Source organism: Malaclemys terrapin, chromosome 2 (assembly GCF_027887155.1).
Source record: "Malaclemys terrapin pileata isolate rMalTer1 chromosome 2, rMalTer1.hap1, whole genome shotgun sequence".
Taxonomy (NCBI): domain Eukaryota; kingdom Metazoa; phylum Chordata; order Testudines; family Emydidae; genus Malaclemys; species Malaclemys terrapin.
The window spans coordinates 232,941,481-233,481,155 of NC_071506.1; the positions used below are offsets into that span (position 1 = coordinate 232,941,481).

Sequence of the window (539,675 nt, forward strand, 5' to 3'; positions counted from 1 at the left end):
GTCTTCAATTTGTCTTATTTGTAGGATCTGCTTTGTCTCTAAGTTCTTAGTCAAGGAGGACTGGGAAGTTACCTAAACAGAGATTTTATGTGAACAAAATGATGGCAGAGATCCATGTATTCTGGAATAGGTCAAACTCTTAGAGGATCGGAGGAGTTTAGTACTTGACGTCCTGTATATTTTAAGAGTATACCATATTGCTTTCTTTGAAGTAATTTGCCTTGCATGGAGAAGTAAATGCACTGTTTATATCTGTATAATGCAGGCAATCAGTATTTTGCTTTCCAACAAGCAGGGAATGTTTGATTAATGCTTTGATTGTTTTCTTTTCCCATTTGTTGTTGTGCTGTCACTGTAATGGCTTTCCACTTGGTAAACTAGGATAGATTTCTCTCATTGCATGACTTCTATAAGATACCTGGGGGAACAACATTAAAACAAGGTGAAAACAATGTATTTTGGTTGAAACTTCATCAAGAAAGCTAATGTAAATGTAAATTAAATGTTTAATTTACATTATTGAAACCCAACCCATTTGTATGAAATATGTTTCTTATTGAAAGGAAATGTTTATGATATCTGATCCGACTTATACAACTGAGGATAAGTGTGCATCAGTGAATATTTGGCATGTTTCCACTATCTGTATAATCTATGGTACACAGGATTTTTATAGCGACATCATCTATATATAACGGAAGACTCCACTGTAAAAAAATTAACAATGAAAACAGAGTAACAGAGCAGCAGGAATGCTACCTTTCCTTATATAGGGCTGGATTGCGCCTTCTGCAGTGAAACCCATGTGAGAGGACTGAGAGAGGAAATCTCCATGAGGTTCCTCCATGTTATTCTGCTGCACAATGTGATAATCTGTAAGACCTGACCCCCAGTTAGGAATCAGCAGGAGGGCAGGGCCACCCTTATAAGGACCTTGCACCTCTGTATTGTCTCCCCAGCATCGCTCAACCCATGCAAATTGGTTTCATTGGTCCTAGCTGCCTCAGGGACCCTCTCCTTAAAACAGACCAGAGAGGGCTTTGTAGAAAAGATATAGCCCCAAAGTCTAAAAGCTTTTCCTTGAAAATTCTGCTGGCCCCAGGACAGGCACCAAGTGCATTCCCCCCAGGCCACACGCCTGGTCTACCCACTGCTTCCCCTGCTTGCTAAGTTCTTGTCCTCTTCTCTCTTGTTAGTCTCCAGATCAGTGGAGAGCCTTTCAAGGGGTTTGGGGAGAATGGCATACTGTCTCAGAGATGGTAGATCCCCCTCTTGCACATGTGAGGTGGGATATGTATGTATGTGAAGGGTACCCCCCCATACATGGACTGGGCACACGATGATTCCCCCTTCATAGAATGTTCAACTACAAAGTCATTCCAGTTGCACAGGGACAGAGCAATTAGTTAAGATCCCTGATTAGTCACTGTCTTGTCATGGGCACTAATGCTAATGCCAGATTTTTCAAATTAAGTATCTTTATTAAATAGCTGAACTAAGCTACAACTATACAGCATACACTAATGTTAATTTGTACAGATGGAGAATTTCATATCATTCAGAATACCAGCAGTAATGTAAAAGATTGTGATAGCAGCATAGTAAATTAATTGAATCAGCCATTTAAAAATAACTGTCTTCAGTAAAACTTAATCAATCAAAACCAGTCTGTAATTTAATGAAAAATTCCCTGATGACCTTAGTTATTTTTTGACATAAATAAAACAATGACTGAAGTTCCCAAGTTAGAATCGTAGCTATCTGATAAAATGTCAGTTCCGCCTAATGTAGTTCTTCCCCTTTTCTTTGCTATTGAAGTTGACTTATTAATGTCTAGCACTGGCTTCTCTTCTCCCTTTTCCCCCTTCCTCATGCTGCATGGTGTGGGAGTATGTGTGGGAGTGTCACATGCTGCATCTGAGCCTAGACTTTGGAATCTCTCACACCAATCACTGCTACCATTAAGTGGTGAAAGTGTTTGGCTAATGTCTGGAGTGGCTGGAAAGGGAGGGTGCTGCTGCTTAGATGAAGTAGCCATTGTGGGCTCCCTGTTTCATCCCCACCCTTCCAATCCTTAATCTAGTTGCTGGATCTGATCTCCTGTGATGCTGAGAGCTAGACTGATTGTCAGTTTTGGGGTCTGGAAGAGATTTTCATATATGGCAAAATTGCCAAACTGCAGCTGCCAAACCATCCATCTGGCATCCAGGAGGGCTGGGATTTTTTGGGGGTTAAGTTACAATTGTTACAACTTTGGAGGGTTCCAGTGCAGTTGGTGGGTTAGAAAGGGTCCAGTCTGAGGTCCTGTAACTCAGTAGTCTGTTTGGTTAATAGTCCTGAGAATGGCATTGCTTCTATGTCTCACGCAGTGTTTGGCTCCACTTATCTTTCCTAGCTCCAGCGTGGAGGAGGGGAATGGGCTGGGACTCTGGCTTTTAGTCAGGATCCCTTGGTAGATTGGAAGGCGACATGGGGACCTGGTCTTCACATGTGCCCTCAGATTGGTAGTACCACAGACATTGGTGCCCACTGAGAACCACACTGGAACAATTGTGCCATGTAGTTTGGGGTGGCTAACCAAGTTAGGTAAAAGGTTTAAATAAAGTTGCCACCTCCACGTTTAACCATACTATGAGCTTTGTATCTCATTGTTTCCATGTCCACATCGAGTCTATATTTCGTAGATTTATCGATTTATAAAGCCGGAAGGGACCATTGTGATCATAACAAAGGGCATAGGACTTTCCTAAATTAATTCCTGTTTGAACTAAAGTATATCTTTCAGAAAAACAGACAACCTTGATTTTAAAAATTTCCAGTGATCAAGAATTCACCACAACTCTTTCTAAGTTGTTCCACTAGTTAATTATCCCTTATTATTAGCAATGTATGCCTTATTTCTAATCTGAATCTTTCTAGCTTCTACTTCCAGTGACTGGACCTTGTTTTGCCTTTAGTCTGCTAGTTCAGTGGTCTCCAAACTTTTTTGATCATGCACCCCATCAGTAAAAATTTTTTGAGCACGCAGCCCCTGCCGTTCCGCAGGGCCGGCTCTACCATTTTTGTTGCCCGAAGAAAAAAAAAAAAAGCTGCTTTGGAGACCACTGCGCTAGATTGAAGAGTTTTGTTCCCTATTGTCTATTTTCATGTAAGTAGTTAGAGACTGATGAAGCCACCTCTTCACCTTTTCTTGGTTAAGCTAAATAGATTGAGCTCTTTGAGTCAATGGGTACGTCTTCCCTGCCCGCCGGGTAGCAATCGGCAGGTAGCAATCGATCTATCGGGGATCGATTTATTGCGTCTCATCTAGACACGATAAATTGATCCCTGAACGTGCTCCCCATCGACTCCGGAACTCCACCAGAGCGAGCGGCGGAAGCGGAGTCGACGGGGGAGCTGCGGCCATCTATCCCGCGCCGTGAGGACATGAGGTAAGTCGATCTAAGATACGTCCACTTCAGCTATGCTATTCTCGTAGCTGAAGTTGCGTATCTTAGATCGATCCTTCCCCAGTGTAGACCAGCCCTTTCACTATAAAGCATGTTTTCCTGTCCTTTTAATGATTCTCGTGGCTCTTGCTGAATCCTCTTCCTCTCCAATTTTTCAACATCATTCTTTAATTGTGGACACCAGAACTATACAATGTATTTCTGTAGTGGTTGCACCAGTGCAAAATATAGAGGTGTTGCATATAAAAATTGATGATTAATATAGATTAATATAGATTTTATTTATTTATTTTATTTTTACAGTTGCAGGGGACTGGGGTTAGGGCAGCACTGACAGTGTTGCTGCAGGGGGTTCCCTGTGTGGCTGAGGAGCCCAAGACATCTGAGCATAAGTGTGGGAGTGTGTTTGTTGCATGGAGCCAGCTACTGCCCAGCTGAGCATGCCATGTGAGCTCTTCACACTGAGCAAACACAAAGAGCAATTTAAAACTTCCTGGGGCTTTAAAAGAGAGGGGTGCCTACCTGTGTAGCTGGCTGCAGGACAGTGGAGTTCAAAACGGTGATCAGAGCAGTCTCAGTGGGCATTGTGGGATACCTCCTGAAGGCCACTTAAGGTGACATAAGCAATGCAGTGTCTACACTGACACTGTGTCGCTCTAACTATGTCACCCTAAGCTCTACACCTCTCATTGAGATGGTTTTATTAGGTCAGTGTATCAGGCAAGTTAAAGTGGTGGGAGGAACATTGTAGTGTGCACAGCTCCATAGTTAGGTCGAGGTAAGCTGCCTTATGTCGAATTAACTTTGTAGTGTAGACAAGCCCTAAGTGTGATCAGACATTCTGCAGTGTAATTCAGGATTCAGAATTTTTCAAGGTGATATGGCGTTGCACCAATGCCTAAAAATAACATAATTTGGGAATGACCCTTACTTTTAAAAAATTATCTTGCATTAGGTGAATTAGACCTACTCTATTGTTCATTTCTCTTCTTGATTTCTGAATTGGTTTATCCAGATACAGTAATCAAATCTGAGACTGAAAAGAGGTGCTGTCTGTTGTTAGACAGGTATTTTTGTCTTTCTTTTCTAGTGCACCAACCTCTCCTGTTGTCCTTCCTTTCATTTTCCTCTTCCTCCTCTGTAGCCTCTGACCTCTTCTTCTTTGACATGATGACAGGGAAAGAGTGGTAATCTCCTGTCTGAATTCCATCTTCATCATTACCTTAGCCCGACTCTTCCAAGTAATACTACTGTTACCCATCTAGTGTAAAGAGTAGTACTGTTAGTGATCCCCCCCATTAGTAAGCATGACATCCTGACTGATGGGGATAAAAACTGCATAAAGTTGGATTGAGACTGGGCACTAGTTTTATCCTGTTGCCTGAATTGAACCATGGTAGTGTAACTATGTTTATGCTAACAATTGTTTTTTAGAGACGGCATAAAAAGATTAAAACACCAATTATAATAATAATGTTTAAAATTAATTATCATTTACATAGCTGGTGAAAAATGAGATTTGGAAATACAAATAGAACTAGTAATAATTTTAGAATAGTAGTATATTTGAACAATTAATCTCATCATTATTAGTAAAAGTTGTACCAATTTTGTACTTGGTATGTATATTTTAATTATTTTCCCCTCTTCTTTTAACAGTGCTGTAATTCGTCGTTGAAGCCACATATTCGAAACAGTTTATACCATCAAACATTTTATATAGACTGATTCTATGTCTCATAAACTCTCTAAGCACTGTGAATTGAAACTACCAAACTACGTGGAGTTTGCAAGCGACTAACACGTGGGTCAAATGGCATATTTTTCTGGTATTTAATAAGGAGCCTTATCAACATTATGATGAACCGGGAGAAGTGGGTTAACCTCAGTCCTTCAGAATTTTCTCAGCTTCAGAAATATGCAGAATGTAAGTACTTATTGTTTGAAATAGTCTATGTAATTTCACTATATTAATTCAACATTAAGTCTACTTCAAATTGAAATGTAATACAAAAGATTGTCCTGAGGCTCTATGTTGGCATGTTACATTTGTATTCTATGGTGATTAAATTGTATTTATTTTTTAGCTTGAATTAGACTTTGTCCCAAAGATTTGGTTTCTAAGTAAATTATATTTTTAGCATAGATGGCTTAAAAAGTTTTTTATGAACATATAGGGTTTTCAGTTTGGGAAGATCTACCTATACTAAGTATTCATGGACGGGATATGAAACACCTCTGCCAAAAGGATTGTAGACTATCTGGAAGCCAATTTGCCTGCCATGTGGTGTTAAGCTTACTGTTTCACTTCACAGGCATGTAGGATTTGCATGGTGTAACGAGAGCATGCTCAGCCATCAGTGACACAAGCATCTTGGCTTGTACTATTGCATTTGCCGCTGGTGGATGCAGAGAAATATTGATGGATTTTAAGGAGCATATCCAGCTTTTTACCAGGAGGACGGTTTCCAGTGTTGAGACACATGAAGATACAGTAGGGATTTGAAAGTGTTGAAAATAGGAATGTGTGCGACTCCTGTTGTTTTCAGTGGGATCTGTTTGCATGCATTAGTGGGAGGACTAGGATTTTATAAAGTAAATTATTTTACCCAGTGTAAGGTTGTTTGGAACAAAAGGATGTTATGTCTTCCCGACTGCTTTGTATCCATAATATAAGTTCTCACATAGTAAAGATAGTTTATTCAAGAGAGTATTGGGTCTGCCAGATATAATCCTTGGTTTGAAACTCTAACCAGTTGGAAGTGTTCTCACTGGATGATGACACTGGTAAGAACATTTTTCAAAGTGTGCTCAAGACTTCTTAATTTAAAATGTATAGCTTTATAAGAAACACTACTTAGACATCAGGTGCAACTTTTTTCACAGTATCTCACAACTTTGGCTGGGTTTGAACCATTTCACTCAGAATCCAACTATTGAGAATAGTAAAACTAATGTTGAGAAAAGAGAAGGAGATATAAATATTTATGGCAGAACTGGATTACAGGATATGTTGCCAGTGTACCCTAAATCTGAGTCTTATACCAAATACCACTCTCAGAAGGATAAAAATTGTAAAAGAATAGAGCTTTAAACAAGGTGTATGTTTGGGCTTATGGATTTAGCAGTTACTGAAGGAATAAGAATAGGAACACACAAACATTTTGACAGTCTAGATGAGCTGGCAGATGTAATATTGTAACAGTAATAAGGAATGATACAATATGTATATTAAATGCTTTTATTTGCATATTATATGCTTTTATTTCCATGATATATAGTTAGAACTATGCTGACTGACACAGTGAGACTGTTAGGAAATCAGTCAAACAAGTGTCAAATTAATAGTGCCAGAGCTACACACTTTTAGATAGGGTGACCAGATGTCCCGTTTTTAAAGGGACAGTCCCGTTTTTGGGGACTTTTTCTTATATAGGTGCCTATTGCCCCCCACCCCCTGTCCCATTTTTTCACAGTTGCTATCTGGTCACCCTACTTTTAGATCCACAAAAATAATATTTGTAATATGAAATGAAAACACATATTGGATACTGTAATATCTCCACAGGAACCGAGAAAGGGTTAAACAAGCTCCAATTGTTTTTTTTCAAACAGCATGTTAAACATTTTTATGAATAACATATTTTTATGAGATGCTATGTATGAAAATTATAAAATATATCAGTGATTCATTTGCCAGCCACAGACTATCACATTGGATTAGCATTTGCTGTTTCTTGCATTTAATTTGATATATAAGCTTAATTTTCTAAAATCTTAACTACATTATGGTATGTGTAATTTTAACTTTTCAGAAAACTCTTAACAGTTATAGTAGTTTATAATTGAGAAAGATAACATTTACAGTTTTTATTTCAGTTAGTGCTGATGTGTATAATTCTCATTTTGGGCCTGAGTCAAAGCCCATTGAGGTCAATGGATTTTGGATCAAGCCCTTAGTGATTGTTAGGACAGTCAGACCCTTTTACCAATTCTCACTGAGATCAGGCTAATGCTTCTACAGCAAAACAGTGTGAACAGGATTTTTTTTTTTTTTTGGACGGGGAACAATACTATAAAATCATGCTTTAGATTATTTTAACTGCAGTGTGTTGGTGTGACTGGCATGGCACACCAAACCCTTTGAGATATTTGGTAGTGTATTACCTGCACCAGGAGATTGAAAGAAACCTTTTTAAGCACTTCAACCTTTCATTTCAATATCAATTTTTTAAAATATAATTGAAAGAAATTTTGACAAATTGAAAAAATCAAAACATTTCATTTCAAAACTGTTGAAACAAAACATTTTGATTTTTTTTTAAACCTAAACAATTTGGTGAAATTGACACGAATTTGCAGACTATTTCAGTTGACCTGAACAGCCTTTCTCACTGAGAAAAAATTTTGAATGAAAAATTTCACCCAGATCTAGTTTATAGCTTGATCCTAGCTTTGTTAGAGGTGAGGACTGATAGCCCAGTGAATGTATTCCCTAAATCAAAGGCCCTGCTTCCTCAAGGACTGAGTCTTAGGGACTTTCCCAGTTTCTGATTAGTGTGGATTGAGGGTAAAGGAGAGTATTCACCCAGATTCCTCCTCATTTGCTCACAGTCACAAGAAATGTCACTTAAAGTGCTACCCAGAAGTTGGCAATAAGTGTACATCTCCCAACTACTATGTTTAAATATGATTATAGCGGTCATGTCCTTGGAATCCAACTGTGGATAGGACCTACTTAAGTAGTACATTGGGGCTTGCTGTCATTGCAGTATAGAGGTGGGAATGTGGTATGAGATTTAAAAAATGCTTTCTGTGCTATCTATTGAAACATTTTTATTGGATGATGTAATGCAGGGCCAGAGACTTTCACAGTTTTGAGCTCATCCTTTCCTCACTACAAAAAGAAATAGACTAAGAGTAGCTACAGAAATTCCCAATATGGAGACAACACTTTATTTCCAGTTTAAGATCTTTCCTCCTCCTGGTCTATGTAGAGAGATGTTTGTAGAAGATTATAATTTAGAGATGCTCCCTCATAAGGGACAGTATAATGAACATAGGAATTTGGAGATGCTCCCAACCGCCATCTTCAGGCGGGGCTGGATTTACACCTTACATGCCACTAGGCACAGCATCTTTAGCATCTCCCCTGCCTACAGTTGACCTTTGTGTTTTCCGTGAAAAATTAAACTCTTAACCAACTTGTAACTTTTAGGTGCCCTAGATTGTTGGTGCCCCTAGACATGTGCCTACTGTGCCTAATTGGAAATCTGGCCCTGCCTTCAGGGCACACCGCATGGCTGTGTATAGCAGTTTGCCAGAGATGCTCTCCAGTTTGTTTTGATAAAGTTTTATTCCTTTCTCATTCACTGGTTCCTTATTTAATGAACCCCAAGATTATTACATGGTGTCAGAAGTGCTGAATGAGAAGGAAACTGCAGTCATTTTGAAATTAGCACCTGTGTTTGCAACGGAAAGCAGAGACAAAAAGGCACCAGAGAATCATATGGAGTGCTAGGCACAGAGGCTTTTGCATGTATTTGGTGAGCGCAATAGTAGCTTGATTAGCTTAAGAAGGTGGAAAAAAGCCATAAATGGATTTGTTGCAACCTCTATCCAGTCTGCAATTGTCAGGCAATGTTGCAGAAAACTGGAAAAAATTCAGACAGAGATCTGAATTGTATTTAGCAGCCACAGGGGCAGAGGAGAAAAATGATTAAGTGAAATCATTAGTCTTTTTGCATGTTGTTGTGGGGGAAGCATTGGATGTTTATAACAAGTTTCAGTTTGAAGAAGGTGAAAGCATGAAGTTAAGTAAAATACTGACTACATTTGAGGAATATTGCATGCCAAAAAGGAATGAAACTTTTGAGAGACACATTTTTTACATGCATGCAAAAAACTAATGACACCATAGAGCAATATGTCGCAGAATTAAGGAAACTCAGTAAAACCTGGGACTTTGGTGAGCTGATTGAGTCTCTGGTCAAAGACAGAATCATTTGTGGTTTTAAAGGAAATGTGTTAAGAGAGAGACTATTTCATGAAGGAGACTTAATTTTAGAAAAAGCTCTCCAAATATGCAGGGTAGCAGAAACTGTGAAAGCACAAGCCAATGAGCTGAATTCACTGAGAACAAAATAATATAGTCAGAATAGGTCAAATCAAAGAGTGGAACCACTTGCTATGAAAAGCACTGCTGGGGGAAGACAGGGTACAGGTGGTCATGTGGAAGGTGTGGATCACAGTATGGCCCCAGACAGTGTGTTGCCTTTGGGACACTCTGGCATAAATGTGGGGGAAATAATCATTTTGCTAAATGCTGCAGATCCCAAATGCAGAAAAGTCAAGTCTATTCAGGTAAAGACAATCTGGTTGAGGAGTTTTTCATAGACATACTGGGATCTAGCAAGACTGATGGGAGGGACTGGATACTGCCTATGACTGTGACTGGAACAATTATTCCCCTGAAACTGGACACAGGAACTCAGCTTAATATTCTGTCTGAACAAGATTATGAGAGCCTGAAAAGACCGAACCTACAAAAATAAAAGAACTGGTTATTTTGGAACAAATATACCAGTGAAGGGGAGGTATAAAAAAGAACATTTCAAACTACCAACCAGAGAAGAGATTATGGCTCAATTTGCAAATGCTCAATATTTCAGTAATTTGGATGCATCCTCAGGTTTTCAGCAGCTAAAATTAACTGACGAAAGCTCAAAGCTATGTACATTTAATATCCCATTTGGAAGATGCAGATTCTTACACTTATCCTTTGGCATAGCTTTAGTACCAAAAGTGTACCACAAAACCATACATATGATCTATGAACGTATTAATGGTGTTGACAACTCAAGGGATGACATCATTATCTGGGGCTCAACGAAAAAGGAGCATGATCGTAGACTTTGGGAAGTCCAGGATATAACTAGAGCTACAAACCTCAAACTAAATAGGGAGAAATGTGTTTTAGGGATTACAGAACTGACTTTTGTTGGGGACATTATTTCCAGTGAAGGTGTAAAACCTGACAAGAGGAAGATTTTAGCCATTGAAATGATGCCATGTCCCCAGTCAAAGAAAAATGTCCAGCAGTTCCTGGGAATGGTTAATTTATCTTGGAAAACTCATACCTAAGGCTATGTTTTAGTCATGGGGATTTTTAGTAAAAGTCATGGACAGGTCATGGGCAGTAAACAAAAATTCACGGCATGTGACCAGTCCATGACTTATACTATATACCCCACACTAAATCTTGGGGGGGGGGGAACAGCCCAGGGGACACCATGGATGTTCTGGGGGTTGGTGTGGCCCAGGGGGTGCTGCAGGTGCTCTGGGGAGGGTGTTGGCGGGACTGGCAGGCCCCCTACCTGGCTCCTCGTGGCTCCCCCCGGCGAAGACGCAGACCCCCCTAGGTGGAGGCGCGGCCAGATGGCTCTGTGCGCTGTCTCTGCCCCAAGCACTAGCTCCGCAGCTTACACTGACAGGGAACCATGGCTAATGGGAGCTGAAGAGGCGGTGCCTGAGGGCAGAGGCAGCGTGTGGAGCTGAGGGAGGGACAGATGGAGTGGGATCTGAGTTACTACAGAGAATTCTTTCCTGGGTGTCTGGCTGGTGAGTCTTGCCCACATGCTCAGCGTTCACATCTCCAGGTGAGATTCTGTGGCCTGCGTTTTGCAGGAGGTCAGACTAGAAGATCACAATGGTCCCTTCTGACCTTACAGTCTGAGTCTATGAGATGCAAGCCTATGCAGGTGTAATTGTAAAGTCACTTCTCTTAGCTAACAGGAAACTGCAACAAATAAGAGATGAAACAGAGAAAGATGAATCGTTGGGAATCCTTAAAGAAGTGATAATTAAACTGAAGAAATAAGTAGTTGCTGTCCAAGTATAAGAGACTATTGGAACTGCAGACATGAACTTACTGTGATAGATTGAGTGATTTTTCAAGGGCAGTAAGGTTGTAATTCCAATGAGCCTCCGAAAATAAATGCTACAGAAGATCCATGAGGGTCATTTACAAATAGAGAAGTGCAAACAACAAGCACGATATATGCTGTATTGGCCGTGGATTGATCACAGCATTGCTAATGTGGTAGGAAACTGCTTTTCCTGCTTGAAATACAAACCATGCCAACAGGCAGAGTCACTGAGACCTCATCCAGTTCCACAACGGCTGTATGAGGCACTGATTTATTTACCTGGCCATCAAAGGATTATTTAATAATCCTAGATTATTATTATTCTTTGTATCCAGAAATTTGCACACTGCACAATATTAATAGTAAGTCAGTGATCGCCAGCATGAAGGCAATCTTCTCCAGACATGGAATTTCAGATCAAGTCTTTAGCGATAATGGGCTGCAATTTTCCAGTGCAGATTTTAGGCAATTTGCCATAGATTGAGATTTTTTATCACAAAAGATCAAGTCCAAATTACTCCCAATCAAAAGGAATTGTGGAAAGGTCTATACGGACAATAAAGAATCTTATGAAAAAGACTTTTGACGATGGGAGTGATCTGTATAAAGCATAACTTGTTTACCGAAGTACACCCTAGGAGAATGGATTTTTTCCAGCTCTGCTGTTAATGGGGAAATAGGATCAGATCTTATTTAAAAAGCACTGATATCTTGCTGAAATCTCATAACAATGAAAACATACAGAAGATGAAAATCAGAAGTGGAAGCAGAAATATTATTTTGACAAAAGGGCCCGTGATCTCCCATCTCTTAACCCAAGTGATGGAGTGTGTCTGAGGAATCACACCTCTAATACTTTGGGCCAAAGAGGTACCATTAAAGAACAGCTGCCTCCAAGATCTAATGTACTCTAGACAGACCAGGGAGACACATTTCAATATAATCAAAGGGATTTACCACTAATCCCAGAAAATTCCAACACTTTGACTCTGGCATTTCCCATCTGACTGATCCTTTATCATTGAGGCACAAAGGAGAAACTATCAAGGAACAAGAGAGCCACTCAGATGCCAGTGAAAGGCTAATACTGAGAAGATCAGAGTGGGAGATTGAGTCTTTTAGGATGTTTAGAGACTTGCTAACCTGCCTGGAGAAGGGGTATTTGAGGAAAGTGAGTGGTAAAGACTCACTCGAGAGTGATTTGCTGGTAACCTCTCCTCTCTAGGTAGTTGACAGATTGGGTTTATGGAAATGTACTACATGGGTTGAGAATTGTTATTAAATAGTTGTTAGCTGTTTATATATATATAGATAGATCGATAGATAAGTTAATTTGTTTTTCTTTAAGAGGGAGGATGTAGAAATATGTTTGTAGAAGATTATAATTTAGAGATGTTCCCTCATAAGGACAGTATTATGAATGTAGGAATTTGGAGATGTGCCCTGAAGGCAGGCGCTGGGGACACCCCATGGCTGAGTTCACTAGAGACGCTCTCCAGTTTGTTTTATTAAAGTTTTATTCTTTCTCATTCAGTAGTTTGTTATTTAATGAACCCCGAGATCATTACAGTCTCCATTTTTAATTAATTTTCTGCTTAAAGGCCAATTTCTGGAGCAACACAAATGTTCATTTAAAGAGAAGAAAAGTGAATTTGTGGAAATGAAAGTACATTTTAGTTCAGATTTGGCTCTTCAGTATCTAATGACTTTTAAAAAATAATAATTGTTCCAGATTATAGTTATTCTTTTGTCTCCTCTAAAGAGAGGAGTTAAGTGATCAAGTTAAATTCTCATAGCTGCTACTCTTATGAAGAAGAGGTAGTGCAAGTTTGGGGGGGCTTGTCCTTTAGTGGTTTTAGAACACTGAAGATGATAAAATAAAAATAAAATAAACTACTCTTTGAATACATTATGATTATGAAAATAAAGTAGATGCCAAATCCTGAAGAGCAAAGCATAGAGAAATGCATACAAGTTATAACTCATGGAGTAGAAGAGAAAGATATACCTCTTCCTATTGGACCTCCACCAGTGATCACCTCTTTGCCCCTGTCTTTGTTCTCTCTGTTCCTGAACCTTTTACTGTTTGTTTGTTAGTCCAACTGAGTGACTGATGCAATTCCTGTTAAAATCAAGGGCAGTGTTTCCATTGACTAAAAGAGGAGTTTGGATCAGGTCTGTATTCTTGAAACTGCAAGGTCTGCACATGAAAAGCTCTTATTGAAGTCGGTGGGTAGTCTGTGTGCAGGATCAGGCCCCTAGTCCAAAAGGAGAGACCTTGCCTCCTTGAGTGTTTGTAAAGTGCCAGGTACATGCGTGATGCTATATTATTAATAACAATAGCAGCCTGGATGGTTAGGGTAGTGAGAAATGTGGGTGAAGCTGGGTGATGTAACTCTCTCCACTGTGATCACATCACTATGTGCAGGACTAGTTTGGGGAGGGTCAATGCTCAATGGGACATCTCATTTTCAGATGGGGAAACTAGGGCTCCCATTGACATCAATGGGAGATTTGACATTGATTTAATCATCCTAAAATATGGCCCTTTGTTTAATTCCAGAAGCAGGATTAGAAAACAGTGCCTGGCTCTTAGGCTGATCTTGCTCTCCTGAATCATGCAGCATGCCATGCTCCTGAGCTGCTTTCTTTGTGACCAAAGGGCATTGTGGTTGCTCCAGCTGGGAGGGAGCTTGCTACCACCTAGTGCCATCAGTGGCAGCTGAGTCAGTGCTGCAAATTGATCTAGCAGTACTAAAAATAGCAAAGCCACAGGTCCTCAAATCCCAGCCCTGAATGGCTGTAGTGGGGGAGTATGAATAACCTATCATCTTTAGGGAAAATCACAGTGACAAACTTTTAGTCCTGGAAATTGGTTTTCATAAATTTATATTTTCAAGGATATCTTTGCCAGGAACACTTTTAGAAACTTCCTTTAAAAAAAAAAAAAAGAGAGAGAGAGAGAGGAAACGAGCGCTGATATTTCTAGCTCTTCCGGATCAGGGGTTCTCTGGTTGTGAGATTCACAGGCCTTAAATGCTGGCATTGTTTCTTACTGTGTCTCAGGGTATGTCTACACTGTGATAACACACTCGGGCTCTCAGAGCTCAGGCTGTGGGGCTATCAAATTTACAGTCTAGATGTTCGTGCTCAGGCTGGAGCCTGTGTGCTGGGACCCTCCTTCCTGAGGCCAAGCTATAGCCCAAGCCCATATGCGTACACTGCAATTTTATAGCCCCAACAGCCAAAACCCCGCGAGCCTGATCCAGCTAAGCCGGGCCAGCCGCAAGTGTTTTATTGCAGCATAGACATATCTTCAGAATCCTGAAGGACAAAAGGTGTTTCCTCTCCTCGTTGAGGCTTGATCCATTAGAGCAATGGACTCTTCCCATATTCTAGACTGAGAGGGAATTCTGTCTGAACAGATGTGCTAAGAGAAAACCCAGAGAGACCTCTAGGACTTTGCCTAATACTGCAGCCAGGGTGTTGCAGCATCAAGTGATACTACCTTTGAAGATAAATTACTTTGGCTAGTTAAAAAAACAAAACCTAACCAACAGCTTATTAAAATTCTAGAAAACATTATTTGAGAACTAATTATGCCTCTGACATGTTTTTTGCATTTATTTTCTCATTATCTACTTTTTTCCTATGGACATTTGCATGAAAGCAGACAAAATCTTTCATTTCTTTCGAGTTCATCTGTTCCTGTTGCTCATTCCCTACATGGAGGATACAGGGGGATAAATATAACTGATTTCTGTGGAATTGATTATGCTGACACAAACAAAGAATTATAACTTCAGTTCAACAAGTTGAGAGGAAATAAACAAAAAATCCTGGAATTGTGTAATTATGGCAGAATATCAGCTTTAATTTTTTTTTAAAGTTGTGAGCCCTCTTGGTTTTGAAAAAATGCTTGAAAATGTATCCCACCCAAGTGTAACCAATACAGTCCTGTCTTCCTGAGTCAGCACACAATCTGAAACAATAGCTCTGAGAAGCAGGAACTGCCTTATTTGGCTCTATCAGATGTTCACTCCAGGATCCACTGGCTGGAGGGCCCATCAAAATCACCCTAGTAGAAGAATGTGTGTGGCAGGAGGAGAGGAGTGCAGAGATCTTGGCCAACCCACTCAACAGATATATCCTGCTGCTGAGTGGGCCCTTCCGCAGCTACTCCTGCCTCTCAAGAAGCGGCCAAAGCTCCCATCCCTGTTGCTCCTGAGAGGAATTGTTGCTGTTTTGTGTGGGGAGAAGGAGGCCTATGCTGTTTCTGTGTCTCTGCGATGGGGCGTGGGTGCAGCAGGGCTGCATGGTGGAGCCCGTATATCAAGGTGGTCCAAGGGCCCTGGATTGCCTTATTCTGGCTATGCTTTCTTCTAATAAAGATACCATTGTTCACATTCAATTTATGACTTATTCATTTAAATAACAGTTTGAGTCATATTTTTAATATGTTCATGGTTATATGCATTTTCATTGTTTTTGAAATACTGAAAATATATTTCTCATTGCGTTGCTTTGGAAGAGTTTTATTGGGACATTAAGGAGTACCACTATGTAGTTCTTTTGGGAGCATTGCAAATTTTATTGGCTGTTTTGGGAGATTATTGATTGTCTGAAGAAAGACACTGCACAGTGGTATACAATGTATTGCTTAGTAAAGCAATTTGGAATATACTGGAAGAATATACTGCCATTAAATGACAATATTATATGATATAGTACTGTTTTATACAGTTAACAAAATAATACGTTTAGTTTTTGCTTAAAGGTCAGATCACTTCATATGAAACCTTGAATATATTGAAACCGAATGTTTCAAAACTATTTGTTGCTTGATAAAGGTGCCATATCTTGGGATTGAATGTAATTGTGATGGTAGCTGTTGATAATGGATTTACTTTGAAAAATGCAATACGTCAGGATGCACTAACTGGCCTATTCAGAGATAATGTGATTTCACCCAGAAAGACATATTGAATAGCCTTGGAATTCTGAGACTTTGCTTGTCTGTTGAAATTAAAAATATTCTTTTTTATTAATTGAATACTATATGAACTTGATAGAGTGGACAACTCCTGCCTTTAGTTTCTCTTTTATATCAATGGGTCTTCACAGTGGTAAGGGCAGAATTTAGCTTCCTTGCTTTTATCAGAATATTAGTTAATAGCTAATATTTTTGGCATATCAGTGTTGTCATCGTTGCTTGGAAGGAAGCACCATGTATCCTTAAGTAAAGGAAACTCAAATGAATGAAGGGAAAACAGTAGTTATAGTTTGGAGTGTGACCAGAGGAGGATAGGGACTTTAGTATATGATTTAAGTTAACCATGTGCTTAAGTGCTTCCCTGTATAGAGGCCAGTATTTGAAAAATGAGAGGACTGGGAAGCATCCAAATTGCTGGTAAATTATTTAAATGACACTAATGAGGATGAGAGAGGATTGAATAGGTAAAGAAAGGGGTCAGTGCATTATGGATCAGGATGTAGGTCAGAGCGGGAGTCTGGTCCAGTGGGTGGAGCAGGTATGTACTTGAGGAATAAAGCCAAAGGTCAGTACCAGATGACCTGGTATCTACCGATTTACCAGAGCCAGGAATCAAAGCTGGGTTAGATACCAAATGCCAGAGCCAAGGGTCAAGCCAGAGTCGGAAGTCAGAGCCAGGACTATTAACTGATGACTGAAGCAAGATGTAAGGGCAGGAACTGGAGGAGAGGCAAGGAGCAAGCACAGAGCAGGAGCATGGTGAGATCAGGAGTGAAGGCCGGGTTGAGACAGGAGCAGAGCAGGAACAGTGTTGGGTGTAGGAAACAGGCAGAAGCAGAGTCCAATGCAAGAGGAAATCACCTGGCTGCTCAGACAAGTTCCTGTCTCTCCTTCTGGCTTAAATAGTGAGGTTGGGCCAATTGGTGGAGCCAGTTCCTGTGGGTGTTGCCTTGGCTCAGGTTGTTGTCCTACTAGTTTCTTGGTCCACCAGGTTTTACCAGACATTAGATGGAGGCCAGGATGTGATGGCTGTCTAGGAACTTTCAGGCCTGGGTTCAAGACCTGGGACATCACAGGAAACAAAGACCAGAGCAGTTAAGGGAGTTAAAATATCTGTGCTTGATTCACCACTGCATTAGTCCAGTTTTATGCCAGTGGTTGCAAATAGATATTGGAGGTGCAATCATGAGCCTCAATGAGGGAAGAAAAACGTTGCTGTTTTGTAAGAAAAATGGAAGAGCTGGAGGAGGAAAGGGGAAGTGTGTACTGGAGCAGTGGTGCCCAACCTTACTACACAGGAGGGCCATGTAAACCTAAGCACAACCTTGTGTGGAACAAACAGGTTCTACATATTTTAATAAGATTTAAAGTCATCTGTATCGATTTATATTTTAAGTTCAGCTTGCTTTGTGTGTTTTTAGATAGAAACAACCTATGTACAGTATTATCTATTTAAAAACAAATAAAGAATTCAGTGCATAAAACGTGTATCAGAATGATAGAAAACGGGAAAAAACATATATGAATCTGCTGTTAGTATATTGTGTTGAAGCAGCCTGAGGGCCTTTGAAATGCTCTGGTGGACTGTGTACCGGCCATAGATTGGGCTTCCCTGTACTGGAGGAAGTCACTATGGTCCTGGGAGTTTCTCCAAAGATCTTTAACAGTAAGGGAGCAGAGGCCAAGGAAGTGGGTTGAAGTATGAGCCATGATTCATGGGATGAATTGAGTGGTAAGAAAGCAAATAAAAAAATACATACTAAATTAAATAAGAAAAAACAAAGGGAAAAAAGACCAAAAGGAAGGATATATATATTCAGAAAATATGAAAATGTCTTCATATTGAATTTCAGAACATGTTTTTAAAAGGGTTTGCAGACCAAGACCCATGGGTGCCTGGTAAACTTACAGCTCCCATATTAAATTAGTTACTGGAGAGGACAGGAAGCTGAGAGAAATCAGACCTCAGAATGGAATGAATTTAGAAAAAAATCAGAATAGTGTTAGAATAGGTTTATAGAGAAAAGAGCAGTGGAGGCGATCCAGAAAGGTAGCTTAGCTAACCTCATAACACTTAATTCAGAAATTTTTGCTTTTAATGAACATTTGTATACAATGAATAGTAAACATTTTGTATGAAACAGAATGACTGTAACAAAGAGGGGGATCAGATGAAAGGAATCCAAGTGACCTCTACTGAACAGAAGAGAACTGTAGAGATAGAGTAAACTTTCTCTTCCACTGATGATGAAGCTGCTCTACAAGAGCTATTGCATTTTCTGTGGAAGTCTCCTGTAAAGATTCTGCAAGTGTATAAAAGAAATTTCATACTGAAAAGCTGTTAACTAAGTAAGGCAATCAACATTATTTTAATTAGCAATTAGCTAGTAGTTGTGATAAAAGAATGATGACTTGCTTTTAACTTCATTGGTTTATCATAAATTTAAAGCCATGGTGCCTACCCTATGAATTTTGCATGAAGCTAGACTTGCTAAATCGTGTCATGTTGCTGCTTAAATCCAAGCTCAATACTTCATCTTCTAATCTGCAGAAATGATCAAGCAGATGCTTTTTCACACAATAAAACATGGTATTACCAAACAGGATTGCAATCACATTGCTATGCCTTTTTAAATAATAAATGCTTTAAAATAATGTTGCAGTTTTGATATAGACCCTTAAAAGAATGGCATTTGTAATAAGTTGTCACTTCTTCCCTAATGCACTCAAATACTTTCCAACCAATTCATATAGGCCCTAATTAAGCAAAACAGTTAAGCACATGATTAAAATTAAGCACTTTTTGAAGTGTTTTGTTGAATATGGATGGTTGTAAATATGTGCTTTAAAGTTAAACATGCACTTATGTTCTTTTCTGAATTGGTATCAAAGTCTCTATCAGGGACTTTCAGAGTAGTAGTTGATTTTATGGTACTTCCACAAGACCTGTATTAGTTCGGTACAATGAGTAATTTACAGGAGGGATGCTGACCTTTCTTTTAGATTGTAAGCTCCTCGGAGCAGGTGCTGTCTTTTTACTGTATACTTTGCAGCACTGAACATTTAGTGGGTGCTAACCATGCATGTGGTGCAATTAATAAGCAGCTCCAATTGACTTTGCAACGAATAACCCAAGTCATCCTGCTTCTCATCTAGCTCAACTCTCCTGCTATCCCTTTACTTAGGAGCCCAACAAGACCCTGGGTTGCTTTAATTTTCCTTCTTCTCCCTCCACACTACATTAATTGTCTCATCTACCCACAAAACCTGTGATACCTGTATCAACTATGTGTAACTTACAAAAACAACAAAAAACAACACTCCAACTGTCAAAACAAGTTAGCAGACAGAACCTTTCCTTTCCTTCTGGACACACATCTAAATTGCTTTCCAAATATTCCAGGCATGAAAATGTAAACTGTTGCTCAGGATATGCCTTAACATCAAAAAGCTACACGTAATTCTGCATAATTAGGCACGACCCAATGTAATCACATGCCTCAATTTTTTTTTCCTGGAAACTTGTAATATGCTTTTTGTATTACAGAAAGTCTTTATTTTGGGGCTGAGTCAGACCTCTTCGAGTTGTACGTCACCTCTAGTAGATTAAAGCTGGAGAAATTACTCAAAATGACTGTGTTGAATTAAACTAATGAGCCTAATAAACATCTATGTTTCTTCAGTAGATAACACACTGTGTGCATTTTGGTTTTCCAGCATGAAAGGAAAATCACATATTGCACCAAAGCCCTTGACTTTAACCTGAAAATACCTAACTGTTATCTATAAAACCAGGCTAGTTGTGAATTTTGTTGTCTGTAGACAACTTAAATCTCCAGTTTGACTGTCCCCATTTTTAATTGTATTGATTTAATTTATTGTCATTGGAACAGGTTATACTGCAACTCCTTGCTTAACATTGTAGTTATGTTCCTGAAAAATGCCACGTTAAGCGAAATGATGTTAAGTGAATCAAATTTCCCCATAAGAATTAATGTAAATGGGGGAGGAAGGGTTAGGTTCCAGGGAAATTTTTTTTTGCCAGACAAAAGTCTCTCTCTCTCTCTCTCTACATATACACAGTATAAGTTTTAAACAAACAATGTAATACTGTACACAGCAATGATGATTGTGAAGCTTGATTGAAGTTGTGGAGTCAGAGGGTGGAAGAGGGTGGGATATTTCCCAAGGAATGCCTTACTGCGAAATGATGAACTAGCAGTTGGCTGAGCCCTCAAGGGTTAACAAATCCATAACTTACACTCATTATCCTGTTTCCTCTTAGCCTTCCCTCTCTGCCTCTCCTTCCTCCTGCCTCTTGTCAACTGCTCAATCCCAATTGCAAATCCCAACTGCCACTGCCTTTTCTCAACTATCCTTTCTAGCTACACATCTCCTACTCCTAAACTTCTATTCCAACATGCCATGGAATCTTCCATAGGGTTACCATATTTTAATTTAAAAAAAAGGAGGGTACTCCACAGGGCCCCGGCCCTGCCCCAACTCCGCCCCTTCCCCGCCCCCTTCCCCGCCCCCAGCCCCTTCCCCGAACGCTCCACCCCCCTGCTCCTCCACCTCCCCTGGTTCCCGCGAATCAAATGTTCACAGGAAGCCTGAAACAGGGAGGCAGCAGGTAAGCTGGGGCTGGGGCTGGGGCTGGGGCGGGGCGCGGCAGGGCGCGGCCCAGTCCGGCCCCCTGGGCCGAGCGGCTCCCTCTGGTGCCGGCCGGCCCAGGCCAAGAGGCTCTGGTCCTGGCGTCTCCTGCCCAGCTAGGCTTGGGCCCTGGGGCGCCAGCCCTGGTTCTGGCTGAGCGGCTCCGGCCCGCCCTGGCCCCGGCCCCCGGCTGAGCACCGCAGGCCCCAGCGGCCCCGGCCGAGCACTGCTGGCCCCCGGCTGAGCACCACCGGCCCCAGCGGCTCCGGCCCCCGGCCGAGCACCGCCGGCTTCAGTGGCTCCGGCCCCCGGCCGAGCACCACCGGCCCCAGTGGCTCCGGCCCCCGGCCGAGCACCACCGGCCCCAGCGGCTCTGGCCCCCGGCCGAGCACCGCCGGCCTCAGCGGCTCCGGCCCCCGGCCGAGCACCGCCGGCCCCAACGGCTCCGGCCCCCGGCCGAGCACCACCAGCCCCCAGCTGAGCACCGCCGGTCCCAGTGGCTCCGGCCCCCGGCCGAGCACCGCTGGCCCCAGTGGCTCCGGCCGGGACCCAAGCCCCACGACCCCTCCCTCCCTATTTTCCCAGATGTGTCCGGCTTTTTGGGATTTCCTCCCGGACGGGGATTTGAGGCCCAAAAAGCCGGACATGTCCGGGAAAATCTGGACATATGGTAACCCTATCTTCCAGAACCTTTTAATTCAAAAACTCCATTCATTCTCATTGTCCAAAATATTCTGCTTTGAGTCTGAATAGTTATACAGAGAGAGAGAGAGAGAGAGAGAGACTCAGTTACACTCAGATTGATCAGTATATAAACCTAAGGCTGAAAATGAAAATTAGACACCCATCTTAGCTGCCTGGTGAAATCTACTGAATGGGACAAGAAATAAATTAAATAGATTATTTGCTTTCCCAGACCACTACTTTGCTACATGCTCTCCCTGCCTTGCTTAACTAATGGCGCCCCATACTATAATTCACGCCCAATGGAAAGTAAATACTGGCCTCCCACTTTAGTTTCTTTGTTAATGCCTCCAAACGGCAATTATGCTTAGCCTCAAGGAACACATATTATTATTGCTCTCTCCAATGCTCAGTGTTGGCCATAACTGCCACTAGGGACATTAACTATTACATAAGGTATTCACTTTCAGCCTTCCATTGGGCATACCAGTGAGGTGATGCAAATCAGACCTGATCAGCATCTTGTTTTTCAGGAAGGGGGATACAACACAATCTCATTTCAAAATTCAAAATTCAGTAACTCTTCACTTAACATCATCCCGATTAACGTTGTTTTGTTGTTACATAGCTGATCAATTAGAGAACATGCTCGTTTAAAGTTGCACAATGCTCCCTGATAACATTGTTTGGCAGCCGCCTGCTTTGTTCACTGCTTGCAGAAAGAACAGCCTGTGAGAGCAAGCTGGTGGGGACTTGGAACCAGCGTGGACCAGCAGCCCCCCATCAGCTCCCCTAAATTCCCTGTGTGGCAGCCACCCAGCAGGTTATCAATTGCCGGGCAGTTCAGTTATCCCTCCCCCCCACTGCCGTGTGCTGCTCCTGCCCTCTGCCTTGGAGCTGCTCCTGGGAGCCTCCTGCTTGCCGTGCAGGGGAGGATGGGAAGAGGGGTGCTGACGTTAGGGCATCCCCATCCTCCCGCTCCTGTATCCCACCTCCACAGAGCAGGGAGGGGACACGACAGGGCTCAGGATGGAGGGAGCCTGCTGGCAGCAGCTGCTGTCTCAACTTGATGATCTATTTAAAAAGGCAGTGTAATTAGAGTGGGGTCAGCGTACTTCAAGGGGAAATGCACATCTCTCTCTCTCTCTCTCTCTCTCACACACAGCATTTGGAAAGTGGAAGGAGTGGTGCACTCCAATGGGATAGTGTGGGTTCATCATCACGTTCAGTGAGTTGAAAGAAGGAAGAGACCAAAAGGAGGAGGCAGCAGAACCAGGGAGGAAGCGAGAGCAGAGATAGGGCAGAAAGAGACAAACAGCTTGAGAAATGCAGCTGGTTGCTTCCTTGCTGAGGCCACGTTGTTGTCCAATTAATGTATTTGTTTTGCTGCATGTAAATTAGCCACACAATCATCTGCAAGCTTCTAAAAGACTTGACTGGCGTTGAATTCTAAAGAGATTAATAGTAATCCAGTTCTTAATTCTTACGAAGGGATCACTCCCCCACAAGACACAACTGGCTGAATCAGAATTCTTCCTCTTATTTTTCCAGCTTTTACATGACTAAGAACAGCACATATGGTGCATGATGAGTCATCTTTGTGATTAAGGCATGCACATGACAGCATCTGTATTATACTAACCAGGTGAGCCAGTCTTTTATCTAAGCAAAAGGGGCCAGAAAACTGCCAATAAAAGGATCATCACATACTTGTAAGTTGTATAGTATGGTGCAATAAGGGATAAAAATAGAGGACTTCAGTAATACAGTCTTATTCTAGATATAGGTACTGAAATAGTAAGGCCAAACTTAAGTGCCAATCTTTAGGCACCCCTAAAAATGCCCTAATTGTAAGAAATGTGGAACACTCAGGGAGCGCTTGCTGATTTAAGTGGGAACATTAGGCACCCAAGTTGAGAATCTTGGCCTCAGAGTTTAGTTGTGAGATTGATTTTGCTGGGATAAACATAGGTGAACCCCTGCACCAACCTGGAGCCCCATTAATTCCAGTGGAATTCCACTTGGGTACTGGGTTACATGTGTTCACATCTTCATTGCAGGATCTGGGATTGATTTGCAGATAATAGTTACACATTGTAAAATAAATATATTTTATATATTTATATGTAAAAGAAATATATCCTCCATTGTGATATCTTAATTGTTTATTGACTCTTAGATGTAACATAAAAGATAGCTAAAACATTTAGGCAGAGATTTCCAAAGCTGCCTTAGGGAATTTGGGTGCCCAAGGGAATTTGAATGAGATTTCAGTGTTCAGATTCATTAAGCAGCTTTGAATTTCTCAGCCTTTAAACCTATATTTAAAATGGAAGTTACCTTCCTCACTATGCCATTTATGTATTTACTTTGACCTTTTGGATGATCATTTTATTTCTTTTAAAATTAGAGTTCTCAGAAGAAATAGGGTTGTGGGTTTTTTGTTTTTTGTTTTGGTGAAGTAATGTATGAACATAGACAAATTCAGCTGTTTGCCATTTGTGAATGACCACAGACTTGAGATATTTTGACAAGGTTCTGGCATATCTCTTAACAATACAGCTAAAAGGTAGGGGATGACATTACGTTCAGCAGAGTGGATCTGCATGACATATGATATGCCAAAGCCTTGACAACATGAACATTGCGAGCAAGTAAATGATTTACTCTGTCAGTTCTAATGCACATATTCTCAAATGTACCTTATGTCTGAGTGCAATCAACATATAAAAAATGCATTACTCTAGTGCCAGAATGAGGTATGGATGTGGCTATGGGTTTACTCCTGGGGGAATTCTGTGCCACTGCGCGTGAGCAGAATTCATATTCCCCACAGATTTCTTTGCTTCCTCACAGAAAAAATGGCTTTCTGACAGGGAACTAAAGGGAAGCTGCAAGAGCAGTCATGCACCACTCCCTAGCGGAGCAGGTACATTGTTTCAGGCACCCAGAACAGCTGGCAGAGAGGTAAATCACCACGGGGCTCGGGACATCTCAGCCAGTGGCTCCTACCCTGAGCCAGGATCAGCTGCTAGTCCTGGCTGGGCTGGAGACAGGAGAGGATAGGACTGCCTCTTCCCCTGCAAAGAGTGGCTGGGGATATGTCAGACCCACCCCCAGAAACCTCCCGCAGCTGCAGGAAGCTCAGCGTCCTCCCATGCTTCCTGCCCCCATCGCTCCTCAACTGTGGAGGGAGGGGTCACTGTACGGGTAGCTGCTTCCTCAGCCATTCAACCCGTGTGCATCCAGACCTCCCATACCCAGACACCACTGTCAAGCCTCCCCTGGTACATCCAGAACCCCCCTAGCCCTCCATACCTGAACCCCACCCCACGAACCTTGACCCCTGCATCTGGAGCTGCCCTGCACCCAGACCCCCTGCCTCTGGACCCTCACCTCTGTACCCCCACTGAGCTCCCTGTACTCAAACCCCACCTGATGCCCCACTCTCTGCACCACACTGAGCCCGCATATCCAGACCCCCATGCCACTGACCCCAACTAGCTGCACCCAGACCCCCATCTCACCAACTCCCATTCCCCCGCTGACATCCCCCACATCCAGACCCCTCCGCTGAGCCCCAACCATCTTCACCTGGAAGTCCCTGCAGAGTCCCATTGCCTCTGCCCCTGGAACCCCCCCAACGAGCCTCAGTGCATCCAGATCCCCCCCATGCCTAGACTCCCCACTGAGCTGCCTGCACCCTGATTGTCCCACACAGAATCCTCTCACCCCACTGAGCCTCTCCACACTTGGATCCTGCCTGGCTGAGCCTGCCTGCCCCACACCTGGTGTGCCTGGTACAGAGGTGCAGGGCCCAAGGGTGTTTCTGTAGCAGGCCCAGGCCTTGTGCTGTGTCAGGGTCAGGTGCAGCCTCGCCGCTGAGTCCATGTCCCAGGGGTGGAGGGAGCTGCAGGGTGATCTCCCACCTTTGTGCAGCCAGTGGCCTGTGCTGCCCACTGCCATGCTGGAGCCTCTGCATTTATTTATTGACAAGTAAAACTTGCAGAATTTTAAAATATTGTGTGCAGAATTTTTAATTTTTTGGTGCAGACTGCCCTCAGGCGTATGGATTGTATACATGCCATACAACATGAAGAATTATAGAGGGCACAGTAGTGAACACCATAAAGCCGTGTAAGAGTTTTCATTCTATCCCCCTCTATTATAAATATTCAAAAACTCTTCCACCTTTTTGCCTGAAATTTATCAGGCTTAGTCTCTGTCCAAAAGTGAATGTATTTGGGGAAGGTTTTAACAAAAATGGTTCAACTCTTTTGGCGTACAAGATGCATGGGGAAAAAACATTTTCCCCACAAAAAACATTGAGCTGAAATGTCGTTGTGGAAAGTTGAAAGTTAGCATCTTACAGCAGTGCTGAACAGATTGCATGATTAAGCTCACGTAGGCCATTTACATTAACCGCTAAAACCTCATCTGATAAATAGCACCTAATGAATGCTGTTTTATTGGTTGAACCTGTACAACATATTGCCACTGGCTAAATTATTAAAGTTCTATCTAAATAAAGATGTGTATTGGACCATTATTGAAATAAAAATTTATTTGAGCAATAGTATGTAATCACACAAGTCAGGACTATATCATAACACATGCTATCATGATTACAGGGCAAGTTGACTCTGATCCCTTGCTGATTTCTCTTGCACCCTAGAGGTGTTAGGCCTTGTGCCCTGACCTTTTCTTGAGGTAGAATCATGCAATTCTCCCACTCTTAGACTGGATCCCAGTCTACTGCATTGACCATGAATTGATGTGGATTACTCCAGCAGGTCCGATCGGGTTCAGGATCTGCAATCTTTCTCTTTTGGAGCTTGTAACCCCTGAATTGCATTGACCCAAAATAGCCTTCTTGAAACCAAAATGTTCCTACGCTAAACAAACAATAAAGCATAGCATAAGAGAAAATGGATTTTAAAAACAACAAAAGGTCTACAATTCATTTCTGTCTGACCTAAAGGCTTGGTATTACACCCTGGGCATATTTAACTTTCCTGACACTCCAGCCTTAACTTAGGTCTCTCTCTATGTTCTTGAGGGCCTTTCCTTAAATCTAGACAAAGCTTTTTGTTCTCAGTTGTCCCTGGGCTTGGACCTTCTGTCCAAAACCCAATTTTGCTGAGCTCCACAGGAGGTTGAATCATCTCCACCAGGTGAGTTGCTCTCCCGTAGTCTTGTAACACTCCTCCTGCACACACATACAGACCCCAAGTGGTTGTTGAGGGAAATCGTATCCCAAGTCATTGTCCTGCCTTCCTGTTTTTTTGTCCAACAGCTGCTGTTAAACTGAACAAATATATTCATACAGTAAATATCCCTTACAATTAGGCAAACATATAGAACATATAATCAATAATTATTACACAGCAGCTTCAAAGCCACCAAGATGCCAGTACTGGTGCGGAGTTGAGGTTCTTCTTACAATCATAATTTCCTAAATGTTGAATGCTTACACATGAAACCTTAATGTTTTCCATGCATAGTAGGGCATTTTTTGTTATAGTATTATTTTCATTCCAAGAAGGGAGTCTGTTTCAATTTCATAAAGCATAACCCTTTAGAACATCGGAAAGATAGGTGATACAGAGACAAACGGGGCCTCCAGAAACATTAGGGGGCTGGATGCAGGGCCGGCTCCAGGCACCAGCCCAGCAAGCAGGTGCTTGGGGCCACCAAGGGGAAGGGGTGGCATGTTGGGCTCTTTGGGGGCGGGTCCCTTGGTCCCTCTCGGAGGGAAGGACCTGCCGCCGAATTGCCGCCGAAGAAGAAAGTGGTGTGGTGCAGCTACCGCCAATCGCGATCGTGGCTTTTTTTTTTTTTTTCCGCCACTTGGGGCGGCAAAAACCCTGGAGCCAGCCCTGGCTGGATGGTCTAAAATGTGATGATATATTTTCCTGGCCTCCTTTTTGGTCTTTATAAATGACTTAGCATTACTGAAGAGCTGCCTCTCATATGACTTCTTAGTGATAACCCTCTTTTAGAGAGAGAGAGAGAGAGAGAGAGGGAAAGATGAGCTTGAAAAACAAGGGGGAGAATAATCCCCTTTTCTTCCCAGAAATGGACACAGTATTCCAGCAGTGGGTGCACCAATGCCAAATACAGAGATAAAATAACCTCTCTACACCTACTCAAGATTCCCCTGCATCCCAGGATCTGATTAGCTGTTCTGGCCACAGCATCACTCTGGGAGCTCATATTTAGCTGATTATCCATCACAACCCCAAGTCTTTTCCAGAGTCACTGCTTCCAAGGATAGAGATCCCCATTATGCAAGTATGGCCTACATTCTTTGTTCCTAGATTCATACATTTATATTTAATCATATTAGAATGCATATTGTTGGCTTGCACCCAGTTTACCAAGTGATCCATAAACCCATGTGCGTTTGCATTAATTGCATTGTCCTCCTTTAATTCTTTATTAATCTAGTCCCATATCAGCTGTTCCATAATCTTGCTTGGGTTCAATGCCAAATTGACAGACCTATAATTACCCAGTTCATCACATTTACCCTTTCTAAATATTGGCACATTAGCTTTCTTCCAGTCTCCTGGAACTTCCCCACTGTCCCAAGGCTTATTGAAAATCAACATTAATGATCCAGCAAGTTCTTAGCCAGCTCTTTTAAAATCCTTTGGTGCAAGTTTGTCTGGACCTGCTGATTTTAAAAATGTCTAACTTTAATTGCTTCCATTTAACATCCTCCAGAGATATTAGTGGAATGAAAAGGGTATTATCACTATATGATGAGACTGTATCATCTGTTTTTCTCCAAGACAGAAATATGTATTGAACACTTCTGCCTTTTTTGCATTATTATCGATAATTCTACCATTTCCATATAATAATGGACCAATATCATTGTCAAGATTCTTTTTCTTCTTAATATGTTTTAAAAACTACTTATTGTCCTTAACTCTGCTGGTGGTAGATTTCTCTTGTCCGTCTTGTCTTTTTATTCTTTTTTCACTTTTCTGCAATTCCTAACTTCTGATTTACGTTCAATACTATCAACTTGCCCTTTCTTCCACTTATATGGAGTAGACCTCAGAGTTACATACACCTCAGGAATGGAGGTTGTTCGTAACTCTGAAATGGTCGTAACTGAAAAAAAATGTTATGGTTCTTTCAAACGTTTACAGCTGAATGTTGACTAAATACACCTTTGAAACTTTACTATGCAGAAGAAAAATGCTGCTTTTAACCATTTTAATTGAAATGAAACAAGCACAGAGACAGTTTCCTTACCTTGTCAAATCTTCTTTTTAAACTTTCCTTTTATTTTTTTTAGTAGTTTACATTTAACACAGTACTGTTCTGTATTTGGTTTTTGCTTTTTTTTTTTTTTTTTTTTTTGTCTCTGCTGCTGCCTGATTGCTTACTTCAGGTTCCAGATGAGATGTGTGGTTGACCGGTCAGTTTGTAACTCTGGTGCTCATAACTCTTGAGGTTATACTGTGTATATATAGAATAACTGCTTTCAGTTCTCCTCTAAACCAGGTCGGTTTTTAAACCAGCACAGCCTTCTTCCTCGATTGTGGCTTTTTTGGGTATCTAGTAAGGTGGTGGTAAACAATTCCCAATGATCGTGCACATTTTGATGATTAAATTTTTCCTCCCAGTTCATTTGGCTCATAATTGTTTTCAGCATTGTGAAATTGGCCCTATTAAAGCACTTATTGAAATGTATATATTATTGATCTGAACTTTATTCTGCTTGCACAGTATAAATGTGATCATGATGTCAGAAGTGGGTTTGTTTCCAAATTAATCAACTTATGACTAATTGGTCATGCAAATTTCTTGCCAGCAAAGCAATTCATTTGCTCATTTTCCTCCAGTGAGAATTGTCTTAACAGAGCCATACATGGCAAGCAAGTGGTTTCTAGAAAGTAGATAGTGTTGTTTTTTTCTCATTCCCTTCTTTTGCTAGACATGGTTGGAATTTGATTTCCTTGCTGTCTCTATGAACAGAAAATAACAATGCTTAAATCTCAGGGGAGACAGAACAGTTAAAACAGCAAAAACATACAAATACTTAGTAACAGCCTGAAATGTTGGATTATAACTTTATGTACAAATGGCACAGGATTTATCAATTGCTTCCTTTCATAAACAAGCCTTCAGCTATTTTAAGGATAATATATAGCATATAAGACTTAAAAGCTTTTGTTGATATCATAAGCAACAAGAGTGATCTGTGTGTCTGTTTAATGCAAGTCCAGCTTCCGCTATGTACTTTTGGGGTATTTCAGTACTATAATAGAATGTCTGATATACTACTGTGTTACTTCAACTTTACCAATTCCATAAAAGTGGAAAAATTCAGTGGTTGATCAGGTTCAGAATATACAGTTTGGTAAATTTGGGAATTACACTGCATTTGTCAATCTAGCTATTGTCACAAGGTCATGTTCTTTGAGTTCCTTGGTACCATGAAAGGAAAGGAACTCTAACCTGTACCAGCATTGCCAACTCTTGTGATTTTATCATCTTGTGATATTAGATATTTTATTTACAGCCTCAGCTCCAGGAGGACTGATGGGATGGAAACCTATAAGAATCCACTGAGCCAAGAGCTGTCTTCCCATCAGACCACCTGGTGGGCTGAAGGGGACCTGTGAGCCTTGGTTCTGTCACAACTTCATCAAAATAGAACTGTCTTCATGAAACATTCTCAGATGGGACAAACCTTCCACGGGAGTGTTTCCAACCAGCTCTACTTTACATAACAGGAGCAGTGGCATATGAGAAGGTTGGGTATCTGGTCTGTAAAACATCAATCGGTAGATCCTTAGCTGATGTAAATTTTCATAGTTCTGTTGAAGCCAGTGACTTCAATGGAGCTATGACAATTTACACAACCTGAGAATTTGCCCCAAGATCTTAAAATCTCCTGGCCATATTGCCAAATGGAAAATTGTTGGATTGCAGGCCATTATGTGGTGGGTAGTTGTTCATAGATCAATATTTACTTTGGGAGGGAGCACTAGGTCTGTAACTCATACTAGAAATGGAGGTGGGGTAGGATGGGTGGAAGTATAAAGAGTGATGACCAATAGGCAGAGGCAGGGCAGAGTTATAGTTGTTTTTGAAACTTTAATTACAAATATCTTGACTTTCAATATCTGTTTGACAATTTTCTAGTAGTTTTTTTTAAATTAATATTTATTTACATCCTTAATTTTATCTCATCAAGCTTATTTTAATCTCTGGGGAGTTTGGCAAATTTTATAAATATTAATATTGATATATCTGCTATGATTTAGAAGACATTATAATTTATTATTTACTATCTAGTGTGAAGAATTTTTATTCCTTTTCTAGAACTGAGAGAATATTTTTTGGTGAGAAAATATTCTGATACTTCATTAAGATTCTGAAATGTACTTGATTTAAAGATGAACAACCATAGCTCATTAAAATCAAGGTAACATGGTCATTTAAAACAATAACATTTTATTGGAGAAATTTATTTCTGATGGTTTAATTCATAAAAATAAATCCCAAAGGAGGGATAAAACAGGTCAGCTTGTGAAAACTCAGAATTACCTGGGGAAAAATGAAGAGTTTGGGAACACTTCTTGTGATTTCTGTTTGGCAGCTGAGAAGGATTCAAACTACTATAATGAAAATACCATTATATAGGAAATGCATTTTTGAATGTGCAGTTTTTAGTATCAACACAATTATTTATTTTTACTGTTACAAACACAATAAATAACACTTGCTGAGAAATACAGAGTGAAAGTCTGGCCCCACTGAAGTCAATGGCAAAACTCCTATTGACTTCACTAGGGTCAGGATTTCACCCCCACACGTTTACACACATGATTAATCTCCATGGTTATTTTGGTGAAACTTAAATATGCAGTGAAATTCACCTGGATATGGTGTGCCAGTGCAAAGCTTATTCTGCAAATGCTCACACACATACTTAACTGAAAGCAGGTGAATAGTTCCATGTGATCCTTCATTTCATCCCAGGGGTCAAAAATCTGAATTTTAATTCCTACACGTTTTTTTTAACTCATCCTCACAGTGTGTGTGTATATCTGTCTCTATAATATATTTATATATAATTGAAAATACTATTCACTAATTCTTCATAAGTCACACTTAAATATTAGTCAGTCAGTTTTGGAGTTCTGAAAGTAGGGGTCAGAGTGAGAGAGGGCACTGAAACAGCAAAGAAAACTTTTGAAAAAATCAGACACAAACAAAACAGTTTTTTCTAAGTCCCATATCTTAAGTATAATCAGTGCAATGAACCTCCCACTCTTTAAAAAGAGAAGAAAAAAAAAAAAACCTTATTTTTTGACCAGAAATCATAAATGACAAATTTCAGGAAAACTGGCTTTTTCCCCTTAAAAAAATAAGTAGGATGTGTGTAAAAATATGTATTTGGGCTTTTATAATGGAAACTGTCTCACAGCCTTATTTATGCGGTCAATAGCATGGCTCCATGATGTAATGGTGGTATGATTGTCTCATTCTGCCTTTTTATACAGCTTTATCTTACAGATACAGACAGGTACTGTGAAACATGGACACAAATGAACAGAGAATGAGAGAAAAGTGACTTAGGGAGAACACCACAGAGTCACTGACCTTTCATAGTAAATTTCAGGTGTAGGTGCACAAACATGCACGAATCCCCTACCCTAGCAATTAATAAATCTGAAGTACAAGTACTTGAACTGCTTTTCATATTACATACATATTACATATTATTACATATGAATAATAATATTGTATCCTTTCTGGATGATGGGGGATGTGTAATCTTTGGTCCTAAGGACTGCATTATCAAATGTCAGCTACTTTTGGCCTCCAAGGGACCATTGCTGCTGGAGGTATCTGTGTCTGTTCCTGCCCTAACCTACCTAGAAATTTCCGCCATGCCAGGGAATTCACAAGAAGCTGGGCAAGGCTACCTTAAACTGCCAAAACAATCTTAGTGGAGCCTCAAATTGTTAATTAACAAAATATGAATATGTTCCATCCGACTCCTTGTTAAATATGCAGAGATAGCCTGAGGTTTCCCAGAACTCTGGAATACTTATGCCTCTAAAACAATTTAATTTAAAATTCTCCTTTTCTCTGTTCATCCTATTAGCAGTATAAAAGAGCTTCTTCTAATTGTTTTGAGTACATATAATGAAAACACAGTTTGCTGGGCCTGATGCAGTAAGATTTGGAACCCTTTTCCTATATATGAAATATGGTGGCCAGTGCCATGTTTGGAAAATCTTTCTGAAAATTCTTTGGAGGCTTTCTCACCTCCACATATTCGGGATTTTGGAAGGTTGCTGACATTTTTCATGTCACTGCTGTATTAGGCTTACAGAATGGAGATGCAGGGGTAGAAAATGACTTTTAATTTCCTATTTATTGTAGGTGTCAAATTCAGTTACAGTCCAATAAGGAACTTGATTATGAACACATCTGGATTTTTAATTGACATTACTTGTACTCTAGCTGTTGTTCAGTAGCAACTACTGCAGTTCAGGTTGAAAGATAGTTTCTATTATATAGCCCTTTGTTTTCACATTGGTTTCCAAATTATTCTCTTTTGGGGCTTAAATCTTTCTTGCTTGCTCTCTTTCCAAAGGATTATTTTATTATTCTTTTGTGGTAGTAAGGAAATTTGACCATATTTGAGTTACCTGGAAATGGAAAACACTTTTTTTCTTGGTGTAAGTGGGGAATGGTCCTGCTATTGTGGGGAACTTTCCTGGCTTCTACACTACCCCGGTGAAGTGGGCTAGCGAAAGGATCTGAGTCCTCCCACTTCCTTTACCCAGAAGCCTCCCTGCCCTTGAGGACTCCCCTTCCACTCTCCTGTCTGGCAGAGTCCTCGTAAACCCCGACAAGGCTGGGCCCAGGATTCCTGGGGGGCTCGACCCCCAACCCTGCTGTGGTCACCCAGGACAGGGGCTAGGGTGTCCCCACTCCGGGGTACTCTTTGCACTGGGCACCTCCCTGACTCACTGATCATTTCATACAATTTAAAGCAAATACAAGTTGTTTAATTAACAATTAATTTTTAAAAAGAATAAGGAAAAATTGGAAAGGTTAAAGGAAAACACATCACCCCGCTCTGTGGCAGGGAACATTACAAACAGTGTCTCTGGAATGTCAGGGCAGTTCACAGTCTGTTCCTTGTAGGTCCCAGGCTCCTTCTCAGGCCCTGGCTGTGCTGCAGAGACGCTGCGGGTTGGACACTTGCTCTGGCGGTGGCCACACGCTCTCAGGCTCTAGGTGGCAGGACCCTTTTTCCCAGCATCGCCCCTGCACGGTCGGGGTTATGATCCCCCTCCAAGTCTGGCCTGCAAGGCCTCTTGGCTGAGGCGTCTCCCTGTGCTGGGCCCATTACCCAGGGTCCCCCTCACTCTCCCCAGCTGCTCACCGCACCCGGCTCCGGACTGCTCCAGCCCCAGCTCCAGCTCCACTCTGCCTCAGCACGGCGGCTGCTGCTGCTCTGCCTTCAGCTCCCTGGGCTGCTTCTCTGGCCTCTCTGGCTCTGGTTGCTACAGCTCTGCCCCCTGGACAGGTCTGCTCTGCAGGCTGCTTCTGTGACTCTGCTCCCAGCTCTGACCTGCTTCCTGGCTGCTTGTCTGGCCCCTCTGGCTCCGGTTGCTGCAGCTCTGCTCCCAGGGCAGGTCTGCTCTCTCTGGGCTGTGCTCTGGCTTTGGGGCTGCAGCTCTGCTTCCAGCAGCTTAGCTCGGGCCCCTGCTCTCTCCTTAGCTCGGCCCCACTCTGTCTGACTCAGGCCATTCCAGTTCACACGGAGGATGGGACCCCCCGGCCTTCTGATTAGCCTGCCCGCCCTGGCAATCAGGCTGATATGGAGCATTGGCCTCTCCCCATTGTTCCTGGGGACTGTCAGTCTCAGGCTCCTGATTTGCCATCGACCCTTCCCCTTTTAGTTCTGGGAGCTAGCCAACCAAAACACCCCACTGAGTGTTAGTAAGGGGGCAACAGTCCCCTTACATTGGCATCAAAACTATGCTTCACTGGAGAGAGAGAATTAAAACAAAACAGAAACCGTACTTTTTTAATGTGGATTATAGCAAAAATGGTTTGGAATGAGCATGCAATTAGTCTTCAGTGAGAGCTAACATCTTTGTTAAGTCTGAAAAAGCTGGTTTTAACAAGGTTCCGAGACTGAAAATTGAACTGTAGCATATGCAATATTACTATTTCTATTGTTGTAGATTTATTTATTCTGTCTTTAGACTATTCTGAAACAATATTGCTTTGCCCAACCCTCACTGTATACCCTTTTCTTTGAACCCTTGTTTTTTGTTCTAAAGTAACATTTCTGCATTTCCATCCCCCATTCTACCTACAACATCCTTCCTGGCAGTGACACTATAGCAGTGTTCTTCCCAAACTACCCTCATGGCAATCATCCTGTGACGTTCCACTCTGGTGTTATCCGGACTGGTGATCTGCTAGGTCACCCCAATCATTGACTCTGGGAGCCAGCCTTACCCTGCTCTGCTGTGAGAACCCCCATTCCTGGGCTGTTCACGTGGCTGGCATGTAAGCTGCTCCTTGGATTATGCAACCGAATGACACTAGCCAATATCTCGGGTCCCAGACACAATCTTAGGAACCTCCATCTTGCATTGCCCAGTTATGTCCGCTCGATGCTGCAAGCTTATATGAGTTCATCAATTTAACAAAGAAATTGATTTGTACCAGGCTTGTTATCCCAAGGGGAGCCTATGACACACTTCAAACCAAATGCACTGCTTCATGGAGAATAAACAAATTTATTAACTATAAAGATAGATTTTAAGTGATTAGAAGTCAAAACATAAGTCAGATTTGGTCAAACGAAATAAAAGCAAAACACATTCTAAGCTGATCCTAACACTTTCAATGTCCTTACTGGTTGCTGAGCTTTGTGACTTTATCCTCACACAAAACTATTTCAAATTTGATGACAATATATACCTCCAGACCAGTGGCACCGCTATGTGCACCCGCATGGCCCCACAATATGCCAACATTTTTATGGCTGATCTGGAACAACGCTTCCTCAGCTCTCGTCCACTCATGCCCCTTCTCTACCTATGCTACATTGATGACATCTTCATCATCTGGACCCATGGGAAGGAGACTCTCTGGAAAAATTTCATCATGATTTCAACAGCTTCCACCCCACCATCAACCTCAGCCTGGACCAATCTACACGGGAGGTCCACTTTCTAGACACTGTGGTGCAAATAAGTGACGGTCACGTTAACACCACCCTATACTGAAAACCCACTGACCGCTACGCCTACCTTCATGCCTCCAGCTTCCATCCCGGACAAACCATTGATCCATTGTCTATAGCCAAGCACTGAGATACAACCGTATCTGCTCCAACCCCTCAGACAGAGACCAACACCTACAAAATCTTCACCAAGCATTCTCAAAACTATGAAAGCCACATGAGGAAATAAGGAAACAGATCAACAGAGCCAGATGTGTACCCAGAAGCCTCCTACTGCAAGACAAGCCCAAGAAAGAAACCAACAGAACTCCACGGGCTGTCACATACAGTCCCCAGCTAAAACCTCTCCAACATATCATCAGTGATCTATAACCCATCCTGGACAACGATCCCTCACTTTCACAGGCCTTGGGTGGCAGGCCAGTCCTCTCCCACAGACAACCCACCAACCTGAAGCATATTCTCACCAGTAACTACACACCGCACCATAGTAACTCTAACTCAGGAACCAATCCATGCAACAAACCTCGATGCCAACTCTGCCCACATATCTACACCAGTGACACCATCACAGGACCTAACCAGATCAGCCATGCCATCACTGGTTCATTCACCTGCATGTCTACCCATGTAATATACGCCATCATATGCCAGCAATGCCCCTCTGCTATGTACATCAGCCAAACTGGACGGTCCCTACGTAAAAGGATAAATGGACACAAATCAGATATTAGGAATGGCAATATACAAAAACCTGTAGGAGAACACTTCAACCTCCCTGGACACACAATAGCAGATTTAAAGGTAGCCATCCTGCAGCAAAAAAACTTCAGGACCAGACTTCAAAGAGAAACTGCTGAGCTTCAGTTCATCTGCAAATTTGACACCATCAGCTCAGGATTAAACAAAGACTGTGAATGGCTAGCAAACTACAAAAGCAGTTTCTCCTCCCTTGGTGTTCACATCTCAACTGCTAGAAGAGGGCCTCATCCTCCCTGATTGAAATAACCTCGTTATCTCTAGCCTGACTCGCCCTTGCTTGCATATTTATACCTGCCTCTGGAAATTTCCACTACATGCATCCGAAGAAGTGGGTATTCACCCATGAAAGCTCATGCTCCTATATGCCTGTTAGTCTATAAGGTGCCACAGGACTCTTTGCTGCTTTTACAGATCCAGACTAACACGGCTACCCCTTTGATACTTACAAACTTAGATGCTTCTCACCACAGGCTGGCTGGTTGCTCTTCAGCCAGGCTCTCCCCTTGGATCAGCACTTCAGTCACTTGGTGTGGTGTCTGTAGATGTAGGTGGAAGAGAGAGGAAGAGCATGGCAAAGTCTCTCCCTTTTATCATGTTCTTTCTTCCCTCTTCGCTCCTCCCCTTCAGAGTCAGGTGAGCATTACCTCATCGCAGTTCTAAACTGACAAAAGGAAGAAGGGTGACTCACTCGAGAGTCCAACAGATCCTTTTGTTGCTGTCTAGGCTGGGCTGGGTTTGTCCCATACATGTTCTGATGAGGTGTGAACTGCCTCTCTGCTCTTGGAGAGTTTTTTGCCTGGGCTTATTTTAAGCCATGAGGACACATTTTCAGCCTCATAACTATATACATGAAATTATAACCTATAACATTACTATAACAACGATTACTATAACATTGCTATAACATCACTATAACAATTACTATAATGTTACGATAACAACAATGCTTAGTGCATCATGATCCTTCTGAAGACACCTGTCATGACAAACTTTGCATTGAATATCATACCATCATTTTACAAGGATGAACATGGGGGTGCTGGGTGTTCCCCCAATCTAAAGAGCATCACACATCCCTTTCTATTGCCCAAACCTTGTCCTGTACACAATTGAGCAGTTTGTGCACATTGTTCAGAGGGATGTAGGAAGGCAAGTGTGTCTGTGAAGGCCTGTTGCTACTCCTCCTGGGGAGTCTGTTGGTCCTGGAGGGACTGGAGTGATCCAGGAGGATGGTGGTTGAGGCTTCAGACACATGCTGTGCTATTGGGAAGTTCAGTGGGGCCTAATACCCAAACAGCTCCTTTTCCTGTCTAGGATCAAGATGTTGGGAGCCGGGAACTGGCCGGTTACTCTTCTTTGTCCCCTAGTGGACTTTCTTCCAGTGGCACCACTGCTGCTTTAAGCATCTCAGATTGGTACATAGACACTTTTAGTTTTTATTGCTCAGAGTGCACCTATTTCTATGTAACTCCTGTGCCTGAAATATTTCCTTATTGCACTGTACTTCTGCAACTTCTGGATTCCTAGTTTTGTTCATGTTGTTATTAACAAACGTCTTTGTCAGAACTGAGTAATCCTCAGCACTTGTTGGCTTTCCCCTGATTCACAGTTTAAATAATTCCCCAGCTTTTCAACCTCAGGTCTCTTTGACAGCAATGTGATTTGCTTTGGTTTTCATTAAGCCCACTTATTTTGCATAGTCACCTTTCCAGCAAAAGGTTCTCCAATGTCAAATAAATCTAAACCATCCTTTCTATATCTTTCACACTTTTGGGTCCCACGGTTTCCCCTGTGTAACTGGCTCTGTGTATGGAATTAGCAGCATTTCCAGGAAAGTTACAATGGAGGTCCTAGATATAAGCTTTTTTTCCATTTATCTTCCAGCACCTCTTACAATTCCCTTCATCATTCGTACTGACTTGTACCACAAACAGAGGGTCTTTTTCATCTTCGTAGAATCTTGTGTAGATGCTTTTTAAAATCTGCCACTCTCACATTAGTGAAGTTGCACACAGGTTCTAATTGACATCACATATACAGCTATCAATATTATTAATGGCAATCCCTTGCCATCACAGCATGTTTTTCTCACAACAGTGTCTGTCTTATTGAGGAATCTCCTCCATTCATGGGGAATGATCAGTCTCCTATATTTCTGTTGGATCACTTTGTATAAGTGACTTGTCCCTCTCTCTATTTGCTACTCCCTCAAATCTTTGTCATCTGCAATCTTTATCAGTAATGATATTAAGTTTTCTTCCAAGTCATTGATAAAACTAATAAATGGCATAGGGCCAAGAACAGATCCTTGCAGAACCCCTCTATAAACGCATCCATTTCATGATGGTTTCCTGTTAACAGTTTTTGAGACCTATATATTAGCCAGTTTAAAATGCACTTAATGTATTACATATTGATTTTTGTATCATTCTTGTTTCAAGATGCCATGTGGTACACAACCAAATGCCTTACAAAAGTCTAAAAATATCTTTATCAACTAAACTTTCTTCACCTCTGCCCCCCAAAAAGAGATCATTAGTTTGACAGGATCTAGTTTCCATAAACCCCATGTTTATTGGCATTGGGGGGGCGGATAGCTCAGTGGTTTGAGCATTGGCCTGCTAAACCCAGGGTTGTGAGTTCAATCCTTGAGGGGGCCACTTAGGGATCTGGGGCAAAATCAATACTTGATCCTGCTAGTGAAGGCAGGGGGCTGGACTCAATGACCTTTCAAGGTCCCTTCCAGTTCTAGGAGATGGGATATCTCCATTATTTATTTATTATATTATCTTCCTTTTCATTCTTTATTAACTGAATTCCATATCAGCTGTTCTGTTATTTTGCCCAGAATTGATACTAAACTGACAATCCTATAATTATCTGGGTCATCACATTTGCCGTTTTAAAATATTGGCACAACGTTAACTTTCTTCCAGTCTTGTGGAACTTCCCCAATGTTTCAAGACTTATTGAATATCAGCACTAACAGTCGAGAGAGCTCCTTGAGCACCTTTTTAATATTCTTGGGTGTAAGTTATGTGGACCCACTGATCTAAAAATTCTTAACTTTAGTAGCTGATGTTTTAACATCATCCTGTGTTAATGTTGGAATGTAAATTATTTCATCACCATCATATGATATGGATACATCATTTGGCTTTTTTCCAAATATAGAACAGAAATATTTATTGAACCCTTCTGCTTTTTCTGATTTATTTTTTGGGCTTAGAATTGAAAGACTGTACCTTGTATTATTTAGACCTCACCAATTATTTTTGTTGAGTATTGTATTGAAACATGTCTTGTCAGAAGCTAACAAACAAGCTAAGTGGCGATCAGTCGGTACTTATTTTGTACTGTTTTGAAAATATACCCATGCTTACTCAGGAGATTTCTGAATAAATTATTAAATTGAACTAAATATTCATGCTTACAAAATTATCAGTTGGGTGGCAGATTCTGAATTCAGATGTATGGTTCCATCTCTAATCTTTGGCAATTAGTAGATGCCCTGTCTCAGAGTGCACAAGCGATGCAGCCATCCATGGCACATATATGAGATTAGCATCTATTTATTATTGTTTATACTGTCCTAAGGCCTTGAAGTCCTTATCCTGGATCAGGATCAGTGCTAGGCATTGTATAAACACAGAAAAAGACAGTCTCTGTCCCAAAGAACTTACATTGAAGTATAAAGCAAGCAACAACAGATGGATATAGATGGATGGGAGTACAAGGAAACAACGGGACAATTTGGTCAATATGATAGTGTGTTGTCAGTACTTTTTGTAGACATCATGGAAAAGGGGAGTTTAAGGAGGATTTTGAAGGAGGATAGTGAGAGCACTGCAGATGTTTACAGGGAGCATATCCCAAGCATGAGGGGAAACATGGGAGAAAGCACAAAGGTGCTTGTTTGATAATTTAATAAGTGGGTGATGGAGACTGACATCATGGGCCAATCGGAGGCAGGAACTGACATTGATAATGAGTGAGAGATGATGTCTAGGGTGGGGATAGGCCATGGAGGGCTATGAAAGTGAAGACAATTTAATTTGTTTTATGCGATAGAGAAAGAAGAGCCAGTGAAGGAATGCAAAGAGAGGTGATGGTGAAAATGAGGGGCTAGGAAAATTATCTTTGTAGTAGCATTCTGAATGGATCTGAGTGGGGCAAGAGTGCATTTGTCAAGATCAGAGAAGAATGTTGTAATAGTCGAGAAGAGTTTTTTAAATGTGTGGATGAACAGAAAGGACCAAATTTTAAAGATTTTATACAGAAATAATCTGCAAGATTTAGACATAACCTGGATGTTTTAGTACCAAGAGAGGGGTAGGTCTGAGTTGAAGATGACATGGGTCACTTTATGCACTTGCGTGACAGGCAGGATGGTGGTGGTGTCCACAGTGATCAGCAAAAGAAGGTAGCAGAGAGGGCTTGAAGGGTAAGATTAAGGGCTGTATGTTAGCAACATTGAGCTTCAGCTAGACATCTGCAAGGAGGTGTCGAAGAGACTGGTGCTTTATTTTAAGTTGTGGCAGTACAGTGGTTTAGAATTATAAATATTATTTAGAGTTGTTACTTGAGAATGATTTGTGATTGAGAGCTTTAAGCAGAGGACTGGGAATCGGGAAGCCCTGAGTTCTAATCCCAGCTCTCAAACTGATTTCCTGTGTGGTCTTGGGCAAGTTATATGACCTTTTGATTAAAATGTAGTGTCAATCATTTCACTACACTTGTGATTTGCTATTAACGATGTTCAAGAGACCAAATAACCAAGGTAGCCAATATATTGCCTAAAGGCAAAACAGTACAGTACAAAAATGAGACATACATACCTCATGTTTTGGGAAGCAATTCTTACCTCGCAGCATGTTTACTTTCCACGGTAGGTGTGCTTCAAAGAAACACCCACAAAACTACCTCTATTTATATCATAGCTGTTTTGCAAGTTAAAGAGCACTGTCATCCGGGACTAAAATGTGCCAATCAGCTTTTAAACTTATTTTTAGGTACCAAGGTGTGCCTTCTTTATTTTTTGCTTTAGAAATCTCATTCCAAACCATTTGGATGTAAAGGTACATCCCAACCTGTGTTAGGACACACTATTAATGTTTCTTGTCTTTGACAGGATTCCTGTGTACTAATGCTACAGCTTTATAAAAATGTTGTGGGATACTTGACATGGGTGAGAAGAATTGTGGGAAGAGCATAATACTTTCAATTAATATAACCTCCCAATGCACATACATACATTGAATATCATATTAATAATGTGCACATAAATACTAAGTCTAACATATATGTGTTGGCTAACAGACCCATTGGCGTTAATATTAACATTTTATAGATGAGGATAATACTTACCTCCCTCAAAGAGCTGTCATGAGGATTAATTAAATAAATTTGGAAAAGTGTTTGAAATGTTGTTCATAATACCACTTTTTTATTAATAGAGACAAGGACTGTTTGTCAAGCAAATTGGACCAAGGTTCTGATTGGAGTCTTTAGGCACTATGATAATACAAATAATTATTAATAATACATTCTGCTTTTAGTTACACAGGTGAAACAACAATTGAAGTTAGTGGGAGAGGCACTTCTGTAACAGAGCAGAATTCAGCTCCAAGTTTGTTATGTGATTGCCATCGCTAATCATACCTGCAGTGAGAGGTCATGTGCAGTGTTTACTGAATACTAATTTGAAAATCATCCCACTGCTTACATATATGATAACCTGAGTAGACCTTTTTTATAGCTACTTTGTTTTTCTAAACAAATGATGCATTTTTTCTAATGTCCACAGTAAAGAATGCCAGGAAGGATTATTAATGATGACTGACATTTTCCTTTCAGTATAAGGAGTAAAGCTGTCTCAAAGTACAAAATATACACTTTGTTCAGCATTATCCCATGCATTTCTGACATTCATGTGATGTTCTTAGAGTACTTCCCTGGGCTAGTGTGCCATACCTTCCTGTTCAGTGTGTGTGTATGGGGGTGCCATAGAGCTGCTAGATCCCTTGTTTGAGCAGTTGGGTGAAAAAATATAGGGATTGGACAGAATTTTGTTTCCTTCTGCACATTATCCCATTTGATTTTAATTTATTTAGGTTGTTCAACATAAATAATACTGAATGTTTCCTGCTTAGTGTTCTCTTGACTATTAGTATATGTGTCATCAATCTTTCTGTGTATATGCTTCCATAGAAGGAACATTATCAGAAGCGTGGTGTCCAAAAGGTCTGATTTTGGACCCTGAATATGCAATTGTGATATTCTTTTACTTAAAAGTTATAAGATAATGATACAATGAAATAGTTCACACTTGAATTATAAATTCTTCAATCCAAACCTAACCAAGGCAGAAAGTTGAGCCAAAAGACTTTTTTGAACAATTCTGTTATTGTATATTTTAATTAATAATGCAAAGAAGAAATTAAGAAGTTCCAAGGAGAGGATGGAAATCCTTGGAAAAATGGACTTTTTTGAAGTTTGAATGCCATCTCCTGTTTGGGCAGGAAACTTATCATGACACTTGGACTTGTTCAGTTGATGGTTATCTGCAATAAAAAGAAATAACTCCCTAACATTTAAAAGGACCAATGGAAAATTGCCAAATTTCTACATTTAGGGTACACCAAGCCCTTCAATACAACTAAATGGGTAAATAACTATATAAAAATGGTTCAAAATCCCAGTTTGTTGTTTCTCTCTCCATTGCAGAAGAATTCTCTCTTCATCTAAGAAATCCTCTATCTACAGGTACAGAGGTTCCAAACACTAAGACATTCTGATCCTGACTCAGGAAGAGATCCCCTATTCTTGTCAGCAGTGTTCAGTGATTTTGTTCTCCCAAGAAAGAGTTCCTTATAACTAAAGTCCTTTACTGGCTAGAACACAGGTTTTGGAATCTTACACTATGGCCTGGTCCACACTAACCCCCCACTTCGGACTAAGGTACGCAAATTCAGCTACGTTAATAACGTAGCTGAATTCGAAGTACCTTAGTCCGAACTTACCGCGGGTCCAGACGCGGCAGGCAGGTTCCCCCGTCGATGCTGCGTACTCCTCTCGCTGAGCTGGAGTACCGGTGTCGACGGCAAGCACTTCCGGGATCGATCCCAGAAGATCGATCGCCTACATCCGGACCAGGAAGTAAGTATAGACGTACCCGAAGTCTAACTGAAATTAAAAACCAGAGGCTGGCCCATACCAGCTGATTCAGGCTTGTGGGTCTTGGGCTAAGGGGCTGTTTTAACTGCAGTGAAGATGTTCAGGCTTGGTCTTGGGTCTGGGCTCTAGGACCCTGTGAGGTGGGAGGGTTTCTACACCATAATTAAGCAGCTCCTTTAGCCCAAGCTCCACTAGCCCAAGTCAGCTGGCATGGGCCAGCTGCGGATGTGTAATTGTTTTGTAGACATTCCCTTAGAGGTCCAAAATCCCCAAAATAAGCAGCCTTAGGAAAGCAAGTGCTTTCTTGAAAATCAAAGACATCAAGGAAGAGATCCTCACCACACCTGAAGACTCCCCAGACAACAGAAGGAAGCATGAAATAAATCCCACTTTGATCTAAAGCATACAAAGATTTAAGTCAATACTTACTGATATGATTCCATAGGGAATTTCTGTGCTTTGAAGGAAAGCAGAATTTGGCCTGCGAAAGTGTAAATACTGCCTTTCTAGAATCCTGCATTCCCTTGTAGTTCAGATTCTTGTTCCTAAATTCAGACCGTTCTTCTGAATCTTTGAATTAATAAACTTAATATCATCCATAGATACTGTAAAGATATCCTGATCCCAAATAGACACCAAGAAAAATTATACTAGAAGTAGGAAAGAAATAGAGCCTTAAAATTGTTTTAAATTGGGGGAAATTCTCCTAAAAATGTAACTGGACTAAGTTTTTTATAGCATTTGAATCTGACAACATTGTAACTAAAACCAGGGGCAAAAGTAAAATTTCTCTCTTACCAGTACGGGGGAGGGGGCAGCTTTGCTTTCCCCCCCCCTCCCCTGAAGGGGCTAGGCCTCAGGCGGAAGGGGCAGGGCTGTGGGGGTCAGTGTCCCCTAGCCAGCCTGCCCGCACCGCCAACGGTGATTTAAATCACCGGCCCCGGGGTAGCTGCTCCTTTTGCCCCCTCCCCCACCGCCATCAGCAGCCCGGGGGGTGAGGTGGGTCAAAAGGGGTAGGGACGTTAAAGCGCTGCTGCAGGGTCCTTTAAAGTCAGCAGTACAGGCCAGGACAGGCGGCCACTTTTTACCAGTACACCATACTGGCCCATATCGCCTTACTTTCACCCCTACTAAAATTGACTTAATACTGATTTAAACTACAGGTTTTCACTTGTATCTGTCAGAACTCCTTTCACTTGACTTACTAAATTATTTGGCTTACTGCTTAAAAGAGCTATCCTTAAAATCCTTGATTTGTTAAGTACATAACTAAATCTAAACTAATTGTGTTCAGACTGGGAAAAATCATTGATTATTTTTTGTTTTGATTTGCTTTAACTAAATTCCTAACTTTAACTTCATTAAATTACTGTTTTGCTGTGCCCTGTATCTTACACACTTACCCTCTGCAGCTATGCTGTTTTTGCATGTGTGAATTACCTGCCATGTGAGCAGCATTTCTAGATCTTGCCCCATTTTAATATTACAGTGGGTGAGTGAGAAAAGTTATCTTTTAACTTCAGAATCTCACTTCAATCATATTTGGGATGTGTGTTATACATTTTAGAATACTTTTATGCTAACTTTATTTATCATATTTTTCTAACTACAAAGGGCAAGTCTACACTAGAGCACTACGTTGGCGCAGCTGCAGTGCACCTGGTGAAGACACACTATGCAGACAGGAGAACGTTCTCCCGTTGACATAATTACTCCACCTCCGTGAGAGGCGGAAGCTATGTCAGTGGGAAAGCGTCTCCTGATGACAAGCGTCAGTGTGGACAGTGCTTACGTCAATGTAACTTACATTGCTCAGAGGGGTGTCTTTTTTACACCCCTGAGTGACATAAGTTACATCGACTTAAGTGGTAGTGTAGACCAGCCCAGAGTTGCCTAATGCTTTAATCGAGGCGTGGCTGAACCGCGGCTCATGAGCTGCATGTGGCTCTTTTACAGTTAAAGTGTGGCTTGTGAATCCCTCCCTGCCCCCGTTCCCCCCACACGCTGCCCAATCTGGTAGATGGATGTTCTGCTCTGTGGCAGGATGGTGGGGGGTAGGGGCTTCTGCCCTGTGATGAAGGGGGTCTCAGGGCTTTAGCCCCATGGGGGGACGCCGGGGCTCAGGGCACGTGTGCTGAGGCTTGGGGCTTCAGCAGAAGTGGGGCTGAAGCCCCAGCAGGCACGCCCCACGGGGCAGAAGCCCCGAGCCCTAGCAGGCGCGCCCTGTGGCTCTCAAACTTCTGAAGATTATCCTATGCGGCTCAGAGGGTCAGTAAGTTTGGCCACCCCTGCTTTAATTCTTTACACTCCAAACTAGCCTCATTTCCATTTTTGTGTGTGAATGGTAACTGCTACTGGTTTACCTTTGTCTATTCTAATTACTAAGTATTGTGCTCCTTTCATTACTTTTCTGCATATCATACTTTTCCTGATAGTGTTTATACATTATATGTATGTGTGCTTTGTCTGTGACCATCTGTACCTAAAACAGGGGTGGGCAAACTTTTTGGAACGAGGGCCAAATGTGGGAATAGAAATTGTATGGCGGGCCATGAATGCTCACAAAATTGGGGTTGGGCTGCCGGGGGGAAAAGGGGGAGCTGTGAGGGCTCTGGCTGCGGGGTGTGGGGTCTGGGATGGGGCTGGAGATGAGGTATTTGGGGTGCAGGAGGTGCTCTGGGCTGGGATTGATGGGTTTGGAGGGAGGGAGGGGAATCAGGGCTGGGGCAGGAGTGTGGGGTGTGGGGAGAGGTTCAGGGGTGCAGGCTCCGGGCAGCGCTTACCTCAAGTGGCTCTCAGAAGCAGCGGCATGTCCCTTCTCCAGCTCCTATGTGGTGGCACGACCAGGCAGCTCTCCACGCTGCCCCACCCGCAGGCACCACCCCTGCAGCTCCCATTGGAGCGCCACAGGGGTCTATTGGAGCGGGGCCATTGGAGCGCATAGGAGCCGGAGCCAGGCCATGCCGCATCTTCCAGGGGCCGCGTGGAGCAGCCCCCAACCCTGCTCCCCAGCTGGAGCACCGGAGGGGAACTGTGCCATGGCTTCTGAGAGCTGCGTGATGCGGCCCCCGACTCTGTGCCCTGGTTGGAGCACCGGACCGGGGCCATGCAGCTGCTTCCGGGAGCTGTGTGGTGCGGTCCTTGGCCCTGTGCCCCAGCTAGAATGCCGGAGTGGGGCAAGCCTCAGACCCCATTCCCCAGCGGGAGTTTTTGGGCCAGTTTAAAATGGCTCGCAGGCCATAGTTTGCCCACCTCAGATCTAAAAAGTCTCTCGCTTCTCCACATTAACTGAAAGACAAGAGTAGCTCCCTCACATCTAACTCAACTTTTCTAAACTGTTTACCATGCCCAAAATTCAGATTACAACCTTATGTACTAGCTGTATTATGATCTTTTTGTCATTTCCAACCTTTAGCCTACTAAATCCACCAAATCAAAGCTAATCCTATCTGCTCTGCACTGTTGTATAATAATCACATTGGATGATTCTTGTACCCCAGCTTTTGTTATGTGTTGTAACCATTTCAACTAGGGTATGTGTATCTAAATACTGATTAATTTTGAGCAATAATGATCATATGACTGTGAATTTGCCTAAAACTCATACTTAGCTCTCAGAATATTTTTTTCTTAAGACAGAAGTAAAGAAATAGAAAAGGTTTAGCTAGCTTTTGTTTTAAATTGATTACTTTAAATTATATTGTCCTATTTAGTTTTGTCCTAAACTGTTCTTTAATTAAGTGTTGCTATCAAGTTGAATTATAGTTGTTATAATTTAGTTACTTCATTTAAAAGTATACTTCGTTATCTGATACTATATATTTAAATTTAGCCATTTAATTATATTAAAAATTCTCAGCTACTAGTTAACCTTAATTAGGGTAAACAAACTGTTGATGCTGTTAATATCTTAAATAACCAAGTGAATACCATGGTGGTTGATGCTCCTAGTTTTTTGAATTTTATATTCAATTTAAACTATTAGTCTGCTCAATATAGTTAACCAACCTTGTTTTAATTTATTTTATATTTTAGAATTTCATGTTTACTTAAGAGGGTGCTTTAAAAGTTGCTATATTGTATCAGTCAGTATTTTTCTTTTTATTTGAAGTAGGTCATTTGTATAATTCTTGATTGAATTGTTTGGTTTCTTTTATCATTTTTGATTACTTGAATAAACATTTGATTTCAAAGTCAAGCTAATTTATTTATTTTGTGGCATTCCATAATGTATAGGAAAAAGAATCCTTGGTAACTTTTATGTGATGCAGTGTCATTAGTAACCATAATAATTAATTCTATCTCTTGATTTATTTTCCTGAACTAGTTGTAGGAGAAGCAATTAATTCTAATTATTTGTTTTCTGCCAATTATCAATTTTAATAATTGTTTGTTTTCTTTTTGTGATTTTATTTTTAACATTACCTGGCACCCATCCCCTTTCTGCCCCACAAAAGTACAAGGCCAAATCCTGCTTGCTCTACTTATTTGGATATCATCAATAATAATATTTTAATAATTGTATTACCATAGCACCTGGGAGCCCTCGTCATAAACTAGGATCTTATTGTGGTACTGTGAAAGTCCCATAGACATCAGTAAGACTTCTCATGTGAGTAAAACGAGCAGGATTTGGCTCATAACGAGGTCACTGTTGTGTCTGACGGGAAGGAAATGTTGAAGCTTGGGTAAATTGTTTCTTGGGATCTTTAAACTGTATTTCCATTATTTCTTTTAACAAGCTCAATAGGGAAGCGATACATCCATAAAGAGAAAAAACAAAGTCCAAAGAAGCACAAGAGAACATATTTTCAGGGATATAAAACAGTGTGCAACCAAGGTCTCAAAACACACGGAAAACAATAAATAATAAAGTGATTACTGCATACTAATTGTAATGATAAAAACAGAAAAACAAAAACAGAAAAACAAAACTGGCCATAAAAAGCCACAAGCTAACTAAAAACCTAAACACACTCATTTTATTTCAACAGATAAAGTCTGATGTGCAAATGTTTAAACTCCAAAGGGGCTTCCCATGGCCATAATAGTATGTACTGGAACCACACAGTGGTTCGATTGGCATTCACTTTGGATGATTATTGTGTTTTTCCCCTCTCCTGAGTAATGCCATTGTACCACAATCTCTTCACCTCTACATACTAGAATTTTCATGCATAAACGTATGTATTTAAGGAAAATGGTGGTCTTGTGTTTAAGGTCATGTATTAGGACTGAGGAAACCTGGATTCAGTTTGCTGCTGTGCTACAGACTGACAGTGTGGCCTTGGGCAAGTCATTTAGGCTTCATTCCTGAAGACTTGTTTATGTGCTTAACAAAGTAGTCCCATTAAAGTCACTCAGGCCCCTTAGTTTGTACAATTAAATGTGCAGAATAAGATCCTTAATCTCTGAGTCTCAGTTCCCCATCTGTAAATTATGAATAAGATGACTTCTTTGTCTGACAAATGAGATTGTAAGGTTTTTGGGGTAGGGATTGTCTCTCAATATGTATAGGCAGCAGGTAGCTAGGGCTAGAGGGAACTCAGTCCCCCCAAATCAGAGCCACCCTGCTGCCCATGCACACAGCCCAGCTCATCAGGCGAAGCTCTGCGTTTGGCAGCACCAGGACCAGCTTGGCATTGAGCCGCCTGGGTGCCCATCAGCATGACAAGCAGGGAGAGTCCCAGAGACCAGCAGTAATTGGTGAGACAAGTCTATGGGGCCATGGCATAGTGCTGCAGGCAGAATTCATCCCCAGTCTGGCCAGCGAGCCTGCCCCATCCTTGGTGTGGTGGTGGCAAGTCTGTCCCACATCTCTGGTCTCTGCAAGAAGAGCTGGGGTTGAAGGCAGGGAGTCAGAGGGAGGAGAGGAGAGGTGAAGAGGCTGCACAGGAGGAAGCCAGACACAACTACAGCCAGCTGGGGCCACCAGCATCTCCACACCATTCCCTGCATTCCCAGCCCCCTTCTGCCATAGACCCCCACATAAACGCCTCCCACAGTCACCCCATTCTCCTCGCCATGACCCCCAAACCTGTCTGTCCCATAGCCCCCAAATAACACCCAGAGCCTGCTTAAATCCATCTAACCCCCTGCTAACCTATCAAAGGGAAAATGGGACACCGTGTAGGTCTGGCCCAAGCCGCTCGCCCATGTCGTGTCCCTCTCGCCACCCACTCGCACATGGAGCTGGCCTGTATCCTGCTCCCCGCTCTCCCCATGCAGGGCTCTCATCTGAGCCCAGCTTGCCCCCTGCATGGGCCTGGAATTGCTCAGAGCCCTGCCTGCCCCCCCCCCATGGCTGTTGCTGCTCCCTGGAGGCCTGATTTCCCCGTTTTCCCCCGCAGAGCTGGCATAATCATTTGTCCCTCCTGCACATTCCTCTGTGCCCTGCTAAGTAAGGGTGTGTGCCCCGCTTTTTGGCCAAAAGTGGGCATTTGTCCCATTTGTTCTTGCCAACTGATCATCACTTTTGCGCCCCCCCCCCAAAAAAAAAGATCAGGACAGAGCTTAAAAAAAGGGACTGTCCCAGTCAAAATGGGATGTATGTTCATCTACCTATCCCCAAAGAAACACACACAAGTTGAAATTGCCTACTTTTGATCAATACTTAGTCCTGCTTGCAGAAGCAGTGTTTCCACATCAATTACTTGTTAGAAAGGTTTCCTCACAAAGAAGGATAATAATTATTCATTGGATGATTAATCGCTTTGTTTCCTTTTTGAATTATGTCTGATCTACATCATATTTTGCAATTTGTTTAGTTTTCCCAGGAAGCATTTACTCATTAGCTATTTTAATTATCAGTATGGTTGAGAAGGTGTTTCGTTGGATCTTCCTGTTTTCACTGGCTTATAACTTTCCAAACCAATATTTCTTATTTTATTTGATGTGGTCTTCATGTAGTAATGATGATTGGAAATGATCTTACAAGTCCTTTTATGGAAACCTATTAAAGCGAGCTGGGCTGAACATGCTCCCAGTATTGGTTTATGTTACCGAAACTGTGAAAGGAGAACTTCATTTCTTTTCTGATAGACCTAGTGAATGAAGGGCAGGCAGTAGATATAATATATTTGGATTTTTTAAAAAAACTGATATATTGTCTCATGACATTTTAAAAAATTCATTCAAGTTGGATTGGATATTAATACTGTCCTATGGATTGAAAACTGCTTGAAAGACTATAAACAAAGGGAAATGATAAAGGACCATGCCTCAGTTGTTGGGAGATACATCACATTGTGCCTATGATGAATATACTGCCTGTCCAGAATTTAAAAGACTCCTGGGGAGCTGGGGCAACCCAGGCAGAACTTAGACCAGGGATTGGCAACCTTTGGCACGCGGCTCGCCAGGGTAAGCACCCTGGCGGGCCGGGCCGGTTTGTTTACCTGCCGCATCCGCAGGTTCGGCCGATCACGGCTCCCCCTGGCCACAGTTCGCTACTCCAGGCTAATGGGGGAGGCGGGAAGCGGTGGCCAGCACATCCCTTGGCCTGCTCCACTTCCTGCAGCTCCCATTGGCCTGGGAAGGTGAACCATGGCCAGTGGGAGCCATGATCGGCTGAACCTGCGGATGCGGCAGGTAAACAAACCGGCCCGGCCCGCCAGGGGCTTTCCCTGGCGAGCCACGTGCCAAAGGTTGTTGACCCCTGACTTAGACCCTCATCCCTCCTTTTCAATGACAGGTATGCAGAGTATGGGAGAAGTATGTCATTAGACCACAGGGTCCAGCTGGCATGCATAAAGGGAAGGGGTAGAGATGGTATTGCTGAAACTTTCCGCATCTTTGTTCTACTTGAGATTTTTTTTTTTTTAAGCACTACTGCTGGGAGCAGAATTAAAAATTTTCTGAAGCTATAAGAAACGTATCCAACTTGTTGGTAACACTGTATTAATTACAGTTACATGTGTATATAATGTTTGTTTAAAGATGAATAAAAATACAGATGGGAAAACAAAAGAAGGAAGAGGTACGGCCATTTCTGATAGAAAGCCTTGCCTCAACCTTATAACACTTCAGAAAGGGGAGGCTTTTATTTGGGGGTAGCCTCTGCCCCACAAAGGGCGAATTTTTATATTTGTCTATTCTTCCTACTTGTCTTCCCACCAACATCAGCTTTGTGTTCCTCGGATTTAGTTTCAGCCATCCACCTTTCATACACTTCTGATCTCAGTCCAGGCTCTCAGATAGTTGGATGACTTCGCTATCAGCATGGGAAATGATTAGGATATAGTACAGGTGTGTTCATATGGTTATTCAGCAGGATGGTTAGTAGAATAGATCCTTGAGAGACTCCAAGTGTGAGGGGTCCAGTAAAAGAGGAGAAGTTGTCCAACAGCAAGCTCTGAATGCGGCCCAAAAGGAAGGATCTCATCCAACTGAGTGCTTTCTCCATGCAATTCCTCAGATGACTAAATGTTTGTAGGATCAGGGCATTAGAGCCTGAAGTGCTTCTGTGCATGGAATATGAGTTTATGCAGCACTTAGCACAGCGGGGCCCTAATACTGTATTGATTCAGGCCTCCTCTGGGCACTGCAATCACATTAATGTTTAATAATACAAATAGGGCTAATTTTGCCCTGTATCTGCGTTCTTAACATAGTGTATAATTCACATTATACAGTGCTGTTTTCCTTATTACAAAGATTTTTTTTTTTTTGGTCTAGAAAATGAAGTGAACTTGTTTGGTGCATTTCAGATTGTAGGGCATCCACATACCTTAGATCAGTGGTCCCCAAACTTTTTCGTCTGGCGAGTGCCAGATGACGAGCCACGGAGGACCGTGGCGGCGGACGAGCATCCGCCGAAATAATGCCGACAAGCAGCAGTGTCAATAGGCGTCGCCGCCAAAATGCCGCCGACAAGCAGCGTCGTCCAGAGGCTTCGCTGCCGAAAATCGGCGGCATTTCAGCAGCGACGCTTCTGGATGCTGCTGCTTGTCAGCGGCATTTCAGCAGATGCTCGTCTGCCAGCCAGTATGCGGGCGCACTTAGACGCCCCAGAGGGTGCCATGGCGCCCGCGGGCACCGTGTTGGGGACCCCTGCCTTAGATCATGGAACAAGACAGCAATTAGCAACAGTCTCTCTCATTATAGTGTCTTATTTGGCTATCCCTCAATACAAAGATTATATCTGCCAAGGGGGTTCATTGGTAGGCTCTTAGGGGGCTGAGGAGTCTTCTCTGATGGATCACAATATTGTCATGCTGGAGAGGCTTGTGTGGGCTAAAGACCATCAGAGCTATATTGTCCGGAACTTTCATTATAATGTAACTGAAAGCATTAATTCTTACAGTGCTTGAACTGCTCTGAAATTGTTTCCCCTCAGTTTGTAATGTGTTACAACCAAGGCTTTTTTTTTATTACATACATTCCTCCTTGGTGCCATATTTCCCTTTTCAGGTCTATTTATTGATTTAAAGATGCATTTTCTTTTTTTAAGTCAATTTGCAGATGGTAAATTTCTTTTAACTCTCAAAAGCTACCACAGTATTGTATTTTGCTGATGTAACTTAAAAAACCCCACAGAGCTAGGCCTGCTATTTGTAACTTAAGGTGCCTACTGAAAGCTATTTTAAGACATGACCGAGTTGTTAGTTTCTGTTAGCTGAACTAACATGAGATGGTCATGTGTAAGTGAACGGCATGTTTTGAAAGAATCCGAGTCCAGGGATTTGCACAGTGAATAGTTATTGAAATTTTTGTATTAATAGTGAGCAATCAGAATGTCAGTTGAAAATTATTTACCAGTTGCAAGTCAATACCCGCAGAGCATTCCTGCACGTGGAGTGCTTAAAATCATTCTATTTCAGTTTAACATTTATAACGGCGGGGAAAAATAAAATAGACAAGTTAAAGAGCCATACCTCTTCTGCAGTAGTGTTGCTTTGCATCACTCTGCTGGGGTAAAATAACTCTAACACTTGCATAGCTGGCCCTGATAAGAGAATACGCCTCTACTCCGATATAACGCGACCCGATATAACACGAATTTGGATATAACGCAGTAAAGAAGTGCTCCAGGGGGGCGGGGCTGCGCACTCCGGCAGATCAAAGCAAGTTCGATATAACGCGGTTTCACTTATAACACAGTAAGTTTTTTTTGGCTCCCGAGGACAGCGTTATATCGAGGTAGAGGTGTACTTGAGTTGTGTAGAGTTGGTGCAATGGCATCTATGCCCTTCCCTGTGGCTGGTATAGAAGGCATGGTTGTGGAGAATGGGCATTGCTCTGGTCTTCCCTGCATTCTGGTGTGTCCTGGCTGCTTTCATGACCCTTGTGTCCATTGGGACCTATGCCTGAAAACATCTAACCTACACGGGGGAGGACTAGCCTGATCCGCAGCTGGCACAGGATCAAGGGAGTGCAAAAGTGACTTAAAGACATGATGCGAACAGCCTTTTCTGAAATGTGTCATTCAACCACAGTCCAAGATTAAGTCACAGAGTATACAATTTTTCAAATGGTTTTTGTCTTTGTTTTTATTAAATTGGAGGGTACAATATGTTCTCTTCTTACTGCGCTGGTAATTCCCATACTCCTAGAGGAGATTACGCATGCACTTTGAAAAGAGATTATATTCTCAACAGCACAAACCCAATCTGAAACAAATAATGCTTTTCTTGACTACAGTTCATACCGTATAAATCAATTTCCTGTTATTTTTTTCTATTTTGTTCTAGACTCCACCAAGAAAATTAAGGATGTTCTGGAAGAATTCCATGGTAATGGTGTGCTAGCAAAATATAATCCTGAAGGGGTAATTCTTCTTTTTTATTCAGTGGTTTAAAAATGTGATTAATGTAAAAAAATGTTTTAAAAAATGGCATGGCAGAATAAGCATTTATAAATAGATAATTATATACAAATTTGCTGCTTGGAATGATGCTCTATTCTTTTGAAAGTAAAACATATACTGAAGAACTAAAAAAAGGATTTATTTAACTAAAAGGATTTATTAATATGATTATTTCATAGAATCATAGAAATGTAGGGCTGGAAGGGACCTCAAGAAGTGATCTAGTTCATCATTCAAAAGCCAGAGAACACTCATGTTTATTCTGATGAGTAATTTATTTGTGTAAACAAAGTTATAGTTGCTCTTTTATTACAAAAAAAAATCACTTACAAAAATCTTTGAGGTGAAGTTAAGATGCTGCCACAGAACAATGCCTTGTGCTCCATATATCCTTCTGGGATGTGGGACTTCATAACGCCAAATTCAAAACAAACTTAGGAAAATCAGGCAATGCTTATTTGTGGTGCTGCTTCACATGCCACCTTAATCCTAGCTACATAAGGACGCAAATACCTTGTTGTATCATTATTTTGGGAGTGAGGAATATTTGCCTGAATTGCAAATTGCCTGAGAGTAATATTAGGAAATTCTCCAATGCATTGTTAGGTTCTGTAATTGTGGTAGTAAGGAGAGGTAGCTCAGTGTGTCCAGCGTGATGGTTGTCAACCAGCAGCAATCATTTCCTGTATCAGTGCTGCTACAAAAGCTACATACAGGGCCTTGAATATGAATTCTGATTTGGAGTTATAGCAGACACAGATATAATGCCCATTATTGTTAAGGAGGAGTAGGGGCACTAGATGATCACATTGGTCCATTCAGGCCTTAAAATGTAGGCCTTAAAAAGTAGGACCTTGACTGGTTTTCATAAACTTTTTTTTAAATATTAACTTTTTTTAGTGATATGTAGGGAATCCTTAGCTGAACAGGGAGCTGCAAAATTTATGCTGCTTTTGGTGTTGTCCTCAATCTTTGTAGGAAGTTCTCATGTATGGATATGGGTTCTTAATCAGTATTTTATATATATATATAAGAAAAAGCATTTCTGTTTATCTTTGAGTATTTTTCTATTTAAACCTATGGAATAAAGCCAGATAATGCTCTTTAGAACATGCATATAGTGTATATCAAAATAGCTAAATAGCCCAATATTTATTTTCCTTGTTGGCATATTTTTCTGAGACTTATATGGAATTCATAATATGAGAGCACTTGTGCTAAGTAAACTTTATGTTGTGAATAAGTTCCCATATATTACTTTGTATTGTATATATTAAACATTGGCAAGTAAACCAGCTAAAGCCCCTTGAACTTTGAGATCTTGTGTGATACTTTAAATTGTGGCGGTAAAATACAATAATAAGTAATTTTACCTGACCTCTGGATCTGTACACATTTTTATATGTACCTCTGGATCTGTAAAGCAGTGGTTCTCAAATTATTTATCATTATGGGCCACATGCACACAATATATATACTACCCAATCAGCTGTGTGCTGATTGGGCCACAAACGGCCCGTGGGTTGAGAACCACTGCCGTAGAGCAATGAATTGTCCTTGACTGATTATCTTGAATCTGCCTTATTTTTATGCCTGGAGCTATGCTATGAAACTTTGTAGTGTGCTATATTTATGGAGATAAAAGTGCCTAAACAATCTCATGTTCCAGACTTCCCTTTGCCCTGTGGGTTCAATGCTGTATTCCACTCTAGTGCTGTTGTACTGCAATTCTTCATTATATGCCACTTTAATAATCAGATTGCTCCAGTACAATTATTATCTTTTTGACATTCAAAAATGAGTTTTGAAATCATGGGGTCTTGTTTCTTCATTGTCTTTCACCTTGTAGAGTCACATAAACCTGTGCAGAGTGGTCAGATTGGGAAGTTAGTGCAGCATTGGAGATGATGAACTTGGCCATCAGAGGCTTATCCAATGTAGGGAGGGACCCTCCAGTGCCATGGACCTGATTGTAGCAGCTCCTATGCCATTCCCTCTTCCTGCTTTTGGTGTAGGGAATGTGATTGAGGCTTCTGTAAAGACCACTGATTCGCAGATGTCATTTCAGTCTCACTGTAGTCATTGTCAGCCGGCATAGTTTGGAGCAGCCTTTTAGACTCGTTAGGGGATGAGCCCCTAAAACTCATCTCAGTTATTCAGGATTTACCTCAGCTAGTGCATGGCACCCACTGGCCCTTTAGAAGAGCTCTATTGAAGAAATAGTCAAGGTTAAGTTAAGAAAGTAGATGGAGCCAAAGACAATGAAATGTTTAGGTATAGCAAGACCAGGGCTCTTGTTGTAACAAGACTGTTTCAAGGTAGGCTGTTTCAGCAACTGTGTGGCTCAGGGGGACATGCTGTGGCCATTGAACCTAAGCTGCCTTATGAACTGTGAGTTTGAGGTCCTGCCTTTGTCAGAAATGTGAGAGCAATAGGGGGTGTGTTGCTACTATCCACCTATGTCAAGGGGATTTTATACTTTTGGGGACATTTACTCTTAGTAAAGCTACTTTACAAAGGTATCTATTTCCCGCGGGGCCCATCTCTACGCCCCCCATGTAAGCTGGGGTCTGGAGGAGCCTCTGTGTGGGAAGCTGAGAACAGGCATTCTTGGAACTTGCACCCAGTGCTAAGACTAAGGTGAGGGGCTGCGAATGGGCACGCTTGGTGCACAGCACAGGCTCACAAGTGCAGTCACTGGGGAGAGGAATAAGAACACCCACTGAGATTAATAGAGCAGTTCACGTGTCTCAGAGCCATTGTTTAAAGCTGTATTGATCACCCTGGGGTGTTCTCATTTAGCTGAGATCATGTCATTAACATGAAATGGGCCACTTCATCTCTCTGAGGTTATGTTTACTCTGCAATAAAAGACCCGTGGCTGGCCCAGGTCAGCTAACTCAGCTCAGGCTGCATATAAAATTGTAATGTACTGTGACCCTCCCCCCTCGCGGGTTCCTAGAGCCCAGGCTCCAGCTCAAGCCCGAACGTCTACTCTGCAATTTTATAGCCACACGAGCCTGAGTCAGCTAACCTGGGCCAGCTGCAGTTCTTTTATTTATATGTATATACACCGTAAGCCTTCTATGCTGCAGATGAATGTGTAGAGTCTCTTCCCATAAGCTTGTCCCCAATTTTTGGGGTAGTGACTCTGCAACTCCATTCTCCTGACCCTTTCTGCCTCCAGCTGGTACATGCACTCCTCACAGGTTCACCACTTTCCCACCTCTCTATGGCCACTCCTGGTAGCATGAAGTGGCAAGGTGGAGTTGGTGTGTGTGTATGTGTGTATGTATTGGGTACTCAAAGCAGCGTGTGTGTGTGTGTGTGTGTGTAGGGTTTTGGCATAGTAGGTGTGCATGAGGGTGGCTTGGAATAAGGGGCATGTTGGAGGGACTGGGGCAGTAGTAGTGATCTCAGCAGTTAGTGGGAATATATGAGTCAGAGCAGGTGAGGGGTGATGTGGAAATTGTGCAGAAGAGGGTGAGGTGGAAAGAAGGGGTCAGAGTGGTGCATGGAGGATGCTGTGGGGTCTTCAGCTTTGTCTCCCTCATCCCCCAGACCCATCAATCAAACAATGATAGGTACTAATAGCATCTGAGTGTCTCATAATCTTTAGTATTTACCCTCACAAGACCCACATGAGGTAGGAAGGTGCTGTCATCCCCATTTTTACAGATAGGAAACTGAGATACAGAATGTCTAATTGACTTGACTGAGGTCACACAGGGAGTCTGTCACAGAGCAAAGAATTAAACCTGGGTCTCCTAAGTCCCACGTCCTTATCCTGGACCATCCTTCCTCTCACATCATCCACAATGTCTGTTCCCCCTTCAAAAAATATCCCCACTGACTCCATACTTGTTCCCACATCCTCTGCTCAGCCTACGGGTCTCATGTTGATGCCTGCCTCTTCTTGTGGAGGACAGTTCAGAAGAGAGAACCAGGCTGTACTAGACAGGCAGAGAGATCTGAGATATAATGATGCGGAGGCAGCCGGTGCATTCTCTGGCCAGGGTAATTGTTGCTAAGGAGTCAGTGGCAGGGGAGAAAGAGAGCTGATCTGTGGTACATGGGGGTGTTGATAAATTACTTACTTAAAAGCCACGGAAATTAAATTCCCCAAATCTTTGTTAATACAGAGTTAAGGTTGCCCAATGCTGTCCTGTGTTCTTCCAGAATGTTGAATTCAGTTCAACTTAAATCTCTGAAAAGCAGGAAATAAAAAAAGGAAAGGTAATCACTGGCGCTGGAACTGGGGCAGTCAGGGGGCTCCCTCCACTTTTAAAAATGGGAGGGCCATTCCCCCTGCTTTCTAACAAAAGAAACATATGCACTTTCTGTAGGATATTTAAGTATAACTCCTCCGGCACTTTGGCCTTGGCCCTTCCCAGTTATATTAAAGTTCCAGTGCCTGAAGGGCCATTGCTTCCGCCCCCCCCACCCCCTTTAAAACCTGGCTGGGAGGGAGCGCATCATGATATGATCCAGTTGGCCAGCATCCGGGTCCCGATTAGGGTTGCCAGGCGTCTTGTTTTTGACTGCAACGCCCAGTTGAAAAGGGACCCTGGCAGCTCCGGTCAGCACTGCTGACCAGGCTGTTAAAATTCTGGTCAGCAGCATAGCGGGGCTAAGGCAGGCTCCTGGCTTGCCCTGGCTCTGCGCGGCTCACAGAAGTGGGAGCCTGTCTGGCTCCTATGTGCAGAGGCCAGGGGACTCTGCGTGCTGCCCCCCACCCCGAGCACCGACTCTGCAGCTTCCATTGGCTGGGAACCATGGCAAATGGGAGCTGTGGGGGCGGTGGCTGTGGGCAGAGCCCCCTGGCTGCGTCTCCACCTAGGAGCCAGACATGCTGGCCGCTTCCAGGAGCTACACGGAGTCAGAGCAGGCAAGGAGTCTGCCTTAGCCCTGCTGCACCACCAACTGGGAGCCGCCTGAGGAGTGCCGCCCAGCTGGAGCCCACACGCCAAACCCCCTCCCGCACCCCAACGCCCTGCCCCAGATCAGAAACCCCTCCCACACCCTAACTCCCTCCCAGAGCCTACGCCCTGACCCCCAGCCCTGATCCCCCTCCTGCACCCCAAACCCCCCATCCATGGCCCCAGCCAGAGCCCACACCCCAACCCCCTACCCCAACCCTGAGCCCCCTCCCACATGCCAAACTCCTCGGCCTCAGTCCAGAACCTCCTCCTGCACCTCAAACCCCTCATCCCTTGCCCCACCCCAGAGTCCACACCCCCAGCTAGAGCCCTCACCCCTTCCCGCATCCCAACCCCCTACCCCAGTCCTGAGCACCCTCCTGAACTCCAAACCCCTCCGTCCCAGCCTGAAGCTCCCTCCTGCATCCCAAACCCCTCATCCCTGGCCCCACCTCAGAGCCCACACCCCTAGCCGGAGCTCTCACCCCCTCCCACACTGCTGTCCCAGCCCGGAATCCCCTTCTACATCCTGAACCTCTCATTTTTGGCCCCACCCCCTTCTGCACACCAACCATCTGCCACAGCCTGGTGAAAGTGAGTGAGGGTGGGAGAGAGCAAGTGATGGAGGGAAGAGGGATGGAGTGAGCTGGGGTGGGGCCTCAGAGAAGGGGCTGGGCGGGGCAAGGGTGTTTGGCTTTGTGAAATTAGAAAGTTGGCAACCCTAGTACCGGTCTGCACTGAGCCACATGCTGGCAGTCGGGACCTCATCTGTTGGCTAATAAAACAGCTCCTCTTGGTGTCGGGGACCTGCTGGGTCTGGGAAGCAGGAAGGGCCTATTCCCCAAGGGTTTCAGGCTGGTCATCAGGGAGAGTAAGGTAAGGAGTGTGTGTGTGTGGGAGGGGCGGGGGGAAGCAGGGACTCTGGGAAGATGAGGCTGGTGGGAGGGAGCAGGGGCTCCAGTAGGATGAAGCTGATGGGAAGGGCAGGTGCTCTGGTAGGGGATGCTGGTGGGAGGGGGGAGGGGCTCCAGGAGGGTGAAGCTGGCGGGAGGGGCTGGGGCTCTGGGAGGGTGGGATGGGGGGGCTGGGGCTCTGGGAGGGTCAGGCCATTGGGAGGTAGGGGCTTGGCCCCCCATTCTTTCAGGCCTTTCAGCACCCATGAAGGTAATGTAAACAAACTTCTGAAAACTAGGAAATACAAAGCTAAGGTACATAACAAATGTGTCCTTACCTCCCTTTGAGCACTGGCCCAGCATGGCCATAAAACACATACAAAACCTCTGCCCCTGTAGTTAGTGCAGCACACTCAGGGAATAGGGCACATGATCACGGTAAGACAGATCTAACAACTTCTCTTTGGTGAATCAAACTTATGTTTAGGTGAGGTGCATTGAACAGGAGCTATCTACACCTGCTGTGTACTCAAATACTGAGCCTACATCAGAGGAACACCCCCAATATTAGAAAAATCCCTTTGTACAACCCTTTTGTCCTTATCCCCAGGATTCTGTCTAGCACTGTATTTTTACTGACCCATCATTAAACCCACAGACTACTCTCCTATCCTGCCTCACTGCTGGCAATCCTCAGGGCAAGAAACCCCTTACTTAATGCTACTGACACAACCAACAGAACTCAGCGCGGCAATAAGGCATACTGGATCTCTGATTGGTACAAAAGCATGTCTTTCCTTTATCATAAACACATAGGAAAGGGTGCTCCAGATCTCCTTCTATCACAATTACAGCTCTTCGAAGCTTCTCCAGCTAATCCCTCCACTATTCATTACAGCAACACTTAACACAGTACTACAGTGTATGCAGATATTTTTCGTTGGAAATTACCAGCTGCAGGGGGCAAAGTTAAGGTTTCAATGGCATGTACCTTAATTCTATATTTTCTGGTTTTTAAAGATTTGAGCTTAGCTGAACTCAACATTCTGGAAGAGCATGAGTCACCAGTAATCTTAACTTGGTGTTAACTAGGTTTTGGGGCATTTGATATAATTCATACCCAGAACACATCTTCTATAAATAAATCTAGAGTGGTATTTTTTACTCTGAAGTAGTTTTGAGCATTTGTGAATAAATGGAAAAAGTGACTACAATCCCTCCATCCAAAGCACTGTTTTGATTTACTTATTGTACAAATGATTGGAAACACAGCATTTCATCACGTTTTTTTAAAAGGTGCTGACCAGAGTCTATTCTTCTTTGTGCTTGCAGTTAAACTCCTCAGAACTGGTTCAGCAACACCTGGTGCTGACATTCATTGTTGACAACAGATAACTTACACAGAGTACACTGGGCTGATGATGAAAGTTTCAAGACATTGTTTTCATTGTTATTTTTCCTTGGATATCTATCATTGCATGGTTAAAAATCAAATGCTTGCACTGTCTAACTAATCAAGACTAGTATCAGAGAGGTAGTCGTGTTAGTCTGAATCTGTAAAAAGCAACAGAGGGTCCTGTGGCACCTTTAAGACTAACAGAAGTATTGGAGCATAAGCTTTTGTGGGTGAATCCCCACTTCATCAGATGCAAGTCTAATCAAGACTAGACACATTTCTAACAACTATGCTAACATAAAATAATGGAATGTGTTTGTTCTCTTTCAAACCTGTTTATCTACAAAATGAAAGTTTCAACTAAAATAGTCCTATTATAAAAACAGAGTCTGAGTGTTACTTTATATACTGCATTAATATAAAGTATGTGTTCTCTCTTTCTTTGCATGCACTACAGAAACAAGACATTCTTAATCAAGTAAGTAATCTTTCTTCATTAGATTTTTTTGTTATTACTAATATGAACAGTGATTGTTTATTTGCAGGGTTCCACTGAAACATTCATATATTGATAAATATTTCATGTGGCCACTCTCTCAGGTAATGCATTACAATTTGAAGCTGAGAACAAGGTGTATTCATACTAAGACAGCATGTTGTTTTTCATTAGGCGAATTTAACTTGTGTCTTTGTGACTGTCCAAAATTTTGCTAATAGTGTAATTAAGAGCAGCCTGGAAAATTGAGGTAGGATAATCAGCCACAAGATAAGTTTCAGAGTAACAGCCGTGTTAGTCTGTATCTGCAAAAAGAAGAACAGGAGTACTTGTGGCACCTTAGAGACTAACAAATTTATTAGAGCATAAGCTTTCGTGGACTACAGCCCACTTCTTCGGATGCATATAGAATGGAACATATAATGAGGAGATATATATACACACATACAGAGAGCATAAACAGGTGGGAGTTGTCTTACCAACTCTGAGAGGCCAATTAATTAAGAGAAAAAAAAAAAAAAAAAAAAAAAAAACTTTTGAAGTGATAATCAAGCTAGCCGAGTACAGACAGTGTGATAAGAAGTGTGAGAGTACTTACAAGGGGAGATAGTCAACGTTTGTAATGGCTCAGCCATTCCCAGTCCTTATTCAAACCGGAGTTGATTGTGTCTAGTTTGCATATCAATTCTAGCTCTGCAGTCTCTCTTTGGAGTCTGTTTTTGAAGTTTGTACATTGGCCAAACCGGACAGTCTCTACGCAAAAGAATTAATGGACACAAATCTGACATCAGGAATCAAAATACTCAAAAACCAGTGGGAGAACACTTTAACCTGTCTGGTCATTCAGTGACAGACCTGCGGGTGGCTATATTACAACAGAAAAACTTCAAAAACAGACTCCAAAGAGAGACTGCAGAGCTAGAATTGATATGCAAACTAGACACAATCAACTCCGGTTTGAATAAGGACTGGGAATGGCTGAGCCATTACAAACGTTGACTATCTCCCCTTGTAAGTACTCTCACACTTCTTATCATACTGTCTGTACTCGGCTAGCTTGATTATCACTTCAAAAGTTTTTTTTTTTTTTTTTTTTTTTTTTTCTCTTAATTAATTGGCCTCTCAGAGTTGGTAAGACAACTCCCACCTGTTTATGCTCTCTGTATGTGTGTATATATATCTCCTCATTATATGTTCCATTCTATATGCATCCGAAGAAGTGGGCTGTAGTCCACGAAAGCTTATGCTCTAATAAATTTGTTAGTCTCTAAGGTGCCACAAGTACTCCTGTTCTTCTTTTAGCCACAAGATAATGTGTAATTTCTAGTGAGCTCTTGGAAATGTTTTCTGTTCCTGTGAGCTATTATTTTTTGAGAAGCATTAATATGATCACATAATTTTTCAATGATCATACTGTGTCATTGACATGTACACTGGTGTGATACAAAGCCAATTAGTCCCATAAACTATCCAACTTTCAGAATTTGATTAGAATATAAACTTTAGTGTAATTAGCTATATAATAACATTACCCTGTTGTGCTCAGAGCCTAAAACAACAAAATATATCCACACTACAGTAGATAGCTAACTAGATGAATCTAGAGGTTGACAGCTGCCTGTGTCTTCCCTCTGTACATCTGCGCGAGGGCCAGAGACAATGTGATTCTAAGGTTTGTAAATCCTGCTTAGTTCACAATTGAAAATGAATTTTGTAATCTCACCTGATATCCAAAGAGCATTTATTTTCCACATAGCAAAACCATATCCAGTGCAACACAGTTAGTAGCCACTGCTCTAGAGAGGCTCAGTGCTCGGTATAGGAATGTTAAAAATCAGGATTTATATTCAGGAACAAAGTGTCTGTGAGGAAGATTGAGTAGTGCAGTCAAACACTGTTCCTGACCTCTAAAACTCCAGTGCAGCTCTTCCTTAGCTTTCATTTATACCAAGTTTATCCATGTCCCAGACCCCAAAACAGTAAATGAAAGATATTTATCTGGGATATGAAACCATGAGAAGAGGGAGTGAATGCTCCATGTAATTGGTTTATTACACAATAACAGCTCAAGCAGCAATATGTTTGAAGAGCCTATGCCAACAGTGGCAACAAGGGATTCCAGAAAATTATGTTCCTCAACTTTCCAACTACTAGAGAACGGGTCAGCCAGCAAATATTACATACTAACTCAGGGTTGAGCAAACTTTTTGGCCCAAGGGCCACATCTGGGCATGGAAATTGTATGGGGGGTGGCATGAATGCTCACGAAACTGAGGGTTGGAGTGTGGGACGGGGTGAGTGCTCTGGGTGGGAGTGCGGGCTCTGGGGTGGGGCCAGAAATGAGGTGTTCAGGGTGTGGGAAGAGGCTCCGGGCAGGGGTAGGAGTTGTGGGGGTTGTCAGGGAGGTGGGGGGGGTTCTGGCTGGGGGTGCGAATGAGGGATTGGGGGTGCAAGAGGGTGCTCTGGGCTGGGACCGAGGGATTCAGAGGGCAGTAGGGGGATCAGGGCTGGGGCAAGGGGTTGGGGTCAGGGGTGCAGGCTCTGGGTGGCGCTTACCTCAAGCAGCTCCCGGAAGCAGTGTCACGTCCCCCTTCCATCTCCTATGTGGAGGCCCGGCCCGGCGGCTCTGTGTGCTGTCCTGTCTGCAAACTCCACCCCTGCAGCTCCCATTGGCCGTGGTTCCCGGCCAGTGGGAGCTGTGGGGGCGGTGCATGGGTTGCGATCAGTGTGCGGAGCCCACTGGCTGCCCCTATGTGTAGGAGCCGGAGGGCAGATGTGCCGCTGCTTCTGGGAGCTGTGCGGAGCCAGGCAAACCCCCAATCCTGCTCCTCGGCTGGAGCACGGGTGCAGGGCAAACCCCTAACCCCACTCCCTGGCGGGAGATTGAGGGCAAGATTAAAACGTCTGAAGGTCTGGATGCGGCCCCCAGGCCATAGTTTGCCCACCCTTGTAGTAACTAGTTGGTATCTGTCACATTCTGGGGTGCAATCTAGACCAGTGGGAGGTTGTCACTGCCTGCCCCTCTAACCCAGGGTGCCTTACAATGCTTTGCTGTTGTAGCTCCCACCCTCAGTTGGGCTACTCTCAGTTTACCAGAATGCAGGTCACACTAAGTGTCTGTATGTAGTTGAAACCCTGATCTGGCAGCTCGGACCCCAGCAGCCTGTCATCAACACACCAGTCACATTGGCTTCCACCAGCCTTGTTTACAAACTGACTTGTGACTGACATATGACTTATTTTTAAATGATTTTATGTGCACACAAGATTCAGCTTTTATAAGCGAGAAGCTGAAATTATTGAAATGATAAGCCTCTCCAAAATCAGGATCATAATGGAAACAATATATGAATATAGTAGCAATTATGGATGGTGATATAGTAGCAATTATGGATGGTTAAGAGGCAGGATAAGCATTATCCCTTTTTATGTGACAGTATTTCAAAGTACTGTTTAGTGATTCACTTTAAAATAAAAGTGAGATAAACACTTTGTTGGAAGCAAGATTCATTCAGATAGCTATTGATTTTTTTATATGGCTATTGATGAATTTTTAAAGGTGAAGCATTTCTGAGCTCACAAGTATAATGAGAAGAAGCACAGTCTTTATGTTTTGGACTTGATTATGGGTTACAGCAAGTCAGTTTGTATCAGTCTTCTCTGATGGATAATGTGGGACAGTTGTTAAACTGATATGCTGAAACATCAATTGAAAAGCGGTTTTTCTGTGAAATTACTTGCTGCAAGAAACCTTGAGAAACAAGGTGTTCTTCAGGGCAGATATTGTTCTCTTTTTATTGTGTATCCAAGAATATTGATATAAAATATATTTTGTTACAAGCTGTAACTTTTTAATTATTATAAGAAGATTCTATAGTGATATCTAATATCCCATAACTCCAGTTCCAAGATGGTGTAATGTAAAACACATCAGAGGTTTGTGGTCATGTTCATCACAAGACACTTTTGTGAGTCCTAGTGTTTATATTGTATAATTAACAAAATAATAGAGAGACAAGATTGGTGAGGTGATGTCTTCTATTTGGACCAATTTCTGTTGGTGAGACAAGCTTTCTGGCTTACACAGAGCTCTTCTTCAAGTCCTGGGGCCAAGATGGTTACAACAACACAGCTACAACACTGCATATAACAAAATAATGACATTCACAGTATAAAAATCTCTATAGAGGAAGGAGTGAGCAGTAGCTCCAAAGCTAATTACTTTGTTTATTAGACCCAGTGGTATGCAGCACAGTGCTGCTGATAAGAAAGCCTGGTGTGAAAGAGCCTTCTAAGTAGCACAAAAGAAAGTAGAAATAACATTTGATTCCATACTGTATAGCTCTTCATACTGTATAGCTAGAAATTATTTTACTAATACATTAGAGCCTTAGGGCTTGTCTACACTTACATTTTATAGCGCTCTAACTTGCTGGTTCGGCAAGTCTGAGCGCTTTAAAGCGCTAGTGTAAGCAGGCTCTGAGCGCTGGGAGCTAATCCCCTCGTGGTGGTGGATTACCAGGAGCGCTGGGAGAGCTCTCTCCCAGCGCTCGCGCACGACCACACTCACACTTCTCCCACGGCAGTGCTTTGAAGTTTCCAGCGTAGCCAGGCCCTTAGAGTTACAAAGACCTTGGGAATAGACGTTGTTCGTAACTCTGAAATGTTTGTAATGCTGAACAAAACGTCATGGTTGTTTTTTCAAAAGTTTATCACTGAACATTGACTTAATACAGCTTTGAAACTTTACTATGCAGAAGTAAAATGCTGCTTTCCCTTAATTTTCTTAGTAGTTTATGTTTAACACAGTACTGTACCGTATTTGCCTTTGTGTGTGTGTGTGTGTGTGTGTGTGTGTCTCTGCTGCTGCCTGATTGCATACTTCCAGTTCCAAATGAGGGTGTGGTTGACTGGTCAGTTCATAACTCTGAGGTTCTACTGTAACAAAATCCTTTATAGGCTAAAGCATATCTGCCCTGAATAGATACACTTTAGATTTCTCTTGTCCTTCCCCCACCTTCCCCAGATACCAGCACAGGAAGTAGTCATAAGGGAGTACAGGGAGGAAAAAGAATGGTACTGTCCCAGCAGGACAAGCACCTGAATGATGTTTGCATGTGGTGTCTGTTGGATTAAATCTATTTACATTTGAGCATACAGAAAAGAATGTATCAAACATCCAAAGGCTGGAGTGTCATGACACTATCTTCAATTGCCCATACATTTACTTCAGACAGACCTTTTGTACTGATCAAATCTTTACCATCTCAGGGGTGATACAGCTGAAGAGTGGCCAGTTACATTAAATAAAAGAAATGACAATTAACTTTTAAACAATACACAGAATAATTTGTGGCAGAATGCACTAGAAAGACATTATATGGTCACCATGGCATAAAGGGGTATAGGGGTATTGTTGTTATTATTGTTATAATAGTATTATTGTTTAAAAATACTTAACTGATGACTGCAGCAGTTTAATTGGAGTTATTGATGTTTGCAAAATGCCATTGCTTTCACTCCAAGATACAGGATAATCCAAATTTTAGGTGAATAGATTTAACAGTACAGTTTAGATATTACAGTCCGAATACTTGATTACATCACACATGAAAAGTTGTATGGAGATTTGATTGTGGAAAGCAAAATATATCAATGAGTGGAGATTGTCCCTCAGTAATTGAGAATTAGGTTGGTTAGAAAATACAATCCATGAGGAAAGTATTTGTTACTTTCCTGATTGCACTTCTCATTGGCACTCCAGCTCATCCCTCCTGGTATTGCCGATGGACATTTTGTCATACATACATAACAAGAGTTAGGGGGTTAGACAAGAATGATACTGTGATAATTATGGTAATTTTGACAATTTGATAATTATGACAAAAATGATACTGTGAGAGATACTGGACAAACTTTATTTAATTCAGTCAAACCTTATTGAATTGAGTTTAAATATTTTAGTAGTTGATTGTATTAAAAATGTAAATGTGTTATTGTGAAATTCTATGAGAGATAATGGGTCAGGTAATACCTTTTATTAGACCAACTTCTGTTCATGAGAGAGACAAGATTTTGAGCTTACACAGAGCTCTTCTTTGGGGCTGGGAAATGTACACAGAGGGTATGTCTACGCAGCAACAAGACATCGCAGCTGGCTGAGGCCAGGTGACTCAGGCTTGTGGGGTTTGGGCTTCGGGGCTGTTTCAATCCTGGGTAGGGTTTATTTTATTTATTATTTCTGGGCTTGGGCTGCAGCCTGAGCTCTGAGACCCGCCCACCTCGCAGGGTTCTAGAGCCCAGGTTCCAGGCCAAGCCCAAAAGTCAGTGCAGTGAAACAGCCCCTCAGCCTGAGTCCTGCGAGCCCAAGTCAGCTGGCATGGGCCAGCTGTGGGTTTTTCTTTGCTATGTAGACATACCCAGAGTGTCCCAGCTAAATACAAAGTGGAGCAGATTGTTGAGCATAAGCAGTTAACACATATTCAAGGGATATTCAAAGTGAAGTGGCCTGTTAATACCTCCCCAATCACAGAGGAAAGGAATTGGAGGAAGAAGGCAGCTGGGGGCGGGGGGTGTTGTTGTTAGTGGGTTATAGATTGTTGTAATAAACCATAAATCTGGTGTCTCTATTCAGTTCATGATTTTTTAGTGTCTAGCAAAGTTATGAATTTAAGCTCCCAGGCTCGTCTTTTGAAAGTGTTCTGCTGGTTTCCTTTGAATATGAGGATTGATGGTCAGTTATAGAGCTTTGTGAAAAGTGTTCACTGACAGGTGATGTGGTGTGTTTTTGTCTTTTATCATTTTCCTGTGTGAAATTTGAGAGTGTAGTAATTATCTGGTTTCATCCAAGTAGTTGTTACTGGGGCATTTAGTGCACAGGATGAGATACACCACAGGTTATGACCATAGGCACCAACTTTTCCTGATGCTGGTGGGTGCTCCACCCCCGGCCAGACTTCGCCCCCTGCCCCACCACCATTCCAATCCCTTCGCCAAAGTCTCCGTCCCCTCCCCGCCCCTATCTGACCCCTTCCCCAAATCCCCGCCCTGGCTCCGCCTCTTCCCTGAGAGTCCCGCATTCCCCCTTATCCCTCCTCCTTCCCAGTGCTTGCTGCCGCGAAACAGCTGTTTTGTGGTGGGAAGTGCTGGGAGCTAGGGGGAGAAGCAGGATGCAGCGCGCTCAGGGGAGGAGGCGGAGGTGAGCTGGGGCATGGGGGTGGAGAGCTGCCGGTGGGTACAGAGCACCCACCAATTTTTCCCCATGGGTGCTTCAGCCCCAGAGCACCCACAGAGTCGGCACCTATGGTTATGACAGGCACTTGTAAGACCCATGGCTTTTGAAAATTGTGTTGTGGGAGGTTTTTTTTTAATCATAGTATCAGTGGAGATATATCTACAGGTTTTGCATTTGTTGCTCTGGCAGGTCTGGTGCCGCTTTGAATCAATGTGTCTTCATCTGTAGGGAGCTTGTTTGTGATGATGAGCTTGGAAAGTTTGGGGGGATTGTTTGAAGGCCAGAAGAGGGGGTTCTGGAAAGATTTCTTTCAGAAAGGGGTCCCTATTGTGTATGGGTTGTAGCTGTTTGATACCCTATATGGGTTTCGGTGTGGGGTGATAGGTGACAAGTAGGGGTGTGCAGTCGGAGTGGGGAAGGGTTATTTCTGTATTGAAGAAAGTTCTCTTGGCGTAATCGGGGGGGCCTGTTCCATGATGCGATCTACTTCTCTGGTGGAGTATATGTAATTTATCTAAAATACTTGGCTGATGTAAATGTTGGGAAGTGTTCTGAGCTTCAGAGGAATCTCTTGAACAATGGGCTTGAACAGTGGCCTAAACCAAGAGTGAACTCTTAAAATTAAATCGGTTTCCCAGAAAACCTCTAGGGGACGTGAATGCAAATGAATCTCCCCTGGTTATGCAAGAACTGAGCTTTTTGAAGCTTCACCCTGAAGGTGGAGGACCTTTGTTTGGCTGATTACCTATTCATGGTGGTTTCAAAGACCCAAACAGGATAAAAGAGTGACTCACAGGGTACATCTACACTACAGCGGGGAGTCGATTTAAGATACGCAAATTCAGCTACGTGAATAGCATAGCTGAATTCGACATATTGCAGCCGACTTACCCCGTTGTGAGGACGGCGGCAAAATCGACTTCTGCCGCTTTTTGTCGGCGGCGCTTACTACCACCTCCGCTGGTGGAGTTAGAGCGCCGATTTGGGGATCGATTGTCGCGTCCCGACGGGACGCGATAAATCGATCCCCGAGAGGTCGATTTCTACCCGCCGATTCAGGCGGGTAGTATAGACCAGACCTCAGAGTCATAAGGGTGCCTGTTCTGAGCTGAAGCTGTGATGAATATGTGGCCACAGGAAAAAACCCTTGTGCGGGGTTTGAAGGATTAATCAACCTTGTTGGAGTGAGGGGGTGATCCCTGACAGGCTTTTAAGTATGTATGTAGGTTCTCTTATTGTTTTTAATGTGTGTTCTTTGTAATGCCTCACCTTAAGAATAAATGTGTTTGCTTATAAAGGGCTGTATGGTAACTTAACTGCTGGCAAATACACTGTTGTTAATCTCTGAAGAAAAAGAACAGTGCAGATGGTGGCCATTTAGGCATTTTGCCTTGCTAGAGGTTATCACCATGTAGACAAGGAACTGTTCATCCTGGAAATACCCCAGTCAGAAGGGGGAGAGATGAGGGTCTCTGCGCAAAAGAGGTGACGTCTGAGGTCAGAGCTGGGAGCCTAGAGTGGGTGCTCTTCTGGACCATAGAAGAGGAATACAGGTGCAGTTGCCCTGAACAGTGACAGATAATACGTGTCAAATACTGTCACATTATATGTGTTTGTAAGGAGCCTCTGACATACCCTTTCGTACTTGTAAGATATTATTGATATTTTTCTCCCATCCTGCAGCACTGTTTGTTTATTACTAGTAATAAATTAAGAAAACTTTAGGATTTTTAGAGAACATGAACATCTTGCAAGATTATGATACAATTATTATTATTTTTTTTTTAGAATGCTTTTGGGAATGGTTGGAAGATGTCAGCAGGGGAATTTTTTTCCTCATTCTGCCTCATAGTTTCATAAATTTGCATTCTTTAGAAAACTCCATCCCTAATTTTGAAACATTTCTTCTATAAAATGAGAAAGCTGGAGACACTAAACAGATGCTTCTCTGGTACTGTATTATGATGTCTGGTTTATATCCATTTATATATGTTGGCTGAAAAAGCACTGTTCAGTGCTTGTAGGCAGTTCTACAACGCGTTGTATTTTCTGTTCAGATACATGGTAGGCCTACTGTATTTTCCTCTAATGGATATTATCTGTGAAATTACAGGTAGTGACCAGACTTTGGTAGAATCTCTAAATTAATTTAATTGAATTAAGGTTTATTCAGGTTGCATTAGGAAATACTGGTTAAAATATTTTCTCAATATATATTTGTTGCTTTTCTATTTTTCATTCTATTGTACAATATATTCCATCCCTTTCTGTTTTCACGATGATGGCTTTGTGCTACAGTTCTGCACTTGTGCAATGATATGTGGGTGATATTTAAGTATTTCCCCGATAAAACAACATACGAAAAACACTCCCTCCAATCATAATACTTACAGTCATTGGCCAACCATTGGATGTGACCTGGGGCCCTTTTTAGTAACACAAACCAGAAACCATCTTTTCTGGCATCACCCCGGAACATCACTATTGGGCAGATGCCATCACTCATATCTTTCACACTGACCTTATAAGCCACCCCTTTTACTATCTATTTCAAATACAATAATTTGTCTTAGAAAATATCATAAAAAGCACAACCCTAGTTGGATCAGATTAACATAGCTCCACTGGTTTGAAGTGGATATATTTCTGAATGTGAAGGGAACCAAAGCAAGGGGGTAAAGGGCCAGATTCATCACTGCCCTACACCTTGTACATTGTTTTACACTAGTGCAAAGTGGATGTAAATTACTGCCAAATCAAAGTGGTAACATTTTACGCTCACTTTGCACTGGTATAAATTACCATATAAGGTGCAGGACAATGGTAATTTGGGCCCACCGTACTTAAAGCTCCCAGAAAATCAGTCACTCACAAGATGAAATACTGAGGGTGATTTGCCAACTTGTAAGTCTTAGCAATTTTCAAGACATGAGTAAGAAATATAAGTATTCACATACCTTATTTGTATATTTATTTTTCATTAAAAATCAGAGGTAGCAAATCTGTCACTGAAAAAGGCTGAAAAATTTGGATCATCTATGCAGGTTTCACTGTAAAGGAAATTTCATTACAGTTAGTTTGCAAGGTAATATGGCTGTAATAACATACTTTTATAATATGAAATTTTTCAAGAATTTTATCAAAATGAAATGAAATTAAAAATTATCCAAACTCAAGCTATCACTGGATTTTGGCACTGTCTTCACAGGCAGGGGAATGGTTTGAAACAGTCTGAGCTTCCGCAGTTATCAGCTTAATCCCTTTCATTCATACAGTTATTCTAAAACCGTATATATCCCCCTTTCCCAATCCTCCATGGTAATTGTAATTTCCAGCTGTCTCCATGGCAAACAGTCTGTTCTCCCCTTTATGTATGCACATGATCATTATATTTGTGTTAACACTTAGGCTATGTCTACACTACCACTTACGTCGGTATAACTTATGTCACTCAGGCTAGGTCTACACTACCCGCCTGAATCGGCGGGTAGAAATCGACCTCTCGGGGATCGATTTATCGCGTCCCGTTGGGACGCGACAATCGATCCCCAAATCGGCGCTCTTACTCCACCAGCGGAGGTGGGAGTAAGCGCCGCCGACAGAAAGCCGCAGAAGTCGATTTTGCCGCCATCCTCACAGCGGGGTAAGTCGGCTGCGATACGTCGAATTCAGCTACGCTATTCACATAGCTGAATTTGCGTATCTTAAATCGACTCCCCCCTGTAGTGTAGATGTACCCTCAGGGGTGTGAATAAGGTTCTCCCACTGACATAGCTACCGCTGTTCGTTGGGGATGGATTAATTAAGTTGTGAATTAGTGTAGCAACACTAACTTTCCTACTGAAAACTATAAATAATAATTACTAATGGCCAGATTCTTCTCTGAATTAAGCAGATCATGTTGTAAATCCACAGAGGTTGATTAGGTAACTCCAGATTTAAACCAGTACCACTTATATCAGATCTTATAATCTATATCATTTGTTACTTTCTCATTTCTCATGTTATTATAATGCATGATTTCATGCAATGACACTTTTTTGCATAAACATAATTCAGGCATAGGGTTGCGGTGTGACTAGTCCTCAGAACCCTGCATCACTGGAACTATGAAGATTTTTCCATCCTACTCTAGTGTATCCTGTTGAATTGACTTCTCTGAGGAGACAAACCATTTCCGTTAAACGTTATGAAGCTTTGTTCTTCTTCGAGTGTTTGCTCATGTCAAATCCATTCTAGGTGTGTTTGCGCCCATGTGCACAGTTGTCAGAGACTTTCTTTAGCGTTATCCATAGGGTCAGCTGCGGAGCCCCCTTGAGTGCCGCGCTCATGCATCGGTATATTAGGTGCTGCCAACCCTACGCCCTCTCAGTTCCTTCTTACCACCCGTGATGGTTTGTTGGCGCTCTAGTCTTCCATCGCAAGAGCATTAGTGGTTTTTTACAGCCATTGTCTATCTCCTTTGTATATAGTTTGTAGGTACTTAGTTAGCGATTAAGTTAAGCGTTAGGTTAGTTTTGCAGTTAGAGTCCCGGCTGGAACTTTGCCCCGGAGCAGGGCATATCCCACTCTCCCGCTTCAAACCATGCTTGTCATGCAGCAGGCTGATGCCTAATAGTGATCCCCCATGACAGCTATTTGAAGTGCCTGGGGAAGTCCCATAGAAAGGACAAGTGTAGAATCTGTAAAACCTTTCACCCTAGAACGTAAAAGGAGCAGGATATCTGCTTGAGGGCCCTCCTCCTGTCGAACGCCTTTCTGCTTCCATGGTCAGGGGCTCTGTTGTAAGCCTTCTTCCCCAATACCATTGATCCACAGGGTCCTCATGAAGATCAAGCAGGATAATGTGTAAGTGATCCTCATAGCACCGGCTTGGCCGCTCCAGCACTGGTTCAGCACAGTTCTGAACCTCTTGGTGGCTGCTCCATTGCAGCTATCACTCAGGCTGGACCTGCTGTCCCAGAACCACAGCAGTCCAAACCTGGCAGCACTTCACCTCACGGGCTTGGCTACTGCATGGTTAAATGCGGAGGAGCAGCAGTGCTCGGCCGGTGTCCAACAAGTTCTGTTGGGCAGCAGAAAGCCCTCCACCAGAGCAACCTACCTGGCCAAATGGAAGCGGTTTGCCTGCTGGACCTCAGATAAAGGCATTCGGCCAGAGTGAGCCTCGCTGCAGTTAATCCTGGACTACCTTCTACAGCTCAGACTCCAAGGCCTATCCCTTTCATCTATCCAGGTCCACTTAGCTGCTATCTAGACCTTCCATCCGCCGTTTGAGGGTAGGTCGATTTTTCGCTCAGGATATGACTGCTAGGTTTCTTAAGGGCCTCGAGCGCCTTTACCCACACATCAGGGATCCCATTTCTCCGTGGGACCTGAATCTCATGCTGTCACAGCTAACAGGACCCCCCCCTTCGAGCCTCTGGCTTCCTGCTCTCTCCTTCTCCTGTCCTGAAAGGTTGCATTCCTGGTTGCAGTAACATCTACCCACCAGGTCTCTGAGATTAGGGCGTTCACCTTGGAACCATCCTATATGGTCTTTTACAAAGACAAGGTCCAGCTGTGGCCACACCTGGTGTTCCTGCCCAAGGTGGTTTCACAGTTTCATATGGGCCAGGACATTTACTAACCTGTCTTTTTTCCAAAGCCACATAAGTTGGTGGAGGAGCGTTGGCTGCATTCCCTAGATGTCAGGAGGGCTTTAGCCTTCTACATTGAAAGAACAAAGCCATTCCGCAAGTTGAGGCAATTGTTCATCACGGTGGCCAACAGAATAAAAGTTCTTCCAGTGTCCACTCAAAGAATTTCTTCTTGGATTACTGCCTGCATTCACTGCTGCTATGATCAGGCAAAGGTACTACCTCCGGCAAGTGTAACCACCCACTTGACCAGGACCCAGGTCTCTTCGGCAGCTTTCCTGGCCCAAGTGCCCATCCAGGACATCTGTAGGGTGGCCACCTGGTCGTCCGTCCATACATTCACGTCCCATTATGCTCTTACTCAGCAGGCTCGGGACAATGCTGGCTTCGGTAGAGCAGTACTGCAAGCCGTTAGACTTTGGACTCCAAGCCCACCTCCGAGGATACTGGTTGTGAGTCACCTAGAATAGAATTGATATGAGCAAGAACTCGAAGAAGAAACAGTTGCCTACCTTTTGTAACTGTTGTTCTTCAAGATTTGTTGCTCATGTCCATTCCATTACCTGCCCTCCTACCTCTCTGTTGGAGTTGCCGGCAAGAAGGAGGTTGGTGGCACCTAATATACCGATACGTGAGCACAGCACTCAAAGGAGCACCATAGCCGACCCTACGGATACTGCTGAGGCAAAAGTCTCCAACAACTGTGCATGTGGGTGCGCACACATCTAGAATGGAATCGACATGATCAACACATCTCGAAGAACAACAGTTACAAAAGGCAGGTAACCAGTATTTACTTTTTTTATTTGGAAACATACAGGCCAAAATTCTGGCAGCTATATTCGCATGGGCATGTAATAGAAAACACCTCTGCAGAGGAAACTTATGAGCCAGAGTTTCTAATACATTATCTGACACCAGCAAAACCAGCAGACATGTCACTCTGTGTGTGCTCCTAGAGTGACGACATTGGTGTGTGTGTGGTCTGTGCATTGGTGTGGTAATGGCAATTATACATCTTATTCTGTATATGTGATTTATGTTCCCAGTAGGAATATATTAAAAATATTTTTAGTTACAAATGCCAATGTCATCATCTGCCACATAATAGGAGTCCAATTCTAGCTCATTTTGGTGCATATTAACTCAGCAAAATCACAATTATTGTGTGGCCATACATAGACTGTTCCCAAGAAGCAGTGCTCAAATATGCAAGGAGCAGTCTATGTATGGGCATACACTAACTCTGATTTTGCTGTGCTAACACCTGCACCACAATGGCCAGAATTTGGTTTCTACTTATGTGGTAAATAATGACATTTATATTTGTAGCTAAAACCTTTAAAATATATTCCATAATTTTATTAAAAAAAACCAACACCCTAAATATTTAATTCAGGAAATGCTAGGAGAACACATTCATCCCAATACTCAAATGCAACGCTCAGTAAGGGCAATTTCCATAATAAATTTCCACTTTCTACCCCTATCCATTTCCATACTAGTACAGTTTAAAAAAACAAAAACAAACAATAATACTTTCAACTTCTTATTTAATGGGTAATGTCTATTTTATTAGCTCCCTTCATACTTCAAAACCATAGAATAACGTTTGCATCTTTTCCAGATCCAGGCTCTGCCCAAAGTGGAAATTTAAGAATGATTTAAAAATTGGGCTTATATTGGAAATGCTTAGGCATTCTTAGCTACAGCTGTGACTAGTGCTCCAGCTTTACTAACGTGTACTTCTGAGAGTACTAAGTCTGTGCATAGTAGTGCACATAGACCCTGCAAAGTCTTGGTCTGTGACATCACAATATTTTTCAAGTATTGGACCCATATACTGTTTAAAAAAAAAATGCTATCACCATCACTAGGTTAATACCAATTATACTTTATGTGCTTGGCACCAACTGGAGAACAGGCAGGTTAATGTATAATTAAACAAGCACTTAACTGAAAATTGTATTTTAACATCGTTGTCCTAATTATACAGTACTTGGAATTATCTTATTTACTGAAATAAACGTATATTTCATGAAAATAGGATGGAATGTGTAATGACTTCCATTTTCCATTTACATGACAATGGATACAAAGGGGCTTATGTTGAAATACTACATACAGTTTTGAAAAAAGAAACAACCAAGGGAGTATGATGATATTTTAAAAATTATTTGTGTTAAAGATGAATTCTGAAGCACTAGATTGTACCTAATCCCCTTTACAAGGACAATGAGTTGGTGAAGAGTGAGGGACCTTATTGTCCAGCCTTTTCTGCAGCCCACCCACAATAGTAGCTTTTGTGCTCGGGTGAGCAAAAGACAACTAACAAGTTTCTCCTCTGCCCTCTCCCTCATAGGGTATGTTTGGAGAGGGCAATGTTTCTAAACATACCTAAGTTAGTCCTAAAGGACATATAGAGCTTGCGCTTTACAACACCTTTTATTACTTTTTGGAACCTAAAACTGCAATTCACTCGTTAGTGTGTATGCTTACCCGCTTGAACCTTGTGAATAACTCTCATTTCTTTTTCCAGTTAATAAACCTTTAGTTAGTTTAATATTGGATTGGCTACAAGTGTTGCCTTTGATGAGAGATCTAGGGTGACCTGGGGTAAATGACTGGTCCTTTAGGAATGGGAGCAACCTGAATATTATTGTGATTTTTGGTGTAAGGGATCATTTATCACAAAGGCAGGCTTGCCTGGGTGGCAAGATAGGAGAGTCCATATGACTCCATGTTAAGGCTGTTGTGGTGGCTGAGGAGTTCACACCTGAGGTTAGTGCTCACAGTCTTCAGACAATTTGACACAGAACACAACTTTTTCTTTCAGTGTAGACATGCCATTACATGTCCCTACACCAAATGCTACAACCAGCAAACGGGAGAACTCCAGGAGTTATTTTACCTGGGAGTGAAGAACCTCCCCCCGAATTGCCGCCACAGATCGCGATCGCGGCTTTTTGTTTGTTTGTTTGTTTTGGCTTCTTGGGGCGGCCAAACCCCTGGAGCCGGCCCTGCCATTTAGCCCCAATAAAATTACCTATTGTGTACAAATGTGTAACTGTCAGATATTAAATGTTATATGCCATGATCAAAAACTCTTATTATCTATCATTAAAGAAAAAAATTCCACAGGGGAGCAAAATTTTGTCTAATGGCCATATCTTGTTCTGCATATAGAAATCCCATTTAAATCAGCAGGAGTTATGTATGCTTAATATCCGGATATAGCTAAAGCTATATGAATATTAGAGCCTTGTGGCATCTGTTCAGTGCAGGAGTCTATGTCAGGCTAACTCTTGTTAATACTAGTTGGAGTCACTTGCATAAATCCTCATATAATGGAACAATAAATTTCTCTGAGCTCTACACTTCCGTGTGCTGTGAGACATGGAGAGGAGCAAAAGTAAAATGGAACAAACTAGCCACGCTCCCATCACTGGTAGCTATTTCCCTAGTGGGGGTGGTTTTTTTAGAGTGCTGGGAGAGCTATGCCACGATTACACAAGCCATGTTAAAGCGCTGCTCCAACAGCACTTTAACATTACCAGTGAAGCTGTGCCCTTAGAGACCCACTCATATTCAGGCAGGTACCAGTGATGAAGTTAATGGGCGAAGATGTGTTAATTTCTCTGTCTTCACTGTCGGAGAAGGATATACTACAGAAATGTGGAAGTAGGAGCCAATGATTGTATGGATCCTAAAGGAGCTGCTCCTTATAAACTTGTGGTTTTTAAGAAGGATGTTTTTCTTGGACTAATTTTTATAATGAAGAAACATCCTATTATTTTCTATAACCATGCTACCTCTCCATATTTATTTATATAACCTCTCGTGTTATGAAAGCACTAAAATAAAGTAAAAATAAAATGACGCATCAGATTTAAAAAGAGGGAGGGGAAAATCATATTTTATCAATAATTTATATAGTGTTCAGAGAGAACTGGAAAATGGAATTGTTTACCACATCAGTAACTTGAGAATGTGATTGAAAATGGCTAGGAATTTTTAATACCTATGAAATCGAACATCCCTTTTAATTTTATAGTTCTGTATTATACAAAGTTGGCTTTCTTAACAAATATATATTCAAAATGAGCAAGCAACTCAGAACACATGGTTACAACCACCAGAGGCCTGTCCAGCTTCAAGCAAGTTGGTAAGGATGAGAGTACCACCTTTCTCATGGGTAGCCTTTTCTGCACATATTAGGCTTTCTGTCAGGATCCCTGTGGAGGGACTTCCTTCAAGATCTGATCTCAGCCTTCATAGTAAACTCAAGGTAGCCCTTATGTAGTTCCCCCAAAAAGTTATCTGACAGCTGCAATAGATGCTCTGATAGCTCCTGCTTGACCCTTTCACCTGGCTAGACAGCTTCATAGGGAATTTGGGGGCACAATACCTAATACAAGTTCTGGTGCCCTTCTGGTGTGTGGAACCAGAATACATGTAACCATGGACGTTTCCATTCCTGCATGTTTGTATATAATGTTGTTTGTGCATGTATGTGTGTGACTACATGGTGCTTTGTATTTTCAATTCCCTGTCATCTCTTCACAAGTCAACATTTTCAAAGAGGTCTACATTGTCAAGTCCCTGTGATTTTTTTGAAATTGTAAAATGGTGAAACTATGAAATTATGAGCTTGACGTGAATATGAGAAGCCAGTATCTGAACAATGAATTGAGCCCTTGAAATGTTCAGTACTTTAAATCACAGGAAAGGAAATGATGGAAATGTTAGTGCAAAGGTTTGTGGAAAATCTTCCACTAGTGTTTCACAGACCTATCAGATAATAAGTTGTCTGCAAATATTAGTTTTGTAAGCACAGCAGCTGCATACTGACTTTTGGGTGCACTGTTTACTTTTCCATTTGAAAATTTTGTCCCATAATATTTCAGTACGGAATATTTTTTTTATCAGTTGTTTTTTTACATACCAGTAGTTCAGTTGATGAGCTAGAAGAAAAGAGAAAGAAGTAACATTAGAGAAAAAGAACAAATGGAAAATTGCGCCTATGTATGTCTGACACTCCTACTTTATCAATTCACTTGTCTGTTGGGGTGGCACGCAGTGGGAGGAGGATCCCTAGAGTTTGGTGAGGGAGAAAAAAGAGTGCAGGTGACATTTGTCAGCCCACTAGTCCTCAAATAAAAATAGACTTTGCAGAAAATAGCATCTGACATCTTAGGAACAGAACTCTCAATTGACCGTAGGAATGTACAAGATTGCAAGACAAGCACAAATCTGTATTTAAAGTTTGGATGCTGGTCTTAAATCACCTGTAGTAATGATAAATGTCTTTGGAAGATGCTGGTATGAAGATGTGTAAAGCTTATATGTTTGCATTGAGGATAAATTGGCTTACAACTGCATATGTCTTAAGTATCTGACAAATTAGCTTAAATGTGGGCAATATATAATGTAATTTTTAATTTATTTTCGTACATGTGGCATGGATCAAGGTGGAGCTTTGTGTATGTTTCTTGTCCAGTGTAATTTAGTTTTCTGGTAATGATTTTCTTATTGCCTTATTGCAACTGTAAATAATATGGGCCAGATTCTTGGCCTCATTAAATCTGATTTGCACTGCTTCCATGCATAAATCCCTACCTGAGGATTCCTCTAGCATACGGTTGTCCTTCAGTGCTGTAGAGCTGGCATAGCTGTCCCTACACTATTCTTCTTTGTTGCACTGGAGGCTGCTGGAAGCTCCTGGGACAAGTTGAGCTCAGCTGGAACTGAGGTGCTAGCCTAATGTATGTATACTTATTTATTGTATCTTTTATACTGCACTATTTTCATGTAACCTGGAAATAGGTTTGACCTGGCATTGGCCACTTGGAAGACAGGATACTGGGCTAGATAGACCATTGGTCTGACCCAGTATGGCCGTTCTTATATTCTAGGGCTTTGTGGCTTTGGACATGTGCTAATAACATCATGCATCCGGTATGATGTTGTTATAGTGCCTAGGAGCCCTTGTCATGGGCCCCATTATGCAGGGGGGCCCATTATGCAGGGCATTTGAGGAGGGATTTCAAGGAGGATGGTGAAGCTGCTTTGTTGATATTTACAGGGAGCGCCTGTGTCCCATTCCGGAGCAGAGTCCAGGTCTGTGAGGGGTTGTGGCACTGCCTGCCCCACAACTGTGGGTGCCTAACAATGCTTTACTGTTGTAGCTCTCAACCTGGGCCATGCACAAACAGCCTACCAGCATGCAGGTCTCACCCTGAATGTCTGTGTATAGTTGCAGACCTGGTCCAGCAGCCAGCCAGCAACACACCAGTCACATGACAGCTTGCACAAGCCTTGGTTACTATTTGCAGGATGACCCCAACATACTCCCAGTCCCAAATTTTCCCAAAATTGTGTGTTCTTCACTGTCCATTCCTCTTCTGGACAGTTCAGATATTAAAGGTTTCTTGCTCCTGTAAAGAGTCAATATTCAACAGTTTGCTACTTTAACTGGAGTAACCAAACAATTTAGCTTAAACACAGCACTGGATTGCCTTAGATTAAAAAAATAAAACAGTTTAACACAAGAAGATAGGATTTTAAGTGAATTCAAGTATGAGATAAAGTTAGAAATGGTTACCAGCAAATAAAAGTGAAAACACGCATCTAAAAGTCTAAAATTTAATCTAGCAAGCTTTGGTTCAAGGCTTTGATTAAGATGACCTTTCTCTCCCCCAGAATCCCAAAGGTGCTGGTGCCTTTCTCTTCTTAGAGATAGAGAGAGATACCTCTGGGTTCTCTGCCCCTCTTGCTTATTGTCCAGTCAAACTTTGAAGTAAATTCTTCTGAAGCTTCTCTCTCAAAGCAAAAGTCAAGTGGTAAAGGAGGCGTCATGCTCTTTCTTCCCACCTGTGTTTGATGAGATGCAAATTTTGCTTTGTTTCCTGCCATTTCCTCTCCCTACTGTCTCATGGACCCTGTTTACTACTCATATGTAAATTGGGATGAATACACATTTCTTTGTTTAGAATAGACCTGTTTAACAACTTCTGCCTGGGCAAAAGTGTCCCTAGCATCTGTTTTGCCAGAAGCTGGGAGTGGGTGACTGGGGAAGATAGTTCACTTGATGATTATCTGTTCTGTTCATTCCCTCTGAAACACCTGGCAGTGGCCACAGTCGGATACCGGGCTAGATGGACCATTGGTCTGACCCACTATGGCCGGTTTTATGTTCTAGGGCTTTGTGGTTTTGGACGTGTGCTAATAACATCATATAGGGGGATTTCATAATTTTACATATAATGTTGCTACATACATTTCACCATGGTATTATTGACCAGCAAGTTACTAGCTTTCAAATGATACCTCACAAGGCATATTTTATACAAAGATTATTACAACATTGTGCAGGGTGAGAATATAGGCGTGCTTGTGATCACAGCCTCCCAAGCATGAGGGGCAACATGGGAAAAAGCACAAAGATGCTTATATGAAAATTTAACGGTTGGCAATGGAGGCTGGCATCTTGGGCCAGTCGGAGGTGGGAGTTGACATCTCAACAATGAATGATCCTTTATAGCCACATCTCAGCAGTACATTTTAGTCCTCAGGCTCACCATAATTCGTTCATAGTAAATCTAGAACCTTGCTGCTTAAAATATTTATACAGAGTGGTTTATTTTAAACAACAGAGTCTGCCTATACCTTTATTATTTCAGAAATGAGAGACAGGATGTCTTACTGGCAGATGTATAGCAATATAGTATGTGATAAAGGGACTTACTTGGGGGCTAGTAGATTTGCAAACCACAGATGCTACATTATTTACATATGACTTCTGTAGCACTAAAGTAACATTATATAACATAAGTACAACACAAACATATAGCTTGATTCTTCAATACTTTAGTGAAAAGTCCTTAGGTTATTTGTCCTGTTGACTTCAGTCATATTAGAGGTGTGAATAAGTTGTTTGCAGTTAGTGTAGCTGTGTTGTTCCCAGGCTATATGAGATACAACGTGGGTGAGCTAATAATTTTTTTTTTTGGACCAACTTCTGTTGAAGAAAGCAAGATTTCAAGCTTCATAGATCTCTTCATCTCTGGAAAAGGTAATCAGACTTGAAATATGTGCACAACAAAAACTTACTGAAGAGGACAAAAGTTGGTGTTGGTGCTGGGAGAGTGGGTGGCAGCACGTGACCCGGGACCCCTGCTGCTGCTGCTGGGGGGTGTTGGTGGGACTGGCAGGCTCCCTACCCAGCTCTGTGTGGGTCCCCGGAATTGGCAACATGTCCCTCCCTCAGCTTCTAGACAGAGGTACAGCCAGGGGCTCCGTGCGCTGCTCCTGTCCCAAGCCCTGGCTCCGCAGCTCCCATTGTCTGGGAATCACGGCCAATGGGAATTGCAGGGGCGGTGCCTATGGGCAGAGGCAGTGCGTAGAGCTGCCTGGCCACACCTCTGCCTAGGAGCTGAGGGAGGGACATGTTGCCGCTTCCGGGAAACCCCCTGAAGTAAGTGCTGCCCAGAGCCCTCACCCTGTCCCGTGCCTCTGCCCCATCCCCGAGCCCCCTCCCACACCCAAACTCCTCCTACTGCTGGTGAGGGAGGGTGTAGTGGCCTGAGAATGCCCTTGCAGCAGTTGATGTGGCTGGTCCAGGGGCTGTCCGAGCTGCTCAGTTGGCCCCCGGCTCAGCCACATCAGCTGCTGTAGAAGTCATGGAGGTCCTGGAAAGTCACGGAATCAGTGATGTCCGTGACAGACTCGCAGCCTTATTTATGATATAGAAACAAAGGTAGGCAACATCATCTATCCTTTATATTAATTTAAGAAATAATGATACGCTGCTTTTTTGATATTATCACTGACCTAACACTGTAACTCCAGTGATAAGTATACAGTTATGACACAGTAATTGTAATATCTCAAAATCTTTTGATCTGTTCCATGCCATCTTTAATCTCAGGGTCACTCTATATTACTTAGTAGGATAAAATGTAATTGTGAGCTTTTACTGTTCATTTAATAACTGATAGTACTGTATCACCAAAATGAAAGCAACAATATGGGCTGATTAGTCTCTCCATTTTACTTTGCTGTAGAATACAAGAACAAATTAAATTAAATGGCAAAAATCACAAGGAAACTTTTGTTTATATAATGCTATATAGTCAACATGTGAAAATTTTTGCTATTGGAAGTCCTCAAGACAAAGGGGTTGGTTCTCACTTACGCTGAGGCCCCTTTACAGCATTCTGGTAGTGTAAGGGGGCCATAAAGTGGGAGTGAATGTAATTTACCAGATTTGTAGAAATGAGCCTTAAAGTAAATAAGAATCAGGGCCAAATACTGTAGGTGGAGTTTTAAGGGCTGTGAATTTTTGAAACATTAATAAAAAATTGTAGTTATGTGAGTTAAAACTGTGTGATTGTCATATTTTATAAATGTATATTATTAAAGTTTTTCTACTATTTCAACCAATAACCAAAATTCATTTAATATTAGATTTATCCTGAAATGCCTGAAGTTAAAGGTGTTTTTATTTTTATTTTTTTTAAACTTTAGACAATTGATTTAGAAGGTTTCAGGCTGTTCATGAAGACCTTTCTGGAAGCCGAGCTGCCCGATGATTTCAGTGAACATCTCTTTACGTCATTCAGCAACAAAATCTCCCATTGTATTCCCTTAGTTAAAAGCAAGCCCCAACTCCTACCAGGAGGTAAGTAATCAAAATAATACCGATTTAACGAAGACTGATCTATTTTAAAGGAAAATATCTACATGGGAAATTGAAAGTACAGCAGTAACATTTGTTTCTAAGAGCCATACAAGCATAGAGTTCTAGGCAGTGTATAGAACTTGTGCTTTTATCCTGGACTCATGTTGTGATCAGGTGTTTGCAGAATTGGGGGAAGTATTCCAGTAAACCTCTTTTTCAATGCTGTGCTGTGCTGTGCTGGAGGAATGAAATTAAATAGTTGCACTTTATTAATCCACAGTCACCATCCAGCCAAGGCACCAAGTGGACTAACTTTGTCAAATTAAAACCTATTCAATTTCTAATCTGAGGTGGCACTGATGCCTATTTTCTGTGCTACTTAAACACCACTTAGGAAACCACTGTTCCTGTAGCAGGTTCCCACAACTCCTGCTTGATGCTTTGAAGCTTCCTTGCAATTACTCCCTCCCCTGTAATTGACTAGTTGTGCTGCTGCTCCTACCCATCCTTTGCATTGGATATTTAAAATAGCTATAGTTACTGTTTATCTGCCACATTTCCTCAAGCAACATAAGGCCCTTGTCCTCATTGAGTAGTTTGAAGTTTTTCTACCAGTTTTCAGAATTTTGTTAACTATGATTGAGTTCTCAGAGAGGATAGAGCAGCTCAAAAATATATAACAACAAAAAAGTATAATAAATAAAACAAAACACCAAACATCCACTCCCACCCCCAATAAAAACAGAGTTGTACTAAACTTTGCAAGAAAAATTAGGTTGAGTGTAAAAATAAGCCTGAGATATTTCAGTACACTTGGTAATTATTTTGAGAACTTATAACTGTTTGGAGAAAAGAAAGAAGTGCCCCAATCCTGAAACTACTTATTCACATTCTTATTGAAATCAATAGGATTACTCATGGGAATAAAGTTACATGTGTGTAAGAGTATGCAAGATTGGGGCCTGTTTATATAATTTTAACCATTAGCATAATGCTATCTTAAGTGCCTTTTAGTCTCATCATTGATACTTATCAGAATGCTTGTGTAAGCAGTTTTCTACTGTGTAATTAGCCTTTTGCTCCTGCCTGATTTTTACAGTGGTGTTATAATCTGAGGTTTCTAACATCACAAATTCCCCAGTGTGGAAGCAATTGAGATTCAATGGCTGGAAGGAGTATATGGCATTAGTGAGACCATTACTGGAATGCTGTGTCCAGTTCCGGTGTCTATATTTTAAAATGGACGATGACAAATTGGAAAAGGTTCAGGAAGGAGTTACAAGAATGATATGAGGTCTTTACAATCTGCCTTACAGAGATTAAAGAAGCTCAAACTTTTGTTTATCCAATGGAAGATAAAGAGGTGACTTGGTCATGGTCTCTAAATATCTCTAGGGGAAAAGACTTTTTGATACAGGGCTTTGTAATCTCGCAGACAAAGACATAATAAATCCAATGGTTGGAAGCTGAAGCTAGATAAATTTAGACTAGAAATTATGTGAGGGTAATTAACCATTGGAACTCCTTACCTAGGGATGTGGTGGAATCTTTATCACTTTGGAGTCTTTGGTCCCTTCTGGCACTGAAATCTATAAAATGTGGTGATTCTTTGGGTGTCAGGAAAAGAGGACAGGACACCTTTAAGGCTTCCTACTGCTCTTGGATTACAAGGGAGTGGGAAAGGGGGATAGACTTACCTGAGTGGAGCCAAGGGGGGAACAGGAAGTGGCTGGACTAGGGAGAGGCACTGACCCATCCCCACGTTGGGAAAGGGGTTAGTATTTATACCCCTGCATTCTGGAACTCTCTCAATCACTGACCAGAATCACCCTTTCCCCACCCAGGGATCAGAGTAGAACCAGATTTTATGATCTTCCCTGTGCTTGCGTTAGTTGCCTTTTTGGGGAGGACTGAGAAGGAATTTTTACCTGACCACCAGATTGACTGAACCAGAGTGGGTTTTTTTGTCTTTCCCACAATAGGTCGGTGACCTAGTGAGTTAGGTAAGGAGGTGAGGTCAAGATGTTGCAACTTAGTAGGTAACAGGTGTGGCAGGTGCCCAGTGCAGGTAGTCATTACAGAGGGGATACAGTTCCCTGATAAATAGGAGTTGGAAGTGGATTTCGGGGGAGGCACCCCCTAAAAAAGCCTAAAAAAGTTGGGTTGGGGCTCCTAATCCCTCATACAAGGGCTGGGTGGTTGGGTCCCAGAAACAGGCTGGCTGGGTCCAGGTTGTGAAGCAGGAGGGCTGACAGCAACTTCCCAAATAGATAGAAACAATTAAGGGGTACAAAATATATCGGAAGGACAGAACAGGTCGTGCGGGGGTGGGGGGAGTGGCACTATATGTGAAAGAAAATGTACAATCAAATGAAGTAAAAATCTTGAGCAAATCCACATGTTCCATAGAATCTCTATGGATAGAAATTTCATGCTCTAATAAGAATATAACATTAGGGATCTATTATCGACCACCTGACCAGGACAGTGATAGTGATGATGAAATGCTAAGGGAAATTAGAGAGGCTATCAAAATTAAGAACTCAATAATAGTGGGGGACTTCAATTATCCCCATATTGACTGGGAACATTTCACTTCAGGACGAAATGCAGAGATACAATTTCTCGATACTTTAAATGACTGCTTCATGGAGCAGCTGGTATGGGAACCCACAAGGGGAGAGGCAACTCTAGATTTAGTCCTGAGTGGAGCGCAGGAGCTGGTCCAAGAGGTAACTATAGCAGGACCGCTTGGAAATAGTGACCATAATACAATAGCATTCAACATTCCTGTGGTGGGAAGAACATCTCATCAGCTCAACACTGTGGCATTTAATTTCAAAAGGGGGAACTATGCAAAAATGAGGGGGTTAGTTAAACAGAAGTTAAAAGGTACAGTGACTAAAGTGAAATCCCTGCAAGCTGCGTGGGCGCTTTTTAAAGACACCATAATAGAGGTCCAACTTCAATGTATACCCCAAATTAAGAAACACAGTAAAAGAACTAAAAAAGAGCCACCGTGGCTTAACAACCATGTAAAAGAAGCAGTGAGAGATAAAAAGACTTCCTTTAAAAAGTGGAAGTCAAATCCTAGTGAGGCAAATAGAAAGGAGCATAAATGCTGCCAAATTAAGTGCAAGAAAATAATAAGAAAAGCCAAAGAGGAGTTTGAAGAATGGCTAGCCAAAAACTCCAAAGGTAATAACAAAATGTTTTTTAAATACATCAGAAGCAGGAAGCCTGCTAAGCAACCAGTGGGACCCCTTGATGATCGAGATACCATAGGAGCGCTTAAAGACGATAAAGTCATTGCGGAGAAAATAAATTGATTCTTTGCTTCAGTCTTCACAGCTGAGGATGTTAGGGAGATTCCCAAACGTGAGCTGGCTTTTGTAGGTGACAAATCTGAGGAACTGTCACGGATTGAAGTGTCACGAGAGGAGGTTTTGGAATTAATTGATAAACTTAACATTAACAAGTCACCGGGACCAGATGGCATTCACCCAAGAGTTCTGAAAGAACTCAAATGTGAAGTTGCGGAACTGTTAACTAAGGTTTGTAACCTGTCCTTTAAATCGGCTTCTGTACTCAATGACTGGAAGTTAGCTAATGTAACGCCAATATTTAAAAAGGGCTCTAGAGGTGATCCTGGCAATTACAGACTGGTAAGTCTAACGTCTGTACCGGGCAAATTAGTTGAAACAATAGTTAAGAATAAAATTGTCCGACACATAGAAAAACATAAACTGTTGAGCAATAGTCAACATGGTTTCTGTAAAGGGAAATCGTGTCTTACTAATCTATTAGAATTCTTTGAAGGGGTCAACAAACATGTGGACAAGGGGGAACCAGTGGACATAGTGTACTTAGATTTCCAGAAAGGTCCCTCACCAAAGGCTCTTATGTAAAATTAAGCTGCCATGGGATAAAAAGGAAGGTCCTTTCATGGATTGAGAACTGGTTAAAAGACAGGGAACAAAGGGTAGGAATTAATGGTAAATTCTCAGAATGGAGAGGGGTAACTAGTGGTGTTCCCCAAGGGTCAGTCCTCGGACCGATCCTATTCAACTTATTCATAAATGATCTGGAGAAAGGGGTAAACAGTGAGGTGGCAAAGTTTACAGATGATACTAAACTGCTAAAGATAGTTAAGTCCAAAGCAGACTGTGAAGAACTTCAGAAAGATCTCACAAAACTAAGTGATTGGGCAACAAAATGGCAAATGAAATAAATGTAAAGTAATGCACATTGGAAAAAATAACCCCAACTATACATAAAATATGATGGGGGCTAATTTAGCTACAACAAGTCAGGAAAAAGATCTTGGAGTCATCATGTCTAGTTCTCTGAAAATGTCCACGCAATGTGCAGAGGTGGTCAAAAAAGCAAACTGGATGTTAGGAATCATTAAAAAGGGGATAGAGAATAAGACTGAGAATATATTATTGCCCTTATATAAATCGATGGTACGCCCTCATCTCGAATACTGCGTACAGATGTGGTCTCCTCATCTCAAAAAAGATATACTGGCACTAGAAAAGGTTCAGAAAAGGGCAACTAAAATGATTAAGGGTTTGGAATGGGTCCCATATGAGGAGAGATTAAAGAGGCTAGGACTCTTCAGCTTGGAAAAGAGGAGACTAAGGGGGGATATGATAGAGGTATATAAAATCATGAGTGATGTGGAGAAAGTGGATAAGGAAAAGTTATTTACTTATTCCCATAATACAAGAACTAGGGGTCATCAAATGAAATTAATAGGCAGCAGGTTTAAAACAAATAAAAGGAAGTTCTTCTTCACGCAGCGCACAGTCAACTTGTGGAACTCCTTACCTGAGGAGGTTGTGAAGGCTAGAACTATAACAGAGTTTAAAAGAGAACTGGATAAATTCATGGTGGTTAAGTCCATCAATGGCTATTAGCCAGGATGGGTAAGGAATGGTGTCCCTAGCCTCTGTCTGTCAGAGGGTGGAGATGGATGGCAGGAGAGAGATCACTTGATCATTGCCTGTTAGGTTCACTCCCTCTGGGGCACCTGGCATTGGCCACTGTCGGTAGACAGGATACTGGACTAGACGGACTTTTGGTCTGACCTGGTACGGCCTTTCTTATGTTCTTATGTTAAGGAAATGATGATCTGCATTGTACAATTTATTGCCACATATTCCCAAGTATGTTAAATGAATACAGTTGCAACCTAATTAGACCACATCCATTGCCTCTGGTCTTTCTTCCTGTGTGGTTGGGACAATGCCGGTTTCTAGCATCAGGGAATGAATCAGAAAACAAACATGCTGATTACCAAGGAAACAACTTCCGCTTACCCACAGTTATCTTGGTAAGCAGCAGCAATTATTGAGTTTTGAAAGGAATTTTTATATCTTGCCTACAGAGATTGACTTGTTTTTTGTTAAATCTACCTATTTGGTAGTTCCTAAAGCAGGTAAAGTACTTTGTACACTACTGTACATACACTGAATAAAATATTTTTCACCTTTTTTTTTAATCTCCAGTGGTTGTTTTTGCCTCTTTGCTTTATGATCTCTGGCTTTAAAGATATAATTGCTTAGTTAATATCCATTCATGTCTATTACTCTGTACAAACATGTTACTATTCTATTTTCCTAGGTTGTACAGAATATTTTTATACTACCATCTCCAGCTTATTTTAAACACAGTATTTTATACATATACTTTCATAGGCATTGAATACGCTGAGATACCTTCCCTTATTGCTATCTTTTCATAAAGCTCCACCAGTAGCAGCGCTAGTGTAGACAAGTAGCTGAAAACAGTTAGTATTTTAATCACCTTGTCAACTAGACCTGCTCAACATGCCAAGCAATAGGAAGCATGATCTAGTGGATTGTGCAAAAGAGTAAGAATGTCTTTATTCTAATCTCAGCTCCGACACTGACTTGGACCATAATTTTCAGTCATTGTGAGCTGCTGATGAACATCCGTCTAAAATCAGGTCATTGGTCTCCCAAGCAGGGCACCCAGAAATTGAAACACCCAAATTTAATGGACGGTTTTTAAAAAATTGACTTTAACAACCTAGGTTTTTCAAGTTGTAAAATTGAAATAATACGTACCTTGAAAGGGTAGGGTGTGAGAATTAAAAATATGTAGCATAATTTGAAAATAAGGCCTATAATAGAGGCACTGTGATCTAGGGACAGGGCATCACATCTAGGTTCTATTCCCAATTCTGCCACTGGCATTCTATGTAGTCTTGTGAAGTGACTTGCCCTTCTCTCTACTGCTATTTCCCCTCCTTCCCTTCGTCTTGTCTACTTAAATTGTAAGCTCTTTGATGATGGGTTTTTTTTAATTGTGTTTATACAGTGCATAGTACAATAGGGCCCTAATCTTGATTGGGGCCTCTAGTTGCTGCTGTATTACAAGTAAATAAGAATAATTATTAAACAATTTAAAATTATATTTTTTTCAATTTCAAAATATGCTTTCAGGCTATTATTATTTATACAATTATTTTGTGTTTATTTACCAAGTTCTCTAAAGCTTTAGAGGCATAATTCTTTACATGCTGATTTTTGCCTTACACTTTACAATGATAATTGTGCATAATATGACAGTGCTCACTGTTTTACTACTATGCTTTTCTAAATCTGTCCTTTATAAATGATTTTCTTTAATAGTCATTTTGGATGCTATACATATTAGGCTGAATAGGTTTTCTTCTGCTGCCCTGTTAGTTTCTATTGCCAATAATGTGTCTGAAGCACAGTTTCATTGCTTTTTCTATTAAGCTTATTTTTTGTTGTTGATGTTTTCACAGTGGCTAGTGTGAGCTGCAAATACACCTTTGGTAGTAGCCACTAAAAATCAACAGTTACCAAATAAAAGAACAGGAGTACTTGTGGCACCTTAGAGACTGAAACCTGTCAAAGTTACCAAATAGTTATCACTATGTGGTATCATAGATGCTACAGAGATGGCGTGCCTGCCGATGGGGGGGGGGGGAGAACGAGGGCAGCCAGCTTCAGCAGTGTTACTGAGCATGCTCAGTCCAAGCCAAGCAGTAAATCTGGGTGAGAGGGGCACATAGCACCACATGTATCGCCTCTCCCATCCTTGTTCCTGTTCAGTCTTAGCAATTTAGTAGGGGCTGACTTTTTAATAGGCGTCATCTGTGTATTCATTTGCTTGTTTTCTTTTGTTTTGTTGGGTGGGAGGGGAGTTGCACATCTTTAGATAGCAACATTTGTTCATTTCACAATAATTTATTTAAAAATATTTTAATCACATTTGGTGTTGTCTATGGTTATGTATCTCAGACCACTACACGCTGTGCTTAAAGTGGTCTGTGAAAGGTGGCGGTGGTGGGGTATTTATCATAGTCTAGGATTAGCAGGTTTGGTAAAACAGTGTTTGAGGTCAGCCCCTTAGTAACTCAGCTCTATTTATGTATATATTTATTTTTCCTTGAGTCTGTTATCCCATGAAACATGCATCTTCCCAGTTTAAGCACTGAATGAATGAATAAATGGAAAGGATATAGACCCTTTTAGGTCAATTTTAGATTTGACTAACTTCTGCCTTGGAATGGTGCATATGGAATTTCCTTTACTTTGCAACACTCCCTCCCTCCTCTCCCCTGTTAAAACACACAGCCTCTTTTAAAACAATGTTATCTGATGTAAGAAGAAATGAATTTCAGTATTATTTCTGTCAGTGTATCCTTAGCTTGTTTTTATTGTATGTGTGTGGTTTTTATTGTAACAGTACTATATAAAATATTTCCCCTTTCACTCTGCCATTCAGGTCTTTAGCATCATGAGACCATTTTCTCTCAATAAAATCCTTATTATCCACTCATTATGAGACAATTTCATTCTCACTCTATTGAGTTAAGTTTTTTGGATTCAATATGATGCCAAGGGGACTGCTATAATACTGTTCAAACTCACAGTGAAGTCAATGATATTATGCCTAATACAAATGCTGTGGTGAAAAAAACATTCATAGAATCATAGAATATCAGAGTTGGAAGGGACCTCAAGAGGTCATCTAGTCCAACCCCCTGCTCAAAGCAGGACCAATTCCCAGCTAAATCATCCCAGCCAGGGCTTTGTCAAGCCGGGCCTTAAAAACCTCCAAGGAAGGAGACTCCACCACCTCCCTAGGTAACGCATTCCAGTGTTTCACCACCCTCCTAGTGAAATAGTTTTTCCTGATATCCAACCTGGACCTCCCCCACTGCAACTTGAGACCATTGCTCCTTGTTCTGTCATCTGCCACCACTGAGAACAGCCGAGCTCCATCCTCTTTGGAACCCCCCTTCAGGTAGTTGAAGGCTGCTATCAAATCCCCCCTCATTCTTCTCTTCTGGAGACTAAACAATCCCAGTTCTCTCAGCCTCTCCTCATAAGTCATGTGCTCCAGACCCCTAATCATTTTTGTTGCCCTCCGCTGGACTCTTTCCAATTTTTCCACATCCTTCTTGTAGTGTGGGGACCAAAACTGGACACAGTATTCCAGATGAGGCCTCACCAATGTCGAATAAAGGGGAACGATCACGTTCCTCGATCTGCTGGCAATGCCCCTACTTATACAGCCCAAAATGCCGTTAGCCTTCTTGGCAACAAGAGCACACTGTTGACTCATATCCAGCTTCATATCCACTGTGACCCCTAGGTCCTTTTCAGCAGAACTGCTACCTAGCCATTCGGTCCCTAGTCTGTAGCAGTGCATGGGATTCTTCCGTCCTAAGTGCAGGACTCTGCACTTGTCCTTGTTGAACCTCATCAGGTTTTTTTCTGCCCAATCCTCTAATTTGTCTAGGTCCCTCTGTATCCGATCCCTACCCTCTAGTGTATCTACCACGCCTCCTAGTTTAGTGTCATCTGCAAACTTGCTGAGAGTGCAGTCCACACCATCCTCCAGATCATTAATAAAGATATTAAACAAAACCGGCCCCAGGACCGACCCTTGGGGCACTCCACTTGAAACCGGCTGCCAACTAGACATGGAGCCATTGATCACTACCCGTTGAGCCCGATGATCTAGCCAGCTTTCTATCCACCTTACAGTCCATTCATCCAGCCCATACTTCTTTAACTTGGTGGCAAGAATACTGTGGGAGACAGTATCAAAAGCTTTGCTAAAGTCAAGAAATAACACATCCACTGCTTTCCCCTCATCCACAGAGCCAGTTATCTCATCATAGAAGGCAATTAGGTTAGTCAGGCACGACTTCCCCTTCGTGAATCCATGCTGACTGTTCCTGATCACTTTCCTCTCCTCTAAATGTTTCATAATTGATTCCTTGAGGACCTGCTCCATGATTTTTCCAGGGACTGAGGTGAGGCTGACTGGCCTGTAGTTCCCCGGATCCTCCTTCTTCCCTTTTTTAAAGATGGGCACTACATTAGCCTTTTTCCAGTCATCTGGGACCTCCCCCGATCGCCATGAGTTTTCAGTTAGATAATTCCATTGACCTCAATTAGATTTATGGGTAATTTGGGACTGCAATTAAACTATATAATCTCTGACTGATGTATATGATTTTACATAGCAACAGCATTTATAATAGGTAACATGCAATGTGAAATAACTTGATGGTTGTAAATTTTAATGTAAAAAGCTGCAAAAGGCACAAGTCCACACAAAGGACTTGAATAATTTTATGTTATGCTATCCAGACGTTTTGTAACTAGTGTAGGACAGGGATTTGCAAAAGTAGAGAAAATATTTCAAATGCATTTGAAACTCATCTGGAAACTGAGCAGACTTGTAGGAGCTAGAGGGGAGGATAATGGACAAATGTTGCCAGAGACAGTTGTGTGATGAGTTGCTCTCTACAAGTGCCCCTGTCACATCTGTTTATAAATTGTATTCTCCCTTAGCGGCCTGAAGAGAAACTGGTCCTTATGTCAGGCAAGCTGCTGCCCTGAAAATGAGCATTGGCTCTTCTCAACTTACTGAAAAATGCCTTTGCTTTCATATACCTTTGACTTGACAATGGGCTAAATTCTACTTTGCAATACAGATGCCATGTTCCCTCTGATTTCAGTGGGAGTGAGGGATATGTGTATGTGTGCAGAATAGGATCCAGTATTTTAGTTCCTTTTATTTCTCTGGACAGAATACAAGGTTATATTTTACCTTTCATGCTTCAAAATTCATCCCCATGTAACACATGATAGTGTTAAATAGCTGTTTGCACAATATATTTGGGGTTTTTTGCCATGTTATTTAGGTAGTTTCTTTTAAATATAACTAAGTAAACTTTTCAATTAGTTCTCCAAGGAATGGCAGAGTACTTTCAACCAAGAAAAGAATGGACTTCATTTGCTGAAAAATATGTTGTTGTTCCTTACTAGATAAGATTTAACATCTTTTTGATGAATATTTTATGACAATTTAATTTTATTGGCATTTATTAGCACTTAAGTTTTGTAATCTTATCGGTTTGGTCCCTGTCCTGCAAGTAGCTCTGCATGGGAGAAACACCTGCATTGCTGCAGGGCCCAGATTCACTTCACTCTCAAGAACAGATTCAATTGCAAGAACAAGGCCTTAATTACCATGTATATATTATAGTTTTCTTTTTTCTTTTGAACTTGGCCAACTACTATGTGAAATTATTTTGTTGTTTATTAAATGCCAACATTTTCAGGTGTTGGTATAAAATGCAACTAGCAAGACTTTCCTTACCCCATAGATGTTAGATTTTAGATGATGTTTGGATTCTAGAAGGCAGATACCGAGAGACTCAGAGGAAGGAGTTACTTTAGAGTTAATTTTAAAACATGTTTTTTAGTCTAATGATTTCCATTTGTTATATTTGCAGACTTGTCATAAGGAAAGACCCTGGCACTATTGGGAAGTACTGGTTTTCCCATATAGAATAACTTAAAGTAATTCAGAGTTAAATCCATATTTAGTGCTGAGGTGCTCCTGGCATTTATATTTGGGCAAACACTGCCTTCTAAACACCCTTTTATTTATTTTAGTTGTCTTAATCTTTCTTACTATCTGCATAAAAAATGTGCTGGATGTAAACTTGATTTAAATTAATTGCTTCTGCATGCCCAAATTCTATTTGCTGAAAGACAAATCCTTCTCACCTTACTCACTCCAATAATCCCATTGAAATAAGCATGGAATACAATTTGTGAGATGAACATAGAAGATTCTGTTTCCATTGGCTACAGTAATTGTTTTAGCCAAAAAAATGTGTGTGAGAGAAATTATGTACGCAGCTTATCAGTGAAGAACCTGTTCTGAATGAATTACACAAAGTGTTTAAGAACAGTTAATCCTTTTATTAAGATTCTCCTTTAACATTGCCAAGGTCAGTGAAAGACATAATAAACCCCCTTAATCAGAAACTTTAACGATTCCTCTCTGTGTTGTCATGTCCTCCTGTTGTTTTCATCTTAATTTAGGGCTTGATCCTGCAAGTACTCATACATCCCTGGGAATAGTCCAACTAACTTCCAAATTGAAGCATGAGGATTGACAGTGCTGAAATTTGTATCTTACAAATGTATCAGCACTAGTTTGACTCATAAGTATTTCAATTATTATTATTAAAACTGGGATATTTATTTTCATAATATCTAGTGGCAGGGATTTTGACAGTTTAATTATTTGTTGCTCTGACACATGTATGACTCTGCCACTGGCAAGGGTACAAATTCAGGTGGCATGAAAGAGCATTATATGGCAACAAGCATCTTTGAATAGGGTGCAGCTTGTGAAGCTACATAATTTAGGAGGCCCATGGAACTTCTACAGGGACGCTGGAATGGAGGCAAATTTGGGCTGGATTGTGACAGCACTGGGGGTGGGGGGGGGAGACAATAACATATCCACTAAGTGAAATAAGGGTATTCAACAAAAACTACTGCACAGTCAAGTGAAAACAGATCACCCAAAATGGAAAGAAACTCAGTGAGTCCCAGAATTCCTTTCTTTGTTTCCTGTTGCAGGGAAGTGTTTTATTTTTTACCTGTGTATTTTATTGTTTTAGTCCTCTTTTGCGAGACCTGTAACACTATCTTAATTCTGCTTTTTGGGGTAAATGTGAAATAGAACTGTAGATGTTTCAACTGTCAATTGATCTATTTATCTAAATATTAATTAAACCCCATTATGTCTTTAAGGACTATAATTATATGCAAGAATCCTGGTTTTGATTCTCTATTTATGTAGTTGATAAAGATAACAAAGCATATGTATTATTTCCAGGTTTGAGAATTAATAAAGGTAACACTACATCACGACCTGCTGCTCCTGCCAATTTACATGTACCAGATGTAATCCAGTTGAAAGACATTGTTTGCTATTTGTCTCTGCTTGAAAGAGGAAGACCTGAAGACAAACTAGAATGTATGTATATATTTTTTTGTATCTGAGGAAAAAGCTGCTAAATCGGAGGGAATTAAAACAAAATAACAAAAGCCCCTAATAATTTGCTAATACATCTACGCGATTATAATGCTAGTAACAACAGCCATTGGTTTATTTTCAGCTTTGCAAACCTGAGCTGTACGCAGTCTTGAGGAAATTCTGAAATGGAAATTTCTAGCTCTAAATTTAAGACTTAATGAAGTGTGGTTTTTTCTTAAAAAGGGACACTATAAAAATGCCATAGCAGAGTTCTGCATTCTTGTGTTTAGCTGATTTCCTTATCAAGTTTGCTCAGTAAGTTACAAAATGTATTTTTCCAACTTCCAGCCTCAATAATTGACCCTGGGCTCTGACTAACTGGGTTCTTTCCATCTTGCACATCATCACTAGTAGTATAGGCTTTGCAGTCCAAATTATCCCCTTAGATATACCTTCACCCTGCACTGCCCCATTATCTCCATCAGTCATACCTTTGAAAATCTATGTAAGGCTAAGGAGGATGCCTAGGGATGCATAAGTGTGAGTGTAGACAATGGGGCTTCCAGATGTAGTTGAGATGTTAATATGGCTGGTATATCCTATGTTGCTAGTGGTTATCCGCAAGATGGAAAGAACCCAGTTGTGTGTCCAGCTGAATCTGTAGGGCTAGCAGTTAGAAAATATGTCTTTACTTACAAACAAAGGCCTCAGTTCAGAAAAGCAATTAAATATATGTTTTAAGTTAAGCACATGCCTAAGCGCCTTTCCTGAACAGAAATGCTTTCCTCAACCAGGACCTGAAAAGTTTGATATGGAAATCAATGAAACACAAAGAATATAGAACCCCATGGTGTCATTCTTACAATCAGTTCTTGGGTTAGACTAACACACAGGCTACATCTGCACTTGGAGCTGAGGGGGTGATTTCCAGCTCGAGTAGACATACTCGCATTAGCTCTAATTGAGTTAGCGCTCTAAAAATAGTAAGGTAGCTCGGGTAACCTGGGCATTGTCTAGCTGCCCTTAATATGTACCCGTGGGGTTCAGGCAGGTTTTTGCTCGTGGCTAGTCCATACCATCATTCTCCTCTGCCTGTGCTACCATGGCTACACTACTCATTTTAGTGTGCTAGCTCAATGAGGGCTGGAGCAAGTATGTCTACACAAGCTGGGAATCACACTCCCAGCTCCAAGTGTAGACTAAGGTCCTTGCTGTCCTTACTGAGGCAAAAGCCGTATTGATTTGTCAGAGGTTTGTCTCCGTAAGAAATGCAGGATCAGGCCCTGATAGTGTACTATAGGTAATTATTCAGTATCACTGCTGTAAAAATACAGACACTAGGCTCTATCTGCTGGAAATTTATATTCATTGCAAGTTTTAATGACCATGTCTTTTATAAACCTCCAAGTTTTCTAGTCTATAGCTAGCATGTAACTATAGCATCCAAGGTCCTAGTCCTGATTAACATAGGGTTAGTGGGAATTTTTCCTGAGTAATGACTGTCCCAAATTTGCCAATATCATAGCACTGATATCTTATAAATGCTACAATATTCCAAGGTTAATGATGTATTGAATGCTTCTCTGCAACTCAAAACAAAATCTGTGGATTATGTGTTGATCCCATGAATAGGAAAATCTAAATTCCTAGGTCTTAATTCAGCAGACAATACAGTGAGCCTATCCAAGTGGCAGACTGTGTAGGCCATTCCAGAATCCTAAAGCCCAGATCATCACCTTCAGATCCACATACAGAATGGGGGAAAGCTGCCTCTGCTGATCCCAGGGGTCTGCATTGTGGGAGAGGGCAGTGACTGGGGTGCTAACCAAGACCCCGGGCAAGGATGCACATCTCCCCTATGGTCCTGCAGAGGTTCTCCATAAAAGATGTTGCAATCTGGGGCTGTATTATCTTCTGTATGCAGTCTCCTTTCCAGAAGTTGCATTGCCAGAGAAGTCCCTGGTATTAAGACTCCAATGGAGCCCTGCTGCCAGGGAAAAGGGATTTGTCAGGATACAGAGTTGCTGCAGAGGCACAAGACCCCTGCCCAGATGGTGGTGTCCTTTCACCAGTCCCCTGGTATCTACCAGCTTTCAGAATGGGCCCGTTGGCCTATTCTGAGGTAAATCCTACCCTGACTGGACAATGTGGAGAATTGTCTGTGAGGGGGCTTTTGTGGAAATTTCATACCCTGGGGCCCTCTGCCACAGAATACAGTCCAATAATTTCAATCACAGCCCTTGCACTATAAAGTTGTTCTTAATACTGAAGAGATTTGATTGTGATAATTTATTTGGGATGGAGATAAATGTGTAATCATAATGATCATCAATTGATGCCTCACGCAAAATATAATCACTTGCTATAATGCTATAAGAAATGCTTTGATAAAACAGTCTCCAAGTGCAACAGCACAGAGTATTAAAAGCAGGTGCATATGCATTTTATATTAAAAGTTATTTGGAGATTTATCCTCATACTCATTACAATATTTACATAAAACAGATCAAAAATCTATTCTAATATAGACGTTTGTGCTTCCGTGAAATGCTGTTTTTTGATTATCAAGATTTTATTTGCTGTTCTATTTTTCTTCTACTACAAAGACTGGTGCATAAGGAAACCTGATTGAGAAATTTGTGGTAATTAGTAGCTTCTGAAAATGAAAGTGTACCTAATTCAACTTTTTTTAATTTACAAAACAAAAATCTGTAAATAAGTAGTTTACATATGCTTTGGATGGCCTTTGAAAATTAAAATTAATTCCATGAGACAAGCATATAAGGCTAACACTGAGATTATGTATTTTTGGTTATCTTCAACAGAGGAAAAATTTGTCCATATAGTCATAGTATATTTCACCATGTAAATTACTAAATGAGGTCCTGATCCTGCAAACATTTAAGTACTCGAGTAACTTTGCATGTGAGTAGTCTTGTTTGTAGAATCAGGAACCAAGTACTTACTAAAGTGATTTTTTTTTAGTTAAATAATGCAATGGGAGAATTCAATATAAAATAGTAGCAGAAAAAAAGAAACATTAAGGGGTGGATTGATCTAACTGTGCCCATAAAGAAGTCAATGGTTCTCCCATTGTTTTCAGTGTCATCAGAATTAGATCAAAACTTTTGTAAATCAGATCCAAGACACACAAACGAGGGGAGAAGTTATGCTTTCAGATAAAATTTGAAATACAATGGAGACCCATTGAGGCAGAGAGATAAAAGTATTATATAACGATTAATAAATGTTTTTACTAATTGGTTAATCATTTGTTATAGATTGTTATCAAGTCCAACGGGTCAATAGGTTGCTTATAACCATGGCTTACAACTATTTATAACACCTTCTACTGATGTCCCTAAAGCCATCTTTAATGCTATTAATCATATCTGTCATATGCTTAAAACACCTATTAATCATTTATTAACCCTTTATAAACTATTTATAAATGGAATTTTAATATAAAGTGTTATCCAAAATTGTGTGGCGGATCAGAGAGGAATATAATACTGACTAAAGAATTGAAGCTTTACAGATTCATATTGAATATGTTTGTTTTAATCAGTTTAATTCATCCCTGTGCAGAGGATACTTAAATACTAATTTGAGGACATAAGTGGGATTTAAATCATGCATGGGCCTGATTTAATCTACATTATTTAAAATTGCTAATATTATAATACATACCAAAATCCCAATAGCTATTTTTAGATGGTTGTATATCAATAGTTATCTTTGTCTTGTACAGAGATACATATTTTCATGATTGACTGCATTTTACTCTAGCACCATGTGTTCAACTTCGGTGTTGTATAAAACTCCCAAGCTGATGGCACTGCTAGAGACTGCAGGACTTAGTATGAAATCCATTCTGGGAAGGGAAGGGGGACGGTGAAACAGTTTTCTTACCTTGAACTGAGAACTTTTAAGGAGATCTATTTTTCTTTAATTTAAACATTATCTGATTAGTCTCTCAGTTTGGGAGATTCTGAAAGGTGTCATAAGTAAATCAGTTTCCTCAAATGTAATACAAGTGGCTGCTCAAGGGGTGAGACAATAAAGACAGACACTTTTATGCATAGGCACTGTACCTTTTAAGAGGTTTATGGTATACAATGTCTTTACACTCACTATTCCATTAGTTACAGAGAAGAATATGTGAGATGCTGCCTTTAAGATACTTACACTCACAAGGGGCCAAACAGTGTGCATTAAGTACAACCTATGGGGCAGAATGGAATTGCCCTCGAGCACCAATTCAGGAAAGCACTTTTGTGCATGCTTAAGTTCATTCTGTTTTCTGTAGCAGAACTAGCTTATGTGCATACTTAAAATTAAGCATGTAATCAAGTGCTGAATAGAAATGAGCTCTTGAATTGGGCCCAGATATGTAAGCAAAATTTCAGACAATGAGACTAGTGAGATGCTTTAAAGCGATGTTTACACTGCACTTTCATTGGTAAAACTTTAGTCAGTCAGGCGTGTGAAAAAAACCACACACCGACCAACAAAAGGTTTCCTGACGAAAAGCACCGGTGTGGACAAAACTTTGTCGGTGGAAGACATAGTGATTGCTGCTCATTGGGGGTGGTTTTATTTTGTCAGTGGAAGAGAGCTCTCCTGCCGACGAAGAGCGGCTACACTGTATACCTTAGAGCAACACTGCTGTCGCGGCACAGCTTTGCCGCTGTAAGGTGTGCAGTTTAGACATAGCCTAAGAGAGCATTACAATTGACTTCAAAAGGAGCAGAATTGTGCCCAATTGCTCTATTTTATATATAGGGCCCTACTAAATTCATCATCCATTTTTGTAAATGTCAATGTCATAGCATTGTAAAAATCTTGAATTTCATGGTTTCAGATATTTAAATCTTAAATTTCACAGTGTTTTAACAACCATGAATATGTATTTTTAAAACAGCAAAATATAAACATGTAAAGACCTTAAGACTCAGCATTTCTCAAACTGGGGGCCCCCACCAAAAAAGGTGTTGCAAAGCTATTGTATGTGGGGGAGAGCTGCGGCTGCTGGCCAGGTGCCCAGCTCTGAAGGCTACAGCCCCACCAGAAGCAGCTCAGAGGCTGCTTGGTATGCTGGCAGCAGTATTGCCACCCATATTTCTGCACTGTTGCTGGTGGCAGCGCTGCCTTCAGAGCTGGGCGTCTGGCCAGCAGCCGCCACTCTCCAGACACCCAGCTCTGCAGGATAGGGTAAAAGTACACAAAAGACCAGATTTCATGGGGGAGACCAGATTTCACAGTCTGTGAGGCATTTTTCACGTCCGTGAATTTGGTAGAGCCCTAATTATATACCAATATTGTGAACTCAGTGAAACCAGGGAATATTTTACTTTGCAGGTATGGAAAGTATATTTACTGTTGTATTCAGCTGACCTGAAAACTAATTTCAATAATTTCCAATGGTGCAATTAGCTAATGAGTAAGCATTTGTAGAGCCGCTATCATCATAGTGGACTAAAAGCACAGTGAGAGTGCAAGAGGAGGCCAGCAAATTTTCTAAGTGGGATCCTGTTTTCTATAGATATAATCAGGATCCCAGTTTCAAGTCAGACATTAATTCTCTGTCTTGCTCTGGAGTTAAAGGAAAATGATGTACATCTTACATTTTTTTCTAATTTAATTGACCTTTTTTTTTTTTTTTTAGTTATGTTTCGCTTGTATGACACAGATGGAAATGGGTACTTGGACAGTTCGGTAATTTTATTTCTATTGACATATTATACTAGCATGAACTGTAACAGTGTATTTGTATGAATCCATGCAGAATGCACACTGAATAAACAAAAGTAATAACTGTGTATAATAAAAATATTTGTCATCCAGGAAATGTTGAGGCTACTCCTAACAATTTGTCCTTCTGTTGAGCATATCCACTTCCCCCTCAACTATAGAGATAGTCAAATGTTGAAACTCCCAATGTGAAATTGTTCTTCTGATTTTTAGTTGTAACATTTTACTGCAGGAGGCAACTTAACTCAGCTCTCAAAACCCCTTTGTACTTATTGGGAGTTGTACATGAAAGAGCTATTTGTAGGGTTGCATTGAGATGGAAGAAAGGTGAGGCTCAACTTTCTGGGAGAAGGTAACAGCAGAAGATGAAGGGGAAAGGCCAGCATGTTCAGAAAGGCCAGGAATGAGGATACATTGTTAAAGGAGACGTTTAGGAATAGTGCCTGATTATACAATTAAGAGAACATCAGAGAAAGTCATCAGAGAGATGTTCAAGAAGTGTGTGGCTTGTGGACAGAGCCGGCGCTAGGCATAAGCAGACGAAGCAATTGCTTAGAGCCCTGAACAGCTCAAGGGGACCCACTGCTCACTTTTTATTATAAAAACTTGCCTGTTTTAGTATTGTGTGTTGTGGGGGGGCTAGCACTGGCTCTGTTTTCAGGTATTGGGAAGGAACAAAGAGTAGCAAATTATTGGAAATGGGGATAGGGCAGGCATCTTTGTCTTTTGCTTCCTCTCCCTCCCCGAAAAAGGGGGGGGGGCAGGAAAAGAGAGAGATTGGCATATAGGAGGAAATAAAGTAAGGGGACATACCCTTAAATTGGTACTGATAGTGTTCTAGGACCAGGCGACAGGGGGTTTTAACAAATATCAGCCAAGTAATGCATAAGGGATGGAAGATAGGATCATAGATTAGGTTCTTGAAGCTTCTAGCACCCTGTAGAATGATTGTGAAGAGGTTCTATTTTCTTATTTCTATTCACAGACTGTAACAGTGGCTGTAGGGCTAGATTTCATCTCCCAACTGTGTTACACTCCCCTCTCCTCCACTTACCCCTACTCAGACTTTATGTGCTGGAATGGATTTGACCCAGTGGTATGAACAGACATTTTTCAGTGGGCAAACACCACGTTAGCACAATTCAGAAGACAGAACCAATTTAAATATGCCTTTCATTGAATTAAGTAAGGATCAGTGACAATTCAAAGAAGGGAAGACGTGATGCCCAATGCTAATATATAGGTCAGAACATAATATACAGTTGATCTTTAAATTTAATCAGAAGAAATTCAATCCCTGATTAAAACATCACCCTTCATAAAGGATTAGTAAAGCACTCTTGGATGTTAATAAAAATATGAATTATGACAACGTGAAGAGTTTTTGGAATGTAAAAATTAAATTTTAAAGTCCACATTTTAAGGACTAAGCAAAAGTAAGATTATTCAGGAATAAAGTGTCCTTGTTTCTCCACAGTATTTCTTCTGCCTTGTTCTTGTAAGCTTTTTCAAGCACAGAAAAAAAAAAAAAGGCTGGAGAGAGGATTAGAGAGCCTTCACTAAGTAGTGTACATTAATACAATATCTATACTAGAAAGGGTTAGAAACAACAGACTTTTTAAAAAAATGAAAGGTTGGGTTCTGCAGAAAACATAAATAACTGCAGAAAAATATTGACGGGAACTCTTTCAAACATTGACATCTAAAGTGTGCCTGTAAAATCACCATGAATAGCTTCCATTGTGTGTGTATGTGATCAGTTGTGCATCCAAGCATGCATCCAGTTGCATGCACAACTACTGATTTTGTGTGTATGTATTTTGCAGGTGCTACTTTGATGCCAGTGTTTGAGAGTTTGTTCCAAAAATTGTGTGGCCAAATTCATGTTGCCTCTTGTTCATAAGAAAGAAAAAAGGAGGGTAAGCATGGTACAACTTTTGTACCTTATTCCTAGCTCCCCTAAAACCCATGGAATTCACACTCCATAGATGCATTCCAGGAGGAATCTGAGTTCAGGAAACATAGTATCTTCAAGTGTGTGTTTCTTGAACCCCTGTGTGCTCTTGCTGACATGACTTGTTGGCTGCATGTGTAGAAAATGGTTGTGGCGGTGGCGAGGGAGGCAGTTATAGGAACTCTGGCGGTTTGAATAATGTTGCAAAAAAATGCCATTTTTGTTGATCCTTACACATTATGGCCATTTTCTGAAGTACTGGCAACTTGGACTGCAATTGGAGTTGAGTCCTCAGCACCTCTGAAAATAAAGACCCCATAGAAATAATTGTAATAATTGTATATATTCGCTTGCACTCATTTTGAGAGCAGAAGTGAAGAAGGGCTGAATGTGCCCTTCCCCCCCCCCCCCCCCCCCCGACATGCATGCTTTTCTTATGGATGCAATTTATACTGGGCTTGAGTGCTGACCCTAGAGCAAAGGGGCAGATTCTTAGCTGGTGTAAACTGTCATAGCTCCATTGACTTCAGTTTACAGTAGTTGAGGATTTGCCCCCAGGTTTGTACAAATATCTAAATGGTAAGTGTACCAAACCTACAATTGCATTAAAACATATCCATGTCTGCATAATATACATTACCCAAAAATATTAAAATACCATTTGCATACAGTAAGTTCCTGTGATCCTGAAACACTCAAGCAAACCTTGTGGGGTTCATACCTTGTTGAACCAAACCCATGGATTTAAATTAATGACACTTTGTGGAACTGAAATCAGCACAGTGGAGATAACACCGCAAATTTGAAAGAACATGGTCCAGTGAGAGCAAATCCTTACTAGTCTCGCTTCCAATAGCACAAGTCATCCCAGTTACGTGATGAGCATAAGTTATACCTGACCAAAGCACATATAAAATGTGAGTTCGGGTCTTTCTTTTTCTCTGAAAGATTTCCTTTCACCAAGGTCAAACACATACGCACAAAAATCTCACCCTAAAATATTCCCTTCTTAAAATAATTAAAAGTAACCCTTTTATTCTGCTTAATGGAGTCCCCAGTGGATATTTATTTCTGATTTTAACTTATACTAGTAATGATATTGATATTCAAATATATAGCATATAACTGCTGATTGAATATTTTTCACTAGATACTTTGATGTATTAAATGGTTTGAGGTTTAAATTGTTGTTTTGTTAAAATATACATGTAATATTTTCATCCATAGAGATGGTGCATCCAAATACACTGTTAGTCTATATTAAAACAATTATAAACTATATATCTGAATTGTAAGAAAATCAGCCAGTCTGATATTGCATTAAAATATCTTTGTTCTTTTTTCCTGTCTAGGAACTAGAAAATATCATCACTCAAATGATGCATGTTGCAGAATACCTTGAATGGGATGTCACTGAACTCAGTCCAGTAAGTATTTTGTCAGATCATTGATGCAATTAATTCTGGAAAACATTCTGTAATGTCCCATGAATATCTGTGATATTAATACATATATTGAGTAGTAAAAATAATAATAGTTGTTACTTCTTTCTGGGGCTGCCATTCAGCCCTTTCCTAATCTTTTTCCAATGAGGACAACATAGCACTATGGTTATAAGTCTGAAATATATGCCCTCCACTAAAGTTTAAGGCTTTTCCTTCAGAAAGTGGATGGCTCAGGGTTAATGCATATTTTTATTGTTTTAGAATATCCAATTTATAGTTTTTTTAAAAAATCTACAGATCCTTCATGAAATGATGGAAGAAATTGATTATGACCATGATGGCACAGTATCTCTGGAGGAATGGATCCAGGGCGGAATGACGACAATCCCACTCCTGGTGCTCCTTGGATTAGAGAATGTGAGCATTAATCTAGCAATGTCCAAAGAGTAACTTGTGTGTCAGATGTGGCCCCAAAACTAATATATTTGCAACCTGCCACCACCTTCCGGGGGAGCAGTTGATCCGACGATGGAGAATTACATAATGAGACCTATTATCACTGAAGGCCACAGTTTCATAGTAAGGATGAAAACAGCTGTAATATTATTAATTTTATCAATTAGATGCAGCTGTTGTATTGTTGGCAAATTGCCAATGCCATCTGCCTTCTTACATTTGAGCTAACTTTGGGCACCTCTCTCTCAGCATATATCTCAGGTGTGTGATTTTGATATAAAAATATTTGTATTGAAAATTTTCTGTAGTACTTTACAGACACTTAAATGGAGATATTAAAGAAGTCCCTCCACCCCAAATCAAGCCCAGAGTATTGCAATTGTGCAATCAGTTATATGATATTGTTATGAAGGTCGGTTAAGTTGAGCATTTCTATTGCTAAATGTATAACAATATGATAGTTATATAAGACTTTTTAATCACAGGAGCTCAAATTTATTCACAAATATCAATTGATTAAGCCTGTGAGGGAGGTATTCCTTGGTAAATATTATTTTCTTCTTTTTATATATGTGGAACTGAGGCACAGAAAGATTAAGTTACTTGGCTAATATCACAGAAGAAATCACTGTCAGAAATGGGTTGCCCTTTTTCCTGACTCATATTCCTAGATTCCTAGTTAGATAGATTCCAAGTCCAGAAGGGACCATTGTAACTATCTAGTCTGACCTCCTGTATAGCACAGGCCATACAGCTCCCCCCAAACAGTTCCTAGAGCAGATCTTTTAGAAAAACATCTAGTCTTGATTTAAAAGTTGTTAGTAATGGAGCATCCACCATGATCATTGGTAATTTTTTTCAGTGGTTAATAACCCTCACTGTTAAAAATTTACCTTTGATTTCCAGTCTGAATATGTCTAGCTTCAACTTCCAGCCATTAGATTGTGTTATACCTTCCTCTGCTAGATTGAAGAGCCCATTTATTAAATATTTGTTCCCCAAGTAAGTATGTAAAGACTGTAATCAAGTCACCCTTTAAGCTTCTCTCTGGGTATCTTTATGCTGGGGGGAAAAAAAACAACAAAAAACTAAAACACTTCCGGCAGTGAGTCTCAGAGCTCAGGTCTATAGACTTGGGTTTGCAGGTCTTGTGCTGCGGTGTTAAAAATAGCAGTGCAGATGTTCCTGCTCAGGCTGAAGCTTGGGTTCTGAGACCCACCCCTCTTGCTAGATTTCAGATCTGGAACTCTAGCCTGAGTGGGAATGTCTAGGTTGCTATTTTTAGCACCGTACTGTGAGCCCCAGTGTGTAGACCTGGGTTCTGAGACTCACTGCTCAGTGTAGACATACCCTATGCTAAGGTGTATAGATTGAGCTCCTTGAGTCTATCACTATCATACTTTTCTAATACTGTAATCGTTCTCATGGCTCTTCTCAGAGCCCTCTCCAATTTTTCAACATTCTTCTTGAATTATGAACACCTGAACTGGGCACATCAGTATTCCAGGAGAGGTCACATCAGTTCCAAATACAGAGGTAAAATAACCTCTCTACTACTCAGAATTACCCTGCTTATGCATCCAAGGACTGTATTATTCCTTTTGGCCCCAGCATCAGACTAGGAGCTCATATTTAGCTGAACTGAACAATAAGCAATGCTGCCTCTCATATAATGGATATAGAACGTCTATATGCTGCGTTTCCCTAGTTTTTATTGCGATATGGAATGGCTATTTTGGTGGGTAGTATAGTTTTCAGTGGGTAAACTTCACTCATTTAGAATTTGAATCTGCCTTATTCCATCTATTGATTAATGTAAGTACTTCTCTATAACATTATTGCGTGAGTATATTGAAGGCAGAAGCTGAAATATTCCAGTGGTGTACATACTGAACATAGGCCTGGAAAATACTAAATTAGATTAAACAAATGACTTATAGACTGTCGTAACTTATTTAAACATTTCTCCTTTTGAATATTTCTTTTAAGGAAAAAGTTGATCATTAATATTTTCCTAAGCCACTCCAGCAATCAAAATTCCCTAGCATTCTGAAGTACTTCTCTGTGTGGAGGTGCATGAGTGTTTTGTCTATCCAGGAATATTTGGATTTATGTGGGAGAAATTTAAATACACAGTTCTGAACAAACACTTATATAACTTATGTGAAGTTTATTTTTGATCACTTAACAAAACAATATTGAGGGGTCTCCATAAAGTTTTATTTCTTGAATACTAGTATAGGTGGCTAATGGAAACTATAGTGCTTTACACTATATTATTGTTCATGGATGGATAGGCCACCAACTTGGGGGACTACACAAGCTGCATCATTAGTCTACCAGGAAAAGTAGTGTAAAATTACCACAGGAATGGTGAAAGGCTCTAACATTGCCCCCCCATTTTTTTTTCTTTTTTCTATTTTTTAGAGGTCTGTTGGTCCAATGGAATCATACAGCTGTTTCTAGAGGAAAGTCAACATTTCACATTTTCCATTGAACCAGCAAAAAGTTATTTTGCCTTTACTATTAGGTTTACAATTTGTGTAAATCTTGAATGGTCAAATCTAGATATATTTTTGGATACTGAAAAGTAAAGTAATATGAAACTGTTTTATCCCTGTCCTCCAGAATAATTTACAAAGAAAACATAAGATAGATGACATAATTGTGGGAATGGTATGAGAAATATTTCTATTTGATAAAGACTCTGCATAGTTGCGACACTACATAATACTCCTGGGGGAGTTCTGTGCCAAAAAAAAAAAAAAAAAAATTGGAATCTGCGCACAATATTTTAAAATTCTGCAAATTTTATTTGTCAATAAATGTGCAGGCTCCAGGATGGCAGTGGGGAGCACAAGACACTGGCTGCATGGAGGTGGGAGATCACCCAGCAGCCCTCTCACTCCCAGGACATGGACTTGGCAGTGAGGCTGCACTCAACCCTGACACAGAGCAAGGCCTGGGCCTGCCCCAGAAACATCCCAGGGTCCTGTCCCTCTGTGCCAGGTGCACCAGGTGTGGACAGGCAGACTCAGCCTGGCAAGATCCAAGTGTAGAAGTTCTTAGTGTGTGTGGCGATCCAGGTCTGGGTTGATAGGGTTCTGTGTGGGGCAGTCTGGGTACGGGTGGCTCAGTGAGGGGGGTCCAGGTGTGTGGGGGATCTGGATGCACAGGAATTTGTTAGGGGGTTCTGGGTGGAGGGGGAATGGGATTCTGCTGAGTGGTCCAGGTGAAAGTGGTTGGGGCTCAGCAGGAGAGGTCTGGGTGTGGGAGGTTCAGCGGGAGTGTCTGAGGGAGAGGAGTTTGGTGGGGTGGGGATCTGGGTGTAACTGGTTGGGACTCAGTGGGTTGGGGGTCCAAGTATGGGTGTCTAGTCGGTGTGATCCAAACACGTAGGGGGTGGGGCTTGTGGGGATAGGATTTCGATTACGGGAGACTCAACAGGAGGTGGTCTGTGTACGGGGGTAGAGGTCCAGATGCAGGTGATAGGGTTGGCAAGGGGGGGCGGTGTGTGTGTGTCCAGGTGCAGGGAGGTTGGGCTCAGCAGGGGGATCTGGGTGAAGGGTGGGGGTCCAGATACAGGGGGGAGGGGCTCAGCAGGGAGGGCCGGATGCAGGGGAGTAGGAGTTTGGGTGGGGGAGTTCTGGGTCTGTAAGGGGGTGAGGCTCAGCAGAGGGGTGGTCTGGGGATGAGGGGCTCAGGACTGGGGCAGAAGGTTGGAAGCGGGGGAGGGCTCCAGCTGGGGGTATGGGCTCTGGGGTGGGGCTGGGGATGAGGGGTTTGGGGTGCAGGAGGGTGCTCAGGGGCTACGGCAGGGAGAGAGGACTCCCCCCAGCTCTCTCTCCTCACAGCAGCACCTGGGCTTGGGGGGAGAGGTGCCTCTCCCCGCTGCAGCAGCTCCAGGGCTGGGGTCACGGGAGAGGCGCCCCTCCCCCATTCCCCCGCAGGTCCAGGCTGGGGTTGGGTACAGGGAGGGGCACCTTGGCCGAGGCAGGTCTGGGCCGGGGCTGGTTTTGGGGAGGGACTCCCCGTAGCAGGGCTGCGCTGCCCCAGCTGCAGTTGATTCCGGGCTAGGCCTTCCTGGTTCTGGCCGGGCCACCCCGGCTGTGGCTGGGTCTGGGTCAGGCTGCCCCCGACCACGGGTTCAGATCCAGGCCGGGCCGCCTGGGTTTGGATCCGGGCCGCCCTGGCTTTGGCAGGTCTGGGCCACAGCATAGTTGGGGCCGGGGGGCCACCCCGGCTGTGGCATGTTGGGGGCTGTGTTAGGTTGAGCCCAGAGGAGGGACGTCCCTCCCCCGGCCATGACAGGTCCCTGGGTGGGTTCCCTGAGCTCCTGTGCAGAACTAAATTGGGTGCTGCATGGCCGCGCAGCTTACAGGGAACTTAGGACCTGAGTATTGTTTACTTTTGAGTCTAATATGTCTCATTTATACAACTTAATTGTGGAGCCATTGGTATACAAGTTGGGAGAGCAGTGAGCTTAATAGAACTCCACATGTAAGCACTTGTCTCTGGGACTGGCCTGACAGAAATTGTTGGAGACTTCTCAGTGCATTTCCACTATCCCCGGCTCTGACCTCATCTGAAAGAAAATGGTGTATTGATTGTCTTAATTCATTGATTTTAAGGCCAGAAAGGACCATTTTGATCTTCATAACAAAGACACCGTTTCACCCTGTAATTCCTCCACCAAGATCAATAATGTGTGGTTGAACTAGTCCATATCTTTTAGAGAGACATCCAGTTTTGATTTAAAGATTACAAGTGAATAAGAATCCACCCGATACCATAGTAAGTTGTTCCAATGGTTAATTACTCTCAGTGTTAAAAATAAGCTCCTTATTTCCACTATGAATGTGTGTACCTTCAACTTCCAACCATTGGATTTAGTTATGCCTTTTCCTGCTAGGTTAAAAAGTCCTCTTCTGTCAGATATTGTCTTCCTTTGTAGATACTTTTAAACCATGATCGAGTCAGCTCTTAACCTTCCCCCCTCATCCCTCAATAAGCTCCTAAAGTTTTTTAATTGCTTAATATTAGAACAAATAGGGGTGGGGTTGTGGGGTTGCTTGGTTCATTTTTGACTGTCTACAGGGGTTTTATCTCTTGCTGAGATATTCTTTCTCATTTTGTATAAAACATATATGTCAATCAGTGAGACAGATCCTCAGTTGGTATATTTGGTCACAGTTCTATTGACTTCAATGGAACTATGACAATTTATATCAACTGAGGATCTGCCCTGATACATTTATCACCTCTGTGTTACACCTATAATGTGTATATCCCTTAAAAGAAAACTAAAATACTAACATAAAAACTATTTAAGATATTAAATCACTAACAATCCTTTAATTAGTCTTTCTTATTGACTATATGGCTGTCCCACTTAAAGGAATAGCCATCTGAAAATAGTTAAAATGAAACAAGGAACTATATTACATAAATTGCAAGAATTAAAAAATGATCTTCTCTCTGTTTTTTTCCCTTTATTTGCTTTATCCCTTTGTTCTTTCTTAGTGCCTGATTCTGCAGTTGCACTGCAGGCAAAACTTTCATGGAAATAAATGGGAGTTGTGCCTGTGGAGCAGCTGTAAAATGGAGACCAGTAATTGTATTTGTGTGACGCCTCTTGCCAAGGCAATCAGCATGCTGAACAAACAATTATAACACAATGCAATTAAATTTTAATTGCTAATTAATTATCTTTTGTTTTATACAATGCTTTGAAAATCTAAAGCGAGATCTGAACGTTGTGTATTACAAATATTGTTTTGTAATTTATGTATTAAAAGGCCAGATCTTAGAATATTATATCTGGTTAATCATCAGTTAACCCTTTAGCACTGGCTGAATGCATCCATCAAGCATCATATCTACTAAAACTGTTCCCATTAAACACCAATAATAACTATTCAGTAACATTTGCTTAAATTGCTTCCCTTGGAGATGTTACAGTAAAGTAGCTCTGGTTCTGACTAAATGAAAATTCAGGATGTTTTGAGTGATTTAAAAAAAAGGGAGTTAGAATGGAAACCACAATACAGTCTTAATTCTAATGGTTGCTGCTACTACCACCATTATAATAGTTTGCACCTATTTTATATAGTGCTTTCCATATGAGGATTTCAAAGTGCTTTAAAAACACTAATAAATTAAGCCTGACAACAGCACCATGAGGTAGCAAAGCATGTTCATCCCTCTCTTACAAATAGGGATTCTGAAGCACAGATGGCTTAAGTGATTTGTCCAAGGTCAAAAGGAAATCTGTTGCAGGGCTGTTTAAAGAATCCATATCTCCTGGTGCCTTGGGCAGGTCTAAACTTAAAATGCTGCAGCAGCGCCACTGTATCACTTCAGTGAAGATACTACTATGCTGATTGGAGAGCTTCTCCCGTTGCCATAATTAATCCACCTCTTCAAGAGGCGGTAACTGCCAATGGGAGAAGCCCTCCTGTCGACATAGCAATGTCTACACCGTGGCTTAGGTCAGGATAACTGTATTACTCAGGTCTGGATTTTTCACACCCCTGAGTGAGGTAGTTATACTAACCGAAGTTTATATTGTAGTCCTGACCCTAGCAGGCACTTAGTATTAGCCACAAGACTCTTCTTCCGTTGATTTGATAGACAGTATATGAAAAGCTATAAGAAATCAAAGGTGGGGAATGTAGTCATTGGCCATGGGTTCTGTTCTTAGCTCTGCCAGTGATTTGTGATGTCATTTTCAGCTTCCTGGCCATTAAGATCAGTTAGGATTTGGAGTAATCTCCAAAGTGGAGTGGTGGAAGCCCCTTACATGAGAGATACTTTAGATGGGACAACACATTGCTAAATTCACAGGTCCAAACAGTGTGGCTTAATCACAACTCAAGACTGCGTAGAGTGGATTGTGTCTCCAGAACGTCTTCCTGGCCTTGGTCAAGTTTTCCACCTAGAAGCTCAAGCACTGGGAGACTTTCTGGGCCTGTAGGGCCATTTTCCTTCACTCCTCCATTTCCATATCTTGGCAGAGTTCCACTGAGCTATGTCCACTGTGATCTTTTCTCTGAGCAATGGGTGTCATCTGAGGTTCTCTGATTAGTATCCTCCACTTGCACAATGTGGGTAACCATTTAATCCCACTACCAGTCCTACACTTTTGTGTTTCATTTGTCCTGATCATTTGATGCTGGTTTCTTTCTGGCTTCTTGCCTGTGACTTGAGGGGTGGGCCATTGCTGTGCCAAAGGCAGGGCCTGTATCTCGGGCCCTGACAGTCTCTCATGGAGAGCGAGATTCCCCTGTGTTGGTGCCTCCACTCCAGCCTTGTTCTGCAACCTTCTGGGCAGTTAGTTGGTGATTTCTTCACAGAACAAGAGTACCCTGATACCTACTCTTTCTGCAGTGAGAGTAGGACCCTGTAACACACACTTACTTCCCAAGTGCCAGGCTGAAGCCCCTATTATTCTCCTCCAGTACTCCCTTCTGAGTTTCTGGCTGTATTTCTCCCCCTCTTCCTCCCCACCTGTTGACCCATCCAAGACCCCACCAAGTTCAGGTACCTCCTCATTAACCACCTTCTTGTGTTCCCATTTGCTATATATAATTCCAGAAGAAGGAAGAACAGGAGTACTTGTAGCACCTTAGAGACTAACAAATTTATTAGAGCATAAGCTTTCGTGGGCCACAACCCAAGTGGGCCACAACCCACTTGGGTTGTAGCCCACAAAAGCTTATGCTCTAATAAATTTGTTAGTCTCTAAGGTGCCACAAGTACTCCTGTTCTTTTTGAGGATACAGACTAACACGGCTGCTACCCAGAAGAAGGAAGGTCAGTCACAGAGAGATTCTGTGTAATTTTGAGACAATTATTCTTGCCCTCATTTCTTCAGACATCTGGGCAGAATTCCATTGGGTGGTGTCCAGTTACTCCTTGGAACTTTGTGTGGAGAAGTGGGCATTGTCTGGAATACTCTGCTTGCTGTCCCGTACTACCACGTTTTTATTATACCTTTGTTCACATCCCCATGACTTCACTTTTGATTTGTCACCCAGTCAGTTTATACCCATTTGTGTTTGGTGCCTTTTCTTTTGTGGGCAGGGGGTTACTGTCATTTCTATGGATAGGCCCACAAAAGGAAGGCCAATAGGGTAACAACTTTCACATGTACTAGATTTACTTTCAAAAGCCTAACGACACAAAGTGGGTGAGGTAATATAATTTAATTTAACCAACTTCTGTTGGTGAGACACAAACTTTCAAGCTGCACAGAACTCTTCTAGCTGGCCTCTCTCACCAACAGAAGTTGGTCCAATAAAAGATATAACCCATCTTGTCTGTCTAATATCCTGGAGTTGACACAGCTACAGCAACACAGCTAACTCCTCTCTTCTGGCCTTCAAACAACCCCTAGCCTCTGCAAGCTCATCATCTGGAGCAAGCTCCCTACAGACCAGGACACACCCACTCAAAGTGGCACCAGACCCTGCCAAAACAGCAGATGCAAACATATTTCCACTGCTACAATGATCAACACCCCTCCAAAACACACCTTTCAAGATCCATATGTCTTACACTTGCCTATCACAACATGTGGTATACCTCGTCCAGTGCACTAAATGCCCCAATAACAACTATGTGGGTGAAACTAGACAACCACTATGCTCTCTGATGAACTCACAGGAAAATGATAAAAGACAAACAACCAGTCACCTATGGGTGAACACTTTTCACAAAGTGATCACTCTATAACTGACTGATCAGTCCTCATTCTCAAAGGAAACCTGCACAACACTTTCAAAAGATGAGTCTGGAAGCATAAATGCATAACTCTTCTAGACACTAAAAATCATGGACTGACTAGAGATACTGGTTTTATGGCTTATTATAACAATCTGTAACCCACTAACCAATCCCCCCCCCCCACTCCAGCTGCTTCCCCTCCCACCCATCCTTTTCTCCCTGTGTGATGGGCCACTTCACCCTGAGTGGTCCCTTGAAATAAGTGTTAACTACTTATGCTAAATAATCTGTTCCTTTTTGTTTTTAGCTGTGGCACTCTGATTAAGTTTCCCAAACGTGAGGAAGAGCTCTGTGTAAGCTCAAGGGTTTGTCTCTTTCACCAACAGAATCTGGTCCAATAAAAGATATTACCTGACGCACTTTCTCTCTCTAATTCCCTGGGACCGACATGTCTACACCACCACTGCATACAAAAGCCAAGGGATTTTGGAGCAGAATATTTTACATTTGCTCTCCTCTTGATTGCCACTAGATGTCACAGTTGCACCACAGCTGCTATTTTGTTGCGGCTCAGAAAGGATCTGCTTTGCTTTTCTATAGTAAGAGAGAAATTCAACAGGAAGAAATGCTTTATAACTAAGGCTAAGATTTTGTCACGGATATTTTTAGTGAAAGTCACGGACAGGTCACGGGCAATAAAGAAAAATTCATGGAAGCTGTGACCTGTCCTTGACTTTTACTAAAAATATCTGTGGCAAAATGGGGATAGGTGGGTCCCCACACCACCTGCAGCGGGGCAGCTGCAGAGCAGCTAGGAGCTGTGGGGCCCCCGCTGCCTGCAGCAGCTAGGGGCTGCGGGGTACCCCAGAAGCTTCGGGGGTCCACCTGCTGGGGCCAGGAGCTGTGGGGTACCCCCACCGCCCACAGCTCCAGGGGTCTGCAGTGGCTGGGAGCTTGGGGGTACCGCTGCTGCCTGTGGCAGCCGTAAGCCGTAAGGTACCCCCAACGCCTGTGGCAGCTGGGAGCTGTGGGGTGCCGCCGCCACTCATGGCAGCCGGAAGCTGCAGGGTACCCCAAATGCCTGTGGTGGCTTGGAGCTCACTGGGCCGCCAGAGGTGGCAGTGGTATCCCACAGCTCCCTGTCCCCGCTGGCGGCGGGGAACCCCTGCAGATTCCAACCGCTGCGGGCTGCAGTCCCGGAGGTCGCTGGAAGTCATGGATTCCGTGACTTCTGTGACTAAATCATAGCCTTACTTATAACCTATATTTATTTGTATCACAAGTAATCTGAAAGCAAATCACGTTTCTTTTTAAAATTACCCCTTTTAGTCTTAACCCATTACACCTACACTCATGAAACAGACACTGAACACCTATAAAATACAGAATTGATCTTCTCAGTGAGGAAAATACTATACAACCCAAGCATGACAAAGCTACAATTGAACTATAAGGACATTTCCTTGTGAATGAGATTCACTCATATCCCCATGCCTCTAATGTATTATGCTATTACCACAGAGAATTTAAAAGATAAGTATTTTACCCTTTTTTGGTTAAATGTGAAATCAAGTTCTTTAGTCTGAGTTCAACCTCTTTGTGTGAAATGCCTCCTCTTGCGATGTCTAACATGTTATTGTCGTCTGTGGTTTGAGCCCTACATATGTAGAACAAGAACTGGATTTGGAATTCACGCAATTCATTATAATACATCTTGCCAAATTTGTTGTGAATTGTTTGCGGTCCATGGTATTGTGAGTGGTCCTTCTTAGATTGAAATGCAAAAATGCTTGGATGATACCCAACAATTTATGATTTTATAAGATTCTGCCCTTTTCTTTAATTAGAACTAAGAAAAATTGTGCTTTTTATTTCAACATTAAATGTGCAATTCATGACTGTGAGGTCACAACTATCAATTGAGTTTTTAAAAGAATGAGGCATACATGGATTGTGTACCATTTCCATATACAGAGCAAAATTCATTGACTCTCACACATGCGATTGCCATGAGTCTTCTTGTCAGAGGGGTGTGTTCACCCTAAGAGACAATAGGTGCTATTTCTATCACTGCTATCTCTTAGATGTACCACCAGAGGGAGTAGCTTCAATTCCTTCCTGGAGACTTTACCAGGAACTATTGGAAAAAATGTATGCACTGTTTCTTGTCAGTGCTGCCCACTTTCACCTGCACTAAGACCTCAGAGCCTTTTGCAAAGGAGCTTGCAGACATATTCCACTATTACAGCCTTGTCTCAGGAAGACTTTCCTTCTTGAGAGCCTTCTGACAAAGCTTATGGTGTAGAAATTGTTGTAGAACCAGGAGTAACTCTAGCTCATTCTCTGTGAATAAAATATACATTATGTATATTATATATCAACAACTCACTTTTATTTGTACCATATTTGTACTGTGCATTAAAAAGTATCTGTAGCTTTCCAAGCCATGCATACAATAGAGGGCTGGAAGATGCAGGCTTTGCAGCAAGCCCACCTATTTAAAAATGGTGGTGTGGTGGTGAATTGTGGATGTGCCTTTGAGGGAGCAAAGCTCACAGAAGCAAGATTCCCTTCCTCCTGTGCTCCCCAGTCTATTATACACCTGTTTATTTTGCACTTGAACTGGCAGTTGTTAAAGCCTGTAGCTCCCCTGCATGTCCTGAAGACGATAGAGGGTCCTGGGTCCAGCCTAATGTGAGGCTTTTTTCTTCTTCTTTGAGTAGTGTCCCTGTGGGTGCTCCACTTGAGGTGCACAGGCGCCCCAGGTGCCTTCTATCAGAGATTTTCAGCAGCGGTGCTCATTAGATCCATTCATGCTCCCTATCTATTCTCATGCCTCATATGACAGATGAACTGCGCTTGATTCCTTCTCGAGTGTCCTGGCTAAAGAAGTGCTCACATTCGTAGTGCTCACAGATACCTGCTTATTTGTTACTCTTATAGTTTTATTTTATTTTATAATTAAGTCTTTAGTTTTTTATTTAGTTCATATTTTATTTCTTTGGGGGTTAGTTTTTCCAATCACGGAGGTTTTTGCCTCCCATGTCCACCCTTCTCTACTGTTAGAAGACTGTTTTGTTTTTGCGGCATGCTCAAGTCCCCATGCTTCAAATGTTACCTCACTTGTCCGGAGTCCTTCCCAGTTCACGCTCTCGCTGCTGCCTCCAGGATACACAAGTGCCTTCAAAGTGCAAAATCTACACTAGTTTTAAGCGTTGTTTCAGGAGTGACAGGGAGATTCAACTTTATGACGGAATGCTCCCTTGGACCTCCTCTCTTTCCCCCCTCAGTACAGTGGCTTCCAAGTGACCATAGTGCCTCCTCTGCCTCTGAGAGATCTGCAAGTGGTGTGGGAAAGACTTTTACCAAGAGGAGTACTAAATCTCTTCAAGAAGAGGATACCTCTAAGATCTGCTGCACAAGAAACCTCAAGCTCCTCAAAGGTTTCCATGGATGGTTCAAGCACCTCTGTACCGAGAATGCTAAAACAAAGTCCTTGAGCTCATCTAAATCACACAGTTCCTGACGATCCATACCAAAGAGTTTGGTACCATTGAAACATGACTGATCTGCTAAAAACTCCAGGGACTCCACACTTTGAAGAAGTTGGTACCACCAGCTGCACTGATTACATCTTTGGCACCTTGACCGACCATCTAGCAGTTGTTGGAACCTCTCACACCTTTGTTGGTACCACAGACCTCATTGTGGGAGCCTAGTAGGCCGCAGACATGGCACCGCTGCATCTGGCACCACAGGACTTTTTTTTGTACCTGAGTATCCTTTACTGAGCTCATTCAGACCTCTGGCACCTCATCTATTGATGGAACTGCCTGATTCCCCTATACCCAGGCATATGGAGAGACAAACCATCACTTCTCCTCTGCCTGTTCCTCCATTAGACTATGCAGATGAGAGTTCTTCAGACTCTGATTTCTGTTCAGTGGTCTTATTATTATCTATGTAGACCACCCTCATCTGAATCTGCTCCTTTGAGGGACACTTCAGAGCTAGGGTGCACTCAAACTGCTCTGCTCATTGTTACAATCAGTCCTGGATGCCTCCCCCATTCTCTTATGGTCCTCCCCGGTGGCCACATTGGGACCCTTGGCTGTTTACTGCCAACAGTTCTCCAGGGTTCTCAGCACTGTCAGGGAATCCGAGGGTCAGCAGTGTTTGATTCCCTCCATTTCCTCTCAGCAATCTCCACTGCAGAAGGTGATGTGTGAGGAACAAGAATGGAGAGCTGATGTAGAAGCTATGCCACAGAGGAATATTTCATCATCCCCGAATGAAGTTGTTATAGCACCTCCATATACAGCAGATGATTTAACAATTTCAGGATTTGATCAAAAGAGCGGTAGACACTCTTCAGATCCCATTAAAAGAAGTCCAAGAAACTCAACACAAATTGCTGGATATTCTTCACACACCACCTTCAGCACAGGTAGCTATTCCTGTAAATGAAGTATTGTTAGAACCTGACAAGACAATGTGGCAGACCCCTGGCACTGCCCTCCCAACAGCTAAGAGGGCAGACAAAAAGTACTATGTTCCTGCTAGGGGTTCAGAATTTTTATGTTCCCAGTCTACCTCTAGCTTCTTAGTTGTGGATGTAGTAAATGGACTCAAAAGATAACACCTTTCCAAGACTAACTCACATGATAATGACCAAAGCACTTGTATCTTCATGGTTGCAAAAGCTACTTGTCTGCCGTCCTGCAATTCTAGTAGAGTATAACCAAATTATCTATTCAAAATTTTATTCCTTTATTGAACACCTCCCAGAAAAGCACAGGGAATGATTTCAGGCCCTCGTCATAAGAGGTACAGCTTCTTGCAAGGACAACTTTTCAAGCTTTTCTCAATGCTGTTGACAGCAGCCTGCTCCATCTCCACAGCTGTAGTCATGCGCGGAGCCTCATGGCTGTAATCTTCAGGATTTCCACATAAAATCCAGAGCACTATAAAGGACCTCCCTTTGGTGGTCTTAAATTATTTGGCAAATCCACTGATGACTCCTTACATTCTCTGAAGAACTCTAGGGTGACTCTTCGCTCACTGGACATATATACACCTGCAAATAAGAAGAGATTTAATTGGTCTCAGAAAGCTTGGAGATCTCTCCTAGCCCAGTTTCCCAACTACAATATGGTTCCAGAAACCCAGAATCAAAAGGGGAAAGTTATCAACCACTGCACCTGGATTGATGCAGCAGCCATAATCTGCAAAGTGTTAATTTTGATACCTCAGTTGATGGACACAAACACCACTGCTATCCAGATCCAGTGCTGTACCACTCTGCCCCTTCTACCTTTTGGGGATTGTTTCTCCCATTTCCACAGCTCATGGGAACATTTGACCTCCAACAGATGGAGGTTGGAGGTCAAATCTTGGAGATTATAACATCAGGCTATTCCATACATTCCTACCACCCTCCTTCCCCATCCTTTTGCAGGAACCATCTCAAGAGGCAAGAGGTTCTGTCCCTCCTCTGCTTAGAAACTGTGGAACCAGTTCCCACTCAGTACAGAGGAAGCCGATTTTACTGCAATACTTTCTGGTTGCCAAAAACAACGGCCAATTCAAGATCTTAGGATGTTGAATAACTTTATCAAGGTACAGAAATTCAAGATGGTAATACTCACAGCTGTTATTCCATCCCTGGATCTGGGAGACTATATCGTGACCCTCAACCTTCAAGACATGTACTTTCTTGTTGTGGTAAATCCCTCTCACAAGATATTCCTACGCTTTGTCATAGGGCAGGACCCTATATCAGTATTGAGTCCTCCCTGTTGGACTCTCTATCACACTCATTGTGTTTACAAAAGTTAGTTGGCCCAGTATGTACTACATAAATTGAAAAGATCCTCTTCCCTCTGTTCATAAACCGTCAGTAATACAGAGCCCAGTGAATCCTTATCTTAGCAGTTGGTTTATCTGGCCTCCAAAACACTATACCCAAAGATCTCAGCAGACACTTCACCCCCCAAGATCATGCGTGGGAACTTGACAGTTCCATCTCAGGCAGATATTCCATACCTGGGGTTTTCTGAACATAGACCTTTTCCCTGTTACTGTCAACTGGAAATGTGTGAAATTCTGCTTGAGGGGGAGGTCTTGGTCACTGTCCCCTGTGGGACACGTTTCTCCTTTCTTGGTGTCCTATATAACTTTCCTCCAATGCCTCAAATCCTCAGGGTTCTAAAAAAAATTAGACTGGACAAGGCCACTGTAATCTTGATCACTAACCTGGCTGAGATAGATGTGGTTTTTCCACCTATCTCCCAATGATGCCGATTCTTCCCTCTAAGGATTTGGGGAATGTTTGTCACCCCAGTCCACTGTGACTCAGAAGATGGTATTTGGATGGCTCATGGGGTTAGAACTCTCCTGTTCCAGAGAGGTTCAAGAAGTCCTGTTGAACAATAGAAAGAAATCCACCAGAAAAACATACCTTCAAGAATGGAAAAGATTTTGCCACTGGTACACTCACCATCACCTTTTTCCTGTTGACATGACGTTCTTGGAGATTCTCAGAATACCTTTTCACTCTAAAGCAAAGAGATCTCTTTTGAGTTCCATTAAAGTTCACCTAGGGGCCATTGCAGTATTTCATTCTCTTGTGGAAGGTTTCTTGGTATTCGTTCACCCTGTAACTTTCAGATTCATCAAAGTGTTATCCAACCTATTCCTGAATGTCAAAGAGCCCACTCCAACTTGGGACTTGAACTTAGTTCTTAATTCTTAGATGAAACTTCTCTTTGAGTTGTTAGTTACCTGCACCCTTTTAAACCTTTTCATGAAAACCACCTTTTTAGTGACAGTTACCTCTGCTTGAAGAGTTGGTGAATTAGTTGAATTTGATAGTGGATCTCTTTTATTTTGGCTTCTAGGGTAAGGTCTCTCTGTGATCAGACTCCCACAGTTCTCACCCAAAGTCGTCTCGGACTTTTGTGTAAATTAGACAATTCATCTGCCAGTTTTCCACCCTAAATATCATTAGGGAATGCTGCCTTTTACACTTTAGATGTCCTATTAATAGGACAGAACTAAACCTTTTCAAGATTCTCCAAGGCTTTTTGTGGACAAAGTTAAAGGGTTCACCCAGAAACTTTCTAATTGGATTTCCGGCTGCATTTCTGCTGCTAAGCAGCTGCTAATGTGCTGTGTCCTCCTAGGGTCATAACTCATTCTACCAGATCTCAGTCCATATCTGTTGCCCCAATGAAAGATGTTCCTAGCCCAGAAATCTGCAAAGCTGCTATTTGGGCTTCAGATCATACCTTCTCAAAACACAATGCTTTAGTGTATGCCTCTAGAGCAGATGCTACCTTCGGTTCTACAGTTATGCAAACAGTTCTAGACCTGGTTCTGAAGCTCCCACCTCCTTCAGAAGGTAATGCTTGGAAGTCACCTCAAGTGGAGCATGAAGGAGCGGTTACTCACTGTGTGCAGTAACTGAAGTTTTCCGAGGGGTGTCCCTAAGGGGGGTTTCACTACCCACCCTCCTTTCCCTCTGCTTTGGTGTCTCCTCTCAATGGGTTTGAGTGGTGGAGAAGGAACTGAGGCCAGTTCATCTATCGCAGCCCTATATATTTTTGATAAGGGGCATGAGGATAGTGAGGGTGCATGGACAGGCTGAACAAGCACTGCTGCTGAAAATCTCCAATCGAAGATGCATGGGGCACATGTGCGCCACAAGCAGAGCACCCATAATATACCCATCTCAAAGAACTGCACAAGGTGAGTAACCTCTCCTTCCTTTTTCTAATTATTAGTTGGGAGTAGGAAATGGGCACCTCTCCCACCCATCTCTTTGGCAGGGGAGGTTGATCCTGCCCTAACTGTAGCTGAATGACATGGGGAGCCTCCCAGTTGATGAAAAGTCTGCGGAGGGAGAGGAGGCCTTCCCTGGAACAGAAGTGTGTGTGTGTAAAAGAGGAGGTCCTTGGCATGATAGACCCTTTCCTCCTAACTTTAGGCTGACAGGCACAGAGCGGTTTGTCATGAAAAGCTCTGTCTTTAGACTGTGTAGGTCATTTAAAAAACAAACAGAAAACCACACTCTACCAAACAAACAACTGCAGGCAGCTAGGGAATAACCTGCCTACCATGTCCCTTCACATCATTTCTCTGTCTGGTGGCCAAAGAATTTGTCCGTAGGACAGATAATAAGCACAACATAATGCCCACTCTGGGACTATGTTGTTGTTACCTAGGAGGAAATATTCCCTCAGAATCATAAATATTTTCTACTGCTGCAGAGTGGGAAAGGCCCTATATAAGAACATAAGAACGGCCATACTGGGTCAGACCAAAGGTCCAACTAGCCAGTATCCTGTCTTCTGACAGTGGCCAATGCCAGGTGCCCCAGAGGGAATGAACAGAACAGGCAATCAGCCCTTTCCCAGCTTCTGGCAAACTGAGGCTAGGGACACCCTCCTATCCCATCCTGGCTAATAGCCATTAATGGGCCTATCCTTCATGAATTTATCTAGTTCTTTTTCGAACCCTGTTATAGTCTCAGCCTTCACAACATCCTCTGGCAAAGAGTTCCACAGATTGCCTGTGCGTTGTGTGAAGAAATACTTCCTTTTGTTTGTTTTAAATCTGCTGCCTATTAATTTCATTTGGTGATCCCTAGTTCTTATGTTACAAGAAGGAGTAAATAACACTTCCTTATTTACTTTCGCCACACCAGTCATGATTTTATAGACCTCTATCATATCCCTTCCCCCCTTAGTTGTCTCTTTTCCAAGATGAAGAGTCCCAATCTTACTAATCTATCCTCATACGGAAGTGTTCCATACCCCTAATAATTTTTGTTGCCCTTTTCTGAACTTTTTCCAATTCCAATATATCTTTTTTAAGATGGGGCTGTACTCATCTGTACTCAGTATTCAAGTAATGGGCATACCATGGATTTATATAGAGGCAGTACAATATTTTCTGTCTTATTATCTATTCCTATTCCCAACATTCTGTTTGCTTTTTTGACTGCTGCTGCACATTGAGTGGATGTTTTCAGAGAACTATCCACAATGATGCCAAGATCTTTCTTGAGTGGTAACAGCTAATTTAGACCCCATCATTTTATATGTATAGTTGGGATTACGTTTTCCAATATGCATTACTTTGCATTTATCAACGTTGAATTTTATCTGCCATTTTGTTGCCCAGTCACCCAGTTTTGTGAGACCTCTTTGTAGCTCTTCTCAGTCTGTTTTGGACTTAACTATCTTGAATAGTTTTGTGTCATCTGCAGCATTTGCCACTTCACTGTTTACCCGTTTTTCCAGATCATTTATGAATATGTTAGGGTGACCAGATGTCCCTATTTTATAGGGACAGTCCTGATATTTGGGGCTTTTTTTTATATAGGCACCTATTACCCCCCACCCTCTGTCCCAATTTTTTACACTTGCTGTCTGGTCACCCTAGAATATGCTGAATAGTACCAGTCCCAGTACAGACCCTTGGGAGATATCACTGTTTGCCTCTCTCCATTCTGAAAACTGAACATTTATTTCTACCCTTTGTTTCTTTTAACCAGTTACCAATCCATGAGAGGACCTTCCCTCTTATCCCATCACAGCTTACTTTGCTTAAGAGCCTTTGATGAGGGACCTTGTCAAAGGCTTTCTGAAAATCTAAGTACACTATATCCACTGGATCTCCCTTGTCCACATGATTGTTGACCCCCTCAAAGAATTCTAGGAGATTGGCGAAGCATGATTTCCCTTTACAAAAACCATGTTGACTCTTCCCAGACAAATTATGTTCATCTATGTGTCTGACAATTCTGAGGTGTTTATGTGCCAGCAGACAAAGAGGCAGCTCTTCCCCCTGCATAGAACCTATGAATTCAGTTTATAAACCGTAACCTTGTGTCTTGGTTCCTAATCAAAATCACAATTACATTTATTAATAAATATCTAAAAAACTAAAATAAGTGAGCATTAGCATAAAACTAGTCTAGGGTGGTATAGCTAGTGATTGTGTGCAACTTTTTCATTTTTAGGGTTGGCTGTTCCTTGGTTTGTTGTTTATTTATGGTCCAATTCTTCTGCCTTAAAATCAGTGACAAAGCTCCTATCAGGACCATAGTCAGTCATGAGATTTGGTGTGAGTGAAAAAATGTTACTGTTACCGTTGTGTGCTAACGTCTGTGTATGCCATATGGAGGATTCATTTTAAGTGTAGTATAATGACCTGAGGAAGAAATTTGTATTGAAGCTGCCCTGGTTTGAGATCTTCTAAATGACTGTTTGTTGTTAAATTCTGTTTCAGGATATGGAAGTAAAATGACTGAATGTCACTCAATGCACTATGTGTCAGTAATGTGGATTTTATTTATATTTAAAGTTTTACACTGGGGGGGGGGGTTGTTTCATATTGTGTGGGCTTTTCCCCCCAGGCAGTGTCTTAAAATCTGCAGTACTTTATTGCTTATTTTTGGCAGTGCACAAGAGCAAAAATTTAATTTGCTATTTTCTAAAAGTGCATTGTGTTTATGTAATGGATTTCTGCATCAGTTGCAGCGTGTAACACAGTTAAGTGTTTTAATTTGCAGAACACCCACATCAAGACTTGTTTGTTTTTCTGATAAGGAAAATGCCAGCTAAGTTAGTCCATATGTTCTGTTCAAATAAGAAGAGGCACATTCACATGGAATGGCCAGTCTTAAAATTGAAAAAAGTAAAATGAAACTAATGTAAAACAAAAAGTGTATTTATGGATTATAATTTATTTTTTATTAACTTTAATACAAAGTAAATAGTTTTCTTTTTGAGAAAAAAGATCCGTTTGGATTTTAGGTGCTTTTTAGCTTAATACTGTATATATTGACAACATTAATATGTCTTAGAATGAAAGTGTGTAAAGTTTGTAATTATTTATCTCAGAAAACATTTATATAATCTTTATTTTCCAGTGCATAGTCACTCTGTTAGAAGACTTGAAATGTATTCAGTACAGTAAAATGTAACAATATTAAAAAAAAGTGTTGAGTGGGATATTAAGATAAGGGTTAAAATTATGGAGCTCTATCTAATAAAACATGCTGTGTACAGCTGCCAGTCCTGAAGAAGCTCAACAGGACTCTGGGGCTCCACAGCTGCAGAATCTATTTCTGATTTTTCAGGGAATATTGGAAAACCTCCATACTCTTTGTCAGGCTTAAAGTCCCATATTAGGCATCTTTCTTGCTCCCTCTACAGAAAGGAGGCCCTGACACACAAAGGCTGATCATTAAGTGTCCAGATAGGCAAAAATATTCCCACTAATTTCAACTTCTGTTGACTTTAGTTAATGTAGGTATTTTGTAGAAATCATTCAAAGTTGTGTTCTAAGTAGGATTTGGCTTTGGACCAGATACAGAAATTCTTATTTCACTAATGTACTTCTCTTTATTACAAAGACATTGTTATCTTCATGATGTTGAATAAATCCTCAGGGACTTTGACTCAGTGACAAATAACTTGAGTTTAAAGAATAGAACAATACTGGTTTTCAGAATTTAACTAGTAAAGTTAGACTCTAATGTGTAAATTCTAATAGAGCTACATGACATTTAAGTTGCATTATGTCCTTTGAATTACTCTGACAGTACTATGACTGAGACCTCACACAGCACATTCAAAATCAGGGCTGTTATATAGCATTGTGAGACCCATTTTTGTGGTCTTTGATATCATAAATCAATTACTGGATAAGAACCAGCCATACACATAGCAATTTTTTTTCCATGTCCAACAAATATATTGAGGATAGGGTGACCAGATGTCCCGATTTTATAGGGACAGTCCTGATTTTTGGGTCTTTTTCTTATATAGGCTCCTATTACTCCCCACCCCCGTCCTGATTTTTCACATTTGCTGTCTGGTCACCCTAATTGAGGATGATCTTCATTTACTTTACTTTTTCATAACACATCTGTATGTGTCAAAACACAACAGAGTGGAAAGTGCTTAAGCAGTATTGGCCAAGTTCAGTTGCATCCTGCTACACCAGGTCAGAATTTGGCCCAGTGTGTTGTGGTATATTTTAGTCGGGTGTATGATATTGTTGGGCTACACCTCCTTTGGGTTTGGTTGTAAAGCTAGGATGAAAATTGGAGCAATTCATAAATATTGGGCACAGTTTTGCTTTTTGTTGCACACATAAGTAAAATTTCTGGGTCACCTGAATATTCATTTGTCCAGATCCTGCATTTTCAATCAGAAATTATGTATTTCTTATATAATTGTAATCTTGGTTAGAATGTCCAATAAAGAAATGGCCAGGACACGCACAGCAATATAGGAACACACAGAACACAAAAATTAAAGAACAAAAATTTGAAAAAGTCCTGCTGCTTGTATTTAACATTTATTATGTTACATGCTGTTTTACTTATAAATACAGATTGACATCTAGTGTCTCAAAAAAGAATGTAAGGTAGTTTTAATAAGACTTGGTATATGTTAGGTGAATCTCAGTTGCTTATTAAAACAAGTTTAATAGTTACTAATTTTAGAAAAATAAAGAAGCCTGCCAACAAACCAGCCATGGGACCTGGGATCTACACAGATAGTTACAAACTATAATTAGCAACCATGAAAGTAGCACAAAGCAAACATTTTAAAAAAACAGCTACAATATCAAAAAAACCCAAACCCTCAGTGATAGTGTTTGAGTGTTTTGTAAATGGGAGCATATACTGATTAAAATGGGGAAGAAATCTTTTAAACATTCATGTTTTCATTCACTTTTTAAAGGCAAGTGTAATCTACACTAGGATATTTTAGGTCTATCCCCATCTAGTGGCTGGTCCACACACAAGATTTATGAGTCTGCTACTGCTTCCAGCTGGAGGATTTATTCCTTTGGATCAAGTACTAGGGGCTCATTCTTTTAGTGCTGAAAATCCAGGATATAAATCCCACTGTAGCCCCAATCGAGATTGGTTATTTGATAGACAGAAGGGTGTGGATTCCTAGAATGTAGGGCCAGAAGGGACCATTATGATCATTGTCTGACCTCTTGCTTAACACAGACCATATGATTTCCACAGAGAGCATGTTTTACACCCTGAAGGCCCCTAAAGCCAATCTGTTGAAATTTTAACAATTCTGTAGCTGTTAAGCTGGAGCAATATATATTTTAGAACTAATTCCCATCTAGTTAAATAGTTGCCTTATTACATATATGGACGGGAATCTGTTGCAGTCTTAACTACTGGTGTCTACCTTTCTTCATGGCTTTGGAACTGCATGGGCATCCATGAGCTTCTGATGAATCTATTATCACATCATTTTCTGTGTATTTAGAAGGATTATGTTGTGATCTGGTGTGAAGTAATAAATGAAGTAACAGCTTGTCTTTTACGTTCTTGAGTCAAGCTCCAATTTTTATTGGCACTTATATATTTCACTGTGTGTTTCATTAAATGAAATCTGTTTCTTTTATGTTCTGTGCAGAATGTGAAGGATGATGGGCAGCATGTATGGAGACTGAAACACTTTAACAAGCCTGCCTACTGTAATCTTTGCTTGAACATGTTAATAGGAGTAGGCAAGCAGGGTCTCTGCTGTTCCTGTGAGTATATGTATTTCAGTGAGCATTCTCTAGTACTGCTGCTTACTAAGTGTTACATTCACAGTAGATCTACTAGATCCTCTGTATCCATGCTCCTGCTACCATATTGAGTATTTTTCCTGTATTTTACACTTGAGTGTTTGAACCAGTTTTAAATTCTTCAAACAGTGAGACTTTCAAAACCTCCTTTGAGAGCATATTCTGTATTATAATGACCTCAGTATTAGGGCATTTCCTCTTATATTCTGCGTAAATGTACCTTGGATTAATTTCTTCTTGTACATCCTGGTTGTGGTGTGACCTTAAATATTTCTTCTCCTTCTCTGGTATTTCTCCCTTTAAATAATTGTAAATAGTTATGTTATTCATATTCTTCCTTAGTCATCAACTAGCCCAGGTACTGTATAGCCATATTTAGTTATTCTAATCTTCCTCATAATTCATTCTGTCTACCATATTGGGGCCTGATTTTCAAAGTACCAGTACTGGCAATCAGTTTACATAGATGCTATGATTTCCTCTACAATCATAAATAGGGTTGCCAACTTTCTAATCGCACAAAACTGAACACCCTTGTCCTGCCCCCGGCCCTACATCCTGCCCTGCTGCTTCTCCGAGGCCATGTACTCCATTCACTCCATCCCCCCTCCCTCAGTTGCTCACTCTCCCCCACCCTCACTAACTTTCACCAGGGTGGAGCAGTAGGTTGGGGTGCAGGAGGGAGTGAGGGCTCTGGCTGGGGGTGCAGACTCCGGCGTGGGGCCAGAAATTAAAAGTTCAAGGTGTGGGACAGGTCTCTGGGCTGTGGCAAGGGGGTTGGGGTGTGTGTGCTCGCTTGGGGCTGGGGATGAGGAGTTTGTGGTGCAGGGAGGGGGTGCAGTCTCAGGGCTGGGGCAGGGGGTTGGAGTGAGGGAGGGCGTGTGGGATCCAGATGGGGGTGTGGGCTCTGGGATGGGGCCAGGGATGAGGAGTTTGGGTGCGGAAGGAGGCTCAGGGCTGGGACGGGGGGAGGGGTACAGGAGGGGGTGCTGGGTGCAGCTCCGGGAGGAAGTTTGGGTGCGGGAAGGGGCAGGGGGCTGGGGTGCAGGAGGGGTTTGGGGTGCAGGCTCTTGGAGGGAGTTAGGATGGGGGAGGGGGTTCCAACTTGGGGCAGGGGGTTGGGGTGCTGGAGGAGGTTCAGGCTGCGGGCTCCAGCCTCAGGCGGCTCCTGGTCAGGAGCACAATGGGGCTGGGGCTAAGGCAGGTTCCCTGCCCTAGCTTTGCACAGTTCCCGGAAGCAGTAGCATGTCCCTGCGGCCCCTAGGCAGAGGAGCCAGGGGGATCTGCGCACTGCCTCTGTAGGTGCAGGAGCTTCTGCAGCTCAGCGTGGGGGCATTGTGCAGAGCCCCTCTAGGAGCCGGATATGCTGGCAACTTCTGGGAGCCACAGGGAGCCTGCCTTAGCCTTGCTGCACCTCCGACCGGACTTTTAACGGCCTGGTCACCGGTGCTGACTGGAGATGCTAAAGTCCCTTTTCTACCGGGTGTTCCGGTCAAAAACCGGCTGCGTTGCAACCCTAATTATAATGCTTGATTTATGTCACTCATCCTCGCATTCATACATTTGAAGAGCTTAAAGAGAGAAGGGATCCTTAGATCATCTACTCTGGCCTCCTTTATATCAAAGGCCATTAAATGTCACTCTTATCCCATATTGAACCCAATAATTTGTGTTTGGCTAAAGCACAGCTTCCAGAAAGGTACCCTGTCTTGATTCAGAGACATCAAGAGATGGAGAATCTGTCACTAGCTTTGGTAGTTTGTTCCAGTGGTTAATCACTGACTGTTTAAAACAAAACAAAACAAAAAACAGTGCCTGATTTCCTATTTGAATTTTAGCTTCCAGACGTTGTTTTTTGTTATAACTTTCTCTTCTAGATTAAAGAGTCCTTCAGTAGCCAGTATTTTCTCCCTGTAAAGGTACTTACACACTGTAATCAAGTCACCTCTTAGTATTCTTTTTTGATAAATTAAACCGATTGAGCTCTTTAAGTCTGTCATTGTAAAACATTTTCTCCTTCCCTTGAGTTAAAAGTAGCCCATCAAAGGTGTATTGACATATCTTTCTGAGCAAGTAGTTGTACTGATGAATTTGAGACTACCAATTGTCAATAAAGGTGGCAGAATCAGACATTTACCTTTTTCAGTGGCGGACGCTGTCCCATTTAGGAAATGAATCCTGTATATATTGGTTTCCACATCAAATAATCAAATTCATTGGAGTAAAATAGCCCCCTTTATTCTAGACATTTTAAACAAATAGCAATCTAGCAACTCCCTTTTCCCAGGGCGTGACTGCTGACTACTCCGCAGTCCCCTTTTCTGCTCTCAGCTCCTGGGCTTTATATAGGCTCCTCCTGTTCTCATCCAGCTGAGCCTCATCTAATTAATATCTGCTCCCTGACTTCTCCTCCAGGTGCAGCCAGGGCAGTTAATTTGTCCAACTAGCCACCTTAATCCTTCAGGCCTTGTGTGGGGTGGACACACCATCACAGGGACAAGGAACGTTTGGCCATTGGGTCTGCCATTGAGGAATGGGAAGGGAGGGGGCATGGTCCTGTCCAAGTCTGGACAGATCACAAGAATTTGGAACACCTACAGACAACCTGATGACTCAACCAATTTCAGATTGGCTGGGTATTTTCTTCTCTTGATTTGACTTTTTACGGTTATGTACTGTCCAGGGGCTACAATCAGGAAGGTGGACATCTGGTTTCGGAAGGACGAGTACCATTAAATGGAGTAGGAAGCTCTCACCACCATGCTTAAATGCTCCCACTTTGTCTGTGGGGGCATCAATGTCATCTGACAACCACTATCCTAATTCTGCTCCCAGGTGATCCATTTGTGGCCTCAGTCTGTCAGTCTCTAAGAAACACTGGTGTCTCCTGAGGTTCAAGCTTCCACCTGCAATGAGACCTCCTCTATTATATGGATTGCTTCTTGGTTTCTGGCAGGAATTTCTCCACCTTTTTGGCACTGAGCCCTTCACCTCGACAACCTACCACCTGCAGACAGATGGCCAAACTGAAAGAGTCAAGCAGACTTTGGAGCAGTACTGTCACTGATTTTAGAATTTCCATCAGGATGATTAGCTTCCACTGCTGTGGTTCTCGTACAACAATTCAATCTACGCTTCACCTCAACAGACTATATTCTTCGTGAATTCTGGTTTTCGTCCCCAGTTTCATCCAGACCTACCAGATGGCTGCGCAGTCCCAGCAGCCACAGACCCAGTCCTTCACCTTCAACGAATATACAGTACCAAGAATTCAAAGAGCACTTACTTGCGTCTAAAGAATCTCATCGGCATTATGCCAGCCAAAAGCAACAAGCCACCTCTCAACTTGCCATAGGGGTTAAAGGTTGGACTCTTGTCCCAAACTTGAGAACAGACCGCCCTTCTACCAAGCTCGACCACCAATACTTGGATCCTTTTCAGATCATTGAAAAAATAAACTCAGTGCCCTTTAAGCTTCGTATCCCAGAATCCATCAAGATTCACTCACTTTCATGTTTCCCTCCGCAAGCTGTTTGTTAACAACCCCTTCCCTGACTGGGTAGATGCTCCTTCACTCCCCGTAATAGTCCAGGGGCAGAAAGAATATGAAATCCATCCAAAGAAATCCAGGTCTTTGATTCCTGATGGGTCAGAGGAAAGCTCCAGTATCTGATAGACTGGAAGGGGTACCGGGCCAGAGGAGCAATCCTCGGAGCCAGAAGAAAATGTTCACACTCCCATTCTCTTCTGAGAATTTCACCAAAGATATTCTGACAAGCCAAGGCCGAGGGCCCCTAGCAGGAGCCCTCAGGGTTTGAGCTGGGGGAGGTAATATCAGGAACTCAGCTGGCTCTGGACACAGTCTCCTGGCAACACAATGAGCATGATTGGGCCCAATAAGCTCTCACTATGTGACTGTGCTCCCTGGTTGGACAGAAGAGCCAGCACATCATTTAAGCCTTGTAGCAACAATAGTACATCAGCTGCTCAATATGTTCTACGCCTACAGTTGTGTCACATCTGCTTCCTGTACCTGTCTTTGTGCCAACCCGTTCCTGTTTGTGCCTCAGCCCTAGCCTCTACCTTCCTCCGAATTCTGACTCTTGGCTCCAATCACTGGCTTGTCTCCTGGCCACAATTCCATTTCTGTTTTGACTCTTGTCTCCTGACCATGACTCCAGTTCCACCTTCCAACTCTCTTTTGACAACTAGGCATGGCTCCTGTTCTGACCACGAGGTCAGACCGCCTACATCCCAGCATATGGCAGGTATATTCTGTTCTGTTGTAGATATCAGTAGTATGCATCCGAAGAAGTGGGCTGTAGTCCACGAAAGCTTATGCTCTAATAAATTTGTTAGTCTCTAAGGTGCCACAAGTACTCCTGTTCTTCTTTTTGCGGATACAGACTAACACGGCTGCTACTCTGAAACATGAAAATAGGACTTTCCCGGTCTAGAAAATAAAACTTCCTTGAAAAAGAAGAGTGCTCCTGTTCGTAAACTTCCTCATTTGCATTTACCATGACTGTCTCTTTTTGCTGTGATAGCCTTCTCTTTTCTTTACTTGCTATGTTGCTTGACACTGAATTGATCATTTTTCAGTAGTGATCATCACTTTGTAGGGAACTTAAGGGTTCCTTTCAGTTTCTTCAAGTAAGCAAGTAGGAAGGGGCCTGAGTTTTTTCATACGAAACCACTCCTACACTTCCATATCTTCCTGAAACCCTCCTCCATTTCTTCTACCTAATAAATGATTCCTCTCCCACATATTTTTGAAGCATTGCTATAGATTGCACTTTTTTTTTTTTTAAATTGTGTAGGGGGAGAAAAACAACAGCTAGAGAACTGCAGGGGGCCCCACCATCTCTCCATGGCACAATCAACAATTGTTACTCCCTGCAGTTTGTCTGATTAATGGCTGCACCTCCCACTGGGTCTGTGTAATAGGTGCAAGCAAGGTGTTTAGAAGTGCTTTGTGCTTAATTGCTGTCAAGGCCAAAAGCATGAGACTTATCTGATGCAGGCAGACATTCATCCTTAGCTTTAAATAGTTGAATCTATTCAATGCTGTCATTATAAGCACTAGCATTATTTCCTCATCAATGCACAGTGATGCACTAATGTTAACTATTCAATCATCACAGAAATATGAGAGTAGAGCTTTATAATTGAAGTCAGGGGAGCTTTGCATCATAAACTGGCACTTTTATATTCCCCCTTTATAGTTAGTGTGATCTTTATAGACAAGGTTTGTCAATAAAGACAAGTATATAAAACTGATGGTAGTGGATTTAGCAAAGGAAGCTTCTCTGTATAGGAGTAGCATTATGGCAAGCAAGAGTTGAACTTTGGATGATTATATGAAATGCATGACAACAATAGCTATCTGGAAATGAACTAATCAACCATTTAAGATTTATAAATCAATAGAGAGAATAACATAAACTCATTGGCTTTTATTTTCATGCTTACCAGCTGCTCTCTTGCCTATAGTTGTAAAATATAGATTTCTTCCTACTAGCAAATGACACCAAACCATTTGGCAGTCATCAATTTGTCTTTAATATTATTGTCGTTTGGTAATTATTGTGAAAAATTTTAGTGAGGACTGATTTAATTAAGCATTTCCTGCTGTGCCATGATAGAGCATTCTGGGATTTTTCACTTGCATAATATTTCCTGTACTAATTGGCCTTTTGTATTGGATGGAAAAAACAGCCTACTTTGAGTTTTTATTGACTGATTGGATTGATTAAATAGTAGTAGATATGAAACCGAGTTCTACTAATGTCATTTTTATAGAAATGTAGTCAGAAACAGCATTAACGCAGTCTTAACATGCTTCTCTTTTCAGTTTGCAAGTACACAGTCCATGAACGCTGCGTCTCAAGAGCACCTGCCTCTTGTATCAAAACATATGTGAAGTCCAAAAAGAACACTGATGTAAGCCTGTGGTAGCGTTTACTTTGGCATGTAGCTGTTAAATTTGGCAATCCTACCTACATCTGCACTTTTCTTTCATAGGTAATGCACCACTACTGGGTAGAAGGAAACTGTCCAACAAAATGTGATAAGTGTCACAAAAATATAAAATGTTACCAAGGCCTGACTGGACTTCATTGTGTTTGGTGTCAGATCACAGTGAGTACCTACAGTGAAAATATTAGCACTGATAAGGTAGGCTGAAAACACTGCAGCTTCCTTTTACAGATATCTAATGCAAAAGGTCTCTTTCAATTTTATCATCAGTTATGGTCAGTGTGCAAATGAGATTGACATGTTCAGATTACTTATGAGTGTCTTTAGATGGTATAGCCTAAACACACTGAAACATATTCTCTTCTCTGTGCCAATATGTGAATCCATTAAACTTAATGAGAGCTGTACACATGTTTCTGCAGAAGAATAGAATTCATTATAGTGCTTCCATCTGTATTTTATAGAAAGATCATAAATGTTTTTCATTGTGGATAAAAGTAAAAGGCAGTATCTCTGTGAAGTTAGGGCAAAATCACACCCTATGTTGCACTGTGGAATAGAGGTAATTAATTGCATCTTTGCCCCTGAATAAACAGCAGAGCAGAATGTTTTCATAGCACATGAAATTTAGTAAAAATAGAGGGCCAGGAATTCCATGCACCAAATCCAGTCTTCCTCTAGCTAATGTGTATTCAGCAGCAACTGTATGAACATTCACGGAACACTGACTTTGTTGGTGGACAGGCCTGTCTTTACCCATACGCAAAGTACGCAGCTGCGTAGGGCACCAGGAAACTTGGGCAAAACAAATTTCCTGGTGCCTGGCACAGCTGCGTGCTGCTCCAGCCCCTGCTCTGGCTCTTCCCCAGGGCCCCCGCCCGGCTCCACCTCGCCCCTTTCCTGCCTCTTCCCACTCCTGCTCCGCCCCAGTCCTGTGCCCATGCCCCTGAGCTCTGCAGCATGGCCAGGCCTACACTCACTGGCGGCGGGAAGTGCAGACCCGGCCCCAGCCGTGCCGCTGGTGAGTGCTGGGGGGTGGCTCCTCCTGCCCCCCAAGACAGCCCCCCCCCTGGAGGCCTGGGGACAGCCCCCCCGCTCCCTCCCACAGAGGCTTGCCCCCCCCCCCCCCCCCCACGGGTGGGCTGTGTAGGGCCCCAGAATAGCTAGGGACAGCCCTGTTGGTGGGCTCTTTATGGTAGAAGAAACAACATCCAGCATCTCTACTCCCAGTCACTGTGCTTTCAGGATTTGAATCTAAATGTGGAAAAAGTCAGTACTTTATTTATTTCTTTATTTCTTTATTTCTTTTAATTCTGAAATATTAAACATTTGTTCAGTCTTCTAAAGAATATAATGTGACAATCACTTGTGAATTTAATTTAAGTTCACTTTTTAAACATAGGATTAGTAGAAACTTTGAAACATCATAGAAAATAGGTCCAAATTATTTTCAATTATATATGTTAGGACTACAGATCTAGCAATATTTCAGGGAGGAAAAATATATAGCCCAGATTGCTGTCAAGATTTGGGTAGTTTGGTTTGAGAGTAAAACACCTAAGCCAAATTTTTCAATGTGGGTAAGTAACTAAAGTCACGCAATTATAATCTGCATTTAGGTGCCTAAATAAGAGTGGTATGATATTTTCAGAAGTGATGAACATCTAAAACTCCCATTGAAGTGAAAGTACGCTGCAAATGCCCTGCACCTGTGAAAATCATACTCGTATTAATTAGGTACTTAAATATAGACTTGGGGCCAGATTTTAAAAGGCATTTAGGCACTTAGGAGGATTTTCAAAAGCTCCTAGGTGCCTCGGTCCTATTGCAGTTAAGAGCATAGGTGCTTTTGAAAAATCCCTCAGGTGCCTAGATGCTTCTAGGATTTGAGGTGTAAATTAGAGATGGTCCATTAGTAAAACACCTACTAGTTTTACCAACCTTTAAAAATATTTCTGCTTCATTTTTATACCACTTCTCGTATAATATTCATTTCCCTTTTAATTCCAGTTCAGAGCCCTTTTTAACCCTTTCTCCTTCCATAACTATCACTGTAGGTATAGAAACCTGCTGAAATGCCTTAAAGCTACCAACTTAAAACCAAAACAAAACCTATATATTTGTAACAGACACACAAGTGACTTTTGATTGGCCATATTGAAGATATTAAAACTATCACCACTTTTTGCAATCATATCTTTTCACCTGCTTATATACAGCATTCCTGCTGCTTGTTGATGATATATTTAGTTGCAGTATGAGCAGTCGTCAGATTCAGAATTGCCTTGAAAAACCTATCTTGCATCCATTTAAAATGTGTGCCTTTTTTATAAATGAAGAAACAGAGAAACACAGAGAAAAAGAATTTGGCATTGTGTAATAATGCTCTTTAACAAGCACTGTATTTTAGCAAGCCAGTGCTGCTGTATGTTTTGTTTTGCAACTCAGTTAGCTACACTGAATCTCCCTTTTGGCCTGATTCTTAGCAGGCAATAGGTTTAAAAGGTGTCTTGAATCACCTCTCTTGCTTTTATAGCAAAACATCCATGGAGAGGCAGGAGTTCCTATCCCTGTTCCAGAAGCTGATTCATTCAATGTATTTCTGTTTTTTCTTGACCTTTTAAAAGTGATGGGGCCATGGCCCCCTGTCCAACCCCCTCCCCCACCCTCCCATTCCAGCATCCCTGGCCTGGGAGGAAGAATATGGTTGTCTGTCTCTGCATGGATCTCCAGATTTCACTACAGCCTCTGCAGTTAGAGGTCCACATCCCCTCCAAGTGGCAGCAAACTCTTCCCCCAGAGGGGTTGCTGGGTCAGAAATTTCATGACATTCACCTTGAAGTTTTCTAAGCAAGTTTTCCCCTCTTGTGGGTTTCTCTCCAGGATGGAGATACAATGTGTCCTTTAGTATTTTTTAATATTGATTGTAATAGGGCTTTTTTTCTTTTAGTTTTATTTTTGGAGGTAGCAAGAGTAAAGATGTGTGGATTAATTCTTACAAGATAAGACCCATTTTAGACATCAGTTCTACCTCCAAACCAAATCACAAACTTTTCAGAGTTTCAGTATGAGTTTGGCTAATGAGACCTCCTTCCCTGGGCTACTGGTTTGCTCTTTGTGACTCTCTTCCTAATTCCCTATCCAGCTGTGTCCTGCCTTACAGCTGGTCTTCTTTTCAAGGCTTCTTTACAGACCTCCAGACTTTCCTTCCTCTTCCCTAAGTGAAGTCATCCTACTTCAGGCTACTCCACAAATTCTTGGCTTTCACTACAGTTCCTCATTTCCACATCTAGGCATCTGGTTGTGAGATAAGTAATGTAAACTAGCTAGCTTTGTGGACACGGCGCTATTGCAGGGGGAAGGCTACAAAAAGGTTTATAAAACAATTATTTTTTAATATGAGGTGCTTAGTATATTACTTTACTATCTCACTATGTTGTTTTCATTAGCTATAGCATGCACATCTTCAGCTATTCCTTTTATTTCCTATACCTCACTTCTGTTGTCAAAGATCAGCAGAGACTAATAAGAAGATTAAGCTATTTTTTTCAGAGATAAGTTTGCTTGCCACTGAGTAGCAGAGCTGCTAATTATCACCGAGTGTGCGAAGATACTTTTATTTGATGTTACATGGCCTAGTGTGCATTAATTATGGTACAAGTAGCCTTACCACTGAGGCAGGGAATTAGCATGACAAATGCTTTAGATTACAGGGCTACCAAAATACCCTCACAATAAGGCTTTAATACTCAGAGTAAATCCAAACTCATTAACTTTTATTTTCCGTTGCTAAGTAACTGCCTGAAAAGGTAACTTTGCAGTATAAATGAATACGGACAAGACTAATACTGGGTGTCATTCACTTCAAAATTCAGAAATATTATGTCTACATTATACTGTGCTAGATAACTTTTATCAAAAGTGTGTTACTATTAAAGTGTATATATCATCTACTGAATTGATTATATTGTAAGTTTGATACAGTTAATGCCAACATGGATAAATCACCTAAAGAAAAATGAATCACTCGCTCACTGGAAAAATATGATTTATAGGAGCAACTGTTGAACTACATATTTTACATCACCTGCTGAATGAAATATCACCTATTGAGCTAGATGCTGTATACTACATATTAAACCACTTAATAAATAAATTAGATATATTTCCTAAAGTTTTAGATGCTTAGTACTCCCGGGTACCCTCTGTAAATTAAAATATACATAGCTGCTAGTAAAACACATGAATTTGGAATTATGCTCTTACGTGACGTGCACACGCTATTTGACAGACTTAATATGCAGTATATTAAATCTATGTAGAGATAATAAACTACACCAAATTCCACACTATAAAGTGGTATTTTTATTGTGATTGTCTGCTGATATTGTAAACCATGAAAATGAAACTTGAGTGGATTGCATCTGTCTCTATAAACAGAGATAACATTATAGCTTTGTATTGTGTTTGGATGCGTATATTTAAAATATGCTGTTTAGGGAAATTTGAATTAAGTTAAATTCTAGGGCACCAATGAGAAACCTAGACTTCTATCTAATTCAAACTATTTTTTCCAACAGTTTATATCACTAATTGTATTTCTTAATGTTTTATGTTGGCTTGAACTTCTACAATCCCTCCCTTTCTTCTTTGAATATAGCAGTAACTCAGTGCTTTTTAGTAAATAACCTTTGGAATATTCTCTCATTGTTCTGAGAGTGGAACTATTCTCATTGCTCTCAAAAGAATCTCCATGTTAGGAAAAAATGGAGAAGTCAAATCCTAATGGAGTTTTGCCATGCACTTCAATGGATCCAGGATTTCACTCATGCCCTTCAGAGCTTTGTTTGATGTTCCCTTAGTTATATATTACATTGTCACTCTTGGTATCCTCTTAGTATTGGTGTCATTATTAATCTAATGAAGTAGTAGTGGTATTTCAGAAATGCTCAAAGACTTCACCCAGAAATGGGGATCCTTTGTGCAAGGCACTGTACAAACTATAGTAAGAAACAGTCCCTGGCCTGATGAACCTGATTGTGACCACTGATAATGCTACAGTGATGCGTTGCTTTCCTCATCCTGCAGCACTGCTACTACTCTGCAGTCTGGCTCAAATGCTCAACTTCCACCATTGGAGGGATTTTGAAACCTATGGCTCCTCTTTGCTATAATATCATAAATTCCAAGGCCAGGAAGGACCACTGTGATCATCTAGTCTGACATGGAACTTCCCCAAAATAATTCCTTTTGAATTTGAGCATAAATTTTAAAAAAATCCAATCTTGATTTTAAAATTGTCAGTGATGGAGAATCTACCATGACCTTGGTAAACTGTTCCAGTGGTTAATTACCTTTACCAATATCAGCTCAGTGGTTTTGGGAAATTGAAGCCTGGTTGACTGATTTCCATTATAGAACTCACTGTAAGAACAACTTGTTTCTGTGTCATTACCTTGCATTTTTGTCTAAAGTTGTCTCTTATTTTCAGCTATAATGTCATTAACCTCCCTGTACCTTTCCCCAAGCCTTCACCACATGTGGAGGAAGTTAGATTTCATGCTTTAGACATTGAGGACTTTTAGTTATTATCGGAGTACCAAATTAATCTACACATTTCCTGAGCATTTTGAGGCAAATGGGGATAAATCCAGGGCTTAGTTCATAATAACACAAAAACTGGCCAGATGAATTAAGTTATGCATACATGATTGCAATAACCTGGGAAGTGTTCAGCAACTTGGCAGTATCAGTGACACACATGCCCCTTTGCATGTCTGACCTCATTTCACCTGCATTGTCATGCATCCTGCTGAGCTGTGGAATGCAGCTGGCATTTGCATATAATTGCTCCTCCCAGCTCCCAGGAGCCTCTGTGCCACCATAGCTAGATGTCTATGCCTATGCTAGTCTCTGCCTTTTCCCTAGCTCCTCCTGTTGCTGGATCCCAGGCAGGAGGAGGCAGTGGCCAGAGGTGACTATGCAAAGAGGAGGAGGCATTGTGCTCCACCCTCTGTTAGCTGTAAACAAGCTCTCCTCCAACACTCAGCCCTGGGGGCTGTACTTCTCAATCCACCCTTTCCACACCCCATTACCCAGCCAACCAGCAGCCATCTCATGCACTCACTCCCCAGCCATTCAGCTACCCCAGGCATATGCAGCACTCATCCAATTGCTTCAGCATCCACCACAGGTATCCCCGGTACCAGCACACCTAGCTGCCCTGGCACTCATCCCAGCCACACCCACTACTCATCCAGTAGTCAGTGGCTGCTGCAATGTCACTCAAGGCGGGGAACTGGAGAAGCAGATAGTAGAGTTGCAATTGAGGGAGCACAAAAGAGAAGAAGGGAATTGGGAGTGAGATAAATAGAGGGATTAAAATTGGGAGAGGAAAATAGAGGAGAATAAGAGGGGGGAAAGGATTGAAGGAAGGGTCACAGAAATGGGAGAAGCTAAACCACAATTTGTTTCTGTGATAGAAGTCATTCAGAGGTCTCAAAAACTTATCAGTTACAAAGCAGGGCATATTCAGTTAGATCTAAAGCAATTTTCCCAGATTACTTTTGTAATTGCTGACACATCTTTCCCATTCTGACACCAGCATTGTCCCTCTGCCATGTGGTGGAAGATGTCTTGGGCCTTGCAGGTTGACTTCCCAGGGGAGGTGGTCAGTGAAGCAGAATCTGGGTATATTCTAAGAGATGATTACCCCTATAACAACATGTTCCTGAGGATAATAGACTTTACAGATGGACATACTTAGGCACAGAAGCAATTTTAGGTTATTTTTAGAAGATTTTTATGGCTCTTGCTGAGCCATGTATAGTTAGATCATGTTAAATGAAGTATGAAGGAATCCTAGTGTTCAGAAATCATGAGTTAGGCCTTCCAAAAGTCATGAGATTAGCTAAAAATTCCTAAGGACTTGACTACACATACAGCGCTGCAGTGGCACAGCTGCTCCGTGCTGCAGCTGTGCTGCAGTAGCGCTTAGTGAAGATGCTCCCTACGCTGACGGGAGAGCTTCTCCCATCAGTGTAGGTACTCTACCTCCCCAAAAGGTGGAGGAAGCCTTCCCATTGAGATAGTGCTGATTGCACTGCGGGTTAGGTCGATATAACTGCGTCACTCAGGGGTATGGTTTTTCCACACCGCTGAGCGATGTAGTTATACCGACATAAATCTGTACCATACACCAAGCATAAGGTGTGTTGTTTTTTTTAAATAAAAATTAACAATATTAGGTTCTTTGTATTTGTCTTCTGGTTTCTGAGCCTTTAGGTCACACTTCCTCTACTTTTCAAACATTTGCCCCCAGCCAGGAGGGCTTGAAACTTACTGATCCACCTCATCATGATGATGATACCACATTATCTATCCAAGATCTTCTCTTTCTGCCTTGTATTCACCTGGAAAGGAAAATTGATAGCAGTTCCCATAAACATGCATTGCCTGCTGAACCTCTTAAAATGTGCCTGTAAAGCAAATCTTTTCTTTCTTAAGATCTCTTTAGCCTTTGCTAATCATCTCCAATTCTTTGTTGTTGATAACATGGTCAATCCATTATATTTTCTGAATTCTTTCATAACTCCCTAATTCGAAGAATTGTAGTTTATTACTAATTGTTTTAAAGTCCATGTTTCACAGCCGTAGTTTAACACAGACCAAATGTAAGTTTTCAAGAGTCAGAATTAAGTCTTTAGATTTATGTCCATTCTCATCAGTTGTTCATTCTTCCAGAATGTCTCTTTCACTCTTACAGTTCTAGTTCTGATTTGAGTAGCCGATCTTCCATCTTCTGTAATGAAACTTGCTATATGGCTGTGTCATTCACTGGAATCTTGCATATTTTCCCGGGATCCATGCATACCATTAAATTTTTTTGTCTTGTCCATATTCAACTCCAGAGCACTTCCTTTGCATATACATTTATAATTTCCACTAACTTCATCAGACCTTCTTCTGAATCAGCCGATAGCACTGTATAATTTCCATAGAGAATTGTAAATCTCTCATTTTCCATTCATCTTTATACCTTCTTGTTTCTTCGGTTAATTTAATCAAACATTCACTATAGATGATGAATAAAGATGGTGACATTATACAACCATGTCTCACTCCTTTCTTGATCTCTACAAGATTTTCATTTTCATTGCCTATTATATTGCCTTCTGATTCCAATATAATTGTTTTATTACTTGGAGTTCGTACCCACACATCTTAGTATGTTGAACATAGCGTAGATGGTAGATTCCATCAATGCTTTTTGGAAGTCAATAAAACACAAATATTCTGTTTTCCCCATTTCAGTTGATCTTTCTGATATACACTTCAGTTCATAATGGTGTTCATCATTCCCTTTCCATGTTCAAAGCCATATTATTGATCTCTTATTTCCTTATGAATCTGTTCTCACATTTGGTCTTGAACAACTTGCCAAAGTATCTTAAGCTATTTTGTGACTGTACACAGTTACATGTACGTTGTTTTGTCATAACCCTCCCCCCCATCATCATTCAGTCTGAGGCACTGAAAGAGAGCACTCAGCACGAAAGCTAGCATGCATGAGAGGGCTGGGTATGTACATGCCTCCGCTATGGCATGGCCACATGCGGATTCTACAGTGCAGTGTGGATGGGGGCAAGAGGTGTGTACGAGGTCCTAGGAATCAATAGTCCTCCTGGGCCACTACCACACTGCATTGATCCCTTTGCTGCCTGACTCTTACCCAAAGGTATAGAGGTCCCCACCCTCTCAGCGCCCTATGCTGAACTTTTCAGATCAGTTCTCCCATGAACTCTGTTGATTGGCAGAGGTGATCATGGGTCATGTTCCAAGAGCTGCCACCTGGTGTCTGGAGCACATCTGGGTGCTGATCAATGTATGGTCAGAGTACACTGTCCTCCACAACTTTGCCCAGAGTGGCAGGAACATACACCTGTATTGGGAGATTACAAAGAAGCTTGAGGAGGCCGACATTCACCAGACTCCATCCCAGTGCCAGGAGCATATGAAGCACCTGAGGCTCCTGTACCAGATAGAGGGACTCCAACTATCTGTCCAGGAAGGGAGCCAGCACATGTCCACGCTATGATGGAATGGACAGGTGCTTTCCAGGGATCCGTGTACAGTGCCTGAATTGACTCATGATCCATGACAGGATGTCAATGAGGGGCAGGGTGAGGAGGCAGCAGGGACCTCAGAGGAATTCCAAGAGGAAACCCTGGCAGACCCAGAGGAAGAGGAGCATGTGATTCTGCATCTCAACCCAGCAGACCCAGTTGAAGAAACTCCTCTGAGGAGCCTGAGGAGGACCCCAAACCACTGCAAGAACCAGAACCAGAACCCAAGGCTGGTAAGTTATAATACATCCCCACATGCCCCGAAAATATCCCCTGATATTTCATCCTTGAAGGTGCCTCTACCAGATCCTTGCTCTACCCCGACATGGTCCCAAAGTAAGACATGGCTATAAATCAATGATTGTATTGAAATCCCATGATCCACTGTAAAGTATTTAGTGGAAGCTATAACAGTGGTGCGCAAACTTTTCCAGTCATGCCCCCTTATCATCTGCGCCCCCCACTTCCATTACTGCAAAGCCAAGTCTTCCTCAGCAGTGGAGCTTGGGCTGAAATGGAGTTGGGGGCGGAACTGCTGAGGAAGATGCCTGAAGTGGGTTATAGCCCATGAAAGCTTATGCCCAAATAAATTTGTTAGTCTCTAAGGTTCCACAAGGACTCCTCATAGTTTTTGCTGATACAGACTAACACGGCTACCCCTCTGAAACTTAAGAAATATCTGTTACTGTCCAAAGCACCAGAATGAAAAACAGAAGAGAAATAAACTGTAATGTCTTTATAGCTTTGTTAATGACTTAATTGACAATACAGACACAGGAAACAAAAGGAAATTATCAGTGAAGATATCTGACACAGAATGGTGCTTTTTATAACCCCTCCCCTTTCACTCCCACCACGCAGTCATAACTCGCATCCATGGAAGTACTCATACATAGTACCTGATAAGTGCTGTGAGCAATGGTGTCAGAAAACGTGAAAAAGGAATGTGTAAAACAGCTCCCAAAATCTTGCAGAACTGTTTTAAATTACTGTAACAGTAGGTAAGTAAGTGCTCCCAGTAAAGCACCTTGAAACACACCAGTTAACATATTACAAAAACATGATGTCATTAAAGTGTATATACACTCTCCGCAGCACAAAACCATGGCCCAGGATGTTAACTTTGAGGGCCCTCACCCAGTTTTCTGCTTTCAGGTAACACGTTAATGTTGGTTGCAGCAAGAGTTTGTGGCAATGTTCCATTGAGCTTTTCCAGTAGCACTATAGCTACACAATTTCGCAATAGTATTTGTTGGCAGAGACCCAAGCCATCTTCTGGCTCCATGTTGATCCACACACATAGTATCAGGAATTTCCCTTGACTGCTGGGAACCAGGAGTGGTGTATAAGTGGGTGGATCTGCTGCCTGTTCAGGCTTTGAAAACCAGATCTGTCCTGAGCCCACTCTGGAAGTATTCCACTTTAGCCTCACATATTGTGCAGAAGGCACAGCACACCACGATAACGTGCATTGCGTTGGCCACATTTACATCCTGACAGGTCTGAAGACATCGCCAGTGAGCCCAAAGGTATACTCCATTCTGCAGCTACTCAGTGTGTAGTTGAATTCACTTTTTCTTGTGTGGGTGATGTCAGGGTATGGCTTCATGAGCCACGTTAGAAGAGGATAGGTGGGATCCCCTCAAATAAATGTTGGAACAGAAACACCATACATAACCACATCATTTATTGGGAATCAAGTCCCTTCTTCCCCTCTCTGGTACAATCCCAGTCTCCTGAGTATCCTTTCCCGTGTGTCCAATGTTGGTGTTCATGAACTGACCCCTGTGGTGCATTAAGCTTTGGAGAATGAGTGAATAGTAATTCTTTTAGTGGGCAAAGTATTGGGATGTATATTTCATCAAAGGCTCCTGCATGGTTCAGAAACCCCGTCCTTCAAAATCCCACTATAATTTCACAGACTTTGATTATGGCAATCACTTGTGAGTAGAGTACAATAATGATAGCGTGGCAAACCTGTACAAACTCCACCCCAACAGTTGACTTTCCATCCCTGATCTGATTTGCAACTGCCAGGTAGCTTTCAGGTGTTTCCAGCTTCTTAAGGGCAATAGCCACCCACTTCGGTACTGGTATGGGTTTCCAAAAACAAGTGGTCTGGTGCTGGAGGATTGGTGCAAGCTGCATGCACGACTCCATGAAGGTCTGCTTCCTCATTCAGAAGTTGGGCAGCTACTGGTCATCATTCCAGGCTTCCAGTTTGATGTAGTCCCATCACACCATGCTGTTTCTTTGGGACCAAAAGCAGTGGTCCCCCATCTTCATCATCTCAAATTTTTCTGGACTCATTTTGTCCAGTATCCAGTAATGGACCGCGTGAACATCTGTCCCATAAGGTGTAGCAGGAGCAGCACCACATCATCACGGACTTGCTCAGTGTCTTCAATGCAGTTTGAAAGAAAGGAAAGATGACTGGGAGCTGCTATTATCAAATAGGTGAAGGCTGCATATAGTAGCAGCAACACCTGCAAGACAGTTCCCAGAGTGTCTCCTGTGACACAAATGACTGGGATACCATCCCTGAAATGGTAGTGCTACCATTGCATACTAAAAAGGGGTAGTATGGACACAGGCATGTGTTGTGAACAGTGTATACCCATGATCAGCACAGCAAATGTGGACACTTGGCATAAGTATGAGGTACTGTAAATGTACTAATGGTACATGGACAAGTACCCAGGGAAGTATGCCAGTTAAGACGCAGCCTTAAAGGTATGCAATACTAGCATGATTGTTCCTCAGCCTTTACAATCCATAATGTTTTTGGATTTGGATACACAATGAGGTTGTAAAGTGTTTTGACAATTCTTCTGTCTCAAACACATTCTTTGTTACCTCTGACAGCACTTTCAAGCCTTCATCCCCTGAGCTTTTTAACAATTCAGTCTATATTCAAACATAACTTGCTGCTGTAATTTCTTCATCCATTATTGGTGGGCTTACCATCATCTCTAGTTGAGGTTTTTTAGGCTTATCACCATGTAGTTTCTTTATATATTCTCCCCATTTCTTGTTTTTATCTTTGGATTCTGTCAAATACAGTACAGTAACTCCTCACTTAAAGTCATCCCGGTTAACGTTGTTTTGATGTTAAGTTGCTGATCAATTAGGGAACATGCTCATTTAAAGTTATGAAATGTTCCCTTCTAACGTCGTTTGGCAGTCGCCTGTTTTGTCCACTGCTTGCAGGAAGAGCAGCCCGTTGCAGCTAGCTGGTGGGTGGCTGGAACCAGGGTGGACCAGCAGCCCCCCTATCAGCCCCCCCATCAGCTCCCCATTCCTCTAAGTTCCCTGTGCAGCAGCTGTCCCGCCCCCCACTGCCATGTTCTGCTCCTGCCCTCTGCCTTGGAACTGCTCCCAGAGACTCCTGCTTGCTGTATGGGGGGAGGGGAGTGTCTCCGCCTCCCCCTTGCTCCTGCACCCCACTTACCTCATCTTCCATAGAGCAGGGGACACACACGATGAAGGGAGCTTCTAGGCAGTAGCTGCAGTCTCAGGTCTCAGGAAGCTGATTTAATTAAGGCAGTGTACTTAAACCTGGGGTCAGCTACTTAAAGGGGAAATGCACATTTTTTCTCTCACACACAGGGTCTGTGTCTCTGTCTGCCCTCTCTCCTTTCCTGCTGCCTTGGAGAGTGTTGTGAGAGTTAACCCTTGAGGGCTCAGTCAATTGCTAGTTCATTTAGCAGTAAGGCATTCCCTGGGAAATATCCCACCCTCTGACACCTCCACCTCAACCAAGCTTCACAATCATCATCATTGTGTACCAGTATTAAATTGTTTGTTTAAAACTTATAGTGTGTGTGTGTGTGTGTGTGTGTATATATATATATATATTTATATATAGATACAGTCTTTTGTCTGGTGAAAAAAATTTCCCTGGAACCTAACCCCCTCATTTACATTAATTCTTATGGGGAAATTGGATTCACTTAACATCGTTTTGCTTAAAGTCACGTTTTTCAGGACCATAACTACAAGATTAAGTGAGGAGTTCCTGTATTGTCCATTTTTGTTCTTAAGGGTCACATTGGTCACCTTTTGTAATTGAAGACTTTCATCTTCTAATACATCTCTCTTTGTTCTCTTTATCCAATTGTTTTGTGGTGGGTAAACTTCCCAGGAGCAGTGTCTTTTGCCACCAAGAGCATTCACAGGCTGAGGTTGGTGTAACGGCCTTTAGATAAAGAGGCTAGCTATGATATAAGCAGGGAAACTTGTCAAATAAGCAGTCTTGAACAATTTGATGACAGTATTAACAGGGAGTGGTAGGGCAAATGCTCCAAATGTCCAAAGATGGCACTGTGACATGGCAAGTGCAGGCCACCATTCAAAAAGATTGTTGCCAAAATCCCTGCTGCCTTGTGGGTTAAGCCTTTTGGCTAAAAGCTAGAATTCCAACTCTCTTGCCACGCCCAAACTAGCTACACTTAATTCTTGGGGCCTTTGTGCAGTATTGGCCCCAAAGTTATATCATGATAACATGACTTACTATTTCTCAACTGCCACGCAAAATTACTGGCCCTCAGTGTGAACCCGTGCCCTGCCTGGCCATATGTGTTCAAATACCTGGCAACTGCAGAGATTGCTGCATGGACTGTAAGGGGATTGAATCAACCCTGGAACCTAGCCAATATACGTAAAGAAATGGAAAGGCTCGACATTACCATAATGAGACTAAGCGAAGTGTTCTGGAGAGGTCTAGATTTTGTTTCAGGTCTTCTAAGCGGCAAAGAATACAGAGTTATCAGTGCAGGTGGATGTCAGAGTAGGTAAGGAGTGGCAATTATAGTAGACAGGACTATAACTGGAAGGATAGAACAAGTGAATATATCATCTGAATGTGCAATGATAATAGTGATAAAAAGACTTCCAAAAGATATGATTATTCAAGTATATGCCTCAACAACTGCACATTCTGATGAGGATGTCAAAACATTCTATTTAAATATTGAAATAATGGAAATCAGCGGTGGAAAGAAAAATAGAGTCATCCTTATATGACTTATATGGAACGCAAAAGTAGGAGGGAAAAGAATATCGGTTGCAGTTGGTTTATTTGCCCTTAGTGAAAAAAACAACGGAAAAGAAAGATTCATAGACTCAGGAGAAACATGACCTCATTATCTGCAGTAGTTATTTTGAATAAAAGGCACACATGGGAATCACCAGGAGGGATGTGTAAAAACCAAATTGATGTTATCAGATCAACCATAGGTATAGAAATAGTGTTAGGAAGGTTAAGATTATGCCAAGTGCAGATTGTAGATCAGATCATAGATTGGTAGTGGTGAGAATGAATATCAAACTGAGAAAGATACAGAAAGCCAAATATTATCTAGCATGGAACCTTGAAGCTCTGAGGAATCAAGAAATACAAAGTTACTACCAAGATGAAGTGTTGCAGATCATTAATAAAAACAAAGACCAAGTGATTTGGGAATGTCTGAAAGAAGCTATAAAAGAAGCTGCAGATAAACAACTAGGGAAGATATTAATAACTAAGAAAAACCCATGGATAACATATGAAATCATTGCTCTGATGGATGAAAGAACAAAAGTAAAACCACAAAGATCAAGAACTGGAAAAAAAACGGAAGTCACAATATAAAGATAAAGAATAAATGCAGATTAATAAAGTCTGAATGGCTGAATGAGAAATGCAGAGAAATTGAATAAAGAAAACAAAGTGGGATGTAAATGGATTTATAGATTGTATGGAGAATAGTCCTAATTAAATTTTTTGCACTTCTCTAAAAACTTGAAAAATAGTTTTCTGGACAATATTTGGGCTGTACAGAATATATTATGATGTAGTATATTATTAATAATAATCATGGTTATTACCATAGAGCCTAAAGGACAACCAAAAATGGAACCCCATTGTGCTAGGCACTGTACAGACACAGAATAGTTGAAAGTCCCTGGCCACCAAAATCTTATAATCTAATGAGACAAGACAGACACACAGGGTGGAGGAATCGGGGGTGGAACACAGAAGCAGAGTGAACAGTATGTTGGCAGCAAATAGCATGTTAGTTCCACAGTTTTTTTTTTTAAGAGATCAGCTAAATGGAAGGAAAAGGAAAGGAATGAGAATGAGGGGGACAGGGCAGGTTGGAGTGAAGCTGAGGTGAAGAGACTGAGAGAGAGGACAGGCTGGCGCAAACATCCAATCAATACCGGGCAGGGAAAATAAGAGAACATCAACAGTTCTGAATGGAATGTCCAAAGGTGAAAAAGGTCCCACTTTGGCTGATTTTGCTCCTGCCAGTTGGAGTCTCTGTCTGGCTCCTCTCTGAACTTTTCTCCAAGGTCACATGGTGGACAGGAAGGGAGGCAGCAACTGGGTCCTAGTGCCACCCCTTTATAGTTGTTCCAAGAGACTGTTGTGCGCAGGATGGGGGGGAGCAGCCGAGCGTCATTTTACCCCCTCCACCTGAATGCAGAAATCCCTGCTTTGGCTGCATTACATTTCAGTTAGAAAAGTACTCATAGACAATTACCCTTCCTGATGAGCTATTTGGAAGTCTGGGCAGTCAGAAAATATGTCCACATTATATTTTCCAAAAGTGCACAAAGAGAAGCAGTGTTTTCACTATTGTATGTGCTTAAAAAAGAGGGCAGTTCATTTGTTCAGGATTGGTTGATCTACAGAGAGAATTAACTTTTAGAATTTTGAAAATTCGGGAAAAAATAATTAAACTGAAGCAAAGTGAGTTCCTAGAATACTGTATGTGAGTCAAATAATTCTGTCACTTGACAACAATTCTTAAATATTTTCCTGTATTCTTGTACTGATCTAGTGTATTCATATTCACGCTATTCCAGATAGGGCACAGGTTCTTTATAGAAATATTCTAGTGAGATACTGTGGTGATTATTAATTTTCTCTCTTTTCCTCACAGCTCCATAATAAATGTGCTTCACATCTAAAGCCTGAATGTGACTGTGGCCCTTTGAAGGACCATATTTTACCACCTACAACAATCTGCCCAATAGTATTGGTGAGTTCGTCATATGCTTTATTCTGATATAGCTTTGTGTCATAGACATTGGAACAACCTGAATGAATGTTTGACTGCTTTAGCTTTTTGTTAATTTGACAGCACTATATAAGCCCAAAACAGAACAGATAATTCTAGTTCATGACTTACAGGCAGAAATGCTTCTCCCACTCACCCCCCATATATTGCATTTTCCTTCATGTGACAATGAACTTTCTGTAGGATATGCTATAACTGAAGCTGACTCAGGTTTTATTATTTAGTCATGCTGTACTTACCAGAAATTGTATAGGCAGAACACTTCTACATTTTACATCTTTTATAGATCCAACTTCCCAGAATAATGAAGTTATTCTTATGGGCAGTTTTTGCTTGGGATGCACATTGTATATCTGCAGTGCTGAGGTCTCTCATCTCAACCGGAGGTTACCTAGAATGATGACATTGGCCTTGCAGCAAGCTATGCGTCAACATTATGGTGTATTTTATTCTGCAGGAGTGGACAGTAAATTTCACTGTCCACAAAACAATTACTCAGTTCAATGAAAATAGAAAAAGAAATGCACACTGTACATAGGTATGACTGAAAAAGGCCGAGCAGTTTGTCATGAGAAAGAGACCTTCAGAATTAACATCTATATTAATACATTAAATTGAGTTTTTATGCTTATGAAAGTCACAGCATCATCATGTTAATGCTAATAACAGATATGATATACATGGACACATAGACATTTCATTTTAAAGACACTTCATAACAAAAAAAAGTAATGGTTGAATTTGAGAAAATATACAGCAGTCAGAAAAATTAGGAAAAGTGGCTTTCTAAACTTCTTCTTAAAATGCTTCTGCTTATTAAATAGTCTGTAATGATTTGTAAATTATCTGTGTTCTCTTTTTGCTGTTTGTTTGTTAATGCCTGAGTCTCACCCTACAACTATATAAATCAAGAATCACTCCATTGCAGTCACTGGAGTCAAAGCTATGTCAAGCTGGTGTTAGTAACTTAAATTGCAAAATGGTAGCTTCCTAGATTATCTGTAATGACGCATTGATTTCCGTGATTATTGTGTTTCGCTGATTGCAGATAATGTAAGTTTATGTGTAGAATGAGATTTTGTTTTTTTTGGTTTCTTAAACACCACTACTGAAAACTCAACCTGAGATCTGAAAGCCAACTTGAATTTCAGATAATAACATATACTACATCATCACCAATAATAAAGCTTCTGTATGTGAAATTTTGCCCTTGGTAACATTTGTGCAACTCCATTTTTTTTCATGGTGTTTTACAAGTGCAAAGGAGGCAGACTTTTGTCCTGAAGTTGGAATTTAGTTAACAGTTCTGTTGATATGTAAACCTAGTTCATCCTTGCGTAGCTTTTTTTTAATCTGCAAATTTAAAAAGACTAAAAGTACTGAGAAATATTAGTGACCTAAAGTAAATAGATCTGACTCAAACTACATACCGGTAAATCAATTTGGACAGTGCATTGCAGCACTGGACATGTACATTATCATGGGAAGGAGGTGGTTGCCTTTGGTGCAGTGTATTTCACTGGAAACTTTACTGTTTTACAATACAGTATGTTTGGTCATCCAGTTGATCCTTCCAAAAATGTGTAATAATACAGCACTATGTACACTCACATTACAGATCGCACATCGCTGACCTGGATAACAGGAATTCCTCCTGGAAATGATTGATTACAGTGCATACGTTGTTTGTCTTGGCAATTTTTAAAATTGGTTTCTCCCACTTCCTTTGTTGTGGAGATTGCTCTTGATGAATGCAATACTTCAATGAACATGAAACCAGCTCTATCAATAACTACAGCAAAGCAGTGAATACCTGCGTGCAGGAAGAACCATAGTGACGTAATCCTCTAAATATGCAATAGTAAACATATTCATTCGTTCATCAGTAGAAATGTTGCGTTTCAGAGACAATACATTATGTACTAGGAAGAGGGGGGATCTCTTATCTGGTACACTATGGTATCACTGATCACTAGAGAAAATGGTTTTGTTTTGTTTTGTTTTTTTGCATTAACAAAATGTAGTGTGTCATAAAAAGAAAAAGCAAATAAACATAGTAGAAGGCCATGCTCCTGGAGATCATCCAATATCATCTCTTACTTGCAGGGCCGATGAGGGGTGGGGAAGCCGGTACAAATTACCGGGGCCTGGCGGTCCGGAAGCGGGCCCGGGGCCCGGCTTCCCCCCCACTCTTGTCGGCCCTGTTTAGCCGGGCCGCCCTTGCTGGGGGGCCCGAAAAAAAATTTTCACTGGGGCCCGAACCCACTCTCAGCAGCCCTGCTTACTTGGAGGTTTCATTTTCCTAGGCCTTCCTCCAATGAATCCAGATTCTCCCCAGAGGTCTGGTGGCAAAGACCAAACAGCAAACTGAAAACTCTTGCATCAAGGTCTTATAAAGAAAATAGCCCCTCCCTCCTGGGTATTGGTATCTGTTAGTCAAAGTTCAAAGCAGACAGACAGATTTTCTTTATCTCTTGGAAAGTCTGCCAGCAGGCCAGACTCCTCCACAATCTGTCCTGTTTTGAGGGAATGAGGCAGTTTGTATCTGGTCCCCTTTCCTACCATGTCTGTCTGGGAAGGCCAACAAATTCCAGAAGCCCTAGTGGCTGAGAAGGAGAGAAGCCTTGCATCACTCTCATTTCAAGGTAGAAGTATATTGGTCCCTAGGCAGAGTTAGAAGCCTGGGTTCTCAAATCTCAAATTGCCACCCCCGGAATACTCCTTCACTCTTAAAGGTCATTCCCTTCACCCATGTGCTTTTTTTAGCACTCTTACAGTTTTGTTATTGCCATTGTCACTGTCCCACATGACATTCTCATAAGCAAACTAAGGAAATGTGGTCTTGATAAAATTACTATAAGGCAGGTGCACAATTGGTTGAAAGGTCCTATTTAAAGAGTAGTTATCAGTGGTTTGCTGTCAAACAGGGAGGTTGTATCTAGTGGGTTTCCGCAGGGGGTAAGTCCTGGGTATGATACTATTCAGTATTTTCATTAATGACTTGGATAATGGAGTGGAGAGTGTGTTTATAAAATTGGTGGATAACAGCATCTGGGAGGGGGTTGAAAGCACTTTAGAGGACAAGATTAGAATTCAAAATGACCTTGAAAATTGGAGAATTGGTCAGAAATCTCTAAGATGAAATCCAGTAAAGACAAGTGCAAAGTACTTCACTTAGGAAATAAAAACCAAATGTACAAATACAAAATGGAGAATAACTGGCTAGGTGGTAGTACTGCTGGAATGAATCTAAAGGTTATAGTGGATCACAAATTGAATACAAGTCAAGAATGTGATGCAGTTGTGGAAAAGACTAATATTCTGGGGTGCATTAACAGTAGTGTTGTATGTAAGACACAGGAGGTAATTGTCACATTCTAATTGACACTTGAGGCCTCAGCTGGAGTATGGTGTCCAATTCTAGGCGAAACACTTCAGGAAAGATGTGGACAAATGAGAGAGAGTCCAGAGGAGAGCCACAAAAATGAAAAAAAGGTTTAGAAAACCTGACCTGTTATGAAGGGTTAAAAAAACGGGGCATATTTAGTATTGAGAAAAGAAGACTAAGAGGAGACTTGACAATAGCCTTCAAATATATTAAGGGCCTTTATAAAAAGGACTGATCTATTGTTCTCCATGTCTGCTGAATGTAGGACAAAAAATAACAGGCTTAATCTGCAGCAAGGGAGATTTAAGTTAAATATTGGGAAAAACTTTCTAATGATAAGGTTAAGCTCTGGAATAGGCTTCTAAGAGAGGTTGTGGAATTCCCATCACTGGAAGTTTTTAAGAACAGGTTGGACAAACACCTGTCAGGGATGGTCTAGGTTTTCTTGGTCCTGCCTCAGCACTGGGGCCCGGACTTGATGACTTCTCAAGGTGCCTTCCAGTCCTACATTTCTATGTTGATTCTATGATTTATTTTTGTTTTCACAATAATTTAATGATTATGAAATGTTAAATATCATAGAATTTCACTGAGAAGATTGATGCTCTTTGGAAGACAATAAGGACAAAGCAATGTTCAGTGAAGTTTAGCTGTATGGTGGTGGGGGCGGGGGGGGGGAGAGGTGGTAGAGTTGAAAGGGGGCAAACTATCCAGATATGTTACATGGATTGAATATCACCAACCTGCTGGAAGAGATGGAAACAGGCAGCAGCTAAGAAGATAAACTTAATAATCATTGATATTACAGTAAATAAAATCTTGTCCTGTGCTCTGTGAGCAACACTATATACAAGATTGACATGACATGTTAAACTCCTTATTTTAGGTCACTTGTGAGTTTTTTCATCTACTGTCCTTTGGTCTTAAATTTCTTATGCTTGTTCTCAGCACAGAAATTAGGTGTTTGAGAAAGTTTGATATAAATCCATTTGCTGTTTGTGAATTACAATGGTATCAAATAATTAATGTTATGTATTTTTTTAAATGTGCTCTTTTGCATTCAAAATAGCACAAGATGCTTTTTTATTTTTTTACATATTAGTAAATCAGCAAATCAGATACAGATTTCACCCAGGCCATTTTACAAACTTTCCGTATGATGTATTATGTTCCTTAATGTGAATTATGTCCTTTGTAATACATCATATCACCGCATTTATTATTGCAAAAGGGGTTACAGTCTGTGGCCCCAATCCTGCAAGTTGCAATGCATGAGCAGACCTCTGTACCCACATAGAACCTCACTGATTTCAGTGGAGCTACCATCAAGCTGATGGAGCAACTCGTGGAGAATACTTTTCAGGATCATGACCTGACTCTCTGTAACCAACAGGCTTTCAGTGACACATTCTCTGTCACATATCCAAATTACTTCATAATAATGTCAAGCTCTGATATAACATATAGGTTCATAAAACCTCCAATTTTGAGTAACAGTAAAATATTAAGATTGTTAAATATGTAAACAAACAAAAAAAGCACTTACTCCCAAAGAGGATGCAAGATGATCACCTCTAACATGTGACTCTAACAGCCAGTTAAAGAAGCAGGGTTTGAGAACACATTAAATTCAGATCTCCCATCCAGACATGAAGTATCTTTCAAAACGAGGCCTACCAGATTCTGCCTATACATTCAGTAGGCAAAGCTCTCAGCTGAAAAATATGGGAAACACACACATTTTGGGAATTGACAATGTGTATTCTTTAAAGCAACTATATAGATACACAGAAGACTTTCCATGATTCCATATCATACAAAGATCTAGCACTTTGTACATGGCTCATCTGTAATTTTTACATGTTTTAATAAGACATATTTTGTCTACTTTAAAATGGGCCATATTCACAGTTCCAGTTTATTGTATATATTGTATATTGTATGGTAAAGTTTCTTGCTTGACTTAAATGAGTTTAGTTATAAACTGTGCATGCAGATCTCAAGTGATAGTCTTTTAATAGATGTCAGATACACTTTATTGCTACCCTCTTTTATTTCAGTAACGTTTTAATTAATTCACACTGATTGAATAAATGTACATTGAGACTTGTTTCCTAATGAGGGCACATTTAGAGGAAAGGTTTTGCATCATTCTGATATCCTGTGGGTAATTATATTCTAATTATATGGTGGGGGGAAAAGTCTATAACTCAGTGCTGATATTGTTCATTGGACCCAATTAATTACATGCACATAATGAAAGTTCATGATAAAGTTGACTGGCAGTGAGTTTAAAAATCTTTAACTCAATTGAATCCTAGCCTAGCGTGAGTATAGAATTAGACTATAACCAGGTTAGAAATGGAGTATTGGAATGGGATGAGTGAGTCTCCAATAAGAAAGAAAAGCTGCTCTCTCTTTACAATATGGCTTTTTATATGAAGCAAAAAAGGAGTAAGGCTGCCTGACATCTTGGCTTCTCTATTTTGGTGCCTTCTCTCTCTTTGTTTCATTTTATCAATGTACAACCACACTGTTCTTTCTATCAGTGTAAACAAGTAATAGAATAATTAGATTTTCTCTCTATCCACTCTAAATCATATATGTTCCTTTGTGTAACAACAAATCAACCAAATCACATAATATGATTTATTCATAATAAATCTGATTCTACTGTCACTTTTACCGCTTTCACTCTGGTGAAACTTCATTTACTTCATTGGAGTTACTGCATATAATTACTTCAATCCACGTAAGTGATCTTAAAAACCATAATCCAAACTTTGTATTTACGAAACAAGGTACAAACTGTAAACCATTATGTACATTGACTTTACATTGGGTATATTATGAAGCTCCACACATCATTGTTTCCATAGTAACTAATCAATTTCAAAAAGAAATAGTGGAGTGACATTAAGCTGTATCAAAAAGTGAAAGAAATAAAATGGATAAAATTGACCATAAAGCAAATTGAGCATAAAGTCAGCATGTGGTGATGTGGGGGGTTTATTGCCAGTAGTTAGGATTATCTGCCTAAGTCATTGTTCGGCCATTCCTGAGTGATTTGGTTATTCCTAAAAGTTATTGCAATAGAAACCTTAGAATACCTCACACTGCCTTACATTCTCTTGCATAAATCAATTCAGATTTTCTTTTATCTGGTGAAAATACACATTATAAAAGCAAGCTTTATGATGCATAGGAAAGGTAAGTGACTTGGCAATGGCATGACAGGAAATTGTGACAGAACTGGGAATTAGTTATCCTGGATCCTATTCCTGTGCCTTAACCTTAAGACTATTCATCTGTTCTTCTCATGTACAGTGTATGGGTGAAATTCACTCTTGTGCAGAGAGTCAGCTCAAAGCCTATGCACCTTTCAAACCCTCAAAAATGATGTTAAGTAGGTCATAGGACTTGTTCAAGGCTTCTGCAGAGGGGTAAATTTCACCTATTTAAGTAACTTATATTTACACTAGTAAGCATTATTTGTGTATGTCCTTGCACTGCAAAATTTATGTAATAGTGTTGCACACCGTATAATGAAACTGTGAGATTAAAACACAGAGAAAGGTATTTTCCTCAAACACATTATATCAAATTTCAGATTCAGTTCTCTGCAAATCTAAAACAGTTGAAATACAATGGTGTTCTTATCTACAGCAAGAGTTTTTCCATTTCTTTGAAGTCAGATTGAAATTAATAATTGCCCTGGAGGAAAGAAAGTATCTTTCCAATTAATTATCTGTATTGCAAACACAGTTCAATGTTAAAATGAATAAGATGCTGATAAACTGAAATGGCAGACGTTCAATCATTTTGAATTATACCTCGCTGCCTGCCTGCCCCATCGCTGTTATCCATTCCTAAATTTGTTTCTCGGATCATCTTCCATTGGACTTTAATACACGTTTATCTTAAATCGACTTTTTCAGTTTGTATCTTCTTTCTTAGAGGATCATGTATTATTAGCTACTATTGTATACGTTTATTTTAGGTTTTAAATGTAAGTAATAAGCCATGCTGTCTTGGGCCTTACTGTTGATGCATTCTTTGAGTTGTGAGATCAAAGGCCAACTGTCTTCAGTCGCTCAAGAAGTGCACCAAAGGTCCAGAAATGTGAACACAGGAAAATAATAATCTGTTTGTGATCTTAACAGGACTTTTTTATTTTTTTAATTTGATAGCTAAACACTTAACAAAAATATCAGACTCCATACAAAGATAGCCTTGTTCTCAAAATAGCTTACACAATAGAGTACAAGGGAAAGAGTAATTAATAGAGAAAATGTTCTAAACAACTTATCTATGCTATTTTTCTGTTATATTCACCAGTACAGCCCAGCTGCTTTGTGGTACTCTCCTGTTGCAAAGCAGTCTCATATTTAATGTAACCAGACAGCTGAGGGAAACCTTGGGAGGCATAGAGAGAGCCTCTATAGTAGCTCTGAGGCTGTCCCCTCTCCTGGCCTCCAGTGCAGGCATATAGCTAAAGGAAAAAGGTTTGGCCAAGATGTCCAGGTACCTGACTGATCACGAGCTGCTGGCGTAGCCCCTTGGGAATGAGGGCAGCTGGTGCAAGATTAGAGCAGCCTGCTTTTAAAAAATACGTAGATGTGGATGTCAACAATCTCTCCCATCTTTGATCTGGCTCTTACTCTCATGTTTGTGTAATATTATTGAAAAGCTTGTAATAAAACAGCTCTCACAATAAATGGGTAACTCAGGTTTTCTTTGACCCTTGTTAGTCAGTTCCCAGATGCTTATGGCACAGAGACAGCTTTTGATGAATGATCTGCTCCTGGAGATTCATGGACATCAGATGCCCATGTATCTATTTGCTCCATCAGTTGCCTTCAATACAGTTTATTGCACACCCTAGTGCGAGTAGACAGAGCTGTATTTGTGAATGTCACAGTTTCATTTTTTAAAACGTGTAGTACTGTATACCTTTGCCTATCAACAGAAAACAGAAATTATTTCTGTACATGCACACTGTATAGTTTCTTAACCAATTAGTAGAAAAAGATGGTTTATCAGTCGCTCCTGGCTTTGGACTAGGATTCAAAAAATTAAAAGGACAAAAAAAGAAGAAAATATTTACAAGAAGCAAAAGGTGTCTCTTTAAACTATTTCAGGCAACACAGACATTTTTTCCACATTATTTCTCTGAATCTGTAAGCAAGTGTTCTCAGCCTCATTCTCAGAAATATGAATCATGTGATGTGGTAGCCATAATGCTGTGAGAATATACTTTTGTGGAAGAGTGTCAGAAATAGGAATAAACCAGCTCACTTATTTGTTGATTACTTGTTCAGCATGACTGTTGTAACTTAATGTTCCTTTTAGTGGATTTCCCCTCCCACCTCCCATTGTTCTAATGTTTTAGCTGAAACGTTTTTTTCCCCAACAGACTCTACCTACTTTAGGAGTTTCACTCCCTGAGGTGCGTAACATAGAGGTGTCCACATATACATAAGTGTAAAAGGGTCTTGATATTGCAACATTCTTCTTGCAATAAAGTGCATTTTGGGGCTGGCCTAGTGGTTTAGTGGTGGAAGTCTACATTGTCATTTGAAAAGGCCTATTTCAGTTTTCAGGTTCTCTCTCTTATCTGGAGGCAGTGCTTCATGGTACTCAACAGTGATTCCCTGGAGTGATATTGAGTGATCCACGTTCCATCCTGTCTGACAGCCAAAGGATAGTATGACAAAGTGGGGAATGTGAGGGGGAGAAAAGGGGATATGAAAGGTGGGAAAATGTGTAGAATTAGAGTACTCACTTGGTGTAACAAGGGTTGTTTTAAATGTTATCAACCTGACGAATGGACAGAAGAGCAGAACAATTTGATTCCTTAAGCCATCAAAATGTACATTAACTTTTCAAAGTGCTACACTGAGTAACTCTCACTCAACTTCACCCATGTCCATCAGACAAAATAATTTACAGCTACATCATTCATTTTGTATGTCCTAATGAAAAAAATCATTGAATAGAACATAGTTGTAGTATAAATGTCTCTCACCTTGGAAATAAATGTCTGCATTTTGCAATTTCATTTTTTTTAAGTGTCAGCTTTGCCTAACATTAATTTAAAAGTTGTGCACCATTATTCAGAAATGTTTTTATTAAATTGTTATTATCTCTTTAAAATGCCATTTTTAGTTTCTGATAAAATCTTGGATATCATAGTAATATCCCAATTCTTAAAAAAATATTCCTTTTAAATTGTAATTAGAAAGGAACCTTCATTTAGATTTTCTTTGATAGACATATACAGAACATCAGTGCCAGGGAATCTGAGAGAAAAATTTTTGGCCATGTAAATTTTTTTGTATTTGTATTAATGCAAATGTACAGTAAACAGTCAAGATGTATCTCTACTATGAGCCAGATCCTTGTTGGTGCAACACACATACAAAACCTGTGCCTAGCAGCAGGAGTGTGGAATAGAAGGTGGACAGTCCCTTATCTGCCCCTTCCAAAACATTACAGAGAGGGCACTCTTCTGGCACCCAGCGACATACTCTGGTGTCCTATATGTCCTATATCTAAGATAGATGGCAGGAAGTACAGAGGAGGTAAAGGTAGCCTGTGGACATGACAGACCAAAATAAGGCAATTCATGATCCTAAGCATACTGCAACATGCTACTCACTCTGGTTCTGCCATTACATCCCTGCCCCAGCAACGTGACCCCCACCATCACTTGGAAAAGTGACAGCAGGTGCCCATAATAGAGAAACACTGTTTTGGTTCTGTACATTTGAGATGTTTAGAGTTGCAGTTGGGATTGATGGATGTATTGCAACACCATTTTTGAAGCAGGCATTAGATTCACTGAAGCAGTCCCTTGTGGGAAAGTCCTGTAGAAGTTAATACAAAATAAATATACATTTTTAGAAATCACTGTAAAACAATAGATTATAGTAGATAATGTCTGTTCTGTAGATTTTCATAACCTCTAATGGAGTTCTATAGCAGGAATATAAATTTTCCATTATACTCTATAGGGTATAGAGATGCTATAGAAAACTCCTATATTTCTCTTAAAGCCTGTAGATTTTTCTGTTTCCAATGTATGGAGAAATTTTATAGTATAACTGTGCAGGAGAAGCTTTCTTGTTCAGTTAGGCAAATTGTTCTCTAACCCAGACCACAAGTAATACAAGCTGGATAAAGGAGGTTGCTGGAAATGGAAGTATCAGTCATAGTGCCAACTGAGGGGCTTTGCTGTTATCTGTGTCTCACGCTGGGATTAAAAAAAACAACAACAACTGTGCTTGAGGTAATCATCACTTGCTGCTTCTAGTTTGTGAATGATCAATAACAGCAGGTTTGGGCATTGTGGTAAACATTGCTTTTGTCAAGACCATTCTCAGCAATGTAAAAATACTTTTTCTCTGAGAAACAGCATGGTGTAAAAAGAGATTTTTAACAGCACATATTAGGAATAGACCTATTTTTTAAAATAATTTATTTTCTCTCTTTTAAAATTATTTCCCCCTTTATATGTTGGATTTTACCCCTTTCCCTTATCTTCAGAGTTCTGGAGTTACTATACAATATGTTGCTCAATTTAACACTATTTAGAGTTTGAATTCTCCCCAATCCCCTGACTTCTGTCCTTAAACCATTTTTGTATATCAGCCACAGATGGTTTGAGATTTGAAAATACTGCAACATCAATAGCCATATTTGATCTTTTGCACCAAGGTATTACAAAATCCTACTTAACTCAGGTATTTTCTCCTCATGTAGTTCTTATTAATTTTTGAGTGATTGATGATGATGATAATTATTTCCAAAGTTGTTTAGAATGTTTCTTGTTGTGCAGAATTTGTTTTAATATTTGAAATTGTCTCTCTTTGCTCATAGCACCAACAGATTTCCCATTTAAAAAATACTAGAGTGAGTGGCACAGTGGATTTGTGCAAGGCATACCTGAGTTTAACTCTTGTGTTAGATAAAAAATGAAAATCAGATTGATTGTCTCATCCTGGTCCCAATTTGTAAAAATCATAAAAGCCATGCACTGTTGACAGTCTTAGGGGCAACACAGAGAGTGTGTGTTTTGCAGGTCAGTGCTGAGATGCATTGCCAAGGTTGTTCAGGTAAGCTTGTACAATGCCTGGCCAACACTGTTAATCTGTCCCTTGAATAATCATTAAATGTACTTTGATATTTAAAACAACTAAGTTATGTGCCAGATTCTTGGGCCCTGTGAAGGGGCATGTCCTCACACTGGTAAGGAGGAGACTAACAAGCTCTTCTGGGCATGTTCCACACTAACAAGATGCACCTTGAAGGGGCAGGAGATTAAAAGTGGGGAATTTACCACTGGAAGGGGTGGTGAACAGGAAGAAGGCTGCTCCACCCAGAGACTGAGGGAAACAGAAGTAGTTCAGCAGAGGAGGTAATAGTCACAAAATGCACTAAACCCAAAACAGTTCTGATTGACAGCAAAGCAATATGCGCCAGGAAGAGGGGTAGAAAGTAAACCACACAAAGAGGTAATATACTCTGGGAGACTAAGCCCTTAGAGCTGAATATCCAGGGACTGTCTGAGAGACTGGCCCTCTTTCCAGACAGATCCTCCTTCTTCACAAGGGGAAGGGAAGAGGAGGAGCCAATCCTCCGTCCCTGTGCGGTTGCCTCAGAAAGCTTCCCCAAGTGCCGGAGGGTAAAATGGATGGTGCAGGGAGCCCCTTCCCAGCCCACTATAATCCTATTGTACTGGTACAGAAGTGCAAAACATCCAGAAGGTCAAAACATCCAACTTAACTGGCCTTTTGAAGATTCTCCCTGTATAGGGAAAATATCCAGCAAGTATACAGTGCCATATCTGTTCTGTGCTATACACCTGTAGGCTACTATTGGAGGTCAGAATGCTACTGTCCTTCAGCAATCCCTCCCTGCTGAAAAGGTCTCTTTGTGGCCATAGGCAGCCAGGTACAACTTAGAGCATCCTGAGGCAACTAGGAGCACTAATTTCTGCCAGGGCAAGAATGACCTCTGCCCAGCCCCTAATTTTGGGAACACAATGATGGTACAAAGGCACTGCTGCCTCTCAACTAAACCCCAATAACAATAGTGCTGTTCAGGCATTGTACTAAGCTGAATGCCTGTCAGCTATGCCAGAGAATCTGTGTCAAAATCTCTTACTAATTAGTTTAAACTCCTTTAGAAAGAATGGGACAAAATAATTGCAGTGAAACCCCATTGGCTTTGTTGCAAGTACCCCAGGGATTGATTTGCCCCAGTATGTAACATAAGCTGTGGCATTTAATACATTGCTTATTGAGCACAGTTGGGGGGAGTGAGGGTAGTGGCACAAAAGTGCCCTTCATGTGGTTTCCTGCTGAGCTAGTTCTGTGCCAATCTAATCCCCTGGCTAGTTTAAAGCCCCTTTGCATGTCTGGAGTGATATAAAATTAATGGAGCACAGCCCAGGATTGGGGACACAGATTTTAAGTAATCAAGATCTGCCATATCATTTTGCATTGTATTTTGTGGACATATGAAAAAGGACATGATGGATCTATTTTATAAATAGAATAAGTAGAATTCTGCCTCTTTTTAATTTTAATGGTATCACAAAGTTTGGTGAAACTAGTTGATAAACAGTTGAAAATCTGGTTGTCAAATCTCACATTATTTCTCTTTCTAAAGAGTTGTATCTTCTCTGCCTTTCACCCACCCATATGTCCTATGCATCAATATTATCAGAAGTTGCCAACCTCTTAGAAGTCTGATGTAGGTTAGCTATGCTCTCTGTATATTGTTTCCCTAGTCCACAAAATGTATCTTTGATAAAAGAAAAGATTTCTCTTAAATCTATATAGTCAGTTTATTACAGTACCTGAAAGTATGAGAATATTTTGCCAGTACCCAATGAAAGTGCCCTCAAAAAACTGTCTGTCCTGGATCAGAAACAGTTTTCAAGAGATTAGTGATCTGTTAAAGAATTTCATTTTAAATTATTAGGATTTTATGTGATTAGCTTCCACATTAGAGAACCTAGACCTGACAGATGGGGATAATACAATGTCAGATTATCTTTCACACCATTGCATTTGTTTTGTGATTGGACAGTTGTCATCTATCTATTGCCTAGTCTCTGTGGCACGTCTAGGCACATAAATAGATGTTGTGTGAAGTACCCAAACATCACGTAGTGACTTGACCGAGATCTCATTTTGCTAATGCAGGATCTGAATGTTTGCCTCTAGTGGAAAAGCTAGTACATGGTTCCACTACATCAGCTAGAGTAAACTTGTATTCCATGTTAAAATGCCCTTTTGTACTTTTCTTCTAGGAAAGACAGGCAACTGTGAAAAAAGAAAAGAGTTGCCCCCAGCAAATGAACAAATTGGGAGAACGGACTAAGATGCAAAGAGCAAATTCCGTCACTGTAGATGGACAAGGACTTCAGGTGTGGTGGTGGTTGTTGTTGTTTTATTTGTTTTATATGGGCATTTATAGGTTAAGAGAAGACAATACATTGAGCAACCTTAAAAAGGAACCATTTCCTACAGTATGGTATGAATATTTCCAATTCTTCTAAGTATTGGAAAATACTACCATTTACCTTACAATAATGTAAATGTTTCCTTCTCTAAGAATGTAATCTGTGCAAGATTCTCATTCCTGGTTCTCAGCTCTCTAGAGTGAGACAGGTGGAACTTCTGAAGCTCTTTTAAAGTATTTTTAGCCACAAAAATGTTCCGGTACCAGGCTGAAGCATGATTCAAGCCCCTCAGTAGCTGACTGTACAGCCTATGTTGTCCATACTTTGCAGATAACACTAAGCTCTGTGTTTCTATTTATCTGATACATGGTGAAGGGACTCCATTTTTATTTTTATTTTTTTGTAAAGCACCATGCACACACATGGGAACTATATGAACAATAATAGAGTAATACCATGTTTCTTACCAGGATTCAAGCTTGGTTGAAGGCAAAATTGCTGAGGCTTTGTCCATATGAGCCTGAGTTTATAGTAGTAGGTCTGGGAAACAACCGGAAGATATGGCAAAAGTGATATCTGTGCCTTTGGTTGAGGGAGTTTACCTGCATTTTGTAAGACAGGTTCAAAGCTTGGGGATTTATTGGATTCTTTACTACTTTAGAACGCCCTGCTAGTGCTAGTGATGAAAAGTACTTTTATTATTTGTTTGGCCAGGAAGCTGTTTCTTTGAATCTACGTGACCCAGTTGCACCTTAGGGCCCATTAGGGTGTTTCTGTTGGAATTTTCAAAAGCACTAAGGTGCAGTTTCAGGTATTGGTTTAACTTTTAATGTCTTAAATGGCTTGGTTGATCCTGTGTACTTCGAAGTCCCCCTTTTTCCTCCTGTGGTGCTGCAGCAGTTGGCAGTAAAATGACTGTACCTACTTGGACAAGGAATCTGGGTGAAGCCAAGCAGAGACAACTGTGATACCTGTACACCAATTCAAGGAGCCTGCGTAATAAAATACTAGAACTAGAACCAGATATTATAGGGGTAATGGAAACACCGTGGAATAGTAGTCATGCTTGGAATACAGATATTGACGGGTATGTGCTGCTCAGGAAAGATAGAAATAAAGGTAAAGATGGTGGAGTAGTATCCTATACCAATTGTGAGGTAGGCTGTAAAGAAATTAGAATTGGTGTAAGGAATAAAATGAAATCTGTTTGGTGTAAGGGATAAAATCAAATAACTTTGGGGAAGAAAGGCAACAGTGGGATGGTGCTTGGGGTCTGCTACAGACCTCCAGGATCTGATTTGTATAAGGACAGAGACTTCTTTAACATTTTAATGAAATAAATACTACTGGGAATTGTGTGATTATGGGAGACTTTAATTTCCCAGATATAGACAAGTGCTACTAATAATGATAGAACCCAGATATTCCTGGATATGATAGCCAACAGATTTCTTCACCAAATAGTCACTGAACCAACAAGAGGGGATGCTATTATAAATTTAGTATTGATAAGTAGCGAGAATTACTTAGAGGGCAACCTTGGTTTGAGTGATCATGACTTAACGCAGTGTAAGCTAAAATTACATCTGCAGCTGGGGGCCTTGATTTTTAAACGGCAATTTTTAAAAAATTAAGAGAATTAGTTAGGGAAGTTAACTGGACTGAAGTCAAGAATCTGAATGTGGATGAGGCTTGGAATTACTTTAAGATAAACTTGGAGAAACTATCTAGAGTCTTCATCCCAAGCAAAGGGAAACAATTTGTAGGGAAGAGTTGCAGACAAAACTGGATGAACAAGCTTCTCAAACAAAATATTAAGAGAAAGCAGAAAGCCTGCAAGGAATGGAAGAAGAGATGGATCAGAAAGGAAAGCTACCTACTGGAGGTCAGAAGGTGTAGGGGAAAAGTGAGAACTGCCAAAAGCCAAGCAGAGTTGGAGTTTACAAAGGAAATTAAAACCAACAATAAAAGACACTTTAGCCATAGGAAGAAAACAAGGAAAGAACTGGAACCACTAAGGACAGAGGATGGGTGGAGATTAAAGATAATATAGGTATAGTCCAACACCCAACCGAATACTTTGCGTCAGTTTTTAATAAGAATAATGAGGAGTTTGGGGGGCAGTAGCAGGTGGCTAATGGAAATGAGGATATGTAAGTAGAAATTACTACATCTGAGGGGGAAGTCAAACAACTTAATGGGACCAAATCAGGGACCTGGATAATCTTCATCCAAGAATATTAAAAAGGAACTGGCACATGAAATTGCAAACTCAATAGCAAGGAATTTTAATAAATCTGTAAACTCAGGGGCTGTGCCCTGTGACTTGAGAATTGCAAATATAGTACCTATAATTAAGAAAGGAAGAAAAAGTGATCCAGGAAACTACCGTCCCATTAGTTTGACTTCAATTGTATGCAAAGTCTTGGAACAAATTTTGAAAGAGAAAGTAGTTAAGGACACAGAGGTAAATGGTAATTGGAATAAAATACAACATGGTTTTACATGACCTTACAAAATTTACTAGTGCGAAATGCAAGGTCATGCATTTAGGGACTAACAACAAGAATTTTTTGCTATAAGCTTCGGATGTATCAGTTGGAAGCAACAGAGCAAGGGAAAGACCTTGTCAATCGCAGGATGACAGTGAACTGCCAATATGATGTGGGCATGAAAAAAAGGCTCAAGAAATACTAGGATGCATCAGGAGAGGTATTTCCAGTAGAGAAAGAGAGGTGTTATTACCATTGTACAAGACCTCTGTGACATTTCACTCCATATTCTTTATGAAAATATGCTTATGATACATATATGACATAACTGAGATATACTTTATGTAAGTTGGCTCATGTAAGATATGTTTGGAAAGGTTATGATTTACTGAATATAATGATCCAATTTGTATGCCTGTATCATTTCTGTATCTGAAGATAGGAATATTAACTATGTATCTGTATTTCAAATGTGTTACTTTGGGTGTCAACCCCAACCAGCCCTTCAGGTACAACAGTGGAAAAGCCAGACAGGGCTAATGGGCCATTATCAGAGACAATGGACTCTGAAAGAGGTTAGTCTTCCTGTGGACACTGGAGACAGTCTACGAGCAATGGCTGCCACAGCCATGCAGAGACAGGCATCTGAGTCACTGGTACTTAGAATCATAGAATATCAGGGTTGGAAGGGACCTCAGGAGGTCATCTAGTCCAACCCCCTGCTCAAAGCAGGACCAATCCCCAGACAGATTTTTGCCCCTAAATGGCCCCCTCAAGGATTAAACTCACAATCCTGGGTTTAGCAGGCCAATGCTCAAACCACTGAGCTATCCCCTCCCCTTTTGGAATGCCAGTGGTTTTTCACTAGAAGTCAAAGCCTCCTTGCACAAGAACTATATAAGGCAGGGGAATGACATCATGGTTCTCCTCTGCCTCCCCACCCAAAGAGACACTGAAAAACACCTGGAGGCAAGAACTGAATGGAGTGGGGGAGAAGGGTTGAACCCAAGCTGGGTTAAAAGGGCATCTAACTTGTGAGTAATAATACTTGAGGTCTCAAGAGGGAGACCAGTGCAGTTGCCTTTCAAGACTTCCTGTAATCTGCCTGCAACAATATCTAGGGTGAGAAATTCTATTTGTAACAATTTCTTTAGTGAAACTAGCTTAGTTTGCGTGTTTGGTTTGATTTGCTTAGTAATCTGCTTTGTTCTGTCTGCTACCCCTTTTACCACTTGAAATCTGCCTTTTGTAGTTAATAAAATTTGTTTTGTTTATTATTAAACCCAGTTTCTGTAATTTCTAACTGGGTGTGTGGGGGGGGGAGAAGTTTTGCATAGCTTCCTCCACATTGAAGGAAGAGGCAGATTTTATAATATATCTTTGGCTCTGCACTCCAGTGGAGGTGGACACCTGTGTGCTGAAGTAAGTCCCTGAAACTGAGCCTTCCCAGAACTGATCTCAATGTCTGTTTCATACTACAGTTGGGTGTAGCCCTGCCTCTGTGTGTGTTGGAGGAGGCTTAATAGCCTGACTCAGCAAGACAGATAAAAAGGGTGCCCAAACTGGCATAAGAAGCGGGCTCAGTGGTATCTCAAGGAGTCTAACCTGTCACAGCCTCATCTGGAATACTGTGTGCAGTTCTGGTCTTCCATATTTAAGAAAGATGAATTCAGACTGGAACAGGTGCAGAGAAGGACTACTAGGATGACTAGGGGAATGGAGAACCTACCTTATGAGAGGAGATTTAAAGAGGTTGGCTTGTTTAGCCTAAGAAAACAAAGGCTGAGGGGAGATATGATTGCTCTCTATAAATACATCGGAGCAATAAACACCAGGGAGGGAGAGGAGTCATTTAAGTTAAGGGCCAATGTGGCACAAAAGCAAATGGATATAAACTGGCCATCAATATGTTTAGGCTTGAAATTAGATAAAGGTTTCTAACCATCAAAGGAGTGACGTTCTGAAACAGCCTTTGAAGGGACATAGTGGGGGCAAAAACCTAATGTGTGTCAAGAGTGAACTTGGTATGTTTATGGAGGGGATAGTTGATGAGAATGCCTAAAATGCCATATAATCCGTCCATGACTGCTATCAGCAAATACCTCAAATGGCTGGAGATGGAACACTAGATGGGGAGGGCTCTGAGTTAGTACAGAGAATTCTTTCCCAGGTTTCTGACTGGTGGGTCTCACCCATCTGCTCAGGGTCTAACTGGTTGCCATATATGGAGTCGGGGAAGAATTTTCCTCCAGGTCAGAGTGGCAGAGACTCTGGGAGATTTTCACTTTCCTCTGCAGCATGGTTTAAACTAGAGTAAATGATACACTCTCTATAACTTGAAGTCATTAAATCAAGATTTGAAGACTTCAGTAACTCAGGCAGAGGCTATGGGTCTATTACAGGGTGGACGGGTGAGGTTTTGTGGTCTGTGATGTGCAGGAGGTCAGAGTAGATGATCATGATGGTCCTTTTGGTCGTAAAGTCTATGGATCTATGCGATTCTCCAGATCTGTGAGGGTTTTAATTTTTGAACTTATTTTATAATTCTTCCTAACAACATTTATGTAAGGACTCAGATTTGGTTAATAAATATAGTAAATTGTACATTCATATTGTTGTCCTAATTTTCTGTATAAAGACACCCTGATGCTAAATTTTTGTAGCTGGGTAATTAAGGTTAATGTGTATTTTTACTACTTAATTACACCGTTAGATAACAAATGCTTGTACTTTGTTGGATCAATAATAATCCAAGACAAAAATTTTATTTTATAATGTTGCCATCTCCCTATAAAATATAGAAACTGCCATCAGTAATTTACTCAAAACAGGTGTGCAGGCAGTTTAACTTGGAAGACAAATATTTGGAGCAGAAAACTTAATAATTGGCACTTATTTACTGTTTTATATTCTCAAAACACTATATAAACATTAACAGATCCTCACAACATTTCTGTGAGATTGGTAGTATGGTCCTCATGTTAAAGATATATCTGGTGTTCTCCTATTGAAAACAATGGCAAAACTTCTACTGCAGGATTGGGCCCAGATAATTTAAGTGACCTGTTCTGTAACTTCAGGAAGGCCTTCTTTAAATTAAATTAAGGCATGAAAATGTTCACTAATTTAGTCTAAATCTCAGGTTGCATTTTGAATTATCTGGAAATGTCTACATTATTTAGAAAAGTCATTTAGAAAAGCTATAAGGAATTAATTGAAAGAGACCTTATTTTTTTCAGAATGGAATAGAATAGAAATTGATTATTAGGCTATTTTAGATGGTCCAAGAACTTTTACCTATGATAATATGGTTGGACTTTGAAATGTAAAAGCTTTGAAAGGGAAATAATAGCATCTATGAGATTTATTTTTTTGTTTAGAAAAGTATCAAGAAAAAAACATAATCACAGAAGAAAGTGCAGGTAACTCAGTGGCACTGAGGATCTTTGCTACTTAGAGAAGACTATTAATCATAGTTAAGCACATTAATCTTACTTCTTTCTAGCTAACCAGCATAATGATCAGGATTATTATTTCTAATTAGAGGAAGTAATAGATCATGTGTAACCTTAAGATGAGTCTCATTAATTAACCTGAATCCTAAGGGATTTCAGATAGGTAGTCCATCTTTGTCACAATGAGTATCATTGGTTCACAGGAACAAACATCACTGGAATTGGACTAAACAACTAAAATTAATTAAAATTATAGATAAGAAATAAATATATGACAATCCTTAATATATCCTGCAATTTTATATCCAAAGTATATTGATGCACAAACATCCAATGCATACTCTGTATAGGTATATTGGCCCTGCTTCTGATGTTCAATTGGTTTTACACATGGGTAACTATGTTGACTTCACAGGACTTTACCCTGGTGTAAATTAGATCAGAATCAGATCCACTCTGTATATAATTATAGGTGGAACTGGTAGTGCTATCTATAGGTAAGGTTGCCTGACACTTTACATTGTAAGACCTTTTTTCAGTTGCTTATTGCATTATCAAACTTTAACTGAATTTTTCCATGGTATATGTCTGTCTTAGACTGAATATTTTGGAAGTTTTCACTGAAAAGGTTTCACCATTTCAGAGAATAGTATTAGGAGAAATACTTCATTTTGCCAATGTTAAAAAAAAAAGTACAGTTATTTCATTAGAAGCACTAGTGCCTCAGTGCTTTGGAGCAAGGACTTGAATTTTGATAGAGAAACTGATTTCTTCATCAAAAATCAACCTAATCTGGCCAATTTATAAACATTTGAAAAATCTCAGTTTGTACATACTCACTGGAGACTTGCTAAAGTTTAGCAAATAAACTCCCTGAAGATTCCATCTGCACTGAACATGCTCCAGCCCAGGGCTACAGGAGCTGAACAGGACTTTGCCACGGGGATCAGACATTACAGCTGAGAGCAGGGACACTCTTAATACTGGCTTTTGCTAACTTGTGAGTGCTCAACTTTACAACCTTAATGTTCGTTTAAGGTGTTTTTTCATGTAATGTTTGTATAAAATGGTGTGGAGAACTTTAATGTAAAACTGTTGCTTAATGGATTGAAAAGGGATACAGGATCAGATCCTCAGCTGGTGAATATTTTCATAAATTCATTTATGTCAATCAAGCTATGATAATTTACATCAGCTGAGGATGTGCCCCATAATATCTGAAAGTGCAGAGCAATTATATTGTCTACTAAGGTGGTGATAGTTTTGCTTCTAAGCTAAAAACTGATGTCAATATCTATTATGTTACATCCCCAACTGAGGGAGGGGAAGCAGATAGACAGCATTCACTTCTCCAATATTAGTATTTCTATCTTTGACTGGTACTGATTGCTACACTTTAAAAAAAAATGCATGGTTTTATGCCATTTCAGTTAGTGAGGGTTAGTAACATAAAAAAAATACTGATCATCTTGTGGCATAACCTTTAGGTTCAACATTTCACATAGTTTAGGTTTAGACACACCTGGCTGAAAACATACCCCAAAGGACAGGGAATGCTAGTTTTAAATTGTTTTAAAAAGACACTTTTTTCTTGAGACCTTGTGTTTTCTTTATTGCTTTTCTGCCATGGGATATACCTGCTCTCTCAGATCCAAGTCATTAATTTCTTGCATCAGCAGATGTATACATTCTTTATTTAGGTATATAGTTTATACGTGCCAATGCTGAATTGATTTCAATGGAACTTATGTTTAAAACGGCATCACAACAGTATGCCAGAGAGAGAATAATAAATGACACAATTTGTAAAAAAAAAAAAAAAAATAAGTCAAAAGGGAATTATTGCAAATTGTGGAATTATTTCAACTGGATTACAGTTACAGGAGCACAGCCTGAGTTTGCATTAAGCTTTTGCTTTCTGTTTACTGTAGGATAAATTGAATGCAACACACAACATTAATGAATGCATGTGTTATTCCCTACTTTTAGATCACTCCGGTTCCAGGAACTCATCCGCTTTTAGTTTTTGTCAACCCTAAAAGTGGGGGGAAACAAGGAGAAAGGTATGCTGTTTTCTTTTTTTATTTTAAAAGTGTGTCAGTCTTTCTGATATGTTGATCCTTTGTGTCAAAATGCAGTTGACAACCTGAAGAACTGATCTAGAGCAACTAGTTTGAATGACTTTTGGAGTACATTTTAACACTGTGATGCCTTAGATTTGGACATCCCTAGTATCCTTTTCAGCAGAGGTATTAGTATTAATATTAGTATTAGTATTAGTACTGTATTAGTACAGTAGTTAGTGATGAGAGGGGTTCTGTGCAACATTTTTGCTTCAAGACCCCAAATATTAACTATATCCGTGATGTATTTATATAATTACTCCTGAGGGGATTCTGCCCTAAAAAGTTAAAAATTATGCAGCAAAAAATTAAATATTTGCACAATATTTTAAAATTCTGCAACATTCAGCATATTGTATTAATAAATAAATGTGCAGGCTCCAGCATGGCAGTGGGGAGCACAGGCCACTGGCTGCATTGAGGTGGGAGATCAGCCTGAAGACCCCACCTCCTTCGGTACAGGGACTCGGCAGTGAGGCTCCACCTGACCCTGACACAGTGCAAGGGCTGCGCCTGCTCCACAAATACCCCAGGGCCCTGGCCCTGGCCCTCTGCACCTAGTGCACCAGGTGTGGGTGGGCAGGCTCATCTCAGCAGGATCCAAGTGTGGATGAGTTTAGTGTGGGGAGATCTAGGTGTGAGGTTTCTGTGTGGGGCAATCCGGGTGCGGGCAGCTCAGTGGGAGATCAAGATGCACAGGGGCGCATTGTAGGGTTCCAGGCGCAGGGGCAATGGGACTCTGCGAGGATCCAGGTGAAGGTGGTTGGGGCTCAGCGGGGGGGCGGTCTGGGTGTGGCAGGTTCAGTGGGGGGGTCTGGGTGCTGGGGGAGTGGGGCTTGATGAGGTGGGGGTCCATGTGCAACTGGTTGGGATCAGTGGGGTGGAGGTCTGGGTGTGTGGGTCTTGTTGGAGGGGTCCATGTGAGAGGGGTAGGGTTCATCAGAGTGAGAGTTCAATGGGCCTGTTTAATGGGGGAGCCCCAGCTGTTGCCAAGGGGATGCCGCATGCCGGGCTCTCCTTACCCCAGCAATTCCCCATCCCCTTTTCTTCTCCATCCCCACCCTCACTCCCACATTCCCTTCCCCCTGACCTATTCCACACCCCCTCATTTCCCATGATCTCTCCCCCTCGCCACCCCTTCCCTCATTTTCCCCCATCTCCTCTTACCCAGCCCCACTGCGGTCACTCGTTGTATACAGAAAGGGAGCATGACTGGCACTAGGACCCAGGAGGTGGGATTCAGCTACAGAGAAAGCAGAGCCCAGACGCAGCTCTGCGCTTCTGCGCTTGCAAAAATGGGGGTGGCGGCAGTGGCACGTAATCCTGTGTGCCCCCCCCGCTGCCTTTCCTCTATTTGGAGGGGAGCAATCCCCCACAAAAAAATGTGCCCACCCCACGTGGCATCCCTTTGCTTCCCTGCCATTTTCTGCAGAAATTCTGCGAGGGGACATTTTCTGCGGACGTGCATTATGCAGAATCCCCTCAGGAGTATTATAATTTAATTTGGGCTTCTATCTCTTGTATTAATTTTGATATTTTAACAATTCTTTTTATAATTCCCATAATAGTTAGCCATTTAGGCTTATGTTCTATCAAGGGCAATAGACATACATTTTGTTCTGATATAAATCGACCCTTAATATGAACAATAAAAAAGTTTTCTACCCTCATTATAATACTGGCCACAATGGCCAAATATTATGAGGACTACAAAAGGGAAGCATTAGAATAATGGGTTTAAAGTATTAAGTCCTGATCCTGCAAACACTTACATATGTGCTTAACTTTATGTATGTCAGTAGTCACATTGACTTTAATGGGACTATTCACATGCATTAAGTTAAGCATGTGTGTAAGTGTAGCTTATCAAAGACACTACTCCAGGAGAGCCATGACAGAGTGGTGGCAGAGAACCCCTTCCCACCCCCAAATCATCTGCCGAGGTTGTGTCTGCTGGGCCCCCCAAAGCAGCAAGTTTGAGAGCTAACACCCACTACGATGCTTGGGGCAGCTCAGACCTCCTAAAACTATTTTGTCAGGCTATCTGCAACACATACAGTGATTTCTGCATCAGTTAGTCTCAAATCATATTTTCAAGATTTACTTCAAAGCCACGAGTGCTAGAAATATAATTTTATTTTCAATTAAAACTGAACTTCTAGTGTCATCATGCAACTTCAGGAGCCAGGGTAGTGCTTGTAGTGCCAATGTCTTAATCTCGCCTTGACACTCCCAGAAGGCTAGGTTGCAGTCTTCTAGCCAAATGCTAAATAAAGCATTCTTGGGCATTGCAGCTGTTTGGATATCCAGAAGCAGCAAAAGTTCCAACAGGACTCCCAAATTGTTAGTCAAGGGAAGGAGTAAATATAACCTCTGCCATTTTTCTCCAGTACTCACCCCCATCTCCCGAACACCAACCTTAATTTTGTCTGTCTCGGCCACTCCCCAGTTTTGGCTAGATATTGAGAAGGTTGATCAGCTGTTTCTTCTGTGTCTAATGAAATGGTGATGCACAGTGTTGTCTGCATTCTAAGGCACCACAGCCCAGTTAATTCACTGTGTCCCCTAATGGTCTCTCCTAATTTGTATTGGCAAAAAGTGGCAGAATAGAACCCTTTGGCACCCACTGGAGAGATTCTCAGACCAAAAAAGTAATTGACTAAAACTACTATCTGAGTGCTCAGGGGAAAAGAAAAATGGGGCAACTCAAGCAAATTAGCTAATCACTGGCATAACCCATATAGATGTTAACAATAATTTATGGTTAATTGTGTCAAAGGCAGGTAATTGATCTAAAATAGCCCGCATGTAGACTTCCCAATCAATCATCACAAGGAGGCTGTCAATAAGTGAATCTGGAACTATCTTTGCACCATAGGCAGACCTAATCTGGCTAGAAATTGTGCTCTTGGCCCATATGCAAAATATCCTTTGAAGAGGATTTTGCTCTATATCTTTAAGGTGTACTGCTGTGGTCATTTCATCTCAGAGCAAGTAACATTTCAGAAAAATAATAAGAATGTAATTAAGGGCACATGTTGTGTTGAAGGATTAAATCTTAAGTGTGAATGAGTCTTCAGGACCTGGTCATATTAATAGTATTTTACTTTTTTAATTTTCTTCGAATGCCTTTTTTGAATTGCTATCTGGACAGCAACCAAGGACAGGTAACAGATAATTATAGACTGTAGCATCAACACAGGGGCTGCACAGGGCAAAATAGGGCATTTTTCTCTACTGTTTTGTACCTTGTATAGTCATTTACTCGTGTGCAAAGTGACATCCTAGCACTTTACACCCACTTTGCACTCACTTTGAACAGGTGTAAACGTGACTATTCAAAGCACCAGGCAGTAGAGAATCATGTGCATGGTTTCTGCCCCTGACATTATATAGCTAAAAGGTAGAGGATAGGATGTAAAAAAACCACAATGACTAACTAGCAGTGTTTGTTGTTGTCCCTTGATAGTCCCAGGATTTTTGAGGCTGGATTTCTTTGTTATTTAGTAAAACAGTATTTGAAAGGAGAACTAGTGATTTTAGGTCTCGGAAGAAATGTGCTTTTGGTGTGTTTTTGTAGTTAGGGATTTTTGTTTTTGTTTTTTACTTGTTGTGGGGGTTTTTTAAAGCACTTGAAGGAGGTAAGGGGAAATACTGTGTCAGTTTAACATCTCATCTGAAGATTGGAATCTTTTATAGAAGAACTCTTGCCTTTAGTACTTCATTGCAATGTCAGAGTTGGGAATCAGGTTAGGTCTTGCATGAGACTTGTACCCTTAAACTTCCAGTCCAGAGGGAAGAACATTTTCTACTGAGTCAAACTGACTCCATATTAGTGTGTGCACTTATTTCAGCAACAGCAGTGTACTATCAAGTGGCTGAAATATAAGGTTTATGAGCTATGACACATTCCCCAAATAGAAATTACAGTAGTGTAAAAATACCTAATTTTTATAGACTAGAATTTCATTATCTTGGCTCACTCAGATTAAGGTGATGTTTTACTGAAAGCTGTTCTACAGTCTTTACTTAGGATTTTCTTTATTTGATGGATCATGACGAGCTGAGCTACAATTTTTAATCGAGTTTCATTCAATAAAGAAAGATTGTCACAGATTTTGTTAAGAATCCAATAGTTCTTCATGATGTTGTCTCTGCGGATCTCCACGGTGAGACTGTGGGTACATGAACACAGTAAAAAAAACCAAAAATCCCAAACCCATGGCAGTGAATCTAATCAACTGATTGGGGCTCACAGGGCTTGTGCTGTGGGGCTAAAAATAGCAGTGTAGAAGTTCGAGTTCAGAGATTCTACCCCCTCGCCATATTGTACGAACCCATTTCAATGCAGTTAGCCTTTTGGGAAGGGTACACATACCCTTCTGTTTCAGCATTATAGAACTAATTTTATAAATACCTGTAACTTTCCCTTAGTTCCTTTCTTATGCTAGCCACACTTCTGAAATTGAAGGGAAGGAGACTGAGGATAGTTTGGAGTAGGGCAAGTGGGTATCTTCTTGAATATTGGCACAGTGCATTCACACAGCATGTTGATCTGTTGAGGCAACATATTCAGAGAACAAAATTTACTGTGGCTAGTAGCCTCTTTTTTCTTCAACAGTGTCTAGTATTATCTTGATTACAGGTAATAAAATTCAAATTCTTTTCAATAAGCAATGGTTTGGCAAATGTATATAATTTAATACAATTTTATTCTTGAGATTTTAAAGAAATCTATATACCAGTAAACTAAGAAAGTTGAACAACTAGTAGATATATTTATGTAATAAAGGATACTATGAAACTTACTCCAATTATACTTTCTTTTTAAGTGGTGGGCTAGATAGTGACTCTCAGTTTACAACATTTTAACATTGGCTTGGACCAAGGATACACTACAGCTGTATAGAAAATGTCTTTATGAAGGATTAGAAAAAAATACAATTAAATAAATAATAATAGGAAAATAACATTAAATAACTAACAATTTCAAGCTTTTCATGTACCAAACATATATTCCCATTATAAATGAGGTTACATAGAAGTGCAGCAAATTTCACAATTATATTAAGATAGCCTTCACATACTAAACCAAATCATAACATATGATTTAAAAAATACTGTGAGCGTAAAATGGAAATTAAGTGGTTGAGAACAAACTTAGTCTGAAAGATGTTCTAGAATCCAGCCTAGAGCTGACAACATTTCTATGTGTATCCTTAAAATCTAACTAATCAAAACAACTTTCTGTTTTCTGTAAATAAAATACGTAGATTTACGGCCTCACTGACAAGATAGTTTAATCAACAGAAAGTGATTTTTGACAAATGGCTACACACGTGGCACCCATTACTTCCCAAGAATCTTTATTGTTACAGGTTACATTTCTCATGTAATTACTAAATCATACAGATGTTATGCGATAACCAATGCTAACGTTTTCCCTTCCTCATTTGCCATTTTGTTTGTCTGAACAGCAAGTGATTTTGGACAATTATTTCCTTGACAAGTGCTCAGAGGGATGCACTGGAGATCAGCTTTCATACACTCACATTTCCTGCTGGCTCCACGTTCAGTGTCTGTGCTGTACAGGCTGATGTTTGACCTTGTCTGTTTCAGATAACTTTGGTTCAAAGTGGCTACCCAGCCAAGGTGCCAGCTATGACTACTATGGGTTCATAAACTCTCATTGGCATTGCATTGGCATTGCAACTGTTTCTGCACCATGTATCAAAAATATGCTTTTTGAATTCAGACTGTCCTAGCAGGAAACGTTGCTACTTTTTAAAGTTTTTAATGAAAGGTACATCTCACTATGCCTTATGCTCTACTCCTTTCTCCATGTCAGTATGGATGTTTTAAAGCTAAATTCACCTAAATATGAATGCCCCTAATGCACCACTCTTATGACCGACTTCTCCTCCCAGTCTAGTCACCTTTCCTTTACAGAGATGATTTTTAGCCTCTCAGTAGATTATTGTCTGTCTTATTCTTTTAAAGGCTTGATTTTAGTCCCAAGAAAGTCAGCCCAGCCCAATATAGCAGTCCGCCTAATGAGCTATGTGCAGTGGCGCTACCTGTCACTCTGCCTCGTGATTCTGTCTGCAGTCCTCCATCCCCCAAACCCAGTCACAAGGCAGGGTGCCTTAATTCTCATTCTCTACATGTAAAAGCAACTTATTTGATCAGAACATGTCAGAATAATTATGTTGTTTGCTACTGTATATATCAAACTGGGGCAGAGAAGTTATTTAACTGTCAATTTCCCAATCTTGAGCATATCACTCATATTTTTTCAGCCAGTTATAGTTTAGCATGAAGGGAAACATTTACAGGCAATTTCTTCCTCCTTCTTGGTAAACGTATGAACTGAAATGAATCATTCCCGAGTTCTGGCTTTTGCACAAAGAGTAACATACATAAAGGCGTAAGTTATTAAAATCTTAGCATTACAATAGTAGAAAGCAAGATGTGTGGGTTCACTATGATTCATCACTGAATGATTCTGATAGTGCTGACTTGAACATATCTATTGGCTGGAATAGGATATGTTCAAGTAAGGGGGCAGTGATAAGAATATTCGCTAGTCTCTACATTACAATGTGATTGGGTGAAGATTATTAGTGTGGTGAAAATATTGAGTAAGAATGTCACTTGACTCACTGTAAACTGTGCACAGGTAGTAGTTAAAATCAGCACTATCGGTGATGAGTCATGACCCACCCCAAATAGCTAATAAATGAACATTTAAGGCACTCACCTGTAATGTGCCCTAACCACCAGATTAAAGAGTCAGTTTCTTAGTTTGTGGCCCAATGAATATTATTTACACAAAGTAGAGCAGGTCTAACATCAGACATTGAAAGAGAGATTGACTGTTGTGTCCTAACTGGACTACTGGCTATTCTGGGTTGGTGCTCTCTTAGGAGAGAGTCTGCCCATCAAAGAGCAGTGGCACATATGCACACCAGCCAGCAAATTAAAAGTGCAATCGTTTGCCCTCTCATGAATAAGTTACTGCACTCTTTATAGCTAAATGTTTGTGAAAAGACAGACAGCATTTTAAAATCCACCTGTCACATGTCTGGTTTAGTAATCATCATGATAATTCAGAGTAGTCTGCTCATCTGCAAGATGAAGCCAGTCACACCCATTGTCTTTCTCTCATGACTGGTACCAGGGCTGTAGTAATATGAATGAGTGAGAGTGGGTGAGGTGATTTATCAAGGGACTGACAAGCATTGATAAATTATCGGACTTTAAAGAAAATCTTCAATATGGTCGTTTACAGATGACCATATTTTAAGAGGTTTGATTATATAAAGCCTTTCCCTCTCCTATCCTAGTAAATTACACGTTTATTACAAAAAAATACATAGAGATTATGTACAGGCAACTTTGTTTTTTTCTTATTTGAAACCATTCAGCATTGTAAGTTCAAAAGTTCAGTTCAGATGTTATTAGATTCCCATTTTGCTTAGGGGAACATCTGTGGACAAAGGAGCAGAGAGGAAAAATCTAATGGAAAAATAGGGTGAAAATGGAGCAGAGTGGGGAAAAAAACAACTAAACAGAGACTTTTAAAAAGGAGCAGATAAGGAAGAGAGAGATATTACGGTTAAAAAAACTAATACAGTATTAAAATGTGTGATTCCCAAATGTCAGTTTTTCTGAGGAAATATACATTTAAATTACAAGGAGGAGGAAAGGCTTTATGAACTCAAATTAGTATGATTGATAGATCCCAGTCCTCATGTCAGAGGGCCACTCCAGGAGGAATTTTCTCATCCATGAGTGAGAAGTGGAAAAGAATATTTATGACAAGGAACCAATTCTAGTTGTAGTCATTACTAGGAATTATTTAAACAATTCAATACTGCGAAACAAAACATGTATCCTGGTTTAGGAGACATAGCCTTAATTTTTAACAGAAAATTATTATTGTTGTTATTTGTTTTTTGTTTGTTTGTTTATCATAGTGCCTAAAACCCCTAATCATGAAGATAGACCCCATTGTGCTAGTCCCAAAAAGTTTACAATAAAAAAAAAATGTGTTGCCCACCTTTTTGAAAATTGTTTTCTTTATCCTGATAAATATTTTTGGTTATGGGATACGACAAATCTTTATATAACTATATCAATAAGTCCCATTGTGACATTGATATTAGTGGAAAACTTAATTTTAACTTTTTAAGCCTCTTCATGACTGCCTCATACATCCGTGATCCGCTCTCCTACTATACTTGTACTCTCCCCGTGCACCCTCTGCTCAGCACTTTCATACTAATTTTGTCTCCTAGTAATGACTCCACAACTTTTTTCATGATGAATCCTGTTTCTGGATCAGCCTGCCCTATCAGGTGCTCCCCATTTGCATTCCTACATATTTTCAATAAATGGTCAGAACATGACAGCTCCAATAATCCAACCCAAAATTCCCATATATAAAACACTGGGAAAAATAAAAATGAAATAAAAATGATTTTGTATTTTTTGTGGGTAAAAACACTACTATTTTGCCATCTGATTGCATTCTCAAATCAAGTAGATGTCTAAATGCTAGCATTTGCATCCACAATTAATTATGCCTGTAATTTTATACCAATAATTAATTGAAGGTATAAAATTGTGCTTCTAAAATTTTGTACCCAAATGCTTTCCCGAGTGCTTTTTTGCCTCATCTCATGCTTTGTCACCATACCTAACCCACCCATGTGCTGATGATGTCTACTCACCTGTTATTTATATACTCTGTATTTGAACCTTGTCTCAATGCTATACCTGCAAAGCTGTATGCACATCTACAAGGCTATATAAATTGTAATAGAAACACTCATATATTTGATTTGCTTTATTGTAATAATGTGAGATTTTATCTTAAATTATTAAATTTATTAAGGTACAATTTGTGTTAACTTCTTAAGTTTTTATCCACATTTCTTTCATTTGTTTTGTTTCTTTAAAAAAAATCCAAAAGCATAACTTATTCATTAAAAAAAATTACTAAGCACTTTTCTCCTAACTTTTTCTCCTATGCAGAATTTACAGAAAATTTCAGTACCTTTTAAACCCTCGTCAAGTTTACAGTCTTGCTGGAAATGGACCAATGCCAGGGTAAGTCAAAGGCTAATAGCATTACCAGGAACTAATTTAATAAAATACTGCATAATTAAATAAACAGCCTGATACACATAGATATGGTATGTTTTGAATGTGTCAACAGCATATATTTATGTATTAACTGCAGAAATGACAAAAATTATATGTGTATGTACACATATAAAACATCATATATGTGGTATTGATAGCCCAGAATGCAGTGTCAAATCTGTACTCTGATTTCCCCCTCACATCATGACTGTCTCTAATGTTCCATATATCTAAGCAGCCTCAAAAAGCTGTGGTAGAAATATTTCCTTCTGTCTCCTAACTATGGAATATTTTTCCCAAAAAATGACACTGGCCCTAAGGCACCTTCTCACTCCATAGCTCCTGGAGCCTCTGGGAACAAAAACAGCAGTTGACTGGTTCTCCAGTCTACCCCCTGACATGCCCCTTCCCTGCTTCTCCCACTTCCAACAGGCTCCCAGTGGAAGGAGCAGAATGGGTAGCATATAACCAACTAGAGTGACTTTAAGTCACTAAGAATGGTATGGTAAAGAGTTTCTGCCATTGCTGCTTACATTATGAAGTCTGGAGACTCAGGGCCTGAATCTCCTTTTATACCAATGTAAATCAGGTGTAAATCCATTAATATCATTGCAGTTTTATATTGACGTAAAATTGGTGCAAGTGAGGGCAAATCAGGCTCAGGTTTTTTAAGACTTGGGTTTTCAAGATGTGTTGTATTGTGTTGGCTGTTTCTTCTAAAGGAAAATAGAAACTTAGAATCTGTGGAATGGAGAAAAAATATATTGGAAAAACCTTGAAACTTTGGGATCCATTATATATTTTTTCTTGCCTATAATATTCTCCTGCATCTGATGCAAAGGCAGGTTTTTGGTTTTTGCTTTTATTGTTTTGAGGACTTGGGTTTTTTTGTTGTTGTTGTTTTTCATTGAACTCACCCCAAACATGAATGGATTGGGAAATTATAGCATGCTGTATTGGGGGTTATTGCTAAATCTTATGAGGGCATGACGAGCACCCTGCACCATTTTATGAATTGTATAATCCTTCAGACCCCATACTTCAGATTGAGTACCAACTTGACAATTTTTAAAGCTACTGAAATAGCTTTCTTCAAACTTAGCTTATTTTGTAATTTTCATTGAGACTTAAAAATCAAACCAAGTCTGGAGCCTCTGTGTACTGTACAGTAATTGTAGTTTATATTTTACTTTGTAACATTTTGTCAGATAACTTGTGATGATATAAAGAGAGAATGTGTTTTAAGGCATAAGCACAAGAGGGCAGTATTAAGTGCAGACTCAAAGCCCTAAACTGGGAGTCTCAACTTTCAAACACCATCTCTCTTTGAACCTTAATGGTATTTTTTTAGGTTTTTTTGAATTTCTCTTCTAATTAGAAAACTAACTGTTTTACTTAGTGTTTCTTTGAAGAAACTTCCAATCAATTTTCAAGCAGGTATTGCATTTAATTAATCAAGTTTTTTTATTCATTCCATAGAAATGAATAATCATATATTTCCAGGTATCTCTTACCAGCCCTTCTTCATTCAGGCACTAGAGTGTGGACTGTATATAATTTGTCCCTTTTACAGGAAGTTGGTTCTGTGACACTCCAGACAGTTGAATAAACCCATTATCTAATTCAGTTACCCATTTTTTGTTTGCTTTCACATAGGCGTTTTATCAAACTCAAGCCAATTATTTTAGATTGTCAGTCAAAACTTTACATTTATTAAATTTCACCACATATTGCATTTCAAGTAAAGGGAAATATGGAGGGGATTTGAATAGCACAACGAGAAATAATCAAGAAGTATACACTTCCCACCACTATTACTAAATCGAAAAGGGCTATATAAATGCAACATAAATATTTATTTTTAAAATATTTATTCACATTTTTCATGATCACCATAATCCATTTAAATTGTCTCTCTCAGGACTGTTTTACTGAGCATTTCATTTCACTTCAGATATGTTTACCGGACTTACGTAATGTTTATATTATTACCGTGCACTTTCGTTGTTTTCTGTTCAGTTATCATTAATTGAAAGTTTTCAGTTTATTTTCATTGGGGATCTTCGTGCTGTTAAGAGCACTGAACAGATATGCAAGGGAACCAGGAGAGTAGGAAAACCCCAGATTGCAGAACGGGTCTGAAGCTGTAGCACTCTGTGGAAGCCATTAGAACCCACTAGCTGGATCCCTCAGCCTCACCTCTCTGATGGAATGCCCATAGCCTTTTCCCAGAGCATATTGCCACAGAGGGCCCATCCACAGAATTGAGCTGTTGCAGTACCAGTTGAGCCTCAGCCCAAATGGAGACAGGGTCAAGGTTGGCCCATTAATGGAATCTTATATCTGTAATTTTTTGAAGAGTTTAAATACATTCTGGAAACAGTGGATTCAACTTTCCCCACTAATTCTCTCTTATTCAACAAAGCATTTCTGAAGGAGATTGTACCTTTTAGAACAACAGTTACTGTGCATATGATAATGAATCTGCTGAACAGTAACAGGTTAGTAGAGGTCAATGTGTTGGATCTGTTGCTGCTCTCTATATCCTGACTGGGAAATGCTCAGGTCATCTCAGAGGGAGATATTCTATAGCAGTTCAGAGGATGGAAGGAGATCTCCTGTGTAAGCAATCAGGGGTCTCAAACACAGGTCCCCAGGCAGTCTTCAGCCACCACTCGGCCCTTTGCTTGTACCAGCAGAGAGTGTGGGCTAGTGGAGCATAGCTCACCATAGGCACCATCCACCAAACTCCCCACTGGAGGAGATTTACGGCCTCTTCAATTGCCTCAGATTCACTATTTACGCCAGAAAGAGGCACAGAAAGTTGTCTTAGCAACTAGGTGAATCTCTGAATGGCTGCTACATTGAATGATGCCTTCTCGCCTGACTCTTGAGCCCTGCCTTGTTCCTGATTCCTGCCTTCCTGTCCTGTTCCAGGTCCCTGCCTTCCAGCCTTGTTTCAGATCCCTGCTTCTACACCCCACCCCTATTTACTCCGTCTCTGACACTTGGCTTGACTCTGTCTCCTCTCTGACCTCTGGTTCACTGATCTGAGCACTAGGCATGATCACCACTGCTCTGACTACTAGGTCTAACTGCCTACGTCCCAGTCTACAACATCCTGGTGGCTTCTCAGACTGGCTAAGCTACGGTTTTCAGAGCTGTGTGTGGTTGATGCTATCTCAGTTTAAGATTGAGAGCACTCGTGTACATAGTGTAGATAAAAACATGTACATGATGTCAATAAACAAATCACACCACATCTGACTCAGGGACATTAGTTTCTCACCAAGGACCAGCTGCAGGCTCCCAAAATCAACTGCTGTTCAGCCTAGGAGCAGCAGTTATCTAAGCATTGGCACATTAATTAATGGTTTAGACATTCTTTATTAGGGAGCAGAAAGATAAGGGTGCAAAACCCAGCAAATGCAGCAGCTGAAGACAAGTATAAAAGGTACTGCACAGTTATAGACTGCCACAGTTAACAAAGTGACATGAAAATTGCCAGGCTGATACATTGTGTAATTTGTGACTAGCACCTGTGTTTTTAGCCTTGAAAAGAGTTTCCGTGTTTGGTTGTTATATCTCTATAGGAGCCTTCTACTTCTGTCAACAACTGTTATTGTGGATTTAATGATCTTGAAGAATCTGAAATTCAGTCATCATTCACCTTACAGAGAGGTAAATACTAGTTGGAGGAATAGAAGTTGGACTGTAGACCCATATGACACTGTAGAGAGGTCACCATTTCTCAAAGGCTTTGTCCATCTGAAAAGACTCCATATTAAATTAAGTGCTTTAATTGAATTTCTAATTTATATTATTTTATACCTGATAATGGGAATTATGTCCACAAAAACTGTACTTGTGTTAACTGTCTTAAGAACTTAATTTGGTAAAATGTCATTTTTAGGAATTCATACAGAGGTTTGTACCACAAAAACTTTCCCTACCATCCACTTAAAAGACATCATAAGTCTGCAGCATGAATCTCACAACTTTCTCTGTAGTGCAGTGGGAAATCTATAGCAACTTGACCTTTGTGACTTCACAAATGACAGAGCTATTTTGAGAATGACAGTTTTTCCCTGATTATTGAAATCCATTATCGCAGTGTGTTCATGCTCATTTTGTTGTTACACATCCAGGGATCTATGGGGCCTTTCAGAGAAGTAGATATACATTCTAGAACTGTTTCTTAGAAGGCAAAAGTTGCCAAGTAAAGGTGGTGGTGCACAGCCTTCCAAACAAAATTGTGAGTCCATGATTTTTCTTAAGGACTCTTTAAAAAGAGTTATGTTTTACCCAAAGAAAATCTTTAGCCTGCCATGGCCCCCCTGCTGCTGTCATAACTAAAACCCTAAGAATATAATACAAGTGGATAAAAACTCAGAATAAATGGTAGCAGGTGTAATTTAAACCTCGTCCATACGTATATATTTTCAACAACTTGTTTACCCTGTTGTTCAATAAAGGAAGGGAGTATATAAAGTATTAAATGTGCAGATATGCAGTACATACCCTGTGTTACCTGACAACTGAATTGTTTATATTAAAGTATTTTTAACAGAATCATGAGCCACCCTTTCATGTCTGTCCAGAGTGCCAAAGCTCCCATCCAGGTTTTTTTTTTAATTAGCATCTAAATTACTGTAACCTCCTCCTTTCTGGTCTCACTACTGTAACCTTGTTAGTCTCAAGTCCATTCAAAAAGTTACTGCCAAAATCATCTGACTCATTGCTTCAATTCTGTCACCCTGCTCTTTGAGACCCTTCACTGGTTCCTTTTCTCCATCATATCAAATATAAATAGAAACTGAATATCTCCACCTTTAAGGCATTTCACAACTGAGCTGCGCTCTGCCAACCAGACCCATTACCTTCATGCATCATCAACCACTGTCTTCACTCCAGCAACTTATTTTTCCAGCCTGCCGTACATTAATCTCCTCCCACAAGCAACTCAGTAGTTTCTTCCATGTGTTATAAACTTCTCTCCAAAATTTGTAAAGTGATATTTTCCTTTTAATAAATCCTTCTTTAAGACTGATTTCTGCTGTGCTGTGTACAGAACAAGGTCTGTTAATGGCTAGGCAGATGGTGAGCTACATTGTGTACACACCTAATCTATATGTAACATGTTAATACCATTGTTATCTCAGTTTCCCCCTCCCCCCTCATCCTTGTTTGTTTCATCCACCTCTTGTGTCTTGTCATTAACTTAGATTGTAGGCTAATTATAACATGTGATGTCTTTTTACTACATATTTGTACTGTGCCTCTTTACTATGTGTTTGGACTCAGGCATTAATTAGGTTAAATGAATTTCACTCAAATGGAGGTCATTTATTCTACATTGGAGTTATCCTTTCATGTCCATGTTTGACTGGTGGTGTATTACTAATTAGCATATACTGCCCTGTACTGTTTTTGTTTTGTTTTATGTGATAGATTCCTAAATAGGTCCGTAAATCGGATTTAAAGAAAACACAGGGTATATTCATGGACTGGTATAATATCCACATTAGTGGCCAACATTTTCAACTTGGATGACTTATGTTGGCCACCAAAATATGAATTTAGACCCTGACTGTAACATGCATTCTGCCTGAGCAAAAGCCTTCACCTGTATGGAATCCCTTGAATTAAGTGGGGCTCCACACAAGTACAAATATCTCCCTGTACACAATGCACTGAAGGATTGGGGTCTTATATTTGCAAATAGATTATTAAATTAGTTCTCTAATCTGTTGTGTTGAAAACTGTTGCACCCTTAGGTTGCAGACAGTGCTGTCTGAGAATCAGTATTTTTCAACTATTCAGCTGCTTGGCACCCACATACCAGTTAATCTTCTCACATTAAAATATAGTTCTCAGGAGAGAAATATTTTGCCCCTCACTGTAATAAACTGCATGTTTAATTAAAGTGATTTTATTAGAGTGATTTACTGTAATTATCATCTCATGAATAGTGTCTTTTCAGTGTAGACAACACTGTAACTGAGTGTTATAATGAGGATGGAGTGTGTGCTGTCCAGTTACACGGCCAACTCGAGCCAGCTTTGGCAGTCTGGACGGAGAGAAAAGCTGTGTTTAGTTTTCCATTCATAGAACAGAGTCCAGAAAATAAGCAATTTCAGGCATTGATATTCATGTTAGCATCCAATTTTTGTATGGGATGGTAAATATAATTAAGAAGTAAATATTTCCACAACCTAATTGCTATGTCTTTGGGCTCTGTTCTCCTCTATGGGTGCTTGGTTTAAGGGGGTTTAATGATGAATTAGATAGAAAAGATACATCAGTTGTCTTAAGTCAGTTAATCCCAGGATTCTGTGTATAGAGAAGGAGAAACAAGTAAGTGACAGAGATCACCTGCAAAAGGGAGAAACCCATGGGGTCATACTCTTGCTTCAGTGGAAACCTGCTAAAATCTATCTCTAATTTACTCTGAAGAAGTAGTGACAAGGGTGAGCTTTCCTCTTCTTCCCCTCTCCACCCTCCCCCATCCATATACTGCATCAAGGTAAAAACGCCAACTGTATTTCTGTGTGTGACTGAGATATTAGGTTACATTACTTACAAGTAGCAAAGACATGAAAGAGCTATACAGGTCATCTGAGAAAAGTGCAGGTAAAATCTGAGTACAGTAGAACCTCATAGTTATGAACACCAGAGTTATGAACTAACCAGTCAACCACACACCTCATTTGGAACTGGAAATGTGCAATCAGGCAGCAGCAGAGACAAAAAAAGAAAAGAAAAAGAAAATACAGTACAGTATTGTGTTAAATGTAAACTACTAAAAAACTAAAGGGAAAGTTTTAAAAAAAGATTTGACATGGTAAGGAAACTGTTTTTGTGCTGGTTTCATTTAAATTAAGATGGTAAAAGCAGCATTTTTCTTCTGCATAGCAAAGTTTCAAAGCTGTATTAAGTCAATGTTCAGTTGTAAACTTTGAAAGAACAACCATAACATTTTGTTCGGAGTTACGAACAACCGCCATTTCTGAGGTGTTTGTAACTCTGAGGTTCTCCTAGAATCATAGAATATCAGGGTTGGAAGGGACCTCAAGAGGTCATCTAGTCCAACCCCCTGCTCAAAGCAGGACCAATTCCCAACTAAATCATCCCAGCCAGGGCTTTGTCAAGCCGGGCCTTAAAAACCTCCAAGGAAGGAGACTCCATCACCTCTCTAGGTAACGCATTCCAGTGTTTCACCACCCTCCTAGTGAAATAGTTTTTCCTGATATCCAACCTGGACCTCCCCCACTGCAACTTGAGACCATTGCTCCTTGTTCTGTCATCTGCCACCACTGAGAACAGCCGAGCTCCATCCTCTTTGGAACCCCCCTTCAGGTAGTTGAAGGCTGCTATCAAATCCCCCCTCATTCTTCTCTTCTGGAGACTAAACAATCCCAGTTCCCTCAGCCTCTCCTCATAAGTCATGTGCTCCAGACCCCTAATCATTTTTGTTGCCCTCCGTTGGACTCTTTCCAATTTTTCCACATCCTTCTTGTAGTGTGGGGCCCAAAACTGGACACAGTATTCCAGATGAGGCCTCACCAATGTCGAATAAAGGGGAACAATCACGTTCCTCGATCTGCTGGCAATGCCCCTACTTATATAGCCCAAAATGCCGTTAGCCTTCTTGGCAACAAGAGCACACTGTTGACTCATATCCAGCTTCTCGTCCACTGTGACCCCTGGGTCCTTTTCTGCAGAACTGCTACCTAGCCATTCGGTCCCCTCTGTAGCAGTGCATGGGATTCTTCCGTCCTAAGTGCAGGACTCTGCACTTGTCCTTGTTGAACCTCATCAGGTTTTTTTTGGCCCAATCCTCTAATTTGTCTAGGTCCCTCTGTATCCGATCCCTACCCTCCAGTGTATCTACCACGCCTCCTAGCTTAGTGTTATCTGCAAACTTGCTGAGAGTGCAGTCCACACCATCCTCCAGATCATTAATAAAGATATTAAACAAAACCGGCCCCAGGACCGACCCTTGGGGCACTCCGCTTGAAACCGGCTGCCAACTAGACATGGAGCCATTGATCACTACCCGTTGAGCCCAATGATCTAGCCAGCTTTCTATCCACCTTACAGTCCATTCATCCAGCCCATACTTCTTTAACTTGGCGGCAAGAATACTGTGGGAGACCGTATCAAAAGCTTTGCTAAAGTCAAGGAATAACACATCCACTGCTTTCCCCTCATCCACAGAGCCAGTTATCTCATCATAGAAGGCAATTAGGTTAGTCAGGCACGACTTCCCCTTCGTGAATCCATGCTGACTGTTCCTGATCACTTTCCTCTCCTCTAAATGTTTCATAATTGATTCCTTGAGGACCTGCTCCATGATTTTTCCAGGGACTGAGGTGAGGCTGACTGGCCTGTAGTTCCCCGGATCCTCCTCCTTCCCTTTTTTAAAGATGGGCACTACATTAGCCTTTTTCCAGTCATCTGAGACCTCTCCCGATCACCATGAGTTTTCAAAAATAATGGCTAATGGCTCTGCAATCTCACCCGCCAACTCCTTTAGCACCCTCGGATGCAGCAGATCCGGCCCCATGGACTTGTGCACGTCCAGTTTTTCTAAATAGTCCCGAACCACTTCTTTCTCCACAGAGGGCTGGTCACCTTCTCCCCATGCTGTACTGCCCAGTGCAGCAATCTGGGAGCTGACCTTGCTCGTGAAGACAGAGGCAAAAAAATCATTGAGTACATTAGCTTTTTCCACATCCTCGGTCACTAGGTTGCCTCCCTCATTCAGTAAGGGGCCCACACTTTCCTTGATTTTCTTCTTCTTGCTAACATACCTGAAGAAACCCTTCTTGTTACTCTTAATATCTCTTGCTAACTGCAACTCCAAGTCTGATTTGGCCTTCCTGATTTCACTCCTGCATGCCTGAGCAATATTTTTATACTCCTCCCTGGTCATTTGTCCAATCTTCCACTTCTTGTAAGCTTCTTTTTTGCGTTTAAGATCAGCAAGGATTTCACTGTTTAGCCAAGCTGGTCGCCTGCCATATTTACTATTCTTTCTACACATCGGGATGGTTTGTTCCTGCAACCTCAGTAAGGATTCTTTAAAATACAACCAGCTCTCCTGGACCCCTTTGCCCTTCATGTTATTCTCCCAGGGGATCCTGCCCATCTGTTCCCTGAGGGAGTCAAAGTCTGCTTTTCTGAAGTCCAGGGTCCGTATTCTGCTGCTCTCCTTTCTTCCTTGTGTCAGGATCCTGAACTCGACCATCTCATGGTCACTGCCTCCCAGGTTCCCATCCACTTTTGCTTCCCCTACTAATTCTTCCCTGTTTGTGAGCAGCAGGTCAAGAAAAGCTCTGCCCCTAGTTGGTTCCTCCAGCACTTGCACCAGGAAATTGTCCCCTACACTTTCCAAAAACTTCCTGGATTGTCTGTGCACCGCTGTATTGCTCTCCCAGCAGATATCAGGGTGATTAAAGTCTCCCATGAGAACCAGGGCCTGTGATCTAGCAACTTCTGCTAGTTGCCAGAAGAAAGCCTCGTCCACCTCATCCCCCTGGTCTAGTGGTCTATAGCAGACTCCAACCACGACATCACCCTTGTTGCTCACACTTCTCAACTTTATCCAGAGACTCTCAGGTTTTTCTGCAGTTTCATACCGGAGCTCTGAGCAGTCATACTCCTCTCTTACATACAACACAACTCCCCCACCTTTTCTGCCCTGCCTGTCCTTCCTGAACAGTTTATATCCATCCATGACAGTACTCCAGTCATGTGAGTTATCCCACCAAGTCTCTGTTATTCCAATCGCATCATAGTTCCCTGACTGTGCCAGGACTTCCAGTTCTCCCTGCTTGTTTCCCAGGCTTCTTGCATTTGTGTATAGGCCCTTAAGATAACTCATCGATCGTCCCTCTTTCTCAGCATGAGACAGGAGTCCTCCCCTCTTGCGCTCTCCTGCTTGTGCTTCCTCCTAGGATCCCATTTCCCCACTTACCTCAGGGCTTTGGTCTCCTTCCCCCGGTGAACCTAGTTTAAAGCCCTCCTCACTAGGTTAGCCAGCCTGCTGGCGAAGATGCTCTTCCCTCTCTTCGTTAGGTGGAGCCCGTCTCTGCCTAGCACTCCTCCTTCTTGGAACACCATCCCATGGTCGAAGAATCCAAAGCCTTCTCTCCGACACCACCCGCGTAGCCATTCGTTGACTTCCACGATTCGACGGTCTCTACCCCGGCCTTTTCCTTGCACAGGGAGGATGGACAAGAACACCACTTGCGCCTCAAACTCTTTTATCCTTCTTCCCAGAGCCAAGTAATCTGCAGTGATCCGCTCAAGGTCATTCTTGGCAGTATCATTGGTGCCCACGTGGAGAAGCAGGAAGGGGTAGCGATCCGAGGGCTTGATGAGTCTCGGCAGTCTCTCCATCACATCGTGTATCCTAGCTCCTGGCAAGCAGCAGACCTCTCGGTTTTCCCGGTCGGGGCGGCAGATAGATGACTCAGTCCCCCTGAGGAGGGAGTCCCCGACCACCACCACCCTCCTCCTCCTCCTCCTCTTGGGAGTGGTGGTCGTGGAACCCCCATCCCTAGGACAGTGCATCTTTTGCCTTCCAATCGGTGGAGTCTCCTGCTCCCTTCCCTCAGATGGGTCATCTAGTCCACTCTCCGCATTAGTACCTGTAGAGAGAACATGGAAACGATTGCTCACCTGTATCTCCATTGCTGGTGCATGGACGCTCCTCTTTCTCCTTCTGGAGGTCACATGCTGCCAAACCTCTTCACCATCCTTCTGTCCCTGCTGCGCCTGCTCTGAATCTTCAGAACATTGTGGCCGTAGAAGCATCTCCTGACGTCTGTCCAGGAAATCTTCATTTTCCCTTATGCAATGCAGAGTCGATACTCGTTTCTCCAGCCCTCGAACCTTCTCTTCCAATATGGAGACCAGCTTGCACTTTGTACAGACAAAGTCGCTTCTGTCCTGTGGAAGAAAGACAAACATGGCACAACCTGTGCAGGTTACAACAGCTGATCGCTCACCTTCCATATCACCGTCCTCTTAACAACTTCCTCAACTGTTGCAGGAACTACTCAGAGAAACCTGCAGATGAAAGCCTCAGTGCGCTCTCCCCAAGCGAACTCCCAGGCAAACTCCCGCTGTTAGCCTCTGCTGTTCGCCGCTCAGCTGGTTTGCTGCTGACTGCCCTTATATACCAGTCAGGCCCACTCAAGGCCCACCTGGAACAAAGCACTCCCAATTCACACTTTTCAAACAAACAAGCAAGCAAGCAAGCAAGCACACGGTCAAACTGACCAACTGTCCCAGCAGCAGACAGCCACTCAGATACTCACCAACATAGACCCCCAAATGCAGCACTTAGCGTACCTCCTCTCGGACAGCTCCCAGGCAAACTCCCAGCTCCTGTATGTGGTTTATGCTAGACTTTAGAGAAAAGTTGTTTTAGAGAATATATTAGAGTTTTAACATGTTTCTTGGTTCAGTACTATTTCATTATCCCTCCACCTGTAAAGCCAGCCTCCTTAGTTACCATGAATGTACAGATCTCAGAGTACCTTGCGTGTACAGGTTTCCGAATGAAAGTAATATTAGTAATTTAGTTTTAATAATGTTTAAAACAGTTTTTCTATAAATCAGATTGTTGAAATTAGCTGGAATTAGAAATTAATGCTGTAGCTGATACAGTACATACACAAAACAGATAAAGTTATAATAATAATAATACAAAGCAAAAAATATGATTAGAAAACAACCCAATTGCAATGAGTATTTAAGATTGCTTTCCTTTTCCAAACTTGTGGGCCTAATCTGCCCTGGAAAAAGCAGTTTTTAAAACCTGTTCGGGATACCATGGTTTAAGCCACAAGAGCTGAACTAGTTTTTAAATTGGTTGGAATTTTGTAGAGTAGGCCCTTGTATTTCATTCTCTTTTTGGCTCTTTGACCTTTTCTGCACTAGAGAAATATAGCATGCTAACTAACATTTTACTTCATCAGTTGATTCTGATACACCTTGCATTCACACACACAACTTTTCAGTACCAACCATGCTAAAGTACCAGTCCAAGTGGACTATGTGTTATCAGGGTCAGTACTATCTGATCTACTAGTCCTCAGTTACTATCCCATACGGCAGTGCTGATCTTGTGAAGTTTCCATGCAGAAAGCGCTACTTCCAGGATCTGAGCAGGAACTGTGTCATAGGTATTTAAAGGCCATTACAACTGAAATGGTTTAAGACAGAGCTAGTGTGGATGTGGGACAAATTTTTAAGTGTTCCTAACATGATTCTCCCCAGCTAGTGTAGAAACACTAAACAATATGCTCTTAAGCCAGTTAAATACAATACAATTGGCAAATGATTCAGATCTTTAGTGAAGACAAGTTATGAAATTCAGCAGTGCTTGGCACAAGGTATTGTGTGAAGTGGTATAAAAACAAGTAGTATCTTGTATAGAAAGAATGCATGAAATGTTCTTTTAATGGCAATAATTTTTAATTGCACCAAAAGAAACAAATCTGATATCAAAACAGAGTATGATCTACTAGCAAACTCAATGTGGATTTTGGTAAAGAGAAATTTGATAGTATGATGCATATTTTTAAGAAATCCAGACAACTGTTTCTTATAGTCTGTTTGATTTCTCTGGGGATAACTGATGTAATAGATGTTTGCCCATAATAGTTAACAATAGACTTGTAATATGATTTGTATGTGTGTAGTACTAGGGTAGGGGTTCTCAGAACAAATTTGTTGGTGGACTCAGATTGCGGCTACCAACTCTTGCTGGTGGCTACTCTCACACTTTTTCCTAAAATACTTAATTAGCTTTAGGAAAAACAAATAAATACGTACATATACACATCCAAATCATTGTAATTTATTTGTTGCTAGCTCATAAGTCTGTTGTTACTTGTATATTTATTAACATCACTTTTATCACTTTTCACAGCAGACTTACTCAAGCCTGGGGACAAATTAAGCCCTGGATGGGGGTCGGAGGAGGCAGCGGGGGCCAGGGGCAATGTAGGTTGGTGGGTTGGGGGCCAGGGAGGCAGCAGGGGGCTGGAGCCCAAATCCTGAGTCCACTTCCACTGAGAAGGTGGGGAATTCACTGGCTGCCTGTTCCTCCAGTGTTGTGCCCCCGATGTCTCCAGAGGGGGGCATAGATTAACCCCTGCTGGTGGCCCCAACAATCAACACCAAGGCAGTGTATTCAGGAGCAACAGGGAGGGGAGGGGCCACTATATTGCCCCTGACCCCCCATCACAGCCCAGGAGGCTGTGGCTGCAAGAAAAGCCCCTGGTGGCTACATTTGAGGGGGGGGGACACATTACTGGCAGATGAGCAGTCCTGCTTTTATATGTCTAGTCTTTATCAGCTATCTTTAATGCAATTTTAAAAATCCCTTTATATAATGAACAAAATCAATTCTCATTGGTCGTATCTGTATACAATAGTGATGTAAGTCTGAGCATAGAAAATTGAAATGGCTGAAAAAATACATACATATACAATTATTTTTAAAAATAGATCCACTATAAATTAAGTATTTTATATTTTTATTTAACTGTGGCTAATACAGGTAAAGCAATGGTAACTGGACAATTTTCTGAGCAAGTTAAGGATAGTAGGTGTGATTCTCATGTACAGTAAGGCTCGTTTTACTGTTCTGACAGTGCACAGTACACTTAAATTAAGTGTAAATTTACTTCCACTTTAAGGCTACTTTATACTGCCACAGTGGTGTAAAGGGGCCTTTGTATAAATGAGAATCAGGCCCAACATTTCCGTCAAACTGTTTAAAAAAGTCTGTTCTGTGGATTGGAGACTATAGGTGCAAGTAACATTCTAATTGACTAGAGAAATCTTGATAGACCATATTTATACCTTCTTTAAAGCTATGTTAGCAAATCCATCCAATTCCTTATTTACAATGATGGCTTTTACTGTGTTTGAGTGAAACCATATGGGAACCATATGGGAACTATTATTAACCATTAATGCAGGATTTAAAATTGTATTTGTAGTTAATGGGCTGTATGTATACTTCATTTATCCAAAGCCAGAAGAAACATTATGTGAAGTTCATGGTATAACTGTAAAGGTTCACTGTTTGGAGAAGTTACTGTGTATAAATATAAGATACTTCAGAGTAGACCTGAACATTCATTCAGAATATGGGTGATTTAAAATACTTCTGTAATTTATATATTCCAATTATATATATTTATATTTGTGTGCTTGTGGGGAGGTTATAAAGCAAAACTGAAAATTAACCCTGGACATTAACGTTTGTGACATGTGCACAATCACTTTAGCACCGTAGCTTCTTAACATTTGTCCTGCTATGATTTATTTGTAGAACTAAGTGAAGGTTACAGGATTGGGCTCTTAAAAACAAACAAATCTAGGATATTTGAGTCTTCCTGCCTTTGTTTTCATGTGCAATAGTTCTAAATTATATATTTGATGACTTATTGAGTATGTACAGGATATTTTTTGATGAGTGAACAAAACATTGTTTGTGTTTCATACTTTGGAAAAAAATAAGCTATACCACCAGCAAAAATGATGTGATGAACAAAAAGCTGCTACAAATATGAATCATTAAACATGGATGTTCTTAGATCATTAAGCTACGGCTATTTTTAAGTTTTGGTTTGGTTTATTTTGCAGTGGGTCTGGGGGTGCACAAAGCTATTGCTTAGGTGTCTCAAAGTAGATCTAGAAAAGGCATTTTTTAATCACATGCCTCTGGTAAAAATCACTTTTTAAATAGGACAAATGCAGAATTTTAGACCCAGGGATTCCCCATTCTTTCCACAGACCGACTGATTCAAATGTTTCATATTCAGACTTCTTCAATTTGTAAAATATTACAGTGTTCTAGACTCAAGAATGAATGTGTTCTAATAATCTAATTAGATTTATTGGATAACTTTTTGTTGGATCTTGTTTGTTTTCTGTCTCAAAAGAAAAAAAATCAGCGTTGTGGATACAGGTGATTTTTATTGGGAACTGTTCAACTTCCCAGTTTTTATTTGATGAAACATGTATTTCTTTTATATGACAAATCACAAAGATTAGGCACCATAAAACTGAAAGACTCACAATGTATAACTGCTTTATTTAAATTAAACATTTACTTATTATTTTGCAGGTTAAATTTTTTCCGAGATGTTCCTGACTTCCGGGTACTGGCATGTGGTGGAGATGGAACAGTGGGTTGGATTTTGGATTGCATAGGTAATGACGAGGTTTATTTATATTTGCTCTTGAGCTGTTATGTTTTGGGAGTTCCTTTATAAGACTATGTCTCATTTATCAGCTTTTGGAGCCAACAATTTCAAACATTTCAGTCACTTAAAATGCTGATAGTTAGACTCTTTGAAGTATGAAATCCATTACTTTTTAAAAGTTATTGTAATTGAAAATAATTAGGAACATCTAGAATACCTGGGTCACTCATTCCCATATGGTATTACTTGGGCTATCTACAGATTAGGGATGGTAGAATTTGTTTAATTTTTGCTTCTGTCTCCTTTCTTCAACGTGAATCAAACATGAGCCATTTTCAAAGTTCAGGCCAGTTCCTGCAAGTTCCATCCCCTCCTTTCTATTACCATATTCTTGCTTTCTCTCTGTGACTTCCCATATACCTTTGACAGGGTCTGTTTCATGGTAGAGTAGGTCTCCAGTCTCTGTGTAATGCCTCATACTGGCCATTTGCTTTATTTAAAATTTTAGATTCCTATAGTCAGTCAGATATTGTACATTTTGGGAATCATCTAATGAAGGAACCCGCCGAGGTCATGAAATTTGAACTTTGTGAACCACTCAAGGCTTATGGGAGAAAATAGAGATTATTGGCACCATGTGATTGGTTATTTAACCTTAGGAAGGCTGCAGAGAGAAGAGCTGGTGGTATGTGGTATTGGAGGTCATGAAAAGGGAGTGTGTGTTGATGGGGGAAGGCAGTAAGGGAGTCAGTTGGAGTTTTGATTAGGAGTGCTGGCTAGAGTGTGCTGTTGGGAGGTGTGGGGTAAGGCAAATAGACCAGAGAACCTTTTGAAGTTAAGGGCAAAGATGGTAGAGAAGACACCTTTCTAAATGAAATAAAAAGGTTTTGTAAAAACAAAATAGCCTAATAATCATAAATCATTGTACCTGAATCATAAACATATTGCCAAAAGTGTGAAGTTTCTAAACTCTTCTCCTGTCATTAAGTAGTCATGGGGAATACCTCAGATTTCCATGCAGTTTCCCTTCTATTATAGTGGAATTATCTCAACAAAATATTGTATTTTGGCTAACTAAATATTGGCTTCCACAGCTTCGAGTAGTGCAGACTTAGTAAGCAGTTTTTGGTTCAATCAAGCTCACTGATGCCAGGTAGAGATTATGAAAGCCACAAGCTATGTATATAAAGTTTAGGAAACTATCTACTCGGGGAAATAAATATGCTCTTCAGTTCGAACGTCTTTTCCTCTCTCGTCTCCCCATCTCCACTACCCCCAACATAAAAAGGAGAATCAGAGTTTGGATCAAAGCAAGAGAAAATCCCAAATCTTTAAGCAGTTTGAGCCTTTTAAACTGAATTTTTATTTTTTTCTAAAAAGCTTAGGATCTTAAAATCCACTTGTAAATACCAAATCCTCCGCAAGCTTTCTGCAAAGATGACAGATAAATTGGTAAAATAACACCGTGTTCCCCTCAGATCTACTGGATGTGTGAACTCCTGCTGAAAATTACTGATAATGTGCACTTCAACCTGTGTCATAAAATAGCTGATTGTTTACCTAATTCGTGTAAATATCAGTTTAGGACTAGGAGTGCTGTTCATTACTACTAAATGTGTTTTGTGCACTGTCATTTGAAATTATTTGTTGTTTTGTGTTGCTGTAATTGTGTATTTGAAATATGTGTATCTTAAATATTCTTTCTGGGTGAAATTTACTCCATTTAAAGGACCACAAAAGGCTGTCCATCCTGTGATAACCCTTTGTCGGTGTGGGAGGTGGGAGGGTCTGTGTGGAACATGGAACTTTGTTTGGGGTGGGACTACTGGATCTATGCTTATACCTTATGGAGCCAATGAAAGGGGTATGTGTGGAGTCAAAAACTACTTGTGTTCCAGCCTATAGACTTTCAAAGTACTGGTTTTCATATATAAAGCCTTCAACATTTTAGTCCCAGATTAACTTAGAGGTCTGATCACCCATCTCTGACTGAACACATAATCAGTACTTATCCTGAATGTTGGAACTTGGTTTCCCAAGCTTTTGGGTGCTGGTTCCAGGGCACTTTGGGTGGTGGAGCCTCATGTGGAATTCGCTCCATGTGGAAATACAATTAAACATAAACTTGGCCACAGTAAGAAAAATCTACAAGACTCAATTCTTTGCACAGGCCTTCTCAGCTGATTAAATTCTGCTTTCCTAGCTGAGCGGCAAAGCTGAAAGCAACAAGGAGCATGATGTTCAGTCTTACTGAGATCTTGAATATCTCAGTTTAAGCCAGATACCACATTCATGGGTGCCAAAAATGCCTGTAACAATAATAATAATTAATTAATAATAATGTAATTATAGACCCGAATAGTAGCAGTTGTGGAGGGGCAGCACTGCAGCCAATAAAATGGCTGTCTGTGGGGGGTAGAGTTTCCTTTGCAAAGCATGTTTCACTGAACTGTTAAATCAAACTCTAACCCAGTTACCTTATCCATAATTTTAAGTATTACATGTACAACTTAATTTTGGCTTTATCGTTTTTTTGTCCCTTTGATTATGTTTTTTTTTTTTTTTATTCACAGAGAAGGCAAATTTGCTTAAACATCCTCCAGTTGCTATTTTGCCTCTTGGGACTGGCAATGATTTAGCAAGGTGTCTGAGATGGGGAGGAGGTAAACACAAGTTAAAATATATTGCATTACATTGTTACAAAAGAAACAGAAGTTTACTGACAAAATCTACTTGCAACATTGATTTCTCTCTTATGATGTGTGAAAACCCATTGCCAATTTTATTTCTTTTGCCTCTTGGAATGAATTGTGAATGTAAATATGGAGTAAAACTAGATTTTGGTCTCTAAATGGCACATCAAAATTCCTCATGGATAGTAAGGTCCATATTCTATTACTTTGCTTGTAATTCCCATTAATGTCAATCAGAGCTCTATAGACTGAAGGAGAGTACAGTATGATCATGAAGATTTAAAATGGCCTGACTTTTTACCATCTTTATTGCAGTTATTCCCATGATGAGTACATTATAAAACAGTAAGCTTAAATGTAGGGAGGGGGTTTACTGCAAATGGCTAATAGTTTATTGATTTTAATATATTCAGAAACATTAAAGAAAAATGCAAGTGTCAGGCCACACTAAATTAGTAGCTTTGAGATGACTATTCTTTGTTGATGACTATTCTATGAGTGTTCATTGCCTCTTCTCTCATCCCGGTGAAGATTCCAGACAATCAGCGTGTTGGTCCCATCTACCAGGAAGCAAGGAGACAAAGACTAGTGAAAGCAAGAGGATATGTAAAGTCAGACCTTCAATATCCTTTGCCTCTTTTCCTGGAAGCATGGAACCTACCTCTCAGCTCTTTCAGTAACTGCTTTCCATTCATGGAAAGATGAAAAGAGAAGAGCAAGCACAACCTGAAGAAGAGGGACAAGAATAGGAAGGACTCAGCCAAGACTAAGCCCCTGTCTGGTGGCTGTATACCAGCTGCACAGGCTTACAACATCAAAAAGTATGTTGGAGAGACCCCTTCATGGGATCCAGCTTTGCAAGCTTCCTCTCACCAGGGGACTAATAGCTCTAGCTCTGATTCCTTATTCCCTGTAGACCCATGGGTTTGATCCCAACCTGCTGGTGTCCAGTAGATTTAGTTTGGGATCCAATGCCGATTCCATTTCCACTCTCCCTCAGTCATTTCAGTCTGAATGCTGTCCTGTTTCTGGTGCTCCTTCTGCTTCTGCTGCTCTTTCCTTTTGTTTCCCTTACTCCTCATGCCTAACATGTAAGTAATTTACAGGGATTATTTTATCTTCCCCATCTTCTCTATCCTTCGTTGGTTCCTGGGTGCAGATCTTTGTAACCCCACTCCAGGGTTGGCAAACTCTTCTTCAATGCAGTGGCTTTTATTCCTGCTCAGTGGAGAGCGCTTCTAGACACTCTTAGCAGTTTGCCTCCTGCAGCTGTCTTTTTCACTTCTGCAAAATTGGTCATAGGTGCAGGGCTAGCTTGATTTTTGTCTGGGTTTTCCTCCTCATTACTGGGTGTGCATGACCCCTCCCCCCTAATATTTTCCATTGATGGAAACCTCAAAGAACCATGTCCCGCTCTGCAGGAGCAGGAAACAGGACCCCTACTTATGAAATCCAAGGCAAGCTTATCATCCATGCCCTCTAACAGATATGTAAGTAGCCAGTGAATTGTGGGACAATGACTCCCTCAGATCTCATGACCCCTAAACCTAGACTTCATCTGTCAATTTGCTGTCAAAAATAGCTCTCCTTAGCAGGCACCCCTTCAGCACAGCATGCACATTGCTAGCTCCTCCTGCCTGCATTCCTTTATATATTGGGCACTGTGAGTACAGCTCCCACGTCTGGTCTTTCTTTGGGATCCTATTTCCCTTTTCTAAAAGAGTAGGTAATAAATGAGTATCTTGATTTTCACATGTGCTGAGTTCCTGCAGCTTCCAGTGGGCCTGATGCAGCTCAGCTATTGTCTTACAGAGCAAGATAGTTTAGGTTTAGCAAGGTTAGTTGCCTCCACCTCCACAGGGGCTGCAGCTCAGATTCACTTTCCCTTCCATCTTACTAATTGCAAGTGCTGGAACCATAGACTCAAGTCTCTACATCCTTGCCCTAGAGCAGGAATCTAGAACTGTAGGTCCCAGATCCACAGAGGATTTAGGCACCTAACTCCAAGAGGTAGACGCCTAAGCCCATTTTTTAAGGCACAACTGGCATCCATAAAACTCCTGCTTGGCTGCCACCTAACTGTGTAGGTGCCTAAATTCACTCAATGCCTAAGTTTTTGCAATAAAAGTTCCCTGACACCTATGTTCCTGCCTCTAGGCATGCACACTGCTGCCTCATTCTAGGAGTCTGGATGCCTGTCTCCTGCCTAAGTCCCAGAGTGATCCACAAACCAAGGGAAGACAGGTGCTCCTCTGCCTAACTTGCATGCTGGGCCTGATACAGTATGCATGTGCAGAGGCCACCTAATTCCACAAAACATAGCTGGGGGGTGGAACCTCCCTAATAATCTTTAGCCCAGCAGTTAGGGAACTTCACCTAGGATGTAAGAGACTCCCAGTCCTTCCTCTGCCTGACGAAGAGAAGGGATTTAAACATGGGGCTCACACTTCTCAGGTGAGTGCCTGAAGCACTGGGCTATAGGACATTCTGATGTGGGTCTCCCTCAATCTCTCCCATTGACGTCATTCCATTTTAATTAAATAATTGAACAATTAAATATTAATTGGGCCAGAGAGAGAGTGAGATTGACTCTGTAGTCTAGTGGTGTAGTCTAGTGGTCACTTAGCTAAGAGGTGGGAGATTCCTGTTCAAATCCCTTATTAGGGAAAGAGGGGGACATAAACTGGTGTCTCCCATATCTAACCACAGGCTAAAGGTTATAAAGGATGTCCTCCTTCCTTCCCTTTCTTCTCCCACCTGTTTTATGTGGAGTTAGGTGTCCTCTGAGCACGCATACCAGGTCAGGCCCTGCATGTGAGTTAGACAGAGTAACACTTATCTTCCTGTAGTTTTGTGGATTACTAGCAGAGATAGGCACCTCCCTGAAGCCAGGAGTTAGGTGCCTATCTCTGAGAGAGGGGGGCAGGGCTTAGGACACACTCCTCTCATCAGCATCTCAAATTTGCTAGCTTGGGCAGCTCCTCGCCTTGTGTGCTGGCAGTTCACATTCTAAGGTGCCCTTCTCTCCCCATTCATTCTATAGGGAGCTTATGTGCCTGGCTCAGTTTTTGTGGATGACAGTGTTGTTCCTGTGATGCTCCAGACACTGAACATTGCAATGCCTAAGGTTCCTCCATCCTTTTTTTTCTTTGTTTGTTTAATAGGAATTTCTGTTGGTCTCTGACATTGGGTGGGGCTCATCTTCCTCCTTCTCTCCTTAGAGGCTGTTTTCCCTCCTGTTTTTCTGTTCTAGCTCAGGCAGGTTGTATTGTCTGTTGGTTCATTTGGAACTTCTGTTCTCTTGTCAGTCACTGGGTGAAGTTCATTTTAGTTCTTCTACTCCATGGTGAGAGGTTGCCCTTCAATTGTGTGTGTGTATTCCTTTGCTGTGGTATCTCTCCCCATCAGAAGGCTCTTTGGAGAAATCTCAATAGCTTGCTTGCTACAATGCTCCCTTCTGAGTTACAATGTCTGTTGAGTATCCAGACATTTCAGGGACTTTTTAGCTTCCTCTCTGGTGCCTTTTCAATGCATGGTAAGTGACTGCTGCCCCATCCTTAGACAGAACAATCTGGTAGGTCAGGCTTACCTTCTCCCTAATTTCTGCGATGGAAGATATTTTTAAATCGTTTGCCTTTGCTAATGGAAAGAGGTAAAAATAACTATGACATTATTTAAAAATATTGATGAAAATTTTTTCCCCAACATTGAGCATGCATTTACCAAGTGTGCAGAGGTCTGGAGAAGGAATGGAATCCTCAATAAATGGTCCTATATAAGTAAGCCGAACATCATTAAGGTATCAGTAAGGAAGAATACCTGAGAGATTTTCTTGTAGGTGCAATTTTAAACAAAAAGAGTTTTATTAGACTTCTCAAGAACCTTACCCTGCCCCCTTCAGCCAAATTTTTTGCTACAAACTTAGAGAGAGTATGCATACCTCATGCTGCTGTGTCTCAGGAATGGAATCCCACATATCAGACATTTTGTTCTTAAAGCATCCCTGTTTGATGTCCTGTATTTTCTATCCTTAAAGTTAACATGCTGGAGTTGGAGATGTCTAATACAGTGTTTCTCTCAGCTTCTATGACCATTCTTACTGATGCTCTCATTAGATAGCCAAAACTCCCTCTATAGATTTTTTGAGATCTATGTATTGTCCCTTAGATTTGCTGCTCTTGCTGATTTTCTGCAGGGCTCAGAGGTTGGACTTACCTCTCCTCTTAGATCCCTTACTTGCAGACCTCAGACCTAATCATCATTTTTTCCAGATCAGCACTGAGCATGGGGATGGGGAGGGGAGAGAAAGAGAGTGAGAACTGCTTTTATCTGTGAGGCACCCTCTCTGTGAGAACTATGGCAAAGGTCTTAGTAGGTCAAATATTTGTTCTACTGTATTTTCATTATATATATATATAGCACCTTCTCTCTTTGCATCATAGAGAACTTTTTTCAAATATTGAGTCAGTTCTCACACATCACCCTGAGATAGATTATTGTGTCCCTGTGATCATTGTGACCACATGAATGAGTCAATGGTGAGCATGAGGCATGGATGTGTGGGGTAACTTGCCCATTGTCTCATGGGAGGTATGTTGCAGTGCTGCTTGCGACAGAGCCCTGTATGGCTCATGACTTTGTCTGCATGGAAAATCAGATGTTGGTTTCACTTTACGAGCTCCAGACACTCTTTTCCCCAAAAATATTGAGTTCAGCCCCATGCCTCAGTCCTCACATCTATTTTTTTTTTCCAATGTGAGAGGGAATGAGAGTTCATACTCCAGCTCAGACTTCTGTTCCCTTATCCTTGAGGAAAGGGAGTTAAATTAAGAGACAGCCTCTCTTTTTCTGCCATCTGTAAGGATCTTTTTCAGTGTTTTGATCTGTCTCCAGATCCCATGACAAGTATTATGGCCTTAGACCTTCTTACTGGGATCCCTTCTGTGGGACAGGTGAAAATAGTTTGTCTTTCCTAAACTCCCTTAAATTCCCTGGAAGTTATGCAAGATCAGAGTTTAGCGTGGACACGGCAGTCACTATCCAGGTTGTTCCCACTTGGCCTTGGAGATTCTGCCCTCCAAGTCCCTGGATCTAGTGATGGGGCACATGTGGATCCTTTCAGTCTCCCCTGATTTCCTCTTCCAGGGCCTAGTCCCCTACTCAACTCCATCTTCCTCTGCTTTATGACCTGGAGGATGAATGAAACAAGTTCATAGAGAAAGGAAGTGTATTGACTTTAGTACCTGCAAGCCTTGTTCAGGAACATTAATCATGGGTCTTGATGGTCTTTTAAAATTGTTGTGCATGCAGGCATACCACACCTTCAAGTTTTTTATTCAAAATGTCTCACCGTTTCTTTTAGCTGAGGACATCAGTGCCTGAAATTCCCCTCTCTGTGTTCAGGTTTCAGCTATCTTGGCCTTCCAGAGTCAAGTGGGATTTTTCATGCCATACTGATGCCTCCATTTTTTTAAAAGCCCTCTTCTTATGGGAACTAGTTTTCAGAAATGTTAGCGCTCAATGAAACTTGTCAACTGTGGTCCAGAATTAGGATATGCATGAAAAGTTTCCTTGCATTTGTTGACTGTGAAAGTGGCTCTATTAATTGTTATTACCCCTGTTCAGCTTATTGGATAATTATTGTACTCCCTAATTATCACTGCCCAGTTCTCACTAGCCCTAAATTGATTTTGGAATTCCACATGAATGAGTCTGTGGCCCTGCCAACCCTCTGTTTGAATCCTTCCAATTCCTTTGAGAAGAGACTATTTCTGAATGTAAAAAGAGTCCCTAGATTTTACCTGCACTATATACAGCCCATGAGAAGGATGAAGAGTCTGTTTGTCCATTCCCATGAACCAAGCCACAGGTCTCTGGCTTCCATGCAGCTGTCAGTTGTTGACTAAAGTCAATTATTAATCTGATTTGTAGATGGGGAAGACTCCACCTCTGCCAGTGAAAGCCCACTATACTCAGGGTATATTTCTTCCTCCTGTGCTGAAAAGGCCAACGTAATTTCAGTGGAAATCTGCAAGGCCATTACATGGTGTTTGCCTTCCACTTTCATCATATACTGTCTATCTTAAATACCCATCACCAGAGTGTGAGTGCCTTCTACTAGGAGGACATTAACAGCAGAGGCAAACTTAGCTTGTAAAGCTCCCCAAACCAACCTCCTCTGATGCATCTGTGTGCTATATCTGATGATTGTCTGGAATCTTCTGCAAGATGGAAGAAGATGGGGAGAAATAACAATGGAAAATTACTCACTTGTAATTCAATTTGTCAGGTTCCCCTCCTCTTCTCCTATCCGGCAACCTTCTCTCTTTCCCCTTTGTTCTGAGTTATCCCATCTGGACAGAGAGATATCAGCTTGAAATTTACTGATCAGATGGTGGGAAGAGTCAGTGCTCAAATATTCTCAGTCTTTCACTATTCTTTGCCTCCTGGCTTCCTAGTAAACAGCACCATAACACTGATTTTCTGAACCATCTATAGGATGGGAGAAAAGAGGAGACTTCTGCAAACTGAATTACCAGTGAGTGATTTTCCCTTCTCAAAGATACAGACTCCTGGCATGGAGTATAAATAGTGAAACAAGTAACTATGGAACTCAGAGAATCATATGCACTGCTGCTGTATGTGGAAGTTGGCAATATCTAGCTTTATTACTTCCAAATTAACAGTAAAAATATTCCATGCCACTACATATCAGTATAGATCACAACTGAAAGAGTCTAGCAGGGGTTTGAATGGCTTTGGACACACTCACTGCAACTGCAGGACTTTGTACCAATCAACGGATGTGATTGCCTATGTTCATGGCAACTACTATCTGCAGATTGGTTCAAAACATTCACACCTACTTGGTTTTAAAACTAAAGAGGATCTCAGATCTGATGTATTTGCAGAGCTAAAAATAATTGTTGATACTGGTCACCCTCTACCATAACTTTAACATCAAGTAGACCCATTGCTTGGTGTGGATATATGTTTTTACCACTGACACTGGTGGTGACCCAGCATGCACATACTCTTGTCTACATGCACTTAATCTTGCTTTGGAGAAGAAGTAAATCCATAGATCTAGGGGGTTGCTGCTGCACAACCATTTTGTCTGAAAAGCATATGAAGTTGGTCAATGAAGTTCCCTTTTCCTGTTGTGCAGGGTGTAGTGGAGGGCCTATTTAGTTACCAGAAGTGCCAGGCAAGTGGTCTGCTCATAGGAGTAGACTTCTATATCCCACCACAGGATCAGGCCTAAGGTATGTGCACATTGGGAAGAGAAAGGATGATGCATAGAATAAAAGTGAATACACCATTCTTCATTTATTATACTAACACCACAATTTATCAGGGCTATGCTAAGTAAGCCTATGTTCGTAAAAAATCACTGTTGTAATTTCTGTTTAGAAAAAACACATTTCTATTTAGAAAACACACAGGGACTTGTATTGCTGCTGTCAAAAGCTGAGCATACCAACAGCGAAGAGACTCTTCAGTCTGGAAAGTTCATCCAGTAGTTATCAAAATATGGAAAACCAGTTAATCTGCTGATCATTATCCTTCTCAGTTTGGAATGGCTTCCAGGCATTTGGTTGTGTTACCACAAATCTCTTTGGAAACGTTGACAACAGAGAGACACACACGAAAAGAAGTTTTAGTGACACCTTCTAACTCCTCAGCATACTGTCATACTTTCTTAGGGCACTGCCTCTGCTCTTTCAACCTCTGTACGTATATTTTGAAATGAAAGTATTTTACATGTTAACATTCACTGTATAGCATAAACATGCTACAAAGTTTAGCTTGGTGTTGTCTGAATACAATCAGGCAACTGCTAGAAAATTCAAGTTAGTAGGTCAAATCTGCTCACAGTTACACTGAGTGTAAATCCAAAGTCTATTGAAATCAGTGGAGTTATTTTAAGTTTATATTGATATGGCTGAGTGCAGAAGTTAGCACTATATTTCCATTTCCCTTAATTATGGTTTCTGAAAGATTGCTAATGGAGCAAAATATCATTCTGTGTTTCAGATTTTATATGTGCAGATAAAATTTTCCTAACTACTGGAGTTAGGAGTGGGGTAACATCAGCAGAATTTGTCACGTTTATTAAAAATCATCGTGTTCACGCTTTGCTAGGATATGAAGGTGAGAATCTGATGAAGATCTTGAAAGACATTGAGAACAGCACAGAGATCTTGCTGGACAGATGGAAATTTGAAGTCATACCCAATGATAAAGATGAGAAAGGAGATCCAGTGCCTTATACTATCATCAATAATTACTTTTCTATTGGCGTGGTAAGAAAGTCATGCTTAGCCTTAAATGATCTTTTTTTCTGTTCTGAATAAATGTGTGCATGCATGTCTCAGAATGAAGAATCACTGACTAGAGATCATTTATGATGTAATTTTGCTAGTAAAATGAATACATAGGTGACTGACAACAATTTACATAAATTTACTTACACATTCAAACTAGAATTATTTTTCAGAATCTTCCACCCACCTATGTATAGAGGAGAAAATCATGTTGTTCTTAATGGCTTATGAGCAGCTGCAGTACTAAATTAGGAGTGTCACTATAAAGACCCTATAAAATATAAAAGAAGACTAAGCATTAACACCTCCTCTTAGTCACCTTGTCAGTTAATATTCACACATTCAAAATCATGCTGAAGAACGGTGGGGGTGGGGCGGGGTTCATTAGTACTTCTTTAAGTATGCTGCTTTTGCCCCTCTCCTTTACCCTCCAGTTCTGCTATCAGATCATCAGGGTAGTTCTCAAATAAAGAGAATCTTTTTGGTTCAATCCCATATATGTGAATTCATAGAATCTTCCATTCTGGAAAGTACTTTGCACCATCTCTTCCATATTTTGGCCTGTTTCTGCTCCATGAGAGTCAAAAAGGGGGTGGGGGAAGATCGCCATTGACTTTATTGAAAGTAGGATTTGGTCCCTAGGTTTCTTGGATCACCAGTAGGTGGTATGGGTTGTTCTGAAAGGTTCATTCTTAGTACAGGCACTGCTAAGTCTGACTTTTCCCACATCTTCACTGTGGTTTAAACGAATGTCAATCCAGGTGGCACAGTTACCCATTATTTGGATAATGCAGCAGCTTCCCTGATAAGTGACCCAGGATATTTGGCTTGTCTTTCTTCAGAGGAGCCCTGGATGACCCACAATCTGCTCTCAAATTTGCTGGGTTGCCAACACAAGTTATAGGATATAGTCTCTTCCCCTTTTTAGCACAGGGGATCTGTGTTCCGTTTCTGTGAGGGCAGAGGCTCTGCTAGTTACCAGGCATCTTCCCAGGAGCTCAGAAGCTCAACAGCCGGCTCCCTTCCTATGGCTCCCCACTAATGCGGAGCAGGGCTACTCCACCTAAAGCAGCTCCTTAGCCCCTTCCACCCTGGTGTGGTCTTTATCCACCCCATCACAGGGACAGAAGAGAATGTTAAGTATGTAAGCAGGTTATGCTATTCATGTTTAATTTTGCTATCTCATATAAATGTGACAAAAGGGATGTTAAGATAAACAGCTTCCCAATTAAGGGTGATATAGTGTGATTATGTATAGGAACTTAGAACTCTACTTTCAGGAAATGCTTGATGAGAGAGAATAGCACACGTGGAGGAAGAAAACAAGCCTGAATGCTGCGCTGTCTTGGCTTTCTCTCTTTTTGTGCCAGAACACTGAATGCATACTATTTTCACAGGAGACAGCAGAAAAGATCCCAGCAGCTCAGGGTGGCTCTGGACCCTTCTCCTCCCTTCCCTCTTGTGAAAAGCTCCTCCTCTCTCCTCCTTTAATCCTTCAACATCAGGCCTGGGAAGGAGTAGAAGGGGCCACTTCTGGAGTTTCTCTGCCCCAGGCTTGGGGCTGGGGGTTGAAGAGCCCCTGGAAAGGGCCTCCTCCAGGGCTGGGGCTGGAGATAATGAAAATACTGCTACGGCAATGGGAGAGCTTCTCCTGTTGGCATAGCTACTGCCTCTCATGGAAGTGGATTAACTATGTTGACTGGGGGGGCGGGACTCTCCTGTTGACATACGCTGTCTACACCAAGGGTTAGGTTGGTATAACTGCGTTGCTCAGGGGTGTGTATTTTACACTCCCCAAGTGACATAGTTATACTGATATAAGTTTATAGTATAGACTTGGCCTAAAGAGCTCCTGGAGCTTGAAAGGAGCGGAGGTGTGTGGTGGCGGCAAGGAACAGATGGGTGGGGGTGGGCAGGGGGTGCAGAATTGATGTGGGGCTGGGGACACACAAATTAATTGATGGGGATCTGAAGGGGCACAGTATCGATATGGGCGGGGGGTTATCATTAATTGATATGGGGTTGTGGGATGGGCAGATGTAAAACTGGTGGGGTGTCATTGAATTAATTAGTTGGCATTTTGGGACTTTGAGGAAGCTGGAAGCTCCACACCATTAGGCAGCACTTCATACAGATTTTTGTAATTTGATCTCACTCAGGTCTTCTACCAAGAACTCCTGAGCGAGGGCCAAAATCACCTTATTCTGTAAATTTGGGAGAATTGGCAACACTGTAACTACCCCACACATGCTGGGGATGAGCAAGGGGAGTTCAGAAATCAGAAGACAGATCAGAAACACATCATCATCTTTTAAAAAAACAAAAATCTCATGATTTTGGGGGTCTGACTCAAGATCTTTCAACTCTTGGAGTAGACATTCCTGCTTCCTCAAGGTGTGTAGCAGTGGGAACACTAAGAACTCCTGGTGACAGCCCTGTTTGGAACAAGGATCACCATACCCATCTCAAATAACAATTGATTCTCGAATGAGTATCCTTCAGCAATATCCAGTTTTGTTGGACCATCAAAGGGAAATTTGCATTCACTGATATCTTATATTTATTATGCAAACAATCTGAAGTTGTAGAAGCGGGTAAGTAAACAAATAGGGCTTTCTTAGAGTAACATAAATGACAGGATCCTAAACAAGAATAAATTCAATGTATGCCCCAGAATGCATTTGTGTAGCTCCAACTTACTTCAGTTGTAGCTGCTCATACACCGTTATTGTATTTTGCATTTATGTATATAGTGCTACTGTAGGAAATGGTGCTAAGATTTATGCTAAGATTAGACTCTTACAGTGGGATTTCCAAAAGCACCCTTAGCACAGTGGCAACTATTGTATATAATTGCATTTAATTGAAATGCAGGGCCATCTACCTTCCTTTCACACAGGGTATATTGAGGTCCAAATGGAACCTTAAGACAGTGCAAAAATGTTTATTAAGTTCTGATTTGGTGGCATTGTAAACACACTTAGCACCAGTGTAAAGACAGGTGCAGAAGATTGGTAAATTTGTGACTTTATCTCCAGATGTAAAACTATTGGTCCACGTGCAAATGGCAATGCAAGTACTGCAACCAAAGTGAATAAGATTTCTTTGCTAATACCAATAGATACTCAGCCCTAATGCCAAAACAGTGCTTGTGTTAGTAGAGCACCTTAGCCCCGTTCTATTTTCACAACATGCAATATTGATTTCTTAACAACTATTAATCATCCTAGTAAATCCTAATTTGGATAGTTTTCAACAAAAAAGTCTGCATTGGAAGTATATATGAGTAAGGCAGTGAGAAGATTCAAAAATATCTGGAAATATTCTCCACGTTCCATGAGAAACAACTCAGTATTACATGCTGTTTTAAAAAAAAAACAGTCATCATAATGAGTGGAAGCCTCATTCATATTAGTACTGTTGATGAACTGAAATCAGTATGTGTTTCCTGCAAAACTGTCAGAAGGTAGAAAAGGTTCACAGCAAAGACAAGTGTACGTTTACGATACATAATATATTACCAACCAAATGCACTATCAAATAGATATTTGCACAGTCATGATTTAATATCCCTCAGCTTTAGCAAGTCACTAACAGCCTCTTATTCTGCCAATGTAAAAAAAAATATGACTGCTTACTTTTTATAATCATAAATTTGAAGTTATGGTTCTAGCTCCCCATCACTATCCCCTAAGTTGTCAGCATCCTCTTCCATTGCATTTTCTTAATTATTTTCGGCAGAAGTGGAGGAAAATCTCAGTTAAAACAACTTGGGGGCATATTTTACTCTTGTTCTATATGCAGACTTCCTGCTGACATCTATGGGACATTTATGTAGAGACTGGATTTTTAATCAAAGGGCTAATATAGATTTTAGTCAGTAACAGCAAAGTCTAAATATGATAGTCATCTAGCTGACAGTAATGATCTCATAGTGTATTGTTCAATCTTGTACTCCACCTACCTCTTTCAAACTATACTGATTTCTACAAACTACTATATTATCATTTATAATATTCAGTATTATAAGGTACAGTATTACTTTTAGGTTTGTCTTGACATGGGTTCATGGAAAATAGATTCTGTCAAACAATTGTATTCCATATTACAAGTTTGGTTGATAAAGGTAATAGTGTTGATGTAATATACTTAGCCATCTGTAGGGTTTTTGATTTGGTACTTCACAACATTTTGATTAAAAAAGTAGAACTATATAAAATTAACATGGCACACATTAAATGGATTAAAAGCTGGGTAACTGAAAGGTCTCAACATGTAACTATAAACAGGGAATTTCATCGAGCGGGAGTGTTTCTAATGTGGTCCAGAAGGGATCAGTTCTTGGTCTACACTGTTTAATATTTTTATCAGTGACTTGGAAGAAAGCATAAAATCATCACTGAAAGTTTGCAATTCACACACAAATTGGGGGAGTGGCAAACAATGAAGAGGACAGGTCACTGACTGAGAGCGATCTGGATCGGTTGGTAAGCTGGGCGTAAACAAACATAGCTAAGTGTAAATGTTACATTTTAGGAACAAAAAAAATACTAGGCAATTCTTATTAGGCAATGGAAGACTCTATCATGGGAAGAAGTGTCTGAAAAAGATTTGGGGGGGGTGGAGAATAATCAGCTGAACATGATCTCCCTGTGCAATGCTGTCTCCTAAAGGGCTAATACAATCTGTGAATTCATAGGAGAATTTTGTGCAGGAGTTAGAGAGGTTTTCTTGCCTTTATATTTGATACTAGTGTGACTGATGCTGAAATACTGTGTCCAGTTTTGGTGTTCATAATTCAAGAAGGATGTTGATAAATTGGAGAGGTTTCAGAGAAGAGCCATGAGAATGATTAAAGGATTAGAAAGCCTGCCTTGTAGTGGTAGACTCCAGGAGCTTAATCTTTTTAGTTTAACAAAGGGAAGTTAAAGGGTGACTTAATTAGAGTCTATAAGTATCTTCATAGGGAACAAATATTTGATAATGGTCTCTTGAGTTTAGCAGAGAAAGGTCTAACACAATCCAATGGCTAGAAGTTAAAGATAGACAAATTCAGTTTGGAAATAAGGTGTAAATATTTAACAGTGAGGGTAATGAACCACTGGAACAATTTACCAAGGGTTGGGGTGGATTCTCCATCACTGGCAAATTTTATATCAAGATTGGATGTTTTTCTAAAAGATATGCTCTAGGAATTATTTTAGAAAAATTCTGTGGCCTGTGTTACACAGGCAGTCATGCCAGATTATCACAAATGCTGTCTTCTGGCCTGAGAATCTATGCATCAATTAATCTACAAAATAACTAGGAGGCTGAAAAGACTGTTTCTTATGGCGATCAAAGGGACTCTTGTTACGGGTAGTGGATAACTTCTGTACCAATTAAACAATTCAGCAAAGCACTGAAGTATGTGCTTAAATTCATCCCAGTTCAACAAAGCACTTAAACTTGGGTGTGGGTTTATCCTAATTCAGCAAAGTATTTAAGCGTGTGCTGAAATCCCATTGATGTCAATGGGATTTAAGCACATTCTTAACATTAAGTGTGACCTTAAATCCCATTGATAAATGTGAGATTCATGCACATGCTTAATTTAAAGCCAGGTCTTAAGTGCTTTGCTGAATTGGGATGAACATAAACATGTGCTTTAGTGCTTGCTGAATCAGGGCCAAAATGTGTACCAGTTGCTAATAAAATGCTATGATATTTTGCATTATTTCTCTATCAGAAAGAAGATAACACTACAAAATAAACAACATCATCCCTCTGATACAACGCACTTCGGATTTTTTTTTAAAAAGAAAGCTAAATTAGAAAAAGAAAAGTTCATCTATGAACAAATGTGATTTTTTTTTATAAAAAGTGCCATATTTGTAAAGGGTAAATCATATGCTAGACCTCAATCCTGCAGCCTAATCTTCATGAACCCTCGCACCCATACAGAGTCTTGTTGATGGTGGTGGGGCTCTGACGTGGTGCAAGTCTATTCATACAGATCCTGTGGTAGGGTAGAGCCTTGAAATGATTGCCTCAAATACACAGCGTTAGTCTGATCTTTAACTGGCTTGTTTAATTTGACCATTAAAATGACTAACTCATTTAACAAATTTCACTTGTTTGTTTCGTTGAATTGTCCTTACTCCACTTTGGCTTTTTCACTACAGCTAATCAATGTACATTTTCCCCAACAAAAAATAGCTTTTTTGACCAAGCAAAAAAAAAAAAAAAAATCCCAACAAGAAGAGAACAGAAGCTGAAAACTGAATTCCTTTGATAGACATTATTAGGTTTTAGTTATTTTTTTTTAATATAAATATGTTAGGTTTTGTTAAACAAAAAGAAATGAACTATAAAGGCTCTTTAATACACCCCCACCCAAAAAATTACATATGGAACTGCAGATCATTATAGCAGATAGGGATGGTAAAGACCTTTTAGACTGTCAGTCCATCTTTTTGCAAAACAGGATGATTCCCCACAGCACATTTTCTAGTGTTTTGTACAGTTTATTATACAAAACAATACCAACCAGTTGGACTTCTACAATTTCCATTGCTTATTTTTCTTGCTGGCAGGATATTCTTCCACAAAATCTGCCAATTTTTTCCACCTTTTAGTTACATACCATTGGTCCTATATAAACCTCTATCACAGTCAATAATTCCTCTCCCCACTATCCCAAAGTACTGTGGGTACTTGCATATTGTGTGCTATCAGGTACACATTGCAATTACCTGAAAAGTATTGTAGGTTTGTACTGTGAGGGCTAACTGGACCAGTGTGTGTCTATAATGCCTGTTGTTTCCCTTCATGTTAGCACTGAAGTGGATTGAATAACATGAGAGATGCATATATGAGTGTGTGTGTGTATGCATGCATGCATGTGCATATAAATATACAGAAGAACCACAATTTTATGAATACCAGTCATACAAATGACTAGTTATACCTAATCATTTTTCCCAATGCGGGAAAAAGATCTCATAACCAGAAGTAAAAACAATGAGGAGTCCTTGTGGCACCTTAGGGACTAACAAATTTATTTGGGCATAAGCTTTCGTGGGCTAAAACCCACTTCATCAGATGCATTTATGCCCAAATAAATTTGTTAGTCTCTAAGGTGCCACAAGGACTCCTTGTTGTTTTTGCTGATACAGACTAACACGGCTCCCCCTCTGAAACCTATAACCAGAAATGATGTACATAAAGAGCAAGTCAACATCCCTTCACATTTTGATGCTTCAGTGCATTGAAAATTGTTTTGTAGTGGTTTAATAGACAAGAAGAAAGTGATACAGTGCACCACACTGAAACTTATGTACCACGTTTACCTTAATTTTGAGATGTTAAATTTTAGGAAATTTTCTATTTCATTAACTCAATCCTGAATTAGTTTAAAAAACTCTCCCTAACCCCAATTTTTCCCTTGGTATTCTAAATAAATGATCAATATTTGCTTATTATTGTTTTTATTTAACTTTCTACAAGTAGATTAATATATTGGTGAGCAGTTTGAGCAAAAAAAGGAAGTCTCTCTTCTTTTCAGATTTAAGAGTAATGTATGCAATTTTTATCACTGATTGCTCATTTCTGTCATATAATATCATTCTCACATTCCACAGGCAAAGACAAGAAGGTGAGTTGTTTCCTATAATCAGTAAAAACTATGAGTAGAACTGTTGGAAAAACATGCAGCATACTCCTAAATCCTTGTCTTTAACTTGAAAAGAATTTTGAAAATACAATTTATAGAATTGTTCTGAGGTTATTTATATTACATTTAATGATTGAGACAGTTAATTGCATTAAATTAAATGTAGAGAGATGTTGTGGATAGAAGTACAGAAAATTAGACCTAAGCTTTCCTATTGTTTTTTACATTTAACTTTAATTTAGCTGATAGAAAGTTTGAAACTTGCAAAGTCCTTTTGTATTGTGCAGGGATGGGTTTTTTGGATTTTTGTTTTTTGTTTTTTTGTTTTGTATTTTTAAAGCTAGATGTTACAAAACAGTTTAGCCAGCAACTACAGTGTCACAAGTGACAATGATCAATGAGAGTAAATGGCTAAAGACAAGGAGTACTTGTGGCACCTTAGAGACTAACAAATTTATTAGCGCATAAGCTTTCGTGGACTACAGCCCACTTCTTCGGATGCATATAGAGTTGAATAAATATTGAGGAGATATATATACACACATACAGAGAGCATAAACAGGTGGGAGTTGTCTTACCAACTCTGAGAGGCCAATTAAGTAAGAGAAAAAAAAACTTTTGAAGTGATAATCAAGATAGCCCAGTACAGACAGTTTGATAAGAAGTGTGAGAATACTTACAAGGGGAGATAGATTCAATGTTTGTAATGTCTCAGCCATTTCCAGTCCTTATTCAGTCCTGAGTTGATTGTGTCTAGTTTGCATATCAATTCCAGCTCAGCAGTCTCTCGTTGGAGTCTGTTTTTGAAGTTTTTCTGATGTAAGATAGCCATCCACAGGTCTGACATTGAATGGACAGACAGGTTAAAGTGTTCTCCCACTGGTTTTTGAGTATTATGATTCCTGATGTCAGATTTGTGTCCATTCTTTTGCATAGAGACTGTCCGGTTTGGCCAATGTACATGGCAGAGGGGCATTGCTGGCACATGATGGCATATATCACATTGGTAGATGTGCAGGTGAACGAGCCCCTGATGGTATGGCTGATGTGATTAGGTCCTATGATGATGTCACTTGAATAGATATGTGGACAGAGTTGGCATCGGGCTTTGTTACAAGGATAGGTTCCTGGGTCAGTGTTTTTGTTCAGTGATGTGTGGTTGCTGGTGAGTATTTGCTTTAGGTTGGGGGGGTTGTCTGTAAGCGAGGACAGGTCTGTCTCCCAAGATCTGTGAGAGTAAAGGATCATCTTTCAGGATAGGTTGTAGATCTCTGATGATGTGCTGGAGAGGTTTTAGTTGGGGGCTGAAGGTGACAGCTAGTGGTGTTCTGTTATTTTCTTTGTTGGGCCTATCTTGTAGGAGGTGACTTCTGGGTACTCGTCTGGCTCTGTCAATCTGTTTTTTCACTTCAGCAGGTGGGTATTGTAGTTTTAAGAATGCTTGATAGAGATCTTGTAGGTGCTTGACTCTATCTGAAGGATTGGAGCAAATGTGGTTATATCTTAGAGCTTGGCTGTAGACAATGGATCGTGGGGTGTGTCCTGGATGGAAGCTGGAGGCATGTAGGTAAGTGTAGCGGTCAGTAGGTTTCCGGTATAGGGTGGTATTTATGGGACCATCGCTTATTAGCACAGTAGTGTCCAGGAAATGGACCGCTTGTGTGGATTGATCTAGGCTGAGGTTGATGGTGGGATGGAAATTATTGAAATCATGGTGAAATTCCTCAAGGGCTTCTTTTCCATGGGTCCAGATGATGAAGATGTCATCAATGTAGCGCAAGTAGAGTAGGGGCATTAGGGGACGAGAGTTAAGGAAGCGTTGTTCTAAGTCAGCCATAAAAATGTTGGCATACTGTGGGGCCATGCGGGTACCCACAAGCAGTGCCGCTGACTTGAAGGTATATATTGTCCCCAAATGTGAAATAGTTGTGGGTGAGGACAAAGTCACAAAGTTCAGGCACCAGGTTAGCTGTGACATTATCGAGGATACTGTTCCTGATAGCTTGTAGTCCATCTTTGTGTGGAATATTGGTGTAGAGGGCTTCTACGTCCATAGTGGCCAGGATGGTGTTTTCTGGAAGATCACCGATGGATTGTAGTTTCCTCAGGAAGTCAGTGGTGTCTCGAAGATAGCTGGGAGTGCTGGTAGCGTAGGGTCTGAGGAGAGAGTCCACATAACCAGACAAGCCTGATGTTAGGGTGCCAGTGCCTGAGATGATGGGGCGTCCAGGATTTCCAGGTTTATGGATCTTGGGTAGCAAATAGAATACCCCTGGTCAGGGTTCTAGGCATGTGTCTATACAGATTTGTTCATGTGCTTTGTCAGGGAGTTTTTTTAGCAGATGGTGTAGTTTCTTTAGGTAATCCTCAGTGGGATCAGAGGATAATGGCCTGTAGAATGTGGTGTTAGAGAGCTGTCTAGCAGCCTCTTGGTCATATTCCAATTTATTCATGATGACGACAGCACCTCCTTTGTCAGCCTTTTTGATTATGATGTCAGGGTTGTTTCTGAGGCTGTAGATGGCGTTGTGTTCAGCATGGCTGAGGTTATGGGGCAAGTGATGTTGCTTTTCCACAATTTCAGCCTTTGCGCGTTGACGGAAGCAATCTATGTAGAAATCCAGTCTGTTGTTTCGACCATCTGGAGGAGTCCACGCAGAATCCTTTTTTTTTTTGTAGTGCTGGTGGGGGGGGGGATTCTGTGGGTTAGTATGCTGTTTAGCGGTATGTTGGAAATATTCTTTGAGTCGGAGACATCAAAAGTAGGATTCTAGGTCACCACAGAACTGTATCATGTTCGTGGGTCTGGAGGGACAAAAGGAGAGGCCCCTAGATAGGACAGACTCATCCTTAGGTAAATGCAACTAAAGCAGCTATGTAGTGCATAATTAACTTACATATATATTAGTCTAAGTACAATATTACTCTTTATATATTGTGAAAGACCCAGACCAGTGAGGTACAGGAGTCTGGTAGAAGGCAAATATACTGGCCACTGGATGAATAGTTTTCTGTTCACTGAGTGACCAGAGCAGGGGCTGCGCTAGAGCAATCAGGAACCTGCTAGAACCAATTAAGACAGGCAAGCTAATTAAGACACCTGAACCCAATTAAGAACATACTAGAATCAATTATGGCAGGCAGACTAATCAGGACACCTGGTTTAAAAAGGACTTCCCATCAGTTAGTGGAGGGCGTGCAAGGAACAGGGAGTGAGAAGGCGTGCTGCTGGAGGACTGAGGAGTACAAGCGTGATCAGGCTTCAGGAGGAACATCCTGCAGTGAGGATAAAGGTGCTGGGAGGAGGCCATGGGGAAGTAGCCAAGGAGTTGTAGCTGTCACGCAGCTGATACAGGAGACATTGTAGACAGCTGCTATCCACAGGACCCTGGGCTGGAACTCAGTGTAGAGGGCAGGCCCAGGTTCCCTCCATCTCCCCAACTCCTGATCAGACACAGGAGGAGTTGACCTGGTCTGTGAGAAACACCAGAAGGGAAGGTCTAATTTGGAAAGGGATCTGGCCTGTCCCTTACCCACTAGGTGGGACAACAGAGACTGTGGAGATTGTTCTCCATTTCCCCCATGCTGGCCAGTGATGAGGTTAGCTGAGTGAACGGCAGATTTCAGCCTCTAGCAGATGCGGCAAAACTGAGGGCTGCCGTGAATCTCTGAGGTGAACAGATCCGCCAAAAAGCGCAGGACCCATCAAGGCAGAGGAGGAACTTTGTCACAATATGTAGGGTATTGTTATTTCAATATGAAATTTGTAATGTACTAAGTAAAGATTAACAGTTTATCATAGTACTTCATTCATATTATTATAACGTGTGATGTATGTTCCTTTTGTTAATATTATTTTTAGTAATTCTTGAAGGAAATGTGAAGTGTCCTTCCATATATGGCATGTATGGTTGTTTTTTTCATATATATATATACATAAGTGTGTGGAAATGTATCAAATCAGAGGACTTTGCATCTTCCTCTAGTCCTTAGGCTGATTTCATAATTCCTCTTGTTAGTAATGGCATGAATTTTGTGAGTCTAAAAGAAAGATAAAGTGAAGGGTCAACAATAACATATATCAAGGTCAGGAATATTGTGGTTAAGCAGGGGGTTTGGTCTTGAGTCTCACTGAGCTGTAGGTAAGAAGAGGCTCAGATAATAGAGAAAATGGCCTTGAAGAAGGAGGCAGAGATTCTGGGAGAAGATATGAGTGGAAATGGAGTGAAGTAGAGAAACTAAGGCCAAGGCAAAAGTTTATAGAAAAGAGCATGGTGTTCAGAAAGTGAGCTAGTCATGATGAAGTAGAAGATGAGAAACAGAACTGAAAGAGACAGGCTGGCCAGAAAAAGAAAGAGAGAGAGAAGCTTAAGATTTTGCATATAGAGAAAGGGGTCAAAGAGACAGACATGGAGCGCTGAGATCTGAAATGGGCATGACTGGGCCCTCAAAAAAAAAAAAAAAAAAAAAGTGAGAACAGCATCTAAATCAGAACTTTGGGAATGGTCAATGGGTTTGCAACAAAGACCGAAAGATAGACAAACATGGGAATGAGGAAACAGAGAAAAGTTATTCAAGAAAGAGAGAGAAAGATTTAGCCCCGGGTGATTTTTTTTATATGTGAGGATTTTTTCATGTCACAAATGTATAATAATATGTACTGTTTTAAACTATATGTATTATTGAATTTTTTTTTAATACTACTTGGGGAGAGTGGGGATAAGCATACCCTATTGTCTTAAAATCACCAAGGGCCTAGAATTTAGTGACATTTGCATTATTTACATGGCTAAGAAGTTCACATTCTAACTGAAGCTCCAGTAGTACAAAAATATTCTTCATATCTCCAGATCTGCATGTTTTCAACATTTTTTATGGCAAAATCCCAAAAGGAACATGATTTAACTAAAAGTGGGTAGATTTAGCCAAGAAAGAGTTAGTCGTATGCTACCATCTGAACCAGGTGGATCTAGTGGCAAATTACTGAACATAATTTATTCCAGGCCCTTGTTGGAACAATTTGTGCTCAGGAGACTCTGCAGACTCGTAGTCATTAGAGAGCTGCCTGACAGCTCCTTTAGTTAAACTAGATATCCACATGCACAATTTAGCACATCCTTTGTATTTGTGACAATTCCTTGAGGACTTAAGGTCCATAAAACCAATAATGGGTTACAATTATAGATAGAGATAGATATATAGATATGATTCTAATTGTGACAAAGATGGATTATTTTTAATGTTATATTAAATAAAACTTCTTCCATTTCCCTCCTCCTATCTGTCTATATGTTCAAAACTTACACTTTTTTGTTACGATAAAATTATGACATGCACTTAAAATTCAGGTATTAATAATCATCATGTGACATGCCTTTCACGTCACTCAGAATTATGCCATATGCACAAAAGAGCTGCCGCTTCTAATGCAAAATGCTTCGGTTCACAGTAGTCAGATATATTGTAATTCTATGCTTTGTATACATTGCCACTATATGGCATAAGAGAAATATGAGGAGAGATATATTTCTTTCTCACACATATTCTCTAACTCTTGGACTCTTAAAGTTTCAGCCAAAGATAACTCAAACTAATGTAACACTAATCTCAATTATTATGCTAAACAATGTTACATTGACATAAAAAAAATCTAGAGACCATTTTAAAAAGGATAGCTGAAATGAGGTGCATAATAGAGTAAAAAAAAGGTAAATATAGGCCAATCTATAAATATTATTATAATAATAAAAATAGGTTAAGCACTGTATATTTGCCAGGCATCATAAGATATCATAAGAGTATGATTTTATGAAATATGTTTATGGATGCTCCCTAAAAAAGTTTGAGCTGAGTTTTGTGGTTGAATCCCTCTAATATATCTGAAGAATATAGCATATCCTCCCCAAAATTACAACACTTCTTGGGTGCAGAATGAATTTTAATCATTTAAGGAAAGGTCATAGTCTGCTTATGCATCTGAGCATCCCCCACCACTGCTACTACCATCACCACGTGTGTGGAGAGGACAGGACAGTGGGCAGGGCCAATTGATCAGGACATGCAAGAGAATGAAGACACAGACCCAAGGGTGGAATCAAGGCAGCAAGCTCAAACTTTATTAACTTTAATCACGCTAAAAGTGGGAGACCTTCCCCTGTAATGTATATATTAATTGGCTTCAGTGTGAGGTTAACTGGCCTTAAGCCATATAACCACAACAAATAAAAGCTGGCATCCTTAACTAAATCTCCCTATCTAACTGAAGAAAGGATTCAGCCCTAAGGTTGAATCCTCCTAATTTCCCCCACAAGAGGGGCTGAGGGTGTAGATTAGCAGTGCCTCAGACAGTGAAAGGTGTAAGATCTCCCTGTGCTCCACAAGCTAATGGGGTCCATGCCAGCCAACACCTGGGTCTTGTGCTCGGGTTTACCCCAGGAACTGGCCATCTAAAACTTCTTTCCATCACTGCCACAAGTTGTAATAATTATTATTCAATGTATATTACCCCTTACTAACTTATTTATTTATCATTACTATCCCTTATCCTCATCATCCTAACCAACCAGGCCTCTGAAAGGAAAGAAAGAAAAAAACCCCACCAGACATCTTGCCAATCTTGGCTAGAGGGAAAACCTCATTCCTGGTCAGACACAAAGCAAGCCTTGAAGCCCAGCTCTGATGCCCACAGCAGCATTTGGGCACCTAATGCAGGCCCAGGAGAGTTTTAACTGATGGAGAGGAGTTAGAGGGAGCTTGTCACCTCCCTCTCCTCCTGTGAACCAGCTTAATATGTGGCTGAAAGAGATGGAAACTCTCCCCTTCAGCCTTTCCTCCACCCACAGGCAAGCTCCATGTGAGTTCTAGGCAGGAAGTGGAACTGGCTCAGGCTCCCAGAACACCAAAGGCACATCCTCCCGTCTAAGAAAGCCCATCTCCTTGCAGGACCAGTAGACCTCCTCCACCTCTACTAAGATGGGTGGGGTGAGGTTGGAGGCATCCTCACCTAATAAACCACAATGCCTAGGGAATTTTCAGGCAAATTAATATACTCTGCGTAATGCTCACAATGGTGACACACAAGCATGAGTACCAACCTTAGGGCTGATTGTTAAAAACCAGACATAAAACCCTAATTCATTGTGAGCTCAGATTTCAGCAACCCTAAGTACGAACTCCTCAGGCACTTTAAAAGCCTTCACATGGAGTCACATACAGTCCCCTTGGGTACTCTAGTCTGTCTTGCCACCCACGTGAGTGTGTCTTTGTGGTAGATGGCTTGTCACACTAAGAATCACAGCAATATTCAGGTTATTCCTGATCTGAAAGGACCAGTCACTTACCCCAGGTCAGGTCCACCTTTGGTCTCACACCAAAGACAATGACAACACTTGTAGCCAATTCTATAGTAAACTATATGAAGATTTTATAAATAGAAAAAGGTAATTAGAGTTATTTACAGGATTAAGTCAAGCACACAGACACACAAATGAGTTAATCTTGGGTTTCAAAAGGTAATATAGACTTCTATAATCAGCAAGTGGCATATGACCTTTATGGCTAATCCACAGTAAGCAGCTGGGGATCTCTTGCTTAAGCCTAGAAACACCTTGTCCCCCCAGAATCCAAGTAACATAGAGATCCTTAGTTCCTTTGTTTTGGGGTTTCTATCCCTTTCCTTCCATATGCTCTGAACTGCAAACTCAGCTAATGGGAGGAGCCCACTTGCATGACTTATTTTCATGGGGAGGAGAGCAGAACAACAATAAGAAGTCTTTAGTCATTTTGTTGATGGTTTCTCAATTCAGATGTAAGGAGTTTCCAGTTGTGAGATCCACCCAACACCCATCTGGTATTCATTAGCCTCCTCTTTCAGGAGGGGCACAACAATTTCTGTAGAAGAGCAGCTCTACATGGTAATTAATGTCCCTCTCCTGTGTGGTGATTCATACAGTCACAGCGGCTCACAATACAACCGTTCAATTATTGCATTACAGTATGGAACACAGATATTACAAGTAAGATTCATGCAGGCAGCAACTCACAAACATTTGATAGAATCCAAACAGTAAACACTTTCTTATAATTCTAGTACCTGTTTTATCAATATTAACCCACACCTGAGAGGGACAAATTCCAGCTATATATGTTAGTGTTCGGTTAAGACAGTGGTGACCTTGACATGAGCTGGCAGCTGCTCTGCCAGCATCAGACCCTGCTGAAGCCCATGATTCCTATCTGTTGGTTGGGTACTAATATAAAATTTCTCCTTAGACTTAGAAATTGTTCCTGCTCCCACTGTATCAATGGGAGTTTTATTATTGATTTTACAGGTAACAGAATCATTACTTTTCTGTTCTGTCATTTCTGCAGTTTTAAATAAAATTGTTATGAGAGAGAGCGAGAAATACCACAAGTGTTTTAAATGTTTGAAAGTAATAAGCTATATTAAACCTCTAATGAGGGAAGGGGAGAGAGTATTTCCAGGACAAGTTTCCTAGGTCCAAGTGATTACAGTATATGTTCAAAAAGTAGCTTTCTCAATTCCAGTTATTATGTATCTTTGAAGAATGTGCACTACGTTTTTGAAGGGAAAAAATAAACTTAACAATGGGGGTCTAATAAGAAAAATAATTTTCTGAAAGCAACTGTGATCCTTTTTGAAGTTATTAGATTAATAAGTACAGCCTTCGTCAAATGACATTTCCCAGCTTAGGAGGGTTATTGACATTTTGATATGAGACAGAGAGACCTTTAATGAGATCTCAATCAAAGGTAATATTTAGATAATGATACATGAATTCACAAATGCTAGTCAAATAAAATGCTTTAGTCCATTTTGACCTCTGTCTTATAGGAAACTGCACAGGTTAGCAGATGAACAAGATCAGTGAATGTCTACTAATAACCTCTCACTTTACTGTCTAATTATGTCTGGCTAATTGTATGAGATAATGTTTGAAGCCGAGTCTTACAATGTAACTTAATCCATCACACAGACAAATCCCATGGAAGAAAAACATACCACTTCAGATATTAAAAATTGCTACTCATGTTGAATGTACATTATTTTCAATGTTTGATTCTATGGTAGTGATCCCTACGTTTCTCTCCCATGCAAAAAGTGTGTTGGGAAATGAATGCAGAAGTTAAGTCAGATCCTTGTCTATGACTCAAGTGCATAGAGCACAAGGCAGTGTGGGTGGTGGGTGCTTAAAGCTCACATTTGGAGTTACCTGATTTGCTGCTCTGTCCAGGGCAGTCCCCCACATGCTATGCTAGAGCAATGAGGGCTACTATTTCTTACAGTAGGTTGCAAAGGCTACAGAGGGCCACAAATGCATCTGCCCTTTCCTCTGACCACACCTTCAGCAGAAAGTAAGAAAGGCAAATGATTCCCTGTTTCAGCTCTGTGTTACCAGAAGATCACCCTTATACTGCAGTGATCCTCCCTGGGCTGCTTAAGCTTGTCTTAGGGCCAGATTTACATTGGGGAGATAATACAAAATTGACTCACTACTCTAGAGGACCTGGCCTCCTGGTGCCATGGGAACCCTAGAGCTGCATCACGGGTAAGGTGATAGAGTGGAAGGATTATGTGACAATGGGAAACAGGTTTGGATTCCTTATCTGTTCATTTTTAGACACTGTAGAGTTCAGGGGGGTTAAATAATAATTATACCTAGCTCTTACTCATCCATAGGTCTCAAAACTCTTTACACAGGAGAGAAAGATCAGTATACTCATTTTACTGAGAGTTTAAGTGACTTTCTCAAGGCCATATAGCAAACCAGTTTAAGATCTGGGAATAGAACCCAGGTTTTCTATATCCTAGTTCAGTGCTTTGTCTATTAGACAATACTGGCTCCCCTTTCAATGGGTAGGGTTCTTCCAATATTTGTAAAATGGTATTAATAAGCTTTACCTTCCTTTGCAAAACACTTTGAAATCTTTGAAATTAAAAGCTCTATATCAGAGCCAAATATTATGTGTTGTTGTTGTTTTGCTTCTATGTGTATAGACCTGCTGTACTAAGCATCTAATTAAAACCTTCCTTTCTTACCAGTGTGTGGATTTTATCTTTTATATAGCTCCATAGTATATATCTTTGTAATACCTCTTCTTTTCCCTAGTCGCACACCCCTTCCAAAGAAAAGGAAAAAATAATACTACAAAAGACACTTCTCACCAAGTACCTCAAAAGAAGTTTTGGGATTCTAGGCTAAGCCATTTTGGAGAGATGGTGAGGAGAAAATGTAGTAAGTGAACTGTAGGTAAAATCTGAAAACATGGCCAAAATTTTCCTAACTGCATTCTCAGCTTTTTTTTATGGAGATGCTGAGTGCCTGTAATTCCCAAAGATTTCAGGCAATTTAGATTTATGTGCTAACTTTAGACACCCACATTTGAAAAGTTTGCCCCTTAGCTTTAAAACCCCCTTTTCTCACTTTTACTAAATTTCTAAGTAAAAATTCTGTGTGACATGGAACATTTCAGGGAGGTCATTTTCTTTTTTGTGGAAGTTATGGATGAGGTTTTAAAACTAGGCTTACAGTGAGAAGTGAGATTAATTCGTAAGCATGGAGCAGCAGTTTTACTCCTGACGATTTTATCTGTGGAGGACCAATTTTCAATGACACATTGATAACAGGGAGAATAATTTGGCTAATGATTTGGAGCCCTGGTTAAAATGATTGCATAACGATAGCTACCTTACCTTGATTCATTTTGTAATTGATGAAATGTATGCACCTCATGCCTCTCGATTCAGAGTTACATTCATGCTACTAGTTATCCCTTTAAAAGAAGGAAAAATAAAAACCTGCACTCATGAATATTAAAAATAAATCTCTTTCCCACTCCCACAGCAAGAGGTTATAAGTGCTACCACCTGGCATCTTACTAAAAGATCATAATAAGCATCTTTTCTTACAATATTTCAGTGAGATGGTACATGGGAAGAATTAGTAAATTTCCACTCTTAGAGCCAAATTAGAGTCTCACTCCTTAGGCAGGCAGAAATCAATGGGAGATTTGCCAGAGCAAGGCTTAGAAGGTTGCTTTTTAAAATACAATTTACAAACCTCCCCCTTTCTTTCTTTCTTTCTTTCTTTCTTTCTTTCTTTCTTTCTTTCTTTCTTTCTTTCTTTCTTTCTTTCTTTTAACTGCTCCCTGTCAGTGTTTGCTTTATTTTTGTTTGTTTGGAGAATGAATGGCTGCTCAAATGCACATTTAAAATCCATGAGTGCAACCTCTCCCTCTTATTTGGTCTGTTTCCCTATTTTATCTACTCCTTCCCTCTATTTCCTTCCTCTTCATTCATTTTATATCCTACTTTCATTTTGACCTCACTCTCTCTCTCCCCCTCTCATTTTTAACTCTCCTTTGCTTAGTATTTCACATTTGGTTGGTCTATGCACAGAAGTTGTACCTATGTAACTAAACCATTTTCTAAATTGATTTAACTAAATCAGGTCCGCTGCTTCATATGGACACTCGGCTCAGTTTAAAAGTGGCTAAAATAGTTTTTAGCATAAACAAATTAATCTAAATAAATTTTAGCCATCCTTAAATCCCTTTAAAAGTGCCCACACAAGCAAGGTGTACTAATTTTAATTAAACCAATTTAGTTAAATCAGTGCAATTTATATATGTAGATGACACTTTAACCTCCTTCTTCCTTTAACTGCCCTATTCTTCCTCTCCAGGTCCTCCACAGTATCTCTCTCATTTTCACACTAATCCAGTGCCTCGTCCTCTGGACCAGGCTGCTTCTGGATTATACTCTTATCTGTTTGTTATGATTGTTTATTCCAAATGGATAGAACTATATTCAAATTTGCTATGAGTTAGCCAGGGTGGCTGTATGGTAGGATTACAGGCACATTAAATTGGAGTTTAAGCATCTTCTGTGGCTTCCTTAAGAAGTGTCCCATTAGATGGAATATGTAAAGCTGTGACCTCTGTTCATATCTTCACACAGCACTATTATTTTGTCCCAGAATTGAGGTGCAAAGTGCATTTTTGTAGAGTGATGCAATCGTTAGTTAGTTTACACCCCAGTCTTTCTCAAAACTAGTAGTGCTTGCTTATCACCCAGCAGTGGAAATCTGTGTGAGCCAATTCTCAGAGAATAAGAAAAGATTGCTTATCAAATAACTGATGTTCTTCCAGTGGATTCCCTCCACAAATCCACACCACCTTGCCCTCTTCTTTGCAGCAAGAAAAATTGTATCACTCTAAGGAACAGAATTCTCTGTTTTAATATTGCCAAATGCAATTGCATACATCTAGGAACAAATAATGTAAATTATACTTACAGGACTAAGGCCTGTATCCCCCAAAGAAGTGACTCTGAAAAAGACTTGGGGACCTTGGTGGATGACCATCTGAATACAAGCTCTCAGACTACTGCTGCTGTTTTTAAGAAGGCTGCTGTGATCCATGGATTTACAAACAGGAATATTGAGTAGGTGTTGGAATACTGTGGCCAGTTCTGGTGTCCACATTTAAAAAAGGATGTTGAAAAATTTGAAATGGTTCAGAAAAGAGCTACAGGAATGCTTCAAGGTCTGGTAAACCTGTTTTACGGTGAGAGACTTCAGAATCTCAATCTAATTAGTTTATTGAAGAGAACGTAAAGAAGTGACTTAATCAGTCTATAAGTACCTATTCAGAGAGATTTCTGATAGTGGATATGATACTGGCAGACCAGCGAGGCCTAGTGACCTTGACATGAGCTGGAACCTGAACACTGAGAAATTCATAGCTAGAAACCAGTCTGGCTCGCCTGTGTGTTAGTATTTTTAAAATAGATATTAGAGCTATAAGAATGTGTTTAGTGTTTAGATTTTATCAAGTGCTTGTAGGCTGCATGCATTAATCTTACTTATAATATCTGTATCCCATGTTATAAGGTTATATTTAAGTGTTTATTCTGTGACTATAAAAGTGTTTGCTAAAACAGTAACACCTCACAGTCTAGGGAGAAGCATTACCAAGGGTGATATACTAGTTTACCACAAGAAATGGCATCTCCTCCCCAACAAAAGAAGGCCTATAGACACCAGAGAACTGATTATGGAACACCAGTGGGCAAAAGATTTTGCTGATTGCTTACCCCACACCCATGAAGAGGGTATGTGCACAAGCCCTCATCCCATCACAGCTTAAACACTAGGGGAAGGGCATAAAAATACCTGTCAGTGTGGAATTGTTATCACTGTGCTGCTTGGAATTTGGAGAAGGCAATATTTCTAAGCATAAACAAGGGATCCCCAAGCTGCTTGGCTTGGATTAGCCCTAAAGGAGATACAGATCTTGCATATTATAGAAGTTATTACCACCTTTTGGAACCTAAGACTGTAGCTCATTTGTGTGTTCGTTTACCTGCTTTAACCTTATAAATGACTCTTATGTCTTTTTTTCTTAATTAATAAATCTTTAGTTAGTATTATAGGATTTGGTACAAGCATTGTCTTTGGTTTGACATCTAAGGTACAATTGACCCAGGGTAAGTGACTGTGCATTTGGGACTGGCAGTAACCTGAATATTGTTGTGATTTGTGATATAAGGGACTATCTGTCATAAAGGGAAACTTACCTGGGTGGCAAGATAGACCAAACTTAAAATCATAGAATATCAGGGTTGGAAGGAACCTTAGGAGGTCATCTAGTCCAACCCCCTGCTCAAAGCAGGACCAATTCCCAACTAAATCATCCCAGCCAGGGCTTTGTCAAGCCTGACCTTAAAAACCTCTAAGGAAGGAGATTCCACCACCTCCCTAGGTAACGCATTCCAGTGCTTCACCACCCTCCTAGTGAAAAAGTTTTTCCTAATATCCAACCTAAACCTCCCCCGCTGCAAGTTGAGACCATTACTCCTTGTTGTGTCATCTGCTACCACTGAGAACAGTCTAGATCCATCCTCTTTGGAACCCCCTTCCAGGTTGTTGAAAGCAGCTATCAAATTCCCCCCTCAATCTTCTCTTCTGCAGACTAAACAATCCCAGTTCCGTCAGTCTCTCCTCCTAAGTCATGTGCTCCAGCCCCCTAATCATTTTTGTTGTCCTCCGCTGGACTCTTTCCAATTTTTCCACATCCTTCTTGTAGTGTGGGGCCCAGAACTGGACACAGTACTGCAGATGAGGCCTCACCAAAGTCAAACAGAGGGGAATGATCATGTCCCTCAATCTGCTGGAAATGCCCCAACTTATACAGTCCAAGGGGACTGTCTGTGACTCCATGTTAAGGGTGTTGTAGTGCTTTAGGAGTTCACACTTGTTACTTGGTTGGTGAAATCTAGTTATAGAACATACAGCCAGTTTGGGATTTATGCCCCGTTACTTGAGAGCCTGCCCTAAGGTTGGCACTCACATTTGTGAGCTACTCTGGACAGCTTGACATTGGTGTAATATTAGTGGGATTCACATACCACAAGTCAGTGGGATATATAGATCATAACCCAACACTGTTAAAAGTTTAAATGTGATATTAAGATTAGTCACAATGAGTGAACCATAGTCATATGATAGTCTTGACACAACAGACCTTAAACATTTATGCAAGGAGAGGGGAATATCCTTTAAAAGGATCAAGAACGGAGAGCTTTGCTCATAAATGTTGACCAGGCATCTGAACACCCTACTGCCCAGCTGACACAGAAACCACTGCAGTCCAGGAAGAATGTGAGCATGAATGAGAGTGAGAATATGAGACTGACGGCAGAACTTCAGATCAGGGAAACCAAAGAAATTGAGGAGGCAGAGGAAAGAGCCATCAAAGATGCATGGAAAGACTAGAAGCTGAGGAGAGGGCACACCAGAATCAGAAGCTCACGCATTGCAGCAAAAAGTACTGGAGTACCAAAAGGAATTTCTCCAGCCAGTGAGTACCTTCCCTCCCCCCAACACAAGGGAGTGGGAGAAGGGCTGCCCAATTTATAAAGAGACTGTATAGAAGAATTCCTGTCCACCTTCGAGAGAGTGTGTGGGATCCACGAGATCCTAGGATAAATGTATGCCTATCCTCTTGACCTGATTAACTGGGAAGGCGAGACAAGTTTTTAAGGATATGGAGGAGGGTAATGCTCTGGTGTATAAGACATTTAAAGAAAATGTATTGGAAAGGTTATATAGGACTATAACAGAGTTTAAAAGAGAACTGGATAAATTCATGGTGGTTAAATCCATTAATGGCTATTAGCCAGGACGGGTAAGGAATGGGGTCCCTAGCCTCTGTCTGTCAGAGGATGGAGATGGATGGCAGGAGAGAGATCACTTGATCATTGCTTGTTAGGTTCACTCCCTCTGGGGCACCTGGCATTGGCCACTGTCGGTAGACAGGATACTGGGCTAGATGGACCTTTGGTCTGACCCAGTACGGCCTTTCTTATGTTCTTATGTTCTTAGGTTTAGGATTACCCAGGCGTGCTATCAATTGACTTATAGAAATCTTAAAATGTTTGACAGTATCACACGTTGAATATGTGCATAAAATGTGTCATTTTATGAGAAAATGGGTAATTGGGTCTGAAGGTGATTAAGAGGACTGTTTGATCTGCTGGCCCAGGAGCAATTGTTATGGGTAGTTACAGTTGAGGTGAAGGCACAAAATTTTCCACCATTTTGGGAGCTGCAGAAATTACTGATGAATATGTTGAATCAAGGGCTCATGGAAGGCACAAATCCCAGGAAAATCCCCCTGTCAATCAGATTAAAAGGGAGGAGGGGGCTGGAAATAAACCTAACTCCAACTTTGATTAAAACCCCTTGGGTGCTGAGGTTTTAAAAACCCCTTCTCTAAGGGAAGGCAGGTAGTCTGCCATCACAAGGGTGTGCCCAGCCAACAGCTCTTTAAAATCAAACACTGGCATATCAAGATCCCCTGGCTGCATGTTGAAGCTAGACATATTCACATGGAAAATATGGCACAAATATTAACTGTGAAGGTAATTAACCATTGGGACAAATTACCTAGGGATATGGTAAATTCTCTAGTAATTCAAATCTTTAAATCAAGATACCTTTCTAAAATATATGTTGTAGTTTAGCTAGAGGTTATAGGCCTGATGCAGGAATCAAATGGTGACATTTTATGGCCTGTATTATGCAGGAGGTCAGATGATTATAATGGTTCCTTATAGCCTTAAAATCTATTGATGCAATCTTAGTTTCAATAAAGTCAATGGGAGCTTTGCCGATTATTTTAATTGTCAGGTTTTCCTCCTCTGAAGCTATGAGAGGGGAAAAGAAATGAGGTGGTTGGGAGTCATGCACATTTATAGCCTTCCATGGTTGTATGGCTCATGGCTTCACTTTACTGCTAGTAAAAGATTCCAGGCTTATGGCCAGATGAATGTGCATCCCAAAGGGGGAGTGGTCCTCTGGAAGCAATACAGCTGAAGAATATCAGTTACTTGTTAAGTAACACTTCCTTCACATACATAAAATGACGAGATCCATTTTTATCTGCAACCATTCACCCTTAGGAGGAGAAGATTTTATGAAAATTAAATTGTGGGAAAAGTGCATTATGAAAGTCTTCCATTTCTTACAAAGCTAAAACCTACAGCAGTTTGATATTTAAAACAGCAGACCAGTTTGATTTGAACCCCATTATGGGCTTCTGCATTGCATGGTTCTTACATTTGCAATGAATGATTGAAACAGGTACACTTTAAACTAAAAAGCCTTTAATTAAAACAACATATTCCTCTTCAAATGTCTTCTTTTAGTCACATTATGTCTTCTGATTTCTTTCCTCTCTTTTTAGTTCTTCCTCCACCCCCCTTTCTATTTGTACTCTCTTTTGAAGTAATTGGAGTTTAGGCATGTGTTATGTAGAGCTTCATTTAAGATACTGCAAGAATGCTGGCTTTAAATGTATCTGGTGAATCAAATGGCATTTTAGGAGGAGGGACTGAAGGCAAGAATAATTTTTAAGTTCAGAGAAAAAGAATACATTGAAAATGTTGCAGAAAAAAGAGCATGTACATATGTGGAATTCAATTAGAAACAACATGGAAGAATTGTGAGCAGGTCTGCCTCACCCTTGGCTCGCTGCTCGCACTGTGTGGATCCTTTCATTTGTGCACCATATCTCTTTAACGATATTTGAAGTTAAACAGCATGTGTTTTTTCTTTTTTCTCTTCATATTGCCTCTTTTCTGTCAAACAGAATGACAGCTTCTACAATTCCCTTGTTTCACAGAATATGAATGTTCCAATGACTGTTTTGATGGCTATGCTCATTGAGTTTTATCATATCTTTTTATTAATAGTCCTGTTCTGTAAATTTACGGTCTGCTACTATGAAGTACTGATTCTCTTAAATAGTGTGTGTGTGTGTGTGTGTGTGTGTGTGTAATATTTATAATATATATAAATGTAGCTCTTTTTGTTGTTTTTCTAACATAAAAAACACAAGGAAGATATCACAGATTTGGTATTTGTGTATTAGAAGTGGTTTGGGCACAACATAATCTCCAAGTTTGTCTACCTAAAGACCACACTGGCAAGTTGCTGGGAGACCTGGGCTGCACTTAATTTGCATAAAATTAATTAGAGTGGAGCCACTCTCATACTTAATATGAAATTGCTGCTGGGGAGATGCTATGTTCCAGCATGTGTAATGCAGCCTGGCTGTTCAAATCAATCTGGAGCATTCATACTGGGACATGTAGGGCCTGATTCCCCATTGCTTTATACCTTTTGTAGTTATCACACCTGTGCAAACTAGTGTAAATCTCACTTGGTAACATTTTATGACCACTTTCCACAGGTGTAAAAGATGACTACATGAGGCAAAAGGCAAGAGAGAATCAGCACTATGGTCACTGCAGCTTCCACATCAGGATATAAGAAATATTGTGGACCATGTTGCAGAGCTCTGTGGGTCACACTTTGTCTATTCTTGTTCTATACGTATAGGCATTCAAAGATATTTGTACTTATATTACTGGAGTAATCTAAATGTGCTAGGAAAGCCCCTGCTATGGAGAACATACAATCTAAAGTGACAAAACCACACTTTTAAGTGGAAGGTGCACTTTTAAATGGATGGGGTGGGATTTGGCTGGCTAGTCGAATGAAGGGAACAGTGCTTTATGGCTGAGGGACAGGAGGGAGATGAAAACTGCTGCAAAAGGGTCAGCATAGTCGCTGATTCATCCCCTAGGAATGCAGGGTTTAAAAGAGGCAGCTCTGCACCTGAAGCAGTGGTGATTACAGCATCATGTAATTAGCAAATTCACTGCTGAGTTGTAGGTAGTTTAGACCTCAGTCCTGTAGGGCTCTGTGCAGGCTTCCGTCCATGCAAATTTCAATGAAGGACAAGGGCCTTAGTGGTTATCTTCACGTACCTGATAGTATCATGATTAGATGAAGTGCTTAAAGTCTTACAATATGGTTAGCCTTAGCTCCTGTGTTAATTAGGCAGTACATTGCTGCTTCATGTAGCACTAACTTTTAAAGCGATTTTTGTGTTAATTTGTTGATTATATCAGGTAGAAAAATAGTCTGTGAAATTGACTCCTCCCACCTTGCATCTGACTGCCCCCTGTGTGATATTATTGCTATGTATTCATATACCTCTTAAGAGCACCAGACAGTGCTAGTAGCATGCCACCTAAGCAGTAATTTCCCACGTAAGGGGTTTACTAGCACTTTTTTGCATGTAAGTTGTATAACTTGCGACCAGCTGCTTCTGTGCGTGGCATGTAACTGATGGGAACATATGGCTTTAATTAAGTAGCCTATTCTAGCTGCTTTTTAGGCATCTATCCACATGGCATACAGTATTTGTTGAATCCAAATCAAGTTTCACAGCTGTCTCTTGAGATAAACTGATTGACTGACATGAGCTGCTTTTAAACACTCTGTCAGGTTAGTTCCCATAACCTCAGGAGATTCAAACAACGGGAAAGAATGGCTCAGCCACATGCATTAAAGCTCATATGTCTGAGCCACAATTTTTTTAACATTTCAGGCTAACCTTACACGTAGTTAGGCTGGAGGAAACTGTTATGTAACTGCTAACACTGGCAGGCAGCACCAGAGAGCCAAAAATGATAGAGAAATCTCTACACTTTTTTTTTAAGTTTCAAGTACCATAATGTATTATTGACCATAGTTCACTGTACCGAGTTGACCTCAGTCTGAACTCTGTTTTAACATTAAAGACATTTACATAGCTAATGGTGAAATGAGGTACAAATACAGCCATTGAAGAACTTGGCTCCCACCTAGAAATTTCATTTCAATATGAACCTGGGCTCGAGCTGATTGATAGAGGAACCAGTTTGATAGAGATGACCCCCTAATAGAGTTGTTCATTTGTTGAACAAGTGTATTGAGATGCAGCTGTGAGAATTTGCATGTCATGCACTCTGATCATGAGCTGTACTTGCTGTGGTAGAGGAAAAAAATATAAAAGCCAAGGTTGTGGAATGTAAAGAAATATTCTCATACATTATAAAAGATACATTATAAATGTATCTTCAAGACACTTTTGGTGTTGTTCCATTCTGATAGAGGAGGCAGTTAATCATAATGGATCCCAAATAATATGTTGACTGTAGCTTTTTACTAAAGGTTTCAAATTAGAAGTTCTACATCGTATTGGGGGGATCACCACTGGAATGGGTTACCTAGGGAGGTGGTGGAATCTCCTTCCTTAGAGGTTTTTAAGGTCAGGCTTGACAAAGCTCTGGCTGGGATGATTTAGTTGGGGATTGGTCCTGCTTTGAGCAGGGGGTTTAACTAGATGATCTCCTGCGGTCCCTTCCAACCCTGATATTCTATGATTCTATGAGAGACATGTTTTATATCTAATATTATGTATCAGACTTAAATCTCCAGCTTTGTGTTTCAAAAGGTTGTATTTTCTTTAACAGTATGGAGATAGTGAACCATAGCTACTAAAGAATTATGAAAATAATTCAGGAGGCCATGAAATTGATACTGGGTAAATTAAACATTTGGAAGGTTGATTGCATTTCGTGAATCCCGATTTACTGATTTTTCCATAGCAGGATGAAATCTTAAGTTTTACAAACATGTACTTAAAGTCACCTGTCTCCAAAGAGAAACTAATAAAAAATAATTTTCAGAGTAAAATGATGACATTAGTTACTATGGCTCTTTTTTGAAACGGGTTACTTTATTGATCAAAAATTATTCACAACTGTGACATTTTCAGCCTTCCCACCCTGTTGTTTTTATTGGTGGATACAATTATATTTTCATAGGGAGAATGTACTGGACCTCTTGGTGGTAGTGGAACTGCATTGTTCCATTCCCAGGGGCAAGAGGGCATAGTTGCTACACAGGAGGACTCGATAGTCCCGGGGACATTGCGGGAGAATTGGGATAGGGTTTGCAGGCAAGTCAATGCATGGCCAGTGGCCAAAGTCCATTTTTGGACTACATCTATAGTGCAGTCACAGAGTGTGATTGCACTCATGTAGACATACCTGAGCTAGCTTTAATCATGCATTTAAACATGCTTTGGCATTGGCTAGCCCTGCTATTAATTACCAGTGTTCCTAGTGGGCTTGCACAGCCTATTCTGACGTGTGCTGCCACAGCTTCACTGCTCTGGTACTTGAGCTAGCTAGATTAAAGCTATCTTGGTTGTGTCTACTCTGTGATGTCAGTATATACATACCCTTAGAATAGTTGGTAATGGGTGATGGTGCACCCTGCGTTGGATGGTAAGATTGGGGAAATAAATTCCTTCCTTCCAATTCAGCATGTCCTTCTCCAAGTAAAGCCTCTCCACTAAAAACATTCAGCTCTACCTAAATGTGCCAAACTACTGATGTTAGTGGGAGACCCTTGTAGATAGGGAAAACAGACTAATGGATACACGATCTGCCCTGCAGACTGGGCAGGGGAACTTTGCCCTTGACTTTGATTAAGCTCCTAGTTTAATAGTTGGCAATTGTTTGCACTGATAGTGAAGAAATTTGTTCAGCTGTGTAATTCTTTATCAGACTTAACTACTAAACTTGTTTAATTGTAGACGTATTGAAATAATTACACAACTGATCACTGAGTTATGGAGTGAGTCAAATAACTGGGTCAAATAACAGAACTCTCAGTCCAGGAGGAGGAGGGATTAAGATGGATTTAAGCCATCTTTGTGCCTTCCCAATTCTTGGCTGCTCTGGGGACCTAAGAGACCCTGGATGTTAAGTAGACAGCTCTGGAGGTTGCCTGTGGGCTGGTCTACACTAACACTGTAAGTCGACCTAAGTTACGCTACTTCAGTTACATAAATGACATAACTGAAGTCAACGTAACTTAGGTCGACATACAGTGGTGTCTATACCATGCTATGTTGACTGGAGATGCTCACCCATCAACTTCCCTTCCGCCTCTCTTGGAGGTGGAGTGCAGATGTCGATGGGAGAGCGCTCCCCCATCGACTTGGCTTGTTTTCCCCAGACCTGATTTAGCTTGAAGTGTCGACAAGCCCTAAATTATGGCAGCTTGCCCTCAGCCCAGCCCTGCCCAGAATCTCTGTAATATGTGACGCAGTCTCAACCCTAAGGCTTTTCACTCCTAGACCTATTCCCAGAATGCCCCATGCACTAGCTCTTGTGACAAGGTCCCCAACATCCCCAATACCAAAGGAATTCTCCTCTTGGCGGATCCACAGCTTCTAGAGCCTGCACTGGCCCTTTTGCCTGGCATGAATGGGCCGGATGGGGTTGTGAATCTTTGGCTTGGGTAAACAATTGCCTTTAAAATTACACTTACCACCGTCAAATCCACAATAAATAATAGTACATATAAAGGTTTATTAAACTTTTACCTCCCAAGCCATCTGTCTTTCCTGATGAAATGCTATTGGTGGAAATGGTGGTGTTGTCGTTATATTCCACCCTAGTGGGAGAACATGGGGTTTCCAATGAATTTAAAACCCATCCAGATGTGGTATATGCGGCAAAAGCACACTGACAGAACAAATGCAGATATGAGGGATTGGACCAAGTGTAAATGTTTTATCCTTGCTATTCTCAAATGTCCTGATGTAGGACCAGAAACAAAACATATTTGTGGACACAGTGTACTCAGCAACAGAAGGTAGCCGTGGAGGACTACTTGTGCTGTTCTGTGTGATCAGATCTAGATTTCTAACCAGATGGAATTTATCCAGATTATCACTTAGAAGGTAGAATTAACTTACATGCTATTTAATCCTGCAATTTGGTGGCACAGTGGAGAGTGCATCAGAATTTTTCCAGCCTTTTTATGGATTAATTTGGACTCACATGTCTCTGTAAACCTGTGGTTCTAACATTAGAAGCTAGTATTCCTTGCTGTTTGGAAACATGGCAACAGGGTCTGGCAATGTCAGTGAGAAAATAAATGTGTGTCAAGGTGACACAAATAATGGTTAATCAACCTAAGGCCATTATATCTGCTGGAATTGTTTAATACTGAAACTCCATATTAGAAGTACATTTTAACCATGAACAGTGCCTCTGAACTGTTGAGTTGTACTTATGTAATTATGTGCTCACCATTGAGTTCTGCATAGTTTCAAGAGTGAATTTACTGTAGGAACTTCATACTGGAGTAATAAAAGAGCGGGTTAAAAAATCATTATGACCAAGTGAGAAAAATTCTTTATGAACTGTTCGTTTTAATTGAAAAGTGACTGCAAGTATGTTTTTAAGTAATGAAATTATAGAGGTGAATTCCCCAATCAGGAAAGGTAAGACTTATATAACAGCTCATAATTTTATGCTTGCCTTTTTTTGCCTTATTCAAGATTTTATGCTTGCCTTTTTTTGAAGTGTCCCCTATAAACTGTGGGTCGCTGGCTAATGCATAAGGAGATATCCCATTATTCCTATACTGGAAACATCACAGTCACAATGGACACTCCAATCTGCATTCCTTACCCAAACAAAATCCCAGTAACTGCAGTTAAAATCAATAGTTTGGTTTTAGTGGAGAATGCTCAGATGTAGCATGGAAATAGCTTCCACTGGCTTAGGTAAGTGATTTTATTTAGGGTTAGGATAAAGGATAGAAAATGAGAGTATTGTCCTGTGAGTAGGGCACTGGACTGGGAGTTAGGAGGTCTGGATTATTTTGCCTACTCTTCCTTTGAGTCACTGTGTGACGTAAGGAAACTGTTCAGTGCCTTATTTTCGCCATCTGTAAAACTAGGATAATAATGCCTACTGACCTGTGTAAAGTACGTTGGGTGAAAATCTTGCCCTATTGAAATCAATGGGAGTCTTGCCATTGACTCCACTGAGGCCAAAAAATCAGTCTTTGAGAGCTGTAGATTAAAACGTGATGTGTGTAAGAAATTATTAGTATTGATGCTATTTTTGTTGTTTTATTTAAAAAAATAAAATGCACTCATGTTTCACCTCAGTTTCTTGGGAACTGGGAACTTACAACATGGAGAAAATTAAACAGTGTGAAGTCTCAGAAAGCAATCACTTGAAAATGTACAGAAATTGCAATAATTTAGAATATCATGTTACCAGCAAATAACTTAGTAGATTCAGCTTCTCTGTTCAGCCATAACACTGAAAAAGGATTTAAATTTCTGTTTTTTTTAACTTTTATGCACGTTTACAAAATAACCACTCTCTGTATTTCTCTGCCTTTGGTTCACTCATCATGTGAATTTATGGATGCCCAGTTCTTGTTGTGTTCACTTTGTTTATTTGGTTCACTTTCAGCTTCATTTTGCAAGAACAGGAAAGATAGGTAATGAAGTCAATTCCTGTCAGAAACCAATATGAATAAAATATTAAGAATTACCATGCTTGTCTAATTTGTGATAAAAACAGTAACTAAACGGAACAAAGAATTATTTCCATTACACCTGGAAGAAATGCGTTAACTAGCAAAACTTAATACAAAAATCCTTGTGTATGTTAATTCCACTAGTGTTGAGCTTTATGTATTTTAAAAGTCATATATGGAGAGGAGAATGTGCTTCAAATGACTTATTTATGCTTTGAACACTTGTATAGACAAAAAAAATTAAGGCATCATTGGAAAGCATCTTCAATGAGAGATTTCTTTAACTTTTCTTTTTTGTCAGTGATAAAGGCCAGTATTGGGTACACCTTTGGGGAAGAAGTCATATTTGCACTGGAAGCATACATGCAACTCATATATGTATATGTTGTACACATTCCACTTTTACTATGGTGACTTCATGGCTACTTCAGAATTATTACAAAAGCAATCAAACTTGCTGGTAAAATGCTACCAAATTTTTAAAAAGGAGCTCCCTCAAAAATGTCCCCCTTAAACTGTCATTAAATCCTATGTTAAACTGTGCACTTAAAATATTTCTACTATTGTGAAAGCTTTTACTAGTTCTACCTGTTTTTTTCCTTTCTAATTAAAGGAAATGTCTATCTGAAATTGGTTGGATATTTATAAGGTAAGATATTAAGATAATCTTTGCTGAAAAAAAGTTTTGACTTTGTTCTGGAAAATTATATTGAGTATTTGAAAAGAATAGCACAGAATTCAACTTGTGTAATTTGAAGCATTGTCCAGACTTCTCTTCCACTGGATGGCAGAATATTTAACAGGGCACTTCTGGTAGCTCACAAGAGAATCTTCCAACACATTACTGGTGATTGCCTGGATTATAAAAGTGACAAATACTGTTTCAAGATGACTGGAAGAATGCAATAGAGTAGTCTAATTCACCAGTACTGGAAAGAGAACTGTTAGTCTATTAATTATCTGATCATTTGTTTCTCAGATATACTTAGCATTGAAATGCTCTTTATTCCCAAAAGAATCCCCAGAAGAGTAAAGCAGTCTATAAGCAGCATTAGTGGAAATTCTCCCTTAATCAAAATGTTAAAGGTTCTTCTACCTTTAGAATTACAGATCATTGTTTCAAGTCTAAGAGCTGGTTCCTCACAGATTTAAAACATACTGTAGTGGCTCATTTAATTAGGATGACTACTTATGTTCAAGGAAGTAAAGGACAACCCTGTGTAAAGTACACAACAAACATTGTTTTCAAGGCATTTCACCTCTCAGTAGTTTATTCATCGTACAAAATCATTCCTGTGTACATTCCATTACTTGATTATTTTTTTTGCAGCATAATTGATTGAAAACTGTTTGTCTAGTAGTAGTTTTTAGTAGTTCTTCAATAGATATGGTTTGAAGTACATTAGTCATGAAATAAGTGATATCTGTTAAAATACACTATGGATGGTTACCCTAAATTTAATATAGCTAGTCAGTTCTGTTTAATTAATTTAGTCATACCTAACATCCCTAATCTACTAACAGTTAGACAAGGGACTCACAAACATCTTAATCAGGACTGCTAATGTGGTCTTAAGAGACTTTGGGCTAGTCTGCATTAGCAACGCTAAAGCGCTGCTACAGAGCTCTAAAAAACCCACCTCCACAAGGAGAAGAGCTATCAGCACAGGTGCACGGTCTACACTGGCACTTTACAGCACTGAAACTTGCTGTGCTCAGGGGGTGTTTTTTCAGTGGGTGTAAATTGCCAGTGTAGACAAGCCCTTAGAGGGAGATTTCATGGAGATCGCATTATCCTTTACCGGCAGTGAACTTTGAAGATATGCCTAGATGTGCTATCTGTTTGCATGACCATACTTACAAGTAATGATGATTTATTTGTAATTGAATTTTGAAGACAGGAACCATAAGAGACGGACTTATTCCTTGTCCTTTTGCTGTTAGCTGGTTAATTGTTTGATTATCATCAACATTTTCAGTTCTTCTTTGTATTATTATTATTATTTAGTCAGTTATATTGGAGCAACCAAAAATGTATTTAGTGTTTAAATGGACTGAAAATCAAAAGTGGTAATATAAATCTAGTATGATAGAATGCAAACAAATCTATTTTTATCCAGATTGGAAAAATCTTTGATAGCTTTTAAAACCGATTATTTAAAATCAATAAATATTTCTGTATTTTTAAGTGGTGACGAGAGATTTTACTATTCAGCATTTCATTGTGGACATTTCAAATGATTTAAAGTAAGAAATTGACCTTATAGTCATGTTTAAAACTGTAGCAAGAATAATTTATATGCATTTGGTACTGATTATAAATTATAAATCTGTGGGATTGTGTTCAAATTTTTAATTGGTGGAAAAATCAGTAATTAACTGGGAGGACAGAAATCATTTTCTATCAAAGCTGTCTTCCACTGAGAATTCTACTAAAGCTGTTCACGATTATAAGGGTTATGATACATGGAAACACTATAATTTGTATATAAATGTCAGAGTTATATAATCTTATAAAATGCTTTTGGAAAATAGAACATCCTGATTGGTTAACAAAAATGAAAGCATTACTATCCGCTTAGAGCTCTTTAACCCTATCAATCTCCATGCGATTAACATTCCTTTGGGGGAGGTGCTCAGGGAAAGGGGAACAAGGGAGAAATCAAAGAAAAAAATCTGTGTGTTCCCAGCAATTTTACTCTCTTTTCATTCTGATTTAAATAATTGAAGAACTACCAACTTTAAAGCTCTGCAGCAACCAGCACCTTTAGAGAACTGAAGTCTTCACTTTTTGGCATTCCCACCTTATGAAGCTGCCACTGGGTTATTTTATAGCAACTGAATTTCAAGCCACAGTATTACCTGAACTTGTCGAAAGTAAAATTGATTTGTAATGTATGCAAAACTACTCAATTTTAAAATACTTCTCTGATAAATATATTGCTCATGAAATATGTTGGCTGCAAGCTTTCCCATTCTCCGTACTCCCTTCCAGAAGAGGTAAGGTTGATAATGAATTTAACACCTTCAGGACCCCATCTCCTTCATGTAACACATATTGTCGTTTACCCACACCCTCATCCATCTATGCACCCCCATAAACGCACAAAATCCCCACAACCCCTTATTATTCTGTTTGCATTCAAAATGTGGGGGGTTGGAGCAGGATGAGGGGGAAAAGAACAAAGCAGAATACGAATAGTAAGACACAAAGAGAGACCGATGTTTTACCTAATCCTGCCTGCCTTTGGAGGCAGATAAGTGAAAAACCAGGTCACAAGGGTGGTTTAATTTTGTAAAATGCTCAGATACAATGGTGATCAGCTTGGCATAAAATCCTAGATGGATGATTAGGTTAGAAATTGACCAATTGGTATGCCTTGTCGTATTCTGGAGGACCACCTGTAAGGTAGAGAATAATTTGGTGTGCGTGTGGGTTCAATCAGTAGTCATTCTGCGAGGATTACTATTGTAAACACATCCTGTTTATTTATTATTATTGTTATCTGTTTCAGATTTTTGTTTTTAGTGGTACGATTCTGATAAGAGCATACTTGTTCTTCCATTATCAAATCCTAAGAAAATACAATTACTCGTCTTTCTTTTAATAATTTGAACTATAACCCAAAGGACTCTGGAACATATACACTACAATAAAAAAGGCATCATTTTACAGATACTGGAGATGTAGTGGTTTTTATATGGATTTAGCGATGTTGATTTGGCTCAAGATGTGTTGGGTCTGTCATGGGCAGATGATGAAATTTAATTAAATTATAACAAAAATATTAAGTTTGGGACAACTTGTTTGTATATATTTATTGTTTGTGTGTGAGGGGCAGAAACATGATTTTCAATACTAGACGGCAGAATTCTGCAGTGGTTATGTCGGGAAATGGCCTGAATTGCCAGTTGGTGTGATTGCACCAGCCCACTTACGGTGGCATCCAGGGATAAGCCAGGAGCAGTATTACAAATGGTAGCTCAGCCAAACACAAGTTAAGACATCAAAATATCTCTCAAAACACATGCCCATCCTACTGCCCCTGCCACCTGTTATGCCCATTTCAGACCCACCTCAAAGCTCTCCATTGTTTTAGGGCAGGTCAATGTCCGTAGGGGACTCAGCCTACTGTAAGTTTTTAGTGTGGTAGCACTAGGATGGTTGAGACTGAGATGTATATATGTTATAAGCAGGTGTAATGAGTGACCTCTTTTAGGAGAGAACATATATTAATAAGTGTGGATATAGTCACCATGTACGGCAAATCTAGAAATCTCTGTTAACTACTAAAATATGGACAAGAGAAGGCTGTGGTTGGTGGATGAACTCCTGAATCCACACTGAAGCCTTTCTTACTCACAATGGCCAAATCCTGTAGTGCGCTGAAAAAGCAGTGGAAATGGCCCTGCTGTTAATAGATATTCTGCAGAGCATCCCAGCCATGCACAGGCCATGCAGCGGGAGTCCACTTCCCTAATGCACTGTGATGGAGCGTTTTATGGTGGCTCACTGAATGCCACTGTGCAGGCTTGATTTGAGGATGCATGTGTATATTCACTGGCCAATGTCTATTGCAGAAGAAGAGCCTATGAGCTGCAGATGGATCACACTGTGGCTCACAACTCTCTGTGGCTTTGAAGGGGTAGGATTCTGTCTGTAATCTACCCTGCTGAAGCCCTTGTGCAAAGCCAAGTGACTCAGAGCACAAGAAGTCAGGATACGCCTCGGCATTAGCAGGGAAGCATAACATATACCAAATATTTGATATTTGTTTTCTGGCTGTCATTTCATCCCATGTGCATGCAAGACACCATGGTTTAAATGTAACCTGAGTATAACCACTCTCAAGGCGAGTAAGTATCAGCTCAAAAACATAGATGGTTTTTGATAAACAGCTACAAACCACCCTATTTTAAAACATTCTTTTCCAGTTACTCTATAAAGAATTAATGGCATGAACACACGTACATCTGAGGAAAGGGTTTCACCATCGAGGTTGCTACAAAGATTGAGTACCTGAATTTGATTTTGTTTTTCCCCCTTGTTAATAGAGAAAAGATGCTGATAGGCTGAGCAAAAGCAAAAAGCAGTTAAACTCTGTGTTCCCTCCTCCATACTTGCTTTATTATCTCCATTAAATGTCTCTAAGACTGATGGATGTGGCCTGGGAGCATGGAGGAGGAGCTAACCAATAGTTGCATTGACATAGCATGTTCTCTTACACTACTGGCTGCTTATAGAATGTAAATTTATATCCGGTTACTGCTTCATATATATATACATATATACATATATATACATACATACATAAATCAGCATTAATTCCTGCTGTGTATTCTGTGACCCCATCAGTTATTTGGTGTAGCAGTAGATATTGTTAACCCAGCAGTTAGCCTCGCTAAGCTAATGTGAGACCTCCAGGTGCATGCAGAGGGAGAACCCCTGCATATATCTGGCAGGGATCTGTAGGGTTGGGATCCAGTTTTCTCAAGGACCACCAGCCTGCACTGTTTCCTCCCGGCACCTGCCTGCAACATATCATCATTAGTCACATAGACCAAGGGAATATAAATCAGCTAAATCATACCTCTTACACCACTTTGGATTTCTTGGACTAATTTGTTCCAATCTGCACATTTGTTCACAGGAGAGAAACATATGGCCTTTTATCCCCTGGATTGACAAACGTACTTTTATGAAGCAATCTAGTGGATTCACTAAAAGTATTCATGGCAAACATCAGCTGATGAATATGATTTACAGTGTTTATTTGTAGGCTTTTATATGTCACTCTTTACAGTAATATCAATCACTATTGAATGTAATCTCACAGCATACTTGGAAGTAAAGAAATATTATCCCCATTTTACAGAAGAGCATTGAGAGATTACAGTAAGTGGCTGTAGCAGAGCCAGAAATTAAAGCTAGGTCTCCAGTGACCCAGTCCAATGCCGTACCACAAAACCATCCTTTCCTTTCATTTATTTCTTATTTTTAAATCATGCTTTTGTAACTCTAACCCATATGATATCTACTTGTGAAAATGCACAATAAGAAAAAATGCCTACATCATGGCCTGAACTTTCAAAAGCTTTTTCTGGTGACTTTTGGATGTCTCCGTTTGTAGGTGCCCAATTTAAGAAACCTTAAAAGGGCTTAATTTTCAGAGGGCTGATGCACAGCATTTTTTTAAAATTAGGAACCTTTAAAGGGTCCCAGTTTGGGCACCCAATATTGAAGAAGGCAAAATCCCTATTCACTTTTGAAAATGTAGGGCATCATATTTGTGAAATATAAGTATTCTAAAGAAAGACTGTGATACTACAATACTTACATAAAATGCATTTAAACATTACTATCATTATGAATGGTGTTTTGAAAAGTAATAATTAGGCCAATTTTCTTATATTCTTTAGGCCACAGGAGCCAGCTTCCTCTGGGCCCTGGGAGTGATCAACCTGCCCCCCGCTTGACTCCCACATTTCCCCGTCCCCCAAACCCTCACCTCTACCCTGCCTCTTTCTACCCAGTTCCACCCCCTCCTCTGAGCAGGCTGTGCCCTTGCTCCTTCCCCTCCCCCCCAGAGCCTCCTGCATGCCACAAAACAGCTGTTCCGCAGCATTCAGGAGGTGCTGGGAGGAAGGGAGGGGTAGGAATCGATCAGCAGGTGGGAAGCGCTGTGGGGGAGGGGAGCTGGCTGCCAGTGAGTGCTAAGCACCCACTAATTTTGTTCCATGGCTATGCTTTAGGCACCCCAAACCCGCAATGAAGTCAGTAGGAGTAGCCTATTCATAGTCATAGATTCCAAGGCCAGAAGGTACCATTGTGATCAAGCAGTCTGACCTCCTGTATTATACAGGCCATAGAACTTCCTCAAGATAATGCCTGTTTGAGTTAGAGCAAATCTGTCAAAAAAGACATCCAGTCTTGATTTTTAAAAATGCCAGTGATGGAGAATTCACCACAATCTTTTTGGTAAATTTTTCCAATGGTTAACTACCCTTATTTCAAAATGTATGTATTATTTCCAGTCTGATTTTGTCTAGCTTCAACTTCCAGCCACTGGATTGTGTTATACCTTTCTCTGCTAGATTGAAGAGCCTGTTATTAAATATTTATCCTCCATGTAGATACTTATAGACTACAATCAAGTCACCCCTTAACCTTTTCTTTGTTAAGCTCCTAGAATCTATTACTATAAGGCATGTTTTCTAATCCTTTAATCATTCCCGTGGCTCTTCTCTGAACCCTCTCCAATTTATCAACATCCTTCTTGAATTGTGGACCACAGCAGTTGTACCAGTGTCAAAGACAGATAAATTAATATCTTTACTGCTACTTGAGAGTCCCTTGTTTATGCATCCAAGGATTGTAGTAGCCCTTTTGACCCCAGCGTCACACTGGGACCTTCTGTTCAGCTGATTATCCATCATGACCCGCAAATCTTTTTCAGAGCCATTGCTTCTCAGGATAGAGTCCCCCATCTTGTAAGTATGGCCAACATACTTTGTTCCTAGATGTATATATTTACATTTGTCCCAGGACCGACAAGCCCTGAATCTTCTGCATTCCTTTGTGAGTTTGGATCTGAACAACTAACTTTCATAATAGGTGTGTATATAAATCATTGTGTCATGTGATGAAAAGGTACTACCTAGGTTTGATACTGTTCTGAGTTGGGAGAAACCTTATTCTGAGTTGGGTTAAACCCCCATTGAGATTGACAGGTGTGAACTCACCCTTCAATTAACATAACACTAAACATAAGCTCCATCAAAGCCAAAAGATGTGAACGCACCCTAAAGCTTTTGGGTGGACTATTGTTTTGGGTAGGGGTGTGTGGGAGTGTGAGAGAAAACATGGATATTGAGGTTCAAACAAAAATAGAAAAACAGATGGAAAAATTCAAGAACGAACCAACCAGTGGCCTGTAAGCACAGTATGTGAGCCTGGAAATAGCTAGAGGGAGAGTGTTGGGGTCTAGCGTTGACTGAAGTGGTTGAGGGGGTTGTAAGCTAAGAAATGCTTCTTTTGTTCTTGGTTCTTTCTGCATTCAGAGGCACAGGACTTGGTACATTCTTTGTAAATGGACAAAGCTGCATCAAAGAAATACCTATTAGCAATTTCTGCTTCCGACTGGAACACCCACCAGGACCTCAAACTTTGACTGGCTGCTCAGGTCAAAAAGAGGACAACAATACCATTAGTCAGCTTGTCATTTCACCACTTGAAAAATAAGTGTATATTGATAATTCTTCTGCAGTTGTTTATGCATGCTCAAAAATGGATTTGCTTAGCTAGGCAGGGATGTAACTTTATTCATATGAGATTAGACTATGCCCCAGTCTTTTGTAGTAAAACCTTTTACATTCAGTTGTTACACTGCAGTTTAAAGAATCTAATTATAGAAATTTAGTATGTTATGAAAAAAAAGTGTATTTTGAGGTTAAAGATGAAATTTTATGAACTGCATGTAATCCTGTTCGACACATCAATACATTGACCTACTAACATTATTGCAATCTGGGTCACTCTTGGATTTCTGACTGCCTATTCAGATTTTCTGTCCTGTATTGCAGACATGTATGCAATTTAAAATTGTGTATCTGGCTATACTATCTTTAGAAATTACTGTTCATATATAGGGGTCTGCTGATGCAATAAGCCAGTCCACCAGTCTTTTAACTTTTGGAGTCTTCCGTTCACATGTAGACTTGGAACTGTAACACTCTGGGTTCAACCTACACCAGTCCAGGGTTGTGTCATTGCCCAACCAGCAATTCTGGGTGCCTTCAATGTTCACAGCCCTGAAACTAACAGCCAGCCTACAAGCATGCAGATCACACCCTGGCTTCCACCACCCAGTTACTTTTTGCAAAGTGACCCTAACGCTCTGTCAGTTTCGAATTTCACCAAAATTATCCATCAATGTGACAATCTGCTGAGGTTCCCAGAATTGTGAGTTCCTGTGTTAACCCTGAGACAAGGTAGGTGAGGTAATATTTTCTATTGGACCAACTTCTGTTGGTGAAAGAGACAAGCTTTCAAGCTACACAGAGCTCTTTCCTCAGGTCAGGGAAAGGTACTCAGAGTGCCACAGCTAAATACAAGGTCAAACGGATAGTTTATTCAAGGTGAAGTGTCCCGTTAATACCCCAGTAGTAATGGGACAAAACAGAGGGTTAGTGGGTTACGGATTGCTATAATAGGTCATAAATCCAGTGCATTTATTAAGACCAGGATTTTTAGTGTCTAACAAAGTTATGAATTTAAGCTTATTTTTGGCTCGTGTTTTGAAAGTGTTGTGCAGGTTTCTCTGAGGATGAGAACTGATAGGTCAGATACAGAACAATGGCTTTGTGAAATGTGTACACCCACAAGTAATGTGGTGTTTTTGTCTTTTATCATTTTCCTGTGTGAGTTCATTCAAGAGCATAGTGATTGTTTGGTTTCACCCACATAGTTGCTATTGGGACATTTAGTACACTGGATGAGGTACACCACATGTTGTGATAGGCATGTTTAGGACCCTTGGATCTTGAAAGCTGTATTGTGTGTGTGTGTGTGGGGGGGGGGGTTGATCATTGTAGTAGTAGGTTTTGCAGATCTGCAGGTTTTGCATCTGTTGTTTTGACAGGGTTTGGTGCCACTTTGAGTTAGTGTGTCCTGGTCGGTGCGCAGCTTGCTTTTGATGATGAACTTGGAGAGGTTAAGGGGTTGCTTGAAGGCCAGAAGAGGGGTTCAGGAAACATTTCTTTCAGAATGGAGTCCTCATCGAGCATGGGTTGTAGTTGTTTGATGATACCCTGTATGGGTTCCAGTGTGGGATGGAAGGTGACAACTAGGGGGCTGTGCAGTCGGAGAGGGTTTTATTTCTGTATTAAAGCAGGTTCTCTTAGGATATTTAGGTGGCCCATTCCATGATGTGATCTACTTCATTGGTGGAGTATCCTTGTTTGGTGAAGGTGGGCTATGTGTGTTTTGAGATATATATCTTGGACTGTCTCCTCGGAGCATATTCTGTAGTATCTGAGTGGTCGGCTGTAGAATACAGATTTCTTGGTGTAATTGGAGTGGTAACTGGATCTGTGAAGGTAGGTGTTGTGATCTGTGGGTTTCTTGTATATCATTGGCTGTAGGGTTCCATTGTTGAAGCTGATTGTGGTGTGGGAGTTTTCCAGAGACAGTTTAATGGAGGGGTGGTGGTTGTTGAAGTTATGGTGGAAATCTAAGAGGGAGTTTAAGTTGTCTGTCCAGAGGATGAAAATATCATCCATGTATCTCAGGTATATCATTGGTTTCGTGGTGCATTTGTCTAGAAATTCTTCTTCAAGGTGGCCCATGAAGAGGTTGGTATATTGGGGATCCATCCTAGTAGCTATGGCTGTTCCAATAGTTTGGCCAAAGTGTTCGTTGTTGAATGTAAAATTGTTACGGGTGAGGATGAAATGGGTGTGTTTGGGGTGGATATTTGAGGGCTGTGCATTGTCTTGTAGATATTTAAGGGATGCAGCAATGCCTTCATTGTGAGGGATGTTCGTATATAGGGAAGTGGCATCCATGGTGACAGAGATGATGTTCTGAGGGAGGTTGTCAATGTTGCAGAGTTTATGGAGGAAGTCAATAGTGTCTTGAAGGAAGCTGGCCCTTTGTGTGATGAGTGGTTTGAGGATGGTTTCTATGAGTCTCGCTATTCCGTCAGTAAGAGTGCTGTGTCCAGATATAATGGGTCTCCCTGGGTTTGGGTATTTTGGGAAGCATGTAGAAAGTCCCTGAGTTGGGTTTGTGGGGGCTGAGTTTGTAAAGTTTCTTGTGGAATTGTTTGGGGAAGGATTTGATGATATCTTTAAATTCCTGTGTAAATTGTGGTGTGGAGTCCTCTCTGAGTTCTTTATAGTAGGTGGTTTTGGAGAGTTATCAGTTCGCCTCATTAATGTAGTCATCATGTTTGAGGACTATGATGGTGCCCCCTTTGTCTGCTCCTTTGATTTCAGGGACTGTCCTCTCGGCAATGGAGATATTATGGTGAATGTGATGTTTGTTAAAGATTTCAGTCAATTTTTTTCCCTGAAGCAATCAATGTAATGATCAAGTGTGTGTTTTTTTCTTATGGTTGTTGGTGGGGACATGATAATTGTGAGTAGTGTCATTATTGTTGTGAAAGAATTCTTTGAGGCAGAGTCAGCAGAAGAATTCATCTAGTTTTGTCACGTGTTAGTATGGTATTGGGCTCTGTAATGGGGCAGAAGTTCAGTCCCTTAGAAAGTACAGATAATTCAGCTCTAGTTAAGGGTAATCTTGATAAATTGATGTTCAGGTATTGTGTAGTGTCCATGTGGTGGGTACTGGTGCCATGGTTTCTCCGAGAGGTGGTATTCTGTGGGTTGTGGAGTAGTTGTAGTTGGTTCCACTTTTTGTTTTTGTGTTGGATGGCTACCATCAGGGGTTTGTTTAAATAGTTACCTTGGATTTTCTGCATGATTTCCAGGTAAATTTCCAGATTTTCTTCTTCCAGTCTGAGGGAACAGGTGATGATTTCATGTTTGAGGTGGTCCCTTCTAGATAATGTGAGGTGCAGTAAGTGGTTCCTCAGGTTTTATGAAGTCCGTCTGCAGAACTGTTACCCCTCTCATTTGCAGAGGCTCAGGGAAGTAATACAGTTACAATTCTGGGAACCTCAGCAGATTGTCACACTGGCAGATGGTTTGGGGGAAATTCAGGACCAGGAGGGTGTTGGGGTCACTCTGCAAAAAGTAGCTGTGGCGGAAGCCAGGGTGTGACCTGCATGCTTGTATGCTAGCCGTTGGTGTCAGGGTTGTGAGCCACGACGGCACAGCATTTAAGACACCGAGAGTTGTCGGGCAGGTAGTGTTCTGGTCTGGGCTGAATCCAAAAGCATCACAGAAACCCAATTGGGTTTTGCAGTCTACTGGAACGCTCTTTTATTCACATTGCACGTATTTGGCATGGCTGTCAGTGTCAGCTCAAGAAAGATTCTGTGTAGGAATGCATTAATGAAATACTGTAGATCAGGTTGGAAGTATATTAAGAAAGTCCCTCCTTGCAAAGCTGAAACCAGTGCTGAACCAGTATTACTATGTTGAGTACTAAATTCATCCACAAAATACTTGTTTAAAGAAATTAGGTGGATTTTTTCAAACGTGCGTAACTGAGCTAGGGTCACAGGCTGGAAGTTTCAAAGGAGGTAATCAACTTGCATTGAATTTTCAATAAAAGTTGGATATCTAACTGTCTAATCCCCTTTAGGAATCACAGGAAAATCAGTGGGATATGTGCTCCAAATTCACTTAGAAACTTTTGAAAATCCCACCCATTATGTATCCACTATTCTTGAGAAACAATGCTGTAATGGTATTTAAACAGCCATGTTCAGTCACAATTAGATTAGTTTTGCCTGAATATTTTTGTACAGCTGAAAAAGAGTATCCAAAATAAAATTGTGTTAAAGCTGACTGTGAACAATCAATTAAACAAAAAATTGTCATTATAGGAAATTTAGTGTAATCTTAAGTAATAGCTCCTATATCTGATATGAATGAGAAAAATTAACTTTTACTTTTAATTAAATATAATGCCAAAAAGGTGTTCAACCCATTCTGACACATGTGGAAGATAGAATAATAAAGTACGGACACAGTCTTAATCACTCTGCATTATTAAACATTAATACACTGTCATTAACAATAACTGTTATAATCCTGTCATTTTGGGCCGTCCAAGAGAAGCACTCATCTCCTTTCAAATACTAATCACAAAATCAGGTGTGTAAGATACTAGAATAACCCTTTTATTGCCAAGCTTGAGATGTAGATCAATGTTGGGGTTTTTTTTGACTGTGTGTCATTGAGGCATATATAGACAAGGTGGACATCAGTGACATTTCTTTGGCTGTATTATGCAGAATTCCGCAAACTACAGAAATATATTGAAGAGCTCTTATTTAAGTATTGCCCTCCACTCTCTATCAATCTTGTAGTTTATCTAGCTACTGTGTGAATAGCACATTGTAGTATAATAGCACTTATTTAGCACCTTTTGTGCACTGATATCAAAATACTTTACAGTTAAGCCTCACCACGCCCCCAAGAGCTAGACACACATTATTTATTCCCCTTTTATTGCTGGGCACACTTAGGGTATGTCTACACTACGAAATTAGGTCGAATTTATAGAAGCCGGTTTTATAGATATCAGTTTTATACAGTCGATTGTGTGTGTCCCCACATAAAATGCTCTTAGTGCATGAAGTCAGCGGACCGCATCCACAGTACTGAGGCTAGTGTCGACTTCTGGAGCATTGCACTGTGGGTAGCTATCCCACAGTTCCTGCAGTCTCCGCTGCCCATTGGAATTCTGGGTTGAGATCCCAATGCCTGATGATGCAAAAACAGTGTCGCGGGGGGTTCTGGGTACATGTCATCAGGCCCCTCCCCCGCCGTCAGAACAACGGCAGACAATCGATTCGCGCCTTTTTACCTGGGTTACCTGTGCAGACAACATACCACGGCAAGCATGGAGCCCGCTCAGCTCAGCTCACCATCACCATATGTCATCTGGGTGCCGGCAGACATGGTACTGCATTGCTACACAGCAGCAGCTAATTGCCTTTTGGCAGTAGACGGTGCAGTATGACTGGTAGCCGTCATCAGCTATCTGGGTGCTGGCAGACGTGGGGCTGCATTGCTACACAGCAGCAGCTCCTTGCCTTTTGGCAGCGGATGGTGTATTACGATTGGTATCCGTCGTCATCGTACTCCTCAGTGAGTTCAATCAGAGGCACCCGGGGAAAGTTCTTCAGCAGATTCCTCTAAGAAATACTGCACCAAACTTTCCACTCTGGGCATCTGATTCTTGATGATGATGGCTATCAATCGTAGTACATCATTTTCTGCCAAGCACCCAGAAGATGCCGATGGCTATCAGTCATGCTGCACCGTCTGCTGCCAGCTTAAGATGTAAAAAATAGATGGACCAGATTTGTTCTGTATTCATTTGCTTCCCCCTCCCTCTGTGAAATCAACGGCCTGCTAAACCCAGGGTTTTGAGTTCAATCTTTGGGGGGGTGCATTCTGTGTGACAGTTGTTTGTGTTTGTCCCTGATGCACAGTCACCTTTGTTGATTTTAATTCCCTGTACCTGTACGCCATGTCGTCAGTCGCCCCTCCCTCCCTCTGTCAGTTTCGCGCCTTTTTTTAGACCAGACACCATAGCACTGGGATCATGGAGCCCGCTCAGATCACCGCGGCAATTATGAGCACTATGAACACCACGCACATTGTCCTGGAGTATATGCAGAGCCGGGACATGCCAAAGCAAAACCAGGACCAGCTGAGGAGGCGATTGCAGCGTGGCGACGATAGTGATGAGGAAATTGACATGGACATATACCTCTCACAAAGTACTGGCCCCAGCAATGTGCAAATCACGGTGTTACTGGGGCAGGTTCATGGCATGGAATGCCGATTCTGGGCCCGGGAAACAAGCACAGACTGGTGGGACCGCATCGTGTTGCAGGTGTGGGATGATTCCCAGTGGCTGCGAAACTTTTGCATGAGTAAGGGCACTTTTCATGGAACTTTGTGACTTGCTTTCCCCTGCCCTGAAGCACCAGAATACCAGGATGAAAGCAGCCCTCACAGTTGAGAAGCGAGTGGCGATAGCCCTGTGGAAGCTTGCAACGCCAGACAGCTACCGGTCAGTCGGGAATCAATTTGGAGTGGGCAAATCTACTGTGGGGGCTGCGGTGATCCAAGTTGCCAGGGCAATCAAAGACCTGCTGATATCAAGGGTAGTGACTCTGGGAAAAGTGCAGGTCATAGTGGATGGCTTTCTTGCAATGGGATTCCCAAACTGTGGTGGGGCGATAGACAGAACCCACATCCCTATCTTGGCACCAGAGCACCAAGCCACCGTGTACATAAGCCGCAAGGGGTACTTTTCAATGCTGCTACAAGCCCTGGTGGATCACAAGGGACGTTTCATCAACATCAACGTGGGATGGCTGGGAAAGGTACATGATGCTCGCGTCTTCAGGCACTCTGGTCTGTTTCGAAAGCTGGAGGAAGAGACTTTCTTCCCGGACCAGAAAATAACCGTTGGGGATGTTGAAATGCCTATCATTATCCTTGGGGACCCAGCCTACCCCTTAATGCCATGGCTCATGAAGCCGTACACAGGCAGCCTGGACACTAGTCAGGGCCTGTTCAACTATAGGCTGAGCAAGTGCCGAATGGTGGTGGAATGTGCATTTGGATGTTTAAAAGCGTGCTTGCGCAGCTTACTGACTCGAATAGACCTCAGCGAAACCAATATCCCCATTGTTATTGCTGCTTGCTGTGCGCTCCACAATATTTGTGAGAGTAAGGGGGAGACATTTATGGTGGGGTGGGAGGTTGAGGCAAATTGCCTGGCCGCTGATTATGCGCAGCCAGACACCAGGGCGGTTAGAAGAATACAGCAGGGCGCGGTGCGCATCAGAGAAGCTTTGAAAACCAGTTTTGTGACTGGCCAGGCTATGGTGTGAAACTTCTGTTTGTTTCTCCTTGATGAACTCTCCCCCTCCCCCCCCCCCGGTTCACTCTACTTCCCTGTAAACCAACCACCCCACTCTTCCCTCCCCCCTTCGAGCACCGCTTGCAGAGGCAATAAAGTCATTGTTACTTCACATTCATGCATTCTTTATTAATTCATCACACAACTAGGGGGATAATTGCCAAGGTAGCCCGGGATGAGTGGGGGAGGAGGGAAGGAAAAGGACACACTGCAGTTTAAAACTTTAACACTTATTGAAGGCCAGCCTTGTGGAGGAGGGCTGTTGGTTACACAGGGGCTGTAGCGGCGGTCTCTGCTCCTGCTGCCTTTCCTGCAGCTCAACCATATGCTGGAGCAGATCAGTTTGATGCTCCAGCAGCCGGAGTATCAACTCTTGCCTTCTGTCTGCAAGCTGATGCCACCTATCGTCTTCAGCCCGCCACTTGCTCTGTTCAGCCCGCAATTCATCCCGCCACCTCTCCTCTCGTTCATATTGTGCTTTTTTGCACTCTGACATTGACTGCCTCCATGCATTCTGCTGTGCTTTTTCAGCGTCGGAGGACATCTGGAGCTCCGTGAACATATCAACCCGAGTCTGCCGTTCTCTCCTTCTAATCTTCGCTAGCCTTTGCGAAGGAGAAACATTTGCAGCTGGTGGAGGAGAAGGGAGAAGTGGTTAAAAAAGACACATTTTAGAGAACAATGGGTACACTCTTTCATGTTAAATTTTGCTGTTCACATTACACAGCACATGTGCTTTCGTTACAAGGTCGCATTTTTCCTCTTATATTGAGGGCCTGCCGGTTTGGTGTGAGAGATCAATCACGCAGTGCCAGGCAACAGAATTTGGCTTGCAGGCAGCCATGGTAAGCCACAGTCTTTTGGCTTTTTTAACCTTCATAACATGTGGGAATGATTTCAAACAGCAGCGCCCTTATTTCCCATACCAAGGACCCATTAGGTTGGCCGTTTAAAATGGGTTTGCAATGTAAAAGGAGGGGCTGGGGTTTCCGGGTTAACATGAAGCACAAACCCAACTATCCCCCCCCCCCACACACACACACACAATTCTCTGGGATGATCACTTCACCCCTCCCCTCCCACCACGTGGCTAACAGCGGGGAACATTTCTGTTCAGCCGAGCAGGAACGGGCACCTCTGAATTTCCCCTTAATAAAATCACCCCATTTCAACCATGTGACCGTGAATGATATCACTCTCCTGAGGATAACAAAGAGATAAGGAATGGATGTTGTCTGCATGCCAGCAAACACCGGGACCATACGCCGCCATGCTTTGTTATGCAATGATTCCAGACTTCATGCTACTGGCCTGGCATGGTAAAGTGTCCTACCATGGCGGACGGGATAAGGCAGCCCTCCCCAGAAACCTTTTGCAAAGGCTTTGGGAGTACATGAAGGAGAGCTTTCTGGAGATGTCCCTGGAGGATTTCTGCTCCATCCTCATACACGTTAACAGACTTTTCCAGTAGCTGTACTGGCCGCGATTGCCAGGGCAAATTAATCATTAAACACGCTTGCTTTTAAACCAGGTGTAATATTTACAAAGGTACATTCACCAGAGGTCCCTTGTGTGCCCTCCAGGTCTGGGAGCACGCCTTGGGTGAGTTCGGGGGTTACTGTTTCCAGGTCCAGGGTGATAAACATATCCTGGCTGTTGGGGAAACCGGTTTCTCCGCTTCCTTGCTGTGAACTCTCTTCATTGTCTTCATCATCATCTTCCTCGTACTCCGAGCCCGCTTCCCTGTTGCGTGTTTCTCCATTGACGGAGTCAAAGCACACGGTTGGGGTAGTTGTGGCTGCACCCCCTAGCATCGCATGCAGCTCCGCGTAGAAGCGGCTTGTTTGCGGCTCTGCCCCAGACCTTCCGTTTGCCTCTCTGGCTTTGTGGTAGGCTTGCCGTAGCTCCTTAATTTTCACGCGGCACTGTTGTGTGTCCCTGTTATGGCCTCTGTCCTTAATGGCCTTTGAGATCTTTTCTAATATGTTGCCATTTGGTTTACTGCTACGGAGTTCAGCTAGCACTGATTCATCTCCCCATATGGCGAGCAGATCCCGTACCTCCCGTTCAGTCCATGCTGGAGCTCTTTTGTTATCCTGGGACTCCATCATGGTTACCTGTGCTGATGAGCTCTGCGTGGTCACCTGTGCTCTTCACGCTGAGCAAACAGGAAATGAAATTTAAAAGTTCGCGGGGCTTTTCCTGTCTACCTGGTCAGTGCATCTGAGTTGAGAGTGCTGTCCAGAGCGGTCACAATGAAGCACTGTGGGATAGCTCCCGGAGGCCAATAACGTCTAATTCCATCCACACTACCCCAAATCCGACCCGCAAAGGCTGATTTTTAGCGCTAATCCCCTCGTCGGAGGTGGAGTAAAGAAACCGGTTTAAAGGGCCCTTTAAGTCGAAAAAAGGCTTCGTCGTGTGGATGTGTCCAGGCTTAATTCGATTTACCGCTGCTAAAGTCGACCTAAACTCGTAGTGTAGACCAGGCGTTAGACACAGCAAGGTTGAAGAGGTGTGGTCAACTTGAAATCTGGAAAGTTTAAAACATTGACTTTAAAATAGTTTCAGGTACTATACCTATCCTTAAGTCCCTCTGCATTTAGAGGGGCCGGGGGAGTGCAGGGGAAGGGGAAGGACCATTTACAAATTATTTATTGTGTTGCCCCTATTGCTGTGTGACATACCCATTATCTAAAGGGGAAACTTATTAACTCCACAGCTAGACATTAAAACTGACTATAGACAAAATACTTTTGAATTAACAAAGTAAATAAATTGGGAAAATAGAAAAAACTGTTTTCTTTTCCTTCACCTGTCTTAATTGTAGTAAATCTGGGTGTTACTTGGTAATAACAGAAGTGAAATCATTCTGAAATAGAAGTGTGTATATGTGGAGGGTGGTTTAAGTTGGCAGTGTCCCTTTAATTCACTTGACCATGGTCACAGAGCAAGTCACTAACAGAAAAAGGAATTCTGACTTCCAGTAACCTGCTGCTATAACTACAAGTTACCCTGCCTTTTTCTGAGATGATATTGGAATTGGGCATAGTAATTTATGATCTAATTGTAGGAAATGCTGCTGCTTTCATTTTAAGGTTTTTATAGGAATAACACTGGCTGGTCAGGTGACAGTACTGCCAGTTACAATGCTGAAATAGAGACAAGTAAAATGGCCAGTTTTAGTAACATAGAACTGTCACACAGACATGATTCTAGGCAGGTGGTCCTTAATGAGGGTGAACCAATTACACTAATAATCCATGTGGCACAGCTGTTTTTTGTCACAAGGTACCAGCAAGCTGCCTGTAGGAGCACAGATCCTACACAGCAGTCCAGTGGCACAATTCAACCTTCACACCCAGCCTCTCCCTCCCTCTCAAGTTCAGAGTTTTCACAAATCATACACCAGGAGCCAACAGCTACCTATAGTCCCACTATTGGACTGGTTAACCCTACTCAGTGCTACCAGGATTTTCTGTAGCCATCCCCATCTTGATTTCTTGAAAGTGACAAGGCACTGCCCTGCAGACACCACTCCTGTTAAGCATACCAGTACTTGTGTAGCTGAAAGAAAAAGCTTCTCATCTTTGGTTATATTGTGCTTTTAGGTCTAGCCTTGAGTAAGAGGTGGTACATAAGATATACCCCCATCGGAGCAGCCCTTGGATGTATTGTGCTTATGGGACACCCCTCTGGGGTGAAATTTCTACCCTGGCTCTTGGTTGGTAATTGATCATTTGCTGCTGCCTAATAGGAGCAGGAAATTATTACAACCCTTGCTCTGACTTGGCTCCCCTGACTCATATGGGCTGGGCCAGAGTCCACAACCTATTCCTTATTGACCTGCTCTAGTGGAGAATAGCAAGTGCACAGAGCCTGCTTATTTCAGCACACCCAGCCCCAAGGGCTTTGTAATCTTTACAGGGGTCAACAAGGAGCATTCTGGGTCCCCTTAATGTCCTGATGCCCCTTAATCAGCAAGAGGTATGTTTTCAGATGTAAGGAAAATGCAATAATGAATACACAAATAAGCAAGCTAATGGTGCCTGTATTGTAGGGTTAAAAAGTCATGTGTGATCAAAGCTTAATGGAAAAGCAAAACACCTAGCATTCAAAGATAGAAAGAAGACTAGAGAAATGTTTGACAATTGGTTCCAGCACAAACTTGCAAATAAAGCCAGTGTATAGTATTTAAGCATTACATTGGACCGAATGAATGACCAGTTGTGGAGGGAGAGTTTCACATGAATGGTGTGGGAAAGTGAGGTGAGTTGCAGGTGCATGGAACAGGAAAAGACCTTTGCATTTTTTCTTTGCTGAAATGGAAGCCAGTGGCCTCCCACTTATCAGCTGGCTGTTAACAATCATAGATCTGTTTGGGACCATACCACAGTTAGCTGTTTACTGGATCTCATGTGTCTGCTACAGCAGATCTACCCATCACTTGCATTTTGCTCATTGTGTACCCCAAGTAAAAGCAGTAGACATATTGATTTGTTCAAGATAACCTAGAATCACCCTGCTTTGTCTCTACAATTATTCCCCCAAACTCTTGATGTTCTATATGTTCATTTTGCTAGCATGCAAGGCCATGCTCAAGGGGTGGTTCGGAGGGGCACAGAACTCCTTCGGGGTGGGGAGTATGAGCTCCTCTGGCTGCTGGGGGAGAGCAAGCTCCACCGGCCCTGAGAGGTGGGAGGGAAGGGAGAGCCAGCTCCTCCAGCCCCAGGGTGCCGGGGAGAAGGCCAGCTCCTCTCGTCGTGGGATGGATGGGAACCAACTCCTCCGGTTCTGGTGGGTACAGAAAGTGCCCCTTCAAAAGCATTTTTTTTTCTGTGCATACCCCTGCTAACATGGAATTCACAATGCATTATGGACCAATTTCTGGTCCCACTGTAATCATTATTGTCATTGACTACAGTGGGACCATGATTGGCCTTCCTTGTTTGCCATTTTACTTGGCATAGACAATGAGCATCTTTCAACAAAGCTGACTTAGCTGATGGTAGCTTAGATGATGGTCTCATCCACATCTCATTGAACACAGTCAGATTCACTATTGCAATACTGGAACTTGGCTCTAAATTCGCCACACAGAATTAAATAATTTGGTCAATTTGTAGGAGAACAATTTTAAAACATGCACTATCACTTGAAGAAACTTCAAACCTTACGAGCAGCAGTTTCCCTTAAAGATGATACTATAATGTTCTTAATAAAAACAACAACAACAAAAATAACGTTCTGTCACCAGCTTTGTGCAGACGCTGGTTCAGAATACACCATTTGGCATGGCATCACAACCATATCTAGATATCAATGGGCTTCAAAATGAATCTTAAAAATGATTTAGTACCTAACAGAAGAACAACATTTTTTGTTTATTCTGCTTATGGAATTGTTGCTTTTTGCTGCTTTGCCATAGACTCAGGCTACGTCTACACTATTCGACCTATGCTACGCAACTCCAGCTACGTGAATAACGTAGCTGGAGTCGACATACCTTAGGTCAAGTTACCGCAGGGTCTACACCATGAGGGGGTTGATGGGAGAAACCTCCTCTTGACTTACCTTACTTATCTCGGGGGTAGAGTTCAAGGGTTGACTGGAGAGTGATCTGCTGTTGATTTGGTGGGTCTTCAGTAGACCCGTTAAATCGACCGTCGGTGTATCGATCTCAGAGCATCAATCCCAGCTGCAGTGTAGATGTAGCCTTAGAAAGCAAAGTAACAGTGTCATTTATGTTTGTCGCCCTGTAAACGTTGGGTTTCCATTAATTTCATGAAATTGAGTTTACTAACAGGAAGATTCACAGAAACAAACATTTTATAGAGACAAATAGGAAGTATTTGAAGAAAGCAAATTTTGAACTTAAAAGTAACCATTTGCACTACAATCCTAGTAATAAGAATTAAGCTCATCCAAGCAGGGATTAGAAAAAATATCCTGTAACCTGTGTGTGTAATCAAATACAGCTATGAATACTGAATGTGTATGATGAACTGCTTGTGCACAAAACACAGCGTAAGAACTATTCACTAAAATGATTCAAGAAATATTTTCAAGTAACAAATTAATATGGAAAAATCATTATTTGCATGTGGACAATTTGCAAACAGAAAAAAGGGTTAAACTTGTCGAGTAAACAGCTAGTTTTGCATTATTAGCCTAGCTATTCTACTGATCCACTTACATGAAAAATGACTGAGCAAAATCATTGGGCTAGATCCTCAGCTTTGGCTGAGAAGCACTCACTGCAGGAATGTGGCACAAAGGTATATTTATGCCTCCTTCGTAGCTCCATGATGTGGGATTACCCAGGGGATGTCCTAGCTCCCTAAGACAATTTAGTGGCTGCTCATTTGCCATTTGGACCATTGCTGGGAATTACAAGAGTGCTCTGATTATGACCCTTATTCCCTGGAGATGTTGCTTATTCTGGGACTGAGAAGGTAGTGAGGATGTAGAGCCAGTTACAGAGGCTCTGTACCACACAGGAATTCCTTCACTGGCGGGAATTCTCAGCTGGCCAGATTCACCAAGTTTTTGGCTTCTTTGTGCTGCTAGAGCAGCCTAAAGCAGGCAGAATGGGGCTGAGAATATGGTTCGTTGTTTGGTCCTCCTTTTCCATTGTCGTGTGGAGTAACAAGAAAGTGAAGACAGGGAGTAATTGTCACTTGAATTTAAAAAGTTATAAAGTGATATATTCAGCTACAGGAACACTGTTTTGTATCTGAAAGTTAATACTGGATTATTAGAACGCTGGATTATTGGTGACAATTCTCTATAAACATAAGCGTGTAAAATCATGGTGGACCACTGTTTAGACCTTCATGGCTGGGAATCATGCCACCACTACCCATAGTTGATGCACATGCATGGCTATTTGGATTTCTACCTCGTGCCGTCTGTTCAGGTGGCCTGGTGCCCACTCACAAATTGGTGAGACCTGTGCCAACAGCAATTGATGTAGATGGTTGCACTACAAAACACTGCAAGTGGCATCTCTTCTGTAGGAAGTTCCTCACTTTTGGACACAATGTTAACACAATATGGGGCCTCACAAGCATACCTGAGATTAGAGATGTAAAAGCTTCTTTGAGTCACCTACCCAACCCTCTGTCATGGAAAAAGAAAAAGGAACAGAAAGAATTGTGTTTTCAGTTAGCTGTGGATGGGATCCAAGAGTATAACAACTCATTAACAGGAAATAAGGTAACCTTTCCCAAATGGCAAATAAATAAATAAACCTTAAAAATCAAGGGTCTCGGAGTCAGTGACATACTGCCTGAACCAAATTTCACTGAAGTCAATAGGAGTCTTTCCATTGACCTCAGTGAACACTGGATATTGGCATAATAAAAAGCACGGAATCATGTGTTTGTGTTTGCTAGCCTCACACTTTTCATGGATAGAATCAGCTCAAGAGCAAGTTGCAACCGGGGACTTGGACGGCTTCAGGGCTTAGTAATTGGATGCAGAGACTCTCACTTCTAGGTCACTGGTTTAAATTCAGCTAAGGGCTGTAGTGACCAAAACTTATTACCAAATGACATTCATTAAGTCTACTGAATAACTGCTAGTGCTCAGGGTCCTTTGCCGAGTGGACAGATGGTCACATCACCCAGTTGGTACCTCTGTTGGCAATCTCAGCAAAGAGGCCAAGGACTAAATTGGAATGGAGAGTGAACTAACTTTTCAGTCGTGTAAGTGGTCCTAAGTCAAAAGTTGAAGGATATTTGAAGTGCAGTGTGAAGAAATTTACACTGTTACTGTCAGTTCTGCACCTGTTCTGTGAATCATAGAATCATAGAATCAGGGTTGGAAGGGACCTCAAGAGGTCATCTAGTCCAACCCCCTGCTCAAAGCAGGACCAATTCCCAACTAAATCATCTCAGCCAGGGCTTTGTCAAGCCGGGCCTTAAAAACCTCCAAGGAAGGAGACTCCACCACCTCCCTAGGTAACGCATTCCAGTGCTTACCACCCTCCTAGTGAAATAGTGTTTCCTAATATCCAACCTGGACCTCCCCCACTGCAACTTGAGACCATTGCTCCTTGTTCTGTCATCTGCCACCACTGAGAACAGCTGAGCTCCATCCTCTTTGGAACCCCCCTTTAGGTAGTTGAAGGCTGCTATCAAATCCCCCCTCATTCTTCTCTTCTGCAGACTAAACAATCCCAGTTCCCTCAGCCTCTCCTCATAAGTCATGTGCTCCAGACCCCTAATCATTTTTGTTGCCCACCGCTGGTCTCTTTCCAATTTTTCCACATCCTTCTTGTAGTGTGGGGCCCAAAACTGGACACAGTATTCCAGATGAGGCCTCACCAATGTCGAATAAAGGGGAACGATCACGTTCCTCGATCTGCTGGCAATGCCCCTACAAAATGACGTTAGCCTTCTTGGCAACAAGAGCACACTGTTGACTCATATCCAGCTTCTCGTCCACTGTGACCCCTAGGTCCTTTTCTGCAGAACTGCTACCTAGCCATTCGGTCCCTAGTCTGTAGCAGTGCATGGGATTCTTCCGTCCTAAGTGCAGGACTCTGCACTTGTCCTTGTTGAACCTCATCAGGTTTTTTTTGGCCCAATCCTCTAATTTGTCTAGGTCCCTCTGTATCCGATCCCTACCCTCCAGTGTATCTACCACGCCTCCCAGTTTAGTGTCATCTGCAAACTTGCTGAGAGTGCAGTCCACAGCATCCTCCAGATCATTAATAAAGATATTAAAAAAAACCCGCCCCAGGACCTTGGGGCACTCCGCTTGAAACTGGCTGCCAACTAGACATGGAGCCATTGATCACTACCCGTTGAGCCCAATGATCTAGCCAGCTTTCTATCCACCTTACAGTCCATTCATCCAGCCCATACTTCTTTAACTTGGCGGCAAGAATACTGAATATAGGACATTACTTACCAACACTGTCAAGTTGGCAGCTTTCAGTCATTAAAATCACTTTAAAATAAAAAAACAAAATAACATGAGTTGCAGCAAGCAAGTTCCACAGTATGAAATGGAAATTCTAGAGAATGTGCAAAACTAAAGGAACTAGTTTCATGTTTCCCTTTAAGTGTAATTGACCGTAGGAGTGTTGTCATTTTCCCTCTGTGATCTTTTCCCTGTGTATGAATGTCAGTGTTCAGTCTGAGCATGCTTAGTTGAGTCAGTATGATATCATTTACGTGGGTGAGTTTCCATATATTGGTTTGTGGGAGGCATGATATTTTGCTGATTGTTAATCTGGAGATATTGCCAAAACCTTAGTCTGAATTTCACAGAAGTAACACTGATTATCTTTTGCTTCCTACAGGGAACCCAATAGGAAAAAGCCAGCTAAGCCTTAAAAAGGCAAGATAACAGATCAGAACAGTTTTATGACTGAAAAAAAATTGCTTTTATACATTTTCATAAATTCAGACTTCAGGAGATTGTCCTTTAAGGCAAGGAATTTTTTTCTGATTTAGATTGTGCAAGCTTTTTACATTGGTGAGTGCCTTCATTAATATGAAGCCAGTGGTTGAAAGCCTGGCCCCATTGAAATCAATGGCAAAACTCACATTGACTTCAATAGGCTAAGAATTTCAACAACTGTCACTATTCCTATAAATTTCACCTATGTAAGGGCCGTATAATCTAGCCCATAATTAATAGTGATTGAAAGTTTACTTGAGGGCTTTATCTTTTTTTAATATGTGGAGGGTACTTCAGAACATCAGTCACTGCACATTAATTCATAGGTGCTAGAACCTTTTTTCCCTCCAGTATATGTCACAAAGTACATTGTGTATTCCATGGTGGAAAAAAAATCTTATGTCTATAAAGAAATGTTACAATAGATGTGTGCAATAGAATTGTGCAGAAACAAAAATCGCACTGATGATAAAAGTAGATAAAAACAACACTTTTGGTTTTCGGAAAATGAAAACTGTCTGGGTTTCCTTCACATTTTTCAAAGGAGAGTCAGTTTCCAAAGGTATGAACTGTTTTTGCATTGAAACTTGTGAAAGTCCTTTAGTGCTGATGTGTGAAGAATTGCATTTTATTCTCTGATCCATTTTCTTCATGGAAAATTGTCCCTTCGTGGAAACAGGAAAATTTTTCCATTGTACAACTGTGCAGTTTTTCATAAACACACCTGCAGTTTCCCATGCATCGCTGAAGGAAGCAAAAATTGATATATTCACATGGTTCTATTGTGTAGATTCATTCAAAGTTGAAAATTGGATATTACTGAATATGTGGTTACCCTGTAGCCCAATCATTCTGAAGAAATCTGAACAGTAGTATACTTCAAAGATTCCTTAAACACTGGAGACTGATCTGTGTTGTTTCCATTCAGATAAATGGGAGTTTTCTTTTAACTTAATTGGGAGCAGAATTGGACCCTCTTGAGTTGACCGGCACAAAGTAATATTTACAGACAAAAAAGGAAAGGTTTTGTTCAGTTCCAACAAGTTCATTTTTAAAAGACACATTGCTGTAACCATGAAAACCTATGCAACTATACAGTTTGTCGACACTGAACTTCAATGAGTCATGATAAGAAGCCAGTCAGTGGATATCCGTTTAGCTAGTGATGATCTGAACTCCAGCTGATTGTCCTAGCAGCTGTGTGACTTCATTACCATTAGAAAGGCATACAGCCAAGCCAGCTGGTATCCAAAGAGGCTACTCAATACACATAGCATGTCAGTTTGTTGGTTTACATATCAGAATTACAAGATGCTCCCATGAAAATGTTTAGTATAAAATAGAATCTACATAAAGAGTTAGTTTAAAAGCCAAGTTTAAAATTATTGTGCCAAATGAAGGCTATTTTATCATATGAATGTTTTGTTTCTTCTATGATGTACTATATTACTGCTGTTTACAACTCTTCATTTAATGGAGCCTGTGTAAGATTTGCATTTTGATTCCAAACATAACTGCACAAGTGCACAGCATAATTTCTCAGTTAAGAAAACATCTTTTTATTGTGTTTTGTATTAGTACTTTTGAGAACACATTACCACTTTCTCTTACTGATTGGAGAAGAAAGCTGCTGAACTTTGATGATAGAAATTCCTTACCAAAAAGGAATAACAACCCACAACTATTGTAATAGATTGTGTTTAACTTCTAGAGATAGCATCCCCAAAGACCATTTCTACCTGTGGGCAGTGTATATTTTTAAATGTGGAGTGTTAGAGAGAGAGAGAGAACAGAAATAATGAAAGCCCCAGTACTGCACGTGCAGAACATGGCAATTTTCTGTTAAAGAAACCAAACAAATACCCTCAGAAAATGTCTTCAGATGGTAGCACCAATAAAATAAACAAACCAGTCTTATTGATTCTATGTTGTTCAAACAAACAAAGGGGAGATTTTTAAAAGTTAATTTAGGGACTGAAGATGGCTCAGTTTTTCTCAAGGCAGAAGTTTGTGTGTGGGAAAAGTTGAAAGGACACATTTTATGTAGTTTTTGTTATTGTATGTTTATAATAACCTCTGAAAGTGAATTTTAATTCTCTGATAATTTTGTCAGTTTGGTTAAACATTCTATCAAGCTCTCTCACACACACACACACACACACACACACTTTGTTTTTAGTTGGCCTGAAATTTAAGAACAATACTAGCCTAAAACATGGAATAAAAAAGGAACCTTTTTATACACGGGGAGTGGAGCTGTTGAGTATTTGGAATCTGTTTATTTTGGTGACAATGTACATATTTACTATTTTTTCCTCCTGCCATTTCTGTAAATCCAGCACATGTCAGGAGAACTGAGTTGGAATCTCTTCTAGATCCTATATTATTAACAAAATGGTTAACTAAATTTCAGTTGAAAGGCCAGATTCTGCCTCATTAGATGTAATCTGCTTGTGAGAATTTTAAGGCAATGGAACTAAGATTTAACTGAGAGCAAACTTTGGCCTGCAAAGTCTTTTATTACTGTGATGATGCATTATGTAGAAAAGAAAACAATACAACTTGACTTTCAGATTCTAGACTCCTCCCTGGCTAATCTGTTTTCAGGTTTGAGACCGTTTTTATTTGTTTTGGATCCAGTGGAGAACATGTATGTTTTTAAATTGATTTCTTCAGAATAATGTTTACTTAAAAATGGATTGGCTGGAGTAAAGGTGGAGTGGGGAAAAACAGATTTTTAGAAGTTAGAAAGTATTTTCTCACTAATTTTACAAAGGTTAAAATAAAACAAAACTTGAGATTATGCTACCTGATTGGAGGTTTTTAAATACATTTTTTAAAGTTCCTATAAATAGTATTTTCGGCAATATCTTATACAGTGCATACGAAGAGTTCAGCACTGCTGTTCTGACTGTTCTGCACATTAATAAGGAACCTGCTTCCTACTGAAATCTAATCAACATTGTGTGGATTGAAAATAGGTTAATTTTGAAGGCTATGATGAGACAGCATTGTCCTCAATGCATTCATGTAGGGTGCATGTGATGGAGTATACAAACCCAACACAGTAGAGCAAGAAGTTAAGGAACATCTCCTGGCTTAAGGAGCCTCACCCAATCACACCTGCAAAAGTTGCACAAGCTGGAGACAAAACTTATTAAGTTGTTCACCTTATTGGGGATACCAAGTGAGATGCTGACTGATCGAAGAACTAATTTTATGGCACGCTTGATGAAGAAGCTATGTGCTCTGTTAAACGTATGTGCTCTGCTAAGGGCATCTGTTTACCAGCCCCTGACACATGGATTAGTTGAATGTTTCAACTGAATGCTGAAAAAGATGCTATGGAAATTCATAAAATCAGATCCTCGCCACTGGGACCAGTTGCTTCCATCTCTGCTATTTGCCATCAGGGGGTTTCCAAAGGTGTCCACGGGATTCTTCCTATTTGAACTGCTGTATGGGAGACAGCCTCTTGAGATCTTAGACCTCCTACAAGAAGCATGGGAGGAGCAAGGACCAAAGATAACCAACATGATGCAGCATGTACTCCAGTTACGAGAATAGCTTAAAGGTTTAGGGGATTTTGCAAAGGAAAACTTATTGAAAGCCAGACACAACCAAGAAAGAGGGCCTACAACAAAGGGGCCTGCCTACAAGAATCTAAACCTAGTGAAAGGGTACTATTATGGTTGCCAAATTCAGAGTTGAAATTATTAGCCTGGTGGAAGGGGAGCCGTTCAAGGTGGTGAAATGTGTGAGGCCAGTTCACTATGAAATCCGACAGCCAGGGTGGAAAAAGGAAATGTAAGTGTACCATGTTAACCTTTTGAAAGCCTGAAAGGCATAGGAAGGGCTTCTCATAACACCAGTGAACCCGGGATCCCTAACCGTATCGATGGGAGAAGAGCTTTTACGGAGCAGAAGGCCCAAATGCAGCAGCTGATTGACTCCTTCCCAGCAGTATTTTCAGCCTTACCAGGATGGACATGCCTGACACATTACCATATAGCTACTGAATGAGGACAGAGGGTCTGCGAGAATCCCTGAGCCCTCCTGTGCAAAATGTGAGATACTGTGTGAGAGGAGCTGTAAGCCATATTGGACCTGGGGGAGGTGGAAGAGTCTTGCAATTCATGGAGAAGATAATGGAGTAAATAATCAAGCAATCAATTTGCAAACACGTAGAAGATAAGATAAGTAACTATCAATGTGGATTTGTCAAGAACAAATCCTGTCAAACAAACATAATGGCTTTTTTTTTACAGGGTAACAAATCTTGTGGGTGGAGAGAAGCGATGGATGTGGTATATCTTGACTTTAGTAAGGCTTTTGATACTATCTCGAATGATCTTTTCATAAACAAGCTAGGGAAATATAGCCTAGATGGAGCTACTGTAATCTGGGTGCATAACTGGTTGGAAAACCATTCCCAGAGATTAATCATCAGTAGTTCACAATCCAGCTGGAAGGCCAAATCAAGTAGTGTCCCACAGGATCCGTCCTGGGTCTGGTTCTGTTCAATATCTTCATAAATTATTTAAATCAGGTGTTCTCAAACTGGGGGTCAGGACCCCTCAGAGGGTTGTGAAGTTATTACATGAGGGGTCGTGAGCTGTCAGCCTCCATCCCAAACCCCGCTTCACCTCCAGCATTTATAATGGTGTTAAATATATAAAAAAGTGTTTTTCATTTATAAAGGGGGTTGTACTCAGAGGCTTGCTATGTGAAAGGGGTCACCAGTACAAAAGTTTGAGAACCACTGATTTAGATAATGACATACAGAGTACACTTATAAAGTTTGCAGATAATACCAAGATGGGAGGGGTTGCAAGTGCTTTGGAGGATAGAATTAAAATTCAAAATGATCTGGACAAACTGGAGAAATAGTCAGAAGGAAACAGGATGAAATTCAATAAGGACAAATGCAAAGTAGTCTACTTAGAAAAGAACTATCAATTGCCCACATACAGATTGGGAAATGACTGCCTAGGATGGAGTACAGTGGAATGGGATCCGGGGTCATAGTGGATCATGAGCTAAATATGAGTCAACAGTGTAACACTGTTGCAAAAAAAGCTAACATAATTCTGGGATGTATTAGCAGGAGTGGTGTAAGCAAGACATAAGAAGTAATTCTTCCAATCGACTCCACGCGGATAAGGCCTCAGCTGAAGTATTGTGTCCAGTTCTGGGCGCCACATTTCAGGAAAGATGTGGAGAAACTGGAGAAAGTCCAGAGAAGAGCAACAACAATGATTGAAGGTCTAGAAAACATGACCTCTGATGAAAGATTGAAAAAATTGGGTTTGTTTAATCTGGAGAAGAGAAGACTGGGGGGGGGGGGGGGGGGGGGGACATGGTAACAGTTTTCAAGTACTTAAAAGGTTGTTACAAGGAGGAAGGTGAAAAAAATTGTTCTTATTAAACTCTGAGGACAGGACAAGAAGCCAGGGGCTTAAATTGCAGCTAGGGACGTTTAGGCTGGTGTGAGGGTTTACGCCCCTCCTTACAGGGCAGCACGGCCTAATGGCCAAAGTCCATATAAGCGCCCCTGGTTGCAGGGCCGTAGGACCTTACTACTGGCTCAGCGAGGGGGTCCTACCAAAACACGCTGAGGCTTACCGGGGTCAAGGTACCAGTCTGTCGCCTCCTCTGGTTCCTCCCGCAGTAGGGGTTTGTGCCGGCCTATAAAAGCCTCTGTTCCTGCAGCTTCAAGAGCGTCGGCTGGTCCTCTGCAGGAGCTTCCCAGTTAGGTCCTCCCCCTGCGGCCGCCAGCGCCGACTGAGCTGCGTTCCCTCCTTTTATACTCAGTGAGCACCTGGAGCATGCCCAGTACGAATGGGGCGGGACTTCCTCTGTCAGAGCTATTGGTTGACGTAACTGGGGCCAGTGCGGGGCGGGGCTGCCCCGTCACAGCTGGACATTAGGAGAAACTTCCTGACTGTCAGGATAGTTAAACACTGGAACAAATTGCCTAGGGAGGTTATGGAATCTCCATCATTTGGTGGTTTTTTTAAGAACAGGTTAGACAAGTACCTGTCAGGAATGGTCTAGTTATTACATAGTCCTGCCATGAGTGCAGGGGACTGGACTAGATGTCCTAGTAAGGTCCCTTCCAGTCCTACACTTCTATGATTCTATTGTGTTGGTCAGGAAAGTAAATGGCATCTCAAGGTTTGATGCTTACGCTATGTCAAGGGTGGGCAAACTGCTAGAAAGACTGGGAGCCACCAAATATATCTCCACCCTAGACCCCATGAAGGGCTATTGGCAGATCTGTCTGACCTCATAGTCTTGGGAGAAGACTGCTTTGTCCATCCTATTTGGACTGTGGCAATGTTGAATGATGCCATTTGGTCTCCACGGGGCAGCAGTCACTTTCCAATCATTTACGGACTGAGTGCTGCAGCCACATGGCCAATATGTGGCAGCATACATAGATGACATAGTGATTTACAGCCATAATATGGAGGTTTACATGTGTCAGGTCACCTCTGTCCTACAGGCTTTCAAGGATGCACGACTCATGGCAAACCAGGAAGTCACATAGCTTGGCTACACCATGCCGTGGGGCAAGTTACTGTCACTAATTGGAGTGTGGAGGAGAGGGTGGGTCCGGGCTCCCCTACCCACTCCGAGAGGACAGTACAACAAGAGCCTTTGCCTCCAGTGAGAGGCCGGCAGGAAAAGATTGTGACTGTTCAAGGGTTCATCCCTCAAAGCCCCAGTGCTAAACGGGAGAACTGGAATCCCACAGATGTGGGGCATTGAAGGACAGGACTGTGCTTCAATGGGGAGATGTTCTGCCAATCCCCGCCTGACCACTAGGCTGCATCAAAGGTGGTTGTGCAGTTAAATGTTTTATAATCAGGTGGTGTGATGCATCAGGGGCTCCTAATATACTTCAGGTTAAGCACACACTTAGGTACCTTGCTGAATTGGGTATTACAATAGAACAAACCCTGATTCAGGAAACATTTAAGCATGTGCTTATGTCTCATTAACTTCTATAGGATTTAAGCATGTGCTTAATTGCTTCTCTGAATAGGGATGTTTTCCTGGATGGGGCCCGACTGCTAATGATTTTGGATTCAATCATGCAGTTCTCTCACAAATAAAACTTTTGTATGAGTCAATAAGAATTTTGCCTGAATAAGGATGTCAGAACTGGGCTCGGAACAAACTTAGAACTTTGTGAAACTTAAGAGACTTAAGTCTTTCTCATACCAAGATCTGCTTTGGAGACTTAAATATTTCCTTTAATAAGATTAAGTATTTTTCCATTTTTTTCTTAAGACCTCTCTCCCCATAATAGAATTGGATGCCTCCTCCCTGCTCCTCCTTGTAGCCTGGGGTGGTTGTGCATGTCACTGCCCTAGTTTCCCCTTCTCTCAGGCTGCTTGATAATTATACAAAGGCTTGTGTCCAATAATAATGCTTTTTCTTGGGGTCTGGCTTATTAGCAGGGGTGGCTCCAGGCACCAGCGCACCAAGCGCGTGCCTGGGGTGGCAAGCTGTGGGTGGCGGCTGCCTTCAGCGGCATGCCTGCGGGAGGTCCACCAGTCCCGTGGCTTTGGCGGCAATTCGGCAGCGGGTACGCCGAAGATACGGGACCGGCGGACCTCCCGCAGGCATGCCGCCGAATCCGCATTACCAGCGGACTTCCCGCAGGCGTACCACCAAAGGCTGCCTCGCTGCCATGCTTGGGATGGCAAAATACATAGAGCCGCCCCTCCATATTAGCATAAAATATACTCAAAATAAAGTCTCTTCTATCCCTGTCTCACACTGGGTACAACCCTCTTCCCTGAGGTATGTCTTCCTTCCAGAGTTCAAACACTTTTCCGCTCCACTTCCAAGCTGGGCACAGTCCTTCCTCCCTGAGGAACTGTCTTCCTCCTCTACCAGCATTTCTGGCCTGGAGTTTGGCCTTCTCCACAGGCCTCCTTCCCTGATGGTGGCTTCCTCACTGCTAATTTAGGGCCCTGCACTAGCCTTCTTATTCTGTACAGTATCTGAAGGCACCTGCCAACACCCACCTGCAGCCTCTTCTCTCTCCAGGCCTCTTCCTGATCTACCCCAGGCCTGCTTGGTTCACCTGACCCTCCTCATTCTCCTCATCTGGGGAGAAGAATTGGCTATGGCATGGGGGGCTGATCCCGATCCTGTCTCGCCTTAATGGGGCCAGTAATCCTGTGACATCCCAACCAGTACATTAGAGCTTTCCTTTTAGATTGAGAACTTCCTTGGCAAAATCCTTTCTGTTAGTGGATTTTCATATTATGAAGATATAAACCATCCCCAAACACATTTTTAACATGAAAGTCTAGCCCTGCCTTACCACACTGCTACAGTGAAGTGTAGCTTTGATCCTGCTTTCTTTTCTAATAAATACTGTATATAGTCTATGTACTGTATTTGAGGAAATAAATATCCTCACTTTGCTTTTTCCTATTACAGTCATAAACCACATCAAAATAAGAGATCCTCAGTGTCTCTGCTTCAAAAGGGAAAGTATTTTTTTCTTGTGCTAGGTTTAGGCTGAATATGTGCTTTATAGTAATCAGTGCCAGAATATTTCAAATGATGTGCAACTCTCTGCTACACTGTTGTCTAAGAAACTCAGAATTATTTTACGTTGCTGTCTTAGTACCCTTATTTAAAAAAGACTCAGACCACTGCCTACAAAATTGTCTAGAAACAAGAAACATTGTTGCTTGCTCTGTTTGATTTTAAATGCTCCTATGTATATTATGCCTCCCAAACTGATTTATATTAAAAATTAGAATAATCTGTTGTGTGCTGCATTTGATAATAGGTGGATTGTTTAATTGTTAAAGGTGAGGTTAGAATAATGCTGTTTCAGAAGGTAAAAAAAAAAGGCACGAGGTTAAATATTAATTTGAATGTCTACAATAATGGGTACCTATGCTATTTAAGGAAGTCATTATTCCACTGTGTAGTCAACCAGAGTATTGATTAGAATTAATTCACTACAAAAAGTCTCCAATCATTTTTAACATAAGTTTTTCCTCTTTAACAGTACCCTGAAGCTGGTCTTTTTCCGTGGTCAATTTAGCAACAAATTTGCAATTAATCATTTGCTGATTGCAATGAATGGTCTGTCAATAATATGCAGCTTACATTGCTAAAAGGGTTATAGAGAGCTTTATTGTTTTCCTTTTGTCTTGGGAACACTTTGTCTAGCTGTGTTTCCTAGAATGGATTTTGAATAGATGTTTTGAAGTAATGCATGCCAGTTTTAAAGAGACACCATGGACTGCTCTGGGGGTATTAATCAAGATATGCCCTAGCTTTCTTTTGGCATTACAGTATTTGGACATCTGTTCTGACTCCTTATAGGTGAAGTAGGACACACTGGCATAAATGAAGGGTTTCATTATCTTAAATGTCATAACATTTGTTTGAATTACTTGGTGTACATTTTAAATACGGAAATTGTAATCTTGGTTTTTTTATAGATTTCATTGTCCTTTCTAAAGACTATAAAAATGGAAGCCTTTTAAAAATTCCATCCATAATTCAGATGGCATAATTTACAATTTGTACAATAACAGTGAAATTGTTGTGGATGATACTTTAGTAATTTCTAACAATGTAAGTATTTTTACTGAAAGAAACATAAGAGCCAAAAAAGGTTTCTTATTCCAGTGACAGTGTTTAGTGACAAATAATGCATGAATGAAAGGCAGTCTTAGCCCATTATGAGATTTCCCTTTGGGGAATGTTGACATGAAGTCTTCTTTCCAGTTAAAGTCATTGTAACTTGAACATTTTCATTGTGCTTGTCAGAAAGAAATGTCTGTGTATATTCCAACTTGCACTAAGATGAGTGCCTCAGTAGTGTGCATTCCAATTTGAGGGATCGGAAACATTGCAAAGTAGTTTCATGATGATCATACACTAGAGAGGTACCTGAACCCCAGGTTCATATCCAGACATCTCCGGATTGTATAGGTGTTTGGATAGGGCTGATCTCTAAATTATACTGGCTTTTGTTCTAGAAGTTAATTGGTGTATCTAACACTCCAGTAAACAAACATATGACTCCTCTGGATTATCATTATTAATGCCAATAGTATACCAAATAGTTACAACAATGTAATTGTTCATATACGGTAGTCTAATGGTATGGTTGCCCTCGTATGACTGTGATACTTATGGCTGAATAAAAATGAACATTAACAAAAATTATCTGCACTGTAATTACAAAGATAATTTTATTACCAGCATTGTCAAGCCAAGTGTCTGCTTATTGTGCTGCAAATTTGAGACTACTAGCTTGTCATTTAACATTCATTACATTATTTAACTATCTGAGTTGCTGAGGCAAAACAGTGCTTTACAAACAGGTGCATTTTGATTTGCAAATTTAGAAAATCTAGTAGCATCTTTCATCCGTGTACGTTTTTTTTAAGGTCAAAAGTTCAAGGGTGTTTTGACTAAGCTTATGTTTAGACCAAAAGTTCACTTAGAACTTTTGATTAGATTAAGTTATTGCAGTTTACAGGGAAAATATATTTCTGCAACTGTCTCTATAATATTTATATATAAAATACATATTTAGCCCATATTCAGGAAAACCACCCTATTCCGGACAGTCTCATCTAATTTAATGCAACTTAAGCATAGGCTTAAATGCTTTGCTGGGCATGGGTGGACTGCTAAATTGTTGCACAGCTGTTGAAATCAGCATTTCATTTCAGATTTTCAAAATGGCAGAAGACTCTAGCCATGCATAAAAATTGTGATATATACACAGATTAATGATTAGTTTAGCATCTAGTCAGCCATTTGCGCATTCAGTCATCTGGCCCCAGGCTTCTGGTCTGTTGAAAATCTGTTGTATTTGTAGATTATTAACAGGTGTGTAGGCACCTAAATATGAATTTAGATACCTATCTTCAGGCACCAGTTTGAAAATGCATCTGTATTGGCACTCATCGGTCTCTGGGACGGGTACCGTATAATTAGATGTAAAAAGAGTGTGTGCGAAGTAGGTTGGAATGGGAGTGAGGGGAAGCCTTGGCAAAACATTACATGGCTTTTTTCTTTCCTTGACGAGTGTACTTAAGGAACTCAAGCCCAGTCATTGTATTGGCAGTTGCATACAGGGCTGGCTCCAGGCACCAGCGAAGGAAGTAGGTGCCTGGGGCGGCCAATAGAAAGGGACGGCAGTCCATCTGTTGTTGGGGCGGCACGTCCTGATCTGCGGCAGCAATTCGGCAGCATGTCCTTCGGTCCCTCTCTTCCTCTTCGGCCGCAATTCAGCAGCAGCTCAATCGAGTTTTTCTTTTCTTTTTCTTTTTTTTCCCTTCGCCGATGCTTGGGGCGTCAAAAAAGCTGGAGCTGGCCCTGGCTGTATACTATTGATAATTCTTTGGCAATGATTTTAACTTGTACCAAACACCAAACTAATTTGGGTCTGATAACTTGATTATCTTATTCACTTGTGGGAGAATTCTCATCCCACATGCTAGTCTCAAGTATATCAGCCTTGCACAGGGGACTAATGTGTGGTTTCATTACTGGAATCTTCCCAAAAAACTTGGAGCCAGAAGATTGAATCTGCTACACCAGTGCTCTAAGTGACTACAAGAGCCACAAATTGCTGGAGCAGCCTTGGCCCACGGTGTAAATGCATAGACAGTAAATAGATGTGGATTCTTAACTACTTGATCTACTCAAGTTCAGAGACCCAATGGTCATGCTCTCGTTCCTTTTTAGGCCTGTGCGTAGCTCTTCCACATAACTTATCTCTGTGGCACATGGAGCAGCAGAGCCACCCTCTCTATACATAACACTCTTCACAATGGCTCTGTTATAATTTGGGTATTTTCCAGTCAGGAGATTGCTCCATTGGAGCCAAATTCTGGCTCTAAATTCTCACACACAAGTATTTCAGACTAACTTAGTCCCTTTGTTGTGACAGTCTCCAGCAGTGAAGTTGCCTTGCAAGTTGTGGAGGTGAGATATGGAATTGGTTTACTCAGGTCACTATATGTTTTTCTTTAGAAACTGATGCAAAGAGAGCAATCTAAATAGATTCTAATGTTGTCCCTTTACAATACTTCGTTATTAGCCAGTTGGAGACTGTGAAGGTAAATTGATATCCTTTTAAGAAACATTCAGATAATAACCTGTGACTTATTGCTTTTATGCCACATAATAGAATCTGTCTGCAGAATAAATAGAAGTATTTAACCTCAAAACCTTTTAATGTCAAAAGATGACAAAAATATGTACTATATAGTTCTGCATTCCATACACTGTGTAGATATTGCCTGTAAAAATTTGCATAACTAAATTATTTATTCAAACCAGATATAAAGAGAGATGGTTATGTTTCTGCAGGGAAATGTGTGTGACTCATTGGTAGAGAATTTGACTATAAAGATCACAAAGTGCAAGTCACATATCTATTATTATTGGTGCTATTGACTTGGTAGCAATATTGCTTGCTGTAACCTGTTGCCATTTATCCAGATACCAACCTATTTCAATTATTCTTAATATGCTTTACATCTTTTGGAAATCAGGGACTTGGATTTCATACTGAGGATCTTTTTCTGTCCCTGAATGCTCCATGTAATGAAATCTAATTACATTAATTTTAAAAAAATTCAATCCCATTTTTCAAATAGCCATTTCTGCACTGGCTATCTTTTCTGAAGAGGAATCGATATGAAGTATCTTCCACGTGTACCATATGTTAAAGAATTAACCTTAGGGATGTGACAGGGCTTTGGAGCTGTGCTCCAGCTCCAGGCAAAAACCTGCAACTCCACTTCTCCGAAGCTGCTCCGGGCTCCAGCTCCGGGCTCCACTCCAAAGCCCTGGATGTGAAAAATATTTCATATAATTTTAAACTCATGCCTTTATGGAAGTGCCAGTTATGGATTTATGGTGTTTGGTGCATCTGAGTTTTGCACTTAAAACAAGGATTTTGTTACAGGACAAAAAGACAGTGTCCTCCTAAAAACTAGTTTCAGGAACAATGGGAGTGAAGCCAAGATGACATCAGGATGAAGGGGACGCTGTAAGCTGTTAGGGGCCACCATCTTCTTTGAGAGTAGTTTGGTTTCACTCCCATTGTTCCTAATGGGAAGCAGTGGCCATTTTGAAAGATGGCAAAGATGAGGACATTTGTGGCTTCAGTCCCCATTGAGCATAACAGAAGATGGCATGCATTTTGAAAGAGAGTAGGTCTTCAGAAGATTGTGTTAGATGCTCATTTTTCTTCAGCCCCTGTTGAAGTAGAAGCTTTCAGTTATGAAGAATGATGATAAAAATTACCATTAATCCCCAATATGGTCTTTTGAAATCTACTTGTTGCAATAGATTTACTGAACACTCAGAGGATGGTTTGAAGGGGAGTTTGAGGCACTCAAGCAATCTTAACTCCACCATATAGTGACATGATGAAAAAAAGAAAAAATCAAATTTGTCTTTAAAATGTTTTTAATTTAAGCTAGGACTACACACTAAAATAATAACTGCATGGTTATGGAGTCATTACAGTTTGGGGTTTTCTTTTCAAGTTTCATCTTAACACTGGATTCCCTGGATTTGTAACTTTTGGGGGGGATATTTACAACATCCTGTAATATTTTTACTCTTAAATTACTTATATATTAAGCCTTAATTGCAATTTAATATAGTTTCTATCAGGGAATCATACAAAGTTCCCTATTCTATCCTGTCTTTAAGACAAAATGGATGTTTGGCTCGCCAATCACCAGTCCATTAGAACAGACGGTGGGAAAGGCAAAGAGCAGTATCAAGATTGTTAATCAGAGCAGCTCAGTTAAACAATAATGATCAGAGCAGTCATATAAGGTCTAAGGCTGGGTCTACACTACCCGCCTAAATCGGCGGGTAGAAATCGACCTCTCGGGGATCGATTTATCACGTCCCGTCGGGATGCGACAATCGATCCCTGAATCGACGCTCTTACTCCACCAGCGGAGGTGGGAGTAAGCGCCGTCGACGGGAAGCCGCAGAGGTCGATTTTGCCGTCGTCCCTACAGCGGGGTAAGTTGGCTGCGATACGTCGAATTCAGCTACGCTATTCGCGTAGCTGAATTTGCGTATCTTAAATCGACCCCCCCCTGTAGTGTAGATGTAGCCTTAGTAACCTTCCTAAGGAAAGAGGCTTGAAATGCAGGGGGAGGGCCTGCAGAAGTGAGAGGAGTGAGTCAAGAGCAAAGGAAGAGGGCCAATATCTAAGGCTATTACTACACTACAGCCTATGTTGGCAAAACTTGCGTCGCTTAGAGGTGTGAATACCTCCCTCCTCCCCCCAGCGACCTAGGTTACACTGTGGCGGGAGAGTTCCTTCCACTGACATAGCTTATGCTGCTCACAGAGGTGGTATTTTTATACCAATGGGAGAGTTCTCTCCCGTTGGCATAGAACATCTTCACCACACGCACTGCAGCAGTGTAGCTCTATTGGCACAGCTACGCCACTGCAGTGCTGTACGTGTAGACATACCCTAATGCTGAAGGTCTGGCGAATTAGGAATAATAGCATATAAGACAAAGATGCAGTAGAGCAAAAAGAAAGGCCTAGGTCAAAATGAAGACAGAGTAGTCTAGGTATAGGTTGGATTTTGAGCTGTGTAGCAAGAGAGCAAGCAAGGGTCATCGTACAAAAAGAAAGACAGAGCCCCAAAGAGCAAAGGGGAGATATAAGGGTGGTGAAGAAGAGAGAGGGGTTTGGAAGCCTGAAGTGAAGCCGAGGGGTAAGAGATCATCAGTATTTGAAACATCTAACAACCACCCCTAATTTAGGAGTGCAATTTTTTAGTGAACTACACAATGCAAAATTATACATTTAAGAATTGTGGGAACTTTCTTTTATATTAAGATTTTTACGTTCTAACAGTTGTTGGTGCAGGACAAGATGACCTGATTATACTAGATAATATTACAACATAAAATATTTGACTTTCAAATGGAAAAAAACACTGTATGAGGGAACCAGTGACTGATTTGCCACCTTTTTCAATTAAGAGAAAAATATCCTTTCAGACAGTAAATCAATAAGAGATGTCCTAGTGGTTTGCATAGTTCTTATACAAATATATATCTACTATGGAAACAAATTGATAACTTACATATGCATAAAAAAACAATGGGCTGTGTTGCCAAGACTCTGACTAACAAGTGCAGTGAAATTTCTAAGGAGAAGTCAGGTAAGAGTTTGACTCCATCCCTATCAAGGAAATAAGTATATAGAATTTATGAAGACATTTCAATGTCAATTTTACCCAAGGTGATGAAAAATATCAGTTTTTCTTTGTCAGAATTTTTTTAAAATTTCAAAACACTAAAATATGCAGTTTGTTCAGGTGTCAACTTTATTATTATTTTTGAACATTTATATTATGGTAACACATGAAGGCCACAACCGGGTTGAGCCCATTGTGGTAGGCATTGTACAAACACATAGTAAATGACAGTTCTCACAATTTTTTTTATTCTCTGTGAGTTGTTTCACAGTATAGTAAAATTGTGCTAACTAATGGAATTTATTGGAGGGCCACCCACTTCCCCTCCCAACTTAATGTTCAAAACTACCTAGAACCATGCATGAAGTGCTGGATGCTTGCTTCAAACGAGGTTGAATCTGAAGCTGCTTATCTGCTTTTTTACGTATATGAACCATTGCTGTATGTGCTAGAAAATCTGCAGGAACAGTAGTGTATATTGCATTGTATTGATTACACTGATTTCCAGTTTACGTAATGACCTTGACCGAGTTCTGCTCAGTCACTGTAAAATATTTTCTGGCAATTTCAGAGCAGTCCCCATTGGCAGTTATCAGAAACACCTGAAAATATTTACCACAGAGATATGTTAGGTATAAAATAAATATCTCTGAGCAATGTATGATGATGATATCATAGTTCCTTAGTCTTTATTTGGCCATACTAGCTGACTAGCATGTGATCACTGCTCTACTCTTCTCTTTGCTGACCATGTAATCACTCAGCATGGAAGTCTGGGTCCAGCAAATTCATTTGCACAGACAATTCAGTTCTATGGTAAGTTGTGCTGTTGTGAAGATTCACATGCATGTCTTCCTGTGGCTTTTAGATCACTGCACATAGGCAGGACAGCAAATATTGCACAAATACCTCCTTTCCTGAAAAATGGATTTCACTTTGTGGCTTTGGGAAATGTTCCAGTTCCTTGTTACTCAAACAAAAAGCCAGGGATTCAACAAAAAGCTATCCCTAAATATGAGCCTTAAGCATGTGTTGTTGGTTCTGACTTCCAAATACACATTTCTCTGTTCAGCCATCATTCATAAATAACTGGGTGAATATATAAATTTCATTTTGGTATTAGAGATATTACCTATGCTTAAAATATGCACTACCACTTGAATCAATTATATCTCTAGAAACAGAATTAACTTCCTAGGTGTGTCCATCTAAGTGTGGATTGTGCAAAGAATATAATTGACACTAGGAATAGCATTATCCAAGCACTCCTAAATTTGTCCTAGAAGAACAGGGACACACAAGATTATTAATCAAAGAAAGATTCCAGCAATTTTGACTTAAAAATAAATATCATTATTATGGTTTAGTTTGTCAGATTCAGTTTCGCTAAAATCATTCACTAAGCTTTACTGGTTGAATAGCTTATATAATATAAATTGTTCCATTTCATTAGCTCATTTAAGATGTGGGGATGGTATGTGTGTAATTATTTACACTGAAAAAATTGACAGGTATGGGCTAAGAGATTTTCTGCTCCTTAGGAAATATGCAAGTATAGTAGAATTTATAAATAGCAACTGTGATAAGAGGATCCCTTTATCTAAAAATGAAATTTTATTCTGAATTCACCAAAGCAAATCTCTCTTAATTATGCTTTCTGTGATTTTGTGTATCTAGACTACTCCACATTAACAACTGAGTTTATATGAGCAAACTTCATTGCTCAGGTTAGATTTTCATTCTGATCCCAAAGATTACAGGTTACTGAATTACCCCTTAAACTTCCTAGCCTTGTAGATCCATTTAGCCTTAATTAAAGAAGCATCTTAGAAAAATAATCAGCCTGTTTGCATCCAAAGAAGGTACATATCAGTCTAGTGGTTGTTTATTAGCATAAAATATTATTTAATAGAGATTTTAATCACAGCAAGCTTATAGACAGACATATATTAAATGCATTAATCTTTCTATAAGGTTATTCTCAATGTATAAGGTTACTCCTCTGAAAAGACTGCTTCAGATTGCTTTCCGGTAATGCTAATACCCATTAAAAAGATGAATATATATGTGTGTAAGTCAATCATAAGGTATTAAAGAGGTATAGCAACTTAAGCTTCTTTTCTTCTTGGCAGGTCACTTTGAGAAATGTCCCAGTTCAATTAAAATATTTTTTCCATTTCCTAAGAGCAGATACAGATGTGTTCTGTCCTGTCTCTATCTCATCTTCACTGTCAGGATTTAAAACAAACCTGAGCAAGAAGTGACTAAGGATTGTCCAGCCATTTAAAATTCTAGTGTGGGGGTTAGGGGATGGCTAGTGTTTCTTAAAGAAGAACAAGGGCTTCCATTCTGTTAGACGTGTGTTTTGCGGTTATTACCTCAGATGTAGTAGACAATTCATGTTCTTTGTTAAAGCCAAGATTAACTAGGAGTTATATTTATCAGGTATTTATCAGTTACTTCATCTCTGCTTCCAAAATACCAAAGTAGCATAAGCAGTGATTGGGCAGTAAATGGGGAAAAAATCTTAAGGGACAGGAGAAATACAAGGGAAAAACTATGATACAGTATTTTCAGGTTACATGGGTGACATTGTCTATGAAAAGAGAGATGCAGAGAAAATACATTATTCTGGGCAACTATCTTAATATAATGTGTAGATGACTATAAAACAAACAACATATGTTAAACAGGAAGTAGTAGACATTGGATTATTAGCATCCTATTACGGAAGAATTTTTAATGATATTCTCAAAGCATCATACAGTAAATCAATGAATTAGTTAGAATAACTCTTGATAATAAAAGTTTGATATTCAGCATTATCTGCAGTGGAGTTGCTGTAGATCTGAGACAAAAATGTTTGGTTTTCTTGCAAGAGATCTCTCCTCTTGGAGTCACTCACTGATGTTGCATTGACCCAGAACTGTGAAAAAGCAGTAATAATAATAATAATGGACCTAGTACTTGGGCACGTTCACAGTTAGGTGTTGTTGCTGCATATTAAAACAATCATAAACCCTTTCCTTGTTTCCTTCCTCCACCTCTCAATAGGCATCCCACAGGTTGTATCCTAACTGGATAAAGCTTCTACCACATGAAAAGAAATTAACTCTCTGCTAGGTGACACCAGGGTGAAATAGTGATGTGTTTCCAAATTATAGTAAGGGATTTCCCAAAACATTTTTTTATCACAATTAGTTAAATATGTGACATTTCCTGGGATGAAGTACTTTTGTCTTACCTCTTTCACAAAAAACCCCCAAACCCATACTTTCTTTCCTACTCCACACCATAAAATATCAATTCCACACACTTTTCTGCTCTTCAGAAAATCCATTGATTCCATACTCTTAGTCTCATAACTCACTAATTGTATACCCTCTCACCTGTGATGGTTCTCGGGGGACCCAGAGCTGTGAGTCCCTCCTACCGCCAGTGAAAGGGAGCCTTCCTGTTAGCCATCCAAGCACCCTCCTCTGAGCAATGTCAGTCCTTACTTTGCCTTATCGTTAACGATAGGTGTACCCCAGTCCTCAAGCCCTTTTGAAGCATTCTCTGGTAGTGTCCAGCCCCTGCTCCACTGAACACACAGAAATACCAGGGCTACTGTCCCCAAGAGAATAGTGTATACACCAGCTTGTAGGATTCAACTGAGGATCAGGTTAACACTACAGCACAAAGATATATTTATAGTGAAACAAAAATAAGTTTATTATCAAAGATGCAACAGCTACTAAGGATAATGGAAACAAAAGTGTTATATGTAAAACAAAATCATAACACATTTTTTTAAAGACTAAACTTAACAGGCTAACTGCCTGTCTAAAGAAGTCTTATCTCACCCAAAGTCCTTTGCAGCATCTTTCACTAAGGTAGTTAGAGATCCTGTTTTTGTGAATGTAAATGTGCTGTTTGTTTACTTCCTAGAATAAAGGGGTGTCTTTTTGCCTTCTGCTTATATTCCCAGTGTTCATTGTTTGTACTCTGGGTGATAGCCTCTGTGGCTTATTTTCCTGTGTGCTGCTACCTTGTTGATTTCATGTGTCCCTTCTGACTTCCTGCGTAGATGCGTAGTCATTGTGTTAACTTACAATGCTTAATTTACATTACAATATAGAGACCAGTGAATAAACATCTTTTGTCTGACAGAAAACCTGTTTGTCAATTCTGCCTTGAACAGAATTTAAAACACATTTTCAGTATACTTATGTAACTTTTTGCATAGTATCCATCCATCCATTTCACAATGATATTAATGAGCAGTGTGACCCTAGCTTTCATTAAAGACCTCACATAATGTTCTTTGGTGATCTAGAATGTACATACCGGGATCAGAATATTCTAGTAACCCCCTTGCTAGTTGGCATTGAGGGGTTTGGGGTTACATCAACTCAATCCATTAATCCTCCACCTCCACCCCTCTCAATATCCTTCAATGCACCAAGCTTGCCCAGTACCTCATGGAAGCTACTCTTGATGGCTTGCCTACCTGGCAGCTTTCTTCAGTACCAGAAGCTGATGGAGGCAGGCAAACTGCCCTGTGGTCCCTGGCTCTGGAATGATTGGATGGGATGGAGGGACGGTCCTGTTTTGTGGTAGCTGGATCATGGGTTGTCAAATGAGTTTCCTGTGGTTCTGCAATTCATTGGGTCTCCTCTGCCTGCTGGTGCTCCCCTCCCTCCAAGCTGGTTTCTCCCCTGGATTGTGTGGGGACGGGTCTCTGACCGTTCAAACTCTATGCTTAGATTGGGCAGGCAGTTAGAGGTGAATGCAGGACTTCCTCTAAGTACAGCAGTAGCTGGGCCTTGCCTGTCCTCCTTTTGACATGCCAGAGTGACTAGTGGGGCTGAGAAGAGAGTGCTCTGGTTGCAGGAATTGCTATTTTTATTATTTGTTGGTGCACTTGTCATGTGTTCCAGCTTGTACTGATGTGAGATGCAGGAATCTTTTTTTTTTTTTTTTTTTTTTTTTGAAGTAGCTGACTTGTCTGTGTTGCTAGTGAGCTCCACTCACAGCGCAGCATCTGGCTGAATGAGCAGCAGCAGCTTGTTCTTCCCCAACCTTAGAGCAGGCTGGAAACATTAACATGCCCAGCCAGCCACAGAATTGTGGGAGGGATTTTGAAACAATGACCCCTAACCCAAATGTAACCAGTTACTGTCCACCATGAGCATATCACTGTACACAGAACCAGCCTAAGGAATTTGGGGAGGTTTGAGATACACCCCTAAAAGTATTTGACTCCATTCAGTTTAAAAGATGTGTGGACCAGCTCTCTGCTCTGGCGGTGTGAAGCTCATAATAGATTCCCCAGGGTAAAGAGGCTGTTGTCTGGTGATCCCTAGCTGCTATATTTATTAGAGGGTGGATCTTAAATTCACCCCTACCTCCAGATTCCTACTGTTGGTTTGTTTTGGGCCTTGCAATTAGTTTGCATTTGTTTAGACCACTTTATGTAAGGCTAACTTCACAAAGAAATGGGCTAAAATATTTTTTAAATGAAAGCTGAGAGTTTTCTTCATGTGAACAAAGGGCTGCCCTGTTAACAAGGGGCCCATTTGAGTCCCTTCCAGTGTCGCAGTGACACGGAATCCTATGTAAATGGTCCAGCCCTGGGTGGGGGTTAGAATGCTACAGAATCGAAGTGCCAATCAGTGGATCTTGGAGTCACCCAATTGGATGCACCATTGATTCCAGTCTTATACCAGTCAGTTGACGAGCAGCTCCCCTGCTTCAAAGCATATATGTGTATGGGTACCAGTGATCAGTGGTTTATGTTCTTTATAAACAAAGTTGTACCCTTTCAGCAATTTTTTATTAAATTTGTGCGGCATGCATCTGCTTTGTGCTGTGCCCATCAAAATTGCTTTTTATGCAGTGTCCTTTTTAACCTCCAAGCTCACTAAGTTGCTTGATCTGTTTTGGAGTCAGAAAATGTTCAGTCATGGGAAAATTTCGAGCAAATTAACCTTCCATGGAAAAATAACTGCCTGTTTGTCATCTGCAGTAGGCATTGATCCCTAACTTGTTTATGGCTTGCATTTGTTATGCATGAGTAAGCACATTAGCCTTTTCATTTCATTCATTAGACAGTTAGTCCTTGATTAGTGTTTTCTAGTTTCTGTCAAATACAGTATTACTTCTTAATTCATTTTGTCTTAGGTCTTTCTTTTACTTTTGCCTTAATGTAGAGGAAAGTTAACAAGTTAAGCACAACAGTGGTCCTTTCTGTTTATTTTTTTCTAGGAAATATACTTTCACTAATTGGAGTGTCTAACATGTGGATAAAGTATCAAAAACTGTGCTTTCTAGCTAGCAGAGTTGGTTTTGATTTACTGGCTCTCTTTACTTGGAAGGCTGGCAGCTCAAGTTTTACTACCAGTATCACTTTGAGGATGAAGTATTTTGTAACTACAGGATTACCTATAATAGCAAATGTTTGCCTTGTAAAATTACTTTTCAACTTTCTTAATAATATGTGAATGATAAGCAGATGAGACTGACAGGACAATGAGTTTGCAAATACTCCATTGAGGCAAGGAAGTTTCCCGTGGGAGTTTACAAGCGAGGTGAAGCAGATAAGGATGTGCTTAAGGTTAGCACAGTTTCTTTCTCTCTCTCTCTGTATTTTTTATCTTGCTCATAGACCACTACAGTTGAACTATAATGGTACTGATTTTACAGATAGATGGATATGAAAAACAGCATCAATAATTTTCTATTAAATACATGGCACTTAAATACATGATGTGAATGTGGCATGGTCTGAAGGTTTTACTGACACACATTTGGGATGATATATGTAACTTATAAGTATTGAAGCTACTTGGGAGTAATTTGGTTAGCCATCGCAAACTCATACTGCTTAAAATATTTATTCCACACCACATCATCATGTGTGATGGTAGTGTGTGTGTGCACACGCACATGTGCACCAGGAAACTGTGATTTAGACCCCTTTTGGTGCCTCTTGAGTGCACCCCACAGGGGACAGGCCTGGCTTCCTGTACCTCATTCTGGGTGGAACCACATGGCCCAACCATTCTTAGGTCTTGTCTACACTGCCACTTTACAGCGCTGCAACTTTCTTGCTCAGGGGTGTGAAAAAACAAACACACCGAGCGCTGCAAGTTTCAGTGCTGTAAAGTGGCAGTATAGACAGTGCACCAGCACTAGTAGCTACTCCCCTTGTGGAAGTGGGTTTTTTACAAAGTTGGGAGAGCTCTGTACCTCGGGGGGAACACCCTGCAACCCCATGTTCCTTATAGTATGATTGTGTGGTATCCAATGCAAAGTTTTTCATGTCGGGTGTCTTTGGAAGGCTTTAAGGTGCCACCAGACTCTTTGTTGTTTTTGGAAGGCTCGTGATGCACTGAGCATTGTTGTTATAGTAATGTTATAGGTCGTAATTTTACGTATATAGTTATGAGGCTGAAAATGTGTCCTCATGGCTTAAAACAAGCCCAGGCCAAAGCTCTCCAGGAACAGAGAGGCAGTTCACACCTCATCAGGGCATGTATGGAACAAACCCAGCCCAGTCTCACAGGAACAAAGGACACTGGCCTAGACAGAAACAAAGGATCTGTTGGACTCTTGAGTGAGTCACCCCCCTCTCTTTGCTCAATTTGGGACTACGGTGAGGTAATACGCACCTGACTCTGAAGGAGTGAGCGGCAAAGCCAAGAGGGAAAAGACATGATAAAAGGGAGAGATGTTTGCCATGCTCGCTCTCACTTATACCTCCAAGCAACTGAAGCACTGATCAAAGGGGAGAGCCTGGCTGAAGGGCAACCAGCCAGCCTGTGGTGAGAAGCATATAAGTTTGTAAGGCCACTAAAAGTGTTAAGATCAGCTTAGAATGCGTTTTGCTTTTATTTCATTTGACCAAATATGACTTGTTGTGCTTTGACTTATAATCACTTAAAATCTATCTTGCAGTTTTCCAGCGGGCACTGCAAAACGAAGGTTCCTAGGGTTGTGGCTGGGACCAAAGATATTGGCTAGTGTCATTCAGTTGCACAATCCAAGCAGCAGCTGGCCAAAAGCACTTGCTCACGTAGCAAGGAGCAGCTTACATGTTAGAGGCTTTGCATGAACAGCCCGGGAGAGGGGGTTCTCACAGCAGGGTAAGGCTGGCTCCCACAGTCGAGGATTGGAGTGACATTGCAGATCACCGGTCCAGATAACACCAGGGGAATGTCATACCTAGACATTTTTTTACTTACACCTTTGTATATCTCCCTAAACCCAGCCAATTCCAGCTCTGGCAGGGAGAAAACAGACTGCCCCCGTTGTAGTTTCTACTGCTGACTCTGTCAATCAGGTGTCAGCTTTTCATTGCACGGCCTCTTCAAGCTCACCCAATCTCACCTCCCTTTTCTACAATCTTTGGGGATTAGATGTCTTTGATCCAGGCTTAGCTTTGGAAAGAGTAAACCATTCTAAGCTGGATGGAGCCAGACAGGTAGTTTATTCCCCAGTGATAGCTCAGCCATTGTTTTCTCATGGATTCTTACATTGGGGGGAGGGATAGCTCAGTGGTTTGAGCATTAGCCTGCTAAACCCAGGGTTGTGAGTTCAATCCTTGAGGGGGCCACTTGGGAATCTGGGGCAAAATCAGTACTTGGTCCTGCTAGTGAAGGCAGGGGGCTGGACTTGATGACCTTTCAAGGTCCCTTCCAGTTCTAGGAGATGGGATGTGTTATTGTTTTACCTTTCCTGTTTGGTTCCTTAAATAACCCCTTCTGATCTGCCTCCATATCAAATAACCCATCATAACCAAACACACAGAGGCCTTGTGTGATACTCCCTGGGGGTACTCAGGATTGTCAGCCATAGACACTACCATATACCCCTAGCGTCAGTGAGCTTTGTCTGTGCCTGCCTGGGTTCAGCCCCCGGACTCCACCAGCTATTGGCAACACAAGCACCTTGCCTCCAGGCCTCGCTCTCTACAGGTTAGTGTTAGGCACACTCCACCCCACAAGTCCTCCTAGCATCACCAGTGTCCAGCCCCTGCTCTAGTGGACACTCACAGAATTACCAGGCTTGCTGTTCCCAAAGGAACAGTACACCACAGCTTACTAGTTAATAGATTAATAGATTCCAAGGCCAGGAGGGGTCATGGCGATGATATAGTCTGACAACCTGCCTAACACAAGCCATAGAACTTTAGTTCCTAGCGTTCACCTTAGAACGCAACCTTGCTTAAGACATAACACTTAAATGTCTTTATAGAGAAAGCAAGTATAAGTTTTTTTTAACAAAGAACAGAGATTCATATGATAGCAAACAGAAATATTGAAACAATCATAACATGCTTTCTATGGCCTCAACTTAACTAACAATTATACTCCTGTTTAAAGAAGTTTATCTCACCCAACTTTCTTCCCAACATTTTCAGCCAAGCCTGGTTGAGATCCCTTTTTCATGAAGCAAATTCACTGGCAGTTTACTTCTTCAGTGAGGGATGCCAGGGCTTCTTTCACTCCCACATTTACCAGAACAGATCTTTAATCTTCACCTGAAAACTCCCCCTCTCCCTCTGTTTACCTCGTCCTGTTAATTTTCTTTTGAAGTGCCCCCAAGCTCTTCATTACTGTTTAACTTGGTATGCTAATAGACATGATGTTCAACAAGAACAAGTGCAGAGTACAGCACTTAGGACGGAAGAATCCCATGCACTGCTACAATCTAGGAACCGAATGGCTAAACAGCAGTTCTGCAGAAAAGTACTTAGGGTTTACAGTGGACAAGGAGCTGGATATGAGTCAACAGTGTACCCTTGTTGCCAAGAAGGCTAACGGCATTTTGGGCTGTATAAGTAGGGGCATTGCCAGCAGATCGAGGGACGTGATCATTCCCCGCTATTCGACATTGGTGAGGCCTCATCTGGAGTACTGTGTCCAGTTTTGGGCCCCACACTACAAGAAGGATGTAGAAAAATTGGAAAGAGTCCAACGGAGGGCAACGAAAATGATTAGGGGTCTGGAGCACATGACTTATGAGGATAGACTGAAGGAACTGGGATTGTTTTGTCTGCAGAAGAGAAGAATGAGGGGGGATTTGATAGCTGCTTTCAACTACCTGAAAGGGGGTTCCAAAGAGGATGGATCTAGACTGTTCTCAGTGGTAGCAGATGACACAACAAGGAGTAATGGTCTCAAGTTGCAGTCGGGGAGGTTTAGGTTGGATATTAGGAAAAACTTTTTCACTAGGAGGGTGGTGAAGTACTGGAATGGGTTACCTAGAGAGGTGGTAGAATCTCCTTCCTTAGAGGTTTTTAAGGTCAGGCTTGACAAAGCCCTGGCTGGGATGATTTAGTTGGGAATTGGTCCTGCTTTGAGCAGGGGGTTGGACTAGATGACCTCCTGAGGTCCCTTCCAACCCTGATATTCTATGATTCTATTGTAAGACACATAATAGTAAGCTAGGGAGATAAACTTCTCCAGAGAGACACTTTTCTCAAGGAACGCTAGCTTTGAGTGAGTTGCCTTTAACTACAAGATCTTAAGAACATAATTTCCAGTATACACCCCTATCTTCTTACATATTATCCGCATGTACATCTCACAATGATTATGATGACCAGGATGACATGGGCTTTCATTAGAGATTTTACATGACATTCTTTGGTGTACTAGTAGGTAAACACCAGGCACTGGGGAATCCCTATAAACCTTTTATACCCCTGTCCCTCTTGGCACAAAGAGGTGCCTGAATCACACCTGCACCATATAAAAGAATCAATAGAGATATTTCCAGTTCATCACATTGTGTATAAAAGCTTACCTCTTATTTGTTGTTTTTAATCCGTGATCTTAAGGTGCTTTATGTCATCTTCATAAGTTAATGTTACCAAATCTGTGTGTATTAGTAATATATATGATAGAATATAAAAAATATAAACCCCTACACATTTCTTCCCAGGTGACTATGAGGTAATAGGACACGTGTATCTAAAGGCTGGGAATGCCTGTGCTCTGGGGTGCTCTATGTAGGGATCTGATTTAGAGATTGAGCATGCAGTCATTTTGAAACGGCAATGGTGGTTGTTCTCCTATACTGAATCCACTTTTTTTTAAATGTGTATATAATATTGGGTAGCCAGATCTTGACCTAGACCACATAGAACTTGTATACAAGACTATTAGACTAATGGCCCTATACAAATGCTCAGGCTGTATATAGGTGAAGTTACCTTAGTGGGTCTTCCACCCTAATTTATTTATTCTGTAATCCAGCAAAAACAATGGTGTGGATAGTAAACCTTCACTGAAAACAAATGCCTGTATGCTGCACAAGAAGTTAGAGATACTTTCAGCAAAAATAACTATCACATTCCACTCATGTAAAAAGACGTAACAGACTGTAAAATGTGTAGTAGGGGAATGATCTGGAGATATAGCTGCTTGTTAGAATACTGTATATCTGAGATTTCAAAATTATCAGGGTACTGCTCTTGTATAATGATAGTGCACAAAACATCTTGTGGTTTATGTGCCTTGGTTACAATTTCGATTTTATATTTTGCAGTTTTACCCATAGTGATAGATTTACACATTTCTTTTTTCCTGTTAGGATGCTTCAATTGCCCACAGATTCCACATCATGCGAGAAAAACATCCAGAGAAGTTCAACAGTAGGTAAGAACACAAACAATATTTGCAAGTGAATGAGTAAGATGTATGTTACATGAGGAGGTAAATTCTGCATTTTCCTTCAAAATATTGATTATTGTTACAAGACAGAATGTCACTGCATCTTACTTTAAATATCTGGTTCCAGATTACTCCGATTAAAGTCAGTGATGTCTGGTATCTCAGTTGAAGTGAGCAGCATTATAAATAAACCGTTCTCACATGCAAAATGATTGACTCTTAAGATTAGCATGATAGAGATGATGCACTGTGGTATCTGAGGATCCCTGAGTTGACACTTTGCCATTAGGAACTGCAGAGCACTTATTAGACAGCTGCAGCTGGGGATCCTTATCTTTCATTCCTGCATACACACTGGTATGTTGACAAGGGGCTCTTCCATATATACTCTTTGTGAGGAAGGGCAACTGAATGCTGTTTTATAAATATATACGTCTTATCATTAAGAAGCTTGGGAAATGTCTAAAATGTGCGAACTGAAACTTTGCGTATATACACATGTTCCTTTTTGAGTTTGATATGGACTGCTGTTCCAAAGCTTTTTTGGAAATGTAAAATGTATTAATATATACTCTAAATACATCTTTCCTCAATCAACGGCTTACTGGGTATATAAAATCCATAATGCAATGCTTGTTTGTCTCTCATATTAGGGTAATTTATCAGATCAACAATGATGGGGAACAGCAACCTTTCATAAGTCTTAAGTAACATTTAAAGGTACAAGAGAGGAAAAGAAATCAATACAATATATAGGAATATATACTGCACATACTGGACTTTCATCTGAAGAAGTGAGGTTCTTACCCACGAAAGGTTATGCTCCCAATACTTCTGTTAGTCTTAAAGGTGCCACAGGACCCTCTGTTGCTTTATACCGCACATATTTATTTATATATTTATGAATATATTCTCTCTCTGGGCCAAATTGTGACATTTACCCACCGGCCTGACTGGGGGCTATGTGGAGCTGCTATGCTCCATAAGGAGATCTTGGAGCAATTGTGCCTCAGGTAAGCAAGCTGCCCTAATGGATTAGAGTTACACAGGCTGCCATGTCTATAGGATAGTGGATCTGCTCTCTGTAGTATGGCTGTCCTGCTTTGTGGACCAGAACAGAGTGGTGTGAGTGGGGCCATTAACCACTGTAGTGTGGCCGAAAACACTGTGCTCCCCCAACCACAGGGACTGAGGTTGTCACAAGCCATACACCAGGAGGCTTCTTACACACTCAGTACCCCTCAGCCTCTGTGAGGATCTATCATGATGCAGGGTTTAATATATTACAATAAATTCCAAAATAAACACCCATGTTAAAACACAGACGTGGGCAACCTGCGGCCCATCAGGGTAATCTGATTGCAGGCCGCAAGACATTTTGCTGATGTTGACCATCTGCCACTTCCCGCAGCTCTCACTGGGCGCGAACAGTGAACCGCAGCCACTGGGAGCTGCGGGGGACCGTGCCTGCAGACGGTCAATGTCAGCAAAATGTCTTGGGGTCCGCAATCAGATTACCCTGATGGGCCGCATGCAGGCCACAGGTTGCCCACCATGGTTATAACAGCTCCTCTTCATAAAGCTCATATATTTTTCACTCCCAAGAATTATATAATGAAGAGAATACAGTGGGTCCGAAAGACATATTGGTGGAGCTATCGGACACTTATCAAATGCAGGTTTTCTGGACTCTGAAGGTGAAGCAGGTTTATCAGTGGCTCTTCTGCGTATTTTCAGCAGTTGGAAATTTTAATTTATAAAAAGCTCAGCTAATAATATGAGTTTCAGATCAGATTTCATGTCACAATAAATCATATGCCATTAATAACATCTGCTAGCAGGCTCACCTTGAAATTCATCTATATTTTAAAGATTCTGATGTTTCTAACATTATCTTAAGGAAATTAATTACAAAAATATATAGTTCCAATCTTTCCACCTCTTGTTACTGAGATACTGAAAGAACTTGAAAAGGTAATGATATTTCCAGGGGTTAGAGGAGCTCTCATTCAGATGATATAATATTTATCAAAAATAAATCTAAGAATTAACTGTTAAAGTTATAATTTGCTAGCATGTTTATAATAAGAGAAGTTCTAATGTCAAACTAGTCATTTTTAGATAGCCAGAGCTCTACCTTTAACTATTTTAGACAAAAGACAATAAATATCTTTATTCAGATAGTTTCCTGAAGCATTTTGCTACAGGCTTATCATTTTTAAAATATTTGTTTTATTTTGCATAGAGGGGTAAATGACAAACCCTGCTAATGTAATTTTACATACAATTATCTCAGATGCAGTTTGTTCTTTTAACAGCAGTTTGCATATGGTGACATTCCATAATGAGAAACCTGCTGTAAGGTATTAAGTATGAGAAAACAGATCGCATTTTAGAATTCACTGAGCCAGTGGCTATAAACTTTGTAATTTACTAGAAGGTGGCATTTTCAAAAGCATCTCAGTAACTTGGGAGCACAAATCCCAATAAGGTCAAAGGGAATTGTACTCCTAAGCCATTTAGCCTCCTGAAAAATCTCACCCTAAATTCCTATATTCTTATCCTGTCTCTGAAAAAAGAATCTCTCTCAGGCTTGGAGTTCGTTTAGTAAATTCTGATTTCTCAGAGATGATGAGCACCCAGAGCTCCTGTTAAACTAAGTGAGAGATTAAATATTTCTGTAAATCAGACCACTGCACTGCAGTTCTACTTTCAGAAGTGGCTATGTAACGATCTGTTACACAGCCAACATGGAATTCCTTGCTAACCAGAATTTGATTTTTTTGTGTTATACAGAATAGATATAGAATCATAGAAATGTAGGGCTGGAAGGAACCTCAAGAGGTCATCAATTCCAGCTCCCCTGCACTGAAGCAGGACCAAGTAAATCCAGTCCATATCTGACAGGTGTTTGTGCAACCTGTTCTTAAAAACCTCCAATGATGGGGATTCCACAACCTCCCTTTGACACCTCTTCCAGAATAGCTAGGATAAACTCTGAATATGACAAAAGAAGTTTTTGTTACTTTAAACAGTTAGTACAGGCTAGGGAGTGTGAGCTGGATTCTATCCTCGCTCATGCACCATCAATAAAATTGATCGCTAAGATCCACATTGAAGGACAATTCTGCCCTCATTTAATACACCTGTTCAATTCCATGGAAACTAAAACAGGTTATAGCTGCAGCAATATAAGTTAGGACAGATTTTGGCCTGCAACATGTTGTTGTTGTGGGTTTTTTTTAATAAACTACTGATGATTCATAAGCTAGAAAGAATCCAACTCAACAGTCTGAACCCAGGTTATGTTGGTAGAGCTGGCCATAAGTGGAGGGAAAAACGTATTTTTACTTGTAAACTGAGCAGATGTGATAGGAAAATGAAATCACTGAGATGCAACCACTGTGGGACCCCCTCCCCCCCGCCATGCCAGTTTTATAGTTTTATAGTCAATTCTCAGAGGACAACTTTGGTGCCTCACTTTCACTATGTATAAAATAGAAATAAAAAGTGTTTCAATGTCACTGGGTTTGGAGGGATTGTTTAGTTAGTGCTCATAAAATGCTTTCAAAGTAATAGAATCTAAATATTAGGAACTCTTTCCTCTATTCAACATGTGACAGGAATAATGATTTTCTTTTTCACACAAACTTTTTACATTGCTAATTTCTCAAAAGTACAAAAAATAAAGTAGGACTGAGATTTTCAAAGTCACCCAAGGGATTTGGACACCCAATTCCCCCTCCCCACCCCAATCAACTTAAATACATAGCAAATAAAGAAATGCACATAACTAAAGAATGTATGCAATAGATATACTGTAATCTTTAAAGATACTCTTCTGAAAACCTAGAGTTGCATCCTTTAGTGTGATTCTTTTCTTTTCAATGATCATGTGTGTCCCATGGTCTTACTGATAAGATAAATACTGTTACCATTCCACGGACACTTAAGGAGGCAAGTGTTTAAATGCATTCATAACTATTAGAATCTGAGTTGTCATAGTAGCCAAACACTGGTGGTTTGAAGTGCTGAGATTACTGCACTTGAGAAAGCATGGTTCAATTCCTAGTCCCTCCTGTTAAGAGCAGGATCAAATTTCTTGATTTCAGTGAGCAAGTGTCTAGTAGTTAACCCTGAGGCGAAGCAAACTTGTAGAGGACAGCATTTGAAGTAACACAGTATCACTAAACTGGGACGCTGTTAAAATAATCTAGTTTAGCCAGAATGCCCCTGCAGGAAGATCTGTGTATACATCATAGACTGGTGCTGAGAAAAATAGATATATGGTCTATGTGAATAGAACCTACATGTGGAGACAAACTAAACATTTTACAAAAATCATTCAAGTCCAGATTAAATAGTCTAAAATAGTATTTGATTAAATTAAGTTTGCTAACATGACTCTTTGGGTGTCTACACTGCAAAGGAAAAACCCGCAGCACTGAGTCTCAAAATCTGGATCAATTGACTTGGGTTCAGGCTGCAGTGCTAAAAATACCAGTGTAGATGTTGCTGTTTGGGCTGTGAAACCCAGTGTAGGGGGAGGGTGGCAGAACCCAAGCTCCAGTGTGAATGGGAATGTTCACACTGCTATTTTTAGCCCCACAGACCGAGCCCCGCAAAACCCAAGTCAATTGACCTGAGCCTCCGAGATTTTCTTTGCAGTGTAGACATACGCTCTGGCACCAAATAGCACACAAGATATTTTTGAAGTTCAGCAAACTAAAGTAGAATTTATAGCTTGCATTTACAGTACATCATTTTAGAGATTTTCAAACATGAGTCGCTCTTCTTGATTTATAGCTGTTTTATGATGAAGAAATCCTAAAACAGAAACAATCTCATATTCCTAATAACTTGATTAGTGTTGAATTCTTGACCTTATATTTTAGAAATTCACTTTTATCTTGTTTAATTATGCTTCTATTTTGTGCCAGTATCTATGCATTTAACCTCTAAAGACACTGGTATTTAAAAAAAACAACACTAAATACCAATTTACTTTGTGCAAATGACCTCCAAGAAAATAAGCCCTCTGATAATTAGCAATATGCACATAATTGTGGATTAGATTATAACTTGTAAACTATATGACATGGACTTATTCTGGGAAGAAAGAGAAAGTGGAGTAAGTGAAAGTAACTGAATTTTTAGCCAGGTCTCCCTCTTCTCTCTTCCTCCTGGTCCAGTACTGCAGTGTACCAAGGTCAGCATAGCACATCACCTTATCTCACCTTAGATATCCCTTGCCAAAAAAAAAGTCTCTTACCCCATTACTAGTGCTATATTACAAAGGCATCTTGCTGTGAAAGTAAGTCCCTCTGTGGGCTCCAGTCCTGGCCTGGTAGCAAAGATAACGGAACACAGTTGCTGTTCTTGAGGCTTTGGAAGCAGAGCAAAAATAATTGCTCCTGAGAGCAAGTACTACAAGCAAGTACTACAAGCACTTTAGGAACTCCCTTCTTCTCCCTATTTTGGCTATGATTGGATGAGAAGACTCTGTCAGAAGACACCAGCCCAATACAGAGAGCAGGTTGCAAACATCTGCTGCCTGTCTCATTGATCCCACCTGATTACTTTTTTCACAAAAGGATAAGACTCCATGAAACTGCACCTCTAAACTCTGGCTCAGAATTGCTAATGTAATAGCAATCCTCAACAAATGCAGAGCAAGAGAATCCATTTTCTGAAACGTTTATATACAATCAAAATGGCCCACCTTGGCCCAGTAGGCTCCTGGTTATAACATGAATTTAGGCCAGGGAGGAGAGGCAGACCCCTTGCATCTGACCTCAAATGCATGAATGCTCCCTGCTTTCCTCCCCACCAAATATTTTTGGTGCAATCACATGCAATGTAAGCATTGGCCTAGGACAAAGACAATGTGGGTATCCTGGTGCCATTCAGGCCATATTGTAGGTCTACTGGCTTCCATTGTTAACTTATTGAGTAGTTGTTAAACTTAGTATCTGAATTATTCACATTCATCCCACCTTAAAGGATATCAGTATTAGCGCAGATAACATTTCTAAAACATTAGACCAAGATCTCATGTTCACCATGACTAAGATGACGTTTTCTCAGATAGTCTCCAGACTGAGTCACAAAGCTGTATACAGTTTATGCTGCTTGGGTCAGAATATCAAGGGTATAGCAAATGTTCTTGTCACTTTTTAACCATCAAGTTCTCTGATCAGACAATAAGGCCATCCCTTACTCCCAAAGGCCTTCTTTCTCTCACATCATGGAGGTGAAAACTGTGCTGTTCCACTAGGGACTTCCTGCAGAAGCCATCTGCAAACTACATCTGGTTCATTATGCAGTTGCCCAACTTTTAAAGGGCATAATTATGTAAGTATATTACGTCAATGTTCTGCACCTTTTAGTGGCTATCTATCAAACGTTGGGGTGGTGCAGCAGACCCACTCTCTGGCGAAGCATGGCACAGCCCCTGGGTTCACATAGCCCAGTGGGGCTCTCAGTCTATACCTGGTGTCCAGTAGTCTGAAAAACCCTTTCTCCACTCCCAAGTCCATCGGAGTATTGGTAGGGGAACCCAAGCCCACCCACTCCACTAAGTTCCAGCTCAGGACCCTTGATTGAGGTAAGCAGTGTCAGGGTTCTTCAACTCTGACAGTGCCCTGAGCTTCTTCCTACCTTCTCCTGGGTCTCTGCAGCCTCGCCAGCCTATTGGTCAGTTCATCTCCTCCTGAGCTGTTGCCTCTGGGCAGCTCTTTATAGCTTACTGTCAGAAGGCCCTTTCTCCAGCCTGCTCACTCCTCTGCTTCCCATTCCTTTGATCCTCCCAGCTGCTGTGGGGCTTCCAATCAGCAGTGGCTAGCAGTGCCTATATTAACACTTTGGTTGCCGGGCCAGTGTGGGGTACATACACCCCATGGCAGGGCCATCTCAAAATTCTGTTCTTTGTCTTGAAAGTTTAATGGGCTAATAGCTAGCTATTTAAGAGACAACATTTCACTGTTAAACACAGCTGCTGTAGAGGGTATCTGGGAGGCTGAAATTGATGGAACTTGTTATTCAAACTTGTGAGGGCTGCTGGCAGCATACTCTGGGAGGAAATTCACCCGCATAGAGGGCCAGCACAAGTCTTTTGTACTACCTAAGACTTCAAAATATGGCTTCACAGATGACCTGTACCTGCTGATAGTGGGGATCACAATTTAAAGGTTCGGCTGCCCCTGGAACAGCTCAAATCAGACCTCTCCCCAAGCAGGTCCCTCCTTACCCTCAGTCTTTCCTCCTGGAAAGCAGCAGCCCTTCCCTACAGCTCCCAGCTGACGCTCCTGTCTCTCCCCATGGGGTGCAGCTTGTTGGCTCCGGCTGCTGCTGTGCAGGGAGGCAGCCCAGCCGCACCATGTGACCAAGTGAGGCCAGCAAACCCTGGCAGAAATCTGGGGAGCATGACTGCATGAGCACCCTGCCCCTCCTCCCGCATCACTTTTGTATGACTTAGATGGGATTTAAGCAGTACGTACTCGGCATGCTAACCCTCAGCACAGGAGTGGATTTCATACTCTCATTGCAAGGTTCTCAGCTTTGAATTCACTACTGCTGGAGATCAGGGTGAGCGAGGGTTTTCCACTTTTATAATACAATGTAAGACTTATCTCTATCACCTACAAAGTTGGTTCTGAAGTGTATCCAGCTGTGTGCTCTAGAAAATTGTCTGCTGTTAATTGTGAGAGGGACTAGGAGGTTTTTTTTCTTGAGGGAATTGATGTGGTGTTTTTTGTTTTTTGTTTTAAATAATATAATGGCACCCAGTTTATTAGAAGAATGGTTGTCTTAGAAACATGTATAAAATAATTACTGTGAAATTAAGAGAGAGAAAGTCTCAGGCTATATGCACAGTCTAGCAGCTCAGTATTATTTAGCAAGCTATGATACTGAACTGAAGAAAATGGCCCAGCACACACTCTACAAGTAAGAAACTGTTGATTCATAACAGATCTATCCATATACTATAGGCCAAGGTCAATAAAATCTAATTCTCTTCAAATGATGTCAAACTGGCAACTTATTTTACTGAAGAGGATATTTCATTATTCAGAGTAGGTCATGAACCTATTTTTATGGATTTTGAAATACCAATTGGGTATTTGGTACATTCTTTAATTAATTAAAGCCACTGCCTCTTATTGCATAGTAGTTTTAAGGCAAATCTCAGTTATTAAATGAAGTTCAGCATATGGGAACTATATCTACGAATTTTTCATTTATAATCTGATCATTTGGAATGAGAAGTAATAAAACAGAAAATGATACCCAAAGCTCTCACACGACTTTTCTTCATAGTCAATTTAACATATGAGAGAGCTTGTGCCACAACCAGAAGGCTTTAATTTGACATTTGTTGCCTGCTGATAAAACATATTTGTAGTTTTTTGTTTGAATTAATAAAATGATTTCACCCAGCTTTCAAGTGTCTACTTTGAATCAAATATACCAACATTGCGCTAACAATTCTTGGTAAAATAGTTGGGGGCACAGGGTGTTGATTGTATACAGGGAGAGAAATGGAACACCTGAGTTGATGAATAGTGCAGCAGAGGTACAAACCTGGTTCTGAAGCTAGCTTGGCAGACATGCAAAATAAAGTCTACATCCCTATGATAAGATGAGTGGTTATGTCTTGGAAGAAATGTTTATATCAGATCCTGAGCTGCATAAAGCAGCCATTTCTGATATATATTCCCAAAACAAAAAAAGCCAAAACAGCCAACTTTAATTTAAAAAAACAGTTAAGATTTCTAAGTGAACACAGTGCTCTGACTGATCACAAAGCCTATGCTGTTAAAAGCAAAATGAAGTGAATTGTTAAGGATGTAATAATTTTTACACTTACCATTTAATAAATATCAGTAGCTGAAAGCCCATGCTGTTACATGGGTGTGGCAGTTGGGCCAAGTAATCCACCATCTGTGCAGTCTCCCTCATAAAAACAATTAAAGTGTTGCATGCAAATTATCTGTAGAGTAAGGGTGGCAATTGGTTGAATTACCACTAATATCACAATGATCTAGGGCTCTTGGCATATCATGTATGCGTGCCTGGCTGTCACACAGGTATAATTTGTAAGTCAAAAATGGCTGAGAACTTTAAAATTGGACTGTAACAGACCCTGGATCCCAGTGATGGTTGAACCTGGTGATATTCTGAACAAAAAGAGCTCTCAACCATGTTTGTTGCTGTTTCTATGGCTTTTTACTGAATCATCAGATATTCTAAGTTTCAGAGTGACACACAGACAGGTGACAATCCCGGAATCTTATTATACAGATAAACACATTATTCTTAAGTACAAAAAATGAAAATTTAATCACAACACAGAACCTTAACTCTGATCCATAGATGTTTTATGGATTATTTTTGTTACCTTGATTCCAGTATCTAAGGCCTTAATTCAGGAAAGCATCCATATTCAAGACAGCTCTTAAGCAGATGCTGGTAATGAGGAGACCACCTGCTGTTGGACCAACATGATATACAGCCTAAATCCTGGCCTATGACCTAGCCCATAAGCAAGACAGCTTTGGGTCAGACCGTAGATACTGAAGAACTGGAAATCTCACAGAGAACCTGTTTTCACTAAATTTCCAACCCAGTTTTTCAGACTGGAGTGGTTTCTGTAACTTCAAATAACAACCAAAACTTGAGGTGCTGATCCAGCCCTAACCTCTTAACCTTTTAACATTTCTCAATCACTAGTGCTCAGCATTTATGTTTATTCAGATTGCCAGAAAACTAGTCATATTAGCCAGTGTGCCATGATCCTAACTCAATTTCCTGCAGCTTTCGTCTTTGCTAACCATATGAATGAGGCATTCTAGGTATTTGGCACATCCTAAAATTTACTTTAAAAAAACTAAACAAAACCCCCCACCAAACCCTATGAAAATATCTGCCACATTTTTATATAACATTTTCCTTTTTCTTCCTACTTGCATTTCAATGCACTTGCCTTGCTTATGTTGTTTTAGTCCATATATCATTTTCATGCAAATAATCAGACTTCTTTCTGACTTGATTACAAGTTTATAATTCCACGGCATCAGGGCTATTTTTTTACATGGCTTTTCAAATTTGATATATGCAAAATGAAAAACATTTCCTATCATATAATGTATAGCAAACCACAAATGATAATTTGTGAAGGAATTATAAAGTAAATCCTGCAGACTTCCCTCAATCAAAACATTTGAAGATTCTAGATACAAAAGCATAACTATATAGCTAACACTGAAACAAATTAGCTCCTGTTAGTATTATTTTTAAAAATCAATGTATAGTTATTCTCAGGGTTTCTAAACAGAATGGGTAATAAAGAATGAAACTAGATTTCATATACTTACACTCAGAAGATAGAAAACTCATAATATATATGGTATTGTATTCCTTTCTTTGGTTCTCTTATATTTGGCCTATCTGTAGACTTCAGACATTAATTCTAATAACATACATTCTCTGGGCGTGGTATAATCTCATATTTTAGTTGGTTAGTGACACTTCAGTTTTCATTTGTGACTTTATTAGAAAAATTTGTAACTAATGTCCACCTCAGCCAGACATTATCAAATTGGCTTCTGCAAACTGTTTAGTTCCTTCCAAATTGCTGGCTGCTGTAGCATCTGATCCACAAGAGTCTTACGCATCTCTGATTTATTTCCATATCCTAATATGTCACTGAACAAATGGCATTCTTTATTTTTCTCTTATAACCATGTTCCTTTATCAGCTGTCATTTTTAAGGAGCACAGTTCACTCCAGAAGAAAACTTTTCTTGGATAATCTCAAAAATTTCCTAGGTAATCCATAAAGAAGCATTCACAATACTCTGTTTCAGTAAGCATCTATATACAATACCATACTGACATAATAAAGTCTTATCATTGCAGTCTGGCAGAGAAGGAACCCCAGTCTTGGGCCCAATATCTTAAGTAAAAATTTGTTTGGTTAGCAAGGTTCCTTTTTTGCTAAATAGTTATTTATGAACTCTCATTAGTGCTATTAAGCCCTCTTTTCCCTTCAGTTCTTGTCCTCACCACTCTATATGGAAGTTGATGCCATCTTTTCATGAATGACAGCCCCTGAGAGACACTGAGCCGCATCTGGTTCTAAATCAATAACTTAAAGGATTTAATTATGGTATCCTACCAGTGGTCAGGGCGGTAGCCATCCTAGTCTGAGCTTTTGCACTAGCATGGTGTAGATATGGAATGTCTTGGAAATTGCAAAATGTTGCCAGCTCAGTTCAGCAAACTCCTCCTTCATTTCTATGCAGGTCTGCAGAATCTTCTTGCAGTGCAAAAATGTCATCTACTCCTGCCCACTTGCCAGGTTCTATAGCTCCATAACACTCATGTGCTGCTGTGGGGCTGGAGTTCTGAAAGGGTCATAAAACTGAGATTCATGCTGTGGGGGTTCCGGATTGCTGGTTGGGGAATCAGCAATTCTCTCTCTCTCCCCTCTCTCAAGCTGACCAAGATCAACAGGAGACTGGGGAGAAAGAGAATAGTATGGAATTGTATGTCATCATTTTGATGATGTCTTCCAGTTTTTCAAGAAGCTGTGACTGGTGAAGACGCTGAATTCAATGGTTGGTCACTGATTCCATCATGGGGGACAGAATGTTGACTGGCAGGTCCAGTCATTCCCAGAAAAGCAATAGAAAATGTTAAAGAACCAAAAATAACCTGCTTCTGGCTTTTGACATTTGACGAAGGCTTACATTCTTGAGCCCGAGGGAAGGTGCTGCAGAAAGGCAAAACAAGTAGCTATGTCCGTTTATTTTAACACTGACATACAAAGGGGATACTTTATTTACAATACCTTGAGCTACTCATCTTCACCTTGTCCACACCACCAATCCCATACTCTGTCATCTTGTGGGTGATATGAACTACCTTGGCCTCCCACTGAGACAGCTTCTGCTCCCCCTCTGCATTCTATAGCCACAATTCCTACACCAGGCAATGGAATGGCAGTTCACTAAACCAAGAAAACAAAAGATGGAAGTTTTAAATCATGTAAACAAACTCTCATTGACTGTGAAGCAATACTGAGGTCAGAACTCTGTTACCTAGCAATTTCTGAGAGTTTATTAACTCTTCCATGTATTTTAAATCATGTATTACTTGAATCACTAGAAATGACATATCGGCTATACTTTTGATATCCTTATGCCATAAAAGCACTAATACTATTACTAGAGTTCAGGACAAACAAGTTGATAATTTGGAGATACATATTTTTAGGCTTGGCAGAATTCAATATTTATTTTGTATAATTTTGATGAATAATATTAGTTTATTTTTAAGAATTTTTTTAGATTTGTATTTATTTAAATTTGACCTTGCCATAATTTTATGCAACTGTGAAGACAACTCTTTAATGATAGTAGATGTTGAGATTCAAAAAGTTAAAGCTTTATAAAATGTTAAAACACAAATTATCAACATCATATTGTTACCCGCACAATTTAGGGCCCCTCCCCTTTCCCTGGGTCCAGTGACCCTCTATGGGTTAGCAGCACCTTTTTCCAATGAAAGAGCCTTCACACAATAATACCATTAATCTGCATTTATTAGCAATTAATCAACAGAATACACATGCCAAGCATCCAATGCTCATATGTCAAAATATACGAAGTAAATGTCCTTAAATCAACAAATCATACCTTTTTACTATTCATTCTCTAGTCAGTTTCTAACAAGCCTAATTCCTGGATTTTGACTCTAAATTCTCAAGCAGCATTTTCCTTACTTTGCCTATCTGTACATTTCAATTATTACCGATGGAAATATCCTTTTGTCTGTTTGTGTGTGTATGGCAGAATTGATGTTTATCAACATTTACTGATCAAAATCTAATTCTTACAAGCCTACGTATTTTAAAAATATAATGAATTTGTTAAAACTTTTCCTGGTGAAGCCCTGAATTTATTATTTGAGATTCTGTAGTAAAGGTGGACATGTCACAAACTATTTATGGTTGCGTATTCAGACTAAGAGTCTCTGTGTTAGTTTTGCCACTGTTTGTTCAATTGAGACTTAGGGAACAGCAGCTAGTAACATGTTTTCCTCATTCTTGAGAACCTTTCAGTTTTAGTGTTCATGGGAACTATTAACAAAATCCATATGAGGAACAAGGTCTGGTAGCCTTTCTTGCATCATGCTATTTCTGAGCCAATTATGGAGATATCTAAAGGCTTTGAATGCTCTTTGGAACAGTAATTTGTGATTTGGGAGCATAATGGACATCTAAAGAAGTTTTTCAGGAGTTGGAATATTTTGTATTAGCAACATATTATAAACAAGGGTAGTCCTGAGGATTTTTTTATATAGTTTAAACAGATTTACAGGACTTTTGCCTCCTCTAGTTATCGTGACATTAATTAGTACAGTAGCAATGTACTGTGGAAGAAGTTTAAATTCATGAATGATTCAGATTTTGATGATAAAGCCTCTAGCGTTGTGTTAAACTGGTAATCTTTAATTCTTGATCACGGTTTTATTTGTCTAAGGGAAAAAACATGTTAATCATAGAAACATGAACTTTTTGCTGGTGTGAAATGTCATTTAAGTCATTCTGAATGAAATATTCAATATTGATTGTACAAAGAAATGTAGGGTAAAATTATGAAAAATGCCTAATTGACTTAGAAGCCTAAGTCCCATTTACAAAAGGAACTTAGGAATTTAGCAGCATAAGTGTGGGTTAGGCACGTAGGTCCTTTTGAAAATTCAACTAGGCACCTATCTGAATCTTTAGGTGCCTAAGTATATTTAGAAATCTGTCTCGCAGGTGCCTGTCACTTTTGAAAATAGGGCTTTTGAAAAATTATCACTAATCAATATACCTAGTTTTACACAACACATCAAGAATATTTTATCTTTACTCACAAGGAGTATCACTTCCAGTGACTTTTTTTTGACAGGATAACAGAACCATGTACTTCTGTCTTCTTTAACAATTCTCGAAGGCCCTCAAACTGTTCCCAGTAACAGTGGCAAAAATAAAAATCAGTGGGTGCAGAGCAGCTGCCTTGAAAGTAACTGTCTCAACATCACTCATTTTTTCAAGGGCTATAAACATCATCACGGTTTGATGACACCGATTCAATTAAGTCTACCTGTTGGGCACAGACTGTGTCCATTTTGTAGGTTCCACTTGTAAGGGTTACTTTTGTTTCTTTGTTCTTTTTATTTTGTCACTAAGAATTATTTATATTTAACAAACCATGAGAACATACAATATACTGACTCTATGACAGACAGTTATTCTGCATTAGTCATACAAATATAGAGAACGACTAGGTTATGTAATTTAAATGCCTAACAACAAACATGAATGATAGGAAAAATGTCTTTACCAAAAAGGATTTCATGAAATAGATCCCATTGTAAATCTGACCTAATTCATTACCACAGAGATCTTTGTGTATAGTGATACCTTTTTAGCATCCAGAGGCTCTGTGTTGCAGAATGTAAGGGGACAGATCATCCTTCTATGCAAAAATGCTGATGGGAAAAGACCTTTGGGTAAGGAGGGTAGATAGAGACCATAAGAAGATGCTTTAATGGAGTTTTCCCAAACTCATTTTTGGATGGCCAGTGCTGGGCCCCCATAGAATGAACTGTGGTTCTGCTTCTAGACCAAGTGGAGCCTGGGACATCTGCAGGAAGCACAGGGCACTGAAATATATTACCGGATCATCTACTGGCTTTAGATTCATTTGGAATCTCTGTAGTTTTCCAGCTCAGCTGGATTCTGTAGGAAAGATAATATAAGCTGGAGCTGTACCTCTGGCAGCATGGATCTGAGGCTACAGCGTAGCCACTCTTGGTGTTTAACACAGCCCACCCAGTCCTAGCTTCTTGAATGGACCTAACATCATGAAGATCCCTCCAAGCATGGACCCAGGGAACATGGTCTGGTCAAAGGATTCTAGTATAAATCCTTTTTATAAAACATTTCCTGAACACAGCAGTTTTCTCTCACCCTTTTCTCTTAGTTCATGTCCACATGTATTTAATTTATTATTAACTCTTTCACTTCTTTTTGGAAGGATGGGGATGTATCTTATACATTCCCGATGGAGCAATGAGGGATGCTCCCATACCTACCAGCTTTAAAGCTCCTCCTTTCTTACCAATGCTGCTGATACCAACTAGCATAGGGAACAAGAGACTGGTGAGAAAGTGCTCACATAGAGTGGCAGAGCACAATCAGCAGAGCTGCCTTAATTCTACCTCTGTCACAGAACACTACATCATTTCATTTTATGATTCAGGAGAGCAATATGGATCATTTTAAATTGAATTAAAGTTTTTTTTAGAATTGTCATTATTGTCAACAGGTCTAACAACTAACGAAAACTGCCTGTATTGGTATTTACATTCACCTCATCATTTTTATCATGGTCTGAAAAGGCTAGTACTTGATGAACTTGAGTTGTAGTTGCTTGGACAATTTTTGAGAACAAATTTCCTTCTGCCATGTGCTTTGTGATCGCATCAGTATTTCTGCAGGCGCCCTTGTAAATCTGGAGCTGTGTTGAAAAGCATATAAACAAGTAATAGCGAATACGATTATTTTATAAATGTAAGTGAACTTAAAGGGAGGGAATTCGGAAGAAATGTTCCTAGATCACCACAAATGAAAAGTTATTTTAATTTGCAATATCATAGAAACAAGGCAGATCTGAAGAAGATGGAGTACTAAGATGAAAATAGGGACCAGCAAGACACACACATAGCTTGCTCATGCAAATACTTAGATGAATAACTTAATGCACTCAAATAGTCACTTACTCCGATAGTACTATTCACAAGAGTAGAAGTACTCGGTGTGTAAATGTTTGGAGGATGTGAGCCCTCTATTTTTTTTCATATATAGAGCTGTATACATATATATGAAGATAGCTAACAGCACAGATTACACATTATAACATAAAAGATATGTCTACACTGCAATCAGGAGGTGTTATTGCAGCAGTTGTAGACATACCTGAACTAGCTTTCTGATAAATAGTTTTCTGGAATAAATATTAATGAATTTAAATCTCTTTCCACAAATATTACACAATATTCTCTTAAAATTTTCTTTTTGATCAAACCTTCTTTTCAGTAAAATCATTTACTGTAATGTATATGAAAATTCAATATTGAGTGTGTACAAAAGCAAGTACTTTCACAAATTCAAATAGATATTTTCAATAATCTTTTCCAGAACTCACTCAGCTTTCTCTGTAATAAACAGATGTCCTTGCAAAATTGTCAAGAAAAAATATCTACTATCCCAGCCTCACAGTAAAATATTCACTAAAACAATTAAGTATTAAAAGGGAAAAGAAAGAGTCTCTCCAAACATATGCCAAATATTGGCAATCTCAGATGCAGTTATATTGGCCTCAATCTCTAACCATGCGTTTATAGAACAAGAAAGACCACTTTGAACTAGTGGCTTTCTTTTGGACAAATGGTTGGTCTACTCTCCCCACAACTTCCACTCTTCATGTTCATGCTTAAATATCAGACAAAAATGCATGAAAAAGTCTTCCATCAATATGTCTTTATAATCTTGAATACTTTGGGAAATAGAGGGTTTCATTTAGTAGTGCTCCAACCTTATGTCAGAGCTGTGACATTCTGATCACACTAACGTCAATAGGAAAACTCTCATTGACTTAAATGGGACCAGAACATCACCCCAGGTATTTCATAAAGCTCTGAGATAGTTTGATTTTCTAGTCACTGTTAGCTGAACCTAACTCAGTTGAATTGTAATCTCAGAAATTGCAGTGATATCTTCTTGATGCCTCCCAAATTTAAATGTATTTCAATTAAATTCATATTAAATGGTTGGGTGAGACAGTCCACTAAGGAATCATTTTACTGTTAATCTTCTGGCATTGCACTCTGTCTCCGCACCTTATATGCTGCTTGTTTGTTAACACGCAGTGTAGAACCATCTTACTGTATGTGCTTGTTAGATAATATGATGGCATGACTTGCTGTCCCGATCATTCTTTTTTAATGAAGAAATACCCCATCTCTAAAGTAAACAAAATCTATATTTTGGAGGACAAATTACAATTGTGCATTTTTGACATTAAATAATAATGAATCTACCAGCAGTATGTAAACTACAAAATCTGCTGGGATTCCAAGATATTTTTGTGCATCCAATGAGAGTATAAATCAGTTTGTAGTTTAATGGAAGATCAGAAGATTTTAATAAATAATCTCGCATTTACTGTGAATTTCCATGAGTCCAAAATATAGTATACAAATGTATACACCCATTCAGAAAGTCAGTGGTGGTGTTATTTATTTGTACTGCAATAGTACCTAGAGGGATCAGGAAATAGTACCTCACGGATCAGGACCAATTTGTACTAACCTTTATACAGACACATAATGAAAACACAAACCTGGCTCTAAAGAGCTTACAAGATCCTGATCCTGCAACTTGTGTGGGAACAGCAGTCTACATATGCACAACAGAGCCCCACTGACTTCAGTGGGTCTCTGCAGGTGTGTCAGTGTGCCCGTAGCCAACTAATTGCAGGATAGGAGCCTAAGTATAGGGGGAAAATACCACCAGTGTGATTAGAAAGCAGACATGGGAGCACAAGCTAACACCCAGCGGCAGTCAAAGCACACCACTTCCTGACTATTGTGAAGTGTTTTGCTTCTCTCATGATACCTACAACTTTTCAAAGAGAGAAAATTTAGAGCTGGAATTATAATCTTATTAAATATAGCAATCAGTTCCTGAACATAGTGTATGCTAAAAATGTATTTCACCTTTATTCTGCTGTTTTTCTCTTCTCTTTTTGTTATATCCTGCCTTTCTTCTCTTTGCCCAATCCATTTGACTCCTCCCTCCTTCTATTGCCTTTCTAGACTTTATTTTGTTCCTTGACCCCCATAGAATAATCAGGGTTTTAAGGTTCAACAGAACTCCACTGTTGGCTAAGCAGGATTTCACTTTTTATTATAAAACTAAATCAAGAGCTTCTTAATGCTCCTGGTTTAGTGTTTTAATAAAAAATGAAACTGACAAGCCGACAGAGCCAGAGGGAAGTGCTGTAACGAACATATCTGCTACTTGAAGTTTAAAGTGTCACTGTGTTTGGACTATTTTTATTATTATTTTTCTCATGTCTTTATCTTTTGATATATATCTTTTGTCATTAAGTTCGTATTCACTATTAAATGTTAAGTCTACAGCTGTATTTTACATTCTTAGTACAAACTTCTTGTGTCAATTTGAAGTTAAGTGATAAAATAACAGAGATAAGCCAGTTTATTTCATTGAGTGGGTAGCCCTCTAGCCTCTGGGCAGAAAGGTCACATGTTCAAGTTCTGTACTAGGATTTGAGAACATGCCCAGTTCTGACATTGAAGACCCATGCCCAGAGCTGCTGACTGCACTATTGGAGACGTCATGCTTCAGATTTGACCTATCCCTGGTGTCTGGGCAGGTGGAAGTTAAGAAACCAATGTACTTTTTGAAAAGAGTAAGGAAAAATAACCCCAGTTTCCTGAGAATCGTTCTCTCTGCTAGCCTCACACTTAAGGCCTGGTTTTACTACGTCTTAGCTGCTGTTGACTACATAATTGTTTGTAGTCCCATTTGTTTACAGAATCACTAATTTTTAGCTTTTTTAAAAGCACTTTGAGATACCAAAGTAGGAAAAGTGTCTTTTTCTGTTCTACAAGAATTTAGCTTTGGGAATAAGTCTGAATCTGTTGGTTTTAAAATTAGCTCTAGTAGATCAGACTGTACTTCCTTAGAAATCCTGATCTATATTATATTATATTATATTATATTTATATTATATATTAAAGGCATGATTTTAGTTTTCACATATATAACCACAAAGAAATGCAAAGAGGTAGAATTAATTTAAAACTTGATTTTAAGATGTGTTTCATTGGCTCAAATACAATTTTGTACTACCTAAATTAAGTAACCTAATATTTTAGGCTGAAGAAATGTCTGGTTTTACAGATTGCTGATAAAGTTCCTATAAATTGGATTTTATGTACATTACATTGTCCCGTAATGTGGACATTCTTGATAGCAGCATACAGGATTTATCTGTAGCCTGGAGCTACAGAGTCCAACATTCAGAAGTGTCAGAAAGCATTTAAAGGTGGTAAGTTTGTCTTGTAGCTGAAAACTGTTTCTCATTAGAAAGAAATTTGGAATAGTGAAAAAATCATTTTTATGTAGTAAATATTTTCATAAAATTGGTCTGACATGCGTCTGATGAAGTGGGTATTCACCCACGAAAGCTTATGCTCCAATACTTCTGTTAGTCTGTAAGGTGCCACAAGCCTTTGTCGCTTTTTACAGATCCAGACTAACACGGCTACCCCTCTGATACTTAATGATGTATGTCATCCAAAAAAAAAAAAAAGGATAGGCTTCAAAATGCATTGCAATCCTGGGATGCAAAGAGTTCATCTCAGTGGAAGAAACCCTTAAATAATATGTGGACTCAGTAGAAGTCACACTGTCATGCTGTGCCTGGCAGGAGAGGTGCACTCATGGCAGGAATCCTGTCCTATCCCTTTGAGTAGCAGACAGCATTGGTTGCCACAGGCGGGGGGGCTCTGCTGATTCAAATGTGGGATTTCTTCTATAGAGATTCTGTAGATTTTCAGAAATCGCATTACCAAACGATATATTTCAGGGCCCTATTTTACAATCCCATGGGACCATCTAAAGATGATCTCTAGGAGTGGCTGTGGTAACTCCTCTGATTGCATTTTTCTCAGTCTCTTAAGCTGAGGTATAGAGCAGGAACTGGCAGTTTTACAGAAATAATTGGTATAGAGAAATCAGTTTTTGTCCTCAAAGTTTGATTTACTGGTTGGTTGTTGATTAAAAAAAATCCACACTGTATTTGTTAAATATACACTGTCTGGATCAAGTAATAGTGGAAATAATTTCAGTGTTTGTTAAATTATAATGCAGAGTAATATAAAATGCACATGGAACATATTTGTTTCTTACAGTTTTAGAAACAGTTGATATCCTCATTCATGCTTCATGATCCACCACAGTGAAAGCTTAATAGACCATTCAAGAAACGGTGGGAAGTTAATTTTAATATGAAATGGTTATGAGGGGTTTTAGTTTTTTCCTTAATACAATGAAGCTTCTAACAATTTTATTTGCAAAGAAGATGATTATTTAATAAAGTGACAAACTGTCCCACTGATCGGATACATTAATTTGCTTCTAAAGCTGTTCCTTGAACTCCATAAGAAGGTGATAATTAGGTTTGCAGATTAGAATAACATAATCAGACCACTTGTGTCGATGCTTGTTAAAATATATTTTCCTCTTCATATAAGCCTTGTAATAATTAAAACCTGTTTTTTTTTTAAAAAAAAGAATCATTCTTTTTTCAGCATAGACTGTTCAAATGATTCCTAATAATATATCAAGTTATTCTTAAGATAATTCAACTTTTTAAAAGGTTAATATTTGAAAAAGAATATGGGAAGTGATTAACTGATGAGTTTAAGCATTAGCATTGGGTTTTGCTGAACACCTACAGTATAAAGCAGCATTCATTCATATCCTGGTTTAATTTCTTTCACTGTCACTGCTGATTGTTCCATTTAATCTTTCTTAAGTTACATTAAATTAGCTTGTATGTGTTAATTAACAATCATTTTCTAATGCTACTGCAGACTTGAAGTATTATCAAAAAAGATTTTGCCAATGATTTTTTAAAATTTTAACTACATGATGTTACAGCTGAAATATTGCACATTGAGTGTGTGCAGGATTGCGTGACAATTCTAGAAATGGATAAAGTCAGCAGAAAAATAACAATGAATGTGTGAGTTGTTCACATCTAAAGTCTTCAAAGTTTGCCTGTATCACACTGTATCAGAGTTGTATCCGCTGGTCTTCAGTGTTAAATCACTAAAGCCAATTTCCTTTGCTTGGGATTAAATACTTCTTAAAACTAACTTCCTGACCTGAACCAAGGTGGGCACTGTGCAGGCTAAGATCATTGCAAATAGCTTCAATGTTGTTATTCCATTACTTTTAATAAGATTGAGAATTGTTTTATGTACTTGAAGCACATAGAATTAGGAATATGCCTGAAATTAGTTCGATACCAACAGGAACTCCATAGCAGGGAAAAGGTTTCTCATAAGTAAATTTTCTTTGCCATTCCTTCATTTGATTATAAACTTACACTGTCTGAGTTCTTTTGTTACAGTTTTTATGGGAAGTATATATACAAAGGATGAGGACCCACCACAGCACTGAGACAGAGGATTCATCCCCATTACTATCAATGGAGTTGCATCCTCTGACCCCATAAGTGAATTTGGCCCAAAGTAAATAACTATTGGTTGAAGAATGAACTGCAATAGGTTAGCAGAAGATAATTGTTCACCAGGTTGTGAAATATTACACCCACGCACTACTGTATGTGCACAGTTCCGTATATATAATATACTAGCTTTGCACAATTATATTTGGCTTTGATGACTAATTTTGTCTATGGGTGAGTAAAAATTATTTATTTTTTCATTATCATGATAGTAAAGGGTCGAGTGAATAGATTTTGTGTCTGGATTGGAAAATATTCCTATCAGAAGTGACAAATTTACTGTCCTTCACTTGAGGGGATGCTAGAGAGACTTCTTTTGATTGACATTAACCATTAAAATAATAAAGGGATTGATAAAATATGTATTTTAAAATATTGCTAGATATTCTTTTTTCCGGTCATCCTTGAATAGAAACCAAATATTCCAGTCTGTTTAAATAAATCACATGACCAAAATTACCCTGTGCTGTTTTCCAGAAATTGATCAATAATGACTCTACAAGTCTACAGGTCAGTAATTTAAAAACAATTGACCACAGCTTTTCCTTTCCAAATAGACAATTCATGTCAAACAACATTGTAGATTGCTTCAATGAATGGCATGTTTGCGTGGTATTTCATTCTAGGTTTTCTTGGTTTGACATGAAATACTTGTCAGAAGACACAACCCAAGGATGACCGAATATTTTGATCTAAAAGCTGCACTGTCACGAGCTAGGGGAGGTGGGAACCGGGCATAAAGAGAAGATGACTAATGAGATACAGATGGGGAAGAAGATGCTACTGCTGCCTCCCCATGTCTGGTTTTATAGTTTTAATGCTACTTGTCTTGTGTGGTTACATATTCGCTTTTAAATATGTTCCACTTAAATACCATATAAAAACAATGCATAACAACATAAGTGGGCAGGAATTAAATGTCCTTGATTTCTGCAGCATGTAGATGAGGAAGCACCTTTACCCCCTGATGAGTGCTACAGATTAAATAAAATTAATGGAGATATCCTATCTTCTAGAACTGGAAGGGACCTTGAAAAGTCATCAAGTCCAGCCCACTGCCAGGACCAAGTACTGATTTTGCCCTAGATCCCTAAGTGGCCCATTCAAGGATTGAACTCACAACCCTCAGGTTAGCAGGCCAATGCTCAAACCACTGAGCTATCATATGTGGCTATGAGCTGGATAGAGCCCTGCAAATCCTATTGATAGCCCTGCATGTATTTTTTTATGTACTAGTCTATGGCACTTTTCACTCTACCACTTTATAAATGTTAGTGTAGTTATTTAGAGAAGTAGTATTATCCCCATTGTACAGATAGCTAAACTGAGGCATATAAAGATGTAAAGCCTAGATTCACAAAAGTACTTAGGTCTGGGTTTAGGTGCCTATGTCCTATTTTAGGCTCCACTGTGATTCAGAAAACTCCTTCTGTACCCTATAAATGCCTAAAGTCACCCGGCACCTAAGTTTTTGCAGTAAAAGTTCCCTAGGTTCTTATGTTCCTGCCTCTGGGAATATGCTGCCTCACTCTAGGAGCCCAGACCCACTATCTCCTACTGAAGTCCCGCAGCAATTTGCAAACCAGAAGATGGATGTACCTTGAGGGGGAAAGGGGGTTAGAACAGGTATCTGCAACCTTCTAGATGAGTGCTCTAACCATTGGGAAATCCAGGGGGAGGGATAGCTCAGTAGTGTGAGCATTGGCCTGTTAAACCCAGGGTTGTGAGTTCAATCCTTGAGGGGGCCACTTAAGGATCTGCAGCAAAAATCTGTCTGGGGATTGGTCCCCCTTTGAGCAGGGGGTTGGACTAGATGACCTCCTGAGGTCCCTTCCAACCCTGATATTCTGTGATTCCTCAGTTTCTGTTATTGCACTTTGGGTAAATAATTAAAGAGTTATTTATGCCACAGGGAGCACAAGAGAACACAAACATGAGAATGACACTATAGCCTGGTGGTTAGAGCACTCACCCAGGATGTGGGAGATCTAGGATCCACTTCCCCTGCTCCAATTATTATTTAATAAGGGAGTCCCCTCCACCTTCAGTTTCTTCCAAAAATGGCATAGGCACCTAACTCCAAACAGAGTTCCTGGCTGAGGCGGGCATCTCCCTGCAGCCCAGACTTAAGTGCCTAACTCTGTGAGAGGAGCAGGACTTAGCCCACACCCCTCTGATCGGAATGTACATTGGCTAGCTTAGGCGGCTCCCTGCCTACCCGGATGGCTTTTGCAAATCACATTTTGGGGTGCCTATCTCTCCCCAGTCATTGTATAGAGAACCTAGGCACATAATTCAGGCTTTGTGAATTTCAGTGATTTTTGTTGTGCTCAGTGTCACAATGACTTACTCCTTTTGTGCATCCAGGCCTAAATGACTTAACCAAGATCATCCAAGAAGTCTGTGACAGAGTGTAGAATTGAGACTGTATTTCCTGAATCCCAGTCCAGAGGTTTACCCACCAGAGTGTCTTTCCTCTTTTTATGAATGCTAGAATCTCGTGCCATATAGAGCAATAGGCATTGTGGTTGCTAAAAGGGAAATACTCACCAGCCATTTCCCTTCCTCTGTTGCAACAAACTTTCCAGTTACTGAAGCAGCTCTCACATGTATTACATTGTGTTTTGTTGTCCTGAGTCTCCACACTGCCACTGAGGACTGGAGGAATATGCTTCCTAAGAGTGGAAAATACTCAGGGTTAGCAAAATTATTATGGGGTTTTAAATGTTAAAAAAATAGCTTAGAGAGTGGTAGAGGTTAGAAAGTTTATCAGGTCACTACATCTTTTTCTTATTATCTGGATTTTAAGCCTTCAAGTGTTAACCTTTTGAAAAGGCAGAGAGAGAAGCTAGATGATTAGGAGATACTTAATTATGTTTCCTCAAGGAAGATATGGTCAGGTCCAACCTCGTTCAGCTGCTGACACCTGCATAAGGCTGCTGGAGAGAGCTCTTCTGAATACCCAATTGCGTGGCCCTAATTTGAGATAAAATAATGCATCTAACTATGCTGTCATCTATAATTCATGCGTACTTGTGAGTGTAATTCATTGAAACCTCACCTCTGGCCCAACCTCTGCCACTCCAGGAAGCAAGATTCATAGCACTTGTCTTTCTGGTTTTATCCAAATCATTATGTGAACCTTATAGGGGGCTTAGGCAGTAAATCATACACAATAAACATATAGCAGAAGCCTGGCATGAAGTTGAGTCTTTTAATAACAGAGCTTGTATTTGTTTTCTTTCCCCCTCTTTTAGAATATAGGGTGGAAAAAAAACAATTTGGTTGGTCCCCTGCTAAGACTAAGCTCTTCATTGAATGTCATCTGTTTTCTAGGACTGTAAAAAATTGAAGAGCTTTGCCCTTTTAACCTACTAATACATCTCAGTCTCGGTTCACTGAGGAGCTGTGGCAACATACACGCTGATAACAAGGCAGACGGTTACATCCCCATTTTTTAAATCCTGGCTGGACTGGCATTACACTGATAAGTCTGATCAGCAATTTGGTATAATGTGAATTAATTTGTACTAGTGCCCTTTTCTATTTATTTAATTTAAAAAGTCCCCTGTAAAATTATCCAGAAGATTCAGGTATTTTAGTGTTACCAAATTAGACTTTTATTCTTGAGTTTGTCAATGAGAAGTTATATTTATTGGATTTTTATTGTGTACTTCTGTGAATATGCTTTTCTCGGCTTAAAATAGCCTTCTTGTATTTATTTTATTTCAATGAAAAATGTTACTCTGTAAGAAGAGAATCCTGTGTCCCATCCCTCCAACCCCTCCAATCCCCACCCCCCCCCCCCACACCCCCCCCAAAAACCTTGTTTGGGCACACAACATCCAAGAATCAGTGTCATTGCTGTAGTTCTATTGCACGGAGGTGCATGAGTGTGCAAAATACAGGGAAGGACATGTTTGCTGTGGGCTAGTAGATTCTCTTCTTTTTTCATGGCAGCACAGGGGTTTGAGGGGGAGCAAGGATTTGGCCAGTGGTTCTATCAGAAACAATCAGAGCCCGCGCTAAGCATAAGCAGACTAAGCAATTGCTTAGGGCCCTGAGCAGCTCAAGGGGGTTCCCTATTCACTTTTTTAGTATGTGTGTGTGTGTGGGGGGGGGGGGGGGCAAAATATTCCTGCTTAGTGCCCCCAAAGGGCTAGCACCATCTTTGGCAGCAGTCCACTCATCAAAATTCTCTCGTAGGCTTCTCTGCATGGAGAAGTCACAGTGGTTTAACTAAAGGTTTTCACCGATTTAGTTAAACCAGTGTTACTTTGTGTGTGGACACACTCACATGGTTAAAAGTTGTCTTACATCAGTTAGCTTACCCCAGTTGAAAAAGTGGGAATTTATAGGGGTTATCTCTGCTGAATCAAAAGAATGCCAGACATGCAGCTGAAATACCACCTGTTGGGATTAGTTAAACAATATAAGAATTCACACACAAGTTGCTGTGATTTAAGTAAATGGGAGCAAGAGCACTTCTTTAGTTAAAGCAGTGTAGTGCAGGCTTTAGGGATGTGTAATAAGCTGCAGATACCTAGAGACTGAAGTAGCAACTTTGGACTAGATGTGTAGCTGTTCTGATCCTAACTGGGTGAAAGCATTCTATCTTTGTCCTGCTATCAAAATATATTCTCAGACTTTACATAGGCATAAAAATATGATCATTTCATCCACCTTCTTTTTTCCTATTTATTGAAAACCAGAGGTGGTTTATTTTAATATTGTGTTGAGAATCTCTTAGCCTTTTAAAATTTGTATGCACTAGTATTAAAAGATTGTTGATTTTTTTCTTTTACTAGTGACTGTTAAATTTTGAAGGTAATAATTACAGCTCTGTGTATGTGGTTTTATTTTGATTCAGCAGAAATAACCTTGATAAAATTCTCAATTTTGCAAAGATGCCCTTTCAAGATGCAAATTAACACAATTACCATAGTTGAAAACATATTTCAGAGGTATGCAATCAAAATAATAAACTAGTTAAAGCGTGCATGTGCAATCATATTTGGTAAATAATAAATATTTCCTAATGAGGAACTTTACAAGGTTTGCTGAGTGTAGTTTTGAATTCAGATTGTAGGCAGTTCTAATATCGATACAACAGAACATCCCACCTAGAAACCTATGTAGGAGTAAAGGTGCTCCTTTACTCTACATGGCACAAAGGGAGGAAAAGAAGCAGGAATTGCTGTGGAAATGGCCCAAGCAGTACATGTGGAGGAGAACCCCAGCTACACAGTATGCTCACTCCTTTCCCTGAGCTCAAGTCTCTAGAAGGTTCTCCAAGCAGACATCATGATGGAGGTACTATGAGTTTTGGGGGAGCATGTCACTTCTGGAAGAGGGGCATATCAAAAAGAGCAGCCATTGTATTTTGTATACTCCTGTTAGGACCCTGCATTTCAAGACCGAAATCCATACAGGATTATTGATGCTTCTTGGAGAGGGAGGATAGTGCAGAGCCTTGGAAGTGAGCACAATGTCACTATAGCTCAGTGGTTCTCAACCTGCGGCACACGGGCTGCTTGCAGCCCAATCAGCACAGAGCTGTGGCCCAGGTGACATCCTCAGGGCTATATAGGTAGTACTGGATATGGCTCACCACGGTAAAGAGGTTGAGAACCACTGCTATAGCTCCTAAGTGATCTGTGTAGCCAGTGGGAAGGCAAAGCATTGGAGCAGTATCTCCAGATTGATGTCTTGGGATTCATGGAGAGAGGAATCTCTCTATTTCAAGGCCCTGTTTCTCCTCTCTTTGGCCACGAGTCTGTCCCTCTAAGCCTTCTGGGTATAAAATAAACCAGGCTGAACATCTGAGAACAGGCTTTCTCATGAATTTTCACCCAGCACTTCCTTGTTTAAGCCAAGCCAGAATTGCTATGTGAACACTCTCCCTTATGATATTTCTTATTTTCTTTCCTTTTAAGGAAATAAGTTTGATTTTAAATAATTTTATAAAAATGTGCTTTCTGCTCCTCTTGCATCTTGTTTAGTTTAAACAGCAATTTAGAATATGCACTATTTTGGTGTCAAAGGCAGACTGTAGACTGGGTTGTCCTACATTATCAGTGGAGTGTATTATTGGTTCAGATATGGAAAGCTAATTTCTAGTAAATGCTGGAGAGGATTCTTAATAAGGCTGCTGCAATACAAGCTTTGATTTCAATAGATAGGAGGGACTGAGTATATTGAGAGGTGAAGAGTTTTCCTTTTGCATTACATATTAGACAATGTATGTGTTTTCTAGCAAGACAGGCCATGATTAAAGAGGCTTTATTTGTTTAGTTTTACACTGGTCCTATTCACATCTATTTTTTGGTCTCCATCCTCACCTTCCCCATAGATGGCTGAAACAAGGTGTGCAAAATTATATTCTCCCAAAGCCAGTTATTTTCATTTTCTTTTTATTATATTTACAAAAAAAACATCATTGCCAAATTACATGAGGAAAACCAACTTGGGGCAGTGGTCCTAATATTTTTGCTCCTGGACCAACATTGGTGATCCACAGAATGATCTGGTTGCAGAACGAAAAAGTGGGGGGTTGTGAGGATATGGGTCTATCAAAGAATTTCTGAAGTGGTGTGCTAAATGAAAATGATGGAACACATCAGCGCAAGGCAACAGTACACTGCTCTTAGCAATAGGACTGTAGGTTAACATATGCTCAGTGTGATGCTATGAAATATAATTATCATCTACATAGATGTCTTAAAATAATTTTGGGGGGGTCAGCCCTCCAAAATGAAAACTGCTCGGCTGCTAGTGCTCATGAATACTGCATGTGCTTTCTGAATCCATGGAAAGGAGCTGCAGCTAACAATACCCATTCTTTTACAGCATGATGTCATAGTGTTATGTTCATTACAACAAATGCCTGTTCACCTCTAATCACTCTTTCATCAGCTCAGCTGACAATCATCCTTGTCTTCACTCATGTCATTTAAATGTCTGAGTATGTTTTTCCTGCCTCTCACCACTGCTTACAGGCAACTTCCACCAGCATGCAATATATTTACAAAGTTGCACTCTCTTGTTTTGGCTGCTTTGTTCCTATCGGATGCAGAAACTAAATTGGATAAAATGTGGATGAGTCAATCAGGTTTCAACTTTTATCTGAGTCTGGGCACATAGAGCTAATAACACGTCAATTTTTTTGTTGGGGTTACTACAAAATATTGAACAATCCCTTTAAAAATCCGAAATGCTCCATGGGGACACCGCTTCCCTCTGAGATATGGTCACATTGTAAGTAAGTTTTGATTTATTGTTTGGGCCATCTTCTCAGCTGCTGCAAATCAGCATTGCTCTATTGACTTCAGTGGAGCAATGCCAGTTTACACCAGCTGAGGATCTAGTCGTTTAGATCCTATTTTCCACTAACCCAAATGTAACGTATACATGGAAATACATTAAACATCAGTAGAAATTAGATGAAAAATAGCCCATTACAATCTTTCCTGTTACTAAGTCATCTTATTTCTTTTAGTGGTACAGGAGTAAGTGCTTTTATTATCCATTGAGAAATAACTATCATAGCCTTTGAAACTGGCAAATGTCAAGATGCTGCAAGATATAACATTTGTAAATAATACATCTGGTGTGCATTTACAGAGACTCATTAATCCCTTATTGGACTATAAGTACTCAGTCATGTGTACTGTACTTCTATTAAGAAAAATCATTTATAATGTCACTATATTAGGTAAAATGTGTGGGTCACTGCATGCTCATAGATAAACTCAATACTAAAAAATAGAACTACCTAGCATGACATTCCTGCAGCCTTTCAGGGCAGTAAACACACCCCTCTAGTGGCATATTACATTCAAACTACATAATAAATTTAGATGCATGCATGCTGTTCAGAATTGTTAAAGATGGCATGCAGATGGTGGGAAATATGTTTATAATGAATTAAATGATCAATTAAAAATATAAAACTTTATATTGCATTAGCTGTAGGTTTCTGGGCCTTGTTACAATTAAGCAACATGCGAAACAACTCCCTTTAAACTGCAGTTATTACACTGTTTTTGTGCAGACAGTGTGTTGGTGGAGGAAGCAGTGCCATGTATGTATAATATGTGATATACCTGTAAGGCCTGAAAATAATTGACTCTTGAATTTAATTGTCATAAGATGACTGTTTGGGTTTTCCAAGCTATCGCAAAGAGACCCTGTACAAAAGAGTGATATATATAGAAAGTGGAGATGTACACCCATCTCAGTCAGGGGAAATTTGGTTAGATCAGTAGGGGGATGGCCAGTCCTTGGGGTCCTGATGGTAGTTGGGAAGGAGAGCACTCATAATCAGACACCCTAGAATCTTTCCTCTCAAAATGCTTATGGTGAATGTGCTTTGGGAAGGGGAGCAGCTTTTTTTCCAACACCCTTCTCCACCTTCCATTGGCCAATTGGGGTTTGTGCAGGCAATTGGCTCTCTCAGCTCTCCATTTTATTACTTAAACTGATCCTGGGTGGTCAACGGCCATCATCCCACTATTGCTGCCCATCTTCCCTTCCTATATTTGAGGTACTGTTGGCTGCATTTCCAGGATGCCTTGGGTCAGACCAAAGCACACTTGGGGATCAGGAAGGATTTCCCCCCCCCCTTGGCCAAAGAGGCAGGGTAGGGTGACCAGGCGTCCTGATTTTATCGGGACTGTCCTGATATTTCCTTGTTTGTCCCGCGTCCCGACCGACGTGCGGTCGGGACACTGGACAAACAAGGAAATGCGCCGGAGCCTGGAGCCCGGAAGTGCTCGCACCCCCATCTCCACCCCGACTCCACCCCCTCCTCCCCCGATTGGCTCCTTCCCCGAATCCCCGCCTCTTCCCCGGGCTCACCATTCCTCCTCCCTCCGCAAGCGCTGGAGGGAGGCCTGGGAGACTCAGAAGGAGCGCGGGGCCGGGGTGAGTAAGAGTCCGGCCTTGCCCAGTGCAGGCAGGACTCAGTTGGGTGGTAGGGAGAGGAGAGGGGTGGCCCACGGGCAGCGGGACACAGGAGCAGCCGCTGCTGCAGCTCCCACTGCCGCGGGGGAGGAAGCAGCCATGGCGCTTGGCGGCTGCGGCGCCTCCGAACCCCCCGAGCCGGGGCCTGCTGCGGGGACCCAGCAGCGCGCACGCTGCGTCCAGCCCCTGGCCAGTCGCGTCTGGGCTGCTGCCCAGCTGGTACTATCCCGCGGCGGCCCCGGGGCGGAGGCATCGGCAGCCCAGCCCCGTTCGTTCCCCAGCGGGAAACAACAGCCACCGCCCGGCCCCGCGGGCCGCCTCCCTCCTCTCCCAACCACCCAACTGAGTCCTGCCTGCTCGGGGCCAGGCCGGACTCTTACTCACCCCGGCCCCGCGCTCCCTCTGAGTCTCCCGGGCCTCCCTCCAGCGCTTGCGGAGGAAGGGTTTTTTTTTTTTGGCCCCCCCCCGCCACGCCCCCCTCCCCCCGTGTCACTCTCTCCCCCTCCCCCCGCGTCCCGATATTTGACTTGGGTGATCTGGTCACCCTAAGGCAGGGCGTCCAGGGGGGTTTCACTTTGCATTATCCTCGAGGCCCGGTTTATCATTTATATTTGTAAGAATAGGAATTTAATGTTAGGAAGTAATATGAGCATGTCTGGTTTCTCACAACTTGTGGCCAGTGTAGATAAAAGATTGAAATGGCCAGCGGTAAACATGAGTAAGAGAACTGGGAGGTGGCTGGTGGACCTGTTAGCCTGTAGGAAGAAGGAGAGAACTTAGGGCTTCAAAGACTGAGGTACCCTCATTCCCCTCATGGGAAGAGGAGTGAGAGGATTCAGAAGTGGTTGCATCCTAGGGGAAATGGAATCCAATACTGGATTGGTTATATCAAGGGTGGGCAAACTTTTTGGCTTGAGGGCCAAGTCTGGGAATAGAAATTGTATGGCAGGTCATGAATGCTCACAAAATTGGGGTTGGGGTGCAGGATGGGATGAGGGCTCTGGCTGGGGGTGCGTGCTCTGGGGTAGGGCCAGAAATGAGGAGTTTATGGGGTAGAAGGGGGCTGTGGGCTGGGGCGGGGGAGGTAGGGTGCAGGCTCCGGCTGGGGGTGCAGGCTCTGGGGTGGGGCTGGGGATGAGGAGTTTGGGGTGTAGGAGGGTGCTTCAGGCTGGGATTAAGGCATTTAGGGTGGCAGGGGGCTCAGGGCTGGGGCAGAGGGCTGAGGCGCAGGGAGAGGCCTAGGGGGTGCAGGCTCTGGGCAGCGCTTACCTCAAGTGGCTCCTGAAAACAGCGGCATGTTTCTTCTCCGGCTCCTACGTGGAGGAGCGGCCAGGCAGCTCTGCGCGCTGCCCCGTCCACAGGCACCACCCCTGCAACTCCCACTGGCCGTGGTTCCTGGCCAATGGGAGCTGCGGGGGCAGTGCTTGGGGCAGGGGCAGTGTGCAGAGCAGAACCCCCTGGCTGCTCCTATGCGTAGGAGCCGGAGGGTGGCCATGCTACTGCTTCCAAGAGCCTCGTGTAGTGGCCCCCGACCCTGCTCCCTGGCTGGAGTGCCGGAGCGGGGCAAGTCCCAGACCCTGCTCCCCAGCAGGAGATCAAGGGCCAGATTAAAACAGCTGGATCCGGCCCATGGGCTGTAGTTTGCCGACCTCTGAGTTATATGATGTGAGGCCATTTAACCCCACACTAGACCCAATAAACACCTGGTGTTTGGGAGGGGGACAGAGGGATGGAGGCCTAATAGCACGTTCCCCCTGCCCTTCTCCACACCTTTGATTAAAGTTATTAAAGTTACAGTCTCCCACTTTGAAATCTATTCCTGTGTCTGTGTTTTGTCTGCCCGTGAGTCCTGATCAATTTCTACTCAGGACAAAACTACTAGTAAACTCCATGGAAGTTTTACCAAAGTAAGGGCTTCAGGATTACCTGATGACTAGTAATGGTTCTTCATGGTCATATGGTCCAGCTCAGTGTAAGCGTGACAGTAAGTAAATTTACAGTAAGAACAGTCTTTAGTTCTATGATTTACAAGTGCAGTATAGGGACTGACAATTACACACACAGAATAATTTTATGTCATTGTTTTCAATGACAGAGGGCTTATGCACACTAACTATTTTAATAAAAAGCAGCTGTTTTTCTTTTTTCAAAATAGCAAATCAATTAGTCCAGTTTACAAATTATTTGCCTCCAAAAGTCCATTTAAAAAAATCAATTCTTTTTTGTCTTTAAGCCATTCATTCCAACATTTTATTGCACTCATGACTCAAAAATAGTTACATATTTTTTATTAACTTTTGCAAACAAGTTTTTAGCAGCCCGACTTTTAGTGGCAAGTTTAAATGTAAAACACATTTTAAAGGGCTAAAAATAAGAATTTATTGATAGTGAAAACACAGACAGACCTTCACTAGAGTGCTAGAGTGTATTTGGACAAATGGCACTTCTAAAAGAGGCACACATATACCTGAAGAAAATGTAAGAAACAGAATATTGAGTTCCTGGAGAAAATGCCAAATTGTACTGAAGACTGACTCTTTTTAAACAAAACACATTCTCACCGGAGTCCTAAACTCTTTTTTTGTAATGCTGGAAATACACATCTGTTAGTTTTTCCATTGTAAAACTCCATTTTAATGTGTTTTTAATTGGACCATAAAATTCACTTTTTGCTCAAACTTGAAATCTGAAAAAGCTACAACAGTCCTGAGGATAAGTTATAAATAGATTAGATGATGGTGAGTAAATACATTTGCATCTCTCTCACACATATACTCTCACCTGGTAGTCCATTTGACATATAACTGTTAACCCTAGCTAACCATATATTCAAAGCTAACCATAGCATCCTCCTCTGAGACTTATACATTTGGACTCAAAGACTGATTGTTCAATTCCACAGTAAAACCCATGGGAGAAGGCTTGGAAAAGGAAATCTACATCAGGCTCTGCTCACCAAGATTCCTCCACATTGTTTCATCAGGATTGGGAGTTGCCTGCAAAACAGGACACGGGGCCCACCCCTAAATCCTCAGAATCCTGCAGCAGGTCGGGTTATCTTCAGATATGTGCTTTTACTTCCTTGCTCCCTTCCCAATATTAATTAGTTAGGTAGAATTTGGGCACCTTGAATGAAAATCTGGGGTGACTTATTTTAATGTTGGTCTTCATATCTTTTTAACTCACTATATATTTACAAAAAATAAATAAAAACCCCAATAACTCAAAAACCATTCCTTGCCAATAAAATATAAGTTATAAAGAAGTAATTTTTTTTTAAATCATTAACACAGAACTGGATAAATTAAATTAGATATTTTTGCATACAAAACAAGTAGAGTAAAACTACACCTACAACTTTGATCAATATAGTTTATATTAAAGGCTAAACATTTGAATATAATTTACCTTTGTCCCGTGCTGGGTTCTTGAGAGCAGATACTTAAATCAGGTTTGTAACCATAGGATTTTAAGTCTGGGTACTTGGATTTGTTTGGGCTCCTTCTGTACCAAAGGCAGTACATGGTCATACCTGGAGCAGCTCAGATAAAATGGTAATGGACCCCCATGGAAGAAAGTGCCAATAAATTTTTGAATACGGCAGGGCTGTGAGGAGAAAAACAGACAATGTAATCTGTTGGACAGTCTAGAATCTCAGACTGGCTTTGTAGTTGCTCACGAATCTTTAACCCCATATTAATAACAGGCTTAGAAGGACCGACCGCATCAGTCTGGGAATGCGATGTCTTCCTCAGAAAGGGCCTGATCCAGTGCTCATTGAAGGCAATGGGTGTCTTTCATTTGACTTTGGAACAGTGCCAAAGTCTCTCTTTCTTAGTACTTACGCTGTTCTGCACATTCTTAATTACACTAGATCACATCTGACACTTCAATACCAAGAGAACTTATATATATATATGTTTGTATTTCTGCACATGAGAAAAGGTGGTATCATTTGCAGCCACTTGTAGTTGCCAACACAGGCACCTTTGAAATCTTTTAAGATTCAAGTTGTCAAAATAATAGTATTATGTGTTCTTTTTGAATCTGATCCTGTGTCATTGGAAGTCAATGGCAAAGCTTCTATAGACCTCAATGGTGCATATTAGACCCTTAAGGCATATTGTTGACAAATCATTATCTCTAGATAATGATGAGCTCAGTCACAAAGAAGCCAAGCCAAATGAGCACTTCGGTCACTTTCTGCACCTGGAGTTATTTTATTGGTTAATTCACCAGAGTAACCCTAGTTTTAGAATGGCATAGTGAAGAGTGGAATTTATCCTCCAAAGGGAGCAACCAGATGAAATCATGTAAGACTAAGGGCATGGCTACACTTGCAGATGTAGAGCGCTGTGAGTTAAACCCGCCTTTGTAGAGCACAGTAGGGAAAGCACTGCAGTCTGTCCACATTGACAGCTTCAAGCACATGGGTGTGGCCACATTTGCGGCACTGGCAGCGGCATTGGGAGCGGTGCATTGTGGGCAGCTATCCCAGCATGCAAGTGACTGCAACGTGCTTTTCAGATGGGGGTGTTGGGGGGATGGAGTGTGACAGGGAGAGTGTTGTGTATGTGGGGGGAGAGAAAGTGGGTTTTTGGAGTGCTGAGAGTGTGTCAGGATGCTGTCTTGTAAGTTCAGACCCCCCTCTCCTCCTTCCTCTCTCTCACTCACTCAAAGCAAACAGTAAATGTTTGCTTTTTCTCAGAGCTGATAAGCAGCTGGCTTCTCTAAAATGGAGCTTTGAAAGGGCATTTCCGCATTCCTGCAGCCGATTTCACAACAATGACAAGAGAGGCCACTTGACTTAAGGGGATTATGGGAGGTTTCCGGGGGCTGATCAAAGCACAGTAACGCAACACCTCGTTCACACTGGCACCGCGGCGCTCCAACGGGGGCACAGCAAACGTTATTCCTCTCACCGAGTTGAAGTACCAGCAGCGCTGTAGCTGCGGAGTCAGAGCACTCTACGTGCCTTGCCAGTGTGGACGGGGTGTGAGCTAGGGTGCCTGGGGCTGCTTTATTGCCCTGTAACTCGCAAGTGTAGCCAAGGCCTAAATAATGGTGAAAAATGGAGTTGAGGTGCTTTCAACATGAGCCAAAGGTAAAGAGGAAAACTTGCAACCCACTGTACAGAATGAAGGAAAAAACATGAGAATGAATCAACAAATGTAAACTCAGTAATAATAGGATAGGTTACTAGCTCCTTCTTTACATTCAGATAACCTGATTCCTGATGTAACCTGAGCCCAGTGCCTGGAAATATATGTAAGCAGAGTACAGGTAGGGAGAGAAAATACTTCTATTGGCAATTGGCTCCAGTGCAATGTCACGTGTCTTCTGGATCCCTCATGTCAGTGACCAGGATGTGGGCAGTCATGTTTAGTGAGTCGGTAGTCAGGTATCACAGGCAATGTCAGAACTGGAGTCAGAGGCCAGAACCAAGGGTTGAAGTCAAAGTCAGAAATTGGAGCTGAGGGTCAGGATTAGGTTACATGGAGTGCAGGCAAGGCTGGGAACAAGCAAGCACAGGAGCTATCACAACCACAGGTGAACGCTTAGAGCTGCTGCTGCAGCTAGGTTTAAGCGATGGTCTGCTGAGTCTTCCAACCAATCAGGTGGTGTAGCCAATCAGGCAGCCTACTGCAGGCCAGCTGCACTGGTTAGGTTTCCCAGAGACTGACTCTGCTGCAGGCGCCGGTTCCTGACACCTCCTTTCTCTGTGGTGTAACTTCTGGGTTTTTCCCAACCTTAACAATTGCAAAGCATATATATATTTTAAGTAGCATTGTTATTTTGATTTTTATAAATGCTCTAATACTAATCTTTTCTTAGCAACCTGCATGTAGGTTGTTGTTATTAGTTATTCACTGACCCTTTCAAGAACATAGTGCAAATAAAGCCCGGTTAGATTAAACAGATTGCTCCAAACAGTCCTTAGTAGTTTCAGAGTTCCTATCACACTTTTGTGTGTGTGTGTGTGTGTGTTTCTGATAGTCCAGATGTGAATTACCATGTAGGCAACTCTTACCTTCTTGTGGGGGTTCTGAAATGCTCAGTATGTTTCAAGAAAGGAAGTTTTGCAATACTGATTGTGATAAGTTCCCCTGATGTGAGACAATGAATAACATAACATTAAATATGTTTGAACAAATTAAACAACCAAAGTTTTTATTAATTGATCTCATGGACATTTTCCTGAGCAGACCCAATGGTAAAGCATTTGTTGGGACAATCATTATGTTTGATGATGAACTAGAACTTTGGCCCAGATCCTGAGCTGATGTAAAATGGCACAGATCTAGTGATTTTAGAGGAGCGATGCAGATTTTAACTGCCAGTTCAAGAGATGCAAGCTGGCTCTAAGAATCAAATAACTTTTAAATTGATGACATCATTATTTGAAACTCATAGCCAAGCACTGTTGAGGCACTGTTGAGAGGAAGCTCATACTAGAATTTAGCATGGCTTCTACCTGCTGTTGTAGCATTTTCAGTTATAAATATAGATAAAAGGGACACCAAATTTTAGAGAAGGAAGTAAAATCTACCAGATTAGGTGGGAGTTTAATAAATAGGCTTTTTTAGGTACTTGAGTTGGATAAATGATCTGTACCTCAGTACTGTCAGTTCCTTTTCACAATTCAGATATTACAACACACCATAACATGGGTAATTTAAACTGTCAAAAAAATGACAGATCAAATGTTAAGAGAATTTATTGGCAAACCATGTAAATGTCTAAATAGTTACAGGAATGCAATTCGGTGAAATGGCCTGTTTCTCAAGTTGCAAAAGTAAAACCTTAAATATTAATTGAATTAAATTGCATTAAAAGTGTCCAAACCCTCTGTTTTAAGGAGGGGACTAGCCTAACTGGTCAGTCATGAAGGATGAGTCATAACCTCTTCAGTACTGGCTTTTTCTGGGGAATTTATTTTGGGTCAAACAGTGGCAATTTGTTTTCCATTATTCATTCACAAGATAGTCAGAAATCTCAGCAACAATAAAAGGTTTGCCAAAGAAACATCAACATGTCCATCTCAGTGTTTTACTACAGAGAGAGAGAGAGAGCTCATCCCTTCTTTGAGGGGAAACTGGTTAACATAAGTGCCAGAACAGGGCTATTATACCAGTCATCTGAAATATATACAGAGTAGTTCAATGCAAGCAATAGCATTTAGATTTAATGAAACACACTGTTTTCTGTAATGTAGCTAGCTAGAGGAAAGAAAGATCTTGTGCCAATAAAAATCGCATCAGGTGATGGCTTTGACAGAACGTCCCAATATCCCTGTCACCCAGAGCTGTCATAAACAAACCACTGAGGAGACAATGACAATAATTAACACAGTGTTAATGGGGCAGAGAGGCTCACAGTTATTTTTCAGCTACAGTGAGCTGAATGAATGCCAACCAGTGCATGTGGCATAACATCATAACATGCTTCTCTTTTTATTTACTGTGGTTACTGTTGGGTCTTTGCATGTTCCAGATTGCAGATGCTTGCTTTGATCTCATGAATAAACTGGACACCAAATAATACAGTAACTCCTCACCTAATGTTGTAGTTATGTTCCTGAAAAATGCGACTTTAAGAGAAATGATGTTAAGCGAATTCAATTTCCCCATAAGAATTAATGTAAATGAGGGGGTTAGGTTCCAGGGGAAAAATTTTCACCAGACAAAAAACTATATTATATATATCTATATCTATATCCATGTATATCTATATACACACACACAGTATAAGTTTTAAACAAACAATTTAATACTATACACAGCAATGATGATTGTGAAGCTCGGTTGAGGGGGTGAAGTCAGAGGGTGGGATATTTCCCAGGGAATGCATTACTGCTAAATGATGGACTAGCATTCGGCTGAACCCTCAATGGTTAACACACTGTTGTTAATGTAGCCTCACACTCGACAAGGCAGTATGAATGGAGGAAGGGGAGACAGCCTGGCAGACAGAAACACACACCCCATGTGTGGAAGAGAGAGAGAGAGATGCGCATTGCCCCTTAAAGTACGCTGACACCACTCTAAGTACATTGCCTTTAAAAAGATCAGAAAGCTGAGACAGCAGCTGTGGCCAGCTCTCTCCGTCCTGAGCCCTGTTGTGTCTCCCCACTGCTCTATATAGGGGGGCATAAGTAGGGGGAGGGGGACACCCTGATATTAGCTCCCCTCTTCCCCCTCCCTTGCACAGCAAGCAGGAGGCTCCCGGGAGCTCCAAGGCAGAGGGCAGGAGCAGCACGTGGCAGTGGGGGAGAGGGACAGCTGAACTGCCAGCAATTGGTAGCCTGCTGGGAGCTGATGGGGGGCTTTCATAGGTCATCTAGTCCAGTCCCCTGCACTGAAGCTGAACTCCCAGCAGGCTTGATAATGATGAGCTGATGAGGGGGCTGCCGGTCCACCCTGGTTCCAAGCCCCCACCAGCTAGCTGCAATAGGCTGCTCTTCCTGCACGCAGTGGACAAAGCCGGTGGCTGCCAAACAACGTTATAAGGGAGCATTGTGCAACTTTAACGAACCTGTTCCCTAATTGATCAGCAACATAACATTAACCAGGACGACTTTAAGTGTGGAGTTACTGTATTTAGTAATATTTCAAGGGGGAAAATCTCAGATTTTTAAAAGGCAAGCTGTTCTTGGAGCAGGTTAGATGAGTGCCCTTTGCTCTGGGGATATGAAGCGGTGAGAAATCTTTATAGTTTAGGATTTGGTCTGTGTATAAAATAAATCTCAGTTTTCATTTAAAAAACAACAACCTAATTTTCTACCCCTCATAGTTGTGAAGAGAGGCATCACTTGACCCACTGCACCCCATCTAAGGCTAAACACCAAAGGACCAATAAAAGGAATGTAAAATATATTTTTGTTCCAAGTCTCATTGAACATTGTGGCTGGCGGTACTGTTGTTCTGAATTGGAAAGCATCATTGTATAAGAAACACTATTTATGTTCTCTCAGAAATCTTCTGTCCTTCTAAATAATAACACCCTCTTATCTAACCAGTGAGGTGGGACAATAGAGTCCACTAGATTGTATTTTTTTTGGAGAAGGGAGCATCTTTTTGTTCTGTGTCTGATGCCTAGCACAAGGGATTCTGGTCCAGGACTGGGGTACCTACGTGCTACCAAAATAATAGTAGTAATAATGCACAGGTAAAAATTTCAGAGGAGTAGCTGTGTTAGTCTGAATCTGTAAAAAGCAACAGAGGGTCCTGTGGCACCTTTGAGAGTAACAGAAGTATTGGGAGCATAAACTTTCGTGGGTTAGAACCTCACTTCTTCAGATGCAAGTAATGGAAATCTCCAGAGGCAGGTATAAATCAGTATGGAGATAACGAGGTTAGTTCAATCAGGGAGGGTGAGGTGCTCTGCTAGCAGTTGAGGTGTGAACACCAAGGGAGGAGAAACTGCTTCTGTAGTTGGATAGCCATTCACAGTCTTTGTTTAATCCTGATCTGATGGTGTCAAATTTGCAAATGAACTGGAGCTCAGCAGTTTCTCTTTGGAGTCTGGTCCTGAAGTTTTTTTTCTCACTACGCAAGAGAATAAATGGACACAAGTCAGATATCAGGAATGGCAATATACAAAAACCTGTAGGAGAACACTTCAACCCCCCTGGCCACACAATAGCAGATGTAAAGGTAGCCATCTTACAGCAAAAATCAGGTGTTTGGCGCTGCAAGCCTGGGAGGGAAGGAGAATTAGAGCGGGGGCGGCATGCTCAGGGAGGAGGCAGAGCAGAGGTGAGCTGGGGTGGGGAGCTGCCGCATGGCTCCCCGGAGGGGGGAACTGCCGTGGGGGGGGTGCCTCAGGGCGGGGGGGAGCCTCAGGGCTGGCGGGGGGGTGCTGCCGCAGGGCTGGGGGCAGCGCAAGGTGGAAGTTTCACCTAGGACGCGAAACTTCCTTGCACCTGCCCTGATGGCTGGTGGATCTATGATTAGTTAGATGCATCAGCCAAAATCCCTCCTTCCATTCTTCTGCCTGGATGCAGCTACCTCAGAGGCTATGGAATGAATGCATTCCCTGCGGAGAGAATCCCAACCATTTCCCCATTCCCTGCAGAATTCTGGTGTACATACATTTGAAGCATAGATGTAGACTTTTCTTTATAAAGGCAAACAAAAATAGGATAGCATGTATCCAAGGTTAAGTTAACTCATCACCATAGTGAGGAGCTGCTCTGCACCAATGGAGACATCATGTCAATCTAGAGTAATTTGTGGCTAGCAGGTACTTAGAACCTGGGAACACATAGCACTTTTTAACTGCTACATCAATTCATTTAAAATGTGCTACCTGCTTTAATCTTTACACAATTAATTTAAATTGATTATTATGCACTTTAAAGAAAACCCATCAGCAAATGATACGGTAGCTAACATCAGGCCTCTGGTTCACAAAGATTTAAAGCCAGATGGGTCTTTCTGGTTTTAAGTTAGCTTATAGTATCATCTGTGCATTAAAGGCTATTAACAGAGGTTTAACACCAGAAAGAATGATTTATGAATTTCAATTTAATGTTATTTCTGGTGGTAAGCCAAAAGAGGCTATATATTTGCCAGAAAATAACATTTTTTAATTATTTAGATAAATAACGCAAAATCATTATGAAGGTTTAGGCTTCTTACTAATGGTGGAATAATTTTCAAAGGTGTCCTTGGACCCCAGTGTACCTTGGTTATAGCAAGCTCAATTGGTTTCTCTTTTACTTATAACAAAACTGAATGCCTTTTTACAATATCAAGACCTCAACAGTACTGTAAAAAGTCAGATCTCCAGGAAAAGACAAAAAACGTGTAATTAGAATATATTTGTAGATCAAGTTTTATATATATATATATATATATATATATATAACTAAAAAGGATTGGCACAGAGAATTCACAACTTTGCACATGATAAGATTCCAGTCAGGAACAGTTAGCTTTAAGTGGAAAAAGTTATAAGTAATTAAAAACTAGCTGTGGTGCATGCTCAGTACATTTATTTTAGGTTGTGAATTGCATAGTTATGGTGGCAGTTTGAACTGGCATTAAACACAATTCTCTACTCCTCTGTGTCGCAGCTAGCCGATAAGGCTGAGAATAGCAAACTGATATACATCCCCATTTCCAGTTGCTGGTAATAATCTCAGAAGATTTATTTTGGGGCTGAAACATCACATAGTTGTAAAGAGCCTTCCACTGAATTTTTGTGGAAAGTCTCAGTAGAAACAGTGTGACTTGTTTTTGAGTTATTCATGACACTGAGGACCGGACAAGAAGTAATGGTCTTAAATTACAGCAAGGGACATTTTAAAAAAATTAATTGTAAGGATGGTTAAGCACTGGAACAAATTACCAAGGGAGGTTGTGAAATCTCCCTTATTGGAGGTTTTTAAGAACAGATTAGACAAACACCTGTCAGGGATGGTCTAGTTAATAATTAGTCCTGCTTCAGTGCAGGGGACTGGACTAGATGACCTATGAATGTCCCTTCCAGTCCTACATTTCTATGATAATATGATTCAAGAGTGAAAACAAATCACCATTTTTGAATTTACTGTAAAAGATAGTTTACCATGAGACCTATACAGTAACTCCCCACTTAACGTCCTGTCACTTAGCATTGTTTCGATGTTATGTTCCATTACAGAACATGCTTGTTTAAAGTTGTGCAATGCTCCCCTGTAATGTTGTTTGGCCACCTGCTTTGTCCATGCCTGGCAGCCCCCCATCAGCTCCCCTACTCTCTCTCCCCAATAATAGTCTGGAATGGAAACAAACATGTAAGATACTACAATTCTGATTTGGCAGCATTGTACAACCATGTACTCAGTTTCTACAAGGGTAAATAGCTACTCAGGGTACAAGGTGGTTGAGAATCAGGCACGCATCCATTTAATGGTTTGGAAAACGGGAGCTTTGCTGCATTACTCCTACTGACATAGCCACATTATCAAATCCCTTCTCGCAAACAATGATGGTGTATGCGAGTGCACAAGAAAGCACAAATGCTGATAGAAACCACTAGATCTATATCATTCTTTGCTGACGTATGGACTCAGAGCAATATGACACAACCCTTCCTCAGCCTAACTGCTCACTGGATTGACAAGGACTTTAATAGAAGACTAGCAGTTCTGCATCGTAAGGCTTTTGATGGAAAGCATAAAAGTACTGCCCTTTCTGACTGTGTCTAAACATGCTAGAAAAATGACAGGATGTCAGAATTAAGTGCCATGTTGTTCACGTGAGAACAAAGCAAACATTATGAAAGCTTTTAGTGATAGCAGTGTTTTTAGTTTGGCCTGTTTTGCTTGCAGCTTGCAACTATGTATTAATGATGCTTTATTGAAACAATGGTCTGCAGAAAAATTGGTTGTGGTGACCAGAATTTGCTCAGCTCTTTCAAACATGCCTCCTTTGCTGCCTCTAAATGGTACAGTAGAGGGGACTGGATAAGTCCTACAGCTATCCATTGTCACAGAAGCTAGCTGTAGGCAGGGCCAAATGAGGGTATAAGCACTATAGGCCCATACCGAGGGCCCTGATTTCTAGAGTCATTTGACTGCATCAGCATTTAAGCTTGCTTTCTTTTTTTTTTTTTTTAAGCCAGTTTCTAGTTGCTGTGGTTGCAAAGAAAAGACTTGAAAATATGACCTGAGTGTAACCAATGCAGAGTGTCTGCCTTTGTTTACAGACAGTCTGAGACAATAGTGCTGGAAAATGTGAACTGCCTGGTTCCCACTGTCCAAACTAAGAAATGAAAATAAATTAATTAATTAAATGAAATAAGGGATGGGCTGGTAGGGAGGAGAGTGATAGATGTATTTGACTTTTCCAGTTTTCTCAGTTTTCTTTGTAATCTAGGTTTGTTTTAATAATAACAGCTAAGTAAATTTTATTTTTAAGTAGTACATGAATTTTAGCTTTACACTGTCCCTTTAAGGGTCTGATCTTGCATCACTTTATGCAGCACTGAAAAGGAACAGGCAAGACTTGTGCACCATTGCAGTTGTACAAAAGACAGTGCTAGTGCATGCATTATTTGACATGCACAAACACCTCATGATACATACACATACCTGTCCTGCTTCCCATGTACCACAAATTTTATCACGGAGTGAAAGGGTACAAAAAGAGAGACACAGGGGTAGGCCTCCTTATGCCTAGTCTTGGCCCCCAGACTCTGGTTTTCGGGAGTCATTTTTTGTGAGGAAACTCCTACACGTGCGCAAGAATACTGTTGTGTGATGTATTATTATGATTTTTTATTTAAAATATATAATATGTCATTCATAACCTTTAATCTTAAAGGCACTACAATATCCCTATCTCAACCAATAAAAAATGAAAGGTGTGTGAGTTAGCCCTTTGAATATCTTTAATTATGTTCTGCAATGTAATTCTGGGTTGCCTTAATTACAGTACACAATGGCAGTTTTTCATTGATCAATTGAAACTTCACAGTGGGAAATCTTGTAATGAATACAACCTTTCAAATATATACTGTGGGCTGGTGAATTGTCAGTTTAAGTAACTTAAACATTCAGTGATGCTGATGCAGAAAAGAAGCACCCAGCAACAAGACAGAACCCTGGCCATGATTTTTAAAAAGTAGCAGTTCACGTACTATGCAATGGAAGAGAAACAATAGGTCAATTATGTTCCTTTCTGTCTATTCTCCTAAATCCAAATGTTTACCAGTTACTGCGCTGAAGATATTGGTTTTTCTTGCACTCTTTTCTACTTATCCTCTGGTTATACCTTTCTACCTGAATTTTTTGTCCAGTTAACAAAAGTGAAAGGATGTCGAGAATTGCAAATATTTTATCATCATAATCATCATCATAAATCAAATACACCATAAGATTTGCCTTTGTGTTTAACAGAATCAGCTTTTTTATTGACTGTCTTCATAATTAATAGCATTTTACTCTGTAAATCAAATTAGCCCCATTTTTCTATAAAGGTTTAGTGTGAGATCATTTTAAAAAACACTAAATGACCTTGACAAAAATGAGGGATCAATAATGTTTTGATTAGCAGTCTATTTGCTGTAATATTGGATGTTTCCCTTGTCGTTAGTTTTTCCTGTTGCAATTCTAGTAGAGGTTGAAGGTCATGGCTACATCCTGGTAATGTTGTTTTCTATAAACAGTTGATCCTACTTAATGTGTAACACTGATGGATTCACTTAGCCATCTGTATGGATTTTCCTAATGTGCCTTTTAATCTACACCTTTTTGGATTTAAGGTTATCTTGTGGGAGTGTTCATCAATTTTATTTTCAGAAATAAATATTTTTTTGGACTTAGAGAGACAGATTATGATCTAAATTTCACCTGCTACCTCAGATTTAAACCAATTTACTAGTTTAAAAAGTAGCCTAAAAATCAGAGAAGAAAGGTGGTCCAATGGTTAGGGCACTAGCTAAGGACTTATGAGACCCCTGGGTTCAATTCCTTGCTTTCACCACATACTTCCTGTGACCCTGCTCTCTCTTGAGCCTCAGTTCCCAATCTGTAAAATGGGAAGAATGGTCTTTCCATACTTAACAAGTAGGTTGTGTGACTAAATGCATTTAGAAGTGTGAGGTGCTCAGATACTAAGGTAATGGAGGACATATAAATACCAAAGGTTGATGTTACAGCTAATCAAAAATGGGAAATTTTATCCTGCAGGAAATACCAATATTTTGACCCTTATTTCCATTCCAATTGGGATGAAATATCAAAACTTTGAATTGAACAAAAACATTTAAGTTTGGAACAGTTTGACTTTTTCAATCCAAACTAAATGTTTCAACATTCCTGAATTGAAATTTTTCATTTTGGCTTAGTTCAATATTAAACTGTATCTGTTTGAGCTGCATGGTATCTCATGGGAGTTGTAGTTTGAATACCTCATGCCACCTTTCTTTCTTATGAGCCAGGATACCAAGCCAGACTACATCTCCCATAAGGCACTATAGTCATGGGACTCTCATGATTCATTCCATAGGCTCAACCAGAAGGGAGACCATTCCAGCAGCAGCTGGTCAGCAGGAGGTTGCAGAGTTTGGGAACATACCACCTTTCCCATAGGCTAAGTGCCAGTCATGCCCACTGCACGATGTGCTATAAAGGGGAAGAGGAATGTCTTGGATTGGAATTGACTACACCTCTCTTGGAATCCCTCACACAAAGGCAAATCTGGTTACATCAGCTCTGACTTCGCTATGTAGTCTTTGTGCAGACTAGAATATGGCCCTTCTGTTTCTTACTATCTTGCTCCCATTTAAGGAGTATTGTCATTGCTTTTGATAATAGTTGGGACTTATACTATATAGTGCTTTTCATCTGTAGCTCTCAAAACATTTTGTAGAATTGACAGGTTTCAGAGTGGTAGCCGTGTTAGTCTGTATCAGCAAAAAGAATGAGGAGTACTTGTGGCACCTTAGAGAATAACGAATTTATTTGAGCAGAAGCTTTCATGGACTAAAACCCACTTCATCAGATGCATGCAGTGGAAAATACAGTAGAAAGATATATATACACAGAGAACATGAAAAAATGAGTGTTGCCATACTGTATTTTCCACTGCATACATCTGATGAAGTGGGTTTTAGCCCACGAAAGCTTATGCTCAAATAAATTTGTTAGTCTCTAAGGTGCCACAAGTACTCCTCGTTCTTTTTGTAGAATTGAGTATTCATCCTCATTTGATGGATTGTGAAATGAGATATGGAGCAATTAAGGGTCATTTTTTTTCAAATTTAGGTGCCTAAAGTTAGGCGTCTAAGTGAGAAGTTTGATTTTCAGAGATGCTGAGGTTCCCGTTGATTCCCTTAATAGCACTGCAGGGATTCTGTTTGTCTATTTATGACTTCATTGGCATTTGTGAATGTCAGCACCTCCGAAAATCAGACCACTTATTGAGGTGCTTAAATATGGATAACTTTAGGTATCCATCTTAAAATAAACTTCGCCTATGTTGCTTGCCCAAGGTCATATATCAGGTAAGCAGCAAAGCTAGAAAAATTACCCTGGTCTGGATGGGCCACTTTGCCTTGGCCCAAGATACACAGGGAGCAGATAAGTTAAATAACAACATACTATTTTTACAGAGTTCATTTTCTTACCATAACCACATTTTAAAATAGCCAAATTGATTTTTTTTTTAATTTGCTCTCAGGCTAAGACCAAAATGTGATCACAAACATAGGCATTATAAAAGAGAGAACTGCTAAAATCAGACATTCAATAGAGCTACAGTTAAATCTTTTATTAGGGGTGAAATCCTGGACGCATTGAAATTAAGGAGAGTTTTGCCATTGACTTCATTGGTGCCAGATTTTATCCTAGGAGCCCAGATACTTGAGTGACAGACACTTTACAAATGTTTATTTTCAATTACCAAATTAAAAATAAACCTCGTTTTGTTTTGTGTTTTTTATACCCTACACATGAACATAGTCCAGAGAAGTAACATAAAGATAAAACATATGAAGAACACTAAAGACATAATTGATTACAAACACTTTTCTATAGACCTTAGTTTCATTTTTATGTTTTAATGTGTTTTATGTAACAGGAAATTAGAAATATATTGATTGAAGTCAATATCATATGCCATATCAAAGCTCTGAACTTTGTCTTTTTATGTGTTTTGTGTTTCCAGTTTCTTATGAACATGCTAAAAAAAACCCACTAAGGAAGTCACAGGAATGCAGCCACTGAAATTTATGTATCCATAATAATAATAATTAATGTAGTGCCTTGTGTCCAAAAAATAGCTAATCTTCACAATGTTATTCAACATTTCTATCAGTGATCTGGAAAAAGACATAAAATCATTGCTAGTATAATTATCATGTGACACACAAATTGGTAGAGTGGTAAGTAACAATAATGCCAGGTCAGTACTACAGTGCAATGTGGATCACATGGCAAGTTGGGCTCGCTTGTACAGCATGTATTTTAATGCAGGGGAATACAGGGTCATACATTTAAGAACCAAGAAAGTAGTTCACACTTATGGAATGGGGGAACCATATTATAGAACACATTGACTCAGAAAAGGACTTAGAGGTTATGGTGGATAACCAGCTGAAAATGAGCTCCCAGTGTGAGGTGGTGGCTAAAGAGAGCAAATGCGATCCTTGGATATATAAGCAGGGGAATAATGAATACAAGTAGGAAGTCATTATTACCACTGTATATGGTATTAATGAGACCAACAAATGAGAAAAAAACAGATGTTTGCAAATTGGAAAGGGTTCAGAAAATAGTTAGAAGACTGATTCGAAGTCTGGAAAACCTCCCTTTAGAAGAGAGACTAATGAAGCTCAGTCTATTTACCTTACCAAAGAGAAAGTTAAGATGTGATTTGATCACATTCTATAAGTACCCACACAGGAAGAACATTTCTGATAGCAGAGGGCTGTTTAATTTAGCAGACAAAGGCATAACAAGATCCACTGGTTGGAAGCTGAAGCTAGACAAATTCAGTTTAGAAATAAGAAGCAACTTTTTCACTGTGAGAGTAATTAACCATTGGAACAACTCTTTCCCCACTGCACTACCACAGGAGCTTCCCCTCCACAAATACTCAGCAGCACAACCCAGGGCACAGCATTCCCAAGCAACTGTCCCACTAGCCATCACCTGCATCAGCACACTCATGCAGAAAACCAAACCTGTGACATAACTCCCACAAAACTCTGGATATAGTGGGGTGATTTTTTTTAACCATTTTATATTTTGCTGGCCAAAAACAGGTTGAAGAAGTTGAAATATTACTGTACTGTGTTTCATAAGGATAGGGTAGTCCTTCATCCATATCCTAAAGTGGCTCTGATTTCCACCTAAAATATTCAACCTACCTATGCATTTCACAGAGCCCTATTCACTGCAGGGGGAGGCTAGGTTACATTACACATTAAGAGGACTATTTGTAAGGCCTAGCTTTTTGAAATTATTTAGGTGGTGCTCTACTCAGCATTGTAAGGCCTAAGTGACTCAGACAGCTAAGTCCCATTTTCAAAAGTGACTTACGCACTTAAAAGCCTACGGCCCACTAGCCTTCAGTGAGCCTTCCCAACTATTTCAGAGTCTTACTATTCATTCTTGAATTACAGGAAGGACGTGGGTGGTGGTTGGGGCTGGGTGTGAGAACACAGACAAGGTGCATTCTCATCCCTAGCTGATACTGCTAGTCAAATGCTCCAAGTTCATGTACCCAAGGAGTGTGTCACTTACAGCATGCATCCATGCAGGCAATCCTCCCAGAGAACCACAATAACCATGGTAAGTAGCTGTTTTCTAAATGGTCACTTCTGCAAGTAAGTGCAGCTTAGTTACTGGGTATTGGGACTTTTTAATATTAAGAACAAAAGAAAACTATTGATAGTAACAAAAATGTGTGGTTTTGTCATATTGTGATGACTTTTTTTTTTTAATCGAAGAAAATGTATGTACCCCACAAAAGGGAGTACTCAGAGTACTCAGTGTCATGGCCTATAACTATCTCTGGTAAAGAACATAGCAAAGTCTCTGCTATCTCAGAGCGGAGCCTGTAATACTTCAGAGCATCTTACCATATTCAAGCTTTTTGCTCACTCTTAGATGGGAGGAGGGCAAAACATTTGGTCCAGCAAACATCTGGTAGCTCAGGAATAAAAAAAAAGTACTGATTGGTTCTGACAGCTGTCTGCTTCACAGCAGTATTTAACCAGAAATATTTGAAACAGATTGATATGAATAATGAAAGATTGTGTGATGTATGACAGAAATAAACTGCACCACAATTTAACTCATTAACAAAGAAATTATGTTTTCCATCTAGAAATTGGAATTTAAAACTCCCCCCCCCCCCCTACACACACACACTTAGTATGTTTACCCCTCTTTGGATATTTTGTTTTTTTAATAATCTGATAACAAATAGGATTTTAATAATAATTTCCCCCACGATATATTGCAACTGTTCACTGTGAAATAGGTTGAATGGGATGTCATCATCCTTTAACTTTAACAAGTGCTGCTGATGGATGTGGTCCATTTAAATGTACAACAGAGAGCTGAACTAGATAACGAACTTATTATTACTCTCTAAGGATTATAGTTTAGTCCCAAAGGAGTGCAGTAAGCCAGAGAAAATCCATATCTACTGGCTAAACAATAGCCAGAAGGCTGACTGGAGATATTGATTTACTTTCTAGGCCATTTAGACCTTAATGGTGGAGAAAAGCTGAAGTGCTGTTTACTTTTCTGCCAGAATCGACCAAACAACCAGTCCATTTTTTACAGACTTTGATTGATTTCGCTTAGAGGAATTAGAGGTGATTTATTTTTAAGATGAAAGCAACTCGTAAATTTCTCCAAGTACACAGGTTCCCTGAGAGTAAATGTTAAGTGGAAATACTTATTGAGAAATACTTTGTTGCAAATCAATGTGAGCAGGTAATACACCTCACAAGGAACAGTCAGGTGTCAGACACCTTTCCAAGAATGGCCAAGGCTCTAATTGCATTACTTGAGACACAGCGCTTTTCAAAAGTCTCAAGTTTTGCAGACTAGTATAAACCTGATTGTCTAGCTGACTTTGAGCCAACTGCACCCTGCTGACTTAGAAAGAGCCTTGGATAGGAGAGCAGAAATTGTGTTCAAGGCTAGCATTGAGGAACTTTCATGTTTGACGGATAAAAACAGTAATTTATCACAAAAGTGACAATTGTCCATGATAGTTCAGACTCACATTCAGAAAATATGTAACTCTAAGAAAGGAACAATTCAGACAAAAAATGGGGTTGAGGACCCAAACATTTACATAGTTAGACAAACTTTAAAAAATTCCCACTGAGCACAAAGCCACAAGAACAGAGTTTGTAAAAGCACTGGATGCTCTTAAGAAGAAAAAAAGTGTGGTGATTGCTTCAAGCACTGGATAAGCTAAAGAGAACGTGGCTGGCAAGTGAATCAGCTTTATTTAAAAACTGCCACGTTTATCATGAACATAAAGGATATGTAAGTAAAGTCAATGGAAGAAAAAAGTTCTTCAGAGTTTTATTATGGATCTTAGGTTGAATGCTAATATACACACACACGTCTCCTATTTCTATATTAATAACACACACACACAGCCTACAATTTCTACTTAGGAAAGCTTGTAGGAAGCAATTTGTGAATATTCCACATGCAGTCCATTAAATACTTTTTCTTTTCCCAAGAAGTGCCCTTGATTTGTACTTTTCTCACTCCAGTTTTTACTTTAACTGTCTTTTAAACCATCTTTGCTAATGTGATTGCTGTCTCTCATTTACATGTCTGCTATAACACAAGAGTTTCACTTACCTGAAGTCTATAGTTATGATTGGCCACTTCTGAGGCTTAACCACAAGCAAGTGTTGTAAATTATGATTCTTTTAATCTAAGAATTACAGCTGAGATCCTGGTCTGGGTCTGAACTGTTTTAAGCTACTTTTACCCCCAGTACACACACGTCTCTTGCTGATCCTGGGCCCATTCATTTGATGGCCCAATCCCTAACATAAATTAGAGCAGTCCCCTAGAGCCGTATCTGTCAACTGGGGATCGCCAGAGCATAGACATGCTCCACCCACACTCCTTTTCCCTGGCCATGCCCACACACATCAGGCAGTTGCATTTGTGTGGCCTAGAAGCCATTAGAGTAGTTGCATTCAAGGAGAATCCTCCCATGGTCAGCTCTGCTGAGCATACGGTCACTTTGCACCCATGGACTGGTACACGGAGAAGCTAAGAATCTGGGTATACCTTTCAACCTACTCATCAACCAATCCACCATTAAAAGCTAATGGTGGAAGACCCATATGTCCCCAATTCCTTTGCTAGGATCTGTTGTGAAACACCCTATGCCTTTTCTAAGCACCAAACTTTGTGCAATGCTTACTCTGGGATTCAGTGTGTGCTGTATAGATTGTGAAAATCCTAAAAAAAAAAAAACCTTTGGATTTTAGTAATGCTTTAGGGATCTGTTCCTGCTTCCTCTGCTTTTAAACATGTTTTTTAAACACCTGCACCCCTCTCACAAAACAATAACAATAGTGCACTCTTGAACAGCTTAGAGTAGAAGTACAAACTTTCTACAATTATTTCAAAAGCTTATGGGGAGAAAAATACCCTAGAGAGCTATTTTAGAGGCTCAGATGATATATCCTTATTTCCTTTTGAGCTTTGACTTTTTGAAAGAAAGCCAAACCTTTACGCTTGCAAGCTAAATTCTATGAGCTTCGTACTGCTATTTTTGCCAGTTGGACAGTTTGCTGCATCTCTCATGTAATTACTATGGGCCCAGTGCTGCAGTAATTTATGTGCTGATAATTTACGCTTTCTTGCTTATCTGCTACTGTTCACTAAGAACTATGCATGTATGTTAGCAACTGGTATGTGGTTCTGATGCTATCCTGTTGTGAATAGAGGCTTGTCTACACAGGAAAGTTGCACCCGTTTTACTTAGGGTACATCTACACTACAGCGGGGAGTCGATTTAAGATACGCAAATTCAGCTACGTGAATAGCGTAGCTGAATTCGACATATTGCAGCCGACTTACCCCGTTGTGAGGACGGCGGCAAAATCGACTTCTGCCGCTTTTTGTCGGCGGCGCTTACTACCACCTCTGCTGGTGGAGTTAGAGCGCCGATTCGGGGATCGATTGTCGCGTCCCGACGGGACGCGATAAATCGATCCCCGAGAGGTCGATTTCTACCCGCCGATTCAGGCAGGTAGTATAGACCAGACCTTAATGTATTTATTTAAACCTATATGGTTAAACTGGTGTAAAAGACAGTGTGGACGCTCTAATTTTGGTTTGAATAGCTTATTTTGGTTTAGTTTAAGTCAATTAGGAACAGGTTTAACTAAACTAAACAAGTCACTCTTATACTGAAATAAGGCCCTGATCCTCCACATTTAAGCCTGTGTTTAACTTTGTGGAATACCATAGTTCCATTCAGGATCAGAGCTTAAGTGTATCCTTGCAGTCTTTTGCATTGCTTTAATTATTTTGGTTTAAAAACCAGTTTAAGTTAAACCAGTGCATATAAATTTCATATAAATAAGCCCTAAGTCTCCTAAACTGGAAAAGAATTAAAAGGTGATTGTGGCCCTATTACCTCATGCATGAGTTCTTTATCGAGTTTAACTCCCAAAGTATCACTGGCTTCAGGGCTAAGTGTGAGACATCTCATTTTCCTTTTGTCTTGGGAGCTTAAAAAGAGAGACTCACAGTGAGGAAGGATGAGGTTCAAAGAAATTTAAATCCTTTTCTGCAAGTGAAGTTCATTAGGAAAGAAAACAACAGCTGGCATCACAGAGCTGTGATACATTTTAAAAAGCAGGGGTGAAGTAATGATTAGAAATGCAATATGGAGTTACAGTACAAGAAGTAAAACCACAGAGGCACTGAAGAAGACAAATATAATTTAGGTAGAAGCACAGGTCTAATTACTAGGCTTACTTGATAGCTTAGAATTATCTCTCACAAAGGATGGTTCTTCACTAGTACTCTGCCTGCAAAAAGAGTCCCATTAGACACTGAAACTACATTTAGCACTCCTTCAATATATGATTACCTAAAAGTTAGAAGTATAGTAGCTTTCTAAAAATTGATCTTTGTTTATATGCTTGTGGAAAAGTCCTGAAGACTTCAGTAGAATATAGAATTCACCAGCCTATAGAATTCCATAGCAGGGATGTAGTTCCCTATTACATTCTGCAAGGTGGTATAAGACTTCTATGGAAAATATATAATTTCCTGTGCAATTTATATAGGGTTATTTTTTAGTCATTTCTATAAAACTGTAACAGAGCCTGGGCTTCGGGGTGCATATACATGCCCCAATGATCCTGTGATGGTCTTTTAAAACTGGAAGCTCTAGTTTCATATCATAAAGAGACCCAAGCTTGGGGAATGACTTGGAAGAGGGCTCTTGCACCATCAGGCCGGAGGCCTGAGAGGAAGACACCTGGAGGGAGAAGGAGCTGGCTGAGGGGAAGCCTCAGCTGGGGAAGGCTGAGAAACCCCGGAGACTAAGAAAATGAGGACTTTCGGGAGCTGGTTTTGGTCGAAACAGTGTTACTAAATGAAGAAAGAAAACTCCGGATCAAAGGAACTGGAGCTGAGCAGGTGTCTAAAGTGTGAGTTCAGCTTCCCTACTGACAGGTAGATCTGGCCACCATCTTACATAAACCCCATTGGTTTCATCTTTCTTACATTCTATAGGGTTTTTTCATGAGGGTAAAAATAACATTGTCTCTTTAATACTTTCTTAGCCAGAAGGGATAATGAATGTCCCCACTTTATAGATTGATGATAATTGATAAGCACCAGGGCTCAATTTATATCTCAGATGTGGCCTGTCCTATGCAGGGTCATAATTCAAAATGATCTGGACAAATTGGAGAAATGGTCTGAGTTAAACAGGATGAAGTTTAACAAAGACAAATGCAAAGTGCTCCACTTAGGAAGGAAAAATCAATTTCACACATACAGAATGGGAAAAGACTGTCTAGGAAGGAGTACGGCAGAAAGGGATCTAGGGGTTATAGTGGACCACAAGCTAAATATGAGTCAACAGTGTGATGCTGTTGCAAAAAAAGCAAACATGATTCTGGGATGCATTAACAGGTGTGTTGTGAGCAAGACACGAGAAGTCATTCTTCCGCTCTACTCTGCTCTGGTTAGGCCTCAGCTGGAGTATTGTGTCCAGTTCTGGGCGCCGCATTTTAAAAAAGATGTGGAGAAATTGGAAAGGGTCCAAAGAAGAGCAACAAGAATGATTAAAGGTCTTGAGAACATGACCTATGAAGGAAGGCTGAAAGAATTGGGTTTGTTTAGTTTGGAAAAGAGAAGACTGAGAGGGGACATGATAGCAGTTTTCAGGTATCTAAAAGGGTGTGATAAGGAGGAGGGAGAGAACTTGTTCACCTTAGCCTCTAAGGATAGAACCAGAAACAATGGGTTTAAACTGCAGCAAGGGAGGTCTAGGTTGGACATTAGGAAAAAGTTCCTAACTGTCAGGGTGGTTAAACACTGGAACAAATTGCCTAGGGAGGTTGTGGAATCTCCGTCTCTGGAGATATTTAAGAGTAGGTTAGATAAATGTCTATTAGGGATGGTCTTGGCAGTATTTGGTCCTGCCATGCGGGCAGGGGACTGGACTCGATGACCTCTCGAGGTCCCTTCCAGTCCTATAATCTACGAATCTATGAATCTATGAAATCCACACAATGAAGTAAGAGTGTAAGGTGCTCCCTTATGCCTATGCTCTGGGTAGCAGTTCAAAGGGGAGAACAGTCTGCCTCTGTGGGATTTCTATGACTCTTCCCCTTCCCCATCCCCCACCAGATGTGCATGTGGGAAGAAGAATGGGTAGAGCTTGATCAGGCAGCTGGCTTGTCCTCCTTTCTCTTTGAACACAAAGGGAGTGCAGCTATCTGGGTGTGATTCCAATGGGGTGCACTACAGTGACAACTGTGAAATACTAGGTGGCTACATTTCTGTTATACCCTCCAAGCCCACCCTACGTAACAACAAACCAATAGCGAAATGGTGTACACCACAGAGGAATTAACAGCGGTGCATGTACAGCTGTGCCTATCTAGTGGACAGTTGTTCGAGCATAGATTTGCCAGCCATCCAACAATTAGATTTTCAAGAGAGAGAATCACTAATAATCATTTAGCTTCATAAAGAGAGAGAGAGAGAGAGAGAGAAACTATGGTATTCTGTGCTTTACTCCCTCCTTGTCAAGTATCAGAGGGGTAGCCATGTTAGTCTGAATCTGTAAAAAGTAACAGAGGGTCCTGTAGCACCTTTAAGACTAACAGAAGTATTGGGAGCATAAGCTTTCGTGGGTAAGAACCTCACTTCTTCAGATGCAAGTAATGGAAATCTCCAGAGGCAGGTATAAATCAGTATGGAGATAACGAGGTTAGTTCAATCAGGGAGGGTGAGGTGCTCTGCTAGCAGTTGAGGTGTGAACACCAAGGGAGGAGAAACTGCTTCTGTAGTTGGATAGCCATTCACAGTCTTTGTTTAATCCTGATCTGATGGTGTCAAATTTGCAAATGAACTGGAGCTCAGCAGTTTCTCTTTGGAGTCTGGTCCTGAAGTTTTTTCACTGTAAGATGGCTATCTTTACATCTGCTATTGTGTGGCCAGGGAGGTTAAAGTGTTCTCCTACAGGTTTTTGTATATTGCCATTCCTGATATCTGACTTGTGTCCATTTATCCTCTTGCGTAGTGACTGTCCAGTTTGGCCAATGTACATAGCAGAGGGGCATTTCTGGCATATGATGGCATATATAACATTGGTGGACGTGCAGGTGAATGAGCCAGTGATGTTGTAGCTGATCTGGTTAGGTCCTGTGATGGTGTTGCTGGTGTAGATATGTGGGCAGAGTTGGCATCGAGGTTTGTTGCATGGGTTGGTTCCTGAGTTACAGTGGTTATGGTGCAGTGCGTGGTCACTGGTGAGAATATGCTTGAGGTTGGCAGGTTGTCTGTGGGCGAGGACTGGCCTGCCTCCCAAGGTCTGTGAAAGTGAGGGATCATTGTTCAGGATGGGTTGTAGATCACTGATGATGCGTTGGAGAGGTTTAAGCTGAGGACTGTAGGTGATGGCCAGTGGAGTTCTGTTGGTTTCTTTTTTGGGCCTGTCTTGTAGCAGGAGGCTTCTGGGTACACGTCCCTCCTTGTCAGTTTACCTCATCCTTAAGGAGACATTTAAGTGTGGGAAGTTTGCCAGATTTTTATTTCAAACAGTGATGTGGTAAAGAGCTGTAGTAGTAGAATTTATTATTTATATAGCCACCACGGACACACATGGTGCTAAGCTTTGGTTTCACTAAGTGAAGACCTTCTGTCATACTGAAGATGCCCTATGATAACTGCATGTGGGGAACATTTATTTAACAGTATTTTGGGCCACAGTTGGCCACACAGTGAGTATTTAAATTACCGAAGAATAAACTATTGCTTAAAATTATTGGGACCCACTACTCAAAGGGGTGTCTATTGATAAAGTTTGCTTGTTTCTGAACAATCTGTGACGTAATTCACATGAACTATATGACATGCGTTTATATGTAACATGGTTTATTTGTATGCAGTGTTATTGTAGCCATGTCTCTCTAACCTGGTTCATTTGTCATCCCCGTAAAGACTGTTCTGCATCTCAAAAATAGCCAAAACTATTTTCTAGGAAATAGTAAAGCAAAACAACCCATAAATTCCCAGAACATGTGTGTCAGCTCCCACCCCCTTTTGGGAAAACTGACAGGAGGAAGCTAGAGAGGAAGAAAAGCTCTGAGAGGAAGTGAATAAAGCATTGGATTAGGATTCTGGTGAGCTTGGTTCAATTCCCAGTCCTGCCTCAGACTCCTTCTGTGATAAATCAGTTACTCTCTCTGTACCTCAGTTTGCAATCTGTAAAATGGGGTTGAGGGTAGTAATTCTTCCTTTCTATCACTCTTTGACTGTTTTGTCTATTTAGACCAGGTGTCGGCCACCTTTCAGAAGTGGTCTGCAAGTCTTCATTTATTCACTCTAATTTAAGGTTTTGCGTGCCAGTAATACATTTTAACATTTTTAGAAGGTCTCTTTCTGTGAGTCTATAATATATAACTAAACTATTGTTGTATGTAAAGTAAATAAGGTTTTTAAAATGTTTAAGAAGCTTCATTTAAAATTAAATTAAAATGCAGAGCCCCCCCGGACCGGTGGCCATGACCCGGGCAGTGTCAGTGCCACTGAAAATCAGCTCGTGTGCCGCAGGTTGCCTACCTCTGATTTAGACTGTACGACCTTCAAAGCAAGAACTGTTTCTTGCTATGTGTCTGTACAGTGTCCAGCTCAAGGAGGTCCTGATCTTAGCTGCGCCTTTATGTGCTACCAAACTACAAATAATGAAGAATAGTGGCATAGTTGACCTGCTGAGATTTCCTGAAATCAGTGGTTCTCAACCCGTGGCCTGTGGGCCGCATGCAGCCCAGTTAGCACATGGCTGTGGCCCAGCTGTGTGCTAAAAAATATCTGGATCCTGGCAGGGTCTGTGGTCTGGGTTCCGGCTGCCCAGACCTGTGTGGCAGGGTGCAGGGCCCGGCTGTCCGGCCCCAAACCTGGGGCTCTGCTCCTAGCCCCGTTCTGTGGAGGGGTCTGTGGGCGGGGTGCTGGGCATAGTGTTCTCAGAATGGGGGGACTGGGGGGGGGTACTGTGGTTCTCAACCTGAGGCCTACGTAATACATTGTGGGCCGTGTATGTGGCCCACAATGATAAATAGGTTGAGAACCACTGCCTTAAATCATCTTTTCAAGGGGATAGGACCTGGGGGCAATGGAGCTTGGAGGGGATGGACCCTCCCAAACCCACATATCCACATAATCTGCAGAGAAGGGCACATTCACAAAGTCCATGGATGCAGGAGCCATCCACAAGGATAGCTGCCCCACACTCCAGCAAATTTCCCCCCTCCCTCCAATACCTGGCTGCATAGCTCCTGCGGAAGTCATGTCACTATTGTCTGAGATCCCCTGCAGCAGGGCAAGAGGGGACCAAAGGGAATAATGGAGCTTGCAGGGTCTCTTAACTCTCAGACAGAATGCTGGGGGTTCTCCTGCTACGTCCCTAGGCCTACACCAAAGCCCAGCAGAATTCCAGCCCAGTCAAGCTCCAATAGAACAGCTTCTGCAGGGATCCTAAAGCAGAGAGGTTGTGCCACAGGGCAGCCCTCCCGCTCTTCTATACAGGCTGGCGGAGGTACAAGTGAGGAGGATGCACCCTTGTGTATATGGAAGGGGTTCCTTCTCGGTCCCTGGAATTTGCTGTAACTGCTTTGTGTCCTTTCAGTAATTTTTCTTACTTGTTTTGTTGTTTTCTATTTGGAAGGGCTAACAATCCTTTTTAAAGGTGTTTCAGATTTTTTAACCTTTTTTCCCAATTGAACATCACTGGGCTACTTCAGTTCATCAATGAGAGTTAAACACTGCTGGGTAGAGGAACGGAGTAATGAATTCCATATGGACCTACTTTACAGGGAAGCAGTTCATAAAACTGCTTTATGCATTTTTAATTCTAGAATATAGTGAGTTTCATGCAGCTGCAGCAACCAGCCACAAGATTCTTCCTATAAACCTGTCCCTAAACCTTTGGAGAACTATAACAATGATTTCATTAATTTAAGTAGTACTCAGTGTCATATCTGCTTTTACATACCAGGATATTAGGGTGAAAAAAAGGAAAATTGTTTTATTCCTCTGACATAATTTAAAGATGAAATGTGAAGTTCTGTGACCTTGCTCTAAACTATTTGGTCTATTATAACATACATATAGAGGTTTTCAAACAGTGCTTTATTGATTCCCTGGTACAGTCAGGCCTGTTAAATGTGAGTTAGTTTACAGACTTCATTTCTGTTCATATTAAAAACCTCTTCAGATTAATGAGTCATTGGTACATCAGCATCTGCTCCCAAGACTGGGGAATTGGGAGAGAAAGTGACAGGGAGTATCAGGATAAATATAAATAAAATGTTAAATGTAGGAATCTATATGGTGGGTAACAGACACAGAATAGTTAGAGCATAGTATAGTGTTGTAAAGGTGTATGGTATAGTTTATAGTAACAGACACAGTAAATGTATTGATTATTGGTAAAAAAATCAAAAACTAAATACATTTTTCAACCATATTAATAATTGCTTTTAAGTCTGAAATAAATATCTGACTGAAATGAGGAATCCTGGCATTTGCTTCTGAAGGTAACATATCACAGTTCAGAAAGCCAGTTTGGTTATGTGGGGAGTCTCTGTTAAAATCCTATCATTTAGATACCATACTGCTTTGTAATTACAGGTTTTTATGCCAGGTGCTCTAGGTTAACCTCCTGTTAACTTGTGCCAGTTGAGAGTAACACATCTCTATAATCCTTGGAGAAAGATGTCATCTTTTTTCCCCATTAAACAACACAGTGTGTCATGTTGCATATCAACACAGCACAGGTGTATTCAGAGGTATGACTCCGAAATCATCTAGCTATCCAGTGACTAGAAAAGTTCCAGTATCCTGCACAATGAATCTTATAATGATTGAACCATGTTGCTTATCTATTAAAATACCTACTTTCTGAATAGTATTTTAGGCTAAAATTCATTAATCCTATCCACCACTTAAGTCTCACACACTGTAGGATGAGCAGAGGATGTGGGAAAATCAGCCTCATAGGTAAGACAGAGGGTAACAGTTGGGTTTCAGATATGGCTAGTGGTGGAAGGAATGGGAGGAGATCACAGATGGCAGCGTGCTTCTTGAGGAGGAATAGGCAACTCAGAGAGTAAAATAACAAAGGGAAGGAAATATGTATGGGACCAAGAAGATATTGGATTTAGCAAAGTGATTGAGGGGAAGATCATGGTTGGGTGTGAGAACAAGCATGGAGGCAAAGTCTCCACCATCATCAAGGAGGTGGAAAATGGATATGTGGAGGTGTGGATCAGAGGAACAGAAGGGAGATGGGCAGAGAGCTGGAGAAAGTGGGAAGATGACAGGGCTGTGCATAGTATAGCAGGGATTGTGGAAGAGCAGAATATACAAATGCAGGTTACAGAACAAAATTAATTGCAGTGCAAGATAGTTATGGAGTTAAATACTGATAAATTGCTGAAAAAGCAACTGTGGGACTGCTTAGTGATAGGATAAGACAATGGCATAATCTTTTTGAATGGCATAGCCATTTTTAAATGGTAAATTTACCTCTGATCATCTATAATGTAGTTATGTGATCATATGGATGCCTTAGATTGATTTGTTTACTGTGCAAATCTAGTTTTGCAGCTGTCCCTGCACAGTCCTTAGGAATTTAGCCGTGTATCTATACAATCTATGCTTATACCATGTACCATAGGAGTTTAACACTGATTTGCCATAAGTGTAGATGGTAATGGGAAAGAAAAAGTTGGCAAAGAGGTACGTATTAAAATCTTGCCAGACACACATAAATCTCTTATGCATGTGCATCTCCACTGGCTATTTCCTTACCTTTGCATATGATTCATTATAAAGGAGAACAGGAATTATATGATTGTTAATACAGAACTGGAAAGAAGAACATTAGAAAAAGTCATACAATCTTATTAATATATATTATGTGCTACAATGAAATCATTTTACCTAAGTATAAAATTACCTAGATAATAGATCTATGAACAATGAGAAAAGATGGAAAATATGTGGTCTATTGAACACTGCTATAAGAAAGTCAGGACTATTTTAAAAAAAAAAATCCTTAACATTTATATGTATGAAATGACCAAATATTGATTAATTTTAGCAACTGAAGATTGTTTGTTTTTTTTATTGAAATAAAAATGATTACTTAAATAACTCTTATACCAGAAATATAAAACACAGTAGTTGTGTCATGCAGTATTAGCTGTAGGTTTTATATTACTTATTTATCCATGCATGTATTTTAATTTATCAGACCCAGTCACTCAGGTAGCCTGATCCCAAACCAGCAACACCTTAAACTGCACCTGGAAAGAGTTTGCAGAATCTTAAGTACATTCAGATGTTTGATGCCCTCGGCATTCCCCATAACCTTCATGTTTGGAGATGGAAGGTTTTGCAGCTGCTTAGGTTTTTGAATTTTCTCTTTCTTTGGGTTAGGGTCAGCACTACAGTTTCTGGTGTTAATGTCCACAATAGATATCATAAAATAAAAATATGTTGAGATATAAGAGGCCAAACTCTGATAAGTCAACAGAATTGCATGAGGTGCACATGCACATAGATTATCACTTGGTAACAAATTTTCCAATAAAATAAAATAAAATAAAAGATTGGCCTTAGTTTTTTTTTATAATCTCTTTTTATATTCCCTCATGCTTTATGGTTAAAGCAAAAATTACTAACTGCCTGAATTTAGAGAAAAACTTCTCTTATAGTCAAATTATTCCATGACTTTGCACTAGAGAGATTCTTGGACTTTCCTCTGAAGCCTCTGGTATTGGACGCTGTTAAGTACAGAATATTGGGACACATTATCACTGGTTTGCTGCAGTATGGCAATTCCTATATTCCCATGTTCATTTTTAATGTTATACTCTCAGTTTTCAGACCTTAAAGACAAAAAACAAAAACAAAATAAAAATTCTTCATACTTCAGTCTTTTCAGTTTATTTTCCCCTCCTCTTTAACTTCCCTGGTTCAACCTTTTCCCCTCTCCCTATTTTATCTTTGTTTTCTCTCCATAATATGATATAAATTGTATACATTTATTTTGGATTCTTATCTCTTACTGATAGTCACCTCTTTCCCTCACTCTGGCCTCCACTTTTTCACCATAATTCTCAGCCATAGCTCTACTCCTCCCAAGTAGGTCTCTTAGTTATAGAAATTTGCCACTTCTTATCCTCTTGCTCCTTGCCGGGCTCTGTGTCTCATTCTCAGTGTCTCCCTCACGTCTCTGGCTCTTTGTTCTAGTCTTTGCCCAGCCAGCCCTACTTTTCCCCACAAATAACAGCTCTTCATCAGATCTTTCTCCTCTCCCCCTCACCTCCTCTGCCTGCCCCCTCAGGTTCTAAACCCCAGTCTCCTTGCACAACCAGTCCCAGTCTCCCAGGAGCTCATAATCTAATCTCTGTATCTACCTCTGGCTTCCAGTCTCCTTACCCAGCTGGTCCCAGTCTCCCTCATGTGCCAACTTCCAGTCCCAATTTCCTTCTTCCCCCTGCTAGCTTCCAGTACAAGTTTCTGATCCTCCTCCTCCTACTACTCTTTGTTCCAGTTTACTCTGCCACCCCCCATATCAGTAGATGTAGCTCTTGTTCCCTCTGTATTTGAATCAGAAAAATTCCTCCTTCACACTGCGTGGGCCCAGCAGAGGGACTGCTGAGAGCACATGACAGAGAGGCTCCCTCTTCTCAGTTCAGGTTCCTTGATTGGCATCAGCTGCAGCATCCCAGAGCTTCAATTTCAGGGAAAGTCCTTTTCAGCCCTAAGCTCAATGTAGGTGGAATCTTCAGGGAGTATAACTGCTAAAAGGTAAGCAATTTCTACTGAGCATGTGCAAACTGCAATTTTGCAGATGCTTATAACTTGGTCAAATTTGAGTGGATTTTCATGGAGATGGCAAAAGACACATCCCTGCCGCAAAGACAACTGCTGTGAGAAATTTCAAGTCCCTGCTCCAAAGCAAGGACACTATAGCTTTTCAAGAAGAAGGTCTTCAGAATTTTTTAACATGGGTAAAATGTGTCTTGTCCCAAGCCTCACTGGCAGAAGCTCAACCATTTTATCTGAAATAAAAAACAAAACAAAACAATACCAGCCTGAGGCAGACACCCAGTATGGAAAATTTCAGCCCAAATGGTTAAAAGTTGGGCAAAGTTATAAGCAACTGAAAACAGGGTCTTATAATGAGAACTCTTAGGCAACCTTAATAATAGGCAAGGCTAATAACCTTGTGTATAATACTTTTTAGGTCAGAGAATTGGGTTTTTGTATTTTTTTTTTTAATTTGAAGATATACTTTGTCATTGGCTGACCCCTTTTTATGAATACAATTAATATATTAATCTATTTTACTTGACTGATTGCATAATGAGATGCAGTGCATGTGCTCTTCTGGTGTATAATAAAACATGTATTATTTCCATATTTAGATATAGGGCTATTTTCCCAATAATATGCCTTGTAATTTCCTAATCAGAAAGGTTACATAAAATAATTTTAGCAGTTGGGGGTTTCTAATTAACTGATAATAATGCAAAGCTGCAGCTTAAGCAAACTCACTTGATTCTTGGATTAAAATAGTGCTCTATGCTTTTTTTTTTTTTAATTAAGTGACTGTAGCTCTTGTGCAAGGTGTTGGATTGACAGAACTAGTGACAAAAGTCTGCTATTTATCTCCAGTACAAGAATAGTATGGGTGATGGCAGTGCGAGCTTTCCTATACTGTACTGCCAACTTGTTTGAAACATGTTTTAGAAGATTGTCCCACTTATCACAGCATGCTCCAGTACTAGGGTATGTCTATGCTTAAAACGCTCCAGCGGCACAGCTGCAGCGCTTCAGCTGTGCCACTGTAGCACTTCAATTGTAGACACTCACTACAATGACAAGAGAGATTCTCTCATCACTGTAGTTAATCCATCTCCCTGTGAGATGATAGCTAGGTTGACAGAAGAATTCGTCCATGGAGCTATTGTTGTCTACACCATGGCAACATAACATAGCTATGTCTTGTAGGGGTGTTCACCAGCCACTAGGCTACAAGGAACAAAGGAGAGAAACGGCTTTACTACATGGAGAAACTAAGGGCTGGTCTATATTAGAAAATTACATCAACCCAGCTATGTTGCTCAAGGGTGTGGAAAATCCACAACCGAGTGACATTGTTAAACCAACCTAAGTCCCCATGTAGGCAGTGCTATGTTGATGGAAAATTTCTTCTCTTAACCTAGCTACTGGTTCTTGGGGAGGTGGATTTACAGCAATGAGAGAGAGAGAGAGAGAGAGAACCCCTTCTGTAGTAAGTGTCTACACTGAGCCATTCCACCTTCAAAGTGAATTATGATAAATTGAATTAAGGCCACTTTAAGGCCAGGTCTACACTGCCACTTACTTCGGTATAACTTATGTCGGTCAGTGGTGTGAATAAGCCACCCTCCTGAGTGATGTAAGTTACACCGACCTAAGCGCCCGTGTGGACAGCGCTAGGTTGGTTGGAGAAGCTATCGCCTCTTGTGGAGGTGGCTTTATTATGCTGACGGGAGAGCTTTCGCCTATCGGCATAGAGTGTCTTCACCAGATGAGCTACAGCAACACAGCTGCATCAGTGTAGCTGCACTGGTGTAGCACTTCTAGTGTAGACTAGCCCTAATTCTGAATGAGAGTGTCCACACAAAGATTTAATGCAGTTTAATAAATCCACTTTTAATTCACACTTTTAGTTAATTCAGATTAATTTTCTGGAGTGTCCCCAGATATATGAGCCCAAAGTTTTAGGGTGTTGAAGCAGGATCTTGTTTGGTCTTCACTCTCCACCTGCCATTCCTAGATCCATAGACTATGTATGTGTTGGGGTGTTATCAGGTGTCTGCACTGGGCAGCATTGTGTTTGGATTCAATTCCTTGGTAACTTAATTTTTGCTTTTTAAAAAGAGAGATGAGACACAAGCTTCAAAATGTACACAAAAATACTTTCTTATAAAATACGCTATTTCCTTTACTGTTCTAACAAAGGCAGTGAAGTAAAAGAAAAGTTCCCTTGAATAGCTTATTAATTCTATTCTAAACATCTTTAAAATAAGTTGAATTTTTGACTTTTGTTTAAAAAATGATGGTGCAGAAGGAAGAGCTGCAACCCTCAATCATCGTCTACGTATTAAGAAAAATTCGACGCATGAGAATAGCCCTATGATTCTGTTACTGATGTATTTACCCAAGCAAAATCATTATCAAATATATATTTATGCCATTGTTTACCTTTCTACCATATTCATAATATGATGACTAACTCAATAGTGAAACAAATTGTTTCTGTAGTGTGCTGTCAATGGGAAATATGGACTATCCTTCCATTTGGAGTCTTACTATACATGCTGCTGCCATTGATAAAGTAGACCAGTGTCACCTATTTAAAAGAATAGTGCAAGTTGTAGAGATGAGAATATAGATTTTGTCTGTTACAACAGAGGGAAAGAGTATTAGCAATGAAGACAGGTTCTGTTTATAGTAAAGTTTAATGTTGTGCAAAATTGAGAAAGCCATACATCTAGCTTTTTAGTTTCTTTACTTTTAACTTTGTTTCATATGTGTAAGAAGAGACTATATGAAGGGCACAGCTTAAAAAAGCCCTCTGCTTTGCTACAAAAGGGAACTTGTGTATTTGAAGGTAAGTATCTAATCCATTTCAGGGTTTGCTCATGGTTATACACCTGTTTGAAAATGAAGCCAACAATATAAGTAATACCTATATCTATCTTTCTAATGGTTTTCTTTCTGGCCTTCTTGATAACAAATATATCATCTATATCCTATTCTTCCAAGTAGAAAAAGGAGACCAAGCATACTATACTGTATTTTAGGGAATAATATGATCCCAGAGGACACAACTCCATGATAGGAAATAGATACACTATCCAAACAGGAACAGGTAAAAAGATTAATCCACTAACATATAATTCCACAATATTCTGATATATAGACTACATTTTCTAGTAAACATCAAGTGCACTGTCAATTCCTGGGTTTTGTTATTCTTTACTCCTGGTGATTAAAGTGATTTTAACACCACTATATTCTTGATAGCATTAATAGAACTATAGAATTGCTATGTGTTTCTTCCCCCCCCTTTTGAGTGAGAGATTTCAATTTACGAAGCATTAAAAAGGAGCCAGTTAGCGCAACCTTTGCAGAATTGGGGAAGAATTAGCAAGTAAAGGGAAAGAAAAGTTACTTCATTTGGGGAAGAATAAGAGTAAGTGTCAAGATGGAAGTCTTTAACAGAAAAAGGGTATATAGGTTTATTAATCTTTATTCAATAGGAGGAGGTTTATTATGTGAAGGAAGAGAAACAGTACAGTATTTTTCTGTTTCTTTGAATCGATGTATTGATTAAATTTTCCCTGCTCTTCATTTAATTATTGTCCCAGAGTATGCAGCAGTAGAAAAATACCAACAGCCACATTTTCAAAGGGTTGCCAACTAATTTTTCCTCATATTTATCTGAGATAAGGCTGCTATCTCTATGGTATGAAAACACTAGATGATAAAATGTAGGCACCATATCTTCTGCTGATGTCAATTTTGTTCTAGCTCTATTGATGGAGCTAGACCAACTGAAGCCAGTTAAGGACATGGGTATAAATGTCTAATTCTCTGATTTGCAGGCATCATGGTAATTAGGCATCCGTACCTCACAGAGGTGTTGTGAGGAGAAATGCATTAAAGATTGTGAAACGCTTTGAGAGCTACTGATGAAAAGTGCTATATAAGAGACAGGTATTATTTTGAGGATATTATTATCTATCATTTGTACTTACAAAGAAGGGTACCAAAATAAGGGCTGTTTTGAAAATCTAGCCACATAGCTATTTCTGAAAATACTGTCACCTGAAATAGTTTCATACTGCTTGTTAGAGTTGCTTTGTGAAGCATGTCTCTGTTCTCACAGACAGAGCAGACTGACGCTTAATGTAGAGTTCAGTGCTGAAAATTGTTTTCCAAGACTTTCAAATCATACGTGTAAAAGCCATTTTTGAAAAAGGTTACACTGTTTTACAGCAATATGTCAGCTCACTCTCTTTATAGTTTGGTATTTTGGAGTAGCTCTCTACACCCTATTCCAGACTCTAGTAGTGACCACTCTTGTGTCGCTCCCCTGGTGCACCAGGCAGGATTCTATCTAACTCTTTTATCAGCAGGTTTCTGGGAATGGCAACTACTGCAGTGTCCCTCCACATTGCCTTTAACTGGCTGTTGCTTTACAAGCCATAAAATTGCCTTAGGTTTCTAACTGGAGCTATCGAGCTGATAGGGTGAGAGCTGCACTATAGCTGGCAGATTTTATAACTTGATCTATCTATATGCATCTTCCCACCTGTGCACTGATGCAGGATTAGCCCCATTCTAGTTCGAAGTGCAGTGTACTGTGTTTGTACCAAAGAATGACGGCTACAACTGAATGCACTATTTTAATGTCTGATTTTTAAATGTGAATAATGAAGTCTAACTTGGTATTTGTTTAGAAGGATAGTTTCTCTTTTTGTCACAGAATAATAATTAAAGTTTCACTCTGGTTACACAAAACTGCTTTTAATTATATGAAGTGGTATTACTGATGTACTGATTATATTTAACAGTGTACAATAAATCTAGTAAAATAGAAGTGCAAGCTTCATTATACATTTGGGAGGCTACACAGGTGTAATGTCACCACAGGTTTCATGCTATCCTGTATATTTTCAATATAGATCTTCATCTGCTTTTATTTTACACTAGAATCCACTAATTAACTTCAAAATGCAAATTCCATGCTCCATTTTACTTGTGTCAGCTGTCCAACAGCAAAATATCTGAGGAGATATTAGGGTGGGAATTTTGATTTTCTTTGAACATCTTATTTGTGATAATGAACTAGAACCACTTAAGTGGCTTGGGACAGACTTAATTCTTGTCTTACCTCTGCTTCATCATGAGGATCTCCCCTACTTCCATATGCTAGAACTCTGTGGAATAGGGATTTGAACTCTAACCACCAGGATGTAAGACATGAAATAAGAATCAGTAAATTTTCTGAGGCATGTCACTGGTTAAGCGACAGAAAATATTCTGATTGTCACTGAAAAAGAAAAGTCAAAGGTACATTTGAAACTGTCAGTTCCACTCATTCCTGTTATCCCTTTAGGGGATATCATACAACTTGACACCAACATTTAAGCTTTGAAAATTATGAGCTCATCTATTTCAAATGGGATGGCACACGTTCCCAAGCCTTTGCCATTACTTATGATGGGAGACAGGATGATCACTTTTTTGTTCAGATATTGATATTGCATAAGCTACTTCTTCTTCTTTTTTTTTTCCTGTTTCAGAATGAAGAACAAATTTTGGTATTTTGAGTTTGGCACTTCTGAAACTTTCTCAGCCACCTGCAAGAAGCTGCACGAATCTGTAGAAATAGAAGTAAGGAACTAATTAGTGCATGTTAGACTATAAAATGTTTCTGGTTTGATTGAAATGCAAGGGGGAGGGGGCAGTGCAGAGTGCCCAGTTCCAATAAGACAGAGGAATGCACAAGCTTTTGACCTCAGACCCAAAATACTATTTTTGTCATGTCTATTTGTGGTGTAGAACAAAGTTCAGTTTGATGATTAGTGAAGTCTTAATACAGTGGAAGAGGGAAACTATAACATTAAAAATCAATAGGGAAGTTACTATTGCTGGGTCAGATAGAAAAATGAAAGATTGTTGGAGAGAGGGAGAACTGCTTCAGGATTAAAATAAAAAATCTTATTATTTCTAGGACCCAAGTTTTTATAACCTTTAAAACTCAGTTCACTAAAATTGTGCTTGCTTTCCTGAATAAAGGTTAAAGAATACATTTTTTTTTAATCATTCCCCTTCATTAACTACTTTTTCTCTTTGCACAAGGGGCCATCTTACCATTATACATCCAAGGTTATCTGAAAAGGTACCCGTGATAGATGTGGACAGAATAGGCATTAAAAATGTTAGATCAGGGAGTTTCGATAGTCTATGGTGTAAGTGACTGATGGGGGCTGCTAGTCACATTACAAAAGTAAGGTGAAAAAATATAATATAATTAGAAATATAAACCTGAGGATGTAAGTTATAATAATGCAAACATTCCTCAGGAAGATTGAGACCCTTTTCTTTTCTGATAATAATGGCAAAGGGCCCAGACTCGCTTTTGGTGAAGTCAATGGGATATTTTGCCACTGATGGTAGGATGAGTGGGCCCAAAATGTTAATGAAAGGTTATTAGGGCCTGATCCAAAGCCTGCTGAAGTGAATTGAAAGACTACCATTGACTTGAATTGAATGGGCTTTGAATAACTTTGAATACTAGGACCTGATCTACACCTAAAACTTCGGTCAACCTAGCTATGGCGCTCCTGGGAATGAAAAGTTCACACCGCTGAGACACATAATTAAGCTGACCTATGCCCTGGTATAGACACCACTAGGTTGACAGAATAATATTTCTGTTGACCTAGTTACCACTTCTTGGTAAATTTATTACAGTGATTGAGAAGACCCTTCCGTCACTGTAGCAAATGTCTACAGGACACCACCAAAGATTATTAAGACTGAAGTTCTGAGGCTTATGAGGCCTGGGACTTGCTTAGTTTGTTGTTAGGTTGAAAGGTAGATTGTTTGCTTATGAAAGTATTTTTTGCTTCAGAACAATAAATTGGATGACACTGCCAAATTGCCATTTCTCCTAAAATTAGGAGTATTTATATCTTGCTCTTGAAGCAGATTTTTTATACCTAATTTTGATGTTTAAGAAAGTGCTTCATATTCAGTTCTAAATACAATTAACTTGAGAAATATTTTCCTAAATATTTGGGGAACTGACTAGCAGGTTTGATTTTTAAATGTGGGTCTTGGTATATAAATCTCAGATATAATTTAGCAGATTATAAAGCCACAGGAGCAGGTTTTCCCTCCAATGAACAACTTTCCACCAAGCCATTACATGAGCTCTGTGCCTAGTAAGAGTTGCTCTCCTTAAACACAGAAGCTAGATAGGTGACCATATATTTTTACATCCTGCATACTCAAAGTTAAATGACCTTCCATCCAGTCTCAGAATGGTGGTAAAGCAGAGTCTTTAAATTATTATTATTATTAAATTCAAGACATTAGAATTTCATTATATTATGTATGCTTGTTTTTATTTACTCACTGCATGATGGTTAATATCATTAATGCTAAAGAAAGATACCTGAGCAAATCAAATGGAAATGGACTCCTTAATATTTATGAAATGTGTAGTGGGAATAAATTAGGCACAGCTATTACCTTAAAAAATAGGTTACTCTTACACTAATAATACCTAACAGTGTATTTGTATTTTATTCTGTTTTGTTTTTATGTTATAAGCATTTGTGTTACAATGTGTTTTCATCTGGTTTGTTACCTGCTGCCCTTTGCTCGAGGATATCACTGCAAATGAGACCTTGATAAATAATACCACATTTCACTTTGTGAATAAAACATACAGAGTGCATTTGCTACAGAGCCAAATGTTGCGTGAGCAAAGCCCATGAAGATTAAGAATCTGTATCTCTGAGCTGGGAGACTGTAATCAGGCATTCTATGGGCAAATATTTGTTCATCCTTATATTTGGTTTCTAACTTAATTAAGCCTGGCCTTCCTAATATGCACTCAGATTTCTTAAGTCCTGTACTTTCTTTTCTGTACAAGTTGAACAGTACATTTTAAACCTCAAATTCGTACATGAAAATCCATGTGAAGGTTACAGGAAAAGGCAGTAGTTCAGGAAAACAGCACATGTTCAAGCGCTGTCCTGAATAGGAATGCTTTTCTGAATCAGGGCCCCAAAAGACAAGTCTTCTAAATGAGAAGGAAAACAATTTTATGGAGGAAAATGGCAATCTATAAAATTAGTTTTCTTTCCTTTGTAATTTGAGTTGTTACCAAAATTAGACTTAGCCCAGGATACTCTGTAAAGGTTTATCAGCTTCTCCTCCATAAATACCTTTTTATATACGTGAGCAAGATTAAGTGACAGGATGGTGTGGCACAGTATTGCACTTATTCAGATTCTATAGCCTTCATCTCAGTTCTTTTCAGTAAACTAAATCACACTTGATAGCTTCACTCTAAGACAGATCTAAAATGTTCCAGGCTAACGAATGTAATAGAAAAGCTAACACAGAAAAGTGGACTGCATCCAAGAATGAACCCAAAAGGAACCAGAACAAAACTACTATTTTCTAGTTGATATAGACATGATATACATCTAAAAAGCATGCTGTTATATTAACAACAGCTTTACATTACATGAAACAGAAAAAATAGGAACAGAATACATATGTGATTTGTTATTTTAGCATATGAATGTATTAGGGCAACAAAAAAGCTACCTATAGAGCAAACTCCTTCTCTGTGTACGAACAAAAGAAATCCTCCTTTACTAATTCTGAAAGTAACTCATCACAGTGGGATTCTGAGGCCTAGTCAAATAATTGTCTTAGTGTACTACCTGCTGTGTTCAATATTGAGTGAAAATGGAAGTGAGGCCCCAGCACCTTCTTATTTTACAATTCTTCTTTTATTTAAATAATTCCAGTCGGTTTGGGGGATGCCAGACCTTTATAAATTAACAGCAGGGAAATACCAAAGGTGTCAGATTGCATATTTATCATCTTTTTCGTGTAATACTTAAATATGTATTAAGAAGTGACTGACATAAATTAGGCAGATTTCAGAAGCCACAGGCCGTGGCTTGTAGAGGACCCCCTTCTGCTTGACATTTCATCCTTGTCAAAGATCAAATTATTTTAATTTAGGCTGCAAATTATAAGGAATGAAGACTTCTTTGTGGGAATTCCCTGTGGTAATCTGACTTTTGTTGTTACTGCTGCTTGTCAGTGTGCAAAAGATATAATATGCATGCAAATAAGGTTAAAAAATATGTACTATCTAATTATCCAGCCAGTACATTCCACTTGAAGACAGTGGGAGGCCTGACACACAGTATGTGTTTGATTCATTGAGGCCTGCAGGGTATTTACACAAGATTACTTTTAATTATGAAATTAATATCTGTTTATCTGGAATGTATAGCAGTAAGTAAGTATACACAGAACAGAATTTTTTAGTAAAATAAATCGTCTTTATCTTTAATACATATAAAATATAGATGAGTTTTCTTCCAAAATGACATTGAAGACACTCATCAACTTTTTTTGAAAGTCAATAAAAATGTGCCCTTTCTGTTACACTGGTTGCCACAATTGCCAAGTAAGTCATTTCAAGATGTCATTGCATCTTACCAGTTTCCCTCGCTGAATATTATACATGGCTTTAAACGTTTTAATTTTTGGAGAGAAAATATAAAAAGGAAGCCTTACTACTGTGATGGCTCTTGTCTCTTCTTTAGATTTGTAATATTGTTAAAAGCATTTGAAAGAGACAGAGGAGTATACGCTAAGTATGGTTTGGTTTTGTGCTTTGGGTGAGTTACAGGATAAGTGAACAATTGGGGCAGGGATGATCATAATTATATGTAGCGGGCTCTTTTTCTTGGTAAAAGCCTTAATAAAGGCTTAATGTTAAGCAGAGAAAGAAAATGACAGTGGCCTGTAGAGCAGTGAGCTATCAGATGTCAATGAACTCTCACTGAAGCATTTTTTTTTCTAGATTTTTTCCTGGTAATTATATATTGACATTCCAAATTTAGGCCATAATCCTGCATTTTAAAATGTACACGTGGGTCCCTGTAACTATGCAGAACCCCGCTGAAAGGGCTTGATGAAAGTGCAAGCATCCACTAGCATATTGTAAATTGTAGGTCTGGGATCTAACATATTCATATATACTGCAATATATAATAAAGCATGTGGTTATGCCAGGATGCCTACACATCTTAGTTGTGTTGTGAGGCATGAGGCTAGTGTGCAAATCACTTCAGCCAATATGGGAATGTGGATCCTGGAGACTTGGGGGGACTCAATGAATTAATAAATGGATATGAAGCCTTTGCCCCTGTAATGGGTGGAAATATAATCCAGGTAGTAGTAACCAAAAGTTGTTTGTTTTCCATCGGGTTGCTGTTCAGTTTCATGCTGTAGGTGGAATGGCATAGTGGTCTCGGTCTGATTCCTAAGGGAATAGGTGTCTGTACTGGAAAACCACCACTACCTTGTATGTGTATTGGAAGTATCAGCTGGGAGGCCAAGGACTGAATGAGCACAGAAACTAAATTATCTTCACACCCCTCAATCTACCTCATCTTTAGGAGATGTAAACAGGGCAGTGTGTAGTGACTCCTGTTCTAAATAGGTTTCCTGTTCTCTGGATAAACAGGGGAGTTTGCTGTCTAAGACTTTCCATCTGGCATCTGTCATGAGCACTAACTTTCCTAAAGAGATAGCAAAGAAACCAAAGTGGGACTCCTTATATCACTTTCAAGGAAAGCTATTATATTACTGAAGAAACTGATTTTAAAGCAGAATAGAAGTTTCCTTATGGCTCTACTGATAGCATTTTGCTTCTGGTCAAGAAGGTCTTTGGTTTATCTCCAAATATGGGCTCATTCCCAATGATTTGATTGCTGTATAGTACTGAGCGGGTGTGTGCTATTAGTCATCAGGTGTGGTGATAAATTAAAGTCCTCTAGAATAGCGGTTTTCAAACTTTAGCAACTCAAGGACCCCCATTTTGATTTTAAAAAAATTGGGGATCCCCCCAAGCCTCCCCTCACTCAGACCCAGGCCCCTGCCCCACCCCATCCCTTTCCCCAAGGCCCCACCTCTTCCCACCCCCACTCCACCCCTATCCCGCCTCTTCCCCGCCTCTTTCCACTCTGTCCCCGCTACTCCCCTTCCCTCCCAGGGCCTCCTGCATGCTGCTGAACAGCTGTTCCCTGGCATGCAGGAGGCTCTGGGAGGGAGGGGTAGGAGGTGAGGGAGGGAGAGGGAGGAGTTGATCAGCTGGGCCCGCAGACCTCCTGGAGTACCCTCGTGGACCCCAGTTTCAGAAACACTGCTCTAGAAGGTTAATTTAAATTTTAAAAGTAAATTAATGTTCAGAAAAGGGTTTTGATTAACAGCAGTGGAGATGTCAGAAACTCCATGAAGTCTACGTCGGGACTTCCACTATTGCTACTGATCTTACATGGAAAGTGCTCAGATACTATGGTGCTGGGCAGCAGTATAAAACCCTAAAATAGAAAAAAGTGTTTCTCTGGCACAGACAGGAGATCCAATTATTGTGAAGGTAGTTTTTGCGGTATGGATATTTGTCCAGTAAGAGCTGTAGTGAGATCATGAACACATTTCACATCAGTCAATGCGTAACCATCAGGTAACAACCTTTCACTGCCAAATAGTTCCATATTTAAGCAAGCAACCTGGGGATGAATAGTAATCATATCCACATTCTGCCTCCTGAACCAGGACCTTGTACCCTTCTTCTCTGCTCATAATTCCTTTCCAGAGATAATATATATATATATATTAGTATTAAACAGGAATATGTATTTGACAGTAGGAGGAATGATGAAGGAAAAACAACAACTGGTAGGTAGAACATTCTGATTTTCTCTTTCTGTCTTACTGCCTTCTCTCTTTATTTCTTTGTTTCCTTTGCTAATCAGTGTGATGGAATTCAGCTAGACTTAATCAATATTTCTCTGGAAGGAATTGCCATTCTGAACATTCCAAGCATGCACGGTGGATCAAATCTTTGGGGAGAGACCAAGAAAAGACGTAGCCATCGTCGAACTGAAAAGAAGAGGTTGGATAAAAGAAGCACTGTCACAGATGCCAAGGAATTGAAGGTTGCATGTCAAGGTAATCTTCAGATTAAAATGAATAGCTGGTTCTAGACAGTCAAATAACTTATTAAACTATAACGCTATATGCCTCTTTATCGAAACTAAGAGTGGCTTAAAAAAACAAAAACACACCAAAAAAAAAAAAAAATGCTGCAGCAGTGCACTGCCATAGACACATCTACACTGATAATTGCGGTCTTTGTGCAAACCTACCTTACCTAGATAGGACATCCCATGTGAAGCAGACTAAACAACAACATGGAGCACTGCTGTTCTAGTCTGTAGAAAAAGTGCTTAGTACTACAGAAGCCAGATAAAAGCTACTCATGAATGGCACTCTACATACAGTTTGGTTTCAGGGACAGACATGCCCCTTTTCTGACAGAATTTGTCCTCCATGGCCATGGAGGTTGTCTCATCATGGTAATAATGAGGATCTGCTACCACACTGTAGCATACGATACCTGGATCCCATCTGCACTCCCTGATTATATGCACTGCAGTTTGCCTGCCAGCTTTCCCTTCCATTTAGTCATTACTCATTTTTATAGAGAAGATCCGGATTCAGTCCTAAGATTTTATTATTAATAGTTATTTCTGACAATCATTATAGTAAATAAGTGTCCATTTTACTTGGTGGGAGCTGGAAGGCCTTCATTGTAACACAACATTAAATATCACCAGTTAAGAAGTTTAAATCAATTTTTCTCCAAGTTTTACATTTTGTGGACCACTTTCTGAAGGAGAATTTCTCATGAACCCACCTCCCCACATAACACTCCAACATTTTGATCTCAAAATATTATTTGGTACGGACCACATGGAAGCGTTCTACAGACCACAGTATGAGTCCATTGGCCTACAGTTATCAGCTACATACTTCTTCTTTTGCTTTCTTTGTATTTTTCACTTTCAAAGAGAAAGATCACTTGCCCCAATGAGTTAAAACATTCAAAAGGTGTATTTCTTGGTAAGCTTGATAAAACTCAGGATTTTTACATTCTGATTTTATTTGAATCCTTTTACTTTTGCTGCTTCTCTAAAGATTCTAAATGTCTGGGTTTTTTTCCAGACCTGGTACTCTGGCATTAAACTTTTTTTTAAGTCATTGTTTGTTCATGACACTAGTATGGGATATAGTGCAGCTTTAAACCACTACCTGCCTGGGATGAGAAGGCAATGTGTATTGGCAGCAGTTTATTGAGGCATTGTCTTTGAAGAAGGCACAAGGACTCTGGGATTGCTTGGGGACTGGCCACAACAATGGCCTCTGCTATGCCCATTAGCAGGGTGCAGCACATTCCCTTCACTCCCATCCTCATTTTAGCCCTGCTTTGATAGTCCATGTGGAGGTGGGACAGGTCCATGGCACTACCACACCTTCCTACCAACTACAGAGTTTCTACTGCTACTGTCAATACTAGAATCCCTTGGTTCTTGAACACCAAGAGAAAAAAGATCAAAATTGTGCTTGGTCCACCGACCAACATAAGTTTCACCGACAAAAGTGCTGGTTTGGACAGCACTGTGCCAGCAGGAGAGGCTCACTTGCGGACATAGCTAAGACCACTTGTTGGGGGTGGTTTAATTATGGTGGCAAAGAACTCTCTCTTGCCAGCAAAAAGAGGCTACACAGGAGACTTTACAGCTGTAGCAGTACAACTGTGCCACTGTAAGGTCCAACTGTAATGTAGGCAAAGCCTAACAAACAAAGGGATATAGAGCCTTTCACATCTAGGACAGTGATTCACATGCCTTTCAAATTGGTATGGATGAAAACTATTGTAACCGCTCAGCTGTTTGAAGATCTGTATCGAACAGGATAGCAGTTTCAGTCTAGTGACTGGTGGACTTGTCTCCATGTTACAGTAATAATTATTACACTTTGTTTACATCCTTGTTGGCAGTCTCAGCAGAGATATCAAGGACTGAATGAAGGACACTAGTTACCTTTAAAGGTGGTCCCTCCATGTCAGTGTTCAGGAATGTTGCAGGGTAGTGCGAAGTAGTTTGGAAAGTCATTGGCTGTGTTGTATCTGTTCTGTGGGTAAACAATGTGACTCTGCTTCCAATATCAATCAAGTACCTTTCCCAAGCCTTGTATTAACTTAAACATTTAAGTCTAAAGTAAATAGTTAGTGGATAAACCCTAGTGGTTACCAGATAGGAAAAAAACAAATTTGTTAGGTGAAGAAATGTATTTCAAGTTTCAAAGTGCTTCTTTTAAACAACAGGTTTTTTGAAGTGTGTGAAGAAGTACTTTGACTTTACATTTGGAATTTATAAAGAGCTTTGGTTAGGTAAAGTGAAAAGTTTAAACCAATCAGCTATAAAAACAGCTGACTTCCTGTCTGTTCTCAGACAATATGATTCCTTTACTAGCTTCAGAATAATATGTCTTTGAGTCACATCTTTTCTTCGATTAGTGTCTTTTTTATCCCTTAAAATACATTTTAGTTACTTAAAGGCTTGTGTATTTTTTAGTTTGGAGCAAACATTTCACAAAATGTTAAAGACTTCTGCTGAAGTTTGTACTGGGTGGTTTGAGAACCAAGATAAATACACACCTGCATGTTAATCTCTGTTCATTTATTTACTTAGTCTGAATAAATATCCTTTCAGCTGGTTTTATATCCAAACACAGCATCTAATCACAAGACCTAACTAAACAGCCACACTTTATAGAGACTATTAGCTAACATAAAGCTTTTATAAGGATATATATCTGATTTTCCTGAAAATCTAATTCTCCTAATTAGGACTTTTGAGCAGTATTAAAGCTCATTTTTAGTATTATCAAATAATAGCAATGCAACTGTGTCACTAAAACTGTGGATCAATCTGTGTTTCATTAGAAATCCCTGCTTTTGTGATTTTATAACATGACCATAAAAATGAGCATTGGGCTGAAGCTTGGCACGCACAGCCTGAATCCTGGAATGATTAACACTGTCAACACTTAAGACTGGATTGTTACTGTGCAATCTGCCCTAAATAAGAGGCATCATGTTGCTTTGCTGACCCTGAAGCAGGTCAGGAGAGAGATTGTGGGACTAAACTGCACAAAGTTTACGCCTGGGGCAGAATATGTGGCCTGATGCATGCAGCAACACCACTTCTTGTATTGAAGGGGGAGGAGCCAAAGCTCTACCTACTCCTGGCCCCTCCTGCCCATGGGGTGGAGGGATGTATTTGTTCTGTGAAGCCTGCTTCCTCTCTTGCGTTGCTACTTGTGATGGAGATAGCCGGCATAAGGGAGTAAGGTGTCGCCTAGGGTGACCAGATCACTAACAGGAAATATCGGGACGCTGGGGGGGTTGGGGGAGGGAGCAAAAAAAAAAAAACCCCACCCAAAAAAAAGCTGTTTTGCAGGTGCTGGGGGAATTAGCAGGCCCCGGCTGCGCCGCGGTCCTGCCCCCCCTCAGGGCCCCGGGCACATGTGGCACATTCCGCCACCCCGCAGGGAAGGAGCCGCTGGAGTGAGAGGCGTGGGGCTCCGGACCCCGGCAGCGGTGGGGGAGAGTGGCTCAGAGCCACATGAGTGACCACGTAAAGTTTATCGGCTGGGGAGGGGGACCCCGGCTGGCTCCTCACCCTGCCCTGTATGGGGGTAGCGTCCCCGCCCCACGCCAGCATGTCTCGCCGGCCGCCGCAGGTCAGGTAAGGAGCCGAGTCCCCTCTCCCCCAGCTCCTCAGCTGAGCGGCATTCCTCCTCCCTCCCAGGCTTGCAGCTGTAATGCGGCGCAAGCCTGGAGGGAGGGGGTGGTGGCCGACTTCCAGTTCCTGGAGCTGGTGAGTAGGGGCACCGGGTGGGTAAGCGGGGCTGGCAAGGGGGCTGCTCCCCCAGGAGGGTGACGGAGGGGGCTCAGCTGAGGAGCCAGGACGAGGAGGGAGGGGGCGACTCAGCTCCTTACCTGGCCTGCGGCAGCCAGCGCAACATGCTGGCGCGGGGCGGGGACGCTACCCCCCTACAGGGGCGGGGAGCTGGCCGGGGTTCCCCTCCAAGCCGATAAACTTTACATGGCCACTCGTACGGCCCCAAGCCGCTCTTCCCCACTGCTGCCGGGGTCTGGAGCCCCACCGTCTACCTCCTGGGGGAGCAGCCCCCCTGCCCGCCCGGTGCCCGTACTCACCAGCTCCAGGAACTGGAAGCTGGCCACCACCCCCTCCCTCCAGGCTTGCTGCCATTACAGCAACAAGCCTGGGAGGGAGGAGGAATGCCACATGCTTGGGGAAGAGGCGGGGCCAGGGCGGGGATTTGGGGAGGGAGCCAATGGGGGAAGGAGGGGGTGGAGTCGGGGGTGGGGGGGCGAGAGCTCTTTAGGGAGGGCAAATTTGCTTGTTTGTCCCGTGTCCTGACCGCACATCGGTTGGGATGCGGGACAAACGAGCAAATATCGGGACAGTCCCAATAAAATCGCCTTACACTTCTTGTGTGCTACCATACTAGCCAGGCTATAATTTGCCCCTTAACTAGAAAGAAGAGGAAAATCATAGAAACATAGGGCTGGAAGGAACCTCAAGAGGTCATGTAGTCTAGCGCCTTGTGCTGAGGCAGGACCAAGTATATTTTGACCATCCCTGACCAGTGCTTGTCTAACCTGTTCTTAAAAACCTCCTGTGTTGGGGATTCCACAACCTCCCTTGAAAGCTTATTTCAGTGCTTAATTATCCTTAGAGTTAGAAAGTTTTTCCTAATATCTAACCTAAATCTCTCTTGCTGAAGATTAAGCTGATTACTTCTTGCCTTATCTTCAATGAACATGGAGAACAATTGATCAGCATCCTCTTTATAACATCTTTTAACATAACTGAAGACTGGTCTCCCTGAGTCTTCTTGCCTCAGGACTAAACATGCCCAGTTTTTTTAACCTTTCCTCAAAAGTCAGATTTTCTGAAACTTTTATCATCTTTGTTGACCTCCTCTGGACTTTCTCCAATTTATTTGCAAAACAATCCCATTAGTAAAATAAATGAAACATAAATTGAAATTTAACAACTTGAAAAGCCAACTTCTTCACTTGGGTGCATGAGTGCAACTCCCACTGATTTCTATGGGAGTTGTGCATGGATGTCAGAGAGTGACATTTGACACTAATATTTTCTACTTATAACTGGCTTTGTTATATATAGATAGATAGATAGATATTAATTGTGCATAAATAAGATAGCATATTTCAAGAAAAGTTTCTAGAGCAGAAATGCACATGCTTATTAATACTTGATTGAGTTAAGAAAGAATTATTATAGTTTCTCTTGTGCAAAATCCATTTCTTTTAAAGACCTAAATACAGATTTAGTTGGCAGTCTAGAACAGCTAGAAGATTTGGTGAGCATTTTGCTTTTGCAGAATTTTCATATGCAATATTTTACTATATCGGATCCTCTGGCATTAACAGATCTGTGAAATGTCTACACATTACTGATTATTCCAAGAACAGCATTTTAGCTGTAACTGTGAACCATCTTTCTTTCTGGAACTTAAACAAAATCCTTTAACATTATTTGGCCAAGAGTTTTCTTTATGAATATACACAAATATTAATAAAAGCCAAGAATCAATGTTTTAGAAAAGGTGAACCTATAGCATGTAGACTAAAATATGAGCTTAGACATATAACTGTAAACAACTGAGCTACCTGCTTTTTAGCAAATGACACTCACTCAAAACATAGATTATATTATGACACTATATTTTCCATGAAAGATACACCAATTCTGTTAGGTGATATAACACAATGATTATATATTAAATTCTCTTCCTGACAGAAATGTTAAATCAAGTTCTCAAACCTTTCCCTGTTTTCTTTAGTATTTGTGACAGAAAGAAATATATTATTATAGGAATTGCACTGTGTAGCGGGGTGGACACCTGCTCCTACCCTAAGGGGTTGGAAAAGCCCTTCAGAGGGCTGGGGCTGGGCAAGGTAAAACCTTGGCTGATTGGAGGAAGTGGCTGCAGCTGGGCCACACCCTAATCAGAGCCCAGATGGCCTGTATAAAGAGGCTGGGAGCCAGAAACTCAGTAGTCTCTTTCTGCCTTCAGAGAGAGAAGGGCCTGGTTGCAGGGAGCTAGACAGAGTACCTGGGTGGAGCAGGGCTGGGGAAATGCTGTGGAGCTCCAGCCCTGAAAGCCCCAGGCTGCTGCCTAGGAGAAGGTTAAGGGGTACTGGGGATTGCAGAGGGCAGCCCAGGACTAGGCCAAGGCAGCAGGTCCAAACCCAACCTTGCCAATGATGAGTGGCCTATATTGTAGTCTGCCCCAGAGAGTGAGGGCTAGTTGGTGACTGTCAGTGGCCTTATCCTGAGGTGAGGTGGGGTTAGTGGGTGGAGGTTCCCCTAGGAGGGGAGAACCAGCATGTGTGGGTATTGCCAGGGGGCAGCACCCAGAGCAAGGGGCACTGGGATCCTGGGAGGGACACAGGGGCCCAGTGCAGACAACAAGGTGGATCACCAGCCTGCAGAGGGTGCTCCAGAGGCTGGTGAGCTAATTCCCTGGACGACCAGCAGGAGGTGCCGCAGGGGTGAGTCCGAACATGTCTCACACTGCCAAAGCTTTCTTTTGGTGAGGAAAAATACATATGTTTTGTTTGCTGAATCTTATTTGGAGCCCAGTCCCAACTGCTGAAGTTTATTGGGAGCCTAATTTGGTGCTGGATTATGTTAAGCACCTCACTGAATCACACCCTTGGGGCCCAATCCTTCAAACACACTCATGAGCACCCCATGTGTGCACGCACACACACACATAACTTTATTCAGATGAGGAGTCCCAATGACTTGAATGGGAATGCTTATGTGAGCAAAGTTTATAAGCATAAATCTTAACAGGATTAAGGTCTTAAATTATAAACTCTTCAGGATAGGACCATTTCTTCCTGTGCACCTTGCACAGCAACAGGCATACTGATGTTTAACAAAATGTTAAGAAAAGAGAAATCAAACTGAACAGCTTGACAGAACCTGTAGTGAGCTACTAGCCAGAGGCTTCTTAAATTTAAGACAATGCATGTTCATGGCTTAATTCAGCATTCAGATAAACCATGCTCATGGCCTATGATTCAGTAACTCTGGGTGAAAATTTGTGTTGATGTACTTTCTCTATTATGAGATTCTGGATGGAAAAGCAGAAGCCATAGAAATAGAGCAACATCTGCCAAGACAACATACTCACAGTCACAAAAATGGGAAGATGCTGAAACAAGGGAAAGTGACAAGGCCACCGGGGAGCTCAACAGCAGCCATGTAACATGGTGGTCTGCATCTGTAAGGGCCAGGGTGCCAGGGGCTGGCCAGCCTGTTTGATTACACTGCTCTACAGCCAAAATGCTTGTGAAATAAATATAGTCAAACTTTACTAATTCTGGGTCACTGAGAATGAAAATGATGCTTAAAATTGTTGACTGGCTCTAGTTTTCAAGATATGCTATTGGGTCAGTATATACGACCCTTGACTTGGGAATGGCGGAGGATAAGTGAGTTATAAAGGGAAGGGATCTCAATTTAAACCAGAAATGACTAAAATACATCTTTGACTGGATCTATGAATAAATCTATGACTGGGTTTGGACAGTACTTGCTTTTTAGGCAAAACAATGAATGATGCAATCTGAAGCTGGTATTGCGTCATACATGCTATGAATTGCATCATGTTAATCCTAGAAGTCATGGATGATGCAATCATAATGAAGCTTACATCACTCTGCTGAACAAATTGCCCTATATCAGCTCTAGAATCATACAGTGCCGTGCTCTCTTATTTGTCAGTGTTTGATTTTGCAAAGGGCCACATTTCTGTTTAGCCAAAGTGAGCAGAGCTGCCTTGTACTTGTGTGAACAGTGCAGATAACTTCTGCTATGTTTGTGGTGAAGTGACTTTTGCATCACAAAAGCGCAGTATAACCACTATGGTTAAGAAAGCCTATCACCTTTATTTTGGCTGCAAAATTGGAGATCAGGACAAGAGGTGGGCCCCACACAGATGCTGCAACACTTGTGCAACAAATCTTCGCCAGTGGTTGAACAGGAAAAGGAAATCTACGCCTTTTGCAGTGCCAATGATTTGGAGAGAGCCAACAGATCATACCAGCAATTGTTACTTCTGCATGGTGCCTCCAGTTGGGAAAGGTTGTGTCAAAGAAGGAAAAAGTGGATTGTGCATTATCCAAACATTCCATCAGCTATACGCCGAGTACCCCACGGAGAAGGACTGCCGATTCCTGATGCACCAGAATCATTCTCACTTGAATCAGACAAGGAAGAGGATAAAACTTCTGGTCCTGAACCATCAATGTCACAGGACCCACATTTTCTCCCATCGTCCTCCTCTGAACCACACCTCATAACACAAGGTGAACTGAATGACCTTGTCAGGGATTTGGAACTACCCAAGAGTAAGGCAGAGCTGTTGGGCTCCAGACTACAGCAGTGGAATCTCCTGGCAGGTGATGTTAGGGTTTCCATGTTCCGTGACCGTCAAAAGGATCTTGTCCCATTCTTCTTCATGGAAGGTGATCTTGTAGCCTGCAACAACATCGATGGTGTGATGGCAGCCCTCAACATCATTCACTATCCAGATGAGTGGAGACTGTTCATTGATTCATCGAAGACTAGTCTTAAAGCTGTTTTACTGCATAATGGCAATGTTTTGCCATCAATTCCAGTCGGTCATGCAGTCCATATGAAGGAAACCTATGACATCATGAAACAACTTTTGAGGTGCATAAACTATGACCAACATCAGTGGTAGCTTTGTGGCGATTTGAAGGTTGTTGCTCTCTTGCTTGGTCTGCAGACTGGATACACAAAGTATTACTGTTTTCTCTGCTAATGGGATAGTCGTGTAAGAGATTCCCACTACAAGAAAGATTGGCCACTCCGACAGTCATTGGAGCCTGGGAGGAAAAGTGTTCAGCATCCACCACTTGTTGAATCAAGGAAGATTTTGTTACCACCCTAACACATCAAGTTGGGTCTGATGAAGAACTTTGTCAAGGCCATTGACAAAACACAAGCAGCTTTCAAGTACCTCCGTGGAAAATTTCCAAGGTTAAGTGAAGCTAAGATAAAGGAAGGTGTCTTTGTTGGTCCTCAGATTCGTGAACTTCTTCGAGATGATGTATTTGACCATGCACTGCATGGCAAGGAAAAGACGGCATGGAAAGCCTTCCAGTTAGTGGCAATAAATTTTCTCGGAAACAACAAGGCAGACAACTACAGGTTGTTGGTGGAAAACCTCCTCAAGGCCTTGGTTGCAACATGTCACTAAAGATGCATTTTTTTGCACTCTCATCTAGATTTTTTTTTCCACCGAACTGCGGAGCAGTGAGCGACAAGCATGGCGAGCGATTTCACCAGGACATTGCAACAATGGAGAAATGACAGGTTTCAGAGCTGAGTTTATGCTCTCTGTATGTGTGTAAAAAGCAACAGAGGGTCCTGTGGCACCTTTAAGACTAACTGAAGTATTGGGAGCATAAGTATTGGGAGCAAGGCATCTGAAGAAGTGAGGTTCTTACCCACGAAAGCTTATGCTCTCAATACTTCTGTTAGTCTCAAAGGTGCCACAGGACTCTCTGTTGCTTTTTACAGATTCAGACTAACACGGCTACCCCTCTGATGTATGTGTGTATATATATCTCCTCAATATTTATTCCACTCTATATGCATCCGAAGAAGTGGGCTGTAGTCCACGAAAGCTTATGCTCTAATAAATTTGTTAGTCTCTAAGGTGCCACGAGTACTCCTGTTCTTTTTAATGGAGAAATGCTATCAGGGCAAATGGAGCCCATCAGTGCTTGCAGACTATTGCTGGACAGTGACAAGAGATGCTCCATTTAATGAATACAAGAGACTAGCCAAGAAGTGCCGAGTAGACACTGACTAGGACTAAACTATGTACATAATAGTTTTTTGTCTTTTGTTTCATAATAAATTTTATTTCTATAACCCTTTTGCTGATTTTTAAAGTGTTACATAAACAGGACAGGTGAAATATCATGTAAAGCAACCATAAACACATGAAAAGACCTAGGTTTAAAATTTATGATTAAAATTCTATCTACACAATACACATAGACATAAAATGTAAAAACTTAAATAACTTAGAAACAGTAGCCAATCAGTTGTTTTAATTGTCATATTTGAATTCAGCACATCAAAATACATAATAAATAGCACATTTTATCTCTGAAGCAGACGACTTCTCAAAAATTGTAGACCAATGTTATCAGACCCAGATGAGAAGGGGTTACATGCCGTCTCTAAAGGGGTCAGTTGACAGAGGTTGCAGGAGGAAAGTTGGCTCCTGTGAGTAGCTCTGGAGTAGAGGAAGTGGGTAGCAGAGTGAAAGGCCTCTGGTCCTGGCAACCTACTTTTATTTTATGTTTGAATTAATAAAATAGTGCCCTGGAGAAGAGCCTCAAAGACTCTGTGTGGCAGTGAATTTTTAATGGGGCAGGGAGACAGGCCAGCAGCCTACATGTAGTGGAGAACACAGGCAAGCGATCAGCCCTTTGAACTTAGGGGAAGATGAGGCAACAGCTAGTCTGAAGCCAGACCAGGTAAGGTGGCCCTGCTGTAAGCCATAAAAAGAGAAAAAAGAATATTTCGTACAGTTAACATGAGAATGGCAAGAGAACAAACGCATCCAACAGAGCTAGGGGATAAATGGCAGGAATTCTCAAAGGTAGGCTTGGAACACTTAATGGCTTTACAATATCCTTTAGTTAATCAACAAGCTTTGTTTTGGGGGAAAATTTTAAGTTACTGCATGGCTATTTTCAGTGCTGCCACGGCTCTCTGAATTTCAAGCTTTGAATCAGAATGTTGACTTTGGATCAGAAAGTTGTTTCAATATTTAATTACTCTCACTGCTAAAAAAATGTATGCCTTATTTCCATTCTTAATTTGTCTAGCTTCAGCTTCCAGCCCCTGGATCATGTTATACCTTTCTCTGCTAGATCCAAGATCCCATTATTAAATATTTGTTCCCCAGGTAGGTACATATAGACTGTGATCAAGTCACCCCTTTACCTTCTCTTTGTTAAATTAAATAGATTGAGCTCCTAAGTCTGTCACTATAAGACAGGTTTTCTAATCTTTTAATCATGCTCATGGCTCTTTTCTGAACTTTGTCCAATTTATGAACATCCTTCTGAATTGTAGACACCAGAATTGAACACAGTATTCCAGCAGTGGTTGCACCAGTGCCAAATACAGTGGTAAAATCCTGTATGCCCACTCCTCTCCAATTCCCCTGGTTATGTATCCAAGGAATGCTTTAACACTGTTGACCACAGCATTGTATTGGGAGCTTTCATTTAGCTGATTACAACCCTCAAATCTTTTTCAGAGTTACTGCTTCCCAAGCTAGAGTCCTCATTGTGTAAATATGGCTTACATTCTTTTGTTCATAGATTTAGTCATCTTACATTTAGCCATATTAAAACACATATTCTTTGGTTGTGCCCATCTTACCAAGCAATCCAGATCACTCTGTGTCTGTCCTCTTCATTATTTACCGCTCCCCCAATTTTTGTATCATCTGCAAACCTTATCATTAGGACCCTACCAAATTCTCGGTCCGCTTTGGTAAATTTCACAGTGACGGGATTTAAAAAATCTTAAATGTCATGGTTTCAGATATTTAAATCTTAAATTTCACAGCATTGTAACCATGGAGGTCCTGTCCAAAAGGGGATTATGGCAGAGGTGTGTGCGCAAGGTTATTGTAGGGGGGTTGTGGTATTGCCACCCTTACTTCTGTGCTGCTGCTGCTGGTGGCAGCACTGCCTTCAGAGCGGGGCAGCTAGAGAGTGGCAGATGCTGGATAGGAGCCCAGCTCTGAGGGCAGTGCCACTGTCAGCAGCACTGCAGAAGTGAGGGTGGCATGGTATGATATTGCCATCCTTACTTATGTGCTGCCAGCAGAGATGGATCTGACCTGGCTCTGGGAGTGGCCCATGCAGAAGAAGAGGAAGTCCCATCCCTCTGCAGCCTGGTTGGGACTAGCAGCTGGAGCCTGGCACACAGTAGGAGCCCCCAGTTGGTGTTCTACCAACCCTACCCCTCCCCAGCACTCAGGGATTAAGGGGGCCTTGGGCTGCCTGTGTGTGTGTTGGGGGTGACCAAAGTGCCACCCCTGACCATAGTGCCCTGGGCAGTCACCCATGTCACCCACTCATAGGTCATCCCTGCCCCCCCAGTAAAAAAGTAATGACCCTCTCCCCCCCCCCCCCCATATCATGCCACCCTCACTTCTGTGCTGCTGCTGGTGGCAGTACTGCCTTCAGAGCTGGATGCCTGGGAGAAGCCATTGCTTTCTGACCACCCTGTTTTGAAGGCAGCGCAGAAATAAGGGTGGCAATACCACGACCTGCCCCTACAATAGCCAGATTTCACAGGGGAGACCAGATTTCATGATCCATGATATGTTTTTCACAGCCATGAATTTGGTAGGACCCTCTTTATCATTAATTGTTCTGTTTTCTTCTAAGTCTTTAATAAAAATATGAAATGACATAGGGCCAAGAACCAATCCCTGCAGGACCCCACTAGAAACACATGTCCAGTGATGAGCCTCCATTTACAATTACATGTTGAGACCTATCCGTTAGCCAGCTTTTTATCCATTTAATATGGATAACTGTGTTAATTTTATATCTTTCCAATTTAATCAAAACATCATGCGGTTCCAGGTCAAATGCCTTACGGAAGTCTAATTATATAACATCAGTGCTATTACTTTTATCACACAAACTTGTAATCTCATCCAAAAAAAGATAGCAAGTTAGTGTGACAGGATCTACTTTCCATAAATCCATGTTGATTGACATTAATTATATTATCCTTCCTTAATTCTTTATTAATCAAGTCTTGTATCAGTGCTGTATCATCTTGATGGGGATTGAAGGGCATTGACAGTCTGATAATTGCTCAAGTCATCTTGTTTACTCTTTTAAAATATTGGCACATTGGCTTTCTTCTAGTCTTCTGGAACTTCCTCAGTGTTCCAAGATTACTGAAAATCAGCATTCATGGTCCAGCAAGCTCCTCAGCCAGCTCTCTTAAAACTCTTGAATGTAAGTTATCGAGACCTGCTTATTTAAATTGTGTAGTTATAACAGCTACTGTTTAACATCCTCCTGAGATTCTAGTGGAATAAAAGACTGGTATCCTATAATCTGATATCATCTGTTTTTCCCAAAATACAGAATAGAAATATTTATTGAACACTTCTGCCTTTTCTTCATTATAATTGATAATTCTACCATTTCCATCTAGTAATGGACCAATATGGATTCTTTTTGTTCCCAATGTACTTTTAAAAAAAAAAAAAAAAATCCTTCACTCTGCTGGCCATAGATTTCACTTTGTGTCCCTTGATTCCTTTATCAATTTTCTACAATTCCTAGTTTCAGTTTATATTTATTACTATCAAGTTCTGCTTTCTTCCACTTGTTACATTTATTTTTATTTTTTCAGCCACAAAATGACACAAAGATCGCTTTAGCATGCAACAAACATCTTCATAAAGTACCATAATTGAATATATGACTTAACTCTCCTATCTAGGTACTTTAGAAAACACACTTATTATATAGATTGATAGAAATGGACACACCTGCTGTTGTCTATTTCACCAATATTATTAGTCAGTTTTCTGGGTTATTTGGGTTAATTTAGAGGAACTTGTTTTAAATTGGCTAAATATAGTGTCTATTTCAGAACTGTAAATGATACACTTGGCATCCAATTTCCAGTAAGCAGAAAAATTTCCAATCATTTAAATTCAGTGACTAAATCGATTAAATGTTGAAGCAAGCAAAGAATTACATATTATTCCTTAATGTAAAAAAATATTGAAAAAAGGATTATGGCAGATGGAGTGTCTCAATTCATAGAAGAGCTATGCATACTGATGTTGTTGGATTAGCTTCATTCTCTGACTGTAGAGTGGTCAAATCATTAGTTGTTTGGAAATTCAGTGCTGAGGACCCTGAGTATTTAAAAAAATAATAATAATAATAAAAACCTCTAGTATATGATATTCATGGTGTTGCACACTTCCTGTGGAACTTATTTCTGTACAGTTAATTCTCACATACGCGAACATTGATATAATATGTTACATCATTGCATGAACCCCAAAAGCTTGAAAGGCCTGGCTCAGACAACCAATTGATTTAGATGCTTATCTGAATCTTTTTGGTTTGAAAATTTCAAATTAATCTGTCAAATTATTTCCTAGTTTCAGCTGTTCTGAAAATACTATAAGGACATCGTTTCTCATGGGTTGTTTGATTTGTTTGTTTGTTTGTTTGTTTTTCCGCTTCTGGCCCTGAGTGAAACCAGGAATGCAAAAATACTAAACAAACAGAAAATAAATATGTTAATAGCTCTCCCCCCCCCCCCCCCCCAAATACACTGGCAAATAGATACGTGAGTTTTTCATACATCATAAAAGATTTGAGTTCATTTTAGTTGGTTCTAATTTTATTTGAGCCAGTTTTCCCATCTCCGAAGATGGGTGCATATGTTTCTACTTTCAACAGTCTCAAATAGGAATTAAAGGGCTTCAACAAACATACCACATTCCAAATACATTTGTAACTTAAAATTTAAAATAAGATCTGGTGAAATTGGTAAAACTCAGATGTGCTCAACTTGGGAGAGCCCTGATCCAAATTGGACCCAGAGTAAGTAATGAGAGGAGTAACCCAGGGACAATAAATGCATAGTGCTGAAAATGCGTAAAGAAGAGTGCAGAAGGGAAGAAAAAGACAGAAAAAAGCTGGTTAGAAGAGGAGGGAAGAGAGTATGAGAACAAAAAGCACAGTAATGAAAACATCCACATCATTATCATCTAATGGTGTAACTTGAAAGTTTGTTAATTCCTTGTACAATATTGCATTAAGGTTAGGCCTGGATACCAGTTGAGACTCTCCTGGTTTTTTTTGTTTGTTTGTTTTTTTCCTTGACGGGTCTTGGGAGAATTTACTGAGAGAGACTGGATAGAGTAACAAAACTAATAATTTTATTTAGAATGCTGAGATTTTATTTAGAAATTAGAACTTTCCCTTTAAGAGCTGTCCCTTCCAGCTTTATCCCTGTTTTCATGCTTCATTAGAATGCTTAATCATGGACATACTTGAAGGAGACAAGTCAGAAAAGATCTTAGTGTTCAAATGAAATCATTATTGTAATGTGTAAACCTTTGCAGGCTGATCTTTTTTTTCGGCAGTTTCACAAGAGCTGGAGTTGACAACTCAGTCCTTTATCCTGCTGACCTATCTAATCTGTATACCATGTGCTTCATCTGGTGAGTTCTTAAAACCAAAATCCTGTCTGCTTTATGTGGATATTAAAGATAGGATGACAGTCTTCATAAGAGAAAGGGTTGTCTTGGGGTCCTTGATGAAAATATCATTTCCCCCCTTTCCTCTCCATTGTTGTGCAATAGGCTGTGTGCCAGTTTTCCTCCTGGAAACCAACTTTTCACTGATGTGGCACAGCATTTATGCAGAGTCTGATTCTGCAGCCCTTACTCACATTGAGTAGTTTTCACTCATGCAAATAGCCCCACAGACCTCAGGAATTGAGCCCAGAATACCACATGTTGGAATCCTATAGAATGAAAAGTATTATCTGTGATAATTGCAGAATGGTGATGATGATTCTTATTATTGGGAAGCAGTAGCCTCTTAAGAATTAGTGACAATCTGATTTGGATTTATATTTATAAAGTATGTATGTATATATGTTTCTGGGTAGTATATATTATAATAAAATCATTTTATTTACAAGGCAATTGAGATTGCCTTTGTATTATACCACAGAATGTTCATTTTATTTCAAGAGTTATTCACCAAAAGAGGATAATTATGGTGTATTTCACAGGCTACCAGAAGGAAAATGTATCTTTGAAAAGTTTCATTTCCTTTAAGTTGCTCGTTTTCTATAGGAAGACAGAGCTATTAAGTAGCACACATGGCAGAGATTGATTAAAATGGCAGAGGACTATCTTATTTCTACGTACAGGGATTTGCATGAATAGCTCCCATGGTTTCAAACAGAAATTCACTCCAGCTATTCTGTAAGGAAGCTGAAGTAAATGGGTTTGTGCAGGGAACTAGGCAGGAATGGGAGGGCCATGTGCCGCACCAACCCAAAAGTGGAGAATAGAGTTCTTTATGCTCTAAATTAGCTATTCCAAACTCTGGCCTGCAATAGGAGATGCAAGTGTTACATACATCCTATGGAAGGGCATGTGGCCACTTGCTTTCTGTAATTATGGACCAAGTCATTTCCTCCCCCTGCAGAGGGCTATATGCCAAGGAGGCCTTCCATGACTCTTAAGCCTTATCACACTAAGTAAACTAGTATTTTCTAGACTGACAGCCAAATGAATACTTAAGAGGGGATATACAATATAATATATGTCCAGGATCTCCAAAGGGTTTTAATACATTGTACTTGTGATGCATAATCAGTGATGCCTACAGTTTCCACAATTAATCGTACATTGTCAGGGTGATGGATTAGATGGCCTACCTGTTTTTTTTCCATTTCTGAAACACTAGCATCACTAGTATTTATTCATGTAAAGACCTGAGCTCTGAGTTGAGAACATACTTTGCAGAATGTGAAACTCTCTAATATTTAGCTCTTGCATGTTTCAGTGGAACCTAGGGAAAGCTAAATTTTAGCTCTGAGATTCTTTTTCTTTTTCTTCCACGCCACAGTCTTTTTTTTTTTTTTTTTCTGACAGCATTTCACTGGTGTATGTTGGCAGCTTAGGAAATACAGAACAGTATAGTGACAATCTAGAATTAAGTGTGCTAAAATAAGAGACAAATAATTGTTACTTTAAAATTTACTGTGCAATGCACCAAATGTAGATATTTGTATAGGAATGTGTGATGTAAACAGCCTAGGATGTAACTCCCCTTGGTGTAATTCCATTGAAATTACCAGAATTATACCCAAGAAGAATAATGCAGTGTGTTAACTAAAAGCAGAATTTTGCACATACTGCACTCCTAAATGTGGATCAGAGAAACTTTGTAAGTTCTAGCTGAGGAAATGCTAATATATAAGAAGTCTCTTTAATAGAGAGAGTTTTGGTAAACCCATTAATATGCAACTTTTCCCCCCTACTCTGGCTGTAGTCCCATTAAAATCCTGTTTTGAAATGAGACTACTGCTGGAATAGAGGACTCTAAGATTAATCAAAAAAATCTCTGATGGAGGTTTCCTTTATGTTTAATAATGTATTTTTTTTAAAAAATTGCTCCATTCCACTGTTTTTCTAGAGGTTAAATCTGATCTCACACTCATGGAGAACAGCAGTAACTCCATTGTTGCAGTAATATTAAATCAGTGTGAGAATAGAAAAAGGCCCCAAGTCTGTGTCTTAAGTGTAAAATAACCATATTCTATCAAGTACTTGGGTAAGGACTTTTCCCTTAATTAACAAATGAAAACATCTGTTGCTTTCTCTGTTAAGCTGTTTTGATTTCATACAATTTTTATACTATACTTGTCTCTTTGATTCAGAAGTTTTTGAGATATAAATTATTTTTAAAAGTTACTTTTCTTCTAAATGCTTACAAAAAAGTCAGCAATTAACTAACTATAACAGGTGTTTCCTTTCTTGGGGAAAGGAATGCATATGATTATTGTAATTTAGATTCCTTTGCGAATTAAGGAATTGTTCTGTTATTCGAAAACACTGCAAGTGCACAGAAAATAATAAATATGCAGCTTTTAGGTAGAACGGTTGGATTAATTTAAGTCTGAGACTTTGTTAACCCTTTCTAAGTCTTTTTGGCTGTGAGATCTATACTAATGAAAATGCCTTAAAAAGGCATGACATAAGTGCAATCAGGTGTATGTGGGTGTGGTTAAAATTGACATATTTTATACTGCTAAATATATGCTTTTTCATGATCTTTACATGAAAAGGCAGCAACATCCATCTTCCATGTTCAATTTGTTTAAAAGCAGACAAGTATCCCATAGAATATCCGATAGTATATTACCCAAACCATTTGCCCATTTAACCCTGACCTAGATGCCTGAAGTGTAGGGATAAAGGTTCAGAAATACAAATAGAGTAGCCTAGCAGATCATTTTTTGGCTGTTATTTCACATAATCATGTTCTCCAATCCATTCTAATACAAACTTACTGTTTTTCATTACTTGTTAATAGAAAATGTCAAGTTCTTTGAGAGTTTGTGAAAGGTGTCATATTGACAGCAGTTTAATTCTGAGTAACAATTTCAGATTTTATACATGATGATGCCAATCATTAAAAAAATAGATACAATTATCTGAAAATACTGGTGATGTGAACAAATTTTATTATAGCCTTGTAAAGATTGCAAGTTAGGTGCTATTTTCTCGCTAGTGCACTGCTCACTTGCCACAACACTGTAGAGAAGAATAGGGGGGCAGGAGAAGAGGGGAAGAGAGACTGAGAGCAAGCACATACATAGGTTAAGTCTCTCTCTTTATTGAGTAGTTGAGTTCTTTTGGATTTTCTTTTGTTTGGAAAGAATCAGGCTCACCAAATGTAAGCCCATTTAATCATATAAATATTTTACTCATATCTAGTTCTATTATTCCTTGGCAAGCAGAGGCCCTGCAAAGCTTGTCCTGTATCTGGGAAGTAGGGTAAGCAAATGTCACACTGCAGTCACCAAAAAAGGGAGCATTTAGATAATGTGGTCTCCATCCTCTCTCTGCAGAGACCAGGCATAGATCAGGAGTCACTCTGCTGAAGTCAATGCAATTACACAGGTGATAATCCAGCCTCGGTGAGACCAGAATGGGGCCCGCCATGTCACATCAGTGACCTGTTCCATTTTTACCTGCTGCCTTTAAATTGTGGTCTCCCTCCTGAGACTGTAAAGTGTTGCCAGTAAACCACCAGGCTGTTTGTAAGAGCACATTATAAAGTAGGTAGTATTGGAAAGTATAAGCTGCCTAACAAATTAATGGGACTGCGAGGAGCTGCCTGCTGGGGTGAATATAAATTGTAAAAAAGGATAAGCAGAAAGGTAATGGGCACTAGCAATGCTGCACAACACTTTTCAAACTGCTGCTGACTGTGTGCCAATAGATATGGCAATAACTGTCAACAAGATTTACAATATTTTCACATTTACACAGTGAGAGTGGAAAGGTTGAAAGAGTTCTATAATTCTAGTTCGTTTCGTGCCAACTATTTCCGTACCAACTATTTCCAGGCAAGAAGGACACTAACATATTGAGTGTCATTCATATATGTCAATGGAAGACATTTTTATCATCAGAAGTCCTTGAAACTGGGCTTTAGAAAAAATGCAGTAAAGCAGAGCTGTATGCATGCTTATAAAATCCAGGGCAGTACTGATCTTCCCATCTATTGTCTACGTTGTGATTTGTGATTGCGCTAAACTGTGCCGGGCTATCTGTAGCCCTAACAGGCTGTTCCAGCAGCCAGGGATTGCTGGAGTGAGGAGCTCCTCCAGCCGTGTCCCTGTCCCTGAAATTAGAAGGGGCTGGCTTAGAGCTGCTATGCCAGCTTTAAACACATTGGAGGAATCCTCAGGAGGCTGGTTAAGCAACTTTACAGCCCTATCGTGGCTCTGGAGCAGTTCAAATGGGCTGTAGCAGGGCCGAGGAACTGGCTCATCATCTCTCACAATGGATCTGCTCCCTATATGTTTTCAGTCACATCTGCTTATTTTACTGACAATAAATTTTGACTAATTTATTAGATGTTTGCATTAGATACAGAGCTGGCACGCCTATCGGAGAATAAGCAGGATTCTTTTCTGACTCACATATCCTCAATAGACTTGTCCATAAACTTCTGAGTGCAGAATCCTTGTTTCGTTTGCATGACCAGAAAGGGAGAACATTTTGATTTTCAGATCTCAGATTACTTATTCATTTTAGCTTATTAGGTTTCTTTTGACTTGTAAACTGAGCACATTTGGAATGGACTTAACTGAAAGATGATAGACATGAAATGCACTATAGCATTTTTCAGTTAATACCTGCTCTCTAAGTATAGTATTAGGAAGGTCTCTATTTTTTTTTTCTCACTAGAGCAGCCATCAATCTAGAAGTGCTTGCTTTGCTGTTTACTATGAAAACAGCATTCTTTTAGTTTCTTTTAAAAAATCCTACTGGTAATCACATTGAAATCCATGTTTTGTAACTTGGCTGATGTGATTTTTTTTTTTTTTTTTTTTTAATCTCCTCTGGGAGAGATTCTTGTCCTATCCTAAAGCTGAATGATAGACTCTGTCTGGCTTCATGTTTGACTCTGCTTACTTCCCAGTCTGATTTAATTCCAACTTCTCAGAAAAGCTCTTTCTTGCTGACTGACTTTTAGTAGTTTCAGCTGCTGATAATCAATAAGAAAACTTTTCTAAAAAGTGGAAGCGAGACCAGACTTGGAATAAATCCTTTGTCAGACTATTGGTCATCTTTTTGTGTGGCACTAAATGTCTCATTCAGTATGGAAAAAAAATAGGGGGTGGGGGCGCGGCTGGACAAGATAAGTAAATAAAACAAGTCTTTCAAAGCCCAAGTGATACTTTACTGAGGCTGATTAAACCATTCCTCAGAATACTTCATGAACTGTAACAAGCAGTATGAAGAGTGATGATGTTTGACAAATCAGCATCTAGTGATTATTATTTATCTGTATTGTGGTAGCACTAGCAGGCGAAATCATGGATCAGGACCCATTGTGCTGTATACAATATAAATGTATAACCAATATTGTTCCTGGCTGAAGAGCCTAAAATCTGAAGTTAAGTGCCTAAGTTCTAGGTTGGTGCTAGGTTCAACAGTGTTCTCTCGTCTCTGTATTTTCTTTGCCTTATTTCCATACTCTACACTTTCCCTTCTCTCTTTGACTCCTATTCAGGAAAGTACTTAAAAGTGTGATTAAATCTGATTGGCGTCAATAGAACTTAATTGCATGCTTAAAGCTAAGCACATGCTGAAGTGCTTTCCTAAATTAGGACCTTTATGTAGCATATGTCCTATTCAACTATCTATACTCTTCCACTCTTTTACTGTTTCATTCTTGTTTTTCTTCTTTCCCAGTCCATTCACTACTTTTTTTAATTCTAAGAAACACCTTTTCACTGATCTGTGCACTAACGGTAGCAAGCTTTTTTGCCTTACAAATTCTAAACAGCTTGTAAGACCAACTACAGGCAGGGAAGAAGGTTTTCGTGGGCAACAATTTCCTACAAGTTGAGTGAAAAATTCCTTTAAAAACTGAATTTTTCAAGTTTTAAAATCTCAATGAGTCTTTTATTTAATTTAAAAATTTCTTTGCCCATTTGAAGATGATTGAAACTATTAGGGTAGAACAGGTGAAATGGATGATTAAGAGGAGTCCATGGAGCATAAAGAGCCTTATGCCAATAAAGGACAGTCAGCAATTTTTGTTGTGACATCAGAAATCCTTGTAAGATGATTGACACCTTGATCAAGTTATGTAAACTATTCAATTTAAGAAATTCCAGTTCCACAGCTCCCCTTTCTGAAATGAGAAACATGGGCCCACTAGTATCACTGTAATACCGTTAAAACACACATTAAATTACATGTGTCTATATTTTTAAAATTGTGTCCATCGCCCATCAAAACAGCATCTGGGTGAACATGCACACAAATTAAGACAACGCACATTATATAACACTGATTTATCCTTCAGAAAAGTGTTTTACCACAATCCATACCAAGGCAAAAGTCTCAAAAGCCATCACATTGGGTAAAATTCACCTCTGTTCTGAAGGCCCATGTGCCAAGTCCCATGTAAAAATTCTCAGAATAAGACTTTAATGGCACTTAGTGGAGCTTAGGCTTCGTGTGGACTCTCTGCACGAGGGTAAATATAACCCAGTGAGTAGTGGATTGTGCCACACATTTTCTGCCCCATGTTTGGAACTCAGAAGCTGGCTCACCGTAGCTTGAAAAAGAGAGTTTTATAGATGACAGTAAACCCACTGGAAAAGTATGACGTGATGATGTGTACACGCAAGGTAAAAGTTACTTAATCTGGTCTGGTGTTTTTGCTGGATGAATTCTCTGCTTAAAAGTGACTTTCATTATGTCAAAAGAAATGATCTGAACACAAAAGGGGAAAAAAGGCTCTTTGGTCGGAACACTCTGAAAGTCTTTCTTCATGAAAGATGAAGCTCTACAAATCCAAAACCAAGAGTTCCTACTGTGATGATCAGTGTAAGAAGAGAAATATTTACAATGCTTAAAGTGAAAGATGACTCGAAGATTTTTATGTTGATGATGACCTTGATTAAGGCATTTCAGTGCATTGCTCCAGGATTGTCTCAGTGTGAAAAAATCTGTTCAGTAAAAGAATTGCAGCACAGATCATGTCTTTGTGTATTAAATAATCTTCAGTCAAATGATGCTTGGCACATATTTGGCCCTAACTGTACTGTAGGTTGGGCCTGTAATATAGCAGTAGTCACTTCTTAATAAGTTACATTCCATGCCATTTATGAGACAAAGCAATGGAGATATTAGTCTGAACTCTTACGTGTTTTAAATCAAGATTAGAAATAAAAACTTTATTTTTGCAAAGTGTGCAGTAAACCAACATCCACCACTGTAAAAACACATAAACTAGGGCTGGATACTGCCCCCGGAAGCCAAGGCGACATTTGCTGTTGCCTTAATTGTTACCTGGATTGACTTCCTATCAAAACACTGGGAGTTCAATTCAGAAAAGCATCCAAATGTTTGAATGATATTTATTATTTAGTATGTGTATTGTAAGAGCACCCAGAAGCCCTAATCAGGATCAGAGTCCCATTTGGGTAGGTTCTGTACAGGGCTGGCTCTGGCTTTTTTGCTGCCCCAAGCAAAAAAAAACAAAAACGAAAAAACCGTGCGGGGTGGCTGGAGCCAGGGTCCAGGGGGACTCCCTGCGCTGCAGACGTGCCCTGGGCACTGGAATGCGCGCCCAGGCTAGTGGGGAGGGAGCAGGGGGGGGGAGGGAGAGAGAAGGAGGGCGGCCAGGGCTTCCTTCAGCCAGGGCGCTCACCACGCGGCCCCTCCCGCCATGCTGCCTTCTGAGAGGGCTCCATGCCGCTCCAGTCGGCAGGCAGGGAAGGACGCGGGCTGCCCTGCCAGGCTTGCTGCAGACCTGGCACCAGCTGGGGCAGATGGAGCGCGCACCCTGCTCCCAGCAGGGTGCTCCCCTCCTCCGCGCCACCGCCCCCTACAGGGCGGCCGGAGTAGCGAACCAAAAAGAAAAAAACCTGCAGGGCGGCTGAAGCAGCAAAGTGCAAAAAAAAACCCCAAGAAACAAAACCCTGGGGGGTGGCCAGAGCAGCGAAGGGGGGGAGGAGAAAAGGATTGGAGGGAATCTGCCGCCAAGCACGAGCTTGCTCAGCTGGTGCCTGGAGCCGGCCCTGGTTCTGTGTAAACACACTGGTTGGATGGGTCTCTGTGCTGAACAGCTTTCAATCTTCAAAGATGACTCACATTTGGAGAATGAGAGAGAGGTACTGTAACAGGGTGGCTCACCCCATAAGGGCTGTAGAGCTGAGGGTAGCCAACCCTGATCACAGAATAAGCCATACTTGAGTGAGAGCAGGGTGATTGCCCTGTAAAGAGCAGCAGAAGGCTGAAATGAAGGGGGGAAGCTCAGGAAATGGTGGAGAGACTGCAGAAAGTATGAAAGGCTTCCTCTAGGGAAGACCTTGAGATCAAGGAGCTGTGACAGAGAGGAGCTGCATGGAATAGGAGGCTCCTAAATGAGAAGGGTTGGACCTTGAAGACAGAACCAGAGGTCTGAGGAAAGTTGAACTTCAGCCGGGGAAAGCCTGGGAATTCTAGTTCCAGCTCCTGATAGAGACCCTTATTGGGAGAAAGCTTTGGGGGCCTGGAAGGCAGAGGGCTGAAGAAGGCTCAGATCCATCCAGGTAAATCATGAGAGACTTAGTAAGTACTGGGACCTAGCTCTGGGAAGAAGGACTGCAGACACTCCTCTTTCTTCCCCCCCCCTCCCTGCACATAGGGAGAATGAACTAGGGTTGGGGCCTGGAGAGCCAGTTTGAATAAATGAATTGGATAAATGAAACCCCAGAAAGGGAATGTTTTAATTACGTATTCACTGTGAATTATTAAGGGGCCCTGCAGATGGGAGTAATTGGTAGCAGGGAACTGCAGAGTGACCTCTGGCCATGAAGGAACACTTAGTATCCCTGTAATGGGATGACCACTTACTATCAGCTGGATTTGGAAGGTTGAAGCCAGGGCCTTCCATCTCCTCAGTGCCCTCCTTGCACCAGATCTCATTAAAGACCTTGCTTTTCACAGACTAGTATCTTGTATTGTATTCTTTGGGGAGAGGAATGGTAGGTAGCCTGTCCTTTCTGAGCCCTCAAATTGTATCTCCTCCCTCCATGAAAAGTTCCTGACAAAACAAATCTAAATGACATCTGCTGACCCTCCAAGCTGAATAAGTAGGACCAGTTGTGATGATCACTGGAGTGTGCAGGAGGCCGCAATCATGCTGCTCAGGATTTCTACTATTTTTGACTCTTGAGAAGCTGAAATACAGCTTTTGAATCATATGCACCTGATTTGGATGGCTTGGATTTGGCCCTAACATTTTGAAATAATCTATTCTTTTCATTAGTGTGCTTCAGCAAAACACTTTCTGCTCCACTAGACTCTCTTTTAACATCCATCTCTTAAAAGTGTCTGTTTGAAGCATCTTTTGTGCTGTTCATTTCTCTCTCTGAAATGTGTTCTGAGGTCTCTTTTCACTTCTTCGTAGACATATGTCACAAAGAATGATGCCACAACTGTACACTTGTTGGTAGTCTTACCAGGGAGGACAAGAATTGGATGGGTCTGGAGACTGAATTACCCTGGCACAAGTCCCTCCAGGTCAGCATTTAGGTGCATTAGAGGAGCAGCATCTATATAGGACTTGTTCTTTGGGTAAATAGATATTCCAGACCTTGATTCAACACCCCTTTAAACCAGTGTGACTCAACTGAAATTAATAGTGTAAAACTGTGTACCAACGTAAAATTGGTGTAACAGAATGGTGAATCAGGCCTTTTGTCTCCTTAGCATTCTGTATGGCTTGTATTCATGAGCACTAAATTCACAGGAAAAGCGCTTACTATTTTTTTTGTTAAGTTTTGCTCAAACAGAACCACCAAAACTAAATGGAAATGTTAGGTAGTTTAGCAAAAAAACTTGTTTAACTGCATATTTTTGTTTAAACAGTATTTCACAGAAGTTTTCCCTGGACTGTCTATGTTGCTTGTGTTTTATGTTTGTTTGTCTTTGAAGGTTATATCTGTCCCGTATAAGGCCTAACAAGGGGATTGTGTAGAATCTATTTTGAATTCTTCTAAGACCTGTCTTAGAATAGCACATCTTGTCAAAATCTGACAATCCCATAATTCTCAGATGTTCCTTTAGAGTAACATTCTAGGATCTGGCTTGAGTTCATAGATAGACAGTTAAAAGACTTTCATTTAGCAATCCAGCACATTGGAAAAGCAGAGCTCATCTGTGGAAGTAAAAGGATTGTACTAAAACAAAAGCTAATAGGAGAGAAGGTGGTCTTTTAGCTGTAAAAGTGAAGGAACTACTTGCAGCAACTTGAAAGGGAGGGTGACATTGTGACCACTGAATTCAGAAAATCACTCGATTCCTTTCATGGCACATGCATTAAATATCTTTTGGTCTTGGCCACATGTTTGATTCTTGTAGGGATTTGGGGGTCTTCTTAACATATGTTCCATCATTATAGGAATGTGACAGATCTATGAAGATTATGACAAGTTTGGACAATGTGAGTTGCTAGATAATTGACAAAAGTATTGCTAGATAATTGAAAAAGAAAAAATCCATTTAACTAACGTGCAGTACTTGTACAGCATGCTGAATAACATTGTTATACTGTATATCTATAGACACGCACACACAAAAAAAGATAGTACGTAAAGTATCAGAGTTAGGTTATGTTGGAGGGATAGGAAGTCAGCCGAGTGTTACTTCTTCCCCTCATTAGAAAATGCTTCATACAGTGTGTTAAGACCCCAGGAAGGCATTAAATATGGTCTGGATTTTGTCATTGTGATAGATTTGCATGATTATGATGATGCAAGATGTTAAGCTATTAATACAGTGACCATCATACAATTGGGAATGTTAACTGGAAAACAAAGCTTGCTTTATAAAATTTGCCATACATTTCAGGTTTGAGTGAGCAAAAGCAACACAAAGTTAAAGTGTAAGATGGAGTTTAAAAAAAAATAAGTAGGGCAATAAAAATCAAATATTTATTCTCTAATACTACTTAGGTAATTTTATTTTACCCACCTAGAGTAAAGTATTTGCTAGGCAGCATGTGGCTCAAAAGTAGCACAGATAGGGAGTGCACAGCCAGTGTGAAAAACTTGGAAAAGGTGAATCCTAAAGGCTGAAACTAGAAGGCAAATAAAAACCCCAACGTTTATTTTTGGGAGAGGTGCTACCTTATGATTGTTGAAAGCTTGGGGTTGGTAATACTGTCAGTGGGTGCTGCTCAATAAACCTATAAGTAGCAACAGAGAGAAGCGAGCATCTTTCTGCAGATTTTGGAAGAATGAAAGGTGAGATTCTCTAGAAATTGCCAGTTTTCACCTGAGAAATTCCTAGTGCTGTGCTGAGATTTCTAAAGCCCTGCCTCTGACTGTCAGCCAGAAAAAAAAAAAAAAACTTGCTCAGAAAAAGCCATCTTCTAATTACATTCATGCTCACATTCATACCGATATCACAAATATCAGCAATAGTTAACTGCAAAATCCCAGGCCTCTCCATATAAAGGAACAGTTCTAGTAGCTCAGAAAGTGGAAAGAACAGGGAACTAGATACATATGAACAAGCCTGTTACAACACAATTGGCCAGATCCTCAGCTGATATAAATGGTCATAGCTCCATTGACTTCAATCGGTTTATGGTCACTTACACCAGCTGAGGATTTTCCCCCTTGTGTTTAAGATACTGATGTCACTAAGGCTGCTTAATTAAACTACTTGATTTAGCTGCCTGAGCAACAACTATAACAGAGTTTCAGATCCTCTGCATTACAGTGGCGATTTCAACCCTCAGCTGTAGCACTGAAACTCATTTAAGCACAGCCTTAGTTACATAGATATACACAGGCCCATCCATCAAAAACTTTCTTCTCAGCACCAAATATATCAGCTCTGCAACATTTAAGTGCCACTGACCCGGTAAAGAGACTTCAGGTCATTCTTGAACCAAGCACGATGCTCCTATCGATCACATGCCAGAGCATTGCCCCAAAACTACAGGGATGGCAGCTTCTTTTTTATTTATTTAAATAATGGAACCATTACACTGTCTGAAATGAAAGCCCCTTTTTAACTGGAGTCTTTTCTCTATCTCTCAGGCATGGGGTTTGGGGTGAGGAAAGCTGGCTGAAACATGGGTGAAAAATCTTAAATAATTTAAAAAAATAACATGCATTGTAAAATCTCCTGCTCTTTCCTGAATTTGTTTTGGCATACGGAGCCCCTAATGCACCTGTGGAGAGAATGTTCTCAGTAATGGATGACATCTGGTTTGAAGACAAAAGTGGAATGTCAGTAGATACAGTTAAGGGTATGACAGTGGTTAGAGACAATCTAGCTGGCAACTGCTGTGAGGTCTCTGAACAACTGTGTGGAAATGCACAGCTTCTTCAGAAACCTCCATTTATCTGCAAACGGCTTACAAACAATATTACCTTTTCTTACAGATTTTTTGTTAGTTTAGGCTAATGTAGATTTAGCAAAAACGTTAGAAATTATCAGGTTTTATGTATGATTTGTCTTGTAACTTTAAATTTTGCAAATACATAGGGGATAACATTACATGTATTCACACCTACAGTCTCCTGCTTTCCTTACTCCATATTCAGACAAAGCTCAAACTAAACTTGCTTTAGGCTTTTCTAATAGGTTTAAACAATTGCTTTCTATGGGAGCTTAGCCCGATTAAGGCGTAAAGCCAGCTTCTGCAAGAATTTACCCACATGCTTAACTTTATGTAGTCCCATTTAATTCAATGGGATTAACCACAGTGTGTAAATTTATGCACCTGTGTGAATTCTACGCAGGATTATGGCGTTAGTGAGGCCTACAGGATTTGACCTGTATGTTAATTAACAGTTTGGTCCAAAATGAAGATATTGGCAGTCATTTCAAATTCTTAAAACTGGTATGAAAATGACGAATTGCTCAGGGGTCACTTTCTCTTTATATTGGCATAGACTTCTGCATCTGAATCTTGTGTTTGTATAATGTGTGGGTCTGTGTGTGTTAAAGAACCCTAGGAATCAAAACAGAATGTAAAAGATTTATAGAAAACAAATGCAAATGTAACTATTTCAACTGAACAGGGTGGTGCCTTTATCAGAGTGGTGTATTTTATAGCTGTGCATTTAAGGAATTATGAAGGGGTCCCAATAGCAGGTGTTGCCATTTCTTTCACATTGGACATACGTACAAATAAAAGTAAGCAAACAATAAACACGTAAGTAATTTGGTTATATTGTGACCAACCTTTCTTATTTTTAAATGGATCAAGCCTTAATAGTCTCTGCCCCAAAGAACTTAGAATCTAAGTGTGTGTCTACACTAGGAAGAGCTAAATCAAGATTAGCTATCATGTTTTAGGGCCCTCTCTAAAATTAATTTAGACATGCTAAACAGAGGTAAAAGGTAACTTGCATCAACACTGAAAAGTTCAAGGTGAAAGTGGGGTAACACTAATCTAAACTCAACCACTTTTTATTTTTCTAGACAAACCTTAACTAGACGTGGCAGACAAAGAGCGGGAAGGGAAACAGAGGACAGAGAGGTGAAAAGATTTACCCAAGTTTATACAGTTGCTCAGAGGCAGAGGCTGGAATAGAACACAGGTTCCTGAATCCAGTCCAGTGCCGTATCCTCTAGAACACATTACCTCTCTAAGTGGAGGCAATATGTATCAGTTAAAATATTAGAAGTAATTCATCAAAGTTTTGTTGTTAATTTGTATTTTATCAATGAACGATTGGATCCGTTAACAGGACTTTTGGCAGAATGTTTGGAAATGGAACCATCACAACCATTTCACATAACTTTTAGTTCAGAATAATTTATAGTCCTCTATGTGCCATCCAAATTTAATATCCAGTGCAAAGGAATATTTTTCCATCAAGCTACTTAAATTCCACATTCAAACCAATACTGATCTTGCCTTGTGAATACTTCAGTGTTAGTTAAAACCGCTGACAGAATAACCGTTAATAGATCCACACACACACACACACACCCCCACACACCTTTTTACTATTACTGTTTAAATGAAAGCACCACAGTGAATCAGAGTAGTTTTAAGGACCACTCTATCCCGTTCTGCCACTAGTAGATCTATAATGCTTCCAGAACATGAGGCTTCAAAATTTAGGAAAACTTGAGTGTTGAAACAGAGGTGGCGTTAGAATAGCTGGGGAATCTGAGATTAGCTCTTGATAGAAAGCTGGCTTTAGAAATATTTATTGAGACATAGAAGGCAACAACAAAGGGTTCTCTAATATTCATACTCCCAAAGCAGTTGTGACTAGGCAGTCTGATAAAATGTACCCTTGGTGAGCCTTGAAGACTTTCTTGTAGTAATCCCCTTTCTCCAGGTATGTTTCTTTAATGTGTCAGTATTTCATTTCAATTTGTTTGACTGTCCACCTGAAAGGAATGCTAGTAAATCCTTCAAGTGTGCAAAATCATGTTTCAGGCATTCCTGTTTGTGGGAGGTGAAATGATGCAACTCAGGTGAGAGATTTGGTTTTATCCATATACAGTGGATTAATGTTCAGTGGGATCAGTATATTGTATCAGTATTCAGTAGAACCTCACTAATTCACAATAATGACTGGGAAACCCATTGCAAATCATTGAGGCCCATATTGTTCCCTACACCAGTTTCTCCTGCAGAGAGGAATCAACTTTTTTTTTCTGCTCCCATAAGCCACAGAGCCCCTGAGACTGCAATACTTTAGAGGCACTATTTTTGTGTGTGTCAATTATGGAATATGTGTTTTAGAGCAGTGTGAATTAGTAAACTTGCAGGGGAGAAAAATACCAAATATAGCCCAAAAACCTCTTAAAATGCAGACAAAATTCAGTGACGAGATATTACCTGGCAGAATTGGTCCTAGTGACAGGCACAATATGGTACACCACATGCAGGGGAAGTGTGCATTTCACCTGCCTTTCCTTACTCATGCTGTATATATAATTCCGGAGCACAGATACATATGCCGAGCATTAGGTGCATATGATCTAGTTGAAATGTGCATATATGATATGCATGTTCAGAGCACTACTTCTTCACTGCCCAAAATTAGGTGGACCAGGTAGAGCTACAAATATAGTATAATTTTATATGTATAACTTTCAGTAGAGATTTGTATTGGCATCTTTCATTATTGCTAGGTAAATTTAGTCAAATAAAAGCATCAGGAAGATTGTTTTCAAATAATATGCAGCATGTTTCTAAACTAAGTGTGGAAAGCCTCTATTTGCTCATTTTTAGTAGCTCAAATGGCATTCAGTCTTTTGATTAGAAGAAGGGTTCAGTGCAGTTACCTTGATTTACGCTGGTGTGAAAGCTGAATCAGGCCTTTTTTCGCTTTCTGTGTTGTACAGCACCAACTGTACCATGAACATGGAACACACCATTAATAACAACAATAACAGCATGATTACAATAATCATAGGCACTGACTCAGAGGGTACCTGGAGCACCCACAGGAAAAAAATAGTGGGTACTAAGCACCCACTGGCAGCCCCCCTATCAGAACCTCCCTCCCCCCAGTACTTACTGCCTGCCACGGATCAGCTATTTCGTGGCATCAGGAGGCACTGAGGAGGGAGGGGAGAGGAGGGAGGGTACAGCGCGCTTGGGGGAGGGGGCGAGTGGGGTGGGAAGAGGGGGGTGGGCAGAGTGGGGAAGGGAAGAAGCGGGAGTGGGGCATTGGGGGAAGGGGTGGAGTGGGGGCAGGGCCTGGGCAGAGCCAGGGGGAGCACATACACACACACACACACACACCCCAGCAGATTAGAAACTCGGCGCCTATGACAATAATAACATAATACAATCAGTCCATGATGCCAGCCTCCATCGCCTACTTGTATATTTTCAAACAAGCACATTCGTGCTTGTTTTCTTGCAGCCCCTCTCACTTGCTGAACAACCACAAAGCTACTCATTATCCTCCTTCAAATTCCTTCTCAAAACTCTCCTTTGCTGTGATGGCTGCAAAAAACTTAACAACAGTTAGGCTTCTGGTGATCCTGTGATGCTGACCAATATCGTCTCCCTATTTCTTTGTATTCCCCCATCTGTCTGTATCCATCAGGTGTCTCTTATCTTATACTTAGATTGTAAGCTCTCTGGGGCAGGAACTGTTGTTTTGTTCTGTGTTTGTACAATGCGAAGCACAACGGGACCCTGGTCCATGACTAGGGCTTATAGGTGCTTGGGCAATACAGATAATAAATAATGTAATTGAATTCTGATTTATATACAGGACATACAAACTATGTCAACAGAGGGCTGCGTTGATTATTTACAGAGGCCTAAGAGACGACCCGATTTCTATGGAAAGGGAATAGATTGCAGCCACCCTCAGCTGTAAGGTGAATATGCATCCCTGGAAATTATAATTCCTACTAGGCAATGTCCAGTTTGAATTGAAGTGGGTTCAATTTAGATAAGAATGTGATGCTGCTTGGTAAAATCTCTGTAATATAAAGAGGTGTTGGCACATTTAGCTTGCAGGCTTCACTTTGGCCACTCAGTACAATATGAAACTCACAAAAGGGTTGGATCGTTTTTAATTCATCAACCTTTTGCTGGGAAAGAGGGCACTTCTCCCCCACATCTGGCACTATGACTACAGACTCTTCCCACATCCTTTTAGAGGAGGGTTAGCTATAATCTTGGGTTGTGCTGCTGTATCTGAGGAAAAGATTAAACATTAAATCTGGTAAGGTTAGAGTAGAGAGATTTATGGCAGCACTTAATGAAAGCTAGTAGCTGTATGTTTTAGAGGCTTAAAGTAAAGCTTAATCATAACCCTACAAACGTTAAGTGTTAGCATTCGGTTAGCAGCAAGTCTGGCTAAAAATGAAATGTTGCTATAATACCAGACTATTATGTTGGCTGTACTTATACCCGGGGCTACTAAAACTAACTGGGAACAGTTACTTACCTGCCTTTTCATGAGCTGCAAACTCACTATAGTCAGTTACAGTTTTCAGGTGTTATAAACTGAGGCCATAGACTCTCTAATGTATTAAGACTGACAGTACAGACTTCTTCATTTAAGTAATGGGGAGAAAAAATTAAATTACTTTTAAACTGAGAATAGCTGAAAATACCAAACTCCTCTGGTTTCCATTGCTTATCCGTTTGTTCTATGGCTTGATCACTAAAGCAGTTTGAAATTACAGTTGCAAGCACAAGATAGTAACTAGAAAGTAATTTGTTGCACTTTTTCCTGAGTAAAATTATGATTGAAAACTGTTCACCTGGGAAAATCCAAATTCAGATTATAAGCATAATGGTGCTTTAAAAAAGTACTTATGATATACTTTATGAATTTTAATTTCTGTTTGGAAGTCAGCAAGTGTGCTTTCTATAAATGTAAACCATCTGTTGGCACCTTCTAAAAGACTAGAATTCAGTCCATCCAAACATGAATTATTTATTTTGGAGTTTCTAAGTAAACTTGAGTGGTTTTTTTTTTTATATAATCCATGTTTTTATCTACCATGAAGTTTGGAAGTCAAGACATTAACTTCCAAACAAAACGTATCTGAGCTGCTTTGAAATACCATTACATCATAAAGCTGGTTGTAGAAATTTTTAGAAAGCAGAATTTGTAACACGTCAATCTAAGGTGTCTTTGTGTGACACTTTAGTTCCAAAATAATTGAAAATTCCATAGAATCTGAGAGGTGATGACAGAGCTGCTGCTGTAGGTCTGCCCTGGTAAGATTTTTGGCATGAATGGTTGAATTACTTATATGGTACTTTCCTAATTTAAGAGTCTTCCTTTCATTCTTTTTTTTTTTTTTTTGTAAACCAGTCAAGGTTCATCATACATTCTTCAACTAATGCTGCAAACATGGGCAGACTAAATCTGCAAAAATGCTGCTCTACTGTGCATTGATAGCAAAAATCAGGTGTACAATATGGGAAGTTGCTGATGGAGAAATTGCTACTGTTGTGGGTCTTGCTGTTTTTCATAACCCTTTTATTCCCAGATTACATTTTAGTTCTCTTGCCCTTGTACAAACTTTGATGGAATGTGCTTGAATGACTAGGGGAGGAGGTGGAAGAGGGTGACCCATCTTGTTGCACGTTGTTCATTAGAACATACATAGAATATCAGGGTTGGAAGGGACCTCAGGAGGTCATCTAGTCCAACCTCCTGCTCAAAGCAGGACCAATCCCCAGACAATTTTTGCCCCAGATCCCTAAATGGCCCCCTCAAGTATTAAACTCACAACCCTGGATTTAGCAGGCCAATGCTCAAACCACTGAGCTATCCGTCTCCCCCACCGCCCCTATTTTCCAATGACATCTGTGTTCATGGGTTCAATTTTGCATTTGAAGCAGGGAGTGTATTCTTCCCGGAAGCCCCGGGGGATACTCTTCTCAGTGGCAGCAGGAGGCCAACAAACCGGTGATAACATTCTGGTGTCGCAGGGTGTCTGAACTTCACACTCTCTAGTCACCGTCTCTGGGCCGTACAACAACAAAAGAGACCCAGGACCTGTACCGGCAGTACAATCAGCCGGGCAGCCCACAAACTGCAATGGCCCTGTCAGAGTTTCTAGACTTAGCCAGATGTCAGTGGTGGATTGAGTGCATTGAAGGTCTGACTACCAATGCTTTCCGGGATTGGTGCCTTAGTCTGTGAGAACTTGTGAGATCATTAGTGATATCTAGTTGTACAAGCGTAGTCCAGTCTACACCTTATTGATGTAAAACCTGAATTAAAATAAAAGCTGTCTAACACATGTGTAGAAGTGTGGCTGAATCCCTCCTTCCTGAGAAAATCTGATGAGATGAAAACCTGTTAATGTCACTTGAAAATAACACACAATATCTGCAGTAATACCTAGCTCTTACATGACACTTTCCATCAGTAGATCTCAAAGTGCTTTCCAAAGGAGGTCACTGTCATCATCCCCATTTTACAGATGGGAAAACAGAGGCATAGAGTTGTGAAGTGACTTGCCCAAGATCTGTTTTGTGGCAGATCCAGGAATAGAGCCCAGATATCCAGAGTCCTACTCCGATGCTATACACTAGCTATTAAATACCTCAGTGTTAGAGTGTAGTTCACATGAGATCCAGTCCAGAGTGTTTTCTGTGATGAGGCTATACTGTGGTGCTTGATAGCAGGGGCTATAAACTACTTCTCTAGAATAAAAGAAATGAACTTGCCTCTCCAGCATTTTCTCTCTACTCTGAGTATAGGCAGTTATCACCAGATGAAGTTGATCAAAGTAACTCAGCAAGGGAAGTATCTTCTAGCGTGATCAACAGCAGCCCATAAAAGAAGACACGTGTGCTTCCTGTTTTCCATCATATCACTAAGAAACCTACTAACAAAACACTTTAGATTGTTAATAAACAATTAAAAAAATTAATCTCGATTAATCCCAGATTTAATCACACTGTTAAACAATAGAATACAAATTGAAATTTCTTAAATATTTTGGATGTTTTTCTACATTTTCATATAGTATTCTGTGTTGTAATTGAAATCAAAGTGTATATTATTTTTATTACAAATATTTGCACTAAAAGTGATAAAATAAATAGTATTTTTCAATTCACTTCATACAAGTACTGTAATGCAATCTCTTTATCGTGAAAGTGCAACTTACAAATGTAGATTTTTTTTGTTACATACTTACACTCAAAAACAAAACAATGTAAAACTTCAGCGCCTACATGTCCACTCAGTTGTACTTCTTGTTCAGCCAGTCGCTAAGACAAACAAGTTTTTTTTATATTTACGGGAGATAATGCCACCCACTTCTTATTTACAATGTCACCAGAAAGTGAGAACAGGCATTTGCATGGCACTTTTGTAGCCAGCATTGCAAGGTATTTATGTGCCAGATACGCTAAACATTCGTAGGCCCCTTCATGCTTCGTCCACCTTTCCAGAGGATATGCTTCCATGCTGATGACGCTCATTACAAAAATAATGTGTTAATTAAATTTGTGACTGAACTCCTTGGGGGAGAATTGTATGTCCCCTGTTCTGTTTTACTCACATTCTGCCATATATTTCATGTTATAGCAGTCTCGGATGATGACCCAGCACATGTTGTTCATTTTAAGAACACTTTCACTGCAGATTTGACAAAACGCAAAGAAAGTACCAATATGAGATTTCTAAAAATAGCTACAACACTTGACCCAAGGTTTAAGAATCTGAAGTGCCTTCCAAAATCTGAAAGGGATGAGGTGTGGAGCATGTTTTCAGAAGTCTTAAAAGAGAAATACTCTGCTGCGGAAATTACAGAACCCAAACCACCAAAAAAGAAAATCAACCTTCTGCTGGTGGCATCTGATTCAAATAATGAAAATGAACACACATCAGTCCGCACTGCTTCGGACTGTTATTGAGCAGAACCCATCATCAGCATGGACGCATGTCTCCTGGAATGGTGGTTGAAGCACGAAGGGACATATGAATCTTTACCGCATTTGGCATGTAAATATCTTGAGATGCCGGCTACAACTGTGCTATGAGAACGCCTGTTCTCGCTTTCAGGTGACATTGTAAACAAGAAGTGGGTAATATTATCTTCTGCAAATGTAAATAAACTTGTTTGTCTGAGCAATTGGCTGAACAATAAGTAGGACTGAGTGGACTTATAGGCTCTAAAATTTTACATTGTTTTATTTTTAATGCCGTTTCTTTTTGTACATAATTCTACACTTGTAAGTTCAAGTTTCATGATAAGATTGCACTACAGTACTTGTATTGGATGAATTGAAAAATACAATTTCTTTTGTTTTTATTCAGTGCAGATACTTGTAATCAAAAATAAAATGAGCACTGTACACTTTGTATTCTGTGTTGTAATTGAAATCAATATATTTGAAAATGTAGAAAACATCCAAAAATATTTAAATAAATGGTGTTCTATTATTGTTTAACTGTGTGTTTAATCACAATTATTTTTTTAATCACTTGACAGCCCTAATTTTGATATTGTTTGGTGGAAAAGTGTTTAAATGAATCCTTTCAAGTTCCTTGTTTCTTTTCTATGATGTTTTATTTTTAGTTTTATGTAATTTTAATAATTACATAATAATAATAATTAATCATTACAATTTTATAGTAGATTGTTTCAACTCTGTTGAAATGAGATATTTTGCATTATCTCAACAAAATGTTTTGAAGTTTGAATCTTCACAATTTCCTTTTCATGAAAAATTTCAACTTGTGTTATTTGGAACAAAAACAAATTTTGAAAAGTTGGAATTTCCTATAGGGTGGAAATTCTGTTATACAACCAGCTCTAGTTGCTAACTTTCCTTTTTCTTGTCAACTTGTACATGTGAATTGGCCCAAATCCAGGGCGAGTCTCTCTTCGCTCCAAAACAATGATGTACAAATTGATATACATGACACAACAATTCTAATTTGTTTATTTTTAATTTTTGTTGTTGCTGTTTGGTTATTAAAATGGCTGAGATGTTAGGGGTTAGGATCTAAATTGCCTTTCTAAAGTGCAGGTAAATTTATTGTAACTACTAGTACAAGTGTACAATCAGTATAACGAAGTGCAAATAAATTATGCTGTAACACAGCCTATAAATCCATCCAGTAGATCTTCAGTCAACAAGAGGATGAACCAAATCCTGCTCACTTTACTGATATATGAGCAGTCCTACTGATTTTAACACAACTGTTCACGTGAGTAAGGGGAGCAGGATTTGACCTCAAGTCATCAAACACAGGAATTAAATATCATTATTGAAAGGAAATATAATTTGCATTTTTTGTAACGTGCATTTTAGGAAATGCTTAAGAGTTAATAAAGTATTTACTGAAGGACAACAGCTGGTGCTACCATTCCACATATACTGAAACAAAATTTTGTGCAACTTTGAATCACAGAACCATGTAGATCTAGCCTGTGCCATTTCAGCACAGCCCTGCTATTGGGAGCTGCATGGAGCAGCAGTTTCCCAGAGGGAGCAGGAGCATTATGCCTGAGAGAAGCAGAATGCTTCTCAGAGATCCTCAGTGCACAGAGGCACACACAAACTGCTACATGCATTTAAGGGGTTGCATTATGCTTCATTCCTCCAACTTTCCACCAGTGCCCATCAAGCTGCGAGCCAGATCTGAGGTCTGTTGAATAATGCAGACAGAGCCATGGCTATGCCTACTCGCTGCTCCCTCTTTTCAATGAGAGTGTATTTCTAAACATTATATAGCATAGCACCTGCTCTTATCCTTGTGTTTTTCATATAAACATCTGAAGTCAGAGGAGGCTTTTTTGTGCTATAGACATTTAACTTAAACATTTGTCTTTATGTTGTAGCAACTGTGTGAGTCCAGCATCTCTGTCTAGCTGGCTCAGGGACTTGTTTTGTAACACTTAGAGTGTTGCCAACCCTCAAGCCATTTGGTGTTTGTCTTAAATCCCCAGATTCTAGAGTCACATGATTCCTTGAGAATCTTTCCGCTTTCATTTTTTTTAAAAGCAAGTTTCTAGTCTGAATGGTGGGGAGGAAAACTTAGAAACGTTACCTTCAAAGGCTCAAACACCCAATAAAAAGAATCTCAATTTATTATTTTTTAAATGTATAATCTCACAATATTTGAAGGCCTGAGTTATGATTTTTGAACAATTGGGGATGGCAACACTGCAGTCCCTGGGACAAATCAATAGTGTTTTTTTTTTTTGTCTTGCTTTTTTTATAGAAGAACTTTCATATCTTTGGGTATGAGGGCTCTTTTAAATTTACAGCTGCTGACATGACTATTAAGTTTAGAAGATCTAACTTAATATTCAGACATTATTATTAGTTTGGGAAGTCATGAGAGAAGTGTTTGTATTTCAGGTATTAAACTGTTCTGAGGTCACCAATTAAACTTTATGGGTAATCTTTTTTTTACTCATACCAGTAATGAATACTGACAGTTGTTCACATCTCACATTATAAGAACATAAGAAGGCCATACAGGGTCAGATGAAAGGTCCATCTAGTCCAGTATCCTATCTTCCAACAGTGACCAATGCCAGGTGCTTCAGAGGGAATGAAAAGAACAGGTAATCATCAAATGATCCATTCCTTGTTGCCCATTCCCAGCTTCTGGCAAACAGAGGTTAGGGACACCATCCCTACCCATCCTGGCTAATAGCCATTGATGGACCTGTCCTCCATGAATTTATCTAGTTCTTTTTTGAACCCTGTTATAGTCTTGGCCTTCACAACATCTTCTGGCAGGGAGTTCCACAGGTTGACTGTGTGTTGTGTGAAAAAATACTTCCTTTTGTTTGTTTTAAACCTGCTGCCTATTAATTTCATTTGGTGACCCCTAGTTCTTGTACTATGAGGAGTAAATAACACTTCCTTATTTACTTTCTCCCCAGCAGTCATGATTTTATAGACCTCAATCATATCCCCCCTTAGTTGTCTCTTTTCCAAGCTCAAAAGTCCCAGTCTTATTAATCTCTCCTCATATGGCAGCTGTTCCATATCCCTAGTCATTTTTGTTGCCCTTTTCTGAACCTTTGCCAATTCCAATATATCTTTTTTGAGATGGGTTGACCACGTCTGTATGCAGTATTTAAGATGTGGGCATACCATGGATTTATATAGAGGCAATCTGATATTTTCTGTCTGATTATCTATCCCTTTCTTAATGATTCCCAACATACTATTCACTTTTTGACTGCCGCTGCACATTGAGAGGATGTTTTCAGAGAGCTATCCTCAATGACTCGAAGATCTCTTTCTTGAGTGCTAACAATTAATTTAGACCCCATCATTTTATATGTATAGTGTGGATTATGTTTTCCAATGTGCATTACTTTGCATTTATCAACACTGAATTTCATCTGCCATTTTGTTGCCCAGTCACCCATTTTTGAGAGATCCTTTTGTAGTCCTTTGCAGTCTGCCTGGAACTTAACTATCTTGAGTATTTTTGTATCATCTGCAAATTTTGCCACCTCACTATTTACCCCTTTTTCCAGATCATTTATGAATATGTTGAATAGGACTGAGCCCAGTTCAGACCCCTGGGGGACATCACTATTTACCTCTCTCCATTCTGAAAACTGACCAATTATTCCTACCCTTTGTTCCCTATCTTTTAACCAGTTACCAATTCTAGTAGATTGGTGAGGCATGATTTCCCTTTACAGAAACCATGTTGACTCTTCCCCAACAAATTATGTTCATCTTTGTGTCTAACAATTTTGTTCTTTACTATACTTTCAACCAGTTTGCCTGGTACTGAAGTCAGGCTTACAGGCCTGTAATTCCCGGGGTCACCTCTGGAGCCTTTTTTAAAAATTGGCATCATATTAGCTATCCTCCAGTCATTTGGTACAGAAGCTGATTTAAATTATAGGTTACAGACTATAGTTAGTAGTCCTGCAATTTCACATTTGAGTTCCTTCAGAACTCTTGGGTGAATACCACCTGGTCCTGGTGACTTATTACTGTTTAGTTTATCAATTTATTCCAATAAGATATTGTTTTGAAGAGGCTGGGTGATTTACTGGATAAAGTCTGACCTAGATTCCTAAGGGAAACAAGCTTCATGGCTCCAGTAAAATTGTGGTCACAATGAAGTCCGTGGGAGTTTTGCCACTGATTTCACCCCACAAGTGTAGTCAGTTGTCATAGCAGCTAATCTATACTGTATGTGGTACAAGTATAAGGAGCATGGAGACTTGATTAACTCTCAACTGCAGAAAAGTCAAATTGGAGGTCACTGTCAGGACACTATAAAGACAGGTGCCATTCTGTTCTTTGCACTGTTCTGCTTTTCAATTTTGCTGATTTATCCTGTCTAACATGCACATCTGGACTGATCAGTAATTCAAAGAAACCTCACCCTATAGTAGATGAGATCGAGACTGGTATACACCAGAGACTGGGAACAGTGAAAAATTGTCAGCTTGCAGCATTTGACAGACCGATGTTTAGTTGCCTGCCTACTCTCTGTCTGATAAATACGAACTGAAGAATGTAGATTTGTCCCATGCTTGGCCTTGTATGTAGATGTGTGTTGAAACATACAAATTACAACAGTATGATAACCCATTGAATTATGTTACATCTGCTGGTAATAAAATACTTCAGTACACAATATTTTCTTTTTCATTATTTCTTTTATATATTTTTTTCTTGTTCCAGTGTACTTGGAAGATGATGGTTGGCCTTTTTCCTCCCTAAATATATGGTTCAGTCCTCTCCTCCTTTGTAGATTTTGTATGTGTGATCACAATGCTATTGTGGTGGGGTGTCTCTAAACATTCCTAAAGCAATGACTAGCCAATGTCACTGATTTTAGCATTTTCTGGGATAAAGAAACCAGCTTATGAAAAGGGTCTCCAGTTATTAAAGAACAACAGAATTTAAATCTCCATAACAGAACACTTTTTATTCTACTTCTGAAACATGTGTTTTCTCCCATAAGGAAATAATAATAACAGGTTTTTGAGATTTGGTAAACCAAATGTTTAGAAAGAAACATCTAGGCAATAGGTCCATCTTGTGTCACCAGTCTGAGTGTCCAGGGATAGGGTATGTTTCGGTCAAAGGTATAAACCTCCCATAATGATCAATTTATGCACAAACACACCTAAGCAGGAGGTTTCTTCCTTACCTGCGATAGTTAGTGATTCGCTTATGTTCTGAAGTATGATGGTTCTTCTTAGCTAGATTAATGGAGGATATTTTTATATTTTTTAATCCTAATATGCTTTTTTCCCCCTCAATGTCTTCTGGCTGTGAGTTCCCTAGGTTAATTCTATACATAAGTTGTTCCATTTTCACTTTTATAAATTGTGTGTTTGTTTTTGAATTATGAGAAATGGTACAGGGTTAGTAAAGAAGCTAAGATGTCATGTGTGGTTAGAGGAAAAGTTAGCAATACCTTCTTAGGAGAGAGAAAACAGAATATGAATAAATGACCCATTTTCTTGATGGAAGGAGGTTATTAATGGAGAGACTGAAGGATCTGTAAGATCACTGTTGTTTACTACTGATTCCAAATCGCTGCCTGTGGAAAAACTCAGGTGGGGAGGTGACAATCTCTGCAACTTTTAGAGAGTTTGTCCTTTGTTCTGTTGGGGGGCATGGTTTGCTGCCCTGACTGAACATAGGCTGCTAGACCTGCCATAAACAACAGGATTCCCAGAGGTCCACATGGATCCCAGGGGACTGCCCGGAGAGGCCCTCTGCCTCTGTATTGACTCCGACCTCCCAACAGCCCCCTGGCAGCACAAGGCAAAATGTCTGTGGCATAGTGGAAAAATCTGGGTCCAGGCTTTCCTGTCTGTATTTTCGTGTCAAATCAAACATGAGTGTGATTAAAATTCCTTACCTTCTGCAGTGGAGAGCTCTTTGGATTTTTATTTTATTTTATTTTTGTTGTATCTTGTATTCGTAGCTTTTCTCATTTATCATACCTTTGAGCTATGTGAATTATAAAAGCGTGATGTTCAAACTGCACTTTTTTTATGGGTTTGTATACTTGCTTGGTTTGACTGAGCTTAAAGAAAACACAAGTTGGAAACCAAAGCTGGGGCGAAGATATGAAAAGAATGCAATGACTGCTAGACAGCTACAGTTTAGATGAATAATAGAATAATACATAAGCAGAGGCAAGCCAAACACGAATGCAAAATGAACGAGAGGAAGCAAACAGCAAGGAGTTGGAAAGTTAGGCACTTAGAGTATGTAATCCTTTCTGTGGGAAGATGCTCTATTGCTGACAGAACAACTCTCTCTCTCCTCATTCTCATATAATCATTCCTTTCAAAGTATCTATCCACTTTGTATACTGACAAAGAAAAGACAATCTAAGTACACATGAGTGAGAACTTTTTTTGAATTGAGTAACTGTGGAACAGAAATCTAGTGGAGTTATTATACTAAGGGTACGTCCTCACTTCAGTTGTAGGTATAATTTGCAGCTCGGGTAGGCGTACCTATGGTAGCTTTTGCCTAGCTAATGTGCTAAAAACAGCAGTGAAGACTCAGTGGTGAGGAATTCAGCATAGGCTAGCAATGCAAATACATTGGGGGGGAGGGATAGCTCAGTGGTTTGAGCATTGGCCTGCTAAACCCAGGGTTGTGAGTTCAATCCTTGAGGGGGCCACCTAGGGATCTGGGGCAAAATCAGTACTTGGTCCTGCTAGTGAAGGCAGGGGGCTGGACTTGATGACCTTTCAAGGTCCCTTCCAGTTCTAGGAGATAGGATAGGATACCCTGGGAGACTGGGTGGGCTTGTAGAGCCCACACTGAAGAGAGGGCTGGCAGTTGTTAATGTGATTATTAGCATGCTAGGTAGATTAAAGCTAGTGCAGGTAAGCCCACCTGAGTTGCAACCATGTCTTCAATTGCAGTGTTAGATGTACCCTTAAACTAGGGCTTGCTTTGCGAAACTGAGACAAATGGAAACCTTTTTACCAGGATTTGAAGAATAATGCTTGTGGGTAACTGGATGGCTATATCTGCTAATTGACTAACTGGTATTTGAAAAGTGAGAGTCAGATGTTTGATAATAGAAGTTATTACCCAAATTTTGGCAAGGGTTTGCAGCAAGTACCATTTCCTTTGTCTGAGTACCACCGCAATGCATGAAGAAAAAAGAAGAGAGGATACGTAGAAACAAAGGAAGGAGGTAGAAAAATAATGTATGAGTGGGGTGGGGGGACTTCTTGATAAACTAAATAAGAAAATTACTACATTCAAATCCTGATATACTGAGTTGTATCTTTATTTCCATCATGGTGTTGTGTTCAGTTCATTTGCACTATAGGCAAGCTGATTGTACTGCTTGTATTGCTTTGGGTAGCAATAGAATGCACTAGACTAGGTCTAGCTATTGATTGGAACGTCATTTTGTGACTATCTCAGGAAGAAGGAATTTGGAGTTGTACAACCCCTGTCTCAAGGATAAGCCAGGGGCAAGAAAAATATCATGGTTGGAGCTGTTTCACTGTGAAGAACGTGCTTTGATTTGTATAAAACTTTGTTGAACTTTATACTATTTATTTCAATTAAGGAGTTTCAAGCTGGAAATGCTAGTCTAAAGGCGCACTGAAAGCACTCTTCTATGTTAGCTGTAACAGGCTGTATACAATTTAATCCCCAGTTTGATTCAGGTTTTAGCCTTGATTCAACATGCGGAAATTTTCCTTCATCTAAGAACATATTGTTCTGTTTCTGTTCTTCCTAATCTTAATCCCTCTCCAATAACATTATAGAAAATGATCTGATCTGGGAGAGGTTAATTTAGAAATGGTTTATAGCTCTTCTTGTAATTTGCGTGATTCTTGTAATTGCACTGCTTTTTATTTTGCTTTAGTACCCAGGAAGGTCCAGTAGCTGATTTTTCTTCTGACCTCTGTAGTATAATATTCACCTCAATTTTACATTAAAATGGCTATTTCTCTTCTCTCCTTATTGTAGATTTTGAGAAGTAAGCAGCTTTTCTGTTTTGAAAGGCATCGTGCTTGGGAGGTCAGGTTGAAATGTGAACAATTAAAATGCTATTTTAATGATCTCTTGCTGTCATTGTTGGTCTCTCAAATGATTGTGGGAGTTTGAGAAGCATGGCAATCCTTTGCTGTAGAGTTTCAGCACATATACAGTTCAGATCCCAGAGCAGGGCTACAGTATGCAGTCATTGTAACCGATATGGTTAAAATAATTGACTCAGCACATTTGTCATCCTAATAATTTTGACACAAAGTTTGGTGTAAAATTAGCATCATTATGAAATTTAATAGCACTGACACTATGAAAGAAAAATAAAACAGCCAAGCATTCCAGAAACATTGCTGTGCAATTTAAGGCACATCTCTCATGTTTACTGTCATAAAATTTTATAGCTGCATAGAGCAGGCAAATTAGCTACAGGAAGCTAAACATTAATAAATTCCTCTTTAAGTATGCAAGAATAGATTGTCTTTCCAGGAGAGGTGAAAGTATAGTTAAACAAAGGAAGCTATAGTCACACATGCATACGTACCTAGAACCCAGTCCTGCTCCTATTGAATTGGGGGGAGTTTTGGCATTCACTTCAATGGGTACTTCAATATCTATCATCCATTGAACCTATTCAGTCATTCATTTTATTTCAGGGTGGACTCAGTTTGGTGAATTTGGAGTTAAAAGCACTTAGCATGTCACAGGATTGAGCCCTATCTTCCTGACTGAGCTGTTAGTGAAGACTGGATGTATAGTGTGTCAATATATTGAGCTAGATTCTTTCCTGTGTCAAGGTCCACTTGGCTCCTTGACTAAAACCACAACTGTCAGGGGCCTTCTTCTAGCCCTGGTGTAAATTAGAAAAGTCTTTTTCTGTTATTTCTAACATATACCAGCTGCATATAATTCCAAAGGGATGATTGTGACCCAAGAACCACTCAATGCCATCTGGCAAGGGGGTTACAGGAACGTCCTGATTCTGGTGTGTACATTTAGTTCACCAAAGAATGCTACGTGAGGTCTTAAATGAAAGCTGGGGTCACCCAGATCATTAATGTTGGTGTGAAAAGTATGTACAGATACTATGGAAGGAGTTATGTATATAGACCAAAAATATGTTTTGAAGTCTGGGTTGAGCAGAGTTGACAAACAGTTTTCTGTCAGATGAGGGATGTTTATGTTTCTCTGTTGAAATATAAATTAAGTATTGTCTCATTCCCAATGGGTCTCACATCACTTGTCCTAGCTGAATGCGAATGAAGGATTGTAAGAATTTCAGAGAGGAACTAACAGGTGTTTCAACACAGCAAGGGAAGAGAACCTTATCTTGAGATACACATCAGAGGTTTGCTGGACTATATTTGTGGAACAAAGAAGAAACCCCATCATCCTGCATCTAGGAAGTTAGCAGGCAGTGCATTTTCCTTCATGAAAACAGGGTCACACCAGCCTTGGTTGAAATGCTGCAGAGGACTATGGGGGTGAGGTAAACTTCTTTAGACAGGAGGTTAACCTGTTCATTGTAGTCTGTAGAAAGTGTGTTATGATTTTGCTTTATATGTAGCATTTCAATTCCATTATCCTTACTCACTATCTCTTGAATTTTGAATATTTGGTAATAAGTTTCTTTGTTTTCACTATAAATATATCTCTGTGCTGTGGTATTTTACAAGGTGCTGATCCTGTGTTGAATCATACGAGCTAGGGTGTACACTGTTCCCTTGGGGACAGCAGATCTGGTATTTCTGTGAATGTTCAGTGGAGAAGGGGCTGGATACTAAATAGGAATGTTTCAAAGGGGCTAGGGACAGGGGTGCACCTGCTGTTAACCTGCAAGGCCAAGTAAGGGCTAGCATTGCCCAGAGGAGAATGCTTTGGTGGCTAATAGGCTGAGGGTGTCAGGGAGCTGATCACAAAAAAGTCTCCCTCACACTGGAGGCAGGGGGGTAATCTACAGTCCTGGGTACCCTGAAAATTGGTGGAGTACTGCTGTGGTCTACCCTGCCCTTTCCCAACCTCAAAAAATTCCCTCCCTCCTCTGACACCCCCCCACACACACACGGCTGAAAGAGGTGGGGATGGTGGTTGGAGTAGGAGCTTTCCACCACTTGAGAATGTCCTCCCACACCAGTGAAATTTTTAGTTACGGCCAGATTCCAGCTCCTTTGCATTTCCTGGGCAGTGACCAGACTGTATCTAATTCTTCCTAAGTAACTGACTTTTTAGTTCTCAAAAAGCAGTGAAAGGCATTTCCCTTGGGTTTAGCAACAGATTGCAAAAACTGAATCTGAAATTCCCAAAGTGCTGTATGCTTTTTTGGCCTTTTCTAGTAATTATGACAATTTATGTTATTATGTAAATTGCATAATTCTTGAAAATTGCATAAATAATTCTAAAATGTCTCATGAAACACTGAAGCAAAATGCTGTTATAATGTAGAAAATGCAGTGAGACAGAGCAGGCATACTCCATTCAAAACCCTCGATTTGAGCTCTGGCATTCTGAGGACAGAGATGGAAAAATGTTTATATTCTGGAGGTTGTCTCATTTCTGAAGATTTCTCCACTGAGTGAGGCAAGGATGGAAACTAGGTTAGTTCAGTGTTTTAAGTGATCAGTGTTTTCTGGACTGGAATATTGAGTTTGTTTTATATGTTGAATATATATTTGGGTGTAGCCACTCACCCATTCTTATCCTTCTTTCCTCTGTGAAAGTCAAGAATTACAAAGCCTGCCTCAACAGCTTCAAGTTATCTAACAGCATGTAAAGCAGTGTGTTGAATTTAATACTTGTAATCAGAGTAATTGAGTGATGCAACAGCTATCGCAGGCCTAGTTCTTTTGTCCCAAGACTTTTGATCCCTAGAACAAAATTCAAACAAGCTGCTATGGTTGGCACTAAAAGATTTTTAACCTTTTTTAACCACAGAAGTTGTGAATGTTTAAAAAAAAAAAAAGAATTTTGATATTTCTGTTTGCTTATGCGGCATGTCTGTGTTATCAGGTCTTTCATTTGCAATTTGTAAGGGAAGCTGTAGCCTCATGACATCTGTCGCAGTTCCAGTGAAAAGAATCACTCAGCTGCAGTATGTTTTTGAGTTCAGTTTCACATGTAAGTGCTAGAATAACAGAGCTATTGGCTGGTTCTGTTGTTTTTTCAAGAGGAGGGAATTCTGGTGCCAATAACAGGGAGCGATGCTCGCCCTATGCAAGCATGCATAGTGGGACAGCCAGAGAATATCTACACTGCATCTGGGAACAAGCCTCCCAGCCCCAGTCCACAGACTCATGCTACTGCTCTAATAATAGTTGTATAGACAGTGCTTTGACATAGCAGTTCAGTCTCTCAAGCCGGCACCAGGCTTCAGAGCCTGAGCTCCAGCCAGAGCTGCAATGTCTATACGGCTATTTTTAGAGCGCTAAAGCAAGTCTGTGGACCTGGTCTTGGAAGCTTGATCCCAAATGCAGTGTAGACTTGCTCCCAGCACACAAGCTTTTCTACTCAGCCCTGCCAATGTGCCTTAATCCCAACATGAAACAACCCTGCTGTGCCAACTCTTTGCCTTTTCTGAGCAAAGACAACAGCCAGTTGTGACATATTGTGGTGGTTGTGGCTGGCTCTCTTTATCGATTACCACACTACAATGTTGTTTGTTTTGGCAGGCTGTTTAGTAGCATTGCACCAGAATCCAAAAAAGCAGAAAAGGTCTTAATGAATCTCTGTCTGTACTGACCTTCTTGAAAAAAGATTGGATATTTCTCTTAGCTTGTTTGTCCACTGCTACAATTGTCCTTGCTCAATTGTGGGATCAGAACTTCTAGTTAGAGAACTTTAATTTTTTCTTATTTGAGGTGCAGTAGAAACTGAAACGTGACATGATATTTAATATAGAGCAAGTTGGGGACAATACTTTCAGGAATAAGAGAGAAAAATGAAGTACTTAAAATGAAAGCATCAACTTGAAAATCACATTTTCTGTCTGAAAGACTTTTACCCATTTCTAAGTAACAACATAGACCTAAGTCCTGCAAAGACTTAACCACATGCTTAACTTTAGTCATGTCAATAATCCCATTTTTCCAGCTTCCTTAGTTTGTACATTTTACAGCACTTTGTGCTTAGTTCCTTTTCAATGCTTCCATGTATAAACAGTTATCCCTCCCCCCATCCCACCCCCAAAACTAATGCAGAAGTCTTTGGAATGCTTTCAGCATAACATGATCATTTTGGCTATACCACTGCAACGACACTGATGCAAATTTCCTTCATGGCTGGGGTAGTCAATTATTTGTTGTCAAAGTCCAAATTTCTTGGTCACGGTATAGTCAAGGTCCAGACTCCAGAGAAAATAATAATAATAAAAACAATAATGATAATCATAAGTAAATAAAAAGATTTTTGGGTCCATTCAAAAGTATCTGGCGATCCTGAGTTCGCCCACGGTCCACCTATTGACTACCCCTGATCTATGCTATGAGCAAGAGATGCAAGTTCCAGTTCGCATAGATATACTTATGCTAGCTTTCATCTGAGGTAACATGCTGAAAATAGTATTGTAGCTCTGGTAGTACAGATAGTGGCAGAACTGTTCTAGTTGCCCCCAAAACAAACCTGCCTGAACCCTGTGGCTACATCCTCAGGGCTGCTAGCCCATGCCACCACTCGCTGCTGCCCACTCGCTGCAGCTACACTACTATCTGTAGCATGCTAGCTTTATGAGCACAAGCATGAGTATGTCTACATCAGCTGGGAATCACAACCCTAGCATAGCGTAGATGGAGCCTTTTGATTAAAAAATGAGTTTTGACTGAAGAAAGCCACACTAAAGAAATCTTTCATTAATGTGCATATTATAGACTCATAGAATATCAGGGTTGGAAGGAACCTCAGGAGGTCATCTAGTCCAACCCCTTGCTCAAAGCAGGACCAATTCCCAACTAAATCATCCCAGCCAGGGCTTTGTCAAGCCTGACCTTAAAAATCTCTAAGGAAGGAGATTCCACCACCTTCCTAGGTAACCCATTCCAGTGCTCCACCACCCTCCTAGTGAAAAAGTTTTTCCTAATATCCAACCTAAACCTATTATCATTTATGTTAGTAGGGATGCACAGGTTTAACTCAAGGTAGAATTTGGCTCCTGTATATTACATGAAGGTAACTGTTCAAAGAACTATGAAGTGATCAAGATGCTAGACTCACTTTAACATCAGTGAGTAATGTGGCTCTCCACTGCTTTGAAAATATACAGATCAGATATTTTTGAGATTTCATTGCAAAGATGTAGATTGCAAAGGAGATATTAAAATCTTGGCAACATCTTTTTGATTCCTCTTATTTGTACAGCACTATGGGTGTATACAGCCTCTTACAAAAATATTAGATATGTTTTTGCCCCAAAGAACCCCTATCTACATTAAGGAAACTTGCACTAGTGTAGCTAGACCAATGTTACTACATTCGTGCCAACTTGTAATGTAAAATGGGCTGTTTTGGCTCAAAATGGGGTTTGCATCATAGTGCCTTAAACACAGAAGTTACACTGGTTTACCAGAAGTGTGATGTTGCACTGATGCAGTTGAGCCAGTGTAACTTTGTGTGTGGACATGCTTACCTTGGTTTAACTTGCCCCAAAGTTGTACCAGTTTAACTAAGACTATGTCTACACTACAGAGCTTATTCCAGCATAGCGATGTCTACTCAAGTGTGGACTCAGAGTAGGTGTTTTTCTGCCTGATCAATGTCAGCAATGCCAATGGATGCATTCTTATGTCAGCATAGCTGAGTCTACATTGGGGGTTTAGTTGGCATAGCTGTGTTAGTGGGTGTAGTTTTTTCACAACCCTGGCCAATATTGCTATGCCAGTATATGTTTTAAGTGTAGACCAAGCCTAAATCAGTGCAACATCACTCTTTTAGAAGAACAGGAGTACTTGTGGCACCTTAGAGACTAACAAATTTATTAGAGCATAAGCTTTCGTGGACTACAGCCCACTTCTTCGGATGCATATAGAATGGAACATATATTGAGGAGATATATATACACACATACAGAGAGCATAAACAGGTGGGAGTTGTCTTACCAACTCTGAGAGGCCAATTAATGAAGAGAAAAAAAAACTTTTGAAGTGATAATCAAGCTAGCCCAGAACAGACAGTTTGATAATAGGTGTGAGAGTACTTACAAGGGGAGATAGAGTCAATGTTTGTAATGGCTCAGCCATTCCCAGTCCTTATTCAAACCGGAGTTGATTGTGTCTAGTTTGCATATCAATTCTAGCTCAGCAGTCTCTCTTTGGAGTCTGTTTTTGAAGTTTTTCTGTTGTAATATAGCCACCCGCAGGTCTGTCACTGAATGACCAGACAGGTTAAAGTGTTCTCCCACTGGTTTTTGAGTATTTTGATTCCTGATGTCAGATTTGTGTCCTAACACGGCTGTTACTCTGAAACCTATCACTCTTTTAGTTAGTCCAGGTCTACACTCAAAAGTTAAGTTGACCCAGCTATGTTGTTCAGGCGTGTGAAAAGTCTACAGCCCTGAGCAACGTAGTTAAGCTGACCTAACCTCTGGTGTACACAGCACTGGGTTGATGGAAGAATTCAAGCTAGCTACTGTCTCCTGAGGAGGTGGAAGAACTACAGTGACAGAAGAACCCCTCCTGTCACTGTAGTAAGTGTCTACACTGAAGTGCTGTGCCACTATAGTGTTTCAAGAGTCGACAGCTCTTAAACTGGTGCAACTTTGTGTGTAGTCCAGACCTTACTTCATTAACTCATGGCAGGGAGTCTGAGCAGTGCAAGCCCTATTTTATGCCAGTACAGCTTGTATACTTCAGGGGTTTACACCACTGCAGCTACATTGGTGCAAATTTCCTTCATGGCTTATTTAGTGCCTGTCGACACTAAAAGAGTGGGTGAGGACAAGAAGAGGATCACAACAAATAACATTTGGTGTAATTGTTTTTAAATTTGCTCACATATCCTCTCCGGATGTGATAGATTTTTGGGGGCCCTGGATCACCACAGTCTGCCAGCTTTACAGCGTCTTTATTCATTTTCTGTGGGAAAAACACAATTCTGTTTTAGTCGGCCGACTCTCAGGGTGGCATTAATTATTATAAGCACAGTGTAATGCTATAAAGTTTTCATGTAACTGATAATATAAGTCAAAACCTGTTTCCAGAATGTTTATATTGGATTTAGTGTCTTTTTTTATATTGGAGACTTCAGTTTTTACTAAAACAATAATAAGATTAAAAACTTCCCATCACAACAGACAATCCCCTATGACTTCTACGGAAGTCTACACATTAAATAATAAGGGCTACATTTTCTGAATTAATTCAGTGCAAGCTGCAGTGAGCAGTGGCTCGCTTAGCCAGAGACGTAGAGCAACAACTTAGCCTTTGTTGTTAGCCTCCTAGTTTACTTCCTTCAAATTGAGGAAATAATCAATAATACCAGCTGCAGCTGTTTCTGTTTCTTTGTCTTCTAGCCAATCAGTTTCAATTGCAAAATCAAAATCACAAATAAGCCTGCCATCATTGGAATTAGTGAAACACAGAAGCTTATGACATAATACAGTATGTCTTTAAAACAGTAATTCTGCTTGATGGGGAAAACCTGGTACCTTTTACTGTCTCTCTCTTGCTCTAACACATAAAAGTGTCCACACCTGCAATAATATACTATGAGTGGAGGTCTGAGTTCTGGTTTACAATTTTAAAAAAAAGAGAAATAAAGTACACAGAAAATGGTAAAAGTTTCCCTCTCCTGTTCCATGTCCAGTATATTATGTTTTTGGTGGTAAATATTTTTTAAAGCCCAACAGAGAGTTTTTCTGCATGTAGAACTCCCAAACACCCCAGGAGTTGTATGCTGGCCAGCTATAGAAGTGGGCCATTAAAATGTAGACTCAGGGGTAGCCTTGTTAGTCTGTATCCACAAAAACAATGAGGAGTCAGGTGGCACCTTAAAGACTAACAGATTTATTTGGGCGTAAGCTTTTGTGGGTAAAAACCCACCATCTGAAAGCATCTGAAGAAGTGTTTTTTACCCATGAAAGCTTATGCCCAAATAAATCTGTTAGTCTTTAAGGTGCCACCGGACTCCTCATTGTTTTTGTAAAATCTAGACTGTATTCACAAATAATTCTCATGTCTTTGAGATGGTAACTTTGTGACAGCTCTTTCTGAGGTTATAAATTTCCGGAGCTAAATCTTTGGTTTGATTGAAGTCTTTGTCCATTGTTTTGTGAACTCCTCTCCAAAAATGTTGTATAGGTTGGGTTGAAAATTAAAATGACATAGTTGTATGGAGGGAAATCATAGCTTTCAAACTAAAGGACCAGACTGTGACAGGCTTTTACATGGTGCACAGAGAAGGACACAAGGCTCCTTTACCCCTCTTTGTGAGTCCAAAGCCACAATTGCATGGGAGAGGGGAAGGGGGAAGGGAAAGGGGAACACTCCTAAGGATGTTCCAATGAGGATTGAAGAGGAGGAGGAGGCGAGGTCTTGGCCCTTTCTTCCAGCTCTCTGTGGGCTAGCTGTACTGGTGGGAGCAAGGCCATGCAGCCCCATGCTCCTGCTTGAGAAGAGATTGTGAGGCACATTCCCTCCCCAAGTGTCCCATTCAGTGTGTGACTCCATAGCACATTCTACTGAGACCACTGGCTAAAATTCAGAATTTGATCTAGAATTAGCATTGTACTTTAACAAAAACCATCACTGGCTCCCTCGGAATCTAAGGCATGGTCTACACTACAAAGTTAGGTTGAGCTAGTTGTGCAGGTGTCTACACTTAAATTTTGTCTCCCACCAATATAAACGCCCCATTGTGCCAACATAGTAACACCAGCTCCTCAAGTAGTGTTGAGCCATGGTTGATGTCGTGAGGGTGACAGAATGAAAGTGTAGACACTGCATTACCTAGGTTGGCCGTAACAATCCTCCAGCAGCTGTCCCACAGTGCCCGACACTGACCACTCTGGTCTCAGTTATGAACTCCATTGCTCAAGGGTCATGAAGACTGGAATTCTCTCCCGGCTTTAACATTCTGTGAATTTTTTAAACTCCTTTTCCTGATTGTCTATCCTGGTGAGCACACCCAGCAGCTTTCCATTGTTGCATGCAACTGCCTAGCTGACCATGCCAGCTACACAGTCCAGACACGCTGTAGCCTGGAGTACACAGGAGGCATTGGATCGTCTGGGCCTGTGGGGAGAAGAGGCTGTACAGGCACAGCTCCGAACCAGCCGTAGCAATGCTGGCATGTATGAGCAGATTGCTCAGGAGATGCAGGAGAATGGGTACATCAGAGACTAGTAGCAGTGGTGTGTGAAAGCGATAGAACTGCAGCAGGCATGTCAGAAAGCCAACAATTGATCTGGTGCTGAACCATAGACCTGCCGTTTTTACAAAAGAGCTGCATGCCACACTTGGCAGAGACCTCATCACCACCCAGCACACCACTATGGATCGCTTTTAGGAGCCCACATCACAGGCCCTGGCATGTATAGGGAGGATGAGGAGGAGAATGGGACTGCAACCAAGGGGATCCAGCTATGACATGAGCCAGGACCTGTTTGAGACTCCACCACAGTCCAGTCAGTCCCAGCAGTTGATCACGGCGAGCCTGATGCAGGGGAAACAACCTTGGGCAAGTGTAAATTTATTTCCTATTAACAGGACACAGTTGTTGAATTTTCATTAATTTACTCCTACTAGAAGAGGTAGCAGTGCAACAAAAAGAGGTACCATTATTATCTGCTTTTCATTCCCCTCTAGAGTTAGGCAGGAGGCAAGTGGAGCATGCGGAGCAGTTTGTTCATGTACATAGAGATGTCCCTTGAATCCTCCTCAGAAGCTTTGACAAAACATTCCTGGAGGTACTCTGCAGTCCTCTCCCAAAGGTTTCTAGGTATGGCTGCCTTATTTCTTCCTCCATCACAGGACACTTTCCCATTTCAGTCAGTGATAACTTTGGCAAGTACCATTGCAGTAAACAGGCTAGTGCCATATGGGTCCAGTTGGCTTTGGGACACCACCAGCAGCTGTGCTTTCTGTGTCTTTGTTACCCTCAGGAGTGAGATAACAGCTAAAATCACCACTGCTTATGGAAAATGGTGCCAGTATTCAGTGCCATTGCCCTCTACTCATAGTTTCATGCAACCAAGCAATTTCCTCCTCGTTTCCCTCACCACTGGTGACCTATACTCACCATGGCTAGTGCTGTGAGTAGAGCCATGCACAAACATTTGGAAGCAGAAGTGTCAATCATGTCTTGCTTAAAACTTTAGGGGAACAAGGGAAGGGAGTTCTGAATCTTAAGTTTCACTTTACATTGTGACTATATGCAGAATGGTACCAATGTGTATTTTATCTGTGGCTGCTGCCATTGCAGCCTTGAGGGGTTCCCCCTCTGCACACTCTGAATGCCTGAATCAGAAAGGAAGAGAAAGAAGAGGACTCGGGATGACATGTTCAGTGAGTTCATGCAAGCCAGTGCTGCATCAGACCATGAGCAAAGGCCCTGGAGGGTGAACATTGTGGACTGTGTGGAGAAGGAAGGAGTGGACAGGAGAAAGTACAAGCAGGAAAAAGATAGGGAGATGCATGTGGGCTTCTCTGGCAGCAAACAGATGTTGCAGACTCTTGAGGACATACAGGTTCAATGACAGGATCAACTCCCTTTGCAGTCAATGAAGAACTTCATCACAAAACCTCCCTACACACACACCCCTCGACATTCCACATGGCATCAGGGGCTGCCACCTTACACCTACCCTTCCACCCCTGGACATTAAGGACAACCACAGCTTCACAGACACTGTCCTGTGAGAGCCACAAAATGGATATGAATGCTTTTTCCCCTCCTTAAGCTCTGTTCCAAAAAAACCCAACTCCAAATTCCATAAATGTATTCAGTGTTTAATGTACTTACTTTAAAAAAATCTGTGGAAGTTAATAGTATTTGTGTTACTAATAAAACTCTATTGTTTGGAAAATTATTCATCTTTATTAGTTTACAACATATTCTGCAGAATGACTAGTGATAGTGAAAGCACCCACTACTTGTTGCTGTGCAGCAGGATGCAACTTACAGGATGACTGATACACAATGTAATAATCATAAATGTACAGTAAGTATAACAAAAATGAATAGATGCATTGTTAGTGTTAAATTCATAGAGGTACACCAAGCACCATGCAATTCCTAACAGGCCCCCAAATTGCAGGGCTAGGGAGAGCACAGTCAACCACAGTGCATGACTGTGGCTCACTGCTAAAGTGCTCTTTCAAAGCCTCTCTGAGCTGTATAGCTCCACATTGAGCTCTTGTGTCGGGCTGTTTAAGCTCACCAGACAATTGCTCTACATCGGCCCTCCACCCTGATGGCAACTTTTCCCCTTTTGTTTCACAGATATTATGCAGGACACAGCAGGTATCTATAACAATTGGAATATTCTTCTCACTCCATCTTCTGAGTAAACAACACCAGCATCCCTTCAATCTACCAAAAGCACATTCAATTGTCATTCTGTACATGCTGAGCTGGTAGTTGAATCTTTCTTCGGTACTGTGGAGGTGGCTGGTGTATGGCTTCATGAACCATGGAAGCAAAGGGTAGGCTGGGTCCCCCAGGATCACTATTGGCATTTCAATATTGCTAGTGGTAATCTGTTGGTCGGGAAAGAAAGTCCCTGCTTGTAGCTTTCTGAACAGTCCTGTGTTCTTAAAGATGTGAGCATCATACCCCTTCCCTGACCAGCAAACACTGATGTCAGTGAAGCATCACTGGTGATCCACCAATACTTGCAAAATCAAAGAAAAATAGCCTTTTCTGTTGATGTACTCTATGGCAAGATGATCTGTTGCCAAAACAGGGATGTGCATGCCATCTATCACTCCACCGCTGTTTGGGAACTGCATTGCCGAGAGTCACTTGTGTAGTAGAAGATGATTAATGGCCCTGAAAACTTCCATGACAAGAGCCTCCACAGTGGATTTTCCTACTCCAACATGATTTCCCACTGATTGGGTAGCAATCTGGCATTGCAAGTTTCCACACAGTAATTGACTCTTGCTGCTCCACTGTTAGTGCAGCTCTCATTTTAGCGTCCTTGCACCAGAGTGCTGGGGTGAGCTCAGCACATCCATCCAGGAACTTGGCTTTGTGCATCCGAAAGTTCTGCAGGCACTGCTCATCATCTCAAGCCTCCAATACAATGCAACCCACCAGTCACTGCTCATTTCTGGGGCCCAGAAGCAGCGCTCCACCGTCTGCTGCTGCTCTGTAAATCCCACCAACAACCTTGAATTGGTTCTTGCTATATCCCACTCAGTCTGTCCTCCAGGAAATAGTCATTCTTCCTCTAGTTGTTCTTGTGGTGCCACAAATACTGGAGGATTGTGCATCCTGTGCTTGCAACGCTCATGACAATAATGCAGAGCTGTTCTGGCTCCATGCTTCTGTCAGAGATGGTGGACAGTGATATGTCCCACCCAGGTTACTAGCATTTTAAAAATAGGCACACAAATTATGGGACTGGGATGCATCATGGCAACTTGACCCCACAGTCCTCCTCACCCCTGAGTAGATTGTTTCTGCCCCATCATATATTGCCAAAACTTCCGAAAAGGCAGTGTGCTGGAAGGTGGCAAGTTGCCACTGCGGTACCTACCCATGGTACACTGCACTGTGCATCAACACAAGCACTTCTGGTGAGTATGTGCAGTGCCGATGAAAGGAGCCAAGTATGCATGCACACAAGCGATAGATTAACAGAGGTGGCTTTATGCCAACATAACTTGTGGTGGCAAAAGTTTGTAATGTAGACAGGTCCTGAGTTACAAACTTCCTTGTTCCTCTGCCAGTGGTAGCAGGACAGAACTTTCACAGTCCCTGTTGCATTCCCCCACTGGCAGAGGAGACAGGGAAGTCTGGACTGTGAGTGACAGCTCTTCTTAAACCACCTCCCCTTTTTCTGTGCACTGTTGTAGAAGGGAGCATCGCAGAACTGAACTTAACACCATGCAGGATACCAAGAATCTTGCCCCCACCTTGAACAGTGGAACGACACTTGTTCTATTGATTGGCAGAGTCTCCACACCTGGAGATAAGGAGGTTGTATTCAGTCCCTTGTGAAGCTTGCAGGCTGAACTGTCTGCACTCTATTAGCTGTGTCCATCACTAGCTGTATGTGTTCATAACTAGCTGTAGGTGTCCATAACTAGCTGCTATCGTAGGCACATTTAAGCACATCTGTAGATTTAATTAATATATTCTCTACTACTATGGGTGGCACTCAATGTTCAATTCTACCTTTGTTTGAAACCAAGCAAAGGCAGGGACAAGGTCTATGACAAGTTTCAAGTTTACATCTTCAGCTGGGTTTTTTTTGTAGCCATCTAAAAATACCAATGGTTATTAATGGTCTTAAATAGGAGAACAGCAAATAGGATTTTGTTCAAACTTCCTAGTAAAATTCACCTTGATCCAGAGACCATGCTTGGAAATTTCCAGCCCACAGATGAGTTTTTCTGAACATTATTAGCATATGATAACAGAATACATGTAAATTGTTTATAAACTAGAGCTGGTCACAATTTTTCAATCAAAAGGTGTTTTTTTTTTCCCCTTTGAAAAATGGCCTTTTTCCAACAACTAAAAAAAAAAAGGTTGTCATCATTTTTCATGAAGTTTGAGACATTCTAAATATAATTTTTATCAAAACACGATTAAAACATTATGGAAATGATTAACACTTTTATTTTATTGAAAACCGGGTTTGCGATTAAACCATAACCTTGGTTTCGATAAACAGAAATTGTTGATAATGGTTTTGATAGCATTTTCAATAAAATTAAAATTAAGAAAAATTGATCAATTTTGATCACTTTGAAATTTCAAAAATGTTCATGTAATTTTGGTTTCATTTTTCCCCATGCTCGCCATCTCTAAATGCCCCTGGACCTGTCAAAGTCCTTCTCATGTCATTCTTCTAGTGTGGTCCCCTGTTATAATCTCTCCTAACTATAGTATAAATCAAATAAAACTCAACTCTGTGTAAAGCATACAAAACTCCTAATTTATTCCTGCTGAGTCTTCTGCTACAGCAGAAAACAGCTCCCAGATCTGCACAGTGCAGTGTTCTGCATGAAAATGTTATCCATTGCAATCTGAACTGCACACCCTATAGCTGCTATCATAGGCACACTGACTATTTTAATTGAATTGTTTCCCAGATCACCTAGGAGGTCAAACCTCTTTTCTTTACTCAAATCTCTTTCTTTTGTGAAAGGGAAGTGGGGCCATCTACCCCTCACTACTCCCCATAACTACTTTTCCAATTCAAGAAGTTTGTGAATTATTTCCCATATGAAATGAATACACTTATCCTATGTAAGTGCTTCTTTTAGACCAGCTTTCCATCTCTGTAGGATGCTCTTGTAAATAAAGCTTTGTGGTCGTATTCTAGCTTTGAACATACCAGTGTCTCCCATTTATTTCAATGGGAGTTTTGTGCATGAATTCCAAGTCAGAATATGGCCCTATGTCTTCTAGGCATATGGCTCATTCTGATCCATTTAGGAAAAGAAAAATTATATACACAATGCAGTAGCTACATAATGTGGAATTTATTGGGTCCTTACTGGGCCCAAGGAACAATGATACAAAAACAGAACATTAAGCAGTGCAGGCAACCTAAAAGATAATATTTGTGAGTGACTACTTTGAAATAAGATACATCCTCATGCCCTGCCCATTACCATGGGAAACTGACTTTCAGCATGACTCTCCTAGTGTCTTTGAGATCAGTGTAATTTACTTTTTCATTCAGTGTTTGGTGAAGGAGTGGTTTTGTTTACAACATAGGGTGTGGTGCTCTTTGGGATCACTGTTATATTATACTATCACTGTGCATAACACAGTAATTCAGCATTTTCATCACCCTACCTTGAGGGTTTATAATCCAGATGCAGAAATTTCCATAGACCAGAATTTGGCATTGAAGGTTCTATAAGGACAAAACAGAACAACAAAAACATTGTGGTTGTTTAAAATTTATTTTATATATATAACAAGGATCAATTTGGTTTTAGATTTTGATTGATTTTATTTTTGCATTGGTAGAGTTCACGATGAGCTCACTGATTATTTTTAATTAAGGATGCTAGTTTAATTATGGATTTTTTTAAATTCATTGATCTATAACCCAAGCCTGCACTGAGAACCACGTAAGCAAACCCTGCAATCAATGGGGCTCTGTGGGGGCAGGGTGTCTGCCAACACAATCGTCATTGCAAGCCCAAAGTAGTTATAGCAGAATATCAGTTTTATAATCTGTTCAAATCCCTGTAAAGACAACCTATTAGTTGTAAAGCAAGATTGGGGTAAATGTGCTTCACTTCAAAAAGGAAAATCTTGTGGCATTAACAGAATCAGCGTGGCAGGAACGGATGTAGTGTTCTTAAGAGGCAGTAGTACATGGAAGATGGGATGGTATAAAGGATACAATAATAAAGACACAGCAGATGGCAGTTCTGCTACCACAAATACCAATATGGCTCTCAGAAAGCTAAAGGGTAAGAAGGAACTATATACAAAATAGGAAAAAGGAGAAGATTAATGGGAGGGGAGGGGTATGTAATTAGCGTTGCTGCAAGCAGAAAATATTACATCATGAAATACTACCAAATGGCAGCAAAAAGAAGTTCTATAAATCAGGGGATAAAGAAAGACTAAAGAAGGGACAGAGTAGTCGATAAGGACTCAGTTGTGAGTAGCCTAATTGTGGCTCTGCAGGGGAGCAGGATGGAGTGAAGCTCTCCTTCGTGCTTGCATGGCAATGTAAGAGAGGACCACAGTTGCAGGCCTGGTATTGAGGGAGGAGTGTAGGTGCTATTCCTGGGTTACCTCTCCCTGAGAACAATTGGTGTGGAATAGTCAGAGCCATGGCTCTGCCCCCGTATGCTAGTAAATATGCCAGTGTTGGGTTTAGAGTGGCGCCATGGAGCCAGGCCCATGCTCAGAAGGGGTCCTGGCCTGCTCTGCTTGCACTGTGCCTTGAGACCCCACCAGCCCGCTGCCTTCCTCTCCCGCCCCCCCACCCCCGCCACCCACCACTTGCTCCTCTCGGCTTGCCCACCAGCTGGCCAAGGGCTCCTATCCCATCCCCTGGCCCCACCACCTTCTGTCTGCCTCCTGGCTGGACCCCAGTGCAACTCCAGCTCCAGGCAGTCTCTGCTTCCCACAACCTATGGGGCCCCACCTGTCTCCCTGGGACTGGTGCAGAAGCCTGACCAATTTCGGCCAGTTGCGGGGCTTGCCTGGGCCCCTCCAGGCAAGTGGGTCCCGAGGGAACTTGGCTGGGGCAAGCCCTGGCCTGGCTGATCATGCCACTTCTGAGGGACCAGAGCGATTCCCCACTCTGGGACCAGCCCTGACTGCACTGGTGGCTCAGTCCGGCAGACACAGTCGCCTCCCAGCAGGGCCGGTGAGCGGGGCTGGGAGGCAGGGCGTGAGGGAGTGGGTCTCTGGAGGGCCTGGGGGTGGGAGGAGTGCTGGGCTGTGAGGGGGCAGGGAAGATCTCTGTGTGTTGGGGCATAGGGAATGGGGTTTCTGTGTGGGGTGCTGGGCAGTTGTGGTGGGGCTGTGGAAAGGGGGGTGCTGGGCAGGGGTGGTGGTGTGCAGGATGCTGTGTAATTGTGACAGGGCCTGGGGGGGCACTGGCCATAGGGAATCGGGGAGAGGGTGTTGGATGGGGGGGATGTGTGGCATGTCATGGGCCCACCTCTGAGAGATGGCAGCACAGGGCCAGGCAGGCCATTGTGCATCTGGCAACTGCCAGTTTGTAAATAGTGCCCTTACACTGGGCTGAGTGGAGCAGGGCCACCCCTTTCATGCCAAGCCCCATTGGCCCTGGCTGGCCCCATCACTCCAGGGACCAATCTCCCCGGGCCATGCTCCATTTCCCCCATGGGGGCGCACAAATATGTTTGGCACCAGGCCCACAAAAGGTTAATCCGGCCCTGAAATATGCTACACCCTCCGACCCAGCACAATGGGAGCTCCTGGTGGTCCCTGCTGGACAGTATGCCTGTGTATCTTCCCTGCCTCAGGGCTTTGCCTAAACAGCACAGTCTCGCCCTAAACAAGGAGAGGAAACAGAGGGTTCAGAGATAGGTGAGTGTTTCAGCTCTCTTCCCCTCTGCTTTCAATCTTTACAAATACAAAGACTGGAAAGCACAGTGAGGTAATAGTTAATGAGGATCTGGGCAAGTCGGTGGTGAGGATTGATAAGAGGGAGGTAACAGAACACCTAGACAAACTAAATATATACATAAATCAGCAGGGCCAGATGATGTTCAGTCAAGGGTTCTTAAAGAACTGTCAGAATAAATTGTGGAGCCACTAGCCATAATTCTGACAACTCATTAAGAACAGGTGATGTACCAGAGGACTGAAGAAGAGCAAATGTATTACCAATTAGGTGTAAACTGGCAGATTGGACCACCTGGTCCAACAGCAACTAAATGTCTTTCACTAAGAGTTTTTCTTGCAGAACTTTAGTTTCAAGGTTTTGGCTGCAACAAAGAGAAACAACTAAAGGATTTTACATAAACAGAAAAGCAAAAGCAGTCCAGTTGGGGCTTTAAATGCAGGCTTTTAGCTGCAAGGCATGGAGCTCTGTGTCCTCAGGCTCTCTCTGATTCTCAGTGAGCCTCTTTTGAACAAGTCCACCTGTTTTTCCTCTACATTTCTGAGTGTGTTTTGAGCCCAGTAGCATCCAGAGGCTCCAGTCAGGTCTGGGTCCCTTTGTATTGGCATTGTACAAGCTCATATTAAGAGAATCCATCCTCAGAAGAGCAAAATAAGGTTCCAGGTCTGCATGGAGAACTGTGCCCGCACCATGCAAGAGCCCATTAAAATCACTGGGGACCTGTGCAGGCCCAAGGGGGTCCACCTGTGCAGTTGTAAAGGCAGGATCAGGGCCTAAATTAAGAGTGAATGGAACAGGTCAGGATAAGTAAGTAAGTAGAATGGAATGGAGGGCATACATTATGTCCATTCTAGATAATTTTAAAATACATTTATGAATTTGGTGTAGAAGGCAGTCATGTAATGATGACAGAATATATGTCAAGAAGTCATTTCTAAGCTTACCTTTGATTCTATGATATGAAAATAAAAATCACTGTGTTTATTGTATGTCCCACACTTAGGCAAATATATACTCCAAAGATGCCCTGACAAATCTCTCTCTCATTATCAGTGGTTGCCATAACATTCAATGCCAAAAAGCTAACTCTGTCTTTATTTTATAGTCACATTGATGCAGAAAATATATGGAAAGAGCTTTCCTCTGTAAAAGTGCCAGTTGATGATAGGAGGGTAAAAAATTGGGAAGATTGTTGTCTACATACCTTTTGGATGGGTAGTTAATGGTGCCAGTGGCAAAAAGCCATAAAGCAAAGAGCCTGCATGGCTGAGCAGCTGATATTTGTAGTTAGGCCCTGTGCTTGCTCTTCCTTCTAATTCTGCAAGCAGTACTCACACTGAGTAACATCTGTTCGTGTGAATAGGCCCATTGAGCTGAAGAACCACTCAGGAGACCAGAGAAAAGCCATGATACTGTATAAAAGTGACTCTCGGGTGGTCTGCATGGAAGTTGCTCAATGGGATTATCTGAAGGAGTAAGACTTACCCAGCATGAGAGAGGTTGGAAGAATCAGGTGCTTAGTTAATAAGAATATTTCAGAGATTTCCTGTGTGTTGTGAATGTCCTTCACAATTGTCCTTATCCACTCATGTTTATTTGAAACCCTTGTGGGTGGAAAAATGGTTGTGAAAAATAAGCAAGCATTTATAGATTCTTTCCTGCAACCAGACTGAATGTTACACAAACATACGTGTGCGAAAAAGAGAGAGACCGAGAGACAGACAGACAAGCGTTCACCAATATGGAGTGTGCCTTACTTTGAAGTCTCTGAGAAATAGATTAACAGTGATCATGTTTTTAAATGTTATCTCCTTTTGTTGTTATTATTATTTCTTTATATTTCAGTAGCACCCATTGTCTTTAATCAGGTGTCTGGGTACTTTGCTAGCAAATAACACAAAGACAATCCCGGGGTTCACAAGCTACTTGGTGCATATCTTAAAATTGCTGATCAGTGACTTCTTGTGTGAAAAATGTGGTACTGGAAAATTCCAAGTGAATGTATATGAGCTGACACTTTTTTCAGTCCCATGAATCCAAAAGATTCCAGACCCACAATGAATCTAACAGTCCTGTCACAGCTTACCTCCGTTTCCCCATTTGTAAAAGTATCTTGACCAAAGTTACACAGTGCGTACACTGCAGTTACATGGCACAGCTGACCAGAACCCAGATCTCCTGACTTCCATCCTTGTGCTTTAACCACTAGACCCTAATGTGAATATGAGCCTTGCTGCCACTTATCTAGCATTTGCACATCTTGCTGGTAGAGGTGCAAGTCAATTTTAAGATGAAAGAAACACTGCTAGAGACACAGTAGGAGAAAGCAGAAATTCTAAAACTACTCCAGAATCAGTGGAATATTTGAAAGAGAATTATACTCTTGGAAACACATCTCTAAGACATAATGGGAAACATATTTCCACTTCATTCACACACAGATTGCTGGAACAAAGACATTTCTCATAAACAAAGTTTTAGAGGCTACCTTATTTTCACTTGTTTCCAAGAGTGGTACATTCCATGAAGCAATTTGTTTTTAAATCAAAATAAAACTTAAATTTTGTTCAACTGTCCATTCCTTTCAGGGACTAGTTATTCCTCCGTTCAGGAAGTGAAGATGCCAAACAGGTGGTAGGTGGGCCATTGCTAAAGAACCAATGGGGATTAGACCATCTCCCAAATGAAGGCCAGCACTTATATCACCAAGACTGTGTAGCAGGAGCTAAAGCAATAGACATATAATTTTAATACCAATGTAATCTAATTTAAAACAAAAATAAATTTGACCATTTAAAAGATGGGAAAAATGTTTAAAAGAAAGTAATAAGTGATAGTTAATATAATTAATGTATATATGTGATATATACATCCATAGATATTATTTTACCTACAAATATATTTATATATTATGCACAAACTATTAAAAGAACATTATTAAGGTTGCCAAGTCAAGAAGTCCAAAATAAGAAATGCCAAAATTAAGGCTGTTTGTGCAACCCGCCTTGTGCATATGCAGTCTTTAATTACATTACCACATGTAATTTTTTCCTTAGGATGCCTGCCTCATTCAGTGCACAGGCCTATTTGGTCCCCATGGAATGTGATGGATCCCAAAAGGGATCCATCCAGTAAACCGAAAGGGCCTCCCCTCTTCAGATGTGAAAGACCAGAAAAAAACATAGAGATCAACTGATTCCAGGGAACAACAAATTTAAAAACAGAAACAGGAGTGAGAATCATAGTTTTACACTCGGGTCTCCAGAAGGGGACATTGAGCAGAGATCCCCGGAAAATGCCCACTGCTCCTTGAAAGAGTCTAGGGAGATAGTGGATGCCACCCAGAGGAACTCTGCCCAGAGACGGGACTGGACAAGGGTACAAAATTGAGCCTCACAGTCATGGTTACAGGGAACCCCACAATCCAATCCTCCTCCTTCTTGATTGCTATATGGCCAACTTGTCCAATGCCATAAAGAGGTTGGCAAGAAGGTCCCACAACTTTCTGAGGCCATAGATCGGGAGTGCATACATAAAAAGATGTGGACAACAGTGCAGATAGAACCTCAACAAGAGGTTCTGGAGGAGGCGGAATAGGGGTTGCAACCTGGTGCGTTATAAATATGTATGCACCAGGGTCTCTTACTGTACTATGTATATGCATGCACCATGAGAAAAACAAAGATCAAGGGAGTCAGAAAGCCATGTCAACAACATGTCCAAGCTCATGGACCCGTGAAGGAGCTGCCAACTTATATCTCTGGTGGGTCATGGTACCAAGGTGGAATACAGGGTGGCAAACCTGGGCTCCTTGCCTTCCATAGGTGGCAACAGGTCCCACCATTTCATATCAGGACAGAAGGGCAAGAAATAAAGAATATGGAGCCCAAGCATGTGTAGCTGTTCCCAGGATGCTGCCCAGAAGTAGACCAGCTAGATCTTATCAAGTCAGTTCAGATGGGAAGTCTGAAGAAGCCAGGGGAGTGCATGGGGCAGAGGCTCAGCATCAAGCTCTGAAGGGCCGGAGGAAAGAGCAGACTCACTCGAGGAAAGTTATAGAGGAAGGGGACAGGACAGCCTTTACCTACTAGAGCATGCAGTGGGGACAGGTGGAGTGGGCAGCCCCATATGCTCAGCAAGCTGTTTGGGGTCCACCCAGTCTGCCAACAATAGTCCACGAGGTCTCCAACTTTGGTGACATCAGGTAGGGCCAATCTCCAGGTCACTGAGGGGACCTCTACCACCGTGCCACAAGCTGTAGATTGTGGAACTGGGATTCAGCAAGGCAGTCTGCCCCCTCGGCGGCCATAACAGACCTGGCTATGGAGGCCAACTTCCAGTTCCTGAGGAGGTACCAGTAAAAGACTGCTTGCTCAGAGAGGTCTCAAGGGAGACCTATTGGAAGGAGATAAATTTGCTGGTGGACATATCAGAGATCTCAGAGATGATATAGGAAAGTATGCCCTAACTGGCTCCAGGTTGGACAATGACCACTATAAAGGAGCCACTGCAGGGCCTGAAGACAGAAAGTATGGACCTGGCTGAGAATGCATATCATACCCTGCCCTCCCTCTTCCAGACCCTGCCCTCAGCCAAAAGAACTCCAGAACCTTTGTCTGGTGGTTTTCCAGGATACCACGGGCTGGGCTCAGGTCTTGAACCAGTGCCAGCCCATGTACAGGACCAGCTGGTTAACAACCAGCACCCTCCCCCAAAGAGAGAGGCGCTGGAGAAGCTCCATCCATGCCTGCAAGTAGAGAGGCACCCCGGCCTCCAAGGCAATCCAGTTTTCCAGTAGGCAGGGATCTGTGGCAAAAAGGTAAATAGCCAGTTAGAACAGCAGATCTATGCCCCATTGGCTTGTATAGAGTGTGGATGAGAGGTAGCTCAACACCATCCATCCCCAACAGTCAGGCCAGAGCTCTTGACCCAGGCAGAGGAGGTCAAGTAGATGGTTTGGCAGGCATGCATATGCATCAGGTCTTCCGGTTCCTGGGCCATGAAGAGCATGCCATTGGCATACGCTGACAGGACCAGCCTGAAGGCCGGGGTGGTCCAAACACCAATCCCATCAATTGCTTGTGTAAGAGACAAAGGAAGTGCTCAACAAAGATTGCATATAACTGGCCAGACAGAGAGCACCCCGATGCACTCCCTGAGCAAAGATGACAGGTTCAGTCAAGGCCCAGTTGAGCTTGACCATACACTCTGCAAAGGCATACCGCACCTGGAGGCACCTCATGAAACAAGGACTGAAGCCAATGCCCACCTGGTTCCCATGAGATACCCATGATCCACCCTGTCAAACACCTTTTCCTGGTCAAAGGACAGGAAGATGAAAGACAGATCATGTCTACATACCAGATGGAGAAGGTCCCAGATGAGATACAGATTATGAAGGATAATCCAGTCCAGGACAGTTTAGATCTGCTTAGGGTGAATACCAGCACGGACCTCAGCCGCAGTGAGAGGGATTTTGCTACAACCTTATAGTCCATACTGAGCAGAGATACTGTGTGCCAAGTCCTCAGGTCACAGAGGTTGCTTGCATAACAGGAGGAGTGCCCAGCTCCCCAGGAATTCAGCCCAGAAGATGAAGTCCCAGAATGTACAGTAGAACTCTACGGTCAGCCTGTTGATGCCTGAGGATTTATTGGTGGGCATCAGATGCAGGGCTTCTGAGAACTCCCCCCCAGAAGGAGAGGGAAGGGAAGACACAATAAGTATCACCTCTTGGGGCACATCCCCACATGACAATTGGGGGATTTCCCCAAGAGTTATGGAGAAAGTAGAGAGTCCAGGCCCCCCCAGGTAAAACCTCTCAAAAGGGCAACACCACCAAGGCAGGTTCAACAGACCTAATGGCTCCAACTTTCTCTGCCACAACAATGTGGCTGAGTTGCTTGACATCAGGGACCAGGGCAACCTCAACAGGCTTGGTGCCCACCAACTCAGTGTTAGCACTCCCCTGAGCGGGCTTACAACCCCAGGCCTAGATCTTGAACGGGCCCCGGGCCAAACTTCTCTGTCTCAGAGTACGCTCCAAAAGGCTCAGTACCTAGCTGCTCAGTGCCACTCACTGCCATTGCCACATTGGGCTTGATGGCTAAGAGGTCAGAGCTGTCATTGACTGGGCTGGGGGCAGGGTCAAGGGCAGAAGGAGAATGGGTGGGGGCAACAAATAAGCTAAGCGCTCAGACTGGGAGCCATGGGGAGATGGCTGTCCCTGCCTGGGTCAGCGGGTGTTGTCAGACCAGGGCCCCGATTTTCCCCAAGCTGTCTGGGAAGCCCCCCATTCATAAAGTCCAACCCACTGGTGGCCAAGGAAGAAATCCCAACCTCAGTGCCGAGGGGTGGGGACAGATGTTAAGGATGAGGGAATCGCACCAGCAACTTCTTCTGCTGCAGGCTCCTGAAGTGTGTGTGTTGGGAGAACAACAGCAATAATGTTCCCTGTTACCAAGGATCATGGTGGATTCTCCATTACTAGGTTTCAGAGTAGCAGCCGTGTTAGTCTGTATCTGCAAAAAGAAGAGGAGTAATTGTGGCACCTTAGAGACCAACACATTTATTTGAGCATAAGCTTTCGTGGGCTAAAATGCAGTTCATCGGATGCATGCAGTGGAAATTATAGTGGGAAGATCTATATGTACACAAAGAACATGAAACAATGGGTGTTACCATACACACTATAACGAGAGTGATCCGTTAAGGTAAGCTATTACCAGCAGGAGAGAGAAAAAACTTTTTGTAGTGGTAATCAAAATGGCCCATTTCCAGAAGTTGACAAGAAGGTGTGAGGAACAGTAGGGGGGAAAAATAAACATGGGGAAATAGTTTTACTTTGTATAATGACCCATCCACTCCCAGTCTTTATTCAACCCTAATTTAATGGTGTCCAGTTTGCAAATTAATTCCAATTCAGCAGTCTCTTATTGGAGTCTGTTTTTGAAGTTTTTTTGTTGTAATATTGTGACTTTTAGGTCTGCAATCGAGTGATAAGGGAGATTGAAGTGTTCTCCAACTGGTTTTTGAATGTTATAATTCTTGACATCTGATTTGTGTCCATTTATTCTTTTATGTAGAGACTGTCCGGTTTGGCCAATGTACATGGCAGAGGAGCATTGCTGGCACATGATGGCATATATCACATTGGTAGATGTGCAGGTGAATGAGCTGTGATGGGTTGGATCATAGAAACCCCCTTGGGTGCTGCCACCTAATGTACCAAGACTACCTCTGCTCCTGTTTTCCCTGCCAGCTCAGGACTCCAGCACCCTGTCTTGCTGAGCCAGACACTTCCATCTCCTCCAACACAGACCCGGGGTGTGAATTACTTGCCCCAAAGCTGCAGGTTTACCTGAAAACAGCTCACAGAAGTGTGCTTGTCTTTAGCACCCAGATGCCCAGATCCCAATGGGGTCTAAACCCAAATAAATCCGTTTTACCCTGTATAAAGCTTATAGAATCATAGAATATCAGAGTTGGAAGGGACCTCAAGAGGTCATCTAGTCCAACCCCCTGCTCAAAGCAGGACCAATTCCCAGCTAAATCATCCCAGCCAGGGCTTTGTCAAGCCGGGCCTTAAAAACCTCCAAGGAAGGAGACTCCACCACCTCCCTAGGTAACGCATTCCAGTGTTTCACCACCCTCTTATGCAGGGTAAACTCATAAATTGTTCGCCCTCTTAACACTGATAGAGAGATATGCACAGTTGTTTGCTCCCCCAGGTATTAATACATACTCTGAGTTAATTAATAAGTAAAATGTGATTTTATTAAATACAGAAAGTAGGATTTAAATGGTTCCAAGTAGTAACAGACAGAACAAAGTAAGTCACCAAGCAAAATAAAATAAAATGCGCAAATCTATGTCTAATCAAACTAAATACAGATAATCTCACCCTTAGAGATGCTTCAGTAAGTTTTTTTCCTCAGACTGGACACCTTCCAGGCCTGGGCACAATTCTTTCCCCTGGTACAGCTCTTGTTCCAGCTTAGGTGGTAGCTAGGGGATTCTTCATGATGGCTGTTCTCTTTCTCTTTGTTCGGTTTCACCCCTTTATATATCTTTTGCATAAGGCGGGAACCCTTTGTCCCTCTGGGTTTCCACCCACCCTCACTGGAAAAGTAGCAGGTTAAAGATGGATTCCAGTTCAGGTGTCATGATCACATGTCACTGCAAGACTTCATTGCCCACTTGCCAGCACACACATTTACAGGAAGACTTACAGGTAAAACACAGCCATCTGCAGACAATGGTCCTGGTTAATGGGAGTCATCAAGATTCCAAACCACCATTAATGGCCCACACTTTGCATAATTACAATAGGCCCTCAGAGTTTTATTTTATATTTCTAGTTTTAGATACAAGAGTGGTACATTTATACAAATAGGATGATCACACTCGGTAGATTATAAGCTTTGTAATGATACCTTACAAGAGACCTTTTGCTTGAAGCATATCCCAGTTACATTATATTCACTTATTATCATATTTTTATAAAACCATATAGACTGCACAACGTCACATGAGCCTCTGATAGTGTGGCTGATGTGATTAGGTCCTATGATGGTGTCATCTGAATAGATATGTGGCCAGAGTTGGCAACTGGCTTTGTTGCAAGGATAGGTTCCTGGGTTTTTGTTGTGTGGTGTGTGGTTGCTTCTCGCCCCCTGACAGACCCCCCTGGGACCCCTCCCCCATTTTCCCCCCTGCTCTCTGTCCCCTGACCGCCCCTGGAACCCCCATCCCAACTGCCCCTCGCCACCCCATCCAACCTCTCCTCTCATTCCTAACTGTCCCCTCCCCCTGGGACCCCTGCCCCATCCAACCATCCCTTCTCCCTGACCGCCCCCAGAACCCCTGCCCCTGACTGCCCCCCGCTGCCCCATCCAACCCTTCCTCCTTCCTGACTGCCCCCCGGGACCCCTGCACCCATTCAACCACCCCCCATTCCCCACCCTCTGTCCGCCCTGCCCTCTATCCACACCCCTGCCCCCAGACCACCACCTCCAACTCCCCTGCTCTCTATCCAACCCCCACTGCTCCCTGCCTCCTTACCACGCTGCCTGGAGCACCAGTGGAGCACAGGGTCAGGCCGGGCTCTGCAGCTGCACTGCCTGGCTGCCCAGAGCATTGCGCCGCGGCGCGGCACGCTGAAGCTGCAGAAGAGGGGGACAGTGGGGGAGGGGCCGGGGTGAGCCTCCTGGGACAGGAGCTCAGGGGCCAGGTAGGAGGGTCCTTCAGGCGGGCCGTAGTTTGACCACTTCTGAGCTAGGCAGTAGTTATAATTTTTAATACCTCATGAACAAGTCCCAGTCATCTTGTCCAGCCAGCCTGGAGCCAGCCTGGAGCCAGCCTGGTCTGGGTAAGAGGATACCAGATGAGTCAAATTGTTTCTTTTTCCTGGGTATTTCAGGAAGGGGAAGGATTTTGTTTTGTTTTGTTTTTTTCTTTATACTAACTATACATTGATGCTCGGTTAATTTTGTCCCCCTCTTTTTCCCACTGTTTATTTTTATTTTTTGCATTTCTCACAAGCTAGACAATGCAATTAGACTAGTTGATTTTACTTTTGTTTCTAGTCAGTTTCTAGTCTATTTCATGGTCAGGTTCTCAGGCTAGCAAAATGTTATAAATTCTGGGTTGCAAACAAAACAGAGAAAGGTATGTTGTTTGGGTTTTAAAAAATGTTTCCATTCAAATTAAAATAAAATACCTGAAATATTTATAGGTTTTTTTCTAAGAGCTTGGGGATAGTTTTAAAACTAAAACAGAATTGAATTGTATACAAAGTCGTTTTTACTTGCATTTTTAAAAAGCTTTTTTAACTGAGTATTCCCAGAAATTACAAGCAGCTAATAACAGTCTGCTATACACTTTTATAGATATTTCATTTTCACCCATAAGTACTCAAATAAGGGTTTCAAGACCATTGATATTTTTAGCATTTTGTAACTCTAGTGACCATTATCAGATAAAAGGCTATGAGAAATGAGATATTATAAAACATAGCAAATGGCAGCTTTTACAATTATTAAATAAAGCTTTTATTCATGTAGGTTATGACACAATTTACAGCATGTTCAACCCAACTCCTAAAATGTGATTAACAAAAACTGATGCCATAGTTAAATATTCACTGGGCATATTTGCTCACAGTTTCTTGGTATTGTTTGCCTTTTCTTTCAGTACTGTAGGCTGCACTGACCATATCCATCAACCAGCATGAGTTACCTTTCCCCTGAATGTGTTCTATTTATGGCAAGGAGGATTAAAACTTTGCTAGATTTTTTTTATAACTCCAGTATCGATTAACAAATATTTTAATATTTGTGTAATGAACGATCAAATGAAACTTTTAAGTGACTTCTTTTGTCACAGGAATATAAACTGGTTCAAACCACCATGAATAGGTTTTCATTTATTTTAGTAAAATAATTTTCATAGAATTGTAGAGTCACAGAAGTTAGAGATGGAAAAGACCGATAGATAAAGGACATATATCCCAGTTTTACTAGGGGAGTCCTGGTTTTTCATACTATCTCACAATCTGTGGGGAAATGATCTTGTATCAGGACTCCTGAAAAGTCCCAGCTTTTCATTTTAATCAGTAAAAATATTTGGGTTTTTTTATCATTGCAAAATGTCCAAGATGTATTTCTGCACTGATAAAGAATGTATTGTACCTTTTCATCACATATTAAGCATTTGTTTTTGTGCTACCTATTGTTCAAGGCCAAGCTTGTCGTAATTTGTAGAGCAACAACACTGCAACACGTGTCCAATTAGTCTCTGACTTCATCTTTGTATTTGTACTCTCCAATTCTGCAATAAGAATTGTGCAGGGCAACTCTTGCACCCATGCAGTTTCATTGACTTCAATGAGACTCTGTGCATGTGCAAAGGTCCCCCTGCATGGATCCAATTACAGGATCACTGCCTTAGACTGTAAACTCTCCCTACATTATATATCTATGCACTGCCAACCCGAACGAGGCCTGGACTCTGACTGAGGCAGTATCATAACTTATTTAATGACTAATAATAATTAATAATAGATGTGTAAAATAGAGATAAGCTCATAGAACTTGAAATCTTGTTACACCAGGGGAAATATCTGTATTCTGAACTGTAGATACCAATGAGATCTCTGGCATAGACATATTGAAAGAAGTTTATACAATATTTTAGTTATTACTGATAATCGGAAAAGATTAAACTTACCTCCACACAAGTTTTGTTGCAGCCTATTTTTTAATTCATTTCAACACTAATTTTAATAGTCTCAAATGATTTTTAAAAAATATATCTTAAAGCCATCTCAAGAAAAATAATTCTATTTCACTCATGTAGAATCTCAACATGCTCACTCCAGATGGTGTTTCATATCGGGTCAGAAAATAATGAAGGAATCTGGCTTTAAAATTGAAGTAACAAGAAAAGATGAGTAACAGGGGATTACAAATTTGCAATAGCAATTTTTTATAAAACAACCCTTTGTTTCATTTTTTGATATTGTTGGGTCTATGTTTTTTTGTGGATTTATTTGTATTTATTGCATTTCTGCCACACCTTGTTACAGTTATAAAAGATTGTTTTATGATGCAAAGAAACATGCTCCCAATCCCCAGAAAAAATAATTTGCAATAATTTAACCTTCATTTTCTAGTTTATTTATTAGAAATATGTAAGAAGCTTAATCCGTGATCGGGATGGAAGAAGCTGCAGAATTTTAATTGCCAAGAGAAAGAAATAGTTTAAAAAAAAAAATGTTTCTGAAGAAATTCACTAAAAGCTCAAACTGTCCAACTATATTGATGACAACATTTTCTTTGTCTTTAATTGTAATTTAGTGTTATTAAAGGTACTGGATTAACAGAATTTGACTTATCCATAGGACAAATACAATGTGGACAGCAGCAGTTCAAGCATTCCAACCCTGCCCCACTAATCTACTCTGCCAAGGGTAAAAGCATAACTTACTCCCCATGTTCAGTCACTGTTTGGCCTCTCTTGGGGCCTGATCCATTGAAGTCACAAGTATGAATCAGGCCACTGATTTCTACCCAGGGTGCCAAATGCAGTGGTGGCTTTTTGTAATGTAGAATGTCCTAAAGTTAAGTCTGCAGTTATGGCAGCATGTAGATTACATACATGGCACATCCAGCTAGCCTGGGTATAAATAGCAGCGTAGACAGTGACGCACTGCTGAGGTGAGTAGAGTGCCCTACCTGCCTGCATCAAAGGTTATATACCCTAGACAGCTCTTTGCAGGCCCAAACAGTGCCTCCTTCCATGTCTACCCTGGTGTAATATCCCGCTGCCTCCCACCTGCCAGAACCTTTCTTTATCTCAGTGAACAGCTCCTGCAATGAAGAACGGGTCCAGCACCAGGGAAAGGGTCTGGCACCTCCCCCATGTGGAAGCCTTTCCCTACTGCCTGCCCCCTGCCGGAGCCTTTCATTGCATTATGTCACTACACATACAGCCTGCTTTCAGTGTGGCATGTAGCTACTCTACATGGTGCCATAAGCATAGACAAAGCATAAGACTAAAAACATTTTCTACCATATAACCATTGAGAGTTTGCCTGAGTGCAGGATTGGGATCCTTGTCACTACTGATTGAGGAACATATCATACTCCCAATGAACTCAATGAGAATTTCTCATTGATTTTCAGCAGGAGTAGGAAAAGATCCTTGGACTAGATTCAGATGAGCAATACAGAAGGGAAAGGCTCTGCATTTTATAGCAATCCTTAGAGCCATCCAGTCCTCCCTTTTTCAATCATTTTATCCATCTACAGTTTTGCCAAAGCCAATGATTTTTTTTTTTTTAAGTCTTTGTATAGTTCATGTTTTTCTTAGTCCCATCTGCTGGAATTACGAGATTGCATGAGAATCTCATCTTTCTTTTTTTCTTAAACAAAAAAAAAAAAAAGAAGAAGTCTATAGCCCTTGTAGTTGGGGAGAAAAGCTTGAAAACATAAAATGAGCTCACACTAAAGGTGGCTGAGAAACAAGAAGGCAAAGAAAAAGACCCCCAAAGGTGTTATTTTTCAAAAATAGCATAATTTTTAAGATGGTCTGATGATTTTGGGGGATTTAACTTTTTATTTTTTGAATGCTTGAAGTTGACAATAGTGCATTTACCTAAAAATTTATCACCGTGCACTGAATGAGGCAGATTGTGTGGGAAAAAGTGTGTGATTAAGCAACTAAATACTATATCCCAATGCATACACATGAGGGGGTTGTATTAAGTTTGCACAGGTCCTTCCCACACCAATGTCGGTATGCAAGGTGGAGAAACAAGTCTATTCCATTCCTCCCTGTTATTTGGTGCTGCTTCCATCTGCTCTGTGGTGTTGGAATCAATTGTTCGGCCCTCCCTACTAAGGGTTCTTCTTGAGGTTTCTCTTGGAAGCCCTCATTTCCTCACACCATATGGTTTCCGTGTGATGGTTTCATGTGGGAGCCTGTGTGTTGGCATCTGTAGTATATGAACCAAATATATCCAGAGCATCTTTCTGATTCTGGTGGAGATGAGCTGCTTGTTGGTGATGTCTTGGATTTCTTCACTGGTGACACCCAGAATCTTTCATAGGCATTTATTTTTGAAGGTGTATAGTTTTCTGTCTAACATTTAGGCAGATCTCCAACAGATCTCTTCACAGTGATATGTTAACACGGAGATCCTGTTAGCGTTGAACATTCTCAGTTTTGTTCCAGCGTTGTATATCTTTGACTTACCTACCTTGTTGAGTTTAGTGAACCGTGTGGATGCCGTTCCTATCCTTGATGTTATGTCCTTCATGAGGTCTCCTATGGTTAGTATGGTGTTGCCCAGGTAGATAAACTATTCTGCTTTCTTGATAATTTTGCCTTCTAATGTGATGTTGCTGCTTTAATTCTGGAATTTCTTAACTTTTGAGTGCTTGTTCTTTAGGTTGTAAAGTCATTGTTGACTTTTTTTGTATGTAATGTCTTAGATTTTCTTAAAAAGATAAAACAAATTATTTTATGTGCAATTGTAATTGTAGAATTGTAGGGCTGGAGAAGTCATCATGTCCAGCCCCCTGCGCTGGGACTGGTCCACATAAACCTGACAGGTGTATGTTCAACCTGTTCTTCAAAACCTCCAGTAAAAGGGGTGGGGCTCAACAACTCCCTTGGAAGCCTATTCCAGAGCTTAACTACCCTTATAGTGAGAAAGGTTTGGGTAATATCTAAACTAAATCTTCCTTGCTGCAGATTAAGACCAATTCTTCTTTTGCTACCTTCAGTGGACATGAAGAACAATTGATCACTGTACTCTTTATAACAGCCTTTAATATATTTGAAGACTTGTCAGACCCCCACCCCCTTCTTCACTTAGGACTAAACATGTTCAGGTTTTTTAATGTTTCTTTGAGTCAGGTTTTCCTTTTATCATTTTTGTTGCATTCCTCTCAGATCTCTCCAATTTGTCCACATCTTTCCTAAATGCTTTGCTCTTTTTTATCACAGCAGCGTTTGAACCCTGGACTTCCAGCACTGCAGCACACACATCTATCACTGGACCTAAAGGATTAACTACATCGGGGTTGTTTTCCTCTGTGGATCAGCCACTAGAGGGAGATGCATAATGCACTGAAAAAATAGGTTACATACATATAAGCAGGCCCATTTTACAGATGGCATAGTTGAATACTTAAATAAGGTGGATTTCAGAGAGGCAATGTGGCTAAATGGGTCTGCCATGTGAATGAGCAGGGTGAGATTAGAGTTCTGTTTCTTGCATAAACTCTTATTGAGAAGAATGCCATATTCAGTAATAAAGAGACACGGTGGGTGAGGTTATATCTTTTATATCAGCAATAGTCAGGAGAAGAAGTGAGACTTGAACTCATGGTCCCCTAGATCCAAGGAGAGGCAAGAATAGGGGGGAAGATTTATCTTGTCTATTTACTATGTTTGTGAGACAAGGTGGGTGAGATAATATCTTGTATTGGACCAATTTCTGCTGGTAAGAGAGAGAAGGTTTGGAGCTTACACAGAGCTCTCCTTCAAGTCTGTGTAAGGTCAAAATCTTGGCTCTCTCACCAACAGAATTTGGTCCAGTAAAAGATGTGACCTCACCAGTCTTGTCTCTGTAATATCCTGGGACCACTATGACTACAACATCACTGCGTACTGTAATTGTGTGTGGCATAGGACCTGTAAGATGCACCTCTGTGACCCCAGTATTCTAGTGCTAAATTTCAAAGTCCTGCTGCAAACTGTCATGAAAGCTCTTTAAAAAAAGTCTGAAGAATTTTTAAAGGGTAGGTATTATAAAATCTAAATATAGAGGTTGTAGGTGCTCTTTTGGTAAAAAAAATTAGACTTGTTCAGAAAACCAACATTTTTCCTGTGAGAAATTTCAGACAAAAAAATAAGAACATAAGAATGGTTCTACTGGGTCAGAGCAAAGGTCCATTGTGGTAGGGTCGCGCCGGGGCTCTACCCTCTGAGACGGAGGGGTGCCACACCGGCTCACTATAGCGCAGACAGTCAAAGCTCAGGTCCCTTTACGCAGGGGCTGAGCGCTAATCAACGGTTTAAGCAGGCCCAGGCCCTGGATCAGGGCGGGGCACAAACAGTCACAGTTCAAGCCCTTTGGGGCAGGGGTTGAGCAATAAGCAACAGTTTAAGCAGGCCCAGGCCCTGGATCAGGGCGGGGCACAAACAGTCACAGTTCAAGCCCTTTGGGGCAGGGGTTGAGCAGACAAGCAGTTAAGGTAAGCCCAGGCTCCTACACCTGAGCGTTGGGTGATGGGGAAGCCTGCCACCCGTGAGCTGGGGTGGCAGGGGGGAACGCAGGCCCACCCACTCCAGTGCGTTCCAGCCCGGGGCCCTAGCAGCGGTTACTGCCGCTGCTGGTCAGTGGGGTATCCTGACCGAAACACACTGACATCGGCTCACAAGTCTCTGCAGCCTGACCGGGGTTGGCTACCCCTGGGCTACTTCCGTGGTCCCCCTCGGGGCCTACCTCGTTGGTGACGCCAGCTCGGGCCAGTCCAGCAGCATCGGTTCCTCCGGTGCGGGGCTTGGGGGCAGGTCCGGCGGCTCTCCACCAGGGTCACTGGCACGGGGCAGGCTTGTCCAGTCCTCCTCGGGGTAGCTGGCCCGGGGCGGGTTTGTCCAGTCCTCCTCGGGGTAGCTGGCCCGGGGCGGGTTTGTCCAGTCCTCCTCGGGGTAGCTGGCCCGGGGCGGGTTTGTCCAGTCCTCCTCGGGGTAGCTGGCCCAGGGCGGGTTTGTCCAGTCCTCCTCGGGGTAGCTGGCCCGGGGCAGGTGTTGTCCAGTCCTCCTCGGGGTACCTGGCGAGAGGTAGACTCGACCGGCGCGGCGGGGTAGCAGGTGGCTTGCGGCCTGTGGCTGTCTCCCAAGCGGGAGCTCAGCCCGGGACGTCTGCTCTCTCTGCCGGCCTAGGCTCCACTGAGCTCTGCCGGCGGGCTTTTATACTTCCGGGTCGGGGCCGTGACCTCGGAGGGGCGGGCCCCGGACCCAGTGGCTCCGCCCACGCTGGGGTTAGAGGAAGCTCGGCCCTATCGGAGATGGAGGGGTGCCACACCGGCTCACTACATCCATCTATCCCAGTATCCTGTCTTCTGACAGTGGCCAATGCCAGGTGCCCCAGAGGATTGAACAGAACAAGTAATCATCAAGTGATCCATCCCCTGTTGCCCATTCCCAGCTCCTGGCAAACAGAGGCTAGGGACACCATTCCTGCCCATCCTGGCTAATAACCATTGATGGACTGTCCTCCATGGATTTATCTAGTTCTTTTTTGAACCCTGTTATGGTCTTGGCCTTCACAACATCCTCTGGCAATCATTGAGATTTTTCCCATTGGAAGTTTTAAACTGACTGGAAATGATATTTTAGGTAAAAATTAAATGATAGGTTTAGCTCATTTTGAAATGTGGTAAAAGCAAAATTTCATAATTTCATCACAATTTTTCTATGCAAAAATTAAAATATAGTTTCACAGGAAAATGTAAATTCCAATGGAAAAAAAATTGATTTGATGATAGAAAATAAAAAAATTAAATAAAAAGATGAATGACTCTGGAAAATCTATGCAAACATTTTTATCTTCCCAACAGTGCAATAAACATTATACAAATGTTAGTAATGCTAATATTCCTATGAAAAAAGAGTTTATTCTTTATCATCACTCTAAGAGTCAGTAATGGAAGGACTGCAACCTGCCTATAGCCATTACAGAGCCAGATGTAGAATATAAATACTCTAGTGGGTATTGGTGAGCTAGCAATACAGGAGGTAATCTGATGCATGCAGATGCTGGCAGTCAAGATTACTCAAGCTGTACTGAAATTTCCTTTGCACCTGGCACTGGAGGTGTTAGCCATGCCAGTTCAGTCCCCCAACACAGATGTTCTTGTTGTACCACTTTGTATGTATAGCATTTAGGTTTCTGTTTAGCTTGGCATAGTACACATAAATACTGTAATCCAAAGACCACCCATTTATTAGTGCACCTGCATCTTCCACATTCTTTAATTCTTTTTAATGTATTGCAACCCTCTTACATTGCTGAGCCTAGTGCAGGCAAACAGGATATAGGAACAAAAGGTAAAAATATTAATCTAACTTTACTGTGTATGGCTTACCATGTCAAAATAAATGGTATATTTTAAAACTTATCACGTTATGGACTACTTTAGCAGCTGATATGCCCAGAAGAATGTCCCATTGTGCTCTACCCAAAGCCTCAGGTCCTCACGTATCCCCAGAAGCCCTAACAAATACATTTGCAATAAAAGGCAATATATATCCTATAAATAGACTTAGGCCTACAATGTAGGCCTTAATACCTAGAGAAAAATAGAAAAGGAAGGCAAACAAAAACAAGCTAATAAAAAAGAACTGACTGTTGTTTTGTAAAATACAAATTCCTTCTGAAGACCCACCTATATCACAATGCCTACAAGTAACTATAATGGCATGATCATAGATAGAGATAGAAGATGCCTGATCTGACAGTTTAAAGGGGCCTTTAAATTGGTGTAAATTACATTTGTACGGGCTTTAAGGCACCTGTATATTGCCAAGGCAGTGTAAAGCAGACTTAGTGTAAATGAAAATTAGGTCCAAAATGTGCAGACAATCTCAAATTACCCTACAACCCGACCATTGTAGCTACTAGCAGATATCAGAGTTGAGGTGGGTTTTCAGGTGGGATTTGTATTTTATTGAAATATCCTTTATTTTCATGACCTTTCTTTGTACATATAACACACATAAATAAAATGCATATATATTTGTAACATTAAAAAAAGACCTGACCACCTATTGGTTTGTTGTTCCCTTTCCCCTACTCTCCATGTCTCTGTTTGTATGTTTCTCTGGCAATGCAAAAGGACCTAAAATTTGGTGTAAATTATACAGAAAAAAATATATATTTACTTTAAGGCCTGTTCACACCATCTGAGTGGTGTATTGTGTATTCAAATCTTAATGTAAATAAGAATCAGGCCCTTAGTCTTTTGAGGGACACTTCTTGCATCAGCATCCACTGGTATGGACTCTTGTGCCCATGCAAAATCTCATTGAAGACAAAGTTGGTGGGAACCCACATGAGCATAGCAGTCAACGCCAATGGATACCCATGTAGGTTCAGGGTCTTAGAATGTGAATTCTTTGGGGCAAGGGCTGTACCTTCATCTATGTTTCTCCCATTGCTAGCAGCACTATAAACAAATAAAATGTACTAAAATTTCATCTTCACTAAACAAAACCAAACTTCACATTTGTGGTAGACCATCAATCAAACAAATGAGAACAAATCAAGTTTTGTTTGTAAAGTTTCTTTGGGTGTTTGGAATGAAATAGTTGTTTTTTGTATTTGGATTTGTTAGTAGTATCCAGAACCTGGGCATTGGAAAGAACTTTAAATGGCCTGACTGCTAAGCCAGCTCCAGCTGATGGTGTTTCTTTTGGTCCTTGGGAAGGAGAAATCTGGAACCTTAACTTGCTTGTGGTTATACAGATAGATAAATATTTTTGTTGTTGTTATTTTCCTTTGGCCGACGTAAATACCGCTCTATCATAAGGTAGCTTTATGTCAATAATTAAAACTGTAAATATTGAATAGGTTATAAAGAAGTTCATTTTTCCTTTCTCTGTGAACCTTTAAAGATGTTTCTTTAGCTTCTTGCCAAATAAAACACATTTGGACAGATGTGTAGTATTCATTCCAAAGGCATGATCCCTTTGATTCTAAATTCAGTGACAAAGAAAGGAGGTTCCTACACCTATCCAAATTCTGGAAAATTAATATAATCATACTTCAAAGTACTCTAGTTTTCTCAAATTATATTTATATCCATCTCTGGGCCTCAGATTTGTTGCAGATATCTCTGATGTTAATACGTTAGTGATCTCTTGCAAGATATTCAGTTTAGAAATTAATGGAAATAGCAGCTATGTTGTAATAGGCCTAGACAACAAAAGAAACCCAGAGCACGACAGTAAATAATCAGTCTGGAACAAATTAAAGGTTAAATTCTGCTGCCACTTTCTGGGTGTGCTAGGTGGGAAGAATGTGTGGGAAATCTGTCTTTCCTGCTAGTCTACTCAGGGCTTGATTCTGAGAGGTACTGGGCTCCCTCACCTACCATTGAAGCCAGTGGGAAGTGAAGGTGCTCATCACTTTGCAAGATCTATCCCCTGTACAGGAGCCAAGCAGAATGGTGACCAGCATGCTCTGTTGAGTGTTAGGGCTTGGCTGCACTTGCGAGTTAGAGCGCATTAAAACAGCCCCGGGCACCCTAACTCATGACCCATCCACACTGGCAAGGCACTTAGAGTGCCTGGACTCTGCAGCTGTAGCACTCCTGGTAATCCACCTCCACGAGCAGCATAAAGCTTGGTGCGCTCCGGCGTCGGTGTGAATGAGGTGTTGCATTACTGCGCTCTGATCCGCCTCTGGAAACGTCCCCTTAAGTCAAGTGGCCACTCTTGTCATTGTTTTGGAATCACTGCAGGAATGGGATATCCCCTTTCAAAGCTCCGTTTCTGACAGTCGGCATGCTTATCTGCTCTGAGACAAAGCAAACCATTACTGTGGAATGCTGTGTGTGTGAGAGAGAGAGGCGGGGGGGGGGGGGAGAGGAGGGTCTGCTGCTGCCTGAACTTACAAGACAGCATGCTGACATGCTCTCAGCCCCCCCAAAACCCACTCTCTCTCCTCCCACATACACACAACACACTCCACCCCACCCACCACATTTGAAAAGCACGTTGCAACCACTTGCGTGCTGGGATAGCTACCACAATGCACTGCTCTCTGTGGCCGTTGCAAGAGCTGCTAGTGTGGCCACACCAGTGCTCTTGAATCTGACAGTGTGGACACACTGCAGCGCTTTCCCTATTGCGTTCTCCGAGGGCTGGTTTAACTCACAGTGCTCTACATCTGTAAGTGTAGCCATGTCCTTAGGTAATAGATCAGACTTAACTTGCCTGGTGGCTGTTCTTGGCCACAAGAGGACATGGACAGATTTTTTTTCCCTTAAATATCTTAACATGGATGTTTCACACTGCAGGAAATGGCTAAAGGTTCTGGATTTGGGAATATGTCATTCGCGGCTTGCTTCCAAAACTTTTTGAAATGCTAAGTGCATGTTATATGTAGCTTTCTCACCTGCAGTGCAAGTGGATTTTCTACCAGGAAGTGCCTCCAAAATTGTTGAGGTTCAGAGCTCCAAACATCACAGAGTGCATGTGCAGCAAGGGGCAGAAATAGGAATGTGTCTCACCAAAGAGCTGGGCAACAGAGAGATGGGGATCTCAGTTCTTTGGGGTTCTGTGCTGTGCATCTGCTCCAATTAAATCAATGGGAGTTTTGCCATTAATTTCAGTAGAATTTCCCCCCATGTGCAAAACTATAAAATCCTTCCTCTGAGAAGAAGATGCAGCAGTAACTTCACTAGTACATTTTTTGGAAGGGAAACATTTTTCCCCTTCTTAGTATGTAGTAGTCTTAGAAATGTACAAATCAAAGCTGGTTTACATTGATCAAACTTCTACTGTTCCATCAATATTACTGTATCTTTCCTTTCTGGGTAGTGGCATTTTTATAGGCTAATCAAATATCTAATATTACTTGGAGCCATTTGAAGTGAATGCCAGAATTACATAGAAAGTAATCTGAGAATTAGATCTATTTTTGTTAGTTGAAATGATCTTGTCTTGTTCGTATTGTACCTGATGCCCAGTAAGTTGATAGCCCCAATACAAATGGAAGGATATCCGGTTTGAAGTTCTTAAATATCTGTTAAAAGTGGTGAGCAGTCCAAGCACATTAAAATTCCATGTTCTCCCTACAAGTGTTTGTTGCAGATGACCCCCACTGATCTTAAATATATTTCTGTATCTGTAACTGAATAGAGGTTTTCCGTACAGCATGTTCTAATGGTACTTTGGCCTTTAGCCAACAAGGCACTGAATAAGGCTATTTTTAAAATACAGAAACTGGGAACAGCTGCAGCAATCAAATTTGATAAAAACAGAGAGGAACTTTGCTTTTTGTTACAGTTTGTCCAAGTTTAGACTCCTTTCATAGAATGGCTTTTGTTCTGTTGGATGAAGGGGGTACAAGAGTAACACAGAGAAATTCTCTTAAACAAATAACTTTTTAAAGTATACAGATTAAAATAATAGGGTGAGCTGGGGGTTTTGTTTGTTTTTGGTTTTTTTTGCTGCACTGATATGTTCAATGCCATTGTACCTCAAACTATTTAAAGAATAAATCTCTAAAAAGAATACACTTTGTCTGCCAAGCTTTACCATGAAAGTCTTTTCCATAATGATCTCCTGAAGCAGAAGATGGCATCTCTTGTTTCAAAATATTAGAAATGTGAATACTGGTATTTGTTCTGAATGTCCTATTTGCAGTGAGTGAGGATGGGAGCGATTTAATTTGAATCCTCCATTTTTTTCTCCTTTAATATTTATCAAGAACTTATCTGTTAAGAAAAAAAAAGTTCACTTAAGAAAAAAATGTTATAAAGACCTTTTTGTGCACATTAAAATGATTCACAAAATAGTTAATTATAAGGCTGTATTCTTCCTTCTTTCACCACCTAGTTCTTAGGAAATCTGTCACACTGCCTGATTGATAAGAGTCAGGAAGTGATTACGTACAGAAAGTCCAATGTACAATTGTAGGCTGATCTGTTACGTGATTTCATCTGAGGAATGAATCTCTGTGTTAAACTGATGCAAGACAAAAAATATTGAGTGGAATCCTGGGCTCATTGAAGTAAATGGAAGTTTTGTCATTAACTTCAGTGGCGCCAGGATTTCACTCATTACGTTCCTTTTAAGTATATACAAATTAAATTAATTTTAAAATCCTATCCCAATAAAACTATTTTTAGGTCAAAACCCGTTCACAATGGTAAGTCAAAAATATATTCTTTCTTTGCCTCTTCTCTTGGTTTCTCTTGGGGTGTTTGTGTGTATAAACATTTGTAGACTAGTATGAGTTTAGCAGGGTGGTCACACGCTCCTGCCTTAAAAGACTTAAAACAGCCCGGGGAGAGGGCTATGGCAGGGAAGGAAAAATGGGGCTGATTGCGGAAAGCAGCCTCAGCTGGGGGGCCACGCCCCAATCAGGCCGAGGCTGGCTTAATCAGGGCCCAGCTGGCCCTTATGAGAGGGCAGTGGGCCAAGAGCACAGACACTCTCCCTCTAGCTCTTGAGGGAGAAGTGCCTGGCTGCTGGGGAGCTGTACAGAGTAACTAAAGTGAAGCAGGGCTGGGGAAAGGCTAGAGGAGCCAGGGAGCTCCAGCCTGGAAAACCCCCAGGCTGCAGGCCTTGTTAAAGGCCAAAGACGGTACTGGGGTTGCTGTGGGCAGCCCAAGGGTAGGCAGAAGCAGCAGGTCCAAACCCCCCTTGCCTATGATGAGTGGCATTTACACTGCAGTCTGCCCCAGTGAACGGGGGCTAGTTGATGACTGGCAGTGGCCAGAGACTAAGGCGAGATGGGGATAGAGGGTGGGGGTTCCCTGGAGAAGGGAGACCCAGATTTGTGGGGGTACTGCCAGGGGGCAGCACCTCGGCCTCAAAGAGGCACTGGGGTCCAGGAGGGACTTGGGCCCAGCGGCAAGCAGGACACTGGTCTGCAGAGGGCGCTCCGAAGGCTAGCGTTCTAATACCCTGGACAACCAGCAGGAGGTGCCGCAGGGGTGAGTCCCACCCCGTGACATCATGGTGGAGAATGCAGGCACATGCAGTCCACCCCTGATACAATGGGCCAGGGCAAGGACTGTCGGACGATTGCCCAGATCCAAGACTGGAGATATGCAGGACTATTATTGGAGAGCCTGTGTGGCCCGGCTCGCCGAGCAGCAAGCGGGGCTATTTCAGCTGCTGCGGGGAAGGGCACATGGACCTCAACGGGGGCCAGGCACCTTGGGCTGGAGGCCAGTGCCGGGGCCTAAAGACTGTTTCGCCTGTGGGCAACAGGGACACTTAAAAAGGGAGTGCCCCTATCGGGATGGAGCAAAGAGGCTCCGCCCGGGCCATGGTGGAGAGACTCGAGTGCCCCCTGTGAAGCTAAGAGGGGGGCTCCAAACTTGGGCCTGTGGGGAGCCGGGGCACAAGAAGAGGGAGTGCCCTCAAGGGACTCACGGGGCCAGACCTAGCTTGAGATGGCCAAAGGAATGCACAGGCTGTGCTTCCTGTGCCACAAGGGGTGAGTCCCGCCCTGTGACAATGAGGCACTCATATATATATAGTCCTGTGTGTGTGTGTGTGTATATAGTATACAATCCCATATATATATATGGGATTGTATACTATTACACAAAATCTTGGGCAAAAAAATGGGTTTACGACCCAAAGTCGGAGTAATATTTCCTTTTCCCAACTCTTAGTCTATCTTGTCTGTGTAGATTATGAACTCCTGGAGGCATGGGCTGTCTCTTTGTGTCTGTACAAGCACTAGAATAACTGGGCCTAAGTTGGGCCTGTAGGTGCAAGTGTACTATAAATAATTATAAATGCTGTGGTATATCTGCCTACTAGTTGCTGTTGGCTTCTTTTTTAAAATCAGAAAGCACAGCTTACAATGATTTTGGTAATTTATTTTAACATACACCAAGTAATCCAGTAACTGATCATCTTAAATCATACATACACTGTGACATCAAACATATCTTTAGCACTTTATACAACATAGCTTTAGCATTTTGCTGTCTCTGTGTATGAAAGTGTCCCCACATTCCTGCATAATGGAAAATTGTACTTTTAATACATGCACTGTTCTGAGCAGATACTAGAGACTCATGTCATGTGGCGCGTTGAACTCAGCAGGTTTTCAAGGATCTCTGGCAAGTCCCCAGTTTTCAACTTCTTATTCTATATTTTAACTTTGGAACCAAAAAACATCCAGCATGATGATTACCAGGGTTTAATTAAATTTATTCAGCCCTGTAGTCCCTTCTTTCCAAAGACAAACTGCCGCCAGAGACAGATTTACCACTGACCAACAGTATTTTTATGCACATCTGCCTGAGTAAGTGCAGTAACCCCAAATATAATAGAGTCTTTCAATCTCTTGCCAGGACAGCAATATCTATATATTAGAAGATAAATTGGATATCAAAAACAGTTCCATTACAAAGGGAAAGTTCTCTATGTAAATCACTTTTTCTAATCATACTGTGTACCTCCCCAACCCCATCTCAGTTTGCTTTCCTTGCTTTAAATGCATAGATGAATTCCAAATGTATTATTCTATTGTATATTCACTTTGAATATTGAAATATTTAGTTAAGGGACAATATAAACTACTTGTTAAATAGCGTTAAGTTCTTCAGGTATGTATCTTTTGGGGCCGAGAAGTACCATAAAGGGCTCATATTCACATATGTAATTTTGTCTATCACTAGAGCAGATTTTTATTTGGACTTCTTTCCCCTCTCCGCCTTCCCCCACCTGATCATAAGAAGTGGGCTGGCAATCTCTCTAGTGACTTTATCCCCTCTTCCTCCCACCCCTCCATCAGGAATGAGTGCAAGGGGTCAGAAGTCCCTCTGCATACTATTCAGAATCTGCTGACATCAGCACTCCCTCGTGAGAGCTGGCTTTGTTTCCTGATGGTGCTAATACGAGGAGACACGTGAAGTAGTTTGGTTTATGGAAGAGGGTAGGAGAGGCATGGTGCTATGAAAACATTCCCACACAGACTACCGGCTCACTGATATAGAAAACAAGTGGGAACCTTCAGTTCTTCCACAAAGCTTAAAGCAGAACAAACTGACTCAAGAAGCCAAAAGCAGCAGTTAAAAAAACACTCTTCTCACACACTGATGCTGAAGTACTTTCTAGGCCAGATTTGCTATAAGAGTTCAGCTTCCATTCCATTTAAGCACCTAAATGAAGTGGCCAGAATTTCAAAAGTTTTCAGTGCCTGGCAGTTCTCAATGAACTCAATGGGAGCTTTTGGGTGTGGAGCTCTTTTGAAAACCTGATCTTCAACCTCTTAGCATTGATTAAAACCTGCTATAGCGAATGAAGGATGGACCTAGAGTGAAAAAAATGTTGTACTAATATATTGGGCATTTCTGATTGTCATTTTTGCAGTTACAAAATACATATAATGTAGCAGCAATACAATATACCTAAAAATATTTGTTGTATTATTTATTTGAGTGCTCTCAGTGTGCATGCAGCATTACATAACTTAAAGGCTAATGTGGCCACTGTCCCAAAAAGATTACTCTAAATTAGATTAACATTACAGTTCAGACACATAATGTAGCAAATAGCCACATTATAATCTACTCTCAAAATGAGCGAGGGTTTTTTCCTTTGATTGTTAAATAGCAAACATTTATTTCTTTGGAGTAACATTAGAATCTTTGCAGAAGTAGGGCATGCAGCATTTTAAGACTTCAAAATATGTCTCTTTAAAGGGAAATTATGCCCCCTGTTGGCCTTGTTGTTGTGGCTATCACCTTTGCTTTAACAAAGCACAACTTTAGTGGTCATGCATCGTGGGCAAGTCAATATGTGACATGCTTTTCACTTCCCTTTGAGGCCCCATAAATGCCATGAGATGGTTCAACCGTCTCACTTGGAATAAGCAATTTCCATAGGTGTTCTTTTCATGGATGGTGTTCTAATGACAATATAAATATTTTTATATATCAAACCAAAAGTTTCTCAATTAGTGTCATCCATTCATTGACATTTGGACCTTTTGTCCTCAAGGGGAGTATCCCATATCCATGTAACATCCTTCAGACCTGGGGCCAAAACCTTCACTCCATTTTCAGTTCTTTCTCAAGCTAAGCTTGTCATCAAAGTCAATTTACCTGAAATATATTGAAATGCATGTAACCATACAGCTCCCTACTGGTCAAATGTATGAGACAGGGTCAAGAGCATAAATTAAGCCTTCAAAAGTCACTTATATGTTATGTTCACTAAGCTGACTTTAGTTCCGATTGTTTCTGAAGGTAGACTTAACTATGACTTACTGTTAAAAATTCTCATGTTTGGCCTAAGCTCACACCACTTGGCAATGTGCCATCACAAATGTGAAGGTTTTGAAGAGGCCTCACTTTTTGTAGGGTAGAAGTGTGTTGTCGGATTCTAACTTACTGTATATGCATTTGAATTGTTCTCATCTCTTCAAATGTTTAACATACCACAGTGTTTGGAGATATGCAGTGTGGATCAAAGGGCAGGAATTGGCCCTTAGTTACCTGCTATCAGCAGGCACTAAGTTTACAGCAACTGAAAAGTGACACATCAAATTTAAGTTACTGAAAATATCATTACACTGAATCCTTGCATATGTTGCATGAGCTGTCAGTAATAAAAATCTGTTCTTAATTATTCTTCCATTTAATTTTTTTTTTCCTGCGTGGATGAGAATTTGATGTTTGCTTTGGCCAGAAATGTTTTAACAATTTAATAGTTTATAAAATTCTGTTTGCTTTTACAATCGAAGAAGCTGGCAACCGAATAAGACTTTTCTTTTTTTAAACTGTATGGAAATTGAGAAAAATATAATATGTTTAAGCTTAGAGTTCAAATTGAAAATACATATGAGTAACTTTAGGGAATGTTGTCCTTTTAACACATCAATTGATAGAAAGCCAGAAATACAAAGTTATGTTTACACTTTTTTTAAAGAATGGAAAATATTGAAATGCAGAATTAGGAGCTGTCAAAGAACCTACATTCTTGTCCATTTTCCCTCCTAATTTTTTTTTTTTCATAATAGTTGGGAACTGTATTCATTTTTGTTTAGTTTCCATTGTATGACACTGACTTCTCTCTCACATTTTAGCATTGAGAAAAAGAAAATAGCAAGGAAATAAAGAAAGAGGAAAATAAGAATGAGAGTGGTGGACAGAAGCAAATTCTCTGGGTGTTAGCAGAATAGTTAGGACCACACCCCAACTATACTCCAACTCTTTATTAAATTTCTTCTTTACTACATAGATTTCAGTTAACTACTTTGATCCAAAGTCCCAATGAAGTCAATAGAAAATTCCCTTTGGAAGTTTCGCTCAACCCCATAGTTAAAAAAAAATTGCATGAAATCCCACCTACAGTGAAGGTTGAGCTACACATGTTAATATTTTCTCCTTTCCTTTGTCAATGTCATGATGCTTGCCCCTGAGGTTTTAGCCTTCCCCTCTCTACTTCATTGGCTAGCATATCTCTCAGAAACAAGGATATTAACAGCCACTCTATAAAGCAAGGGACATTTAAGCATAATCTACAGCTGAAAGAAAATGTTTCTGTTCCTTGTCCATCTGTTCTTGGCAACATACATTTCACTAGAAATTGTAAAATGGTTCACACAAAACAAGCCTAGTGGGTTCCAGAGAGGATTTAACTCACTTTGGTTGCCCCTCAAACTAGTCTGATGTATTAATGGTTAGAGGCTCTTTTTGTCTTCTAAACTGAAGACTCTGAATTTATATTATACTTGTTCCTTGAACTCAAGGCAATTAGTATTTAACTTTTAACTTTACTTTTTGAATAATACTGTTTTAAATGATATTTTACATTTTTAATATTGTTTTAAATTATATTTTTATTACACAATATTTTGGCAGTGAATTACATGAGAAGAAAAATATTTACATTGTAAACAAGGGATCAAAATAGAAAATGCCAGATTAATGTCCATAATACTTTAATTACATCCCCTTGAGCATTCAACCTGTGCAATGAATGAGGCAAAAGTCCTGTGGAAAAAAATAGTGTGTGATCGTGTAAATAAAGTCTGTATCAAAGTGCATAAGCACAAGGGGGCCAAATTAAAGTTGCCTAGACCACTTGAATGGAAGATTATGGGACAAAGAAAAGGCACTTTTCTAGCCCAAGGGCTTTCCCTTGCTAAATTTCGAAGACCTGCTACAAACAATGGAGGTATAAGCTTCTCAAAAAAAAAGGTTGAAAGAGTTTTTTATGATGTAAAGTGTTAAGCAGTCTAAATATAGAGGTTGCTACCAGAACTGTGTATACTTATTATTTGACTTTAGAGAAATTTTTGTCACAATGTTTTGGAATGAGATGACAGTGAGTCCAGATATAGTAAGCCTGAAAGTTTTAGAAAATAATGTTGCCATTACTTCTTTGCCAATATTATTCCTACTACATTTTATCTTTTCTTATGCTAGTAGTTCCTATTGCAGTCATTTTTTGCTAGTGATTCCTAGCTCTAATACAATTTCAGAATTAATTTCTAGTTGAAGTGTTGCTGTCTTCCTAAAGGGAAGTGTGCTGAATTGTTTCAGATCTGAGTGATCAGCTGATGGAAGTGGTTGGTCTGGAAGGAGCCATGGAGATGGGTCAGATATACACAGGACTGAAAAGTGCTGGTAGGCGGCTTGCACAGTGCTCATCTGTTGTCATCAGGTAAACTCTTTATTGTACCTTCTAGTTATACATTTTTTATTGCTACATATTGAATAAAAATCATACATTAAATGCACATGAAAATTTGTTGAAGGTAGGTGTTTACTGAATTCATGTATTTAGATGGTTTTCTTTCATTAAAATACATGATAAAGCAAATAGGAAAATTCTTAACGTCAGTCTTCACACCTTACAGTCATCTCTCACCTCATTGTGAGGTTTTGTCTAGTGGTGAGAGAAGAGGACTGGGAGTTGATACTCCTGGGTTTTATTATTCACAGACTCTGAGTGACCTTGGAGGAGTCATTTACATCTCTTTGACACATTTTAATCTCTTCATAAGATGGGAATCCTAATATATTCTTTACCTGGGAGTTATAAATTGCCATTAGTATTTGTAAAACACTTTAAGATTCTCAGGAGCAAAAAACCTACATTTTATTGTTATATTGTATATTGAGCACTGACAAGTCACCATGAACAAATGCATTGGTATGAGTTAGCCATGAAACAGGAGAACTGGCTAATTTGATTGTGCTGTATCATTTGGACAACATTGTCAAATTCCTAGGAGTGAGTACAAAAGAAGGCACAAGCATGTAGGAACAAAATCAGAAAGGCTAAGGCACAAAATGAATTACAACTAGCCAGGGACAATAAAGACAGTAAGAAGAGATTCTATAAATACATTAGGAGCAAGAGAAAAACTAAGGAAAGTGTAGGCCCTCTCCTTAGTGGGGAAAGCGAGTTAATAACGGATTACATCAAGAAGGCTAAGGTGTTTAATGCCTGTCTTGCTTCACTCTTCACAAAAAAGGTAAATTGTGACCAGATATTCAACATAATTAATATTAACAAGAAGAGGCAAGGAATGTAGGCCAAATTAAGGAGAGAACAGATTGAAGAATATTTAGATAAGTAAGGTGCATTCAAGTTGGCATGGCCTGACAAAATTCACCCAAGGGTACATAAGGAACTAGACATTAGTAATTATCTGTGAGATTCCAGGTGAGGTTCCAGAAGACAAGACAAACATAATATTTATCTTTAAAAGGAGATACAAAAGGACCCGAGGAACTATAGACTAGTCAGCCTAACTTCAATACCTGGAAAGATAATGTGGCAAATTATTAAACAATCAATTTGTAAGCACCTAGAGGATAATAGGGTCATAAGTAATAGCCACCATAAGCCAACCTAATTGCCTTCTTTGACAGCATTTCTGGCCTATTGGATAAGGAGAAGCTATAGAGGTGATATACCTAGATTCTAGTAAGGCATCTGACATACTCCCAAATGGCATTCTTGTAACCAAACTAGGGAAATGCAGTCTAGGTGAAATTACTATAAGATGGATGAAAAACTGGTAGAAAGATCAAACTCAAAGAGTAGTTATTAATGGTTCGTTGTCAAACTGGGGGGATGTATTTAGTGGGATCCTGCAGGGTTCTGTCCTGGGTCTGATACTATTCAATATTTTCATTAATGACTTGGATAATGGAGTAGAGAGTCCGCTTATAAGATTTGCAGATACTCCAAGCTGGGAGGGGCTGCTAGCACTTTGGAGGACAGGGTTGGAATTCAAAACAACCTTGATAGATTGGAGAATTGATCTGAAATAAACAAGATGAAATTCAATAAAGATGTGCAACAGAAGTTGGTCCAATAAAAGATATTACCTCACCCATCTTGTCACTCTAATGTATAAAGTACTACACTTAGGAAAATCAGATACACAACTACAAAATGGGGACTAACTGGCTAGGAAGTAGTACTTCATAAAAAAATCTGGGAGTTATAGTGGGTCACAAATTGAATATTATCAGGCCCCGCCTCAGTCTTCTTTTCCCACCTAGATCAGGTTTGGCCCAGGTCAGCTGTGTAGATGATCTTCCTCAAGCTGGAGCCTGAGCTCTGGGGTCCATGATGGGGAGAGGGGAAGGAGGGGGGAGCTGCAAAAAGGGTGTATTAATAGGAGTGTTGTATGTAAGGTTATGGCTACATGGCAGTTAAAGGACACCAGCTGTCCCGGGTCAGCTGACTTGGGCTTGCAGGGCTCGGGCTGCAGGGCTTTAAAATTACGGCGTAGATGTTCGGGCTCAGGCTGGAGCCTGGGATCCTTTCCCCCTACCCCCTCTTCACAGGATCCCAGAGCTCAGGCTCCAGTCTCAGGCAGATCATCTACACTGCAATTTTACAAGCCTGTGAGCCTGAGTCAGGTGACATGGGCCACCCCGGGGTATTTAGTTGCTGTATAGACATACCCTAAGATATGGGTGATTGTCCCACTCTACTTGGCACTGGTGAGCCTCAGCTGGAATACTGCATCCAGTTCTAGACACCACACTTTAAGAAAGATGTGGACAAATTGACGAGAGCGCAGAGAACAACAAAAATTATAGAAAGTTTAGAAAACCTGATCTAGAAGGAAAGGTTAAAAAAACTGGGCATGTTTATTGAAGGGAAAAGAAGACTGAGGGGGAACCTGATAATATTCTTCAAATATGGTAAGGGCTGTTACAAAGAAGATGGTGATCATTTGTTCTCCATGTCTCCTAACGTGGGAAAAGAAGTAATGGTCTTAATCGTCCACACAGCAGGTTTAAATTAGAGATTAGGAAAAACTTTCTGACTATAAGGGTAATTAAGCTCTAGAATTGGCTTCTGAGGGAGGTTGTGGAGTTCTCATCGCTGAGGTTTCTTACAAACAGGTTAGACGAACACTTGTCAGGGATGGTATAGGTTTACCTGGTCTTGCCTTCGTACAAGGTGCTGGGCTAGATGACCTCTCGAGGTACCTTCCAGCCCTATGTTTTTGTGATTCTATGATTTACTGAGCTAAAAGTAAACACAGTTTTCATTGGTAAGACAAAGTGCTGAATAGAACCAGGAAAATCTTTATATTTCCAAAAAAGTTTAAAAAAATATTTTTTACAACTTTGCAATTTTACCAAACAGTACAATTTTTCACCAGTGAAGCTTTCCTCATCCCACCTCACCTCATGTGCGAGAGAAAACCATTAAGAAACATTAAGAAAATAAGGTGGGATTTTCCAAGGTGCCTTAGGTGATTTTGAAAATCCTACCCACAGTGTTTAATTCAGGATGGTGTCAGGTGCTCCCGATTTGGGGTAGCAAGCATTTAATCTCAGCTGATGCAGAGGAGAAATGGGCTTGCCATCTCCCCTCCCTTTTTTGGATTGCCATATGCCCAGGTGCACACCAAAGAAACAATTCCTATGCTCTCCTACAAGTCGGGACTCCAAATGTGACAGACTCTTACTCAGCTGTTGGGTGAGGCCACTTCGTTCTCCCCTGCTTTTACCTGTCACATCCTGGCCGGTGGCCATAAATTACAGCAGTTACTCCCTCAAAAGTGTAGGTACTTCTGAAGGTGAAAGTCTACCTTCTGATGAGGGCATTGCACTCACTGAAGTGCCTTCGAGTGACAAAATTTCCCTTGACTTAAATGGGTGCAGAATTGGATGTGCCCAAGGTTATTATTTTGATTCCTGCCTTTACATTCCTGTAGGCTCATGTAATTATCTGATGTGCATCACTTCCAGTAGTGCTGGGTCTATAAAACTGTTATTCTGCAAATCATATTAGAGCACTAAACATTCTAATTGTTTAATCCTTAAAGGCAAAGCCTCTGAACACAGTATTCCTTGGAACTTACTTTACTGCTATATGAGTATGAGCAGGGCACCCAGAGTAGATGCAAGCAAGAGAATATCCTCCCAGTGCTAATAAAAAATACTAGTATGGCTGAAAGAGTTTTCTTATTTGGTTCATAAACAGTAGTTTGAAAATTGTTGAGTAGCATGGACTTCTCTTTATTATAAGTTCTGTGGTAGCACCGAAGTACCCCAGTCCCATTGTGCTAGGCACTGTGCAGACATGTAACAAAAAGGCACTCCCAGCCCCAAAGAGCTTCATTGTGTTCTTATTTAATAAAGTAGGTTTATACCTAAAGTTCATGCAGAAGTCAAGTTCCATTATCTGCACTCTGCTCTGTCATGAAGGAATAGCTGCATATTTTTAGCACCTTATGCCTGTTTGGTGTACTTTTGTTTTGCATACTAAAGTACACTTGGGGCTGTTCCTGAACTACAGTATATATGTTTGTACATAACATTACAGAAGAGTACCAAGCCTTAAAATAAGTGCATTACTTCTTTGTAGGGGCATTGGGTCATGTACCGGATCTGTGGTGGAATAGCAGTGGAAGTTGCATGCACACTTGTGGGCAATAAATGTCCTGATGATTACACACACCTGTTCTGTCCTCATATATCTCTGTTCAAAATATAAGCTTGATGAATTTTGTCCAGACACTCTTATTCATATAATTAAATATTTTACTTTAGAACCAGCAAGTCGCTGCCCATGCAGATTGATGGAGAACCATGGATGCAGACCCCTTGTACAGTAAGCATGCTTTTATCAACCCATAGCCCATAGAACTGGAAAAGAAATATTACTGAGGGGGAAATATTTTTTCTATGATAAAAAATGGCAATCAGTTTTAATGATCAAACTTTCATTTCAGCTCTCCTTAAATGTTAGAAGCTGCTCCTTTTCAATTAGAGACAACTGTAGCTATCAACATTGACTTAGCTTACGCTCCATAATTTCTGTACACCCACACAGATACACAGCACGCCCACTCTCTCACGCGAACATAAAGAAACAAAACCTGCAATTTAATCATGCTATTTCTTCTACAGGTTGAGACGGAAAGAAAAGAAAGAGGGTTATTACATTTCTTATTTTAAATACTTGGGAGACTCTCAGATACTGTAGTGAGGGGAGGGCCATATAAATAGATGTATGTGTGAGGACAGAACAATGGAGAATCTCATGAGATATGTCACAAAATCTTTTGGAGTGAAGAGGTACTGCATAACCTCTTGCAGCAATAAATCTGTGGTTACAGAGCAACAAGGACCTGTGATTTCCCAGTCACTGGACTTGCAGAACCCATGGAAGGATGTTGGCCATACCATTTTTACAATCACCCCGATGTCTGATCCATGGAGCATCCGACCCATGGTTACAGCCAAGAACACCACACACTGTAGTCCATGTTGTTGCCTAGTCAAACTACCCTTTAAAAGTGATCATAAAATGCATACGTTCTTGTGTGTAGCCCCTTCCCAGATTTACTGTATCATTCCTAAAATAAACTGCTCCATCCTCTATAACAAACACATTATGGAACATTTTTATTTCCCTTTGTGGGGAGACTAATCCATAAAGGGACTGTTTCATAAAGGTGAGTAGCTGCAGAATCTCTATAAATTTAGTCACAGAAGAATGATTCTATTTGATTTTATTTTTTACATTTATATTACAAGAAATATTTCCCCTTTTTCTTCTGCTGAAAGAGTGCTGTTGCTCCCTGCATTCTCATAAATTTAGCCTGAACTGTTCTCTGTGTCTCCATGCACAAAAAATACTTGTGGCACCAAAAACGAAATTTACAACTCTTGTTAGACTTTCTCCTTGTCTTGGTTCTAAGTGGTCAGATATTTATGCACGGCTAACATTAGAGGAAGGAGTTTTAGATATTTTTGTTTGATTTTGAGATCATATTTCCAAGGCTCTGCTTCAGAAAGATTTTTTCTGATTTAAATCAGAGAGCATTTGTTCATGGACTATGTAGCTTTCTCTATCCAAGCACACACACAAAAAAAGTATTACTAACTGTAACTGTGTGAACCAACTATTTGAGTCCCAAGATTGGGGGGAGGGATAGGTCAGTGGTTTGAGCATTAGCCTGCTAAACCCAGGGTTGTGAGTTCAATCCTTGAGAGGACCACTTAGGGATTTGGGGCAAAATCAGTACTTGATTCTGCTAGTGAAGGCAGGGGGCTGGACTCAATGACCTTTCAGAGTCCCTTCCAGCTCTATGAGATAAGTATATCTCCATATATTATATTATAGGATTGCAAACTTCAGAAAAAAATATCAGGAAACTAGTATCGAAATCATGAGTTTTTGCCTTTAGTAGTACAGACTTCAGTAAAGTTTGCCTTGAGGTTGTCCCTCTGACTTAACCGAAAGTAAATTATCTTTTTTTTTTTTTTTAAAGATGAAGAGGAGTTACACACACACACACACATACACACACACACACACACACATTTCTTTTAAGATGAAGAGGAGTTCCTCTCTCACACACACTCTCTCTCTCTCTCTCTCTCTCTCTCTCTCCCATCTGTCTTCATATCTTTCCCTCCAGCGTTGACTCTATTCTGGTTTCAATGGTAGTATGGCACCTAGTGCTTTTGAAAATCACATCAGGCACATAGCTGCATCTTTAGGCACTTAAATACCTTTTGATTCTAAGTGCCAAAGTCACTTTTGAAATCTGACTTAGCCATCTGAGTTACTTATGCCCAGATTTTTAAAGGTATTTAGGAGCCTTTGGAGTTAGGCACCTAAATATCTTTTAAAATTTGGGCCCATGGCTTTTTGGTGAAATCTGACCCCCCTGAAGTCAATGAGAGTTTTGCCATTGATTTAAATAGTACCAGGATTTCACCCTATAGCTCTAATAACATAGAGAATATGAAAGCTAAACATTGTAATTTGTATTGTGATAGCACCTAGAGTTCCCAATAAGTATGGGAGCCCCATTGTGCTAGGCACTGTACACATATATAAAAAAGACAGTTCCTGCCCTAAATATCTTACAATCTCAGGCCTCAATTCTGCATTATGTTGCACATAGCCAGGCTGCTATGCTTGTCTGGAGATCCACTGCAGGCCGCCCAAGAAGAACAAGCTGCAGGATCGGGGCCTAGATTTTATTGCTTTCATCATCTTTTTATATAGAACTGTTTTTGTGAAGGAAAAATTATAACATTAGTGGTTACATTAAACATCTTTGATAATTAGCTGAAGAGGAAATTCTATCACAGCTCACCCAGCCAAAATATAGTGACATGAAATATATTTATGGTCTCACTTGATCTCACTTGGTCATTAATAGTAATGAATCTTCAAAGGCTCTCAAGTTAGTTTGATAAACTTCTGTCTTCGGGCACCAGTATTTCTTTAAGAAAAATAATATTTCCATTTACCTACAACTGTCTTTAGCATTGTTTTGAAAAATCTCTACGAGTATTCTGTCTTAATTACAAAAAAACTGCAATTTCACTTCTTTCATCTGTTCTTGATTTGGTAAGTACCAAGTCTGAATCTTAAGCGGACAATATCCCTAGATTAAAAATGGAAAAAAGAAATATTTATGGCAGATGCAAGAATAGTTCCTCTGTGAAGGAATGGAATAAATGCTAGTGCACTGGCAGGGCCATTTTAATGGATTGTAAGAAATTAAAAATCTCATTGGTATTTGTCACAAAGCATGTTAGACTTTCTGTCTATTGGTGTTGATAAGGTTTATTTAACAACAGTAAATTTATTACAATGGCATGATTTTTTTTCTCATGATAAGAATTCATAATACATGGCACCAGAAAATTATACAGGTGCTTTGATCATCCCTGGAAAAGAGGTTTGAATATTTATGTTTGAATGAATTTATGTATGAATTTTTTTCCTGGCCTTTCTCTTACTCTTTAAGAGTGTAATTGAACCATTGTGCAGAGAGCCAGCCCAAGATCTACCTCATTACTTAAGCCCCACCTAGGGGCAGGGAGACTAAGGGCCGACCATCTTTTGCCTCTTGCTCATTGTGGAAAGAGTCTATGGGTAGCTAAGGGAGGAGCCACAGACCTGCTTTTACACAGATCCGCCAGCTCCAACACCCCATGCAGCAGGCACAGAGGAGCTGTAGTTGCAATTCCATCCCATAGATCTCTCAAGCCATTAGGGCCTAATCTCACTGAATGCAATGGGACTTTTGTCCTTGATTTCAGTGGCAGCAGGATTGTGTCCTGGCTCTATAGCAGTTGATGATAGGGGAAACTATCCCGCAGTAGTAAAATAGTTAACATATAAACTGATGCCAACCTGTAAAAAGTTTCTCTTGTTATAATGACAATTTGCATGAATTTCTGTTTCTAGCCCTGAGGTTTTTTTGGAATTGTTTTTTTTTGTTTGTTTGTTTGACCCTAAAAAAAACAAAAAAACAAAAAAAAACAAACAGCAGCAGACCCCTTACAGTGCAGTTGAGAATTATTTTTCCCATTCACTGCTACACTGCACATTAGTTTTGTTTACCTATGCATAATTTTTCTTAATTTCACAATAGTAGTTTTTGTAATTGACAATGCAATTTACTGCATGTGTGCTTTCTGCACCTCAGACAAGTATGCTACCATAATGCACCTATCTTTCCAGTTCAAATTGTTAAGAAAAAATTAGTTGTGACTAATTGCCAATTAATTTGCAGTAACTTGGGGGAGGGGGAACAATTGCACCTACTAATTAAAATTTAAAATATTCCAAAGTGTCATCTTTAGGTGTCTGTGGAATATATAATTTCCATTTTAGTTCTGTGCTGGATCTGTAACAACCCTGAGCTTGACAGCTCTATTAATTTAAAAGCTCAGTGATACCTATTAGTACAAAACATGAAAAAAATGCTATTAATCATTTATTTTAATTTTGCAGCTCTGTCATTTTCGCAGTATGTTTAAGAATTATGGTGACACCATAATGTTTTTCAATCTACCTGTGTAAAGGGGAAACAGATCACACTACTTAAGAGAGAGACCAGAGTATATTATTAGAGCTTAATTAATGCCAGACTGATTAGATGTGATTGCATTTTGCACAATAATATTGTTAAGAAATTGTTTAAAAGAACTGTCACATACAGCTCTATTTAAAACCATTGGGCTGGATCAGAGAGGTTTGGCCCAAATTTACACAACCCAAGCCAGGAGAGAGGACACAAAGAGAGCTTAAAACTTACCTTTGCACTTCTCTTATCCTATGGCCTCTCTGTGCGGGGTAGTCCTCTGCACTGTGTTAGACATGGGCAGCCTGTGAACTGCCTGTTGAGGGAGGCTAGCCCCTAGCCCTGCCCCTTCTCCTGGAGCCCACCCCAGGCTGCCCCAGCTCCAGCGCGCCAGATGGGCAGGCAGTGCGGCCCCAGTCCCCCAAGCCCCGCAGCACTTGGTGGGTGGGTAGTGCCCCCCCCCCCCCCCCGGGCCATGGCATGGGTGAAGACTAAGCTGCAAAGCGGGAAGCAGCATGAGGCGGAGTGTGGGTGGGGCCACGCTTGGCTGTTTGGGGACGCTCAGCCTCCCTCAGCCTATGATATTCACCACCCATGGTGTTAGAGCACCCTTAAGGGCTGTTCTTTCTGGCCCATCTGCATCTGGCCTCAGTCGCTTTTGGGGATAGTTATGATGTAGTGTTGCCCAGTTTCGCCTGCCCCAGCAGCAGGGAGAAGAGTGGCATACAAACCCCTAGTCTGTGGGATAATCCTGTGAACCTCCCTGCTGATAGTGTGGAGCCAAGTGGCCACCTGTTACCCACGTATATGGCTCACTGTGTTCATATTTGAATTTAACTTTGTATCCTCTGAGGTGTAGAGTTGACTGTTAATCCAAATATTTTAACATAAACTGGGAGTATCATTTATAGTTTCTTATTAGTTAGTGTCTTGATTAATTCCTGTATTTATAACACATTCTGTTTTCATTGGAAGGGCAATGATGACCTCTTATTTAAGCGTATATGATGTTAGGAACACACATATAACAAGCACACATTGTAGAACTCAATAACATAAAAGGAAAACTATTTGATCTAAGAAACACAGTTAATACATTAAACTTATTACTCCCTAGTGCATTTCATTTACTGGATGCATTGTGTTACTGTGGCTTCAAGGCACATTTTGAAGCTCTGACGTGCTCCTGAAAAAAATAAATGCCCATTTTATGTTTTATTTATGTATTTATAAACATGTTTAATATGACAGACTCAGACTTCTCATTTATTAGCAAACATTACTATCTTCAAATATGGAGCAATTACTATCTCTAATTTTAAGAGTTATGCTCTTCTTTAAATTGGGTAAGGTTTTCCTTTTAGCAAGTATATCATTAGCTGCACTTCTCAGGTCTGCAAAAATGATTTTAAAATTTCTAATGCTACGTTTTCCCTGGAGCCATTTATTGATGTCTCAGCCCTGTAAAACTTCTGAATTAGGACTACAAACTTACAGGGTGAAATCCTGGTTCCATTGAAGTGAGTGGGAGTTTTGCCAATGATTTCAGTGGAGCCAGAATTTTACCCATAGTGTTATATACTGACCTTTCATCAAATGCATCATAAACTACTGGTAGTATTTTTGGCTGCTTACGGTTTCTGTTTGGGTGGGGCTTTGTTTTCTGTTTGTTTTGTGTTTTTTTCTTAAAATATAAAGTTTTCCAAGCAGAAGCATTTTCTCATGTTTTTCCTATAGCTGCAACTTAACTTTGCATCTTTTAGAAATATTTTTTCTTTAATTTTCCGATAATCAGTCCACGTACATTGCTTTTTCAAAATAATCACAAAAACATTCAAATTGACCTAATGGTCATATTAAATTCTCCCAGCAGAACTAAATAGTTTCTCCACTCAGTGCTTTCAGTTCACATTGAACCTACAGTCTCCAGGAAAGCATAAGAAAATAGCATTTGCAGCATTCCATGAAAGACAAGAAGATTTGCATCTCAGATGCAGTGTGTGTTCCTAAAAGAGGCCATCCCACCACCCCCATGCCCAAACATAACACCTACATATGATGTATGAGTGACAGCAACCCATGAGATAAATTCACAGGGCCAGGTTATTAGCTGTCATCTATGGAGCTATGCTGATCTGGTCCCCAGATTGGTGCCTGAAGCTAGGTTGACTGTGAGGAAAAGAGAATCATACACTAACTTTTATGCCAACAAACAATAACATACTAAAGTTACATATTAGGTGGCAGTGCAACGAACATGTGAAGAGTAAGCTAAAATTCCCATAGTGTTAAATAAACCCCCTCTTCCCATTGAGATTTTTATGTTTCTGTCTCCTTAGATTGTAAAGTAAATTTCCATCCCCAAGAAAAGGATTGTTCTATATTTTAATGAGTCTCTCCACGTGATGTACATTTTTGTTTCATTACTATTAGTGAATGACAAGTGAAGAATATTCATTTTACCTTGAAAATGTCAGGTATGCACTTTAAGACAGAGATTTTTTTGCAATTTTTAATGAGGCGGTGTTTCTTTTGAAAGAAATACCCATTTCTGATGTGGATACTATGCAGGTGACAACTGATATTTAATAAGTGATGGTTCTTGTATTAGTTGTAGTTCACTAAAGAAAATGTCTCAGATTGCTTTTGAAAAACTCTTAGTGTCACTAGCCCAAAGGCAAGATGTGACCTTTTTATTACATAATGGGAATCATTTATTATATTACAATGTATCTTAAAGTCACAGACAAAATGCCACTTTGATAATTGCTTTCAATTAGCTTTGAGCATAGCATACATTCATAAAATGTCTTCTCTAATTTAGACTTGAATTAGAGAAAATTGCAGACATAATATACTTTAAGGTTGTCTCATTTAAGGTGATTCGTAGTTTTATATCAAAGAAATCAAAATGAGTGGCTTTAGAGCAGTCTTTCAAAGTGTTTTAAACAGGCTTTTCAATATTTGATTCTGTTCTATTACCAATTAATTAACAAATTAGAATGCTAGTTCATCATTTTTGACCTTTTTTTCTATGTTAACTTTTGACTTTCATTCCTAATGGTTATTTTGAAATTAAGTATCATGGCTCATGTTAAAAGAGAAGAACAATCTGATTAGGGGAATAAATAAGGCATGCTATGATACAGTGTATATCTTAATAATGGGAAACTAGCTTGGTGTCCCCAACATACAATGCATCCTTTCCTGCTTTTGAATTCCTTTTTACCATGTGGCTATGCAAAATATTCAAGTGACAAGCAGTGATAAAAGGGCAGGTTATAAATCTTATGCTCCTGTAGTAAGAAAGCATATTGCCGTGTTCTTATTATATATGATTAATAATATGGATTGCCTGTATAATTACAATTTATGTGTTGTAACTATGACTATAAATTAATTTGTTTATGATATAAGCAAATGTCAGTTGTAACAAAATGTATTTCCATATCTACCTTTCAATCCTTGGTCATCTGAAGGTTCAGAAGCTACATTTTAAGATTTGAAATGGTTCAGTCACTTTGGATATTTGTAAAAATATGATAAAGAAGTTGAGTTAGCTAACGGGATAACTGTTTTTTTTTTCTTTCCCTCCCCTAGATAAAAATTACCCACAAGAATCAAGCCCCAATACTGGTGGGACCTCCTCCAAAAACCGGTCTATTCTCCTCCATTATCAGAAGAACAAGGAACCACAGCAAGGAATAAGCCTCTGTAGTTTAGTTCTTAGAAAACAAATTAGCAGCGCTGGCTTTGGAATATTTATGCCAGAAATCTTTCAAAAGTTTTAGAATATCCTCTACTCACAGAATTCTGGAATTTGGCATAACGGTTTCTGTGACTGAGCTAATGTAAAATTATGCTGTTAGAAAAATTTATTGTCACTTTTTTTTTAGGCATTTTGCATGAGGAAAGCAGATGTTTATATACAGTGATATGGCATCTTTTTGTTGCATGCATTACCATTTACTAATTTATGGGATAATTCTGCCATGGAACATGAGGAGGGAATGCTCTGGGTAATTTGATTTATTTGGTAAGATTTTATTTGTAGTTAATTCTAATGCAGTGATCATAATCCAAAGATTCTGTAGTTGCCCTCTTGAACCCAAGCATCTTCAGATCAACAACTGATTTGACGTGTATCACATAAGAGCTTGGAAGTTCACAGGTCCCATTAACTTGGCCTTTTACATTTAACATTTCTTGCCACTCTAATGAATATTTTTCCTCAGCAATTTAACCCCACTGAGCAGTATTAAAATCCTTTTTCTGTGCTAAAATACCTTTAATCTTTCAAACACTGATCCATGTGAGTAACTTTACACACACACAAAGTCCCATTGGATCACTGGTACTATTCACATGCAGATAACTACGCACATGTGCAAGTTTTTGCAAGATGGGAAGTCAATGCAGGTTTGCCTGAGTGAGGACTACAGGGCTAAAGGTTAAAGGACAGCGAATAAAGGTAATGCTACTTGCAAAACTAATCAGCAGAGTTGTTTGTTGAAACATTAAAACATTTTACTCAACAGTAAATCTTTGTAATATGCCAAACTTTAAATCATCTTGCATATTGGCCAATAGTGCAGTATGTGCAGTAGTGCACACAAATAACCAAACCACATGCCTAATAAACTGCATTTCCCACCAAAGATTTAGTGAAGGAGGCTTCAGAGAAATGGGTTAATGCATAATTAATCATGCACACTGGAGCAGACTTACTTCTGAAAATGTACAGTTCTTTGATTACCTTGGCAATGTCCAAACTAATGCTGGAATAGGAAAAACGGTCTATTAATTACAATTTACATGCTCACCTTTCATTTGTTTCATACATTAATAGACTGACACATAAACTTGCTACTTCACAATTAAAACCATTTCTAATTTTGTTGTTATTTATAAATTTGCAACATCCCTCATTTTGTCACGCTTTAAATTAGTCTTCTTAAGGAAAGGACATGCTCTTATCAGTTCCCTTTCTATTCATTGCTACCTGAAATCAAAACAATTCCTATTATAATAATTTGGGAGGCAATTGTTTAGGTCTTCATTTTCTCAGCCCTCTGAGAGACTTCTTAACAGCCGGAAATCGCAGCACAGGTCTTATTGTCTATGGTTTGCATGGTACTGTCAGACTGTCTAATGGTTAGGTCCAAGAATGGCAACCTTTTTCAGTGTTGCAATAAATTTACAATATGGGTCTGAAGTAAAATGCTTTTTTATGCAGTCTTGACGTTGTTCTTCGTACCAAATAACCTGCACCTCATCGCTGCATGTTTTATGTTCTCAAACATTCCATCGGGGGTGTGTGGAGGGAAGGGCATGGGGGAACTGCTTGAAATGCATGATTTATTAGTTTCCTCCCACCTTTATCGATACATTAAAGTGCCAATGAGTTATCCAATCTATTTTTCTATCGATTCATTCATCCTTAAAAAGCAAATAGCATTTAATCATTCTGTTGTGCACGGTACTGTGCATGGATTTAAGTAAAGCTGCTACCATTTGGTTCCTTAGTATGAGTATTCAGCATCTCTTTTGTATATAATAGATACTGAACAAAAAGGCAGTATAGTGCTGGTGAGGATTATGTATATGAAATATGCTCTCAGTGTTCTGTAAACATTAAGAGGCAAAGACCAACATTAAGTTTAGCATCAGGTAGAAAAATTAGATGACAATTATTCCTTAAAATTAAGACATAATTCACCATTGCTGGGTCCAACGATGTTAACAATTACAGCAGGATTTTAACGTCACTTGTTCTTGTATATTACATGCACTCTCTCATGCACACACAAGATTCTGATGCAGTAGTTACTGCAGATTTCCGTAATTACAAGGTAAAAAGTATTTGCATAAAGAAAGACCTTGCTGGCATAATGCGCACATTGGCTTTCTGAAATTATGGTTACAGGTAATAAATATTTGCTCATGACTTGACATAGAATTTTCTACTGTTGCTATTGAACCTTTTATGTCAAAACATGTTTAATGATATCATTATATAATGTGCCCTCTATGATAATCTCTTGAATACTTGATCTCTGAAAAACAAATAAAATGGTGCATAGGCTATTCTTTAACAATGTATGCCATTATTAAAGTGTCTAATAGCCTGAGAATAGGTAACTGTGAGCTATACGGTTTTCCATAATAGAGGGATGGATGGGCTCATATATACACTCCCCACACATACCTCCATCAGAACAGCTGATTTCGCTCATGGTATCTGTGCTCAAAAGGCTAACTCATGACTGACATTCTCACTAATGAAATAAATATAACAAATCAGTCTCTTCACTGTATATGGATACTTTCACTATCAGTTTGTCTTTACTATTAATCATAGGGATAGTTTTTGGATTTTTAATGTGGCCTATTGCTAATTTAACACTGTGTTGGGATTTCTGGGGATTGAAAGAATATGATAGTCTGAAGGCAAGGATAAAGGCTTGCAGCAATTGTAAGATGACCTGAAGGGAAGGCAACGTGTTTGATGAAAAAGTAATGGACAACACTTTTTGTCTAACTATGATGTTCACCTCTGATGTTATCTAGACGGGTGATCTGCTAGGCCACTCCAATACTTGACTCTGGGAGCCAGCCTTACCCTGCTCTGCTGTGAGAACCCCCACTCCTGGGCTGTTCACGCACAGCCTCTGGTGTGTAAGCTGCTCCCAGCTACTTTCAAGTGAATGACACTAGCCAATATCTCCGGTCCCAGACACAACCCTAGGAACCTCCGTCTTGCAGTGTCCAGTTATGCCCGCTGGATGCTGCAAGTTTATTGAGTTCGTCAATTTAACAAAGAAATTGATATGTACCAGGCTTGTTCTCCCAAGGGAAGTTTCTTACATGCTTCAAACCAAACGCACTGCTTCAGATAAAATAAACAAACAGATTTATTTTCTATGACACTAGATTTTAAGTGATTATAAGTCAAAGCATAATAAGTCAGATTTGGTCAAATGAAATAAAAGCAAACTGCATTCTAAGCTGATCTTAACACTTTCAGTGTCCTTACGAACTTAGATGCTTCTCACCAGAGGCTGGCTGCTCTTCCGCCAGGCTCTCCCCTTTGATCAGCACTTCAGTCGCTTGGAGATGATGTTATCTGTAGGTGTAGGTGGAAGAGAGAGGAAGAGCATGGCAAACGTCTCTCCCTTTTATCATGTCCTTTCTCCCCTCTTGGCTTTGCCCCACCTCCCTTCAGAGTCAGTTGAGCATTACTGAGTCTCTCCAAGCCAGGTTGAGCAATTCCCCTGGTGTGGCCTCATGAAGGTGAGTCATTGCATTGTAGCTCCCTTGCTGGACAATGGTTGTTGATGGGTTGATTGACACCCCGCCCAGGCATTGGTTACTTTCCTTGCTGTTGCCTTTGGGGAGCTAATATCTGGCTGATCCCCCCAATTTACAGCATGTTTTAGTGACAACCATACTACAGAATTCTCATAACTTCATATGCATTAATGATATACATATATGGAGAGAGAAATTACTTTCAGCAGATCATAACCTTTCCCTGATACCTTACAAGCCATGCTTTATATGTAAGATCACGATTATATGAAAATGAGGAATAAGGAAGTTACAGCACGCTCCCCCAAGGTATAGAATGTCACACAAACCTTCAGTATCATCTTTGTTGTCACCAATGAAATAATACAGTGGTGTATGCTAAATTGGAGCAAAGAATAAATGGGGATATCTTCAAATAGTGAATGCACACACAGACTCCAGAGGTATGATCTTGCATCCATTGAAATCAATGACAAAATTCACATTGATTTTTGCAAAGTAACTTGATATGAAATACATGCAGTGAGACTGTCTGAATATTCTCACTGGATTTGCAAATTTGGCATTGACTTGCTAGAACGTTGCAGCTGCTCAAAGCAATGTTCAGTCAAAAACTTCTCTTCTCCCTTTTCTTGACATCTTTTATTCACTCACTGCTTCCCTTACTCACCTCTTTTCTTCCCTGGATTTTGTTGGTAGAAGCACTGCAGGGTAATGTATATGGGAAACATTTCATTATAATACTCTAGGGAGAAACCTCGTTTAGAGTTTGACTAACTGACTGAGTCGTCCTGTGTCCATGTCAAAAGAAAGTGAAAAGAAAGAGGGTAATCATTTTGAGCACAGAGATTAAGAATAGGCCACCTACACCTATAGAATTAATCCAATGTTTAACTTGTTCTATATTTTACAAATCCATTCATAAAGCTACATGATTATTACTCATATTTTATGGTTGCCCTGTACCCCTGTGTTTGGTAGACACTTGCGTGTTACACCTAGGGCTCTTATATGCTAGAAAGTACTGAAATTTCCTTGACTGTTAGGTTCTGAAACACGAGCAGACACTCAATGTACCACCCTTCCCAGATTTGTGCCATGGTGTTTTTCAGAAAGATAGACATTAACAATGAATGCCTATTTTTCAAAGCCAGAATATAAATAGGCCCACAGTATGAGTTAAGGATGTTGAAAGATATATTGGTGTAAAAAAAAAAGTGTTTAAAACAGAAAATGTCTAGTTTTGATACTGATTGAATCACATAAAAATGATAGAGCCACTTTAAAGCAAATTGAGTGAGGAAAAATATTTTTGATCCAGAGATTGGGGCTTATGGGCTATGTCTATAGATTGATAACCTTTTTATAAGAATGGCAATTTCATAGAATGAGATGGTGCTTTAAGAGAGTCTCAGTGCTGGCTCTGATCTGTGACTTGCTTTCTCCCAAGCCAAGGGAATTCTGGGGCTTGTAGTCCCCAGAGCAAGCATGTGATTGCAGGCTAACAAGGCTTGCTGGGAAAGGAGCAGGTCTATACAAAGAGCTTCCTCATGCTCTCTTGGAAAGTGACTAAGGGAAATAGAGCAGCAGAGGGGAGAGGAGCGGTGCTGAGCTTGCTGGTGACCATGATCTGTACAAGATCAACAGTGGTTATCTGCAGAGAGAGAACCAGGGTAGGCGGCCGGGAGGACTGTACTAAGGGGCTCTAAAAGTAAGCCAGGAAGGTCTGTGCTAAAGAAACCTAGGGGGAGGCCTAGAAAAGATGGGCATTGCAGAAAGAATACTGAGAAACAGTGAAGTTGGTTGGGCTTTGGTTGAGAACACTCAGCTCCTTTGTAGTTAAGAGCACAGGCCTACCCCCTGTGGTGCCAGCTCAGGATGGGGTGGAGACCCCTGTTCTTGGAAACCCCTGCTGCTTAGGGGTAAAAGTGCATAGGAGGTTTAGACTAGACAAAGTGAAGAACCACCAGCAAGGGGAAAAGGGTCTTTGGAAACCCCTGCAAGCAAAGGGAAGGGCTTTCATAAAGACTGGGAGGTTGGCTGGGGAAGGTGGAGAATCTGTGGGGTTTTGCTTACTTCTGGACATTTTGTTACTCTGAAAGAGGAGGACTCTTGCCTTGGCTGGAAGGCCAAAAGCATTGAATCAATAGCAAAAGCAAAAAAAACCCTGATGCACTGGTGGGGAAACTGAGGCACAGCCACACATGCGGATGGGGACAGGTAAGCAACATAGGTCTTTCTCTACAGAGAACTAATGCTGGTCTTGTCCAGACTGTGGTCATTTGGCAGTAGTTTGCTAGGTAAACCCTCCTTTCCCAGATGTTTTTTTCCTGAGCAGAAGTGAACTCTTCTTGTAGTCCTGCCCTGTTTCCCATCAGGCTTTGCTATTGCCTGCAATCACGTTTGCTCCAGAGGGTAAAAGCCCTACAATTCCCTTGACCAAGAGGAAGCAAGGCACAGGTCAAAGCTGGGGGTTGAACTTTTATTATAGAGACAATTTGCCCTGTGACAGTCAAGTGATAAACCTCTGCAAATGAGATTTATAAGGAAAACATGGGCAGGCCCCCCTTAGTTAAGGCAGAGCTAGTGGTGCCTCTCAGGCTATGTCTTCACTACACAGCTTTTAGTGACATGGCTGTCTCGCTACAGCCATGCCGCTAAAAGTCGTGCAGTGTAGCCGCTGTTTGTAGGCTCTCCTGCTGACAAAAAACTTCCACCCCCAATGAGCGGTGACTTCCACCTCCTGCTGACAAAGTGCTGTTCACACTGGCACTTGTCGCTGGCAAAACTTTTGTCTTTCAAAGTTGTTTTTTAACACCTCTGAAAGACAAAAGTTTTGTCATTCAATTGCCAATGTAGACTTAGCCTCAGTTAAATCAAACTCTATGTTCACTGGAACATGCAAAGACATAGCTCCACATTGAGGACAATTTTCTTACTGAGTTTCCACCTTCTACCCACAGTCACTTCAGCAGTACAGCTACTCAGAAAGAGTGGTTGATCCTCTATTTTATAATAGGGAATGTGTATTTCTCGTATTGTCATATTCAAACACTGGACATGGTTTTGCTTAAACTTTGAGAACTAGTTTCCTTTCAGGCAGCAAACTTGGAAAATCGGAGCCCAGTTTCAGAAAGTTCTGAAGAATGGAAAATGAGCTTATGGCTCATATACATGTACACCAAAGGTATATAAAGCTGTGTACCAGGAGTTTAGTACCGAACAATGCATGTGTTGTGTGGTAGTAATTACAAGCAAGTAAGAGAAACAGGGTGCTCTCGCCTTTCAACAAGAACAACAGCTGAGGCAGAGAAACTTCTACATAATCATTCGTTTCCCTTTTGTCAAATTGCCCTACAGCCTGAAGCTATAAAAAGGGGACAATAGCCTCTTCTCTTTAGATATCTAGAATCTCTTGTCATGGTGGCATTTCAGAAGTTGAGTTCTCTCTCTGATTCATGATTCAAAGAGATTACCTGAGAAGCACCATGGGGAGCTTTTCAGGAATGACTCAGACAAAGATTAAGTAATGGTCATTTTTGTTATTTGTTTTTGTTATTTATAGAAAAACTGCACCCATGTTGATAGAGCAGCACAATTCAATTTCAAATAAACATAGGACATAATTCACCAGGATTGGATGGCTCCAGAAGTGGAAATAAGATTTAGAGTCTTTCACCTTTAGATCACCAGTTTGAATCTAACCAAAGTTGTTAGTGACTGGAAGTTGATACTATCCAATAGATGGTCAATTTGAAATAAAGTTTGTGTTCCCATTCCAATGATAAACCACGTAACAAGAAACTACAACACAGTTGGCACTGATTGGCACTCTTGGTGGTGGTCTTGGCCGTGAGACCAAGGAGTGGATGAGCATGGATTAGAGACTCCTCCCTCTTTGTGGCTGAGGCACACTGCTACCCAGGGGTACCACTTGGGGCCTCAAGTGGGGGCAGGGGGTGGAAGTCTAAAAAATGTACCAATCGTTTCCTAAAATTTTACCAAATAGTACCAGGTACAGAGGGAAAGATTGTGGTAGACACTCTGGGGAGAGGGATGGATTAGGAGCTTGGAGTCAGGTAGGTGAAGGAGGATGGGGGGACAGGCCTTACCAGATCTCACCCAGAGCCATGCAGTTGAATTGCTGGGTGGATGTGGTGCTTTTCTGTGCCATCACTTCACTCCACGTTAGCGCCCTTGGTGCCAGGGCTGGGCCTTTCGCTCTGGCCAGATACCTGGGACTGAGCCAGTTGAGCCCTGCCCTGCACAGCCTCAGGCATTACTAGGAGATGGGGGCAGAGTCTGGGCTCCTGGGTGGGGCCTGCACAGGCTGTGCAGTGAAAAAGGCCTGGCAGTGGCAGTGCCATTCCCCAGGCCACCACTGCTGCCTCCCCGCAAGCAGCACCTCCAAAGCCAGCTCCTTCGTATTCTCCCCTCTCCCATGGCAACCCCAGGGCCAGCATCCCCTCCCAACCCAGGCAGCAAGTGGGTAGCCCTGCAGAGGCAGCAGCACCCCCACTGGCCAGCAACAATAGTTGCTCTGCCGCTGCCAGTTTCTGTGGGCAGAAGGAGGAGACCAACAGGTGTGGCACTGGGCTGCCTCGGGCTGCAGCAGCACTACTAGCCAGGGGACACAATTTTACCAAATATGCCACCCTCTGTGGCCTCTCTGCTGCTACCGTCCAGGTTCTACCTGTTTGGTAGAAGAGTTCAGTCTCCAGAGCTGTCATTTTATCCCCCTTAAATTCAGACAGTTTAAAGGGGCGGGGGGAGGGAATGACTTGTTAATGGTATCAACAGTGACATCCTGCTCATTTGTATGTTTTAATTCCAATGAGGCAGGCAATGAGCATCATGGCTAAGCTAATTGCTTCCCTTCAGCTGTAAGTCTGAATGCTGCTGAGGTTGCAAGTGAATCTGAGCAGTTACTACTCTCCTGAAATCAGAATTGTACAAACTCCGGTGTTGAGTGGGTCTTTTGTGTGAATTAATGAGGTACTACTGCTTGTTAGCTAATTTGAGAGTGTGTCCATTCGCTTAAGGGTGACCTAAAATTTTTATGGTTGCTTAATTTTTCTTCTCATTTCTCTTCTGCTGGCTGTATCATTAGCACTGTTTAATGTTAGAATGGTTACCTAGATTTGTCATCGCTTTAGGACACCGGGCAAAGCCATTCAGCAGCCCTGTTTTTACTGTTGTGGGACAGGAGATGACTAGGCTGGAATAAGGTTAATGGATCTCAGAAAATGTTATGTCCCCTGAATGCAAGACAAGGCTCTGTTCCTTCTGATGGGAATCCTATTGCTATATTGAACACAACTGCTTTCTCTGCCACAGAGTTCAGCTCCTAGTCCATGTGAAATAATTTATAGTTTTCCCTTAGGCTGCATTCTGAATCTTGGATAAAAATATAACTTATGGCAAATGCCAGTTGTTCCCTATTGGTTTGACTATAGAGATATCTCATAATATGATAGCTCGTCAAAGCAATAACAATGTTTTTTAACAGTAATGGCATAATAGAGTAGCTGAGAGCACATAGAAAAGTAGTAGTTTGACACATGAAACAACAAAAACATTAGAACCCTGAATACTTGTTAAACTTTGATAATTCGTGCACTGAAAGTATAAGAACCTAGATAGATGAGAAATTGCCAATAGTGTGAAAAAGAGATACCACTGTTACTTCATACTCAGAGTATAGGGGACGTACTTTGCTCTCTCAAATATACTGCCATATGGGTTGGTAAATGCTTACTTTTAATGACTATCCCTGTATATGTCCATTTGGAGAGACAATGACACTGATGACTCCTACAAGATATGCACTTTTGAAAAGTGGATAGTGCAGTAAAATATGGTCCCAAGAACCCTATAATACTGTCTGGCCACATGTGGCTGTGGAGATCTAAGAGATGCCACAGAAGGCTGAAGTATCATCATTCCAGCTGAACTCGGTATTAATTTGCAACAAATGTGAATTCTACCCAACTAATCAGTAGGGTGCATGTACTCTTGATCCTTTTATTGTACCTTATGACCGGTACATTTTGGAGAGGGCACTGCACATAGCAAACTCGCACACAGCAGCGGGAGTGAGGACTGAAAGCTTTCTGCCCAATTCAGATTCCTCTAAAACTCACAGAGACCCCCTCTGCCAGGTCTCTCTAGCAAGCATGGACAGCGTGAATGGTATGTCGACCTGCAGCTGGCTAAATATATTGTGCACCGTGCTGCTTTTGCTGCACCAAGGTGCACGCACTTGAGGTCACTTAAAGACATGGTACAGAATGTAACCCTAAGTCCTAGCTCTGTAAAACAGGGCTCAGATGTCATATCCTTGATTAAAACAAGACTAATGTAGTGGTGAAATAGGAACATGAGGTGAAATCCTGGCTCAACTGACGTCAATAACGAGATCCCCATTGATTCCATTGTAACCAGGATATCACCCATGGTATTTTAGCTCTTATGTGTTCTACAGGGTATGATTTGGGGTCAAATTCTATATCTTTGCTTTAAGGGTTCCTAAACAGAACCATATTGGTGCAGCCAAAAAAGCATTATGTCCAGTATGCCCAGACGATCCTCTGGCCAGACATAGTCCCATCTACAACCCACTCCCTCCATGATTATTTCTGCCTAGAGTAGCTGCAGTTGCTGGATTCCTAGTCTTATATGCTTAAAACAACAGTAACGCAGTGGTGAGTCAGGCCAATTGTCAGTGGTTATATAGGACAGAGATATTAGGTGCTATACAGAAACACCAGAGAGCCAGACATGTGCAAACCCTGATTTAGTGTGCAATATGTAAGGGGTGTGCAAAATTCTTACAAACTCTCAATCTTGCTCACAAAATATTCATCGGCGGCTGCTCTGGCTATCAGGAAGTTAGGCAGCTGCCTAGGGCTACAGATTTGGCCCAGCCGCCCCTCCATCATGATCAGTGGTGCTGCAATCACAAAGCCACTTGCTCAGATTTGGCCTCTCTCTGTCATGACAGAGGGGCGGCCAGGCCAGATTTGAGTGGCATGGGGGGGCAGCACAAAAAGTGTTGCCTAAGGTGGCAGATTCCCTTGAGCAGCATCTGTGTTCATTATTATGTATATACATACAGCCTCTCATTTACCATAGTACTTACATATGCATTCTGACTGCTGTTTTTTCATCCTGGCGCAACCAGTGTATTTCTTTATGCTTCTGATATCTTAAGGTACCAGTTCCATTCCCGGTACTTACTATTCATTTCAAGGTTATTAATTGTGAATTAATAACGTGGGATAGAATATTATAGTTGTGAATTAATAACGTGGGATAGAATATTATAGCAAACCATATGTATGGTGCTTGGGTGGTTGGTTTTTTCCAGACACATTCTCCAAAGAAAGAACAGCAGCTGCTTCCCACACATGAGGAAAAAGCCACTGTCCTTACTCCTTGGCCAAAGAAACGTTATAGGCAAAGTCAGCTAAGTGCTTATAATGGTGTTGACTTCTTCCAATGTCACCCATTACTAGTGCTGCAATGAAGTGCCAGGGACTTGAGAATCTTGTTTAATAATATGGATTTAGTTTTCAGAGAGTGAGAACGGCTGATGTTTCCCATGGATCCCTTTCTTGTGCCTTCAGTGTCTCTTTGGCAAGCATATTTGTAACCCACTGCTGGGTGTGTGTTACAGGTCTACCTCTGTGCCCAGTTAGCAGGGGCTATGAGTCTAGCTACAGAGCTCGGCTTTAATGCATGTTGTAGATCATGCTTTTAGCTCTCGGGGGCCGCGGTTCCATCCTCGGTGTGTTGGCTAAGATGGCAATTTTCAAATATTCTGAGTATTTTTCTTTCCATATGAACTTTGGATGGAATTTTGCCCAAGCCTTTCTCATCCTCCCTGTCATTAGAAGGAGCTATGCAGGCAGAAGACCTAACATTGCTTCCACTAAGTCAATGGTAAACTCCTACTAACTTTAATTGGAGTGAGACCCAAAAGAGCTGGGCCAACACTGTGCCCTTCTTCAAATCTCAAGCATGAGTCCAGAGCCAGCTGCATCAATAGCTTCCCCAAATTTGAAGGTTAGGGCAAGGCCAACTCTTGCTCCACTCGCTCCTTGCATGCCCCAGATAGGGGATCTGGCAAGGGGAGTGCATGCTTCGTTCTTGCAAAGGGTGAGCAGACATGCTCCAAGATACCCAATACAGGCACCGCGCGGGGAGTATTCTGAGGTGGTGTGGCGCTGGATCACCCCCCTGGGGAGCTGTGTGTATAAGGCACAAGCCAGGACTTGAGAGGGAGGGTGTTTGCAAGAATAAAAAAATATTAAAAATGGGGACAAATAACAAGGAGCAAAGTTTGTTGTAACTCCCAATAAGCTGCCTCTGTTGTTTCTCCCACTAACACCTGTTATTTCCCATTGGTGTTTGCCAGGACATGATGTTAACAGGATAAAACAGAGTAAGATTACTTGGAGTCAGGGGAAATTAATATGTTATTTGCAACAGAGCTGAAGTGCAGCACATTGAATGGAGGGTGGTTTTAATTAAAACTTGTATTTCAAAAATAATGAAAAATTAGGTTGAAGCCCACGTGGAAGGAAAAAAACATTGGAGGTGGTATTATCCACTGCCTTGCATTTATGTATCTGAGAGAGTCTAAGGGCTAAAGGTGAGATTCTGTGTTGTGCTGCTAAACAACAAAGGACTCGCAGCAGGCGGAAGGCAGGGCTATGGTGGCTTTAAGCCTCCTCTGTACCTTCTGGATCTTGGGCTGCTCGAGGAGCAGTGGCCCATGCATAACTTAGGCTGTCTAACTTACTGCCATCTCCTTCAGGTGCCCTATGGGCTGCTGCACTACCTGGGACCTCCACAGCGCTGTCTGTTGTGGTCCCGCTCCTGACATGCCCCCATGCCAGGACTTGTGAAGGGGTCCTCAGAAGACAGCCTGACAGCTGTACTCCACAGTGCCTGCGTTCAGGGAAACCGTCCCAAGCTGGACTAGGGCTTTTACATAGGCGCTGATTCCGTGGGGGCTCAGGGGCTGGAGCACCCATGGGAAAAAAAAGGTGAATGCTCAGCAGCCCCAGCAGCCCTGCAGTTCAGCTCTTCCCATCAGCCCTCCTCCTCCCCCCCAGTGCCTCCCGCCTGCTGGTTGTCAGCTGCTCAGCAGTGTGCAGGAGGTGCTGGGGAGAATGGGAGGGGCAGGTCACACTTGGGGGAGGGGCAGAACGGAGAGGGAAGAGGCAGGGCAGTGCGGGGGCAGGAAGGCGCAGTGCGGTGGCAGGAGCTTGAGGGAAGGGGTGGAGTGGGGGCAGGGCCTGGGGCGAAGCAGGGATCAAGCACCCCCAGGAAAATCACAGAGTCGGCACCTCTGGGCTTTGAAGACAGGTTACGCCAATCTGGGGCACTGGGGCTGGAGCAGAAGTGAGGATCTCCCCCAGTGGTGCAAGTACAATTCATTTCTTACCAATACGCTGCACTCATGGGGGAGAGACAAAGGGGGGGCACCAGCGAAAGAGGGGTCACGTGACTTCCCCACATGACCCCCCCACGTGACTCCTCCCTGCCTCACCCATAGGCCAGGGCCCCCATCCCCTCCTTATCCCTTCCCCATGATCCATCCCACATTACCTGGGAGTTGGGGGGGCTCTGTTCTCCTCCCACTGCGCCGGAGACTTCTGAACTACAGCAGGGCTCTCCGGAACTGCAGTGTTACGCTGGCAGCTCCTCCAGTGCGGCTGTACTGCTCCCAGCCCTTCCTCACAGCTGCATCTTCTGAGTCCTGCCAGCAGCCCCACTGGAGGTCAGGGCTGGGGGCAGTACAGCCGCTCCAGAGGAGCTGCTGATGTGGGGCTGCCTGGTGGCCCCATGTTCTACTCCTCCTGTGTCTTTCTGGTACAGAGTACCGGCTATAGCTATCTTACTGGTGTGGCGGACCGGGCAGGACCATCCTACTTGCACCACTGACCTCCCCCTATATTGTCATGGCCCTTATTCCTCCATTTCGAGGATTAAGGATGAGTAAGACTCAGATCCACAAAGGTACTACCGGGTGCCTAAATCCCAGTTTTAGGCTTTACTGTGATGCACAGAATTCCTGTCACACCCTGTAGGCACTTAAATTCACTCAGCACCTAAGTTTTCAAGGTCAGGTTTCTGCCTCTGAGCATGCGCACTGCTGCCTCACTCTAGGTGTCCAGACACCTATCTCCTGCCTAAGCCCCACAGCAATCCATGAACGCGGGGAACATAGTTATTTATCCACCTGTCCCGCGTGCAGGGCCCAATCCTGTAGGCATGTTCAGAGGCTGCCTACAGACTTGGGTCCAATTCAAAATCTGGCTGCAGGAGGAGGGGCAGTCTTTTAGCCTACTGATTAGAGCATTCACCTGGGATGTGGGAGAGTCAGGTTCAGGTCTCTCCTCTGCTTGAGTGGGAGAGAGGATTTCTACAGAGGTCTCCTACTTCTCAGGAGAGTGCTCTAGTCTAACCACTGAGCTATGGGATATCCTGTTACGGGGCTCCTTCAATCTCCCCTGTTGAGGCTGTTCCACTGTGTGTAAATATTTAAAGAGTGATTGGAGCAGGGGGCCTGGAGCCTTGGTCTCCCATCTCAGTGCCCTTACCGCTGGAGTACACAGTCAGTCACACTCACTCTCTCTCTCTGACACAATTACTCTAAATATTTATACACAGTGTAACAGCTTAAACAGGAGAGATAGAAGGAGCCCCACATTAGAATACCCCATCTCTTATTCATTAGGGCAGGCTCCTGAGACGTGGGAGACCCCTTTTCAAATCCTTTCTCAGGCAGAGGGGGGAATTGAACCTGGCTCTCCCACATCCCAGGTGAGTGTGCTAACCACTGGCCTAAAAGTTATAAGGCAGGCATCTCCTCCGCTAGCTGTTTTAGGTGCCTAAGCTGCCTGACTCCAGGAGAGGGGTTTCTTTCACAGATCACTAGCAAAGATAGGTGCCTCCCTACAGCCTGAACTTAGGCACCTAACTCCATCAGAGCAGTAGGATTTAGCACATACCCCTCTCCTCTGCATCTCCCATTGGCCAGCTTAGGTGGCTCCCTGCCCAGTCTGCTGGCTTTAGTGGATTGCATTCTAAACTGCATATCCCTCCCCATTTATTGCATAGGGAGCTGTGATGGAATTTACAGATCCCACACAGAAACTAAGGGCTTGTCTACACTTAAAATGCCATAGCTGTGCTGCTGTCGCTCTTCAGTAAAGACACTACCTTGGCCGACAGGAAGGGTTTGCCTGTCAGTGTAGGTGATCCACCTCCCTAAGAGGTGGGCTGCGGTTGTAGACAGTGTTACGTCAGTTTAACTATGTCACTCAGGCTACGTCTTCACTACCCGCCTGAATCAGCAGGTAGAAATCGATGTCTCAGGGATCGAATTATCGCGTCTCGTCGGGACGCGACAGTCGATCCCCGAATCGACGCTTGTACTCCACCAGCGTAGGTAGGAATAAGCGCCGTCAACGGGGGAGCCACGGAGGTCAATTTGCCGCCGTCCTCACAGAGGGGTAAGTCGGCTGAGATACGTCAAATTCAGCTACGCTATTCGCGTAGCTGAATTTGCGTATCTTAAATCGACCCTCCCTCTTCCTCCCCCGTAGTGAGGACGTAGCCTCGGAGGTGTGGATTTTTCACACTCTTGAGTGATGTAGTTATACCGACTTAATTGCCTTGGTCTGGTCCAGGGTAGCAACGCACCTTCCCTTAGTCAGGGAAGATTGTAAAGTTACAGTGTAGCCCTAAATCTGGATAGGCACAGCTCCATTACAGCAGATGGACTATATTCTGATCTCATTTACTGCAGTGTACAATAGTGTTAATCCAGGTCTACACTGGTGTAAATGAGATCGGAATCTGATCTGGAATATTTTGTGTAAATAAAGTAAAATAAAACAGAACTGCCCTGGAAAAGACTAACTCTGCCATATCTTGCATGAATCCACCATTGATATTAATGGGGGCTGCAACTGTGTGAGGGCAGAATTGGACCCCTAGATCCAGATTCTGCCTCCAGTACAGTAAACTTATTGAATTCAAAATGAGTACAGGTGATAGAATCTGGCCCTTAACATCTAATTTTCCTTTTCTGGAAGAGGCTTCTGTTCAGCTTGCCTTTTCATTGAACAGCCCAGCTCATTCAACTGGATGGAGAATTATTTGTCACTTGTACCGCGGATGTTTTTGTAAATTGAAATACTGTAAAATTTGTGGATTTAATTTTAAAATAATACTTTGCTTTAAGATAGTGCTTTTCATCAGTAGATCTCAAAGGGCTTTACAGAGCACTTTACAAAGGAGATAAGTATCATTGTCCCCACTTTATAGATGGAGAAAAAGCCCAATCAAATTACAGCCTAAACAAATAAGACTTAACTCTTCCCCTGAAGTGAAGACTTTAGAAAGGACTCTACCTTATCTTAATAAAATTGAACAACTCCATGCTTGGCATGAGTATCTGTCTTTGGCTATTCCTGTCTATATTTATTGGTTTTCCATGGTCACTCTAAATTAATCCTATTCAGCTGAGTTCTGAGAACTTTACACAGCATTTACTTAGTTCTTAGGCAAACTTCTCACTGGGCCAAAATGTGATCTCTCACCAGTTTTGTACTCCATGGACTTCAACAGCTCTTCACTTGAGTCTCACCAGCATGAGACCAGATTCAGGCTTATTGGCTTCTTTGAGACTTTGCTCTGGTGATGGATGGGGAAAACACTTGAATCGGGACCTCTGAATTTGACGTGCTATAATTGTACAGAGATGCCACTGTCAGAGTATTTGTAGTTCATGATGCAATGTTTAAGAATTTTCTGATATTAAAAACAAAATCTATTGCCTATAAAACCTGCAGTGTGAGATTTATTTTGCAAGTTAAACACCTACTTCACCATAGGCAGCTCTGGCCCTAACCTGAGATGTGTGGGGTTTTTTTTCTGTGAGCATTTGTTCGTTTACTGCCATGCAGATAATGCAATGGATTTCACAGCACAGCAAGTTTAATCAGGACATGTCCTGATTAATTTGTACTGATATGCACTGATGGACAGGATTTTCCAGGAGCATGACTGGCTGTTTATCAAACGATCATCAATTCTGGAGAAGAAATGGTGCTACCCCCCTGTTGTTTTACAGCATCTGCTTTATCATCTGCTCACAGGAGCACTTTTTTTTCCATGGGTTTCCCTTTGTAGCTGTCACTTGCAGACAGCTTCATTTATTTCTGCTGATTTCTAATTCCTTCAGGAGAGGGGTCCAAAAGACACAGTTGATTCACTGGGCCTGTTGTGGGAATGCAATGGTTAAAGATGGCAAGACAAAACCAAATACCACAATCTGCATTTGATTTCTCACGCTTTCCTGTTATTTACCATGTGTCTCTTTGAGTGTCATAAATAATTTAGAGATCAAAGTGAATTTTTCTTCTTCTTCTAAGTGCCAGAAAGCCAAATTCACATTTATTTGATTACTAATGTTTCCACAATATAACATAATGCATAAAACAACTCACATTGCACTATAGTTTAACAAGAGCACTATTAGAGTAGCATACAAGCTTAAAGGTATCTTCTAATGGCAAACAGGAGGAATAGTACTGGGGAGGTGGGGAGGCAGGCCCGGAGATACTTAGGCACTTAACTCCCACTGATTTCAATGGGAGTTAGGTACCTGAATACGAATGAGGGTCTGGGTCTCAGTCCTTACTCAGGCAAAATTCCCATTGAAATCACAGAGACTTTTGTCTGACTAAGGACTTGAGGATTAGCCCTTAATATGCACAATCTATTACTTACGAAGCACATCGTTTTATTGTGCCTGGTAGTAACACACGCTGTTATAACTTCCTTCAAGCAAGAAAGCCAAACCCTACACATTAAAAATAGATCATACTCTTTATTAGTGGGGTGTATGAGACATTGTTGATAGCAGATGCAGGTAGCACCCACTACATTAAAGTGCAATTGTGGTCAGAAAAGCAATTACTTCAAAAATGGGGCCTTCAGAATCCAAAGTTCTGCTCCCCGGGTGTATTTAGAGTTACATCCATTTACTTTGACTGACCAAAACTATTTTTATTTCTATTAACATCATAGAGGCAATATGTCTAGGAATCGTGATGCTCAAGTGCTTTGCTGGATTGGGGTCTAACTAAGGCTACATCTACACTTAGGGCAGCATATAGAGTACAGTCACTGCATGCCCAGCTAGCATGGGTATAAACAGCATGGTGAGACATGGCTTAGGTGAATGGAGTGCCCCACATGCCAGCATCCCCAGGCTGTACACCCTACACAACTCTCTCTGTGCCCAAGAAGGGCCTCCCACATCCACAATGCTATTTTTAGCACTGTAGTGTCCCTCTGCCTTCCCGCTGCCAGAACCTTTCCCTACCCCAGTGAAACACACCAGCAGCTGGGAAACGCTCTGGCATGGGGGAGTCAGCAGAGAAAGATTCTGGCAGATAGGAGGCAGCAGAGTAGGGTGACCAGATGTCCCGATTTTATAGGGACAGTCCCGATTTTGGGGACTTTTTCTTATATAGGCACCTATTACCCCCTTCCCACTCCCATCCCGTTTTTTTATACTTGCTATCTGGTCACCCTACAGCAGGGAAAGGAGTTGGCAGATTGCAACTGCTGGACCCTTTCCCTGCTGCCTCAGCCATTCCTCTCCATGCTCACGGAGCTTTTCCCTGTGGCCTCTCCACTGCTGGAACCTTTCACTGAGGTGTGTGGCTGAAGCCTGCCTTTCTCATGTAGCTACATGTGTAGTGCCTGTACTCTACATGCTGCCATGTAGACCTAGCATAAGGGTAGAGCTACATTGGTTCTCAAAGCCGGTCTGCCACTTGTTCAGGGAAAGTGTTCACAGTTCGCTGCTCCAGGCCAAATGGGGGCTGTGGGAAGGGCGACCAGCACATCCCTTGGCCCGCGCTGCTTCCCGCAGCCCCCATTGTCCTGGAGCAGCGAACTGCGGCCAGTGGGAGCCGCGATCGGCTGAACCTGCGGACGTAGCAGGTAAACAAACCGGCCTGGCTCGCCAGGGGCTTTCCCTGAACGAGCGGCGGACCGGCTTTGAGAACCACTGCTCTAGAAGATGAAGAAGAAGCTGTACAAACCTACTCTACTGCTGTAGCTGAAAGATTACAATTTTTGTATAATATAATCTTTTCCTTTTTGTCCATAGCCCATAAACTTTATTTTAGTGAAAAACTGTGCTTAACACATTGCAAAAGCAAAACGTTAAAATAATGTGCGAGAGCTCTTATTGAAAAGTGAACTTAAAGTCAGCATGATAAGGAACCCCTCTCTAGCTAAATGACCTCATTACTATTAATTTCTGCTGCCTTTTGAGACCGCTTTCAAGAGCAGGTTCAGTAACAAAGGGAAAAAAGTTTTAAAAATAAAGATAAATATCTAATCCCTCTTATAAATGCAGCCCAAACAAGCCACTCTAAAGGGATATTAAACGTCAGCTGAAATAAGATGTGAAATATATGTTTGACATTGTAAGTGATGCATAATTTCTAGAATTACACATGGGTGTTTTGACATTAGTATAAAAAAGAAGCAAAATATTTGCAGAGTGCTACTATACACATTCACACGCAGCTCAGTTTGGAGGGAGAAAGCTGTGTTTAACGGTTTCGCTAAAGCCAGAGAAAAATACTACTGTTTTTCTACCATATTTTTAACATTACTATTACCTAGTTAGTCAAATTTCTTAGTCAGTCAAGTTGTTTTGATAATAATATCATTATGCACCACCTTTCATTTTGAAGTATCCCAAACAGCCTTAACAAACTTAAATTGTTACACAAACTATACAATAAGGAATTCAACCTCCTCTGGAGTGAAATACAGTAAATGTTTAATACAATTTAGCAACATTGTACTACAGTTTAGGGTGGGAAATGGAGATGAACATTATATTCAACATATTCTGCAGAGGGCATTTTAGGGAAGCAGGTGGTAATTATTTAAGATGGGCATGTGGCCAAGACATTTGGGACATATTCTCATGTGAGGTAAAGTCATAGTTGAAGTCAGCGGAGCTAGATTGATTTATATCCGCTGGGGGACTGGCCCTACAACTATAATATTCCTACTCATTTGAAACACCTGTAGTATTTCCAATAAATACAATGGTTAGGGCCTCACTTTTAAGCCTTTTCCAATACATGGAAAAATGCACAAACTATAAAGTTAAAAGCAGTCTGTGAGTACAGATGTAGTAATCCTGACAAGAATAAAGATAGATGATCCTGGCTGCTAGTTAATACCATCTAGTATTTGCATTTAGATCAGTACACATCTTCCCAATAAGCATTTTTGCTACTATTAAAGTTTTTTTATAGAGGCAAGGTGGGCTGGTGGCTACAGCACTAATTGATGGGGGGTTCTATTCCTAGTCCTGCAGCTTGTTTGCCGGGTTACCTTTAGATAAGTCACTTCACCTCACTGTCCCCAGCTGTAGAATGGGGATAATGACTCTCATAAAGTGCTTTGAGATCTATTGATGAAAAGTGCTAGCTAACAGATAGGTATTAGTATTTTATTATAACTCTACTTTTGGGCTGAAGAAAAACAGCTATATTCAAGTGGGAAGGGATCTACTACTTACCTAAGTAACTTATATTTTTATTATTATACTGACCTCTGTCACATCTCTTTGCTGAGTATTACCTACTGTTTGTGTAAGCCCCATGGCCTAAAGCCCTCGGGAATAGAGAGCTTTCTATTGACACCTGTTGAGGAAGATCACCCCACAGCTATTTCAGAACATCCAGGTGGACAGCGGCTCCATAGGGGAGTAGGGTGGCCACTTATGCATTCCCCGAATACTGGATATTCCAGTACTTCTGGGAACAGCATGGGCCTCCCCCTGCTTGTGGGACCCCTGTCCCTGCCAGTGTGACCTTACAAATTTGGTGCTTGTGAGATCACGCTGGAGGGGGTAGAGCAGTGTGCTCTTAAAAACAGCATCCACCATCTGCTACCAGACAAATCCACGTCTGGTTTTGTCTCAGTACTAGATGGGGGACAAACCACCCAAAAAGAGCTTCAAAACTAGATGACTGGCCTCCCTATAGGGAAGGGAGCTATCTGTTGGTGAGCAAGGGGGAACAACTGAATGGGCCAGGTCTCATTTGCATATCTGTTAAGTCACAGTTTGGGCATTTTGGTCAAAATTAAGTTAAGGTTCAAGTTTGAGGTAATAAAACATCATTACTCCTGTCAGATAGCAAAAGGGCAAGAAAACTGCATCAAATGTGCCTGGGGTGAGAGTTCACCATAGCCAAAACCACCTTCTGTAATGGTTGCGGAGCAGAGCCTGGACAAAACTAAAAAGCAAGAGGATAAGGGGTGGAAGTGTATCGCAGGTGGCAAGATAGCTGATCGTGTCGTGGTGGTGCCTTTTGCTGAAGCTGCAGAAGCATAGCTGAGGAACTCTGATGAAGGCCTCCCTACCTACCAATTAATAAAGCTGGGCTAGGTGGTACAGCCCCAGAGCTGATCAAGTAGCACTTCTCTTTGGTGCTGGATATGGACCTGCCTGAACTCTGGACTCTGCCAACCCTGGACAACAAATAGTAAGTGGAGGTATAGTGGGGGACAGGGAGGAGGGAAGTGGCTATTGCCGGAACACGCTGCCTTATTGAGCAGTCACACTGCAAGAGGAGGACTAAATTAAAAACTATTATCAAGACCCCCTGGTGTGCCTGGGTGAAAGTGTGTCTTCTTATAATTATTACATATATTGTTGATTGATTATTACTGGCTTTCCCAAGTTTATTCTGTGTCCTCTCCCCCCCAGTAAAGTTTTCCCTTTTTCGGACTCATTGCTTGTGAGCTGGGAAGTATTGCCTATCAAGGGAATACCAAGAAGGGAATTTAGTTTTCCCAGGTTTCTGGGTGGCAACTCTGGTGGTATTTGTTACATTTTCAGAAGGAACTGCTTGGTAATGGAACCTGGCCCTTTTTGCTGGCAACAACACATGGCAGAAATGTTAAATCTGTAAAGGGTTATGAAGATAAAGTGGTATATAGGTACCTATTATTATGGGCTTAAGTGTAACATCCAATTAGGAGAAGGAGCTCAATGAAGTAGAACTTTAGAGTCAGTAATGTTGCTGAAGTGACCGTTTGACTAACCTTTAAATCCAATTATTCTCCCCTTCAGTTCATCCTTACAATATTGTCATTAACTTCACCGGTAAGGAAAGAAAAGCTGTGCATATTTTTTTTAATGTAGAGAAAATACACTACAAAAAATACCTGAACGAAATGCTCAGAATTTGAAAAGAGGTTAGAACTGCAGGCAGCTTAAATGGTGGTGGTTTTTTTTTTTTCTCTTTTAACATTCAAATCCACAGTTTCTTCTGAATTTGGTTTGGCAACCACGTCCCACTCAATATGAAGGCGTGTGAGAGAGAGAAAATCAGTCTGCTAGCATACTCGATTGGCCCCAATTCCTTACTCATCTCATGGCAGGAAGGCTTCTTTTTGCTGTGGCAATGCCAATAGTCAAAGCAAGTGACAGATGAAGCCGTTTGTAACTGTTTGGATATGGAATTTGGGACCGTTCTTTCTGCACTGTGACATGCCCTGTAAGGCTGGCAATAAATAAATAAATAAATAAATAAATAAAATCTGAGATTTTTTTAAAGCTGCCTAACTGATTTTACCCAAGTGCCAATCTTCTCAATAAAAAGCAACAGGGGGTCCTGTGGCATCTTTAAGACTAACAGAAGTATTGGGAGCATAAGCTTTCGTGGGTAAGAACCTCACTTCTTCAGATGCAATCTTCTCAACGTAACTGAGAACTATTTCTTTTGTACTATCCCACGAGATCCCAAAGGTTTTTGTAGATGCAATTGTTAGAGGGGAAGCTGTGAGGGATTGAAGAGTTAAGTGAAATGGTGTCCTCTGAGCCTGCCGAGATAAGTTACCTACTTTCATTGCTCGGTGGCCTCGTTTCAGTTCAGCCTCTGACTAGATCACCCCTAGAACTGTGGTGTGGAGTCAGTGACTCTCACAAGTGTCTATTCACATTATTTAATTTAGGGCAGAGCAGAAAATATACCTATTGCTAATTCATATTTTGTTTGTTTTATGGCAATAAAATTGTCACCATCTAGATTCTTATTTTTTCCTTTTGTTCAAGAGATTTGCCCCTTAACATTTTTCAGTGCCTCTGATCTTTCAAAAGAGTCCTCTCTGTAAGAGAGTTCACAGCCATTTTCAGTTTCATGTATTAATATTTGCAGTTCATGCTGATCTTCACTGAACTTATCTGTTATCATTTGCTTTTTATTTCCTTTCACTTGGAACTCCAACTGTTTCCACAGCTAATTAACTATAAACTTTGTCCTGTCAATAAAACTTAGTGTGTTGGTAGGCATGATACTGCAGCATCTGTAGGGTACTATGTATTGTATTTCATATCTCTTATGGAAGAATGTCTGTTTTATGTGCTGAGATCATTTTTGATCTACTGAAAATTGCTTTTCATCATCATGGTGAAAATCAGATAAATGCTCCTGAGTAAATCTTAGAAAATAATATGAGACAGTAGTGATTTTTATGTGCTGAAGGAGCCACAGCTCTTCAACAAGATAAGTTCACAGCTGGATCACTGAGTTTTGGAGAAACTGATGGCAAGTTCACCTTCCTCTGTTTGTGTTTCACTTAACTATTCAGTTGCTCATAGCTTTCATCCTAACAATTGCTGTCCATAGAAGCCCGAGTGATCTCTTGAGGTAGTACAAAGGCAGAGTTTCTCAATTAACTTGCAAAGAATGACAACAGTTTGAGGGCTAGAGTTGAATTTGCAAGTATCATCAAGCATAAGATTAAATTTGGGAGCCACAAAATGCATGGACCTTATGGATGATCTTTTCTATATATTGTTGAACTCTGGAAATAGTCCTGGAAATTATCTGCTGTGAATGGAAAACTCTGCACGCCTGTTAGTTTCAAGGCTGTCTTAATATAGGTATAAACCTCGCCTGCACTTTTTGATCTGAAAAATTAGAGAGAAGAGAAAATCAAAACACCAAATTCCCCCTCCCTAAGCTTTGTGAAATTTGTAGTTACATAAATACTATTTATGGCCCTGATCCAACCAACAAAGAACCTAAACACATGTTAAAATTTTAAGCATGTGAATATTTCCATTGAAGACCATGAGACTGGTAACCTGCTTAAGTTGAGCATGTGTTTAGCTGCTTTTCTGGATGGGTGCTACTCTATGTATTTAGATAATTCAATGGCTCCTATCACTGTACTAGCTGATTGTCTTCTGAATACTTACAAAGAAATTGCTGTATTCATTTATCTTTTTTTATTGTTACTTGCTTTCTTATTTGTGTGAGGTGAGTAGTTGGCATACATCTGGATATTAAAGTCAGCCACAACAATGAATCTAGGGAACTTCATCATCAGACAGACAGTGTCTCTGTGTTAACTCCTCTAGGAAGCTTTGGTGTCTAGAGGTTCAGAGATTAGCAAAATGCTATCCAAGTTAATCTTTCCTCTGGTCTTCCAGATTGGAAGGACTCTCATAGGACTTTGATCTGAGTGAGCTTTCTCTGCATCTGAGCTCAAGCAAAAACAGAATAGCTACTCTGCCTCCAGTTTTGTCCTCCTTAGGTCTGGGCATGTGGTGAACACAGTGTCTCGGTGAGATGAAATGAGCTAACACAAGTTCTTCAATGATAGGTCCGGTTTTGGTGATGCAGACCAGGTTGAGTGATTTGTGAAAGATAAGATAATGGATGGTGAAGAGCTTATTGGTCACGTTGATCTTGCATTAATCAAATGAGGCGGAGGTCCTGGAATTTTTGGGCCCATGGGAGGTAGCTGTTTGGAAAAATATATTTATCATCAGGCTAATTTCATGTTATTCCCTAAATGTAGATATTCCTTTGATCTCTGAATAGGGTGTACTGGCTCCATATTCCTGACATCAGACTGGAACTGAGCTATGACTGTAAGGAATGCTGGGAAAAGTAGAACTGCATAATGCAAGCTTCTTTCTTAGACTGCTGAGACCAGGGATGAGGCAAGCCTTGGGGAGGAGACACTTTAATGAGAGAGGGAAGCAGCTCAGGAGGGGCAATGGAAAAGCTTCTAGGAAGGGGAGGATTTTTTATTTGGTTGGAAGTCCAAATATTCAAACCATATCAAGTAAACCTCCAACAAGAGGCAGACTGAACAGCAGAAGGAAAACTGAGGAAAAGATGCATCCAGGCTTTGGAAGAGTAAGAACCTACTCTTAAATGACATTTCTCCATATTTTAATAGGTGCTTCTCTGTCGTGCTATCTGGAAGCATTCAGTTTGCTAACATCTGGAAATAAAACTTCGAAATTAACTATCACATTTTCATCACTTTCAGGCTGTCAGTCTTGAGCACCACTTCCTTGTATTTCCAAAAATAAATCTAAGGTTTTTTTTAATGTATTTCGCCCATATTTTCAAATGTTCATGGCATTGAATTTCACTGTGGTAAAACAACAAGTTTCTTTGAGCTACTTAATCACTGCAAATGAGTTCCATGTGTTATCATCTCCACTGTTCAGGCTCAGAACCTCTCTCTGGAAAAGTGATGCTCAGCAATTTTTGTGCAGGACTGCGTTTGTTTGTGTTGAAAGGCTTTCAATTTATCTCCCACCTGTGAACCTGCCGGTGCTAACATTAATAAATATGATTTTCTGTGGTAGAAATGTGTCTGGTACAGCTTCATATGGAGAAAAGTAGACAATTGAGTCCTTTGGCAGAGTGGCTTTCACATCCAGTAAAGCCAGTTATGAATCCTTGTCATTTATAAATTATTTTAACCTAGTCTTCGTAGTTTACATGTTTCACTCAGACATTATCTTTCATCTGGATTAACATGTACTGCATTTAAAGTAATATCTTCTTTATAAATTATGGTGTTTATTGCTGACATTGTGAAAACCATTACCTGATAAATTCTCAGATAGTACACAACATGCAAAATGTTTCATTTTGTGAATGAATGTGATTATTTAAAGGTTGAAAATTCCAACGTTTCAATGATGTATCTATATAAAAGTTTTTTTTAAATGGAGATATCCCATCTCTTAGATCTGGAAGGGACCTTGAAAGGTCATTGAGTCCAGCCCCCTGCCTTCACTAGCAGGACTAAGTACTGATTTTGCTTCAGATCCCCAAGTGGCCCCCTAAGGGTTGAACTCACAACCCTGGGTTTAGCAGGCCAGTGCTCAAACCACTGAGCTATCCCTTCCCCCCTAAAAGGTAAAAGGTATTAAGTACACTGCTCTACAGCCAAAATGCTTCTGAAATAAATGTAGTCAAACTTTACTAATTCTGGGTCACTGAGAACGAAAATGATGCTTAAAATTGTTGATTGGCTCTAGTTTTCAAAATATGTTATTGGATCAGTATACACAACCCTTGACTTGGGAATGGCGGAGGATAAGTGAGTTATAAAGGGAAGGGATCTCAATTTAAACCAGAAATGACTAAAATACATCTTTGACTGGATCTATGAATAAATCTATGACTGGGTTTGGACAGTACTTGCTTTTTAGGCAAAACAATGAATGATGCAATCTGAAGCTGGTATTGCGTCATACATGATATGAATTGCATCATGTTATTCCTAGAAGTCATGGATGATGCAATCATAACGAAGCTTACATCACTCTGCTGAACAAATTGCCCTATATCAGCTCTAGAAATCATACAGTGTCGTGCTCTCTTATTTGTCAGTGTTTGATTTTGCAAAGGGCCACATTTCTGTTTAGCCAAAGTGAGCAGAGCTGTCTCGTACTTGTATGAACAGTGCAGATATCTTCTGCTATGTTTGTGGTGAAGTGACTTTTGCATCACAAAAGCGCAGTATAACCACTATGGTTAAGAAAGCCTATCACCTTTATTTTGGCTGCAAAATTGGAGATCAGGACAAGAGGTGGGCCCCACACATATGCTGCAACACTTGTGCAACAAATCTTCGCCAGTGGTTGATCAGGAAAAGGAAATCTATGCCTTTTGCAGTGCCAATGATTTGGAGAGAGCCAACAGATCATACCAGCAATTGTTACTTCTGCATGGTGCCTCCAGTTGGGAAAGGTGTGTCAAAGAAGAAAAAGTGGACTGTGCATTATCCAAATATTCCATCAGCTATATGCCCAGTACCCCACGGAGAAGGACTGCCGGTTCCTGATTCACCAGAATCATTCTCACTTGAGTCAGACGAGGAAGAGGAAGAGGATGAAACTTCTGGTCCTGAACCATCAATGTCACGGGACCCACATTTTCTCCCATCCTCCTCCTCTGAACCACACCTCATAACACAAGGCGAACTGAATGACCTTGTTAGGGATTTGGAACTACCCAAGAGTAAGGCAGAGCTGTTGGGCTCCAGACTACAGCAGTGGAATCTCCTGGCAGGTGATGTTAGGGTTTCCATGTTCCGTGACTGTCAAAAGGATCTTGTCCCATTATTCTTCATGGAAGGTGATCTTGTAGCCTGCAACAACATCGATGGTGTGATGGCAGCCCTCAACATCGTTCACGATCCAGATGAGTGGAGACTGTTCATTGATTCATCGAAGACGAGTCTTAAAGCTGTTTTACTGCATAATGGCAATGTTTTGCCATCAATTCCAGTCGGTCATGCAGTCCATATGAAGGAAACCTATGACAACATGAAACAACTTTTGAGGTGCATAAACTATGACCAACATCAGTGGTAGCTTTGTGGTGATTTGAAGGTTGTTGCTCTCTTGCTTGGTCTGCAGACTGGATACACAAAGTACTGCTGTTTTCTCTGCAAATGGGATAGTCGTGCAAGAGATTCCCACTACATCAAGAAAGAGTGGCCACTTCGACAGTCATTGGAGCCTGGGAGGAAAAGTGTTCAGCGTCCACCACTTGTTGAATCAAGGAAGATTTTGTTACCACCCTTACACATCAAGCTGGGACTTATGAAGAACTTTGTCAAGGCCATTGACAAAACACAAGCAGCTTTCAAGTACCTCTGTGGAAAATTTTCAAGGTTAAGTGAAGCTAAGATAAAGGAAGGTGTCTTTGTTGGTCCTCAGATTCGTGAACTTCTTCGAGATGATGCATTTGACCATGCACTGCGTGGCAAGGAAAAGACGGCATGGAAAGCCTTCCAGTTAGTGGCAATAAATTTTCTCGGAAACAACAAGGCAGACAACTACAGGTTGTTGGTGGAAAACCTCCTCAAGGCATACAAAAGTTTTGGTTGCAACATGTCACTAAAGATACAGTTTTTGCACTCTCATCTAGATTTTTTTCCACCAAACTGCGGAGCAGTGAGCGACGAGCACGGCGAGCGATTTCACCAGGACATTGCAACAATGGAGAAACGCTATCAGGGCAAATGGAGCCCATCAATGCTTGCAGACTATTGCTGGACAGTGACAAGAGATGCTCCATTTAATGAATACAAGAGACAAGCCAAGAAGCGCCGAGTAGACACTGACTAGGACTAAACTATGTACATAATAGTTTTTTGCCTTTTGTTGCATAATAAATTTTATTTATATAACCCTTTTGCTGATTTTTAAAGTGTTACATAAACAGGACAGGTGAGATATTATCATGTAAAGCAACCATAAACACATGAAAAGACCTAGGTTTACAATTTATGATTAAAACTCTACTATCTACACAATATATATAGACATAAAATGTAAAAACTTAAATATCTTAGAAACAGTAGCCAATCAGTTGTTTTAATTGTCATATTTGAATTCAGCACATCAAAATACATAATAAATAGCACATTTTATCTCTGAAGCAGACGATTTCTCAAAAATTGTAGACAGGTGTTATTGGGTAGTTGCTCTTCAACAAAAAAGCAACTCTTGCTGTGGACTTTCTAGGCCAGGAGGTTGATCTAAAGTGGTTTTTTTTTTTTTCCTTCACACATTTAAATTACAGGTCCCGCATTTGGAAACTGTGTTTTCTCATTCAGCCATTAGCACCTAATGAAATAGGAACACATTTCTTTTCAGCAATAATCAGCTGCTTATTTCATCTCTGTTCAGTACGCCTTTGTTTCAGAATCAGCTGCCGATTTTTTTCTCTGACCAACCTTTAAGAAATGTGTTTATGAGTTTGTTTATGATATGATTCACTCTTGCTTCTGCTTTAAAATTGAACAGTTTTCTTCAGTCATTTCTAGAGAGCCAAAGTCCATGCCAGCTGCTATCTCGCCAGCCTACCTACTACACCACATGCACCTGGTTAAACCCGACAAAGGGACTCTATGCAGAACTAGTTAGGTGGAATCCTAACAGGTGATAGGGCTGATGATTTTATTGGTTTGGCCAATTTTTTTTCAATCTGTCACTTCTAGATCATAACTTTACAATCTGTCCTGGGTAAGGGGCAGCACATAGCTAGCTGGGTGGCTCCCAGAACAAACTAAAACCCGAGCTTTGAACCAGAGTAATAGTTTCCTTCCTATTCTCCCATGCTCTGGGGGAGGAATAACTTCACCCTTTTTCTGGAGCACTTTATGCTTGATTAGGGTGACCAGATAGCAACTGTGAAAATGCGGGACGGAGGTAGGGGATAATAGGTGCTTATATAAGAAAAAGTCCCAGAAAATGGGACTGTCCCTTTAAAAACGGGACATCTGGTCACCCTATGCTCGATGTGCATCTGGCCAACTGCTCTGGTCAGGGAGTAGGGGAGATAGAGCCAGAGCTCCTTCCATTCTCTGCCCATTAGGCCTTTCCCTGCCCACTTGCTAGCAGGGGTGCATATCAGGCAAATAGTCACTTCTCTTCCTCCTGTAGCTGGAGTCATAATCAGAGTAGGGCCAAATGAGGTGGACCTCAGTGACCAGAAAGACAGTGTGTATAGAGCAGTCCTATGCTAGATAGGCAGTTGGGAGGTGGATTGCAGTAATTGGGAGATTGAGGCTAGGGAGGCAGTTGTGAGGAGGAGTCCATAGTATTGGCCTGATTTACAGGTACAAAGGGGCTCAAGGAGAGTGTTGACATACTGTGCGAGGCGTTGCTGTTCTTGTCATACAGCTGGCTCAGTATGTGCATGTATGAACACAGACACTGTAGGAACAGCAGTGACTGCTCCTGTCACAGTATGTCTGTGATAATAGGCACAGATAGTCTCTATTATGTGGCATTTACTAACGCACTTTGTAGCACCCCAACAGAATGGAGTTTTCGATTCGCCTTATGCTATGTTTTGAGTGGCAAATTAGTTTACTTGAGATTTCTTCTGGGGTCTTATTTTTAACCAATCAGTGCTTTGGACATTTTGTTACTTACAATACCTCCCTCAATCTAATATAACATCTGTTATTAAATTTTCAGTTTCCAAATCTGATCTCCATTCGTTCTCAAACTTTTCCTTCCAACACTTATAATATGTTGGGGAAAAAATATATTTTCACTCATCTGTATCTTAATTTTGAACACCATATACTTCTGATCTCAGTAGGAGCATTGGCCTGACTCAGTAAAATGAACATTTGTACTGAGGATCTAACACAGATGTAAGTGGTGCAGAGTGTTTGCTCTATTTTTGTGTGCATGAATTTAGTGCTTGTGAAAGGTGCCATCCTGACAGCCCTAGAAAATCAAGTCCTCTATTAATCCCCAGAGTAGTTTGTTACAGCATAGGCAACAAGCATGGCAATCTTCACACTACCCACTATTGTAACTCCATTCTGAGACCACTTTTAAGGATAGAAGAAGAGTTCAGTCTTTGGCCTCTATTTTGTGACTGCCAACAAGGCTGTCAAATGTGCCATGGTGGTGACTTTGAGCTGAGTTGTAAACTAACGTATTTTACTCTATTATATTTATAAGTAGATTTACTTGTCACCAATACCTTTCCATATATTTTCTTCATGACAGGTGATCTGGCTTGAACTGATCTGACATCTGCCCTTAGCTCATTTAGCAGTTTAATCAAAAAGATCACTAATTTCGGATGTTCTGAGAATTCCATGTTGTTTGCATTTAAATCTGTTTTTCTTAACAATCAGGCTCTAACTTGATCCCTTATTATTCTGCAATCTATTCTATCCCTAATTAAAGAATCCTGTAACTGGCAGCTCAGGTTTTACTTTTCTTCTAAGTTCTATTACATATGCAGCTGTAGATAATATTTGACATTAATATGTAAGATTGACCTTCACTCTTTGCACTAAATACATGCCTGTTGTTGTAAAGAACAAAGTAATTCACACTACACTATCTTTGGAAGCTCTCTATTATTCAATAAAATACTCTTTACTCTTCAGTCAAATGTTTTGTAACCTGTTTCTACTAGGTTCAAGAATCTTCTGGCAGCAAGCACATGTCCTTTCTTAATGAAAAGCAAATGTCCACAGAGAATGATGCACCTTGAATATGAACTTTAATAACTTACAAAGTTCACATTATTTTACAAAATTCCAGATCAAGATGTTTTCCCTTGAAATGCATCAGGTCTTGATATCATAAACCTTCATAGTTGATGCATACAATTTCAGTCTAAAGTCTCATGGAAGATTCAACTCTTAAGTACCTTAAATCAAATCAGGGCACAACTTTTTACTTCCCATCTTTTTAAGAGTTTCCTCAGTTCCCTTTGCAATCTGCCTGTCCTTCTATAATTCCTATATCGGGGAACTCATCACAGCTCCCAACTCTAATAATTTTTACTCTGTTGGCAAATGAAGGGATATTTAACTGGCAATTCTGATTGGCTGCCGAATAGTGTTCCTTCAAGTCTTCTTTCTCTCTTCATGATGGTTTCATTTCAGCTTCAAATAGCACAGTGTATGGACCAGTTTAGTTTTGCTTAGTTTATAGTTACTTTTAAACAGGTGAAGAGCTAAAACCCAAGGTATTTTTGGTTAAAATAAGCATGGAAAACCATTATGATTATTGTATTTCTGATTTAATTAAAACATTATGAAAGGTTTACATTATTTGGTGGCACTGGTGATACACAAATTTCCAGAACCAAGTTTCCAGAGCCATCCCAGTAACTCTGCTATAAGACCTCTGCTTCGAAAGACTACAACCTCATTTGTACTTACTGCAAACTTGAGCTTCTAAACTTTGTAAACATGAAAGATAACTTCTAACTCAACAGATCTGCTCCTTGTAAACCCGGACATATCCACTTACTGACAAAGGCCAGGTCTACACTACACACTTACTTCGGTATAATTATGTCACTTATGGGTGTGAAAATCTGCACCCCTAAGTGACGTAGTTATACCAACCTTAACCACCACCACCCCCATATAGCCAGCACTATTTCAGCGGGAGAGCTTCTCCTGCTGACTTAGCTCCCACCTCTTATGGGAGATCTTTCCTGTCAGCTTAGCGCGCCTTCACCAGGAGTGCTACAGTGGCACAGCTGCACCTTGTAGTGCAGACCTGCCCAAATAATACTTTTTTTAACTCCAACTTGTGCTGCATAATCAACACAGGACAGAATGAGATGAATTCTTTTCTTGGTCACATACCAACAGAAGTGTTAACCAAATCTGATTATCACATCTTTTTTACTGGTGATGAGGTGTGAATTGAACAGGACATAGCTTGATTGTCACAGCCCCAGTTGGGTTTACAGTGTGCCATATCTTTATAGTCTAAGGGCTTGTCTACATGACCTGCCGGATTGGTGGGCAGCAATCGATCCAGCAGGGGTCGATTTATCACGTCTGACATGATAAATCGACCACTGAGCACTCTCCTGTCGACTCCAGTACTCCACCAGAACGAGAAGCGCAAGTGGAGTCGACAGGAGAGTGTCAGCTGTCAACTTACCACAGTGAAGCCACCACAGTAAGTAGATCTAAGTACGTCGACTTCAGCTAAGCTATTCACGTAGCTGAAGTTGCATATCTTAGATTGACCTGGTGCGGTAGTGTAGACAAGCCCTAAATAAGTAAACTTGACCTGGAAGTTACTGAGGCTATGTCTACCCTTAAAATATTACAGCTGCGTCACTAGAGCACTTCAGTGTAGATGCTTACTCCAATGACAGGAGGAGTACTCATGTCGCTTAGGTAATCCACCTTCCTGTGAGGCAGTAGCTAAACTGATGGAAGAATTCTTCCTTGACCTAGCGCTGTCTACACCAATGATTAGGTCGGCTTAACTATGTCTCTCAGGGGTGTGGATTTTTTATACCCCTGAGAGACGTAGCTATGCCGATGTAACTTTTCAGTGTAGATCAGACCTGACAGACAATATGATGGCAATGTTACACAGTTACTTTTCAGAGTATAATGACACTTGAAATGTGGTTCTCACCTCTCAGGGCCACTCTTACTCATGATGAGAACAATTATACGTAGCGTACAGTCAAAATGTAACAGGTCGAAAGGACAAAGGATTTTACTAGCTATCAAAATAGCTTTCTCATTTAGGGACAGATTGTGCCACCTTACACTGAGTAGCATAATACAGGGAGATCCATAGACAACACGCTCTAAATATGCAATGCATGACAAATGCCTCTGGCATATTAAGAGCTAAAGGCCTAACGCAACTGTTACTGAAGTCAGTGGAAAAACTCCCATTGGCTTTAATGGAAGTTGCATTAGGCCTACTTGGATGAATTCAGTGATGAGGAAAAGCCGCACTGCAAAGACCTTCTTCTGCTTCAGGAATCCTGCCAACCAGAATAGGGTTCCTCAGGGCAGAAAGATGAACACGAGTTTATCCTTGTTGATTCTCTGAGCAGACGCGTGTATATACTAGCCGATGGGACTGGAAGTGCCCTTTAAACCACTGACTATGCCACTTTGGGTGTCTATGCTAGAGAATTTCAAGGAGGAAATTCCCATCAGGGCTACCAGGAGTTCAGTCAATTCAAGGGGAATTAAGGGTGCTCAGCATTTCTGAAAATGTTGGCCACTAATTTTATCATTTTAGCATATAACACCCAAGCAAATGAGTCTCACTATTTTAAAGTAAATTCTATGCCTTGTCAGAGAAGAGACATTAATTATTTCTTATTCTACAAGCATCCAGCCCAAGAGTTGTGTTCAAAAACTTTGTGGGCTCAGTTTTGCCTTTAAGCCACAATCTATGATTGGGGGAGGTGGAATGTGCACCACCCAAGCAGGAGATCCTAGAAGCATTGGATCAAAAGCAGTTCAGTTTCTTAGCATTGGCCACACATTAGCCATCCATATCCAAATGATAACAAGCACATCAGTGCCTCTGTTAATCTTAGCAGAATGTGTGAGAGTTTTAATATAGCAAATTAAAAAACTTGGAAAATTGGGCAAAAGGATGCTTTCTTACCTGATGAACAATGAAATGAATTATTTTCTTCTGTGAAGTAGTTGGCCTCAGTGACTGAGAACTTTGTGGACCTTGCTAATCTATCAACATAAACTGAGAAAATGAATTTGTAAGTGAACAAGTCAAGAACAACTGAGTACTTATATTCATGTAATGTGATACTTTTGGTTGCTATCCCCATTGCTAGAGGCAATTGCTTAACACATGGAAACTAAATACCTGCCTAAATATCTTCACTTAGCAGTACACAAACTTCTACCTTCCATTGCAAATGTCTGTCCTTATGATGTGTCAGAATATTTAAATAAGAGATTCTGAATTATCTAAATGCAACTATGCATGTGTGTCTGTTGGTCTTTAACACTCTGTGATGTTACCAATATTTTTGTAGAGTTGGGTGTTGTTCAGCACTGGGACTCCTATACAGAAAATTGGGCTGTGGTCAAAAAGAGCCTATCTGCTAACACAAAAGGACATGCCTTAAAAGAAAACATTTCATTCACTTACATGCAGACTGTGACCTACTGTTCAACTTTCTGTTTTGATGAACTCTCCATATGTTTTGATGGTTATCATTTAATGGTTCACATGACATCCGTCAAAACACACAGAGAGGCACAAACCCCCAGGAGAATTTATTTAATATGTGAAACTTCAGTTTCATAATTACTTAATATGTTTTTCCTGTATCTTTAAACTTCACTATTCATGCATTTACAACTTATTCCATTGCTCATGCACAGAAGTTTGTTTTCAATCCTATAGTTTCAGTAACAGATTAGCCTGTTTTTTGCCCCCCTGTGTAAGTATAGTTAGTTTAAGGAGAAACATTTCCCACTATAAAACTTCTAACCACAATACAGGAGATGAATCGAGATATCTTTTGTTCTTCTCGGGTCTGTGACTCTTGAAGCAGGAGAGTTATTATTTGTACTATTATTTTGTCTGTATGTCATGATCTTTGATCTTTCAACCCCTACTCAGCTAAAAATCATGTTTCCTCTAGTACGAGCAGCTTTTGAAACATCCACTTTGTCCACATTCAACCCACACAGCTTGATTGAGGACGCACGCCCTGTGGTTCCACAGATCCAAAACAGGAAGCAATTTAGTGAACTCTATTCACTGGAAAGGTCACATGCCCTCTGCTTAGAAAACAACGACCATAGCATGTATTGCTATCCAAGTGGAAACAACTTTTTGGAACTGCTGCTTAGTAACTTTTATATCTTCATTATAATTACAAGGATCTTGTTTTATTTTCGGCTAGTCCTTTACATAGTACACAGTATTGATCTTTTTAACGTATGTATTTTCTATGAACAGAAAGAGATTAATAGGCTAGAGATCTACACTTAAGGTTTGAATGCAGCCACTGATGCATAGTGCACGGGCAGTGCTTCATCATTGTGTGTGGGGAATTAGGTGTGCAGTTCAAATTAAGAAACTCAGGAGATGTGCATTTGTAGTTGTCATAAACCAAGTGGATGATAATGATAAACCCAATATGAAAAATACAAAATAAATGCTTCCAAAGCAGCTTTTATCTGTTAAGAAAGGGGGAAAAAATAAAGATTGACTATTTCCCCAAAAGACATAGGTACATTTGACTGCTGTCAGAGACAGGAACAGAACTTGCAGGGAACTATTTCTTCATCTCCATACTTTTCAGTGAATAAACATTGCTAATCGATAAAACCTCAGGCATGAGGTCAAGATTAGGTAAGACTGCAACGAACATCTTGATAAATTATGGGTTAGTGGTAGAGACAACAGCAAAATCTAAAAACTAAAGAGAACCCTTTTGAAAGAATTCTGTGGTGATTTTAGCCAAGTGATTCATTGGGTGTCATGCAGCAGCTTTTAGCCACATGGCACTCATTGGGGGTCCTAATGCTAAAATCCCACACACCACTTTGAACTATTAAGTAAAAATTCTTGAAACAATATAAGTGTGTCCTTAATGCTCTTTGGCTCATATCGGACAAAAACTATCCCCCCTTTCTTTACTCCCAATACTAACAATATTTTGCACTTACATCTATCTTAGTCACTCCTAAAGTGCCTGCTTATCATACTAGTGTGTGTGTGTGTGTATATATATGTGAGAGAGAGAGTCTTTTGTCTGAGGATGTCCAAGTGCTTTACAAACATTAATGAAATAAACCTTGCAACACACACCTAGGTAAATATTATTATCCCCATTCTACAGACAATGAACCTAAGGCACAGACAGGTAAGGTGACTTGCTAAAGGTCACAGTAGAAATCTAAGAACACTCAGAACTCTTTGTGTCTCATCCTATGCTTAGCCATAAAGCCATCCTTCCCTTTTTATAGCCATGGAAGCAAAACAAGGCTAAATTCTCTGTCAGTGTGATCCAGTGGGTGGATTTCCATATTCTCTGTAGAGCTGAGTGGAAGCAGAATAGTAAAAATAAATCCAACCCCACATGTTGTTAGGAGGCTCTCGGTGAAGAAAGGGAATTTCTAATTTTTGACTACTCCTATAGCATAGGGTTAGGCTTCAACCAATAAGTAAGTGTGTGTGTGTGTGTGTGTGTGTGTGTGTGTGTGTGTGTGTGTGTGTGTGTGTGTGTGTGTGTGTGTGTGTGTGTGTGTGTGTGTGTACCTGCATAGATGGCGTTGGATTTGTTTTGATTCACAGTACGTCGATTTGGCTGCCAAATACAAAACTGACACCTTATTTATTCTCCTTCTATACATCAACTGTGACATTGCTTAGAGCACATCTATGTTTTTCCTGGAAAATCAGCATCAAAATATCTATCCTCAAAGCTACTCCACAGAAATGCATTTAGTAGCTTAGCTTAGAAAAGCCCACTCCCCACTCCAACCCCAACAGGGAAATCAAGTGGAACTGGAGTAAACTACTATTTTGGGTATGGAAAGGCACTGCAGCCAAGATAAAACTTTATGTACCATAAGTTGCATAACTGAGGTCAATGCAGTGCATGATCCGTTGATAATAATTTAGCTCTTATAAATGAGCAGGGTCCTTGTCCGGCAGGTATCAGGAGCAGTACAAAATGTTCAGCACTTCTGGTGGCAATGGGAAAGACAGTCATTAGTGGATTTTAAAAATTCAAATGATGAGATAGGGAAGTGCTATCCTCATTTTCCAGGTCGGGAACGGAACTACCGGTAGGTAAATAACAACAACAACAACAGCAGCAGCAACAAGATGCTATTGATCTAAATGAGCTTACTAAGGACACAGTAGGTCAGGGATCGGCAAGGTAAGCACCCTGGTGAGTCGGACCGGTTTGTTTACCTGCCGTGTCCACAGGTTTGGCCAATTGCGGCTCCCACTGGCCGCGGTTCGCCGCTCCAGGCCAATGGGGGCTGCGGGAAGAGGCTCGGGCCGAGGGATGTGCTGGCTGCCACTTCCCATTAGTGGACCATAACAGTTAAACAACAATTAGCAAAGCTAAGGCTGAGCCTCCTATCCATACAAGACCATTCTTCCATTAGTCTTAGGGCAGCTCCCAAAAGGAATCTTGTCTTGTTCTCCTTAGATAGCACGCTGATCACGATAGAAGCAGCAAAGATGACAAAGCAGAGGAAGAGTTAATCTTCAGAGGCTTATCCATCAAGAAGTTAGAGGGCTGCTTTGGTAGTGGGAGGGAGGAGAAAGGAGTTAGTGAGCAAATGATTTTAGAATGTTAACTGAAGGTGTTTTTGTGTGTGTCGTCTGGAACCTGATGTATAAGAGACAAATGATGGACTTTATCTACTCTGCTCATCACCGTGAATCATTATAGGTCAATAGCATCTTCTTCTTGTTATTATTTATTAATTATTATCTGTATTAGTATAACGCCTAGGAGCCTTGCCATGGACCAGGATGGGGTAAATTGTTCTATGAAACAACAGAGGAGTCCCAGTGAAATACGTCTGAGATTAGAAATATTTCTTGACCTCCACAATGTTACCCACAGGTGTCTTGATCATAAAGGATATGATGTGAATGTAGAATAACATGCCTAGATTTCAATAGAATAATCAAGATATGGCCTGATGTGCTCACTAAACATATCCTTTAGCAGTCTATCCACAGGAAGGTAAAGTCTGCCTGAGGTAAAGAAAAGTTCATGTCTGGGTTGATAATTTTTTATAGGAAATAAAGGGAGAACAAGGCCATATTTGTCTTTTTTTTTTTTTTTGAAAGGTCACAGTATATTAAAGTATTTGATGCTATAGTGATGCATACTCCGAATCAATAACTGAAACCTCATGTTACACAAAGGATGGTAAGCAATTTTGTTTTATAATAGGTTGCAGAAAGTGACCACATTTGCATTTCCTGCCCTTGTAGTGGTTTTTGGCTTTCATGGTCTCCATCAATCTAAAGAAAGTAAGAGTCTAGTGAGATACAGCCTGAAGAGTAGAGAACAGAGACATGAAAAACTAACAATAAGGTAGGAAGCAGACAGATCTATACCATGGTTCAAGTTTCAGTCATACCTCCGTCTCCATGTATGTTATCACCTCAAAGTGCTTAAGGCTGCTGGATATTAAGAGGCAGGCAGGACGATTAGCATCTGAAGTATAAGGACTATATCTGAAGGTTTGCAGTGGTGAAAGATCTCCACGCAGCTCTCTATTAGAATACTGCCTTTAACTACCAAAATCCTACATTAAAATGAAAGTAAAGGTCACAGTTAAACCAACAAAAGCAAGGAGATTGAGAGTTCAATCTGCCACACCATTCTTAGCTCACCCTTTCAACGCTAAGTACCGCAGCACTTAAAATATGTGGGATCACTTATGCCTAGATTGTGCCTTGAGGCACTGGAAAACATTGAGCTTCAGAAGCAAAATTCCCTCACTGCTTCCCTTTTGCTCCAGGGTGTAAGAAGGGGAGGTAGCAATTCGCTGCTGGTTTACACTGGCTCAGGTGTGTGACGTGGTATGTTGTAGGAGCAGAGAACAACGCCATGGTTCTGCCCACCTGCTCTGGGTGGGTGGAGGAAGTAAGGCGGTGTGCAGCACGTTTAGCCCCAAGGTCTGGGAGTCCAGACTAGTGGAGGATTCTTACTTTTTTTCTGCGTGAGCATGTAGCCCAAATCACAATCCATGCCCTAGTGTTCCAGGATGTGGAAATTCACTTGTTTGTCCTCTTCAGGCCCCCTCCCCCCAAAGAACACCCAAACGGTATTAGTGTTCTATATCTCAGTACAGCAGAATAAGTTAAAAATATAAAACAAGCGGCCACACTGAATTTCATGGCTTGTTGCCATTTAGGCAGACCAGTAATATTTAAATATAATATAAGATCTTAAAAATAATGTCCTTTGGGTTTTTTTCCCACAGCAGGAGAATATGTATAAGACTTTTCCATTGACATCCTAATGGCTCAGATGTCAAAGGAAGTGCAGGAGACACTAATCCATTGTAATATCAGTGGAAGTGTATGAAACACTGCAATTGGCATCTTCAGTGGACGTTTAGAAGTCACTTTATACGAGTGCGAGATTTGTTCATTGACATCCATGGGCTACTTCTCTGGGTGTACCAGATTCAATGTCATTTTTTTATTGTTAGTCTATATCTTTGATGGTAACGAAATAACATAACCTATAAAAGAGTTATAAAAGGTGTCTAAAGTGCTTGTGTCATTGTGATAGGGTGGCTTTCATAACATTTTTTTGTTTAATTACTCAAGGACTGATCCTTCAAACATTTATATAAGTAACTATTTTCATGAGTATTCCCATTGAACTTAATTGGACTACTCACATGAATAAAGCTATTCACATTCACTGGTGGTTGCACTACTGGACCCTGTGGGGGCATCAATCAAATTATGTGATTAGAAAATTAGAAAGAAAAGAGGAAGAGAGGCTGTGGTGGGGGGGGTTAAGAATAAAATCGAACAGTTTTTTTAGTTGGAGCTAGTCGTAAAACTAAATGTAAAATTACTTTTGGCTGCTCCACAATTAAGCAAAATTATCCAAATGATAACATTAGAAAAAAATCCATTGTGACTGATAACTTACATGTCAAATTTCAACGCACTCTGATTTAAAGCAGCTATAATATTAAAGAGTATACTATGTATTTTACCTTCCACGGAATCAGATGAGCCTAGAGGTGGTACCCCAATGATCTCCCTGGGCAAGTCATTCCATTTTCTAATTGCCCCTGCTGTTAAGCAATGTTTTCTAATGACTAACCTATTTTTTTATAGTTTCGAACTGTAGTTCCCGGTTATGCAGTTCTCAACTGCTGTAAATAACCTCTGTGCCCCCATTATATTTTTACATCTGAAATATTTTGTCCTAAAAATGTTTGCGAGGTCAACTTTTGTCTAAGCAGTACACTAAGCTTCTTTAACTTCTTATCATGGATCATAAATCCTGGCTTTTTTCCATTAAATGGACAGGTAACATTAAATATAAAATATGCTGTTAAAAATAATGTCCTTTTTTCTTTTCTTTTCTTTTCTTTTCTTTTCTTTTCTTTTCTTTTCAAGTAGGAGATATATGACTTTTCCATTCACTGCATAATGGCTTGGAAATCAAAGGAAGTGTAGGAGACAATGACCCATTGTCATTTCAGTGGCACTGCATCCAGCAATGGAAGCATCCTCAGTGGAAGCATGAACTTGCCTTATGGTTAAGGCATGTGATCTGGGCTCATTTCCTGCATTGCAATAGATCACTCTAATGTTTGAGGACATCACCCAGACAGAAATAGTTAAACTTGGGTGCCTAAAGTGACATCACTGGCAATTTTATGTGCTCAGCACCTTTTAAAGTCAGGTCACTTTTATCCAGCTCCTTAAGTATGGATTGTGCTGGCTATCTTTGGGCAGCATGGAATAATGAAAGTGTTGGTCTTGCCCTCCCTGTGTCTCAACTTCCCTCTCTGTATAATGGGGATAACGATACTTCCTTAAACCACGGGGATGTTGAGGCTTACAAAGCCCTCACACAATTCAGCGATGGGATCCATGGAAATGCTTACCCCTTCCTTCATTTTTTGTCACTTTCTCTGAACTATTTTCAAGATCTCTGTATGAAAACCCTTGCTAAAGTCTCGGGAAATCACTACATTCTCTTTGGCCACCTATAAAAAACCCACTTTTGCTCATCTTTTAAAAAACCTAGAATATTTTCAGAGGGCTTTCTTGTGGCTGTGGCTTGATGGCTTTTTTATTGTTAACTCTTGTCACTGATCACTCACAATGTGTTTCTTTCCTAGGAGTTTCCCTATTGATCTCTTTATTACTTTATATTTGACATAGCAGGAGGGATAAGGAATCTTCTTCACACCCAAATCACAGAACAGCAGTGAAGGTGAGCCAGGCCTCTGCTATAGCCCCTTCTATTCCTGTTCATTTCTTACATTTCTTACATTGGGAGCAGTTGCCTGGGGATGCATGAAGTGATTCCAAAGCCCTATTGTTGTTGTTTCTTTCCTGGTCATAGTGTGGAAGGCTGAGGAGTCCCTCTGGAGCAGCACTCCATGGCATGCACTAGTTTGACTGCATCTGTGGCCCTCTGCAATTTCAGAGAAGGGAGTAGGAGTTGGTCCTACAATTGAATGGGCGCTATCTGTAATGCGTAGAGATGAGTTTCTTTGTTGGTGTCCTCCAAGAAATGGAAGTGTTGCATTGCATGGCAGCCATCCCAAAGCTAACGGGGGGAAAAAACGCCAAGAACAAATTGTCTTGGCTGGATGTACAAAAATATTAACACAAACGCAAAAGGAGAAATGTCCCCCAATTCAAATCTGCTTCTTGTTTAATGAACCAGAATATGGAGATCATCTTTTAAGGATCCAACTTGCATCTATTTTTCCTATACTAAGGCTATTGGGTGAGTGGTGTACCTTTTTGTGGACAAAAGCAAGTGTCCACAAGGAGTCCTGCACTTTAAACAAGAACATTCATTAACAAAAATAATTGAAAGAAAAAAAATCAGAATTTCATTACAAGTTATTTTGGTTTGGTACGTGCCAGAGCTTGTGTAGATAACCTCATCCTTCTCTAGCTGAAACATACATTCTTCTGTCAATGCCAGTCTCTGAGTTTCAGGAAAAGACCCATTCTTAAACCCTGAAGCCAAATTCAAACACAATGTGGCTTATTTTATTCCAATCCCCAGCTTCTTAAGTTTCTTCATAGCCCATTACAGTGTTAAGGACAGATTCTCATCTGCCTTTCACCGCATTAGACACACTTTACTTTACATTCTCATTGGGTGAGGTTTTCCACCCCCTTTGCACAAGTATATACACCCCTGTTGGTAGATTGTAGTTTCCTTGCAGAACACTGGGCTATTGGATGTAGCTTTGTGAAGATGCCATCAGCCAGGCACAAAACTGTAAACATAGGGTTCCTTTTTATGCATCCTATTCCAAATAGAAGGACTTTAGGCAGGCTCCTGGCTTCCTGACAACAGGCTATTGGCTTCCTGTGTAGAGCTGGATTAAATTTTTTGGACAAATAGTTTATTCGATGAAAAATGTAGTTTCAGTCAATCCGAAACTATTCACAAATTTGACTTGAACAGTTTTGATCATTCACAAAATAGCCAGAGGACAAGAAAAAGGAGATGGTGGTAGTGCCACTGACATCTTTCCCTAACCAGCCCTCCCCAAGCCGTTAAGCCCATGGTTACAGTATGCACCTGGCATATGAGACATCCAGGTTCAAATCCCTGCTCTGGAACAGACCTAAAGCAAATTTCTTTGATTCCTCAAAAATTATGAGAAAATTCAGATTAACCCTAACTGATGTCTTTAAAAAAAAAAAAAAAAAACTACCAGTGGGACAACAAATCAGTTATTTGTCCAGCTCTCCTCCTGCACATTTGGCATGAATCACAGCAAGTCCACTTAAACCAGACCAGTTATTCTGTAGGCATTCTATTGTTCTAATCCAAAAATAATACTTATGTAAACGTGTTATTGTGCAATCAGGTTAGCTCTGGTTCATATGTTGGTTACTCAGGAAGCGCTACTTTAAAACTGTTGCGTTAATCTGTGTGCGGAGAACCATTCATTTCTGTATACTAAATCTGTATAAAAATCAATTGTGCTGTTTTTATCTGTGTGCCATTTACATTAGAGAATATTATTATGGAAAGATTTTCTATTGTTCTGCATCAGTCAAAACAGAAAAGAAATTTAAGCATAATAGAACAAAAAAGAGGATTTAAAATATACCGACTATAATATAACTGCCAGGATCTGTTGGTTTGCATGGTAGTGTACCAGTCTGAAACAGGTTTCAGAGTAGCAGCCGTGTTAGTCTGTATCTGCAAAAAGAAGAACAGGAGTACTTGTGGCACCTTAGAGACTAACAAATTTATTAGAGCATAAGCTTTCGTGGACTACAGCCCACTTCTTCGGATGCATATAGAATGGAACAGTCTGAAACACTTATACCTGTGAATTACTGAAGAAATAAACTTAAATTCACTCGAGAGTGAACTCTCTTTTTTCTGTGTGTTATTTCTCATGAAAGGAGCTGGGAGTTTCAATGGGAAATAAAGAAGTCCAGCTTTAAAGCTGCTCTAATTTATACGGATGGCAAGCCCAGTGGTTGAATGGGCCATGGAGTAAGGGAATATAAATGATACCATTGTAAAAACCCAAGAAGCACTTGGTGCAGCTGATGGGTCACTGATTTCTTTTTATTGTTAATCATGTATATTATAATAGTGTTTAGGGACCAGCTAGGAGCAGAACCCCATTGTGTTAGGCACTGTACAAACATAGAATAAGAGCCCATCTCCTCCCCCCAGATGCTTCCAATCTACACGGGTAGGACAGACACAGGGTAGGGGAAAGGGATAGAACATAGAAGCAGAGTGTACAATGTGATGGCTGTAAATATCATGTTCTGCAGTTATTTTGTTTTTTCTCTTGTTATTGAAATCTTTCAGTGGGGGTTATTTTGGGAGGGGATTAGCTAGTCAGAAAAACAAAGGAAGGGTGGGGATTGGAGACCATGAGGGAGAAGCAGGAGGGAATAGAGCAAACAGCCCATCAGCATGGGGCCAGGGAAGAGAGTTCAGGGTGAAAATGGTAGAATGCGATCTGATGACATCATCAGTGCCCATTTACACAAATGACCAGCCAAGCACAAGATGCAGCTGATCTGTGCATCACCAAATAGAACAAGGAGTTTGGCGTATTAGAAAGTTCTCTGGTGAATGCACTTAACACCCTAGACTATGCAGCCAAACAACTGCATGCAAACCCAGCAAAGATGCAAGTCGATGCATTCCATCTCAAAAACTGAGAGGCCAAATGCAAACCCAACATCAGCTGGCTCGGGACGAAACTCACTCCATCGATCCTGTGTACATTGGTCTTACTCTCAACCCCACACTCTCCTTTAGAGTCCTGTAGCGAACCACAGAGACTCACCGGCAGGGTGCCTCCTGCTGGTCATCTTGGGAATTAGCTTTTGTCGAGCCCAGAGCGCCGTGTGCAGGCTAGTATCTTGCCTGCCTGAGGGCCCCTGTGTCCCTCCCGGACTCTGGTGCCCCTTACCTTGGGGTTCTGCCCACTGCAGTACCCCCACACACTGGGTCTCTCCTCCCAGGAGAACCCCCAACCCTCTCACCCACCTTGCCTCAGTGGCTACTGCCAGTCATCATCTAGCCCCCTCTCACTGGGGCAGGGGAGAAAGTAACTTACAGGGAGTCCTGAGGGGGCGTGGCCTCACCCGGAAGAGGCGTGGCCTCACCCGGAAGAGGCGGGGCCTCTCAAGATTTAAAGGCCCTGGGGCACCGGCTGTGGCTGGGAGCGCCAGGGCCTTTAAATCAACCCAGGGCTCCCAGCTGCAGAGGTCGCTGGGAGCCCCCGGAGCAAATTAAAGGGCCCGGCAGCCAGGCTCGGGTGTGGATTTAAAAGGCCCAGAGCTCCCGCGGCTGTGGGGAGCCCCAAGCCTTGCCAGGCTGGGGCCAGGATTTAAAGGGCTCAGGGCTCCCCGCCGCGGCGGGGAGCTCTGAGCCCTTTAAATCCCCACTGTGGAAGCCGGTGCGGTCCGACACGGTGTACTGGCTCTGGACCATACCGGCTTACTTTCACCTCTGCACTGGGGTATATTGTAGTCTGTAAAGGCCACTCATCATTGGCAAGGGGGTCTGACCAGCTGCCTCTGCCTAACCCCAGGCTGCCCCTCTGCAATGCCTCTACCAGCTTTGGCCTTTAACAAGGCCCACTGCCTGGGGATTTGCCAGGCTGGAGCTCCCCAGTGCCTCTTGCCTTTCCCTAGCCCTGCTCTACTGCCAGTACCCTGAGTTCCCAGGCAGCCAAGTCCTTCTCTTTCCAGAGAGAGAAAGAGACTCCCTGTTGTCTCCCCAGAGCCCTTCTTATACTGACCCAGCTGGGCCCTGATTGGCTGCTTCAAGCCTGCTCTTATTGGCTCTCAGCCCCTGCCCTCTCCAAGGGCTGGCTTTTAACCCTTTTAGGGTCGGAGCGGGGTGACTGCCCCGCTACAAGTCCACATCGCAAAAACTAAAGCCAAGGTTAGCATACAAAACCACAGTCTCAGCGAGCTGGTTACATCCTGTTCACTCTGCCATCAGCAAGACTGGCACTTTGCTACACCTCAGCTGAATACTGTGCAGTATGGAAACAATCCCTTTATACAAAGAAGCTAGGCCCTATACTAACATTAACATTGCCTACCACTATATTGCAGGATGCTTTAAGGCTACCCACATCAACACCCTCTACATCCCACCGGGTAGTGCTGCTCCTGATATACATCAGGAAATTGCTAGTAGAGTTGAGAGCACAAGGCAATGCCCAGATCCAAGACATCCGCTATATCATATAGCACTGAAGCTAAGTTGACTGACATCACAACACAGTTTTCCTGACACCGTTAAACCCCTAACATTGTCACTCCATCAGACAAGGATCAGTTATGACAAACGAAGTAGAGAATGACCCTGAAGCCTGTGCATACCAGTTCCCACCAACTGAGCATCTACCACAGGGGTTGGCAACCTTTCAGAAGTGGTGTGCTGAGTCTTCATTTATTCACTCGAATTTAAGGTTTCGGGTGCCAGTAATACATTTTAATGTTTTTTAGAAGTTTTCTTTCTATAAGTCTATAATATATAACTAAACTATTGTTGTATGTAAAGTAAATAAGGTTTTTAAAATGTTTAAGAAGCTTCATTTAAAATTAAATTAAAATGCAGAGCCCCCCCAGACTGGTGGCCAGGACCCGGGCAGTGTGAGTGCCACTGAAAATCAGCTCACGGGCCGCCTTTGGCTCGCGTGCCATAGGTTGCCTACCCCTGACCTACCACTTGGTGCAGAGCAGCCCTGGACTACATAGCATTTCCTTAATGAACTCTACACTGGAGTTGGTTGATCTAGCGATGCAATGGTCAAGTGGGACTACATCACTGTACTTGTGACTGCAGCAGAAAGCCTCAAAATATGAAGAATCTCCTGCAATGCCAGCTGCTTGAGAGGAATGTTCTTACAGTGACCTGGTGGAGTGCAATGATTGGGCAAGCAATATGAGGCCATGACAAGAAAAAGAATCAGTGTCCACTGATCCCAGCTGGGCCCGTTTTAGCCCTTCCCCCTCACCCCCAGTGCAGCAGAACATTCTTGAACTACTTTCTGAATGTGAGAATCTGTGTGTGTCATAATGTCTGTTCCAAAGGGGCAAAGTTTTGGAATAATAATAGAACACACTTCATATCATTATGGCTAATGGACCATAACAATTAAACAACAATTAGCAAAACTAAGGCTGAGCATCCAATCTTTAACTCATGTTTTTATGAAAATAAAAAATTGCAGCATGAATTAGGCACTGTTGAGTCCTTTATACCTAATTATTAATCTACCATGAAAGTTTAAGAGTCTCATAAAGAATATATTTTTTGTTCCAATTTAGTTTTAAACAAGCAACCCCGCCCACCCGCTGCCAGTGCTGGATAATTTTACATTAAAAAAAAAAAACTATGAATACAAGATATAGTCTAAATCAGTGGTTTCAAAGTTGATTGATCTATGTATCACTACTTTTAAAAAAATGATGTTCTGTTAATTCACTTCACAACAAGTTTACGTATGACCAGTGGTACATGTACCACAGTTTGGGAACACCTGCTTAGAGTCTACATATAAACAAGACAGTGCGCTATCATGAAAACAGCAAATAACATGTATGCACTTCACTATATATGACCTTGAATAAATGTGCCATTGGAAAAAAATGACACAGTACTGGAAATAATTTTTAAAATGAGAAATAAGGATTTTTCCTGCATATCTTGGAGTCACGGTATGTTAAGGAACTGATCTGAAATCCAGTGAAGTCAGTGGAAAAACTCTCATAGACTTTCCTGGGCTTTGGATCAGGCTTTAAACGTGCAGAGATTATGCAATTCCCAGACCATCCCTAATGTTACAGCTAAAAATGATTCACCCACGCATGACATCTATATCATTCAGCCATAATGAACCCTTGTCCACCCTATTATTTGATAGTTTTCTCTATTTTGGGACATAAATCACTTACCTTGTGTTTGAATTATTATGTAACTCTATTTGTTTTAAAAATGGATGGCACACAATGTCCTTCTCTTAAAGTTCTTATAATCCACCACAAGTGAGATAATAATGCTCATACAAAAACTCAGGTATTGATTTTAAGAACCTTTAAAATCATCACGAGGCATTTTATATGCCTGCATAGTTCAGGAGGCGCACCACATCAAATTCCCTGGAATGTTTGCCAAGTATTTACAGTTGTATGTTACATATAGTGACCTTCCAAAGAGTCATTCCCCCATTGGAAAAGCAGTCTCAAGCAAAGGGAGGAACATTCTAAAAGTAATTAATACTGAAATATAACTTTCAAAGCGGCTCTTCAGTTTTTATAGCCCAACCACTGTGACAATTTGAAGCGCAAATAATATTTCCTCTCCTTTAGCAGCTTCATTTCCCCCCAAATTGGCAATTTTTTTGCAGATTTTGAAGGTTTTTGTCAAAGGTTTCTCCTCTAATGCAGTGCCCTCACAGTGCTGTGATAGTATTAAAGGCATTTACAAGCAGTCACACAATGATGATGGCACTGTAAAAGTGCTACAGTTTAAGATGAATTAAGGTTTGTACTTGGGATCTGATCCAACTCCCACTGAAGTCAATGGGGGTCTTTCTACTTACTTAGTGGATTTGGATCAAGCCTCTAAAGGAGAGATTAAACCTCTTTGTCATGCATTGTGCATCTTCCTGAATTTACAGAATTTAGGGCCAGATTTTCAAAGATATTTAGGCATCTAAAGATACAAATAGGCATTGTAAGATTTATTCACTGCAGTATGTTTGAAGATCCCAGTACATGCCTATGTATATCTTTAGGCACCTAAATACCTTGAAAAATCTGGCCCATACACTAAGCACAGAATGACTTTTCTGAAAATTTGTAAATAAAACTTAATTGGTTTATAAGAATTAAGGCCCAGATATGGAATCCAGATTTTTTTAAGACAGATTTTGTCACAGTTGAGAAATAACCAAATTCAAACATGTCTTTAAGTGCAGTAGTGTTTTTTATTAATATAAATGTTCATACCCATTTCTATCTTCCTCACAGTGATCGTAGGTAAAAATATTCAGTGATAAAAATATTAACCATCAAACATAAGATTATTAGTATAAGCTTTAATTTATACAATTTTTCTCATCATTGTGAAGAAAACCTTGCAAAAGTGAACTACATGTAAACCTCTGCAGTGTTGTTTCCAGTTAGGGTGAAAGGGAGCTGTGAGATCATTGAATTGGCCCATTCATCTCAATGTAGCAATTGGCTCAAAAACTTAAAGATGACCATTTAAACAGAAATACTATTAACTATTTTATGGATGATCCCTCTAGCAGAAACCTCCACTTAATGTGCGATATGAGGCAATGTTTGTTACTAAATACCTTTGATGACTGAGTTGTTGACACAATTTTGATGTCACTCGTAGATTATCCCAAAATCCAAGCCGTGGGCTACTTTTAAAGTTTATTAATGTGCAGGTTTTTGAATACTGAGCCGTAACCATTTCTCTTTATGCTGTGGTCTGTAATAATTTTTAGTCAAAATAATTTGTTGTAGTAATATTTGATGAATATCACAGCATACAATTGATTTTTGCATTGATTATTTTCAGCAGAGAATGGGTTTGTACATTGTGTTCAGGTGCCACAAAGGGAATAGACTAGCATTAGAGAATATGGCTCTGTGTCCCAGATATAACAGTCTGATTCAATTTAATGTGTATAAAAATAAAGAATTATTTATTTAGAGATTACAGGAAACAAATAAAATAGCATAGATTTTTTTAACATACCACTTATTCCTTCCAGTAATGGTTTGTGAAAGTGTGCCCTTAAGTTATAGAAAAGAAACCTACATTAAGGCAGTTAGGGCCAGATAGTTAAAGGTATTTAAGTACCTACAGATGCAGATAGACATCTAGTGGGATTTTTCAAAAGTGTCTAGGCATCTAACTTCCAATGGGACTAGACACTTCTGAAAATACCACTCAGTGTCCTTCTGCATCTTTAGGTGTCTAAATACCTTTACAGATCTGCCCCTTTCTAGCCTTATTTAGGAATTACACTTGACTGAGAACATGGTCACTTCTGATCCATTTCCATGGCAGATGGGATCTCTGGCCCTACAACTCCTTCTGTTCTCTCTCTGCCTCAAAATGGGAATTGTGTTCCCCCAGACCTTGCAGTTGTGCCTCTCTGCTAGTGTGTTCCCTTTTATTTCTCCAGGGATAGAAATAGGAGCAATATCATATGTCTGGATTGTCATTCAAATGCTTTCTCTGTCTTATGAGAGAGACAAGGTGGTTGGGGTAATATCTTTTATTGGACCAACAGAGTTGTTCTTCCTGGGACCAACACAGCTACAACAACTACCCTGGATCCAACTTCTCTATCTTATGGCAGTTTCACTTCAGACCTTCCTGCTTTGTCAGATGAATAGACTTAAATGACCCTAAATAGTTGCTTAAGCAAAAATGTTAAAAATTAGGCAACTGAAATCCATACTTAGGCACAAATGATGGCATTTTCAGAGGTGCTGAGCATCTGAAACTGTCAGTGGAAGTTCAGCAACTGTTGGCACCCAATTTTCATCTAAAACACTCAGCAGGGTTACTAAGATCTAGTCACCATATGACATATTAGCATTTAAAGTGGCTGTTTTGTGGGTTACAGTTTTTCAAGTTACTGATATGACTTAGGCCTGAAAATTGCCCATCAGCCAGACACATTCACAATTTCAAATTTATAACTAAGCCCCATAGATGCCGGTAAATAAATTTACATCTAAGAATGCGTGCCTGGGTTATCTCTTGTCAGACACTGCCTTAGCGTATGCAGTGTCCTAAAAATGGCTTGACTGTTGAATGGCCCTTAATGACAACACCACCACAGCCTTTAAATGTTAGGCCCTAGCAAAGTTTTATCCCAGGTTACCACTTCTAGGATGCGTCTAGGAATAGTGTTAAAATCCTGGGAGTATGCTCAGTTTGAAATGATCAACAGGCAGTCAAATAAATACTATTGCTTTAGACCTGCTTATTTCTCAAAGTTGCTAAACTCCTTTCAGCAATAGTATATGGTAGGAGCATAACCTACCATATTACATATAATCCTTACATTTATTTTATGACTGTATTCAGTTTGATATTACATGTCTACCTATCCCAATCTTTGGGAATATTAAGCAAGCTAAAGTACATACTTATCCCAGTAGATGATGCAGAATGTAAAAAGAAAAACAGAACTCTAAAATTTCACCCCCGCTCCAGACACTGCCACCATGTTATCCTCTTCTCTAATCAGAATTGCATTTTATAAAGATAGAAATATGTAAAATTTTCAGAGTTCTCTTCTGTCAAATTTGAAAATTTATCCAAGTGCTTTTCTATTGTTGGCTGAAAATATTCCACTATAATTTTTCATTAAAATATTTCCCTCATTTTTTTCATTGAAATTTCAAAGTTGACATGAAAATGTTCGGTGAAATTTCCAAATTTGAAACTTTTCAAACAGTTCTTGCTCCATTCAGGTTCTTATACCATATCAGCACCATGTCTGAGCACTTCCTGACAATGCATGAGAAAATGTGATTAGCATCTGCCACAGGTAGCTCTTGCTTCATTCTTCTGTTCAGGGAAAAGAACTGTGTTGGGGGGGAGAGAGGTTCTGTTGTTCCATTTTTCTCTTTTAGGACAGCTTATGGTCCCTTTTCCATGCATCAGTGGCACAAAAGGGCTACAGTAAAGGCCCAGCTCTGGCCTGGGACTGTCACCCCCACAGGAAAGGTGACCGTTGGCCTCCATACAGACTTGGTAATGGTTTATCCATGCAAAGGGCACATTTTCCATTCTTCTTACCTCTAATCCCGCGTCAGGAGCTAGAGTGCCCCAACAATACGAGTTAGGCCAGAAATCACCTGGGACAGTCCCATGGTTGTCATGCTAGCCCAGAGAGCTTGAGGTGATTCACAGGAATTGTCATACACATGGAAATTAAAGCCACAACAGGACAATTAGTCTTGGTGGCTTAAAAATTGCTATTGACCACTAATTAAATAACTTACCATTAAAACATGGATGATAACTATTATACTTTACTAGCCACTGACCTTGTATTTCAAAACATAAATTAAAGAGCAGGATTTCCATCTGCTAGCATACCATATTCTGAAGGTGAGATCGTGGATGTGGCCAGTGGAACCACAGTGGAAATAAATGCCTTTCTCTGAGCCTGTCCCACCTCCCAAATAGAGAGGAGTGGACAGAATTAGTTCTGATCAGACCCAACCAATGTCCATCTGCATGGCTATGGAGTGAAACTAGTAAACGCCTTGACTCCCTTACAATTGCTTGAGATGACTGATTTGATTTACACTATTTGGTACAACAATTACTATACACTATTATTAAACATCATATTACATACAACACTGACCTCAGTCAATAACACTATACGTATCTATTCCAGGGATTGGCAACCTCTGGCATGCGTCTCGCAGGGTAAGCACCCTGGCGGGCCGGGCCACTTTGTTTACCTGACGCGTCGGCAGGTTCGGCCGATCACGGCTCCCACTGGCCGCGGTTCGCAGTCCCAGGCCAATGGGGGCAGCGGGAAGCGGCCGAGGGATGTGCTGGCTGCGGCTTCCCACCGCCCCCATTGGCCTGGAGCGGCAAACCGAAGCCAGTGGGAGCCGCGATTGGTCGAACCTGCCGACACGGCAGGTAAACAACCCTGGTGAGCCACATGCCAGAGGTTGCTGACCCCTGATCTATTCAAACTTTTTAGTCTTTATTTTGATATTTACTTATTGATCTTAAAAGTGAAGATGGATGTATTGCATTCATGCTCAGGGGCGCTAAATCATGGCACAGTGTAAAGGAGCAAATATCTGGGAGTTATAACAAATTATCTGTAAAGTTCTTGGCCTACCATGTTACTGCAGACAAGGTGGCAGAGATGGGCTATTGCAGGGACAAAAGCTCAACTGATATATACAAAAATTGTTGCTGTGCTATAATAAACCATTGGAAGAAACCATTGGCTGGAATATGGTGAGTTCAGATCACTTGTACAGTACCGTGCCATTGCAACAGTAGTTCCAGACATTTTACAAGCATTGGCTATACTGGTTTTCTATAACACCTGCAAACAAGTCTTTTATTCAGGTCTGAATGAAACAATGGTTTCTCTCCAGTGTATACAGAAGACAAAACACTTGCAGCTGCACCAGTTCAACCAATACTCCTAATTCCACCCTGCATTGCTGTTTCTTGTATTTGGAAATTATCCTAAAATCCCTGATTCCAGCAATTGCTCACTAGCGGTAGATGCTTCAGACATCTTGGAATTCACTGGCAAAAGAACTAGGGTGACCAGACGTCCCGATAAAATTGGGACCGTCCCGATATTTAGGTGTTTGTCCCGCGTCCCGATCGATCTTCGGTCGGGACGTTGCACTCCGCTTTTTTTTTTTCCTCCGCCGGCAGCACTCGGCTGTTCTCGGCTGTTTTTCCCCCCCCCCCTCTCCTCTGACTGCTGGCAGCACTCAAATGTTCTCTGTTGGTTTTTCCGCCCCCCCCTCCCCCGAAAACCAGAGGCTGAAGGTATGCATAGCTAAGGGAGGGTGCATAATCTCCTCTGACTGCCTGCAGCACTCGGCTGTTCTTGGCTACCCCCCCCCCCCCCCCCGACTGCCAGCAGCAGTTGGCCACAGTAGGTATTTGGGAGAGGGAGCTGTTTGTGTCGTTACACTGGCAGCACTCGTTTTTTGTTTTTTTTTTTGCTCCACCGGTGACACCCCCCCCCCCTTGTGTCCCGATATTTTCTTCCTGTCATCTGGTCACCCTAAAAAGAACAGATATAAGATGTGCCGAGTGTAGAAGGCACCAGAAGTGTTCCTATCCACCCTCGTGTTGCTGTGTGAACATTCTAACCCAGGGGTCGGCAACCTTTCAGAAGTGGTGTGCCGAGTCTTCATTTATTCACTCTAATTTAAGGTTTCGCGTGCCAGTCATACATTTTAATGTTTTTAGAAGGTCTCTTTCTATAAGTCTATAATATATAACTAAACTATTGTTGTATGTAAAGTAAATAAGGTTTTTAAAATGTTTAAGAAGCTTCATTTAAAATTAAATGAAAATGCAGAGCCCCCCAGACCGGTGGCCAGGACCCGGGCAGTGTGAGAGCCACTGAAAATCAGCTCATGTGCCGCCTTTGGCACGCGTGCCATAGGTTGCCTACCCCTGTTCTAATCTGTTGCATTTAAAAGGGATGCACCGAGCCAATCCATGCAATCCTCTTCTAGGCACAAATCCTGGGCAACAACATAGAGTCAAGAGTACTGTTCCAGGAGGGCTGGTGGAGGAATTTATATCCCAATCATGCTGTTGAGTGGCTGTGGAATGGCTAGGATCCCTTAATACAGAGAAGGGAGAGGACAGGAGGATCACTTAGCAAATCTCAGGACCTGCCCAGCAATAATTGTTATACCAATAGAATAAAATCCAGCAGGATCTTATTAAGAGGGATAAGGCAAAGATGCCACATTTATTGTAAATATACTGATAAAGCAAAAGATAAAAGTAAACAACGTTGTTTGACTACTTATTTCTTATACACACACACATACATATATATATATAGAGAGAGAGAGAGAGAGAGAGAGAGAGAGATTCATTCACACAATCATTCATTCAAGTTCTGTATAGGTGTTATAGTTACTAGCCTAGAAGTTGCTCATGCCAAGTTACTGGCCAGGTATCTTGGTCATGAGGATGGAGCCGAGTCTGTGTCAGGTGCACCTGATGCTCCTGGAGGCTGGCAGCAGAACCAGAGACTCAAAGTCATCAGTCTTTAGAGTCCATTCTTATAGGAATTAGTTCCTATGTTAGTCTATGGGAGCTGTTTCATCCTGCTGTTGCTGACTCAATCAGCAGATGGCACATTCCTGTCCAAAGTGGCACATTCCTGGTGGCTCCACACTGTCCAAAGTTTGTGTTTCTCATCCTTCCAGGTGATGGGGTGGATCCCAGTTTACCCTCCGGGGGTTTCTGGTCATCCACTTGACACATTCTTCAGCCGATGGATACTCCTTTTCTAGGCTGGCACCTCCCTAACCATTTATGTACATCAAGCATTCATCAACATACATTCCATATCTTAACCATATTTTAATTTACTGTCTCCACCACTTTCGGGGTGTGTGCTAATTCATTTGAAACTCCCGGCCCTTTAATCACAGAGGGTGGGGGTCTGTCCTAGCAGCCCTTGAATGAAGTGAAAGTCACTTAACAGCTTATAGTATTTGTTTACATTGTATCAATTACTTCAAGAACAAAGTCAGTTAACTTGTTTGTAAGTTTTACATAGTAGTAAAGTATCTTTCACAGGATAGATATAATCAATGGTTTCTACAGACAGTAGCTTACAAGTTTTAACAGAGGACCCAAAAGATTTTTGTACTTGGTGAAACTGTTGGATTTTAAAGTGTGAGGGACAAATTATGAGGGGGTCACTGTCACTTGGGGGAATCACTGTTAGTACCTTCTTTTATATCCCTACATAATCCCGTCTACCCCTATACAGTGCCATTCTGCCCCTTTGCTTATGTAGCAGAGCTGTCCCGTTTCCTTTGCTAAGTGAGCTTCTGCTACCATGGAAGCAGAGGCAGTATTTGTCCCTTAATGAGCACAGGACCCTAGAATATTGCGGAGAATACAGAGAAACAATATAATTGCTTGAGAGAATATATAGAATAAATACGGTGAATGGGCTAAGTTCTAGCGTCTGGTTTAAGAGCAGTCACAAATGGACAGGACAAGGGAATTCAGAGTTAGAGACATTCAACATAAATCTAGCCTTTGATGTCAAAGCATTGCAGCAGACCACCTCATTCAGCTGTTTGACCATGTATTCTACATGAAAATGGTGGAACAGAGTTCTCATTTGATGCAATGAATAATGTCAAGGAAAATAAATTCAGACAATACGTACTAAATGTCTCAGGAAGGGCTTTCACGGTTCCACTGTTAAACATTTGAGATATGGAGGCATTCCTTTTCTAGATCACCTACTAGAGACTGAGAAATCAACACCAGCTCTTTGACTGAGGGGCCAGGTTCTAAAGAAAATTATCTGAGGCACTCAATCTAGCTCCTAGTGGACAGGTTCTGTATTAAGAAACCCACCAGCAAAGGGGCATGATTTGACAGGTTCGGCAGAGAAGAAAGGCTTGGATGAATTTAGGAGAATGAGTTACCTTTGTCCCAAGCTATGACCCCTGTGGGTCAAAGCAGGCCAGCATTGGAGGATAATGTGGGGAATCTTGCAAAGTGGATTAACAGCTGAGTTTACTCTCTAGCACTGTCAGTTCACCACCACTGAATTTTTTTTTAATAAATGAGAGGAAGGAAAAATCAGAAAAGGCCAAATGAGAGAGAAAAGGCATATTAATGTTGCTTTTTTTTCTCCTCTTATGTTTCCCCTTTCTCTTTAGTGCACTACGACTTTTTTCTTATACGTATTTTAAACCTTCCTACCTTGCTGCCACTGGACTAAAACACCCATGCTGTGCTAAATCATCATCAGTCACTCATGGTGGTGGACCACAGGTGCTGCTTGCAGGGGGTGATGATTTAGCATGGATGAGAACCAGTGGCTTGGCAGCTACAAGAGCCTTATGTACAATTCCTATCCTGGGACTATAGCAGTGTTTAAAATGTAGACTGTGCTCCTGCTTTGTTGGTATATTATGTTCTAATACTCAGTGTGTATTTGCACAATTCTAAGAAAAGAATGAAAGGCAAAAGAAACAATCAGTTGACAAACCAGTAGGTGTTTGGCTCTAGAGGAAAGTGGGTTCAGTGTCCCACAGCTAAACTCAAAAGGATGAGTTAGGAGCTGTGCTGTAGCATCTCTGCTTTTGAGGCTTTCTGTGTTTTTTATTCTGGGTTCATTTTCAGGTTTAAATTTCACTTTTAATCCTAAATTTTATTTGGTGAGGAATGAAGAGTTTGCAGGTAAGGCACTAGGCTGCAATTCAGGAAATCTGGGGTCACTATGCAGAAATCAAACTTAACATTGAGTTCACACAGGGAATTCTAAGAGAGGTCCCCAGCCAAAGAAACTAGTAATCTGTTGTGATTGTTTTGTAATCCAGAATATTTAGAGACTATCTCACTTCCTGGTCCACCATTGACTGCCTGGGGAACTCTGAATAGGTTGTACATCACTGTTACAAATAGCTCCAAGTTTTAAGAAGGAATCTTTCTGTTTGTCTCATATGAAGATGAACACAAGAAGTTATTCTGATGCAGGAGTCTCTGGCGCCTAAGATTTGTGAGTGAAGATGAATGAACAATACTTGATTTCTATTTATTTGTGAAATGTATGCCTGTAACTCAAATTTCTTTTTTATGAGTACAGGAATTTGCTTTGCAAGCAATGCCTTGAGAGTGATCTCTGCCCCGAGATGGGTTATTATTTGGAAAGCTTTACGTGCTCTGGAAATCTAGCATGATTCCAGGGTATTTGTGGAAGACAGAGTGCTCTTGCAAATTGGGAAGAGAGGATGTGTAGATCAGAATCTTATAGAGAAAGGGATGAATATGAATTTCCTTTTACCTTAACCTGATGAAGACTGCTATAATATTTGGGTTAAGATCCTTGGGACTGGTGACAATTCAAATAGAAAGTTCTTGTATTGATGATTTCCATACAAAAACCTTAGAAAGTGATGGTGGCACAGGAAAATTGGTATATGTAGCTATGCTTCTGCAACATCTAACCATATTAGTAAATGTCTTGGAAATACATCAGTTAACAGGGAAACTAAGATTCCTGGTGAGATTTTCAAAGGTAACCAAATGATTTAGAAGCACAAATCAATAGGACTTGTGGAAGAATTTTTCAAAGGCACCAAACTCCTTCTTGTGCCTTTGAAAGATGTACCCATGTGCTCCTAACTCACTTAGAGACACAAGGTGGTTAAAGTAATATATTTGATTGGACCTCACCCACCTTGTCTCTCTAATATCCTACAAGCTAACTCAGTTAAGCACTGTTGAAAAATCCCACCTTCTATCCTAAATTTCCATATCTTCATCTGTTTGTTGAGTAAGGGCTTGCCTACACAAACAATTGGTTTACAGCAAGCTGGGATGTGAATCTACCCTGCACTAGCCTGCTGCTCACTAACTATTTGAGAGGAGCCTCCTGACATGCATTAGCAGTTTGTTAAGATGATGTTAAAAAAAAAAATGAACGGTACAGAGTTTAAGCATAGAAGTTTCTGGTTATCAGGGAATAATGTACAGATTATCGAGGGTGCAAAGTTTGGTTTAAAATTGGGTGGCATAAGGAATACATAATCTGCAATATTCTCGATCGGGGGTAAAAGGTTGATGGGTCAAAGTACAGGCATTGAGACATGAGAGTATGAAGTTCATAAAGTGGCTATGTTCGGGTGTGGAGTATAATGAGTGGATATGATGAGGAGGATGGATTGACCCTTATTTGGTGAGATTTAATGTTCAGGGAGTTTAAGGTTCCAGTTCATACGATCCAATAGAGAAAGTCTCTTGGTCCCTTTCTTGTAGTCGAAGAACGATGTCTCTCTGGCTCATGCCTCCTGGTACTGTCAGTGGCCCGTGAAATGGGACTAGATCAAAGTAACTGAAATACACCCCTGATGGATTGTATTTTCCAAATGGACAATTTACCCTAATGTCTCAATTACTGAGGGACAGGCTTCACTCGTTGATATATTTTGCTTTCCACAACCAACTCTCTGTACAACTTTTCATGAGTGATGCTTGGATGCTAATATCTAACTGTATTCTTAAATTTATTCACCTAAATTTGGGTTATTGCTGATTATGCACTATATGTATCTTATGACTTTTAAAACAAACTTTGTATTTGTGGATAACCTAAGCACTATACCTAGATGTACAGACACTCTTTTCTTAACCTGTATACTATATAATGTTTTAACATTAGTTTTAACAAACTGTTAATGTGCATCAGCAGCGGACAGTTGGGCCGTAGCAAGCTAGCAAAGGATAGACTCACTCCCTAGCTTGCCACGAACTAAATGTTCATGTAGATAAGCTCTTAGACTGCTCTTATCCCTCCCTTCTTTTAATCTATTAAGAATATACAGTATAAGTCAGAAAACATTTATTGTGGACATATTATTCTAGTGCTCCTAGGACGATTGTATGGGAGAATTTCAGCTCTGTTTGATGTTTGAAAAACGTGTTGATATGGGAGATTGTGTGAAGAAATGTGGGAAGGATGTGAGTTCCAGGAAAAAACATTTTGTCCTCCCTCTATACTCATTTGTCTCCAGGTGTGTAAGATAGACCAACTTCCATGCCAGAGATGCATCCTTTGGTTCCAGGATGCAGGCCTACCAGAACTCTTGGTATTTGGTCTGGTTTTATTTCTACAATTGTGCCTCCAGTATTTACCTCTGAATAGTATATGATCTTGCGTGGTGGCTGATATTTTTCTTTTGTGGTTTAGATGCTGTTAAGAGGAAATTCTTAGATATTTCAGTATTTTCTGCTATACAGTTTTTGACGTCTTCTCAAAATAATCTGGCTTCTGTGAGTGAAATCGTGACCTCATTGAAGTCAATAGCAAAACTCCCATTGATTTCTAGTCTATATAGGTTCTTATACCACTCACATCACTGTAGCATCTGCATGCCTTCTAGTAGTGCATTAAGCAACATGACTCACATCTGTCATTTGTGGTTTGTTCTCTTACCCTCTCCACAATGGGAGAGTTGTGCGTGGGTGTAGTGTTTTGGTTTTTCTGGTAGAGAGATATATGTGTGTGTGTTGCCATGTGTTTATGTTAGAGAAGGCAAAATCAAAGAAATATGCCTTGCACTTACAGTGGAAGGTTTGTGATATTTTTTAGTTTCTGGGGGAGTTTGTTCCACAGCCTCAGACTGGCCTATAAGATTTTGTCTCATGCACAAATTAGCTTTTTTCTTAATAAAGAGGGTTCCACTGTGCCAGAGCAGTGGAGTTGTCAGTAATGGTCTTTATCCTGAAGCTTTAGTTAACCTTGGGTCATTGAGCCCCAAGAATACAATGACAGAGGCCTTGAACTCGATTCAAAATTCGATGAAGCCAGTGTAGAGAGTGGGAATTGTCATTGCTACATAGTTTGGGGACAAAACTCAGGCTGCAACATACAATATGTGAAATCCATTAATGCATTTGCCAATGCACTGATTAGGCCTCAACTTGAGTATTGTGTTCCATTCTGGGCATCACATTTCAGGAACGATGTAGACAAATTGGAGAAAGTCCAGAGAAGAGCAACAAAAATGATTAAAGGACTAGAAAACATGACCTTTCAGGTAAGATTAAAAAAATTGGGTTTGTTTAGACTGAAGAAGACTGAGAAGGGACATAATAACAGTTTTCAAGTACATAAAAGATTGTTACAAGGAGAAGAGAGGTAAATTGTTCTCATTAACCTCTGATGATAGGACATGAAGCAATGGGCCTAAATTGCAATAAGGGTGGTTTAGGTTGGACATTAGGAAAAACTCCTGTTAGGGTAGTTAAGCACTGGAATAAATTGCCTAGGAAGGTTGTGGAATCTCCATCATTGGAGATTTTTAAGAGCAGGTTAGACAAATACTTGTCAGGGATGATCTAGATAATACTTAGTCCTGCCATGAGTTCAGGAGACTGGACTATATGACCTTCCAAGGTCCCTTCCAGTCCTACAATTCTATGATTCCATGTTACCAAAAAAGCAATTCTTAAATACATAGAAAAAAGTAATACTTCAAAGAGTCCATTAAAAAAAAAAACATTTTAAAGTAGGAATACTTTTGTACCTCTTTTGTGGAAAGAATATATCAGTGGAGGTTCTGGGGTATATCCCTGGAAGATTCAGATGTCCCAGTATAGGAGACAGATGAGGCAAGGAGAAATCAGCTTCCTTCAGCAGAGCCTCATCCAATACTCATTGAAGACAATAGAAAGATTCTCAGTGACTTCAGTGGGCTTTGGATCAGGTACCTCCTGAGGAGAGTAGCCCTAAAGGGGTTATCTCTAAAGGGCTAGAGATGACCGGGGTCACTGGAAGATTTTCTACCTTTAGAATCCTCATTGGCTAAAAATAATGTTTATGATTTACCCTAGGCAAGTCTATAATCCATGATAAACCAAGTATTTCCATGTTGGCTGAATGTCTGTTGCTGCTGAAGCAGAAAGCCTGCATTCCAGCTCAGCTGAAATATGGTTTCTAAATGCAATTTGGCCTCATTCACAAGGGCCAGACATACCATGTTAGAATCAGATTTACTAGGAACTCAATTTAAACAGAATTCTTTGGCCCAAATTGAATGGAGTTTTGCATTAAAAATTTTGCATTTTATACCACAAACCTCTCAAACGAAAAAGTTAAATAAATACAGCAAGATAAACTAAAAGAAGACATTTGAAACTAAAAATAATTAGAGATGGACCCAAACCAAAATCCAAAATGTGAACACCCCTAAACACTGAGGTGATGAAAACCCGCATTTGATTCTCTTGTTACCTGGGTCCATCTCTAAAAAAATAAAATGAAAGGGACCGTGACAGGAATGGCATAATGCAAGTACATTATCTAAATGTTTCCAAATAGGAACGGCAACTTTATATTGTATTTTTGTTAGAGATGTTTATTTCTTTCCTCGCTTCCTCTTTCCCAACCAAGATGTGATTTTGAAACACAAGCAAATAAATGTCAAATCCTTTCTGCCTCTGTTCTGCCATTCCATGTCTGAAATTCTGCCAAACTGAAAATTTCCATTCAGACTGACTGGCATTTGCTGAACTGATTTTTTTCTTTAGCACTCATTTTCAAAAATAATGGAAACTTTGTGCAACTCTTGCTGTTTTTATGCATGGAACTTTAAGAGCAGCTGCCTCTGTGGATCTTTTTCACAATGGTACATTTTCTCCTATGGATACTCTGAAAACCCCCACAAAAAAACTTTGGAACCACTTGTTAGTCTTGGTTCTAAAGGTGCCAAACATGCATAAAAAGCCAGTACCAGCCAATTTACTCCCATGCCAAGCCGAGAAAAGAGAAACTTATAATCAACAGAGTCAGTAAGATCAGTGGCAAGTTTGTTAAAATCTTATCCCCCCCGCCCCCACCCCGTCCCCTTTTCTTTTGAAATAAAAACAAGAGATTGTGCAGACTTTGGCTTCATCTCTCTGCTTTTACTAATATATGAGATCACCGTTTTTTTATGATTAAAAGGAATAGCTAGAATAATATGCACACGGAAAGTGTCTGTTGGAGCAGAGTTGCTTATGGGAAATTCCTTATGTAAAAGAAGCCTTTGATGTTAATTGTAGAGAGCATTCTCTACAGCCTGAAGTTTGTTACATCGATTTGAAGAGGGGCAAGGTGATGATGTACTGGGTTGGGGAATCCCCATCAGTGTTTGTGGCTACAGCATACACTGTTAGCTGGTGACAAGCAGCAGCGTTTTGGAAGAATCTGCACTATATTATACGTGGCTGTGATTTTTTTGTATAATGAAGAAAAGTGAATCCCCAGTTAATTATAATTCGGTAACTGTGCAGACCTAAAAAATCTCCCTCTCTCCCAACCACCCCAGTTTCCTCCAGTTCCCAGGGTCTACTTGTTGTTCCTTTTTTACACAGGGATGGGGGAAAGACTACTGACTGAATGCAGGATATTTTAAAATGTGATTATTCCCAGACTAAAAGCTAAATATCATTAGGGTGGAATTTGGGTCCATTAAGACAGAATTATGTATCAAAATTTTAAAAGAAAAATACCTCAATAAAACCGTCTTATTAAAAAACACACCTGAAATGGAAAGGTAAGACTATACTTTCCCACCTATCTTCCTTCCTCCTGGAAACATTGGAGCCTCATGAAACACAGTGTTCCAAAGAACCTTAGCTTGGCTCACCTCACCCCACTGCCTTGTGCACTTTCAGTAGAAAGGCTCATCTAGAATTACAGCTGAGTCTGGTGACCCCATCACAACAGAGTCCAGGAAGCAGGGAAGTCATGGAACTTGACTGCAATCCTTTCAGCACTACAAAATTTGCCTCTGTTAATAATTCTGGGCTGGGTGTAGCTTGAGTCGATGTTCATTTCTGGACGGTGACCCATTTTGCTTACCTACTTTGCAGTGGAATTTTGTGAGGCATAATTAATGATTTTATAAGCACATTAAGATTCTTGGATGAAAAAGATCACCCCTGCTTTTAAAATCCGATACTGTCTTATGACTCTCACAGTTCTCCTCTTACTTCTCTGATTATTGGTATGGTGGGTCCTCCTTTTCCAATAGGAGTCCCCTAAGGTTTTTGGCCTCCTGCTCGTCTTTCTTTACATCCTGGCTCTATGTGTTCTTATCCATAAGCATGGCTTCAAACACCATCTTGATGTAGATGACTCACCAATCTATCTTTATTAAAGAACTTTCTCCCTCCATCTAAACCCACAGTTATTCCTGTCTTTCATAGCTCCTCATAGAAGTCCAGTAAGCAATTTAAGCTTAATGTGACCAAAACAGCTGTTAAGCCTCTCTAGCAAGCCTTTCTCTATCTCCCATTTCTTTGTCACTCTGGACAGTCACTTGGGCCCATAATCTTTGTGTCATCTTCAATGCAGCCACCTTTCAGACCTATATCCAAGTCTTGCCATGTCTACTTACATAACATATCAAAGACTTGGCCTTTTCTGTCTGTCCAGTCTCTTGTTCAGCCCTCATGTCAAACCTCAGTTTGTGAAATGTCTTCCTTTTCTCTAGACTTGACACCAATCACCATATCCCCAGCCCATAGAAAAGTCAATTACAAATACTGCTGGCTCATCATTCCGACCAAGTCACTTCTCTCTTTGCATCCCTCTGCTGGCTCTCCACCTCCACCACAGCAATCACAAGCTGCTTCATGATTGTGTTCCTCCCAATCTGTTAGATCTTCTAGTTTATCTGACTGTAACCGGCCATCACATTGCCAATGATTGCAGCCTTAATTGCCCATTAGAATGCTTCTTACTCAATCACCATTCCACTTTCTTTCTTGTTGCCTCTTATGTATGGGGATCAACACCCTGTAAATATTCGGAAAGCAGACTCATTGTCCTCTTTGTCAATACCTCCTTAAAACTCATCTCTGTTGTGATGCCTACACATTCTTTTCTGTCTGGAATTGGTTAGACAAGTGGCAAGCTGAGACTTCTATTTTGTAGTTCATCCTCCCACCCCAACTGTCTGTTTTCTGTTTTGTTGACACGTTGCATGCATCCTGTCTGACAAACAGAATGTAAGCTCTCTGGGACACAGACTGTCTTCTTTGTTCCATGTCTGCGCAGTACTTCACACAAGGGGGCCCTGATCCACCATCAGGATTCCTAGGCATTACTGCAATACAAATAAGTAATAATATTAAATGCAATGCATTAAGACTACATAGTGTGTGGCAGAACTCGGAATACAACTTGTGAGATCTCACCTCCCCTATAAAGACTCAACTACTCCCTCTCCCACAGTAGCAACCCAGACAACCGTCACCATCTCTGCCATATGCAGACATATAATGTGTTCCCCATTTAATTATATCCAGCCACCGCTTCCTCTCTGTACAGGTCCACACCTGCCACAAGAGCGTCTCCACACATTCATCCACAGAATTTTTTTCATCTGCTGTGGCATTTACACCAAACATGTTTAAAACTAATTTAATAGCTAATTGGAAAGATATTAAGTGATACTGTTTTTTTTTTAAACAAAACTATAATAATTACTTGTCTGTGTACTGATGTTTTATGTTCTGAGGACTAGAACTTCTGTGCCCTGTTCTGAGCTACAGTATTATATTTTTCTTGGTGTAGCATGACATTGTGTTTCCGTATGCATAAAGGTGGTGGTTATGTGGGGGAAGGGATGGCTGGTTGTGTTTGGGAGGCTAGGGTCATGTGTGGAGGGGTGGATGGCTAAGTGGGATGGATGGGGGGGGGGGGAGACAAGACTATAAGGATAGTTTGCATGTTATTAGTGTGGGTGGTACTTATTAATAGTTGTCTTAAACCTCTGAGTATGCCTAGTGTGGACAAGTGGTGAGATTCTGTATTGCACCTCTGAGGGAAACCTGTATGAATCATTTTTATGCTCTCTGGATTACAGGCTGCTCAGAGGGCATCATTTATACAATGTATGCTCGGATGCTTATGAGTAGCAGTGTGACCCAGAATCCCAGTGGCACCTAGAGCTACAGAAAAGCCCCTCGTCCCCCACATCACACTTTCTACACCAGGGCTTGAGTAGGGGCTGCACAGGGCCTCTTATGGCTGTTTTATGCAGTGCCTATGACAGAAGAATCCTCCCTCAGTTGTCTGTGGGGCTTCTACATCCCCTGTAAGGTGTAGCAGGTTTGACAATCTCAACTGAGAAGTTTATAGAACCATGAAGAAATCCCATCCAAATGCTTGTGCACTTCTCTCCATAAATCTCGTAGTGTTAGGCTATGTCTACACGACGTAGCTTTTAGCAACACGGCTGTGCCGCTATAGCCATGCCGCTAAAAGACGCACAGTGTAGCCACTGTTTGTCGGCAGGAAAGAGCTCTCCCGCCGACTAAAAACTTCCATCCCCAACGAGCGGCATTAGCGTTGTTCACACCGGCGTTGTCGTCAGCAAAACTTTTCTCTTTCAGGGGGGTGTTTTTTAACACCTCTGAATGACAAAAGTTTTGTCTTTCACTTGCCAGTGTAGACAAAACCTTAATTAAACAATATGGGCCAAATTGTAACATTTAACCATTGTTGTAGGCAGTGGTGGTGTAGCCGGATTGGTCCCAGGATGTTAGAGAGACAAGGTGTAGCTTGAAAGTTTGTCTCTCTCACCAACAGAAGTTGGTCCAATAAAGATATTACCTCATCCACCTTGTCTCTGACACTTAACCATTGTCCAGAGTAAAGCACGTGGTCTCACTGAATGGCCTGGTGTCCAAAGTAACCCTAGGTTGCTGCATCAGCTTTTGGTTGGTGACAGCCTCAGGCTTGTGAGTGGGAGAGGAAAGAAAGCAAGGAACCTGCTTCCCCTCTGTTGCCTGGGCAAGGACTTGTCTTATTTCCATTTGTTCTTCCCAGTGACTCATGTATTATTGTTTTAGACCAGGGGTCGGCAACCTTTCAGGAGTGGTGTGCCGAGTCTTCATTTATTCACTCTGATTTAAAGTTTCGCGTGCCAGTAATACATGTTAACGTTTTTAGAAGGTCTCTTTCTATAAGTCTATAATATATAACTGAACTATTGTTGTATGTAAAGTAAATAAGGTTTTTAAAATGTTTAAGAAGCTTCATTTAAAATTAAATGAAAATGCAGAGCCCCCCGGACCGGTGGCCAGGACCCGGGCAGTGTGAGTGCCACTGAAATCAGCTCAAGTGCTGCCTTTAGCACGCGTGCCATAGGTTGCCTACCCCTGTTTTAGATGTTAGTCTAGTGTCTTGTGCAGTTTCTCACTTTTGCTTACATTTTGCTCTTGGGTCAGGAAGTTTGTGTTGTTGAGCCTGGGAAGTAATTACATGTAGGAGTGGAACACGCTGTCATTTGAATTATTCTCTAGTATTTTGCGGTGGAGGAAATGTTTGCTTCTCTGGTTGAGAGGGAGGACCAAGAGGGAAGACAGGGGTGCATCATGGGAGATGTAGTCTGTCAGGGAGCCCATCCTTTAGACAAGAATGGGAGAATGAGACATCTGAATTATAACTCCCATATTGTACCCTCATTTCAGAATCTATATATTTCATATTTCAGCTTTCCATTTTTCTGTGGAAATTTTTGACAAAATTTATATATTTTTTTGTTTGTTGTCTAAATTTTCCACAAGGAGGGAAACAAAACAAAACAAACAAACCCATCCCTGCCACCCCCATCCCGACATTTTCTGACCAGCCCTAGCTCAGATATCATGAGGATGAGAACCATATAGATAGATAGATAGATAGATAGATAGATAGATAGATAGATAGGAGGGAATCTGAGGCTTGCCGGAAGTCCCAGAGGTCAGGCTCCTGTTTTTCTGGGCTGTCTGAAGAATCGCTGTGGTCCAAGCCTGTTCACTCTGAACAACTAATAATAACCACACCTAGCTATCTTATATAGGTGATTCCATCAATAGATCTCAAAGTGCTTTACAAAGGAGCTCAGTATTATTTTACTGTTGGGGAAAATGAGGCACAGAGAAGTGAGATGACTTGCCCAAGGTCTCCCAGGAGGCCAGTGGTATATTTCCTGAGCTCCAGTCCAGTGATTTTTCTCACTAGACCACTCTATTCCAGGGCTGCCACACCTTTTTTCTTTTTATACTTTTAGAGTCATTCTAGGTTTTCTAATCTTTATTATAAGGACTGGATATATATAATTTCAAGTGTGTTCAATTTCCACCTTTCTGTAGTAAAATATTAGGTTGTGCTGGTTGTTTTCTGGATTCTTTCTGAAGTGTTTTGATTTTTTTTCCTGGTTAGCATATATTGCTATATGTTTCCAGTACATCTAAGTTTCCCTGAAGGCTATGTTGCATGGGTGTTAGTGTGACCAGGTAATCAGTACATAGCAATCATTTAGTGAGAGTCCCATGTTTGGGGATTGTTCCAGCAGTGTTATTAGATCATTGATGTATGAAAATAGTCCAATTATATCCCTGTTTTCTCTCCTTATTTTCTTGAAGACCCCTGTTTGCATGTTGTTTATTTCTAAACCTACATTTGATATTAGGCACGTGGATATAATTGTCATATATTTTTCTCACCAATACTACACCTCTACCCCGATATAACGCTGTCCTCGGGAGCCAAAAAATCTTACTGTGTTATAGGTGAAACCGTGTTATATCGACCTTGCTTTGATCCGCCGGAGTGCTTAGCCCCGCCCCCCCCGGAGCACTGCTTTACCGCGTTATATCCGAATTCGTGTTATATCGGGTCATGTTATATCGGGGTAGAGGTGTACTATGTAGCAATTTAAGGTTCAATCTTGAGTGTCACGTTGAATCAGAAGCTTCATACAAATTTACAAAGCAGGCAAATATCTTCCCTGAGTTTTTGTTTCTATCTAATCTATCTATCTATTGTATTCTGATAGCATCACAATGTGCTAAGCACTGTCCACACAAGAAGACACAAGCATTGGTAGGTTAAAAATGTGGCGGGCAGTTCATTTCTCAGGGAGAAATTGAATTTGGTTTTCATGGATTATACTACAGTCGGTCAGACATTGTATTACTAGTTTATTGAGGCTGCTACAGAATAGTTTTCTGATATTGCTGCTAACACAGATAGTTCTATCATTGTTTGGGTTCTGGGTATCTATGCTTTCGTGTGCTGGGTTAATTAGCCCCTCCGCCCATATATCAGGTAAGTGTCTGGATCGGAGAATTTAGGTTAAATAACTTCAGAAGGGTTTTCAGTGTTGTTTCAAAATCTTTTTTGATATTCTATCTAAGCCATAGTTTTCTGTGTTTGTTTCTGAAGGATTTTCTTTAGTTTCAGTATTGTAATAAGGATGTCCAGGAGGGTGGTAGTTTTAATGATGTCCTCAAATATAATTGTCTGTTTTTGTTTTCAAGACAATTTGGATTATTTTGCCATGTTCTATACAGATTTTGTCATTCGGGATTGCTGGGGTTTGTTTCTTCTTTTAAAATGAGTTTAAATTCTTTCCAAAATAGCCAGGAGAAACTGCTGTTTATCAAATTCCTTGCTCTAACTGTATTGGGACTTTTTATGTTAGAGTACTGATTTGTGCTTTCACAGTGTGTTATAATAAACAAGTAGCACACAGTCCTGCGCATCCTGGTCCAGGCTGACATTGATGGTAGGGTGGAAATCATTGAAATCTTGGTGAAATTCCTCAAGGGCCTTCTTCCCATGGGTCCAAATGATGAAGATTTCAACGATTTCCACCCTGCCATCAATGTCAGCCTGGACCAGTCTACACAAGAGGGCCACTTCCTAGACACTATAGGGCTAATAAGCGATGGTCACATAAACACCACCCTATACTGGAAACTTACTGACCGCTATACTTACCTACATGCCTCCAGCTTTCATCCAGACCACATCACATGATCCATTGTCAACAGCCAAGCTCTAAGATACAACCGCATTTGCTCCAGTCCCTCAGACAGAGACAAACACCTACAGATCTCTATCAAGCGTTCTTAAAACTGCAATACCCACCTGGTGAAGTGAAGAAACAAATTGACAGAGCCAGAAGGGTACCGAGAAGTCACCTACTACAAGACAGGCCCAACAAAGAAAGTAACAGAACGCTACTAACCGTCACCTACAGCCCCCAACTCCAGTGCATCATCAAGGATCTACAACCTATCCTGAAGGACAATCCCTCACTCTCACAGACCTTGGGAGACAGACCAGTCCTCACCTACAGACAGCCCCCCAACCTGAAACAAATACTCACCAGCAACTACACACCACACAACAAAAACACCAACCCAGGAACCAAACCCTGCTACAAACCCTGGTGCCAACTCTGTCCACATATCTATTCAAGGGACACCATCATAGGACCTAACCACATCAGCCACATTATCTGGGGCTCATTCACCTGCACATCTACCAATGTGATATATGCCATCATGTGCCAGCAATGCCCCTCTGCCATGTACATTGGCCAAACTGGACAGTCTCTATGCAAAAGAATAAATGGACACAAATCGGACATCAGAAATCATAACATTCAAAAAACAGTAGGAGAACATTTCAATCTCTCTGGTCATTCAATAACAGACCTAAAATTGGCAATTCTTCAACAACAAAACTTCAAAAACATACTCCAGCGTGAAGCTGCAGAACTGGAATTAATTTGCAAACTGGATACCATCAGATTAGGCCTGAATAAAGACTGGGAGTGGTTGGGTCATTTCAAAACCTAAACTTAATTTCCCCAATACTAATTTCTCCCTACTATTACTCACACCTTCTTGTCAACTGTCTGTAATGAGCCACTCTCTTACCACTTCAAAAATTATTTTTCCTCCCTTGGTATCCTGCTGTTAATTGATTTATTTCGTTAGACTGACCTCACACTCGGTAAAGCAACCCCCATCCTTTCATGTATTTATACCTGCTCCTGTATTTTTCACTTCATGCATCTGATGAAGTGGGCTCCAGCCCACGAAAGCTTATGCTCAAATAAATTTGTTAGTCTCTAAGGTGCCACAAGGACTCCTCGTTGTTTTTGGTGATACAGACTAACTCGGCTACCACTCTGAAACCTAATGGATGTTTGTGTGTGTTACCAAAGGAAAGTTGGTTTCTTGCCTGCAAGTATCTATCTCTTAATAGTTAATGAAATTGCAGTGAGCCCCACTTGATAAGGAATTAAGACATGGTGAAGGGGAATATGGCTTTAAGTCAAATCTGCATTTCCCCATCTTCTCAATCATCCTGAGGCCCTGCCTACAGCTGCTCTAATTTATGCCTAGCTGAAATGGCCTCCAAGGGGCTGTTCTACAGACAAAGTCCAACACCTGGAGTATTTTAGCCACATCCCCACCCTGGCCACACCTCCAGTATGATCCCCTAATCTATTGGCTGTTGCATGGTGGCTGCAGAGGAGGATGGTGGAACCATTCTCCTGATTTTACACTCACCAGGGAATCCCACTTATACCAGATTATTCTCCAGTGATCAGTTCCACAACTATGTCACTGGAGCGGTTTAAACTGGCAGCAACAAGTTGAGCTCTTGCACAAGACTATCCTCTTATAATACACTAATAAACTGTTTACAGTATCATAAAGTACTTTCCTATAACCCAGGCCTGTTTAAAAAACACAACAACAAAAAATAAACAAAAACTCCAAAGCAGCAAAAGTCTGGAAGTAGAATCTGCTGGTGATAGAATATTTTCTCTCAGAAACAAGTAGAAGAGTGATAAGATTAGCAGGAATTTGATGCTTTCCTCCCATCTGACTACTAGAGAGAGGAAATGGCAAGTTAGCAGAAAGGGAGAAAGAAGGCCAAAGAGAATCCCAAAGAAAGGCAAAAAGGAAGAAAGAGGGAAAGAGTTGTGGAGAAAAGTGAGACAAATTTTGTTGATCCCAAAGTAGTGTAATAAAACTACAGTAACTTTCAAAACAAACTATACTAAGATGGAAGAAGTAACGTACAAATCATTAATAACTGCAGACTATT

At 40.9% G+C, this 539,675-nt stretch overlaps 1 protein-coding gene across 1 annotated transcript; it reads left to right on the forward strand.

Annotated features, from left to right (window-relative positions):
• Nucleotides 1-5,306: 5,306 nt before the first annotated feature.
• Nucleotides 5,307-470,655, forward strand: DGKB (diacylglycerol kinase beta). Its single transcript, XM_054021197.1, has 24 exons — nucleotides 5,307-5,376; nucleotides 54,591-54,667; nucleotides 62,372-62,392; nucleotides 84,812-84,965; nucleotides 97,188-97,328; nucleotides 102,997-103,046; nucleotides 106,389-106,463; nucleotides 106,779-106,898; nucleotides 129,131-129,248; nucleotides 135,142-135,230; nucleotides 135,312-135,428; nucleotides 151,321-151,419; nucleotides 165,168-165,284; nucleotides 173,257-173,330; nucleotides 182,430-182,504; nucleotides 197,701-197,786; nucleotides 200,353-200,442; nucleotides 208,618-208,778; nucleotides 292,064-292,128; nucleotides 360,125-360,215; nucleotides 366,407-366,602; nucleotides 456,466-456,586; nucleotides 460,957-461,017; nucleotides 468,843-470,655. Exons 1-24 carry the CDS (start codon nucleotides 5,307-5,309, stop codon nucleotides 468,948-468,950), a joined length of 2,376 nt encoding a protein of 791 aa, XP_053877172.1. The 3' UTR covers nucleotides 468,951-470,655.
• The last annotated feature ends 69,020 nt before the right edge of the window (nucleotides 470,656-539,675 follow it).

Coding starts and splice junctions, on each gene's coding strand:
- DGKB (XM_054021197.1), top strand. CDS start 5,307: ATGATGAACCGGGAGAAGTGGGTTAACCTCAGTCCTTCAGAATTTTCT. Junction 97,329..102,996: donor ACCTGAAGACAAACTAGAAT/GTATGTATATAT, acceptor TTTTTTTTTTAG/TTATGTTTCGCTTGTATGAC. Junction 200,443..208,617: donor GTGTCTGAGATGGGGAGGAG/GTAAACACAAGT, acceptor ACGCTTTGCTAG/GATATGAAGGTGAGAATCTG.